This window comes from Nyctereutes procyonoides, unplaced genomic scaffold (assembly GCF_905146905.1).
Source record: "Nyctereutes procyonoides isolate TBG_1078 unplaced genomic scaffold, NYPRO_anot_genome, whole genome shotgun sequence".
Classification (NCBI taxonomy): domain Eukaryota; kingdom Metazoa; phylum Chordata; class Mammalia; order Carnivora; family Canidae; genus Nyctereutes; species Nyctereutes procyonoides.
Window position 1 is genome coordinate 55,893,621 of NW_026575126.1, and position 472,475 is coordinate 56,366,095.

At 44.6% G+C, this 472,475-nt stretch overlaps 2 protein-coding genes, 1 non-coding gene and 1 pseudogene across 5 annotated transcripts; 3 read left to right on the forward strand and 1 right to left on the reverse strand.

The window, feature by feature from the left end:
* Positions 1-1,820: 1,820 nt before the first annotated feature.
* Positions 1,821-330,175, forward strand: PRKCB (protein kinase C beta). Of its 3 annotated transcripts, none has more exons than XM_055340824.1 (17): positions 1,821-2,071; positions 3,055-3,086; positions 139,738-139,820; positions 169,537-169,648; positions 169,955-170,083; positions 220,315-220,471; positions 221,677-221,811; positions 232,427-232,523; positions 242,759-242,905; positions 267,246-267,419; positions 281,516-281,607; positions 283,202-283,264; positions 288,538-288,676; positions 296,025-296,105; positions 296,368-296,475; positions 301,513-301,653; positions 323,422-330,175. In XM_055340824.1, exons 1-17 carry the CDS (start codon positions 1,899-1,901, stop codon positions 323,578-323,580), a joined length of 2,022 nt encoding a protein of 673 aa, XP_055196799.1. In that variant the 5' UTR covers positions 1,821-1,898; the 3' UTR covers positions 323,581-330,175. The 3 variants fall into 3 exon arrangements, with proteins under 3 accessions (XP_055196799.1, XP_055196801.1, XP_055196800.1); XM_055340826.1 differs by having other exon boundaries at positions 1,823-2,071; positions 329,528-330,175; XM_055340825.1 differs by lacking the exons at positions 1,821-2,071; positions 3,055-3,086 and adding an exon at positions 20,299-20,331.
* Positions 48,543-49,288, reverse strand: LOC129519979 (ADP-ribosylation factor-like protein 2-binding protein; annotated as a pseudogene).
* On the forward strand, positions 157,372-157,519 carry LOC129520373 (U4 spliceosomal RNA). The gene has a single exon (XR_008666597.1). It is a non-coding gene; the product is annotated as a U4 spliceosomal RNA (small nuclear RNA).
* Positions 330,176-362,628: 32,453 nt separating the features above from the next.
* On the forward strand, positions 362,629-446,278 carry CACNG3 (calcium voltage-gated channel auxiliary subunit gamma 3). Its single transcript, XM_055339390.1, has 4 exons — positions 362,629-363,497; positions 434,621-434,704; positions 439,433-439,573; positions 445,210-446,278. Exons 1-4 carry the CDS (start codon positions 363,287-363,289, stop codon positions 445,719-445,721), a joined length of 948 nt encoding a protein of 315 aa, XP_055195365.1. The 5' UTR covers positions 362,629-363,286; the 3' UTR covers positions 445,722-446,278.
* The last annotated feature ends 26,197 nt before the right edge of the window (positions 446,279-472,475 follow it).

Genomic DNA, 472,475 nt, shown 5'->3' on the forward strand with positions numbered 1-472,475 from the left:
ATAGACAGGCACGTCCAGTTTCCAAAACATGTCAACCTTAAAAGTGAAGGCTATTTTTTCCTCCTTACCTTTGAATTACTATGCAGCAGAGGGACATTCTATTATCACAGCTGCTGCTCTCCACATGCAGCCTAATAATGACTTACCTCTCAGGGGCTTCCAGGCGAAATCGTCATAGTGGGACCTGAGCTTCATTAGGCAGAAGTTCTGTATAGCTGCTTCAACTCCACCCTGCTCTCCTTCACGCCTTCATCACGAACGTACTTTGTAGTTTAGGCTGCCCTAATCTCCATTCAACAACACTGGGACTCTGGGTGCACATCTTAATCACTCTGAGCCTCACTGTCTTTATCCATAATGAAAATTCTGGACTTACATGGGGTTGTTGTGGCAAGGACTAAGTAATGCAGTGGAGGTACCGAGCGCTTGATGTTTATTATTACGGAACACCTACAGGACATGGTGAGAGGTAAGGGGCAATGTCCTTTAAGTTTTCATTCACTCACTTATTCACACAGTCACTCACTCATTCAACAAACATTTATTTACTGAGCTTCGAGGAGGTGTCAGGCATGGAGCTTGGCTCTGATGACACAATGGTGAGCAGTGCCTGCTCTCAGAAAGTAGATCTAGTGAAGGAGTTCATAGTCTAATGTAGTGCTGTGTTCCCAGAAGGTGGGGCATGCGGGGTGCAGATATTGAGACACAGTAGGGCGCTAAAACACACTGCGTTATCTACTCATCTACACAATTATCATTCTTTTGGTTACCTTTCCATCCTCCCGATTCCATCCAGGAGAGCGTCCCAGTGGATATGAGTGTGCCTTTAGCATCTTTCTAATATTTGTTAATCTCAGTCTCTAGCAGATAAAAGAAGGCTTCAGATGCAGATGCTTTGGGCAGGTGGCAGCATCTGGAGAGATTGTACTACTACGGATATCTTTTGCCATTCAAACTAAGAAACCAGAAAGACTTTTTTTTTCTTCTCTTTCCTTTCAGATGGTGCACAAATACGACCAGCGTTTGTGAAGATGGGTCCCCTCACCAGCCCCATTTTACAGTTGAGGAAAGTGAGTCTCTTTGGAGATGGGATGGACAGACGGTATAGGGAGTTCTCTTTCAAACGCTGGGCAGGCAAAGCCAAGAACGGTCTTTGTGGCGGAGATATATACCTATCGATATATAAAATAAGATTGCTCCTCCCCTACCTCTGCAGTACGTGTGTGCGTCTGTGTGTGTAAGTGTGTGGAGCCACAGGCCTTTCCGAATGAGTGACAGCGGGAGCCCATCCCTCCAGGAGACGCGTGCGGAATGACCAATGGGATGGATGCGGGGTGGACGGGCACCAGTCTCTGCAGAGGCCGGGGGAACCCGTCGCGCCCACCCTCGCCACCGCGCACCCCCACCCCGAGTCCCCGTCGGTCCTTCCGCGGGGGGCGCCCTCAAGGTGCCCGTCCCCCCCTCCGCCCTTAATGCAACCCCGGCGCCCAGGAGCGGGGAGGCGGCGGGCTCAGGTCTGAGGATCGCAGGCTGCGGGCCCCGCGCCGCAGCGCTGCGGCTCTGAGAGCTTCGCCTCGGGGTGCCAATATGTAAAGCAGCTGGCGGCGCGGGGCGGGGCCTGGGCGCCATGCAAATAAAGGGGGCGGGGCCACGGGCGGCCCCGCCCCCCTCCCCCGCAGCTGGGGCCAGCGGTGCCTCGCGCAGCTGGACGAGCGGCGGCAGCTGGGCGAGTGACAGCCCCAGCTCCGCGCGCCGCGGCGGCCAGAGCGGCGCAGGGGAAGCGCCCGCGGCCCCGGGCGGCAGCAGCGGCCGCCTCCTCGCGCGCCTCCCGGGCCCGCAGCCCGCGGCCCCGCGGCCCCGGGGCCGGCACCTCTCGGCTCCCGCTCCCCGCGCGCAAGATGGCTGACCCGGCTGCGGGGCCGCCGCCGAGCGAGGGCGAGGAGAGCACCGTGCGCTTCGCCCGCAAAGGCGCCCTCCGGCAGAAGAACGTGCACGAGGTGAAGAACCACAAATTCACCGCCCGCTTCTTCAAGCAGCCCACCTTCTGCAGCCACTGCACCGACTTCATCTGGTGAGAGCGCGCGGCGCAGGCACCTTCCCGGGGCCCCGAGGGCAGCCCCTCTCCGGGCTCCGGACGCCCGGGTGCCCAGTCCTGCGCCTCCCTCCCCCCCTCCCCCCCTCCTCCCCGTCCTCCTCCCCGGCCTCGTCCTCCTCCCCGGCCCCGGCCGCGGGGCGCCTCCTTGCCCGGTCTCCCTCCCAGCCCCCTCGGGAGCGCCCGGGGCCGTGGCGCGGGCGCCGGCTCTGCACCTGCTGGGAGCGCGGGGTGGCCATCCCTGGGGGGGGGGGGGGCAGCGCCTCGAGTGCCCGCTCGCCCGGGCTTCCCCGTCTCCCCGCCTCCTTCCGGGCTCGCGGCGCCTGTACCCCCTCCCCTGCTTTCCGGGGGCAGCGCCCTGGGTGTCCTCTCTCTGCCTTTCTGCGGGCGCGGGGCATCCTCTGCTCCCTCCCGTGTCTCCCGCCCTGGCGCCCCGGGTTATCGATGGTCGCGCTTCCCTGCGGGCCAGGGGTCCCCTTTGCGCTCCTCAGTTTCCCCTTCGCGTTTCCCCTTCGCGTCCCTGCGGGGACTTTGCTCCTCCGTCGCCCTGGGCTGGGGGAGCCTTTTCTGTCTTCCCAGTCCCCCCCCAGGGAACTCCACCGCCTCGGGGTCTCTCTCTCCTCCTCCGTCTGGATGCGTCTTTATCGCTTCTCGTTCCCCGAAGGTACTCGGGCATCTCTGTGGGCAGACCTCCCGCCTGCCCCCCGCTGCCCGCGACGGAACCGCTCCCCCCATCCCGCCACCTGGTGGTCGCAGCCTCCTTTCCTCTGCCTTCCGAGGGGAGGTGGGGGTTACCGCTCAGCTGCCCCCTTCCCCCAAAGGCGGAAGGACTCTTGGGCACCCGCCTGTGGCTAGGAGGTTGCACCTGGGGTAGAGAGGCCGGGGAAGGGGGGTGACGTGGGGGAACTAGCCGGTGGCTGGGCCCCTAGGGCTGCCTGACGTGCCTCTTTCTGCCTTTGCAGGGGCTTCGGGAAGCAAGGATTCCAGTGCCAAGGTAGGCTGTGGGGCTCCGGGAATGCCTTTTGTGGAAGAGATGGTGAAAAGACTTTCTAGAAGTGACTGAGTTAGGCAGAGGGCGAAGGACAGAGTGACCTGCCAAGCTGGGACTGTACCACCGCAAAAGGGCCCTTTGAAGGGCTGTGTGTGCAGGCAGTGATGCTCCATCCAGGAAAGGCGGGTGGAGCCAGAGGCCCTACCTGCCAAGGAAGAGCGTGCACCCTTTCTCCCTTCCTGGCAGCAAAGCGTCCAGTTCTGTCTCCTGAACCTATCCCGCTTGGTCAGTCTTGCTTCTGGAGCAAGGGTCCCCAGGGGCCATTTCTGGGAGGATGCCCTCCTCTCCCTAATTCCTGCTCACTCGCCCTTGCTCATCTCGCAGAGTGAGGTTCTGTCTCTTCCCCTGCTCCATAGAAGTCTCCACAGGTGGCTGCTGCCTCTGCATATGGTGCATCCCCTGGAAGGGTGACTGTGGGTGTCCCCTGGGCCTCCTCTCTCCCAAAAAAAGGTCATTCCAGATGGGGTGCTTCTCAGACATGGGTTTAAATCGCCCTTTCTATCTTCTGCCTGCATACAGGAAGGACTCCAAGTGACTGGCAACCTGGGTCCTTGCACCTGGTTCAAGATCCTTGACCCTAGCCAGGGATGCTCAACCTCGTGGTGACTTTTAACAGGGTGCAAGGTGGCCTTGGCCGTCTCTGGTTGTAAATTCACCCTCCAGGGTCAAGTTGCCTATGGACCTATTTAGCCTTTGGGCTGTCGAACATTTTTTGAATTTGATGTCAACCTTTAGAACTGGGAGATTTTACCCAGATACTTGAATTTTCAGCTTCCAGTTTGCGAAGATTTGGTCCCACTTTCTTGTTGGAACAGTCATTTGGAGCTATTTTCATAGACGGGGCATACATTCACCATTTCATCCCAGTACTTCCCAGCTGGGCTTGTTTCACCAGTTTCTGGCTCCTGTAGACATTTGAGTTTGCAACTAATGTTCTGGAAATTTTTTTCCCTCCCCAATTTTTGGCCAGATGTGGTTGAGTTTGGGGAGAACTAACTGTCTCATTTCTGGAGTGTGTCGTAGGGGTACATTGATTGCCCTGGGGAACTGGGTTTGATAAGAAGAAAGCATTAAGCCTTCAAGAGTCAGAGATGTGACTTAGCTGTGTCTGTGGTGTTGTAGCACTCCACCCTCCAGGGAAAAGTCAAGTGATCCCTGGTGAGTGTGGGTGGCATTGTCAGTTGTACAGGATGCTGGCAGCATGGCACTGCCGTCTCAGAAGACTTGTAGGTTCCCTCCCTCACCTGAGATCCAGGGAAGAGCTGGCTCATCCAGTGAACCTTGCAGACCTGCCCAGCCTCTCTTACCAAAGAGTAGAACCCCAGTCTCACGCTCTGCACCAGAGGACTTCCCAAATCCCTTTATTATTTTTTTCAGCTTTATATACTCTTTTAAAAATTTTATTATTATTTTAAAAATATTTATTTATTTATTTGACAGAGAGAGAGAGAGAGAGCACAAGCAGGGGGAGCAGCAGAGGGGGAGGGAGAAGCAGACTCCTGGCTAAGCAGGGAGCCTGATGTGGGGACTCCATCTCAGGACCCTGGGGTCATAACCAGAGCTGGAGGCAGATGCTTAATGGACTAAGCCACACAGGCGCCCCTATTGTATTATTATTTTAACCAAAGTACAATTAATATACAATGTTATATTAGTTTCACATCTTCCCAAATCCCTTTAAAGTAGCAATAGCTTAGGCCCTGTTGCAAACAGTTAGATTGTTTCCTAGAACTTTGGCCCCTAAAGCACAATACCAGTGGCATCTTAGTGTTGGAATGTGTAGATGATCTTTGAGGTTACCTTTCACTTTCATGAATGAGTTTCTGTCTTTGTCGCTTGCTGGGATTGGGGGTGAATTTTGAACATTTTTACTGCTACTTTCCCACCTGCTCTGTAGTTACTGATGCTTGGGGCAGGCACTCTGGAATGTGTAGGTGATAACAGGAGATCCTGTTTTTCAAAACCTGGAAAGTGGTAGGAATTTTCTGGTGTAGTGAAAGTACAGCGGAATTAAATTTTCTAATCAAATATGGCAACTTTAGAGGTAGACAGTACTTACTATTTTATCAGCTTTCTTTTTCTCTTCTCCCTGAGAGGCAGTGTAGGGTAGCGGGTGTATATACAGGCCATCAGGCAGGTAACTGTGGTTTTGAATCTTGGCTTTTGGGACTTCCCAACCATCTTATTTAGCTCAGATTCCTTGTCTATAAAATGGGTCCAATAAATAGTACCTACTTTAAAAAGTTGCTGTGTAGGGGCACTTGGGTGGTTCAGTTGGTTAGACATCTGACCCTTGATTTCGGCTCAGGTCATGATCTCAGGGTCCTGAGATTGAGCCCGGATGTTGGGCTCCACACTGGGTGTGGAGCCTGCTTGAAATTCTCTCTTCCTCCCCTATCCCTCCCCTGCTGCATGCACATGTACTCTCTGTTTCCCCAAAATAAAAAAAAAATCTTTTAGGAAAAGTACACCTGATTAAAATGGGTTCCACATTTTATAGAGAATATGTATGGTTTTATTCCTTCAGTTAAGTCAGCAGTCCAGAGCCCAGGGTGGGTCCTAGTTTCTTCCAGTTTTCAGTTCCACCATCCAGGAGTGACACTTATCCCATAGTCCAAGATGCTAGACTATCTAGTCATCGCATCTTTATTTCAGCTAGCAGGAAGGAGGAAAGCGGAAAAGAAAGGCAAAGGCCATATGCTCACTGTCACTTATGGAAGTTGCTGCAAGATACTTCTGCCTATATGCTATTAGTTAGGACTTAAGCTTAATCACACACCCACACCTAACTACAAAGGGGTGAATGGACAATGTAATGTTAATTTCAGGTAGCCCTCTTTTGGGCTACAAGTTAGGGCAGGGAGGTCTTCCATTTCAAAAGTAGAAGGGGAGGGTCACCTGGGTGGCAAAGTCCCTTGATCATCAGACTCTTGGTTTTGGCTCAGGTCGTTGATTGCAGGATCATGGGATTGAGCTCCGTGTTTGGTTTGTGCTCAACATGGAGTCTGCTTAAGACTCCCTCTTCCTCTGCCCCTACCTTTTTTTTTTTTTTTAAGATTTTATTTATTTATTCATGAGAGACACAGAGAGAGAAGCAGAGACATAGGCAGAGGGAGAAGCAGGCTCCCTGTGGGGAGCCCAATGTGGGACTCGATCCCAGGACCCTGGAATCATGAACTGAGTCAAAGGCAGATGCTCAATCACTGAGCCACCCAGGCATCCCCTGCCCCTACGTTCTGTGCTCTCTCACACTTTCTCTCAAATAAATCTTTAAAAAAGTAGAAGGGGAGAGAGGGTATAGTCTGCACTATCTTTGGGTAGGAGGTATGTAAGATAATCCTCAGGCGGGGAACCCACTGAATCTCCATGCTCCCTTGTGCTGTCATGGAAATTGGGGGTGCTGGGATGGGTTGAGGGAGGAAAGATGGAAAGTCTATCAACCATGGGAAATTAGGGATTTCTGTGTGCCCAGAGGAGCTTTAGACTTCCTTGTTTTTGTACTGCTAGAGGATAGAATTCTAGATTGACTGCCACATGATTTTTCCCCTTTTGTTACCACTCTATTTTCTATAAAACCACTCCGTGAGGTAGTCTATGAATGTCTGATGACAGGCACTGGGGCCGAGCGTCCCTATTAAGAAACTGACTAAATTCTAGATGAGAAGTGGGACCCCTCAGAGAAGCAAGGCAGATTTTCCTCTAAAGCATTCTTTAGAGGACACCAGAACCTTCATTTGTGCATTAATTGTAATGAAGACAAGCTTTTGAGTGGAATTAGACTCTTAACCCCAAGAAGCTTTTGCAATTTGGCAGAGAGAACTTTTTCTTTGAAAGGAAGTTACTTTAGTAGGAATAGGGAGGCAATAAAATTTAGAAATTCAGAATTAATAGCATGGGGTTGGAGTCAGAACTGGATTTGAATCTCTGCTCTTCCACCTACTTGCTGTGTAAGCTTGGGTAAGTCACCCACCCATAGTGGCCTCAGTTTCCTCACCTGTAAAATGGGGGCTAATGGTACCTACCTCATAGGGTTATGGTGAGCACCAAAGTATAAGAGAAATATCCACAGTATCTGTGACTCTAAGTGAGATGATCATTATTACTTGGTTTGTGGTAGGAAACTGTGTCAAAGTGGGACAGAGTTCATTCTGGAAGTCATTGAATGACTAGGCTGCTTTCGTGTATTTAGGTAGGTTTTATTCTCAGGTGTGTTTCTTCATAGACTTTGGGTAACACCAATGAGTGCCCTGCTCAGCGTCTGGGCCCAGCCAGCCAGGCTCGTTCAGATTGTCTTTTCTCACCCTTTCCTTGTGAGAAAGATCTCAACTTGTCAGGGACTCTCTAGAAAAACCCCAGCATGCTAGTTTTCTGACTATTAAGACCTAACAGGGATGATTATAATGAGTAAACCAGTGCTTCGCCTTCCTGTGTAGATCAGAAAACATGTTTTTTAACCTTTTAATAGAAATTATTCTTTAAAAACCCCAAAATGTTGGGATGCCTGGGTGGCTCATTTGCTTAAGTGCCTGCCTTTGGCTCAGGGTCCTGGGATAGAGCCCCACGTCAGGCTCCCTGCTTTGCTCAGGGGAGAGTCTTACTCCTTCTCCTTTTGCCCCTAATCACATGTGCACGTGTGTGCTCTCTCTCTCAAATAAATAAGATCTTAAAAAAAAAAAAAACCCAAAAAACCAAACCAAACCAAACCCCAAAATGTTGCATGAATTCAACCATTGCTGTTTTCATCAACATCAACTCTATGGAATACAAGTTTATTTTAGTCTGTAGTCAACTCCTATAGATTGAAATATGCTCTTTTTAAAAACAACAATCAGGGGTGCCTGGGTGGGTCAGTCGGTTAAGTGTCTGACTCTTGATTTCAGCTCAGGTCATGATCTTAGGGTTAGAAGATTGAGCCCTGCATTGGGCTCTGTGCTAGGCGTGGAGCCTGCTTAGGATTCTCTCTCCCTCTCTGTCTCTCTGTTCCTTCTCCCTACTTTCTTGCTCTCTCCCCTCTCTAAAAATAGAATAAAATAAAATAAAATAACAATCAAAGCTGAATCAAAGGTTATTTTATTTTTGGCATAGTTTTCCCTGGCAACTTACAACATGATAACCTATACTTCAGGTTGAACTTTCTCAGTAAAAGTCATAAAGAGGCCTTTTTTTTTTTTTTAAAGTACAATCACTAAGTCAGGCTGCAAGCTACTGAAGCTTGCTTCTATTCCATTTCCCTACCTTCTCAAAAGCAGATCCCAGAGGTTTGTGAGTGAAATTCCACTCACCTCTTAGCTTTTTCTGACTGTGTCCTGAGGGTTTTGTGTGGATAAAAGGCAGAGGCTTTTTGACTTTGTATTTGATGGTTTGACTTTTTTATTTTTTCCACCTGAAGTGGGATTTCGGGCCCCAAATCCCAAATGAAATAAAAATCTTTAGGTGAGTTAATGCCGAGTTTTAAAAAGGAGGGCTAGTGTGTTGGAGAGGCAACAGTAAATTCATCTTGAGCTGTAGAGCACTCAGGGCAAGCTGGAAGCTTTGTCACTGGGCAACAGAATGCCTTTCTAAGTAAATATGGAAAATACGACCTTTGGAAATGTAGTTGATATGATACACACGTTCTTAGAAACTAATTTTAAAAAATATGTTGTTTCTGAAATACTAGCGATATTGCAAGTGTCTTAAAGTAACTGTCTAGAACCATATGCAGCATGTTTATGGTGTATTTGGGTCAAGAAAGAAAAAAAATAACAGAGAAAGTAATTGGCAGAGGATGAACCAAAGATTTGAAAATAATTTACACGTATGCTTGTTATTGGAGTCCCCCTCTATTCTTTCTCTTTTTCTGCCTAGCTTTCTGTTTCTGTTTCTGTTTCTGCATCTGCACACACACACACGTGTGTAAGTACACATATATGTAAATACATCAGTGTGTCACAGTTTTGAGAATATGCATCTCCTTTTGATAGTTTTCAGGTATAGGTAGTTAAATTAATAGGTACAATTAAAAATCTGTGCTCTGATCTTTTGACTTTGCAGTCCAGTTAATTTTGGGGTGGACAAAGGGATCAGGCTGTAAATAAAGTTCATCATCTCTGGCTGATGCATTCAAAAACTTGGTCTCTTATCGTTTTTGGCATTTGATCTAGTATCATAGATTCTTTGACTTGACTCATCGTGTCTGTGATGTTATAGATAGATTATTGGCCCTTTTATAGAATATACAAAATCCACCACGTTTACATGTGCCATTTCAAGGTTTGATGGGTGCTTGAAAATCTGGTAGGAAATTTATATAATTACTACATGCATTTACCCATCCATCATTCCATGTATCCATCCATCCTTAACAAAAAAGTAACACTCATTGAGTTCTATGTGTCAGGAACTATTTTAAATAGTGGGAATACATGGATGAATGTGATTGAGAAGATCGTAATGGCATGGAGCTTACGGTGTAATGGAGAGATAAAATATTCTACGAATCATTGCACCAATATTTAATTTTACTTTTTGTGAAGTACTTTGCAAAGAATGTACAGGGTGCTGTGAGAATTTATAAGGGGATGTTAGCCTAGGCAATGGTTGGGGTGGAGTTAGGGTATTCTTTGGTCAGAGAATTAAAAACCAAAACCAAAAGGCAAAAAACTTCCCATTCTCTGAAGTAATTGGAGAAAGTCTGAGATGCCAGGGGGCCAGAGCTAAAAAATCTGTGTTGTGAAACTGCTCATATCCTGGATAAAGATACACAGAAGGTCTTATTTCTGTGATATTCTGTAGAGGGGATGAGTCTTGTGCCATGGTCACAAGTAGGATGAATATTTGGTAGAATTACTTTAAGACAGCTTCTCTCTCAGTTCCATGGAGAATTTCATCCCCTCTTAGCTAAGATTCAGCTGGCTTCCTTTGTATGTAGAGGTTGCATTTTGAGGTGGCTCTTCTACAGCAGAAAAATCAGACCATTTCAGAGGTGGAGGAGCAAGTCTGAGCTGACAGGATGAGAATAAATAAAAAGACAGAGTAAAGAATGTCAGTGAGAGGCATCTGAGCAGAAAGTCAAGTTTTTAGGGGTGCAAGATTATCCACATTGCCTCCCAGATAACCTTCCTCACCCTCTGTCCAGGTCTGACCGTTCATTCCTTTGATTTGGGCAGTGTTTTCTCTCATTTGGAATACAATTTGTTTGTAGTTTCACAATAAGCCCCTTTGAATCACATATAGAGAACCATCCTCGGTCATTTACTTCCCTCTTTCTGATTTCATCAAGGGGAAGGTCTTGGTTTGGTGCTAACACATTTTTAATGCCTATCTAACACAAATCTGGGCACCTAGAAAATGTTCTTTACTTTTTATCATGAAAAAACTAAAGGAAATTATGGGAACGTAGGATCTGTTTGTTTCTACCTATAAACTATCTCCTCCTCCTTCTCCCTCCCCTTTTGCCTAATGGTGAGCTCCTCCCTGTCTCCCTCTGGGGGCCCAATTTCCTACTGGTTATTACTTCTTATGAATAGAGAAGGAGACTTCCTGGTCTTTCCTGGAAATGGCTGGTGTTGGAAGAAAGCTTGATGTAGCAGAGGATTGAAAGACACTGTGATTGCAGGCTCCAATGGGGCTTAGAAGAGATAGCAGCTTTGATTCAGGATCTTTTAATATTTAATTAAATTAAATCAAATTAATTTATTTTTAAAGATTTTATTTATTTATTCATGACACACACACACACACACACACACACACACAGAAGCAGAGACACAGGCAGAGGGAGAAACAGGCTCCATGCAGGGAGCCTGATATGGGACTAGATCCCAGGTCTCCAGGATCAAGCCCTGGGCTGAAGGCGACACTAAACTGCTGAACCACCCGGGCTGCCCAAGATCTTTTAATATTTTAATATTACTACTGTTATTGTTGGCTAATATCTTTTCATTGTTCTTTGTCCTGCTTGTCTGTGTCTCCTGGATGTCTTCTTTTCCCTTAGCCTACATGCAGAATGTTGCCCTATTGAGTCAGAAGAGGAACTCAAAAGTGGACTAGGAGGGTTCAGATGCCCTCTGTTGATGGAAGTAGATGGAAATAAACTTAGCAATAACCATATTCTTGGGTTGGGGGGAAGCGGGATTGGGTGGGGGGAGATTCTTTCTTCTTTTATCTTGCAATTGCCCAGTGACCAGACTTTGGGTTTCTAGGTAGGCAATATAAATTGAATTGAGAGTGCAAGGCTCAAAAATCAGATAGGCTTGATTTCAAATCCTGCTCTGTCTCTATGACTCTGTGACCCTGGGCTGGTGAAACATGATCCTGCTTGATCCAACCATCTATCTATCCGTCCATGTACCCACTGATCCACCAATCCATTTATCTATCCACTCAGCCATTTTTCTATCCATTATTCATTCATCCGTCCATTCATTCACCTAGCCACCCATCCGTTCCCCATCCATCTGCCCATCTGTCCTTTCATTCAACAAATAATTTATTGAGTGCCTACCACATACCGGGTGCTGTTTTAGGCACTGGGACTAGAGCAGTGAACCAGAGTCCCTACCCTCCTGGAATTTACATTCTAGTGGAAGGAGAACAGCAATTAAGAAATACAATGTATAATGTCAGGTTGCAGTTGAAGAGACATAAGACACCAGCCTTGCCCTTGAAGATCTTCCTGGTCTTTTGGGGGGAGGAGAGCATGTGGCCAGTTAGTTCCGGCACATAAAGGAGAAGTGGGGCGGCATCCTTACTCCTGGGAAGGGTGGAGACGATGCCACAGAGGAGGTGACATTTGGGAACAGTCTTACAGCAGGAGTAGGAGTTCCTAGATTGACAAGCTGGGGGCTGGGGAGGTTGTTTCAGGCAGAGGGCAGCTCGAGTTGGCACACGGAAAGATAGGACAGGGCACATGCAGGGAACAGGAAGGAGGGTGTGTGGTGGAGGCGGTGGCAATTGGAGATAAACGTCATCTAGGAGGGTTTGGATTTTGTGAGGGCAGGACAGTGACTAGGAAGCGCTTGTTGTCATTGTTTTAAGGCAGGATGTGCGAGGGTGAGTGAAGTGGCCAAATATTTGAAAAAGAGTAGCGTGAAGTGCATTTGAGACAACGATTGCCATGACTCAGACCCTGAAATCCCAGGCTTGTGGGGTTGGAGGGCAGGTGCCAGGTACTGAAATGACCATTTAGAAGCAGAGGCGAAGGTGTGTGTGTGGGGGTGTCACCGGAGCTTGTAGGTGCCGCTGCTATTTTTCACCTCGTAGAGAGGCATTTGGATTTTTGTGTCAGTCATATTGTTGATTGTTCTATTTCGGGAGGTGGTTACTGGGTTATTTTTATGGTTCTAACAATAGGGATATCTCTCTTCACCGCATCCTTAGGCAGAGAGGGCCATGGAAATGATTTTTCCTCTGAAAGGAATCCTCCCACTCCCTTTCTCCATCTCTGCTGCTGTCACTTATCCAGCACGTGTTAATTAAGCACACACTTCACGGGTGGCTGAGAGTTTGTGCTTTAGAGACGGAAAGGTATTGGTTCCAATCTTGGTTTCTTGATACGGGGCCTTGAATGTATTACTTATACTCTGAGCTTTTGTTTCTTTAGAGGTAAAAGGAAGTAATAATATCTTGTTGATAGGGCACACATCAAGTGTATCCTGAGCGCCTTGCCTGGCCTACAGTGAGCACTTGATAAATATCGGCTATTTCCACTATTTCTAGGGTTGGGCGCTGTCTTGTGCTGACTTGATAATCCTGTTGGGGAGGCCAGAGCAGTGCTCCTGAACCAAGGGCTTGATGCAAGAACGAATGCGTTCACACATTGTGGGCAACTGCATTAGGTGCGACTTAACAATGTTTCTGAGCCCAGAACTCTTAGCGGGGGTCAGAGCCGTGGTAGGAACATGGGTGAGCAACAGTGCTTTCTATGCAACAGTTTCCTGGCTTTCGATGCTTTAATTTGTGGGAAACCTCCAAAGCTGAATTGAGATCTGTGATCGTCCCATCTGCTGTCTTCATTTTGAAAATGTGTTGATGGCATTTCAACTTTAAATAGATTTCTGACCATTTCACTTTTTAAATTTTGAGTTCCCTTCATCCTCCAGATGGAATGTTTACGTGCTCTTTTGGGTTGAAGGAGAAGCTGCCAAATAATGTGGGTGAAGGTGGAGGGTGAAGTCTGTGGGACTGTCCTTGTCTTGTGATGGTGGGGTTGGTGATTTTTATGAGATAGCCCTACTCTGAAGATGTTCCTTCTCTCCCTAAAGGTGGGGGTTATTATTTAGAATTTTGGCAGTGCTGCAAATGAGAATCTTTTTATTTTTTTAAAAGATTTTATTTATTTATTCATGAGAGACACACATTGAGAGAGAGAGAGAGAGGCAGAGACACAGGCAGAGGGAGAAGCAGACTCCATGCAGGGAACCTGATGTGGGACTTGATCCCGGGACTTCAGGATCACATCCTGGGTTGAAGGCAGGCGCTATACTGCTGAGCCATGCAAGGATCCCCAGTGCAAAGGAAAATCTTGATAAGTTATCTGGCTTTGTTATTTTTTTAATAAAATGTGTGTGACAAAATTTATGGTTGGGAGTATTGATGAATTCTTTCTGGGCCAAATAGTGTACTTAGGGTAGTAAGTAGGGTAGTAATAGTATTGGCATATAGAGTGGTAAGGGACTTCTTTGTACTTTCTTCGTCCTTCAGTTAGATATTATCTTTTGATGACTGCTTTTCTCTCCTTCCCAGGATTGAGTCTAGAATCTTTTTTTTTTTTTTTAATATTTTTTTTCTTTATTTATTTATGATAGTCAGAGAGAGAGAGAGGCAGAGACACAGGCAGAGGGAGAAGCAGGCTCCACGCACCGGGAGCCCGACGTGGGACTCGATCCCGGGTCTCCAGGATCGCACCCTGGGCCAAAGGCAGGCGCCAAACCGCTGCGCCACCCAGGGATCCCCCTCTTTTTTTTTCTTAAGATTTATTTACTTATTTGAGAGAGAGAGAGAATGTGCAAGCAGGCAGAGGGAGAGGGAGAGACTCTTAAGCAGACTCCATGCTGAGCATGGAGTCCCAATGCAGAACCTGATCCCATGACCCTGAGATCATGATCTGAGCTGAAATCAAGAGTTGGATGCTCAGCTGACTGAGCCACTCAGGCACCCCAAGTCCAGAATCTTTTAACATGAGTTATAAGTCTTTGTCTGTCCTGGGTCCTCAGGAACCTTGCTTATACCTCCCTTTTAATCACTTTTCACTTTCTAGCTGAAGACCCAATTGGTCTTCCTCAATCAGGATATACTCTTGCCTGCCCCAGGGCATTTGCATATGCTCTGTCTTCAGCTTCAATTGCTCTTTCCCCTCCTCTTCCCCAACTTGCCTCCTCCTCCTTCTTCAGAACTTACCTCAATGTCACTTCTTCAGAGAAGCCTTTCCCTGATTTTCCAAATCAGGTTCCCTGTTGTACAAAACCCCTTGTCAGTTTTATGTTTTATAATGATCAGTTTGAGTGTTTAGTCTTGACTGTCAGTTTCATCAGAGTAGGGGCCACATCTATCTCATTTCCTGTTGTCTCTGAGCCAAATCTGGCTTGTAGGATGTGCTCAATAAACACATATTGAATGAATGAATGGTATAGTGGAGAAATGACTAGAGAGAGTTATCTGATTTTTTTTTTAAGATTTTATTTATTTGAGAGAGTGAGCATGAGACAGAGCATGAACAAAAGCAGAGGGAGAAGCAGACTCCTCTGCTGATGAGGGAACCCGATGTAGGGCTCGATCCCAAGATCCTGGGATCATGACCCAAGCCCAAGGCAGATGCTTAACTGAGCCACCCAGGTGGCCCTGATTTGGGTTTTGGTGCTAGTTTTCTATGGCTTGATCTGTTATTTTTTTTTAAGATTTTATTTATTTATTCATGAGACACACACACACTCACACACACACAGAGGCAGAGACACAGGCAGAGGGAGAAGCAGGCTCCATGCAGGGAGGAGCCTGATGTGGGACTTGATCCCAGGACCCTGGGATCATGACCTGAGCCAAAGGCAGATGCTCAACCACTGAGCCACCCAGGTGTCCCCAGGCTCTGATTATTTTTGTTTGAACTCCCTTCCTCCCCGAATTGCCCTTACTAGAGCCTGTTGAGAAGTGATTTTCAGAAGTATGTGGATGATTTGGGGCACAGCCTCATGTTCTGTTCATGTTTCTCTGTGAAGATAAACAGTCCCTCCACTTAAGTCTGTGCCCTTGTTCATTATTGACCCTGGTGGACTGAAGTGAAAAGAATTTCCTCTCACATAATATATGCTGGAAGCCACCTCAGTTGCCTATCAGCAGAATTGTGGGTACCTGATGGAATGTCATATAGCAATGAACAGGAGCAACCTACAGCTACATGTAACGTAGGTGACTCTCCCAAGCATAATGTGAACTAAAAAGGCTAGACTTAATACCTTCTGTATGATTCCATTCACTGGAAGTTTAGGAGCAGGCGAAAGTAATTACAGGGGACAGAGGTTAGGATGGTGATTACCCTGGGAGGAACTGGTGGGGATTGAGAGAAGCTTCTGGGATGATTTGGCTGCTGGTTACATGCATGCATTCAGATTGTGACATTTCATTGAACTGTATTCTTGTGCCTACTTTTCTGTTACTATAGTTTAATAGAATATTTAAAAAGTAAGTGTAGGGGTGCCTAGGTGGCTCAGATGGTTAAGCATCCACTTTTGGCTTGGGTCATGATGCCAGGGTCCTGGGATCGAGCCCCACTTTGGTCTCCCTGCTCAACAGGGAGTCTGCTTCTCCCTTTCCCTCTGCCTCTCCCCCTGTTTGTGTGTGTGTGCTCTCTCTCTCTGATGAATAAATAAAAAATCTTAAAAAAAAAAAGCAAGTGTAAATCACTGAGGCTGAACCTCAAAAACATTAGTTGGGACTTTTTTTAGTTTTACTCACAGAAGTGATATCCGTACAGAAGACAAGCACCTTCTGGACTCACCCTTTGAGGGATGGTGCCGTTTGCCTTCTTGGGGGGGGACATCTGCTTCTTATTTCACTGTTGCCCATCAGTTGCAAACTGTAGAACGAGGAAGCCAGGGCACTCTGACAAATTTCCCATCAAATAATTTAGTTCTATTAATACCCGGAACACTTGAGCTTCATAAACTGTTTTTAGGGCTTGCATTTGAAAAAGTCTATACTAGTTTAGGTATTAGTACGAATCTGTTAAAGCTGCTATAACAGATAAGCCTTAAAATCTCTGTGCTTGACAGAAAGGGATTTCTTTCTTTCTCACAGATCAGTGCAGGTGATTCTGGTCAGTTTTGCACATGGTCTTTTAGGACTCCAGCTTTCTTTCCATTGGCCCAGTAGATGGGGAGACAACATGAGAAAGCATGTTCATTTCATTACCACCCCAGCCTGAAGGGACATATGGCATTTCTGCTTACCTTCTGTTGGCCAGAACTCAGGCACAGGACCATGTCAACTGCAAGGGGTGCTGGGACATGTCAGCCAGCTTGGTCTAGTAGGAAAACATGTTGGTGAACACAACAAGCCCTGCTCTTGTCCCCAAAACCATGATTTCCTTTCCCTTTGGGATGATGCATCCAATTGGATCTCTCACTTGACTTCACTAAAAACAGATGTGACTTCAGTAAAACAGATGTGAAACTCTAGACCTCTTAATCTTATCAAACATATGAGAGGATGTTCGGGGAAAACCATGGTCTGTTTTGTTACAAAGAGTGAAATGAAGAAGCACTTCTCTTGTTTTTAGGTCTTAGAACAGTGTGGTTCTTGTGAGAAGTTCTATTTCTCCAGCCAGTCAGAATTCTTGGCTCTCCTGATTGCCGGTGGACATTGAAAAGTCTTCTGTTTGAGTCAGCAGTCAGATCACCCTGTTCTTTTCTTTCTTTCTTTCTTTCTTTCTTTCTTTCTTTCTTTCTTTCTTTCTTTCTTTCTTTCTTTCTTCTTTTCTTTTTTTGAAAAATAATTTATTTATTTGGGAGAGAGAGAGCGAGCAAGCATGAACAGAGGGAGAGGGAGAAGCAGACTCCCCCCTGAGCAGGAAGCCTGATGCAAGGCCCAATCCCAGGACCTGAGATCATGAACTGAACTGAAGGCAGATACTTAACTGACTGAGCCACCCTGGTGCCCCACCCAGTTCTTTTCATTTGCTTATTTGTTTATCTCTCCTATGGAGGAATCCTTTGGCGGTTCTGCTTTTGGGTGTTTGGGCACCTAATAAACCAACTACCTGTTGTGTGCTATAAATCTTAAACCTTAGTGGCTTAAAAGTACTACCATTTTATTTAGCTCTCCTTTCTGTGAGTCAGTAATTTGGGCTGGGCTCAGCTGGATGATCTTTCTGGTCGGGCCAGGGGTTAGCTCTTCTTGGATGGGCTCTGCACATGTGGGGCCTGCACCTGAGATGCCCAGGACACCGGGACTTTTCTCTTGGGGAGGGAGGCCTCTCATCTTCCAGTAATCTAGCTGTGCTTGATTGCATGGAGGTGACTGCATTCCCAGTGCACAAAGCAGAGGCTGCAGGGCCTCTTGAAGCCTTGACTTGGAGCTTGCACACTGTCACTTGTGACATATTGGGTCAGTGAGAGCAAACTACAAGCCTGTCTGAAATAAAGGAGGAAATAGAGGAGGAAATACTCTTGCTTTTGATGGGAGAAGTTGCAAAGTATAGGTGGCATTTTGGGAGAACCTACCAGACCAATTTCGGTGTGGACTTGGTGCTTAGCCCTATAAAATACCTGGAGCAGTGTGCATCTGCTCAACTGTACTTGCATCTGTGGCAGGTCCCAAGTGAGTGCTCACTGCTTATACCTAATAAGACGACCTACCTCATGGGAAAGTGGCAGGGCCGAATGAGATGCTCTTGTATAAAGGGCACAGCACAGGACTTAGTGCATGTGAAACACTGAATACTACCACCATCACTACTGAATACTATCACCATCATTACCACCACCTCTACTGAACACTACCACCATTACTACTGAATACTACCACCATTACTACCAGCCGTATCCTGTTGTGTACTTTGGACTGCACTGAGCACTTGAGATTCAGAACATGAGGTCTCTGACCTTGAGGAGGGGGGAGATCCTCAAAGCGACAGACATAAGGGGTGCCTGGTTGGCTCAGCTCAATGGGGAGTCTGCTTCTCCTTCTCCATCTGCTGCTCCCCCTGCTATGCTTTTTCACTCTCTCTCAAATAAATAAATAAAATCTAAAAAAAAAGGAGAGAGAGACAGACAGACATGAGAGTGAATTTGTGTGAGCCGAGGTGGTAAGTGTGATTATAGAGCTATGGTGGAGTGGGATGAGGTCAAGGGCTTGGGGTCAGAAATCAGCTCTTCCACTAAGCACATGTGGGATCCTAGGCACCTTTGTTAGCCTCTTGAATCTGGTTTCTCATCTATGCAATAAAGATAAGGATACAGAGCCTACTTCCCAGGGCACCAGGTGAATTGAATGAGGTGTGGTATGCAAAGTCATGTGATTGCTCGCTAAATGTTAGTTCTGGAAAAAAAAAGTCTCAAAAATACCCTCGGAAAATGTCCTGAAGTTATTATTCTGACTTCGTTCTCCTGTGACTCTGGCCAATGTCACTGTTGCTTTGTCTGAAAAGACACAGATTTGCATACAGGTGGCTTATGGGAAGAGTAGGTGTGGGGTACCACATGCATGAGGGGTTGAGGGAAGCAGGGAATGGGGCTGGTTGCACTGTGGTGCAGTAGTTGTGATAGAGGTCAAGGCCAGGCCTATGGCTGGAGCTGGGATGGCCGTTCAGAACTGGGACTATGGACACCTGCCCCAAGTGGACATTGGCTGTGGGTTGTTCTTGGGAGGGTGGCCTGACTTTGGGCAAGGCAGCTTCCTTCAAGTGGGAACTCCCAGGGAGGATGCAGCTGTGAGCATTAGCCTTCAACTCTCCTAGCAGCCGAGGCAGTGCGTGTCATGGCCCTAGAGGTGTGAGGAGGGTCTAGGGGATGCACTGTGTTATCCCACTCCATGCTTCCAGGTCTCTCTTAGAGGTTCATTCCAATCTGTACTTTCTTGATCATTAGTAAGCCTGTGGGGTTTCCCTGGTCCTTTCACAGATCTGATTGAGTTGCTCTCTAGATTCAGTGATTCATCTTGGCCAATGCTGGAATATTATTTACAGAGAGCCTTGATCCAAGTAGTCCTAGGAATACAAGAATGCCTTGCCCACAGTCACCCAGCTGCCAGGAAGGAGATCTGATATTCACATAGCAGACCTACCTTCCTGTGTGCCATACCCTCCTCAGTCACAGGAGGTGCCAGTGTGTTTGTTAAGCCTGGACACTGTGACTTCAGTGCCTTGTTGCCCTTAACCCTTATATGTATTGCCTCTCTAGTCTGGGGTGAGGTTCCTTGAATTCCTCCAAGTGTATTTTTTTAACTGGATCATCACTTATTAAGGGTCACAAAATCAATTTAGTAGGTCATGAACACCATGGAAAAATAGAATGAAAACTATCAGAATGGGTAACACTCAGGAAATATAAGTATTATTACATAAAACTATTAATTCATGTGTACATACATAGGCATGTGTGAACTGGGTCAAATGTGAAGCATTTTCACACTGTGGGTTATGGTCAGCAGAGTCTGAAAATCACTATGAAAAGTATAGAGCAGAGGCACTAGAGGCTCATTGGCCCCTGGACTACAGAGGTTTTATTTATTTCTAGAGATGATATAGATGCATTATTTTGAATTCTTTACAATTAGAGGTTTTATTTTCATCCCGTCACCATATCCCAAGATTATTTTGATTATTACCTTTGAGCTTTCACATATCACTGATGAAAATTATTTTCCCAAATAGAATTCTAAGTATAGGGTATGAGGTTTTTAAAATGGATTTTGGTGGAACTGCCTGGCCTGACCTGTCACTTGAGTGAAGTGTCTGAGTACTGTGTCAAGTGCTAACACAGAGCTGTCCCACTCCTGCAGAGAGAAGGAGCTGGTTGTCCTGGGGGATACTGTGGGTTGAGAAAGAAGTGTTTTATGAACAGAATCGGCACAGAGGGAGGGAGGAGGAGGTGTTTAAGGGATGCACAGAGCCGTCGGGAGAAGTGGGAACAGCATGCTGGTGTGGAGGTGGGCCCTATCCCCATGGTGGCACTCTGCTGACAGCAGCCTCTAGCTGGGACTTCCAAGGGCTGAGGTCAGTATGTGTTTATATTCTCGGGTGTCCCTGATCAGTGGGGGGCTCAAATGATGGCAGGCCTCGTTGTTTTTCCCTTTTGGCTTTCTCTGATTTGGGGTCCATGGCCACAGGGGGTCAGGGTGCTCCAGATGGGACACAAAAGTCAAGTGCAAGGAAAAGAAGAAAGTCTTGTTCCTGCTTGGGTAAATGTGTATATTCTGTAACCCCGATGAGGGGCTCTCTTAGCTGGGGAGACTGGCTAGGGAATCTTCTATTTCTTAGGCATCTTCAAGTAAGGCTTTCAAATGCTGCTGGCTCAAGCTGAGGTTTATTGAGTTTGTACTATGTGCTGGGTAGTGTCCTAAGTGCTTTTTGTATATTAACTCACTTAATTACCACAAATGGGCCTATGAGGTTGCTCCTATTATATTCCCTTTAAGAAAATTTCCCCAAAGTTACATAGAGTTAGGGCTCAAACATAGATTTGAGTTCAGGATTGTATGAAAGGGGAGCACCTGGGTGGCTCAGTGGTTAAGTTTCTATCTTTGGCTCAGGGTGTGAGATCCCGGGATCCTGGGATTGAGTCCTGCATCAGGTTCCCCATGGGGAGCCTGCTTCTCCCTCTGACTATATCTCTGTCTCTGTCTGTCTCTCTCATGAATAAATAAATGAAATCTTTTTTTTTTTTTTTAAAAAGCCAGTTTTTTTTTTTTTTTTAAGTTTTTTTTTTTTTTTTTGTTATTTATTTATGATAGTCACAGACAGGGAGAGAGAGAGAGGCAGAGACACAGGCAGAGGGAGAAGCAGGCTCCACGCACCGGGAGCCCGACGTGGGATTCGATCCTGGGTCTCCAGGATCGCGCCCTGGGCCAAAGGCAGGCGCCAAACCACTGCGCCACCCAGGGATCCCTCTTTTTTTTTTTAAAGGACTGTATAAAAGGAATGAGAGATGATGATGGGGAAGATGAAGGAGACAGCTGGTATCTGTGGGTTTGCAGTGAACCGGGCATTTCACAAACTTCATCCCTTTGAATCTTCACCCTCCACTAAGACTTGGCTGTGATTGTTAGTCCCATTCATAGAGGAGGAAACAGGCTTAGTGAGGATAAAGAATTTTCCTAAGAACTGCAGAACCTAGAGTCAGAGTTCTCATGCGCTAAGGCGAAGGGCTGGGGATGGGAGAGCCCTGTGGTGGGGAAGGTCGCGAGCAGGGTGAGTGAGAAGAGCAGGGTGAGTGAGAACGGCATTTGGGCCAGCTCTGGGGTATGTGCCCATGGCCTGGATCATGTCTCAGAGCCAGGAAAGTGTGCCTGCCACAGCAGCAGTGAAACTGGCAAAATTTGATGGGATGTGGAAACTCCTTAGTGGGAGAAATATGTGCATTAAATTTTTTTGTTTTTGTTTGTTTTCCTCCAGAGAGGGAGTTTGCACATGGGTAGCTTTTTTTTTTTTTTTGCCATAGCCCCAAATAAGGAATTCAGAAAGTGGCTTCTGGTCTGAGGGCTTTGGGTGTTCATGTGACCACAGTCAGCTGATTTCCTTGTGTCTGTGTTGCTGAGCTGGGAGGACAGGCTGAGAACTTTGAAAGTCCTTGTGTCATTTGGAAGGAGGGGGTCATGTACTGCAGATGTGCCCAGGGAATGATAATACTTCCAGGGACCTGTTCTCATTTATTGAGGCACTGAGCTGAACGTTCACACATGATGTCGTTGAAAGCCTATAGCACCCTAGGAGCTAAGTTTCATTTTAACTCCTTGAAGAATCTAAGCCTTAGGGACATTAAGTAACTTGCCCAGGTCTTGAAGCTAAGGGGTATTTGAAGAAGTCTGTCTGCCTCTGAAGCTGGTGGTTCATATACTCTGAGGGGAGACCCGATCAGCCTTTGGGGGGAAACACAGGTGTGGCTTACATCACCAGGTATTTTTTTCCAAAATCCACCCAGAGGACAGTAATATGGAAGGAGTAGTAGCACCATGTGGTCCAGCTGGCATATATTTTTTAAGATTTTATTTATTCATGAGAGACACAGAGAGCGAGGCAGAGACATAGGCAGAGGGAGACATAGGCAGTGGGATGCGGGACTCGATCCCAGGACCCGGGGATCACGACCTGAGCCAAAGGCAGATGCCCAACTGCTGAGCCCCTCAGGTGTCCCACAGCGGGCATATTTGGCCACCCCTTCATGTGTGGGGAGGTGTAAGGAAACCAGGCACGTTTCTGCCCTCAGGCAGCCTCTGGTCTCTAGGAAAGACCCAGAAATTAAAAATTCGTAACCAGTGGGAGTAACCCAGTGGGAGAGGTGCCGCTCGGGGTGGGGACCCAGGAGGCATGTGGGTTCCCAGGCCCCTCCTGGGCAGGGTGCCGGGAAGGAGTGCAAGTTCTAGGTCATGTTTTGAGGAAGTGGAAGCAGTGAGGGAAAGAGTAAGCCTGTCAGCGAGATGGGAGCGGAAGTGTGAGAGAGAAGGGACCTGGGGTTGGTGGAAGCAGTTCAAGCACTTGGGAAGGTCTGGCTTCAGAAAGAGAAGATGTGAGGGGGGCAGAGAGGAGGCAGGAGAGCAAAGACCTCCAGGATTCAGAAGTGAGCGTGACCCTTCAAGGTGGTGAGGCCAGCAGCTCTAAGTGCTGCCAAGACAGTGGCCAAGTAGGGAAGGGACCCAGGAGGACATCTTGGGGGAGGTGGGGGAGAGGGAGGGCATGGGTGGAAATGAGCCAAAAAGGGAAAATGGGTTGGAAATAAAGTAAGTTGAGCAGCCCATTGAGAAATTTGTGCGTGTTGGTCTCTTCTTTGCTTTGGGGGGTAGGAAAAAAAAAGAGAGAGAGACAGATCTGGACTCAAATCCTGCGAACCCCACTCAAGTTTCTTATCCTTAGCACCCTCATTTTGAAAAAAGGAGTAAATGATAAGGATGATAAAACTTGTGTGGGGGCAGAGCAGGACTTTAATATATAGCACAAAAGTAAAACTTCAGAATATTGTCTGCAGGGCACCTGTGGTTCAGTTGGTTAAGTGTCTGACTCTTGGTTTTGGCTCAGGTCATGCATGAGCTTAGGGTCACCAGATGGAGCCCCGGAGTCGGCTTGAGATCCTCTCCCTTTCCCTCCCCCCTCCCCCCACTTGTACATGTGAGTGTTCTCTCTTAAATAATAAATAAATAAATAAAATCTTAAAAAAAAAAAAGACTATCATTAGCCACTGAGGGAGTTCTCACCGAGGTATTTGATGAGTAGGGTTTTGATGAATAGGGTTATTATCAATCACACTAGAAAATTCAAGAAGAGACAGCTTTGGGTGAAGATGGTGAGTTCTGCATTGACTATGTTGAATTTGAGATACCTGTGGTATATCCAGGTTTAAGTATCCAAAGGCCATTGGGAATATGGAGAAGTCAGGGATGGAGAAGAGATTTGGGGATTATTAATATATGGCTACATTTTTCTGCAAATATCTAAATCATATCCCTCATGCTACTCAGAAGATTTTAATTGTATAAGACATAGAACAACATGGAATTACTTTTTTTTTTTCTCTCTCTCTCTCTTAAATTTTCTTTTAATTCTTCTGGTTGCTAAGAAGAATGTCTCAGTTTGGAGCTATCATGCTTAAACATTCTTCTAATGCATGCTAATCCCCTGTTTAAATAAAAACAATGAGGCAACCTCAGGCTCAGAGCTGTGTGGTTGCCAGAGTTTAATAATTTTAATTTTCATTGTGTTTTGCATGCTTGTCTTCTGTTTGGAGCAAATGTTATTACTTTTCCAATTCTGGTTGTCTCAGACTGGATGCTTTGGTTGTGAATAACATTTAACAAGCTGTCTGAAGGTAGATGGTTCCAGGGTGAGCTTAAGCAAGGCTTCCCAAGGTCATCAAAAACTCAGGATCCTCCCAATTATTTATTTGCTATCCTTAAAGTGTCATCATGATCTCCCCTCTTGGTCCTAAGAAGGCTGTGCTAAGCTCCAAGAGTCACATCCTCACATGGCAGTGTGAAGGCATGAAGGAAAGGGGGAACAGGACAAAGGATTTGTCTTTACTTTGGAACTTTGGCAGATGTCCTTTGACTGTAAAGGACAGGGCTGGCCCGCCATGAATGGCAGTATGGAGGAAAGAGGAACTATGCCCTTCATGAAGTCACTGAACCACTGAATTAACTACCCTTGTTACAGTTCCATCTCTGGAAATTTTGTTATCTAACAATAATAAATTATCTTACTGCTTAAGCTTTTTCTAGATGGGTTTTCTATTACTTGCAGCTAAATGCATTGCATCTCATATAATTTCAAATTATTGCTCCAACCTACTAGGAATTATTCCTTTTTTTTTTCTTGGTTTGATTATATTTTCCTCTTGAGATTGGGTCCTATTTTCCTGTTTTTTTTTTTTTTTTTTTTGTAGGTTGGTTGGGTAATTTCAGATTGTACGCTGGATGTTGCAAATGTTACGTTGTAGACACTGGATTCAGTTGTATTTGTCCGAAGAATGTTGATATTTTTGTCTTAGTAATAAGCTATTGTCTTGATTAAACAATATACTGTCACTTGGACATCAGCTCAGATGTCAATTCTGTTTATCTTTGAGTCTTCTTTGAGACTGGCCCACTCATGCATGGTTCAAGATTCAGCCAGACACTTGGGTAGAGTTTATGCACATTTGGGGTCCTCTTCTCTTGGCTCTCTCTGCTTCTAAATTTTCTTCCTACTTTCCAGTAGCTGTGGTTGACCTGAAATCTGCCCGCTGGCTCTGCAAAGCAGAAAGACTTTTGTGTTGGAGTTTTAGCTATTGCTTGGTGCTGACTGGTCTGCTCTCCTGGTATATGCTGTAAAATGGCCATTCCCTTCTTCTAGATTTCATCCCTGTTCTCCAGAATCTGATCTCTGTTGTTTACTCCTTTAAAAATTTTGTTAATGTTGTACTTGTTATTCACAGGAAGGTTGGAAACAGTTGAAATTTGCTTGAGTGTACCAGAAACAGACGCCTTCTTTCTAACATGGGAACACTGAGGCTCAGAGAGGTTAAGCCACTTCCCCAATGTCACAAAGCAAGAAAGTGGCAGAACCTGGACCCAAACCCAGGCTGCTAAACTCCTATCCGATTCCCTCCAGGGTACCTGGCTGTGGACTTGTGTCTCAGAATAGTCTCTGTTTGGGCTTAGTTTCATTTTGGCATGGAAAATGTCTGCCCTTTGAATGAAGCTGTGAAAGCCAGGAGGCTGAGCTGGGTGGTTTCATGGCAGCTTTGGGTCAGTTTTGTCTTCTTTCAATCCCCAGATTGGCTCCTTTAAAGGGTTGGTATCAGTGGGCTATGTTCTAGGCAGAGTTTTGGATAAAACTTTATCAGTCATCAGCAACGAGGTGCCTGGTAATTATTTATTCGGCAATCATCTTACCAAAGTAAGTCAGTAGTAAGTTGTGGTTGTGAGAAAGGAAGTTCAGAGTTCAGTAAGTCCCCCCCCCCCTTCTTTTTTTTAAACATAAAAGAGGAAGCGACTGCTCTTTATTTTTGTACCAGCCTTGTCACTAATGGACAGGGGGTGAAAATCTTAGCTCAACTGAGGTCAAGCTTTGAACATTCCTAATAAGGGTCTCCCTTTCTCCTTTGTAGCACCACTGGTGTGAAGTATGTAACATTGAAACAGTCCCCAGAGCCACAGAGAAGAAGCCTCATAAAATCATATGCTATTTTGCCTCTAACTTTAGGAACAGAAGTGGTCCCCTCCAAAAAAATCATTTCCAGTTCTCTTTCCTAACCACTCTCTCTGCTCAGTGACTTAGTTTACCCTTAGGTACTGTTTTTCAAGCTTCTTGCTGTATTTCTGGAAGTATCCCCATCTTCCAGATGAAAAACACTTATGGAGCATGTATTGTATGCCAGACACCGGGTATACAGAGTGAACAAAGCAGAGAAAATCCTTGTTCCTTTATGTGACTTACATTCTCATTGGAGGTGGACAATAAACATGTAAAGAATATGGATAGTGATACCCCCTGGGAAAAAGAAAACAATAATTTTTTTTTTAAAAAGCAGAAACCTATTTTTTCAGGTGTGTATTTAAATGGAAAACAAAGTGGCATCTTCTTTCCCATTCCTCCACCCCTTAGTGGAGATGGGATATTTCATAGGACTGAAACAGGATGAATCAGAATGGGCTCTTGGCCTGGTCGCCCATGTTTCATCTGGTGCCTCTGAGTTGGTGGGTTACACCTCTCCATTGCCGTAGGTCTTACCCTTCACACTCTGCACAGATTCCGCCCCTTGGGCTAGATGGAGCGGAGTGAACCTTCTGGAAAGGTAGACTTGAGCCCAGAATATGAAGGGCTCTGGATGGCAGGCTAAAAAATCTTTTTGATTTTACTAATTTTAAAATTATTTTTATTTATTTATTTTTAAAAAAGATTTTATTTATTTATTCATGAGAGATACACACAGAGAGAGACACAGGCAGAGGGAGAGGCAGGCTCCATGTAGGGAGCCCAGCGTGGGACTCGATCCCAGGACTCCAGGATCATGCCCTGGGCTGAAGGCAGGTGCTAAACTGCTGAGCCACCCAGGGATCCCGATTTTTTTTTTTTTTTTTAAGATTTATTTATTTATTCTTGAGAGAGACAGACTGAGAGAGAGAGAGGCAGAGACCTAGGCAGAGGGAGAAGCAGGCTCTATCTGGGAGCCCGATGTGGGACTCGATCCAGGATACCAGGATCGCAACCTGAGCTGAAGGCAGGTGCCCAACTGCTGAGCCACCCAGGTGTCCCTGTCTTTTAGGTTTTGTATTTACGTCCATCCTCTTGTTCCTGAGGTCAGAACCCCAACTTGGCCAAATTGCCCCCTTGGCTCGTTGGATTCCTGCTTAATTTCTATCCTTTCTGATCTTCCTTCAGCCTTAAATCATTTCCCCTCCTTTTCTCACCTAAGTGTAAGATGAGAGCAGCAGTTGTTAACTCTATTGATTGTAAAGTGCCTGCATTAAAAATGTTAATTATCGCCCCTAGGAAGAGATTAAGCCCCTAGGTCTCAGGCTCTTAGAAGAGCAAAAAGCCAGGTGTGCCATGGCTTCCTGTTTCTTTCTCAGGTTAAAGAGAAAAACACAGGGACACTGAAGAAGCTTCAGTCCTGTGGTAATAATTATGGCCATATTTATCTCGTAAACATAGCTTCTGTTGATTTTGGAGTTGGCTAGATTTTGTGACCCGTGTGGATGATGCAGTGAGGTTGCCCTGTGTTAAAAAAAAATTAAGTTTAGAAGAAATGCATGAGTGCAATATCACTACAATGAATTAAATATCATAAATAAGGTGAAATTGGCCCTTGTGATATCTAATCTAGGTCCCCTCTCCCTTCTCTGTAGGTTACTATTGGTATCTACTGTTATTTTATTTAAAAACTTATTATTTTTGAAAATATTTAATTTATTTATTCATGAGAGACACAGAGAGAGGCAGAGACACTGGCAAAGGGAGAAGCAGGCTTCCTGCAGGGAGCCTGATGCGGGACTCGATCCCAGAACCCTGGGATCATGCCCTGAGCTGAAGGCAGATGCTTAACCACCCAGCTGCCCAGGCATCCTGGTATTTACTTTTAGAAACTTTTCTGTGTTCATGTGTATCCATGCAGATTGTATGGTAGAGTTGGTGTGTGTGTTTTGCCAAGTGGTGTCACATAGCAGACATCATCCTGCCACCTGCCTTTTCACTAATCAGTGTCTCAGAGGGAAAACTCTGTTATGCTTTTAACTACTCTGTAATATTTAATGGTACAAACTCGGTCCCATTTTTGTGGTCACTCCCTTGTTGGAGACAATTGGGATTCTTTTTTTTTTTTTTTCTTGAGGGGTGGTGTCTGTTACAAACCATACTGCATTAAACATCCTTATACATGTCTGGCACACATGCAAATATTTTTCTAGTTACTGAGAAGTAGGATGGCTTGGCCACAGGGTATACACAGTTCAGATTTGAATGCATATCACTAGGGGTTCTCCAAAGTGACTGGGCCTGGGCCTGCTCCCACCAGCAGTTTGTGTTTCTCTGTCACTGCCTCTTGCCACATTGTGATAATGCCAGGCTGTAACATTTCTGCTGATCTGATGGGAAGAAGATGACGTTTCACTTTAATAGGGCATCATTTTGATTACTAGTGAGGTTGAGCACCCCACTTGTGCGCTCACTCTCAAACTAGTGAGGTTGGGCATCTTTTTACATATTTCCTGGAGAGTTGTATTTTCTTACTGATTTATAAAAATGTACTGATTGTACATTGTACTGATTTGTAAGAATTTTTACTTCAATCTCCTGGACACCAGTCCTTCATAGATTCTTTGTTACTGTTCTGTTTTTTATCGAGTCTTGAATCCCGTGTCACTCTAGTGTCAGGAATGATAGATTTGCCTATACCAATTTAGCTCCTGAAGCCCAAAAAACCATTTCCACGCAATCCATTATTCCCACTTTTTTGTTTTTTTACAGATTTTATTAATTTATTCATGAGAGACACAGAAAGAAGCAGAGACACAGGCAGAGGGAGAAGCAGGCTCTCCCTGCAGGGAGCCTGTGCAGAGCTCTATCCCAGGACCCTGGGATCATGACCTGAGCTGAAGGTAGCTAGCTGCTCAACCACTGAGCCACCCAGGTGCCCCCATTATTCCCACTTAACAGATGAGAAACTGAGGCTTAGAGAGATTGCATGACTAAGAGTCACGACTTGTGCGGGCATGGATAAACTCAGAAATCTTGAGCAGACAGACATAGACCAAACTGCTGCAAGCCACCAGAAGACGATTTTCTATAACCTTTCACTATTACCCAGACACTTCCACTTCAGTATCTCAGGAGAAAAGTCTGTTTAATTATTCATCTCTTTTCCAAGTAATTGGTGACAAGTCCTCCAGCTGGGAGATGGAACAGGCTTTGCGGCTAAAAACATCCACCACATATAAAACAGGGGATCCTGCCCCCAAGAATGGTAATTGGAGAGCCTCTCCTAGGGGGTATTTACATGGACAGCAGCCTTTGGCTGACATGCCCTGTGAGCAGAATGGGCTGAGGACACTGATGTTGCTGTGTTCCACGCCATTTGTCACTTTCAGAAATGACCTCTGTACCCTTCATTTTTTTAGATCCTTCAAAAAGATTTGAAAATCCTTTTTATCAGAGGCAAGGTCAGGGCCTCTCTATGGGATTCACAGGGAACAGTGCACTGTCCCATATTACAGGATGGGAAACAAAACTTGAACTCAGACTTTTATATAGCTGGTAGAAGCAAGCACTTCCTTATATTGTATGGCAAATGGTGATTTGAAATACTTGAACATCTATACTCTGGGACATGTACGAGCATTAACAAGGGTTTCTATTTATTGAGCATTTATTTGGGCCAAGCACAGTAAAAAGCTGTATCTATGAATGTTCTCATTTAATTTTCACAGTAACCTATGACTTAAATAGCTTATTGTCCCCATTTTATTATAGATAACCTAGAGGTTCAGTTATTTAACTTGCTCAAGGTCATGTACTAAATAAATGCCAGAGCCACCATTCAAATTTCAAAATGTACGCTCTTATCACTACCCTTAATGTTATGATGTTAATCCATGGACCCATTTCCCCTGTATTCTCTTTAGTTCCAGAACAGGTGTTTGTCCACTAAGATTTTCACAGATGGTGACATGAAATACAGATGGGTGAGTGCACCCATCCCATATGAAGTGCACATGGATTTATTTACAGCTGGTTGCAGATCTTGGAGCAGAGGCTTGAATACAACTGGTCTACCAAGGTCTTTCTAAATTTGGTTGGAGCTGCTCTGAATAAATCTCAGAAGATGGGAAAGGGGAAGGGAACTCATATTTATCGATCTTAACTCTGAAGTAGGTATTCTCATTTCACAGATGGAGAAGCAGAAGTGAGGTCACTGCTTGAGGTCACTGTGGTGGATTATATTACTGAATCAGTTATTTGCTTTCTCCTTGTAAGGGGTGGTACATCCCTGCTCATTGCAATGTGGCTTATAGTCTCCACTTACAGGAAAGATATTACTTTCCTGTTCCATTGAGGTGGGGCTTAGCCATATGACACACACTGGCCAGTGGAATGGTGCATTGCATCTAAGCAGAAGCTTTAAGGGCTGTTGTGTGGTTTGGCCCTTGCTCTTTCCACCTCTGCTACAAGACTGAGAAAGGGATGTTTCCTTGGCTTATAGACTCTGATACAAAAAACATATGGAGCAAAGCCCTAGAGACACAGACGATTGTAATGACATGTAGCATGCAAGAACTAAACTTTGTGTATCATAAGCCACTACAATTTTGGGATTGCTTGTTATTGTAGCCTTACCTAGCAAAAACTGACTCATACAGTTATATAGTTGGTAACTTGGCTAAGGAATTTGAACTAGACCAAATTCCAAATCCTATCCATGTTCTTTTCATTATTTCAGTCTTCCTGAATATTCTGTTCATCAGTATATTTGCTATATCTGTGTGCTACGTGTCCTTTAAAAAATATTCTTCTGTAAATGGTCTAAGTTTTGTCAATACTTTTATTTTATTAATTAAAAAAATTTTTTAGAGGCACCTGGGTGCTCAGTCGGTTAAGCATCTGCCTTTGGCTGAGATCATGATCCCAGAGTTCTGGGATCAAGCCTTGCATTTTTGGGCTTCCCTGCTCAGCAGGAAATCTACTTCTCCCTCTCCTTCTGCCCTCCCCCCACTTGTGCTTTCTCTATTTATTTGAGAGAGAGAGAGAGAGAGAGAGAGAGAGAGAGAAGGAGAGAGAGAGAGAGAGACAGCAAGAGGAGAGAGGGTCAGAGGGAGAGGGAAAAAGGAAGCAGATTCCCTGCTGAGATTGGAGCCTGAAGTTGGGCTTGGTCTCCGGATCCCTGAGATCATAGCCTGAGCTGAAACAAGAGTTGGACACTCAACCAGTTGAGCCACCCAGGTGCCCCTTAGCACATTTATTTTAAAGGAAACTTGATCACTATATGAATGGAAAAATAATATCACCACAAATATAATTAGTAACTATAACTATGAATAACTATATTATGAATATTACAAAATTCTAGGTATTCTTGGCCAACCAGAGTCCTCCCTCTTTTTTCCAGAAGGGAGTTTAGCAGATCTTAGAGTGGTGTTCAAAACACGTAAGCACTGGACTGAGACTTTCTTGTTTGATAGAATTGGGAGGGTTGAAAAAGAATTGAAAAGGAAACAATTTTCACCTATTGTGGTTTGGTGTGATTGAAAGCATATCTATGTTCCCACCTAAAATTCTTTTAAAAACCACCAGTGAGTGATATGTGCCTCGTGCGGGGAGTTTCCCTCCTTTCTGTTTTTATATAATAATTGTAAACACTTGTACAGCATGCGCTATGTGACAATACTCCACTACGTGCTTTACTATTTATTCCATCATTAGGTGTGGAACCAGGTTGGGGAGGTTAAGGAACTTGTCCCAGCTAGTAAGAGACAGGGTTAGGATGTAAAGCCAGATGTGCCTGAGTCTAGACCATCAGGATGAACCAGAGGTTTGTTCTAATTGCTCACTTGGAACCTTTCCATGAAGCCATGAAGTGTTTCTCTTTTTTATGTGGCAAGTCAGAGCAGTTGCTGCTTCGGGGCATTAGCCTGGGGTCGTGTCAGGGCCCAGCTGCAGCAGTGAGTCCATCAGTACCCTGACAGGGCCACCAGGCACAGCCACAGAGTAGGCTCTCAGGGGTTGATTCCAGCTGTCCTCATGGTCCCCTGTGCTTCTCTCTGTCTGGGCATCCTTCTTAGGGGTATGAGTTAGCTACTTCTTATATTATGGACTCCCCCCCAGACTGCAGGAGAAGTGGACAGGTCAGCTGCTGGGCAGCTAGCAAGTTACCTGGGGTTTGGCTGGCCCAGGGTGGCTTCCCTCACATATGCAGCTCTTGGATGTGTATTAGCTGGAGCAATGAGGAGACTGAGCCCCATGTGCCTCCTCACCCAACAGACTACTCCGGCTTGTTAACGTGATGGTAGGGCAAGGTTCCATGGTTCCAAGAGCACAACCATGCGAGGGCTCTAGAGAGCTAGCTTCAGAATTGGCTCATGGCCACCTCGGCTGCAGCCTCCTGGCCGGGAACAAGTCAGTGACCATCCCAGATTCATGAAGTGGAGAGTAGGTGCTATCTCTTGAGGACTGGAGCTGTAGAGTCATGTTGCAAAGGGTATGAATATAGGCAGGAGTGCAGAACTAGCTGTTTTTGTGACCTACCACACTCGCTCCCTTGCTAGCCTCTGATACCTGTGGTAAGGGACTGAAGCATGGGTGCCCTTCTCTCCACATGTCAGGCACACCAAGAGGCGCGTGTAGATATTGTGGAATGATGTCCTTCAACTACTGTGCCTTCTTCCTTTTTTTTTTTTTTTACAATTTTTATTTATTTATTCATGAGAGACGCACAGAGAGAGGCAAAGACACAGGCAGAGGGAGAAGCAGGTTCCTTGCAGAGAGCCCGATGTGGGACTCACCCCAGGGTCACACCCTGAGCCGAAGACAGATGCTCAACCACTGAGCCACCTAGGTGCCCCAACCACTGTGCCTTCTTCCTGTTCCTTGAGTCGGCCAAGCTGGTTCCCACCTCAGTGCCTCTCTCTGACTCTTCCCCAGGATCGTGGCTCCATCTCATTCTTCCATTTCACCTCAGATGTCCCCTCCTCTGAGAAGCCTTCTCCTACTGTCCCCATGCAAAGTGCTCCTTTTCACACTCTCTTATCACATCATCTTTTGTTTCTTCCGTGACATCTCTGACCATTTAAAATGATTAACATGTCTCTTCCTTTTTTAAAAAAAAATGTATTTATTTATTTATTTATTTATTTATTTATTTATTTTTAAAGATTTTATTTATTTATTCATGAGAGACACACACACAGAGAGAGGCAGAGACACAGGCAGAGGAAGAAGCAGGTTCCACGCAGGGAGCCTGACGTGGGACTCGATTCCGGGTCTCCAGGATCACACCCTAGGCTGAAGGTGGCACTAAACCGCTGGGCCACCTGGGCTGCCCCCTGTATTTATTTATTGAAGAAAGAGAGAGCAAGCACAAGTGGGTGGAGGGACAGAAGGAGAAGCAGACTCCCCGCTGAGCAAGGAGCCCAATGTGGGGCTTGATCCTGGGACCCTGGGATCATGATCTGAACCAAAGGCAGACACTTAACTGACTGAGCCACCCAGAGGCCCTGCATGGTCTTTCTTCTAGAAAGCATGCTTTGGGATAGCAGAGCCTTTCCCTGTCATGCTCTCTGCTATTTTTTCAGTGCCTAGAACAATCGCTGGCTCCTAATAGGTCAGGAGGGTGCAGTATCAGTGCCTTGAATGGCTTCCCCATGGCTCTTCTTGTGCCCGAAGGCCCTGGTGCCAGCAACCACCCTGGGCACAGGAAATAGGCCCTTGCCAGCCAACTTCTCAGGAAGAACTGGCAGGGTGCCCATGACAGCACCTTCCAGGTGGCTGCTTTCCCCCATGTCCATGTGGGCTCTCTGTGTCTCAGGCAGGGCTTTTTGGGTCACAGGTGATGGAAATTCACTCAAGCACACTTAGGCCAAGAGGCAAATTATTTAATGGTTCAATGCAAGGCCTCTGGAGCTCCACTGCTCGGGTTCAGGTTCCAGCTTTTACCACTTCCTAGCCGGGCGACCTTTGGGAAGTTACTGAAACTCTCTGTGCCCCAGTTTCTTTGCCTACAACAAAGGGAGGAAGGGTAATAATATCAGCTATCTTTTAGAGTTTTCAGGAAAATTAAATGATTCCCTATACACAAAGTACTTACTGCCAAGCAGGTGGCAAGCAGCTCCAAGTGTGAGCCACGGTGGTTGGAGGTTCTCATATGCAATCGGAGAGCACGAGGTCAGCTGGGCTCCGTGAGCAGTTGGACAGCAACTGGACAACAGAGCTAGAAGCCCGTCAGGGACACAGGCAGCTATGCTCTTTTAGTTTCTCTGTCTCTGGGCCACTGGCTTTTTTTGTTCTTGTACGTCTGCTTTGGTCTCCTTTCTTGCTCTGTGCTTGCACTGCATCAACCATAGTCTTTCTGGCCATATTCACACTGTTTTCCAACTGGGACACATAGCATCTCTAAGATGTAATTCCGAGTTTTGGGGAAAATCTGATTGCCTCTCCTCGGGTCAGGTGCCCACGCTCTGGGCTGTTCAACTGGGGGCTGGAGGCCCACTTCTGTAGGTTTCTAAAAAGCCTGCCAGGGATGGGCAGAGACCCCAAAGATGTCAGCTAGAGGCAGCTACTCTAGTGTATCTGCTTCAAGGCTGCTCCTCTTCCTGCTTTTAGAAGCTATCCAACATATACTCCCACTCAGCCTCACCAAACTTATTATTTTTTAAATACTCCCCAGCACGCTTACTTCTAATTACACTCAATTCTTGCCTTCTGCCTCTGTAAATCACTTGGTCATTTCCTGATCTTATATTTGGCTGTCAACGAACGTGGAAACTTCACAGAATCTCTGAATCTCAAGGTTGGATGGGAAAACTGTTCTTCCATGCTTATAACAAACACACACCTACACCCACATACCCGTGTATTTACTAAAATAGTATTAGGCTAAACATTCAGTTCTACAACTTTCTGATTTCATCACCAATGTCTAGCTTTCCATGTCACAACAGACAGACATTAAAAGAAATTGGCAGCATAGAATTTCATTGTACATGAACTGAAAGTTCTTGAACCTGTCCTCAGTTTCCCAGCCTGTCTGTGTGCTTTATAAATTATGGGGTTTGCTCTCCCATCTTCCAGCGAATTAATCTGTTGCTTGGCCCCCAGCTAGACTTCTTCCTTTGCACTCCTTGCACATAAAAGCAACCCAAGTTAAACCAACAGACTCTCTTATGGCTCATTGCAGTTGGCATGTCTCAAATTGCAATTCCTCTACTATTCCTGATTAAACTTTCCAGTAAGGTGGAAAAAAAAATGGATTCTGAAATCCCATGTAACTCTTCAACTGCAATAGACTCTGTCTATCACTGAATAGAGATGAACAGTCACATCTCATGATACAGGTTGGGGTTTACAAATGCAGATTCCTACAGGAGCCAAGCAGATACCTTAACTGAGTGAAGAATTCCAGATAAAAGAAATGACCTATGTATTAAACCATATGGATTTTCTTCACTTATACAAATAAGTATATAATTTTTTGAAACATGCATTTTTTTTCTTGGCAATTTCTTTCTTTCTTTCTTTCTTTCTTTCTTTCTTTCTTTCTTTCTTTCTTTCTTTTTCTTTCTTTCTTTCCTTCCTTCCTTCCTTCCTTCCTTCCTTCCTTCCTTCCTTCCTTCTTTCTTTCTTTCTTTCTTTCTTTCTTTCTTTCTTTCTTTCTTTCTTTATGATAGTCACACACACAGAGAGAGAGAGAGGCAGAGACACAGGCAGAGGGAGAAGCAGGCTCCATGCACCGGGAGCCTGACGTGGGACTCGATCCTGGGTCCCCAGGATCGTGCCCTGGGCCAAAGGCAGGTGCTAAACCCCTGCTCCACCCAGGGATCCCAAACATGCATTTTTTTTTAATGCAGCTTTTCATTTTTCCCTCTTTGCATAGAGAGGTGGGTATCAAAGAATGTTTTAAATGTATCATAGAAAATGGGATGCCTGGGTGGCTCAGTCGGTTGAACATCTGACTCTTGATTTTGGCTCAGGTCATGCATGATCTCAGGGTCGTGAGATCCAGCCCTGAGTCCGACTCCCTGCTGGGCATGGAGCCTTCTTGGGAGTCTCTCCCTCTGCCCCTCCCCTTATTTGCACAGGTTCTCTCTCTCTCTCTCTCTCTCTCTCAAAAATAAATAAAATAAAATAAAATAAAATAAATAATTGCATCATAGAGAAAGTAACAGTGGAAGTGTGATAAAGTTGGCAGCTGACAGTCTTGGTGATGGCGAGACTGCAGGGAGTGGCAGAGACTGTGTTGAAACACAGGGAACATGTCGCTTTTCAAAGGGGTGGCCACTCCTTAGCTCAAGCCATCTGTTGACAGTGTGGGAACACAAGCCTAGTGTTGCAAGATGCTTCACTTTTTTTTTTTTTTCAAGAGAGACAGGAAGTCAGACTATTTGTGGGAAATCTCTTAATTTTGGAGTATTGGTAATTTTTCAAAACTGAAAAACAACTCACAGGCCAAACATTATGTGGGCTGCCAATTTGCAATCCCTGATGTTGGTGATATCGTTCAATTAGTCTAAAATCATTAACTAATTTTTGGCTCCTCTGTCATACTGCTGACTCACTGAGCTTTTTTGTCTAATGAAATCCTTCAGTAATTGATAAGTATTGAATTTGAAAACCTCTTAATCCAGGCTGGGTTCCTGGACTTGGAAATTTGGCTTCTGGACCTTATGTTTGCTCGTGCTAAAGCCCTTCTGTACAAATGCTTGAGATTCTACTTCGGTCTTCCGGCATGGTCACTAGCCTTCTTGGTTTTGTGTAGTTTGAAAACTTGACTCATTTGATCTTATTGCAAAAATACTGAGTGAGAACAAGAGAGAACTTCCTTTAGCAGAGCTTACCAAGCGGCATCTAAGGACTAAATCTCACCCTAGGCATAATTTTGTTTCAACTGAAAAGAGATAAAATATTAAAAAATTAAAGATCTGTATTTAAGAATAGGATTTCATCATAAAATACTGGTATTTAGGCACCTTTTGAAAGATCATGATAATTGGCAAGCCAGCGTTCTTGCTTGCACTCTGTCAGGTGCCAGGGTTGGAACCAATAGAGCTAACTCTTTCAGATGGATGTGGCTCCTCCTGTCTCTGCCTTCTTTTTCACGTCCAGCCTGGCCCTGTAGGCATTTATGGTTGCAATTCTTATAGAGGTGACTTAAATTCATTGGTGGACTGATTCATGCACGGGTGCATTAGTTTTTTGAAGCCCGATGTATGTAGCAGACGCAGTGCTGAATTTGGGAGATATCATGGTGTCCAAGACAGATGCTATCCCTTCACTGATGTATTCTACAATCTACTGGGGAAGCTGGATATGGAAAAATTATGTCATTTTGCATATAAATGACATGAAGGCAAATTGTATTATAGTACCAGCCCACCAAATGGAGAAGATGGAGCACAGTTTTCTGACTTTCCTAATATTGAGAGCAACACTGTGGAAAGCTTTGCTAGGGTCCACAGACATATTCCCTTGTCCACCAGATTGGCAGCTGTCCAAAACCAAACCAAACGAAACCGATAAAACACACAAAGGAAGTGAGGTTAGTGTGACAAGTCTCATTCTTCTTATGGTGGCTCTTTTGTCTGCAGAATCTACTATTTCTTTCTGTTTTCTTTTTGAAAACAGAATGACATTGGCGTACCTTGTAGTGTTTTGTTGTTGTTGTCCAGGATTCTTCTAGGGTCCTATGCAGAAGTTTGGTGATCTCTTTTGTGAGATCTCTGGGAAGTCTGCTATGAAATTCATCTGAACCAGAAGAACTGAACTCATTTAAGGGCATCTGGATATTTCACAGATGTATTTGCTCTGATCTCTCCTTTTGAAATGCCACCACTTAAAGTATTCATTTGGGGAAAGTGGTTGGCACTGGAATTTCCTTTATTCTGAGGGTGGATGGAAAAAAGGTTATCTTGTGAAAATTCCTGTCTTTAGGCTTCTTTGATTGTGAGTAGTCAGCTGACTCTGATTAATTTTTTAAAAGATTTTATTTATTCATTTGAGAGAGAGTGAGAGAGATCACAGAGGCAGAGGAAGAGGGAGAAGTAGACTTGCCGCTGAGCAGGGAGCCTGATGCAGTGCTCCATCCTTGGACCCGAAGATCATGACCAGAGCCCAAGGCAGACGCTTAACTGATTGAGCCACCCAGGCACTCCGGACTCTGATTAATTTAAGCAAAAGGGAATCTATTAGGATATGGGACAGGTCAGAGATATGAAGGAAAAGGTGAAGACTTAGGCTTTAGAAAGTTCTGGAATCAGAGAAGTTCTGGGGATCTAGGAAGTGGACTGAATGGTCCATTCCTTCAAGGTAGGATAGAGAGAATGAATAATTCTGTTCAAGATGCAAAAATTCAGTGAGAAAGTTTCTGATTGGCTTAGGGTGAGTCACATGACCCGCTGAGACTTAAGGACACCACCAAGACATCCCTGCCCCTTGCCATAACACTCCTTAGGTAAAACCAAGGGTAGTAAATCCTAGGCATCAATCCCATTCATGTTCCTTGGAGTCTTCTTTTCTCAATCTAAAACCAATTATTGACTCTAAGGTCTTCACCAATGGTGTGCCGTATCATCAAAGTTCCCTAAAAATTTGTCTGGGCCATTGAACTGACCCATTCAAAATTTCCCAAATATTAGTTGTTCCGTGTGAGGTCTTGGTTTTTTATTTCATCTCAGTCTTCAAGCTAAGATATCTGTGTAAGTGATAATAGAGAATGCCCACGTAGCATGTAGTATTGCCAAAACACTGTTGTAAGTGCCTTAGTGATGTTGGCTTATTCAAGGTTGACATTGCTTGGACACCTGGTGGCTCAGTTGGTTAAGTGTCTGCCTTTGGCTCAGGTCATGGTCTCAAGGTCCCGGGATCAAGCCTGGCCTTGGGCTACCCACTCAGTGGAGAGTCTGCTTTTCCTTCTCCCTTTGTACATCCTCCTCCCCAGCTTGTGCTTTCTTTCTTTTATTAGGGTAAATAAAAATCTAAAAAAAAAAAAAAGACTGATATTACTTGGAGACACAATTCTTGTTATCTGCAATAGTTAGGTTTGATAAAGTTGCTGCAAACACTGTCTTAGTGAATACTGAATGAAACATCACTTCTAGGGGAATACAGGATCAGGTTCCCTTGAGCCTCTGGCCATGATGTTTTTGTCAACCGATCAATACATTACCTTGTTTTGTGTGTGTTTCTATTTTAAAGTCACCTTATTTAATATCTGTTGTTGACTAACATTGAACTCATGGCCAGGAGCACTACAACTTATGCCTGGATGAAATTTACCTAACATTCCTATTTTCTTCAAATGATGCGTCACAACCTTCTTGCATTTAGGAACTTACCCTTGGGTGCCATTTGAAATACAAAGTTTCCAACAAAAAGCACAAAAGTGTGAAAGATGTGGTACTAAATATGTCACAAAAAAATAACCCTCCAAAACTCGTTTCCAATGTGAAAACTGAAACAAGAAGGTAGAGCATCGTCTTGTTCAACGGCAGCTGGGAATGTGTGTGTCGGGTGACTCAAATTTTCTGCAGCTCTGTATGTGTCCGAGAATGACCATGAAAGTACCGTGAGTATTGATTTTGGGGTTACAAGTTAGAGCAAGTAGGCGAATTGGCAAATATGGAATCTGTGAGTCATGAGTATTGACTTTAATACTGTTCTCCCTATTTTACAAAAGGAAAATGGAGGTGTTGAGAGGGATTAATTAGCCTTCTGAAGGTAATGCAACAGGGGTGTAGACGGGGTTCTGAACTGTCCCTCTGTTTTCAGAGCCTGTGTTCTTAAGAGGCAGGGCAGAGTGGTTGAATGCTGTGTGGCTCCTGCTGAGAGCTGGTTTTCACACTCCAGGGGCTCTTAGCAGTAGAGAGTACTGAGGGCTGTGGACCGAAGTAGTAGGGGAGATGGGGTGGGAAAGTTGTTTTCTTGGGTAAGGTTGGGCTGTTTTCATGAGGTGCCAAGGATGTTTGACCCTGAGGCTATGTAACAACAACAACAACAACAACTACTACTACTACTACTACTGATTCTTCTTCTTCTCCTTCCTCTTCTGTAACTTCTTGAGATGAATCTTTTACAAACCAATGTCCGAATAGTCTGGGAGAAACATTTGTTTATGGCCTTTTGGATTTCCAGGAGAGAAGAGTGTAATAGTTCAGAGCATAGACCCTGGGGCCCAGCTTCCTGGGTTTGAATCTTGCTTCTGCTATATATTGCCTCTGTGACCTTAGGCGAGTTACTTAACCTCTCAGTTGTCCCATCTGTAAAATGGGAATCATAATAATAACTACTTCATGGAGTTGTTGAGAAAATTAAATGAGTGTGTATATATATATGTATAATCCCATATAGGTATATGTGTATCATTTAGAACAGTGCCTGGCACCTAAGATGTGCTCTAAAAGTGTTTCCTAGTAATATTATTTGTCCCAGCTTTGAGAGTCACGCTACTAGGCTTCATTGTGTGTATCCCTACCCCCACTCAAGCAATCACAGTGGAAGCTAGGTCAGCTGGCGGGCTCCTTGGTCTTTTCCACTCTGCTGGAGGGGCTGCCTGACTCACCTCTTGTGCTCACGCAATTGACAGCTAAATAGAAGGGCTCCTTCCTCTTAGCATTAGCTTAATTATAGGGGCTCCCTGGAAGGGGGTGTGTGCTCTGTGAACAAACCCCCTCCCTGTCCCCAAAAGCTGGCACCGGTACCTTAAAGGAGCATTAACATTATTTCTTGCCTCCCCTTTCACACTCACTCTTGTCTCTGTAATGCGGCGTGTATAATCTTTCATCACTGGATGGGTCCTTGGACTTTTGTATGTGTGTGTTTACTGTGCCCCGGTTTGTGTTCCAGAAGGTCTGTTTGGATCTCTGTGGGTGTCTGGCAGCCTCTGCAGGCCTTTCTGAATTATATAACTGGAGTTTTGTATTTTCTCTTCCTTACTGGAGGTTCTTTCTGTGCTATAATTTGACTCTGAGGGTACGAGAATTTTCTTTGGGATCCCCTGGCATTTCCTTATAAACAACTGCTCTGCTGTATTTTCTTCTTTAAAATAATTCTTTCTTATTGCCAAAGCAATACATGTTCACTATGGAACATACAAGATACAGAGAAGGCAAGTAATCTTACCCCCTACACATTTTAATACCTTGGTGTATAAGCTTCTTTGTTTGTCTCTGATTCTCTCTCACACACAGATGGGGGCGTGATGATTTATGAGACTACCCATTTGTCAGTTCCCGTTTCCACTACTGTTCTTTCGTGGGAGTCTGTGGGCTCCACTGTATGGCTTGACCACCCATTCCTAGCAGGTGCCTCGAGGATGGTCATCGAGGGTATTCCCATTTCTCACCATTATAAGCAGGGCTATGATAAGCATCCTGGGCCTGTACCCCTAATTAGGTCCTCAGAGCAGATTTCCAGAAGTTTTTAGGAATGGTGTTGAGAGGGGTGTTTGTCCAATCTCTTGACTCCCCTGATGTGCAGTGGGGCTCAGGCCCAGGGGCCTCTGTGTCCATTTTCCCAAGGCGAATGTCAAAGGATGGACAGGGCAGTTAATAGGACCCTCTGCTCCTGGCTTTTTCCCCAATTCCTATCCCTCTCCAACCTCCTTTTAGCTGATTTAGCTACAGCTTTCCACTCTGTTCCCTGGGATAGGTGGAAATTTTATTGTTTAAAAAATATATATTTTTAAAGATTTTATTTATTTATTCATGAGAGACATACACAGAGAGGCAGAGACACAGGCAGAGGGAAAAGCAGGCTCCCCGTGGGAAGCCCAATGCAGGACTCAATTCCAGGACTCTGGAATCATGACCTGAGCGGAAGGCAGATGCTCAACCACTGAGCCACTCAGGCACTCCTATTGTTTAAAAAATATTAGATCATTTAAAAATTATGGTAAAGAACATAAAATTTACTGCCTTAATCATTAAAATTTTTTTAAAAAAGGTTTTCTTTGAGAGAGAGACAGAGAGCATGAGAGAGTGTGAGCATAAGCGGTGGGGAGGGGCAGAGGCAGAGGGAGAAACCGCTGAGCTGCTCCGCTGAGCAGGAGCCTGACAGGTCTCAATCCCAGGACCCTGGGATCATGACCTGAGCCAAAGCAGACACTTAACTGACTGAGCCATCCAGATGCCCCCTGCCTTAACCATTTTTAAGTGTACAGTGTAGATGTGTTAAGTTGTAGAGCAGATGTCTGAAGCTTTTTGCAGTCTGAAACTATATACCCAAAGAACAACTCCCCATTGACCCTCCTCCCAGTCTCTCGTAACTGCCATTCTATTTTGTTCCAGGAGTTTGACTGCTTTAGATATGTCATCTAAGTGGAATCATATAGTAGTCTTTTTGTGAATGACTTGCTACCCTTAACATGATGTCCTTCAGGTTCATCCATATTACAGCATGTGTCAGAATGTCCTTCCTTTTTAAGGCTGAATTCCATTGTATGGATATACATTTTGCTTATCCCTTCTTCTGTCCATGGATGCTTGAGTTGCTTTCATCTCTTGGATATTTTGAATTATGCTGCTCTGAACATAAGTGTCCAAATATCTCTTTGAGGGCAGCCTGGGTGGCTCCGCGGTTTAGCACCTGTCTTCAGCCCAGGGTGTGATCCTGGAGACCCGGGATCAAGTCCCATGTCGGACTCCCTGCATAGAGCCTGCTTCTCCCTCTGCCTGTGTCTCTGCCTCTCTCTCTATGCCTCTCATGAATAAATAAATAAAATATTAAAAAAATGTCTCTTTGAGACTCTGCTTTTGATCCTTTTGGATGTATTCTTAGATGTGGAATGGCTGAGTGGAAGTGTCTAGGGCAGACTGTTCTGGGGACCTGGCCTCTAATTGCTCCACAGCTCCAGCTGAAACCTCCATTTGCTCCCTTGGCATTTATTTGGTACCAGCCATGTTCTAGTCACTAAGTTAGGCTGTGGCAATAGAATCGCTGAGACGGATCCCTGTCCTCATGGAGCTGATGCTTCAGGAAGACAGATAACACCCAAGTAAGTGAATTGGAAAACCAGAATGAGTTCAATTTGTGATTAATGTCCTGGGGAGCCTGAATCAGGAGAAGGCAACAGAATGAGTGCCTACTTTAGATAGGGACTCTCCCTCCCCACAACCAATTGACACGGGATCAGAGAACTGTAAGATGGAAAGGAGCCAGCCATGCAGAGTTGGGGAAAATACTGTTCTGGGCCCTAGGATGAGCCATGTCAAGGTTGGAATGATCGTGAGGAGAAGATGAGGTTGGCATGATGGTGTAGCAGGGATAGTGGATGTGGGATGGAGAGGAAGAACATTCAAGGCTGTCTTCTTGCTGCCTTTCTGTATTCTCTTTACCCAGGAAGTTGTATGCTGTTAACCAGCAAAATGCTGCTTGGTAACTATTTCCCATTTTAATGTGTGCTGGTATCAGAGGGAAAATCCTCAAAACCCAAATGTACCTTCTGACCCAGGTACCACTAGTTTTGCCATAACTGCCAGTTTGTCCACCCTCCATCCCCGGCTGCTTTTTCTCTGCTCCAGCCTGTCATGGCCATCCCTGGGTTGGCCTGGACTTGACTGTCTTTATCTGTCAGGAATTACTCCTCCCGATCTGCCAAAAAGGGGCCTCTGTGTGGGAACTGGGTGGCAGGCTTGTGGTTACAAGATGCCTGGAAGGATTTCACTGGCAAACGCGTACTACATCTGTGTTGGCCCCTGCTCTTGTGCTTAGAACCTTGTGACAGCTTTTCCACAGGTTGTGCTTTTGAGAATGTAAGTGTCATAGCTGGATGACCAAGACTGGTGGGATGAATGTGGGACCTGCAAGTGTATGAGTCCACTTCTACTGGTGGAGCATGAGTCAAGTTCTCTTATTTTTCTAGTAAATGCTATTACTGCCATTTAACATGACTGGTCATCTGTCTACCCATTCATCCATCCACCTATCTACCCATCCATCCACCTGTCCACTTGTCCATCCATCCATCCATCCATCCATCCATCCATCCATCCATCCACTCTTATCTATCCATCCATTCATCCACCTACCCACTCTCTCATCCTTTCATTCGTCCATCCATCTATCCATCCACTCACTTATCCATCCACCTATTCCATCCATCATCCATTTATCCACCCCCCTCCACTCACCCATCCATTCATTCATCTATCCTTCTGTCCATCTGTCCTCTATCCATATTCACCATAGTGTAATGGTTAAGAGTATAGACGTGGAGTTATCCTAAGTTGAGACCTCAGCTCTGCCACATACCAAGTATATGATATTGATTAAGAATTTTAACCTTTCTGGCCTCAGCCTCCTCAGCTATAAAATGAGATTGATACTGAAAAAAATTTTTAAAGATTTTTTTTCTTTAAAACATCTTTTAAATTTAAATTCAATTAATTAACATATAGTGTATTATTAGTTTTAGAGGTAGAGTTCAGTGATTCATCAATCTTAGATATTGAAAATATTAATAGAACGTATGTCATAGCATTGTTATGAGGGATATGTAAGTCAATACACTTAAGGTGTTTTCATTAGTGCTGTATGAGTGTTAGCTATTACTATTAGTACATTTATCCATCTATTTAACTATCTACTATCATAATCACTAATGCTCTTCACTAAGTATTTCTGGTTTTTGGTCTTGCAGGCCAGTGATACTTCTGGTTTCCTTTGTGGGTGAGTACGGCCGTATGAGTAGTTCCGGCCAATGAGTTGTAATCCAAAGTGATATATGTCATTTTTATGCTGGGGCATGTCACTGCTAGTTCCAGACTCTCTAGAGTGATCTTTGAGTTCAGACTTCTCTGTCAGCGTGATTCTGGTTACATAGAACAAGTCCTCTAACTGGCCTGACACAGACATGTATGAGAGAAAGAGAAACCTTTGCCTATTTTGGGATGGCTTATTACTATAAGCCAGCTATCCTGTCAGTTTTTCTCTTTCTGTCTCTCTCATTTGCCATCTATGTACAATAACATTACACCTTCTTTCCTTTTTCTTTATAGTACCTCATACAATCTGGCATTTTATTATATATTTATTTATTTGTTGCTAATTATAAACAGCAAATTCCCCATGAGGACAGGGACTCAGTTGTTTGCTTCTCTGTTTAGAATGTTGCCTTGCACAGAGTAGACAATACATATTTTTTTTTTTAATGAATAAATGAATAAATAGATCTCTTTAACTTCTAGGAAGTTCTATGGAGTCCTACATTCTGTAGCTACCTTGAAAATCCTTACTGAGGGAAGTAATATTTGAAAAAGAACACACCGACCTTTCATTCTCTAATATTATTGCCTGAATTAAGAAATGATTTCCTGAGATAGACCTCACCAACTTTCTGCAAAGCTTCTAATACTCTTATTCTATTGCAAGAAGCTTCCCTGAGCCCTATGACATAGTCTTTACCCAGAATAAGGCTGTTTTTTTTGCTTTGAACCATGTAGAGGCTTTTGTCCTTCCTGTGACATATATCACTTGGAACAGAATGTCTTTGTAAGCCTAGCGTATCTTGGGCCACTTACTTGAAACCAGGAGAGACAATCCCTGGGACCCCTAACTATTTCTGGAAGCAAGGTAGTCTGTGCCCCATTGAAGACTTAGGAGCCTGATCACTTCCAACCATGTTTTCCACTTTGTAATTCTTAATCATGGGCTGAGAGGCAAGTTCCAGTCCCAGTACCTTCCCTGCTTCATACCTGACTCCTGGCTCTCTTGATACCCTGTTGACTGTTAACTGCACACTCTAGACTTGCTTCTATTCAACACTTTCTCTTCCTCCTACGTAAAGAGGAACCCGACTTTCTTCTGGGGGATACCATCCCGCTCAGGAACAGCAGTCCTTACCTTTAAGACTCACAGTAAGTGACCATTTTGCTCTCTTGCTTCTTCCCCATTTTCATTGATAGACCACTACACACTCCCCACCATTTACTGAAGACACTGGGACCTGAGTCATGACCATCCTCCCCACACTGATGTCTACCTTAATCTTAGGATATTTCAACATTCATGAAGGCATACCTAGGCTTGCATCAACCTAGCCTTATAATTCTTGTGCTTTCTTACTTAAAAGATCTTCAATTTCAGAGCCTCTTTAGGAAACTGAGATGTACAAAAAGACATGCTAGGAAAGCCATTGTGCTGCTTTTAATAAGAAGATAATTGTAATTGTAAATAGCCAAACTGTACAATAGGTAACTAATGTTAAAGCTTTTAGTAGAGTATCATAACTGCCATGAAAAATGCTTGTTGCATTCCTTGCGAAAATGATCATGATGTATGGCTAGATAGGAAAAAAAATCTCGTTATAATGTAAGATGTTTATCTTGATATGTGTGTATATGCCTAGGGAAAGAACTAAAGGACCATTTGGTATTCTCACATGTTTTTATATGTGTTTATCATTGAGTGGTTGAAGTTGTAAATGCTACTGTGTGTGTGTGTTGTGTTGTTTATGTGTGCATCTGTGTTCTTCAACTTTCCCATTGAGCATGTGCTAGCAGATATTATTTTTGAAAATAATAAAGACATAACTGGGAGCAGGGGTTCTCTTGGGCATTTCCCAAAGTATGTTGCCCAGTTACCTATGTTGGGCCTATCTCCAGGATGTATACGACTGTGTCAGGCGTTACTATTATTAGTTCTTCCTAGAATCCTCAGTTTAAGAAGGATGAGGCATGAGACCTAAATTAGAGGAGCCAGTCAGTTATGGTGATTTTAGCTCTAGATCCAATGCCCCGTTGTAGGAGACTGTGTTTCTCTGGGTGGGTTGATGAGCAACCTAATGAAGCCATTTGTGAAGGAGAATGCTGCATGTCTGCCCATCACACTGACCCAGGGAAGGAGTTTTTACCAAAGACAGCACCAACAGTTTGCAGACTCTGACCAGAAGGGAATTTGTCAGTGTTTAGCATGGCTGGCATCCCACAACCTACCTCCTTATACAGTTAGAAGCCTTTCCAGTGGAATGTGTGAAAAACCACAGGCCCCCTGCCCACGCCCTCCCAGACCTGTATCACCAACAGCTTTCAAATGTGTACAAATTGGGAGATGGCTGGATCCCACATCCCTCTGTGACATTTGCTGGGACAAGTGTGTGTTAATAAGTGACATGGCTCCCTTGGTCTCAATGGTAAGGAAGTACACGCTACTGCAGGCCCTTGAGAAAATCTTGGTGAGGGCCTCAATGCTCAATATTAAAAAAAAAAAAAAAGTTATTTATTTGAGAAAGAGAGCACTAGAGAGAGATTAAGCACAAGTGGAGGGCAGAGGGAGAGGGAGAAGCAGGTTCCCCACTAAGCTTAATCCCAGGACCCTGGGATCATGACTTGAGCCTAAGGCAATTGCCCAACAGACTGAGCCACCCAGGCTCCCTGACACTCAACATTTTTTTTTTTTTTTTTTTTTTTTTTTCAGCAGAGTCTTGTTTTTACTTAAGGAAAAAATATAGAAGGTACACATTGGGAATTGAAATACACTATGCTTTTTCTTTCTAGAGGTATGATATGTCTTTTCTGGTCAGTAATTTCTCTGAAACATTGTGTTACGTCAAAGCCTACAGATGACCAGTGAAGCTGTCTGCTCTCCTACTTCTGTTGAGCTAGCTCAGTGGAACACCATCTTGGCAGGCAGATTCTGACAGGAGGAGGCAACTACAGAGACCCTACCCCCAACAGAACACCTAACAAAATGATTTATATGGAAAGGGATTTCAGAAACCTGTACAAACACTTAACATGCTGTAAGAAAGGGAGACCTTTTAGCCTACTTCCAGCATAAGCACACACTCGTTGGCGCCCAGTAAACCAGGCATGCCAACAAAGAAAGCCTTTTCGCTTTCATAGCACTAACAGCTAAAAAGCACATAGCATATAATACTTTGATCTTTAAGTGGGTAATCATGGAGGCTCCAAGATTATATCCACTAGGTTAGCCTGAGTATTTACCTATAAAAATATTTTTCTAAAAAATGCTTAAGAGGATTCTAGAAACAGACTACATCAAGGACTAGCAGAAGACAGTGATGCAAGGACTGCGAAGTGAAAGACAAGAAACTGATTTTCACATGGAGCTTCAGGTACAGGACTGAATCCTCAGCTGATTCCTAGAGCCGAGGCTAGCTGGGATGTGGCAGGGAGCTCAGCCAGGCGGCTGGCTTGATTAACAGCCTAGGGAAATGTTCCCCAACAGGAAGAACCCCCTTTGGGGCTGCAGGTCTGATGAAACGATGCATACAGAAGGCTGTGAGCACACAAGAGCCTGATGGACATGCAGAACCTGCTGAGCCAAAGTGGGCTGGAGAGGATGGGTTCTTCCAAATGCTTCTGACCTACCAGCATGTATATCAGGGGAAGAGGCCCCGGTGTGATGCCCGCCTTGGGCTTGCTCCAGAAAGGCCTGACGCAGAGGCCTGAGGCAGGGGGTCTGCTCGGGGAGGAGTGCTAGGATTACCGAACACGAGAAGGTGCTTCAGGGTCTCTGGAGGGTCAGTGGATTGTCTTCTGACCCATCAATACTTAACATTAATGAGTTGTAAAACAGAGTCAGTCTTTCCAACGTGTATTGTCACATTAGTCAGAGCCTCTTCCAGTCTATTGGGCTGGCAACGTCCAGAAAGATCCCATTGCTGGGTGGTGGGACCTAGGGCCGCAGGTCATTCTGGGAAGCTGGCACAGAAGATGATTTGCACAATGAAGTCACCACTAAACCACTGCTTAAGTCCAGTCCCCGACCTTCTTTTTCTGCTCTGTAGTCCAGAAACATTTCTTTAAAAGCCAGGAAATCTGTAAACGTGAGCAGCATGTCAAATATGTCGCCTGCCACTTCATCTTTATGGTGCTGTAAAGTTGTTGTGAAAGCCGCCATGTTAAACCCAGGAATCCGCTCCAGCAGCTGTTCTTCAAATATACTTCTCTACCAAAGAAATATATTCATTAAAAATAGGCGTGTAGGTGAGTTTATTCTCTTCCGTGTCTTCAAACTCCTGATAGTACTTGTCCATGAAATTCCTCTGTAGTAACTGGAACTCGTCATCCATGATGATGTCCTCTAAATATCCAACCACAGCGTCGAATTCTGCATCAGAGGCAGAAGAGAACGACAGCGCGAAGCTCTCTTCCTCTAGGGCGTCCACCGCCGCCGCCGCCGCCGCATCCACCCGCGGGGCGAGCGCGCCCGTCGGCCTTACCCCGCCCGCGGCCCGGGCCCAGCCTCCGCTCTGCTCCGTGGAGCCCCAGCCCGCATCCGGGAGGCCTCGCCGCCGACGCCGCGGCCGCTCACCGCCCGGGCCTCAGGCCTCAGGCTCCCCGGCGGCGGCCACGCGCCGCCCGGGCCCCCGCGCCCGGCCAGGCCTCTCGGCGCGCGCCGCCCTCGCCCGACACTCAACATTTTAATTGGTGGTAGATAGATGTGTTGGGAAAGCTTACTTCTCTCTTCACTGCCCCTCACCCTCGCCCCACTCATCTGTCTCAATAAGAATGCTGAGAAATAGCACCCTCTTTGCTCTACTGTGTCTTATGTCCTGGACTTTAAAGACTGACTACATGGTTGGTTAAAAAAAAAAAAATAAAACTCTGTTGCTTCAGGATGCAGTGTTGCTGATTTGGGGGATTAAGTCGTTTTAAGGTCATGAGCTTTAATTCTTACTTCAGTGATTCTCAAACCTTGTTTTGCAAAGCCCCAGAGCTTTTATCTCAAGGGATGAGCATGTTATTTCCAAGACAATGTTATTTCTGTTTTCATATTAGTAAAAAAACCCCACAGAGATCTACATGGTAGTGTGATTTGTTCACTTAAGGCACTTGCATTCCCATCCATCCACTCTTCATATGAATCCCTGTGTGAGTGGGTAGTGAGGTAATTTTATTTATTTCATTCGATGTATACATATTAAGTCCCTTTTGGTATACAGCACTGAGAAGCACATCAGTTCTGGTGGGAGTTTATTAATTAATGTTATTGGGCCTATTCTGCAGAAGAGGAAAGGATGTCCCAGGGAGGTGACATGATTTCTTAGGTTAGATATCAAGTTAGCATCAGAACTGGACTGTTATGCAAGTCTTGTGATCTCAATCTATCACTTGTCTCAGGTTTATGTCCACAATACCATGTGAGTAGAACCAGTCTCTTAACATGAGGATGGACCAGGCATCATCCTTTTAGCCATATTGGAGATCTGCATCCCTTGATCACTCAGTCTATAGGGTAAACTTGAAATAGCCCTTGTGATGGTTCTTGATTGTAGGGATGGTTTGATGGAGTGTAACAGGAGCCCTGCTAAGACCTTGGATATGCTTTATCTTTGGATCCCTCTTCTCTGGCCCCCTATCTGAATCTCTCCTTTTCCTCTCAGAGGGACTCCGAGCAAATCCAAATGACCAGTAAATAAAGGGAAAGGTAAGAAGGGAATATAGGAGGGAGAGGTTGGAGGAGAGAATGACACTTCAGGAGTGAGTACAAGGGAGAAGCCAGTAAACCCTGGTGGATGTGGAGTCAATATATTGGCGATGGCATGAAGTCTGTTGCCAACAACATGGCTGCCTTTTCTGGCTCTTTCTCCGTTTGCTTTTCTCAACTGTGCTGACAAGCACCATGCTTAGGCTGGTTTAACAGGGATTATACTAGGAGGATTTTCTAACATCCATGCCTGGATTACTCCTTATCTGATTTTTCAGCAGTGGCCTTCAGTGGACTCCAAGTGTACCAAGTTCAGCTCCCAGAGCAGTCCAGTGACTATTTACAAGTAGTGACTTAGGATCAATTCAGGATATATGAAAAGTGTAACCAAACCAAACCAAACAAAAAAACAACCACAAAAAGAAAAGCCATCATGTTCAACGACTGGCACTGGTAACATTTTTATGTCATTCTAGTGTTTTTCCATACATATAAATATGTGTATTCATTTTTGTTTTTTGACAAAAATAGTATCATACCATAATATTGTTTCATCGCCTTCTTTTTGCACTAAGTGATGTATTGTAAATATTTACCACATCAAATTTTTTTCTACAAGGGATTTTTTTTTTACAAGGGATTTTTTTTAAAGATTTAAAAAAAATTTGGGGGGCACTTGGGTGGTTCAGTGAAGCATCTATCTTCAGCTTAGGTCATGATCAGGGTCCTGGAATCAAGCCCCGCATCAGGCTCCCTGCTCAGTGGGGAGCCTGATTCTCCCTCTCCCTCTCTCCCCCTGCTCAGACTCACTCTTCTCTCAAATAATAAATAAAATCTTTTTTTTTTTTAAAAAGATTTCTTTTTAAGTAATCTCTACATCCACCGTGGGGCTCAAGCCCATACCCGAGATCAAGAATCACACACTCCACCAGTGAGCCAGCCAGTTGCCTCTCTACAAGGGATTTTTAATCGTTGTGTAGATTTTCATTGAATGGGTATACCAAAATTTACCTAAGCAGCCCCTATTATTCAATATTATTTAAGCACTATTATTAATAACATCGTTGTCTATTTATCTTTATAGACGTCTGTTTCTGAATATTTCCTAAGGTTAATTTAGTATCCTTAGTATTAGTTAGCTTTTGCTGTGTAACAAACCATCCCACAACTTAGTAGTGTAAAACAACAGATATTTATTTAGCTCTGCCCAAGGGCTGCAGTTTGGGCTAGGCAGTTTTCTTGTTCTGGGCTAGAATCTGTGGATATAGGTTAGGCTCCCTCAGGCACTTGCAATCATCTGGTGCATTGCTTGGGATGATTGTGGTGTCTCATCTTTCAGCCTGCCAGCCTTGTTTATATAGCAATCACAGAGTTGTAAGAGCAGCACGAAGGTCCCTGATGCACAGACTTTTCTCCAGTTTGTACTGTGTCAAGCCTATGTTTGTCCCATAGGCCAGAGCATTTGACAGTGGCCAAGCCCAGAGCTCATTTCAGAGGACATTAGCAAAGGGCATTGCCTACAGGAGGCATAAAAATATTGAGACCGTTGTTTGTAGACCTATCACAGTTCCCCAAATTGCAATTTCTGAATCTAGAGCATGGCGATTTTATTTTTTTATTTTTTATTTTTTTATTTATTTACGATAGTCATACAGAGAGAGAGAGGCAGAGACACAGGTGGAGGGAGAAGCAGGCTCCATGCACCGGGAGCCTGACGTGGGATTCGATCCTGGGTCTCCAGGATCGCGCCCTGGGCCAAAGGCAGGCGCCAAACCGCTGCGCCACCCGGGGATCCCGAGCATGGCGATTTTAAAGGTTTTTGTTGCCAGATTGTTCTCCAGGGAAGTTGTCACTAATCTATACCCTCACCTGCAATACATACACTTCCAAATTCTGTTGATCACTAGATATGATCATTGCTTTCAATTTTTCCCAGAAAGTAGCATTGTTGCTTTTGAAAAATAGATGTTCATTGTAAAAAACCAAAATAATGTATGACTTTTATGACCTCTATTGTTACTATGCTCCCCAGTACTTAAGTCATTCTTGCATTATTCTTTCATTATGTTATTGGGTTAAATTTATTTACATTCTATTTAGGATCTCTCAGCCTATATTCATTAGTGAAACTGGTCTGTAGTTTACTTTTTCATTCTGCTATCTTCTGCAAATTTTTGTTCTTTTCATTGAAACATCTGGGAAACTCCTTTTCTCTTTTCTCTTCTCTCTTTTTTGTTTTTGTTTCTTTCATACTTAGGAAGAATCTAAATGGCAAAGGATTCATAATGTACTTTAAAGTTTGAGCAAATTTACCATGCCATTTACCCCCCCCCCCAAAAAAAACCCCACAACTTTTAGGGTCTAGTGTCTTTTCTGGGATTATCTGATAATTTTCCCAATTTATTCCATGACCATTATTGATACACTTTCAAATGTTTTCCTAAGAATAATCATTTGATTACATTTCTAATATATTAGATTTGACCATACATATTATTCTATAGTGATTTGAAAAATCTCCTTGCCATCTGCAGTTCCGACTCTTCTCATTTTTACTGAGACACTCCTTTTTTTTTTTTTTTGATTTTCAAAATCTTGATGAGCTTTGCTAGAGTATTCCTGTTCTCCCCTCCGACACCCTCCTTTTAAATGTATCCTTCATTTGTTTCATGAAGTATTAATTCCTGAGTTGTTACTCTTTTCTCAGATTTATGACTTCTCAGTTTCTTGAGTTAAATGCCTTTCTATAATCTTAATTTTGTGTACTGATTTGCCAAAAGTTAGATAGTTTGCTGGCATCCCATGGTAATAATTTTTTTAAAAGATTTAAAAAGGCACCTGGGTGGCTCAGTTGGTTTTTGTATCTGCCTTTGGCTCAGGTCATGATACCAGAGTCCTGGGATTAAGTCCTGCATTGGGCTCCCTGCTCAGTGGAGAGCCTGCTTCTCCCTCTCCTTCTGCCTGCTGCTCCTTCTGCTTGTGCTCACATGCTCTCTCTTTCCCTGTCAGATAAAGAAATAAAATCTTAAAAAGGTTATTTATTTATTTATTTTAGAGAGAGGTAGAGGGTCCAACAGAGAGGGAGAGAGGGAATCTCAAGCAGGCTGTGCTGAGTGATAGCCCAGGCTTGATCCCATGACCTGAGATCGTGACCTGAGTCGAAATCAAGAGTTGGACACTCAACCAACTGGCACCCCACTCAACCATCCAGGCACCCCAAAAGCGATTTTTTCAACACATCTTTATATTCTTTAAAAAACAAATTTTGCTTTCAGTATTTGGAATGTACTTTTATGTTGTGGGAGTCAGAGTTTCACGATTCTCCAGTCTTTCATGTGAAGTCAGGCAGGTCTGAGCTCAGATTCTTCTTGGCTGCTCTTAGTAAATGATGGGCCAGCTTTATATCCTCCTACAAACTTGATGATAATAATAATGTCAGCGTAACTCTTTTTGAATACTTAAACACAGCTCCAGGCACGTGGAATGCACATCACTGTTGGTTTTGTTATTATTAGCATACTTTTTATGAATACGAAATGCTCATCTTTGACCTGTGTAATATTTTCATGCTTTAAATTTTATCTGATATTAATATTTCTACCCATGGTCAATTTCCCATTTCTTTATTTTTATTTTGGGTCATTTTGTTTTCAGCAAGTTTCTTGTGAACCACATATATTTGAATTTTAATTTTTTCTCTGAATTATGAAACTTTGTCTTTTAATGTGATAATCCAACCCATTAACATTTTTGCAAGACACAGCATTTTGCAAGTTTTTACTTCTTCCCTCTTTCAGCCTACTCTTCTGCCTTTGAAGATTTTAGAGCCAAAATTTTATGAAAAAATTTAAATATATTTGATTTCCCAGGAATAGTTATTGATATTTGCATCATTTAATTTGATTCAAGAAGACTTTTTGAAACATGACTCCTAAAACTTACTTGTTTTACTATTTACCTTTTAGCTCTTTGGACCCATTTCCCTCTTACTGAGTTCACTGATAGGGTTAATTAATTCAATCAGCAGATACTTATTGAATATATACTATATGCAGGCACCATGCTAGGTGCCAGGAAAAAAGTGTGCGACATAGAGCCAGTCTGTGTTTTCATCAAACCTTTACATTTACAGCATGGGAGAGACAAAAAAGAAATAAACAGAAAAATGGACTGGGGGTCAAAACAAATATAAAGGAAATAAATAAAGGACTCGAGAGAATAGTGAGTTTGTGTAGGGGCATCCCTTTAGGAAGTTTAATGAGGGAGGGCTTCTTGTGCAGGTGATATTTATGCTAGCACTTTAAGGAAAAGGTGGAATTAACTATGAGAAGAGAGTGAGAAGGGCATTGCAGGTAGAAGGACCAGTGTATGCAAAGCCCCTGAGAGAGGAAATAGACTTATTCAAATATTGCTTCCATTAAATTCTTTTTTAATATTCAACAGTTAGGGTTAGGATTAAAGCAATACATGTAAGTTAATAAACATTAGTCTTTTGTAGATTGCCAAATGAAAGTTTGGAAAGGGCATCTCTAGGTCAGATGGAATGCTCTTCATCTGTCCATCCATCCATCCATCCATCCATCCATCCATCCAACCACCCATCCAGTAAACATTTCTTGAGTGCCTGCTATGTGCCAGGCTCTGTGCAAAGTATTGACTACTTAAATAGTATAAGCATCCCCTGGAATGGAAAACCTAGTTGTGTAAACAGGCTGAAGGGCCCACGAGGATAAAGCTTGGTGCTTCTGTTGAAGTGGGATGGGTCAGGGGGGTTGGGGAGGCATGTGTGAGGAGCTCTGCAGAGCCCTGGGCAGGGAGGGGGTGGCGGGAAAGAGCTGAGAGCAACTCATGCCAGATGGCTTCATTCTTCCCCCTGAAGGAAGTGGGGACTTCGTGCTGTGATGTGATACACAAGAGCAGCGTTTCCTGTGGGTTTGCAAGGGCATTTTGAATCTAAAGACTACTGCTCGTTGATGTGTGAAAGAATTGTTTTTTTTTTTCTTTTTTAGACTTTGTGAAGGGATAATCAGACTGATTTTATAAGCTTCTCAGAAAGATTCTTGAGGTGAATTTAAATACACACGTTGTATTGGGTGGAGTCCTAATCAAACACCTGCTATATCGGATGTCACCTGTTGGGGGCTTCTGCTAGGCACCTGCTGTTGGCTCGTCCAGCTGCTGCCTGGAAGCTCATGTCCTCTAGACCCTGGAATGGACCAGGTTTCTACAACTGACCAGGATAGTGGATCCTATCGGATTTAACTCTGACATCCACAGATCTTACTGTCTTCATCTGTGAGGTGATGAGGATATTGGATCGCTTGACCTTAGAGACCCTGCCTATGTTTAAAGTTCAGTCATTTGTTTGTTCCTTCCTCTTGGCTCCTCCTCCCACCCCTTCCTCCTCCTTCCTGCCACCCAATATTTAATTGATGCCTGCTGTATGCCAAATACAGTCCCTACCTCATGAAGCTATCTGATAGGAGAGACAGGCAAATAATTATACAGATAATAATATAATTCCAGTTATGATAAGTGCTATCAATGAAAAGAATAAGGTGGATGAGAATGGGTGTCAAGGTAATCCCTCTTATTTTGGGAGGTCAGAGAAGTGTTTCTTGGCTAAGTGAAGGTTAAATGAAAACTAGGTGAATAAAATTTAAAAAAAAAAAAAAGAAAAAAAGAAAACTAGGTGAAGATTGGCAAAGAAGCTTTACAGGCAGAAGGCACAGCATGTGCAAAGCCTCTGAGACAGAAAGGAGTATGGCAACATTGAAGAAGATAAAAATTAAAAATAAAATAATAATACTAGTAATAACTACTTAATGAGAACCTACTGCCTGCTAGGCACTATGCAGTCCTTAAGTGTGCAAGCTTTTATTTTTTTATTTTTAAGTAATCTCTACACTCAACATGGGGCTCAAACTTACAACCCTGAGATCAAGAGTCACATACTTTACTGACTGGAGACAGCTATGTGCCCCTAAGTATGTGATCTTGATCAAGCTATTTAACTTCCTTGTTTGGCTTAAATGTCTGTAAAATGGAGTGATAAATGACTATACTTTATTGGATTGTTTTGAGGATCCAGTGAAGTAATGTCCGTGAGTCCTTAGTACTATGCCTGGACTATAATAAGTGTCCGGAAGACAATAGTTGGTACTATTTATTTTAGGAATAGTGTTGGGTGTTGGGGATCCCTGGGTAGCTCAATGGTTTGGCCCTTGCCTTTGGCCTAGGACGCGATCCTGGACTCCCAGGATCGAGTCCCACATTGGGCTCCCTGCATGAAGCCTGCTTCTCCCTCTGCCTGTGTCTCTGCCTCTCTCTCTGTGTCTCTCATGAATAAATAAATAAAATCTTAAAAAAAAGGAATAGTGTTGGGTGAGAGATAGTGCTCAGTGGGGTTCAGGACTTGTCTTTAGCTCTGCTGACAGTTTATTTCTTGAGGTCATTCTGGAGTTTCTGCAGAAGTGGAAATCTGCCACTCAGCACAGCCAAGCATGGGAAACATTGCTTCTCCATCTGCTCCCAGGGCAGAAGGAGGTGGAGCTGACAGCTACAGGTTGGCCTTCAGGCAGCAGGGACATAGGGGTTGGCTGTGGGCATTTACAACATTGGTTGGCATTACAGAGGGCATGGAAGGTCAGGAATAATTATCAAAGGACAGGCAGCTTTAGGGAAACTGTGCATTCCATTCCTTAGCTCTTAGTAAGACCTATCTATTCTCTGTTCTTTGGCCATTGGGAAGACATGGGACGTATCTTTGCAGTGTTCAGACAACCCCAGTGCCATACTGTGTGTGTGTGTGTGTGTGTGTGTGTGTGTGTAAATATTTGGAACAAGCCTTGTAAATTGCTTTTGTTCATTTGTAATTATTTTTCCATAAGAATTCTTTGTATATAATTAAGTATGGAGGAAGAAAGAAATAAAGAAGGCACAGTTATTGCTCATTGGGATTCCATCATCTAACTCAGGCAGCTTGCCCCCAGCGGATGTTTGGCCATGTTTGGAGACATTTGGTTTGTCGTCACTTGGGGAGGAGATGTTTGCTGCTGGAATCTAGTGAGTAGAGGCCAGGGATGCTGCTAAACATCCAATAGCATAGGACAGCTTTGCAGCGCAGAACTGGCCAGTCCAAAATGTCAACGTTAAGAAACCTCTATATAAGTACCAATTTTGAAAAGCCAATGGGATGTGGGTATCAGTCATCACTGTTTATAGGGAAATGTGTATATGTGTGTGTATGCATGTATTGATCATAGCTGATAATAACCTCCTTTATCTTAAGTACTTTTGTCTATTATACATTAACAAATTTATTTTGAGAGTGAGAGAGAGAGAGAGAGAGAGAGGCAAAAGGAAAGGGAGAGAGAATCTCAAGCAGGCTCCCCACTGAGCATGGATCCCAACACGGGGCTCCATCTCACAACCCTGAGATCATGACCTGAGCTGAAACCAAGAGTCAGATGCCCAACTGACTGTGCTACGCAGGCTCCCCTGCATTAAAATTGTTTTAAATATATGACAAGTTTGAAATCCTGCAGATACAATAAGGTATGCGGTGGCAACAAATCTCCCCCTTTGCTGCTGCCCCCCAGGCCCTCTATTCTCTTCTCTGGAGGGACAGTGCTGTTACTAGCTTTGCATGGATTAGTAAAGAGATATTCCATGTATGAATCTTTATAACCTTAGTAGTACCTTATGCACATTTTTTTAGATTGTCGCTGTTTTTCACTTGATGATGTAACTTGGAGATCTTAGAGCACACTTAGAGCACAAATGCCATGGTCATTTTAGCAGCCGCATGGTGTTCCCTTTTGCTGATGTCCCTTGCAGCCTCCTGGTGATGGGCATTAAGGTTATTTCCAGTCCTTTGCCCTTTGATGGGCAAACAGTGCCACAGCGAATATCCTTGTATGTAACTGTGCACACACACAGGTGAGCACATCTGTAATCTGGAGCCCTGCAAATGGAAATGCTCAGGGTAAAAAGGCATGTGCATTTTCAACTTGCCTGGAGATTTCTGGCAGTGGGATCTGGTCCTGGGTGCCCTACCTTCTTCATGGTCCCATTTCGAGTCCTGCTGGACCTTCCCCTCTCCTGTGGGGTTTCTGAACTGAAAAGGGATATTCTGTATTCCCCTCTATCCTCTATCTCCTTCTCCCAGTCTTGGAACTGACTAATTTACAAGATGAACTTTTTTTTTTCCCTAGTCAAAATGCAATTCCCAATGACGCTTTGGAAATACAAATTGTGTCTATCTTTCTGAGGCTCTGAGCTTGCGAGGGTTTGGGATGTAATTTTCCCCAATTGCTCATGGTTCATACAGCGCAGCAAGAGTCCCTTTCTCTCCAGCCAATCCTTCATGATCGATTGCACCCACCCCTTTCCCTAGTGGGCTTTTTCCGAAGGGTAAGTAGAAGGCATGGGTTCTCTTGCTTAAAAAAAAAATCGTTAGCTCCATGGGGGCGCCTGCTGCTTGATTGGGAGCCCACGGCATTTAGAGCCTGCTGGCTGCAATCTCACTTTGCAGACTGGAAGTTGTGGGGTGTTTTTATCTGCAGGAAACAGCTTTGAGCGGAAGGGGAGTGAGAGTAGATGGATAGATGAGGGAATTAGAAGAGGAGGAAGCCGTGGGAGAAATGCCTTCTTTTAAAGACAGACATGGCAGGTTTTTCCTGCCCATCTCTTTGGAATGCCAAGTAGGAATTAAATGGGAAATTGGGTTACTTTTGCCACTCCTGCCCAGGAGCCAGCCTGAGTGGGTTCCTGGGGCAGCAAGACTGTTGTCTGAGCTTTCGAGCTCCCCCTTTGCACCCCCGGCCCTGCACCCCTCCCACTCCCCAAAGTGTCTTTTGCAGGAATTGATGGGTAGCCTCAGATTCTCTGAAGTCCCAAAGGTTTGAGTGGCCCAAGAGCAACCCTACAGTGACCATTCCCCAGCATTGAAGGCCACAAAAGAACTCTGGCCTGGCAAATACATTCTCTTAAGTTTCCATCGCTGGTGCAAAAAGATACAGTGGCTATATGAATGTCTCATTCATTATGCTTTCCAGCTCCTGCAAATGGTACCTGGGATACAGTAGGCACGTGATAAATACTCACTCAAAAGGGAGAAAACCCAGGGGCAGACACAGGTCTAGGATTTTTTACTCCCATGGAGAGACTTGATTTTAACTCCCAGTTAGTTGATACCAGTCTCACAGAGCAGAGGTTGGAGGGGGGGTGACTCTTATCTGTGTGGACCATATTATATCCTTTCTAAGACTTGGATTTCTCTGCTGGTGATGGAAGACACCTGAGGAAGCAGTGCAAATGTATTTCTCTGCCTTAAAAAAAATAGTCTTTTAATTTTGGAATGCTTTAGGTTTTCAGAAAAACTGCAAAGTTACTACAGAGAGCTCCTGTATACCCCTCACCTGGTTTTCCCTGATGCTAATCTTATGTAACTATGGCACATTTGCTTCTGCTATTTTGTAGCGTAATCAGACTCCTTTGAGAAAGAATTCCCCGGTAATTTCAGATTGGATCTTACTCACAATAACAACAAAATGATGCTAATAGTAGTGTCTGGAGTAGAGGTTAGTATTTAGGTTAGTACTTAACTCAGTACTATTTGCAGCCTTCCCCCCCTCCACTCCCTGAATTGACTCATTATCCAGTGTCCTATTCTCATAGTACCCATTTTATAGATGGGGAGGTCAAGGCAGAAGAGTTGGGGCAGAGGGGTCACACAGCCAGCCTTTAGCTAGTATTTACAACCTGTGTTGTCTGGTCCAGATTCTTACTTTGCTGTTATTTCCTGCACATGATCTTAGCTGTCACTTTTTGATGGCTGTGTGCTCAGAACCTGGATTCAGAGTTTCACATGTATTATTTCTAAACCCTTCCTCTCACGCAGAGGTCTGTGGTGAAGAGCATCAATTTTGGTGTCCTGCTTAGGACAAAAATAACGTGGCACCGAGATTTTGTGAGTAGGGGGAGGAAAGGAACCTTCGTGTGTGTGTGTGTGTGTGTGTGTGTGTGTGTGTGTGTGTGTGAGAGAGAGAGAGAGAGAGAGAGAGAGAGAGAGAGAGAGGGAGGTGTGGAGATTCTGCTGGTTTCTGGCCTAGTTTTTTTCCATTTGGATTTAGACAGATCTGCGCTATACATTTGGGGACTGGATTTGCCACATCATTTCTCTCCCTGCAGCAGCAAATGATTCTCAACGCTTGGTCAGAACACGAACAGTCAGAAGTGCCTTAATTTCGAGAGTTAAAAAAGATAATACTTCAATTACTCAGCAAGCACATGCCTGGAAACTGCAAGAGGCTAAGTGGTTTCTGCCTCAGAATGAGCAGATAGCTGGGAGGGGAGTTCAGCATGCAAGCAAAGTGGGCGCTATTTTTTGGATTGGACAGTGCTGGGGATGCTGTGGGCCAAGGCCTCGGTGGGAGGGTTTGGGGGTTGAGGATGAACTTGAACTCGTTTCCCATCCAGCGTCTCTGCAGCGTGCGGTTCTGTGTGCCTGGCATCCTTTTCTCCTCAAATGCTAGGCTCTCATTCTTTGTCTCAGCTTTAAATGTCACCCCTGCTTAGATGTCTCCTCCTCAGACAGGCCTTTTGCTGACATCCTTTCTGGAATTCCTCCTGGGTGTTTACTGGACCGTGAGCTTCATGAGGCTGGGGATCTGTCAGCTGTGTCCCATAAGTGCCTGGAACAGTGCCAGGGGCCTATGAAACCTGTATTAAATATCCATTGAATAAATGAATGAGTTATCCTTAACAGTGTTTGTCTGTGTCTGTCCTGGAGCTTCGCACCATCTGCCTCATATTAGCTTGTCTCTCCTTGTGGATGGTCGGATTCCCCTACAAACCGTAAGCTCCACGCAGACAGGAGTGTGTCTGCTTCACCACCCAGTGCCTACAACAGGCCTGGCCTGTGGTTGAAGGGGATGGGCCCTGGGGTCAGATTATCTGCGTTCAAATTCCAGGTCCTCTGCTTACTAGCTGTGGGGTCTTCGTTTGCTACTGAGCCTCCCCATGACTCACTTTCCCAGATGTACAAAAAGGATTCTAACTGCATCTATCTCCTGGAGTTGCTGAGATAGTTCAGTGAGTTAATATTGGTTAACATGCTTCGAAGACTGCCTGTCGTATATTGTTCTATAAGTACCATTATTGCTAGTGCTCAAAAAATATTTGGATTGTGACAATTGGGGGATCTTTACACAAAATGCACCTTCACTCTTGGAGGGCTAAGATCTCCCTTCAGAAAGAGGCAAGGACAGATGGAGATTATCTGAGAGGCCCAAGAGATCCTTGAAACCAGGCTGTTGAAGAGATGCAACCTTTTATCTCTCTCTCTTCTCTTGGAAAAGGCTAGTTTCTAGCATACCCAGTGTTTGTTTCCCCCACTGCGTTCTACATTTCTTCCTTTGCATTGAACCTGGTTTTTCTTTTTAAAAAAATAGCACAGCCTGGAATCTTGCTTGCTAGCTTGCTGCTGGGGTGTGGGACAAGTGCTTCCATTTAGAGAAGCAGCCGGGCTTGGAATGCGGCTGCCCGGCTGCCAGGCCGACTCTGAGGACAGAGCTGGCCAGGAATGCACTTTGCAGTGTAAGCTGGATTTTTTTTCTCTCTCCTTACTCATTTGTGTCAGTTAAAAAAAATTAAAAGAAGCAATGCATATACTTGATTATAATTCCAAGCAGGGCAGTATAGTTACTGCATACAGTAGCATAAAAAGGAAATCGCTCTCCTCTTCTAGATGCTTCATTCCCCTTCACTGCTCCTCCAGAATACAGTTACCCAGTTAGCAGGATGCCCAGTTAAATCTGAAGTTTGAAAAACAAGGAATAATTTTTTTTAGTATAAGTATATCCCAAATATTGCATAGGACACACTTATGCTACAAAATTATCCACTGTTTATATTGCAATTCAGATTCAACCAGCTGTCCTGTAGTTTTATTTGCCAAATTTACCAGCCCAAAGCCTCCATCGTTAGCAGTTTCCCGTGCTTCCTCCAAGCATGTGCAACCATGCATACTTAGATGGACTTTCTCCTAGTGGAGTCCCCAGCACCTAGAACAGTGCTTGGTGCATTGTGGGTGCTTAATAAATATTGGTTGGATGAATGATGGAATATGCACCTACCCATTTTTCTTTACCCAATGGGAAATGCCTAGCAATAACAATTCATACATGGCTTTTCCTTTTAGTAGTGTCTCCTGGGGATTGATACATAGAGCTGCCTCATTTATTTTCAAGAGTTTCATAGCATTTCCTTTTATGAATGCACGATAATGTATCGAACCAGTCCCCTGACAGTGGGTGTTGACATTGTCATTTGTCTTCTGCTATTACAAACAATGCAGTGATGAACATTCCTGTATGTATTTACCTGTGGGGGTTTGGGTTCTTGTCCAAGGATAGATATGGCATTGAGATCTCTTGGGCAAAGGGCATGTGCTTTAAAATTAATGTTGCTGAATTGCCTACCAAAGTGGGTCTGTTCATACTTCCATTGGTCACCGTGTTTCCATACCCTTATACCAGCAGAGAATACTATCAGACTTTTTCATTTTCCCAACCTCATCAGTGAGAAATTGGTGTCTCACTGGGGTATGCCTTTGGGAACCTTATAGTGTTTGGAAACTCTTTATATTTCTCTGTGAACTGTATCCTGTCTTTTGCCAATTTTTTTTCTACTCTGACTGATTTTAACAGACTTTTATTGATTAAAGAACATGTTTTTCTTGGGTGTGTATTTTATATAGAATAGTATGTAAAGTTGGTGTTTTAACTTTTAGAAATTGGTTTATTATGGAATTTTTTACTCTGGAGGTATTTAAAATTTTCAAATAGTCAAACTGACAAACTTCTTTCATTTATTCTACGTTTCGTGTCTTGCTTAGGGAGGCCTCCTCTTCAACAAGATTATAGAGCAGTTCTCCCATATTTTCTTTTACTACTTAAACTTTTTTTTTTTTTGCATTTAAATCTTTAATCCATCTGGAATTTATTTTGGTTTTAGGAGGGAGGTGAGGATCTAGCTTTATTTTCTACCAGATGGCCAGCCAGTTGTCCCAATACCATTTATTGAATAATCCATTGCTTCCCACAGAATTGAAATGCCGCCTTTATCATATATTAAATTGTGGAGGAGGGATTTTGGACTCATATTTTAGCCTCCGGAGCCAGCTAGGCGGCAAGGATTTTTAGGGGGTTTCAGTTGAGTCAAGGCAGAGGCCCCGACCTCAGGGAGCATGTAGGAGCAGTGGGTTGTCTGGACCAGGATGGGCTGGTGGGAGGGGACTGTGAGTTCCCAGTGCTGGGAGGGGTTTAGTTAGAACATGATTTATCAGCCTTGGTGCTGTTGACATTTTGGGCTTGATGAGCCTTCATCAGAAGCTGTCCTGTGTATTGTAGGATGTTTAGCAGCATCCTTGGCCTCTACCCACTAGACGTGAGCATCAACCCTCACCCCACACTGTGACAATCAAAAGTGTCTCCAGACATTGCCAAAATGTCCCTGGGGACCCCGAAATCACTTCCAGTTGAGAACCACTGCTTTATCAGGCTTGGGTTGAACAGACTCTTGATCTGGTGGATGTGAGGCCTTTTCTGGTTCTGAAATTTGGTCATCCACGATATCAAGGCTCCAGACGGAGCCAGGAAGGGAGTGCCTTTCTATCTCAGAGACCAGAGACCAGAGACCTCATGTTTGGTGTGAGTGTGGAGTCTGTGGGGGGAGGAGCCAATCAGACGGCCCTGAGAGGAACAGAGATTCCCACCATCTCTGCAGAGACTCTCCTAGACCTCCCTGCAACCCCAGCCTGAGCCACTCCTCCTGCCCACCACAGCCCCAGGTAAAGGGACCTCACCCGGTCATGGATCCAGGAGCAAAGACTCTTGAGACCCAAGGTGGCTGAAGTTTTGTGATATAATAGAGTGCTGATTTGTTGCTTTCTTTCCGTGGGCTCATCTTTGGGGGTAGCGCAGAAGCCCATGTGTCAGGGGATTGGGAGAGGCAGATGAGGAGAGCGATCCCATATAGCACAGGTAGGTGTGGGAGGGAGGCGAAAAATGAGAGAGAAGTGGGCTGAAATCTCTGGCCCTGGGAGAAGGAAGAGGCAGACAGGAACTGGCTAAGGTTTCAGCAGTGGCTCTGGAGACTGAGTCTTTAGAGGTGGATGGGATGACTCGGGACAGCGCTGCCGAGTAGAGATGATCATTGCTGACTGGCCTGGAGGAGGTAGCAGTGATTGGAAGAAGAGGTCCCATTGGGGTTTTACAGGCAGAGAATGTGGGGAGGATGGCTCTGGCATACGAACAGCTTTTGCAAAGGCACCTGTGTGGGGCATGTTGGAGTGACACCAGACCTCTCCAGGTGTGGCTCTAACACACGATGTGGCTTGTGGCAGGAGATGGGGCCTAAACTCAGGAGCACCTTGGATGCCTGGCTGAGAGGCTTGGTTTTCCCTTTACTTCAAAACATCCCTCATATTCTTAGCACAGAAAAACCATAAGATAGAAGTGTATAAAAGGAAGACAGTGATGAAAAGTGCACTGTCACACACCCAGTGACCACTTCCATGAACACCTCCCCATTTCTCCTGCACATATCAGTGTGCTCACTTCACATCCATGAAAATATAAGCCCCTTGAGGTCAGGGGTTCGTTTTGTTTCATGTACTGAGCCTAGATACTGGGATACTGTTGGCACTCATTACCTAATTACTTTTTTAAAAAAATTGTTTATTTGAGGGACACTTGGGCTACTCAGTTGGTTAAGTGTCTGCCTTTGGCTCAGGTCATGATCCCAAGGAGAACCTGCTTCTCCCTCTCCCGCTCCCCCTGCTTGTACTCTCTCTCTCTCTGTCAAATAAATAAATAAAATCTTAATAAAATGTCTTTTTTATTTGAGAGGGAGAGAGGGAAAGATAGGGAGAGAGAGAAAGAGAGGGAGATAATAAGCAGGAGAGGGTAGGGTAGAGGGAGAAGCAGGCTCCCCACTGAGCAGAAAGCCTGACATGGGGCCTGAAGCAGATGCTTAACCTACTGAGCCACCCAGGTATCCCCATGCTGCAAACTTGATGTCACTTGCCCCTTCACTTCATGGGTCATGATCTACTTTCCAGTCTCAGGAGATACCTTTCTGTGACAGGTTTTTTGTGGTCCCTCTTGGCCATATTCTCCTCTACCAGGCTCTGCTGTTTGTGAGTTCTTTCCATATTTCTTTATCACAATCGTCCTAGAAAGTTCGGGCTGCTATACAAGAACACCAGAGACTGAGTGGCTTACATAGACTTATCTGTTCTCACTGTTCTGGAGGCTGGAAGTCCCATGTGCAGGCAGGTTCTTTTCCTGGTTCATAGACGGCTGGTTTCCGGTTGTGCCCTCCCATGGGGACGGTGGAGGGTAGAGGCAGAGGAAGCAAACTTCCTGGGGTCTCTTCTTAGAAGAGCACTCATTCCATTCATGAGGGCTGTGCCCGCCTCATCACCTAATTATCAGCCGAAGCCCCATCTCCAAATACCACTGCATTGGTGATAAGTGCTCAACTTATACATTTTAGGGAGACACAGATACTCAGCCCATACAACAGTGCTGCCTGGGGAAGAGTGTATGTTGAAATCTCTGGCCCCTTCTGAACTTTTTCTCCTGTACCACTTCCTGATACGAATGAGGCCAGCGTCACCACCTTGTTATGTGGCCCCCTCCACTCGGAGGTCCCTCCTGACTCCCACTGGCTCTGGGCTTGAGGCCACATGTTTGCTGTGATGGATAAATAACATGACCTGATGTGGATGTCAAGCACATCGGTTGGCATGTGGAAGGCAACACATGAACATCGGTTTCATCCTTTTGAGCAAAGTTTCCCAAGGGTCCAGGTGGGGCTTGGAGCAGGCAGCAAGTTTTTTAAGACCTGACACTAATTAACATTAGATCACGGTGTGGTAAACATAATCCCTTTTCTCTTCTTTTCAAATCCTTCTGACAGGGCTGGGCAGGAAGCCTCAGATTGGTGCCAGTATGCTTTTAATAGTAGCTAACACCCCAGCCTGGTCACTAGCACCCCAGCCTCCATCCTAACTGAGAACCACCTCATTCTGGGGCCTTTAGCAGACTACGGTGTCAAGCCAGAGTGAGCTAACATGTTTTTGCTTTGGTTATGTTTATGGTTGACTCCCAGTTATGTTAAGAGATGCTGGTTTTCCATTACACTTCCTTTTTAAAGAAGTTTTTTTATTATTATTAAAATTATATATTAGGCTTTACTGATATTTGTTAATATTCATGAAACATAAAATCCACCATTTCCACCATTTACAAATGGTTTTTAGTGTTTTAGTTTTCAGTGTTGTGCAACCATCACCACCATCTAATTCCATCCTCCCCATAAGAAACTCACATCCATTGGCAGTTACTCCCCATTTCTCTTTCCATCCCTTAGCCCCTGGTGACCACTCATCCATTTTCAGTCTCTAGATTTGCCTATTCTGGACATTTCATATAAGTAGAATCACAAGGGATGCCTGGGTGGCTCAGCAGTTGAATGTCTGCCTTTGGCTCAGGGTATGATCCCGGGGTCCTGGGATTGAGTCCCGCATCGGGATCCCTGCAGGGAGCCTGCTTCTCCTTCTGCCGGTGTCTCTGACACACACACACACACACAGATCTCCGGACCAGGATCATACCCTGAGCCAAAGGCAGATGCTCAACTACTGAGCCACCCAGGCGTCCCTAAATAAATAAAATCTTAAAAAAAAAAAAATGGAACCACATGTTGTGTGGTCCATTGGGCTTGGCTTCTTTCACTGAGCATATTGTTTTCAGGGTTCATCCATGTTTTAGTATGTGTCCAGGAATCCTTTTTATGGCTGAAAAATATTCCATCAAGATATATCACAGCTTGTTTATCCCTTCATCCACCAATGAACATTTAGGTTGCTTCCACCTTTGGGCCGTTATGAATAATGTCATGAGCATTCATGTACAATTTTTGTGTGCACATGTTTTCAATGCTCTTGGGTATTGACCTAAGAGTGGAATTTCTGGGTCCTAGGATTTCTGTTTTTCAGACCATTTCCATTTTAAAGACACTCAAGGTTAAAAAGTAATCTAACTTCAATTTAGAGGAAAATGCTTATAGTATTGTGAACGATGTGTGGAAATGGTGGATTTTGTGAAGATGGTGTGTAGTGACTGAAGAGTAGATAAGAGTGTCAACCTGGACGTGCTTCCCCCCCATGGCCTGTTTCCTGCCCATCTTCTTAGTCTTATGACTCTTCATTCCCTGGAGCCTCAGTTCAGCCAGGTTAGTCTTTTCATTGTCCCCTAGGAGCTCCTTTCTCAAAGATGCTGCCCTTTGCCCTTCTGGGATGTGCTCCCTCTTGTGTCCCTCAAGGAGCTCAGAACTCTTTTGCTTAGAAAGGACAGCATATTAAAAAAAAAAAAAAAAGAAAGGACAGCATAAACCTTAACTTCATCTCTCCTCTTATTTCTCACTCATAGCTTTGTTGGTGACTTTTTCCCCTCCCCTATGAGCTGCTTGAAGGCAGGGTCCATATTTGAGTGGCCTCCAATGTTCCCTTCACAGGGCTGCCTTGCTTGATAGGCGCTTAAAGGACACTGGCTGTCTCTTGGAGCCTCCCCTCAGGCTGGAGCCAGCCTTACTGTCCTCACTGTCTTCCTGTCTGCTCTTACTTTTGGGTTGTCCTTTACACTTCAGTTAACTTATTTCCTCCTGTTTGGGTATATTAGCCAAGGTCTTCATGTCCAAGGTGTGTGAGGGTGACATGTGTGTTTGTTGAGGTTTTTTGGTTGCAAGGAACAGAAACCAATTCAAGTCAGCTAAAGTGCGAGGGGGAATCTGTAGAGGGAATGTGGGGACATTGCTGGGGACCCAGGGGGAGCTCAGTCTGGAAGATCAATGGGCTCTCCATTTCTCATTTCTCCTTCGTGTTGCCTGTATTCATTATTCATAGCTCTGTTCACACTTCGTTTCTTCCTCTGCATATTAGATGGAGGATGATGCCCTATAGATGCGGTGTTCATCCCACTGAATCTCAGCTTCTGGCCTAAAGTCTGTGAAAGAATCTGATTGGCCCAGCTTCAATCTGGGTGGCCAATGAACTAGAGCAAGGGGTGGGATCTTGTAACACCAGTGCTGTGTGTGTGTGTGTGTGTGTGTGTGTGTGTGTGTGTTGGGGGGAGGGAGCTAAGCCCTCCATGGTGTCCTGCATGAACCTCAGCTTCTCCTTCATGTCCAGGCTTTAGGGAAGTCATTTGTGAGTGTGGGAAAAGAGTGTGAAGTGACAAAAACAGTTAACATCAGACTTGCTAATCTTGAAAGCCCTAAATAGAGCTAGCTTAGGAGAGGGGAAGTAAGCATGAAGCTGCTGATCTGCTCCCAATTCTGGGAAGGAAGTTCTTCTAGCTTCTCTAGCTCAGTGGGAGGAAGGTTTGGAGCATCTATTGGAAGCTCCTGGCTCCTTCTCTTTGTCCTTCATCTCAGAATCCCTGCTTAGGTAATTTTGGGCTTTGGGCAATGCGAAATGAAAAGGACGCTCTGTCCCTTGTTTCTGGGCACTATTGCCACTTCTGTGGGTTTTCTTAGCTTAAATTGTGCCCCTTTTGTGTCACCTGTCAAGGGCAGAGGATGAGAACATGGAAATATTTCTAAGCCCTTTAGCCTCAGTTACTTAATCTGTACAATGGGGCCAATACAGCCCGCCATTGGCATTTATGGGTCTGACAGTTGTGGTTCCTATTCTCATTAGCTACCTGGAAGATCCTTGGCCCGGGTCATAGGTCACCATTTTAAAGCTCTGGTTTGAATTGGATACTTGGCAAGATTTGGGAGGAGCAGATTGGTGTTGGGATATGGAGACTGTGGGCTCCAGAATGAGACCTGCTCCTGACTCTAGACACCACCACTTAGCTGGGTGACTGTGGTTAACTTCTCTGTTTCTCTTTTTCTTTATCCAGAAATGGGGATGGTAATAGTATGCAGCTTACCACGTGACATTTGGGAGATTTAAAGGAGTTAAGACATGTGCAGCCCTTAGAACAGTAAGCCCTCAATACATGCTGGCCAGCCCTCTCCTACCTGGTTGATTTCCCTTGATTGGGTTTGGCCTGGCCTCCAGGGGAAGGGGGAGGAGCCTGTCTGGGGCCTGCTCTTTGCTGCCCAGCTCTATGGTGGACCTCACAGGGGATGCCTAGCAGGCCTCAACCTTGGGGTGTATGTTTTCCTTGAGAATCATTTCCCAGGGCAGGTTGGGGCCTGGAAAGCCAGATGTTTGGGGTCCTGGCTACTTCCCTTTTCTCACTGTCTGTTTACCTTTAACAAGACTGATGAGAGCCATGAAGCCCCCCTGGGTGGCCCTTCTCTTTGGCCTGTTTGCACTGTGTAGTAAACAGCAGGTGCACCAGCAGCCTTTCCCCCCACCCCCTCCTATTTGCCCCACTCTCTGGGGACTCCTTAGACTAATGCAGTTTTAATGAATACACATTACTGTTTACATGGCTGAAATGAGAGCCTGGCTGCTTATTTTATGCCGAGGTTTACGGCTCTGACTTTTAAAACCCTGCCTCCCTCACTCTGCTTCTGGCCACAGGGATGTTTCCTGGCAGCCCCTGTGCCCTCCCTCCAAATAAGGTATTTACTGTGAAGTCCTGCCGCTGCAGAGACACTGCCTTGCCTAGGAAAGAGTGGGGTGTGTAGAACAAAAGCAGAAGATGGATTCTTCATTTTTTTAAAAAATATTTTATTTTATTTGTTCATGAGAGACAGAGAGAGAGAGAGAGAGAGAGAGAGAGAGGCAGAGACACAGGGAAAGGGAGAAGCAGGCTCCCTGCATGGAGCAGGGAGCCCAACGTGGGACTCGATCCTGGGTCTCCAGAATCACTCTCCGGGCTGAAGGCAGTGCTAAACCACTGGGCCACCGGGGCCGCCTGGGTTCTTCATTTTTTTAAATTTAAGAATACATTTTAAAATCCTCTAGAGCTTTCCTATTATAGAACAATGGGAGCATGGAGATGACCAAGAGGAGAAAATAAAAATCACACATCATTTCACAACTTTGGAAAAATCCAGCCATTAACAATCTGGTGTATATTCCTCTGGGTTTTAATCAACATTTATAAATATATATATATTATATATATATATATTCAAATATATATATGTATATTTGAAGTTAAAATTAGAAACCCAAACTAAAATGCATTATTCTCAAATCTGCTCTTTGTCTTTTGCAACTAAAGTATTGTGAACATCTTTCCAAGTCAGGAAATACATAGATCAGTGGCATCTTTTATCAAGCACCATTGTCTCCTGTTACATGTCCATGTCTCTGATCTCTATTCAAGAAAGTTTTAATTAAGTTTTGAATAGCTATATACGTCACTGATTCAAAATTAGAAAGGTACAAAAGAGTTTACATTGAGAAGTGTGTCTCTTGCCCTTGACCCTTAGTCACTCAGGTTATGTCCCTATGAAATGTTACCAATCTCCTGTGTATACTTCTGGAAGCAGTCCATAATATACATGCAAATCATATGCATTTATCTTTCTCTTCCCAAAAGGGAAACACTTGAGTGTTAACTTACTTTGTTTTTTTTAATTGATAAAACTTGGAGTTTGTTCTATGTCAGTACATAATGAATGTCCTCATTCTAGTGTATGATGGTGTCATGGTCCACAGCTTGGACACTCCTGGTGTATTTTCCAGAATTGTGATGTATTGACTCAGAGAAACTTCCTCCATGGTTTTGTCCAGGCCCCTTGTTTATATGGCCTGGCTCTGAGTCACTAGAGAATGGATGCCGGCTCAGAGATTAGGAGGGACCATAGGTCCAGATTATGAATGGGATCGACCCAGACAGATCTGAGTGACAAGGACAAAGAGCAGAGCTGGCGAGCCACATGCCAGGTGGTGGTCACTGGCAAAAGGCCATTTGTGATTTATCTTCACTTCTCCAGATGGACTACACTTAAAACAGAGACACTGACTTTTGTTTATACCTGGTTGAAAAAAATGTTTCCTCAGAGGCCACCAGATCAGATGTTGCTTATACTTTCTGGCATGAGGTTGATGGGTATCTGAGGGTAAGTGATCTCATAAAGCCAGTTCAGAGCGAGAAAGAATTCTGTGTCCACCTTAGAAACATCCACTTGCCCCCAGTTGAAGGCATATGAGGGACTCATCAAATCATTTCACATTAGATGTGTTCATCTTTCTTGGTGGCCTCAGGTTACTAGCCAGAATGTTTTCAGTGGGTTGAGGAAACACCTCAAGTTACTGTGATGAGAGGAACTATGGGGTCTTAATGAATGGAGTTTGTTGGGAAGGACTGTGAAAGACCCCCTGGAGCTGGGATGGGGTGTGGGGGGTGGGTGGGGGGTGGCGGCGTGTGTGTGTGTGTGTGTGTGTGTGTGTGTGTGTGTGTGTGTGAGCAATGAGTATTGTGATCTTCTAAACAAGAGGGGTGATCTTACTTGGCAATGGAGCATTTCCCACACTTGGAGGGATGGCCGGGAGCCCATAGGATGTAAAGGAAACTGGGATGGTGGTAATGGGGAAGCAGAGACGATTTCTATGGGAAAACCTGGGAAGCAGCGATCTGTTCTTGGTAGATTAGGCTAAATCCATTGGAAGAAACTTACTTTATTACTTTCTCCCTAGTTCTAGTCAACTCCATGTGACCAAGCTCTCATTATTGAGTAGAATCAAGTCAAGAGTTAAATGCTCATTCTTTTATTATGTTACCTATTTTATGAGGGAGGAAATGAAGCAAATATCCAACCAAACCTGTCCATCAGGCAATTCAAAAATTACATTTATTTATTTTTTCTTAAGATTTTATCTATTTATTTGAGAGAGAGAGAGAGAGAGAGAAAGAGAGAGAGGCAGAGACATAGGCAGAGGGAGAAGCAGGCTCCATGCAGGAAGCCTGACGTGGGACTCGATCCTGGGACTCCAGGATCACGCCCTGGGCTGAAGGCAGGTGCTAAACTGCTGAGTCATCCAGGGATCCCCCCAAAAATTACATTTAAAAATAACTATTGGATCAAGTAGAGTTCAAAACTACAACTGCAGAGAGGGTATATGTGAAGAAAAATAGAGTGCTGTATAAAAACTTACGAGATCATGGGCACCAGGGTGGCTCAGTCAGGTTAGGTGTCTGCCTCTTGATCTCAGCTCAGGTTTTGATTTCAGGGTTGTGAATTCAAGCCCTGTGTTGGGCTCCACATTGGGTGTGGAGCCTACTTAAAACGAAAAAACAAACTAAACAAAACTTATGAGATCAACCAACGCTGTGTGCTTAGTCAGAAGTTCATAGCCTCAAAACATGCATGATTAAAGATCTCTGTGATGCTGTGCTTTGAACATGATTTGACTCTCCCTTATGCTAACGAACCTGTTGTGGTTCGAAAGTGTTTCTGGTCTACCTCTTTAGGACTTCCCTTTGGACCTGGTTTTCTTTATTAAACCTTCTAACGTGAGTATTTTGAAGGTGAAACATTAATTTTGCTGTTTAAATTCACATATTTTGTTTAAAAAGTCATGTAACTGTATTATCTGTCAAATGCTTTTTGAGCCTTGATATAAGTCTGATGTAAGTAAGGGCTGTAAATTGTTGAGGATCCAGAGAGACAGTTGTTTCTGAAAGAGAGTAACTATAGTTCTATTACTTTTGGAATGTTTCCTAGGATGGATCTAAACCCAAATTGAATAACACTACTTATAAAACACATCTGAGAAGAGGCTATGTGAAGGTGCTTTGAATGCTGAAGTTCCTATTAGAATAGTTGTGGGGATCCCTGGGTGGCGCAGCGGTTTAGCGCCTGCCTTTGGCCAGGGCGCGATCCTGGAGACCGGGGATCGAGTCCCACGTCGGGCTCCCGGTGTGTGGAGCCTGCTTCTCCCTCTGCCTGTGTCTCTGCTTCTCTCTCTCTCTCTCTGTGTGACTATCATTAAAAAAAAAAAAAAAAAAAAAAAGAATAGTTGTGGAAGAGTCTGGAAAAAAATCTCCAAAGTTTTCTGGAGTCTGACAAAAATACTAGATAGAGTTCCTGAAAATATTTTTATGATCCCTGCTATATAACCAGATATCTATATATTTCAAAGTGAAGCATATTTTATTAGTTTTTCTTATTACACAAAAGCAATGTGTCATCATTGCAGAAATTAAGAAAGTAGGATCAAGCAAAAAGCAAAAAAAAAAAAAAAAAAAGGCAGATAGAATTGTAAGTAAACCAGAATGTGTAGAGTCAATAAATAATATCATTAAGCAATCAGGCTCCTTCGTCTACCTAATCCACCAGCTCAGCAGGTAGTTTGACCTTAGCATAGTTCCAGAATGGCTGCAGAATCTTTGAGCCTTTAATCTACAACTCCAGGCATGAATAATATGGACTGGTCAAAACTCTTTTCTTTGCAAAGCTTTGTCTTTTTAATTTGAAAAGAAATAGTGATTCTCTACCTAAGGAATCCATTAAGATCTTATTGGCCAGGACCAAAAAATGAGGCTAGGAGTTAGAATATCTTTATCTGGGAACATTGAACAATATTAGTGTTCTGTTAGTAAGAGAGATAGGAGGAATGGACACTGGATGCGCGGCTGCCAGTCCTGCCAGAGTCATGCCCCCTTAGTCTTCACCATTGTGACAAATCTGTTTCCTTCATAGCATTTTCTGAACATTGTGGTTTTATAATTATTCATTTTTACCAGACTAAGTTTTGTCTGTTTTTCCATCAGACAAGGATCGTGTCTGACTTGTAATCAGAGGTGATAAATATTTTCGAATGCTTGAATGTGCAAAGGAGTTTTCTTGTTTCCTGTTTTTGCAGAGATGGTCTGGATTTATCCAATACTGGTGGTTGGGATGGATTTTGCCAGAGTTTGGGCATTTTCACTATTCTCTGACTAAAGGAGAAGGAGGAGTTGAGGTCTCTAGAAGTTTGTTTCAGCAGCTTAGGTACCCAGAAGTGGCAGGCGATGGAGGGAGCTCAGATGGAGGGTCAGCCTTGTCTTCATGCTTTCCTTCATCTTCCCGAAGCCATCCCGCCCCCTGCTCTGGAGCAGCCAGTTCACGCTGTGGGTGTGATGTTCCTCTGCTGTAGCTCTCTGCTCCTCCCAGCATCCCCCTTCCACCATCCCCCTTCCACCTGTGCAGTGTGCTTGGGAGTGCAGGGATTTCCGTGAGATCCTGACCCTCAGAATCTTTGATTTGGGAGACAGAGGCTCACTGGAATAGCAATTTGCTCCTGACAACTGATCTCCACCGCCCTCTCAACTCCAGCCCAGACACCTCTGCTCCCCAGGGCATCGATGAAACTCTCCCTGAGATCCTTTCTGAGTTGTACTGTTTTATCGTTGCAGTGCAATGGTGTTAAGTACGTTCCCCTTGTCGTGCAACCCATCTCCAGAACTTTTTTCATCTTGCAAAAGTGAATCTCTGTACCCATTAAACAACATCTCTTCATTCCTCCTTGTCTCCAGTCCCTGGCAACCACTGTTTTGCTGTCTCCATGATTTTGGCTATTCTTGGTACCTCATATAAGTATTGGTATTTTTTGTGGCTGGTTTATTTCACTTAGCATAATGATGTCACTTATGTTGGAACCTGTGTCAAAATTTACTTCCTTTCTAAGACTGCATAAGATTCTATTGTATGTACATACCACATTTTATTGAGTCATCCAATGAATATGGGTGTACAAATATATCCTTGCTTTTAAAAAGCCTTTTGGGTATATACCCAGAGGTGCAATTGCTGGATCATATGTTAATTCTATTTTTAATTTTTTGAGGAATTTCCATACAGTTTTCCATAGAGGCTGCACCAATTTACATTCTCACAAATAGTCTGTAAGGGTTCCAATTTCTTTACATCCTTACCAACATTTAGTATGGACTTTTCTTTCTTTCTTTTTTTTTTTTATAGTAGCCATCATTTTGGATGTGAGGTAGTGTCTCCTTGTGGGTATGATTTCCCTTTCCCTGCAGATGATGTTGAACACATTTTCATGTGTTTAGCGGCCACTTGTATATCCTTTTTAGGGGGGGAGAAATGTCTAATTAAGTCGACTTCCATGATTTTGCATTATTGTATCTATTGATTCAGGCAAGCCAAATGGAGTAAGCTTTGGTATTTAGACTGATTTTTGTGATTTTCTGCAAATAAATTCTGCCCCCAAATAACCTCCAACTTTCTGGAAGCAGTCAGCATGAGCACAGTTCTGAAGATAACTTTCCTTATAAAAGGAAATTCATAAAAGTATCATGCATCTTCCTTTTTTTTTTTTTTTGACACTAATGGAACAATTTAATGTAATTTCAGAGGGAAGCAGAGCTGCTGGAAAGGCTCGTGTGATGAGGGAAGGTTACCCAGTTCCGCTGTCAGGCACGGCGTGTGGGAGCAGAGACATTCTTCGTAGGCTCTGGGGGAGAGAAGTGGGTGAGACAGCCCTTGCAGGCCCCTCAGGGCTCTGGGGAGCCTAGGGGAGGGGGATGGAAGAGGTGAGAAGTGATTGTCTTCACAGGTCCTGCAGCAATTGGTAGAGGTGTTCTGTTCCACCCAGCACATTCTCCTGCCTTCCAAAGGCACGATAATGAGGGGAGTGGCAGTGTGCCGAGGCAGCACAGGGGTTAGGAAAATCACTCTTGGACTTTGAGTCTGTCTAGGCCTTAGTTTTCTCATCTTTCAAATGGGGACATGACTAGGACTCACCTCATTGGGGCTGGGGTGGGGTTTCAATGAGGAAAGGGAGTTGAAGTGCTGGTACCTAGGAGTGATCAGGAGTTAGGATTGAGGTGCTGGAGACTTAGTCTTTGTCCTTAGGGAGATGTTGGGTCTCATGAGGAGACAGCCTGGTCCCTACAAACCATAATAATGTGAAGGGGAAGAAATAAGGCTGAGCTGTGGTGTTTGCCCTCACATTAAGAGAAGTTGAAGAAATAAGCCATTAATTCTGAACTATCATTCTTGGGCTGGCATCAAGGTGGGCTTCCCAAATGAAGGCATTTGAGTTGAAAATTTTTAAAAGATTTTATTTATTTATTTGAGAGAGACAGAGAGAGGGACAGAGAGAGAGAGAGAGAATGAGCAGAGGGGAGGTACAGAAGGAGAGGGAGAAGCAGACTCACTGAGGAGCAAGGGAGCCTGATCTGGGACTCTATCCCAGGACCCTGAGATCATGACCTGAGCCAAAGGCAGACACTTAACCCACTGAGCCACCAGCCCCCGAGTTGAATCTTAGTGGGCTCACTTGGGTTCCAGTCAGCAAAGGCTTAGGGACAAGGCAAGGGCAGAGACGAGCAAAGGCTTGGGGGCTGACTGTTTGCGGTTTGAGATGTTTGGTGTTGTGATGCCTGGGTCACTGTTGGAAGATCATGCAAACCCTGAAATCCAAAGTTCAGAAAAGACACAGGCGGATTACAATGATACGTTCATAGCTCTCTGTGGACACCTAGGTGGATGTTAAAGGGTTATAAACTCCAGCCGTACAGGATCCAGGCAGGGTCCTGGTAAGAGGAGCTCCTAACAGTAATCTCTGTGCTGTTGGAATGTGAGCCTGTAACTGCCAGCTCCTCTAGTTTTTCAAGAGAATATGGATTTTATGTAAAATTTCATTTTTTCCCCCTTAAAGACATAGTTCAGACCAAACTAAAGATGTCTGCAGACTGGCACTTTGTAACCTCTCACCTGTCCTCCATGAAGGGCAGTATACAAACTGTATTTGTATTTAGCAGAACTGGTTTGTTAAATCTGCATATGGTGAGAGCACAGGAAGGGCCATGATACCTTTATCTTTTATTTTTAATTACTTTTATGTTTTATTTTTTTGTCCATGATACCTTTTGAATGAATCGATGTTGAAGGACATAGAGTGACTGGAGAGAGGTCATTATGGCATAATCTCTGCAGAAACCTCGGTTGCATTTTGTATAAATGACACATTTGCTTTGACAACGCTATCTCAAAAAGAAAATCAGGAAACCACTCTTATCTTAGCCCGACTGGCTTCTACCATCATAACCCAGTGTTGCACCTTTTTGAGGCCTCTGGGAATGTGGATTGATTTACAGTTATGGCTACACTAATGTCTCCATGAGCCACATTCACTGGCTAACATCCAGAGGGCAGCCATTTATTTTAGGAGCCAGCATCAGCAGGCACAGTTTAGATTTGCACAGACCTCGGGCACTTGGGTGGCTCAGTGCTTGAGCATCTGCCTTTGGTGCAGGGCCTGATCCTGGGATCCTGGGATTGAGTCCCGCATCGGGCTCCTTGCAGGGAGCCTGCTTCTCCCTCTGCCTGTGTTTCTGCCTCTCTCTCTGTGTGTCTCTCATGAGTAAATAAATAAAATCTTAAAAAAAAAAAAGTTACAGACCTGACTAATCTTATAAGATCTATCTGCTCTTTACAGTAATCTTTTTCCCCCTTCTAACTATCTACACCTTTTAATGTTGAGGGTAGCAAGCTAATGCTGACATTTGAATCTTAAAATCTCAGAATGAGGGCACCCAGGTGATTTAGTTGGTTATTGGCTCAGGTCGTCATCCCGGGGTCCTCGGATCAAGTTTGAGTCAGGCTTCCTACTCTGCTGGGAGCCTGCTTCTCCCTCTCTTTCTGCCTGCTACTCCCCCTGCTTGTGCTCTCTGTCTCTCTGTCAAATAAATAAATAAATAAATAAATAAATAAATAAATAAATAAATAAATAAAATCTTTTAAAAAAAAGATCTCAGGGTGGTACAGAACCTGAAAATTCATTTATTCCAGCTAGCTCTTTGTATGAGGCAAAAATCTTAGTTATAGATGACAGAAAACTCAAACTAGCTTGGTTAAGAAGGGAATTCATTGCTTCATATAACTGAAAAGTCCAAGGGTATCTGCCTTCAGATAGAGTTCGACCCAGGGGCTCATTATGTTACCAGGTCACAGTTTCTCCCATTCCATCACTACTTCTTCTCTGATAGCTTCATTCTCAGATAAAATAGCCTCCCCTCACTAATATGGCAATTTGGCCATGGCAGCTCCACCCACATCTCCTCTACATTCAATGGCATTTGTGGAAGAACACCTCCATCTCTTTGGTTGCATCTCACTGGATCTGAATTGGCCTCTAGGGCTAGTAGGAAAGCAATGGTCTGATTGGCCAGCCTTGTGCACTTTCAGAATTCCGGGTGGAATTCTGTGGATGGACAGTGGGAAAGGGCTAGCTCTTCAGAAGGGTATGTGTTATTGTTATTAAAAGAAGATGAAGTAGGGGCACCCTGGTGGCTCAGTTGGTTAAGCATCTGACTCTTAATTTTGGCTCAGGTCATGATATCGGGGTCATGGGATCAAGCCCCACACTGGGTCAGCACTTAGAAGGGAGTCTGCTTGAGGTTTTCTCTCCCCATCTCTCTCTGCTCCTCATCACCCCCATGCACTCTCCCTCTCTAAAATAAACAAATATTAAAAAAATCAAGATTAAGTAAATACTTGACTGTATCACCTAATACTTAACTCCCTTCCTAGCATGTCACTGGTAACCATCTAATCTTCAGTTACTAACAAATCTTCAGTTACTACTGCTCCTGAAGTTTGGGCAGCTCTAGTCATGGCATGGTTTTTCCTAATGCTGAGCTCATGTTAGCACATCTGTAGTTCCTGCCATTGTCTCTAGTCCCAACCATGATCAGCATGGTTTGGCTAGGGTGGGAGGAGAAGAGTTGCTCATTGTTGTCACAAAAAGGAAGTGGCTGATGGACACTGGAGCTTGAAGCAAGCTTTCATAATCAGGAGGAAGGAAAGGGGACCTTGGCAAGTCTTGTGGTGGCTCTTGAGGCTCTGTCTGGAAGTACCTTTCACTGCCAAACAGCTACCATTGGTCAAAGCAAGTCTCATGGCCATGGCTAACTCAAAGTGGGGTGGGCAGGTGCCCTCCTGCCATAAGGCTCTGAAGGTAGGGAGAATCAGAATGGTGCATCTAGTGACCACCATACAACTGAACTTCTGTATTTCTGTGTTCTTCATGTTAACCCATTTCTGCTTCTTCTAATGAGGATAAGAAATAATTCTCTTTGAAGACTAACACAAGACTCTAATACTGTTCTTTATTTTGTTACTTTCTGATAGAGCCTGATACCCCTAGATCTGGATTCTAAAATCCAAAGGCTCCACTTGCAAATCATCTGCTCCTTTAACGAGTAGGCCCCATGTAGCTTCCTTCTGGATCTAGGTAAACCTAATAGGCAAGAGAGGTTGGTTCTTTCCTTGGACTCTTGTACAGTCCATTAGATAAGACCTTCTAGGTTAACATCTCATCATTGGTTAGTACATTTTGGGTAAAGTCATCTACCAGTTTCTAATTTATCTCAAATCCTGAGCTCTCCGTGCAGGAAGAATGGAATATAGCTTCCAGAAAGAATGTTGAGATGTGGGGGAAATGAGAATGGATCAGAAGGTACCAAAAATAGGAAAGCTTTGAAATTGTCCCTTTTTGGCTATTTTTTCTTGTAAAAGCCCTGCCCAGGGTGCCTTCCATTGGGATCCCTATCCTTTGCTCTGGGACTGGCTCAGCAGATCACCACCCAAGAAGAAGAAGCATTGCTTTCTCTTTTCATTCTACAAGAAATGCCCACTGGAGCACTCTCAGGCCTGGCTAGTCATTGGGCATCTGTGGCCATGGATGTTTGCTCTCTTCCTGGGCTTGGCTCTCCTTTAATTTACAATATATGTGTTCTTGAGGTTGGCTCTTTTCCTTGGAAAGAGTGCTCATATTCTTACAGTGTCTGGTAGGGTGCCAAGGACTCTTATTTTTTTTTTTCTTTTTAAGATCTTATTTATTTATCCAGAGAGAGAGAGAGAGAGAGTGAGAGAGAATATGCAAGTGGGGGAAGGTGCAGAGAGAGAGAATCTCAAGCAGACTCCGCACTCAGCACAGAGACAGACTTGGGGTTTGATCTCACAATGCTGAGATCATGACCTGAGTCAAAGTCAAGAGACGGAGGCTCAAGTGACTGAGCCACCCAGGCGCCCCATGAAGGATTCTGTTCTTGACACTCTCTTGTCAGCGCTGCAGTGCTGCACCCCAGCATTCCCTGTCTGAGATGGTCCCATCTCTCTTCCAAACATGAAGCCTTCCTAAAAGCTGAAATAAAGGACCTCAGTCTTCCAGCCAACTCCCGGGCATTTGAATATTGCCCTGTAGGATCAGTTTAGTCATGAGTTTTCTCAAAAGCCTTGAAGTATACATTAGTTGATTTATTTATTCATTGAAGTATTTATTGAATATTTCTTGTGCTCACTGGTGGTGTAGGATGTCTGACAGCAAACATGGTTGGCACAGTCTGCCATTATGAAAGTGCTGTCTGGTACAGAATACAGACAGATAAACAGGCAGGTGCACATACAGCTCCCTCCCATGTGCTGTGGTCACGGTAAGCTCAGGATCTTGAGGTGTGCAGAGTTGGGGCCCCTGATTGCAGGTATCAGGAAGGCTTCCAGGACTAAGTGATATCGACGTCCAGCCTTAAGGATGATATGCTTAATTAAGTTAAGGAGGGTGTGGAAAGAAGAGAAGGAAGGTTCCATGTGGAGAAAATAAAGCTACAGGAGGGTTTAGGGAGCAAAATCAATTTGGCAGCGTTGGCACAGAGCATCTGTATTTGTGTATTTTGTAGAAGTGGGAGATGTGTGGTTAGGGGAAGAAAGGCAGGATCCAATCATAGATGGCTCATGCTGTGCCCAGTTAAAGAGCATAGATCTTATTCTGAGGGTGCAGAGGTCCCCTACCCCCTTTTTTAGTGTTACATGATTTAGTTTGCCTTTTAGAAACCACTCCAGCTGCAGTTGAGAGATGAATTTCTAGGTGGCAAGGCTATAAGGGACTTGGGTTGGGAGCCAGTTGTAATAGTCTAGACAGGCCTGGAAGATGCCTGGGTGGTGATGAGGAGGGAGAGAGGGGTCGAGGGCGGGGGGAGGGATATTTGGGGGAAGAACTGGTGATTGGTGGGGTCTAGGAGGGCTGGGAGAGGGAGGAAACGGTGATGGTTTCCAGGCTTCTGTCTAGGTGGAGGGTGGTGCCGGTCACAGAGTTAGGGACCTTGGGAAGAGGACCACGTCCCGATGAGAGGCTTGAACTCATGATCCTGAGATCAAGAGTTGGATGCTCAACCGACTGAGCCACCCAGGTGCCCCGAAGAGGACGACGTTTTGAAGGAATTCTGAGTTTCCCTTGTAGGTGCCTTGCTGATGTCCAAAGGGCACAGCCTTGTTGGCCTGGAGATCTTCAGACCTGGGGCTTGGGGAGCAGATTTGGTTCGGGACAGAGATTTGGGACTCTGTCACATATCAGTGGTTAATTGCAGTCATGGAGCATGATAAGCTTCCTCCAAATGCTCATGTAGACTATGGTCAGAGGCAAGGTGGGCCCTGGGTGGGGACATTGGCTTTGGAAATACTGCTGAAGTGTGTAGAAATGTAAGAACTTGCAGAGTTATTTCAGCAAACATATATTAAGCAAGAGCTTGTGCAAAGCACCATGGCACATGTGCTGTGGGGATCCTCGGATGAATACAAGTCAGGCGTTGTATGAGACAGTGATGTCTATCAGAAGCTGTCTATAAATGCTCACAATGTAAAAGGGTCAGTGATAAGGGCTGGGAGCAAGGTAGAAAAAGAGGGCAGTAAGCTGTAGATGTGGAAAACACACCTCTGTTAGAGGGGCTAGGAGGGCTTCCTGGAGAAGGTGACATTTTTTTCCCCTACACCTGGAATAGTAACCTCAACACATGATTGTAATTTGATACTCTGGCCTGGCATTAGACATGAATAACACAGTAGTTCTCTTTTCTCACACAGCAAAACTAAGAAGGGGACTTTTGTTTCTAGTATTTAAGGACATCTTTTGTCAGATGGAGCCAGAGTTTCAGAATGGAGTAGAAGGACAGAGGAGAGATTGGCAAGAGGGCATCGTGAATGAGGGGTGACCCAGAGTAGTGAAAGTGTGAGGGATATTTTCAGGGAGAGTTAATTCTTTGCCATGACAGAAATCAAGGTGGCTGAAAGATATTTGTAGGAAATCGTAATAGAAAGTACACTGGTCCCCTCTTATCCACAGGAGATACATCAAGACCCCCAGGGGATGCTTGAAATGTGGACTAGTGCCGAATGTTATATATACTATGCTTTCCCTTCTTTATCATATGTAACTATGACAAAGTTTACTTTATTAATCAGGCACAGTAAGAGATAAACAATAACATAATAAAATGAAACACTGTGACAGTATACTGTAATAAAAGTAAAGTAGGGATCCCTGGGTGGCACAGCGGTTTGGCGCCTGCCTTTGGCCCAGGGCGCGATCCTGGAGACCCAGGATCGAATCCCACATCGGGCTCCCGGTGCATGGAGCCTGCTTCTCCCTCTGCCTGTGTCTCTGCCTCTCTCTCTCTCTCTCTGTGTGACTATCATAAATAAAATAAAATAAAAAAAAATAAAAGTAAAGTGAATGTCATCTCTCTCCCTCAAAATATCTCACTGTGCTGTGCTCAGCCTTCTTGTGATGATGTGAAATGATAAAATGCCCATGTGATGACATGAAGCAAGGGGAATGACAAAGGTACTGTGGCCTAGCCCTAGGTCCTATGACCTTCTAACGATACGTGTGTCGGAAGGAGGATCATCTGCTTCTGGACCCTGGGTGACCTCGGGTAGAGGAAATCAGGCAAAGCAAAACCGTGGGTAAAGGGGACTGCTGTAGTGGACGGGTCTGAATGTCATGATGCAGAGTTTGGGGTGTGTTGTGGAAGCACAGGGGAGTTATTGAACAGTTAGAATCCAGAGGCTGGTGTGGCCTCCAGAGGATGGTGGCTGAAAGTGTGAACTTTTGGACCAAACAGACCTGGAGTTGAATTTGAACTCAGCTGCTTTCTAGCTGTGTGGCCTGGGGCAGAATATTGACCTCTTTGAGCCTCAGTATTCTTAGCTGTCAAATAGGAATAAAGTGGGTACCTGGGTGGCTCAGTGGTTGAGCGCCTACCTTTGGTTCAGGGCATGATCCTGGGGTCCTGGGATTGAGTCCCACATCAGGCTTTCCGTTGGGAGCCTGCCTCTCCCTCTGCTGTGTCTCTACCTCTCTCTTTCTGTCTCTCATGAATAAATAAATAAAATCTTAAAAAAAACAACAACAAACCAAAAAACCCCAAATAGGAATAAAGTGCCTTGTAGGTGGTTGTGAGGAATGGAGTAAGATAAGTATAGAAAGCACTCAGCAGTGACTAGAGTACAGAAATCCCTTAATATGTGTTAACATCATAGCATTTTATATACAATCAGACCCACAAAAACAGAGACTATTCTATCATCTTAGCAACCTGTTCACTTTTGTAGCCTCAGAGCGTGGGATAGCATCTGGCATATAGTAGATGCTCAGTTAATACTTCTTGGATAAAAAGTGATTGTGCCAGTTTCATTTTGAAAGGAGCCTATTTTTATGTGGAAAAGTACTTTGATACTTTGATGGAACCTATGGGAAAAGGTGAGATTCCCTTTCTTCTGGGGCCTGGATTTCCAAGAGAAGAGGCTGACCTTCTGCAAAATAGGAGAAGGTTTATGGGGTTCTTGAGACCCCGAAAACCTGGGAGGGAGGCAGTGAGGAGCTGAGAATCTATGAGGTGGTAGGAGACAGTGTTCATGAAATGTGACCCCCACCCCCTCACCGCCATGGAAGCTCCTAAAACATCTTCTGTAACATTTACATCTGTAATGCTTCTGTCTACCATCTGCTATGGTCAAAATGGGATTTGCAGAGATTCATGTGACTGTCAGACCCCCTAGTAATTCTCCTTACACGGGAAGGCAGCTGTCTCTCAGCCAGCTGGTGTCTTCTGGATGTGGGAAGCTTTCATCTGGGGGAGGAGAGCAGTTTGAGGAAAGATTGCAGGAAGCATGTGGGGGAATATTGATGGGCTGGTCTTTCGAATCTCCCAAAGCAGCTATACGTTGTGTGGGTGGGCAGGTGTTCAAGGTGGATTATGTTTTCCCACCTGAATTTATGGGGTTGCTCTTTTGAAGAGCATTTCAACAACTCGTGTGCACATTCAAGAAAAGAAGTTAAATTTGGTTTTCAGCATGTGTCTTTCTAGATTTCTTCCGTCTAACTTGTTGTTGCTGTTATGTCTCCAAACGAAAACACTGAGTACTTATTATGGACCTCATGATTTTGTTAGGAATTAAGACATGCAAAGCTCTTAGTGTGGTGCCTGACACATAGAAAACATTTAGTGTTACCATTGCTCTTGGCTAGCACTGGGTTCATTTCATTCTTACAACAACATCGTGTGGTTGTTATGTGACAACATGAGAGATACACCTTGACAATATTATAATCACATCTTGTTACTATGAGCAGATATCTGATCACACCAGAAGGAATTAGAAGCTCACAGAGGTTGATGACTTGCTCAGGATCACTCAGAAAGCCAGTGGCAGAGCTGATTGCTATGGTAACTACTTCCAAGCATCAGTGCCAAGGATGGACTTGAGGATTCCCTGTCTGCCATTGGCTGGTCTCAAACACTGGGACTGTCTGGTCAGGGCAGTAAAGGAAGTCATCAGTTCTTGAATAGTGCTCACTATGTCTCAGGATCAGTGAAGATGCCCTCCAAGACCCTAGTGTCCACTGTCACCTCACCATCCGAGATCTTTCAACTCCTTTGATGCTCCCAGCAGCCCCAGGAACTAACCAAGGGGGAGTTGTCTCTATCAGTTTTCGGGAAGGATGCCATGATGGTCCCAAGGTTCTGGAGCTGATGGTGGAGCAAAGACCAAAATTCAATTACTGTGTTTCCAGATCAGTTCTATTCTTCTCGCAGTAGACCACAAGGCCTCCAGACGAGACAGATGGCAGACAGCTACAGGAGTTTAAAATAGACCGAGCTCACTTCTGAGGTAGACATGTGCGTGGAGAGTGAGCTGGAAGACAGGGACCCCTGTGTGGGAAAGCATTTTGGCAAAGAGGAGCCCAGAGGGGAGTGTTGAATGCGAGGGTGAGTGTAGTTAGGTGGGTGTGAGGGTGTGAGCAGGGACCTGGGTGGGAGCCAACCTGAGACAGAGCAGGAAGGAGGGGAGAAAGAAGGTAGTTGCCAGGCAAGATGTGGTGTGAATCACTATGGCTTCCTCCCTCCTCTCCAGCTGTGCTCTGCCATTGGTGCCACCGAGAGATGGGAGGGTCGGGTGGTCGGACAAGGATGATTGCTGTTTTTTCTTTCCCCTCTTTCTGGCCTGCTGGGTCTTGGAGGCTGGATTCCCAGGAGAAGGGTGACAAGGCTGCAAAGAGAGCTCATACAGACTCTTTTGGGGGTGACTTTGAGGCCTATACATTCTTTATTTTTGGGCAAACAGACTCCAAGGAGTGGTCTGTAGCAACCATGTACGTGTTCTATGACCCGCCCTTCCTGCCCATTGATGAGGGACCGGGCATGCCTTCCCCTGGTTCCTTCTCTGGGGACTTGGACTTCGTACTGAGAGATGCCAGCTAGCCTCCATCAGCAGCAGACTGGAAGGGTGTGCCATCTCAGGGACTTTGCCACGCACCCCAGGAGGCAGAGAAAGCTTAGCTGCAGAGACACAGAAGTAGGAGGTGGATTCGGAGGTGGTGTAGACCAGAGAGATGGAAGTGGCTGCCTTGGTTCTTGATAGGCCCACATTGAAGCCAAACTACACCTACCGCCCCTGGTTTCTGTGAGGTACTTTGTTTCCTTATAACGGACTTCTTTCTTTGCTTGAGCTGTTTTTCATGGGATTCCGTCACTGCCAATCCTAAGTGCCCTGAATAAGAGGCTGAGGGGATGAAGGCGCAAAAACAAACAAACAAACAAATAAGCAAACAAACAACCCAAAACAAAACAAAACAAAAAAAAACTTAGCCATTAAGGGAATGAAGTTATGGGAATCCCCTTGGAGAGCACATTATGGGAATTATTAGGAGGCAGTTCTGATTAGAGGGGCCTTGGTGTAGCTGGTGATGTGGGCCCATCTCCTGGCCATTCTCTCTTCATTCCCAGTTGTATGTAGTGGCAGTGTACCCAAGGGACAAAATGTGAATGATCCATAATTCTTTCTTTTTTTAAAGATGTATTTATTTATTTGAGAGAGAGAGAGAGAGAGCGTGCACGAGTGCAGCAGGGCAGGGTACAGGAAAAGAATTTCCAGCAGATTCCTTGCTGAGCATGGAGCCTGACATGGGGCTTGATCCCACAACCCTGAGATCACGACCTGAGCCAAAATCAAGAGTCGGACGCTTAACCGACTGAGCCACCCAGGCGCTCCCATGGCAGCAGAAATCTTAGATGCTCATGCAAAAACTTCACTGCAAATGTTTATGGCAGCTTTCTATTCTCTGTGTCAGTGATCGGTGTAAAGGTGAGCATGGGACACAATTTTGGCCAGTGTTAGAGAGGAGAACCTTTTTTTTTTTTTTCATTCCACCCCCTTCTTCCTGCTTTGGAGGCTGTCAGATGTAAAAATGATAGTTGGTGTTATGGCCACTGCCTTGTGACTATAACTTGGTTCCCAGAACTTTACCAGAACACTGACATCCTTGAGTCATTCTGCGGTCCCAGAAACCTCATGCTTCAAATTCGTTGTGTATGTGAGATTTATTGATAAGTTCCTTTTGTTTAAGCAGAATATAGTTGGCTGTCCTGTCAATGAAGCACAGAGCATCTACACTGATACAGTTAGCCTTCAAGATTTGAGGATTTGGGAGGAAAACAAGGTGATAGCATGTACAGTTGGGGAAAGTAATCTTTTCAAGGAGAAAAGCAATGCTTTCTCACATGAAGACTTCCAGTTCTGATATGATAGCCTGGTTTATAGAGCCTTGACTTTGAGAGTTGTGTGAACTGATATCCATCCACCCAGCCATCTATCCATCATCCATTCACCCACTCATCTCAACCCACCCACCCCCTGTTCCTTCCATCCATCCATCCATCCATCCACCCACCCACCCACCCACCCATCAACCCATCAATCCACCCATCCATCCATCCACTCCACTCATCCATCCATCCATCTTCCATTTGACATTCTTTTTATGGAACTCTCTCTCTGAGCTTTGGGTTTCCTTCCTGGCTTTGCTTGATTCTGTCTGTTGTCATTTCAGTGTAAGTACTTTCCTTTTTCTAATTAGGTCATGTATAAAGAAACAGGATTAGGTGGTCATAGTGGGTGTGAAGGAGATTCTGTCAAAGTTTCTCTTTAGGGACACCTTGCCTTCCAAAGTGTCTAGCATTTTTAAGAGAAGTGTTGATTTTTAGACCTTGGGGGAAAAAGTGTTTCTTCAGTTTTTAGGACATTAAAAGCTCCCATTTCCCTTTATTTTACTCCCTGGAGCTTCCTTAAACATATGCAAACCCTGTCAAAAAAAGGCCTGACTTTGTTGGCTGGAAAGGGCCCAGGTAATGTCTGCAGAGAAATCTTGTACGATTGTATCAGGACCACCTCCTTCTGGGAATAGTAACTTGTTTTGATAATAATTTTAAGAGGAAGATATGCTTTATTTTGATTCTTAGGAATTGTGCTTTCTCACAGTTGGTCTTTGTTATAACAATCAATTCTATAAAGTATTTTCTGTTTATAAAATTTTCACACATCTTGGACTGTGATCCACTTCAGGTTCAAAATGGAACGTGTTTGCATGTGTGCTTTCTCCCCCTTGGTCTCTTTGTTACTGGAGTACTAGAGGATGGGACGTGAGCACTGGTAGATTTCTGATCGAGGCCCTTGGGGTTGTGCGTGGGGAGGAAAGAGGAGGAGGAAGAAACCAGGGAGGTAGGAGTGTGAGCCACACTCAGAAATAACCAGTTTTGATTTCATTTAGGAAATGGAGTTATTCTGTCTTGAACAAAGTTGGCTTTTCTTCTCTAAACCTGGACTTTGCTAATACTTGACTCCTTGCTTGAGTGTAGTGATGGTTGGGGACGAGGAAGGGTTTATTTGGGGTGGCAGGCACATCTGGAGCTGATGGTCACAAACCTGGCCAAACACAGAGGCACGTGGAGGATGTGTTTATATGTACAGATGCAGAATTTCACCTTGGATCTGCCAAACTAGGAGTTGGCAGTAGTGTCTGCCTGTTAGATTGACCTGGAGGAGCTTTTAAAAGTCCCAGTGCTCTAGTCCTACCTCAAACCAATTAAATCAGAATATTTGGGGGGTTGGGCAAGAGCAGGAGCATTTATTAAAGACCCCCAGATAATTATAATGAGCAGCCAGGTTTGAGAGCCACTTGGGTACTTTTTTTTTTTTTTTTTAAATAAAGCCTGGTACCAAAAAATAAATAAATAAAGCCTGGTACAGTCAGTCTTCTGAACATCCCTGATTGGACCATAGCCACTTAAAATATAGGCAAGGCAAGCTCACCCCGCCTTCATTACTGCAGCAAACTGCTGGCTAATGGGCACATTTGAGAAATACCAAACGACAGGGACCCAAAAGGAATATGAAATTAAAATTAAATCACACCAGCCTTGGGTATACATTTCTCTTTTCCACATCAAAGATCTCATAAAAAAATTTAGAGTGTTTTAAAATGTATTTTTTGGGGGTAATATATTCACATGGTTCAAGAAGTACAAGAAAGTATGAAGTTTTAAAGCCTGTTATTTATTTGTCTTCTGTTTATGCACTTCCCATCCCTTTTTTCAGTCTCCTTCTAGAAGTTTTTTCTTTCACTCCTATTGTTTTCACAGGAAAAGATGGCATGCATACTATAACCCACATTCTCTACTGCTTTTTCTGCTAATATTTGGTCAGGAGGCTCCAGGGTGGTGTAATGGCCAGCATTTGTTTGGATTTGTTGGGTATCTTCACTGATGGGTAGGGGCTTATGCAATGCCCATCTTTACATATTTGGATTATTCCACCCTCCCTTCCCACCCTGCATCTTGGAGATCTTTCTATATTAGTAACAAAAAGAGCTTCCTTACACTTGAAAAAATAGATGCAGAGTATTCCATTGTATGGATGATTCATAATTTATTAAACCAGTCCTTTAGTGGTAAACTTTAGATGATTTCCAATTTGGGGTTATTATAAACAATGCCATTAAGAATAATGTGGTAAATGTATCATTTCACATATGTAGAAATCCATCTGTAGAATTCCCATTCAGTGTTATTTTTTGGTGAAAGGGCATTTGCCAGAGTCTAACAAACAATGAAAAATTTTGAGAAGGTATCATATTATCTAGTGTTGCTGCACCAGGAAGCTCTGTTGCAACAATTGTAGTAGCTGCAGAATTATATTTACTTCTTTCTGTTTGTGGCTTGGATAAACTATCAGGTGGGATAGGTGAAAAGTTCATGTCTGATGGTTTTAGAGGAGGTGCTTCTGGCACTGCCATTCTCCAAGGGCTATTCTTGGACCACCTGCATGCATCGCTTGGTGTTTGTTAAAAATGTAGCCCCTGGACTCTATTAGAGTCTTTGGAGTGGAGCCTAATCAGTTTTTAATAAGTTCTCCATGCGATGCTTCTGTACACTGAACTTTGAGAACCACTGTTGCAGGGGACTTGTTGTAGAGCATTGCCCTGGGAGGGAACCTCCCAAATGATTATCACCTTAGGATAATACTGGTATTATACCTGCATACTGGTTCATGCAGGACAGGCTCTGCAAATACCATGAACATCGAAAGCTCCATAATTCATTTAAGGATTTAATCTTGGCATAGGTTGAAAATAACAGTTGGTTGTCAGTCTCCAAAGCAGCATTTCCTACTTTGTCATCCAATGCCTAGGATAGCATAGAATAAGAGGAACATTATTGACAACACTGAATATAGATAACTAATTGTTGAAATCTTAATGAAATCTCTATAAACTGTAAGGCAGATGGGGCTGGATTGGTTCCACTCACTCCAGGCATCACCTCTGGAGGCAAAGATGACTTGAAACAATAGAAAGACTCTTTGTGTCTCTTCTGCTATCCTATTCCTAGATTAAGAGACCCAAGTTTGTGCGAAGAATAAAGTCAGCCCCATTCTGCTCAGGAATCACTTTTTGATATGAGCAGAAGCTTCTTAGAACCCCTAGCCTTCCTGCATTCACCCAAAGAAGTGAAGAAGTTGAGGGAGGCAGTTTACTTGTGCACTGGTTTATGTAGGGAACTGGTGGTGGTGAACCGAAGCTTGAGAGGCATAGCTTGCATAGGCAAGGTGCCGAGGAGAGACCAAAGGGTGGTGTGATTGCACCCTGGAATCAGAGAACCAGGGTAGTGGAGGAGAGAGAAGAGTCTGTTTCAGGATAACAGAACAGTAATGGATGAGTGCTTGCTAGAAACCTGATGCTGTGCACATTATTCTGGCCTCCAGCCTTGGCTTAAGAAGTAGATTTGATCATCACCAAAGTGGGCAGAGAGCAAGATTAAGGATAATCTACACAACACATCTTTTGGCAAATTCAGGGCCTGGATATACATTTGCAATGAGTAATATGAGACAATGCAGCTGCATCAACAGAGCTTTGAGGGGAAATGTTAGAATCTACATATTTGATTCTCAAACTGTCATTAATGTGTGAAAGCAACAGAAAGACAATTTTCAGATATAAAAAGGTTCTGGAAATATCTCACTGGTGAAAGAGTTATTTGAAGATGTTCTCCATCTGATTGAGAGAAGATCCAATATTAGAAACTTAACAACGAAGAAGTTATGGTATAGAGAAACTGGGATGAACACATCAAGCAATTAAATATAATATTAAATCCAAATAATCACTATAAACCTTGTATTAAAATAGATGGCATATTGTTCATCACTTGTAACAAATGTAGCATTCTAGTGTAGACAGGGGCAATAACGGAAGCTATGCACATATGGGGCAGAGGTATACAGGAAATCTCTCTACCTTCCCCTCAATTTTTCTGTAAACCTTACACTGATGTAAAAACTAAGATCTTAATAATAAGATAGATAGCAGATGTCAAAACTATTTGTGAATGAAAGGCCATATGGTATAAAAATAACTTCATAATCTATTTGGGTTTAACATCTCAGCTTTTGTTAATGATGACTGCAAAGTAGATATATAGGGGAGTGATGATAAGGGAAATTTACTTGATTTATTGTCTTTTTTATGGAATTCTTAATCAGAAATTATGCCATCAACTTGCTCTGATATAAATGAAATAAAACTAGAAGTTAATAACAAAGGTTATAAAACTCAAGGACTTAAAACACTTTTCTTAATAACTCTGGGGCATATTCAACATAGTGCTGGAGTTCTAGTCAGTTCTAAGCATTGTAGTAAGGCAAGAAAAGTTTTTAAAAAGGCATACAGATAAAGAAAGGAAGAAATAAAACTGTCCTTATTTGCAGATGACATGTTGTCTCTTCAGAAAATCCTTAAAAGAAAAAGAAAAAGAAAGAAAGAAAGAAAGAAAGAATGAAATAAAATCTACCACAACAAATAAAACCAAATTGTACTACAACTAATAAATGAGTTTGAGTTTGGCAGCTTGTAGGATACAGGATAAACATACAAAAAGGAATTGTACTTCTATATACTAGCAATGAGCACGAAAGACTCAACATAGCAAAGATATCAGTTCTCTCCAAAGTAATACACAAGTTAGACAGTGTTCCTATCAAAATCCCAACAAAATTTAGATGTAAATAAGATAATTCAGTAATTTATCTGAAAAGGCAAAGGAGCTGGAATAGCTAAAACAGTTTTGAAAAAAAAAAAGAATAAAGCGGGAAGAATTAGTCTTATTCTATAGTTACAGTAATCTATGTGGTGTCTATAGAGAGAACAATAGATAAATGGAACAGAATAGAGACTACAGAAATAGACTCACACGAATATGTTTAATTGATTTTTGATAGAGGCACAAAAGCAGTTCAATGGAGGAAATGAATTATCAACAAGTGGTATGGGCATTTGTGTATCTATGGGTCAAAAAACGAACCTTGGCCCAAGTCTCATGCTTTATATAAAAACACACACAAAACAGATCATGGACTTAAAAGTTTTATAGTTTTACATTTTATTTTTAGGTGATAATATAGGAGAAAATCCTTAGAATCTAGAGCCAGGCAAAGAGTTCTTAGACTTGACACCAAAAACATGAATCTTAAATGTAAAAACTGGAAAGCTGGACCTCATCAAAATGTAAAACTATTGACCTGTACAAGACCCTGTTAAAAGAGAAAAGACAAAAAAAAAAAAAAAAAAAAAAAAAGAGAGAGAGAGAGAGAGAGAGAAAAGACAAACTATAGTCTGGGACCAAATATTTGCAAACCACGTATCTGCAAAGGACTATTATCTAGAATATATAAAGAACACTAAAACTCAACACAACAAACCATCCAGTTGGAAAATGGGCAAAAGATATAACCAGACATTTCACTGAAAAGGAGATACAGATGACAAACACACAAAAAGATATTTAATGTCACACACAGACACAGACACACAAACACACATACTCCACAATTAGACATTAGTGCACATTTATCAGAATGGCTAAAATAAGGAATACTGACAACACCAAATGCTGAGAAAGATGCAGAGCAACTGGATCACTCATATATTTTTGATGGGAATGTAAAATGGGACAGCCAGTCTGGAAAATAGCTTTGCAGTTTCTTTAAAAAGCTAAAAGCGCAGTTGTGATATGACCCAGGGATTACACTCTTGGGTATTTATCCCTGAGAAATGAAATCTTAGATGCTCATGCAAAAACTTCAGTGCAAATGTTTATGGCATCTTTCTTCCTAATATACAAAAGCTGGAATCAACCCATGTGTCTTTCAATAGGTCAATGGCTAAACGAACTGTGGTATTTCCACATCATGTAATATTACTAATCAGGAATAAGAAGGAATGAACTATTGACACAAGCAGCAACCTAGATGAATCACTAGAGAATTATGCCAAGTGAAGAAAGCCAATCCCTAAAGGTTATATACTGTATGATTATAATTATGTAACATTCTTAAAATGTCAAAATTATAGGAATGGAGAACAGATTAGTGATTGCCAAGAGTGAGGAGAGGGTGGGCGGACAGAAGTGGGTGTGTCTCCTAAAGGGCACCATGAGGGATCCCGTGAAATGTTCTGTATCTTGACTGTATCAGTGTCACATATCTTGGTTGTGTTGTGATGTGGTAAGTTTTGCAAGATGTTACCTTTGGGAGAGACTGGGTAAAGGATATATGAGCTCTCTCCATTATTTTTTTCATAACTGCAGTTATCTCAAGTTATCTCCATTATTTTTTATAACTACAATGATCTCAAAATAAAAAGTTTAATTAGAAAACAAAAGAAATTCATTTTAGTATCATTGATGATATAAATTATTATAGATCACAACATATGAGAGAGTGTCAAACCAGTATCCCAAATTTATGGTTTTAAGTGCTTTTAAAAATAGTAACCAATCATGGGCACCTGGGTGGCTCATTCAGTAGTGCTTGCCACTCTTGGTTTCATGGTCGTGAGTTCAAGCCCCATGTTGGGTTAGGTGTAGAGCTTACTTAAAATTAAAAAATTTAAAAAAAGTATTAACCAACCTTTAAGATGACTATAAATTAACTAACTCTTCCATTCCAGAAGTAAGGGAGGAAAAACAAAAAAACAACTCCCCCCGTGAAAACTAAAGAAAGCAGGAGTAAGAATGTAGAACTAGAATATAGCATTAGAATATATAGTATTTTACACTGCAATGTATTATAGCATTAGAATATATAAAAAAGCATTGTGTGGATAACTCTAAGAATTAGTCCTGGAAGACAGGACAAAGATGCAGAATTCTGACAAAGATAACACAAAAAATAAAGATATATTCTAATCTCACTTATAAACACAGAGAAAATTATCCTAAATAAAGCTTTGGCAGATTGAATCTGTGGATATTAAAAGAACAATGCATCATGGCCAGGGAAGTTTCATTCTAGAAATACATTATAGCTTATTATTAGGAAGTCTATTAGCAAATCCCATCAGTATGTCAAAGGAAAAAAAATATGATCATCTTCATAGATGCCAAAAAAGTATCAGAAAACTCAGAGAAAGAACTAAGAATAAAAATATACTTTCTTAGCCTGATAAAGACTATCTCTGGCCAACCAGTAGCCAAAAATATGCTTAATTTTGCGATACTGGAGGCATTCCCAATAAAGTCAAGAGGAAATGAAGGATGGTTGCTATCGACACTGTTATCTGTTGTTGTTTTGGCTGTTCTAGTCAATGAAACAAGAAAAGGAACATATAAATAGTAATTACATATTGGAAAAGAGGATGCCCTATTCCCATTATTCACAAATTGCATTATTATTTATTTTACATACTGTAAAGGGGATCACTTGAAAAACCTTTACTACGAATAAGACTGTTAGGTAAGGAGGTTGATTACAAAGCATCAACCAACAGCCAGAGCCAATAACTTTCTTAGAGAGCAGCCCTAACTAGTTGGATGACATAGGGAAAAAAATAATCCGTTCAGTCTCCAGCTGCCAACTCCCTGCCCACCAGCTTCTTTCCCTCCTCTGCATGCTTGGCAGAAAGCCAGGGAAGAGAGCCGGAGCCCTCTATGACTGAAGGAAATGTGGGAACCTTGAATATTAACCACAGATTGGCAAAGCAAGCCACCTCTGCCGTGGTCTGCAGGAAAGTGGTGATTAAAAAAGAAAAGAAAGTCACTCTTGGCACACTAGAACTTACCATGCCGTCAGAACATACCACAGTGAGGAACAGAGTGTGGGCATATTGTGTCAGGGGAAATATTTGGCATTTGTGTGGAATTAGGTTCTCGCCAGTGGCGTGTTCCTTCCACAGGTGTGTGACCCTGGAGTTTGGAGAGTTGGGAATTTGCGAAGTGTTTGGAGGAAGGCAGTGGGACACCCCGGGAAGATTATGGACAGCAACTGATGCAAATTTCACTTTTGTCCTCTCTTCCAGTTTTGCGTTCCTCAACCTCCTTAGGCCTCCGTTCCATTGCGCATAATGAAGATAATCACACCTCACTGTAGCATTAAATGTGATTTTGGGGGTGGGGGCGGGTAAAGGAGAGAACCTCTCCAACAGCTCATTGAAAGTTAACTTTCCAGCGTCTGCCAGCACCTTGACTGCAGGTTCAAAAGAGAGGAAAGGGGGGATAAAAGTTAATTTCCTCTCTGCTGCCTTCCTGGGATCAACTAATTCCCTTGGCTCTTTAAAAACACCAAGTCTGGCCTTCAACTCCTTTTTGGAAACCAAATGTGGATCCTGGGGTTTGAAGCATCTTCTGCTCCTGGTCCAGTCCACTTGCCTCCTGCTTTCTGAGTTTTGCTGTCATTTCAGGAAAGGAGGAGAAGGAAAGGAGAAGAGATTGCTCACAAATCTCATTTCTTGAGGGGCGGTGACTGTCTCTTTCACCTTCTTCTCATACCCCCTGGAGCATCCAGGGCAGTTCCAGGGAGAGGAATGTAGTGATAAAGTCAGGCAAAGCGGGGCAGGAGAAACAGAGAAGTTCTGGTTGAGAAGATAGAATCATGGGTTCTGGTCCTTGCTGTACTATCCATCAGGGACTCGTGGGAAACCATGCTACCTGCCCTGAAGCTTCAGAGTGTTCTCAGCTGGAAAATGAGACAAAAGATGTTATCTTGGGCCATTGTTGTAAAACCTCAATGTGTGTGAACGTGTTCTATTTAAATATATTACGCATACATACTCTATATCAGTAGCTCGAGAAACCAACAGACCTACTGCCTTTAAAAACATGAAGGTTTCTGAGATGCATCAGACATCTCAGAAATAGAGGATGCATTTTTATAGGCAAAGTTCTCCAATGGAGAGATCACAGTTTTTTTCCCGCCTTGCTATCCAACACTTGCATGAAATACAGGGACAGCTAGGAGTGCAGCCCTTTCTCCTGCCTTGTTTTCAGTGTCTTCACTAATATCATCACACTTCACATTTATGTGTCAGGCGCTGTTCTAGGATGCCAATGAATTAATTCACCTTTCCCTTACAACACAGAGGGAAAGAGATCACACAGGGAAGGCACCAGGGTCCCCAACTTTTTGCCCCAGGTCACTGCTGTCATTTTTCTAGATAGGTAACAGCTTGGGTCCATATGGATATATAAACTGATGATAGGTTTTGCCTACCAACTCTTACCTTTTGTTTTAGATTTTATTCAGTAATTTGAGAGAGAGTGAGAAAGGGATCAAAGAGAGAGAGGGAGAAGCAGGGAGCCCGATTCGGGGCTTGATCCCAGGACCCCCAGATCATGACCTGAGCTAAAGGTGGATGCTTAACCAACTGAGCCACCAGGCACCCCCCCCCCCCCAATCTCATCTTTATATAATCTTATCTCAGGAGAGAAATTCTGGTAAACAGTGAAACTGAAGATCTCTAATCTTGCCTGAGGTCTCAGAAGGGTGCCTTTCAGGGATCCCTGGGTGGCTCAGCGGTTTAGCGTCTGCCTTGGGCCCAGGGCGTGATCCTGGAGTCCTGGGATTGAGTCCCACATCAGGCTCCCTGCATGGAGCCTGCTTCTCCCTCTGCCTGTGTCTCTGCCTCTCCCTCCCTCTCTCTCTCTTTTTGTGTCTCATGAATAAATAAATAAAATCTTAAAAAAAAAAAGAAGAGTGCCTTTCCTTTTCTTTTTTTTCAAATAATCTGTGAGAAGGATTTTTAGTGTGTCCAGAAGATGGGGTACCCACGTAGTGTTGGCATATTGTGAGAAATTTCTAACTGCATCCAGAAGGGTTGCCTGCCTCTATTGCCTCAAAGTCTATATAATTAGAATTTCATGATGTCATTCTTGTGCTTTAATATAGCTTAAAATTATCCTTCTGTAGGTTGTGTTTCTTTCTGAAACATTTTAAATTTAGAAAATTAACTTGTTAAACTTTTTTTTTTTTTAAGTTAAATCTTTAGATTTTTTATTCACCCTGCTGTGGGGGTGTTGGAGTGACAAATGCTTGAGTCATCAAAGTCAAATGTTAGGGTACTTTGGCCCTTCTGAGGAAGCCAAGGTCCCCCATGGTCTGAAATGGTTCTCTGCTTTGCCCGCATTTCTTCTTGGCAGGACTTAGGGGTACAGGTGGGCACTGGAGTGCATGTTGTCCTCAAGCCAGATCCCCTTCCTGCTGACATCTGTCATTGGATGGCTGAAGGGAGGGCCACAGAAGGTGACAGTGTCAGGGTCAGAGGCAGGTCGCGATGGGCTAGGTTCTGGGAATTGAGTGATATCCCTCTATTAGCTGTTCATAAATTCTCATGGGGTTCTAGTTTTTCGTGCAGCTCTAGGTCCATCTTCCAAAGGCCAGTTTGCCGAAATTAAGGTGAATTGGCTAGTTTCGTATCAGCATTTTCAGGAATGTCTGATTTGTCTCCATTCCTGCTTCCCATCATTGCCAGCTGAGAAGAAACAGTAGGACAGAATGAGGGACAGAGGAGAGGGGGTGCAGGGAACAGGACAAGGTAGTACTGAACAAAAGGAGACAAAGTACTAAAGGGCAGAGAGGCGGATGAGGGCATAGAGTGGAGACCAAGGAACCTGGATTGAGGGGCAGAGAGCGGGCTTCTGCATGGGGCAGCAGCTCCCTCATTTCAATGACCAAAGCTCCAAGCTTTTTGACCTCCCAGCTCCCCCGAGGGGCACCCTGACAATTCTGGAAGTGAGAGCTTGAAAGACTGGGTCTTTATTTCACTCAATTCCTGCTCTGTGTGGTAAAGTGTGGTGAGCCCCCGGGGGATGGGTATCCTGTTGTCAGGAGGTAATTTATCATTGATGGGGGATGATATGGAAGTGATGTTTGTGATCCTTCTTTCCTTGCCACCTTTGGGACTTCTTATTAATTTCCTTCTCCCACTTGTCACAGCTGTGAAAGTCATTATTCTGATCTGATGAATGTCAGATGGCAGGGTTCCTACAACCCTTGCCAAGGGGTAGTAGGCCTTGTGTACACATAATAGGTGTCCAATAATTATCAGCTGCATGAGGAATTGTGTCTAATGTGGAATTTCTTTGGGGGAGATACTGAGGGACCTCTTGGCATCCTGGAAGTCACAGACCAGGAGCTGTAGAACTTTTGTGCTGAGAAATCCTACCAATCTGTGCATCGGGGAAGGAAAGAGAAAGCAGCGGTGTTGTGGTTAATGTTTAATAATTCATTCTCTGATAAACAAAAACACAACCCTGATGTGTAATGCTTGTTGAATGTCGATTTCCATGGTGTAGATATCCCGCCACGGTCAATTTCATGTGTTCAGACACAGAGCTGAGAAGGGACGCGTGCAGTTGGTTCAGGAGCTGGCTCTAGCACAAGAAGGGGTATGCGTGGCTCAATGAGTAGCTATAAGAATCTCACAGTGTTCTGTCCTCATCACGACTTCATGTGTGGGAACATACATCCTCTCATTTGACCCTCACAGGAACTCTGGAATCCAGGATTTATTTCCCCCTGTTACAGATGGGGCTGCTGAGACTCAGAGGGGTTAAGTAATGTATCTGTTATTGTGATCAGCAGCAGAGTGGATTCTAGGACCCATACCCTCTCTGCTCACTTCCCTGGGCCATCGGAGGCCAAAGGATGAGTTTCATAAGGCACTTTTGAACACCAGAGAGTAACAGGGCTAGCTAATTCTTCCAGGACAGTATTGGAGAGAGGCTTCATTCAGGGCCAGCTTTGCTAAAGAGGTGACCCAAGAGGCCACCTGAAGCCTGAGTAGAGGTGGGTTACCAGGTGGGCATAGTGGTGAGGGGGTACGTTATGTCTTCTGTCTAACCCTCAGTTTGCTCATCTGTAAAATGGGAATCTGAAAGTCTACCTCAAAGGATTGCTTAAAGGATTAAGTGAGATAAGCCTATAAAGCACTTAGCACCCTGCCTGACAGGTTATGATGTTGGGTTTTTACTGACAATGAACCTTTTTCCCCGAGGAGTGGTAATAGGACTACTGTTATCTAGTGAGTTATTCAGGTAGAAATGCGAAGAGTTTGCACTCTTGAGACCACAGATGGACATTAGTGTTCTCTCTGGGAATCTAATGGTGGATGCTGGGAAAAAGAATGAGATGCATACCCAAAGAAGGGAAGAACTATCATCTGAAGCCCTCCTTAGAAAAGGAGGGGGAAGGATATGTTGGCTCAAGCTCAGAGGCGGGTCAGAGAATGAGCCCAGCCATCACCTACTGATCAGCAGTACGTGGTTCCATTAACTGTGGCAAAGTAGGTAATGTTCTTCTGGATAGAACCCCAGAGGAGATGGATTGGCTCACTGGTCGACTTTAGCTGCTTCTCATGGACCAGGAACCTTCCTGGGGGGGTCCAATTTTCCCTCCTTCTCCTCTCTCTTTCTCTTTACCTGCTTTCATTCCTTCTTATCTCTCTAGTGTTTTCCCCCAAAATATTTTTGAGCACCTACTATATACCACTTCAATCAATATTTATTGAGAGCCTCTCTGTACCACACATGGTCCTAGGTCCTAGAGATAGAGTAGACAATTTCTCATAGAGTTTCCAATTTAGTGGCAGAGAGGTGGTCTGGTGGGCTCAAAGCCAGGCAGGTACAAGTTGATTTAAGTAGTGGTATTTCCATCCTTGTCCCCAGTCCTAAACCCATTCTCTAGGAATATACCAGTCTTATCCCCATTTCACAGATGAGAAGCTGAGTCAACTGCCTGACGTTTCATCGTGAGGCCTGATCTCCATGAACTCTAGGAGTGTCAGAGCCACATGAGTCCAGCTAGAGCCGACTCTGGATTGTGTCTCAGCCTGGATGGAACCCAGAGCTTCTCCTTCCTTCCTCCTCTGGGCTGAGGGACCAGCCTTCTTCACTCTCCCCAGCATTTCCACCACCCATGATGCCCCAAGGAGCCTGGCCGCAGGGCGGATGTGGCCCACCTAGCTGCCTACTTCCTCGCTGCTTCTGTCTAGCACAGCATCGGCTCTTCTGATTTGAAGGTCTTTTTTCCTGTTGATCCCTCTAGGGGAAACAGATGTGGGTGGGGAGGAGGGTAGGGCACAACCACACTCACCTAGGCCCCAAAGTAACCCAGGTTCTAGACTCTTTGTGTCCCAAATGGTAATGGTGGCTCCCTTCCTAGGTGTTTGGTCCACTGGACACTCCTCCCTCAAATTGTGCTCCTGCTTTTCCCCCTGGGGGATAAACTCCCTCCTGGTCCTGACCCGTTAATGGGCAGGACATCCTCCTTGAGAACTGACTTCCTGGCACGGGGCCAGCTAAAAGTCAAGCCATGTGATTAAGAGCAGGGAGTTTTGGATTCAGATTCAGACAGACCTAGTTCAAATCTCAAGCTGTGTGGCCTCACAGAAGTTAGTTAACCTCTCTGAGTTCCTTTGTAAAATAGGCAGGAGAGTAGCTATGTGGGAAGGGCTATAGAGATAAGGTACCTGAAGGTCTTAGGTCAGAGCCGGCACACAGTAAACAGTAAGTGTTCACTGTTTCTACTAGTGAGTAGAACAGAAGGGGCCTCCGAGTGTCTGTAGGCCCCTCAAGCCTCATGCTTTCTTCTTTGAGGCTTGGCTCTGCCTTCAAGAGCGATGCCTCCCTTCATTTTCAGTTTAGCAAAGGCTCCTTCTTGTTCTATGCTTTTCCTCTCATCCCTCGATCTGTTTCCTACCTATTCTCCACAGGGAGCAATGACATATAAACCTCCCTTCTTTCTGTTCCCCATTTCTGTCTGTGGGCAAGACAAGTGTCTGAGCACCCCTGGTTTGTCTCTGATGAGGACAGACAGAGTGACCTTCACCCAAGGAGCACCTAGTCCCTGGGTGGCAAGCCTTGTTCTTGCCTTGTCCCCAATCCCTGCTCCCAGACCCATTGGCCTACTTGCAGTCATCCCCCATATCCCAGAAGAGCCATGGGGCAGGGTTTGGATAATAAAAGACCTCTGAAGCTCAGCCATGTAGCAATCCTCTCCCTGTTGGACACCATCCTACAGGGGGTTACTGAGTGTCTGTCATATGCAGAGCACATGGAAGAAGGGAGATGAATACTGAAATACCAGCATGCTCACTCCACACATGTAAGGTGCTTTACTATACAGCAGACCCTTGAAAGTGACTTTGAACTGCCGTGGCGGGTCCACTTATATGAAGATCTTTTTTTTTTTTGAGAAATACAGCCCAGCACTGTAAATGTATGTTCTCTTCCTTACGATTTTTTTAATGACATTTCCTTTTCTCTAGCTTACTTTATTCTAAGAATACAGTATAGAATACATAAGCAAATTGTGTGTCAGTTGACTGTTTATGTTGTTGGTAAGGCTTCTGGTCAACATTGTGTTTTGGGGAGTCAGAAGTTAAATGCAGAGTTTTCACTGTGCAGGGGGTCAGCGTCCCTTAACTCCCACATTGCTCAAGGGTCAACTCTACATTCTTTCATTCATTCATCATTCATTCATCCCACATGATTGGCAGCACTAGGCATTGTTGATCTTTTCAGTTTTTTTGCCATTCTAATGTGTGAAAAATATCTTGCATTAAAATTTATTTCACAGGTATTTGTGGAACTTGGGCGTGTCTTCCTTTTTTTAATTTTTTTTAAATTTATTTATGATAGTCAGAGAGAGAGAGAGAGAGAGAGAGAGAGAGGCAGAGACACAGGCAGAGGGAGAAGCAGGCTCCATGCACCGGGAGCCCGATGTGGGATTCGATCCCGGGTCTCCAGGATCGCGCCCTGGGCCAAAGGCAGGCGCCAAACCGCTGCGCCACCCAGGGATCCCCCTTTTTTTTAAAAAAGATTTTATTTATTTATTCATGAGAGACATAGAAAGAGAGAGGCAGAGACACAGGCAGAGGGAGAAGCAGGCTCCATGCAGGGAGCCCGACATGGGACTCAATCCTGGGATTCTGGGATCACGACCTGAGCCAAAGGCAGATGCTCAACCGAGCCACCCAGGTGTCCCTGGGCATGTCTTCCTACGCTCGTTGCCCATTTGTATTTCTTTCTCTGGAAATTTCTTCTTCATATGGCTTTGTCCCTTTTTCTGGTGGGCTGCTTCTTATAGATTGATAGCTGTCTTTATATATCGTGGATACGAATCCCTTACCTATGATGTACGTTGAACATAGGTTCCCTCTGGTCTGTCCTTTGTCTTTCCTTTCTTTTGTCATGCAAACATTCAAGTGTGGCATCCTCCACACTGCTTCTGGCTGCTTCTCTGCGGTAGCACTTATTACACTGATTGGTGGCGAGCTGTTCACCTCCCCACCCAGCAGACTGTGAAAAACTTGAGGGCAGGAACTACATTTTATTATTCTGTCTTTTCAGGGACTGGTACAAGGCTGGGCACAGGGTTTTGTGCCTGAATGAATTCTTTTTTCTTTTCCTCCTTCCTTCTTCTTCTTTTTTTTTTTTTTCTCTGAAAACAGGTTTCATGCCTGAATGAGGGAGTGAATGAAAAAGCTGTGTGCTGCCTTCACTGCAGAGATGGGGGTGAGTCAGGGAGTGAATCACAAGCTCTTCCCTGGCTCAGCTGACATTTCAAAAGCCCTGAGCAGAGAAGCCCCCCTTATTCCAGGGGATGCTCCCCTTTCCGGATCAGGCACAGTGGGGTTCTACTGATGATCAAACTCTGTGTGTGTGTGTATGTGTGTGTGCATGTAGAGAGTTTTTCATTTTGAACTCTTGAGTCGTATCATGTTCTGTGAATGTGTGAACAGGGCTTTAAAAATCTCTGAGAGGCCCCGTGTAGGTGTGTGGGTGTTGGGGGCTGAGGAGAGAGAGAAAGAGGGAGAGAAGGATGAGGGGGTGTTAAGACTTTTTGCAATGTATTGCTTTTGCTGCTGGAGGATGGGATGGCAGCTCTGGGGACATCCTTGTGAGCAGGCCTCCTGAAATCCCCTGATCCATGGCCACGTGATGCTTTTGCTTGTCCGTGTGGGTGGCCCATGTCCCTGTTTGCAGAAGGCACTTCCATTTGGTTCCCTAGAGGCTTGGCTTATCCATCGTCATTTTTCTGAAGCAGTGGGGAGTGCCAGTTATGCTGCTAGACTCAAATAATCTGAAATGTGTGAAAAAATAGTAAATATTTACCATACCTTGTGCGGAGCAGGTTATTGCCATGGAAATGCTCTGCACACGGATCTGGGTAATGAAGAGAGGCTGGCCCAGGAGCTCTGGGAGCATTGGGATGTGATGCCACCCTAAGTGGCAGGTGTAGGAGTGAGTGTGGTGGGTTTAGAATTACAGTGCAATTGGCTGAGGCTGCAAACCTTGGTCCCCAGTCAGCCTGTATGGAGAGGGCATGCGTTTCTCACTTAGCAGGTGCAGGGTGCTGCTCTGGGTGTTCTGTGCAGGCACTTGTGCACTTTGACTTCCTGCTGGCCCTCTGAAATGCCACCATCCTTCTGGTTTACTAAGGCACAGAGTTTGCACAACTTCCTCGAAGATATTCAGTCAGTGAGTGACATAGCCCCGTGACTGTGGGTGTCCGTGGTCGCTAAGCCGTCTCTCTCACCATGACCTACTCCAGAGAAAGCTAGCTAGCCGTCCACAGGGGTTTAATTTTTCAATATTGAATCTGTCGCTGACATTTCAAAACCATAGACAACTTCCAACCTCTTTTGAAAATGTAGACGAGTTGGCTACTGACTAGGGGCTGCCCTTGCCTGGGGGCTGCCCTTCCTCAGCGGCTGCTCCCCAGCGGCCACTCTGTTTAGCAAAGGCATTGGTGCTCCCACTGGCACTGGGCAGGCTCCACCGCAGCTGGGAGGAAGCACTGGGCATCACACTCGGGGGCTGTTTTAATTAATTGAGAATTGTCTACTGAGAGCTCCTCATCCTGTTAGAAATTATGTTTAATTTTAGCTGTTGTTTTCATTTGCCGATTAGAGCTTTTGAGATTATTTGATTTTCTTCCTGTGGTCTCAAGAGCTTGTGGGTGGTTGAGTGAAGATCTTCATGGCAGGAAAGGAAGGCTGCAGCAGGAGGTGTAATGTGTTAGTGCGTTCATTCACTTGTTCGTTCATTCATTCATTCATTCATTCATTCATTCTTTCATTCATTCATTCATTCAACATATTCATTGACCATTCAGTGCCAGAGTTACAACAATAAATGGTATTTGGTCTTTCCTTCAAGGAGCTGGTAATCTAACTGGGAGACATGCAAAAAGGGTATTACACAAGAGGGTAGAGATGCCATGATTGGGGTACACCCAGGCAATTTTGAGAGTATATGAGAGGACATCTGTTCAAATCTTAGGGCTAGGTTAAGTAGACCTTCCAAGAAGAGGTGATAACTGTTGAGACTTGAGGATGGGAGGGTACAGTCAGTTTTACAAAGAATAATTGGGGGAAGAGTGTGTCAGGCCAAGGGAATAGCATATATAAAGGGTAGGAGGAGGGAGCGTGGTATGTATGCATGCATGCGTGTGTGTGTGGGGGGGGGTACTAAAAGGTTTGGTTGTAGAGGTTAGTAGGAAGTAAAGTCAATCTGTAGGTAGTATCACACAGTTGAGCATATCTCTTGAACCAAGTTTTGCTGGGTGCAGGGCTGTCAGGTTGGTGGGGACACAGTGCCACAGGGTACTCTAGAACTGAATCTGGGGGCAGCATTAAAAGGATCCTTTTATAGCGAAGGCTAGCTTTATTGTGTGATCTAATCTTTGGAAAGATTTCCCTACTTGTCTCTTCATTGCTCAAAATCCTGCTTCTTAGAGTTATTCTTCTGCCTCTAAGCTTGGTTTGAAGTTAGAATGCAGTGAAATATCCCTGAGCGCTAGCTGGATTTTTCAGGTTGCAGAGGAAAGCTTGTCCAGGATACCTTAGATAGAGTGAGGGTTAACTGCAAGTATGTATGGGGAAATATGATGGAGGGGGAAATGATCTTATCAGCCACATGGCTATTCCAAGACAGGGTACTCTCTCAGCCCTGTCAACTAGTTGAGACTGTGGATATCTTTGTAGGTACATTCTAGCTCACCAAAGCTATCTGCTTGCATTTCTTATCTCTTCACCCAAGAAGAGATGGTTGGTTTAATTTGACACTGTCTGGTATGGAAAATTCATGCTGAGTCACTTCATCCAGCCATCCGACCACTTAGCCAATCCAACCCTCCATCCATCCACCCATTCATCATCCAACCACCCAACCATCCAACCATCCATCCATTCAGCCATGCATCATTCATCCATCCACTCATCCAGTTCCATAACAGATGTTAATTGAGCACCTACTTATTTTTTTAATAAATTAATTTTTAATTGGTGTTCAATTTACCAACATACAGAATAACACCCAGTGCTCATCCCGTCAAGTGTCCCCCTCAGTGCCCGTCACCCATTCACCCCCACCCCCCGCCCTCCTCCCCTTCCACCACCCCTAGTTCGTTTCCCAGAGTTAGGAGTCTTTATGTTCTGTCTCCCTTTCTGATATTTCCCACACATGTCTTCTCCCTTCCCTTATATTCCCTTTCACTATTATTCATATTCCCCAAATGAATGAGAACATACACTGTTTGTCTTTCTCCGATTGACTTACTTCACTCAGCATAATACCCTCCAGTTCCATCCACGTTGAAGCAAATGGTGGGTATTTGTCGTTTCTAATGGCTGAGTAATATTCCATTGTATACATAAACCACATCTTCTTTATCCATTCATCTTTCGATGGGCACCGAGGCTCCTTCCACAGTTTGGCTATTGTGGACATGGCTGCTAGAAACATCGGGGGAGCACCTACTTATATACCAAACACTATGCTGGATTCCAGGAGTATAGCAATGAAGAAGACAGATACAGTCACTGCTCTCAGAATGACTCAGACTGACTCTGACTATAGAGTCAAAGGGCAGTCAGACAGTAAATGTGATGAATGCTATAAAAGGACTAAGGAAATAAAAATATCTAAGACTTAATAAATGGGATATGGGTAGGTGGGCCGAAGGGGGTGTCAGGGAAGTCCTCCTAGGCTAATTTTTGTGACCAAGGAAACTTAGTTTCATATGATGGGAGCCCCAGAGACTCTTGGAGAAAGACCCTTCTAGGGGGAATTCTTCAGAAAGGGCAATGGGCTCTGCAAGCTGTGTGCACTTCCTGGCCTACTCAGTACCCCAGGAGGTGTCTTATATCAAGACCCATGGCTAGACATTTTCTCTAGTGGGAACAAGCTTACTAGCTCCATTTATGAGAGTCAGTGTAGATGGGGGAGTAAAGGAAAATGAGTGAATGAGCTTGGGAGTTGTCAGTGATGAGCACATATATTCTGAGTTGAATGGACGCTAGAACCAGAACACCTTGGTTCAACTCAGCTGCATTGCCAATGTGCAATATTGGGCTGATTTCATGCCTTGGGTTCTTTATCTGTAGATTGGAAATAAAATACCATATCCTAGGATTACTCTGAAGGTTCAATGAGTATATGTAAGGCACTTAGAAACAATGCCAGACACAGGAAAAGGGTAGGCACTTAATAAATGCTAGCCATGAGTGGGAGTATCATGATTATTGTACAGTATCAGCCAGTCTTACCTGAGGCATAATTTTCTGACAGCTCTTTCTTTGATGGACTATAACTATGCCCTTTTATACCATATTTGTGATATCCAGCATTCCTATCTGATTACACATTGTTGCTAGCCTCAGGCACGTTGTTCAGTGGCTTTGGCGCCCCATTCTTGCTCCCATCCCCAACACAGAGTGGTGTCTTAGCCTGGCCTAGAGTTCTGTATCTATTACTGTATCTAATTACTATATCTGGGGATATGTGTTTAATAGGGTGAGTGAAAGTATTCTCTGGAGAGTTACAGCCCCAGAAGTTAAGGCTGCCTATAATATCACAAAAGCACATGGAAAGACAAGGTCCTTGGCTCTCCAGTATTGGGTAAAAAGAAGTACTGGTCTTACCTGTCTGCTCACCTGCATTAGGTGCTGATGATAGCTTTCAGCAGGAACCAAAGAAGCATTTACTTCTCCCACCATGGGCAAGACCTTGGAAGTGTCACCTTACCCCTTCCTTTGTCACTCTGCCCTGAATTCTCCAGGAGTGATGAGAGGCTTCTGATGGAGCAGAACATGGTAGCTATGGGATGACCAAGGCCACGAAGCAGGAGCCAGGCCAGAGGTGAATTTAATTCCTGCTGAAGGGATAGTGTGCAGTGGGTTGGGGTGGTCTCTGTACCACAGGGCTGAAAGGAATTTTCCTTTGATTTGAACTTTGTTCCTACACTGACCTCTTGTGCCATGGAATCCTCCTTCATCAAATGGAAGTATCTGATACTTATTCATAGGCTGATGTCTGCATTTCTTTTTTTTTTTTTTTGTATTTTTTAATCACCAAATATCTTTGTATTTTTTGTCACTAAAGGGAAACTTCTTACAAAACAATGTATAACTATATATATGTAATCTAGATAGAAAGTCTTCTACCTTATAGAAACTACAGACTTAGGGCACCCAGGTGGCTCAGTGGTTGAGCATCTGCCTTTGGCTCAGGTCATGATGCCGGGGTCCTGGGATCGAGTCCTGCATTGGGCTTCCCACAGGGAGCCTGCTTCTCCCTCTGCCTATGTCTCTGCCTCTCTGTCTCATGAATAAATAAATAAAATCTTTATTAAAAAAAAAGAAACAAAAAAAAAGAAACTACAGTCTTAACAGGTGTATTTTGTAAAATCTTTTATTTGTAAATATAAGCAGATGTTACTAATTAACAAAAATGAAATGATATCTTACATACATTTTTACAGGTTACCTTTTTTTGCCTGTTATACCTTAGATTTTTATTTCTTTTTTTTTTTAATTTTTTATTTATTTATTTATTTTATTTACTTATGATAGTCACAGAGAGAGAGAGAGAGGCAGAGACACAGGCAGACGGAGAAGCAGGCTCCATGCACCGGGAGCCTGACGTGGGATTCGATCCCGGATCTCCGGGATCGCGCCCTGGGCCAAAGGCAGGCGCCAAACCGCTGCGCCACCCAGGGATCCCTAGATTTTTATTTCTTATTGGCTACACGGTATTCCATCATGGTGGCCACCGTATTATTATTCATATTTGTTATTTGACCAATACCCTATTGGTGGGCATTTGGATTGTTTCCATATTTTTTTCTTATGATGAGCAATGCAGCTGTAAACATTCTTGGGCACTTCAGCGATGATTTCTGTAGAATATTCTTAGAAGTACGGTTTTTAGGGCCGAGGATGTGAGCATTTTCAGTGGTAGTAGAGATTGCTAAATTGCTCTCCAAAAGGTTATGCCAATTTATGCACCCTCCAACCGTGCATGAAAGTGCCTCTTAGAAATGTCTTTTAAAAGATAAAATACCTATTGTGAAGCCATGAAACACATTTCAAATAATTGCTGAAATTCTTCCAGCTGTGCCATAAGAAACTAAGTCCCAAGGAGGACTGAAAGGTCTTGGGAAATGTGGGAATTCAGTATATCAAAAGGTGACATTTTGGATCAGTGGGGAAAAGAAGGGTTTATTTAAGAAATGGTGCAGGCATAATTAGGTGGCCGAGTGGAAGGATGCCAAGTTTGATTCTTAACACATCTTGCACAAAAGTAAATTAAGGATGGAGTAAATTACTTTAAAAACCTTTAATTTTTAAAGTAAAACTAAGAAAGGAAAAGAGTAGACATTTTTTCATTTTGTAAAAATAATGTTGCCTTTGGAGAGGAGAGTGTATTCATGAACTGCTTATTTAATTAAATACTGTTAAGAGTAGACTGAGCAGGGGGCGCCTGGGTGGCTATGTCAGTGAAGTTCCAACACTTGATCTCAACTCAGGTCTTGATCTCAGGGTCATGAGTTCAAATTCTGCATTAGGTTCCACGTGGAGCCTACTTAAAATCACAAAAAGTAGACTCAGTAAATACGGTACAGTGGTATCCAACATGAATGAAGTGGAAGTTAATAAAGAAGCAAGTCTTAGGATGTACACATGTCTGAGAGACTACTGTCTAGGGCAGGGATTCTGTAACTTTTCTTCTAAATGGCATTGAATGATAAACTAGTAAACATGTAGCCCCTAAACCTGGTAAGCTCTGGGAGAGCAAAGAAAAGGGAAGGAAATGTTGTTTTCTGTTTCTTTATTTTATTTTTTAAAATTGTTTTGAGAAAGTTCAGTACCCACCCAAAGCCTCAGGCGTCCCAGGAGAGAGGTGATAAAAACACATCATCAAAGCAACAGCTTCAGCCACAAGTTCTAGTACTCCACTTGGCTCTTTGCTCATTCTCTCTGCCCCTCCTCCCACCTGCGGCTTCTTGCAGTCTTTCCCTGAACCCTGACATCCGAGTCTCTCAGGCTGGTCCTGGAGGTTTTTGGTCAAGCCCCTTCCCTGCCCTTCACCTCAGTATTTGTACCACCCCTTGAATCAACCCCAGAGACATCCCTTTGTACTTTTACCTTTTATTGAGCCATCACCAGGGTACTGTGGTCAATGAAATTGAGTGGACAGCCCCATTGCCCTTAAATTCAAAGCTCCATTATTCTGCACCTGCAGGGATCACTGCTCTTAAATTTAGTATTAAAGGCTCTGGCATCAGGCGGACCTGGCTTCAAATACCAGCTCTCCCGCTTTCTAGCTGAATAACCTCACACAGGTTGTAATTCTCAATTTCCTCATCTATAAAATGGTGATAAAATGGTACTACCTCCCAGCATTGCTCAGAGGATTGCTGTGACTGTTATTATTATTGCTTAGCCCAGCACTTGGCATTTAGAAAATGCCTTATGTCTGCTATTATGGGGCCACCGTTACTTCTCCTCCTTCTCCCCCCTCTTCCCCACATGCTCCTCCTCCCTGTCCTCCTCCTTCTTTTCTATTTTAAGTGCCTCCTTACCAGCGTCTGTAGAAATAGATTGATCTAGCGTCAGGGTTTACGAGGGCTCAGTGAACTTGAGGGCTCAAGTTCACTGATTGCCTAGGAGGGCAAGCAACGTGGTGGTTCAGAGCCCGATGGTGGACCCAGGCTGCTTTCACTCCAATCCTGGTTTTGCCACTGCCTACTGCGTGCACCGTAGACAAGTTACTTAACATGGCTGTGCCTTGTTTCCTTCATTTGTAAAATGAGGATAATAATGGAACCTACCTCACACGGTTGTCATGAAGATTAAAAGTATTTGTATTTGTGAACTCTACAAGGAGTGTCTGGCTCGTTGTAAGTGCTACATAAACGTTTGTTACAATAATGACAAACTAAATGGTCTCACTTAGATGCATCACTTACCTCTGTGGATCATGTCCAGGGCAAGGGAAACAGTATGCTGAGGACGCTGGTGTGCCGTGTGCCTATGAGAAGCATTTCTCGAATTCATCGGTATTTGGCCACTCTCCATTTTGCCTTTAGAATCAACTGGACAGTTAGGAGGGAGGAGCTGAGACCCCTGAGAAGTTTGACATTTCTGAATGTCTCTTCCTCTTTCCATTTGATCTTTCTCAGTCTTTCACTAATGCAACTTCGATATAGGACCAAAGAAACCAGGGGAATGTACTGTTGTTTTGTTTTTAATGGTGAGTAACTGATGTTTTGCAAAGGGATGGGTGAAAAAGGCAGCGCCCGGCAGAAAAGCCTTCTTGCTAAATCGATGACTTTTGTACGCAAATAGACACGAGCTTGCTTGCTGTTTAGATAGAATATTAGTGATTATCATTTCTGCAGCCAGTGTCCTGGGTTTGGCGCTATCTCAGATTAGAGTGTGCATTGTCTGCTGCCACTTCTTCACTGGTCCCCCTTTCCATGACTTTGTATATAGAAATTGCTCCCCTAAAGGTCACCAAGAGTAAAAATACAAGCATACCTCAAACATATTATGGGTTCAGTTCCAGACCACTACAATAAAGCAAATATTGCAGTAGAGTCAAATGGAGTTTTTGGGTTCCCAGTGCATATAAAAGTTATGTTTATACTTTACTGTTATCTGTTGAGTGTACAGAAACAACATATCTATAAAAACAATGTACCTACCTTTTAAAGATTTTATTTATTTGTTTAGAGAGAGTGCAGGTGTGGGGAGGGATGAGAGAGGGGGAGAGAATCCCAAGCAGACCCTGCACTGAGCACAGAGCCTGACAAGGGGCTAGATCTTACAACCTCGAGAGCATGACCTCAGCCGAAATCAACAGTTGGATGCTTAACCAACTGAGCCACCCAGGGGCCCCAAAATAATGTATATACCTTAGTAAAATTTCTGCTGCTGAAAAATGCTAACCATCGCCTGAGCTTTTCGTGAGTTGTAAGCCCTGATCTTGAGATCACCTTACTACAGTAATGAAAAACTTTGAAATATTATGAGAATTACCAAAATGTGACACAGAGATACAAAGTGAGCAAACGCTGTTGGCAAAGTGGCGCCGATAGACTTGCTCGATGCAGGGTTGCTGCAAACTTCTTTGTACAAAACCAAGCACCCCCAACTCCTAAGTGTCTATGAAGTGCAATAAAGTGAAGAGCAATAAAATGAGGTGTGCCTGTATTATTAGGTGTTTATTAGTGCTGTCTCCCAAGTGCTGTGCTAAATATTGATTTGTATTTATCCTCATTTAACCTTAACAGCAGTTCCAGGTAATTCCCTCATTTTTACATAGGAGGACACTGAGATTCAGAGAATTGTGCTGAGGCAGACCCTGTTGGTGCTCATGGCCTTCCTTTAAATTTTTTTTTTTTTTTTAGATTTTATTTATTTATGTGACAGAGAGCACAAGCAGGAGGAATAGCAGAGGGAGAGAGAGAAGCAGGCTCCTCACTGAGCAAGGAGCCTGATGTGGGGCTCAATCCCAGGACTCTGGGATCATGACCTGAGTGGAAGTCAGATGCTCAGCTGACTGAGCCACCCGGGTGTCCCCCAGTGGCCTTCCATTTCACTGTCTTCCTCCCTGACTCCTGCCTGGAAGCCCCTGCATCTGTTTGCCCGAGGGCTTGTTCTGTCCTTTGGTTCATTCTGTCCAGAGCATGCTAGGCTGAGGTGTGAGGGTTGGGGGATTTAATGGTCCCTGTTTCCCAACTCAGAAGCCCCACTGCCCATAACCAGTAAGAGATGGGAGTCGGCGTGGAAATGTAGCCTTGGCTTCCTGCCCCTCCGTATGTTACTTCTCAGCTCCCTACTGGAGTCCCCTGGACTCATCTCTCAGAAAAACCTGCTTCTACTTCAGCCAGTGTCTTAGGATCTGCTTCTGTGGTACGCCAAGCAGTTGCCCAAGATCCTCACTAAATTCATTAGGCTTTTATGTCTTCATCCTCCTTGTGGCCTTTGACACTATGAATGGTTGTCGCCTCTGAAAACTGCCCCTTTGTGGTTTCTGTGGTGTGACCTGGTGTGATTCTTTTTCTTCTGGTGGCAACTTTTCTTTCTCATTCACTGGCTCTTCTCCTTTCTTTGGTCTCCCCATTTTAGGTACTTACAGTGTTGCAGTATTTTAGTTGCAAATGATGGTTTTGCAACTCAAAAAATAAATTACTCAGTCATGTAATTGGGAACCTTGGGGACACTGGCCTCGGGGATTGTATGATCCAGGTATTCAGGTGACGAGCAACCATCAGACTGTGTCCACATCATGACTCTGCTTTCCTATGTACTGTTTTATTCTCAGGCATGTTCTTCCCTAATGACACAAAGGCAATTGGTGGGTCTCCATTAATTTTCCATCAACTTAGCTGTATCAAGGGAACGGTAGTACCTCTAACCTGAGAGTCTGCAGAAGTTTTCAGTACCATTTTCATTGGCACCACGGTTAAAAACAGAGACGTCAGGGGCACCTGGGTGGCTCAGTGGTTGAGTGTCTGCCTTTGGTTCAGGTCGAGATCCTGGGGTTCCGGGATCAAGTCCTGCAACAGGCTTCCTGCAGGGAGCCTGCTTTTCCCTCTGCCTGTGTCTCTGCCTCTCTCTGTGTGTGTCTCTCATGAATAAATAAATAAAATTAAAACAAAACAACACAAAACAAAAAACCCCAGAGACATCAGGAAGAGGAACCAGGTGGGAGGTGGCCAGGGTTTGACCATGTGGAGTTTTAGGTCTGAGTGGCACCGCCAAATGGAAATGCCTAACTTAAGAGGGTGGAGAAGGACGGAGGCTAGAACTCAGAAGTGAAGTCAGGACTGGAGATAGGAGTTCACAGAGTCTGCAAGAGCAGAAATGTGGAGATGATTCATAGAGACAGAGAAGAGAAGAGTACTGGGCCCAGGGACTTGGTAGACGGACATCCGTTGTTTCTGCCTGGCCAGCATCCATTCAGTCATGTAACAGCACTTGGTTTTTCTTTGGGAATCCACTTATTCCCACTCCTGGTCCTTGTGGTTTCGGGGGAGCTGGCTCTAATCTTGGCTCTCAGCATGTTTATGTAGCCCAGCTTGGCTGACGAGGATACTGCATCCCCCTGGCGACTGGAATTGGTTTAGGGATGTACACATCTTACTGGATTTTTGCATGTGCTTTTTCTCTTCTGGAACCCCCTCTGGCATATTTTTTGATTGGTGAACTACCCAGCATTTGGATCTTAACTTCTAAGGAACTTCTATCCTGATGACCCTTCTCTGCCAAGTGTGGGTTAGATTCCCTTTCTTGTGCTCCACTGGGCTTTAGCTCCTCAACCACTGTGCTTTTGACTCAGACTCTAATGACCTTTTCCATCATCTGTCTTTCGCATCAGGGCAGGGCCATGTCTGTCTTGTCCACCATTATATCCTCAGCTGTCCAGCCTTATGTACTAGCGTCTTACAAACTGGGGCTGGAATCTAGTGCATACTCCTGAGCTGTGAGAACATGGGCATGTTCCCTCAGCTCTCCACAGTTCAGTTTTCTCATCTCTAAAATGGAGATAATGGGGGTACGTAGGTGGCTTGGTCAATTAAGTCTCTGACTCTCAGTTTCAGCTCAGCTCATGATCTCAGGGTCATGAGATCGAGCCTTGTGTTGGGCTGCGTGCTGGGTGTAGAGTCTGCTTAAGATTCTCTCTCTCCCTTTCCCTCTGCCCCTCCCCAAAATAAAATAAAATAAAATAAAATAAAATAAAATAAAATAGAGAGAATGATGATCCCTCCCTCACTGAGCTGCTGTGAGGAGTATGTGGTGATCTCAGAGAAGTGCTCAGCCTGGTGCCTGACGCGTGCAAGCAATCAAATCAGTGCAAACTATGATTATTTCTACTTACAATGAATATTATTGTACCTTATCCAGTGTTCAGCACATATAAACTCTCAACAAATGGTAGCTTTTATTATTAGCCTAGAAGAGAACCGGAAGCATGGTGGAGCTCATTGGATAGTTGAAATGTTCATTTTGAAAATTTGAAGAAACAACCAGAAAGAGCCTTTGGTGCCTCCTCCTTTATTGCACATCAGTTAGGAGTAGCAAGCTCGTTATTTGTCTCGAGGTGGGGAGGACAGTTTCATTTGGGGGCTGGAGGCCATCCTCCTTGTGGTGGTGGAAGGTGGTCTTCTCTGATGTCACTGGGGGACCCAGGTAAAGGGAGTGTCATCAACACTTGCTTGCCCGTTTGATCTAAGGAGGGTGGCTTTGCCTCTCCTGGGGAGGAGCCTCATTAAGGTTCATGAGGGGTGTGTTTCCAAGGAGTTCCAAGGACTGCCTGGGGCTGCCACAAAAGGCATTCAGTTTTCTCTTTTTGTCTCAATTAGATGTTGGTGATGTCTACATGATGTTCCTCCTTCTTGTTAGCTGTGGGAATGGGTCATCCCCAGGCACTGCTCTTGGCTTGCACGCCACTTGACTATCATCATCACAAACCAGAGTGGCACCTTCACTTTGGTTTAATCAGACATCTGCTAGTGACAGTGTGCTAGCACTTTGTATACTTTGGGGCTGCTTTGAAGATTACAGGAGTTACAAGGCACCTGTACCTGCACCGCGAGATGTGGTAGCCACAAGCCATCTGTGGCTACACTAACTTCATTCTTCATCAGAGGTAAAGAAGATGACCAAATTCAGTTTCTCAGCCACACTAGCCATATTTCAACTGGACAGTGCCATTATGGAACATTTTCATCGCTGCCCCAAATTCTCCTGGATGGTGCCGGTCTAGACGAAGAGTTGGTATACCATGGCTCAGAGATCCACGGACTGAATTTATAAACAAAATTTTACGGGAACACAGCCATGCCTGGTTGTTTACATATCCGAGCCCACTTTTTCACCACAAGGACAGAGGGGTGTAGTTGCGACAGCAACCATGTGGTCTCACAGAGCCTGGAATTATTGTTGTTTTATCCTTGAAGGAGTTTGCCAACCTCTGGTTTAGAACACTGCCTGGCCCTTGCTAAGGGTTCCAGTAAACGATTGCTATTTTTTATTTATATAAAGCTAACATAACTTGACTTCTCTAAGTAGCCTTTCAAAGTAGGTCTTGTTCCTTCCATCCCAGATGAGAAAACTGAGACAGGAGTTTTATAGTAGAACTTTTGGGAGGGCCAAGGCCTCCTCAGTCTTGTTTATCATTTACCTTACTACCTGGGGGCAGGGCCCAGCACTTGATAGACATGCGGTATTTGTGTGGTGTGCAGTGAATGAATAAATAAATGAATAAATGGCTTCCTGAACAAAAAGAAACGTCTGATGGGCTCCATCGTAGCGATGAGGAAACGGAGACCCTTCAGAAGGGAGTTGTCTTGTCAGAAGGCGGTGTGGCGGGTGCCAGTGTAGAGCTGGGCCCCGGCTGCAGGCGTCTGTATGTTTTCTAAACCTTCTGCTCCACCACCCCGCCCCCTCTGGAAGCTGCCAAAATGCAGAGCGGGTGCCTCCCCTCTCTGTGATGCAGCCAGACATTTGTTGAGCGTGGGCTTGTCCCCTTCTCCAGCTGCCAACGTCAGCTGCTGTGCGCTGCTCTTGAACTTGAAACTGCCTTTCTGATGCTGTGGTATCACACAGCCCTGCTGCTGCGGGGCCGGGTCCTGGTGGGTCGGCCAAGTGCGAGTGACCTCTCAGCCCCTACGGCCCAAGTGTCTGCGTTGACACCGTCTGTGATTTGACATGGTTGTTACACGCAAAACTAAGAGGACTGTTGGGGGTATCTTTAGCCATTGAACCAGAGGCTGAGGGAAACTTGATTTTCAAAGCACCTTCTCAGATGGCTTCTCCTGGAAATGTCTACTTGAAGTGGCTTCCCGCTGAATTAAGTTGAAGATGCATTAAATGCATCTGGTCCATCAGTGCTTCTGCGGGTTCTTGGTTACCTGGCTTCATCATCACATGTTTATTTTGCATGTGCTGCGGGGCTGGACTGCCTGGTTTTGAATCCTGCCTTCCAAGCCACCTGCAGCTGTGTGATCTTGGATATGTTACCTCTTCTTCCCATGCCTCGCCTTCCTCTTCTGCACAGAAAGGACAATAACGGGACCTACTGCATGGCCTTTGGGAGGATTATAGAAGGGTGCTTGGCTCATATTGATGGTGATGATGATGATAATTCCCTATTCTAATCTTTCATTTCTGAGGAGGAGGGGCTGTGTCTTGCCTGCCTTGAAATCTCTCCCCAAAAATTCGGGGTCTCAATCTTGACCATCTGCAGGCGCCTGGCAAGGAACTTAACGAGGGAGTTAAGCTGGGTGGGGATTCTGTGAAATGGAGAATACAGGTTGGTCTCAAAGCAAAAGCTAATGCTTACTCATCCAGAGCGTGTTCATGGATTATCTTGCACATGCCGAGCGCTGTTTTGGATAGGGGGCTGTAGCAGTGAATGAACCAGACAAAATACCCCACCCCCTTGACTTTACATTTTAGTAAACTCCCATCCAGCTGCCCCGTCACCACTGGAGAGTATGGGCCTGTTGGTGCTATGATTTCTAATGTTGGGGGAAGAAAAGCCAGCAGCTTGGGTTTTTAGAGATCGTAAACTCTCCTACCTTATGCGTTGGCAAGGGTTTCATTTTGTCCTCTGAAGCACAGTGCAGGTGGAAGCCAGGAGCCTGAGGGCCACCTGGTTTGCAGCCCCTTCTGTGAGAAGCTCCTCCAGTGGCTGTGGAGGTGGGGGAGGGGAGCCTCTGCTCTGCACATTGGCAGCTGGTCTGACCTCATTCAAGGTCGCTGGCACAGAGTGCCTCCCTCCTCTCCCGCATGGAGATTCTTGTGGCTTTTTCTTCCCACGGTGCAGATAATGCTGTTATGCGGCAGATTGCGGGCAGCAGGTCCGAATATTCCTTCTCTTGTCCTTCCTGTGGACAGCAGCTGGGGCTGGCTTCCCAGCCCCCCAGAAGAGCAGATGACAAGGGGGACAGGGACAGCTTCCTTGTAGTCACCTGTGGGGGAAGAGGGGGCAGAGGGTGGTGGTGGCGATGTGGAGAAAATGCAGTGGGTCGACGAAGCAGCCTTTGAAAAGGCAGAGAATTAATTATCTTTGTTGCCTGACGCTCTTAAAAGTGGAGAATCGATCTAAAAGCCTGTGTGGGAAGGACTGCGAATAGGACTGAAGTGCACAGAATTTTAGGGGGCAGTTGGGAACAATTTCTAGCAGCAGAAGGTTTCTGGAGAGTGAGTGGTGGTGAGATCCTCAGGAAAATGGGAGGAATAGCCATAGAGCGACTTTCTGTTTGGTGTGCACAGTGGTGAAAGTGCTAGCTTTTCCATGTGGTTACCTGTAAGTGGGGCATGTGCTCCCTGGTTTCCCTCAGTCCCCACCACTCCCTATTGCCCTTGACCTACTTGCTCGACTCATTTATGCCACTGGTTTTGCCTTCAGAGAACTTAGGACTGGTGTCCTCTGTCTTGAGGAAAGCTGCATGACAGAGTGCTTGAGCTGGTGAGCTCCAGGCTCAAACCCACCTGTCTGATCTGGCTTCACTAGCACTGTGACTCTGGATAAGTTGCTCTATCTCTGTGACTATATACCTGTCAGGATCCCCACAGGAAACAGAAATCACTTGGGTGGCTTTAATGAAGAAAGCTTAATGATGGGATTGTTTAACATCTCTCAGGAAGAAGAAGCAAGTGGAGGAAATAGTGTGGGGCCTAAAGAGCTGCTGGTGATCCTGGGGGGATGCAACTGCTTCCCAAAGACAGTGTCAAGGCCAGGAGCAAAGGGAAGAAATACCCCAGCTTCTCTCCTCCTCTCCAGTCACCTGTTGGTCCCACCCATTAGCTGAGCCCAATGGAAACCAGGAGGCAAGAGGAACGGGTTAATTCTATAGGAGGTCAGCCTCCTTGGGCTCAGATCACAGCAGAGTCAGGTTAAGAATGGACCGGGAAGGGAAGATGAAGGGAAACCAGCACAACCATCCTCAGCTTCCTTATCTTTTTTTTTTTTAAGATTTATTTATTTATTTATTCATGAGACACACACACACACACACACATACACACACAGAGGCAGAGAGAGACACAGGCAGAGGGAGAAGCAGGTTCTGTGCAGGGAGCCCGATGTGGGACTCGATCCCAGGTCTCCAGGATCACGGCCTGGGCCAAAGGCGGCGCTAAACCGCTGAGCCCCCCTGGACTGCCCAGATTCCTTATCTTGATAGCAGAGGATAACATGGCAGCCTACCTCAGAAGGTTATTGGGAGGGTGAAAGGACTCACTCAGGGACGAGTCTGGTAAATAGTAAGTGCTCAATAAATGCTGAGGCTCAGTGTGGGTCTCCAGCTGTTCCTAGGGAATAAGGGTCCAGAGAAGAGTTCTTCCCCCTTCTTTCCCTGCAGTGGTAACCTGGGATGAGTGCTTCCTTTGGGGGCAGAGTATGAGGTGGAGGTGTAGTGGGTAAGAACAAAGGCTCTGCAGTCTGATAGTCTGGGTTCTAGCCCTGTTGTCCCTTACTGACAGGTGACTTAACTTTTCATCCCTCATTTTCCTCATCTGTAAAATGGGACAATTAGTAGTTCCTATGTCATTGAATTGTGAGGATTAAATGAGTTCATCTATGTAAAGAGCTTAGGACAGTGCCTGACAGTATATCAATATTGTTAGTTACTCTTTTTTTTTTTAAGATTTTTATTTATTCATGAGAGACACAGAGAGAGGCAGAGACATAGGCAGAGGGAGAAGCAGGTTCTGTGCAGGGAGCCCAGGTCCCTGGGATCACAACCTGAGCCGAAGGCAGATGCTCAACTACTGAGACACCCAGGTGCCCCCCAATATTGTTAGTTATTCATGTGGTTGTTACCATTTTTCTTCTCTTCCTCCTCCTCTTTTCCATCATCATCATCATCATCATCATCATCATCATCATCATCATCATTTATTGATGAGTTAACCGGTTAACTCCAAGCAAAACTGACCTATTGTCAATAGAAAATTCAACACTGGATGGAGTCCATCCCACCAGTCCTCTCTGGAGCTTCATTGATCATGCCATTATCTTCTCGTCCTCCCACAGATATGATATTTCAGGGAGTGATTGATAGGCGTGTGAGTATGTACGTGGGGAAGGGTGGGCTTGTGCCTGACTCTGGGGACACAGTGCTTTGTTATGCAGAATAGCTTGCCTGTCATCCCACTACGGTCCCCTTCCTTGAAAAGTTCCAGGCTATTTTTGAAGCCCTCATGGCTCACATGTTCCTTTCTGCATCATGTCAATGCCAGTAGAGAAAAATTGGAACCTTTTGGCAGAGTATAAAGCAAGAGAGATTTCAAAGTGCATGGAGGATGAGTGTAGCTCAAGTGACAGGGTATTAAGACGTGACTAGGATGCTGAGTTTCGAGACTGCAGGCAGCTTGTGTATTTGTATTTAGACCTTGTTGGGTTTCTTGGGAAATCAGTAGAGGTGCCAAAGGTTAACGTCATCTCTAAGAAGGCATCAAAGGGTAGAAATGGCTCTTGGTCCCTCATGCTTATACATTCTGGGAGATGAGCAAAGAATGCTGGGAGTGGGGAGGGTAGCTTCCCCAAGTCCTGGGGCACAGGGTTCTGCAGATAGAAGTGCTTGGCGATGGAGGTAGCCCATCAGTGCTGGATGCCCTGGAAGCTTTGCTGCTGTTGGGAAGCCACACAGTGAAGCCCAAATGCACGTGTGTGACAATATGGGTCTAAAGAGTGAAAGCACCAAACCCACACCTTTTGCACATATGTTTACCCCTCCTTTCCTACCCTCAAGGGCAGAATATGACCTTAGCGACAGGTTGACCTGAGGCCAAATCCCTCCTGTGCCTCGTGATGGCTCTTTACTCTTTGGTAAGTGGCTTTTAAGATTGGGGTAATCATTCTGAGCTACCATTTCCTTATTTGATGGCCCTCACAGGGTTAGAGACCATGGTGGCCCAGGACTCCTGGGACTCACAAAGATGTGTGCTCCTGAACTGCTCTCCTGTGTTCAGTTCTCCTAGTATTCCCGAGGGGAGGATAAACAGACCTTCTTTTCACGAAGGAGGAGACAGGCATGGACTGGCTTGTCCACAGCACAACGAGGGCTAGGTAGTGGAGCCTTTGGGAGGCAGTAGGGAATAGTGGTTGGGGCTTAACCAAAGTCTGGACTCCCGAGAACAGGTTTTTAAAATCTGTGGAAGTCTCAGTTTTTCTCAAATGTAAAATAGGGGTAATAATAGACTTGCTTTCTTTGGTTCCTTGGAGGGTTACTTGAGATAGCTCAATAAACACAGCATGTGCTCGGGATGCAGTAAGCACTCAATAAAGTATCCACTGCTATTGTTATTAGCAGGAGGGGCGATAGTAGCGGTAGTTATCGTAGCTGTGGTGGTGGTAGTATTATTATGGTTCCATCCCCCAGGACTCATGTTGGTTTGTGAGTGTTGACATCTCAGAGAACTGTGAATCTAATCTTCAATCTCTTTCTCTGCTGCACTGAAGATGAACAGTGTTATTCTCTGATGCTTTTTTTTTAATAAAGATTTTATTTATTTATTCATGAGAGACACAGAGACACAGGCAGGAGGAGAAGCAGACTCCCTGTGGGGAGCCTGATGTAGGATTTGGTTCCAGGACCCCGGGATCATGACCCGAGCCAAAGGCAGATAAGACACTCAACCACTGAGCCACTCAAGCATCCCTCTGATGCTTTTCTAGGACCACCCTGCTCCGTCCTTCTCTGGTCTATCCTATGTCCTAGGAGGTAGGCTTTGGTGCACTGTGTCTTCTGGGCTCCTTTGCTGGTTGACTTTTGTGTCAGCTAGGCCAGTGAGAGGTGGCAACCAGACACTGGTGGCAACCAGAGGGCAGGAGGAGAGAGAGCTTGAGGTACTGTCCCCCTCCACACCCTCCCTCCATCTCTGGCCTCCCTCCTCCGTGATAGTTCCTGGCAGGTGGTTCCTCTTCTTTGGTTCCGGCTCTCACTGGGCTCTTGTTGCACCATTTCATTAGATTATAGCCCTAGGTGTGGTGACAGCTTTCCACAGCTGTTAGTGTCTTTAATTGAACATCTAGGGTGAATTCCATTTCCTGCTGAGACCCCCGACAGACAGATAAATCTATAAAAAAGCAATGTATTGGATTGTTTCCATTCTAAAAAATAAAGCATACAACAGTTTCAGGAAAAAGTGACAATCTCGCAAAGTTAAACAGAGTTCCTGTATGACACAGCAGCTTCATTCCTAGGTGTTTACCTAGATAAATTATGCATCTACCCAAAGACGAAAAAATGAATATTTGTAGCAGTTGTATTCATAATAGCTGGAAACTGGGGGCAAAAAACTCCCCCAAACATCGATTAACAGATAAAGAAGTGTTGGAAGACCTGTATAATAAAATACTACTGAGCAGTAAAAATGAGCTAAAAATGAACTAATTACCGATACCAGTCACTGCATTATTAATCATTAATAATCAAAACATTATCCTGACTGAATGAAGGCAGATACAGAATAGTCCATACTGTATGATTCTGTTAATTTGTAGCTGCTCAGGGAGTGGGGAGTGGGGTGAGGGCATTAATTGTAAAAGGGTACAGGCGAGCTTCTGGGGTGCTACAAACATTCTATATCCTGACTGTGGTGGTAATTACATGGGTGTAACTCCTCTGTCAAAACTCATCAGACTGTACATCTAGAATGGTATATTTTCTCTTGTTATTAAATGATATTTCATGAAGTTGATTAAAATTTATATTTGTTTTATTATTTTAAAATACTAGGGAAATGCAGAATTATATAAAGAAGGACAAAACCCATAAGCCCTTAAAACCAGAGATCACTGCCACTGTCAGCATATCATATGTTTCCTTCCAGATTTATTTTTTAAAGATTTTATTTATTTATTCATGAGAGACACAGAGAGAGATCGAGAGAGAGAGGCAGAGACACAGGCAGAGGGAGAAGCAGGCTCCATGCAGGGAGTCCGACGTGGAACTCGGTACCGGGTCTCCAGGATCAGGCCCTGGGCTGAAGGTAGCACTAAACCGCTGAGCCACCTGGGCTGCCCACCTTCCAGGTTTTTTTCTGTTTTTCTGTGCATAGATCTTCCACCCTGAGCTGTCTTATTCAAATAAAAAAAGAAAATGAGTGGAAAGTTTCTATTATGAGGACATTTTTGCTATGACTTTACTGGGCCTCAGGGCACCTGGGATGATAGTGAGAAGGTTTTGTCCTGTATACCCAAATGTATGGAGAGGAAATGAAAATGTTTAGTCTGGGGAAGGGAGCATACTGGGGAAACAAGTGTAGGGGGGGTCATGGTCATTGGCTTCAAATCTCCACCAATCAATCAGTCTATTAAATATCATTGAATTCCAGGGCACCTGGGTGGCTTGGTCAGTTGAGCGGCTGCCTTCAGCTCGGGTTGTGACCTCAGGGTCCTGGGATAGAGCCCCATGTCACGCTCCTTGCTCAGAGCCTGCTTCTCCCTCTCCCTCTGCCTGCGACTCTGCCTGCTGTGGTCTCTCTCTGTGTCAGATAAATAATAAATAAATAAATAAATAAATAAATAAATAAATAAATAAATAAATAAAATCTTAAAAAAAATTATTGAGCTCCTATTATGTACCAGCACTAGGCATATGGTAGCAAACAAAGCATGTGGTTCTTCTGCTTGAATTGAGTTAATAGTCTAGGAGGGAAATGTATTATCATCATAGTGCCAATAATAACAATAATTAGCAATAGCTAGTATTTATGATGAATTGACTATGTGCCAGTTATTGTGTTTAAGGCTTATTTTTTCTGTGCAAGTTTTTAATATGTTGTTGCATTTAATCTCCCAGCAACTTGGTGAGTAGATACTCTTTTCATCCCTTTTTCTAAAAAGATTTTGTTTATTTATTCATGAAAGACACAGAGTGAGAGAGAGGGAGAGGCAGAGACACAGGCAGAGGGAGAAGCAGGCTCAGGCTCCATGCAGGGAGCCTGATGTGGGACTCCATCCTAGGTCTCCAGGATCACAACCTGGGCCGAAGGCGGTGCTAAACAGCTGAACCACCTGGGCTGCCTTCATCCCCCTTTTATTATCCAAAATCATAAGAGGTTGAGTCGAATGGGGTCGATTATTCAGTAAAGAGGTAAAGCCCAGATCAGTGGGTCAAGGAGGACTCTCTGAGAGGACATTTAATCAAAGATCTGAAGAATGATAGGAGTTAGGTAGACAAAAAGCAAGCTTCAGAGACCACAGACAGTGGCTGAGAGCAGTAGGCTGGTTAAGTGGCAGTCACAGGTTGGGTTAGACAGAATTGATGAATGAAAGTGATTACAGGTGGTGAGGGAGGAGTCAAGGGTAGCTCCCAGGGTGAGTGATGTAGGCACATCCTGAGAGAGGAAGCATCAGAAGTGAGGCAGAAGAACAAGATGTTGGTTTAGGGCATGTTCAGTTTCCTCTCCAAAGGGTGGGGCTGTGGAAGTAGGTGAATCGATGGTTGTGGGGCCCAGGGTGGTGGGGCTGAGAGGTACAAATGTGTGTTCACCAGCATGAATGGAGTTAAGAAGTCTCCGATTGACATGATGGCCTAGGGAGAGCGTCTTTGTAGCAGGAGATGAGAACCTGGGATAGAGTCTTCCAATACCCAATGGGTGGGGTCAAGAGCAGGAGGAGAAGAAGCCAGGGAAGGGGGAAGGGGCCACAGAGGGCAGGGCCAGAGAGTTACAGGAGGCCTACTTCTGTGCATTCTTGAGAACTTTCTGATAGTAGAGCTATCCATAGAAGAGCTCTTTTTGTCCAGGAAGTGAGCAATGAAAGCTTGATGGCCATCTCTTGGGGAAGTTGTAGGAGGGATACTTGCATCAGGATGGGGTGAGATCAAATGTCTTTGAAGTGTCTAGGGTTGTTTGGTTCTTTGTAAGCAACAGATGTGGACTCTAGTTGTCTTAAAAAAAAAATCAATTGGAAGCGTATAGAGTACTACATTGATGCAGTACCAGGCCTTAGAAAGTACAGGGTTCAGAGTAGCTCTTGGATCTAGGTGGCAGGAATCGATGGGCAACCTTTGTGGGGAGATACTGTTTATTCAAGGACAAAATTCCCAGGAGAAAGAGTAGGATGGGCTGATTCTGAGTCACAGGGCCAAACCCTTGGTCAGGGTGACAGCCCCATCAAGGACTGCAGACAATGGAGAAGGGCTGATTTCCCAAAGGAGAATCAACATGCCAGTTACCAGAAGAAGAGGCAGGGGATGCTGGGCAGGCAAAACCAACGTATACCATGTATGACATCCATGACCCTGTCCTTGACTTGCTGATTTTTGTAGATATTCACACAGCAGGCCCACCCCCTCCTTGCACAGTTGTAGGCCAGAGCATTAAGCTTTCTGTTTGCTTTTTAGAGTGAGTTGGGGGACCGAGATTGACATGAATTTATTTATCTCTTGGCTTCAAGCCACCCAGCTCCAAAGGCACAATTTGGTGGATGTGACTCATTGTCATGTCAAGGAAGGCCTTGGCCTTGTGGCTATGTGGTCCTTCCTTCGTCAGCAAGGGTAGGAGCTGGGAGTTGGCAGACATTATAAATCACAGTTGCATCAGTGAGGAGGATGTGCCCGCCCCATGGGCACTTACTGGAAAGAAGCCCAAGTAACAGGTGTCTGTGGATAAAGGAGGCTTGTCAATTTTTTAAATTTTCTAATACTGTCTCTTACTGAGCAAACTCCTAGGTGTACTTTTCCTCATTGGGGGCTGCACTGTTTACAGGAATTAAGGGAAGAGTGAGGCACTGTATCCCACCCTGCCTCGATTCACCCAAACAGACTGATCGAATTGAGTATTCTTAAAACCAAACCGCTGGGCGCCTGGGTGGCTCAGTGGTTGAGTGGCTGCCTTTGGCTCCGGTTGTGATCCTGGGGTCCTGGGATCGAGACCTGTATCAAGCTCCCCGCAGGGAGTTTGCTTCTCCCTTTGCCTGTGTTTCTGCCTCTGTCTCTGTGAATAAATGAGTAAAATCTTAAAAACAAACAAACTCTTAATTAAAAAAAAAGAAGAGGAGTACCTGGATGGCTCAGTGGTTGAGCATCTGCCTTTGGCTCAGGTCGTGATCCTGGGATCTGGGGATCGAGTCCTGCATCAGGGTCCCCACAGGAAGCCTGCTTCTCCCTTTGCCTATGTCTCTGTCTCTCTCTGTATCTCTCATGAATAAATAAATACAATCTTTTAAAACACTAAAAATAAATAAAAAAAAGAAGAGGTTTATTTATAGAGATACAGGGAACACAGGCAAAAATAGAGGAACTCACTGGCCACTCTTCCACTTTTCACCTTTTGGCTTATTAGTTAGAAGTCCTTTGGTCTGAAGAAAAAAGACTCACTTCTAGTTGATTTAGGCAACGAGGGATTTTAAAACTTATCTAGACAGTCGAGGGGTGGGGATTCAGGCCTTAGTGGATCCAGGTACTTATATGTGGTCATCAAATGTCTCTTAGCTCTGCTTTTCTCTTTGTTGAACTCACTCTCATAAACAGAGCTGTCTTTGTGCTAATACTCATTCCCTACCAGCTTAGCAATACTGCTGGAAAGTACATCCTCTTTCCTAATACTTCTAGCAAAAGTCCTGTACCCAGTTCTCACTGGGCAGCTTGAGTCACATGCCCATCCCTGAATCTACCCTGTGGCCTGGGTCCTATGTCTGACTCTGGGAGCCCAAGAGTGAGCATCATCTTTACCAGCTTGTGGGAATGGGGTGGTGGGTGGGGGAGAGGGGTCAGAGCAGGAAAATTTTCCAAAGGGACAGAAACACAAAGGATGGATGCTGCTTAGGCAGAGACGAGATGCCCACCACACTTGGTTTGGGGAGCAGGTCTTTTGATCTGAGCGCTTCTAGGGCTGGATATACGTGGTGAATGAAGGGATGTTGCTATTTTCACTTAGGCCATGGCATTATGTCTTGTTGCCCCCACATTCGGGGCCTGATCAAAAGGGGGAGGCCAAGGGGTCAGGAACAGTCTCCATGTGTTATCCAAACAAGCAGGATGTTTCCTGCAACTGTCCTGCCTGGGGGGCCTATCTCCCCAGGATTGGTATAGCAGAAGGTGGGGGGCGGGGTTTCTTCTCATGGATTTATTTACTTCTGAGGCCTATTATTTACCTCTTGTTGACTCCACAGCTTTATCTTGCTTAGTTAAATAAATCTGGTAACATTATAAAGGAAAACATTCCTTTCCTGCAACTGCTGACCACGGCAAGGTTATTGCTTTTGCTTTTGTGTTCTTTCTGCTGTTCTTGGCGGTTGCTAAATGAAGTCTGTTCTTGCTTCTTCCTCTTTTACAGGAAGAAAAAATTCTCATCAGGCCTCTAGGAATTCCTTACGAGACTGGGTACAGAAATGGTAGCCTGTCCATAGGATGGAGTAAGATGCAGTTGGGGGACCAGAATGAGGCCGTTCTTTGCATAGTGAGATGGAGTAGGCCTCCAGATGTGTTAGTTTGGGGACGAGCAGAAGCCCCGGGGTGGGTGTGCAGATCACATACTTTTCAACATTCAAATCAGTGGGATATTTATTTATTTATTTATTTATTTATTATAATTTTAAAAGATTTTATTTATTCATAAGAGGCACGCAGAGAGAGGCAGAGACAGAGGCAGAAGGAGAGGCAGGCTCCCTGCAGGGAGCTTGATGCAGGACTTGATCTCAGGACCCCAGGATTGCGGCCGAAGGCAGACGCTCAACCACTGAGCCAGGCGCCCTCATCGAAGCTTTTAAGTGTATCTGTACTTAGCCTCTCCCTCCCACACTCCCCACTTAATCAGAACCTCTGGAGGTGGGTTTTAAAAACTCTAGGTGATTCAGTGTGCAGCCTGGGCTGCGAACGAGTGGCGTGGAGTTGCATCATATGGGGAAAACAAAAGGGACATATGTTAAAAAAAAAGAAAAAACCCAAAAGGAAATATAGAATGTCTCACTCCATGCATAGGTGTAGACTCAGGACACATAAGAAATTGGAGAGAATATTTGCCTCCAATAATGGAGTAAGGTAGTGATTCTCATCTGTATGCTCATTTGCCATGTTTGAAGTTGAAGCCATAAGTCTGGTGTGCCGTTTTATTTTTTTTTTTTAATTTTTAAAAAATATTTTATTTATTTATTCATGAAAATACACAGAGAGGAGAGAGAGAGAAAGGCAGAGGGAGAAGCAGGCTCCATGCAGGGAGCCTGATGTGGGACTCGATCCCAGGACCCCAGGATCATGCCCTGGGCTGAAGGCAGCGCTAAACCGCTGAGCCACCTGGCCTGCCCTGTTGTGCTGTTTTAAAAAGAAGTTCTCATGCACACTCCAAGCTGGCTACACAGGACTGTGAGGTGGCCATCTGAGCTCGTATGCCTTGACTGTTGAGGCCAGCCACCTGTGGATCCCCACAGACTGCTCCCACTGCTCCTGGCCACAGTTGCCTTCTTTTAAACTCAGCCGTGGTGAGCGATTTCTGAATGTGAGAGTGACCAAAGGGCCAAGTCATTCATTGATCCATTTGTTGTTAATGCATCCATTCATATTTTTATTAAGAATTAGATGGGAGGCAAGCATACTCCAGGCACATTAATCTGGTCTCATCCTCATAATCCTAAATGAAGTAGGTTTTTTTTTTTTTTAAAGATTTTTAGTTATTTATTTGATAGAAAGAACGGGAGAGAGAGAGAACATGAGCAAAGAGAAGGATCTGAGGGAGAGGGAGAAGCAGACTCCCCGCTGAGCAAGGAGCCTGGTGCAGGGCAGGATGCTAGGACCCTGGGATCATGACCTATGCCAGAGGCAGATGGTTAACAAACTAAGCCACCCAGGTGCCCCTTATTCCTATTCTGTGCTTGGGGATATTTTAGCTCAGAGATAATAGATAACCAAAGTGAGTCAGGATGACCCACTAAAACAGAGCTTGTAAACTGGAGGGACTCAGAGGTCTTTGGATGGTTTGCACAGAGCTTTAAAAAAATCCTATCTGGCAAGTGCTTGACCTCAGTGATCCCAGGGCTGCTGCTGGATAGAGCTGGGTGTCCCCGGGTTGGGTATACACTCTCTGGTTCAGCTCAGCCACCCTTCCCTGCCTGCTGTATTACACTGGCTTGCCTCACTTAGTCATAAGGCCTGGCCTCAGTAGGCATTTGAGTTGGTGACCCCACCTTTAAAGTAGGGAGGATGAGCCAACCATTGTCTGTCCCATGGGGCTCCTGAGCTGAATTATCACGTGGAATGTGCTATTTTTATTCCAGTCTGGCCTTCAGCCTGCTGGTTGGAGCTCCTCTGCCTTACATTTCCTTTGCGGACTGCATGGCATGGATGGGTTTGTGGGATGGATATGCTTGTGGAACATATCCACACAGTAGGAAATGAATACATTATAGAGAGGGAGTGTCATCTAGCTGGGGCAGGAGTGTGGGACAGTGGAGTCAGAAGAGAGAAGAGTACAGTTATACTGTGGTGATCCTGTGAATGGATGCCAGGCTACTGTATTCAACTTTATTCTTAAGCCAGTGCGGTCCAATAAGACTTTCTTTTTCTTTCTTTTAAAGATTTTATTTATTTATTTGAGAGAGAGAGCTAGCAAAAGAGAACATGAGTAGGGGGGAAAGGGAGAAGCAGACTCCCCACTGAGCAAGGAGTAGGGGCTCGATCCCAGGACCCTAGGATGACAACCTGAGCCAAAGGCAGATTCCCAACTGACTGAGCCACCCAGGAGCCCCTCCAATAAGACTTTCTACGATGAGTGTCCAATATGGTGGTTGCTCACCACAATGACTAGTAAGCACTTGAAATGTGGTTGGTGTGAATGAGGAAATCAATTTTAAATTTTACCTAATTAATTTAAATTGGCATAGCCCCATGTGACTATTGGCTGCCATATTGGAAAGCAAACCTTTGAGCCGTAGGCAGCCAGTGAATGTGTCAGGGCAGGGAAATAATATAAAAAGTGAGTTTTCAGAGCATGAATTATTCTAAGAGTGTAGGTGGAGGGGAACAGGTAGGAATCTTACCAACAATACTAAGTATCAATTTAGCACTTACTGTGTCCATACAGTGTGCTAAGATGAACTCATTCAATCCTTGTAACAGCTCTGTGAGGAAAGTACTTTTACTAATTCTATTTTATAGACTAGGAAATGGAGACACAGCAAGGTCAATGGACTCATTCAAGGTCACAGAGCTAATAAATATGGCTCTGGTGTAGAATCCAATCTTGGCAGTAGAGCTTGTCCGGAGAACCCCTCTAACCTGGAAGGAAGTAAATAAACCTTCATTGAGCTTACTTTGTGTTCTGCGTCTGTGCATTTGTACATGACATCCCACTTAGATTTCATAGTGACCGTGGGACACGGATAGCCTCATCTCCTTTCTGGTTATGGAAAACTTTGGCTTGTAGGGATGAGATATTAAGGAGATGCATCCGTTTTGGGGGAGCCCAGTTAAGGCTTCATGGCGAGATTGCCTGTCTGAGTCGCTGGGGGCAGTTAGGGTGGAATCAGCGGGGAGTGTACAGGAGGATATGGCATAAAAGATGTTGCGAAGGAAGATTCAGTAGGATTTAGCAACTGACTGGATGGCGGGGGTGAGGAAAGCGGGGGAGGATTTCTTCTGGAACAGTGAGAGAGATGACAAACACAAATGCAGTGACACCGCGTAAGTGGAGTGTGGGCTCTAGAGGAAGACAGACCTGGTTTCAAACATAAGCAGTGCCACAGACTAGCTGGACACCCTCGGGCATGTCATTTCTTTCTGTGCCTCAGCACCCTTGTCCACACAACACAGGTCAGAACGTCCTCCTCACAGGGCTGTGACATGGCTCTGGTGCCATTGTGGGTGTGACAGCCCTCTGTGGATCAAGTGGCATGGCAATGTGGACCCGTCTTTTTTTTTTTTTTAAGTTTTTATTTATTTATTCACAAGAGATACAGAGAGAGAAAGAGAGAGGCAGAGACACAGGCAGAGGGAGAAGCAGAGCCCCTGCAGGAGCCTGATTCAGGGCTCGATCCCAGGACCCTGGGATCACACCCTGAGCCTAAGGCAGACACTCAACTGCTGAGCCACCCAGGCATCCCTGGGCCAGTCTTCTGAATGCCAGGGAGCCAGGTGTTGGGTGGAAACGGTGCCTTTGATCATGGAGATGGTTTGGGAAAGCATATGTGAGAGCTGCACCTCATCTTGGACACTGGGCAGAGTTTCATCCCTGTGAAACGGCTTCGACCCGGGAGGAAATAGGGCTCCTCCCCAGCCACTGCAAAGCAACATTTGCATCTGGTGGCTCCAACTCGAATGTTCTTTCTGCCCGGCACTTTGTATGTGTTGCCTCATTTGTGCTTTGCAACAGCCTTCTGACTGTAGGTGCTATTATTATTATTCCCATTTTGGGGAAGAGAAACGGGCTCAGAGAGGTGTAGTGGATAGCTTCAGTTTCTAGGTGGTAAATGTAGGTCACACCTAGGTCCAGTGGATCCCACAGGCCTCTGCCTGGAACTCTTAGCAGAAGACAGGTTTTCTCCCTTGAAAACTGGCTGTTTAGGGGGCCTCCTAGACAGGTGAGCATTGAGGAAAAACCCAAGGGCCCTTCTTTTTCTTCTCCCAGCACAGATGGAATTTCTCTTTCAGGTTGATGTGGATTTAGGACAAAGATTGCTTCCAAGGGTGTCAGTTGTCCACTCTGGACCCTGATGAAAATAAGGTAGATGGGGAGAATCAACTCCAAAGAGAAAAAATAAAATTTTGATGACTTGATTTGGTCTTCTCTTTGGATGCAATGAATAAATTATAGTGGTTAGAATTGAGAATTTGGGGGGTGTGTGTGTGTGTGTGTGTGTGCAGTGTGAAACAAAGTTGGGATCCCACTGCGTTTTTGGGGCAATGCTCTGGAGAAGTCTCCTGGGATTTTGACTATAGTCTTCTGCTTCTGGGAGCAGTCATTAGCTGGCATATAATTTTCCTGTGGCTATTGTAGCAAGTTCCTGCAAACACAGTGGCTTCTTGTGACATAAATTTATAATCTTTTGATTCCGGGTCAGAAGTCTGAAAATGGGTCTTATGGGGGTAAAGTGAAGATGTTGGCAGGACTACATCCCTTCTGGATGCCCCAGGGGGACAATTTTTTCTGTGCCTTCTCTAGCTGCTGGAGGCCACCTACACTCCTTGGTTTGTGTTCCTTTCCAGCAACGGCATCACTGCAAACTGTGCTTCTGTTGTCACATCTTCTCCTCTGACCCTCCTGCCCCCATGCCATAAGAACCCTTATGATTACATTGGTTGCACCCGTATAATTCAGAATAATTTTCCATCTCAAGATCCTTAATTTAATCATATCTGCAAAGTCCCATTTTTCCATGCAAGGTAACAGTCACAAGTTCCAGGAATTAGGACATGGATATCTATATCTATCTATCTATATCTATATCTATATCTATATATCTATATATATATATATATATATGCAGGGACCCTGCTTCTCCCTCTGCCTGTGTCTCTGCCTCTCTCTTTCTCTCTCTGTATCTCTTGTGAATAAATAAATAAAAACTTAAATCATATATAATATATGTATATATATTATATATGATTTTCTTATTTATTCATTTCACACAGAGAGAGAACAAGCAAGAGGAGAGGCAGAGGGAGAGGGAGAAGCAGGCTCTCCATTTAGCTGGGAGTCCAATGTAGGGCTTGGTCCCAGGACTTGGAGATCATGACCTGAGCTGAAGGCAGCTTAACCATCTGTGCCACCCAGGTGCTCCAGGACATGGATATCTTTGATGAGTGTTGGGGGAGGCATTCTACCTACAAAGCTGGCCTGGGAACTTCATGACTTTACATGTAATAAGGGAGGGGGAGATGGACAGAGCTGGAGCTTTATCTCATTCTCTGCCAGAATTGAGTGGCAGTTTCCCCATTTAGACAGGTCATGCATGCATTCTCAGACATTTTCATTGCTCACCTGGCCCCCAGGCATTTGAGTTTGAGACTTCCTTGTGTAGTCCTAACAAAGTATGGCTACAGGCCCGCTTCTGAGCACTGTAGTCTTCAGGCTTTTAACTTCTGCAGAGCAAAGAGCTTTTGAATAAACCATGAAGCATCGAGGAATTCTTGGCTCTTACCAAGGTACCTGTTTGAAAGTAGGACCTGGTGCGAGTTTCAGTAGCTCAGTAAATGTTGTCTCTTATTTAAGCAAAACCAGTTTTACCCTGAATTTGCCAAACAGAAATGAGGGGGTGTTTATTTGTATCACAAAAGGATTTAGTTTGTTCCTTTAAATAGCCAGCCCTACTACTTTTCTTTGTAGTGTTTTAGTTAATGGGAAATTTGATTTGCACAACTTTCAGAAACACATTGTGTATAGGAAGTTCCTGCACCCAGAAGCTCATCAACTTTCTAGTATGTTCTCAGCTTCTCTGTAGAGTATGCTCCATAGAGTATAGTCAAGTCACTTGGCACATTGATTCTACCTTGGTGAGGATGGATTATTTATTTTTGTGGCTAACTGGACAGTTGCCTTAAAAAGACCTTGAAAGTGGCTGGTACTCCTCCTCCTCTCTGTGGTGCTGGTCTCTGGAAGGCCAGCCAGGTGCTAAGTGCCCCACGAGGTTGATTGGGCTTTCTTCTTTTCATGGCTGATGGTAATTCATTCTTTTGTTCATTCATTCATTCACAAAGGACTGGTTTCCTAAATATCACTTATGTGCTGGAATTGGAGCAGACACAGGAAAGTAGTGATGATCCCTACTCCCCCTTAAAGACACTAAGGATGATGAAGATCTTAACTGATATTTTAGGCGTTTTGAAGAAAGATTCTAGACGAACAAGATGACTTGTAAATGTTGATGGCTGTGGCAGTGGCAGGAAACAACTTCCCTCAACCTTCCTGAGTCAAAGAAGAAATTAGAACCACAATAGACCACTTAGTAACTTAAAAATGGCAACTCAGTATAAGACACAGGATACCACCATAGCTATACTTGAAAGGGAGGTTTTTAGCTTTAAAATTTTTAATTCTTAATGAAGAAGAGCGGGAATAAATGAACTCAGCAGTTCATTCAAGAAGCTTGAGAAAGAACAGTAAGTAGTAGCAGCAGACGTTTGTTGAATACTCAGGATATTCCAGGCACAGTTCTGAGTGTAGATTAACTCATTTAATTCTGACAACATCCCTGTCATATGGGTGCTGTTATTATCACTATGATTTTCCAGAGAAGAAACCGAGGCACAGGGAAATAAAATAATGTACTCAAGTATTTCAGTTTGCAAAAGATGCAGGATCCAAACCTGGCCATCTGACTCCTGAATTGATAATTCTAACCAGCTTCTCTTCTCCCTCACTCTCTTCTCAAACTAACTCTTGGAATTTATATTTGCCTTGGGAATTGTCTATAGTGTTCTCCTCAATAGAGGAATTGTCTATAGTGTTCTCCTCAATAGAATTGTCTATAGTGTTCTCCTCAACTTGAAGTAATACAAGTACAAATATGAGTAAGTAGTATAATTAAAATAAAAATAAGCAGGGCAAATAAAAGTAGCAATGGATAATGTAAGGGAAAAACGCAGTCGAATTGAGAAATATATCTGTGTCTTTATTGGCAGAAAAGGGGACGCCTGGGTGGTTTAGTCAGTTAAGTGTCTGACTCTTGATCTCAGCTCAGCTCTTGATCCCAGGGTCATGAATTCAAGCCCTATATTGGAGCCTACTTAAAGAAAAAAGATTGCATAATGGTAGAATAATAAAATAGACAATGAAGGAGACAGACTTCTGGAAAAATTAAAAAGAGAGAGACTACCTAACAATACAATGTGAAGAAAAAGGGGCATTTCATTATTTCCGATGAGCGGACACAGTGGACACATTGAGGAGAACACTATAGACAATTCCCAAGGCAAATATAAATTCCAAGAGTTAGTTTGAGAAGAGAGTGAGGGAGAAGAGAAGCTGGTAAAAGCTTAGAACGGACTCTCTGTTTTCATCCCTGTTGTTCCACATGGAAATATGAGAAGGGGGAAGAAGATAAGGAAATAAAAGAGGCATACCTATCAGAGAGGGTAAAGGAAAAATATTATAATAGGAGCTAATATGGCTCTCTACCTGGAAAACTCAAAAAAAAAAAGCAACTGAAAACCCACAAAAAACCATTAAAGTTTAAAAACAATGCTTACAAAATAAATATATTGCTTCCCTATCTGTAAACCACCACCAGTTGGAAAACAAAATGGAAAAAGTGTCCAGGTACAATTGCATAAAAAAAGGATCCCTCCTCTAATACTAGATGAGAAACATGTAGTACCTGTAGAGAGAATCAAAGCCTTCACTGGGAGATGTGAAGTCAGATTTTAACAAGGGGATGCCCTGTTCCTGATAGATTCATTGCTGTACAAGTGTCAGCTGTCTAGAATTTAATTTCTAAGTTTGACACAATTTCAGTCAAAGTTCTGATGAGTGTTTCTTTGGGGGGGGGGTTGGTTAAATGCAATCCCAATAAGAATTCCATTGATATTTTTAAAAGCTTGATAAACTGATTCTAAAGTTCACTTGGAAGAATAAACATGCAGCGAATGCCAGGAAAATGTTGAAAGTAAGGATAATGAGAGAGGACTTGCCCTGCCAAGATATAACATATTCTAAAGAGACTATAATTAAAACCCATATTGCTATACTCCAAGACAGAGCAGGGGAACAGAACAGAAGGCCCAAAGACAGACCCCAGTGTATATAATTATTTATCATATAATAAAATTGGCATTTGAAATCAGTGGAGAGGGATGGTTATTCAACAAGACATCTTGGGACAATTGATCACCTATTTGGAAAGAAATGGCAAAGTAGATTCCTATGCACATCAAGTGGCAAGAAATTATAGATGGATTAAAGAATTTAAAGTGCAAGACATGCCATATAAAATGTAAAAAAGAAAAGAATAATATTTATATGAAATTGGGGCATGTGGGAGGGCCTTTGGAAGCATATGTGGATTGAGTTGGATTGAGTTTTCTTTGTCCAGTTTTTTCTTTTAGTGGTCTGCAGATTATACATAATATTTCTATTCTTATTCATTTTTTTAGGGAGAGAGGGAGAAAACATGAATGGGTTGGGAGGGGCAGAGGGAGGAGGAGAGAGGGAATCTTGAGCAGACTCCCCACTGAGCGGGGAGCCTTATGTGGGGCTTGATCTCATGGCCCTAATATCATGACCTGAACTGAAATCGAGAGTCTGATGCATACCTGACTGAGCCACGTAGGCTCCCTTCTTGTTCTTAATTCTAGTTCTTAATTGTTAACATACATATTCAAACTTACAATGTCGTACATGGGGTTTCTCAATTACCTATAACCTCTTGAGGAATGAGACAAGACTTTTAGCACATTTTGATGATATAGCCCTCTCCCACCCCCACTTCTTATGATTTAGTTTCTTCTTTATACAAAGCACATATGACTTTACACAAGCATATATAACTTTATAAATGTCTTTATAGAAAGCTATATGACTTTATAAAATGTAGCACTTATTAAAACAGAAAAAGGAGTAAGCAAAGGAGAAAGAAATTGGCCCTTTGGAACTGTTCTTGATCCCCAACCATGAAGATTTAAAATTTTTGTATTGTGGGAAATATCAAACATCAATTAAGGTAGACAGCTTAGTATAATGAATCCTCATGTGTCCATCACTCAGGTTCAAATATAATCAGTTATGACTAATTTTTATTCCATCTATAACCCTTCTCTTTTCTATCTCCTTCCTGTCATACTGATTTTTATTTTTTTAAAGTAGGTTCCATGCCCAGCATGGAGTCTGATGCAGGGCTTGAACTCATGACCCTGAGATCAAGAATCAGATGCTCAACCAACCAAGCCACTTAGGTGTCCCCTGAATTATGTTTTTAAAAAAGATTTTGTTTATTTGAGAGAGAATGGGGGAGGGGCGTGAGTTAGAAGAGGGGAAGCAGAAGAGAGAGAGGGAGAGAGAGAATCTTGACCCGACTCTGCTGAGTGTGGAGCTCTAATTCACAGCTCTGAGATCATGACCTGAGCCAAAACCAAGAGTCAGTTGCTTAACCAATTGAGCCATCCAGGTGCCCCCTGAATTATTTTTAATTATATCATCTTATCCATAGAGATTTCATGATGTAACTTCAAAGATAAGTATTCTTTAACAAAAAATAACCACAATATCATAATCACACCAGAAAATTTATAGTAGCAATAGCAATAATTCCCTCCCATCATCAAAAAGTGAGTATATCCATTCTCCTGATAGTTTCAGACTAGTAGCTTATTTAAACTGAGTCCAAACAAGGTCCACATATTGCATTTAGTTGATATTTTCTTTTTTTAAAAAAATATTTTATTTGTTTATTCATGAGAGACACAGAAAGAGAGGCAGAGGGAGAAGCAGACTCCTTACAGGGAGCCTGATGCAAGACTTGATTCCAGGACCCAGGGATCATGATCTGAGCCGAAGGCAGATGCTCAACCACAGAGCCACCCAGGTGCCCCTAGTTGATACATTTCTTAAATCTCTTTGAATATATAAATTGCTCCTCTGCTCTGCTCTTTTCTTCATGCAGTTTTTTTTTCTTTTTGAGCAGTTTTAAATATACAGAAAGATTGATTAGGAAGTACAGAGTTCCCATATGCTCCCCCAACCCCATTCCTACCCTAGTTCTCCCTTTATTAACATTTTGCAAATGAAATAAGCCAGGTAGAGAAAGACAAATATAATCACGGTTTTGTGTGGAATTTTCAAAAACTCAAAACCCCAAAACAAAAAAACAAATACCAAAAACTCACAGACATAGAGGACAGTTTGTTGGTTGCCAGAGGCAGGGGGTGGAGGGTGGATGAAATGGATGAAGGTGGTCAAAAGCAATAAGTTCTGGGTGTGTCATGTACAGTGTGGTGATTACAGTTAATAGCACTGTATTGTATATTTGAAAGTTACTAGGAGGGACGCCTAGGTGACTCAGTTGGTTAAGCATCATACTCTTGATTTCAGCTCTCAGGTTGTGAAATCAAGCCGTATGTTGCACTCTGCACTGAGTATGGAGCCTGCTTAAGATTCTCTCTCCCTCTCTTGTCCCTCTACCTGGCTCTCGCTCTCTCTCACAAAAATAAATAAATAAATAAGTAAATAAACAAACAAATAAATAAAATAAAGTTACTAGGAGAGTAGATCTTAAAAGATCTCATCACAAGAAAAAATTTGTAACTATGTGTGGTGATGGATGTTAACTGGACATTTTGCTGATCACTTTGCAGTACATCCTAACAATGAATCATTATTTTCTATACTGAAACTAATATAATGTTACATGTCAGTTATATCTCAATTAAAACAATAAAACAGTGTGCCTTGTAGTGTTGTTATGAATATCAAACAAATTAATATATGTAAAGCACTTTTAAAAAATCTCACATTAGTGTGGTAGATTTGTTACAGTTGATGAGCTATAAATTTATCCACCACTGCGGTATCATGTGGAAGAGTTTAACAGCTCTCAAAGTCTCTCCTGTCCTGGGCTCCAGGGTGGGTTAGTTGGTTAAGCATCTGACTTGATTTTGGCTCGGGTAATGATCTCTGGGTTGTGAGATCAAGCCCCCTGTGTCGTTCTCCCTACTCAGCAGGGATCTCTGCTTGAGATTCTTTCTCTCCTCCCTCTGTTTCCCCTGCCCACCCCCTCTGCCGGCCCTTTCTCTCTCATAAATAAATAAATAAATAAATAAATAAATAAATAAATAAATAAATAAATAAATCTAAAAAAAAGAAGAAGAAGAAGAAGAATTCTCTCCTGTCCTCTTTGCAATTTATTTGCTGAAGAAATTATTTGGTTATCTCATTTTCTACATTGCTGTGTATTAAAAAATTATTTTACTCACTGCCTCCTTGGGATGTTATTTAACACATGCCTCTGTCACTTGTATTTTCTGTAAATTGGTAGTTGAATTAAAATGCTTGAACTGATTCAGGTTTGATTCTTTTAGCAGGAGTACCTATGAGGTGACAGAGGTACTTCATGGTACTTTCATCAGTAGGCAGGTCGAGTCTTTTTGTGCTGCTAGCAGCCACTTATTGTTACCCAGATCCATTGTATCACTAGAGATAGTCTTGAGCTTTCCAGGCCTGTTTTCATTCAATGGCAATGTTCTTTGGAAAGATTCTGAGCCGGTTCCTACAATGTGGTACCTGTCCTCCAGGAACCCAAAGTTTAGAGTTTGTAAAAGTAGATTCGAACAGCAATAACAAAAATTAGTCTTTTAAAGATTTTATTTATTTATTCATGACAGACACAGAGAGGGGCAGAGACATAGGCAGGGAGAAGCAGGCTCCCTGTAGGGAGCCCGATGTGGGGCTCGATTCCAGGACCCCAGGATCATGACCTGAGCCAAAGGCAGATGCTCAACTGCTGAACCACCTAGATATCCCCCAAATGAATTTTATTTTGTATAACGTCTCTGACTGCCCATTCTCCCAAGTGGTATGATCCCCAGATCGTGAAACCATATCATAGCTGCCTTTAACTCACTGGAATTCAAATGCATGTATGTGTGGATCTGGTTGCAAACTATGAGAGTTACAAAGTAGGCATTGCAGATTTGCTCTCCGTTGGCATTGGTCCTGGGTGAGGTGGGGGCACGGGTCTGCCATTATTGTTCACTTTGTTTTTCTATGCAACCCTTCTTGTTATGCACATCTCTCTGAGTGTGATTCTGGTGTTTAAATATATGTGCTCCTTATGCATTCTGGACCTAAACCCAAGCTGACTATGTCATGTGCTGCCCCCATCTAAGAAACCACATTCTGTTTCAAAACCAGCACAAGACCCAACAGCTTAAGTAATCTTCAGGGGTGGGGAGGGGGGAGTGTAATTTTGAGCATTTGTGATCTTTTGAACCTGAGTTCAAAACCTTTAGAAGTTTAGCTGATTTGTGGGATGCAGCAGCACCATACCCGAGTTTGGCTTCAGTAAAGGGCAAGATGTGGAAGCTGAAGCCATTGTTCATTTTGCTCTAAAACCTTCCCTTGTTGCGAAGTTCAGGTTTAATGACCTTTTCCCCCCTCTTTCCCTCTCTTCCTCCTCCCCTCTCCCCTTCTTCCCTCCCTCCCTCCTCCCCTTGTTTTCTCATTGGCAGTCTGCTGTTTTGTCGTGCACAAGCGGTGCCATGAATTTGTCACCTTCTCCTGCCCAGGCGCTGACAAGGGCCCAGCCTCTGATGTAAGTAACTGACACTGAGCATCTCTCTCTGCCCACTGTCACTGTGTCCTTTTGGGTAAATAAGAGTGCACTTAGACCAAAAAATAAAAAAAAAAAAATTTTAATTAAAAAAAAAAAAAAGATGGAGGGTTTTAATTCCAAGACAGAGAGTGGTCACTATGGTCTCGGAGACATTTTTCATTTTAATGGAAAAGACAAAACAAAACATTTGGGGAATGGGATATTATGGTACAGGAAACCAGCTAGTTCCTCTACTATGGTTTTGCTGAATGTCTTCATCTTTATGGCTGGAGCACGGAGAGTGGTGGTGAGATGCTAAATTGCTCCTGCTATTCTAAAAAGGTAGTTAAGATGGTACCTTACGATGCACCTTGTAGCTCTTTGTCAGGGAATTATTGACACCAGGGCTGAAGAATTAGGAGGGCAATGAGTTTATCCTGCTTCCATGCATCTCAAAGCCTGGCTCCTATTGCTGAGGCAGGGGATCCTTCTGGGTAAAACAGGCAAATAAGTTTTCTTTTCATCATTATGAACTTATTTTAATATGGATTGGAAGAATGTATCTAATAGTGGTTTTGAATTTATGGTGGGGATAGAAAATTTCCTACCCAAGTTAGGGAATTTAGGTTAAACAAAAGATAAGTTGATTTAAGGAAACTATTAAGTGAATGACCTCATGGGCTCCTTATGGCAAAAGCCTTGGTTTAATTTTGTTCAAAGCTTGGGGTACATTTGATCACCTGCCCAACAGCCATTCCTGTTGAGAGCCCTCTCTTCTTTCTGGCAGAGGCTGCCTCACATGCTAAAAGCCATATATGCCTGATGCTTGCATCCCAGGCTCCCCTGTAGTTAGTGACTGGTCATGTGGCTCACTCTTGCTCAGTGGGATCTTGGGAAAATCTGGAGAGAGCTTCCAGGAAAGAAGCTTATCTTTCTGAGAAGAGCAGACATCCCTTCTTGTTTCCTGTTGGGTATTTTTGTGTGAGGATGCAATGCCTGGGGTCATGGCAGCACTTTTGGATTAATGAGGGAGATGTACTTAACGTCCCAAGCATGGCAGAGTGGGAGAGTTGAAGGAACCTGGGTCATTGATGATGTTGGTGATCAACAGCTCAGCCTGCTGAGCCGACTGTGAGTTCTCTATGCCCAGACCGCATATGTGAGATAAGAATTTCCACATGGTAAAATCTCATCATTTGGGGTATTCCTTTCCATGTAGTTGAAACTGCCCTGGTAGGACTTTCCACCATGCACACTCCTCCCTTGTCCCAGTGATGAAATGCAGTCCATGTACCCTGTGTGCCACTGTCACCCCTAGTTCTTTTATTTTGTTCCGGCTTTGGTTCACTTTCCTGGAATCTTCCCCATTGGCACTGTCTTCATGACTGGCCCTGGCCTTACCCACTTAGACCTGACAGCTGACAGCTTGCCAGAAGTGAGTGGTGACTGCATTCGTGGACTATCATTGGCCTTCTGTAAGTGATCATCTGCCATTTAGCTGTAAATCAGGGACGTAACAGTCACCACAGCAACATGAATGCTCTAGAGCTCGTCCGGCAGTTCCTTTGCTTGGAAACTGGTACATGGGTTGAAGAACTCCAAGTGGCTTAGATCAATGAAAGCCCTTCCAGACTCATCTGCAGAGATGAAGATGGGACTGTTCATCATGTCCTCTCTGAGATCACACTTCCTGGCCCTTTCAGTGCAATTCTTTTTCTCATCCCCAGGAAAGTAGAGAGGGAAGTTTTGGGGGGCACCCTGGCTCCAGTATGGAGCTCTGACTGTTACTGCAGCCCGAGGCTTGAGTCTCATGCAGGAGCCAAGAGGAGGGTGTTTCCTCTATCTTGTCTGTATTCCTTGGCTTTTTCTGTTGCCTGAGACAGAAACTCCACTCAAACTGGTTTACTTCTTTATTTATTTTTAAAAAGATTTTATTTATTTATTCATGAGAGACAGAGAGAAAGAGAGAGAGAGAGAGAGAGAGAGAGAGAGAGAGAGACAGGCAGAGGGAGAAGCAAGCTCCATGCAGGGAGCCTGATGTGGGACTCGATCCCGGGACTCCAGGATCATGCCCTGGGCCAAAGGCAGGTGCTAAACCGCTGAGCCACCCAGGGATCCCCTTCAAACTGGTTTATATGAAAAGGGAAATTTTGGTCCATGAAGCAGAGACCGGCTTTGGACACAGTGAATCAAGGTGCTGAACTGGGGTCCTTTGTTCCTTCCTTGGCTAGACTTCCTGTCTTGGGTTCAGTTTTAGGAAAGTTTGCTTTGCTTCTAGGGGAGCATGATGGCTGAGATACTTACAGTTTTCTGTTCTTATCAGTGCTGAAGTTCCAGTGACGAGAGTTGGCATCTCATCACACTGTGGTTTACATCTGGCCAGAAGGATGCTTGTACTGATTGGCCAGGTCTGGTTAGGTGCCTCCTCCTGGCGAGGAAGCCCCGTGTGGCTACCCCGTGATTTAAGAATTGGGGGGGCGTGGTCCCTCAGAGAACTAGAGAAGCAGTATTATGTACTGGTTAAAAACCATAGACTACAGATGGAGCCAGCATTCCTAGGCTCAGATATATGTGTGACCTGGGGCAAAGCAAAGGACTTAAATCTCTTTGTGCCTGAGATTCCTCAGCTGGAAAATGGGTAAAATCATAGTTCCCATCTTATAACCTTGTTAGGAGTGGCCAGTGTACCTATATCTGTAAAGGTGTCTGGTACACAGCAAGAGCTATATATGTGAAGATGATGATGGTGGTGATAATGAATAACAGTGAATAAATGCTGGCAGGCAGCAAGGACAGGTGGCATGGCTACTATGTAAGATTTAACATGCCCTCTGCCTGCTACTTGGCAGTCCTTCTTAGGAACTGTGTAGGCTCCATAAATGGTAGAAGACCCTTGTCTGCATGAATGGAGCAGTGCAGCCATTCATTGCTTTGGGTGTGGGGAGGGCAGGCAGTGCTCCCTGCAGCCAGCATGCACAGGATTTAGCAGCCAACTTGGAATGATTCTATCTCTGGACACAGTTCCAAGAAGGTCAGTTGGCACCAAGGATGATGAATTGGTCCAGACTCCTCAGCTGGCTTGACTCAGTTCATTGACCTTTTCCTGTCCATAGCTGGAGACATGATTAAAGATCTGGTCACACCTGCTCACCAGCCTGGCTAGGCTCTCTTTTGGCTGCTTGTGAGACTCATGCAGTCATGAAGGGATGCCCTCCTCCTGTGTGACCTTGGAGGAACTGGTGTGAGCAAGCTCATGGAGCAGACAAGCACAGTCTCCATCTATACAAAGGGAATATGCTAGACTTCATCCTCTACCCCTCTGCTATTCTAAGCCCAGTGTGAGTCAGGGAATATTCTGGATATTAGTAGAACTTGGTATAATTTATGTTCTTCTACAGATCGGTCCACATTATGGGATATCAGGCTACCTGAGGAAATGTTATGAACCAGGCTCTACCCCAGTGACTTCAGTTACTGACCCAGCGATTTAGTGCAAATGGGAATAGACAATATATATAGGCATCGGCCAATGGAATCTCAAAACATGGCAGAGTTCCTGGGTGTTAACTTCTGGTCATCTGCAGGCATGGTCTTGGTCTTACCTAGTTGGAAACTCTCAATTCTGCTGTCTCTCAGACCTTGTAGAGAGACCATAAGACCATGCTTATTGCCATAAGCATTACACCTGACATTCTAGTTACCCAGCACTTAGAATACTAACCACATACACGGCCTCCTGAGAGATTTTCTCAGAACAAGAAAAGAGGACTTGTCTCTTGGGGCCAGAATTAGGGTGAGTCAAGCTAGGTACTTGCCCTGGGCACAAAATTTCAGAGATTCTCACCTGTGTCTCTGGATATGTGGTGGCAGGATGATCTAGGATGGCCTCACTCCCATGACTGGCAGTGAGCGGCTCATCAGCCTGGGCTGCTTGGTTCTCCTCCACATACCCTGCCATCCTCTAGCTGGCTAGCTCTGGCTTATTCACATGGTGGTTTCAGGGTTCCAAGAAGCGCAAGAGAGCATGCCCCAACACATATCATGTATGATAATGTCCCACTGGATAAAGTGTTCTAATGACCAAGCCCATATTCAAGTGGGAAAGAAATAGACTGAACCATTTGTGTGGGTGGTGGGGGGAAGCATCTCTGCTCAGTCTACTGTGATCCTGTTGACCTGAGTGGCCACCGCAGAACAGAATTCCTGGGGACCATCACACTGGATTTCATAAAAGATTCACAGTGTGGTTCAGAGAGTCATAGACAACCTCATAAGGGAACACAGCTCATTATTTCCCTGCCTTATGTTCCTGTATGATGTAGCCATCTCCAGCTACAGATAGGAAGCTAGACAATTAATTTATTGATCATGTCTAAAGACAGTGGTTATTAGGACTGTGGCCTCTACAGTCAGACATATCTGCGGTCAGGTCCTGACTCTGCAAGTTAGTCATTAGGGGCACTGCGGGTGTATCATCCTCCTTCTCTGTGTCTCACTTTCTTTCTTTGTAAATTAGGATATTAGTACCAACCACATAAGATTGTTTTAATAATTTTTTTTAAATCCTTAAAATGAAAACAACAACATTAACAGCAAATGGATTAAAAAGCCATTGTGTGAAAGGGCTTAGCATAGTGCCTGCCACACAGTAAGCCCTTGATACAAGTAGCTAAGGGCCTTTGATTGCTCAGTGTATCCCCTAAGCTTGAATGTACTGATAATTCTCTACAGTCCTCCACCCTGAGCGTGCCCTTATGATGTAATTACTGTCTCCGTTTCCATGCCTTGACACCAAACTTCAGAGTGTGGGGTGCAATGCTGAAAAAAGATCCTGGGCTTTGGAGCCAGAAAACCTTGGTGTCAGATTCCATTGCTCTCATTTACTTACTGCTGCAGTGATCTTGGGAAAATAATTTAAGTTCTCCGATCCTTAGTTCATATCTTTAAAATGGGGGAAAATAATACCTAAATCATAGTTCTCTTTTTTTGGGGTAAATATTCAATGAGAGACTGCTTGAGTCACATCCAGAATAGTGTCTGGCACACACAAAAAAAGGCACTCAGCAAATGGCTTCTGAATTATTATTAATACCTGGATGAATCTCTCCTGCTCAAGAAGGGATACAGATTACCTTGTGACCTGCCAAGGAATAATAGCCAATGATAATAGCTAATTTTGTTGAGCAAGGGCTCTGTGCCAGGCTGTACAGAAGTTACAAAAGGATTCTTGAGCTGGTTTGTCTGAAGACACTTTCTTTAACATTTTATGGTTTTAGCAATGATTTCTTATTGTTTATAATGAAGATGCAGAATAAAACCCATTTTATGCCCTCTGTCCTCCTGATTACATCACTGGGTCAAGGCAGTTAAAAATGATGCACACTAATGTTTTATTTTATTCTATTTTTAAAAAGATTTTATTTATTTATTTTAGAGAGAGAAAGAGACCACAAGCAGGAGGAATGGCAGGGGCAGAGGGAGAAGCAGACTCCCTGCTGAGCAGAGAGACCCACACAGGGCTGGATCCCAGAACCCTGAGATCATGACCTGAGCTGAAGGCCGACGTTTAACCAACTGAGCCACCCAGACACACTATATTTTATTTTTTAATTTGAAGAAAAATTTATTCTTTTGGAATCTCTACACACAACGTCGGGCTTGAGCTCATGACCCCTGAGATCAAGATCCCATGCTCTCCTGACTGAGCCAGCCAGATGCCCCTCCTTTTGTGTTTTTAAAGCCAGTCTTACTTTATGAAGAAATATATTAAAAATGATAAATCATGAGCTAAATGTTAAAGATTTAATAAAAGGAAAATAGAAGATTTAAAAAGAATGTATATATTAAAAAGAACACGTATATTATATATATATATATATAATGTATGAATATGCATAAAAATGTGTTTGAAAATCTGGTTGAAATGGATGATTTTCTAGGAAATTCTAACTTGCCAATTTTGTCTCAAGAAGCAATTGGAAACCAGAATAGGCGAGTAACCAAAAAAGAAATGAGAACGTTGCCCAAGAAACTTTTCTTCTCCCAAAATTATAGGCTTCGTGGGTAAATGGTCTTAAGAGGGATGAAGGATTTCTGTGCATTTTAAACCATATCAGATTATAGAGAAAAAGGAGTTTCACAATTTTTTTTTTAAATTGAAAGTGAGAGAAATCCAACTCAAATTAGCAATGGGAAAGCAGATTGGCTTATGGGAAGGACACTGGGAATGGAATAAGCTTCAGGGACAAGGACCACAGACGCTGGAACTGAGACCATGATACTTGCAAGGTGCATTCTTATTATCAGCTGTATCAGTTAGCTTTGCTGCGTAACAGAGCATCCCAAAATTTAGTAGCTTGAGGCAGCAATCATATGTTTTTTTCTCATTTATTTTTTTCTCTGGGCTACTTGGGTGATTCTTCTGATCTGAGTCTATGTAACTGATCTTTGCTGGGCTCTGTCAAGTGTCTTGGTCAGCCAGTGACTCAGCTGGTGCTGGATCATTTAGGATAGCCTCACTAACATGACCACTAGTTGGCAGCCTGATGGCTTGGGACCCCTCCCCTTTTTAAAAAGATTTTATTTATTTATTTATTTATTTATTTATTTATTTATTTATGAGAGACAGAGAGAGAGAGGCAGAGACACAGGCAGAGGGAGAAGCAGGCTTCATGCAGGGAGCCTGATGTGGGACTCAATTCCACATCTCTAGGATCAGGCCCTGGGGCCCTTTGTTTCTCTTCTACATGGTCTCTTTTCCCCCAGTAGGCTAGCTTTGGCACATCCACATACTGGCCTTGGGTTCCAGGCACAGCAAGAGAAGGAAACCCCCAAAGCATAGGTGTTTTTCAAGCCTTTATTTGGTTATGGCTAAAGGCCAGATTCAGGGGTGGAGAAATAGACCTCATCTCTTGATAGCAGGAGCTCCAAAGTGATACTAGAAGGATGCATTTGGGGATACAGGAGTTTGTGGCCATTTGGCATTCTGGCACACTGACCCTCCTCAGCTCTGCCAGCTGTCTTATCTGCCTTTCTGAGTCTACTCATCAGAGACTGACCCATAAGTACTGCGTCACATGGGGTTCCTTTTACCCCCTGACTTCTGGTTGGTTGGGCCCAGCCAGAAGGGCCAGTAGGAGATTGGAAGGTGAAGAAAGAGTGGTCTGGGTATTTATCATGGGGTCATCTTGGCTCTACCCTTTGACCAAGGGTTGTCGCTCCTCTAAAGACAGTGTTCTCTACCCAGTTCTCTTCTTGGGTTCCAGGAGCTGCTCCTTGCCCTGTCCCTTTGCTCTTATTAGCCTCTGGTTACTGTACTATCCCCTATGACTTCCCTGCACTATGTCTTCATCTTTACAAGTCCTCTTATGAAACCTCCCTTAAACTCTCTTAAATTGAGTATGTCATCTGTTTCCTTCTTAGGACCCCAACTGGTTTGTCCTTGCCTCACTTGCTTCTACTGTAGACAGGACACATCTATAAATATATCTATCAACTTGGTGATAGTTGATCTCATGGGAAGATGGAAATCCTAGGGGGAGAAGTGGGCTTTCCTTCTGCATTCGGAATCAGGGAAGGGTTCTGATTGGTTGGTCCTTTGTTGTTGGGAGAATGAACTCTTATAGTTTATCTGGCCTGGTTCATGTCACATACTGTAGCTCAGAGAGCAGTGTCTGTTATAAGAAGGGGAGGTGGGAAACTTTGATGGGCTGGCAAAATCAGTAGCTACCACCCCTTATTATTATACGACAGCTTGATCACAATTACCAGCATCATCTAATAAAGTTGACATAAAAAAATAAACTACATGTTGCATGTCAACTATACTTAAATTAAAAAAAGGTAGACTATAGCAAGTGATGAGTCTAGATTAACAACGCTAAATAAGATATTTATTTAATATTATCTAATTCTTGTTATAGACATACTGGCTCAAGTAGATTTTTTTTAATATGAAAGAAACAGTCTAAAAACTAAAATAACAAAGAAAGTTTTGGTCAATATAACAAAATATAGGAACAAAGATAAAAATAAGCCGCAGGGACTCACGAATTCTGGAAAGTATAAATTAAGATGGTAATGGTAAGAAGTGATGGCAGATAATATCAGTTATCTAACAAATGTAAATAGATTGGAATTCTCTACTAAAAGTTGAAGACTCTCAGATTGGATAAACAATGTACAATTCTAGGCAGTGTGTAGGATGAACTTCAAATACAGGTTAAAAATAAAATGGGCAAAGATATGCTACAAAAACACACATAAATGTAAAACATGGTCTTAGTAATACTATCAAAAGAAATAGGACTCAAGCAAAAAGCATAAGCAGGGGGAAGAAGAAAAATGTACTCTAATATATTACTGGTGAGTATGTAAGTCCGTATAATCCTTCTCGAGAGAAAATTATCAATATGTATCAAAAGCCTTAATGACTTTTTTGACATCATAATTACTAAACCTAATCTTTTTTTGACCTAAGAGTTACAATTCTAGAAATTTTTGCTGAGGAATTATTTAAAAATATGCAAATATGCTTAGCTAAAGTGATATTTATTGCATTGGTATTCATACCAACAAAAATTTCGAAACTACCTAAATGACTGCCAGTTAGGGTTTATGTAAGTAAAACATATCCATACTTGGGTGCTGCACAATTATCAAAATGTCACTATCTGGGTAGGCTGCTAAAACCTGGAAATGTTCTATGTCTTGATTAGGATGGTGCCTATACAGGTGTACACATTTTTCAAAATTCCTGAAGCTCTATGCTTAAAATCTGTACCTTATTATATGCAAATTACACTTCAATAAAAAAGCCACAGTAATTAAAATGTTATTAATATGGAAACAGAGTCATTAGATATTAGTGAACAAAGCAGACAACGAAGCACTGAGTATGGTATGATAGATCAGAAAACATAAAAATACACACACATGTAAAAACAAAAGGCCACATTTTTAAAACATATTTTCATGGCCACTTGTCAGTTCTGCTCACTTTCTTTTTCCAGACTGTTGCCTGCAGAGCTCTAGAGGTCACTTTGGGGTATTCTTTAACTGGTTTCTCCATTCTTGCTTGATTTTGGTGCCCCATTACCTCCAGCATGGACTCAGGCTTTCCACTTAATTCAGTTGAAATCAAATGCGAGTGATGGCTTGAGTGTAACTGTAAGCAATTGCAGTTGCTCCTGGATGTGCTTAATCCTACGGTCTTGCACCAGCTGGGAGCTAGCTTAGATGCCCCTGGTAAGATTCTGGTCGCTGATGAGCCTTGGCCAGCTCACCTCCGGCACCAGAGGAGGAGGGAACCTAACTCTGCCAGTCTGAGGCCCTGCCCATTTCCTGCTTCCACACTGGTGGCAGGAGAGAAGGCTTACCTCCTTCTGTGACATTGACTGGTCTTCTTGGCTCAGATAAGGCAACACAACTATGTACTTCTCAGAGCCTGGGTTGTTCAGTTTCCCATAACACCAACTGGGGATACCCCACAGTTCAGCTCTGAAGATGCTCCAAGCCCATCTGGCTCCTACAGGACATGAAACAGCAGTTCGGGTCGAGTATCCCTCTTGGCATCGTGGGAAGATCTCACCATCACCTGGACCAAAGAAGACCCATCTGTATCTCTCAAGGATAAATAACCTCAGGTGTAATTCAGTCTAAACAGGACAGGCAGGCCATCTGTCTGTCTGTTTGATCTATTGCCTCTCTAAATCTGAAAGTGTATCATTCTGCTGAAGATACATTCTATTTACGTTATGTAACATTGCAGTCTCTAACTTCTGCATTCACAACAGAAGGGCTCAGTAATCAGGGTGTCTGTTACCAAATACCAAAAGAATGCCTTACGGGGGCAGGGAGCGGGGCTTGGAGGTACTCTGAGGGTTGGCCTGTTTAGCTTCGAGGCTAGACTTGTCATTAAATATCCAAAGAAATGTTGTATAGGTTTTTTAAATACAGTTTCAGAGGACAGAATCAGAACTAGGGACCATCTATTTGGGCTAAAGAAAAGCAGCCCAAACAAACCAATGGGTTGCTGTATAAGGATATTAACTCCCCATCTCAGTAGAGCAAAGATCAGTTGCCATGGATGCTGTAGGGGTGATATCTGTGCTAGATGTGGGTTTCTATCATATGGGTGGCTCTTTTGCTGGTGTTGTTTGGTTGCGTGTAAAGGAAACAGCCTTTGGTTAACTCAAGTTAGAAAGGAATTTATTGAAATGATATGATGTACTTTAGAGAATTGGAAGAAAATCTGAACAATCAGACTAGCTATATCTGATTTTGGTTCTTGTGTTGCTTTGGTTTTAAAGTCAAATTCTGGAAGAAGAGAGATTATTTGGTCAAGGTCAAGTTACCTAAGTAGCCCCTGGTTGAGGCTTCACAGTGTTCCCTCCAAGAGTGAACACAGTGGGGTTGGAATGGCTTTCAGAGGAAAAATGAGGCACTGCTACCTACCAGGAAAAAAAAAAAAAAAGCAGAGAGTTTTGGCAGATCAAAAAAAAAATACACTGCCACTATAATCTCTAAACCCTGCTTTGCAGATTGCAGATAGGTTGAATGCTTAAAGATTATTTGAGGAGCCTACTGAAACTAGACTTCACCTGAAAAAATACAAGAGCCTGGAAATAGGTATTTTAAAGATTTTCAGGTAATTCTGATGGGTAGCTGAGTTTGGAAACCAGTGCAAGGCAGTATTGCATGGTGGCTCTGAAACTCGAGTGGCTGTGTTTGAATGCCACATCTGCCACTAACTGGCTGGATCATTCTGGGCTAGTGACCAGGCCTCTGCCTCAGTTTCCTCATCTGTAAAAAGAGGATAAAGTAACACCTTGCTCACAGGATTCAAGTGAAGAGCAAATGAGTGAATCCACGGTATAAGGGCTTCCTACCACTCCTGCCACATAATAGGTGTTAATATTCTTACCACTAAAGGTCCTTTCAAGTCTTAAAGAGTGAGCTTCAAAAGTGCAGGCTGGTTTTTGGCATAGCATGCATCTGTCTTGCTTGTCACAAAATGGAAATACACAGACACCTTGCATGGGCTAGCTGGAGGGAGAGTCTAATAAAATGCTGGTGGTGTGATAAAATGCACTTCTTTCCATGACCGTGGAGTGAGTGTCCCACGATCCCTCCACTCCTATTGGCCGTGTGCCTGCTGTGGCTAGTGCAGTGCAGAAGCAGCGTGTAAAGGTCAGAAAGAATTGCTTCTCAATAGCCCATTGTGTCTTACTGTCATAAAGACACAGCGCTTCATGCTGTGGAGGAAGAAGCAAATCCATGATGCGTGGCGTCCTGAGAACAGAAACCAACTGTTTCTCCTGTGCAGAAAGGGCAGGGCTGCCGTGATTTGAATGAGGTGCAGATGTCCTGTCTTATGAATTATTTTGGCTTCTCCTAGTTGGGGGCGGACCAGCCTCAGAGCCTGATAAAGGCGGTTGCCCAGAGATTTAGCCTGTGGAGCCTGCGGACTTGGGAGAAGTAGAGAAATCAAAAGGCAGATGTCCCTAGAGAGAGGCAGCCTGCAGGGATGTGAAAGGCACAGGTCCCCAGAGTCAGAAGACCTCATTTCTAGTCTTCCTTCTGCCTTCAATTTTTTGTATTCCCAGTGGCTCCCCCTACTTCCAGTGGCCTGGAATTCTAGGATTTTTAAATGCAGTGTTTTTATTTTTATTTTTCAGTTTATTATTATTGTTATTTTTAGTAATTTCTATACCCAGCATGGGGCTTGAACTCATGACCCTGGGATCAAGAGTTGCATGCTATTCTGACCTAGCCAGGCAGGGCCTCCTAAATACAGTAGTTTTAAAATACAGTGATATCCAGGAGCCAGCATTCTTAGATATAATTCTGTTTTAAGCACTTTACATATAATAACTCTCTGTTCTTCATCACACTCTAGGGATACCTTTGCTATCATCGCCATTTTACAGATGAGGAAACTGGAGCGCTGAGAGACTAAATGACTTGCTCAAGGTCACACAACTAGTGAGTGGTAGAGCCAGGATTCAGACCCAGGCAGTCTGGCCCCCAGGACCATGTTCTTACTCAGTACTTCAAACTGCCTTATAACCTTCATAGCTCAGCTCTGTCCACCTGGACAAATCCTCTTCTTTGAGAACTGCCTTTCCAAATATGCAGCCCCCGGAGCTCTCTGACCCCACAGCCTCGGCCCCGTTTGGTCCATCTGCATGTGGACATGTGTCCCAAGCTGGACTGATCAGATTCTCTCTTTAGGAATTTAGAATTTGGAATGAAAGGTGCTGATTTTTGTCTGTGGGGGTCACATGGTTTTTGAAAACTGTTTATTGTACATGGAGAGTGTCAATCTTGATGAATTCCCACACAGCAGACATTTCTCTGTAACCAGAAGCCCTTCTGGATTCCCTTCTACTTCTTACACCTCTGACCCCTTCCATCAGACTAGCTACCCAGGTCAGCAGTTGTTTGCTGACTTTTTTTTCCTCATTGAACTCTTTATTGCTATTTCATTTCATTATATTTCGAAAGAATACTTAACCTAAGATCTACCTTCTTAGCACACTCAAAAAAATTGATTGATTGAAAGCAGAGTGGGGGGAGGGGCAGAGGGAGAGGGAGAGAACCCCAAGCATTCTGCACTGAGCACAGAACCTGAGGTGGGGCTTGATCTTATGACCCTGAGATCATGACCTGAGCTGAAATCAAGAGTTGGACACTCAACCCACTGAGCCACCCAGGTGCCCCCCTTCTTAACATGCTTTTGAGTACACAATACAGTACTATTGACTACAAGCACAATATTGTGCAGATCCCTAGAGCTTATTCATGTTGTTTAACTGAAACTTGATGCCGATTGATTAGTGACTCTTCCTTTCCCCCTCTCTCTAGCATCTGACAAACACCATTCCAATCTTTGGTTCTAGGAGTTTGACTGTTTTAGACGTCTCATCTAAGTGGAATTATGCAATATTTGTCTTGCTGTGTCTGGCTTAGTTCACTTGACATGATGTCCTTACAGTTCACCTCTGCCCCATATTGTAATATTTCCTTCTTTTTGAAAGCCTGAATGATATTCCAATACCACATTTTCTTTATTCAATCATCTGTTGAAGGACATTTAGGCTGCTTCCACATCTTGGTTATTGTGAATAATGTTGTAGTGAACATAGGGTACCTGTTTTGAGATTCTGACTTTATTTCTTTTGGATAAATACCCAGAAGTGGGGTTGCTGGATCACATGGTGGCTCCATTTTTTATGTTTTGAGCTCCTCCAAACGGCCTAAGGACCCGAGTAGACATTTCTCCAAAGAAGACCTGCAAATGGCCAAGAGGTACTGAAAAAAAAAATTGCTCAACATCACTCATGGTCAGGAAATGTGAATCAAACCCACAATGAGATACTATCTCACACTTATTAGGATCCCTATTATCAAAATAAACCCAAAAGACGGCAAGTATTGTGAGGACATGGAGAAATAGGAACCTTTGAATGCTGTTGGTGGAATGCAAAATGGTGCAGCCATTGTGGAAAACAGCATGCCTTCTTTTGGAGTCTATGCAAATAGAATTATACAGCAGACCCCTCTCTTTCCTTTTTCCTCTGCTTTCCTCAGTGTTTTGTTTGTGGCCACATGACTTTGGAAGGATGCATTCCATTCCATTTATCCAGGATTTCCAACTTCAAAGCCAGTGAGGGGTCTGGCAGATAAGTAAAGTCAAGTGTGTGATAACAGGGAGTGTCCATCTGGTGTAAGAGCACCCCATCTAAAAGGAGAAGCTGCTACTCCGTGCACTTTTTTGAAAAAAATTCCTGCTTTTTAAAAGACCAAGGTCCAGATTTTTTCATTTTTCTTTCTTTCTTTTTTTTTTTTTTTAAGATTTCATTTATTTATTCATGAGCGACACAGAGGGAGAGAGGCAGAGACACAGGCAGAGGGAGAAGCAGGCTCCATGCAGAAGCCCGACATGGGACTTGATTCCAGGGCTCCAGTGACTTCAGAACTTCAGGCCCTGGGCCGAAGGCAGGCGTTAAACCACTGAGCCACCCAGGGATCCCCAGATTTTTTCATTTTTCAAGAGAAACCTGAATCTCCTAAATTTAGATGTTGACAAATAACCTGAGATTATAGCTGTGGTGTATTTTAAGCATATTTTTGGACTGGGTTCATTCTGTGTGCCACCAGGTTAAAACCTCTACATTTGTAGGTGGGAACTGTCTGTGAAAGGTCTCTCACCCCCTTCTTATAAAGGGAGAAGAGAAAAATGTGGGTTTAATCAAATGAGCCTTCTTTGGGGAGTAGAGAGGGCACAGCAGTCCAAAGCAGAGAGCCACAAAAGTAGGCAGAGGTCCCTTGACCAGGACGGCTGGGTGGAGCTTTCAGTTGGGTAGAGCACACCGCTTGCTGGAAGTTTGGACTCAACCCTGGTAGGGAAGCAGCTGCACTGCCCTCTGCTGTTCGAGCACTCTCCAAGACCAGTGGGATCTGCCTGTGTGTCTGGCAGCCACTTGTCTCTCCTGAAGGCTTTGAGAGGGGGTCATTCATCATTCTGCATAATTATCAGGTGCCTCTGCAGTCAGGGACTACACAGACACTTTCAAGGACTCACTTTGGCTTCCTGTGTTTGGTCCGCTACCCTCATCATCGGGCCTTGTTATTCTAATTCTTTTAAATTGGGAGAGCCAGGCCAGTTCAGGTCTCTCCATTTCCAGATATTGAAAAACATTTGAAGAGTTTCTGGCATTTACTTGGCACCTTTCCCTGACTTCTGGTCTGAAATGGATTCTCCTATTTTTAAACTTTTTTTGTGTGCGTGTGGCATTTTTAGTGGTAGTTGGGGAGTGAGGGCAGAGTGAAACGTTCAAGCTCAGGTTTGTGGTCTTGCATGTTAAGAGTGTGGACTCTGAGGCACCTGGATGGTTAAGCGGCTGACTCTCGCTTTGAGCTTAGGTCATGATCTCAGGGTCCTGGGGTTGAGCCCCTCATGAGGCTCTGTGCTCAGCGTGGTGTCTGCTTGAGATTCTCTCTCCCTCTCCCTCTGTCCCTCCTGCTCAAGCTCTTTCTATCTCTCAAATAAATAATAATAATAATAATAATAATAATAATAAAGGAGTGTGGATTCCAGAGCTGGACTGCCTGGGTTCAAAGCTCAGTTTTGTGACTCTGGCTAAGTGCCTTACTCTCGCTGTGCCCCTCTTTCTACATTTTCAAGATGAGGATGGGTAATGTGCCTACTTCATGCTATATGAAAGCAAGTTGTAAGTATTAAATAAGGTAATGTATGCAAAAAGCTTAACACAGCGCCTGGCATATTATGTAAGTGCTTGACTCAGAATCTTGGACTTGACTTGGCTTATAATCCTGGCTTTCCGGTCCAGGCTCTGCTCCTTAATTCTGCACCTCAGTCCTTCCTCATGCAACTTTCTCTCTTGGCTCTTCTTCACCCTTCAACTGTGATTTTCCAGAATCCTGCTGAACCATGCTTCATTCTTGGGGCCTCATCTTTTTTTAAAAGTTTTTTTTTAATTTATTCATTTGAGACAGAGAGAGAGAGAGCGCATGAGCAAGGGGGAGAGGCAGAGGCAGAGGGAGAGGGAGAAATAGGCTCCCTGCTGAGCCAGGAGCCCAACGTGGGGCTCAATTCCAGGACCTGGAGATCATGACCTGAGCTGAAAGCAGATGCTTAACCACCTGAGCCACCCAGGCACTCCTCATGGGGCCTCTTCTGTGTTCCTAGACCTGTCCTACCCTCCTGTTCTCTCCATTGTCAGCTCCTGTTGTACCTCCTGGCTAGTATTTATAGCTAACATTTATATAATGCCTATCATATGCTGTGCTGTTCTAAGTGATTTATGTGCACGAACTCATTGAAACCTCACCCCATGAGAAAGATCCTCTTTCTATGCCCATCCTACAGAAGAGTTAGCTGACTTGCCAGGTCACATGACCAATAAGAAGCTGAGTCTGAGTTTGAACGTGGTCTGGCTCCCAAGCCTGCTCTTACCCACCATGATACACTGCCACCCACTCCTCTCCATCCCCAGAGACAGGACCTCAGCCCAGGCTTCATTCATCCTCTCTGGAGCAGTAGCTTCTTGTTCTGATTCCCTGATTCCTCTCTGTCTCACCAGACAGTCACAACCACATTGCAGTGGAGTCATCTTTCCAACAACTAGATATGATCATGTCATCGTCCTTGCTGGAAACATGTTGGTAGCTTCCAGCTCACTCTTGGGGCAAAGCCGATACTGCGACGTGGCTGTTAAGCTGGAATGTCACACATCTTCCTTTCCCATGCTTGCCCATAGACAGATCTGGTGGTTCTGTTGCACTGGTGGCACAAACACTTTGGTTTTGTATTGCTGTCATTCTCATGGAGTCTCCTTTGGAAGAGAAGCCATAGGGTCACTACTGAGTAGGCCCTGCATGCTGTGGCCCTGTCGTCCCTCCAGGCCTCCCTGACCACACCCTTCCTCGCCCCTGAGCTTCCTCCTTAGCAGCCTCTGGCCCTCCCTGCTCCCCTACACTAGGTGGTTGCACTTGCTGCTCCATGTCTGGCCACTGCCTCCCCCTGCTTCCCCTGAGTTGAGTGAGGCTCCACCCTGGTTGCATATCTGAATCATCTTTGGAGCTATAAAACCCAACACTGGTTCTTGGGCCCATCCCAGACAAATAAATCAGAATCTATGATTGATTCAAAACCTCCCAATTGACTTTAGTGTGCATCCAGGGTTAAGAACCCTGGGTGACTTGGAACTTGTTCTCCAGACCATCACCTCCTCCCTGAGACCTCCATGACCAGGTTAATTCCTTCTGTTTTTTACTCTTAGAGCACCACATACCTCTCTTTGCTGTCACATGTCACAGGGTGATCTTACATTGGCTTATGTGGTGACCAAAAGCTCAGATTCTGCATCCAAATCACTAGCTGTGTGACCATGGGCCAGTGACTTAATGTCTCTCTCCTCAGTAAAATGGAGACTATATATATATATTTTTTTAAAGACTTTTTTTATTTATTCATGAGAGACACAGAGAGAGAGGCAGAGACATAGGCAGAGGGAGAAGCAGGCTTCCCATAGGGAGCCTGATGCAGAACTTGATCCCGGGAACCCAGGTCCACGACCTGAGCCAAAGGCAGACACTCAACCACTGAGCCACCCAGGTGCCCCAATAATAATAGATATTTTGCCCAATCAGTGAGGGTCAAATGTGCTAATTATATGTAAAGTTCTTAGAACAGTGCCTGGCATATGTTAGCTGCTACTCATACTGATACTGTTGACCCTTGAACGACATGGTTTGAACTGCATGAATACATACACAGGGATTTTTTTTTTTTTTTTTTTTTTGGTGGTGGTTCAGTACCATAAATGTATTTTCTCTTCCTTGTGATTTTTTAAAATAACCTTTTCTTTTCCGTAGCTTACTTTATTGTTAAAAATGCAGCATAGACTATAGAATACAACGCATATACAAAGTACGTGTCAATCAGCTGTTTATGTTATTGGTAAGGCTCTTGGTCACTAGGCTGTTCATAGTTAAGTGTTGGGGGAGTCAAAAGTTACATGTGAGCTTTGCGCAGTGGCAGCATCATAGCCAATGAGGTTTATCCGAGGCGTGATTATTGCTGATGGAAAAGTTACATGTGGATTTTCAACTGTGTGGGTGGTTAGTGCCCCTAGCCCCCACATTGTTCAAGTGTCAACTATAATTATTATCCCCTGCTGGAACCTATGAAACCCCAGTGCGGATGGGGTCGGGATATGTTCTCTGATCGCTGCAACATAGTGCTGTGCCAGGCATATCACAGCTTCTGTAACTCCTTGTGGAGCAGAGTGGTGTCCCAGTGGTGAAGGGCCAGCATATATAGAACTCATCTTCCTCAGTTCGGCTTCTTGTCTCTCTAGACCTAATGATTTAGGATCCTCATTTCTAGTGATTAGGATCATTAGAGTAAGAATCCCTATGGTTTTGAGGTACCCAGAGTCCCAGAGGCTGATGGTGGCCCGGCAGGCATTGGCTTCGGCAGTGTCCCCCATGTCCTTCTGCATGAAGGTTCTTCTTGCTTCTTTGAACCACAGGCTTGGGTACGCCGAGGGCTTCTGCGGCCAAGGGAGCTGTCAGGAAGTTAGGCACCATGCTCTGCACCCAGAAATCAAACTGACAGCGCCTTTGCACGTTGAGTAACCCTGTGTCCTGGTCTTGCTTTTGGGGCAGCCCTCACTCAGCAGGGCAAGAGGGGTGCTCCTCCCTCTTTGAACTGATGGCACCCTGCGGGGAGGTGGGGCGGTGAGGGGCCAGGATGCCAGTGTGTGTTTGGGGGGTGATGGAGGATTTATTGATAACACCAGGCTGCGATCTGTTGGCAGTGTGTCTGGTCCCTGAGAGCCTGCTGTACACCCTAAGCAATGAATTCACATGACGACCTCCACAGGAAGAGGCAGGGCGACTCTGAAGATTGTCAGACCCTGAAGGCCCCCTGGAGAATGCCCTGTTCACCCCATTGTTTTCTGAAGAGGAAACTGAGACCAGAGCCTGGGGTGACTTGCCCAAGGTCATAGATGGAGTTTTCATCTTAAGTTCTAACATTTATGGCGTCTGGACACTGTGCTACAGCACAACATATAATCATGACTTCATTAATCTGCACAAACCTAGAAAGCAGGAGCATTTATTTAGTATATTCAACAGACACATAGTATTTACTGAGCACTGTCTTACGAATATTAACTCATTAACTTCCCATGAGAATGCAGAGCTATCGTCATCATTCCCACTCTCAGGATGAGGGCGCTGAAGGTTTAGGTAACCTGCCCAAAGTTACACAGCTAGGAAGTTGTTGGGTTGGGATTCAGTGCCAGGCAGCCTTTCTGTGCAGTGTATACTACTCTGCTGTAGTGTCTCTTCCACATGATAGCTCTTGGCTCCATTTTGCAGGTGGGAAGGTTGAGGGTCATATAGTGTAAGTAACTTGCTCATGGCCATGTGGGTGGGAAGTAACAGAACTGAGATTGAATTCAGACTCTATAACTTTAGAGACTGACTCATGAGCTCTCTACTAAATTCCCTCCCATGGGGGCTAGGGTCTCATGGCTGGGGGTCTGGGCTGGGGACAGGGAATGGAGGTGGCGGCAGAGCTTGAAGCCAGGCAGGTGGCAGTGGGGTGGTGTCAGCCAGGTGTCAACCTGGGTCGAAATGGTACCCCAGGCAGTGGATTAGCTCCACTTGGGGTAGAGTTCCAGCCAGGTATCTTCTGTCTAGGTTTTGCTCCCCATCCTTCAGATCCTAGCTCACACTCCACTTCTGAGGGAAGCCTCTCACACCTGTCTGCCCAGCTGTGAACCCCTCGCTAAAACTCTGGAAGCACCACAATCTTCTTTGCAGGGGTCGGAAGTGTACATTTGTTTGTGCTTCTTTACCGTCTCCTCCGAACGAGCCTGGGAGCCCATAATGGCAGACCCTATGTCTGATTCTGTTCATCCAGCACCTGATATACTTGACAAATACTTGGTGAATCAGTGGATAAATAAATGAACGGCTTATTGCTTTAGTGGAAGGAATTGATGCAGGAAACCCAGACCGAAGTTCAAGAGGTGGGAATGTGTGTGGGGTTTACTGGGAAAAGTTACAGCTCAGTAGACATAGGGATGCCCCTAGCCAGCAATAATTAATAATTAATAATAACAGCTAGTATTTATTGGGTGTCTGCTCTGTGTCAGGCGGCTCTTTTAAAGGTTTTATGTAATTCCCACCCCATGACAGTCCCCGGAAAATAAATATCATTGTTATCCCGGGTTCACACCAAGTATGGAGACCTTAACCAACATGGCCAAGGGTACAGATAGGTGGAGGTAGCTTTTGAATCCAGGCAACCCTACCTAGAGCCTCACCCTTGAAATACCTTCTTCCTAAATTACCTCTTCATGGTAGACAGACTCCCTCACCTGCTGGAAGGGATGGGGCTCCTCATACTCTGCTGACTCAGGTACCAAATTGGAGCGGAATCTGCTGGTTGAATGCTTGATGTCTGGAAGCCACTTAGGGTTGCAGTTGGCTTATAAGTGCACATAGCCTTCCAGAAGAAGGAAGGCAACTCCTGTTTCGCTGTGAGAATGAGGACTCTGCTTCTACCCGAGAGAGGGTCTACATTCCTCTCTGAAGCTCAAATGCATGTGTGCAGCTGCTGTTTCATATGGTCTCGTGTGGCTATACCAGTTGGGGTTAGGATCCGGCAGGAGTTACTCAGATGCCTGCAAGGGCCAGTGAGTAGTGAGTGAGGACCGTGGGCACTCGCAGACTATATGCCCCACTCGAAGGATGTGGCCAGGACTCAGAGCCAGCCCATGGCTGCCACCAGGAGAGCTGGGCCACTGGCACTAGTTCGTAGCTTCTCACCAATATTCTTTGTAAATCTGAGTGAGGCAACACCCCCAGAAAATTGTGGCTCTCTGCTGCTGTGAGTCCCACCCAGAGACCTGGAAATAGATCCCTGCAAGAGATTTGCATGCTTGCTGTTGAGGGTGGCCTACTCAGGTTAAGAACCACTGACTTAGCTACTGAATTGAGACCGTTTGTTGAAATAACATGTAAATCCTGGAAAGAAGGCTAGTTTCAGGTTAATGGCAACTAAGAAAAGTTTAGAGAAAACAATTTTCTGGAAGGACATAAATGACTCAAAAAAATTTTTAAATTTTATTTATTTATTCATAAGAGACACACAGAGAGGCAGAGACATAGACAGAGGGAGACACATGCTCCCCACGGGGAGCCCCCCGGGATGACTCCCTGAGCCAAAGGCAGACGCTCAACTACTGAGCCATCCAGGTGCCCCAAGGACTCAAATTATATGTAAATTCATTCTCTCTCTCCCTCTCTTTCTCTCTTCTTGCCCCTGCCAACCCTCACTTGACATCACCCACCCCACCCACCCACCCCCTTAGCTCAGCCCCAGCTCCCAGTGTTGCACTGTACCTTGTTCTGAATTCTGATTGGCCTAGTTCTTCTTTCACAAACAACATGCCCCTGATCAAACTTTGGTCCACTCAGCACTGGCAGGAAGCCTGAGGCCAGATGCTCTACTGTCCCTGAGCTGATGCTGTAGGTGGAAGTATTTCTAGAAGGACAATACATAGGGTTGGCCAAGATTGGCATTTCCAGCACAATCAGGAAATTTAGCAGGTGAGAATAACCATCAAGATTTTCAAAGCAGACAGTAATGGTGGAGCAGGGGTGGCTGGCTATAAAGTGCATGCTTTCAGATGCTCAGATATTATAAACCTATGATGTATTGAAGTCGTGTGAAACTGGGGCAGGAATAGAGAGAAATCGGTGGAGCATAAGAGAAAATTTAAAAGTGAACCAAAGGATACATGAGGAACGAGTGTATGAAGAGCCATTCCATACGTGTGCTGTTACAACTGGCTAAACATGAAGAAAAAAAAAAGGTCTTTTCTCAGAGCTCCTGCGAAGATGAATTTCAAGGGAAGTAGAGATTTCACTGCAGAAAGTGAAACTGTAAGATGTTGAAGAAAAAACTGGGAAGGACTTTCTAAATATAACAGCGGGGACACGGACTGTAAAGGAAAATGGAAAAATTGGCACTTTATTTAAACACACACACACACTTGCCTTATTGTATGTTGGAAAAAGAACAACAAAATTAAAAGGCAAGTGAAAAGCTGGGAAAATATTTACTGCCTATATCTTAGGTGAATGATTCATATCCTTACTGATTATATAGGAAACGTGTTACAACTCATTTAGAAAGAAACACACTTGAACTTAAATACAGACAAAGGCTATGGACAGAAAATTAATGAGAACAGTGAGCATGTATTAAATGTTGGTTTCCACCAGGGACTGCTGGGCAGTTTCCATGCATTCATTCATTGAACTCCCATTAGTTTAGGAAATTAGATATTGTCTTTGTCCCACTTTCAGGCAAAAGGACAGAACACTTAAAAGGGTTAAAGAACTGGCCCCAGAATAAAAAAGCTAATAACTTCCAGCGCCCGGGCGTTAGATTTGAACAGGGCTGTTAATTAGCCTCCAATATTGACATTGACTCCAGTGCAACTCTTAATGCAGGAAATCATATTTAAAACTCTCCCTGAGTTGACACGACAGGGGCTCGGGCCTTCCAATCAAATAATTACTTATTTGCAAAGGGGTGCTGGCTGGTAGGAGGCGTGGCGTATATCAAATGCTTGAGCAAACTGTCAGTGGACACGAACATTTACACAGCGTTATCAGCTCTAATGACTTGCTTCTCCAGGAACAAAATGAGAGATCTTCACCAAATTATAGTCTCCCCCTTTCGGCTGCGGTGAGCATGTGTGTGTGTGTGCATGTGTGTGTGTGTGTGTGTGTGTGTAATTACAGCTTCTCACGTGATACGCATTTCATGTTCACAAAACCTCAATCCACACCATCCCAATGAAGGCTTCCCTGCCTCTTTGTCTCTTGGGAAGCTTTTGTATTTTGTTTGCAGTCTGGGGTATGGCTGGTACTGTTGTGTTACCCGGCGTGGTGGTACCTGCTGAGAGATTTTTTTTTCGTGGCCCCTGGATAAATGCTTAAATATCCTACTTTACATCAAAACTGTACAAAGATGTGTCTGAGTAATTTAGAATATAGATACTTCCTTATCCTGCCTCACTTTCTCCCACGAAAGGTAGCATGCCACGTAGACTCTTCTGCACCTTGTTTTTTTTTTCATTTTCAGTTTCACTTAAAAATATACCCTTAAGATTTCTCCGTATTCGCGCAGAAAACTCATTCTGTATACCTGAGCAATATGCCACCATGTAGCTACATTATGATTTATTTAAGCAGCTCCCTACCTACGACACTTGGCTTATTTAAAATATTTTGCTGTTATAAATAATGCTGCAGTGAACAACCATGTGTACATTTTATTTCCTCTGTATGCAGGTTTGTCTCTGGGATAAATTCCCGTAGTGGGACAAGTGGGTCACCAGGCAAGAGGCATTTGTACTTTTGATAGGTAGTGCGAAAGAGCAATTGGCCTACCCACCAGGAAGACATGTGTCTGTGTCTCTGCAGCTTCTCAATGGAGACTGTTGGGATGTGCGTTTTAAAATTTTATTTTAGGAGTTGGCTCTTGCACTTGAAGGTGTATTAGAAAAAACATAATTTGCACATCATTCCCACGAGTTCACACCCTTACAGAGTTTTATTTTCAAATAGGTTTATTTAAATAAAGGGCATGCTGAGTTAAAAAAAATGCTAAGTACTTATTATAGGTAGTATGTAGACATGCAGAATTAAGACGACTCAAGACTGAAGTTTGGGAAGTGTTGACATGATGATTGTTTTCTCCTCAGAATAATGAAATCAAGAGCTTATACTTCCCGTGTGGGGGACACTCTGCTGGGAGCCAATCTGTGAAGCCAGTCCATGAAGTGGGTAGTGTTTTTATACAGACTCAGAGAGGTTAAGTCACTTGTCTGAAGTCACACAGTTAACTCCAGAGTCCCTGTCTGTAATCTTTCCTCTGTTATGATGGTATTTCCAGCTGGGATCTTCAATTTCACCTTGCCCATCTGCCTCCTGGGAAGTGTGCCTTCAGGGGCTTTTGTGGCCTGTAAATGTCTAGGGATGACACAGTCCAAATTTATAGGTCGCTTTTATCCCCCCTCTGACTGATGTTGTTGGTGTATGTTTTCTTGGCCTCCGGGCTTCAATCCAGCTTTCCAATTCCTGCAGCTTTGCCTCAGCTCAGCCAAATTTCAGCCCACCTGTGAACAAAGCCACACAGCTCATTCAGACCGAGAAAGGCTATTTTAGGCTGTGACTTAGATGTTTAAAGATTTTTTTTTTCCCCTCTTTGGTTTCTGATCTGTGCTTCCTTCCTCGTTAGCTGCTTGCGCCTGGAGTCAGGTGATGGACCAGAGATGCTGAGCTGGGATCTGTCCGTCCTTAGGGCCTGGGGACTTGGGTGTTCATGGTGAAGACTCTGGCTTGGGGGTGACGGTGGGGAACCCCAATCAGCCCATCACTAGCTGGTGCTGCGTTTGTGTGAGGTGAAGGTTGCCATCATCTGTAACTCCCCGTCAGGTGGGAGACCATCGGGGAGGCTGAGGAGCAGGGAGGCAGCCAGGTGACACACACGTGTTCCCACTCAGCTGCCTGGCAAACATGGATTCCATTCCTGACTCTTGAAATTTCTTGCTTTGTGACTTTGAACTGAACAAGTTACCTCTCTAAGCCTCAGTGTGCTCATCTGGAATACCAGGGTAATAATCTTCTGCCATTGGCCATGATGAAGATTGAATGATGTGATACAGAACACTTTGCACAGTGCTTGGCAGATAAGTCTGTGTTTGATTCGTGGTGGCATCAAAAGTCCCAATAGTTCATTATTATTTTGTTCTTGTGATTCAGCAATCTCTGGGAGCAGCATCAGAAATGGAAGGAAATGAAGAAATCCAAGCTCACCCTGTAGAAAGCTTGATGGAACCTCCCCCACACTAGTGGGGAAAGGAAGCATGCCAGGATCTCGATTCCCAGGGTGGGAGAGATGACTAGGGATCCTGGAAATCAGGGGTTGATACTGGGGTGATGATACAGTAGATTCAAAACTATTTCTGAATGCATTTGACACTGAGCCAAGTGAACTCATTTGGGAGGTTAGAGCGTGTGTTCACATGGGGTAGGTTCTCAGCCAGTGGATAGGGAGATTGGGGGTTTCTGAGAGAGATCATAAACCCAAATTTCTACAGGGGCCAGGCAGGTGGGGGGGGGGGGGGAAGCAGGCATGGTGTGAGACAATAGGGAGTGGCAGGGACTGCAGAGGACTGGAAGCCTTATCCATATCTGAAGGGAGCAGCCACTGCTCAGCTCCCAGGGATGGGTGTCCACTGCTGCCACAACTTGTGATTTTTCAAAAGGAGCCAGATGTTTACATTTTCATCTAACATTTCATGATTATTAAATGTAGTCAATTATCTTGAATTTTTTTAAAGTACCCTATGGAACAAATATAGCATGTTTGCAAAGTTGATAATGGCCCACAGGCTCCAGATTGTAACTTGTGAGCATCGAGGAGGACCCAGGCCAGGGATGGAGATGGGCGATAGATGGACTGGAGGGGACCCAGTGTGTTTGGCCTGGGATGGGGGAAAAGTTCTGAGTTAGAGTCTGCCTGGGTCCGCAGGCTCATCCCAGAGCTCGTCAATGGCCACCAATACAGCCTCCAAGGCATGTATTTTGGTTAAAGGCCAGGCTGGTATCTAACTGGTATGCACTGGCATTACTGTACCAGTTTTCACAATATTGAAATACTTTAAAACTGATCGGCAAATAGCCGCCAGGGCCTCTGAGCCTCTTCTTTCTATCACTCATTCACTTCTTTCCTTGGCAGCTCCCCGCCCCCTACCTCTCCAGAGCCAGCAACTGAAGAGTTAACTCCCAGCGCAGCTAAACCTGCTGTTCCTTCTGATTGGTCAGTGGGCCATACCTGAGCCAAAGTGATTAGAAATCTCTTGATGCTCATCACTGGCTGCAGGTAACAGATGCCCCCTTAGATTGGCCATAAGCACAGGAGACACAGAGGACACAGGAGAGTTGGATGGAATGGGAGGACAGGATGCCAGGCCCAGGAGGGACTGCGACCTGGAGCTCCATCCCTCGGGTCACATGGCCTGTTGTCTTTGTTCCTCTGTTCTTGAAGCCCACTGAAAAAATAAAAAAATAAAAAAAAGGCCACGTCAGCCCTGGAGCCCTGTGTTCCTGGCTGCCTGTGTTCCATTCACTAAACATGTGAGTCATTGGAGCCAAGCGCCTACCTCTGCACCAGTCAACCTGTGTCCGGGGGAGTGAGATGTCTCAAAGTGCAAAACCACCCCCCCCATCTCAGAGATGGCATGGGGCACACGAACAGGCATGGACAGACGCCCTGTATGATTCTCCTTGAGGATCTTGGAGTCATGGGGCCCCCAGCTGTGGGACTGTGGCTTTATTCCAAGCTCTCCCAGGTAGCAGGGGGGAGGAGGGCAGAAGTGATTGGGTGAGTGGAGCTGGTGCTTACAACTCTGAGCCCTCCTGAAAGCGGAGGCCAGGGAGCCAGGTTGGAGGAGCCTCCAACAGCCTCTAAATAAACCGTAAGGAAACTTTGCTCTGTCACTTGCCCAATGGGCCTTCCTTGCTCCTGTCTGGCTCTAATCTGTCTTGCACAGTACTCTCCAAGTTACTTTCTAGAACAGCACATGCATTGCTCAGGGGCTCTCAGTGGTTAGCAGCAATGATCACAGCCCCCTAGCTGCCACCACAACTCACAGACTTCTCAGTTTTCACCAGCCACTGTGTGAAATGCTGTGCTTGCCAGGGCTGGGAAGCCTGGGGCAAGTCACTTCACCCCTCAGTCCTCATCTGTGAAATGGGTGTAATAAAGTACATACTTTTAGGGATGTTATGAGGATTACATGAGTTAATGCCTGGTAAATCCCTGAAAAATAGTTCCTGGATAAGTAAATGCACAATAAATACTAACTCTAACTAATTATTTATTGAGCACCTTCTATATGCCAAGTACAGTATATGCCCAGAGCAAAAATCCTATGTTTTTTGCACCTAAGCATTGGAGAGATGGAATTAAACATATGATTATAAGACATCGGTTTAAATGCTATGATAGAGACGATCTGAGAAGGCAGGATATTGGTGGTTTTTTTCTATTTTTTTCTCTCTGCCATTAGAATGTGAATTCGATGAGACCAGGCATTTTGGCTCCTTGCTTACAGCTGTATCCTCAATGCCTAGGAAGACCCTGGCTCTCAGTAAGCATATGCTGGGTGAATGAGTGAAGGAAGGAAGGAATTGCTAGTGTAGTTGGACTGGAACAGAAGAGCATAAATGAGTAAATGAAGTTGGGGAGGGAGGAGAGAAGGGAGAGAAACTTGGTGCATCCCATCCTTAGAGCCAGGCAGAGCTGGCTGTGAATCCCAGCTCAGCAGGGGGCCAGCTGGGTGACCTGGGGAGGGGGGAAATTTGTCTCTCTCTCTAGTCTGGGCTCATTTCAGTGTTGCTAAGAGGGGAATAATACTTTCCAAATGGAATATCCTGAGGACTGGAGAAAGTGCCCGTGAGACATCCATCGTACACTTGGCACATGGGCAGCTCTCAGGAAATGTTTCATTTCCCTTCCCATTCTTCCTGCCACTTGGCATCTCATCTTATTGAAGAGACATGATGGGGCAGAGAAGGTTCTTGGTAATATCTAGTCGGAAATGCTCAAGTCTTTCTCCCTGAGATATTCCGAGGAGATGCATATACACGGAGGAAGGTAAAACCCAGCAAAGCTGCCATATATGATTAGCTGGGATTTTGTCCCAAATCTCAAGGTCGAGCTCATAAGGCCCTCGGAGACTCCTTTTTTCTATACTAGATACACCGAAGGAAATTTAAACCATAATCAGAAAAAATTCTTGGCTTCTTTAAGGTCCACATATCAGGGAACCCAGAAGAGAGCACAAGAGCCAAGAAGAGAAAGAGAACTTGCTTCAGGGTTTAGAGCAGAGCTGGCCCAGGCCACTCACCCCAAAAGCCTCAGGGCTAGATCATGGGATCTGCACCCAGCTGCCTCCCCGAGGCCGAGGGAGCCAACGGGAGAGAAAGAGAAAGATGGCAGGTGCATCTTTCTGCACCTGTGCCAGCTCCGCCTTGGAATCTGACCAACTAGACCTGCTCTCCTGCTTCCAGGGGAGTAGGGAGCGAGAGATGGCCTGAGCTCCCCCTACAGGCCAACGCCAATCATGAACAGGTGTTTCCTTGGAGGAGGGTTTGAGGCACTCACTTCTCAGCTATAAGATGAACGCCCCCAAAGCCTTCAGTGACTGGAGATTTTTTTTTAGTCAGGTTTATTGAGATATTGTTTTAATGCAGGGAAAATGCACCTTTTTTTACATACAGTAAAATTCAGTACAGTTTATATATAGAGAGAACATTTCAAGAAAAAAACTCAACTCTTTAATAGCAAACAAAATAATATCTACTTATTGTGTCTATTTATCTTCTTTTTCTTTTTTTAAAGAGTTATTTATTTATTCATGAGAGACACAGAGAGAAGCAGAGACACAGGCAGAGGGAGAAGCAGGCTCCCTGCGGGGAGTCCAATGAGGGACTAGACCCCAGGACCCTGGGATCACGTCCTGAGCCAAAGGCAGATGCTCAACCACTGAGCCACCCGGGCATCCTGTGTCTATTTATTTTCACTTGTTTATTTTCTGTCTGTTACCAGAGTATGTTTTGAGTAAACATGTGATGAGCTGAACAAAGGAGGGAAGAGATGGATAGCATTATAGCAAAGACTGTTGTGTCATATGAGCCCTGGGTGCGAATCCTGGGTCCACATTCTTACCTTCTGCAGTACATTGTTTCACAGAGAAAGCAACTTTCAGGCTGGCTTTGAGAAAGAGAAGAAGGAGCTTTGTGCGGTTAGTGCAGTGACAGAAGAGAAACTATTGAGGGAGAAAGACAACACGCAGAGCCAGAGGGGCATGTGTGGGGGCGTGAATGAGTCCTGTGTACTGAGAACATAGTGTGTGTTTAGGACACATAGTTGAGATCATAAGGGAAATGTAGTAATAATAACACAAGAGCATATACTGCTTACAGGGTGCCAGGTGGTTCTAGGATCCCTACACATATTAATCTGTTTATTCTTCCCAGTGGGCTAATAAGCTTATAGCATTGCTATTAACTCCATTTTATAGACAAGAAAACTGAAACACAGAGATTAAGTAACTTGCCCAAAGTTATACAGCTAAGAAGAACCCAGATAGTTAATGCTTCAAAGTCTGTACTTTGAACCTTCTTACTGCACTGCTAGGTTACGAAGGGTATGCTTGTTAGTTAGGGAACTGCATAAGCTGCTGTAACGAATATCCCCTAAATATAGTGACTTAAGCAAGTCAGAAGGTAAGTTTTCTCTCAGGCGTCTGTCCAAAGGGACGATGTCTGAGGCTAGTAGGGTAGTTTCATCCTTTCAAAACAGCTCCAGGTTTGGATCTAAGGTGTTTGGGCCCAGGGAGGCTTGCACACATTCTTTTGAACTGAATGACCCCAAAGCATACATATCCCATTCTCCAGAACTTTATTACATGGTCACACCAAGCTGCAAGGGAGGCTGGGAAATGTAGTCTCTAATTGAGTGGCCATGCTCTCCGCTCAAACGGAAAGGTTCTATTATTAAAGGAAAGGATGGGTATTTGTTGAAAAAACTAGTAGTCTCTGCCACAACCTGCACATCATTCACTGAGCTTCGAACTCTGTTCTGTAGGTGATGAGGGACTAGCAAACAGCCTTTAAGCAGCAAGGTTTTATGCTCAGACTCGGGTTTTAGGTCACTCCAGAGCACTCCAGAAGCATGCTCAGAGGATAAAGAGGGAAGAAATTGGAAAAAGGGGACCTGTTTCACTGCTGTTTCTGTAGTCCTTACTGCAGGCAGGAGTCGGTTGGGCTCCCAGGTGGAGGACTTTGGGCACAGGGAATGTGCTGGGGCTGCAATGGGAGCCAGCTGCTGTCACGGTCATGCACTCATTCAGCCACCGTTTGTCAAATGCACATCTGGGCGCAGAGCTCTGGTGATGGTCCTAATGGGCGTGAGGAACGTGGGGGCCAAGTACGGTTCTTGGTGAATTCTCCAAGATGCTGTGTGAGTCCTTGACTTGCCACACTGACACTGGTCTCTTTTGTTTGTTTCTCTCCGTCCTAGGACCCTCGGAGCAAACACAAGTTTAAGATCCACACATACTCCAGCCCCACGTTCTGTGACCACTGTGGCTCACTGCTGTATGGACTCATCCACCAGGGGATGAAATGTGACAGTAAGTACATTTGCTCAGTGGTGGCCTCTGGTAACTGGGCTGCTTCCTTATGGGCTGGGGTCCCACACATTCTCCCAAGTCCTGGGTGGGCTGGTGTGCCAGTCGTCTGTTGCTGGGAATGGAGGCTCTCAATCCAATCCAGCAGCATTTGGGGCATGCAGGGTGTGGGCTCTGCATGCATGCCACGGCTTCAGGGAGAACAGACGGGTCCCACCTTCCCTTTGTCCATCTGGGCCTTGGTGGAGGGGTTGGAGGAGCCCTTCTGATGAGACCCAGCCTGAGCCGTGCGCCTCTCTGCCCTCGCAGCCTGCATGATGAACGTGCACAAGCGCTGCGTGATGAACGTCCCCAGCCTGTGCGGCACCGACCACACGGAGCGCCGTGGCCGCATCTACATCCAGGCCCACATCGAGAGGGAAGTCCTCATCGTTGTCGGTAGGTGGCACTGGGGCTCAGGTGCCCGCACTGCAGGTCCAACCTGTTGTGGGAAGGGAAGCTGGTGGAGGGCTGGGCAGGGCAGGGCCGAAGCAGGAAGGGGACCGCAGCACGCTGCCCCATCCCAGTCCCTCCCCACTGCAGGCACCTGCACTGCCTGGAGCTCAGCAGGTCCCCTCTCCCTTTCCTTCCCTCTCCTTTTCCCACTCTTGCTAGGGGTCTGTGAGTGTGCAGTTCTGTTTGTTAAGGTAACCAAGAAGGAATGCTTGGTGCTTCCGCAATCTTTCCCAATGGGAAGAATAGTCTTGATGACAAACAAATTCTGAGTTGTGACAACTTAAGCTAGGGGGAGGGATGCAGCGTGCATTGCCGGGGCCTTTCTGTATATTTGAAGTAATTTCTTTCTTAAACCTGATGGCGTCTACGTGGGTCCCTGTTCTCTTATTCCCTATACATTTTGCACTTCTGAAATATCTCATAATAATAATAAGAAAGGGGATTATATAGCTGGTGGGAGGGGTGCAGGAGGACGAGGGGAGGACAGGACCAGGGCGTCTCTGGGCTCCTGGAATGGAGCGTTCACGAAATACTTGGCTCTGATGTGGGAAGCTCCAGCAACGTGGAAACCTGGCTTTGCAGGACTCGTAAATACTCAGTCATTAAGCTACAGTAAAACCCACACTCAACCAGACAAGAACAGGTCTAAAACATTGGGAGGAATTCCCTCTCATGTGCTTGGGACACAAACTATAGACTTTATAACTAATCCGTATACACGAGGTTTTATGACTTGGCAGTTTGGGAAGCTGATCACAGAAGGGATTGAGTTTGCAAAAATCGGTTGGCTTCTGAGGCCACAGATTGGTTCAGCAGCTGTGATGTGTTGAGCCCTGTGCAGGGAGGGGCTGCACTTACACCAGGTACAAGTCGAAAAATATTCCCTGTAAAATCCAATCCCTGTTTGAAACTGAGGTTCGTGATACCCAGTGAGCTCTTCGGTAACATGCATTCCACTGAATTGCTTTTTTTCTCCCCCTCTAAAAGGAAGGCAAGTGGCTGACTTCCTTCTATCCAGATGTTTGGGGGTTTCTAGGGAGAAACAGGCTTTTTCTCACTGAGCTTCCTGGTGCTGGGGTGGGGCAAAAAATGAGACTCTGCTGCCCTCTGGTGTCCTTCTCTGGGAACTGTGTTGGCTCAGGTCAGTCACTGGGGGCAGCCGGCAGTTCGGAACCCATCCTGTATACAGGCTCTTACTTAGTATAATGCTCTCAAAGCCCATACATTGTTCCCACCACAAAGAAAAGAAATAATAATTATGTGCTACGATAGAGGTGTTAGGTGACGCCATGGCAGTAATCATATCACAAAACATAAATGTGTCAAATCCATACATTGTACGTAAACATACACATCGTTATGTGCCAATTATGCTTCGGTAAAAAAGCCTTCCGTGTTCTCTCTTTCATCCTCACAACAACCTGTGAAATATCTGTTATGTTCATTTTATGAATGAAGATCCTAAGGCTCAGAGGAGTTAGGCTTCTCAGAACTTACACCGTTAGTAACCAAAACAATAAAGCAAGAGCTAACATTGGAGTGTTTTTTAAATGTGTCAATCACCGTGCCGAGCACTTATGGCAATATCTTGTTTAAATTTTTTGAGCAACTCTGGGGATCCCTGGGTGGCTCAGCGGTTTGGCGCCTGCCTTCAGCCCTGATGTGATCCTGGAGTCCCTGGATCGAGTCCTGCATCAGGCTCCCTGCATGGAGCCTGCTTCTCCCTCTCCTCTGTCTGTGTCTCTGCCTCTCTCTGTGTGTCTCTCGTGAATAAATAAATAAAATCTTTAAAAAAATTTTTTTTGAGCAACTCTAATGAGCTAAGCAGTAGTACTATCATTCTACTCATCAGGAGGTAGGCTTAGAGAGCCACATGCTTCATCACCTAGGTCTGTGAGACTCTAACAGGTTACTTCTTAGTTTGGTCTCCCCTCCCCCATCCACCTTATTAATTTCATTTTTGTGGTTTAACTAGGTTACCTCTTATGGGCATTTCTTGGGGAGTCTTTTTCTGATGTGCAATACAGCATCCCTTCAAATTCAAGATCAGAGTCTTCCCCCTTCCACGCAGATCTGCCCGGGCATCTCTTGATCACAAGCTGATGATTCTCTGGCAATCCCACTCTGTGCCTATGAACTGGGGATACGTAATCTCCCAGGGATGCTGTCCCAAAATGCCAGAAATAGGGTGGCTTGAAATAGCAGGAATTTATTCTGTAACTCTTCTGGAGGCTAGGAGTCTGAAATGAAAGTGTCAGCAGAGTTGGTTTGCTCTGGAATGCTCTGAGAGCGTCTGTTTCATGCCTTGCTCTTGGTTTCTGGTAATTTCCATCAGTCTTTGGTGTCCCTTGGCATCATCCCGGCCTCTGCCTTCATCATCAAATGGCATTCTTCCCTGCATGTCTCTGTGTCCAAGTTTTGTCTTCTTATATGGACACCAGTCATTGGATTATAGCTACTCAAATCTCATATGACCTCATCTTAACTTAATCACAGCCTGAAAGCTCTCATTTCCAAATAAGGTCACATTCCCAGGTACTGCGGTTGGGACATGAATATATCTTCTTTGGGGGATACGGTTTGACCCATAAGGGGGGGAAGGGAGGCAAGTTGAGGCTCCATTAGAGTTAGGGGCAGAATGTCCCATCCTATGGAAGAAGAGCCCAAGACTCAGTGAGGCTGAACCACTTACCTGGTGTCATGAGCAGAATGGGGATGAGCACCCAGGCCTCTCGACAACAGGTCACTGTGGCCCTTGGTTGCCCCTTCACCGTGCCCAGCACAGTCTATCCTGGGCAAGGGGCTCGTTGCTTGCTTGATGATAGAGGAACCTGATGTCTGACCGCAGTTCTCTAAAAATAGAACCGAGATGGAGATTTTTGTTCAAGTGATTTACTGGGGCTACGGGTGGGAGAAGAGGAGTAAGGGCAAAGCAGAAAAAGCTAAACAAGGGAATGGTCTCCCTTGAAGACGAGCTTCAGCCTGATTCTTCATCTCCCTCCTGCAGGGAGTTGGTCTTTCATGGCCAGTCAGTGCTGTGGACTACACTCTGCCCCCCAACTCCCATTCATAGGTTGAAGCTCTAAGCCAAGGGAATAGTGTTTGGATGTGGGGCCTTCTCCAGGTAGTTAGGGGTTGCTGAAGTCACACTGGTGAGGTTCTGTGATGAAATAAGTGGCTTTATAAGAAGAAGAAGAGAAACAGATTTCCCTCTCTCCACCAACGTGAGGGCACAGCAAGAAAGTGGCTGTCTGCCGGCCAGGAAGAGGGCTCTCACCAGGAACCGGATTGATGTGCATCTCATATGAGACTTCCCAGCTTCCAGAACTCTGAGAAATTAGTGTTTGTTGTTTAAGTCACCTAGTCTCACCGAGCTTCCTGGACTGTCGGTCTTTGCTGCAGGCTGCTGGGGTCAGAGGCGGGAGGGTGGTGGTACCTCCCAAGCTAGGTGGCGTCTGTGTGGCCCAGGGCGATTGTCTGTACATGGGATAACTGAGCCCTTAACAGCCAACACTCAGAGCAGCTGGGGGATGAGGGCATTGGCCAGTGTGGAGGGTCTCGGACACCTGGATACCCCTCCAATCCCCCAAGCATCCTTCTGGTTTCGTGGTTGGGACTCTAGGTCCTCCTGCTTGATCCCAGCCAGATGGATCAGAGAGGGGAGAGCCCTTCCCAGCAATGCTAGTCCAGATCATCTCACTTTATCCAGACCATAGAGGCACATTCAGTGTTAGGACTTTCCACCCACCAGTCCAGGACACTTTGCCATTTTCCCTGACTGTCTCATACTCTTTGGAAAGCCCAACAATTCCAGAAGCCAGCAGGTTACAGGTATTTCTGGAAGATTGAAGGTTTCCTCATCTACGTTGGCTCTTGAATCCAGGCTCTGTCTGCTGTCAGGGATCTTGCAGGTCAAGGTCGCAATGGAAATCCCATCAGTTCTCCTTTTAAAAACCCATCAGTGGTTTCCCATTGCCCTTAGGACAGATGAATCTAATGTGGTGGCCTCATACTCAGTTCTCTGTCTCTTCTGGTTTCCTTTTACCCCTTCATCCTGTCCAGGCTGCCCCCCACCATGGGACCTGTGTACCTTCTGTTTCCTCAGTCTGGAATGCTCATCTTTGCCCCCTTGTCTTCTTCCCACAGGTAATCCTTCCCCTTCTTGTTAGACCCTCAGCTCTTCCCCAGCTTGTTAGACCCTCAGACCTTCACGATCAGGGAACCTTCTCCTAGCTCTGCCCTACTAGACACTCATGGTATCCTGAACTTGAGCATGTGTCAGTTGCAATGTTACACTGGGTTGACAATGTCTCTATCTCCTCCTGGGCTTGAAGCTCCATAAGAGCAGGACAGTGTCTGCTTTGGCTCACACTTTCCCCAGCACCTCGTATGATGGACATCACTAAATATTTGTAGCATCAGTGGTTGTGTGTATTACTACCAGAGGGTCCTCATGGATACCGGGACTTCACAGGTGACCCCCTAATCAGTGCTTTCTGAAGTGAGGAACTGAAGTTCAGCAGATAGCCCATTTCACACACTTATTCTTGTAGGAAGGAGACCACACAAAAACTCTTAAGGACCAGGTCCCAGGTAAACAGCTGGACCCGGACCAGGACCCACTCTTTGGAGCCATGACTAGACTACTGCAATTCCCTGGATAATGTTGAAAAGACCCAGAACAGTGAGACTTGTTGAGGAATAGAAAACCATATGGACATCAAGATGCTGAGTGTTACTGTGGGAGCACACAACATGATGTCGGAAGCCCACGTCAAATATGAACAGTGCTCCTAGAGTTTATAAAGCTTGTGTCCTTATACATATTAACCCCCTTTCAACTCACTGTCTCTCTATTAACATAACAACTGGCATCTCATTATTTACATTCCCATCTACATTATGGCCATCTGCAAATCCTTAACCATACCCATATTCGTATCCATAACTATATCTCACAAAAATTGGGACTGTTTATTTATTTTTATTTTTTTAGTTTTTAAAGATTTTATGTATTTATTCATGAGAGACACACAGAGAGAGAGGCAGAGACATAGGTAGAGGGAGAGGTGGGCTCCCTGCGGTGAGCCTCATGTGGGACTTGATCCCAGGACCCTGAGATCACCACCTGGGCTGAAGGCAGATGCTCAATCACTGAGCCACCCAGGCATCCCTGGAACTGTTTATTTAAAAAAGCAGAATGAGCAAGTTTTTTTATCCTTCTCTTTGGGACTCCCATTCACTGCTCTCACCATTGTACTGTGCTCTACGGAACCCTACTTAGGTGGAAGTATCTCCCAGGAGACTTAGGTTCCCCCAATATTGCACTATTTTAATCCTTCCAAGATCTGACATTCACACATCAAAAGAAGAAAAACAACAAAGAGACATTAAGTTCTTGACAGGCAGCTGGGAAAAGTTGAGGTTACATTTCCGCATATACCTGATTCCAAAAGAGGTTCTGAAAGCACTTTTCAGAGAAAGGAAATGGATGCTGAAGACTCACAGAAGACTCTCTTGTCACTTAAAGAACTGTTTCAGGGTAGAGGAGGTTTTTGCCATCATGGGGACTCTAACAAGGGGGAAAGAGTATAAGAAAACCTATGGAGGCCCTCCACATTGATATTCTTCTTGGGTATCTTTCCTCTGAAATCAATATGGCAGGATATGACCAGAAGAGCAAGGGCAGACTTAGGTGTGTGCTGTACCCTGAGGGGTGAGGTGGGACGTGTGGGCCTGGCTTGGAGTGATTAGATGTTTACAGTGTGAGAAAGGTGGCATGTTATAGGCAGAAAGGTGAGATGAGCTCAGTAAGCACAGGTATTCATTGATTTGATTGATTGATTGATTCATTCATTCATTCACCATTCAGGGAGGGCTAGAGTACCAGCTTGGGTCCAATGACCAATGAGATCTAGTCTCTGTCCCCAGGGAGCTCACAGCCTAGTTGGGGAGATAGGCATAGATCATTGTATTGTGATGTGGCAAGCAAATATTGTGATGGTACTATGGGAGCACCCAGAGGGGCACCTGAGGTTTCCCAGAGAGGACTATGGCTGGCTTGAGCCTGTAAGATTTATAGGAATTATCTGGATGGGGCAAGCTTCATTCATGTCAAGGTACTTGAGAAAAATAACACTGGCTACTTTTCTTGAGTGCTTGTTACATGCTTTCTATAGATCAGTCCATTAATCTTGATGGTGATCCTCTCCCGTAGGTGTTATGATCATCCCAAATTTACATGTGAGGAAACTGAGGCGCAGAGCTGGCTGAGGAACTTCCCAGTAGTCACACAGTCAGTGGTGGGTCTCAGATTTGAGCCCAGGCACTCTGGTTCCATGGCCACAGTGTCACCGTGATGCTGCATCCTGGGCGGAAGGAATAGGGTGCATGGTGCACACAAGAAGGTAGACCAGAAGCAGCAGGAGGGCGTGGGAGAGTATTAGCTGTCCAGTGTGGCTTCCTTTCCCTACATTTGGGGTACAAACTCCTCTAGAATCCATTCACTCACTCTCCCAGCCATTCACTTATTCGTTCAACAATATTGAGTTTCTACGTTTTGCCAAACATATTTTAGACCCTTGAGGGCAAGAAAGGTCTCTTTGCCTGGATGAACCTCACAACTTGGCCAATGCCTGGAGACCCTTGAGGTCTTTCCCCACCTTTCCTTTTTCTGTTAGGAATCTCATTCTTGTCAGACTAAAATCCACTGCCTTTCAAAACCTTTTTCAAGACAGTCTGGGCCACAGAATCCCCTTCCTTGATGTGATCTCCTCTTTAAAACCTCTGAGGGGGCACCTGAGTGGCTCAGTGGTTGAGTGTCTGCCTTTGGCTCAGGTCGTGATCCCAGGGTCCTGGGATCGAGCCCCCCATCAGGCTCCCCACAGGGAGCCAGCTTCTCCCTTTGCCTTTGTCTCTTCCTCTCTCTCTCTCTCTCTCTCTCTCTCTCTCTGTGTGTGTGTGTGTGTGTGTGTCTCATGAATAAACAAACAAACAAATAAATAAAATCAAACCTCTGAGGTTTGGGAGTTTGCAACACCGAGCAAGAATGACCCGAAGGCTCTTTCTGCTTTTTTGCACTGCCACATACTTCCACTGAGATGGCTGCCTGCTTTAAAGGGCAAGAGAAGAGGGGATGAAAAGGAAAATGTAAGGAAAGAAAATACAGATGGAATAATATCCTGAAATATTACCAGCCATGCAGTATTGGCAAGGACGGAAAATGATCATAAATTAGGCCACTTGGGCCCACTAGGGGGCAGTCTCTGCCTTCAAAGCCATTCCTCCCCAAAGGACCTCTTTCCAAAGATGCCCCTTTTACAGAATGAAATGAAACCACAGCATCATGATTGTCCATAATGGAAGGTGCCACAGAGAACAGCTCAGTACCCCCCCCCCACCTTACCCCCATTAAACACCTGAGTCACAGAAGACCAAGGAAGAAAGTAACTTCTCAACGCCATACATCATGGAATAGGCATAGGATCCAGTTCTTGTGCATTTCTCCCATCCCTTGTACATTACCAGTTAGTATTCCCCCCACCCCAAATGTTATGAGACATGTCCAACGTGCAACAAAGGTGAAAGAATTTTACAGTGAATACCATTTGTTCATCACCTAGAATCTGCTATTGATATTTATTACACTTGCTTGATCGTTAACCATCTTCCCTTACTCTCCGTCAATTTGCTTATTTTTGACACGTTTCAAAGCAAATTGAAGCCATCAATTCAGTTTCCCCTAAACACTTAAGCATGCACATCATCGACTAGAATACCATGCTTATTTACAGGTTTTTTTTTTTTTTTAACGGTTGAGGTAAAATTTACAAATAGTGAAGCATACACATATTCGGTGCACAACGGCTGAGTTTTGACAAATGGATTCTGCTGTGTCACTTCAACCCCCATCAAATTAATCTTCTTTCTGGATGTCACAGCTGCCATTGAGGATCTGGTAAAAGCTGTGAACACCATCTATACTAAGAAAAATGCCCAGTGTGTGCAGACATGCATACCCCCCATGCCTCACACCCACCCGGGAGCTGCGGGAATGGGATGCCCTGGCACCTCTGATCCCTTAGACTGCATCGTAATTAATAGTGGTTGGATTTTTTTTTTTGTTTGTTTGGAGAAACTGTAATGCAGCAGAAGAGGTTTGTTGAAAATACTTCATTGTGTGCTCAGTGGAAAGCAAATTCCCTTGAAGCAAACCCAGCAAGACACCTCTGTTAGGTTGTTCCTTACTGTTTTGGTAACAGATTAGTTGAGTTAAATCATATCTCCATCTGTGAAGCTCTGTTTTTTTTCTTTTTTCTTTCTTTCTTTTTTTTTTTTTTTTTTTTTGGTGCAGCTTAGATGGTTGTTTGCACACCATCTAAGGTCAGGGGATCCTTGGCCACCCTTCCTTTGAAGCCTTGTGGCTCTTGAGGTGGTAGGTGGGTGTCCTGGACACTCGAAAAGATGGAGTTGTTTTGAGACAGAGGGGACCAAACTCTTTCTACTCAGTGTCCCTTCTCCTCTTCCTTTAATGTTTACTCTCATCGGAATGACCACTGTCTGAGGCCCTCAAACCTCAGGATACGCTGGGTACACAGACTGTTTCTAAATAATTGTGCCAAAGGGAGCACCATCAGGACCTGCAGGGCTGTGACTTGTCATTGCCTTTCGGGAAGGGGTCCAGCAAAATCTGTTATATATATATACAGACACACACACACTTGGATTTTCAGATTTCCAATTTCAGCCTTACTGAAATAAAACATTAGCATGCAAAGAAACAAAGTCCAGAACAAGCATGTTTATAGATACTCCGTTTGTGGTGGCAAAGAATTAGAGTCTGCCCAATTAGGGCACATCCGTCTTGTGGGATATCATGCAGTTGTTGAAAATAGTGAATTAAAATGGGTGCATGGGGCTTCTGTGGAGCTGATTGTATTCTGGTTTTTGATCTGGGATCTAGTCACACATGTTTTCACAAACTGTACAATTAATGATTCGTATGCTTTCCTATAGTATATTGTACTTCATATTATGCTTTTATTAAACATTCGAAATAATTAAATACAGGTTAATTAATACTTAAAAATAAGGGGATGCCTGGGTGGCTCAGTGGTTGAGCATCTGCCTTTGGCTCAGGTCATGATCCTGAGGTCCTGGGATCGAGTCTCACATCGGGCTCCCCTCAGGGAGCCTGCATCTCCCTCTGCCTGTGTCTCTGCCTCTCTCTCTCTGTCTCTCCCATGAATCAATAAATAAAATCTTTTTTAAAAAATTAAAAATAGGTTAGAGCTGGAAAAGGGTTAGCAAACTATGGCTTGTGGGCCAAGTGCGGCCCACTGCCTGTTTTTGCAAATAAAGTTTTATTGGGACACGGCCACATCATTCATTTCCGTATTGACTGTGGCCACTTTGGTGATACAGTAGTGAGTTCACTGAGTGGCTGTGGCAGAGCTTGTATGGTCTGCAAAGCCTAAAATATTTACTTTCTGGCCCTCATTAGAAACATTTGCCAACCCTTGACCTGGAGGGACATCTTTGATGTATTATTAAGTGAGAAGATTAAGTTGCATAAAAATATATTTAGTATGATCTCATTTCGAAGAAATAAGCAGCTGCAACAGACACTTACTATGTGTGAAGTGATGTTTGTGTATTTTTATAAGGGTGGGAAGTAAGGTGTGGAAGGGTACAAACCAGGCTGTAAACATTGGGATCGCAGAAGGATTGGGAAGTGGGAACAGAGAGAGAGTGAGGCAGGGAAGGGGGCTCTCTGTATGTCTTAGGAACTGTTGCTCTGGTCGCGATAAACACAATCACTTTTGTAATTTTTCAAACATAAAATAAACACGGAAGGATCTCTGAATAAGAAAAAGGAATTCAAATGAAATTCTCCAGCAACAGTAGCAGTGAAAATTAAGTGGCTGATGCCAGAGGCTTTGGGGAGGACTGCTGGGGGGTGTCTCAGCTTGGGCAGAGTGGGACCCAGGCATTTTGAGGTGTTTCTGGGTCTTCACTGTCACTAGTGTGCATCTTGCATAGCATTCATCCTACAAACTGGGCCTGATCTCTGGCCCTCGTGGCATCTGCCCTTTGACGCCTTCCTGCAGTCCTTATTAAGAGCATCTCCCGATTCAGGTCGCAGGAAGCCTGTCCTCTTCTTTCTGCTTCTCCCTGGTGGCCCACACTGACAGCCCATTCCCACGACTTTGCCTCCAGGGCTAAGTTCTCTGACCTCAAAAGCTTATACTACTCTGGTGCCTTCTGATTCTCTTTCCCATTGTGTGGTCTCCCCAGGCCTCAGTGTTCCATCTGGGGGTGTTCACACTTCAGGAATTGGAAGACGCCAGCTGCTCTAAATGTGGTCTGTGGACCAGCAGTAGCAGCAGCAGCAGCAGCAGCAGCAGCAGCATCACCTGGGGATCTGGTTAGAAATGCAGAGCCTCATGTTCCATCCAGGCCTGTAGAGTCAGAATCTGCATTTCAGCAAAATCCCAGGTGATCTGTATGCACTGGGAAGTTCCATAAACCTTGGGGCATCTGGGTGGCTCCTTGGCTTGAGTGTCTCACTCTTGATTTTGGCTCAGGCCATGATCCCAGGGTTGTGAGATTGAGCCCTGTGTGGGGCTCCATGCTGGGCATGGAGCCTGCTTAAGATTCTCTCTCTCCCTCTGTCCCTTCCTACCCTGTTTTTGCATGTGTGTTCTCTCAAAAATAAATAAAATAAAATAAAATAAAATAAAATTCCATAACCTTTGTTCAATGACCATGAAACAGGGGGACATGTCTTGGCCACTAGATGGCAGGGATTACCCGTGCTCTGCTCTTGTGCAGCGGCCACAGGTGGATGGATGTGCCTAGGATGGTTTGTGAGATCCAGCCTCACCTTGGCTGTGGCATTTCAGAGGTCATGCAGCTTTGATGTCCTTTCCTCAGAGGCCACAATCCCCATTCATGGTGCCCTGGCATGGACCTGCATGCCCTGGGATGGACCTCATGAAACTTGAACAGCTGGCATGAGCCTCCTGTGTAAAATGCTCCAGAACCTTACCTTTCTGCTCTGCCTTTGTCTCTAACCACCCAGGGGGAGGTGGCATAGCTAGCTCTCCAGTCACCAGCCTTCCGCATGCTTTTCTCACTGACTTGCTGCAAGTCTGTAGTAATTATGGACCTGTAGAGTCTGGCTTTGGAGCAAGGGCTTTGGAGTCAGGCCTTTGTTTGAATCCTAGCTCCCCTACTTCAACAAATATTCGTTGGGTGCCTCCTGTGTGCAGACACTGTTTACACTTATGAAAATACAGAAAAACACCCACTCTCATGGCCCCTGCGTTCTTTCTAACGATTGGAGAGGAACAGTAATGCCAACAAAATACTTTCAGACAGCAGCAATAAGGAGAGTAACAACAGCAGATTGAGGGTGGCCCCTGGGTCATCGGTAGAGATGATGACTTTTGGTTGAGACCTGAATGATGAGCAGGAAGGAGCCCACTCCTGAAATCCAGGGAAAGAGCATGCCAAGCAGAGGGATAGCACAGGCAAAGGCCCCGGGGGTGGGCTTATGCATTTCGGGAACTGACAGGACAGGGTCTGGCTGGAGCCTGGTGATGGGCGGTGGGGGGGGGGGGGCAGGAAATGAAGCTGCCGGGAAGCCAGAGAGGCCTTGTGAGCCTGGAGGGCTTTGGGGTTTTGTTTCCTAAATGCAGGGGCACTTAGACCCTGGGAGTATTTGTGGAGTGTCACGCAACGTCACTGTGTGTAGTCCCCGCAACTAACTTATGAATTCAGTCACTTTATTTTCCTCAACCTGAAAGAATCCGAGCCTCTGGCCACCCTGTCAGCATGTGGGGGATCCAGGGTTTGCACTCTGGATCTGCCATTCGGATTCCAGCACATCAAGGCATCCATTGGAGAGATATAGTTTAAGGCTCTGAGGCTGTTAAAACAGAGACACAGCGAACGTTCCAGGGGGAGAGAGGCAGGCGGGGGATCAATGTTGGCAGTGCTGCCCTGGGGGCATAGGTTAGCGTCAAGGCTGTGGGAAAGACCTCCTCATCTTTTGCCTGTTGCCTCTCTGGGGTCTGAATCTTTCTTGCAGTTGTAGTCTTGATGAGGGAGGGAGCAGTATTGGCTGAAGACATCCCAGAGGGCCCCCTGGAGGAGGCAGCAGTGGTACAGGACAGTGGGTGAGGGAAGAAGGGAGGACTTATGGTTGACACTTCATGGGTGAGCGCATGACTCAGGTGCTAGGCTGGCACAAAAGGCCACAGGGGCCTGGTCTTCAAGATCTTAAGCGGCCTCTGTCTGAGGTTCTTTCCTGCTCTACTGCCAACAAGAAGCAGGGCAGCAACAACACTTCCGATAATAAGTGCCTGGAAAACTTACAGCCCCTAAGTTTTATGAGACATTTGGTTCTCCCTAAAGTGGCCTGAGAGATGTTATCTGCCCAGCTGAGGAGTGGAGGGCACCTGACTTGTAAATCTACCCCCTGAAGACACACTGTTCCAATCATGTACGCAGCCAGCACTTACTGAGCATTTACTGTATACCAGATAGGTTTTTTTTTTTTTTTTAAGATTTATTTGTATATTTTAGAGAGAGAGCGAGTGAGAGCGTGTGCATGTGCCTGCACTCAGGGAGAGGGGCCAAGGGGGAGAGAGAGAAAGAGCGAAAGAATAAGCATACTCCCTGCTGAGAATGGAGCCTGACATGGGGCTTGATCCCAAGACCCTGAGATAATGACCTGAGCTGAAATCAAATCGACCACTTAACCAACTGAGCCAGCCGTCCCCTGTGCCAGGTGTTTTAAGGGGACCATCTCCAGTAATGTTCACCTTGAACCTTTGAAGCTTTACCATCATTTTTCAGGGGAAGAGGCTTCATGTTGGTGAGGTTAAAATCGCAGAGTTATGAAGAGGCAGATCTGGGAAACCCCAGGCTCTGTGTGTGATGCCAGGGGCTGTGCTCCTAACCACTACCACTTGTTGCCTGCCTTGGTGCTCTGGGTCAGCTCAAGCTGGCTGGAATTGAGGGCATCCAGAAGGTGAGAGGGAGAGGGATGGAATAAAGTTCACAGCAGCATCTTGAGAAAGCATTCTCACTTAAAAATAAAAAGGTGTTTACGGGATGTTCAGATGACACTGGAGAACACTGCATACAAAGGGGTTTGGGTATAGGGCTTGGGCAGGGCTTCATGGCCACTTCCCACCTAGCATGGGATGCTGGGCCTTGCCAAGCCCTGCTATTCAGGGAATCAGAGCCACTCTGATGCCCATACAACAAGAGATTTCCTGGAGGAATTAGATCTTATGCAAGCTTGGAGAAGCTGGGGACAGGAAGATCTGGAAGGTGGCGAGCGTCAGAAGACCCAGAGAAAGGGCCACGGTGGAGTTGATGGTGGATCCAAGAAGCCAGGCCCAGTGACCTGCCAGAGAGTGTATTATTAATTAACTTGGTGAAGCTTCTCCTTGTCTCATCCCTGGCTCATCTGGCACAGGTTTGCTAACAGCCTGGAACTCATTTGGAGACAGTTCTTAGGTGCCCCAGAATCTTTCAGTTCCCAGGTGAGGCTTCCTCGCACCTTCAGCCATCTCTGCTAATCCCCAACCTATGACCTGTGACCTGGAACACCAGCTGCCTGTCCCATGGCGCTGTCCCCAGACCGCTCTCTTAATTGGAAGCGCCTCCTCATCACACAAGATGCCCTGCGTGAGGGCGACTCCATCCAGGGGCTGCGGAGGAGAGAGTGGTTGTCCGCCTCCCTTCTCCCAAATCTGTGGCTTTCAAACTTTCCGGACTGCAGCCCGCTCTGCTGTTTTACATATCACGATCGCAGGCACCCGCTCACCACCAAAACCAAGCTGTCACCAAATAATACTCACCTCTGCGTATGCCAGCTCGGCGCTCTGACACAGTATCTTTTCTCCCGCAGCCTTCTACGCTGTTCTGTTCTGTTATCCGTCCTTTTAAGAAATCCTTTACGAAAAATGGTCTCGACTCTCTCAATTGATTTCACCGACCACTGACCCGCGTGGCATGACCCACCATTTGAAAAGCACTGTTCGAGACAACATAATTCTCTTTCTGCATCCTGACATGGCATTCTTCTTTCTTTGAAGGGGAGGGGGGCCCTGGGCTAAGGCCAGCCACATCACACTGTTGATTTATCACAGGTTTACAGCCCATCAAACCTCTCTCACCTACCACACCAGGTGCTACTTAGCCTACCTTCTCTGTGTCCTTGTGCAGGGTTTTGGGGTTTTTTTCCAGACTCGAGGTTGGGCCGTTGCATTTCATCTTCTTGGATGGAGCCCTTTGCTGTAGGGCGGTGTTGAGAGTTTTGGGTATCCCATCATGCTTGTGCCAATTGTGTCACCTCTTTGACACTGTTTTTTATATTAGCTCTGTGCTATTTCCCCTGCCCCCTCCCCATCTTTCTGTTTCTGTTTTGTTTTAAAAGGTAGATTTCATTACTATTCAGGCATTAGTGATGCCAATGGGATGTGGAGCTGATTGTCATTGAAAGGGTAGCTTGTTATCCTGGGTTCCCAAGAGGAGTGAGCATACCATGCCACCCCACACAGGGCCACACAGAGGAGCACAGAGCTGGGGAGCTGGAGGGGGAAATGTGGGCAGGAGCCTTTCTTGTGGTTTCTATGGGAAGGAACAGGTGAGGCAGGGCAAGCAAGCTTAGGACTGGCTAATTTGAGTAATAACAGGCTCTGGGGTGTAAGCACTGTCTCTGGTTGTCTGGTGCCTGGGCCCTGGGATGGTCCACGTAGGGGAGGAGTAGCCTGGTGTGTGAGGGCTTCATAAAGGAGATGATTGGGCTGAGAGCTGGGGATTGGCTGGTTTGCTTATGAAAGGCACACTTGCCATTTCTAGGAATTGGCTGGCCCTGGGAAGAAGGGTCAGAAAGGCCCCAGATGTCAAAGCATCAGACATAGAGAAAATAAAAAGCCGTGATCAACAAATTTTATTTATTTATTTATTTATTTATTTATTTATTTATTTATTTATTGACACATTTTAAACTAGAATTTAAAAAGCTAGTGTGCACTGAAGAGCTCATGATGCCAAGCAACGTCCCTGGCCCCAACCCTGGTTCTGCTCTTCAGAGCTGCGCGTCTCAAAATTGAACTTACATCAGAATCACCTGGACAGTGTCCCACCCAAGAGTTTCTGAGTCAGCAGGTCTGGGGAACACCTGACAATTTGAATTTCTAACAAGTTCCCTGGGGGCTGCTGATGTGTCATCGTTCTAGGGGACCACACTTGAGAACCACCGTTTTTAATTCTTTCTCCTGGTACTTTATATTTTAATGACATGTCCTGTCATGGTTTCATTTCACTGCTTCATGGCTCTGACTTCCTGGGCAGGATTTAGTTCTCTGACACCATCCCTCTGGTCCCCCTCTCCTACTTACCTGCAGCACAGATGTATTGCCATTTTTAGTTGACCCATTCAGCCAAAAGGCACTGTTTAGGGGCATCTTGTAGATGTCAGGCACTGGACCTACTCACAGGGATTGGTCGGAGAACAAGACGAAGTCCTGCCCTCATGGAGTTCATATTCTAGTGCCGGGTTCCACAAGCTTTGTCTTATTAAGGACCAGAAAGACTCTGGAACCATGTGGTCACCATCACAACTACTCAACTCCACCACGGTGGCATGAAAGTGGCCACAGTATGTAAACAAATGGGTGAGGTGTGTTCTGATAAAACTTTGCAAAAACAGGCAGTGGGCTGGATTTGGCCTGCAGGCTGTGCTTAGATCTCTGTTGTAGTGTGTGAGACAGACAGCAAAGTAGGTAAATAAGTAAAATATACAATATGCCAGATGCTAAGTGCTAAAGAGAAAAATAAAGCAGAAAAGGAGGATGGGAAGTATGAGGGAGGGGATCGGGCTTGCAAATTTAGATATGGCGGCAGGGAAAGAGTCACTGAGATGAGTACATTTGAGTGAAGACTTTTGAAGGAGATGAAGGAAAGAGCCATGCAGTTGCCTGGCAGAAAAGCATTTCCAGGTAGAGGAATGCTAGCCATTGCAAAGGTCCTGTGGCACGAGTGTGCCCAGCATGCTTGAGGAAATAGCAAAGAGGCTCAAGTGTCTGAGTGGAGTAAGGCAAAGAGAGGGGAGCAAAAAATGAAGTCAGAGGGAATGGGGAGGCTGCTGCTGAGGGCTTTGTAACCCACTGTCAGGAATTTGTCTTCTACATGCAGTGCCATGGTAATCCATTATTGTGCCTCCGGTAGTTCTTGTAGCTCCTTTAAGTTATATAGTTACAACTCCATTTCTTGTTTTCCCAACCATAGGCAGCATGTCTTGAATTTGTATCTGGTCAAGTACTTTACAGGCATGACATCATTTCAGCCCTATGAGCCAGACTACTATTGTCCCCACTCCATAGAGGAAGAAATTGAAGCTCAGAAGGGTTCAGTGACTTGGCTAAGGTCACACCGCTAGTAAGTGCCAGAGCTGGGGTTGGAACCCAAGTCTACCTTAACGTAACGAACTTAGCACCCACATTACACTGAGAGACAATGCTATCATCCTCCAGGCAATGGGGGACCCTGTGGCTTTTGGATCCCACAGTAAGATGGAAAACTTTTGCCAAGAGGGGGTGGGTGGTGTATCAATCAAACAAAACAGCACCTGTTCTGAGAGAAGGAACAGGTTCTTTTTCTGGGGGAACTCTGACCAAGCTGCTGACAGCTCATTTATGTGATGCTGGTGCAGTTTGACATTCATAGTACAAGACTTGCATGCAATTAGCCTGAATCGTTCGAACACAGCCTCTTGAAAACATTTGGAATTTTTTCTCTGTCTGGCCTTGTGCATGAGGTAACCACGGCTTTATTTAGTTGGTCATGCATCCCGGAATAGTGCCGTCTGCATCTGTCCTCATCACCGTGGTCTGATTGAGGTCTTGTTTTCCTGGAGGGCAGATACCGTTGCCCAGACGGGCTTTGCGGGCTCCCCTCCCGCAGGATCATTTGCACAAAGGCGGTGGCAGAGCGTCTCCGCTCATGAAGGGATGATTTCTCTGCGTGGAAGCTGGAGTCCTGTTTTAAGTATGGCATGCAAATGAGATGCAAATGAGGATCCCGCCTTGGTGTGGGTCAGGAGGTCAGAGCTCTGGGGGCTCCTGCCCTCCTCCTCATCCAGTGGCTGCTGAACCTGACAGTTCTTGGAACAATCATCTCTTCTGCCCACCAAAGGGCTCTTAATGAGGGCAGAAGCTGACTGCTCCTGCAGCCTCTTCAGACACCTGGTGATTGGAAGCTCGAGAGACAGGGAGCTTTCCATGGGCTGTCAGATGCCACTGACTTATCATCAGCTGCCTGCTGGGCTCTGAGACATGCTGGGGAAGGAGGGAAATGGTGGGTAACTGACTGTTATTGTCTTCCTCCTCCCCCTACGCAGGCAGCCACGGATGGCTGGATTGGGGCTCTCGCGCCAGTGTCCGTGGTCTTTGCCGGGTGCCTGCCTCAGCTTACAGAATGAGCTTCCATGGGGATGTGGAAAAAGAGCTAAGAGCCTGCCCCCTGAGTTGAAGATCAATGACCCTTTGATTTTGTTTCTTCTTCCAATCGGACCCTCCATCTTAACCTGTAGTTTAAGAAATCCCAATCCAAGAGGCCTTTTGAAGTGAGGAAAGAAAAATGAACCAAACTGCAGGAGATTATGGAATGCTTAGTGAAGAAAGACATGGGGGCACAGTCACAGAGAGCTAGCAGATGCAAAGGATGCTCCGTGGCATCTTTCTGCTTATTTTTCTGCTTTTGCAGGGGTGTGTGCGGTGCAGTTCTCTTGGCAGAAATCATTCGAGTCTCTCCCTCTCTGTAAATATAAAATGTACAAAAACAAGGGTCTCCTGAGTGCCAGGCACAGTGCTGACTGCTTTACCCATGTGTATACATTTGATCTCCCTTTACAGAAGGGGAAACAGAGGCACAGGGAGCTTCCTGGACTTGTCCAAGTTCTGGCTAATTAGTGGCAGGGCTGAAATTTGAGCACAGTTCTGGTTGAATCTAAAGCCCAGGCCCGTAACCACCGTGCCAGATTGAGGGTTTAGGAATTGAAATGTTGATTTCAATGGAGGGACGAGTGTGCTTTATCTTTAGCTTTGTAGCAGATGCACACCTTCCTTCCTTCCTCCCCACAGGGTCCTCCTTGGCCCTAGCCTCCTCATCTATACTTCCTGGCATCAGATGGAGTTGCAAGTCCATGTTTTGGATTGTGCTGACTCTGCCCTCCCCCAGACTCATCCAGAGAAGCCCCCCAGGCTCATCACTGTCTCTGCCTGTCATCGGCTCAGGGGGCTCATGGGCTACAGGTTCTTCTGGATGGGATTGATGGTATAGGCAAGTCCCAAGCTTGAAATATCTTTGTTCCCCATACTTCTTTTAGCAGGGTGTCACGGACTGCGTCTCCAGGGAAGGGGTTGGTGACTGGGTCTTAAATTCTGAAAGTGAACCCAAAACACCTGTTTCCATGGCCTGGCTCTATCGGTGGGTCTTGGGCCTGGGGTACACTGGCAAAGGCCAGACTCAGCCCTCACCCAGGATCCCATTTGATGGGAAGCTTTCCCCAAATATTCGTAGCAGATAACATGGGGTAATGGTTGTAAAGGTGCTTATGGTCAGCGCTCAACAGATGTTTGTTGACAACAAAAACTTAATTAAACAAGACAGAACCTCATTGACAGGTATAATACCGTTGTGGGTCCATGTTTTGTGTCATGCAGAAGATCCTGTCCTTCTGTGGCCGGTATACGTTTGGGAAGGGGAAGAGACACTGGTATGTCTTTGCTCTCCTTAGTTCCCTGAGAAACCTCTATGAAAAAAATGCCTATCCCCTACCCACTGTTAATCTGATTTTACAGAAGAGGAAAACGTAGCTCAGAGAGATGGATTTCCTTACCCAGTGCCCCACAGCTAGTGGGTGGCAGGGCTTGAATTCAAACGTGGATGTGACTGATTATAAACCAAAGCTCTTAATGCACAATGCTCCTGAGGAACACAAATATATTCCCTTTAAGACTTCCTTCCTTCCTTCTTCCATTGTTCTTTGAGCCTCTCCCAAGTGGGAGGCCATGTGCCAGACGCCACAAGGGCTTTATGAAGGAGTGTGACCATTTACACACAGTGTATCTCACAACCTACTAAGAGAGGGAGAGGAAGAGAGAGCTCACTCTAAAAGGGTGTGTGTGTGTGTGTGTGTGTGTGTGTGTGTGTGTGTGTGAAGTGATAACCCAGCTTGAAAGAAAGTGCTGGGGGTGGGGGTGCCTGCTGATGAGACAGGAATCCCAAAAGTCTTCACAGAGTCTGGGGCCAGGAGTTGGTTCTGGATGGGTAGGGGGAGAACCAGCCCCCTGCTAGGGCTCAGCTGGGGGCTTTGTCTGTTTTGGCCTTTGAAAGATGAATAGAAGCTTTCATGGGCTTTCTCCCTCTGAAATGCACACTTCATACCCAGCCAGAAAGATCCATTCTAAACTGTGAATGGGGCCGTGCTGCTCCCCTGCTTCAGCTACTCCAAAGCTGCTTCTTAGAGCTTTTGACTGAAATCCAGGCCCCTCCCCACTGCTGTGGGAGCCTGCAGGATCTGGGTCTTTCTCTGAGTCTCTTGGCCTCTCTCTCCAGCCTCATCTTCTCTCTGTCTCTTGCATGATGTCCTTATCCCTGACCCACCAAATGGTTTTCCTTCCTTCTTGCACCTGCTCTTCCCTCAGCCTGGATTGTTCTTCCTTGAACTCTACCTGTGGCTGGCTTCTAGCATCCACTCAAATGTCACCTTCTCAGAAGGGCCACCCCTGAGCCTTATTCAGAGAAGCGCCTCCCTGGCCAGGCCCCCTCTATCCCATTCTCCTGTCTAAATACTTGCTTTGTACTTGTTGCCTGTATCTGTCATTATGTTGTTTTTCTGCTTATTTGCTTCTGACTTGTCCCTCTCCACTGGATGGAGGTCAGGAATCTATTTTTCATACCACCCCATGTGCCTACCATGCAACTGACACATGCAGGTGCATGATAAATGTTTCCTGAATAAGTTATTAAGTAGGTGGAAATATGGATTGAATAGATGGGCTCTCAGGCTGAAGTGACCCCATGAGTGAAGAGGTATTGGGTTTGGGTGTGTCAAGATTCTAGAATGTGGTTGTGAAGACAGATCAATGCCAGGTCACAGAAGACCTTGCTCACAACTTCGAGGAATGTGGGACATTATTTAATACTGTGAGCCATCGGAGGTGGTAACGTTCTGATCTAGATACTACTGGTGATGATTAAAAAGAAGGGTCTCAGTAGGGTGGATGGAGGTGATGCTTGCTTGAATTTAAAAAAAGTGACAGAAGAAATGGACAGATGAGAATAGCTGATGTGGGGAATTGAGAGGATGGAAGATCAGTGAAATTAGTGTCTCGGAAAGATGTGTGGATAGTGAGCATGATAAGCAAGCAGGGTGAGAAGTCAGAGAGGCTGACTTGGAGGGAAAGGTGATGACCTTAGTTTTGTTTAGGCTGGGTCTGAGAGGTTTTGGGGTCACATGGGTGTCTATGTCTAGTTGGTGGATGTGTCTATATATCTAGAGACTCTGGCATCAATAGCGAAGCAATGGAAGCCAAAGCTGTTGTGTCAGGGAAGTGTTAGGGAGTGGTGAGTTGGACAAAGAGCATGGTTGGGACCCTGGGAAATAGAGCCACTTCAGGGGTTAGTGAAAGAAAAGGAGCCAGTGAAGGGGAACTTAAAAGTGATGCTTCTAGAGGAAGAAGGTAGACCAGAAGAACTGGGAGGGCAAGTATGTGGTCACAGAAATCAAAACAGGAGAGTGTTCAAGAAAGTGGATGTGACCAGCCCCTTAGATGCTGCTATCTGGTGATGGTAGAGAGAGGAGGCTAAGCTTGGAAATAGGGTCACTGGATGTGGTCCTTTAACTTCAGAATTTGGACAGTGCTTGTTGACTGCCATGGTGGGAGCAAGAGCTGGGCTGCTTGATGTTAGGGAGAGCAAGTGGAAAGAGTAGTGTAGGCAACTCTTAAGAGAATGTGAGACATGAGAGGAGGAGGCAGCTAGAGAGATGGTCATTTATGGGAGAGGCTTGAGCAGACTATCATGTGAGTAGAAGAAGTCATGGGAAGTGAAGGGCCCAAGGTGTAGGGGAAAGGAGACAGAAAATGTGCAGGAGAGGTCCTAGGTCTTGTCCTTCTACAGCTAGCTAACTGTTGGAATCCCAGCTCTGCCACATGCTGGCTGTGGGACTCCAGGCAAGTGCATCAACCTGCTGAGTCTCAGCTTCCTTATCTGCCCAGTGGAGAGAGCGCGTACTTCCCAGGGTCATGGCCAGGATAGGATGAAAGGAGAAAGCCGATCAGGGCCTTCACAGGGCCAAGTGCCCAGTGAGTTTTTGAGTTAGTGAGCATTTACCAAACTTCATTATGTACATCATCTAGATAAGAGCACAGTGACACATGCCAGCCCTCAGTCCATGGTACCTAACATGCTCCGAGCTCAGAACAACACATATCACGTTTGCAGTGATCCCTTGTATAGTGGATACTGTGGTTGCAAGGACACCTTTCAGATACTTCTGCTGCAAGCTGGGGGATGTTGGCTGCTGACTGCTCACAACTCAGTCCTCCAGGAATTGTCCCAAAGAGAGTCGCATTGTTCAAGGTTATGCCCACTTGCAAGGGGGTGGGGGCAGGCCAGTGACTGGATACGGCAGGGAGAGAGAACAAAGGCTCATACCCCACCTCAGCCTGGGGACGTGTCTGAAGGGCAGTCCCAACCACAGAGCTCCTAAAAGATGGGGTGAGGTCTCTGTTGCATCTGCACTTCCATATAACTCCTCTTTCTTGTTTTACTCTGCTTCCCTCATTTCCGGCTGGGGCTGTTCCCAGCGATACTCCCTCAATAAAACCCCTACCCACCCTATCTCCACGTCAGGGTTTGTTTTCAGGGACCTCAACTCAAGATACCTTGTTTATTTTTTTTTCTATTTTTTTTTTTTTTTACTTATGATAGGCACACAGTGAGAGAGAGAGAGAGAGGCAGAGACACAGGCAGAGGGAGAAGCAGGCTCCATGCACCGGGAGCCCGACATGGGACCCGATCCCAGGTCTCCAGGATCGCGCCCCGGGCCAAAGGCAGGCGCCAAACCGCTGCGCCACCCAGGGATCCCAAGATACCTTGTTTAACATCTGTATCTTTTCCCTAAACTATAAGCTTTTTGAAGGCACCAACTATGTCTGTCCTGTTCATCGTTCAGCCACCAGGTCTAGACACATAATAGATACTCACTGATTATATACTGAATAAGTGAATGGACAGTTTTCCCAGACACACATAAGATGAGTGCCCTGATGCATACAATTTTCTAGAGTTGTGAATTACAGAACAGATTATTGACAAGTGCTTTTCTGTGGGTGTGTGAGCCTGCCTGGGCCCACCCAGTGTGAAGCCATCCCTAGCAATGGTTCTGTGTCTTCTATGAGCGATTCCCAGGTTTCCATCAGGAAATAACAGCCACAATTTATAAAATGTTCACACAAGAACATTTGGGCTGCAGTCTACATCATTTTAGGAGAGAGGGGTTGTTCCTTGGGGCCTTTAATTTTCTAGCTTTCATTATTGGAAGAGTAAAATGTATCACTTGCATTCCAAAATTGATTTTTATTTCCCAAAAGAAGCCCATAAAAATAAATAACTTCCCGGGAGGGAAAAAAGAAAAGAACTCTTTACACTGGGCAATCTGTTAAAAAAAGAGAGAAAAGAAGAGGAAGCCTGGAGGGGCAAAGCAATCTAAACATTTAGATTGTATCTTTTTTTTTTTTTTTAACTTGAGACTTACTGGACTTTGAGAACACCCAAGTGATTGAGAGATCTCACTTTAACATCTACATGGGACAGGTGACTGGAGTCTCCTTTGGAGCAATGCCCCATGATTTGCACCTCTGGTACCTTGACCCCCCACGGTGTTGCTGTTACTGAGGAGATGATGGCCAACATTTCATTAGTAATTGTAACAGTAAGCTGTACCATATAACAAATCACTCCAAATGTAGTGGGCTTGAAACAACAAACTTTGTCAGTTTTGTGGGTATCCTGGGAAGTTCTTTTGATCTGAGTTGGCTTGTCTGGGGGTGAAGGATCTAGGGTGGCCTCACACTATGTCTGGTGGTTGGTGCAGCATAAGCTGGAGAGACAGGGGTGACTTAGCCATGTGTTTCTCATCATCCAGTAGGCTAGTCCCAACTTATTCTCATGGTTGTCATCATAGGAGTCTCGAGAGCCATTCAATTCAAGCCTCAATGTACAGCAATTTTTAAAAAAGATTTTACTTATTTATTGGTGGTGGGGTCAAGGGAAAGGGATAAGCAGACCCTGTGCAGAGCCTGATGCAGGGCTCTATCCCATGACCCTGAGATCATGACCTGAGCTGAAATTAAGAGTCAGACGCTTAATTGACTGAGCCTCCCAGGTGCCCCTGAACAGCACTTTTTAGGACTCTGCACCACATGGGGCTAATGTCCCAGTCGCTAAAGCAAGTTGCACAACCAAGCCCAGATTCAGAGAATGGAGAAATAGGCTTTCATTGGCATTTCACTCTGTCAACCTTAAAGAGGATTATGTAGGCAGAGAAGATACCAAGTGCTCTTATCTTATAGCTAATAAGCTGAGAATCAGAGAGGGTGAGCAACTGGCCTGAGATCACACAGCAAGCCGAGAACCTTCTTTGTAACTTTGTAAGAGACTTTGAAAGAGAAGACTTTGTAAGAGAAGTCTTTCTTTTTTAAAGACTTTATTTATTTATTAATGAGAGACACACACACACACACACACAGAGGGGGGGGAGAGAGAGAGAGAGAGAGAGAGAGAGAGAGAGGCAGGCAGAGACACAGGCAGAAGGAGAAGCAGGCTCCATGCAGGGAGCCTGACGTGGGACTCGATCCCAGGATTCCAGGATCACGCCCTAGGCTGAAGAGAGAGAGAGAAAGAGAGAGGGAGAGAGAGAGAGAGGGGCAGAGACACAGGCAGAGGGAGAAGCAGGCTCCATGCAGGGAGACTGACGTGGGACTCGATCCTGGGACTCCAGGATCACGCCCTGGGCTGAAGGCAGCGCTAAATTGCTGAGCCACCCAGGTTGCCCATCTTCTTGGTAACTAATCCACTGTAGGCAAGCTCAACCTGTGCTGCCACATTCTATCTCCCCTTCCTTCATTCCCTTGACTACTCTGGCTTCCAGGGGGACAGCTCCCTGGGTGGGGGGCAGGGGGGTCTTATGAACATGGTTGATCCTTCACTTAGCTTTGGAAGGCTGCTATTTTTTTTATCAGTTAGTACTCACATTTCCCTACTCTGTGGGAGGTTCTCTGCTTGCCTCCCACAGTCCTGTCCACTCTCTGCTTTTCTCTGTGCCTTGGGAGGCCGACCCCTGCATCACCCAGGTCCTCTTGCTCTCCAGCTCCTGGTTGAGTTCACCCAGAAGAAGCACCAGCCAGCGATTGTAGGATCATAGGAGAGAAATGACCTATCTCTTTCCCAGTTCCTCTGCTCTGGGCTGTGTGTCTTGACAGTACTTCTCTTCAGTTCCAGGTCTCACTGGACTCTGCTAACTGTATTTCCTTCTATCACCCCCAGGCCTAGAAGTGGCCAGGGCATTCAGCCTTGCAGGTCCCTGGTGCCTCACCATGCACTGTTGGCCCCTTCAACCCTCGCATTTGTGACAGTCCCTTGATTAAAATCTCTTGAACCGTCCAAATTGGATTCTGCTTCCTGCTTGGGCATATAAGGATATACTTTCATTGGGTTATGTGATCTTTTATTTTTTTTTAAGATTTTATATATTTATTGAGAGACACACACAGAGAGGCAGAGACGTAGGCAGAGGGAGAAGCGGACTCCTTGCAGGAAGCCTGATGCAGGACTTGATCTCCAGACCCTGGGATCACAACCCAAGCCAAAGGCAGACGCTCAATCACTGAGCCACCGAGGAGTCCCAGGTTATGTTTTCTTATAAGGGAAGGAAGCAATGGAGTTTGCAGCATGCAGTTTGGGAAATCAAGCATCATGCTGGGCATGCTGATGGAGAGGAGTGTGTAGCCTACGAGAACGGTATTGTGGCAGGGAGAACGAGAACCCAGAGTGTGAGGGTGTGAGAATTCCCATCCCCGAGGTTTTGTTCAGGGAATTCTCAGGACTCTGGGAGGGACATGTAAGGATATTTCTGACATCACTGTTGGTGGTGGCAAAAGGCTGATCACTTCCCGAATGCCTGTTGATGGAAGAATGAATGGCTGAATAGTTTGTGGTCTGTCCATGCGCTGGTATAATAGGCAGTTGAAAAAGAATGAGTTCACCCCAAACTGACTGATGATGGAGAAATCGGCAAGATGTCTTGTTAAGTAGGGGAAGCATTTTGCTGAGTAACACATACAGTGTGATTCCATTTTCAGAGACTAATTCTCTTGATCCATTTGTTTCTGGGTGGTAGTCTCATCAGGGGAAAGGTGGGGAAGGGTAGACACCTGGTTGCCATCTGGTTGGTTAGTTGGGAGACAGGGAGGAGGAGAACGAGAACGTAGTGTTGCAGAGGATGGGGGAGGGGAACTTGGGAGAAAAATAACTAGCAAAATGAGACCATACAGATGGATTTAATTTGCTGTTCTTTTCCTTTTTTTTTTTTTTTTTTGAGATAAACATTTTGATGATTGTTTTTCAGAGGAACACCTTTTTCCTTTAAGTACAGCTTTAGTGGACTCTTCCCAAGTTTTAAAAATTTTGAATTTTCATTATTTCTTACTTTTCCTCTGGGTTATTTAAAAGTGTATGTACATATTCTTGTTGTGTTTTCGCTGTGACTTTCTAGTTTGTTTCCACTGTGGTCAGAGAACATGCATCACGTCATCCCTTTGACATTTTGGCAAATATTCCACCTGCACTCGTAAAGAACGTACATATTCCCTGGCTGTTGCACACCACACTCATATGTGTAAATTAGGTTACATTTGTTCACTGTGTTGTTCAAGCATTTGATATCTTTGCTAAGTTTTATTTTGCTGGCTTGTTCTGTCCCCGAAAGAATTATGTTTGAGTCTTATTGTGATTGTGGATTTTCTCCCTTTTATTTTTCTCAAATTTTCCTTTATATACTTGGAAGCAGTGTTATTATTATAAATTATTATTGTTACATCTCATTTTTGCCATTTAAAAATGTATCTCTTTATCCCAAGTTATGTTACTTGCCTTAAAGACTCTTTGCCTCATATAAAGATACAAGTTTTCTTTCCATTAATGTATAATAATGTTTATTACATACGTATATAAAGATATATAAAATATATATCTGTATATCTTTATATAAAATAAAAGTAGTTGAGTGAGTGATTCCAAATGAAAGGAAAAAGAAGATACGTGTTTGATCATTTCCTTTCTCCTTCCTGTTTACGAGTTAGTCATATACTGTTACAGTTTTCTGTTGGCTCTAGAAATTTCAGGATGCATCCTTGACTTTCTAGAGTCATTATATTACCAAGTAATCCTAGGTTTATAAACATTTTAGTTCCATTTACCTATCCAACTCTATGCATTTTAAGTTTACATGTTGTTTCAACTATACATTATTATTATCGTCTTGTACAATCAACGTTCATTTAGATTTACTAATATGCTTATCCTTTCTGTTCTTTCTCATTCCTCCTTTCATCTGCAATCATTATCTTTCTATCTAAAGAACCTCTTTAGCATTTAGGTTAGGCCAGCTGGAAATAAGTATAAAAATACTTTTATTTCACATTCACATCTGAAGAATGTTTTCACTGGGTATAAAATTCAAAATTGGGAGTTATTTTCACTCTGTGTTTTCAAGATATGATCCCATTGTTCTTCTTCCTCCATTTTTCTTATTTTTCTTTTTACTTCTTTGAAGGTAGTGTCTTTTTTTTTTTAAGATTTTATTTATTTATTCTTAAGAGGAACACAGAAAGAGGCAGGGACACAGGCAGAGGGAGAAGCAGGCTCCATGCAGGGAGCCTGATGTGGGACTCGATCCCTGGACCCCAGGATCATGACCTGAGCTGAAGGCAGACACTCAACCACTAGGCCAACCAGGTGTCCCTCCTTTTTTTTTTTTTTTAATTTAAGTCTGGCTGCTTTTTTGATTTTCTCTTTATCTTTGGTTTTCAGCAGTTTGACCATGCTTTTCCTAGGGATGAATGCATGCATGCATGGATTTGTGTTTGGTGTCTGTATGCTTCTTGAATATTTAGCTGATGTCTTTCATTAACACTGAAAAATTCATGGTCATTCTTGGGTCTGTTCTTTCTCTGCTTTTCATCCTGGGTTTTGATTACACTATGTTAGACCTTTTCTCTGTGTCCCTCTGTCTCTGACAGTGTCTTCGATACTTTTCATCCTTTATGCTCTCTGCTTTGGTTTGGTTGTTCTCAATGACCTGTTTTCCAGGTCACTAATATGCCCTCCAGCTTTCTCATCTACTGCCAGCCCCTTATATTGAGTTCTTAATTTTAGTTACCATATTTTTAAATAAACTTTTAATTTTAGAATGCTTTTAGTTTACAAAAAAGTTGCAAAGATAGTACAGAATTTCCTTATACCCTTCACCAGTTCCCACTTTTGCTAACATCTTGCATTATCATGGTACATTTGTCAAAATGAAGACATTAACATTAATTATTACATTACTACTAAGTACACTCCAGCCTTTATTCGGGTGTCACTGTTTTTTTCTTTAATGTTATTTTTTCCCTCAGATCCCACCCAAGATACCAAACCATGTGTAGTTGTCATGTGTCCTTAGGCTTCTCTGGTTCATGACAACTTCTGTCTTTTTTTCTTTTCTTTTCATGATCTTGTTGTTTTTGAGGGGTACTATTGTAGAATATCCCTCAATTTGGGAATTACTGTGGTTTTGGTTCTGAAGTTTACTTTTTAATGAGTTATTGTTCTCTGGTAAATTTCCCATATTGTTATCCGCCCCCTCTTTTTAAATCTTAATTGAGATTTCTTTCTTTTTCTCTTTCTTCCTCTCTCTCTCTCCCTTCCTTCTTTCCTTCCTTCCTTCCTTTCGGAGGTTACTTTATTTTTTTTAATATTTTTTTAAATTTTTATTTATTTTATGATAGTCACTCACACACAGAGAGAGAGAGAGAGAGAGAGAGAGAGAGAGGCAGAGACACAGGGAGAGGGAGAAGCAGGCTCCATGCACTGGGAGCCCGACGTGGGATTCGATCCTGGGTCTCCAGGATCGTGCCCTGGGCCAAAGGCAGGCGCTAAACCGCTGCGCCACCCAGGGATCCCCGGAGGTTACTTTAACGTCCAGTGTCTGGTCACCTGTCCAGTCATTTTGTTTGCCAAATTAAAGAACTACCCATGAGGTTCTCTTCCTCCCTGGGTTCCTCCCCCATCTTGTATGGAGCCTGCTAAAGGCTTCCAGCCGTGAGGCTGACCACATCCCAAGGCCCTCTTCCTTACTGGGTCCTGACCTCCAATTTTTGTTTCTCCAGCACCACGCATGAGACTGCCAAAAACTCTCAGTGGATGTCTCTTTTGTGTCTCAAACTTTGCATTTAAATTGGCAAAACCTCTAGGGAAAACCAATCTCTGGTGTCAGATTTGCTTCTTTGCTCTTCCCTTCTGTCTGGAAGCTTGGCTCTTAAGTCCTGATTTTGCTAGCAGTTCTCATCCCTCACCCTAGGCTTTTCTGCTTCTTTGCACTTGCCCTCTGCTCAGCTTCCCAGCCTCTTGCTTTGTGCCGAGGCCCCAACACAAAAGTAGCACATAGAATATTGGGCTCATTTTATTTCTAATTCCTTCAACATTCCAGTTCTTTGAAAAAAAAGTTTTTTTTGTTTGTCTATCAGGCTTTTATAAATGCCCTCAGTGGGAATGTTGTACTTCTAGGAGCTACTACATCATGGCCCCAAGTGGTATGATATTAGGTGGAACTGTGTAATATAAAATAGATTTTTGATTCTATAATCATGTAAAAATTGAATGTTAATGTGGATAAAGACCCGAAGGTGAATGTACAAATTAGCTTTTATTTAAGTTCAAGTAGGATCAAAGGCAACACTTATTTTGGATTCTGTTATATATGTGATTAAGTTAAAAAAATTTTTTTTTCAAAAAGAGGAGGAAGGAAGAGTTTCATTGATAGAATGACGAGTGCCCATTTCCTCTGGGTCCTGTTGGAAACCTGGGGGGACCCTGAGAGCTCTGGGGAATGAATACACCTCTGTTAAGGTCATGAAGTATATTATAGAGGTGTTGATACAGAATTATAGCCAACAGTAACAACACAACAGAAACTGAATGTTAACTAGGTACCAGCCATTCTACTGATTCATTTCATTATTGCAACATCCTTATGAGACTACATTCTTATCATTAGCTCCATTCCTTAGACAAGGAGACTGAGTCACCGAGAAGTTAGGTAGTACTTAGGACACACAATCCTGAGTGGCAGAACTTCTATTAAAACCCAGGAACTCTGGCTCTATGCCTGAGCTCTTTACTACCCCACTGTACTCATTTGCAATGAAAGAGGCTTTAGATCAGATAAGGGTACTTGAAATCTGGGAGGTGCTGTGCTGGAGTGAGAGCTCAGTCCCTAGATCCTGGGGCAAATGAAGCAGATGGCCTAAGAACAGTCTGTTCTTTAATCAGTCAAGACCCTGCCTTTTCTGAGCATGCTGGATTCCCGCCTCCCAGAGAGTGGTGGTAAAGTGTGGCAGGGAAGAGTGTGGGCTCTGGAGGACTGGCAGTTCAGCACCTGACTCGTAGTAAATTGTCATGACTGCCATCGTCATTGACCAGAATAACCCAAATCACAAAACCTGTAGATTCTCTCTGGGCCTGAGACCTGGGGATACTCCCAAAGCGATAGGATTTTGAGCATTCATTCTTTCCTTCAGCCTGTACTTCACACTGTGTTGGGCTGTGGAGTCACTATTGTCCCCTATAAGACAGGTGAATGGATAAGCACAAAAAGTGTTGTGTATGCTGTGCCAGACATCAATGAAAGGTGTTTTGAGAAACCCGAGGGAGGGCATCCACCCAAACAGCTATTAGAGCTCTGCAGTGGTTTTAGGGCACGCAGAGAAGGGAATATCTCATTTATCCATTTACCAGTTCATTCCTTAGACCTTTATTGACCATCTACTATGTGCCAGATGCTGTTAGTACTGGGAACACAAAAGTGACAACATAGAGGCTTTAACCTTGCAGGAAATCAGTGACTTAATCAGTGACATTTAATAATCATATATTGAGCACCTAGGAAATACATGGTCCAGAACTAGGCACCGAGCAGGAGAGAGTGATAACAAGACTGTGAGTTGGTGAGTGTGTAATAGATTGCGGGAATCTAACACATGCATTATAGCTCAGAAAACCATCTCAGCCTGGTGAGATAGCAGCTACTCTTTTCAGGGAACTTTCCTTAGTCATACAACTAGAAAATGGCATCACTTTGAAATCCAGGTCTGTTGGAAGCCAGGCTCTTAGCCACTGGGCAACACTCCTTCCCCAAATAGAAAGTCGCAGTCCCTTCCCTTAAAGAGCTTGTTAAATGTTATAGAACACGTAAAGCAGGTAAACACATCCCTAAAGTCTACTGTGCTACCGAACATAAGAAGGGAATGAATCCTATCGGAGGGTTGGATGAAATCAGGAAAGGCTTCAGGAAAGAGGCGGCACTGAGATGGAACTGCAAGGATGAGATGGCTTTGAGCAAGGGAGGAAACCCACTGGGTAAAGCGTAGTGCACATGCTGACCTCTAGGGGGAGCTGAAATTCTCTCTCCCTCCAGGGCCGCAGTGAGGATCCGCTGTGGGCTAATGATGATACTATTGGTTCTTGAACCTTAGCTAGAGATGTGTGGGGCTTCCAGACAGGAGAGGAGGAGTTTAATGACATCATCATCATGACACACCCTTAAGTACTCTCCCCGGGTTTCTTTTTGCAGCTTACTCTGTCTTCAGATGGCTCAATGCTCCACATGACTTGCATGGCAAAAGGGGCCTGAGCTCTCTCTTGTGGGACACACTTCCGATTCCAAGTTGCCCTGAACACAAACAGATTAGAGGACTGGAAGCAAAAGGAACCCCCAATTTCTGCTGCTTCTCATCTGTCCCCAGAATTGAAAACACTGGTCCACCCCCAACTCGCCAGGGCTTCTATTTGTGACTAGGGTGAAGGTCCAGTAAAGAGAGTGAATATCTGTCTGGCATGGCCACTCTGCACCTATCCCATGGGATGTTGCCGGAGAACACAATCCTGGGCACTTGGTCCTGTCTGTCGCCTTCTCAGGGAGGAGGGAGCAATTAGCAGTCCAATATGCCTGGAATTTGGGATACATGCAAGGGGGGAAGTGGCAGGGAAGGCTGGAAAATTATGGTGGGGACAGGAACCAGTTATCACAATGGATGCATTCTGGAGGGATCATAGACATCTTCTGGCCCTGCTCTAGAGTCTCAGCTATGGTGTTATTATCATTATGAAGGTGCCTGGTTCAGCTTGCTCCTCTCTCCCGGGCTAATTGTAATTTGGATGAGGCTTAATTCTCTCTCTCTCTGTCTCTGTTTATTGAGGTGAAATTCACATGATGGAAACCCGATCATTTCAGAGTGAATGATTCAGTGGCATTTAATACATTTACAGTGTTGTGAAACCACCACCTCTATCTAGTTTCAAAATATCCCCCTCACTCCAAAATAAAACCCCATCCTCATGAAGCAGTTACTCCTCATTCCGCCTTGTCCTCAGCCCCTGACAACCATCCATCTGCTTCCTTTAACTCTTTTTAAAAAACTGTTTAAAACTACTCAGTACCACACGTATCTTTTACTGTAAAGAAGAGGATAATCATGCAGTGCTCTGTCATCTAGATCAGGGCTGGCTGTCAAAATATCAAATACTTCCACACCATCTTGCAAATCATCAAGACCTCCAAATGCCCTCTGCCTCTTTGACCTTTTGGTTACTTCTCCATGACCCCCTGGACATGATTCAGCCATGAAAAGGTTAATGCGCAATCCAGGGGGAGCCCTCACACCCACTCCAGGGCTTTGACTGTGTCCTTTCCCATGGGTAACTCTGCTTGCTAAATATTTTGGCTGTCAGCCTTGTGGTAGCTAGACTTCTAGCTGTAAAAGCCTCTCCTAATCCAAAGACTACTTCCCATTGCTTGCCTGTTTGCATCCCACCTGCCTTCAACAGTTTGACCATGTTTTAAATGTCTTAGTCTAAAGTTTCGTATTTTCCCCACCATGTTTTTTTTTTTTTCTTTACACCTTGATGAATGATGTGCTGACTTTACCTAAAATGTGCCAAAGGCAACTTCTGAGATGGAAGGATGCTATTTTGGGGAGAAATATGTCTAAGACATCTGAAGATAGCTTTTGCTTGTTCACTACAGGAGAGCAAGTGATGGGTTTAAGGCAGACTGCTGCTACAGAACATGTGACCATAGTTACAGATTAAATAAGAGGCACACTTTGGGGGGAAAAGTCTGACCCCTGTGGGTTTTCACAGGCAGTGTGATGTCATGGTTAAGGATTCAGTCTTGAAGCCAGACAGCCTGAGCTCAGATCCCTACTGTTCTGGTACCATCTCTGTGACCTTGGATGAGTCATTTGACCTCCTCTGCTCAGTTTCCACGTAGGTAAAATGGGGAAAACATTAATATTCACATCATAAGACTTTGGGGGAGGATTACATGAGATAACATGTGTACTGAGGACAGTGCTTGGCTCATAGCAAGAGCTCATTTGCCACCAGTTGTTATTATTTTATCTTTATTTCTATCATATTTGGGAATAAATCATTTTTTAGCTTCCTAAAAAAGAACAAAAAGAACATGGACTGGAAATCAGTAGGCAATGGTGAGTCACTGAGGATTTTTTTTGAGAGTAGGAATGACATGATAAGATCTGTGCTTTAGAAAGATTAATTTGTCTGCAGCTCATAAGCTGACCTGGAAGGAAGACAGGGTGAAGGCAGTAGGATCCATCAGGAGGCTGACACAGTGGTCCAAGCTGCGCCGTATGATATAGCAGCCACTGGCTACAGGTGACTCCTTTAATTTAAATTAATGAACATTAAATAAGCTGAAGAACAGTTCTTGGGACACAGTTGTCACCTTTCGAGTACTTAGTAGTCACATGTGACTATTGACAGTGGACATTTCCTTGTTCCCAGGAAGTTCTGTTGGATAGTGTTGGTTGAGAGCAGTGGTTCCCATACCTGAATATGCATCAGAATAACCTAGAAGGCTGTGAAAATACAGATTGCTGGGCTCTACCCTCAGACTTTCTGATTCAGGAGGTCTGGGGGTGAGGCCTGGGAATTTGCACATCCAAAAAGTTCCCAGGAGATGCTGCTGCTTCTGATCTTGAACACTGTCCCCTAGCTCCACTTTGAGAAGAGCGTCCCTCAAACAGCATTTCTCAGGTCACAGTGTGAGGGAAAGAAAGTTGTTTTGAGCTTGTAGGAAATCATGTGTGTCTTATTTATATGTCCCAGCTAAAGCCCATTTGGGGTTTGGGCTCCCATCTCTTTCCAGGATTAACAGGCTGGTGATGCTCCTGGGAGTCTGTTTCATGGTGGGGGGGGGCGGGGGCGGTGGGGGGGTGGGGGGGGAGATCTACATAGGAACTTTGGCTTTTCTGGCTGAGGGAGAAAGGTGGGACTAATTGAGAGTCTGAAGAAAAGAGAGACAAAACGGGAAATGAAGGAGTACTATCTACTGCTTTCTGTATTCTTTCTAACATTCTGGAGCTCTGCTTTTAAAAGAGGTCTGATGGTGAGGAAGGTAGAGACAGAAGCTTCCAGAACTGAAAAGTCAAGAATTTGCTGCCTTTGTCCCTCAGTCAAACTTTGACAACCTTCTCCCTGAGGCATGAATGACTCACGTCTGGCTGCGTGGTAGGGGGTGGGAAAGAAGGGCCTCCAGGTCTGAAGGGCCTTCAGTGAAATGCAAAGTGGAAGAAATACATCACTTAAAACCTCAGCATATTACCCAGCCACAAGTGTGCCTCAAACTAGTTATTTGAACTGCAGAAATAAACATCACAGGGCTTGTTCTCAGTGAGCCAGGGTCCCCAGAGTGTTTACCTGGGTCTGAGCTGAGCTTGGAATATCAGGCAGAGGCATAAGGTGGGACTGTGATCGACTGGAAGCAACAAAATCCTCCCACTTGGGCTGTGCATCCTTTTATAAATGGTCATCAGATGTCCATGAATGTTTGAGTACAGTTAGGACAGATCTTCCAGAACACCCCAGCAGTATTCTGCATCAGTGGGCAGATAGCTGTGATCCTCCCGAGATGGCTCTCCTCGGTGTCTCAGCTGCTCTCCTCAGATCCTCCCTGAACCTCCCCACAGCCCAGCAGCTAAAGTTAACACCTGGACCAATCAGGGTCTCCAAGACTCTGTTACAGTGCTGAGGATGGCATCAGTACTAATTAGCTGGCACCTGGGCTATGCCATTTGGAAGTATTTTGAATATAATGTGTGTCTGTGTTCAGTGAAGAATAGGGAAAGGTGGTGAAGATTCAATGGGTACTGCAATGGCCTTGAGATATGAATAGTTTGGCAAAATTATAATAAAAAGAAAATGAGAAAGATAACAGTCTCCTTCAGCTTGGTTAAGACACAATGCTTTAATCATCCATCCACCCAACTCATCCATCTCTCCATCATCCGCCCATCCATCCATCCATCCATCCAGTCATCCATCCTTCCATCCATCCATCCATCCATCCAATCATCCATCCATCCATCCATCCATCCATCCATCCATCCATTCCTCTATCCAACCATTCATCCATCTGTCCATCCACCCAGCCCATCTATCTGTCCATCATCCATCCATCTATCCATCCAACCCTTCCATCCATCCATTTAGGATAAGTGAATCCAGCAGGAAAAATCTGCCTCTTTTAGTGCTTTTGTGCCATTGAGGATGTTTGACAACACATAAGGCGGGAATATTCCCCTGCTGGGACTCTTCCTAACAGATGTTTTCTTCCCCCATCGCCCCTGTATGATGGTTGAAGAAATAGAAAACTTATCTTCAAATGACAGCCCTTTCCTCTGACTGCCCCAGGGAACATGGCATGGGAATGTGGCTGCAGGTTTTAAAAAATCCATTGGATTCCATGATTCAGTGATGTGGTGAATGTAGATAGGGCTCTTCTATCAAAGCATTGAAGCCCATTGAAGAAATAAGAAAATATGTATTGTTTCTCCAGAGAAGGGAGGTAAGCTCACCCTCCTTGGAGCTGGGTAAGGTTTGTTTCAAGCCTCTGGAAATTAAACTCATCACTTAAAGAGCAGATTGTGGGCTTCTGGCCCTTGCTGCTTGGGATGTGCAAAGCTGCCAATGGACAGTTTTGATTGAATGTCCAAATTAAGCTGCCAAGTAGAGGCTCTCCAGCTCCAGGGACCCCATGTTAGTATTTATGTCACATCTTTAGAAATAATCATATTGTGAAGCAGCGCCCAAAGCAATGTCAGCAGCCACCGCAGCTGAGGGTTTTAACAGCACCTGCCTGGTGCTTCTGCTGCATGTACTCTCAGCTCAAGGGAGGGAGGCCCCTAGGCACACCATCATGGTTCTTGTCCTGAGGATGTAGGTGAAGAAGCTGTAAGCCTCAGCTGTCCTTGTTTTGTCTCAACCTAGGGCATGTCTCCAAACAAGAAACAAAACTGGATTCTTGTATGCCTTACCCACAAACCATCTGCCCTAGGCATGAGGAAAGACCCCACAAGGCCAACCTGAGGGGAACAGATGTTCACTGGAGGCAGGGTTTATTCTTGTTTTTCCAGGCTAGTCTGAAGAGCACCTCTTCTATCTGCATCAGTCCCTGCCACCCTATGGGGATCTGGTGGTGATAATTGCCCACATTTTTGGAGAGTACCAGGTATTAAAAGAATGGGCTTGTGAGATCTCAAAGGGGATTAAATCAGAGCATCTCTGGGGAGGGGAGTGGTCTCCGGACTTCTGAGGTGAGAGTGTATAGAATCAGTGGCTGTAAAGCAGTCCTGGGAACTGTAGGACCCTGAGTGACCAGACAAATCTTTGTAGAGAACAGATGACACTGAATTGGGTTAGGGGAGTACAGAACTGCCAACTTTCCAGGTTTTTGGTTCCCAGGAGAACACAGTTACAGAGCACAAAAGTTGCATGGTTTTGATGAATAGACTCAGAACTTGGAGAAAGCAACCGACTGAATCTTGGAGCTGCCAAGTTGTATCCAATACCAGTTTATTAAGAATAATGTGCACAGGACTGGTCTTCCATTAAGCAATGAGTCCTTTCAGATTTAGAGTAACATTTTTTTTCTTAATTAAAAAAGTAATTCATGTTCAACTGAGACCATATATTTAACTTCTCTTTCGTCCAAATTCCCACTGAATGACTAAGAGATTAAAAATGGGAAAAATTTATGAGGGCTGCAATCTAGAAAGAGAGTGTCAATCACATGCCAGAACCATTGAGAAATTTCTCTAGGATACAGTTCACACAATACTGGCTAATTTTGTCTTTTCTTTTCCACTGTCTGAGCCTCCTAATACTTTCCTATTATGTAATCTCATTGGTTGGTACTCCCAGAATGATGTTAAATTAGGGTGGGGATGGTGGGCGTTCTTAATTTAATTGTGGTCTTAATGGAAATGGAGATGCCTCTAGAGTTGTACCAGTAAGCGTGATGAGGGCCTTTGATGTATATATTATACCAAGAAAAGCATTCATCTATTTCCATTTTTCTAAAGATTAAAAGAAAGAATGATTATTGAATTTTGTCACTTTCCTTTTGTAATTTTTTTGGAGATAATTATATGTTTTTTCTTCTTTGACCTAGTTTTATACTGAATAATATTAATAGATTTTCTAAAACTATGAAGGGTTTTGTTTAGAGAGTATGTGTTCAGACTTGAGGTTTTAAAAGATCACTTTGGTGTGGGGTGTGGGGGAAGGTCTGGGTGGAGCAAGACTGTAGGCAAGAAACCTACTAAGAAGATCTTAATTTCACCAGGAAAAAAAAATGAGTGACCAAGCTATAACCAAATGAGTTAATGCTCTTTACTAATCACTCATCACCTGCCAAGGACAATAGGCTTTGGTTTCTTTATAGGCTTCAAATATAGCTTAATAATGACAATAATCCTGTGACACAATTATTGCTGCTAAGATGGTAGCTGTATGGATAATAAGAAAGGCTCAGGTACATGAAGTGATAAAGAAGTAGAATGAACAGTACATAGTCATAGGTGAGATTGCACAGGGGAAGGAGACCAAGGTGATTTCCAGATTTCTCAAGACAGCTTAGTGGCTGGTTGAGCGCTCATCAAGAATGGCATTGAAAGAGAAGGAGCAGAAATGGTCATGGGAGAGAACATGGAGATAATAAGTATTATTGGACATTTTGAGTTGATATACTTATGGGGCATCTAGCACTAGGTATACATTAGGCAGTTGTGTATAATGTTCTATAGCTCAGTAAAGCGCTTTTTTTTTTTTTTTAAGATTTTCTTTATTTATTTGACAGGGAGAGAGCACAGGCAGGGGGAGTAGGAGAAGGAAAGCAGGCTCCCCACTGAGCAGGAACTGCCACTCAGGGATTGATCCCAGGACCCTGGGATTGTGACCTGACTCAAAGGCAGACCCTCAACCAACTGAGCCACCCAGATGCCCCAGTAAAGTGATTTTAAGCAAAAATTAAAATCATAAGAGTAAAGCCTCATGGGAAAATATGGAAATTAAAAAACTAGCTTCTATATAATCCATGGTTCAAAGAATCTCAAGAAAAATTGAAAGTATTTTGCACCAATGAAAATATAACACATCAAAATTTATGGCATCAAGATAAAGAAGTGCTTGAAATGCAGTTTATATTGCGGAATTCTACCAAACGTTTAAAGAAGAAATAACACTTATTCTCCTAGAAAACAGGAGAGGAGGAACACTTTCTAATTTATTTTATGATACTAGCATTACCCTGATACCAAAACCAGACAAAAACAGTATAAGAAAAATAGAAATATTCCTTATGAGCATAAGTACAAAAGTCTTCAACAAAATATTAATAACTCAAATCCAGAAATATGTAAAAAGAATAATACACTCAACCAAGTGACTTTTATTCAGTGAATGCAATGCTATTTCAATAGTAAACAATCAGTTAATGTAATCCATCATAATAATCTAAAGAAAAAAAAACACACAAACATATCTGTTGATGCAGAAAAACATTTGACAAAATTTAATATCCATTTATGATGAAAGTTCTCAGCATAGTGGAAATAGAAGGGAACTTCCTTGGCCTGATAAAGAACATCTACAGAAAATCTACAACATACTTAATAGTGAAAGACTGCATGCTTTCCCCATTAAGCTATGGAACAAGACAAGGATGTCCACCTTTACCAGTCTATTCACAATCATATTGGAAGATCTAGCCAGTGCAATAAGACAATAAAAATAAATTTAAAAATTGTAAATACAGATTGGAAAGGAAAACATAAAACTAGCTGTACATTGGGATGCCTGGCTCTCAGTGATTGAGCATCTGCCTTTGGCTTAGGTCGTGATCCCAGAGTTCTGGGATCGAGCCCCACATCAGGCTTCCCATGGGGAGCCTGCTTCTCTCTCTGCTTATGTCTCTGCGTCTCTGTGTCTCTCATGAATAAATAAATAAAACCTTAAAAAAAAAACACTGGCTGTGTACACAGAAAACATGATTGTCTATGTAGAGAATCCACAACAGTCTACCAAAAAACCTTCTAGAACAAGTAAGTTTAAATAGACTGGAATATATAAGGTCAACACACAAATGTCAATTTTATTTCCATATATCAACAGTAAACAACTAGAAACTAAAACTGAAAAAAAACCCACTTACAGTAACTCCAAAACAAATGAAATATTTAGATATAAATCTAGCAAAACATGTCTAGTATGTGTGCTGAAAATGACAAAACACTGAAGTAAAGAATATCTAAATAGATGGAAAGATGTACTAAGTTCACAGATTGAAAGACTTGGCATGTCAGTTCTTACAGACTGAACTATAGATTTATTGTCTGTTTTAAAATAAAAAATGAAATTGAAGGAATCATAATCCTCAATCTTAAGACTTACTATATAGAGCTTCAGCAATTGAGCAGTGTGGTTTTTGCCAAACAGTGGATACATAAATGACTGGAACAGAGTAGAAAGTCCATATATACCCACACAAATCTGGCCCATTGATTTTTTTTTTAAAGAAAAAAAGACAATGAAATGGAGGAAGAAGAGTAGTCTTTCCACAAATGATGTTGGGATGATTGGTCATCTGTAGCAAATAAAATGAACTTTGACCTTCACTTCATACTTTATATAAGAATCAGCTGAAAATAGATAATAGATCTAAATGTAGAATGTAGAGATATAAAACTTTAGAAAGCACAAGAGAAAATGTTTATGGCCTGGAGTTAGACAAAGAGTTCTACATGACACTAAAAACACGAATCAGAAAAAAATGATAGTGCGTGAATATCATTCAAATTGAAAAAAAGAAAACTTTTGCTCTGCAAAAGACACTGCTATAGAATGAAAAGACAAGCTACAAGCTGGAAGAAAATATCTGCAAATCACATAAATGACAAAGGACTTGTATCCAAAGTAAAGAATTCTCAGACCCTTATAAGTAGGAAAACAACAGCCTCACTAAGAACAAACCAAGACTTGAACAAACATGCCACCAAAGACAATAAAAAGATAACAAATTCATTCATGAGAAGGTACTCAATATCATTAGACATTAAGGAAATACAAGTTAAAGCCACAGTGAGATACCACTACACACCTATTAGAATGGCTGAAATAATAATGATAATAAATACTGTGAATACAATGTGTTGGCAGGGATGCAGAGCAAGAGGAACTCTCATTCATTGCTGGTGGGAATGCAAAATGATATAGTCATTCTGGAAAACTTTTTCATGGATATGTGTGTGTGTGTGTGTGTAATTGCCATACAACTGTGTGTGTGTGTGTGTGTGTGTGTGTGATATGACTTAATGATCCCACTCTTAGGAGTTTATCTTTGAGAAATGAAAACTTTGTGTTCACACAAAAATCTATGAATATTTATAAAACCTTCATGTACTCAATGTCCTTCAGCAGGTGAATGGATAAACAAACAGTGTGGTACATCCATACAGTGCAATTCCACTCATCAATAAAAAGGAATTAACTACTCATACATACAACTTGGATGACTCTCAAAGGCATTATGCTCAGAAAAGCCAATCTCAAAAGGTCACATACTGTATGATTCCATTTATATACCATTCTTGAAAAGATAAAACCATAGTGATGGGAAACAGATCAGTGGTTGCCAAAGGCTGAGAGTGGGTGGATGTTGTGACTATAGAAGGGCAGTACAAGGGATTTTTGGGGGGGTGATAGAAATGTTCCGTATCCTGGTTGTCTGGTGGTTACATGAATCTATACATGTGTTAAAATGCACAGGAGTATATATCAAAAGAAAAAGTCGATTTCACGATGTGCCAATTTAAAAAATTAAATAAATGCTATACACAGAAAGTAAATGGATAAGAGATGAATGGAAGGAGAGAGGGAGAGAGAGAGAAGAGACTGAGAGTAAGAGAGAGAAGGAGGGAGGGGAAGAGAGAGAAGGAGAAATAAAGGGAGGGAGGGTAAGAAGGAGGGAATAAGTCAATAGAAATGAAAAAGAAGCTGGCCAAGAATAAGGCATAAGCAAGAAGGATGTCATGCTATGATATAAGGTCATTTACTTTTTAAAAAAATATTTATTTATTTATTTGAGAGAGAGAGAGATCGCATTGAGTGAGGGGGACAGAGGGAGAAGGTGAGAAAGAAACCCAAGGAGACTCCCAACTGAGCACACAGCCTGGCTGGCTCGAGGCTCCATCTCACGACCCTGGGATGATGACCTGAGCTGAAACCCAAGAGTCAGATGCTTAATTGACTGTACCACCCAGGTGCCCTGCTATAATACCAGGTAATTTAAAACAACAAATTAAAGTGTATAGGAACAGTGAATGCAGGAATGCCTACTGCATAAAATATAATCAGTAATATGGAAACAAATTTAAGGAGTGCTCCCAGATGATGGAGGAAGGAGATAAAGAAATGAATACAATTGTGAAAAAGTGATAGATGGGAGGTACAAACAATATTTATCCAGAGGTAAATGGTTATCAGATGTTCCTGGAGAAAAGACCTCAAAAAGCACCTGTATCCAAAGTAGAGTTCAAGACAAATAATGAACTGTACACAAAGAATATTTTATTTTGTTTTTAAAGATTTTATTTATTTATTTATTTATTCATGAGAGACACAGAGAGAGAGAGAGGCAGAGACATAGGCAGAGGGAGAAGCAGGCTTCCTGCAGTGAACCTGATGCAGGACTCAATGCCAGGATTCTAGGATCAGGATCTGAGCCAAAGGCAGACCCTTAACCGACTGAGCCACCCAGGTGCCCCAAAAGGAGGGTTTTAAAACCTATTTTGTCAGTCTTTGACAGATAAGACAGGTTTAAAAAAAAAGGATATAGATGACTTAAACAATTTAGAGTGACTAAGAGTTACCACTATCTTGAAGCCTGTGTAGCTTTTAATGAGACAATCACCTTTTTTTTTTCTAGTGTACACAAAGTTGGTGATATGTTAGCTTTTTTTTTGTTGTTAGCTTTTTTTTAAAAAAGATTTTATTTATCTATTCATGAGAGACACAGAGACACAGGCAAAGGGAGAAGCAGGGTCCCTGTCAGGAGCCCGATGCAGGACTTGATCCCAGGATCCCGGGATCATGACTTGAGCCAAAGGCAGATGCTCAACCACTGAGCCACCAAGGCATCTCAGTATGTTAGCTTTCGAGGGACCCTCATTAAATCTCCTCCCATTCCCACAAATTGCCCAGTCCACATTTTCATAGTAGAACTAGAAATCCATGATACAAACATATGAAATAGAAGATCATCAAGCAAATAAGAAGGAATTGGAATCTATGAGAACCTTAAGAATGGGAGCTCCCGATGTCACTTTTGCAGAGAATGGGATGTGCAGTTAGTTGATTAGGGACACCCCATAGGGTGGACAGGAGGTATGGAGGACCAAGCTGTGGTTGGAGACCAGGAGTGTGTGTAGTGGCATCACGCCCCCACGTATGATGCTTTTCTCCAGGAACACTCTTGATGCCACACGTCACTGATGGTCAGAGGTATGCAGAGAGGATGCATTTGAAAAGACAAGAGGGTGAAGATGTGGAAGTCCCTGGCCAGAATGACTCCATATGGGCACGTTCATGAGAGAATTAATACCATAGCAGTGCATAGTTGGACCAGAGCGAATGAAAGAGTTGAAGGGTCAGAGAGTTCGAGGAGATCGATAGTAAGAGGATAAAAGGTGACTGGTGAGGTTGGAGGAAGTGCCATTCCAAGTGAAGCTCCAGGTGCCTGGATCAGGCTGGAGAGGCAGTCATAACAGGAAAAAGTGAATGTGTCACATGTGGTTTCAAATTATCTATCCTTCCCTTAGTACTTCCTCCAGATTCATTTGTGAGAAAATCACATTGAAGGGATACTCTTTTAGCCTGGAGATTCATCTTGATAGTTCTAGAATTTTATATGAATATTCCCAAAGGAGAAAGGGGCTTTACATTCCACTTGAATGCTACTGTTCTCCATAATTAGGGTCTCCATAGAATCTGTTGTCCAAAGTGGAACTCTTTTGAGAATTAAGGGACAACAGGTATAAACTGAGGTTGTCCCAGGCAAATTGGGGTGAATGGTCCCGCTAACTATTATCCAACATCCCACTGAGTTGTGTGTGGTTTTTACCTGCATCCTGGAGACAAGGGGAACCAAGGCTCAGTCATTTAACCAAGATCACCCAGTTAGCGAGAGTCATGGCAGAGGTAGTATTCCAACCCTGGTCTGTCTGACTCCAAAGTCTGTGTGTTGCTAATTTAGTTCCCGATCTCCTATGCACAAATGCTCCACCCTCATTTCACTTGCCATGACTTGACAGACATTGTGACGGTCCCAGCTGAAAGTCTGTCTCAACATAGATAATTAGATGTGTGATAACTGTGCCAGCAGTGACAGGAAGCCAGCTGTTTCAGGAGCCCTTGGCCATGGCGCACTTGGGGTGGCTTAGATGCTGGATGTGGGTGCCCGAAGACCTCAGGCTCGCTTACTTTGCAGTTAGAACCTATCAGGTGAGGCCACAGGGGATGGCCAGTTAAGGTGCCAATGGAAAGGGGATTCTGATGCATCCAAGGCTCACAGAAGCCACAGCTTCAGAGATTCTTGGAGTCAGAGGAAATTATAAATGAATGAGAATTGAAGGGACACAGATCCAGGGTTAGACTTTAGAGCGAAGGGCCAAAGGAGCTTGTAACTTGAGAGGGTTTGGCAAGACAGATGGGGAGGGATTTGGGGTTAACCAAAGGCCCAGGTAAACTGTCAGCCACCAGGGAGGTCCCCGGAATAGGAGAGGGGCAGGGCAGGATAGCAGAAATAGGTGGGTGGCTCTATTAGTTTTGTTTTACTTTACCTGTTGAGTTTCTGCCTCCATCTCTGCTGTGATCCCGGGGCAGATGCTGAGGCTGTCCATCTGATCTCAGGGAGGTCACCCTGGGTCTGTACGTTGTTCCTCAAACTGTTCTGTGATCCAGTCCATGAGTTCTTAAGCCTCACTCTGCAGACCCAGTTGCTCTATGGTCTTTGGGGAACAGCATAGGGTCCCTAAAGGCCAGGGCAGGAGGTTCTTGGAGCCCAGAGATGCACAACTGAATTGTTTTTTTTAAAAAATTTAGTTTGGGGGCGCCTGGGTAGTTCAGTCAGGTCAGCGTCTGCCTTTGGCTCAGGTCATGATCTAAGGGTCCTGGGATCAAGTCCCATGTCCTGCTCTCTGCTCAGCGGGCAGTTTGCCTTTCCTTCTCTCTTTACCACTCACCCTGCTCATGCTTGCTCTCTCTCTCTGTCAAAAAAAATAAATAAAATCTTCTAAAACATTAGTTTAAATAGTGCAATTAATACAGAAATGCTTTCTCTTTGTAATAAATTCAGAATTTGACAGATAAGGCTAAAGCCAATTTTTCCCACATCCCCAAAACTGAGTTTCTATATCTCTTCCTCAGATATAATCATTACATTAAGTCAATTTGGGGTATATCCTTCTAGGTGTTTTTCTATCTATTTAAATTCATATATGACCTTGCAGGAAATTTGTTGTTATCTTTAAATTTTTTAAAGGTTTTATTTTAATTCTACTTAGTTAATATAAAGTGTAATATTAGATTCTGGTGTACAGTATAGGGGTACGCACTTCCATATAGCACCCGATGCTCATCAGAAAATTTATTGTACTTTTCTCTTAAAGAGTTGGAGGACCCTGATTTTCAACTCCTTTGATTTCGACATAAATCTCAAAACTACACAAAGGTTGCACAGTTGGTACAAGGAACACCCGTATACTCTTTACCTGATTTACCAATTGTTCCTATTTTGTCCCATTTGGTTTCTTGTCCTATTAAATGCTTTTATAAATGTATATTTTTATTTCTGAGCCACCTGAGAGTAAATTGGAGTACAGAGTTCCCATTTGCCCTAAACACTTGAGTGTATACTTCCCAGGAATGAGAACATCCTCTGACATGGGCATGATACAGTGATCCAAATCAGGAAATGTAACATAGACCCAATGCTATGATCTAATTCAAGTGTGGGAATCCATGTTTCTACAATCGAACCACTGGTGTGCACAGACATTTTTCTTGAAAAAAAAGCTTTATGTTGTCATAATCTCTTTTCACCTGGCCATTTGTTCACCATGTTAGTGCGTATAGATAGTCCGTGCGATTAACATGTGCGTAATATTTCACAGTATGAATATATACAGATTATTTAGCTCTTCCCCTGTGGAGAGGAACTCAATATTTCCTATGCTTGCTCTTACAGACATTTTCAAACATAACTGAATGCTAGTGGGCATCACTTTTTTTTAATTTAAATTCAATTTGCCAACATATAGTATAACACCCAGTGCTCATCCCATCAAGTGCCCTGCTTAGTGCCCATCACCCAGATACCCCACCCCCCCACCCACCTTCCCTTCCGCAACCCTTGGTTTGTTTCCCAGAATTAGGAGTCTCTCATGGTTTGTCTCCCTCTCTGATTTTTCCCACTCAGTTTCCCCCTCTTCCCTTATGGTCCTTTCACTATTTCTTAAATTTCCTGTATGAGTGAAACCATATGATGATTGTCCTTCTCTGATTGATGTATTTCACTCAGCATAATACCCTCCAGTTCCATCCACATCGAAGCAAATGGTGGGTACTTGTCTTTTCTGATGTCTGAGTAATATTCCATTGTATATATAAACCACATCTTCTTTATCTATTCATCTGTCGAAGGACATTGTGGCTTCTTCCACAGTTTGGCTATTGTGGACATTGCTGCTGTGAACATTGGGGTGCAGGTGTCCTGACATTTCACTACATCAGTATCTTTGGGGTAAATACCTAGTTGTGCAATTGCTGGGTCATAGGGTAGCTCTATTTTTAACTTCTTGAGGAACCTCCACACTGTTTTCCAAAGTGACTGTGCCAGTTTGCATTCAGTGGGCATTACTTTGAACAGCTGTTCTGAGGACACGTAGGGAGGACAAGTGAGGACTCATGATGTTGAAGGAAGTGCCTTTTAAAGGAATCGATAAAGAGAAACTTCTGGTTAGCATCCACAATGTGAGATAAAGGCTTTAGAGCAGCACAATTACTCAGACTTTTCTAATGTTGTATTTTGGGTGGTGGTGGGATGTAGAGTCGGGGGACAGAGTAAGAAAGTTCTTAAAAAAAATACTTAGGGAAATAGGTAGCAGTAGTGCTTTTTATGGATTCGGTGCTGTCTTAGGTACCTTTCAGAAGCATGCAGAAGACCCTTTGATGGAAACAGCCAGACCTTACCCCCCACCTGCTTCATGTCCAAGGCGAGCAGTGTTCTCTGGATCAGGACACTATTCTTCTGTACATTTAGCACACTTCCACCAGGGGGGAAGGTTGCTATTTCTGCCTTGTGTGAAGCATTTTGTACCATCTGGGCTGGCTGGATTTCAACAAAGATAGTAAAGAAACATTTATCAAGACAAATCAAAGTCAGTCTCGCCAAGTGTGGTCTAGAGAGATTTGCTTCCTCAGTACATTGTGGCTGGGAAACATGACTTTACTTTGAAAAGCTTCAGGAGGGACAGGCCTCTGGATCTTAGCCTGCAGCTACTGTCAGCTGCTCATGATGTGGTGGTTGCAGGAGTGAGAACGCTTGAGATGTGAACGCCAGCAGTCCCAGAATCAATTCCACTGCATTCCTTTCCACAGAAATTTTTCACCTCTTTAGTAGATAATATACCCAAAAAGACAAAAAGGGAAGAAAGGATTTATGAGGGTTGGGGGAGAGATGGCGTCAGGTCTCAATCATAAATATTGATTTCAGGAGAAGTAGAGGCCCAAGGAGATGTCATTCTTAAACCATTAATTGTAAAGACTGGCTCAAAAATACATCACATACTTGTCCCAAAAAGAGCACTCTGAAGGACCTGTGAACTTGTAAACTTACAACAAAAGAAAGTTCTGGTGATGGTCCCATGATATCAGTTCATAACATAGGGGAGTGAGGTGGGAAGAGGGTGTGGGCCTTGGCAGATAGAAGAGATATGAGCTGTTCCCACTTGCATATGTGTTGCCAATCAACCAGACAGACAAGTTTCTGGCACTTCAGAGAGCCTCAGATCATGTTTTTATGCAGCTTACTCTGTGATAGATGTGTCATTACAAGATCCCAGCCTAGAAACTGGCACATGCTATTTTCCCCGGAAGACTCAAGAAATGAGAGAAAATTAACAGTTGGAGATTGTAGTCTATGGGGAAAATGCATGAGGATCTTAAGAAATTATATCATCTAGAAAAGCTTTACTTGATGTGCGATGTATGGACCAGAAGTAGCAGCAACACCTGGGAACGTGTTAGAAAAACAAATGAGCAGCTCTTACTCCAGAGTCACTGAATCAGAATCCCTCTGTAGAAGTGGGTTGCAGAGATATATGTCTCACAAGCCCTGTGGGTGACTCTTATATTCTAAGGTTTGAGGAGCCTTCTGGAAAGGTTCAAGTGGAAAGGTCAGATGCATTATTCTTAAAGAAGACCCAGAAGTGGTGCTGTTTGATAGGAGTCCATTTGGGAATGGTCACGCCTACTTCTTCTTCTTTTTTTTTTTAAGATTTTATTTATTCCTGAGAGACAGAGAAAGAGAGAGAGAGAGAGAGAGAGAGGCAGAGACACAGGCAGAGGGAGAAGCAGGCTCCATGCAGGGAGCCCGATGTGGGACTTGATCCCAGGTCTCTAAGATCACACCCCGGGCCGAAGGCAGGCACTAAACTGCTGAGCCATCCAGGGATCCCTGGTCATGTCTTCTTAACAAAAATAGACAAATATAACGAGAGGGGACACTAAGTATGAGTAATAATAATAATAAAATAGCAAAAATATAGACTGTTCCCTGGGGGCCAGGTTCTGTGCTAACTGTGTATATTCTGGATCTGATTGTACTCTTACAACAACCCAATGAAGTATGTTTTATCTCCATCTCATTGGTAAAGAAATTGAGATCCCAAAATGTGAAGTAACTGCTAGGCAGGATGCAAAACCTGACATCTTGTAGCCTTGTACATTATGTGATGTGACTACCGATTCATTAGTGACCAACTATACTTTGAATACATTTCGTTTTCTGCATTCGTTGGAGATGGTATCAACATCTTATGTTGGCCCCATGTCCCCAATGCCTAACAGAATGCCTAATGCCTCACAGGCACCTGCTTATTAAGCTTATTGGCTGAGACAAAGTCAAAGAGGAAAAGTTTTTGCTTTTGGTGCAAGAATGAGATATAGCCTACCTGAGAATGACATGGGAAGAGAATTCAGCCTCTGGATAAATGGAAGAAAAGGCCATGCGCTAGAGTGCAAAGTAAGTTATGGCTGGCATCCTGGGGCCCCTAGTCACTCTCCTGGCAGTCCACCCAGCCCTTTTTCTGTCTTATTAATTTAGTCCCAACCCCTTCCTAGTGATAGGATCTTAGACGAGTCAGATGTCATTACCCCCACTCCCAACAACAATGGCCAGCTGCTTCGGCATTGGAAAATAAACAGAAGATCTTTGAATTTAACTGGGTCTGGATTTTTTTTTTCCAGTTAAATGGGAAGAAAGAAGAGCAAGGGAGTTGAGGGTGTTTCCAAGGGAGTGATTATAATGCAATATGAACTCTAGACTGAGGGTGAGTTCAATAAAGGCAAGAGGGCCTGGGGTGAAGATTCAATAAAGATCAGCTCAACAGACTGATTTGGTGGTGTAAGACTTGTCTCAGTGGAGCACTGGGGTTAATGAACTGGAAAAATAGGAAGGGACATAGGATCGTGGGGTATGTGAAACAGAGATTGAGAAAATAGTGTGATTTCTGGGATGATAAAGTCCAGGGAAGAGGTGATTGCGATGGGGTGGAAGCAAAAGTTATAGGAGGTGAGGGGGTGCCTTATCTCCTACTTTCCGGTATTCTGTTTCTATTCTATTATTGCACTTATGGAACACTTAGGAAAAAGATGTCAAATTATAGCTGGAGTCATGGATGTCTGTCATCTTCCTGCCTTTAATGGGATCACATTTATCATTCACTATGAAATAATTCAGATAGGCTTTATCCTGTGAAGACAATTTCCTGATATTTCTAGCTAATTGCAATGATCCTATGGTTTTCTCCTTTGACCTATACATAAAATGAATATTTAATAATAGATTTTCTATGATTGAACCATCTTTGCATTCCTGGTAGGAGTCATTGTCTATTAGCCTTCTGGCAGATCACTTGATTCAGTATGCTAATACAATACTTTGGATTTTTCTGTCACAAGTGAGATGGTTGGCACTGCATCACTGCATCCTTAAGACCTTACAACTCCCATTTTCCCGTTGCCTTCCCACAGCTACCTACAACACTGGCTTTCAAGTTGACTCCTAGCTAACTTCTTCCTATTGTCTAGGCTGATATCTTATTCCACCTCATCCTTTCTATGGCCAGTTTTGTCTACACTACTGACCTTCTGCTTCCCTTCTTCTTTAAGCTGGTGTTATAGCCTCCTTTACTCAGTGCTCTTCATTGTGGGTGGAGCATACCTGTAATGCTGCGATATTTTCACAGCCTTCTCTCTGGGCTGTCTGGGTGGGGGTTATGGGTGCTACGTGGATGACAGGTACACTTTGGTTTGGAGGGCAACTCTTTCACTTTTCACTTTTGCTTTCTGAATTGAGGTGAAATTCATATAACATAAAATGAACCATTAACCATTTTAAAGTGTACAATTCAATGGCATTTAGTATATTCATAGGGTTGAGCAACCATCAGCTGTATCCAGTTCCAAGAAATGTTATCCCCAGTAAAGGAAACCCCTTGTCCATTACGTAGTCCCTTCTCATTCACCCTATCCACCAGCTCCTGGCCACCACTACTCTGCTCTCTGTCTCTGTGGATTTACTTGTCCTGAGTGTTTCATGTAAATGGAATCCTACAACAGATGACCTTCTGTGTCACAGTACACAGATGCTCATAGCAGAACTATTAGCAATAGCTAAAAGTAGGAACAGTCTCAATGTTCAGCTAATGAATGGATAAACAAAGTTTGATATATCCATACAAGAGGATTGTATTCAGTTGTAAATGAAGTGCTGACACATGCCACAATGTGGATGAACCTTGACCACATGCTGCTCAATGAAAAAAAGCTGACCTTTCTTGTTGGCTTTGTGGAACAGAAGCTTAGAGAGCGTACAAGTTAATCCCGGGGGCACAGTGGGTAGCACGGTGTGAGTCAGAAATCAATTTTGAACCCATATAGAGCAGAGGCTACATCTCACTCATCTATCTTGCTTTGTATGCCTTTTCACTCTTGATGTTAATATGTTACAATTCCCATTAAATAGTGTGGTGCCAAGGACTCTTCCACAGGTTCTCTAACTTTCACTGCTTGATGTTTCAACATTTCAGGGCTATTAATGCTAAAATTGCCTTTTCTGTTTCTAGTAAGAGATGCTAAAAACCTTGTACCTATGGACCCCAATGGCTTGTCAGACCCTTATGTGAAGCTGAAACTGATTCCTGACCCCAAGAGTGAGAGCAAGCAGAAGACCAAAACCATCAAGTGCTCCCTCAACCCTGAGTGGAATGAAACATTCAGATTGTAAGTTAAATACTGGCTGAGCAGGGTGGGTTGTGAAGGTTGGCTTGTGTATCACCTGAGATCACACCCTCTCAGCTTCCATTTCATTTCTCCTGTCCCTCCTTCCCTCTGTCCCTCCCTCCCTCTCTCCCTCCTCCCTTCCATTCCTCCCCCTCCATCTGCATTTTTGCATTGCAAGCCAAGTAAAAACTGGAACTTATTTTTTTAATAGAGTCGAGAATGTCTGTGGTGTGGGGAGTGGGTGGGATAGAAAGTAGTGTGATGTGTTGCTAGGTGAAGGCAAGTTGTGGGAGAAGCTCTGGTCTCAGTGAACAGTAGGACATAACCCATAGGATGTGACGATCCCCCCTCCGGGGTTCAGTGTGAATATGGATATGCTGGGGCTGCAGCCTGTTGAGAGTTCTCTGCCAACTTCCATGAGGATCTTCCCTAGCCAGTGCTCCAAGAACCTGGGGCAGCTTTTTGATGCATCTTGGCCCATAAGTGTTAGGGACATCAGCCAATATTTGTGGAGCATATCCTGGTTATAAAAAGCATTCTATTGAATGATCTCAGTTTATTGGCCATTTCATCCCCATTTAACCAACGGTGCTTCAAGAGGTTAAAGAACATGGCCAGAGTCCCCTGGCAAATATGGGGTCAAGGGCAATTTGGCTTCTGACAGCCTGACTCCAGAGACTATGGCCCAAAAACATAATTCCTTGTGGGAGCCCCATCCCCTGTTTCCTCTCTCTGGGGCACATCTCAGCTGCAGTCGAGGACATGCCTCAGAACAGGCAGTTTCCCCTGACCGGCCCCGACAAGACTGCTTCCTCCATGCATGTCCTCAGCCTCATGGTGATTCACATGTGTGCAGACACTCATGCATTTATATCATTGGTATCCACATTTGCTATAGCAACTGTGGCAATATGGTTTCCTGAACATCCCGAGCCCTACTAACATGTAAGGTAGCAGAAGTAGCTAGAACTGTTTCTATCGGAGCTGGCTCAGGTTCTCCATCCTGCTAAGCCACAGGCTGTCGAACTGGAGAAGCTCTCCCTCCCTGGGGAACTTCCCAGGATGGAAACAGAATATGTTTCTTGCAACAGCTTGTAATCTTAAAAAATTCCTGTCTTCGGGCCTTGTCCTCTTAAACATTTCATCTGCTTGAGAAATCACTGTAACCTAACCTCCACTGACTTCTTGTTTTTTGTGCTTTGCAGCCAACTGAAAGAATCGGACAAAGACAGAAGACTGTCTGTAGAGATTTGGGATTGGGATTTGACCAGCAGGAATGACTTCATGGGATCTTTGTCGTTTGGGATTTCTGAACTGCAGAAAGCTGGTGTTGATGGCTGGTAAGCAGGATTTTGCTTTGAAAGCTACCATACAGCTTGGTCCAGCAAACATGGGAAGAAAGATGTTTTTCTTTTTCTCCTAAAAGTGAAATACTAATGCAGAGTCACACAGAATGATGGCTGGTAGATTGGATCTGCCTCACAGATATGTTTTATATCTATGTTTGGTCCTTGTACTTAAAAAAAAATCAGTGGTTCGTATTTTTAAAATCAGGACATTTTCCATAAAAATCTGGACTTTGGGGGGGCGGGTACCTGGGTGGCTCAGTCGGTTAAGTGTCCAATTCTTCTTCTTCTTTTTTTTTTTTTTAAGATTTTATTTATTTATTTGAGAGAGAGAGTGCACATGAACAGGGAGAAGGGCAGAGGGAGAGGGAGAACCTGAGCCAAAGGCAGACGCTTAACTGACTGAGCCACCCAGGTGCCCCAAGTGTGTGACCCTTGATCTCAGCTCAAGTTTTGATCTCAGGGTCGAGTTCAAGCCCTGCATTGGGGCATGGAGCCTACTTTAAAAAAAAAAAATCTAGACTTCTGGCTTGCAAAGCCAGAAGTATCTGGATGTACTGGACCTAGAAGGCAACAGCTGAGAACAGGTGAGTGGTTAGTTAATGCCTCCTTCAGACAGGACATGGATTTTCTGTCTGCCATAGTCTTCACTATTTGCTATTGCTTTATATCCGTCCAGGTTTACACAGTTGCATGTCTTGACTGGCCCCATGGGCACTAAAATGGGTTTCACAATATACCCTAAAGATAGATGCAGTCTACGGTCAGATTCTGGCCCTGTCTGAAGATGCTCCTTTGTTGGGACTGCCTACCAAGCCTGGCCACAGAGGTGCTGGGAGATTGCGGTCATGGTCAGCTGCAGTTCTCCTTTGTTCCACAGTCTTTGCTTTGTTCCCTTCCCATAGCAAAAAATCCTTGTTCAGTATTCCCAGTGAAGAGGCTGGATGAGCCCCCTTGGCACAATGGTTTGTTTCACTGTCGTTTAAGTAAAAGAGTCTGAATATGTAGTCCAATCTGGTACCAGAGCTTTGGGCAAAGCAGAGATTAGTGGCTGCTCTTATCTCTTTAAGAGAAATTGTCTCCTTTCTGAATGGTTTCATTCAGGGCTTTTTCAGTTACAAGTGAAAGAAAATAAAAGTCAAACCGGTTTAGCAAGAAAGAGAATGTATCAACAGGCCACATATCCTTTCCATTGTTCACCGTACAACTTCCTTGTCTCTCCTCCATATTTATCCTAGACTTTTTTGTTGTTGTTTTTTAAAGACTCATTATTTATTTCAGAGAGAGAGTGCATGAGCACAGGGAGGGGCAGAGGGAGAGGGCTCCATCTCACCACTCTGAGATCATGACCTGTGATGAAACCAAGAGTGGGATGTTCAACTGACTGAGCCACCCAGGCACCCCTATATGTATCACAGACTTTTATTCAAGTAGATACTGAGTCTCTTTCTATTCCATTCCAGTCATTAGAGATCCATCAGATATAAGATAGACCTGCCCTCATGGAGCGTAACTTCTGGAAGGGGAAGAAATGACATCAGTAACTGATCAATAACAGATGTGAAGGAGATTGGAAGCCAAGTGCATATAAAAATAGTAGTAGTGGGGGGCACCTGGTGGCTCAGTAGTTGAGCGGCTGCGTTTGGCTTGGGTCGTGACCTTGGGGTCCTGAGATCAGTGCTGCATTGGGCTCCCTGTGGGGAGCTTGCTTCTCCCTCAGCCTATGTCTCTGCCTCTCTCTGTGTGTCTCTCATGAATAAATAAATAAAATCTAAAAAAAAAAAATTTGTAGTAGTTGGGCACCTGGCAGTCTGTTAAGCATCTGCCTTTGGGACAGATCATGATCCCGGGGTCCTGGGATCAAGCCCCATGTCAGGCTCCCTGTTCAGTGGGGATCCTGCTTCTTCCTCTCTCTCTGCCACTCCCCCTGGGTGTGCTCTCTCTCTCTCTCTCTGTCAAATGAATAAATAAAAATCTTTAAAAAAATATCAGTAGTAATAAGATGTGTTGAAGCACAGATCACAAATGGTTAACAACAGAATTCTCAAAAAATAGGTAATGAGCATTTGTCACAGTTTTCCTTAGCTCAGCTCATGAATGGGGAAGCCAGGTACATGACTGGCTGATTCTGAAGGTTTGACAAGCTGATGTTGGTATGTCAAGAGACATAGGAATGTGAAGTCACTTTGCTAAGTTAGAGGTAAAATTGACTGCTAAACAGGGCAATGAAATCACAGCCTTGGAGGCAAGTCTACCAGACTGGAACAACTTTTTTTTTTAAGATTTTTATTTTTAAGTGATCTCTACACCCAACCTGGTGTTTGAACTCACAACCCAGAGATCAAGAGTTGCATGCTTGATGAAGCCAGCCAGGAGTCCCCGACTAGAAGACTATCTAAAAGTTAGCTTTTGTCTTTGCAGAGCTGGGAAGCCGTCTGGGCCTTCCTGGATTGTGGATTATAAGTAACAGTACTAAGTTATAGTAATTTTAACAAGTAGTAGTGGGGAAGGAAATAACTAATTAGAAAATGTTATCGCTTGATGGTAAGAGGTCACACTGCCATCTTCTTGGTGTTTTCCCAAGTGTCACATAGGCGCAAAGCTTCTCAACAAAATACTAGCAAACCAAATCTAACAATACATTAAAAAAAACCATTCACCACAATCGAGTAGGCTTTATCCTGGGGAAGCAAGGGTGGTTCAGTATTCTCAAATTAATCAGCAGGATACATCACATTGACAAGAGAGAAGATAAAAACTATATGATCACCTCAATAGATTAAAAAAAAAAGCATTTGACAAAGTATGACATCCATTCATGATAAAAACTTGGGTAATTTTTCTTAACATATGGATGATCTGACTTTGCATGCTGCCATTAGCACTACCAGCAGATTGCGTGTTCCTTCCTCCTTAAGTCAGGCGTAAAGAGGTTAAAGACAAGGAATATATGATCCCCAGGGGGTCTTCGTGAGACAGGAGAGAGAACATAATAATAATAATTACAGCAACAATAGCTACCACTTATTGACTCTTAACTGAATGCCAAGCTCTGGGCTGATCAATTTCCAGGTGTCCTAGAGTCACACATTGATACCCAGTAACAGCCTCTTTATTTTCTATAAGGCATCCAGACTTTCTTATACAGTTTTGTGACCTCCTGGTGGTGAGAAGGGGACCCTCCAGCCTGTGGTATGACTTCTGGGCTTCACTGCTATAGAGCAGCAGATCCTCCTGCCTGGTCCAACCCGTGCCCGCAGAGGTGGGATGCCCCCCGCCCCCCCTACAGCTTTGGAGCATCATTTCTGGCTTCCTGCTAGAGTCCCAGGGCCTGGCCTGTTGCCTCTTTGACCTACCCCAGGCCACTTGTGTGAGCCGTCATTTCTGTTTCCTGTGTGGGAGCAAGGAGGGCTGTCTGAGTTCTCCTTGTATCCCTCCCTGGTCTGCTGCTGTGATGTGTGGCCCTCCATGTAGGTCTCTGTGCAGGACAGAGAAGGCTGGGTGGGCAAAGCCCCTCTGCTTTTACCCTATCTTTGCTCACTTCTCGTGGTTCTTCAGGCCCAGATGGATGAGGCTCTCCCACAGGTGCCACTCCTTTCTGGGCTGGTGCCAGCCCTATCTACTCCCTGAAAGCAGACAGCAGAGTGCAGGGAGGGCTAAGGACTAAGCCTGTAATATCCCCACAAGCACACTTCATCATCTTTCAGTTCTCCTGCTAGTTCTATATGGAGCGTTGTTCCTAGGATCAGAGTAGCAGAGCACTGGGCAGCCCGGGGGGCTCAGCGCCGCCTTCAGTCCAGGGTGTGATCCCGGAGACCCGGGATCAAGTCCCACATCGGGCTCCCTGCGTGGAGCCTGCTTCTCCCTCTGCCTGTGTCTTTGCCTCTCTCTCTCTCTCTCTCTCAATAAATAAATAAATCTTAAAAAAAAAAAAAAAAAGAGTAGCCGAGCACTGTGTAAAAGGACACACAGCCTGTAAGTGATGGTGCTTGAGTCTGAGTCCAGGTCTTTAGGATGCTAGGGCCTAAGCACATGCATATCCCTTTTTGCCTCCTGGTACAGGAGTTGGCAGTGACCTAGAGGGTATACGGGTGGGTTTTGACCTTGGTTCTCCTATGTGGATGGAAGCTTTGTGACTTCAGGTGAATCACTTTACCTCTCTGTACTACAGCCTTCTCAGTGGTTACAACTCCATTATGGCTAATTACAGCATCCGCCACCCGCCTCCTAGGAGAGTTGTGAAATTGATGAAATTATAGGAGGGAACTTTTGCTAAATAAAAGCCCTCTTTGGATTTTTCAGATAAAAGCGCTCTTCAGATTCAGAGCCAAGATATCTATGATGCTGTCTTGATTGTAAATGCATCAAATTCTAGAAATTTGGATTCTTGTCCCTGTGGGCTCTTGGGTGAGTTACATCCCATCTCTGAGACTCAGTTTCCCCATCTGGCAGGGGATGAGCTCTCCTAGCTCTTGTGTTGCGTTAAAATTGGCAGAAAGGCAGAAGGCAGAAAGGCAGAAGGCAGCTGTGAGAGCTCCCAGATGTGGCACGCCAGCCCCAGGCCCCTCATCTGCCACTTTGCCACCAGCCCTGCGTCTGTCATCAGACCCACTCCTTTGTTTCTAATTTTATTTGTTTCTGCTTTCTCCTTTCCTTCCCCTTGTTTTCCAGGGGTTCATCTGTTTTGCTGTGCTTTATTTTTCTGCAAAGAATGAGCTCTGGGATTTACGTATCAATTCCATTTCAGTTTTCTTCTTTATTGTGCATTTGTGGGGTGGTTGCCTGTGAATTTCAGTTTAACATTTTGCTAATTTATTTTTCCTCTCTTAACGGACTCTGCTCTTCAAGAATAAAGAACAAGCATCGGAGGGAATAAAGATTTCCTCCAAGCTGTGATATGTTGCATTCCTTGCTCAGGCTCTGCAATTGTGTTTTTAATTTCCTTTGAAGTGTGGCTTTATTTGGGCATTTTGGAAACCATTGATGTTAGCTTTTTGTTTCATTTTTCATTATTAATGTCAAATGACAGTGTTAGTACTTTATAGTTAGAGAATATGGCCTGTACTCTTTTCGTTTCTCTTTCCTTTCCTTTCATTTTCTTTTTTCTTTTCTTTCCTTCTCTTCCTTTCTTCCTTCCTTCCTTCCTTTCTTTCTTTCTTTCTTTCTTTCTTTCTTTCTTTCTTTCTCTCTCTCTCTCTCTTTCTTTCTTTCTTTTCTTTTTTTCAGTTTAGTTTAGTTCAGTGTTACTAAATGTTCTGTGGACACTTCAATAAAAAGATTACATTTACTACTTGTAGGGTATGCATTTCAATATTTCTTAATTCCATTTTAATATAATATCCAGATCTCTTATGCCTTCCTATTTTTTAAATTTGTTTCATTTGACCAAAATGTATGGTGCTTGCTAAGGTTCTCCTAGTAACACTTTTTGGACATTTTCTTTCATCTCTGATGGTTTTTGCCACATTTGTATGTGGCATCATTATCAACTACGTAGCTCTTCAAGACTTATTTTCCAAAATGACTTATATCAACACAGACTTATGTCTGTCACAGTTAATACTCTTTGCCTGTGATTTTTGCCTTGTTGTTGGCATTTCTTCAGTGAATATACATAGCAGGTAGCTGTGTGCTGGAATCTTTGGGTTTGTAGAGATTTCTTTTTATATGGAGAACAATACACAAAATCTTTTAAAATGAACAAAAACGAGTAGTAAAAAATAGGACATTTGAGGCTGATAAATGTTATAGAGAGGGGCGCCTGGAGGGGCTCAGTCAGTTAAGCATCTGACTCTTGATCTCAGCTCAAGTCTTGATCTTAGTTTCATGAGTTCAAGCCCTGCATTGGCTCCACACTGAGCATGGAGCTTACTTTAAAAAAATTAAAAATAAATGTTATAGAGAAAATTGAACAAAAAACAAGGGTAGGGAATGCTGGGGGTGTTTGTGGGGGTGATACTCTGATTTATTTAAAACGATTCCCAGGAAAAGACTCACTGAAAAGGTGACACATGGCAAAGACCTGAAGGGAGGTGAGGGAGTACATATGTGGAAGTCTAGGGAGAGATTGTCCCAGATGGTGAGAACAGCAAGTGCAAAGGCCCTGAGGCAAGAGTGTCCCTGCAGGTTTGAGGGTTAAGGAATTGACCTGTATGGCTGGAGCTGGATCTGCAAAGGAAGTAGCAGTGGGAAACAAGGACTGGGGATGAGGGGGGCGTGGCAGATCCCATGCAGGCCTTTTAGGAACATTGTCTTCTGCCCGAGTAAGTTGAGGAGCCAAGGAATGATGACATCTGATTGACCTTTCAACTTGTCTCCTTTGGTTGCAGAGTGGTAAATACTTCTTTCCTCGTGGATCCTGCCCATTTTCTCATGTTTAACCTGAGTTCTTTGGTTTGGTATAACAACCAGTGTGTTGTTGGGTTGAAAAAAACCCAAAAGCCAACATGAATCCAGAAGGATTCAGAAGTCTTTCTTCTTTTCCATAGGGAAATATTATAATATTTATGGCCATAATTGCCACATTTCCAGCATGATTTTTCTGATTCTGAGGGGTTTCTTATTTTCCCATTTCATTCTTTTTATTCTTCTTATAAACAGATAACTATTATATCATTGTTACTTTAAAATTATGTTTCTTTAAGCTTTCTTTTGTTATTACTAGTAATGTCATTTTGGTCTTATTACAAGCCCCATCTCTCCCCACAGAAAACTAAGGCTTTGGATTCAGATTTCCTGGATTGGAATCTCTGCTTCTCCATTTCCTAGCTGTGTACCCCTGGGCAAGTTACTTTGCCTCTGATTCCTTTTCTCATTTGGAGATAATAGTGGTATTTATGTCATAGAATTGTTGTGATACTAAAATAGTGTAAGTCAGTAGTAATCAGTAAGTGTTAGTGATTATCATTAATTGAATAATTATTAGAAAAACATAAATAAGAAAACAAAATATTATCCAGAATCCCACTGTCCAGGGATATCACTATTGATACTACTTAAGAGGTTTTCTTCTGTGTGTATGTATTGTGTATGTGTATATGTGTGTGTGCACTCAAGTGTGTATATTAAACAAAAAATGAAATTTTACTGTGCATACTGTGTAGCAGCCTGCATTTTTCATCTAACAATGCATATGAACACATTTCCTTATAATTCAGTAATCTTGGGCAACATCATTTTCATGTAGCCCTATAGATCTGCCTCAACTTACAGAATCATATTCTTATTATAAGATATGTAGTGCCTAATACCTATATAAATAATCCTACAGTAAATATATTTGCAGCAAAAACCTTTGTGCATAGCTTTAATTATTTCCTAAGAAATTCCTGATCTTGGAATCGATGGCTTTGAGAACATATGTATTATTACAGTGTTTGCCAAACTGTTCTGCAATCTTTTTCAATTTACATTCTCACCAGTGCTGTGTGATACTTTTCATTTCACCCACACTTGTCAACATCTGGTATTGTAAATTTCAAAGATAGAATGCTAAGATTATACATATTTTGTTACTAATTATACATATTTACATAATTTCAACATCATATATATATTGTTGAATATTTTCATTTGTATATTGCCATTTGTTTGTATTTATAAATGACTATGTCCTGATTTTTTTGCCTGCCATTTTCTTATTGAATTATAAGAACTTTTTACATAAGACAGATCATAATGACTTTCCTGATGTATATGTTGTGATATTCCCTCCTTTCATGTTGTATGTTAATTTTGGTAATATGCATTTTTCTTAATGGCATATAAAGCATCAGGTCAACTCTAATCAATATAATAAATATCAGATTCAACTGCCAGAAAAATTTCTCAGGTTTGTCTTCTAATTCCCTAATTGTTATCTGAATTATGCAACCGAGTGTTTGTTGTCTCCAGTGGATTTTTAAATTTAGTAATTGCATGTTTCTTCTGAAGGTAACCTTTTCTAATCTCAGATTCTTCCCTTTTCAAAGATGCATTAGCCTCTTGAATCTCATTGAAACTATGAACTAGGTATTTTTCAGAATTTTCTGTCTTTTGGCAATAGTTCTATTTCATGGGAGGTACTTACCTGATTTCTCATTGTTTCTCTTTATTTGACTGAGTTTTTCATACCTACTGTTATTTTTCTGCATCTGCCCATCCTTATAGATAGATGAGCACAGAAATGATGAGTGTCTCAGTTTTAATTTTTCAAAATCAGATGAAGGGAAAAAGGAGTCTTTTGTAGTTTTTGAAAATTTTCTTTGTCAGAATAGGGATCCTGTTCCCTGTAGCTATTTTGGAGAGATCCACAGCTGGAAACAGCTGCCCAACAGGCAGCCCTTCTGCCCTATTGGAGGGATTTTCCCCATATTGGTTTTGTGCAACTCAAATTTGGAAGGAGTCCTTGCGTTTCTTTTCTAACGGACACAAGTCCTAATTCAGAGGCAGTAGTGACATATACTGGTTCCAGCACACATAGCGAGGGCACCATGACATGCCCCATCCTTCCTGAATATGGATCAGAATTGGTGACTGTCATCTAGTCCCTGGGGGTCTGGCCCAGAGTTGTTAGTGGGGTTCTGTTGGGGGTCCCACTGACTGGTCAGGCTGGTCAGTTCCCCTTGATCTGTTGTTTCCAAAGTGGCTTAGACCATACATGGTTTAGATAGTACCTGGCTGGGGCATTAATAATCCTGAAGTGCACTCAGGCCAAGCTATCCTTTGGCCAGTGCTCCCTCAAACCTTCAGTTTACCACAAAGAGAAAGTCTTAGCAGCTGTTGCTGTACCCTTAACATTCTTCTACTTCCGCTGCTGGCTGATCTTTCATTTTCACAAGGAGGGGCAGGCAGTAGTCTCAGAGCCTTCGGTAAGCAACGCTATTTCCTTGGTCTTGGGTAACTCTGATTTGCGTCCGTTTATGTTTTTACAGTTACTTTTTACTTGTAACCTGTTGGCTTCCTTTTTAAAGTGAATATACTATTTAAAAAAAGAGACTTGATATAATGAAAAACATGACGTGGATCATAATGTCCAGATTTAGCAAAATCCACAAAGGGGGATAACATTGGCCAACCAGAGCTGCATGGTTTCTTACTATTACTTTAATTTGTGGGAGTTCCTGGAAGTCCCTGCTGTGTGGATAGCACCCTTCTTGATTGCCAACGAAAATACAGATGTTCTTTTATTTTTGTATTTCTTTGGGAAATTGGGAAGAGGACAATTGAATATTAAATGTGGAGGCGGAGAGGCGCAAATAATCCCTGTTTTGAATCACCTCTCCTATTTTTAGAAGCTGCTGAGGAAGTTTTGTGAATGGAGGGAAAAAATCATTCTGAGAACTGTGGATTTGGGTTAGAAAGTCTTTCTTTGGGAGTGAGGAGCTCCGGGATGTTTTTTCCTTCTAGCGACTCGGATATCTTTGGAATGCCTTTTTCGTTTCTCACTCTTGTGTTATCCTTTGAGTAGACGGAAACATCTTTGTGGTTGAAAACATACTGAAGCCATATTGTTTATGAGGATAATGTCAATATCCATAATGATGTTGATGATTTCTTTTATCACTTACTAAATGCCAGGCACTGTGCTTATCATTTTACATGAGTCACCATATCACCATATCTCAGCTTCACAGTAATCCTATGAAAAAGACTTTTTTTAAAAAGTAATCTCTATGCCTAATGTGGGGCTCAAACTCATGACGCTGAGATTAAGAGTTGCATGCTCGGGTGCCTGGTGGCTCAGTTGGTTAAGTGTCTGCCTTTGTCAGGTCATGATCTCAGGGTCCTGGGATCGAGCCCCACGTTGGGCTCCCTGCTCAGTGGGGAGCCTGCTTCTCCCTCTGCCCCACCTCCATGCTCATGCTTTCTCTCTCTTTCTCAAATAATACATAAATAAAATCTTTTTTTAAAAAAAGAGTTACATGCCCTACTGACTGAGCCAGCCAGGCGCCCCTGAAAAAAACCCTCTTGTTGTAATTTATAGATGAGAAAAATTGAGGCTCAGAGAGCCTAGCTCGCTTCTCTACTGATCCAAGGAGGCAAGGGCAGAGGTGAGATTTGGACCCAGGCAGAATTGGACTCCAGGGCTGTGTACTTACCCATTTAGGGATGCCATTTCTCAAGGAGTTAATACAGGGGACTTTGGGAAGGTGTGTGCAGAGAAAGCAACATCATGGAGACAAGTCTATAGTTATCCAAATGCTAGTGAGTGCCAGGATGCTGGGAGAATGTGATAAGAATCCATCGACCGTGGGAGATCTTCATAGCATTTTTCAGAATAAGAAAGCACTTAGTGGACAAAAAGGAGGTAAACACATACAGTATTGAATGATAGAACTAAGAAAAGCTGTGTGTATGGAGAGAGAGATGGAGCCAGGGCCAGCACATTACATCCCATAAATGCATCCAGAACATTCATTTTTTTCTGAAAACTGTGGAATAGTTACAAAATTATGTAGTATACCTGGTTACAAACATACATGTGCGCACCTCCCCCAAAAGAAAAAAAAAACCCTCAACACATTTCTTTAGGATACAGATGTCTATAGTCTTCCTCTCCTTAGCCTAACCAGCAAAATAATATCAAGTACAGTCATAGAATTTATCTCATCTCCCTGTCTCCCTTTAGGTTTAAGTTGCTGAGCCAGGAGGAAGGCGAGTACTTCAATGTACCTGTGCCACCCGAAGGAAGTGAGGGCAATGAGGAACTACGGCAGAAATTCGAGGTGAGAGGTCTTTCTTTCTATGTCAGTGGGAACTGTCAGTTGAGTCCACTTCTGTGCCGTTTTTCCCACTTATGGTGGGGTTTCTATCAAGGCCTTTCATGACTGCATGCCTTTGCAACGTTATTCTGTCTCCCAGAAAACTCCTTGGTATCCTACAAAACCCAAACCAAATGTACCCTGTTTTGTGAAGTCATTCCTGCCTCCTTGTCCTAACTTTTCCCTGAAAGTTCTCCTTCACTTCTTAGGTCATTTTGATGGTAGCTTGGGCTGGGATGGTAGTAACGGTGAAAGAAAGAAGTGGATAGGGGAGTGCTCCATTTTGGAGGCAGAGTCACTGAGGCCAAGGATAGAATCTGGATTTGGATATATTGGTGGGTTAGTGCTGTACTGTGAACAAATGGAATCGGTGATGCTGCTGACTTCATAAAATATCGATGGGTATATCTTCTGAAGATGAAGAACCCTTGGCCCTAACCTTGGGCTACTATCTAGCTCTGCTTCTACCTCAGCTAAGCCCTTTCCCTTCTGTGGGACTACTAGATCCCATTTTCAGCTGTGTGAGAGTAGCTGGTGTGTAGGGCACATCCTGGTTTTACAAAGAAAATGTTTTAGGGAAGATGAGTTTGAGTTCTTTCATTACATGTGTATTGAGTGATTTTAAAGTCGTTACATAAGGGAAAACACATTATTTTGTTTGTACGAACTCAATATACTGAGTCTGATGGGAAATCATCAATTCTAGATAAACAGTGACGGCCTGCTAACTCTGAAAAAATTGCATAAAATAGCTAAAATGAAATAGATTATTGTCATAGTTATTCATCAAATAATCACACAGGCACATAAAAAAAAATCGTGACCAGGTAAAGTTCTGTGAAAGAGAGGTCTGTGCTACTCTGGGAATTATGAAGGGGAGGGACAGAGAGGACAGGGAGGGTGTGATTGAGGCAACAATGGTGCAAGTTAACTGAGTACAGAGGGGGAAAAGGAAATTCCATTCAGGGAGGACAGCTTGTGTAAAGGCCCTGGGGTGGGGAGTTATATAGCGACCATGTGAAACTTAAGGCCAGTGTGGGTAGAGGAGAGCGAGCAAATAAGGCTGAGGAAGTAGCTGGTCATCACAGTAGAAGGGCTGTGCCGGCAATGGCAAGGGCTTTAGCGTTTATCCCAAGATCTGTGTTCATCTCCCCCTCAACTTGACAGAAATAGCACTTGAGCATTGACCCTTGTTGGACCCTGCACAAAAGTTAGACTGTGGTGATGGGTCTGACCCAGGGGATATCCCTTCCTGGAAATAAGTGGGATAAACACACTGGCCTTGGGCTTATCAGTCATTCTCCAGTGAACTTGATAAGTGAAGGTTATTCCTGCAGAGCTGGCTCAAGCCCAGAGGAGCTGGTAAATGGACATCCCATGCAGTGGAGCCAAGAACTGGACACTGTTGGTTAGTCCTTCCAGAGAATACCTTCCATCTCTTTGCTTCAACTTTTTTTTTTTTAAAGATTTTATTTATTTGTTTGAGAGAGAGAAAGAGAGAGATAGCAAAGGAAGGGGCAGAGAGTCCTCCCTGAGCAGTGAGCTGGATGTAGGGCTGATCCCAGGACCCCAAGATCATGACCTGAGTGGAAGGCAGACACTTAACTGACTGAATCACCCAGGCGTCCCCTTCCCTCAAGGTTTTGATGAAACTGTGCCCACTTGCTGCTGTGTTAAAAATATGCTGTTGTGGGTAAAAAAACAACAACAAAAAACAAGGCCACTTTTTTCTCATATAAAATGGAGTCTTGGGGAGCCTGGGTGGCTCAGTGGTTGAGCGGCTGCCTTGGGCTCAGGGCGTGATCCTGGGGTCCAGGGATCAAGTCCTGCCTCAGGCTCCCTCCCCACAGGGAGCCTGCTTTCCCCTCTGCCCATGTTTCTGCCTCTCTGTGTGTCTCTCATGAATAAATAAATAAAATCTAAAATAAATAAATAAATAAATAAATAAATAAATAAATAAATAAATAAATAAATAAATAAAATCTTTAAAAAAGTAAAAATAAAAATAAAATGGAGTCTCAGTTTGCAAAATGCTTTCTTCCATCCTAGGGCAGCTAGGATGACATTTCAGGATGCCACGGAGAACAATTCCTGCATGAACATAGCGTTTTGTCCGGGCCAGTTACTGGCTTCCTTTACTTCAGTAAAGGACTGTTTTATCTGCATGCAACAAAATGCATCCGTTTATTTCTAGCAAGAGCCTGCAAACGCTTGTTTATGCCTGAATTATAATTGCTCTGTACCATAGTTGCTGATTAAAAAAACGTTTCCAACAGACCGAAAATTGTTCTCAGACACACAGAGAAATTTCAGTTGACCTTGAACGTGAGAAATGTAATCCCTGTGCAATAACCAATTAGCACCCAGAATGACTCAGAAATTACTTTCAAGCCTCTTATGTGGAGAAATTCTGAATGACGGTAAAATCGAGCTGCTGGCATTGGGGTAATAGAACTTCATTGCAGGGTGAGCTTGGTGTGGGTACTGTCCAATGTGTGTTCAGAATGTTAGAGTTGGCTCGGTCTGGGGGGCTTTTGTCTGACCACGGGCTTGTCTATAGGTCAACGAAGGGAAAACTGCATCTTGGATGGTTTGGATTGGGCTTTTGGACATTCTTCGAATTTTCTTACATAATAAAATGCTTCCTCTGTGCCATTTATTATTTTAAGTGCTCTGGAAACATCAATGTATTTAACCCTTGCAATGCCCCTGAATAGCAGATACTATTAGCATCCCCGTTTTTCTTTTACGGATGAAGAAACTGAATCTCAGAGAAGTTAAGCAACATCCCATAGCTAGCTGCTCATTATCCTGGGTTGAGTTCCCCCAGCCACATACCATAAGGATTCAAGTGCAGGGAGTTTCTTTGGGAGGTGGTCCCAGGAAGCATCATTGATGAAGGGGCAGAGAGGCCTGGGAAGGTGTGTATGATGAAGCAGGTTAGCACCGCGGGCAGCTGGGGTTTAACCTCGCCAGAGAACTCTGGGAGTTGAATGTGTGCCTCGGGGTAGGGGTGGGGGTCCCAATTGGGGCACATGAAATTGCAGTATTATCCACCAGTTTAACTTCTGTTGCCAGCTGGTGGCTGCTTTTAGGGGACTTAACTAGCCAGCGCTTGCAGCTTAACTAGCCTCTGCTTGCTCCTGCAGCTGGAGAATGAGCCCCGCAGGTAGAGCTGCAGGTGTGAGTGGTAAGGAGCCCCAGCTGTAGAGAGGAGCATGCCAGGGGGAGGGGGTCTTGGCGAGACACCTGAGCCTCCTCTGTGCAATGAAACCTATTCCATTTGTATGGTCCCAGGGCCAGGCTGCTCAAATTTGAATCCGGCTCTGCCAGTTTCTTGCTGGGTGACTGCAGGCAAGTTACTTTATCTCTCTGAGCCTTGGGTTACCCGTCTCTAAAATGGGGGAATGACAACATTTCTTAGCTTCTAAGGATCGAATGAGAGAATGCATTTGGAACAGTGTCTGGCATGTCATAGCATTCAACTGTCAGGCCATTATTGTCATTATCAGCTTTCCCCTTGGAATAAATAAAGCTTGGGACGTATTCCTTCTGGTCTTTGGGAGGGCCAGTTCAGGATCAGGAGGGATCTATGGGGACTAAAGCCTACTGAGGCTTCGCCTCTGCTGCTTGGTACTGGGGTGCCTATAGGAGCTCCTCATAGGGCTGGGGGTTGCAGAGGAGTCTCTAGTTCAAACCAGGGCAGGTACTAATCACTCAAAATGCAGCCCTGGAGACTGGGTCCCGAGGTGCCTCTGCTGCCCTCCAGTGCAGTCTGGAAAAAGGCAGGGCTCCTGGCTCAGAAATGCAGTCTATTAGCTTTCTCTTTGAGCCCCAAGTTCTAGGGCTCTAAATTACAAGACATAAAAAGGCAACCATTAGTGTATTCCTGTTTCTGAAGACATATCCAGCCCAGCAAGATAGAGGATAATTTTCATTTTATGCCTCAATTTTAGAATGTTTGCTTTTTGGTGGAATATTTGCTAGGCCTGAGGCTCTGGGGATCAGGGAACTTTCAGAGGAACACAGGACAGGCTTCTTGTCCTCCAAAGGTTCACTGTGTAGGGGTCACAAACCAGACAGATAACAAGGAGGGGGGAAAACTTGGTGTCAGACAGTAGGGCATGGTGGGGACTGTGGTAAACTTGGGGAGTCCCAAGATCAAAGCCCCAGTCTGGTCACGTCCTGGTGGGAATCCCCTTCCTGGTTTCTAGACAGCTCTCTTCTCACTGTGTCTTCCCTTGGAGGAGGAGCTGAGGGAGCCCTCTGGGACCTCTTTTATGAGAGCACTAATCCTACCCATAGGGGCTCCACCCTTATGACCTAATAGCCTCCCAAAGGCCCCATCTCCTTACGCCATCACCGTTGTAGGGTAGGGTTTTAATATGTGAATTTTGGAGGAGAGGACACAAACTATAGCTTTGATAGGGGGCACAGACATTACAGTTCTATAGCCCGTACCTATGAGAAAAGGCACAGAAGCAAATTGAGATGGAGAGTGGGAAAGAGGGTTTTTGGTCCCGAATTCAGAGGAAGGAAAGTGGCTCTCAGGACTCAGGGCTGAAGCCAGTGGCCACTTGCAGCTCTTCAAATGGCAGAAAACAAAATGTCCATGAAGCAAGGTCAGATGGAGAAACTGGGAAGTTGGATTCCCTTACTCATGCTTCTCCAGCAGAGTGTCCTGGAACTTGAGGTGTCCCCCTGAGGCCCAGAACGGGGACTGGGAGCCAGGGGATGGGCAGGATTTGGATCCTCACAGGTTGGAGAATGCAGTGTGTGGATCAAATGGGTCCTGAGTCAGGATTCAAAGAAGGTGGGAGATGGGGTGCTGAAGCAGGGAAGACAGCAGGATGGGGAGGAAGGAGAGAATGTGCTTGAGCCAGGATATCTTGAACAGAACTCTGGGGCCGGAGCGTGAGGATTTGGGGTGATGGAAAGATATGACCCAAAAAAGGCAGTGCATCTTCTGTCTTGGGTACTTTGCTTCTTTACAGTTTACCTGATGAGCTCCTGTTTTAACCACTCACTCTCTGCCTGTAACCGACAAATGTCTGTCTCCTGATTAGATACCATTTATCAATCTCAAACCCACATATGCCATTGCTTCCTGGGCATGAATCCTTGGCTCTCCCAGAGACACTTGAATATCAACATATCTTACTACAAAATCACTTGACCATGTGTGTTCACGGCAGCTTTGTTAATAGCCCCAAAGAGGAAAGGATACGAATGCCCATCAAGAGAATGGATGAATGTAAATAAACAATGAACACTGCTCACCAATACAAAGGGATAAACTAGTGATTCATGCAACAGCACGGGTGAATTTCAAGAACATGACAATGAGTGAAAGCAGCCAGATGCAAAGACTACTTATTCTGTAAAGGGAAACCTGTCAGGCTTTTTTACAGAGCTTCACCAAATGTGTGGGTTTCCCCACACCAATAAATTCTATAGTCCTCTGTGGACACCAATGGGGTGTCCGACAATTTAATTCACAGACAATACCTGGAGTTAGAGCAGACCCCACGGATTAAGGCCTTGATCCCACAAGGCTGCCCTCCCTTTAGACTCCAGTCACAAATGGTGGGTCTCCAGGTCACCCACACTTCTGTCTGACTTGCTACCAATCAGGAATTCCCATTACCTCCTTCTCAGATTTGATAATTTGCTATAATGGCTCACAGAACTCAGGGACACACTTATATGAACCGGTTTATTGTATAAAAGGGTTAGGATAAAGGATTCAGATGAAAAGCTAGACGAGGAGATACACAGGGAAAGGTCTAAAAGGGGCACAGGAGCTTCCATCGCCCATGGGGTTGGGATTCACCATTCTGGAAGGTTTTCAGACTCCATAGTTGAGGGATTTTTATGGAAGCTTCATCATAGAGGCATGATTGATTATTAACTCAATCTCCAGCCCTGCGATGGGGCTGAAAGCTATAAGCCTCTCATCATGATTTGGTCTGTGCAGTGACAATCCCCCATCCAGGAGCCCACCAAGAGTGTCCTCATTAGAATAAAAGATGCTCCTATCAGGAAATTTCAAGAGTTTTAGGAGTTTTGCATCAGGAACTAAGAGCAGAGACGAAATACATACCTATTCCTTATTAGGTCACACTCTGTGATTCTATTTAACAAAGTTCAAGAACAAACAAAACTGACCTATAGAAATCAAAATCAGAACAGAGATTGTGTTCATGGGAGACAGGATTGGCTGGGAAGAGACCCCGAGAACTTTTTGAGAATGATGGAAACGTTTCCTCTCTTGGTTTGGGTTTGGGTTCATAGGTGCATACATTTGTCTAAATTCATAGAATTAGGGCATCTGGGTGGCTCAGTGGTTGAGCATCTGCCTTTGGCTCAGGTCATAATCCTGGGATCCTAAGATTGAGTTCTGCATTGGGCTCCCCACAGGGGAGCCTATGTCTCTGCCTATGTCTCTGTCTTTCTCTGTGTGTCTCTCATGAATAAATAAAAGCTTTTTAAAATTCATAGAACTATACGCTTGAGATTTATGCATTTCAGTGTATCCACTGTAATTTTATTTATTTATTTATTTATTTATTTATTTATTTATTTATTTATTTATTTATTTAAAGATTTTTATTTATTTATTCATGAGAGACACGGAGAGAGAATTTTTATTTTTATTTATTGTTAAAGATTTATTTATTTGAAAGAGAGAGAGAGAGCTTGAGCAGGGGGAGAGGCAGAAGGAGAGAGAGAGAGAGAGAGAGAGAGAGAGAGACTCAAGCAGACTCTGCTGAGTACAGAGCCTGACACAGGTCTTGATCTCACAACCCTGAAATCATGACCTGAGCTGAAATCAAGAGTTGGACACTCAACTGACTGAGCCACGCAGGCAGCCCTCCACTGTAATTTGGAAAAGAGAAAGAAGAAAAATGGTGGACACTTTGTCAGGAGCACAAATGGTATGATGACCATGAACATGCATCCTGAGGGAGAAATAAACCTTGCAGCATAAGCCACTGTGGGGAAGGGGAAGTCTCAGCGTGTCCCAAGTCAGAGTCTTCACACCCTCTTACCCATACCTCCAATTTGTCATTCCTCCACTTCTCTTCTGAGTGGAAAGTGCCGCCATCCTGTCCTCCCAGGTGCTCAAGACAGAAGCTAAGGACTCGTCCCTTCATCCCTTATCCCCTTCCCAGGCTGCACCCAGCTCTGATGAGTCTACCTCCAAGTCCATCCACTTTGTTCTGTCTGCACTGCAGACACCCTTGAGGTCAGGCCCCACCATCTCGCACCTTGATGACTATGGTCATTTCTTTCTAATGGTTCCCAGACTCACCTTCAAATGGTCTTTTCACTGGACCAAGGGTGATATTCTAAATGGAATATGATCATACCATAGGCTCCTTAAAGCCTTTTTTAAAAAAATTTATTTGAGAGAGAGAGTGGGGCCGACAGGGAGAAAGACTCTCAAGCAAATTCCTCACTGAGCTCAGATCCCGATATGGAGCTTAATCCCATAACTGTGAGATCATGATCTGAGCTGAAACCAAGAGTCAGAGCTTAACCGACTGAGCCATCCAGGTGCCCCACCTTAGAGCCTCTAGATTCATACTCAGAATCAGCACTGACCTCTTGACAGGGTTGACTTGGTCCTTCTTGCCTTTGGGCTACATCCTGTGCCACATGGACCTTGCATTTTGTGCTCCGGCCAAACTAAACAGCGTTTGATTCTTCAAGTGTGTCTTGCTCTCTACTCCCTAAATGCTGTTTCTGTGGCTGACATCAAGTTGTTGACCTGAATAACTCTAGAATATCCTTGGGATACAAGGTGTAGGACCTAGTCCCTGCTGCAGTGCACATTCTTTGAGCATCCATAGTTGTTTGTCTCTGTGATTGAGCTTCAGCATCTCGATCATAGCACATAGCAGGCACTTGATGAGTATTTTTGAATGAAAGACTCTTTTACGATATTTAAAACCCTGAAAAAATGTTTGTTGCTTCTTTGTCTTTAAAAGACTACCGAATAAAGGTGCCTGGGTGGCTCAGTCGGTTGAGCATCCGACTCTTGGTTTTAGCTCAGGTCATGATCTTGGTGTCCTGAGATCAAGCCCCATGTTGGGCTCCGTGCTCAGCATGGGGTCTGCTTCTCCCTCTCCCTCAGCCCCTCCTCCCCCTTCTCTCTCTCTGGAATAAATAAATAAAATCCTTAAAAAATGACAATTGAATTATTATTCAACAACTATAATAGCTGCCATTCATTGAGCACCTAGTATGTGCTAGGAATGGTGCTAAGAACTCTGAGATACATTCTCTCATGTCCTGATCTCTGTTTGTTTGAAAAAGCGACTGCAGTTTAGAAAGGTTCATTTACCAAAGGTAAGTGCCCACTCTGTGTTGGGTACTGCTCTAGACATCAGGGGGAAAAACAATAGACAAAATCCTTGACTTCATGGAGCTTATGTTCTAGTGTGAGACAAGATGAGAAATTAAGAAATGAGTAAATATCAGGTTTGTAGGATGGTGATAAGGAAAGGCTGTCTTTTTTTTTTTTTTTTAGGATTTTATTTGAGAGAAAGCAGAGGGAGAGGGACACGCAGACTCTGTGCTGAGCTCAGAGCCTGACATGGGACCCAATCCCACGACCCTGAGATCATGACCTGAGCCAAAACCAGGTGGATGCTTAACTGACTGAGCCACCCAGGCACCCTGGGAAAGGCTGTCTTATCTGAAGTGAAGAAGCTGTGGGAAAGAACTCCAAGCACAGGGGACAGCAAGTGCAAAGGCCCAGGGGCAATGATGTGTTTGGTGCTTTCAGAGAACAGCAGTGAGGCTAGGGTGATGCAAGGAGAAGAGGCCCAAAATCAGAGAAGGTACACAGGGGCTGGGTCATCTCTGGCCTTTGGCCTTTTCTCTGAGAGAGATGCTGAAATATGGGATGTCTAGGCAGAGGAGCATCCTGAGCTGATGACTTCCTCAGAATTATGCTGCTTATCCACACCAGCATCAGGATTATTAGCCCTAGAGGCAACTCCAGTAACAAAGTCCTGGAGGTTGCCGCTCTCACTGCTGACCTCCTCTTCTCTCCTCATTGCTGCCATTCTATTCTTTTTTTTTTTTTTTTTTTAGAATTTATTTACTCTTTCATGAGAGACACATACACAGAGGGGCAGAGACATAGGCAGAGAGAGAAGGAGGCTCCCCCCGCAGGGAGTCCAATGTGGGACTCAATCCCAGGACCCCAGGATCCCAAGCCAAAGGCAGATGCTCAACCACTGAGCCACCCAGTGTCCCAATTTGCTCCATTCTGAGCCACCATTCTGCTGCTCACAGCAGTAAGACCCTCCCCTGCTACGCTGAGGACTGACATGGGCCTCACCCATCCACTTACCCACATAGCATAAAACTGTATTAGTTGTTAGGGAAGTTGCAGAGGTAGAGTCTGTGCCTTCACAGAGCTTCCAGTATGTTGGGGGAAACAAGGGAACAGTTACCATCTAGTATAAATGGGAAGTGAAATGGATGAAGGAAGCAAATAAGGACACTTAATCCAGGCAGACAGTCAAGGAAGGCTTCCCTGGGGAAGTGGAAACATGAAGCAGGCGTAACTTGGTTGGCAAAAGAGACAACAGCCATCCCCAGAGCAGCAAGAGCCGGTGCAATGGGCCTGAAGTGGGAAGTGAAAGGAGAATGAATCTGGGTTATAGGGAAGGGTCCAAGAAGTGATAAGAGGCTGGAGAATCTGATCATACTGGGCCATGTAGGCCAGTGAAAGCACTGAGGTCTTTATCCCAAACCTAGTGGGTCACAACTGAAGCATTTTAAGCTGGTGGTGACTTGGTTGGGTATGAAGAAGTGGAAACTCGCTCTGGTTGCATGAAAAGCCCAGTGAGGGGGGAACCATGGTGGGTTGTCCAGGTGCAACATGATGGCAGGTGGTGGTGGTGAAAATGAAAGGCAGATGAATTCTAGAGACAGCTAAGAGGAAGAAAGGACTCTTCCTGGTGGTGGCTGAGGCATGATGGGTGAAAGAGAAACAGAGACATCAAGGGTGACTTCAGGGTGTCAGGCTTACGGAGTGGATGTTGGCCGTGCTCTTCATTGAGATGCGGGCCGGGGGAGGCAGCGAGCTGCAGGAACCGCAACTCACGGCATGTACCTGTGGCTTCCTACAAGGGCATCCTCAAACCCTAACATTGTTTTCTGTGTGCTTCCTCTGCCAGAGAGCCAAGATCAGCCAGGGGACCAAGGCTCCAGAAGAAAAGACGACCAACACCATATCCAAACTTGACAACAATGGAAACAGAGACCGAATGAAACTGACAGATTTTAACTTCCTGATGGTGCTGGGGAAAGGAAGCTTTGGCAAGGTACGGTATGGTGTGGGGGCTGCACCCACTCCAGGACAGGTGACAAGGGAGGCACATTTGCTGTTCATGTGGGGCTACATTCCAACGAGGGAGAGGGTAAAAAGGAAATAAACACAACACTGTAGTTTATAATAAAAACCGTGAAGAAAATGAATAGTGTGCTGTGGGCCACAAACAAATCAAGAGGGGAGGCCCACTTAGACCATCTGAGAAGGTGAGCCTTGAAGGATGAGATGCACTAGCTATTCATACCAAAAGCAGGAATGAATGTTGCCAGCAGTGAGAATAGCAAGTGCAAAGGTCCTGAGGTAGAGAAGGGCCTGGTACATACTAGGCACCATCAGAAGGTGTTGAGGCCAAATGTCATGTGCAGGGCGAGGTAGTAGGATGTGAGGTTGCAGAGATGGGCAGGGGCCTGATCCTGCAAAGCCTTGTGAGCTGTGATGAAGAGTTTGGATCTTACTCACAGCGCAGTGGGGAGCCATTGAAAGTTTTTAAGCAGAGGAGTGACATGATCTGATGTGCCTTTCAGAAGAGATCCCTTTTGCAGCCAAGAATGGGAACCATTCCTCTCAAACAGCAGTGGAGTTGAAGGATGACCCTGGGACTCATAGAGTGGTTCTGGAACCTTTTATAGATACTGGGAGACACTGTTTTACTAAAGTCAAGATTGTGTTATAAGTATTCCTGAGTTGTTTAGTGTTGTTTTAAGTCTTTTAATCCCTTTGTGTGCTGCAAACATGTCTAGTATAAATCTCATACCATGAACTCTAGTGTGTGAAAAATACCAATTTCTTCTCCATCTCTGTAGCCTAAGCCCCAAATCTGGGAGTTGTCCTGGAGTTAATCTTATCCGTGTGAAACGTATTCACGAATCCTAACAGATCTTTCTCCAAAGCAGGCCACTCATTTACTGATTTCTCTCCCTCTTCAGGCATAATTAAACCCTGTATACCACCTGGACCACCGCCCTAATCTAAACTGTGTATCTAATCTAAACCCCGTATACCACCTGGACCACTGCAGAAGTTCCTAGCTGGCCTCCCTGCTTCCGCTCTGGTTCCCTGTAATCAATACACTTTCCATTTAGCGGCTTGAGTCATTTTGTCAAAGTTGCATTAGGTCAAGGCACTCCCTATGATTAAAACTCTCCGATGGCTTCCCGTCACATCGGGGTAAATTTCACACTCTGTCCTGGGCTGACATCACTCTTTACAGTCTAATCCCAGTTCTCTGCCTGACAACTTCAATTTCTTGCCCCTGTCACCCATAGTGCTCTGACCACAGTGGTCTTTGGGTTTTTGAAACATACAAAGCTCCTTCCTCCTTAGAGCTCTTGTGATGCTATTTCCTTTGTGTTTTGCCTGGCTGGTTCCTTCTTATAATTCCCATTGCAACCTAGACAATACCTCTTCTGAGAAGCCTTCCTGGACCATCTCCTCAGCTGCTCATTCATTCCCGGTTATATTCTTCTCTCTCATAACAATCATCACTAGATGGTATTCCTTTTGTTTGTTTATTGGTTCGTCTCTCTTCTAAGACCTAAGCACCTTGAGAAGAGGACCCTCTCTGACCTGTTCACTGCTGTACTTCTAGTGCCTCTGGATTGAATCCACTCAGGGTTTGGACAGAATGCATGGATTTTCTCTGTCCGTGGATCACAGAGTCATCTGCTGAGATGGAATAAGTGATCTGAATTGTGGCCCAGAGTTTGCAGGGCTTGGGCATGAAATGAGAATGACAGTAGGAAAATACAGTAAAATTACTGAGAAGCTCTCTGAACTTGGTAATGAAAGCGGCCATGCCTCTGTGTGATTTTTTGCCAATACTCTGAGCAGCTGGGTGTGGACATGGAGAAGTGCATGGCAGATTTGAGCTAAGGGTGAGATGAGTAGGATCAGTAAGCCATAAGGTTAATAAGGGAGTCGAGGATTCTGAGAAGAGAGTTGTTCACTGCAGATCCAACGGAGACTGCTTTGAGTATGTGCTCAGTAAAAGCATATTGAATAAATGGATAAAAGTGGCATCTAGACCAGCTTGGAAAGGAAGTCAGAGGAGGAAGAGGGTCATAACCTGGGTAGGAAAGAAGGAATCTAGAAGCCTAGGGATGAAAAAAACAAATGGGTGAGGTCAGAGATTTAAAGTGCTAGAAAGACCAGGGGCATTTAGATTCCAAAGATGAGTGGATTGCCTTGATGATCAGGATGGACGTGACCTAAATGAAGAAGGGGTTCTTATTACATGAGTCTGTTGGGTAGTTTTTAAAAATTACATTATATTTTTAATAAGCAATGTGTTCATGGGGTTCATAATTAAAATTATATTGAAAGGATAAACACTGAGAAATCTGCTCCCACCCAAGTTCACACCTTTCTGTGTCCCCCTTGTTGCTACTGCCCTCCATAGGCAAACATTTTGTTCATTTCATTTGCTTATTTCTGGGTCCTGTGTGCCAATTTAACACATATAAATATGCATTTTTATTCTTGTCCTTGTTACCACAGGGGTTAGCATCTAGTACACATAGTTCTTCACCTTTATGGTCAGTTAACAATATAGGTTGGAGAGTTTTTGATTGAGAAATGGAAGTGCCAGAAGGCCTTACAGAAAGGATGAGGGGTAGGGGTGGGGGGTGGAGAAGTAGGAGAATGGGTCATTGGGGAATGGTGAGGAAATGAGAGCGAATAGATCATATGTTTCCATGGAAACTGTTACAATAATTGAGATTTCTATTCCAGGCTGGGGATGTGGCCTCAAACAAATTGCAGATGAGAACAACAGTATGTCATGAGAGCGAGACAGAATAACAAAAGCCTCAATGGTCCTTTAAAACATAGCGTAATCCTTTGCACCACAGTTTTCAATTAATGTAGTTTTTATATTTGAATGCCTACTTTGAGCATTTTGCAGTCTGGTCAGGTATATAGATCGATCCCCTTAAACAGCATAACACGGCACAGTAGTCACTCTTCTCTTTCCAAAGATGGAAGACATTGGTCTTTGGGGTGATATCTTCATACCTCTCCCCCCCACCCAGGTCCACTGTATCAGATCTGGCCTAAGAAAAATGTGCTCTTAGGAGTTGTCATCATTTGTAGAATGCCTAGGGGGTGACACATGCCTTTTGCTAAGACCTGTGGAAAGAAAACAAGACAGAAAACGGGTGTGAAGGCCATTGAGCTCCAAACGAGGAAGCCCTGTTTCAAAAACTCTGAAACAAAGAACAATTTGGAGAGTTTATTTCCCTGAACAAGTGAGAGTATTTACCTGGAAAGGTTATCTTGACTGAGCAGGGCTTCTTGGCACATCTGGCTTACTCAGAGATAGATGCCTTCTAGAACTTTTGTAACAGAGCATTCAAATGTATTATCATTTATTATTTTTTGCTAGTTTTTCTAGTTTTATCCTTCATGCTCTCTTTTATTCATTCACTCATTCATTCATTCTTACTGAGGTATAACTGCCATATAACATTAGTTCCAGGTATATAAAACATAATGATTCGATATTTGTATATATTATGAAATGATCACCACAGTTAAAAGTCTGGTTAACATCTGTTCCCATCCATAGTTATAATTTGTTTTCTTATGATGAGTTTCACTCTCTATTTTTAGTGATCCCTTGAATCTTTGTCTTCAGCTTTACCAATCTCTACACTTTTCAAGAATTTAACCTCTGTGGTTGTCAGGGGATTACTGGAGATAAAATTATGGTTCAGATATATAAATTGGGCAGCTTTATACTGCCCAGATTATACTGCCCAGATGTGCAGAGCATAAATACAACTCTCCTCATTATAAACCTGATTCTAATCCAAAAATGCTGCCACAATAAACATTTAATTAATGTTAGTATTGCCTGCCTTCTGAGACTTCAGATGTCCTTGTGATTTATATGGCCCAAATCCTTTTTAAAAGTTATGCTGAGAAGTTTGAATGGAGACTATTATTCTTTTATATTCCTGACTCTTGCCTATGGAAGGTCCTGTGCTCTTGGGGTGAGGAGCAAAGGGAGGCAGGTGTGTGCTGTGGTGGACGTAGATCTAACATAAAGAATCAAATGCAACAACACAAAAGTCGATGTAAAAGATCTGTCATGGAAAACGGTAGTAGAAAAAATTGAAAATCGTTCAAATGTGCATCAATAACGTGAAAGTTAAATGTCTAATGGTATATCCATGATAAATTCAGTAGAATGAGGTCTCTCTTATCTCTGTCTGCCTTTCTATCATCACGGAAAGATGTCCATGACACAATATTAATTAAAACAAAAGCAAATCATAGAGCATTATGATTAATGATATAAATGATATAATGATATAAAATTTAATATACATAGAATAATTCTTCTCATGTAATATACTCACTATACCCTACTCTCAGTGAAATTTTGAATATAGAAAAGTTGAAAGAATTATACAGCAAACATCCATAGTACCCACTACTTAGATTCTATAATTAGCATTTGACTGCTTATGCTTTATCACACTCTATCCATCTATCTTCTCTCTGGCAACCCATTTTTTAAAAGATTTTATTTATTTAAGAGAGAGAGAGAGCATGAAGAGGGGGAGGGAGAAGGGGAGAGAGACAAGCAGACCCCCTGCTGAGTGGGAGCCAGGCACAGGGCTCAATCCCAGGACCATGAGATCATAGCCTGAGCTGAAGTCAGATGCTTAACTGACTGAGCTACCCAGGCTCCCCACTGTCAACTCATTTTTAATGCATTTCAAAGCAAGTTGCAGACACTGGTACACTTTACCCCTAAGTCCTTGCACATACATATCATTTAACCAGAATTCAATATTTGTTTTTGGTAATTTTTAAGGTAATTTACATACAACAAAATGTACAAAGCAGTGTATTATTCTATGAGTTTTTGAAAAATGCATACTTAAAAATGCACTGGGGGTATAAACATTAGTCAAGAAATCACACTAGTAGATGTAATGCATGACTGCAGTAGTTGCTGTGCACTGTGAGAGCCTGTAGGGGTGAGCTTGGCCCTAACTGGAAGTCAGTGAAGACTTCCCCAAGAAAGTGGCTCTTGGGCTGTATCTAAAGGATGAGTTAAGTTAGCTTCGCAAAGAAAATCAAAATAAAGGGAATAAAAGAATAAAGGGGAAGTCAAAGAAAATCTCAAAAGGTCTCCTCCTGACCCCACCCTTGAGCCAGGTTTGGTTGACCTATGTGATGGCCAGGGCACCTAAGCTCCTTTAATAGTAAGGGTAGATCACCTGCCATAACCAGGAGACCCCCCCCCAGATGTACACTGGCTCTGACACAATGGACGATTAATTTTGACTCATGTAGTAGTCTGAGATGGGTGTTCCTGACCTCCCTCACTCTCTCCATATGGTGGTTTAAGGGACCCAGGTTCCTTCCATCTTATATGATTCCATTAATCTCTACTGCCTTGTTTTTGTCTGCATTCAGAGGGTGGACGGGGAGAAGTATGGAGGAGGTACAAGCTGCTTCTTAAAAGTCTGGCTTTGGAAAAGTGACACCCATCACTTCTGCCTACACTCTATTAGAGAGAATTTAGTCACATGGCCATGCCTCCATGCAAGGGAAGCTGGGAGAACAATTTTGGTGGAAAGCTAGTGGCATCAACCATACTCCCTACTTTTCAGTTCTGGATGGCATTTGCTTGGAAACACCAAAGACCTCCTGACTTTTGCCCTCAGAACTCCCAGTTGATCATGATCCATAAACAGAAAACTTCAAGCTCATCTTCTAGCTGACATTTCCTTGTGTTCAAATCATGGAACATACCAGGTGTTAGTGCGGCTTTTCCTGAAGCACAGCATAAGCCAGGAATAAATCAAGTAGGAAGAAGTCAGCAGCTTATGGGATTAAAAGGAAAAAGTGGAAAGTCCTTAGAAACTGGGTGCCCAGGTATAACATTCATGTCTTCAAAAAGTCCCGTCCAGGTCTGCTGCTCTGTATGCATCCAAGAAGGTTTAAAATCAAAACCTGAGAGGTGAGACACCATTCAGCCTCCTCTCTAAGGGTTTTACTTTCCTAGAATAATGGTGACATCAGTGCCTGAGTGTCACTAAGGTTACTTGAGGGTTAGGAAGCAGCCCCTTCCAAGTACTCCTAGAGACTTTGAACACACATGTCTCTGTCCACGGTGCTGATGTCAATTCCTGTAGCTCAAAATTCAGACTGAACAGGATTGACTATAGCCATGGTCATGTTTCCCAAATATTTATTTGTTCGTGCATTTGTTTATTTTTCCCCATGTACATAACTCCTTATTATCTTAAATGTTTTTCTTTAAATGGTTTTAGCTAATTTCCTTCTCTTCTCTTAGCATTGCCCTAAAAAAGAATATATAAATTCATAGGCTTGATCTACCACTCATATAGTTATTTTAACATGTTCTAGGAGAATTTACTAAAAGAGAAATACCTTTGTCCTTGTATTGCTAATGGTACAAGTGCCATGTTTTGAGAAAAACTGTTCCTAAAGATCTTATGTTATACAAGAATTTGGCACTTCAATTACTATTGTTATTTTTAAGAATATGAGGTCTTTTGCTTTATTTTTCTGTGTATATCTGGAAGGTACAGAAAGTATCTGATCTTTCCTGTCCTCTGTATTATTTCCTCCTGATGAGAAGTATGCTTAACATTTCCTATATCCTTAAAAATCTTCCCTGGGGTCTTGACCTCCCTTCTCTGTCCTGTCCTCATTGAATATATCCAGAGACTGAAACTACCCTTTTGGGATTTGCGGCCTCCACTTCCTCCCCACCCACCCACACCATATCATTTTGCACTATGACTTTTACCCTCAGCAAATTCTGGAATACTGGTCTCTCAATTTTTATAAGTGATCTCCTTACTCCTTACTCTTTCCTCTCTGGATCTGAGTGCAAGGTATGGTGGCTGCTTATAGACAGCAGAGGGCAGACATGAGGGAAAGGAACTGGGGCTGAGATTGGAACCCACACCCCACCCCAAGGAGAAGTCATCACTTTTATAAACTGCTCACCAACAGATGTAATTAAGGATTTGTTCATTCAAGCAAGTATTTATTGAGCATCTGCTATGTGCCAAGCAACTCTTCTAGGTGTAGAGGAAATGGCTGTGAACAATACAGACAAAAGTATCTGCCTTCATGGAACATATGTTCTATGGTGGTAGTGATGATGGTGATGATGCCTCCTAATATTGGAGTCCTTGCTATACACCAGACTCTGTTGTAAGAGCTTATATGTATTGTCTCACACTTAGACTATAATGTAGCTGCTGTTATCCCCATTTTACAGATGAGGAAATGAAAGACTGGAAGTTAAAATAACTTGCTGAAGTCACACAGCTAGTCAAGACAGATTGGGTTTGGTTTAGATACCTGTGATCTTGATTGCTTGATACTTAACACCTGCATTCCTAGCGCCAACAGTGGTCACCACACCACATCATAGACGTATTCTAGGAAGTTAACGGTTTTCCCTCTTATTTTCTCATTTCCCCCCTCTCTTCTTTTTCCCCTCTGAGTGTAAGCAGAGTTTACATGCCTTGGTTTTATTCTGAGCCTCTGCCTTTGGACAAAGTGCATGCCCACAGTGATGGAGGACTCCAGATTGCCTGCTCTCCCCCATCACTATGCCTGTCAGTCACCTATCTGTGTGCAGATGCTCTTGGGACCTGTGAGCCATCACAGGGATTCCTGAGAAGGCTTATGCAATGGACTCCCCCTTCCAGCCCTGCCCCCCTACTCTGTGGACCTTGGCTGGTGGGATCCTCCAAGCCTTGGGAGGCATCTCTAATGTGTGCAGAAATTCCTTAGCTGGTTCTTTTTCAGCTCTTGACCTCCATTTCTTCTAACCTGCACCCACTCTTCCACCCCTCCTCCATCTGCAATTCCACACACCCCTTCCCCGTTGTCTCTAACTTTGAGCTCATACGAATTGCCTGGGACCATGCCTTGGATTTATAGGCATTACATCATATGAATTCTCATCTCAACCCAGCATGGCAGCTACTGACGTTAACCCTATCATACTTATGGGGAAATTGTAAGTCACAGAGGTTGAATAGCCTCCCCAAGACAACACAGTGGGAAGGAGGTTGGACCAGGATTTGAAAGTAGGTTTTGTGATTCCTGTTGCATCTTTCCATCTCAAACAGCATTTGTCCCTGCCTTGTGGTCCACTCATCTCCACCAAATGCTAGTCTTGTCTTTTTTGAAACAGCAATTTTAAAACTGCTACAGAGCTCCTTAATGACATATGTGGGTCCCTCCTTCTGCTGTGGAAAAAGAGCGTTTGAAAAGGGTATCTTATGTGACTACATTGGCAGAAGGGCAAGCATATTCATATAATACGTTAAAGCATTTTCTTTAGCCTAAAAGCCCACTTTTTTTTTCTTGTGGTTTTAAAAGACCTTAAAATGCTTTCATGAGCGCCTAAAAAGATTATGCCCCACCCCTCCCCGGCACCATGCCTCCTGTGCCTGCTAAAGTGGGTGCTGGTTGGCAGCACCAGCACCTGAGCCGTACATCCTCAGCAACCTCCAGGCTTGTCTCTCTGAAAGCCACCAGCGTGCTTAACTAGTATGAGCTTTGTTTTGTGCACAAGAGAGCAATCCAGAGCTCCAAGCCCCAGACTACAGCATCTTCTGCTGGAACCAAGCGCAGCCTTAAGTTAAGACAGGAAGAAATTGCCTGAGGAAATTAAAAAGCAGTTTAGTTCAAACCCGTAACAAAGGCATTTCCTAAATCTTGGAGCTCCTGATGTGGGAGTCTCTCCTAATTTTAATCTCATTAGTGGTATGGAGTCACACGCACACATACGCATACATACATTAGATGTGGTTATATAATCCTACAGACAAAAGCACTTTCCTTTCCTTGAACCTGCTTTGCTATCTTCTTGCACCATATGGTGAGCTCCTTTATCATATGGTTCACAGGCAGCTCAAAGTCTTTGCTACCTGTTCCCTTAATCCTCTTCCAGAGAACCTTTTGACATTTGCTGTCTGATCTTGGATTCCTGCCTTCTCTTTGGTTCTCTCCCAATGGTGGCACCTTCCTCCCAGCCCCCCAGTCTTTCATATGCAATTCTGATTGCAGCTGCGGTATTTTTGCCAACTCATCTTCCGGGATCTTGGTGAGGCCCTTCTACCTTCCTGATTTTTCCATGTCTCTCCTCTGTGCAATGACTTGCTGCTCTTCTACAGTCCCTACATTTACTCCTCAGAAGAGAGCCCATTACAGAACAAGACGTTTTAGAAGGGTCCATTTTCCCCAACAAAATTAATGATGTCAGGAGAATGAAGTCTCTGGAATTCAAGTTTTATAAGCCTCTGCCCTGCTGTAAGCAGATTGTAAAGCCAGAGTGAGCAAAGGGGGTACTTATTAGAAAGATGTGGTGTGTTTCTGTGTATCTCATCAACACCCAAAGGCAGGACTGCAGCCAAAACAAGGAAGCTTCCTGGAGCCCAAAACCATGGCCTCCATCTTGGGAGCCCCCAGTCTCCCATCCCTGTTTCTTACTAATATCTCTCTCTGTGGATATGCCTTATATCACTCCTCAATTCTCAATGCTTCGTTCCCAAGTCTAGACTCTCCTAGAAATTTAAGAGAAGCTGATAGTATAGTATAGTATAGTATAGTATAGTATAGTATAGTATAGTATAGTATATAGCTCAGAGAGCCCTATGATCCATTCGATTAGCTGTAGCCACGGGGAGGGGTGGCTTTTCCAGCTGTCTGTCAGGAAGAACAATAGGAACAGACTCTCGAAAGCAGAGGTGGTATGGGCAGTTTCTCTAAGAGAAGGAAGGAAATAGCTGGCCTGTTCAGTACACAGGCCAAAGTGGGAGTTTCTTTTAAGTCTGCATATTCTTGAACATGTTGCCTGACTCTTTGGGAAAAATAATACAAAGTTAAATCAACCCCTGCTGTTGAAAGACCAGCTAGAGCCTATTAACATGGAAACTCTGTCTCAGGTAATAATTCATGGCCACTGGTCCAATTACCGTGCTGTCACGGTTCCTGCCATCCGCCCATATCCATCTAGACCGCATCTTTATGCGCTCTTTCAGAAATTCACTGTCCTGTTAAGATGAATCCCTGGTTTCTAACAGCATAACCTGTAATTTTTTCTGCAGCAAACATAATAGCAGAAACCTGTAGGTTATAATTACGCAACACCCATGGTAAAAATTGTAGATTCATGCATATGGGTAGTTAGTAGGATTAAGTGTAGTTTGTTTCCATCCCCCCACAACCTGTCCAATTCCACATTGTGTACTGACCTCATCAAAACCACTGCAGAGATTGATAATATAGTTTGTACATGGAGAGTTTCTCTAAATGCCTTGCTCATTGAAACTTCACAATGATCTTCCAGGGTGGGTACTGTTGTTAGATCCATTTTACAGGTGAGAAAGTAGAGGTGACACAGACAAGGAACTTGCAGATTCATGCAGGCAGTGGATGCAGGCTCAAACCCAAGGAGTCTGGCTCCTGAATGCATAACCATTAAGCCACAAGGCAACCTGTACTCAAAGTGCTCCATTCCTGCCTTGGAGAAACCCGTTCTCTGTTAGCCTGTAACACCACCAGCAACGGCAGGCTTGTGCACACAGGGCAGATCAGATTACAGAGAAACAAGCTTCCTTTGTGCAACCTAATTGTTCAAATCAATGACAGAGCCTTAAGGGTTTTGCTGCATTTTCTTTTGCTAAAAGGCATCAATTATTGGTTTGTTTTCCCCAGGAACCATCTGAAGAAACAGTCAAATTAAATCTGCTTTTATTTTAACCATCTAGCTTTGTCAAATATAACATATGATTCAAAGACAATTGAGCGTATATGTCACGAGCATTGATTTTTGGTTCAAAAGAACCCTACAATAACTAGAGTTGATACCTATCAATTATCATTACCGATTCTATGATATCAGTAATTAGAAGCAATACAGCCCAGGGTTTGGAAATTGTTGCATTTCTTATTACAACCCAATCAAACAATTAAAAGAAATTTTTAAAAATTAAATCCAACTAAACATCTTCATTGAAAATACAGGAGCTAGGCATTTCAGGCTTCAGTTTCTTATACCCCATTCCTCCCCCTCCCCAGGAGTGGCTGTGAGTCACTCCTTCCTCGGCGGCGGCGTAGTGACATTTGCTTAACAATAGCAAGCCCTGAGCTGACTAGGCTAAGAGGACCTCCATTCTAAACTTCCTTTCACACTTCCTTTGGCTCTCTCTGCTAGTGGGCTGTAGTTCAACTTGATTAAATCTGAGATGCCACATGGCATTATTTTAAAAGGTTTAAATCTCAACACCTGTTAACCAGACCTCTGATCTGAAATTCCAGCTAATCTCCCCCATTATCAGCAGCCCCCTCCCCCTAGAGTGGTGCCTTCATTACAGTTGAAGAGCCTGGGATGACACGTCATTATCACCCAAAGCCCACACTTTACATTAGGATTCACCCTTGGTGTTGTACATTCTGTGGGTTTGGACAAATGTATAATGACATGAATCCACCATTATAGTATCATACAGAATAGTTTCACTGCCCTAAAAATCCTCTGAGATCCGCCTATTCATCCCTCCCGCCCCCCTACCCCCTAGCAACCACTGATCTTTTTACTGTCTCCATGGTTTTGCCTTTTCCAGAATGTCATATAGTTGGAATCATACATATGTAACCATATAAAGAGATTTTATTTTAAATACGGAAAGTCTTACATAATAAATCATGAAATAACCAAGTTGTATCATCTAAGTTGGTCTGCACACTGAGCATCTCTGCTCTGATATTTTTTTTTTTGTCTGGCCAGTTTGAAGATTGTACCCACCAAGTCCTACCCAGATCCACACTATTAACTCCCAATTAACATCTTTTCCCCACTGTATCAGTTTTCAATTTTTCCTGAAGTACTTCTTCAATTAGCAAGTCTCCCCAGTTGCCAGAAATCATTTCTAGATTGTTAACTTCCAGTTTGCTGCTAGAGGCAAAGACATTTGATTCCCCCAAACCACATGACTTCATATTCGATTATGGTGACCACCATCAAAAATAAAACTTAAAACACACGCCTGGGCAGACACATGTGCACTTAGGAAATTTGATCCAAAGTTTGAATGATAAGAGTATGCTTTGGAGAGTCAAAATCGGGGCCTTCAAGATAACCTAGAGCATGTGAGGACATCTTCACATCTGGTGAAAGTTGCACATTGGGAAAGCCCCCAAAGGCTCGCAGCTCATCAGCTGTGGTGAGCACAGTGCCTTCAGTTCTTTCTGTTGGATAAGCTTTTGCAGGCCTTATGCCATCGAGTCATCATTGTGGCCCCATGGATTCATGGACTCTTGTCGACGTTTTACCCTCACATCCAGCATGCTACAAGATTTCTGGGTTAAGGTGGATCTGCCCTCCCTTCCAGGCCACAGTTACCAAGGGTTGAGTCCCTTGAGCCACCTCTTTATTCCTGGCCCCCTCCGAGGGAGGGCTTTGGCAGGTCTGCAGCCCAAACAGCCGAGTGTGGGAGAGCTTAGTAACTAGGTATATCATCCCTCCCCCATTTGGAATTTTAGAAGGTGTCAGATGGTCTGCTGATTCCACAGGGAAGCCCTGTCTGCACTGAGCATGCAGCTCATCGAGGCAAGGTCCTCTAACCTCTGGCCGAAGAGGGCTAAGACTGTGAGACCTTGCTTTTATTCCCAACTTCGCATAGCATCTCCTGGGAAATAGATCTTGCAGAAATCTTGGTCTATTGCTTTGGCTCACTTTTCGCCTTTCTGTTTGTGTCTTCTGAAGAAGGTGAGAGTGGGCCACCATATGTACCCACAGAGGGCGTTGGAACATCCATCCCTTTTATGCTCCCTGAATCTGCTTTCCCCTTAGCTGTGTGGCTTGTTGTGTGCGGAGCCTGAGTTTTACCTGCATTCTCTCACTTGCTGTCACAATAGCCCTGTGAGGGAGGAGCTGTCATTATGCCCCTTATATGGCTAAGGGAACTGAGACTCAGTGAGGTTGGGTAATTTGCCCACCATCACACAGCAAGCGCATGACACAGTCAGGCTTTGAATTCATGATTACAGAGCTGAACCTGTACTACTGTGATTTCACAATTCTAATTAGATGCAAACTTCCAGCTCTTCAGACTGCTGGTATCACAATCTCATTCTTACCCCCAAGAGCTTGTCAGGATTCCTGTCATGTTGTAAAGATGAGGATGCTGAAGCTACCCTTCATTTCGTAACTCAGATGCACCCAGATTTCTCTCAAAATCCTACTCCTGAGTGGGTGAACACCCTTGGAAGAGCAGAGGGACAGCGTTTGCCCAGTGCTCTAGCCCCTGATTACACCACCATCCCAATGGCCTGCCAAGTCACCACCGTGTCCTCCCCAGGGCAGACCAGGCCTGGCACAAGAAGGCCCCCAGTATTTAAAAGATTCTGATTTAATTGGTCTGGAGTGTGGCCCAGGCATCAGCTTCTAAAAGCTCGGCAGGGAATTCTAATGTGTGGCCCGCAGAAACAAGAGCTTAGTGCAAGCACACAAGGCGAATCCTAGCAAAGGATGGGGAAGGGAGGCATAGTATCTGCCTTAAAATTTAGAGCTGGGCTGATCCAAAGTACCCTCTGCTGGCCTCTAGATGGCTGGGTGCAACCCACAGGAGACAGGAACCCACAAAAAGATGGAGCCCTAAAATAAAGGAGGAAGCATGCCTTGAAACAGAACAGCACCCAATGCCTGCCTCCAGCCTTGTGCACAAGCCTGTTCCCTCATGGGGTGGGCATGGAGGGGAGTCCGGGGTGTCTGCAGTGGGCCTGCAGTGTACACATTTGGCTCTAGCTTGCTTCTCTCTCCCTGTCCCACTCTGACCTCAGCCCAGGCACCCTACTGATCCTCTTCTACCAGATTGGATTTGGGGGAGCCCAAATTTCTCTCTCTCTCTCTTTGTCTTTTCATTGTACCATATGAGTTCAAGTTAGAATCTTTTCCCAATCCCAACATGTTAGCTGAGCTTGCAGGTTCTGACAATGCTAGATGCTTGATTTCTCCTCCTCCTCCTCCTCCTCCTCCTCTACCGCTCCTGCGGTAGGGGTGTTGTTAAGAACATCATTCACTATAGCACTACATGTTTAAGATCCATGCAAGACATTTCTTTCAAACCTAAGTTCTAGGGGAAGCTTATTTTTCTCTTCAAAAAATGATTTTCCTTAAAGTAAATATGAGCTTTTGTTATGTTTCATGTGTCTCTGGTTTCTTTGGCTTCCAGGAAGCTGAGGGAGGAAGAAAGAGAGAGAGAGAATACACACACACACACACACACACACACACACACACACACACAAACACTTACTGTATGGTGTATAATCATTTTTAACCACCTTTATTGAAGTATAATTTACATAACATAAAATCCACTTGTTTATATTATATAATCTCAATGCTACCTCAAGGTCTTTGTGAAATATGGGTTGGAAATAGCCATATACAAACTAAACAATGCTGAGACCTAAGTCACTGGAGATATCTAGTGACCCAGATCCAGGGCTTTTTTTAAAGCTCCTTTCCCCCCACACAGGCTTTTTCACTCATTTATCCAACAAATATTCCTTGAGTGTCTACTATGTGCTACATGTTGGGAATACAGCAGTGAAGAAGTCAAACAAAAGAGCTGCTCACATAGAACTGACATCTCGGGAGGGAGAAAGGTGAAGAGATATTGCTTATAATGTCAGGTGTGGTGAGGGCTATGAAAGCAAAACAAAGTAGAAGAAGGAGATGGGGGGTGACAAACAGGGCTGTAATTTAGAGGAGGTGGTCAGGGAGGACCTCTGCAAGGAGATGAGGGAGCAAACTTGGGCATATCTGGGGGAAGAGTCCTAAGTGCGGTGGGAAGAGAGGAAGATCCTAGAAAGGTGGAGTGAACATGGACTCACTTGAGGTTTTTTTTTTTTTTAAGCTTTTATTTATTTATTCATGACAGCAGAGAGAGAGAGAGAGAGAGAGAGAGGCAGAGACACAGGCAGAGAGAGAAGCAGGCTCCACGCAGGGAGCCTGATGTAGGATTCGATCCCGGGTTTCCAGGATCACACCCCGGGGCCGAAGGTGATGCCAAACCACTGAGCCACCCGGGATGCCCTCACTTGAGTTTTAAAGCTTTGTTGGGGAATGTGATGAAGAGTGCACTTGTTGATTGGGTATACGTAGTGGGGAGGCAAGGAATAATTAAAAGACAATTGCAAGAGACCAGGCTCAGAATCATGGTGACTTCGATCAGGAAGGAGGTTGGATAGGGCATACATTTTGAATGAAGAGTTGACAAAACTTGTTGATGCATTGAGTGAGGGATGTAACTGAGAGGCTCAGTTTGGCTTTGGACTTTTGGCAGGTGTCCATTGAGGCTGGGGGAATGGGGAGCAGGGTCTCTGGTCCCTAACTCTGCCTACCCTCCGCACACGGACCCAGAGTTCCCACAGGGCAAGTCTCTTAGCCAGTTAAGAACTGGACATTGGTGCTGGTGGACACAGATTACAACCAGGCCCCTGCCCCAGATCATTCTCTGAAAAGGTGAAGTTGATGATAACTATTGTAGTGGGTAGAATTGTCTTCCCCCACAATATATGTTCAAGTCCTAACTGCAGTCCCTGTGAATGTGACCATTTTTGGACATAGGGCCTTTGCAGGTGTAATCGAGTTCCACTACCATGGGCCCTCATTCAGTGACCAGTATCCTTAAAGGAGAGCAAATCTGGACATAGACAAAGGTGCATGAGAAGGAATGCCACATGAAAACAGACAGATTTGGCGGAGGGGGGTGCCGGTTGGGGAGGACACATGTGTAAGCCAAGAATTATTGGCAACCACTGGATGCTAGGATAGAGGCAGGAGCAGATTCTCCGGGAGATCCTAGAAGGAAGCTTCTAGAAGGAAGCATCTCTGCCAACACCTTGGTTTTAGACTTCTGGCCTCCAGAACCATGAGAAAATAAAATCCTGTTGTGTTAAGCCTGCCAGTTTCTAGTTCTTTGGTACGGCAGCCCCAGGAAACTAGGATAGTCCCCAGGTATTAAGCGTTCGTCCTTTGCCCAGCATGGTGCTGAGTTAAAGTGTACACTTTGCTCACTTTATCCCACAAAGATCCCCCACTTCCACCAAAAGCTAAGTGTTGTTGTTATCCCTATGTTACCAGAGGAGGAAGAGTTCAGTGAATTCCTCAGAGTCAGGCGACTAGTGTGTAGTGGCACCCCAACAGCTTCCAGGTCCTCTGACTCTAAACTCCTTGCCCTGGACACCTGGGTGGCTCAGTCGGTTAAGCATCTGCCTTCAGCTCAGCTCATGATCTCGGGATCCTGGGATTGAGTCGTGCGAGCAAGGGGGGATCTGCTTCTCTCTCTGACCCTCACCCCACTCCTCTCTCTCTCTCACTTTTTCCCTCAAATAAATAAATAAAATATTTAAAGAAAAAATAAATAAATAAGCTCTGTGCCCTAACCATTATGCAACAGTGTCCCATGGCCACGGGGACAGCCTCCAGGCACATTCTGCCATTTGGATTCACCGGTAAAGTTCAGTGCAACAAACTTTCCAGCCAGGAGTCCCTGGGCTACTTTCCCACATTTTCTCTGCTGCCACTGGAGCGTTGTTATTTATCACATCTCTCCCAGAAGATTCTTGGGTAACAGATGTGGCTTGGAGCTTGATAAGAGCGTCACTTCAACACATCCTTTCAATCTGTTTGGAATCCTCACCCTGGAGATGGAGGGACAGCTGAACAAACAGCCCACGCCCTCTCTGTTGGTATTAACCGAAGTGGAAATTCCAGAAACTTCATGAGACAATTAATGAAAAGCAAACGCTCGTTTGCACTTAAAGGAACATTTTAGAACATGGTGGAACTTTACTGGTCACCCAACCCTGAGATCATGACCTGAGACGAAATCAAGAGTTGGACACTTAACTGACTGAACCACCCAGGAGCCCCTACTATGGCAAACTATTTAAATTATTTATTAAATTACTATTTCCAGAAACTGCTTCATGCTCAGAAGTGGGGCCATGCCTGTCCTGTTTGCAGGCACATGCCTAACATTGTGCCTGGCACAGAATCCCCGAACATTGTGCCTGGCACAGAATCCCCGAAAAAGATAGTGCATGGATGAACTGGAATCAGGGCTGTGGCACCAACTCGCACCAAGCCCCTCTTGCAGAGTAAATGAATAGTTTGTTAGTGGTTGTATAAGAAATGGAAAAAGGAAATGACCCTTCTGTCTGTGCCCACAGGTTAGCCTGTAAGGTCCCAAGCCTCAGCAGGTGAGGTGGGTAGGAAAGAGAAGAGCAGGGCTGGGATCTGGAGCCAAATTTGAAACACTCTGGCAGTAGTAATTTAATAAATAATTTAAATAACTTCCAATAGCAGGGGCCCCTGAGTGGCTCAGTCAGTTAAGTGTCCGACTCTTGTTTTCGGCTCAGGTCATGATATCACTGTACTGACGGTGGAGCATGCTTAAGATTCTTTCCATCACTCCCTCTCTCTCCTAAAAAAAAAAAAAAATTACCATAGCAGAGCACTGCATACTTGAGGTCCAGAGAATCAGATAGAATATGGTGAAGAGTGTGGGTTTTGGAAATGGGTGACATAGGAAGTTTCACCTCCTGGTAGAGTGACTTTGGACAAGTCACCACACTTCCTAAGCCCTTGTCTGTGATGTGTGGATAGTAGAAGTACCCACTACACATTCATGTGAAAATTAAATGGGATCCCGAGCAGTGTAAGTAAGAAGAGGGAATGATTATCATTACCAGCCACAAACGACCCACCCACTCCTGGGCTGGCCCTCCCTCCAGCATCACCTTTATTCTTCTGGCACAAACCCTATGCCATCCCCTCTGATCACCACCTCTTGTTTAGCTGGTCTCCTCAGATGGTACCAGTGCTGCTCTGTTTGCTGGATCTCTCTGATTCTGCTAGAGACAATTGTTTGCTGTTGTCTCAGACAGTTGGGGATTGGAATCAGAATCTGAGTTCTAGAGCTCAAGTGTTCACTTCCTGCAGTAATTCTAGGCCAAGGTTTGTGGATTCAGATAGTTTAATCCTAAAGGAACATAGTTCTCTTCCCTCCGCCTGGAATATGCCTCCTGGAATATGTCGGGCTAGTAGTGTTGATCTTTGAGGTCTGTGCTTAGCCATCACTTCCCCAGAGCATCTTTCACTGACCCACAAGATCAGTTAGGTCCTCCACTTAAACACTCACGGAGCACCGTGCACTTCTCTTGCTGGTGTCTACTCATAACTGAATTTGGTAATTACTTGTGCAGAGGGGCAAGTTTTGTGAGCTTGTCACTCTGCATCCCAAGTGCCCATCTCCGTGCCTGGCACATCCTAGACATGTAATGTTTACTGAATGAATGGATGAATTGGCCAGTCTTCCAAGTCCTGGATAAGACTGGGAAAGATGACACATTTGGAAGACAGAATGAATTCCATCTCTGTTGCTTCTCTTAATTGAAGCCTTTAAAAAAAAAATTGATTGAGAAAGAGCATGCACAACCAAACCCCAGGATTATTAAACAAGCCAAGGTAACAGGGGCCACACTGGCAACACTGGTTGTGTTAATGCACTTGGATGAATATCTTCAGTCATCTATTGCTGCATGAGAAATCATCCCCCAAACTCAGAAGTTGATAACGTCACCAACTGTATATTATCTCTCATGGTTTCTGTGGGCGAGGGATTGGGAATTGGAAATGTTGGATGGTTGGCTGTGGTTTGGGGTCTCTCTTGCAGTGGCTGGAACTGGGACAGCTGAGGCTGGAGCACCTGTGGCTGGTTGGCATGTAGTCCCAGGGGTATTCCACGTGGTCCCATTCCTTGGCCTCACCAGCATGGTGGAGCCAGGGCTCCAAAGGCAGGTGTCCCAAGAGAAACCGAGAAGCTACGACCTCAGAGACACAGGGGACCACTTCTACTATAATCTGTTCATTGAGGCAGTTGCAAAGATCTGCCCAGTTTCAAGGTGAGAGGGCATAGACTCTGCCTCTTGACTGAGGAGTATCAAATCTTTATAAGCACCACATGCCATGAGGGAAAAAGCTCTCAAAAAGGCCTCCAAGAGGGGCCAGAGAGGCTCTTATTGAAAAGGAAAGCTTGATGAGAATATTATGAAACAAAGAGAAGTTTCATTCTTACCCCCATTAATGACTGCTGAGAAGGTGTTAAGAAAATCAAGACAGAAAGAGTCCATTTTACCTATGGATACCTCCTAAACACCATATTAAATGAATGGATTTTGATTGTACCTCGGTGTTCCACAGATCAACAAATTTAGCGACTAGAATCACAAGGAGGAGAGACACTTATTAAAATACCAGGCCACAGTGCAGAGCTTCTGGTGTTTGGGAGCTCTATCATAAACAAGTACTTTTAAGGGATCTAGTAGGAGCAAGAGGCACCATCCTTATTGAGAATGGAACCTGCCTTGTTTTCGGTTGTGTACTGACCTGCTGCTATTTGGCTACCTGACATTTTAATTTTATTTTTTTTTAAATTTTGAAGATTTAATTATTTGACAGAGAGAGAGCACACGCACAAGTAGGCAGAGCAGCAGGCAGAGGGAGAGGGAGAAGCAAGCTTCCTGCTAAGCAGAGATCACCATGTGGGGGTAGATCCCAGAAGCCTGGGATCATGACCCAAGCCACCCAGGTGCCCCCACATTTTAATTTTTATTAAGAATTTGAGCCACCCCAATGATAATTTTGTCTTATAGGATCCCTAAGTTACAGAAATCTGCTTCAACTAATATCAATAAAAATGATGTCTTCATTGGAGGGATATGGAGATTTTCAATGGGAAACAGCCAAGCCTCATGAGAAATTGGGACCAGGAACCGGAAAGGAAGACCTCTGCTCTTTTCCCCCAACATCATCAAAGTTTCTTCTTTGCCTGCATGTGGTAGAAAAGCACACTCTAGGCAGATCTGTGTGTTTCTCTCTTCAGGGAGCAGGGCTGACATGGCCCATATCTTATTGCAAATTCTTTGGAGGGAGAATCTGATTGGCTCAGCTTAGGTCAGCAGCTACTGGTCCAATCAGCAGTGGCCAGGTGTGTCCTCTGCCCAATCAGAAGGTTCTAAGAAAGAATTGGAAGAACCGAAAAGCATGCTTGGATTCACTTCCAAATTAAATTGCTGCCACTGTGATTATATAGGAACTTTTATTTTTCCTGATCTTCCTTGAAACGCATGTTCTAGCAAACAACGGGTACCCAGCCCATCACCATTCATTCATTCATTCGTTCATTAATATTGAAGTATAGATGGCACAAAGTTTCAGTGTACAACATAGTGATTTGACAATTGTATGCATTATGCTCCGCTCACCACAATGTTACCATCCATCACCACACGACGTTATTACAGTATTGTTGACTACATCCCCTATGTTGTACTTTTCATCCCTATGACTTACTTATTTTGTGACTGGAAGTTTGTATCTCTTAATCCCCTTCACCTGTTTCGCCCATCCCGAAGTCTCTTCCCCATCAATTTGTTCTCTGTATTTGTGGGTATTTCTGCTTTGTTTTGGTTTTTAGATTCATTATATAAGTGAAATCATATGGCATTTGTCTTTGTCTTACTTATTTCGCTTAGAACAATACTCTCTAGGTTCATCTATGTTGTCACACATGGCAAGATCTCATTCTTTTTTATGGCTGAGTGATATTCCACTGTGTACACACACACGCACACAATTTTCTTTATCCATTCATCCATTCGTCTCTCAGTAGACATTTAGCCATCACCTAGTTTTATACAAAAAAAATTTTTTTTGAGAGTGAGTGAGCAAATAGGGAGGGGCAGAAAGGGAAAGAATCTTAAGCAGGCATCATGCCCAGCACAGAGCCTGATGTGGGACTTTATCTCATGACGGTAAAATCATGATCTGGGCCGAAATCAAGAGGCAGACAACCGACTGAGCCACCCAGGCGCCCCTACAAAGAAATTTATTGAGACATAGCTGTACCAATTTATTTGTGTATTGTCTCTGGCTGCTTTCCCACTACAATGGTAGAGTTGAGTAGTTGATACAGAGACTGCCCTGCAAAGCCTACAATATTTCTCTTCACAGGAAAAGTGTGCTGACTTGTGCTCTAGAATTTGACTCAGTTCTATATCTAAGTTGTCACTAGTGTTCCATTTGTGTCCTTTCCACTCTCTTCCAACCAATACAGAGAAATTTCCTGACTTTGGCTCATTTGCATACCACTCACAAGATGTTGAGAGATGCTATCTGGTATGGATTTATTCTTCCTTCTACCCATGTTGGTTAGGACAGGGCAAAGCACCAGAATCTTTACACATCGCTGTTGATTGACTTAAAAAGGGTGTGAAGACATAGAATTGATGATTTATTTACCACATGATTTTAGTTTAGTGGTTGAGATTGTTTTTAGGTGGTACATAGATGTGGTACTAAATAAAATTAAATCACATCATGATAAGATTATTCTCTCTTTATGTTTTCTTTCAGCGTTTCTAATTACTTGAACAAGAAAATCTCGTGATGACAATATGCCGTGCATAGTTCTCTAACATTTGCTAACACCATTTTTTCCTTTAACAAGAAGAACACACAGAGGCTGGCTTGGAACTGTCAGCAGCTAGCAATAGCTGGCTAGAATTTCCTAGCACTGCCTTGCTTTTATTTATTTTTATGCTTATCTTCCATTTATGGCTAGTGATACTGGCTTGCCATTAATAGTGGTGATACAAAGTTTCCTTTTTAGGATAAATTTAGTTCAGTAAAAATGTGACTAGATTTTTAAAATACTGAGCGAATACCAGTTTAGGTGATAGGAAAAGATGTGAAAAAAGGCCTACGAATGACTGATTGAAGTTTGGGAAGCTTGTGTTAAAGCAACTGACAGAGATACAAAGCAGTCCTGGTGCCCAGAGCAGAAAGAGATCCATTTGGTCTAAGTGCATCACTGAGGGTTAGAGAAGGAGGTAAATCCTTGATTTTCTGGGCAGTGAAAGACTGTAGAAGGACATTGCAGACTGTGGGGTTAGAATATTCAGACGAAAAGAAGAAGAGGATGTAGTCATGGAATTGTCTGGCTTGTGGGAGTCCCTGAAGGATTGTGTGCATTTGAGTAACATGGTCAGAGCTGCGTTTTTGGAGCAGTTGTTAGCTCCAGCAGGGTAATCTCTTTGGGCCTCAGTTTGTTTATCTGTAAAGTGGAGATAATGGGAACAGTTGTAGGATGCTCACCTGCACCTGGTGCATGGGGAATTCCCAGCCATCTGTCCTGCTCCTCCTCCAAGCAGGGGGCTAAGATGTCCTATCATGACTGCCCCAGACATTCAGGATGTCTGGGGGCCCCTTCCCTGTGTCTTGGGCTTTGGGGAAGGGGATCTTTACAAGTAGGATTGTTATTTGGATGATGCCGTGACCACCAGTGGTGATGGGTCACAGTGGGACTGTCCATGCTCGAAGCCAGCTCAGCACTGAGCCCCTCCTACTGTACTCCGGGGTCTCCTTAGCTGAAGACTCTTCTTTCCATCTTCAGCCCCTCTACCCATGTGTCCCTGCCTTCTCCCTGCACTTGCCCTATCCTCAGCCTTTTCTGGAACCTGGGAGCAGAACACCCCTGTCTCTACCTGACTCTGCATCTTAGAGCACTGGCTTCCTAGGGTCATAGTTTCTGCCTTGGTGAGGGTTGGGGGAGGGTAAACACCCCTTGAGAGAGAACAGGGGAGGTGGGAAATGCACTGACAACACACAGCCCAGCATGGGCTGGTGGATCTGCCTGGGGACTGAGCAAATGCCTGGCAGGTAGGATTCGCTCAGGTTGGCAGCCCTTATTTCTGTGGTGAGGCTGGAGGGGAGAAGTTGAGAACTGTCCTATGATAGTGGAAGTGTGCTCCAGGAACTTTCTTGCTAAGTGCTCTAAATTCCTGGGTCTGAATTGCCCATGACCACCCTGGCTGTGATGAGAAAGGAGATGGTGTGGGCAGGAGATGGGGTCTCTATGTGAGCCAGTGGGGTCAGCCTGGAAGCTTCCATGCAGTCAGACTCTTACCATTAGGATAAGACCTGCAAGGAGTGTGCCAAGCTGCTCTCCTGCCTCGAAGAGCCTCCTAGGCATCCTTCTCTCTGGCCTTAGGGCTCTGTTACATTCTGTGGTTCTCCAGCTGAGTCAGGTATGAACATTTTATTGGTTTGACCACCTAAACCCCTTGAGGATTTTTTCTGGAGCTCTGGCAAGTAGAGTGTTTAAAGGCAGAGACTTAGAATCAGTTGGACCAGAGTTCAAATCCTGTCCCTGTCTCTAACTGAATTTACTGTGTGACAGGCTTCTGACCCCTCATGAGCCTCACTTTCCTATAAGATAGGGTTCTTAAATGGTACCTACCTTCTTGCAGATTCTTATGCAAAGTAATGAAAAATAACAAATGAAAAATAAAACCACTACTTGACTGGCACATTGGGAAGTGCTCAGAAGTGCTCAGAAGTATAGTGGTGATTGATGTAATCACCTGCCAAATATCTGATGCGGTGCATGCAATATATGCTTATATATGCTTATACATATATGCTTATTTCATTCTGATTGCTTCTTCCTCCAGGAAGCCTTCCCAGAAGCCCCTGAGGCCTGATCAGGTCTCATGCAATGTGGTACTGTCCTGTGCCTCTTCTAAAAGGCTTCTTGAGAATAGTCCCCGCTGGCCACTGTTGCATCTGACATAGTCACAACCAGTGAAAATAATGATCAGCATGCTGGGATGGTGCCCACAGCTGCCTGGAAGGAAGCCGCAGGATAACAGGAGAGGATGTTAAAATAGTACACTAATCATCCCTGTAATGAACATCTGAAGTCTTTTCTTCCTCTGGACTGCAGGGTCAGAGAACATGCCTGCCTACTTACGGCTCTATTCCCAGTGCTTAGGAGGCTTTTAATGAATATGAAATAATTGAGTGAATAAAGGAACAAGTAGCCCAAATTCAGTTTTATCAGGAAGTCACTCATTCCTTCATTCAACAAATATTTATCGAATGTCTACTACATACCAGGCACTGTTAACACCAGTGAACAACACAAGCAAAGGTACTTTCCCTCATGTGGTTTATATTCTAGCCCTGTTGATTGGGCATTGATGCATAGCCCAAAGGGATCAATATTTGTTTGTTGCTCTTGGAACATCGCCTGCTGATTGGGTTCAGCTATTCCAAGTGTGAGGTCTATAGAAAACGTCATGCATTGATTTGATGTCCACAGTGGACATGTGGGCAGAGCATGGAGTGGATTGGAGTGATCTATGGCTTGCCCCCACCCTTACGGGCTTACTCTCTTTCCCAGGTCATGCTCTCAGAGCGAAAAGGCACAGACGAGCTCTATGCCGTGAAGATCCTGAAGAAGGATGTTGTGATCCAGGATGACGATGTGGAATGTACGATGGTGGAGAAACGGGTGCTCGCCCTGCCTGGGAAGCCACCCTTCCTGACCCAGCTCCATTCCTGCTTCCAGACCATGGTAACTCACCCAGGGGCCTGGCCATCCATCCCCAAGGCTTTCTGGGCTTTGGCCAAAGCCGTCCCAGCAGCACCCACCCCAATGAGACATCTGGACTCTTTCGTTCTAGAGTCAGAAAGGTGTTATGCCCGGGGAGGCTGCTGAGAAGCTCTGAGGCTGCCACTGAGAAGCTCTCCCCTAGGCAGAAGCTGTTTCAACGAAGATAAAGGAACTCTGGTGATTGATTTAATAACCAACAGAGCAGGGCCTTTCTCAGACAGCCAGAGGTGACTTGGGGACGGGAACTGAGAACTTTTGGTCTCACAATATGAGATATCACAGCAGAGCTTACAGATGGGAACAAGTGGGAAGGGCCACAGGGTATTTGTTTAGATGGTTACAGTCGGTCCTCCAGACCCTGCAGATCAATGCTCGGGTACATTCTACCTGCTGTGTGGGCTTCCTTAAGGGAGGGGTTTCCTGATAACACAGCCTTCAGAGGACCCCCAGGGAGGGGGCACCCAGTGCCCTAGGCAGGGGTTTGTAAGCACCAAGCAATGGCTTCCAGGAAGAGGAGGGGACGTTTGTGCACTATCTGCTATTAACTGTGATTCCAACTCTGTCTGCCAGAGCAAAGCCATCCCTTTAAGTACCCTCTTACATTTTCTCTGTTCAAATTAGACCGTGGTCTTCATACCTAAGGAGGGGGTGGCCAGCACCCACACGCAAGGAGGTACAAAGCTCATTCTTGCCTTTGTGGCTTCTGAGGGTCAGTGGCTCAGTGACTTAAAGATGCTTTTAGGGATTCTTTAAGATCATTCTGATTCTGTGCAGCTCTCACTATGCATGCTAATTTTAGAGCCCACCTCCTAGGTGAGATGGGACACTCTTGTATATTGCATTTAATTTAAAGCTTGAGACTTCCTCTCTCCTCCAACATCACCAAGTCCTGTGCTCAGTTAGATTCCACACTCCCGGCCTGGAGAGATCCAAAGCTGGGTTTATGGTGGATTTTCTCAGTGCAGACCACATATTAAGCTTAGAACTGCCCTTTCAGAACAGGGCAGAGCTAGAACTTGGCTCCTTCCCTGTTCTCAGAAGTCTCTTAATACATTTTTGGGGTCAGAGGGACCTGGATTCATTCAGATCCTGCCTCTGTCATTTACCACTGAGTGGCCTTGAGCCGATTGTAAAATCTCTCTGGCCTCAGTTTGCTCATCTGTAAAAGAGATGAGATAAAAGTCGCTACATCCAAGGTTGCTGTGAGGAGGAAATAAGGTTATATATGAGAAGCATTTGACACCATGCTTGGTGCCAGGTCGATGCTCAGTAGATGTTACTCATTTCACAGACATTCAACATTAGTCTTGGCTTTGACCAAGTGTTCGGGTATAGAGCCGAGTAAGCTAGGTCCTGTTTTTGTGAAGTTTGTGGTCCTGGAGCAGAGGAAACAGACATGGGATAGTCATGAAACAATACAGTAAGGGATATGACAGCAGAATCCGGAGAAGCAAGTGGGTCCCCATACTGCTCCCTCATTGCCACTATGATGTCTGCACTTGAGGTGGTAAAATGACTTTCTGGTGGAGTCAAAGTCTTAATTCCCAGAGAGCCTCCAACAAGGGAGGGCACGTTTTAGGCAAGTGTGTATAGTATTACCATAGTATTACCTGCAGGGACTTGGTCCACCAGCCTCTTGTTGGGGTCTGCTGGGTCATCACCCAGCAGAGGGTCCTAGAACATCTTTTACTCCACTGCAGGCAGAAGAGCTGAGGATGTTTGCCAAAGTACAGCACATGCACCCCAGTGAAAAATGGCCCTAGGTGCGCAGGGTGCCTTTGGCCAGTGCATAGATTTTATTTTATTTTTTAAAGATTTTATTTATTTATGACAGACACACAGAAAGAGGCAGAGAGATAGACAGAGGGAGAAGGGAGAAAGAGACTCCTCGTAGGGAGCCTGATGCTGGACTCGATCCTCAGACCGGAATCATGCCCTGCACCAAAGGCAGGCCCTCAACCCCTGAGCCACCCAGGTGCCCCTGGCCACTGCATAGATTTTAAATTACATTCACCTTTTAGTTCACTTTTAAGTTCTTGAGTGCCTCAAGGGGAATGTTTCCATTTGGTGCCGGCACAACTGTACCATCTTTTTAACATTTCCCTTTTAACACAGAGTGAGTACCAGGCTTCAGGTTCTGAGCTTTGGCAGACACCAGTTTCTAGGTCATTGGTTTGCTTTTATTTTTTATAGATATATTTTTTCTACAGTTTTCTTCTATTTATGATAAGCATGGTAAAGTCTTTCAATTTTTAAAGTTTGAGGTATTATAAAACAAATACAGAAAACCACACAAAATAGATGTTTTAGTAATGAGTTATTATAAGGTTAAGTTACTCAGCCAAGCTGAGAAACAGAACTTTGGCAGCCACTCTGGAAGCTTCTTCACGTTCTAATCTCAATCTCCCAGCAAACAGTAGCTCGACTTCCTTGAGTGTCTTTACAGTTTTATCACTTGAGTCTTATCGTCTCTTAATACGATAGTTTAATCTTTCCCATTTTTAGAAACTGGCTGTGTCTTTTAAGCCTTTTAATACAGCAATTTCTCCCCCTCCATCCCTTCGTTTTATCTGTTCCTTTATCTGCTGAAGATCCTGGGCTGTTTGACCCGGAGCGTTTTCAGGCTGGATTTTGCTGATTGCACAATCTTAGGGCTCCTGCACATGTTTTTTCCTGTCCTCTGTGTTTTCCTGCAAATTGGCAGCTGGATCTAGACACTTGGCCAGACTCAGGTCCAATCCCTTGGGGAAGAATGTAGGAGAGGCGTGCTCTCTCATTCAAAGGCAGATAACGTCCCGTGTCCCTCTTTCTGTGCCGTTGGCAACCACTGATGCTCACTCTGTGCCTCGGCCCATTAGTGGGGATATCCTATCCTGCCTCTTCTTTTTCATTTATTAGTTGGAATGCCTCTAGGAAGACGGGCTGCCCCTCCGCAGGTGCCTGGTCCCAGTGGAATCATTCATATAGGAATGGCAAGGTAAATGACTGATTCTTCCTTGTTTTTGAACAGTTTGTCATGAATTGGCTCATGATAATGCTCCAAAAGTGACTAACATTGGCTTCTAAAATGAAATTTTTGCCTAAAGGAAGAGAGTCGATCTAAAGAAGAATATTAAGTGAACAACAGGTCACATTCTACAGGGACTTGGCAGAGGTGGTGATGGGAATCCCAAAGCCAGAGTTTTAGGGAGTTGAGTGCTAAAGGTGCTCAAGAGGTAGAAGAAGCAGGACCAAACTAGATTCTCAACCCTTCTAGCCTCTTTCATTCCACATCCCCACATTGGGGGTCCCCCAGTTTACTTACTGGCATCAGTAGATCAAGAAGAGATCTTGTTCTCAAGCAAGAGGCTGGACCAACTTGGAGTGCCATTTTCAATTTCAACTGAATGTTTTGAGAGTGGGGTATTGATCATGTGTGACTAATATTAACTCATTAATATACAATATCTTCGTTGGTAGTTTACTGCTTTAAAAATGACAGAGTGGATTTGAGGTGATTCTTTTAATCTTGCACTCCCCCACTCACCCTTATTTCCATATGCTTTCTGGCATTAGACAGTAGGGGTGGGCTTTGCCCGGGAATTGTACAGTGTCCTGGGTCCCCTCATGGTGTGCCACATGCCGGTGAAGAGAGTCTGAGAACCGAGAACACAGTTCAGTGGATTCGAGTCTTGTGTCCAGAAAGAAGCCCTGTGTTGGCAGCCCACCTATGGATGATTGGTTCCATGGGATGGAACAGATTGCCATCTTGTTGGTGCAGATCAGATGAAGTAGCTACCCTGTCTCTAAGGGGTGCATTGTTTGGGGAAAATGTAACTTTCACTGTCAGGGTTATGCTTGACTTGAGGAGATACACTTGCCGCCCTGCCGGCAGAATCAGAGGTCACTGGGGGCTAAGCACACGCTCCTCCCATCTCTCCTTCACTCAGTAGCACATAGTTTTATAAAGTACATATATTTTGATTTTACATAAATTAAATTTACCTCAAAGACATAATAATGCCTACTGTGCCTGAGGCACAGGGCTACACTCTTAAGCCACATGACAACCTGTAGATGGGTCCTGTCATCAACCCCATAGGATGAACGGATAGAGGCCACATAGTGAGTACATTTCAGGGCTAGGATTTGAATCCAGGCAGCCTGGCTCCCCAGAGCTCTACACTTAACTGCTGCAGTGTGAGGTATTTTGAGTGTGCTGAGTGTGACTCACAGGATTTCTAGTCCATCGAACACCCCTGGGGCAGAGCCTCCAGCAGCCAGCCTGTCTGAGCCCTGACCCCTTGCTCACCTCTCACCTGCTCAGTGATGCTCCTCAGCTTATCCCTCTCTGGTGAGGAGCTGACTCTCCATCCGAGCATCTACCATGTGTGGACTTTGAAAAACTTTCAAAGTTTTTCATTACTAGCCTTACCAGAAAAAATCTTTTTTTTTTAAAGATTTATTTATTCATGAGAGACACAGAGAGGCAGAGACATAGGCAGAGGGAAAAGTAGGCTCCCTGTGGGGAGCCCGATACGGAACTCGATCCCAGGACCCTGGGATCACGACCTGAGCCAAAGGCAGATATGGAACCATTGAGCCACCCAGGTGCCCCGCACCAGAAAAAATCTTGCACTGGAAGGGATTACCTATCATCTCACATTGTAGAACAGCCGAGGTTCTGGGATATGGGGTAGCTTTCCGTAGACACAGCACAGGGTCCCAGGCCCGCTGAACTCAGAGCCCAGGCTTTTGCTAATACATTAGGGTGAGTTGCCACCTAACAGGGACCATAGACACAGCAACGAGAAACAGCAGCTAGCATTGTGAGCACCTCAGCATGGCTTGGGCATGTACTCAGCACCCCGTACCTACTCCCCCATTGTACCCTCCCAGCACCTCCCCTGGTGGATACTACTACTTTCCCTGCTTTATAGATGGGGATACTGGTAATCAGAGATGTTAAGTAACTCATGCACTGTCATACGGGTAGGTAAGTGGCGGCACTGGAATTTTTTCTGCAGGTCTCCAGAACCCCAGCCTTGCTCTCCTGCCCCTGCCTGAACTCCAGGTTTCCTTTTTCTAGTTTATAAGTCATTTCCACTTTTCACAATTACATCCAGTTTTCACAAGAACACTGTAAGCAAGTGCTATTCACATTTTGGCGCAAAGGAAATCAAACCTCAAAGGCTAGTATACGGTTGGTAAGTGGTGGGTTTCCCCAGTGCCCGTTCATGGTGTTCTTTCTGCTATGAAAGGGTCACGTATGCACCCCGCAAGGATATTGCAATGGTTGGAAAGGTTTATGGTGGCAGTGATTTTAAAATGCAGGGAGCACTGCATGTATATGAGGCAAACCATTGCTGGCATGGCTCAGGTGAGCAGGAGGGTGACATACTCCTTTTTGGGGATGGCCCATAGAGGTGGTCATCTGGCTCATGCTCACCTTCTAGAATTGCATGCCCTCTGGCCCCTTGATTGGTACTGCTGAGGAGGAGGCAGGCTGGGCCGGAATAGGCCATGTCTCTGAAGCCAGCATCCCTAAAAGTCAGATCACTCCTGCCAGTATACACAGGATACTAATGCTTATTGATTCTGTCAGCAAATATTTATTTGCTGAAATAAACGTGTCAGGACCCAGCTGCATCCTTGTGAGGGGTATGTCGGTGAACAAAAGAGATAAAGCCCCCCCGTTCCTTTAGAATTTACATTCCAGTGGGGGAGACAGATAATAAACCACATAAAATAATGGGGATATAGAGATGGAGGGATCGGGTCGGAGAGATGCTATTTTTGAGAGGATGATCAAAGAAAAGTCATTCTGATAAGGATGACATTTGAGCGGAGACCAGAGCAAATGAGGGAGGGAGGCATTTGGATATCTGAAGGCAAAGTGTTCTAGACAGGAGGAAGAGTGAGTGTAAGTGCCCGAGGCGGGAACATGCTCAGCGTGTTTGAGGAGCAGAGAGGAGGCCAGTGTAGCCCGAGTGGATTGTCATTTCGTATTTTGTGACCCAGAATTCCTTTATGAATCAGCTACTTTTTCAAAGTGAGAAATCCAGTCGAACGTGCTGCAAATTTGATATGTTTCTCTTGCTCGCAACTTCAAATTTTAAAGATGAAAGATCCTTAATAGAATTTAAAAAATTCTGAAGGTGGCCAAAATAGATAAAAGGGAAAAAGACACCCACCAATATGCAAAACAACTTTTGTCATTTTGAGAATGATGCAAGTTTCATTTCAAAAAGCTTACTTAGAAAAGCAAAGTTCCATCGGAAGCATTCTCAAAAAAATGGATTAAGAGAATCTCTGACAAATATGTATGCGTGGCACCACGTTAACTGAAAATGAAAGGTATTAAATTTTATTTAAGAGGTTATTCTAAATGTGTTATAACTGAATGTGCAAATGGAAAAGAATCCGAAAGAGACAAATCAAAACACTGATTTACAGAGGGGTCTGTAGATGATTGTTTTCATTTTGAATTTATGTTATTTCAGAAATGTCGTAATAAAACAGGTTAAAAGTGTTGAATGTGCCACAAGATAGCCAAAGTTAATATCCAGGAGATGTAAAAGCCACCAGAAAGGAGTTGAATTTTAAAAATTGCTCATTAGATGAACTGGGGTTTAGGCAAAGTGTTCTAGAAGCACAAAGGGATGAGCATGAGCGCCTCAGTCAGATAAATCTGGGTCTGTGGTTATTGGCTGTGTGACCTCTAAAAAATCACTTAACAGCTCTGAATATTGATTTCATCATCTTTAAAGTAAGCATAATCAATGAGGGTTTAGAAAGATGATGTACAGTGTGCAGAATAAACAATAGATAAAGGCTACCTGCACTAATAGAGCTGGGTTTGAGGGACACCTTGCTCATGGGCACAAAAGGATTATGTTCCCTCTAGTCCTTTTGCAGTTTTTCCCAGGGACAATTGTCAGCCTGGCACATTCATGCAATTTCCCAACTGCCAGTGGGCACAGGCAGTTACGTCTCCTTAGCAAAACATCTATTTTAAATGTTTTCTTTTCAATTGAACATATGCACTTCTTTTTTTTTTAAATAGAATTAGATTTTATGAGTCATTGAAGGACAGAAGTTACTTCCTCCCCAAATTTGCTCTCGTGGTCCAGCAAGAACTCTGTTGCAAGGCATTCTGGGAAAGGCGTCAACCCAGAATGCACACGGGGACAGGGAGGGGAAGGAGGATGATTCCACTTGAAGAGCTGGCACCTGATGGTGTGTCCATCAAGCACCGAGAGCATCCGAGGGGTCCTGGTAACTCAGGATTGGCTCAGGGTTGGCAGCAGTATCCAAGGATATGGTTTGATGTAAGGGCGTTGCTGTAGGAAGCTCTGGCAGTAGTCTTGGTCGGCAATGGTTGGGTTGCAAGAAACAGAAAACCTCCTCCTCCAAACTATCACATGCTTAAAAAAGAGAGAAACAGAATTTTATTGGAAGGAAACAACCCTAAGGCAAAGATGTACCTGAGCCTCATGAAGAACTAGAACTTCAAAGCTTTCTAGAAGAGATCTCTTGTTCCTTTCTCCTTGTTTTCTTTGTCTCTTCCTGATCATAACTTTCCTAGCGCCTTGCAGGTTGCCTATCTGCCAAAGTCCCTAAATACTAATTCATACTCATTGGAAAGAGAATCTGATTGGTTCAGCACAGACAGATGTTTGATTCCTGGCCCAGTCTGCTGGTAGTTGACTGCTACTAATGCAACTGGAACCTTTAAGAAGGGGTTGTGTCTACAGGAAAGGGATCATTGGTGCTTGAGTCAAGTGGGAGATGCCATCCTGAGTGCCAGGAAACCAACCGGGTTGGAGCAGGACATAGCCTGCCACCAGTGCCACAAACATGGCATTGAGTGCCTCCAAGGAGAGGAAGCAGATGAGAGCTTCACAGGTGTCAGGGCTGTAGGCAACTGAAGCGTCTGAGGATCCTGAGATCAGGAAAGGACTCCGGAATGCAACCCAGGCATATAAAGTGGGCGTGAGTAGGAAGAGACACGGCGTGGTTCTCTCCTCTTCTTAATGGTGGCCTTTGCACATTCATTTAACAATTAAAGTCTGTAAATCCAAGCAAGAGGAGAGATGGTCCTAAGCCCTTGAGAACTTCGCTCTACATGTGGAAGGGCTTGGAAAGCTGGAAAAAAGAAGTTAGAGGGGCATCCATTGCTTGATTCTGATAGTGAATCTAAGGCTAGAGGATACAGAGGAAAGACAAATTGTGTGTGATTCATGTCCTTCACCACATGCTTACTTGAGAGAGGCTCTGAGTTTGCATGGATGCGACATTCATCATCTGATATATCTTTGCAAAACCTTGTGACAGAGAAACTATTATTACCCCTTTCAGAAGGCAGGGAAGGTTTAGTATCTGTTGCATGGTCTCAGAATGGGGAAATGGTATATCCAGGACTTAAACCCAGGACTAGTGCGTGCTATAGCTAGGGCCCGTCACCACAGCACTGTACGGTTTCTCAAGAAGAGCAGGTGCACCTGAGCAATAAGAGAAACAACTTACAGATAGAATTAATTCATTGGCCCACTTAGAAAATCATTAAAGATCATCAATAGGTAAATGCTTACTAAAACTCTCTTGAAAGCCTGGATGCATGCTGTTAGAGTTGCCCACATCTTTGATCTTCTCTGCTTATTAAAAGTATCTTATTAGGGATCCCTGGGTGGCGCAGCGGTTTGCTGCCTGCCTTTGGCCCAGGGCGCGATCTTGGAGACCCGGGATCGAGTCTCGCGTCGGGCTCCCAGTGCATGGAGCCTGCTTCTCCCTCTGCCTGTGTCTCTGCCTCTCTCTCTCTCTCTCTCTCTGTGACTATCATAAATAAATAAAAAAATTAAAAATAAATAAATAAAAATTTAAAAAAAAAGTATCTTATTAAAAGTGGCAGGCATCCCCCCGGCAGTCACATGGGCAGCATGTTACATCCCACTTTCAGCTGTCTTGGAGAAAGAATGATGATTTCTGTGAATTCTCTGCCCTACCCTGGGCCCCCCAGATAAATTCGGCACATGCCTTGCAGTTGCTGCTTTAAATCAAACTACCCTTACACTCTCACTCCAGATGTGCGACAACCTACCCAACCATTCCCATGATGTGGTGTGACAGGCAGACAGACATCTAGTTTGATTTACTTACTGATTGAATATGGGAAATAAAGGGCAAAGGAAATTTAAAATTAACCAAAGTCGTTTCGTGCTGAGGGGACAAGGGCCTCCTGTAACGAAAAATAACACCAATAACAATGACAATTTGGGAAAAACACTTTGAAAGTTGAGCAGACTGGCTAGGTTGAAGAGAAAGATGGTGAGCTTGCCTTTCTGAGCTTTTAATTGGAGTTGACAGTGGAACACCCACGTAGAAACGTCCTGTAGCCAGCTGGAGCTGACTGGGAGCTCAGGAGAAAGAAAGAGGATGGAAATATAAGTCAGGATGCACCAACCCAGAGAGATGAGGGTTGAAGTTTCAAGCTGTGACATGTCCTCTTTGGAAAATTGCACAAGTAGGAGATTCTCGATACGCAGTACATACTTTCTGATTTTCACATAGTAGAGTACAGCAGATCCTAATCGAAAACTATTGCATGTGACCAGAAGAAAGATCTTTTGAGACCTTGAAATAATTTTATTGGAAGAGCAGGGAACATGGGACACCCTGGTAGCTCAGTCAGAAGAGTGTGCACATGACTCTTGATCTCAGGGTTGTGAGTTCGAGCCCCACACTGAGTGTAGAGATTACTAAAATAATAATAATAATAATAATAATAATAATAATAATAATAATAAATTTTAAAAAATAAAAGATAAGTGGGGAGCAAAGTCAAATTTCAGGACACTACGGGGGGCATAATTATGTAAGCATCGGAGGCAGTGGGTGAGGGCCATTTAACTAGCTGACGCCCCCAGAGCTCTCTTTGCGCCTGTCACGCAATTTTTCTTGTCACATTTTATTTTAGATTATGGCTCGAGTTAACTGCATATTTGTTTTCACAAAGACTCTGAATTCTCTGAGGGCAAGGCCTGTATCTTATTCACCATTTTAATCCCTTTAACACCTAATACATGGCTTGCAAGAATAAATGTGCAACGGAAGTTCTAAAATTCACTTTGCTTAAGCTTGGCTCTAGATGAACCCCCGGCAGCGTTTTTCAAATTTTGATGTTCCTTACTTTAGAGCTACACTTGGTGGTACGCGGACAAGCTGCATTTGTTTTAAAAATAAGTCAGTTGAGGGATCGATGTAGCACAGCCAGACTGGATATAGCGTAGAGTTGATAGACTCCAGATATGCATCTATTTTTTTTGCAGACAATGAGTTTCCATCTATGTCTTGAGTATGAAGTTAAAAATTTTTTTTAAAGATTTTATTTATTTATTCATGAGAGACACAGAGAGGCAGAGACACAGGCAGAGGGAGAAGCAGGCTCCCCCCTGCCAGAGAGCCCAATGTGGGACTCGATCCCAGGACCCCAGGATCACAACCTGAGCCGAAGGCAGATGCTCACCCACTGAGCCACCCAGGAGTCCCTAGAGTTTTAAAATTTTTAAACCATGAGTTCAAGTGACAAAGTGAGTTAATGGAAATATTTTTAAATAGGTAAATTTTTAGTAGATGAGGCGGACAGAGAGTAAAATCTTGAAGCTGGCATATGAGAAAACCAAAGTTTAAAGTTTGATGGTTTTATGCAGCCGATCGTAATCTGGTCCTACCCTACCTTGCTCCCTGCTCCTTTGTAACTCCACGCGCTCTGCTCTCCCTCTCAGCAGTAATAGCCATAAAACCAGGAGCTTCAAGGACTGGTTATGTTTTTCAAAATACACATTAAATATAAACACAAAAGTAAGAAAATAAAGCCAGACACCTCCATATGCATATTCCACCTCAAGTTATCTCGCACTACATTTCGGGAAACCTTGCTGTTTGGAAACTTCTCCGGGTCTCCCCACTCATCTGGGGAATCCTTAACATCAGACACCATGGATTATTCACAGCAGCATCTCTGGCAGCAGAATAATGCCTGGCATAGAGGGGGCATCATTAAGTGTTTGTTCGGAAAATTGAAGGAGAGCAGGATGCCAACTGCAGTGTTTAACATGAAGTGCCGGTGTGCCCAAAGCCAGACTCCATACAGTTCAAAGATGATGGATCTCAGGATTTCCCCACAGACAGTTCGTGGTAGAAACAAACCACACAACGTGGCATTATCTAACGTGGCGCTCTCCCTGATGTTGGGATTCTAACTAATGAGTTTGGGGGACAAGCTGAGTTCTTCCAAGCAGAAAGCAAGCAAGCGAAATCTCTCCCTCACTTACTTTTCTCTCTGTGGCCAATGCCATCTGCTAGTTTTAAAAATAATTTTTAAAAGCAAGTGTTTTGGTTCCCTTCAACGTGCCGCAAAGACAGATGCTATTTTTAAGGCTTGTTTTCTATCCAAAAAACCCCAAAGAACCAGGGGCTGGGTGTCGGCAGTTCTGGCTGACTGTCTCCGCTCTGCCACTAACTTGTACGTGACCTTTTTTTTTTTTTTGCAAATCTCATATGCCTTGGACACTGAGAAACAGAAGTGATAACTCTGCCCCCTCTCTGCCTCTCATTATAGACGTCATACGGGTGAAGGAGCATCAGTCTGAGAAGGTCCCTTGACTTTTCAAAAACAACTGATTAACCTGTACTTCTCCCCCTGTGACCTGCCAGCTTCTGTCTTGCTGTGTGGCTGGAGCTCTTCATCCCTCCTCTCCTGTCCTGGTCTGGAAACTCTTAGAGGGGAGGACACACCCACACATCCTACAATGTCTAGCTCAGGGAGCACCTGGGTAGCTCAGTGGTTGAGCACCTGCCTTGGGCTCAGGTCGTGATCCCGGGATCTGGGATCAAGTACTGCATCAGGCTCCCCCCGGGAGCCTGCTTCTCCCTCTGCCTATGTCTCTGTCGAATAAATAAAATCTTTAAAAACAAAACAAAACAAACAAACAAAAAAACAATTGTTTAGCTCAGAACCTTACCCAAGAGGCAGCCTGATAAGAGTGTAGGCTCTGGAACAGACCTGCCTGGGCTCAGATCCCAGCTCTGCTGCTCAACAGCTGAGTGACCCTCAGTACGTTACTTATCCTTTTACAGGGTTTGATTTTCATGTCTTTAAAAGGGGGAGCGTGGAAAAATAAAAATAAATAAATAAATAAAAGGGGGAGCGTGGTAATACTGCCCTGTTGGGCTGTTTAGAGAGCTAAGTGAGGCAAAATATAAACACGGTTGGCTCAGTCACATAATAAATGTTCACAAGATGGTAGCTTTATTTCATAAGAGGTATCATTCCAGTTATTAGACACTCAATCCACATTGGACAAATGCATCTGTGTAAGATAAAAAGTTCCATGCGCTACAAAAAAAGATTTTGTTAATGGTGGATGAAACATTTTTGATAGGGCCAACATCATGTTAGAGCACTTTTCATGGGTCATCTTGGTTCTCTCTGGGTTCCTAGTCTCAACTTTGCAAATTTGAACAGCAAACCTCCTTTTACATTGTGACCCAGCCATATCAACCTGTAAATATAACCAAAACACACATTTCACAAAATAACACCTATGGGTACTCTGTGTGGGGTGTGCTGATAATTTCCATTCTGTTCTCTTTGATTTTTTTATTAAGTGGATCATGTGGCACCAAGGAGTGACTTGACCCAAGTGGAAGTCTCTAAGAAGAGGTGAAGCCATTTGTTCATTTAGCAGATGCTTCTTGTTGGAAGGAGAGGGGGAAAATCTCATGGAAGCATTCCCCAAGGACCATAACACTTGTGTGTCTCACTGGGTTCAGTTATTACTATTATTATTATTAATCTCCATTTCACAGATGAGGAGACCCAGATGTTTAATAACCTTTCCAAATCAGCTCTCAGGAAGCAAAGCTTGGTTCCAAATAAAGTCTGCTTGGCACCATTCTCTGGGCACCTACTATGTTTTAGTCATGGAACAGGTATAGGGCTTACATAGCTGAGCGGAATATAACCCCTGCCTATGAGAGAGTTCACATCTCCCTTGAAAACATGTTTAAAGAATTCCCTGAATGGGGTGTAGATTTCTTTTTCTGGTCCTAATTCTCTTTTTTTCTGGATATGCCCTCCGAGGCCACTATTTCTCAAATTCTCATAATTCGTTCTCCCCATAGTCACTATGTCAGTTATCTACTACAATACCTCAAACCTCAGTGCCTTAAAAGTACAGTAAACATTTACTATCTCACAGTTTCTGCAGGGCAGAAACTCATGAGTGGCTAAGGTGGGTAGTAGTTCTAGCTTGGAAGTCTCACATGACAATGGTCAAGTTGTCAGCCAGGACTGCAGTCATCAGAAGGCTTCACTGGGGCTGGAGTGTCTAGTCCCAAGGTGGCTCCCTCCTGTAGCTGGGGAGTTGTGGCTGGCTATTGGCAGGAAGCCCTCGTTTTTTTTGCCAGATTTACCTTCTTATGGTGCTGCTTGAGCATTCCCACGACATGGCGGCCAGCTTCCTCCAAACAAGCGATCCAAGAGAGAGCAAATTGGAAGCTGCAGTATCTTTTATGACCTAATCATGGAAATCACACACTGTCATTTTTACAGTATTCTACTGGTTATGCAAGTCAGTCCTCTTCCTCATGGGAAGAGGCTACACAAGGATGTGAATACCAGGCGGTGAAAATCATGAAGGGGCATCATGGAGGCTGATGACCTCAGTTACCTATTATCTGTAATATGATCTACGCATTTATTTTCCATTCTTTATTACAATTAGCTTTATCCTAAACAATAATCTCCACGAAGTCACAATATTAATGTGCTAATTATATTTTCCAGTACCAACAAATACAACTTTACGGTTATTAATTAAAAAAAAAAAAACTGTGCCCAGTTGCATGCTTTCAGTGGCACAAATATTACACTTGGGGAAATAATGGGCTTGGCAAATAGGCACCTGTCACAGAGTCCTGGGGGTTTCAAGCATAAATCCCAGCTATTTCCGGCTCTCCTTTTGGAATCTGAGAAATACAGGATGTTGATGTTGATGTTTGCTATCTTCTCCTAGGACCGCCTGTACTTTGTGATGGAGTACGTGAACGGGGGTGACCTCATGTACCACATCCAACAAGTTGGCCGGTTTAAGGAGCCTCATGCTGTGTAAGTACAAACTTGTGCTGTGCCTTTCCCTTGGGTTACTTAGGTGGGGCATGAGGATCCTTGGGTTTTCAGCTGGATAGGGATTGTTAACACCTTGAGCTGCTGCTTCATGAGAAATGTATGGCCAGGGATAAAGGTATTTTGCTTGATATGGGATACTTCTTTCTTTCTTTCCTGACACGAGCTAAGAACTTGAGGCTTGAAAAACTATAGCTCTTTCTTTATCTCTGATTTTTGCCCCTTGACTCCTAAGGAAGGGCCTCCTGGATTCCTTGGGCGGGGGTGGGGGGCTAGGAGGTGGGGGTGTGTGCATGGTAGGTTTTGTTTATTCATTTGACAGTCTTTCTGCAGAGTATACTATGGGCCAGGCCCAGAGAACTTGTAGAAACTTGCTCAAGATCACAGAGCCAGTGTGAGACAGATCCACATTCTGACCCAGATTTTTGCTCTTGTGCTCTGCCCTACGCCACTCACCTCTTAGATGCCCTCATTCCTGGGGGATGAGGGATCAAGTTGCCTTGTGGCTGTGCCCTATGGCTCCTGGGTAAGGAGATGGATTCGGGTGTTTGGAAATGTGTTTCTCCTGCTGAGTCCATTCTGTCCCTGTCAGTCCCCAAGGCAGCCAGTCTTTTCTTTTGGGAACACGGATCTCATCATGTCCCTCCCCTGCTGTTGGTGAACAGGAACAGCAAGTCATAGGATTAGCAGAGATAACCTCTCCTGGGTGGTCAGCTAGATCTTATTGTCCTTCTAGAAAACCCCCCCAGGGCTCACCACGGGCCCACATGTTAAGGTGATGAGCACTGTCTTCTGGAAGGGTTTGCATTCTCATGCTTCCAGATGGTGCCATGCCTAGATCATTTATCAGTCTTTTAAGGCATTCAACATAATAATGGGGCCATGGGCTTGGTTTTCCTTTTACTTCTAACACCTGATTGACCACCGACCCTCATCCCCTTATCACACAAAACAGTCAGGACACTTAACATAGTTCCCTAAAGCCCTGCCTAACCCTGTGGTATAACTGGGGCTTTCTGATTCTCTCCAAATCTCCTTCCCTCTGGGCCTCCGTTAAGAGCTTACCGGTTAGGCAGGTGCTGCGCCATTCATTGATGATATAAGTTAGCCAAGGTCTTTTCTGTCACTGAGCCTCAATGCCTCCTTTAAGGGATAGGGAGGTAATCATAGGACCTACCTCCCAGGATGGTTATTAGAATTTTAATTAGATAATGACCTAAAATGATGGTACTTAGTCTTGGTAAGCCTTCAGCAGATGAGCCAGGTACTTGAATTTGCCTTAGATTGAAACTGTCATTCTTCAGCCAGGCCATGCTCTCCCATGGCCTCCTCCGCACGGAGCAGCCAATGAACCTCTGCCCTCCCCAGTTAGTCCTACAGGCAGCCTCCTGGCTCTCTAACCCCTGTCCATACGTCCACACTCCCATACTTTGGTGTTATGAGATGTGTGGCTGACCGTCCGCGGTGAGATGTTAATGCCCCACGCCTCGTTCAATATTGTATTGAATTCTGAGGGCTTGCCAGGCATACGGTGTCCTTGAATCTCTCCATTGCTTTTTTTTTTTTCTAATTTCAGATTTTACGCTGCAGAAATTGCCATCGGTCTGTTCTTCTTACAGAGCAAGGGCATCATTTACCGGTAAGTGAGCACCGCTACCCCTTCCATCCCCTCAGCTCCCTCAGCTCCTCCCCTCCCTGCATCTTCTTTAACTGCTTTTAAAATTAGAATCCGTGGTGGGGGAGGAATCCTCCAGCCCTGACTTGGGCATGTGTTCTGCCAAGCAGCATCGCCCACTGCCCTGGCAAAGCTTGGGCAGCTCTGGGTGGTGGTGGAAGATCTCTGTGGACCCAGTGACGGTTCACAGCCTCAAACGTGAGACCATTTGCTGTACAAAGGGGACGCTCACCAGTGGGGGCCCAGTCCTTCCTTCCCTTGCCTTTAGACCCCAAATCTGGGGAGCAAGCAAAGACTCTCGGCTGGCAGGATATGATGGGTCCTATTCTTATGAAATTTTTCTCTTCTTTTTTTTGCTATGTAACTACAATTTAGAAATGAATCTCTGAAATGCTTGCCCTGAAAGACAGGATTAAGTTCAGGACTTGGCATTTGCCCGGTTTTGGAGGAGCAAGTGTATGATCATAGCTGTATGAGTCATACCGTTTTATATTTCACGCAAGGCAGACTACTGAGCCTGAGGCTGCTATTTGTCAGTGAGTCTGGGGTGTACAATTCTCCTTACACCACATGGATGCAAATGACATAGGCAGTGCAGGCTCGGGCTGGTTGGTTATGCAAGAGAGGCTGGCAGGGCCACGGGGCTTCCAAAGGGAATTTGCCACAGGTGAGGGTCTCCCTAAAAGATCCCGAAGACCGTAAGATTCCATGCCATTCATTGATTTGTCAGACACCTATTAAAAGCCTACTATGTGCTAGGCACTCTTCTAGATGGTGTGGAGGCAGCAGGGAAGCACAAGTTCTAACTTTTTAGAACTTCTGTTGTGGTGGGAGACAGATACTAAAGCAGCAAAGATAGAGTCTGTCAAGTAGCGAGAAAAAAAGGAGCAGGGGAGGGGGCTGGCATGTGCCAGGTGGTGACAGGGGTGCTGGAGAATGCACAGGGTCAGGGTCTGGCAGGTTAGGGTGACCTGGAAGTCCTGGGCATCTTGCTGCAACTGAAGGACATGGGTGGGGCTAGAAAGCATAAAGTGATGAGCCCTGGTGATCTCAAGGCAGATAGTGGAGGGGAGGCTATGGGCACTGGCAGATTGGAAACATGGAAGGTAGGCACCTTGCCAGCAGCCTTCAGAGTCCAGGGCCTTTTTCTAAACTCCTTGAAGTGGTGATCTGAATCTAGCGGGGGAAGGGACAATCATTCTGAGTACAGAATCCCTATTCCGCTTAGTTATTCCTGATAACGGAGGAATGAAGGTCAGGAAGAGGAGTGGTTCCACCTGGCGCATGGGCGAGCTCAGTGAAGAAATAGAAAGAGCAAGAAAAAGAAGAATTTAAACTGTAAATTGCATGCTCCTAGCCGTGTTTGCCCTCAACGACCCGGTATCACTGTGCAAGAGACACATCTAGGAAGACTCTGATTCCAATTCCTCTTTAACTACCATAGTGGGAGCATCTTGCGCCAAATGGAACTCTGGTGGTGGAGGGTACATGTTATCTTCCATATGACATGACCCCTAATTCAAACCAGTAACTTCAGCAGGAAGGATCATGGGGAATCATTCACTCTACATGACTTTCACCTTATGTGCTGACATTAGAACCTAAGAACCTAACTCTTATACAGCGTGGGTCTTAGGTAGAATAGAACTGGCCACTGAGGATTGCTAAGAAATTAAATGTGGAGCTGCAAGTTTATTGAAAGAAAATCCAGTCCCGGGGAGGGACTGGGAAAGGAAATAGAGTTTATTGTCAATTGGTTTGGAATTCAGGGCTGGGTTTCCAATCTAGTAGGGTCATGGTTTGGGGTCTGGGATCCAGAACTTTCACCATTCCAGTCATAAAATACAAATATTAGATTTTGGCGCTAAGACATTGCCTAACTCAAAGCTCTCTTTACTAACATATTCTCCCATTCTTCCTCAACTCTTCATACTTTTTAGGGGACATTTATCAGTCTTTTAAGGCATTCAGCATCTGAATCCCTTTCATTCACGTGTAGGAACAAAGTCTATCTCCTACTATACAGATTGAAAATGCCAGATAGTCTCACAGCCTCCCTGCAGCCAAGGCAGACACATAATCCAGGCTTTGACAGTTGTCATACTCACACAACACTATGAATTGGAAGGTAGTGACCAAGAAATGCAGAGACTGTAGAATCGAGGGTGGCCATAGTAATCGGCTACATCTACTTTCTGGAGGCATGAGGGGAAGCAGTTCTTAGCAACAATATCCAGAGTGCAGCGTTAGGCTTCATGGAACAAGATGTCTGTACCCAATGGTGGCTTCTGTGACATCTTCACTGGACCAGCTCTGCATTCCAATTAAGCATCATTCCTGGCTGCCTAGCCTCTAAATCTGGTTCTCCAGCCTCCTTGGAGATTCTGTGAACTTCCAATATCTTTTTAACAATCCCTTTCCAGGTTGAAATGGTCAGAGTTGATTTTCGTTGCTCACAATCAAAAACCTTGATTGAGACAGAGTTTTTGAAATTGATAATCAAATGGAAACCAGTAAAAAAAATTACATGACAGATGTGTGGTTTTATAACTTCATCGAGATGATCTTCATGTGGTGAATTCTTTCAAAATGTTACAAATCTTTCCCTCTTTCATTTAGATCTTTAGTTGTTCGGAGAATCTTAAGTAAAAAGGATGAGGAATTATGTTAGACTTGCCCTCTCTGAGGACCATGGCTGGAGATGTTGGGTACAGGGAAGACAAAGATCCTTTAAAGCTTCATGTCTTATTTATAGATCACCATTCCTGGGATGTGTGATGATTTTGCCTTTGATGGATTTCTGAAAATGTAAGCAATTGCTCCAGTCCCTTTTGAAGCAGAAATGAGGGATTATTAGATCAAACCAAAGAATACAGTAGGCTGTCAAAAATCATATATGACAATGAATATGACTGGATTGTCCGCAGCTGCATAACCAACTGGCTCTTGGCACCTGAAGCTCTTTTTTTAAAGATTTTATTTATTTATTTACTTATTTATTTTATTTATTTAGAGGGTGGTGGAGGGGCAGGGAAGAGGAAGGGAGAATCTCAAGCAGACTCCATGCTGAGTGCAGAGCCTGACATGGGGCTCAGTCTCATAACCCTGAGACCACGATCTGAGCCAGAATCGTGAGTCAGATGATTAACCAACTGAACCACCCAGGCACCCCCTGAAGCTCCTTTACTATAACACATGAAGTTGTTATTACTTTCCTAGTTGCCCCAGCTGCTTGTTTGGGGGATTGTGGTCAAGCTGAGGGGGATGTCGTGGGTCTCTGTTAATCAAGTCACATGTAGACCTGACATGTTTAGGTGAAGCAGGTTGCTACAAAGTCCAGTTTAAGTTCTTAGCTGACATTCAGAGACCACTGTGGCTTGTAGATAAGCATGAAGGATTGTTACGAGTGGTACCATGGTCAGCACCAAAGATCATGGTATTGCTGTTGGCAAATGGGATGCAAGTGGGCCTCCCCTTGGATGAACAGATCTCACAGACACAGATAAGAGATGCCAGTATGTTTTTTTCAGGTTGTATTCTCTTAGTCAAAGGTGATGAAAGCAACTCAATTTGAACTAACTTGTTAAAAGAGATATTTTTTAGCTGACATTACTGAAATGCCCAGGGAGCAGATCTGACTTTATGCCAGGATGGATCCAAGGGCTCAAATGATGTAACGAGTTTTCACTTTATCACCTTCCTGCTAGGTTCTGCTTTCTCTCTACTAGCTTATTCTCTATCTGATGACCCCTGGCACTTCTAGACTTATATTCTACCACTGAACAATCCCAATGTAAAAAGAGTTCATCTCTTTCCTGACAGTACCAGCAAAAGTGCCAGAGCTGATGCTCAGTAGCTTTGATTAACTCATATTGGATCACATGGCCATTCCTGGAGCAATCACTGTGACCAACAAGATGAGATATTTCCAATGGCCAGGTTAGGCCCATACATCCACTCATGGAGCCAAAAGCTGGGGTCAGCACCACCAGTCTTACATGGCTTGATAATCAGAGAAGGATGGTCCTTTGAAGGAATATTGGGTTGCTGTCATCATAAGATGATAAAATAGGCAGGGACCACAGATGTCCAGCACCTAATGAAGATGATTTAAGATAGAGATCTGAATTGAATAGTAGACCCCATTACCTCTCAGGAAATTGGACTCTATTGAGATTGAGGAAGACTGGCCCATAGATCATCACTACTTACTGATACTAAAACACCAAGTGTTGATATTGGAGTAGATGTTTGGGGAAGAGGAAAGTGTGATGATATTGGAGTAATCCAATATGCTGGGAATATGCAAGCATTTCCAAAAATAAATAAGCTCTCCTCACCAACATGGATGAAATAAAAGAATGCAAGTATTGTAAGTATAGCACATATACTTTATGTTAAAGCTCAGATGTTACCTTCATGGAGGTGACACTTTCCTGGCATCCTGTTTACAGAAACCTACCCCAGTTACTAACTCATCGTCCTCATTTTCTTTATAGTGCCCATCAAAATCTGTAATAATCATAATAATCACACAATAAATTGTAGATATGAACATTTGTTAATTGTCTTTTTCCCTCTACTGGAATTTCATCTGAATAAGAGCAAAATGTTTGTTTATCTTGTTCACAGTATATTCCTAGCTCCAAGCATAGTGCCTGTCACAAAGGAGGTGTGCAACGCTTTTTTTTTTTTTTTTTTTTTGATTGAAAGAATCAATGGGAACTCTTGGGTCATGTCTTAGGAATCAGCCTAGGAGAGCTTAGAGAACTTGAAGCTAAATAAGATTCTTTCCATCTGCTTCCCCCCCCCCGCCCATGAACTCCAGAGATATTTGCAAAAATAGTAATAGTTTTGTGAAAAATATATCTTACTATGAAATATAAGGGCTCCTGAAAGTACAAGGGCTAACTCTTGAACTGCTCCTGGATAGAAGCCTCTATGGATGCTCTGCTTCTTATTTAGCTGTCTATGGATCTCTCTCTTCTCAGAGCTGCTGTCTCATTGTGTCCTTGTGAGATGCTTGGCACAGTTGGATCTGTAGAAAAAGAAAAACCCACAAGTCTGTGGACCCCTCTTTATTTACCAGATTATAAACTATTGGAGGGCAAGTGCTGGTTTATACTCCCCTCTGTGCTTCCCCAACACCTTAGCACAGTGTTTTGTGTGTCACGAGTGGCTGTTGGCTTGAAGTAAAGAACATTTGTTAAACCCTTAAATTTTTATATCTGCTGCAGTGACCTCAAACTTGACAATGTGATGCTGGATTCAGAGGGCCACATCAAGATTGCTGATTTTGGCATGTGTAAGGAAAACATCTGGGATGGGGTGACCACCAAGACATTCTGTGGCACTCCAGACTACATCGCCCCTGAGGTGAGAGCTGATGGGACCCCCAATACATGTCCTTGTTTTACTGAAGTCTCTCCTGTGCCCTAGATGACCATGTCAGAGTTGGGAAAAGTCCAGGAGGGTACCTGGCAAGCAAACCTCAGGCTAGTCCTTCTCCTGTACTCTAAATCATTCCTTTGAGATCACACATGCAAATTAATTTAGCACGCATCCAGAAGCTCAGGCCCAAAATACATCAAGGTTTGGGGGAAATTTTAAATAAAACTCAAAAAGAACCATCCACCACACATCAGGAAAATTCTTCAAGCTGCTATGGCTCATGGCCATATGATACTGCCTAATTATGACATTGAAATGTTTGTTAAGAGGAAGGAAGGAGAGACGAAGAGGGCTTTCCTGAACTGACATATGACACAGGATCTGTGTACTGATACTCAACCCTGAAAGACTTAGAATTTTTCTCTTTGTGAGTAAGATATAAATGAAAGAGAAAAGAGTTAATTCTACTGCCTCCCCCTCCCTTCCCAAAGGAAACGGTCAGTTGCAGAATGGATTTCCCCAACATGTCACGGTACAGAATCTGTGCCAGATGATAGCCTTCCTTTTTCTCTGAATTGGTGCTTAGGGAAGTGGCATTTTGCAATCTGTTACTAGATTTTTAAGGAAAGGAACTGAGGATGTGGCGCAGAGTCTTGGAAATGGGTATTCTAGAATTCTTTTCTTGACTGTCAGTCACTTATTTGGAACAATGGTGATGGGAGGCCCCATGTAGCTAAATAATTTGGCACAAATTTTAAAACCTGCATACTCTTTACCAAAACAGTTCTTCTTCTAGGAACTTAGCTTGCCACACACATACTCAATGCACACGCACACAGTGAAATGATATGTGTTCAAAGTCTTTTCTTGGTTCCAGTGTTATTTTTAAATAATGAAAAATAAGAAACAACCTTCATGACTATCAATAAAAGAATGGTTAGCTAAAATATGCTACATTCACATTGAGAAGTACCATGCAGCTCTTATAAAGATCAGAGTACATCCGTATGTACTAACCTGAACAATGTCAATCAAGGAATGGACAATAGACCAAATTATTTATAGTATTAAATACCACAATAATTCAATTCAAAAGAGTAAATTAGATCTATATGTAGATATGGAAATATTTTTGAGTCATATTGTTAAGTGAAAGAAATCAAGGTATAGTGAACAACTATATGCCAACAAGCTGGACAACCTAGAGAAAATGGAAAAGTTTTAGAAACATGCAACTTAATAAGACTGAATCAGGAAGAAATAGAAAATCTGAATAGACCAATTACTAGTAAGGAGGTTGAATTAGTAATCAAAAATCTCCCAATGAAGAAAAGGCCAGGACTAGATTGCTTCACTGGTGAATTTTACCAAGCATCTAAAGAAGAGTTAACACCGATCTTTCTCAAATTTTCTGAAAAATCAGAGGAGGGAAGACTCCAAGCTATTTTTACAACACTGGCATTATTCTAATACCAAAAACAGAAAAGGACACTACTAGAAAAGAAAACCACAGGCCAATATCCCTGATGGATATAGAAACAAAATTCTCAATAAAATACTGGTCGATTGAATTCAGGAGCACATTAAAATATCATTCACCATGATCAAGTGGGATTTATCCCTGGGATACAAGGATGACTCAATATATGCAAATCAATCATTGTAATACATCGCTAATAGGATAAAAGAAAAGAATCACATAATTTCAATAGATCCAGAAAAAGCAGGGTTAAGATAAGGGTGTCCATTCGCACTGCTCCTATGCAGCACAGTACTAGAAGTCCTAACTAGAGCAATCAGGCAAGAAAAAAATAAAAGTATTGGAATTGGAAAGGAAAAAGTAAAAATGGTCTCTGTTGGCATATGACATGATTTTATATGTAGAAAATCCTAAAGACTCAACTAAAACTGTTAGATCTAATTAATGAATTCAGTAAAGTTACAAGATACAATATTAGTATACAAATATCAGTATCATTTCTATACATTAACAACAATTTTCTGAAAATGAAATAAAGGAATGGATCCCATTTACAATAGCATCAAAAACAATAAAATACTTAGGAATAAACTTAACTAAGAAGGTGAATCATAAGATATTCATAATCAAAACTATAAGATATTGCTGAAAGAAATTAAAGAAGATATAAATAAATGGCAAGGCATGCCATGTTCATGAATTAGAAGAATGAATATTGTTAAAATGTCCATACTACCAAAAGCCATCAATAGATTCAATGCAATCTCTATCAAGTTTTCAGCTGCATCTTTGACAGAAGTACAAAAAACACTGCCCAAATTTATGTGGAGCCACAAAAGACCCTGAATAGCCAAAGAAATGATAAAGAAAGGGGTGCCTGAGTGGCTCAGTCAGTTAAGCGCCAGACTGTTGATTTTGGGTCAGGTCATGATCAGGATCATGAGATGGAACCCCATGTTAGGCTCCACGCTGGGAACCTGCTTAAGATTCTCTCCCTCTCTCCTCCCCACTCATATGCACTCTATCTTGCTCTCTAAAAAAAAGGGAAAAAAAGAAATGAGAAAGAAGAACAAAGCAGGACATTATACTATCAATTTGAAGCTATATTATAAAGCTATAGTCATCAAAACAATATGGTACTGGCATAAAAACAGCTAAATAGATGAACAGAACAGAATCGAGAGCCCAGAACAAAATCTAAGCATCTATGGTCAATTGTTTGACAAGAAAGCCAAGAATACTCAAAGGAGAAGACAGTCTCTTTAATAAATGGTGCTGAGATAATTGGGTGTCCATATATAAAACAATGAGACCGGACCCATATCTTACATCACTCACAACAATTAACTCAAAATGGATTAATGGCTTAAATGTAAGACCTGAAAACCATGAAACTCCTAGAAGAAAACACAGGGCAAAGCTTCTTAACATGGATCTTGGTCGTAATTTTTTGGATACAACATCTAAAGCCCAAACAACAAAATCAAAATAAGTGTGACCACATCAAATTAAAAATCTTCTGCACAGCAAAAGAAACCACCAACAAAGTGAGAAGAGAACCCATGGAATGGGAAAAAGTATTTGCAAACCGTATATCTGATAAGGGGCCAATATCCAAAACATATAAGGAACTCCTACAACTCAACAGCAACAAAAGAAGTAACCCAATTAAAAAATGGGCAAAGGATCTGAATAGACATATAGACATTTCTCCAAAAATTAAAAAAAAAAAAAAAAGACCAACAGGTACATGAAAAGATGCTCAACATCACTCACTGGTCATTAGGGACATGCAAATTAAAACCACAATGAGATTATCCCGTCACACCTGTTAGGATGGCCATCATCCAAAAGATAAGGGATAGCAAGTACTGGTGAAGGTGGGGAGAAGAAGGAACCCTTGGGTGCTGTTGGTGGAAATGTGAATTGGTACAGCCATTCTGGAAAACAGTGTGGAGGATCTTCAAAAAATTAAAAATAGAGGTACTATATGACCCAGGCATTCCACTTCTGGGAATATACCCAAAGGGAAAAGAACCCCACACATACTAACTCAAAAAAATATCTGCACTCCCATGTTTCTTGAAGCATTACTTACAAGACATGGAAACAATGCAAGTGTCCATCGATGGATGAATGGATGAAAGGAGTTGTGGTATATATACATACACAATGAACTAGTATTTGGCTATAAAATATGAGGAAATCCTACTGTTTGCTACAACATAGATGGACTGTGAAGGCATTATGCTAAGTAAAATAAGTCAGAAACAGAAAGACAAATACTGTATGATCTCACTTAGATGTGGAATCTTAAAAAGAGAAAAAAATAAAGCCAAACTCACAGAAAAAGAGATCAGACTTATGGTTCACAGAGGTGGAAGGGCGATTGTGAGAGGATGGTCAAAAGTACAAACTTCTAGCTATAAGATAAATAAGTACGAAAGATATAATGTACAACATGATACCTATAGCAAACACTGCTGTATGATATGTAAGAAAGTTAAGAAAATAAATACTAAGAGTTCTCATCACAAGGGAGAAAACTTTTCCTTCTTCCTTTTTATGGTATCTAAATGAGACAGTGGATGTTAGTTGAACTTACCTTATTTTCACACTATATGTAAATCAAACCATCATGCTGTATGCTTTAAACTTACACAGTAATGTATGTCAGTTATTTATGGATAAAACCGGAGGAAAAATCAAGGTACAGAATGTTAAATACAGCATGATACCATATATTGAAAACAACAACAATACATGGAACACTGCTATATGAGTATGTAGAGACACAGTAAAAGCATAGAAAACCTGGAAGTTTACAGACTGATTTTATAACATTGGTTACCTCTGAGGGTAAGAGCTGTACAGAGAAATTTAGCTCAATCTGTATACTGTGTAAATTTTTCACAAGGTAAACATTTATGTATTACTTGAATAATTAAAAGTAATTTTTTTTAAAAAAAGTCCTTTATAGACTATTGACAGAAGAGCATTCCTGTGAAACCGTTCAAAGCCAAAATGGCATGAAGCAAAGAAGCAGGGTTTATTTTTATTTTTATTTTATTTATTTATTTATGAGAGGCACAGAGAGAGAGGCAGAGACACAGGCAGAAGAAGCAGGTTCCCTGCGGGGAGTCCCATGCAGGACTCCATCCCAGGACCCCGGGATCACGCCCTGAGCTGGAGGCAGATGCTCAACCACTGAGCCACCTAGGTGTCCCCAGAGAAGCAGTTTTATAGCAATAGCAGTTTTACATGGTAAAAAACATTTTAACGTTTTCAGACCCAAAAATTAACCTCTCTCAGGCCTTTCTGATACCTTACGACATATCTGTCTAGTGGATGCATAACAGATGCTCACACAACTCAAAGCTATGGCTGCTTGGTGCCAGGTATAGTTCCTTGAGAAGGAGCTTGGCAGTGCATCTCTTGCTGCCTCCATAATGGCTCCCTACAAACCAAATGCCAAACTCTATTTTTGCTCTTTGCCTTTATCGTAAAAGCAAACGTCCTCTTCGGATTTCTTTCATTTAAGGAAAATAGGTACTAATGTGGGTCTTTTGTAAGGGCGAAGTAGCGGAACCCAAACTTTCATAAAGCAGGGGACACCTGTGTTAGAACGCAGTGGTGTTTGCCCTGCGTGCCCTACCTTGCTGTATTATCATTAGTACTTAGGGCATCAGACAATTCCTTGATCTGCCATGAGCTCTGTTGTCTCAGATTCAAAACTCACTGCACTTGACTGTCACCCAGGGTCCTTTTAAAAATGTAGGCTACCCAGGCATTACCCTGGATCAACTGAATCTGAATTTCTGCAGGAAGGACCCCCCTATCTGTGATTTTCCAGAACTCCCTGTGGTTGCAATACAGGAGGCACCTGGAATTGTGTTCCTGGGGAAGCCACTCCCTCCTCAGCCCTTTGATGGAAGGAATAAGCGAGGAGGATCCGGATCTGGCTTTCACCCTGGCTTTGCCATTAACTAACCACCTCACCTTCTGGCAACTTCTTTCACCTCCCAGGCTCTATTTTCCTTTGTAAAAGGATTAACTTGTTAGGTTGTCATGAGGATCAAAGAAGACATGAAGTACTTTAAAAGTGTGAAAACAGTTTCAGTAAGTGTTCTCACAGAAAGCTTCCCTCTCTTACAGTTTAATTCTCCTCAAAGGGTGTTTCTGACTTTAGGGTGGAAGCAGAGGTGGCAACAAATGGACATTCATTTTATAGCCAACTTTGCTCAGACACATTCATTGAGTAAAACAATCACCGAATGAGAAAACCTTCTAGTTACGGCTAACATTTTGAGGACGTGATTTGTGAGAGGCACACGTTTCTCTTTCATCCTCCCAAAACCCTGTGACATAGATATTACAAAATTCCTTTTGTAGGGGAGGAAACCGAGACATCAAGAAGTTAACCTCCCCCAGGGTCATACAATTCAGAAACAGTAGTCAGGGTTCAAGATCTGGATGGTCTGACTCTCACGCCTCCACCCTGAACCTTTGCTAATACATCACCTTTTAAACACATTAATACAGTTAGTTTTACCCACCTGTGATTTGAAAGAGGGATGGTCATATGGCTTTTCTAGACTTTGCTCTGCTCTGGCAATTTGGTACTAAGTATCAAAAACCATAAAACTACGAATACCATTGCAGAAGACATGAACGGACTTTTTTCCAAAGAAGATATCCAGGTGGCCAATAGACACGTGAAAAGATGCCCAAAATCACTCAGCATCAGGGAAATGCAAATCAAAACTACAATGAGATACCACCTCATACCTGTCAGAATGGCTAAAATCAACAACACAAGGAAACAACAGGTGTTGGCAAGGATGTGGAGAAAGGGGAACACTCTTCCACTGTTGGTGGGAATGCAAATGGGTGCAGCCAATGTGGAAAACAGTATGGCGGTTCACCAAAAAATTAATAATAGAATTACCCTATGATGCAGTCATTGCACTAATGGGTATTTACCCCAAAAATACAAAAACACTAATTCAAAGGGATACATACACTTCTGTGTGTTACAACATTATTTACAATAGCCAAACTAAGGAAGTAGCCCAAGCATCCAAATATTATTCAGCCATAAAAAAAGAATTCCACATGTTAAAGTGTTTATGCTCATGTTAAATGCACACATGTGCACACTCTATATTAATAAAAAAGACTCTAAGAGGAAATAGACCAAAGAGCTATCATAATCTTTCTCTTGATGGATGATTAGAAGTGATTTTAATTGTGTTTTCTTAGCCTGTCTGTATTTTTATTTAATTATCTATTGCTTATCTATGTTTTTAAATAAATAGTAAAATAGCAAGAGCACTATTCCATCTTTTTAACTTAAAATTTTTTAATTGGAGTAAAAATAAAATTGACCATTGTAACAATTTCTGAGTGTACAGTTCAGTGGTCTTAAGCTCATTCCCATTGTTGTGTAAATGATATTACTTTCGTAATGAGAAACAAAGACGGTTGAAGATGCCACACTCACTGTATTAAAATGAAAAATAACACACTGTGCTAAGTGCTTTGAAAAGGCAGTGTGACACCCACAGATGTTTTCCCCCACCCGCAAGTCCCCCATAGATGAGATCCATCTTCCTAAGGTGGATAAGTGGGCACTAGGCTCCTTGGGTCACTCCATTTGACAGTATCCCCCATCTGGGACTGTAACAGCCGATTTAATCTTTCACAGTTGGCAGATGACAGGCAAAAGAAGAACTCTCCCTCCGTCTCCGAGCCCCAAGAGGCTCCACTCTTATGTAAAAGAAGTGAGTATTCAGTCTCTAGCCATGGGAAGAACCTGCCTGCCTCCCTGATGGAATGCCTTCTGTTTTCCAGATAATCGCCTATCAGCCCTATGGGAAGTCTGTGGATTGGTGGGCATTCGGAGTCCTGCTGTATGAAATGTTGGCTGGGCAGGTAATTGAATTTTAAGTGATTTTTAAGAAAGTTCCTCCCCACCCCCAATCTGCCTGGTTTCTTTAGAAGAAAGGTGTCAGTTTGATACCAGCTCATAGATCAGAACCCCTGTGACTTCCGTGGCCTTGGGGTTACCCTAGTCTTTTGACTGTTTTTCCTCATCTTCTCCTTGGAAGCCCCCAGGTGTGGGACAGTGGTTTGGAGCAATTGGGGAGGGTCAGGCAGGAGGACCCCTGTCTTCCCACACTCCTCTGTCCCACAGGCACCCTTTGAAGGGGAGGATGAGGATGAGCTCTTCCAGTCCATCATGGAACACAATGTGGCTTACCCAAAGTCCATGTCCAAGGAAGCTGTGGCCATCTGCAAAGGGGTGAGTAAGCCCCTGGAAGCTTGCTGCCAGGACTACCACATGCAGAGGTGAAAGGTGTGCCCTGCCTGAGGATGCCTCACCCAGGGAAGGGGTGGAATGGATACTGAACTCTACCCCTCACCCCACTTCCCTGCTGGTGAGCTTGGTGTGGACTGGCTACCGCTCAGAGCAAAGGGAGCTTTTTCCCAATCTGTACAAAAGTACCGGAGAGGTCTGGCGGCAACAGTATCTTGCTGCTGGCTGGGCTCCAGGCTCTAGCCTGCATCGGGGAATGCATATTGGATGAATGAGATAGGAAACACCACAGAGGCCTTGCCAGAGAGCTGGAACCCATGGGAAGGTGTGCGAGAGGCCTGCAGCATGGACCTGACAACCTTGCCCTGCTCTGCTGCTTATGGCTAATTGTAGCAGCGTTAAAATTCATCCTAAGAAAATACACGAAATACTGAATTTAAGGGATTCTCTGGATAAGCTGACCTAAATTTAGTGCCTTCAGACCCCCAGTCTCTCCCTCTACCCCACAAATGGCTGAAAAGCATTGCACATTTTGTACATGGCAGTGGATATAAATACAGGGCACATGTTTGCTGGTGAGGATTCTTCTGTTATGCATCTTGCATTAGGCCAGGAGGGTGAGTCCCTGGAAATCAGTGATCCTCACTTTTGGTGCCATCAGGATGACCTGATGTACTTCTTCAGATTGTACATAACCTCAAGCTCCCCCTAGACATCTGCATTTTGCAAAAGTCCCTGTGTGGCTTGAAAACCACTGCCCTTAAACCTGTTATCCAAATGTGGTAGCATTTAACTCTAATGGAGGTGTATTAGAGCAATGCTATGAGAGCCCCCAGAGAATATGGCTGACAGATGCTGCCTTTATAAAATATTCATTCTTCCACCAGTTGGGGGGATAGGTGTGTTTTCAAGGTTAGGGCATGGCCATGCCTCCCCAGTGTGTTCCCACCAGTGTATCTGAAGAAACCAGGGCAGCTGGTCCTAGATCCTTGGAGTTTTTGCAGATTTCCCACTGCCCAATCCAGCCCTGCTCTTCCTGGCCCCAGTCAGATGCTCGGTGAGCTGGCATGGGTGCAGAAAAGCTGGAAAACTCAAACAGTGTGTGATAGCTGGGTCAAACTCTTGGTCTAGAGCACCTTGTCAGCACCACCTAGATTCTCACTCTTGGTGAATCACCTAAGCTTTTGTTTCAGCTGCATAGAGTAAGATACAAATATCCCTGGGGAAACCACATGTGAATTAGTCTCAGTCCCTCAGAGAATGGAGACCCAGAGGTTCATTAGGAGCTTAAGAGAGGCTTATTAAAAAAAATAAGTGGCGAGGCACAATGTGAGGCCAGTGAGACCCCTATAGACATATTCTCATGGGGGAGGAAGAATGAGTGGAGGTCATATACCAAGCTTTTAGTTTGTTTAATAATTGCCAACACTGAAACAGCAGGGGATTTCCCATAAACAATTAACTTTCCAATTTTCCTGGAAAAATCTGATCTCTCCATACTGGTCTGTCATTCCTATAACGGATCAGCCAGCTGGTTGGGAAGCCCATGTCCCCTTACGATAGGTCATGCCCTTTCCAATTTGCAGAAATTTCCATCTGGCCTACTTCCATCTGGGTTCAAATCCTGGTCCTGGCATTATTAGCACTATGTCTGTGGGTAAGTCCCTCAACCTTGCCTGTGGATTGAGAATAATGATAGTACTCCATACAGGATTCATTGATGATTCAGTGAGTTAATACAGTGAATCCCTTAACAACAGAGCCCGGTGTTCTGATCCAAAACCCATGGGCCATTATTATGATTATTATTATAATGCTGTACACTACTGTGTTACATGCCAGGCCTCTTTTGGCATTTAAGTATGCATACACAGCGATAGGAATTTTTAGGTGAGGGTTTTGGCAGATGGAGACCCTTTGCACATCTCAACACTTCCACTTCCTCAGTATGTGGTCCTCCTTTGCACGTCTGGGCTTCTGTTTCTTTAGCTCTGAAAATAGAATAATAATACTCACTGAACAGAGTTTTTTGAGAGCATTAAATCAGGCAACAGAAAGCTCCTAGTGTGGTATTGGTGCATAGTAGGTGCTTAATTAATACATGCTCAAAATCTTTCCCTTCACAACTCTGCCCTGCCTAGACAGCTGGGGTTCTAAGTGGGTCATGGAAGAGAGAGGATTTTCCAGGTCAGCTGCATTCAGCTTCAGCTCCAATTAGCGGTTTCCCTGGTAGAGCAGATTTCTATTAATTTAGGACCCATAACCTTCAGGATTAACTGGGGTGACTCTCTTACCACTGGGTTCCAGGGCCTTTCTGAGTTGAGTGGGCTGAGTCCAGTGTGGGTCCTTTCTTCAACGCTAAGGCTCCAAAGAAGAGGTGATGCTCAAGCCAACAGCAAATGCTTCCTCCCAAACAGCAGGCCCCAGGGGATGTGTCTGGGAGGTGATCGGAGATTGGAACAGTGATTAAATCCAGCTGTCTGCATGGCTTCAGGCACATCAGCTCAGAGTGCAGTAACTGGGCAGAGACTCACATTAGTGCTGGATGATTCTGCAGTGGCTTTTCTTCGCTTGGCATCCTCGTCCTTACACGGGAATTAAGCTAGGCTTCTGAAAACCGTTCCATTCTTATTGAACAGTCCTTTATACATCCATCCCATTAAAGGACCTATTTTCTACCAGAAAAAAAAAAAAACAATTAATATAACTTTGCTCAGATTGCCACTCCCATTTTGAACAAACGTAAAGCAGACAGAAGCCCCAGTTGGCCACACATTAGCATGAAAACAAGCAGACTGCACAGCACAGCGCAGCAAGAGCTCTAGGTTGGGCAGGTTCTGCTACTTAGCTGTGTGCCTCTGGGCAAATGACTACTTCTCTGGATCCAGTTTCTTATCTGGAAAATGAGGATTATAGTTGTAAAATGAAAATAAAGATGAAAGAGTAATGCCTGGCAAGGCTTTAGCACAGAGCCTGGCGCAAAGGAAGTACTCCATAACACAGAGGGCATCACTGATAATATTAACAGTAGCGCTGGGGCGCCTGGGTGGTTGAGTCAGTTAAGCATCTGCCTCCAGCTCAGGTCATGATCTCAGGGTCCTGGGATCGAGCCCCATGTTGGGCTCCCTGCTCAGCGGTGAGTCTGCTTCTCCCTTTCCCTCTCCCTTTGTGACATCTCTTGCTCTCACTCTCTATCAAATAAATAAAAGTCTTTTAGAAAAAGAGAAGAAAGGAAGAAAGAAAGAAAGAAAGAAAGAAAGAAAGAAAGAAAGAAAGATTGATTGATTTAAGGTAGTGCTAACCAAAACTTTGTAGCCCTTTCTTTCCTCCTATTGTAACCCTGTACAAATGTCAGTGCTTGGCCCAATGTGCTGGCCCTCCATAAACCCATCCTGACCAAGCCAAGCCACAAATATCCCTGGGGAACCCACATACGAGGATCTCTCTTCTTAAAAGCCTGGGTGGCTCAGCGGTTGAGCATCTGCCTTTGGTTCAAGGCGTGATCCTGGGGTCCCGGGATCAAGTCCCACATTGAGCTCCCCACAGGGAGCCTGCTTCTCCCTCTGCCTATGTCTCTGCCTCTCTCTGTGTGTCTCTAACGAATAAATAAAGAAAACCTTTAATAAAATAAAATAAAAGCCCACGTTTGCGAGAAGCCAGAGGTGAGATCGAGCCCTGGCTCTTCCACTCCCCATCTGAGTCCTTGCTAGTTGCTAAACCTCTCTGAATGTCAGTTGCCTTGTCATTGAAATGGGAAAAAAGAATATACCCACCTCATCGGGTTATTGTGAAAAGCAGGTAAGATTCATGCATGTGGATTAGGTAGTCGCTTAGAAGTGCCCAGTTATTTCCCCCTGGCAGGTAAAGCATAGATGGAGAATATGTGCTTGCATGAGTGTGTGTATGTGTGTGTGTGTAGGGGGATAATTTCTGATGACAAATTGCTCTGCAAGCAGGAATCAAGCTAAGCTGAATGTCCAGCAGGGTAGGTGTATATTGCTGGGTTCATCTCCCTGCCATGATTCACAAATCCTGGGCAGAATCTAAGGGCTCTGACATCATGGTATCAGGTCAACTCTGGGAAGCTTCTTGGTCTTGTTATGTTCTAATTGCCTTTTTTTCCCCTCTTTGAGTCCTTCTTGTTGGTTTTGGCTTTTGGTTTTGAGTGTTGTTTTTTTTTTAATCAACAACTCCTCTGTCTTTGCTATCTGTGCATTTGTTCAAGTCTTGAGATCAGAGATATTTTCATGCTGCTTTGGATTCATTTACAAGAGGAAGCCTGTCTGGTTTCATCTTGGAGCATCTATTCATCTTGTTATTTAGCAGTGTCTCAGAGACCCAAAGATGGAGGGTTTTGATAATTAAGTAATTTAAATGGAACACCAAAGAAACCTCAGTGGAGTTTAGTGTAATGTGTGATACAAGCGAAATGAGCTGGGCAAGGTTTTGACTATTTAATGAGCTTTCAGAAAGTAATTACTTGAAACTTGGGTCCATTCGACTAATATTTTTTCTTCTGTTTTGTCATTTTCACAAGTGCTTTACTGAGAAATGCAAATATTATCAGAATGAATATAGCCTTTGCCTTGGTCACACTCCAGCTTTCTCAGGGTGGGAGGTGGGGGAATTTGAAGATATTGAAACTGTTCTCATTGAATGCAACAGGAATTGCATAAAACCCATTCTTTTTTTTTTTTTTTTTTTTTTTTTTTCATAAAACCCATTCTTAAATCAGAATGCATTGGTTGACATTTCTCACTTGAAGTTCAGGGCCACATTGAGACTTAGGTTCCATTAACCATAAAGCGATCTTGCTCTGGGGCGAGTAGCAGCAGACACTGTTGTTGGGTCTTCCGATTATAAAGACTTCACCAGGCAATTATTGCCTGGGATGGAAAGCAGAGAGTAAAAAATGAGACTCATTGTGCTTTCTTCCCTAATTTCATGGGAGTCATCATTTCTGAGTGGCTTACATGACCTCCCTCGAAGTTCATTAAATTCAGCCTTTCTCTTCTCTTGAAGCTGATGACCAAACACCCGGGCAAGCGTCTGGGTTGTGGACCTGAAGGTGAACGTGACATCAAAGAGCATGCATTTTTCCGGTACATTGATTGGGAGAAACTTGAACGCAAAGAGATTCAGCCCCCATATAAGCCAAAAGCTGTAAGTAAACCGTTCAGTCTGACTCTTGGATTCACGTGCATAACACACTTTTCTCTCCCATTGTGCGTGCCCGCGCGGTTCTGGGGGGCAGACATCGATGCCTCTATTCCCGCGTCTGTAAGTTGATGCACACAGTGGCTGGGTGCAAAAACAGAGGTCTCCATCCACACAGCCTGGCCTCTGCAAATGCCGGGAACATGGTCCCTGTCAAGCTTTTGTCTTATCGGTTCAATTATTGCACTTTTCTTCACTGGCAACTTTTTGGGAAACAGTTGTTCGGTGAGCAGAGTTCAGATCCAGTTCTAATTCAGCCCTCCTTCTTTTCTTGGTGGGACTGGGTCATTTTCTCTTCAGCCTGACATTGAAAAGGTCATGTTGTTTATCTCCGCGGTATTTAAATTTCATTCTGAAACGTACACTACATCTGAGTCCGTAAATAAGACAGCACCACCAGCCAGCTCCCACCCAAGGAGAAACAGAATGAGGCAAGAACTGGCATGCTCCTAAACCTACCTCTTGGAGGCTCTGAGTGTTGATACGGCTTTGAGGTAACTAATGTCTATAGGAGAAGAATAAAAGCCTCACGTTTCCCACAGTCATGTGCATGCGAAAGGGTTTTCCTTCCCCCAAAGGCTCAGCTGGGAGTACTTGTCAGCACTGGGGAGGAGGAGCTCGCAGTGAATTAATCCAAACTGCAATTCCCCTGACAGGATATTTCTTTGTTAAGATTAAGAAGGGAGACCCGGTGACTTTATGATGAGCTGTGAAGCTGCCTACTGAGGCTGAAACGTGTGCACACACATTGTCATTGAAACCCGAAATTGTGAGCTCCGTGATGATAATGGTAGTTATTTTGACATTATGAATTTCTTGGCCCTTTATTATGTGCCAGGCACCACATAAAGCACTCCGTGTGTGGCATCTGATAAAATCCTCACAATGAGCTGTTGTGGACATGCTGTTCTTGCATATACTAGGAGAGGGGGTGGGGGCTCAGAGAGGTTAAGTGCTCTGTCCAGGGTCACTCAGCCAGCGTGTGATGAAGCGGGGATTCAGACTTCAGAGGGTCCCACTCCTTTCAAGGCAGATCAGAATGCCTGGGGAGCAAAGGGCACACAGGCTGAGGAAAACCTCCCTGGTGATTCTTAAATCTCCCTGGTGCTTCCCTGACACCACCCACATTAGCATCCCCCCTTTACAGAACCCCTATTGTGTCCTGTGTCTCTCTGGACACTCCCTGGGATTAGGAAGCTGGGTTATTTAGAGGCAGCCAGTTCCACCTTGCAGCCCTTCTACAATGTTGCAGGACTTACAGCTTGGTGTCTAATCAGCTCCCCCAGAACTGCCATCCCTCTGGCCTGTTCTGTCACCCAGAGCCTCTTTCTCTGTGGAGCACTCTTCAGACATTTGCAGATGCTAGTCTTAGACTCCTGAATCCTGTGATTTCCAGGCCAAACACTTCCCCCAACACACACACACACACACACACACACACACACACACACACACACCTTCCACCTGTAAGCATGGCCCAAATGACGTCACTTCCAAGTGCCTAGTGTCTTCCAGGTCATCAGCTTCTATCTTAAAATACAGACACAGAATCAACCACAATACTTCCAGTAGTATCTGACCCTCAAGTGAATACAGTGGGTCCAACCAACAATCTCATGATTATTCTAGAGCTGGTGAACTTGGCCGGATCTATTCACTTCTTTGCTCCTCTGTTTCATCATCTGTGATACAGCAATGTTAATGGTCTCTGCATCAGAGGATCATCATGATTCGTGAAGCACACAGTGCAGGCCAAGTACATTGTAGATGTTCTAGGAGAGTTAATAATTATTTTTGCTAGCTGTGTCAAAGGTTGATCAGTGTCTTGGGTGCAGGATTTTTCAGGGGGTAGAACAGTGTTGAGTCCTGCCGATGCTGTTCCTTTTTGTTGTTGTTTTTAAGATTATATTTATTTATTTGAGAGAGAGAGAGAGAGAGATCAGGAACAGGAGGTTAGAGGCAGAGGGAGAGGGAGAAGCAGGAGCAAGGAATCTGATGCAGGAATCGATCCCAGGACCCCGGGATCATGACGTGAGCAGAAGGTAGATACTTAACCAACTGAGCAACCCAGACACCCCACTGGTGCTGTTTCTCAAGATAATGTCCATGTGTGCACTTAGGGTCAGAGAGAGACACTGCCTCTGCCTGTCCTAAGCAGTATCATCACATTTATTTATTTATTTAGTTAGTTAGTTATTTAGTTAGTTTGTTAAAAGATTTTATTTATTTATTCATGAGAGACACAGGGAGAGAGGCAGAGACACAGGCAGAGGGAGAAGCAGGCTCCCTGCAGGGAGCCTGATGCAGGACTCAATCCTGGACCTGGGATCACACCCTGAGCCCAAAGCAGCCACTCAACTTCTGAACCACCCAGGCGTCCCAAGCAGTATCATCACTTTTAATGAACCATTTGGAAAAAGATCCAAATAATAGTCTGGGAGACAAGAACAGGTTCTCCATTTAGGAAACTGGGAACACAGAGATGGGGCACGAAACTTACTGGGGTTTTGTGGGGCCATTCATGAGATCACAAAACGTGTCCCTCCCCTCTCCCCTCACTTGGCTGGAGGAGGAAGGCAAATATCCCCATCTCTACCAGCATGGAACCTGGTGACAGTCTAGGGAGGGTCCATTCTTTAGTTACATACCAGTGGTTTTCAAAATGTGGCCCTCAGACCAGCAGTCTCACCTGGGAATTTGAGGACTGAGATGCTCGGGCCCCTCCTCAGAAACCCTACATCAGAAACCCTGGGGTAAATCTGATATGAATTCAACCCTCCAGGTGAATCTGATGTGCCCCAGGCTGAGATTCTCTGCTGTGGACTTGAGTGGTAAAAGGTCAGGCAGGGATGCTGAGCCGAGGCCAGGGGAATGTGGTAAGGAGGAAAATCTCTTTGAGAGGAAGACATCATTTCTCACCTAGTCTGGGTGAGAGGCATGGTGGCTTCCAGGAACAGGCTCGGGTGCCTTAGAAGGGTGTTATACTATCTGTTGGCAAATTGAATTTAAATTTAAAAATTAAATTAAATTAAAATTAAAGAAAAGAAAAGAAACCAGGCAGGTAATGGAAATAGGAGAGGGAGTGGTTGGAGACAGAGACAGCCTGGAGAGCTGGCAAGCTACCTAAAAGGCCCAGCGGGTGCTTATCTCTAGCTGTACAGTTGTGGGATCCTGTTGACTGTTACTAATTATTGTAATATTTTTTTACATTATCCGTAATAACAGCTACCTTTTTTTCTGAGCATCTTCTACAAGCCAGGCACTGAGCTAGCCAGGTTTGCCCTGCAGGGATGCAGGCTCTTCATTCCTCCATCCTCGTCAGTATTTTCATATGCGATCTCACTATCTTTTGGTACATCAGCAATACGTTTGTAAAAATTAAACACAGTGCAGGCCAAATTAAACACATGCACAAGTCAAATGCACACAGGCTCAGTTTATAGTCTTTGGGGTCGTGATTACTCAAAGTCAGTTTGACATTTAACCAATTCCTGTTAGTACTGGTTATTTACAACAGAGTCTGTTCCGACTGGGTAAATATTTTGAAACTTCTGGCTAAGCGATAATGAATATAAAAGATCTAGCCAGGGCCTGGCTCATAGAAGATACTCAGGGAAAAAGTAGCAATTCTTATTGTAGATAATATAAAAATATCACAATAATTAGTAGCAATCAATAGGATCCTTCAACTGTTCTAGATTCGATAGGATTTCCAACCAGCCAGTGTCTTAAATTCCCTCTTGTGGGTTTAACCATGACTTTCAAAGTATAGTCATTGAACTGGGCTGTATTCTTCAAGATGTTTTTCCACCAGCTCTGAGGGGAAACAGACCCTGCCCTTGCTTCCTGAGAGTGAATTAGAAATAGTAATCATGGGGGTGCCTAGGAGGCTCAGCGGTTGAGCATCTGCCTTCGGCTCAGGTCGTGATCCCAGGTCCTGGGATCGAGTTCCTGCAAGGAGCCTACTTCTCCCTCTGCCTATGTCTCTGCCTCTGTGTGTGTGTGTGTGTGTGTGTGTGTCTCATTGAATAAATAAATAAAATCTTTAAAGGAAAAAAAGAAATAATAATCATGGATATACTCCCCCCCCACCCTTTCGATTTGACCTGCACATATGCCTTTTTAAGCTGTGGATGCCAGCTGTAGAGTCCTCGCCTCCACTCAAGGATTTCACATTTCCCCTTCTGCACACCTTCATCTGGGCCCTTGGTAAGTGTGTGCAGAGTGCCATGTGCCCTGCGGGTTATTACAAGGCATGCATGCATCTTTCAGCATTCCTGATTCATGCACGCTATTAAATAGAGTGCAGCGGGAGAAAAAACCACGGAGCAAGAACAGAGGATTAGATTCAAACATCAGTGAAGGGTGCTATTATCGGAGGTTCATTAACATGGGCTTTTTTTTTTTTAACAAAAGTGCCAGCTTTTGTTACGGCAAGGAGCCGGTTGCAGAGCGTTTTTCATAACCACAGAGATACACTAGCTTCGGTGCATTGTAATGGACCTAAGTAATTATTTTAAATGTGCATCTGATTGTGTCACTCTTGCTTAAAGCTTTCCCTGATAGCTCTCTGCTGCCCCCAGAATAATGCCAACTGTTCCTTAGCATATATGGCTTTTGGGGTCTTCCGGGGTCCAGCATCTGCCCTCTCCCCAGCTTCAGCTCCTGCCTCCCAGGAACAAGCATTTCTGAGCTTCTTGTGGTTCCTCAAATACACTGGACGTTGTCTTCCTTTCCCAGCTCTGTCTGCACACAGCCACCACCTGCGATGTCCATACCCTGCCCCGGGCTGCCTCCAGCCCCATCCCTTGTGGTGACTTGCTCCTTCCCCCTGTCCCATCAGATCAGGAGAACATTACTCCCCCAGGGAGGCTCTTCCTGATTTCTGAGAATGGATCATCTGCTAGTGTCCTATCCACAAACTTTATTGTAATTGCCTGTTCAGTGTGATGTCTGTCTTCTTGACTAGATTGAAAGGTTGTGACTATTTTTGTCAGTGTTGATTCCCAGTGCTTAGCAGAAGGCTTAGCACCTAGCAGGCGCTTAATGATTTTTCCTGAATAAATGAATGAACCCACGAATGGCTATAAACTAAGAGGCGGCAATGCTCTATGCAGAGGAACAGACGGATCCTTTAGGGCTATGTATCAGAGCATGGGATGTTTTTCTCCTGTGCAGCAGGGCATCGCAGATACGTTGGTTGTTGTGTAAGTTAACTTCCCTGTTTCTAAAGGGCTTCATCTGGGTGCCGGGTTGCATCTCTCAGGGCACCGTGTGGTTGTGCCATGTGCGCTGGGAGAGCGTGGTGAAGGACCCGTGATACTGTGCAAGAATCACTGGGCTTAAAAAAAAAAAAAAAAAAAAGAATCACTGGGCTTTACAGAGAGGGCTGTGGCTCCTGCAGTCTGCCATTGCACACTTGAGCACTGAAGGTGCCCTGGTGTCACCAAGCAGAACGTCTTAAACTCTACCGAGCACACATGAGTCATGTGGGGGTCTGGTTACAATATGGATTCTCATTCGGCTGGTCTAGGGTAGGGCCTGAGACCCTGCAGTTTTTTTCACATGTGCTGGGATGCTGGAGGCTACCCTTAGCGTGGCTGGGGCTAGAACACAGTCCGGCAGGCTGCTGCCAGCCACTGGGCTGAATGGCAGATCCTGTTCTAGTTGGCGTGTTGTGTAGGATGGCGAAGGCTGTACTGAAGGGGTGTGTAAGGTTTGGTACAGAGCGTGCTGGTGAATGTGGTCCAGGCCACACAACAGGCTGTTGTGGGTCAGTATGCGGTGGGTGGGTGGTGTGGTTTGTGTGCTAGAAGGCGGCGTATGTGGCTAAGAGCGTGGTGGAGCAGTGGGTTGAGAAGCAGTGTGTTCTGGTTCTGTCCTCTCGGGTTTTTGCCAAGTGCTCCAGGTCATCTTTTCAGCAAGTGTTTATTGAAGTTAGGTACCATTGTAGGTACTGGAGACACAGAGGTAAAAATAATTTCCTGCTCTTGTGGAACTTATATTTTAGATGGAGAGGGCAAATAATAAACATAGAAATCAGCAAATATGTTAGAAGTAGATAAGCATTGTGGAGGAAACCAGAGCAGAGGTGGGGATGGGGAGACCAGGGTTGGGGAGAGGTTGAGTTTAAACAGGGTGGTTGGAAAGGCTCGCTGACATTTCAGTAAAGATGGGAGGAAGGTAAGGGAGTGAGTGAGCCATGTGTATATCTCTCAGGGAGAGTGGTTCGGGCCATAGTAAAAAGTACAAAGGCCCTGAGGCACGAACTTGCCTGGCATGCTCAAGGAAGAGCACAGAATCCAAGTGCTGAGCTGAGGTGGGTGAAGGAGAGGAAGAAAAGGAGATGATCTTGGTTAAGTCACAGTAGGATCTTTGGCTTTCACCCAACTGAGCTGGGCATACTTTGGAGGGCCTTGAGCAGAGAAATGGCATGATCAGACTTTGGGCTTTAAAAGAATCACTCTAGGGCAGCCCTGGTGGCTCAGCGGTTTAGTGCTGCGTTGGCCCAGGGCCTGATCCTGGAGACCTGGGATCGAGTCCCACATCGGGCTCCCTGCATGGAGCCTGCTTCTCCCTCTGCCTGTGTCTCTGCCTCTCTCCCACTGTCTCTCATGAATAAATAAATAAAATATTTAAAAAACCATAAAAAGGTTAAAAAAAATAAAAGAATCACTCTGACTGTTGTAGGTACAAGGATGAAATCAGGAAGACTAGTTCAAGGCTCCTGCAATAATCCAGGTGGGAGGCAGTGGGCACTTGGATGGGATGGAGCTGTTAGAGATCCTCCAGGTTGTGTTCATATTGGCCTACCTCAGCCCTCCCTGGTTCCTGGCACCTTGCAGATGCTCAGTAATTACCCCAGAGGGCATGAAGGAATGGATGCGGGAGAACCCCTTCAGATGGCCGCATAATTGCTCCTCGAGCGTAACGTGGTAGCAGCTGTTGGCCCTGGCAAAAAGTAGGTTGAACGAATAAAGTAAGTTGTCTTAAAAGCTGCTCGAGTTCAGAGGGCTAGCTTATGCGGCCCAGAGCAGGGCGTGGCTTTGCAGTGGGTTATATGATGGTGCGGGAGATTCCTTGTGCCAAGGGTGATAGCCAGGGAGTCCCCTTGGTCTGGACAAGCAGCTCAGAACTTGGCTGTGCTGTAATAGGGTGCGTGGAGGCCCCACCGCCAGTGAGCATAGTTGCTAGCAGAATTTGTAGTATATGGTGCTTTGATGTCACCGTAGAAGGTATGCTGGTGTAGCGTGTTTAAATCAAAATGCATGATTGAGATTTTGATGACCTTCCTATACAATTAGGAATTGCCTAAGTGAAATCTGGCAGCGTCCCTGATGCCTGGTGCAAAGCTTGCCGTGAAAACCCGGTAGAGGCACAAGCCTTGGGCTGGAAGCTCCAGCTGCTCCCAAGGGGCAGTCCTCGGATCAGCTTCCCCAGCTGTCAGCAGAGATGCAGCAAATTGAGGAGTGAGAGAAAAGTAACTAGGTCATGAGGACGCCCTGCTTCATTATAGTCCACAGAGTCTCAACTACAAGGGTGTAGGGTATATGCACAGCGACCTGCCCACCCATGAGTGTGGCTCTCTTTCTGTTCTACAGTAGTAGGATCAGTTCACTCTGGGGCTAGGGCTTGAGGAGTACAGCTAGTTGAGAAGTGGATGATGCTAAAAAGAGTCCCTTTCGCTACAGCCATTCACCCCGGGCAGCTGTCGAGGATCATCAAGACATGATCCGCATGCTCCCTTCCTCCTTCCATTCCAGCCTGGGCGTCAGGCCTCACCAACTCCAACCCCTCCTGTACCAGCTAGACTGGTTCCCGTGATTTCTCTGGTTGCCTGTGCTCCACATCACTTGACAGAAAGCCCCCTACCGTTCTGAGGCATCTGCACATCCACAAAGCTTGGGGATCTTGCAGACTGAAAAAGCAGAGCCCCCGGCCCCCCAAATCTACCTCGCCACAGTTGTGCATGTAATAGCATTTCCAAAACACTGCGTAGGTTATCTGGTCACACATCACAGCCTGCATCCTCTGGGAGTCTAGATGCTGAACTGCTTCAGAAACTAAGTCATGCTCGGAGGACTGGGTTTCTTGGCAATCTGTCATCTGAAAACATTGTTTATGTAGCTGAGGTCAAAAGCTTCAAGTGCTGCTTTAATGAGCCGCACTTCTGTTCATGTGACATTCTTTTCCAGATCTAATTGCTCTTTCCACCCTATGAGTGTCTCTGAGTGTGTGTCTGAATGTGTGTTTGATGTGCTGACATTTCTGAATTGAAGCCACAAAGTGTAACCTTTGTATGTTTGCTATTAAAACTCCAAATGCAAGGCTTAAGAAAGGGGGCAAAGCTTTTGCTTAATATAATTTATTTAAAGAATAGAACCTGGCCCCCCTAGGAAGTACCAAGTGCTCAGGAGAACAATACTTTTTTTGAAAATTGGAATTTGAGACATTCCTCTGAAACCCGTACTATTCACATACATTAGACAAAATATTGAGTTCTTGTCTGTGCCAGGCATTACCCCATTTAATTCTCAAAACAACTGTATGACGTAGGTGTCATTGTCACCGTATTACAGATAAGGGCAAGGAGCCTGGGAAGGTTGGGACATTTGCCCAAGGTTCAGCAGCTAGCAGATGCCAGAGCCAGGCCTTGAACCATGGACTCTGCACTGCCTGATGTCCTCGGAAAGATTATTAGAAGCACTTGGGAGCCCCTTTTAAGGTTTGAAATTGCACTAATGGGCAGGAGCCATGATACCACCAATGGTGTCTGTTACATAACAGAAAGAGACTAGATATTCTTAACAATTCAAATGATTTGAAATTTATTTTAAAATATTGCAACAAACAAGAAGAATATTCACACCTTTTACACTTCACTGGCAGGGTTTTAAAAGATGCAAATCTCGCCTGTTCCTTAAGGCTTTGATTTGGAGGCTGACAAAGACAGCAGACGTTGGATAACCTCTGGAAGCAGGGCCTGGGCAGCATCCGAACGGAGGCACTCCAGGCGGGCTCATTAAGTGTAGACATCTCCCCACTCGGTTCTGTTTGTTCTTTCAGTTATCCAGAGTGTGAAATTTGCACAGATCCTCATCAAAATATTAGGCTACATTCAGACCCTAACAAATAGCCAAGAGTTGTTTAGGATACAGAGCCAGGAGTGGGTCTGTTTATCTCTTTTTCCATCCTTCTACTCCACCACCCCTGCATGGAGAACCTATTTAAACCCCGTATCAAACTAGGCTCCCTTCGGATGGTGGGAATTAGACTCCTAGGCCGGGTGAAGCTCCTAGATCACTTGCCAAGTGCATGACTTTGAGCTGTCCCCGGTAGAGAAGCCAACAGTGTGAATTGAAAGGGTAGATGGGAAGGTCACATGCTGGGGAGGGCACAAAACTATTAGGACATGTATGGCAGTAACCACTGAAGAGAACAGAAGCCAAGAAGTGGAGTAGCGCTTAGAAGTGGGTAGAGGTACCATCATTCCAGAGAGAAGCAAGGAGAAGCCGGGAGATGCGCTTCAGTGATTTACATGGGGAATATAACAGAACCAGGACGAGAAGATGGGCCCTCCATCTAATGGATGTCGGACTTCATTAATACTATTTGCAACAGTAACAATAACATGGCTCAGGCATGTTCTATGAAATTATTCGATTTTACTAGTGAGCAGAGTCCTCTATCTACTTTATATATCTCATTTCACCCTCACAACAACCCTGTGAAATAGATACTATTACCTCCCCTGCATAGGTAAGGAAATGGGCTCAGAGAGGTTAAGTAACTTGCCCATGGTCACACAGCTAGTAAGTCCAAGTGCCAATTTAATTTAAAGTCCTGTTTCTTCAACTGCAGAGCCCATATTCTTGGGTTTTGCAGTGTTTCCTCTCTCACCTCCCAGGCGCAGCTGCACAGATGTGGGATTTGAACTGGTTTTGGTCTAATCTTGAGTTTGAATACTTCCCTGGTTGATGGGCTCTGTTGGGTGAATGTGCATGAAGTCCAGTTTCTTGAATTCTGCTGTCAACTCTGCTCAGATTGTGATTGTTATCGCAGTGCCCCAGAAAGCTACTGACTGAAGGGTCAAACTTGAGAAGATGAGTAAATGGATCCAGGGAGACTGGGTCAAGCACAGAGAATGTGGGCTTAGAGTCAAAAGGGAGCCAAGGTGCAAACGCCAGCTTTGCTGTCTAGCAGCAAGGAACTTGACCCCTCTCAGCCTCCAAAACACAGGCTCCAATCTCAGCCAGGTCCTCCCTAAAAAAGTCCCCAAACCTCTTCTCTGAAGGTCCCCCTGACTAAAGTACCCATCCCCTTGGTCTCAGCTGATAACCCTATCTGCTAAGTCATGGGAGAAACTGAGGACTATGATGGATGGCCCTCAACTTCCTGCACCCTCCCAGCATCTGCCTAGTCATCTTGACCTTGACCTCCTTCCCTCCATGCATCAACAAACGGGTGTCCCCCAGTGTAAGACTTCCTCCTCCCCTCCTGCACTGAACCCCCATTCCCCACCCCTTTGCCCATCTCCTCTGTCCACTGTGCCTACAGATTCTCTCAGTAATAAAGCTCTTATGATTACGTGCCAGAGCCAGACTCAAACTGACTTTTCAAGAACAACAAAAATACTTCTCAGGTTTCACCTGTGACTGCACCCAGGGTCTCAAGCAACATCGGAAGAAATCCTTCTCCCTATGTCCCCTGGAATAGCTTTCCTCTCTGTTGACTTCATTCTTCATGCTCAGAAAGCTTTCCTGGGCACATTGCTGCTCCAGAGTCCCATAATCAGCGATTTCTGCTCCCCACTGCCACCCCCCCCCCAAAAAAAGGGCTTCCTTTTCCTAAAATTCCCAGCAGCCCAGAACACAGTCACATCGGAAGACAGGGGGTAACATGCCAATGGCTACACAATCGCTGTGCCCAGGGGATAGCATGTGCTGATTGGCCAGGCCTGGCCCCATCTACACCTGACATCCAGAGAGAGGAGAAGGGCTGGGTCCTCTGAGAAAAATCAAGCCACTATGCCCAGAAAAAGAAGGAACGCTGGTGAGTACACATAAGCAGCAGATGTCCACCCGACTCTCCTAATTCATCCTCCTTAGCACATAATAGCACATAAACATGATAAGTCTTTCTCCTCTTAAAAATCCCTTCCCTCAAGGCACCTGGGTGGCTCAGTCGATTAAGCATCTGCCTTTGGCTCAGGTCATGATCTTGGGGTCATGGGACCAAGCCCCACATCGGGCTCCCTGCTCAATGGGAAGTCTGCTTCTCCCTCTTCCTCTGCTGCTCCAACTGCTTGTTCTCTCTCTCTCTCTGTCAAATAAATAAATAAAATCTTAAAAAATAAAAAATCCCTTCCCTCAATCCTGGGATCACTCCTTCCCACTTCTAGGGCTACTGCCCTCTTTATATAAACAAACCTTTGAAAGAGCTGCCAATTCTTGTTATGTCCACTTACTACGATCTGTTCTTTTTTTCAGTTTGATGCAATCTGGCTTCTGCTCCCACCACTCCGTGTTGACATTTCTCTCATGGAGTCGTCGATAACCTCAGGGTGGCCTCCTCTTATAGACTTGTCTTCTCTTTCTTGACCTCATCACATTATTTCTGATAATGTGTTCTGATTTTCCCTCCTTTAAACTAAACAAAACAAAACCTGAAAAAGTGAAATATGCAAGCAGCATCAGAAACTACGCAGTGAGGGGCACCTGGGTGGCTCAGTTGGTGAAGCATCTGGCTTGGGCTCAGGTCATGATCTCAGGGTCCTGGTCTCCAGCCCCCACCCCATGTCAGGCTCCCTGCTCAGCAGGGAGTCTGAGCCTGTGTGTGTGTGTGTATGCGCACGCGCGCATGTGCTCTCACTCTCCCTCTTTCAAATAAATACATAAAATCTTTTTTAAAAATTTTAAAAAGGGGATCCCTGGGTGGCTCAGCGGTCTAGCACCTGCCTTTGGCCCAAGGTGTGGTCCTGGAGTCCCGGGATCGAGTCCCACATCGGGCTCCCTGCATGGAGCCTGCTTCTCCCTCTGACTGTGTCTCTGCCTCTCGTGTGTGTGTGTGTGTGTGTGTGTGTGTGTGTCTTATGAATAAATAAATAAAATCTTTAAAAAATAATAATAAATAAATAAAATTTAAAAAATTTTAAAAATACACAGTGAAATTAAGTCCTCTGTGCTCACCCTTGACCCTAAGCTAGGCTTCATGGTTCTCCTTCGCAGAGCACTCAGGGCCACCCAGTTCTGGTGTGACCGTCTAGGCAGGCTGTATGCAAGCACAGAAATACCCCCACGTCACAATCAAGGACGCTAGCACGCCGTTTGGTTTCTGTGCCTTGCCTTACGCCCTTCTGTCTGGCAGAGTGTTTCTCTCAGCACCTCAAGAGCTTCTTCATTCTTTAATAGCTTCCTAGTTTCATATATCCGCAGGATAAATTCAGAGTCTCCCTTCCAGTCTTTTTACACCGCTCTCCTTTCTCATTTATATGGCACCGCACTCACCGATTGTCCTGAAATACCAACTCCGTGAAAACTCTGATGCCATCATGTCCAGACATGTGCGTGACCCAGAAGGGGAAAGAATAATTCATTTCTTGTTTATTTACAAGTGCAGTTTCTTAAAAACAACCACAAAAGCCTCCCCCTGCCACCCTAGGGTATGAAAAATAACAACTCAAAGGTGGTATGTGAATCTGCATTAAAATGTCTTTACAAGGGGCACCTACAAGGGGCACCTGGGTGACTCAGTCAAGTCTGTTGAGCCTTGGACTCTTGATTTTGCCTGGGGTTGAGGGATGGAGCCCTGCTAGGGGCTCCGGGCTCAGTGGGAAGTCTGCTAGAGTTTCTTTCTCTCCCTCTGCCCCTCTCCCTGCTCATTCTAAATAAATAAATAAATAAATACATTTTTATTTTATTTTTTTTAATTTTTATTTATTTATGATAGTCACACACAGAGAGAGAGAGAGGCAGAGACACAGGCAGAGAGAGAAGCAGGCTCCATGCACCGGGAGCCTGACGTGGGATTCGATCCCGGGTCTCCAGGATCGTGCCCTGGGCCAAAGGCAAGCGCCAAACCGCTGCGCCACCCAGGGATCCCAATAAATACATTTTTAAAATGAAGAAATGTCTTTCCAAGGCAATGAGGTTAGGGAGGGGTGGAAATGTGTCCCTTTTGCCCCCAAACACACATCTGTCCCTCCCTTCTAACTGGGAGTCCCAGTTAGGCCCTGGTGTCACCTTGAGGCTCCTTCCCGTATCCCACCAGCCTTGGCAGGAAAGATTTCAGTTTGTGTTTTAGAGGTCTGTACCTGTAGGGCAATATCCCAGGAGGGCTTGAGGTGTGGCAGGGTCTGCAGGACCCGTCTGCACCCAGAGCATGGCCATAGCCTTCGGACTAGCTCAGTGGACAGAGCTGGTTCCGTCCACACCCCATGGCAGCTACCATGTCACATGTATTCTGTGCATTTTATCAAATCATCCTCACCACACGCTACAAGGTAGGTCCAGTTGACATAACAAAAAGTTGACGTAGGGAATTTAGCTCACCTGCTTAAAGGTTATATAGCTGGGGATTGTTGGTGTTGGGATTGGAACCCAGGTCAGCGTTTAAATCCATGCCACACAATTGGATGTAATCTGTAAGGCAGTGAGATGTAGTTAGAAAGCCTGTGGTCTTCGGAATCGAACAGAACCTGACTCTGAATCTCGGCTCCCCTCCTTTACCCTCCATGACCCTGACCAAATTGTTAACTTTCCAAATTATCTGCTAGGTGGGAGATAATCCTTTTCCTGGCTGTCTCCCAAACCTTTGAGAATCAAAGTTATAAAAACATAGGCAAATAAAGGGAGTGATTGCTATTTGAGGACTAGTTTATTTGAAGCCAGCTACGTGGGTTTAGGATGAATGGTGAAGAATAGATAAGAAAAACATGGCACTTTGTTCACACGGGTATATTTCGTCTCGGGTTTCTTAAAAGCACAAAGAACAAAGGAATGATTCTATAGCCTGTTTAAAGAGTAACAAACATCCATCCATCTATTCATCCAGCCATCCAGGATGCACACTAAAATGTTGCATAATGAAGGTATTGAGGTGGTGAGATAACAGAGGGTTTTTGTTGTTTATTTTCCTGGGTGCTTTCGAACGACTTGTTTGTTTTGGCAAGAAATGTACAAGGCTGATGGAAGAGTCTAGATCATTGTCAGATCCGGGATCAAATCAGAGTCAGGTACTTAAATTCCCTAAACCCATTTGTTGTTGTACAGCAGAGACGTCATGGACTAAGTGAGATAATACTTGTGTAGCACTTAACACAATATCTGACTAATAATATGCACTTAATATGCACTGTCATTCATCCATCTGACAATGTTGAGTGCCTTCTGTGTGCCAGACCCTGTCCTGAGTCCTAGGAAGGCTGTGATGGGACTTCAGCTCTTGCGGGGCTTACAGTCTAGCTGGGATGCTGGTTCTCCGACAGAGAAGCAAGGAAATAAACAAGTCATTTAGATTGGGCTCTTTGGATATTTTACTTCCTGTGCAAAAAGGGAGCAGGATGCTCCGAGGTAGAATAACAGGAGGGGAGGATTACTTTGGAGGTGATCCCAAACAGCTTCCCTGAGAAGATGGCATTTAGACCGAAATCTGGAGGAAAACAAGACATGGCATCTTATTTTTAGATAAAACAAAACAAAACAAAACATGAAACTTGCTTCCCAGCACGAAAGCCCTCTCCCTTGCTGACTTCCTTCTAACTGAACAGACACAAGAGATCAAACACCCCAATTGCAAGGAATCTTCACCTATTCGCAGTAAAGGGAGCTTTTATCTTTCTTTTCTTTCTACACTGCACTTTGTCTGACTCTGCTCGGGAGAGAAAACTTGGTCCACAGATGACTTTTCAAAATGATCCAGCGTGTGCCCCGCTCTGCACTTAGCTGCCTGCTTCTCACTGGGTGGGTGGTCCCTCCTGTGTTGTCCTGCTGCGGAGAACTGTCTGCAAGGCATGAAAAGGACCCAGAATGTCACTGAATTTGCACACTTAAAAAAGAAGAAAAAGATTCTTTAAAAAAAAAAAAAAGATTTTATTTATTTATTTATTTGAGAGAGACCAAGAGCATGAATGGGGGGCAGGGCAGAGGAGAGGGGGAAGCAGACCCCCTCCTGAGCAGGGAGCCTGACTCAGAGCTTGATCCTAGGATCCTGGGATTATGGCCTGAACCGAAGGCGGACACTTCACCAACTGACCCATCCAGGACCCCCAAGAAAAAAAGACTCTTTTTATCTTTTTACCCAGGCTTCGTGGCTTGGGTATGTTTTCACTGCAACCTTCAAGTTTGGGTTCCTGAAGATGCCCTGCTATCTTGGTGGAGGCCAGGCAGGAAGCTCCCCTGTGCCCCTTCGCCTCCCCATCATGCCTGGTTAAGCAGGAGTGCGCTCTTGTCCTGTTCTCCAGCATCTTGCTCTGTCCCTCCCCTCTTTTCGCCTCCTTTTGTCCCCTGGGCAATTGTCTTCCCTCCTCCAAAGAAGCGATGTCTTTCTTTCTGGTCACATTCAGCTTAGATGTCACCTCCTCCAGAAAGTCTTCCTGGCCCTTCTTAGGTTCCTCACTTCTGTGCTCTATGGCCCCAGTTGTCACATGGCACCATGCAGTGCCTGTGTGTGTGTGTGTGTGTGTGTGTGTGTGTGTCTGTCTGTCTCCTCTGCAAAACCAACAAGCTCCATGAGACTAGGACAGGGACCCTCTTGTGTGTCATCGTATTTCCAGTGCCTGGTACACCACCAGGCAGAAGAAGCACTTTAGCACCCAATTAACAATAGCTCCCTCATTTTAAATGGATTTTGTGGGGGTTTTCTCTTATTTAAAAAAAAAAACCTGATTATTATTTACATTTTCAAAAACACAAGCAAGCCGAAAAGATAAAGGAGAACATTAAACAATCTGTAACTTGTCCAATCTCTATAGGCATATATACAATATGCGGTGTCTGGAGCATACACATTTGCGTGTACAATTTATAGAATGGGAACATATTGTACACGGTTAGTAATTATATGACTATGTCACTTAATATTCTATATCTTTTAATTTTTAAAAGTATTTTGCATGGAAATACATCAAATAGATGTATCGTCATTTATTTAACTTTTTTGCCTATCGGTGAATAGTTGATGGCAACTCCCCCCCTCACCCTCAAACAGTTTTTTTGAGGAGTATCTTATATCTTGACGGGATAAATCCAGGAGTACAGAAGAGGGGTCCAGAGAAAGCCTCCTGGGGGAAGTGACATCTGTCGGGAGACAAAAAGGATGCGTAGGAAATGCCCTGGTCGGGGGGACAGCAGGGAGGCAGGTGTTCCTGGCAGAGGAGGCAGCTCATTGCCAAGGCTGGGAGGTGACAAAGTGCATGAGCATCCTGGAAAGCCTGGACCCAAGGGTGTGTTGAGGGTTTGTGGAGGGTAGGCAGTGAGGGGCTAGTGACCAGGTGACCGGGGCCAAGTCCAAAAGGGCCCGGTAAGTCATCCTAGAGTGTAGGCCCTGGGCAACAGGAAGCATTGCAGAGAAGTGACATATCCAGGTTGGCGTCTGAAAGATCCCCGTGGCTGCTGTGACTAAGCCAGCTCCACATTCGACAGCTAGACTCCGAGCTGTTATTAACACAATGAAACAGAAATTAGAAAGAAGAGAAGAAGGGGGGAAAGAAAGGGCTCACATGTAACAGCTCACAGATAAGCTTTTCAAACTGTCTAGGTTCTCAGATTCAAAAGCGCAGTTGAACAAGTCGAAATCCTTACTCCCCTCTCCCACCCCAGAAAGAGGTGCCACGTGATTGAAATAACTGAGCCGAGCCGCTTTTGGGTCCCGTCGCCAGGTCTCGGGAGCAGCGCCGCGGGTGGTGTGCCCTGATGACAGCGGGCTGGGTTTTCTTTGGGCCGCTAAGTGAGGCTGAAGTACCCACCGCGAGGGCCAGAGAAGCAGGTGTGGCCCTCACTGTGTGTGTCCCTCGATCCCGCTGCCGGCTGCTCTCCAAGGACACGGCAGGCGCCGCCGGCTCATCCTGCCTGCGCCTCCCAGGGGCTGACGTCTCCATTTAGGGAGCGCTTCTGAAGCTAATGGGCAGTGACAGCTCCATTTGAAAAACACGGAAACACTTAGGGAGGCTGTGATCGGCCAGCCCCGTAAGCTGCTTATTAGCAGGAAAATCACGCTCCCGCTGTATTGTGCCCCCTTGGTTAACCCCTGCATTGGCAGCTCCTCCCTGCTATCTCACTTAAAGATTTCATTGTTCTCCGAGGCAGTGGGGGGGCTGGGGGGGAGGGCTCAAAGCTGCCAGAAGCTGTTTCCGGCTCCTCTCACAGCCTCTGGGGAGGCCCCAGCAGAGCTGCAGCCTTCTGGTGTACACAGCAAATGGATGGTTTTTAAAGACAAATGGCCCCTGAAGATTCCATGTCTCGGTTCACACGCTTCCCACATGGGCTGGTTTGGGTCCCAGCACCCAAGCCAAAGAGAAACAGGTGCAGGTGAGCCTTATCCCGTGCTCACAGCCAGCTCCTGTGTTCCCCGGGGCCTCGGCCATCCGCCTAGCTGCCGCCGCTCTTCAGTCCCCACACCCTCGCACCCCCACTGGACACTCAGGCTTATCAAACAGGACAGCAAGTGCCCAATTGCCTCCTGAAGGCGCTCTAGCCCGAGTGCCCCACTCACCCCAAGCTCAGGAGCAAGGTTGTGGGGTCACCGGCAGGTCCTCTCTTCCTGGAATACCACTTCTGACCCATCAGCAAATCCTGCCACCACCACCCCCACTCCAGATGCACTTTTCTATCTCCCCCAAGGGTACCTGCCTCCTAGGTGCCATCCTCTCTCACCTCCCGGCTGACCCCCCTGCCTCTCATCTTTCCATCAGTTTTGTACGCAGCGCCAACGACTGTAAGGAAACATGAGTCAAGAGTGCGCCGGGTGCTCAGAACCCTCCAGGCCTTCTCACCAGGCAGAGATGGAAAGCCTCTGCCCTCCCTCGGCCAGCAAGGCCCTCCATCCGGCCCCTGGCCCGCTTTCTCACCCGTGTCACCCCTCTGCCTCTTGGTCATCGCTCTGGCCACCCTGGCCTCCCGTGGCTGTCGAATGACTCTGCCCAGCGAGCATGCCTGTCTCTGGGCCTTTGCAAATGCACTTCCCTCTGCCTAGAATGCTTTTCCTCCAGATACTCAGATGGCTCCCTCCCTCCCTTCACGGAGGGCTTGCTCAAAGCTCATCGCCTAAGAGCTATCACTTTATCGAAAATGGCATTCTCTTCACCCTGTATCGCTGGCCTCACTTTATTTTTCTTAATACCATTTGCCTTCTCCGTCTGGCATTAAGACACAACCATGTACATTTGCAGTCCCACTTCTGTTTCTGTGTCTGTTGCCTTTCTTCCCCAGTAGAATGCAAATTCCACGAGGCATAGATTTTTGTATAATTTACTCTTATAATAGGACCTGGTACATAGTAGATACTTACTAAATCTTTTTTTTTTTAAGATTTTATTTATTTAGGGGGATCCCTGGATAGCTCAGTGGTTTAGTGCCTGCCTTCAGCCCAGGGTGTGGTCCTGGAGTCCGGGATCGAGTCCCACATCAGGCTCCCTGCATGGAGCCTGCTTCTCCCTCTGCCTGTGTCTCTGCCTCTCTGCCTCTCTCTCTCTCTGTGTCTCTCATGAAAAAAAGATCTTATTTATTTTATTCATGAGAGACACAGAGAGAGAGAGAGGCAGAGAGGCAGAGACACAGGCAGAGGGAGAAGCAGGCTCCATGCAGGGAGCCTGATGTGGGACTCAATCCCAGGACTCCAGGATCATGCTCTGGGCCGAAGGCAGGCACTAAACCACTGAGTCACCCAGGTGTCCTCACTAAATCTTTCTTGAATGAAAAAAAAAAAAAAAAAGACGCATAAACAATGAAAGAACCTGGACAGTAATTCTGACCACACTGTATTGAGGGTCCATCATTCCGTGAGCAAAAATTGTCTTCCACCAGCCAGCAGAGCAGACTGCCAAGTCTTGAGTATATGGTGGGCAGGTACAGGGGGAGGGGGACCACTTCTCATTTTCTGAGATCTGAAGCAAAGATACCAACATGGCTGAAAAGAATTTAGCTTGGGATAGCAAATATGTTTCTCCACGTCAGACATGAGTCTTTAAAAAATGTAAAGTTGTTTCTTCAATATTTAAAAAACTTGGGATGCCTGGGTAGCACAGCGATGAGCATCTGCCTTTGGCTCAGGGTATGATCCTGGAGTTCCAGGATCAAGTCCTGCATCGGGCTCCCTGCATGGAGCCTGCTTCTCCCTCTGCCTGTATCTCTGCCTCTGTGGATATGTGTGTGCATATCTCTCATGAATAAATAAATAAAAATCTTAAAATAAAAATTAAAAAAACAAAAATTTTTTTTAAATTTGAACTTAAACATCCTGAAAACACCCCGTCTTTGGGAGCATACACAGTCTGCAGGGAAAACAAGAATCAAATCATGCTTACAGCTAGGATGCCTTGACACTTCACTTGGTTCCAGGCACCGGGCCAGTCACACACATGATGTCCTGCAGCCTCGTGGGCTCCCTTCTGCCCGAGTGGGAACAGCAGGAGTTCTGAGGCCTCTGGGCACTGAGTCTCATGCACACACACACATACCCTCCCATACCTGTGCTTCCCTTGACCCTGGGCCTTGAAGGAGCAAAAGGGGGAGTGTGTGCTCCTTGACTTTCTCAACTTAACTTCCCTCTGCCCATGACTCAGGCTCGGTGGCAGCTCTTCATCTTCTCTTCTGCCTCCCCCCAGCTGCCAAGTGTGGTGGCCCATTTTCCACAAATCCCCTGCTTGACCCCTCAGAGATATTTCAGCTCCAAAAGCCCCCCTCTCCCTGGGGATTCCCTCAGTCCCCAGCCTGTCTGGCTGTGTCCCCTCCTGGGTCTCCTCTTCCCGCCCTCTCAGTTTTAGGGGCAGTTTTCTCACTGGCAGATGGAAATCAGATCCCCATCTCCTGGGGTGGTTATGTGAAGCCAAAAGGTAATGTATGCGAAACTCTGAGCCAATTGCCTGGAAACTGCTCTGCAGTTTTTATTATTATTATTATTATCTTTCTTCCACTTCCCATGTTCTGTCCTTAATTTTTTTTTTCAAGACCTCTCTCCTGAGCTCCAGAATCTGTTCTTCTGATGCCCTCAGGTCATCTCCTGGAACCTCTCTGGTCCCTCAAAGTCATTGCATCCAAACAGAAATAGCCATCTTACTGAATTTTCCCACTTTCTCTGTCTCAGGGGTTGATGCAACCACATTCTCACTGTCCTTCAAACCAGAGACCTCTTCATCCCCATCCTTGACTCCTCCTCCCTCCCCTCCCAGCCCCACCTCACTTGGTCCTGTACTCCTTAGCCTGGGAACTATTCATATAGAATGGAGCCAGGAGTGTGGACTCTGATGTCAGAGGGACCTGGCTCACGTTGCAGCTCATGCAGTGGCTGTGTGACCTTGAACAATTGACATCATCTCCCTGGCCTTGGTGTCTTCATTGATCCAGTGGGAATAATGCCCCCTTCATTGGGTCATGGGGAGGATTAAAGAAGATCATGTAGGTAGAGCATTCTAGGGTGCCTGACTTATAGCAAATGCATAATGAACATTAGCTGTCATAACTACTAGTACTACTTACTGCTCTATTATTAGCTTGTGGTTACCTGCTGTAGACACAGTGTTTCAAATATTTAGCGCTCGCTAGTACAAATGTTTCCTGGTGAAGAACAAAGAATGTCATATTTAGTGACTGAGTGTCTCTTTTTATTGGGTAAGAACTAGTGTTGCGTGTGTGTACACCTGCATACATGTGCACGTGTGTGAACACACATTCGTTTCAACTCTGCCTTGGACCAAGACCTTTTCATAAATACGGACCCCAGGATGGGTGAAAAATGATGACAGTTTCCTCTCTAGACTCCAGCTGCACCACCAAGCACTGGCTTGTGTTTCAACCCACACCCTCCATTCCCATTTGGAGAGAGAATGGCTGGGTTTGTCTGCGGGTACCTTGTGATTAGAGGTCAAGGACTTACCCAGCTAACCAGGGCCTCATGGTCAGCCAGCCATTGCAGGCACCAGAGCCAAGTCTTGGGATCTATCTCCACTGACTAGAGTTTGTAAACTCTTGGATCTCTGGAGCTGGAAACGTCTGATGTTCCTGACTGGCAGCCAGAGGACAGCGCTTGAGGGATCCACTGCTAAATATTGGGATCTCCCAGGTGATGTATTAACTGGCTCATCACTTTGTATCTGGCACCCCATGAAACATCGCTGGTACCTTAATCCCATCTCTTTCAACAGGTGGGCTTGGCTGACTCCTTGGGATTGGGGGTCGGGGGTGGAGGGACATGCCACATGCCACCAGCCCCACCATCTCATGCCTTTGCCATGCAGCTCCTGACTGCCCAGAAGACTCCAGGGGCAGCTCATGAGCCCTAGAAACTGCAGGTCGGGAGTCCAAGGTCATGTACCAAAGGTCATGAAAATTTTGCATTTTATGTTGCTCTCATTACTGATCATTGAAACAACCTCTCTGAGGCAGTGGAGCAAGCCACGCCTTGTTTTGTTTGGTTCTGTTTTGTTTGGGTTTTTTTTTTGTTTGTTTTCTTTCTTTTTTTTTTTTTCCACCTACCACAAGTTCTTTTCTCCCCCTCTCATAGTGTGGGCGGAATGCTGAAAACTTCGACCGGTTTTTCACTCGTCATCCACCAGTCCTAACACCTCCCGACCAGGAAGTCATCAGGAATATTGACCAGTCAGAATTCGAAGGATTTTCCTTTGTTAACTCTGAATTTTTAAAACCTGAAGTCAAGAGCTAAGTAGATGTGTAGACCTCCGTCCTTCATTTCTGTCATTCAAGCTCAACGGCCGTTGTGGTGACATCTTTTCTTTCATTGCCACGTCGCATCCATGTTTTATTTGCTGATGAGACTAGAGTGACCATGTTTCAGAAACCAAATGTCCTCGGGTAGTTTGGAGCATCTCTATGAGATGGAATGATGCAGGTGGCACGTCGAAAAGGCTGCTGCGTAATCAACACATTAGCAAAGTCCTCTTACCATTGATTTTTCCAAGCACGTCAGCTCCGCGGACCCAGTCGGGACAGAAAATGCCTGCTTTATCTCCCTCTGTTCCATTTCACACGCTTTTCCAACGCCAAGCATCCGGTCTAGATTGTTCTACCAAAAGAATGGATCACTGGATGCTCGCAGTATTCTCTCCCTTCTGGACGGGGAGCGTGGCTTCATTCCAAGTGCATGGTTGCTTTGACTTAGAGGGGATTCCTCTATTAGGCCTGTTTGGAGGCCCCATGAGCTGTGCAAAGCACAGGCTAAAAATAACATTGTATTCTGTTGTTTTTTAGACTCAAAGTTAAAGAGATTATCTCAGCCCTTTTAAAATGCCAAGAGTGTGCTTTTAGACAGTCTCAATCTAAAAGTACCTCCAGAGGTCAGTCAAAAGCCAAACCAGCTGGGGCGCCACCTCCATGCTGTCATTTCTGATACCCTGTGTCCCTGATCGCCTTCATCCTCCAACTCCTTGCAAAGGGCATTTGGCATCACTCCCTGAAAAGACATGGTCACTCTAGCAAGGTCCCAGGGGACCATGGTTTTACATTACATTTCAAGTTTATTTGCTTTGGGGTTTTATTTCTGTTGTTGTTCAGATGCAAAAAGAAAAAAAAAACTCACTTTGTTACACATGCTTTGAAATATGTGTCCAAATGTTATTAACCAAGGTCACCTGCTTTGATTTGTCAAGAAGGCGGCTCTGGAGCCTAGCAGACCCATGCCCGTGCAGATGGGATTTGCCTAGGTTTGTTGCTGGCTTGGGAAAGCTAATTAAGCGTTCTGAGAAAGACACCATTTCTTGAAACATAGACGGTTGTATTCTTCACTTTGATGTTGTTTTGCAAGATGTTTGTGGAAATGTCCATTTGTATCTGGATATTTGTTATGTGCCATTTTTTTTCTAGCATCGAGATACAATAAAAAAAAAAAAAGAAAGAAGAAATGCTATTGCAAGAAAAACGGCTCTCTTTGAAAAATATGGACCCAAACTGCCAAGCAGGGCTCCTGAGGCTTCAGGACAGAAAGGAACTAAACCCAGAGCTTAACCTCAGACCCCCGGCTCTACCAGTCCAAGAGGCTGGGGACCGTTCAGGGACTCCTGGCAGCCTGTAATGGGATGGGATGAGCTGGCCGGGGCTTCCAGTGATATCGGAGGTCAAGGCCAGAGTCAAGTTTAGGGCCAGCTAGCAACATAGCTGTGGCTCTTGATTTTCTTATCAAAATCACCACTCCTCCCAGCTTGGAATAAATATTCTTTCTTGCGAGCAGGTCTGTGAGCCCCCAGAAGCCAAGGAAACCCCTTGGGTGGAAGAAATCCTGTTTCTGCCTTAGCTGATGAGGATGGCAGGTGGTTCCCCATCCTTGCCTACTGTCTCATTCTATTCCCAGGCAGCTCTACAGAGAATTATTATCAGAAGTCGAGTGATCTCCAGAAGCACCAGGGTTTCTAAGACACCATCAGGAGAACTTTACAGACTTGACAAATGTCCTTGAAGGAACACTTCTCATCTTTAAGAAACCCGAGATTTGGATTTGCACATAGGCAGGGGGTCCTGGCTCACTCCTGTCTGCCCTCCGCTTCTCCTTGCTGCAGGTTGTAGGACTGTCCTGCTGCTGCCATGGTGGTAGCCATGTAAGCCCCATGTGAGGCAAACCCCAAGTCCCAGCTGCCAAGCTCAGAAAGTTAGAGAAGGAGTTAAATCGGGACAGAACCCTCCTCCCTCATTTTATTGTTGGAAAATTGGCATCTGGAGAGAGGAAGTGACTTGCCCAAGGTCAGCCAGCTGGGGTACAAACCCAGGTTCTCTGACTAAGTTCAGGCTTGTTTCTGCTCTATAGCTGACATCTCTGAGCCATGCTCACCAACAGGCAAGTTATTTGAGATCCTTCGTCTGGCTTTTGGGTTACGAGGTCTTTCCTTATACATTCTCTCAGGATGATAAAAACCATATAGAAGCATTGGGCCATTGACAGATTATTTGAGACAAGGTTAGAGAACAATGTAAGATAGGTAGGTAGATAGCTAGACATAGATAGATGATAGATAGATAGATAGATAGATAAAATATATTGTATATACACTGCACATTTTCCAAATTTCTGTCATTATTTTTCCAAAAGTTGAATTGTTTGCAGAAAGAAGTACGCAAGCCAAAGTCTCTGTTCTCCTAACACACCTTGCTGAGGGTTGCCCAGTGAAGGCTTCTGTGGAAGCGAGGGATCGTTGGTCAGAGTTCCTGCAATTTCCTTTTCTATCACCATTCTAAGTCCAAAGGAGACCAAGAAACAGAGCTTAGAGAATATGTAACCTCTGGGCAACACTTTGCAAGTTTATCCAGGAAGAAAGATTTTTCCACTTCCTGTGCAGTCATTCACATATTCCACTCCCTATTCATCCATCCAGGAAGCATTCATTGAGAACCAGCTATGTGCCAGGCTCTCTGCTGGGTGGCAGGAGCACAGTGGGAGAGATGCTATCCAGGAGGGCAGCCATTAAACAAGTATTTAAAAGCATAATGTGATCTAGAGATAACCAGTTTCTGAGTTAGTCAGAGGAGGCTTCTTACAAGAAAGCAGAAGTCATCACAGGGCTTCAGGGCTCCTTTCTCTCTGCAGACCACAGTTGAGGCTGAAAGAGGAAATGCAGCAGTGCCCTCACCCAGATTTCTGGAACAATCCTAAAATACAGTGGGTGGGGAAGGACAGGGGCTAGATGGTAGCTGGGGTGGGTTTCCTTCTGGAAGGCCAAAGGCACAGTCTCCATGCTCAAAAAGACCATAGAATCACCAAGATTTGAGCAGAGACAGATACTCATGGGGGTAGGAGTGGGGGGGGATTGGTTTTACAGCTCATTTCCAGGTCCTGAATCTCATGTCTTAGAGTTTTCTACCCAGATTCCTGCAGGCATTATCCTTTCCAGCCCTCGGGGAGAAGCCATCCTGCCAGCACACTGCCCCCAGCTTGACACCGCCTGGTTCTTCTAGATGAGACAGGCTGAGATTTTCCAAAAGAACTTAAATTAGGGAAGAATTCTAAAAAAGGAAATTGAATAAGAAAATCTGAAGAAACCTAAACACAGTGCATGTTAGCCATGGCTAATTGTCTACCAGGATCCAAGAATCCCTCTTGGCATTTCTTACACTACTCATGAACCTGCTCCTCTTCTAAGAAAGGGTAGGACCGCGGTCATAATGACCTTGGGGAATCAATAGGAGGCCAGTGGAATTAATAACCCTCCTTGGCTGAGTGATATTCTGCTCATGTGGCTTCAGATGCTATCAACCCAAAAAAGAATGGTCTCAACAGAGAGACCTATCCTCTCCCGCCTTCTAAAGGTAAAATTCTGGGGTACTTCCTAGGAGGATCAGCCCACAGGATGAAATCCGTTATGGCAGGTTCTATTTGGACCTTGTGGCTGTTTGAAACACGAGACCTCACCAGCACAGCAGATGCGGAAGAGCTTTGACAACTGGGGGTGGTCGTTAAGGGAAACTCCAGGGATGCCCAGAGGCAGGGAAGGCCAGATGGGGTCAATGTTCCCCGGGGGAGATCTGAAAGGTGGCAACTGCCAGTCTTCCAGCCCCAAATCTACTGGGGGCGGGGGGGGGGGGCCCGCACAGAGCCCCACAGCTCTCAGACCTTGAAGGGGCCTAACAATCCAGTCTCTGCTGGGCCTTAGAATGGATAGACGCCGATGTGAACGACCCATAGAATCAACAGGAACAATTTCATTGCTTCACTACAGAGTGGGGTCTCTGGCTCGAGGACGAGAGGCTCATCTTTAGTCAAGTAGTCCTTCATTGACTGATTCATTCACTCGACAAATAGTTATGGACAACCTACAAGGTGCCAAGCATTATTTCTGGCAGTAGAAATACCGTAGTGAGGAAACAGGCACGGACCCTCCCCGCCTGGAGAGAGGCAGTAAATAAGACAGTGTCTGATAGTAAGCAGGTGCCATGAAGACAATTAAAAGGATGCTAAGGTATGACTTGTAGGATCCAGAGTGCGGGTGATACTAAAGGAAGGGGTGATGTTCGAGCTTCTCTCTGAACACAGTCTGTGCCTGGGACAGGACAGGACAGGCTGACAGCAGGCAGGACAAAATGCGGTAGAATGAGCGGGGCACAGCAGGAGATGGCCCAGCATCTAGAAAACAGCTCCATCCGCATCTTGAGCCCACTGCAGTCTGGCGACGCTTACTGAAGTGTGTTCCTTATCACCCCCCACTCCTCACTCCCACACCCCAACACATACAACACAATTAAGTGGCAACTCCATAGGGACATTCTACCTATCTCAGGGAGCAGCCTGAAAGAAGGCATTCTCGTGGGAGGCATTTGGCAAAGGGGAACGAGCCCAGCAGTGAGAAGCCCTACCAGTCGGCGCCCATTAGGAGCTGAACTAAAGCTTGGATGGCAACTGACTGGACTCCAACAAATCAGTCAGTTCTCACTGAGCCTCCCCTCTTTACCATCTGAGCCAGCACTGGCTTCAGCGAGGCAAACCCAGGCATGCTCCTCAGCTCCCTTGCAATAGAGGTCCCCCACCCCCACCCCAAGTCAGAGGGACTGAGATGAGCCCCAATTAAGAACAGCATGGTCAGGTAAAGATCACTCCACCGCTCTGCAACCTTGGGCAAGTCACTGTATCTTCCTGCACCTGTTTTCTCCAAGGGGGTAGGGGAGGACTCTCCAGCTCCTCCTGCCCTCAGGTGGGTGGTGAGGATGGGAAGGAACGAGAGCCTGCAGGACCCTGAGCAGGTGAGAACATCATGCAGATGTGAGGTGTTTTTATTAGTTCACACTTGGACATTCCCTGGAAAAGACTGACCCAAATTGTAATTAGTAACCTGGGATTAATGCCCCCCATCCCCACACCAAAAAAAAAAAGAAAAAAAAAAAGAAAGAAAAGAAAAGAAAGAAATGTCAGGCTAACCAGGAGAAGAGAATTTTTGTTTGTTTTAAGGCTGCCCTGACTGACCTTACTTTAAGCTTTGGGTTTTGTTTCTTCTAGCTTGTTGACTAGATACATGCGTTGCTGTAACCGTCCTTGGAGAGAGCCTGTGGCTGACAAAGACCCAAATTCTAGTCTGAGGGTGGATTTCTGAGCATCCCTTCAAAGCCTGGCTTGCACCAGGGGACATGGGGTGGACAGTGGTCAGCTCCTCTCATCATCAGGCAGCAATCTGATGTCCTGACATGCCAATCACTCCACCTTCTTGGCAACTGAGAGGTTTGCGCCACCGTTCTCCTTTTTTAAGAAAAAAAAAAAAAAGGCCTCCTCGCCACAGGGGTCACTGTTGGATGATTTTCTCCAGGACGCTCTCTCCCATGACAAATTCTATGACATGTTACATGGTAGGAAGTAGTTTCCAGTTCAATTCATCTCAAAGCCAAAGAAAACAGAACACACACACATTACACACATTCTCCACTTTATGACAATCCTTAAAGCAACTCAACGTTTCCTTTCCTTCCTTAGGCCATCTCCACCCAGTTTTCTCTCCTGAAGCCAACATACAATGTGAAGTGAAAGGCAGGGGATAGTAATGCGCAACGCACCTGCTAAATAACTCAGCACAGGGCTCTTTCTGACTCTGCCCATGAGATGTCATCGGCTTCCCACTAACTGGCAGGTGTGGGTCGTGTTTCCTTCGTATGCTGTGTTAATGTGTTTGCTTTCCATTTGGCAGAGAGACAAGCGAGACACCTCCAACTTCGACAAGGAGTTCACCAGACAGCCTGTGGAACTCACGCCTACTGATAAACTCTTCATCATGAACTTGGACCAAAATGAATTTGCTGGCTTCTCCTATACTAACCCAGAGTTTGTCATTAATGTGTAGGTGAATGCAGATTCCATTGTCGAGCCTGGAGTGTTAAGACTTCAGGCCACGTGTATGTATCAATTCTAGTCTTCCAGGATCCATGGTGCATATGCTGGCATTCAATATGTGGAGGGCTTGTCCTAGAGGGCTTTTCTTTGTATGTGTAGCTTGCTAGTTTGTTTTCTACATTTGAAAATGTTTAGTTTTAGAGTAAGCGCTTTATCCAATTATAGAGGTACAATTTTCCAAACTTCCAGAAACTCATCAAAAGAACAGACGATGTCAAAACTACTGTGTCTGATACCAAAATGCTTCAGTATTTGTAATTTTTAAAGTCAGAAGCTGATGTTCCTGGTAAATGTTTTTACAGTTATTCTATCATATCTTCTCTGAATGCTAAGCATGACTGGTATTTTTAAAAATTGTGAGTAAGCTTTGCAGTTACTGTGAACTATTGTCTCTTGGAGGAAATCTTTTGTTTAAGAATTGATATGATTAAACTGAGTTAATATATGCAAACTCTCTTGTTAACATCTCTGCTTTTAAATAGGCCCTGGGACAGGGGTTATAAACTGGGGAGCCATAGGCTGATGCGGCCAGCGGATGAGCTTTGTTTCACGTACACATAATTTTATTTCATTGTCAACATTAAAAAATGGGATATTTCATATAAATTCTGGGGCCTTCAGATTCACTTGAAAAAATAATTGGAAGAAGGCTAGCAGCCCTGAGCCTGGTTCCCTTGTGGAAATAATTCAACCAAACTGAGAAATGGCTGTCTCCTTTAAAAGCAATGTGGGCCCTCCCTCCATCAGTCTCCACCATGCCCTGTCGTCTTATGCTCTCTAGCCACTTCCCTGGTTGCTGTAGATTTGAGGCTGAAACCTCTGCCATTTGCAAATCACAGACTTAATGACCTCAATATTTTCCTCTGCCCAGAATCAGGGTTTCTGCTCAGTGATCCGTTCAGTGTGGTTTGTGTGTATTAAATCCTTACGCACAAAGCTCATAACAAAGATTTCATTTCCAGGGCACCTGGGTGGCTCAGTGGTTGAGCATCTGCCTGGGCTCGTGATCCTGGGGTCCTGGGATCAAGTCCCACATCGGGCTCCCCATGGGGAGCTTGCTTCTCCCTCTGCCTATGTCTCTGCCTCTCTGTGTGTGTCTCGTGAAGAAATAAAATCTTTAAAAAAAAAAAAGATTTCATTTCCACCTATAACAAAAGTCAGCAAGGAAGTTGCTGTGAGTACAAAGAGAAAACTTTATTTTTTTTGAAAATTTTTTTATTTATTTAAGAAGGCACAGAGGGAAAGGAGAGAGAAACTCAAGCAGATGCCATACTGAGCATGGAGCCTGAAGTGGGGCTCGAGCACACAGCCCCAAGATCACAACCTGAACTGAAACAAAGAGTCAGACACTTAACCAACTGTGCCACACAGATGCCCTGAGAGAACACTTTTCTGTGGTCTATGAGGATGTCACTATTTGTAAATCCACCTACTTTTTACTATTTTCTCCTAATTTGACATCTGCAAAAAAAAAGAAAGAAAGAAGCTTATGCCCTTTTCTCCACCACCATACTTGCTCAGGGAGGCCAGAAGAGGAGGAAAATAAAATAAAACTCAGCATGATAAGGAGCCCCACTCTCTGAGATCAGAGTGGCACATTAATGAATCACTGGTGTCAGCCTGATAACTTCTCTGAATGAAATCATGCTTCTATTTTCTTTTTGAAAGATGTACTAATCCAATCTATGGCACATGCCTTTGTAGCTGCTAATGCCAGTGGGTAGCACAAAAGAGCAAACCTGTCACACCAAGTATGTTGTGACTCCACAGAGTTTATTCATCTCCTGCCTCTTTGGAAAATGCCCACTAAATGGAGCAGCGGGCAGATGCAGTGAATCCATTGATCCTAGGGCATTCTTTGCAGAATTTTAGGAACTCTGCCAGTTAAAATTGGGGAAAGCCAACTTAAAGTGAAGGAAGAAACTGTGTGTTCTGTGCATCACATTTAGAAAACAAAAATAAGCGGCTTTCTATAGACCTTTGATGACATGTTCCATTTAAGATGACAATATAAAAGAGCTTGCTATTGCCACTTCTGATTTTTCCCCGTCTCATGCCGGCCCCTCATATTTTCTGCCTCTGCTGGATATAAACTCATCTTTCCTTTCCTAGGTATTGAGCACTGCTCTGAGCCAGGCACGATTCTCGGTGCTGAGGATATAGAGACCCAACAAGACAGCCCAGGACTTTTTTTTTTTTTTTAAGATTTTATTTATTTGAGAGAGAGAGAATGCATGCAAGCACAAGTGGGTGGAGGAGGCAGAGGGAGAAGCAGACACTGCCCAAGCCTTCCCCACCTGGCTGAGCAGGGACCCCAAATCCTGCTGGGACCCTGGGATCACAACCTGAGCCAAACACAGACACCAACTGAGCCGCCCAGACACACCCAGCCCAGGACTTTCTACTAACAAGAACAAGAAGATGCAGAAGTCCTGGCCTCTCACCTTCCTAGGATCATGTCCAGCAAGAAATGAGTGGGAGCTCCTATAAAACTCCTGAAGTTTGCTCTCATTGGCTCAGCCTGGTCACATGCACACTCTTGACCTGAGCTCTACTTCTGGGGTGGAGCCGGGAGGTTGCACAGGGACGTTAATGGGCCAAACCTAAGTTGTATTAGCTATCTATTCCTGTATAACGAGTTGCTCCCAAACTTTGAAGCAACCAATATGTATCACCTCTCGATGTCTGTAGGCAAGAAAGCTAGGTGTTGCTTACCTGGCATCACTCTTCTGAAGTTACAGGCAAGCTGTCGGCCAGGGTTGCGGTAACCTGAAGGATTAACTTGGGGGGAGATGGGATTCACTTCTAAGCTTACTCACGTGGCGGTTGGCAACTTCAGTTCCTCACCAGACAGACATCCCCAGAGAACTGTCTGGACATTGCAGCTGGCTTCCCCCTCTGCAAATGATTCAAGGGCCCAATCTGGAAGCCGTCTAATCTCAGAAGCCACTGCCCATCACACTGCTGTTTTTTATGCTTTAAGAAGCAAGTCAATAAATCCAGCCCACACTCCAGGCAAAGACCTTACACAAGGTGAGAATCCCAGAGGTGGGGGCCCCTGGGTGTCATCGCAGAGACTACCGACCACATATATATCATGAGCTACACTTCTAGAGCAATGGGTAGAGAGCCACCTGAACCATGTGAACTGAGAATGAGCAAGGAATTTCCCTGAATAAAAATTGGAAGCTGTTCTTGGAACAAGGGGGATGTATATGCTTAGGAAGCAAACCCTAATTGTGGATTCTCTGCAGATGGGAATTTTGATCTGCCCCAAAGATCCCTTAAGTTTAGTAAGTCTGAGAGACAAGCCACTATTGACAAGTAATTCAAGGAGAGACTCAGCTGGCATTGTCCTTGGTTCACAAAGGTCCCCATTGTTTCATTGCCAAGCTCACTACCAAAGGCAAGGACCTGACTTTGACCTGATGAATTGTAGTCCGTCATCTTCAGAGATTCAGACTTCACCAAGAAGTTGAGTTGGTGGGAACATACACATGATAAAGAGTCTACGCCAGTTGTCCAATACTGAGCAACGAATGACCTCAAAACTTAGTGTCTTAAAACTAGCCACTTACTCTGTGTATAATGGTGGTTTTTCTGGTCTGACCACCCCAGTGTCTCTTTGATGGTCTTGCTTGTATATATTGAGTCAGATGGAGGGTCAGCTGGTGACTAGATCGTGTAGGATGGTGTTTGACAGCATCACTGGTCTACAAGAAGTTCAGTTATTTTTGCTTGTCTTGGCTCTCCATGTTCTCATATGTTCCAGTTAGAACATAGGCTTCTTCATATGGCAGTTTTGAAGACTCCAAAGAACAGTGATGGGAAGCAAACTCCAGTGACAAGCACTTTTCAAGCCTCTGCTTATGTCAGGTTCACTCTTTCCTATAAGCCAAATTCAAGGGGTGGAGAATTAGATTCCAGTTCTGGATGGGAGGCACTATAAAAACACATCATAAAAGTTAATGGACATAGGGATAGAATAATCCATAACCAATTTTGTGTCTACTACCCAGTCCCTTCACGGAACCATTCGTGAACTTAGGGAGCATCAGAAAAATAAGGTAGATGGGAAAGAAATTGCCAGGAAACTACCTGGGCTTCCCCCCATGGTCTAGCCACATGGCATGGCCCACCAGAAGTCGGTCCTACTTGTCTCTCCAATCTCAAAGACATGGTGCCAGAGTTCAGGCTTGTCAATTGAATAGCCAGAGCCAACTTGAGAGCTGATGACATAGGCTTTTTAAACCAATGAGGACAAAGTTCTGAAATCCTCAGATGTTATTTCTGCCATGGTTCTTTTTCTAACCTCATACACAAGCTGAGATGCTAGGAAATCAGAGAGGAATGCAAAGCAAGATAAATGGAAACCAAATCTGGGACACTCAATCCAGTACCATCTATCAATATCTAGCTCTAAAAGCCCTAAAGCCAAATATCTCAGGTCCTATATCTTTGCTGGGTTTGATCTGAAATTGCTTTGACCCATGTGGAATTCTGCTGTTTATCACTTCCTAGACATGCAACACTGGCTCTGAAAGTAAATCCTGACTTCCCAAAGCAATAAAAGTTTGAATTCTAGAGGTCTTGCTCAGTGATTGAACCATACGCTCTCCACTATGGATTTAGTCCCATAAATGCAAGTCTCCCTGGCACATAGCCTGCCCAAATTAGACCAGATGTTAGGGTAAGATTATCATGGTATTTGGAGAAGACTCAGAAAAACATTCAATTCTGTTTTCAACAAGTCACTCTCCCCTACAAGTTCCAAGAGAGAAATAAATATAAAAAGGACAACGTCTAGCAAATAAACATTAATTACTATTTGAATATTGGACTGTATATCCCAATGGGATCGCAACTCTAAGGTGAGCTGGATTGCATAAAGAATTCCCACATATCATGTGGCTTATATTACTCATCCATCACTGTTAACAGATTACCCCAAACTAACATCTTAAAACAACACACGTTTCTTAGCTCACAGTTTCTGTGGGTTGGGAATCCAGGTACAGTTTAGCTGGGTCCTCTATTTCAGGGTCCCTCATAAGCCTCAATCAGGGTGTTGGCTGGGGCTGTCACTGGCTGTGGTCTCATCTGATGGTTCAACTAGGGAAAAATCCACTTCTAAGCTCTCTCACATGGCTGTTGGCAGATTTCAGTCCCTGTGAGCTTTTTTTTCTTAAAGATTTTATTTATTCATTGATGAGAGACCAGAGAGTGATGCAGAGACACTGGCAGAGGGAAAAGCAGGCTCTCTGCAGGGAACCTGATGCAGGACTCGATCCCAGGACCCCAGGATCATGCCCTGAGTCAAAGACATACACCCAACCACTGAGCAACCCAGGCATCGTAGGTCCCTGTGAGCTTTAACTGAGAGCTTCAATTCCTTGGTGGCTCTTGATTGGAGGCCACCCACAGTTTCCTTCCATGTGCACCTTTCCAAAATGGCAGATTGCTTTATCAAAGTGTACTGGCTAAGAAGACAGTCTAGCAAGTAAGACAGCAGTTCCATTCAAGTCACTGGGTCCAGCCCACACTTAGGAAGAAGGAATGACGCAAGAGCAGAAATAGACAAGGCAGAGAGTAGAGAGCCATGTGAGAAGCTGTCTACCCCATGGATGGAAAGAGTTTATATAGGGTGGTGTATGGGAGGGAAAAGGGGTCTTAGTACTGTGTCTAGTGAATGTGGACCTCTTTTTTTCTGAAGAGTTTGTTTGTTTGTTTGTTTGTTTGTTTGTTTGTTTATTTATTTATTTATTTATTTATTTTGAGAGAGAGATAGAGAGCAAGAGAGAGCAGGAGTAGAGTGAGGGGCAGAAAGATAAGCAGACTCTCCGATGAGCAGGAAACCCAACACAGGGCTCCATCCCAGGACCCTGAGATCATGACCTGAGCCAAAGGCAAAAGCTTAACCCACTGAGTGCCCCAGGCACCCCCAGTGTTCACAACCTTGAGCAACCAGACCAGTCCTCCCCCTTGAGGTGAAGTGGAGGGGGAAGGGGGCCATACAGCCATCCTTGCCCTGACAAAGAGCTTCTGAGCTGGTGTGGGCAATCAGACCACCATTTATCCAAATGGAAACGACCCTTTTCTTGGATCAAAAGACTCAGGCCCCTTGTGAACAGAATAGAAATCACCATTTATGTAAGCCTGCAAGATATAAAAGTCCTTAGTCTCAAACTAGAGGAGTCTCCTCGAGCCCCTAAAGTGTGAACAACATCAGATTCACGTCGCTGCCCTCATGTAGCAGCAGAAAGCCAAGAGCAACCATGGCAACTCTAGTTGAGGAGTCCCTAAAAGTCTCTGACCCCAAGATTATCTTCAGGAAGATCCACTAGGTGTAAGCAGAGAAAAACTCGAGGAGGCCTTACAGGGGAAGATGGTGAGAAGAGGGAAATATTTAAAAATTATATTCAGAGAGAGAAAAATTAATTTTCTGACTGAACAGAAAAGCAGGAAGAAAATGCCTTCAGATCCCATCCTCTCTCATCTCCTGGCTCAAACCTGGGCTTGAGGGTGATTTTCTCTTATGCTACAAAGGCTGAAATGATGTCAGGCAGTCCATGACTGCGGGGAGAAATTATTAGAGCTGAATATGAATGAGTATCTTTCATCACTCATTCGATAATTCTCTCCTCAGGGCCGATGACTGATCAGATGGGGAACAAAACATGGGCCCTCTTCTCGTACAGCTGATGTTCTAGGAGGGATTCACATTAAATAGTGAATGAGTAACATGATCGCAGGTAGCAGCAGGTACTAAGGAAGCCCTGCTAGGAGTGGGTTGGTAGGATTGTCAGCTTTTAATTTTTTTTAATTTTTTTTTAGATTTTATATATTTATTCATGAGAGACACACACAGAGAGAGAGGCAGAGACACAGGCAGAGGGAGAAGCAGGCTCCATGCAGGGAGCCCGATGTGGGACTTGATCCCGGGTCTCCAGGATCACGCCCTGGGTTGAAAGTGACATTAAACCGCTGAGCCACCCAGGCTGCCTGGATTGTGAGCTTTTTAACCCAAATGCTCAAGGAAGGCCTACTTGAGCAGGTGGCAGTTTGAGCTCAGTGACAAGGAGCCAGAGCAAAGCATTGCAGACAGAGGCGACAGCAAAGGCCTGAGCATGAGGCCGGCCTGCTGAAGACCCGCCCGGAGCCCAGGGAACGGGGGGCACCCTGCAGCCTGGGGAGACGAGGCTGGAGAGGGCTGCAGGGGCTGGATCTGGCAGACATTTCTAGACCTTGGTGAGAAGTCTGACTGTGCTCTTAGTCCGGCGAGAATCCCTTGGATGCTGTATTCATTTCCCTCTGCAGCTATAACAAATGAGCACAAACGGTGTGGCTTAACACAACACAAACTGTGGTCTTACAGTTCTGGAGACCTGAGGTCCAAAAATCAATCTTACTGCACTAAGACTCCTTCTGGAGGCTCTAGGGGAGAATGTTTCCTGGTCTTCTTCACCTTCTAGAGGCCACCTACATCCTCGGCTTATGGCCCCTTGTTACCCTCAGAGCACATCACTCCAACCTCTGTGTGCCTTGCCACATGTCCTTTTCTGTCTATGACTAGCCCCAGGTGACACATTGGGCCCACCCAGATAGCCCAGAATCATCTCCCTAGTCCACAATTCCTAACCCATTTCCAAAGTCCCCTTTTCTGCAAGAGGGGACATACTCGCAGGTCTCAGGGATCAGAACATGGACATCTCAGGAGGGCCTTTATTTCATCCTCCACAGAGACTTTCAACAAAAGGGTTGACATCTGATCTACCTTAGAGGACATGTGTGCGTAGGAGGAAGAGAAGGAAGATGAGAGCATTGCAATAGTGCGGCGAGAAAGCAGAGGTGCACTTGACCGCCTCAACTGACATCCTTGAAGAGATGAGAGGAAAAACATAGAGAAGGATTGCAATTGATTCAGACTGTCCAGCCAAGGTGGCTCTACTGATTCCCAGCAGGGTGCTCTTTCAGCCATCCCAGGGTCAATATTTTTAGGAACCTCCAGGATCTGTGTGACTTTTCTGAAGAGAAGAGGTCAGGACTGGAATGGGGGAGGAGGGTAAGACCAGAGCTTTGGCTTGATGTAGTAAGTCGAAGAATGACTACCCCGAGACTTGGAATCCTAACCCTGGAATTTGTAAAAGTCACCTTCTTTTAGCCTTTATTCTTTGGGGAAATAATCTTTGCAGATATAATTACACTAAGGATCTTGAGATGAAGAGATTACCCTGTATCACCAGGGTGGGCCATAATGCCATCACCGGTATCTTTATAAGAGAAAGGCAAAGGGAGACAACATAGGCACCTAGAGGGCAAAGCAGGGTGAAGATGAGGACACAAGCCAAGGAATGCTGCCAGCTGCCAGCAGCTAGAAAGTATCAGGAGCAGGTTCTCCCCTAGGGCTTCCAGAGAGAGTGTAGCCCTGCCCACACCTTGATTTTTGACTTCTGACCTCCAGAACAGTCTGTTTCTATTGTTTTGAGATGATTCTACTAGGATAAATTTCTATTGTTTTAAGCCATCCAGGTTGTGGTCATTTGATACACCTGGTATGGACAAGATCATAGCCAACAGTCTGACCCAAATGCTGGTAAATTGACCAAACTGTATTCTGGAACCACACCTTCCAATGTGGGGTGTCACCAGGTGAGTGCAGGCAGGAATGAACTCTCTCTCCTAATTGTTCCAGGGAAAAAGAAGAGAAGAAAGTAAGAAGGCCTCTCTAATAGCCTGAGGACCCAAGTGACTTTAGAGCCCTTCCCCATTAGCGCTATCCCCACCAGCAGGCACCAGGAGCAAGGACCCCGTCTGTGGGTGCAGCCCTCCTGCAGGGACCTGAAGACAGCTGTTGCTGTGTATGGTTCAGGCTCGGGGACAGCTCACCTCCCCCTCTCAATACACCCACCTGGGGCTGGCTCAAACTCCTCTATGTCTGATGCAGCAGAGAGTGGTGGAAAGCTACAGAGAATGGACAAAACTCACAGACCATCTGTTCATCTTCTGTGTTTTGTGAATTTATTTTCAAATGTTAAGCATCTGATAGCAGTTGTCAGGCATTATCTCAAAAGCTACCATTTGGGTAAAGACATCCTCTTAAAAATCCATGAGAATCACTCATTGATCAGTGATTCTCCAGGGTTTGGAAGAAAGGGTGAGTCGTATTTTGAAACAGTATCTTCAAATATTATTATGTAATTTTATAACCAGAAAAGGGAAATAAGATGTCTTGTTTCTATAATACAGATTTCAAAAAAAAAAATACAGATTTCAGGAAACAAAATCTCGCTGAAAAGACTGTGTAGAAAACTGAGGAATTTCTCAATTGAGAATCACAGGCTCTGCGATGGGGGCTTATGGATATTTCCTGGCCATGGTGAGATTTTTTTATGTTAATCAAAAAGGGACACAGTTAAAAAAAAAAAAGGTGGGTAACACCTTCAGTGTCAGAGTGTGTCACCTTGATTTAACTCAGTACATTTGGAAAGTGAGTACAGCCATCTAGGAAGGGGTGGGTCTTCCTAGGATGAGGAGAAGGGACCAACTTCTGGAGATTGCTTTGATCCTCCATGGGCTGCAGCTCAGGGCTGAGTTGGGAGGCTCTAGGGATGGGAGGTCATTGTCACTTTAAGTGTGATGGCTTCCGGTGGGAGCTTCTATTCGGAGTAGGACTGTCCTTGGATATCAGAGATGAGTCTGGAGATGCTGAGGGCAATGGGAAAAGAGGCGGTTCATTCCCCAAGTTGTGTCCCTAGACATCCATAACTAAGCCCTCTTGGCCAACATGACCATGAAAACTGAGTATTGACACTCTGGGCCATGTTCCTATCTCATTGATACAATTGCAGAAAAGTTTACCTAGGTTGGAATAAAGGGGTTGCTCTAGAGAAGGTAAAATGGTGACAACTCAGACTCTGAAGCCAGTGTTCAACTCCCAGCTCTGCCAAGTACCAGCTCATAATCTTGGGAACCTACTTAGCCATCCTTAAGATGAGAGGGACAATACTAATACTTCTCCCTTAGGATTGTTATGGAGACCAAATGAGACAGTGCCTGGGTTATGGTATGTTTTGTATATATGTTAGTTATTATTTGCATTATTATAGGTGCCAGGCAAATGCATGAAGCATTCAGGAGTGAAAAACCTGAGCACTGTGAGCCAAGAGCTCTTGATCTGAAGAGTACCTTGTCCGGTCTAACGTGAGCAGCCACTGTGGTGTCCTCTCCCAGAGATGACATGTAGGAATGCAGCCAAACAGTGCCATGTTTTCCCATTCCTCAAGAAAAGCTAGACATCTGGATTTTTATATAAAATGTCCTGATTTTAAAGTATGGACCACTAATTCCAATTTTTTGAAATTCTAGTCTATGCAAAAAAAATGTCCATTTGATACGTATTTCAAGCAGGCTACAAGCTTAGAACCTCTAAGGTACAAGATCAATGGGAGCTCATTTTAGCCCTTTTAGGAGAAATCTAAGGGTATTTTGGGGACCTTCTATTTGCAGAACCTATTAACTAGACATTATCATTCATAATACAGTAATTTAGCATTTATAATGTGTCAAGCCCTATCCTAGGGCTTTGCTGTAATAACTCATTTATTCTTCACAACAACCCTATAAGGTAGACTATTACTTTTGCCATTTGACAGTGGAGGAAGCCGAAGTTCAGAGGTTAAGGAACTTGCCCTAGGCAAAACAGCAGATTTTGAATGCAGGCTGCCTTTAAAAATTTTGTGATGAATCACATAAAATTTTGTGAAAGCCCACACACAATGCTGGCATGGCCAGAGCTGTCACCAAAATGTGCATTGCTGAGTGATGCTGAGATTAGCAGGACCACGAGAGAACCCAAGCAATTGGAACTCAGCAAAGCCTTACTTAGCATCTACATGGAGTTTCTGGTGTCCATTAGAAGTCAGGACTTGGCCACTAAGCTGTATTTGCGGTTAATGTGGAGCCATATTAAGTGCAGAGATGATTATCAGCCCTTACAGAGCATGGGCCATGTTCCAGTCGCTCTTCTAAACACTCTAACTATTAATTTGCCTAATCCCAACGAGACAGATACTATTTCTATTATCCCCATTTTATGTGGAAACTGAGTCACAAAGAGATGGAGCCTTTTGTCCAAGTCCACACAGCCATGAACAAAGGTAGTATTTGAATCTAGCCTGTCTGGTTCCCAAGTCTATGCTCTTAACTGCACTCTGTTCATAAATCTTCAATAATGCCCAATACCTGTGATTATATCCACTGCCGAAATGCCCACGAGCAGGAAAAAACACAAAGGGAGAGATTTCTAATCACATCACACGCAAAACAACATCTGGGGGGAAATGCAGTTTGCTTTATAATGATGACCATAGCTAGCTTTTACTGAGTTATTACTAGGTTCTCACCAGGGTTAAGTACATGTTAGCCTCATATAAACTGTAGAAGCTGGATGTTATTATTTTTTTAAGATTTTATTTTTTTTATTTACTTGAGAGAGAGCATGAGCAGAGAGGGAAAGGCAGAAGCAGTCTCCCCAGAGAGCAGGAAGCCTGATGGGATCTCAATCCCAGGATCCCAGGATCATGACCTGAGCTGAAGGCAGATGCTTAACTGAGCCACCTGGACATTATTATTAAACCCATTTTATGGATGAGAAAGCATAAACGCCCCTGGACGTTATTATTAAACCCATTTTATGGATGAGAAAGCTGAGTCTCAGAGGAGCTGAGTAACCTGAATTAGGTCACACAGCTGATAAGTGATTAAGTGAGGGCTTGAATACAGGTCTATCAGACCCTACAACCTTTGTTGTTTAAGCCCCACATTAAAATATGCAGGAACTTGTTTCTTCCAGAACACTTTCTGCTAAGAGAGGTGGAATAAGTAGAAACAGTATTAGTATTGGTATCTCTAATCAGCCATCCAGTAACTTCCAGGGAATTTCCAAAGAGAAATCCACATTACCAGGTAGTGTCTGAAGGGTCAAGGTTTAGGATAGAGCCTCACTAAGGGAGTCTCTCTGATACCCGACAGGCCTAGCCTTCAGACACCCTACACTCTAAAACAAGGGGAACCCCATGCCCTCTCCTTCCTTCTGGCTAAATATGAAGACTGTCCTTCTGCCTTGTTTCCTCCTGGAGGGTGACTCCTACCTGGGTATTGCACTTGTATGTTGGATGTTCTTAGGTTTATAAGTGGCAAAACCCACCTCAAACTGAAGAAACTAAAAGAAAAAGAAAGAGGCATAATGTCTTTGCTTAGGTAACTAAATAAGCCTTGGGTTGTCTGGCTTCAGGTACAAATGGATCCGGGGACTCATACAATATCAGAAAGCTGTCCCTCTCTACCTTCACCTGACTTTCTCCATAGCTCATTTTCTTGGTGCCCCAGAAGCTCCAGTCAATATCTCCAGAGCTGCTTAGCAATACGAGTGAAAGGAGAATTTATCCCCCCCCCTTTTTTTAAGAGAGTGAGAATGGGGGCAGCCTGGGAGAGAGGGGAACAGAAAATCTTAGGTAGACTCCATGCTCAGCTTAAGGGGCTCGATCTCACGACCCTGAGATCATGACCGGAGCTGAAGTCAAGAGTCTCAAGCTTACCTGATTGAGTCACTCAGGTGCCCCTAGACTTTATTTTTTTCCAGTAGTCCCCATGAAAGTTTTAGGACTGCGTTTTACTGGCTTGGCTTGAATATCCATCTCTAATTTAATTATCTTCACCAGGGTGATAAATATTAGATTTTTCAAGCCTGGGTCACATGCTTACCCTTGGAATAATGAGATAAGAGACAGTCCCTTTGGGTTACATGGGCGATAGGTGGTTTTCCAGAAGAAAAGGATGGTGTAATTTTTAAAAAAGGTGTGGAGGGAATGGGTTCTAGGAGATACCAACAACAAGTGTCTTGTAAAAGCTCATATTGTGGAGTTGCCTTCTGGATGCTAAGATTACAGGTACAGAGCCATAGTCCCTAATACTTAATGTGTTCGGGTATCCACTCTTTTTTAAAAATATTTATTTATTTATTTATTTATTTATTTATTTATTTATTTATTTATTTTAGAGAGAGACATTGAGCAAGCAGGGGGAGGGGCAGAAGGAGAGAGAAATCTCAAGCAGACTCCCCACTGAGCACAGAGTCCGACAGGGGCTCGACCCCATGACCCCGAGATCATGAGTAGATTTGAATATCAAGAGTCAGGCACCCAACCAACTGAGCCACCCAGGCACCCCATCTGCATATTTACTCATATATATTGGACATTTTTCCATTCTAGAAAGAACATACCAACATTCCTCATGATACTCTGCATCCCTCATTCTCAGTCACTGGGTTCAGGAGGAGCCGATCCACCCAAGCAGGAGGCTGTGATCTACACCCAACATGACTGGTTCTGAGATGATTATGGGATTTGATTCTTACCTGAGTTATCATGTCCTGGGCATTAAAAAAAAAAAAAGCCTATCAGAGGAAAAAAAAGCTCTTTTTTGACTAGGGTTGGTGAGAGGGCAGGCTGTTGGCTAAGATATGCTAGAAGCCGTCTTGCCACCGCAACGATAGGGCTGGTCTGAAAGTGATGCTAAATAGAGGAAACCAGAACTGAGAGATGGAGTTTGAGCCCCTGGACCCAGACATATCCTATTTCAGCCAATCAATCACATCACTTTTTTTTCTTAAATTAAGCCAATTTGAAGTAGATTTCCTTGTCACTTTCAACTAAAAATTAACACCTAATTTCTACTATCTAGATTCAAATACCAGTTTTGCTACTCTTATAAATCATGTCATTTTGGGTAAATCGGTTAACCCCTTTGATCCTTGGTTTACTTTCTCCATGGAGTGGAGATAATTTCTCTTACAGGGTTTCCAGGATAGTAACTGAGGTTACAGGTGATTAGTACCGAGTGTAGATCCGGGAATGCCCTGTGCCCCTCATACATATACATTTTATTGGCACTGGGAGAGCAGAAAAAGGAAAAGCCAAAGGTATTGGGATAAAAACCACACCTGGATGACTATCGGATCCAAGAAAATATTTGATGTAAACGAGCTGGCTGGACACAGATAACAGGGAGTGTAGGGGATAAGTGGAGAGCAACTGCCCAATTCAAAAACATTCAAACTTTAAAATTTAAAATCTCCGTGGAGGACAAACAAAATGAGGTTGAGTGCTTCTAGTTCACAAACCTTGAAAAGCAACTGAAACATTAATGCTTGAGATGAGACCACAGCTGTGAGCCAGGAGGTGTGGTCGCCTAGTTCTAGATGTTTCCATGAATTACCGCTCAGAGAAAGGAAGCTCCCCGATGCCTCCACCTCAACAGCCTGCCCCTCCCAAAGCAAGAGAATCAAGGGGCCTTTGAGTCCAGTCTTTCCTTAATTTCAAAACCGAACATGACCACTCTTTATTTTTAACCTTCCCTTCCCCTAGTCTATGCCTTCAAGCAGCTTTTCTGGGGAGAGAGTGTTTGCGCCCACACTGGCAAATCTGAGTCCCTGGCCACGCGCCGGCTGCGACGGGGCTGTTGCCATGCCCACCCACCCCAGCACCTGGAACCTAGCCTTCAGAGGGGCTCACTTGAGAGCCGCATGAACAGTAAGGAGCATGGAACTCAAGTCCCCAAGGGACCCGGCTGAGGGCAAGGTGACCCTTGCACTTGCCCCCTCTTTTGGAAGGAGGGTGCCTCTACCTTGTGGGAGCGTCTATGATAGTAAAGATAGTGAATCTCCTGCGTGCCGACGCTCCTCGTGCTTATACTTTTATCACATCCGCTTTTCAGAGAGTCTAACAAACTTGCCTGGAGTCTCAAGGCTAATGGTGGCAGAGCCAGAATTTGAACCTTGGTAGGTAATAACCATAATCCTTACCAGGAGACAGAGCTGATGCAAATGTTTGGAGCCACTTGACAACTGTATTTATGTCTCCCAATTATTAAAGAATCATCTGATCCATGCATCAGCTTCCTTTCAATATGACTAGTTTGGTGGCCTGAAACGTGTCCACAAATTCTTTGACAGGTCATCCATCAGAAGGTAGAGACTAGCTACCCTCCCTTAATATGAACCGTTTCTAACAAATAGAACGTGGTGGAAGTAATGTCTTGTGATTCCCAAGGCTAGGTTAGACAAAGCTACCCAGCTTCCACCTGGCTCCGCGTCCTGGGATGTTCCACTCTTGGGACCCAGCTGCCATGCTGTGAGGAAGCCCAGGCCATGCATGAGTGCTCCCTCTGAGAGTCTTGCTGAAGTCCCAGTCCACAGCCAGCATTGCCACATGAGTGGGGAAGCCTCTGGGATGCATGGAGCCCTGGCCACCAACTCACGGCAACCAGGGAGGAACACTGAATAGGCACCACATAGCTGGTCCCAGGTCAATTCTCAGAGCCATGAGAGAAAATAATAAATGACCGATGTTAGGAATAGTTAGTGTGCATTAGTTCCTATAAAAAAAATCAATCTTTGGGTCCTGGCAAAAAAATAAAAATTAAAAACATAGAAATGAGCTGTTTGACTTGTATGATTTGACTCCAAACTGAATAGATTCTAATCCTACAAAATCTTGTCTGGGCAACTCTCCACTTGCTTCTTTGACAGTGCTTTTAAATTTAAGTGATTGGGATGAAGATGATGTTGATAATTTTTGCTTCTTGAGGACTCTGTATGTATTACATAGAAAACTAAGGGCTTTACCTACATTATTTTTTTTCTCTCTCTCTTCACCTTCCTTTCTCTACACCTTCTTCCTTCACCTTTCTTTCTCTACACCTTCATGGTATTGTCAGCTTTTCAGATTTGGAACTATGCTCAAGGAGTTCAGTTGTCTGAGGCGCACAGTTAGGATGCAGCAAGACCAGGTTGTCATGGATTCCCAGGTCCGGCATGTATGTATTGAGCTACGATGTGCCGCATGCTGTGCAGAGAGCACAGATGAGGTTCATGCATGCAGACTCCAGGGCAACAGGCAGGTGATAAGGAAACAGACAAGCAAGCAAGTCGATAAACAACAGCATTGCCAACTGTGACCCTTGCTAGGAAGAGTGATGAGACTGGTAGTAAAGAGCTGCCTCCAATCACTTTCAAGGAAGAGGTCTTTGAGCAATGTGACGTGGCCTCTACATCATGTGACCCTGGAAAAAAAGCATCGTGAGCAGCAGAAATACCCAGAGGGAAGCCAGGGTTGGGTAAGGACTTGGCACATTTCAAGAAATGAAATAAAGAAACCAATTTTGGGGTGAGCAAGAAAAAACAGATGAGGACAAAGAGGGAGGAGAGGCCAGACCTCACACGACCTTCTTGGCCAAGGTTAAGAATGTAGGTCTGTTCTAAGAAACATGGAAATTTGGAAGTTTTCATTTTTTGATTGTGTAGTGACATGATCTGATTAGTTTTTTAAAAGTGGCATTTCTGACTGTTCCATGGACCAAGCCAATGGGGCAACAGATAGGCTGAGAAACTCTACTTGGTGTCAACTGAAGAGCCTCCAGTTGAACTAAATAATCCTGAACTGAACTGAACATCAGATCCCTGGGATCCAGGACTTGAACTGCTCCGCCTGACCAGGGCACTCTATCCTGAGTGGTAGTTCTCTCTACTGACTCAACAGGAGATCGATGAGACAGTATGTGGAAGAGCCCAAACGACAAGGTTCTGAATTCAGGACAAGAGAGTGGGCCAGGGACATGGCAGGGAGAAGGTAGCCGTAATAGTTTCCATTAATTAAAAAAAGGAGAAGAGGAGGAGGAATATTAAATATAATAAGCATCCGAACCAAGGAGTCAGAAAAGGAAGTGAGGAGTACCATGTGCAATTCTATGCTAGCAAACCGGAAAATCTGGATGCAAAGTTACCAGCATTCTTTCCAAGTATAATATAGTCTAAATAAAGTAGTGTAGTGGTTAAGAGCACAGGCTCCCCCATCAGATGGATGTGTGTTCAAATCCAGCCTCCACTGCTTACTACCTGCATGACCTCGGGCAACACTCAATATCTTCCCTTTTAAAATGAGGATAAGCAGAATGAGAAGCATGCAGAATGTATATGAAGAAAGGTCATTCAGAGAATTTAAAACAAGATCAGATGAATGGAATCAAAGGATTATTTCATAATGTCGGTTATTCCTAAATACATGTATGGGTTTGATGCAATCCTAATAAATATCCCCATACAATTAATTTTGTATTTGCTGTATTTGTTTTCCTTTGGTGAGAAGGGGGAGAATTTGACAGAGTAACTCTAAAATTCAACCAGGTAAATAAATAGCCAAAAGAGCCAAGAACTACTTGAAAGTGGAGAATAATTAGGGGACACAGTGAATACAGATACTAAAATGGACTATAAAGTTTCAAAGATGAAAAAAGCATAGTACATGTAAGTCCTAAAACATAGATCAATGAAATAGAGCAGATAGTGCTCAGACAATCTTTCATGTACCCAACTTTATTAGATAATAAAAGCAGCTACAACAAAGGCAAGATGAAAAAATATTCAATGACAGTGGGACAATTGATTAATACTTGGGGGGGAGGAATAAATAAAGTAAAATTAAATTTTCACCTTGCACTATACATCAATGTAAATTTCAGATTGATTAAGGAGTATGAAGCAATTTAAAACTTAATTGAAAAAAAAAAAACTTAATTGAAACTAATAATCTAGACAAACTTCTGGGGACGAAGGCAACTTGATCACAGGCATCTATCCGGTCCTCCTATCTCCTGGATTCTCATTTAAAATATATAGACACATATATGTAGACACATTATATATAGTTATATATGGATTTACTTATTTTTTAAAGATTTATTTATTTATTTTAGAGGAAGAAAGGAGGGCCCAAAGGAGAGAAGGAGAGAGAGCCCCAAGGAGACTCCACATTGAGTGCAGAGCCCACATGGGGCTTGATCTCAAGACTCTGAGACCACAACCCAAGCCAAAACCAAGAGTCAGACGCTTAACCAGCTAAGCTGATTATGGGTTTATTTATTTATTTTTAAGATTTTTATTTATTTATTCATGAGAGACACAGAGAAAGAGGCAGAGACATAGGCAGAGGGAGAAGCAGATTCCCTGTGGGGAGCCCAATGTGAGACTCCATCTCAGGACCCCAGGATCACGACCTGAGCCAAAGGTAGATGCTCAACCACTGAGCCACCCAGGTGCACCTGATTTAATTATTTTTTAAAGAGGTAAATCTGTGCTGGCAATTATGGAAGGCTGTCATCCATATATTTGAAACTTTAAAATATTCACACCCAATATGATATGGATGAGAGTAAATTCAAAAGTTTATCTTTGGTGGGTATCGGGGGTCAATAAGAAAGGAAGAAATCTTTAATTAATCTGATCAAGAAGAAGAGAGACAAAAAGATACCATTAAGAGTAAGAGAAATCATGGGGTGCCTGGGTGGCTCAGTTGGGTGGGTGTCTGCCTTCAGCTCAGGTCATGATCCCAGAGTCTTGGGATTGAGCCCCACACTGGGCTTCATGCTCAGTGAGGAGTCTGCTTCTCTCTCTACCCCTTACCCAGCTCATGCTCTCTCACGCACACCCTCTCTCAAATAAACAAGTAAAATCTTTTTTTAAAAATTAGAGAAATTAGAATTACCATCTAGGAAAATCAATGAAAATTGCAAGATAATATTACGCATAACTTCACATGGACTAGGAAATTGGAAAATTTTGGATGAGATAGCTTATATTATAGGACAGTATAGATGGCCAAAAAAACTGATTCCAAAAGAAGAATCAAAAGAGCAAATACAAAATGGTGGGGAAAACTGAAAAATTAGCCAGAGAACAGCAGTGGGCCCGGTTGGTTTCATGGACAACATCATACAATTGGACAAATCGATGGATGTTGGTGGACTCCATCCTTCCGTGTCTCTGCTTTGTTCTAACCCAGGGGTCTCACTGGAGCCAGGCAAGTGACTTAGAAGTGGTGCAGGCGGAGGACCACAGGGAAGGCTGGGATCTAGGGGAAGCTGAAGCAGGTACCCCTCATTGGAGTGGGCAGATGCCCTTCTCTTCCAACTAGTTGCCGGCGGGAACGTGGGCCCACATTCAGTTCACTGCAACGCAAATTGTAAAACCAGGTGGGCACAGCCAAACATTAGCAGACCAGCGAGCTACCAATTTACAGGTTCTCCTGGAGACAACTCCAAAATACAGACGGCTTGAGGAGAGGCGACCTCCATACCATTGGAACCATTTTGAAAACTGTTTCTTGGAAGAAATGATTACTTGAGTTTGTCCTTCGAGGTGGGACATTTCACTGAATAAATCTGCACCAGGAATGAGGTAAACCAATTGCATAAGACAAAATAAGATTTCATGTTTTACCTCAATCCGAGCACCTCTCGGGTTATGGAAAAAGGAAGTCTGGATTATTTTGAAAACATAATCATTCATTCATTTATTCAACAAATATTTTCCACTACCTACTATGAGCTCTGTGCTATTATAAGCATGGGAATAGAGCGGTGCATAAAGTAGAAAAAGTCTGCATCCATGAAACTTTATGTTCTAAAGATTGTAAAAATAAACAACAGACAGAACCCAGTGCCTTCTGGTCAGTTTCAACGTTAAGAACCTGAATTTTGGGGATCCCTGGGTGGTTCAGCGGTTTAGCACCACCTTCAGCCCAGGGCCTGATCCTGGAGACACAGGATCGAGTCCCGCATCGGGCTCCCTGCATGGAGCCTGCTTCTCCCTCTGCCTGTGTCTCTGCCTCTCTCTCTCTCTCTCTCTCTCTCTCTCTCTCTCTCTCTCTCGAATAAATAAATAAATAAGTCTTAAAAAAAAAAGAACCTGAATTTTGGAATTAGGACTCACTCGTAGGCATTCAAAAACCCAACCCAGAAACAATATGATATCTGAGACTTCCTTCAAAATAATCCAGGGAGGAGCGATAGTAGTGGAACATAGAGATGAAACAAGATGGGCCATATGTCAGTAATGGCTGCAACCAGTGGGGGGTAGTACAGGGGCACTCATTCATTATACTTTCTTCCCCACTTTTATGCATGTTTGAAAATTTTTCATAATGAAAGTGTTTTTAAGTTCAAGTCCATCAACATCAAAACTTCGATCTCCCATTCAATCCAAACAAAGCCTTTTGCTCTCTCCAGATCCAGCCTGGCCATGAGTGCTGGGCCTCCCTCGCAGTGGGAGAGGAGGAGGTTGGGCCGTCCTTCTCTGCTCTTCCTCCTTCTCTGGTTGCTGGCTCCTCTGGGACTGAGGACTGGGAAGGGGTGAAGGGCAGAGGGCAAGAAGCAAAAGCCAAAAGCCATCTTACTTGGACGGTGTCATGAGTGGTAGCTGGTGATGCTCTGCTGCTGGCACCCGAATGCTGATCTCTTGTGTGAATGGTCCCATGAAGAGAGTTTGAGATCAGGGACTTTTCTCAGTATCTGTGCAGCGCTCAGTGCATCTTTGCAACACCACACCCTAGTTGTCCAGGCTGCCTTTTGGGTGTCCTCACTTCACCCTGTAATGGAGAGGCTCCAGCCGGCATCTTGCCTTCGTGGTTCTCCAGGCAGGAAGAACCAACACCATTCAACACATGCCAATTTCTCTCAAGTGCTCCCTACTGGTGCTCTGCTCCAGCCCACACTTAGTTCCAGGTGCCAGCGTAGAGCATCCGCAGCTCAGCAAGTACTGTCCAGGAAGTGCGGTGTCAGTGTCCCCTCTTGCATATCCATAGTCCCTCCAATGAGTTGATTGAAACTCTTCTCATCTGGATTGATATGTGAGAGCCATCCCTTCCCCCACCATGGAGATGGGACAAAAAGAGCCAAAATAGCTTTCTCTTCCAGGTCCCACTATTTCCCCCACCTCATTGAATCTCACTCTTCAGTCCATATAGTCTAGATGGGAGTTATCAGAGGCAGGACTGCAGGACGTCTCTGGCCATTTCTTCATGATCCTGGGGGAATTACCTGGCAGCTCTTTGGCTTCCCATTCCCAGATACAGGAATTATTTCATGCTTCTTGTTTTCAGCCTTTAAGACTTTGGTCAACATTGCAAGCCATAGGAAAAGTACTAAACCACATCCTGTTCCAGATTTTAAGATGTCCAAAGGGATATTAAGCCTCTTAGTTATCTATTGACGTGTTTATCTCACCTCTCAATAAAGATGCTTTTTGAATTTTTAACTGCCTCTTGGGTCATTTTGCTTTCCTAGTGCAGAATTCTCGTGGAAAGTGATTAACCATGTAATAGTTACCCGTTTGTTATTCTGAAGGCAGTAGATTAAAACTAATCTCATTAAGAGGGCTGGCTTCTCTGGCATCATTGTTTTATTTATAGCTACAGCTGACATTTATTGAGCACTTCATATATGCCAGGCAATGTATGTGTTAAGCCTGTATGTGTATTATCATACACAATCCTCATTATATAATAAGGAGCTCATATGGACCAAAGATATAAGTGCTATTATCTTATTTACAAGGAAAGTGTGGCACAGTATTCAGTAATTCTTTCAAGGTCACAAAGCAAGTGATGCAATTAGAACTTGAGTCCAAGTTTCAACTGACTCCAAACCCATACTCTCCACTAATTCTTTCTGCCAGACACCAATCAAGTGTTCAGTGCTTCCGTCCCCAAAACCTGGTTAGGATGATAGTACAAAGGCTCTTTCTCCCAGTTTTCCTAGCAAAGTTTGTTCAGGACACCATTTGGAGGCCTCTATCCTGAGTCTGATAACCTTAGTCAGATCTTGAGAGGAAAAGACAGTGCTCTTCCTCCACATACCTCAACCTAGAAGGTGGGAAGGAGAGCAAACGTCCTGGAGAAGCTTGGAGACAAAGAACTCTGCTATTTTCTTGTTATCTTGCTGGTCTATGCTGTAATTTCTATTCCATGGAGCAGGGCCAAGGTTCTGATGTCACACACACACACACACACACACACATACACACACACCCTGATCACGTCATTCCCTGCTAAAACATCTCAATTCCTCACTGTGGCCCAACTCAGATCACTGGATCTGAGGTCCGCATCTTCATCTCAGCCCTGTCTTCCTATAGCCTGGGCCACTCTTAGACTCACTCTAAGAGGAAAAAGTCATAGTCCTTAGCAACCCTAGTTGCCAATACTTCTAGCCTGAATTAAGGCAATAGCCTCCTAATTTGTCTCCAGACCTTCACTCTTGCCCCTATAGAGTCTACTCCCTCCATGGTCAGAGTGAAATTTCCAAAGTATAGATCAGATCATCTTATTCCCCTGCCTGAAATCATGCAGTGGCTTTATGCTGTGAAGAATACCTGTTTACCCTGGCCCCTGGACTACATAATCTGACCCCACCCCACCTCCTTGACCTCACTTGCTATGATTTTTCCTCTTGTTCATGAGATTCCCACCACATTATCCTTTCTGTCCTTCAATGAACCACATTCATGCTCACTTTAGAGCTCACTTTAGGGTACCTGATAATCCCTCTGCTGGAGGTACTTTCCCTAATCCTTTTAGGGCTGACTCCTCTAGCCCTGACTTTACTCAACTTAGTCACTTCATCAAAATGCACTTCCTGACCATTCTGACAGTCGTCCTTCCTCCACCACCAACAATGGTCAGATCCTATCAGATTACCCAATTTTATATCCTTCACAGATTTTACCACTACCTGCAATTTTTGTTTAGTTACATGATCAGTGGCTGTCTCTCTCACCTAGAATGGAAGTCTCTGCGGGGCAGAGAGTCTGTGTTGTTCACTGCTGTATCCTCAGGAGCTATAACAGGACCTAGCAAACCAGTAGATCTTAGGAGATAGTCTGTTGAATGATCTAACATGGCTAAAAGACCCTGTGTGATCTGGTATCTTCTTATCTATAGTGCACCTTGGACATCTATCCCATCATCCCATATATCCCATCATCTATTTATCCTTCTTCTGATAACAGCACCTTGATTTCCTCTGAAGAATCAGCCCTTTATCCACTCTCAGGCTACATGAATTAAGGTGAGGCTGATCTTCCTTCTTGTGTGTCCAGGGACAGAAAGATAGTCCAGACCCCAAAATCAGTGAATCTCATTTCCTGGCCACCACAATGCAGTGGTTATGAACAAAACAGGACAATGAGAAACCTCCCCCAAGACCTTTACTGTGACTACTGATGGAGAAGTGCTCTCTTTCTCCTAGGATTGCTCAACTGGAAAGAAGCAGGCCATGGTACCTGAGAAGAGAGCGAGTCTAAGAGTGGCCCAGGCTAGAGGAAGACAGGGCTGAGATGAAGATGCAGACCTCAGATCCAGTGATCCATGAGCATATCTACTTTGCAATCAAGTGCACTGATTGATTGCTTTTGTTTGTTTTATATGCTTGGTGTTGGGCTTCTGTCAACTGTGACTAGAAGCTTCATGGCCAATAGACTACTTCTCTAATTTCACTTCTTGTCATCTGTATAAATTGGGATTTATGTTCATCTGCTAAACTTGAAAAGGGATGAAATAAATTGAATCTATTTTTGTCATGTAATAAGAATTTTGGAGATAAGCAGTCCTGGCCTGGAATAAGAACTGCATTTAAAAGCAGAGATGGAGGTACACGCAGCAGTCAAGGTTCATAGAAATTATCAAATCCAATTGAGTAGGGATGACAAAAATTTCTCTTTCCTGAGAATGGGAGAAGTTTCCTAGTAAGCAAGAAGGAACTCCCTTATCTCCTGCTTTCCACCACCCCTCTTTCTGGGAGATTCTCTTTGGTCCATCTTTCTCCCTGGACTCATGTGAGGTGGAATAAGGGAGGGCAAGCTCTCAGTTGAGCTCAAGAATCTTTTAGGGATTTTCTTGTTTCAAAGTTTAGTATTCAGAGGTTGCTACATATCAAGCTTGAGAATTGCTTGGCAATACAGTTCCTCCGAAAAACTAATAGGCTTCAAATATTTTCTGGAAGAGTATTCATGGCCAAACTATACATAATATTCTGTACATAATATTCAAGCATGAAGAGTCAGCCGCACTGATTCCATATTATACACTTCTTTCATTCCCTCAAATTCATCAGGTACCATCTTTTGAACATGCTAGCCCAACTGCCTGGAACATAATTTCCCCTGGTCTTCACTTGGCTACTCATCCTTAAGGATTCAGTTTAAATGGAACTTCCTCTGTGAAGCCTTCTTCAATGACCCTCAATGACATTAATTGTCCCTGACCTGCACTTGCCCTCACAGAGCACTTGTCATTCCTTGTTTTCTCAGGTAGAGTTTCCTAGAAGCAGAGCCTGAGGCAGGATTCGGATATAGGTAACTTATAGAAGGAGTGATCTTTAGGGAAAACCCAAAATGGAGTATGGGGAGCGCATTAGGAAGGCAGTGATTCTCCACTTGTGATTCTTTAGCACCATTAGCTTCACTCAGGAACTTACTAGAAATGAAAAATTTAAAGAACCATGCTTGAAGCTCTGGGGGTGGAACACAGGGATCTTTTGTTCAGCTGGTCTTTTAAGCAATTCTGACGTACACTAAAAGTTCGAGAACCACAGGGAAAGGGGACAGAGTCACACAAGGGTGTGGGCCCAGGCAAATTCTAGCCCTGGTGTAGCCCATGGAGGACTCTGGAGTATCAGGTGCACCATGTTGTCCCTCTGGCAAGAGGACAGCCTTTTGCAACCTTGTTTCAGCCACTCATTGACTTTAGGCTGCCTCTGAGTGAGGGTCTAGTAGTTCCTTGGGTACAGCTGCTCCTATCACCTGAGAGCAATTCTCCCAAGAACGGGCAGCTGAGAGCAGGCAGCGGGGCTAAAGAGCTCAATATTTGGGTATAAACACACCGACTCAGTAAAGGGGATCTGGGCATCTGGAGTACCAGCAGCAACTACTACAACTGTGTCTGTCCTCTCTAGTAGACTGGGAGTTCCAGATGATCGAGAACATGTCTGTCTTGCTTATTACTGACTTTGCAACGCCTGTTGCAGTGTGTGAAACATAATGATTCTCTTTATGCAATTAATTGATTAATCAAATGATAATTGAGTGTCTACTATATTCTGGGCACTGTTCCAGGGTCTTCTAATATAAATGTGAACAAGACAAAGCACCCGTCTTCCTGGAATTCTTTTGCTCTAGTTGGGGAGATGACGATAAACACAGAAACTTATATATAATATGTGTCTACATATGCAGAGGATAATGTCAGATATTAATAAGTGCTACGGAGAAAAACAAAACAGAGTGAGAGGACCGAGAGAGGCACAGGGTGTTATTTTGGATAGAGCAGTTAAAAAAGGATTCCGTGAGAAGGTGACATTTGAGCTGAGATATGAATGAAGGGAGAGATTGAACCAAGAGACTCTCTGGTGGCAGCACCTTTTATATAAATGCAAAATTATTTCAAAATAAATGTGGCTTTTGTTTGTTTGTTTGTTATTGTTGTTTGTTTTTTACAAAAAGGATATCCCAGAGAAAAACATTCCAGGCACAGGGAATAGACACATGGGTCACAGGAAACACTGTACCGATAAAGCAAGAGGTGGCTGAGAGAGATGGTCAGGTGGCCAGCTGCATACTGTTTTGTTTATTTTTTAAATTGACTTCAAACCTTTATCAAAGTATACATGCACAAGATTTTAAAAAACCAAATAAGATGGAGGGTCCTGACTGGTTCCAACAGGCCCGTCTCACTCCTATTCATCTCCCCAAGAGTTAACCACAGTTACACATTTCTGTCTTAGCTCACCTTGCTTCATACCAAACACAGTTATGGGATACTTTTAGTTCCTCTGTTGGTTAGCTTTGTCACCTTCAATAACATGCTCCAGCCTCTAGTTCTCCTTTCATCAACTCTAGGCAGTATATTTGGGCTGTTGTCCTTATCATATCAGGGTGTCACGTCGGTGCCATTGCACCCCCTTCCCCCTGTTCCACCATCCTCTGTCCCAACACCTTCGTATGCAGTGGGAACAGCGCTTGCAAGCACTTGGTGTCAGCGAAAGAGAACAGGGGGATTCAGTCACTGAAAGGTTGGCAAGGCTGGAGTTTAAATACTAATGGGAAGATGAGTTTCATAGCTACATTTCATTTTCAGTGTTTTTTCTATAAGTTGAGTCTGAAGGTAGAAAACTAATAAATAGACCATGTGAAAACATTAAGGAGACACTACAACATGGCAGAGGCTAAGCTGCTCAGTCTGTGTCTGCTTGGTTTTCACCCTCTCATTCACTGACACCCATGTGGTGCCTGTACTTCAGGCAAGTTGAGAAAAGTTTTTGTCTTTTCACCTTCATCCCTTGGAATAAAGGCATAGACAAAAGGTGAAGCTGGTTTGGTATCACTGATGCTTAGCCCGTTCCACTTCTATCAGAGGGCTCCAGTATCTTCAGAGCCCTGCTATCCCACCATGTCGTCTTCTCACTCATGATCCTGTTTAACTGCTCAATCATCATAGAGTGGCTCCAAATATGAATCACATGGACTTTTCGTAGTAGTCTTTTAAGATGTTACATAAATTCCTCCTACTTGGAGAACTTTCTTTTCCTCCCTTCCTTGGTTCACAGAGGCTGGTCCTGATAGCCATGTTTGTACCGCATGGCCCTTTCTCCATGATGACAGCTGGCTGGACCGAGAAATGGCACATGACACGAGCTAGACCAACCATTTGCTTTCTTAGAGATTTGAAATTGGGACCAAAACTTTCCATTTAAGTAGAGATGATGTAAAAACTCAAAGGGCAGGTTTTATCTTGAAGATTGAAGAATAGAGAAGGCAAAACAATTTTTCTCTTTAAAAAACAAAAAATGGTCAAAGAAGAAGTCAAACTCTCCCTCTTTGCCGATGACATGATACTCTACATAGAAAACCCAAAAGCCTCCACCCCAAGATTGCTAGAACTCATACAGCAATTTGGTAGCATGGCAGGATACAAAATCAATGCCCAGAAATCAATGGCATTTCTATACACTAACAAAGAGACTGAAGAAAGAGAAATTAAGGAGTCAATCCCATTTACAATTGCACCCAAAAGCATAAGATACCTAGGAATAAACCTAACCAAAGAGGTAAAGGATCTATACCCTAAAAACTATAGAACACTTCTGAAAGAAATTGAGGAAGACACAAAGAAATGGAAAAATATTCCATGCTCATGGATTGGAAGAATTAATATTGTGAAAATGTCAATGTTACCCAGGGCAATTTACATGTTTAATGCAATCCCTATCAAAATACCATGGACTTTCTTCAGAGAGTTAAAATGAATTATTTTAAGATTTGTGTGGAACCAGAAAAGACCCCGAATAGTCAGGGGAATATTAAAAAAAGAAAACCATAGCTGGGGGCATCACAATGCCAGATTTCAGGTTCTACTACAAAGCTGTGGTCATCAAGACAGTGTGGTACTGGCACAAAAACAGACACATAGATCAATGGAACAGAATAGAGAACCCAGAAGTGGACCCTGAACTTTATGGTCAACTAATATTCGATAAAGGAGGAAAGACTATCCACTGGAAGAAAGACAGTCTCTTCAATAAATGGTGCTGGGAAAATTGGACATCCACATGCAGAAGAATGAAACTAGACCACTCTCTTGCACCATACACAAAGATAAACTCAAAATGGATGAAAGATCTAAATGTGAGACAAGATTCCATCAAAATCCTAGAGGAGAACACAGGCAACACCCTTTTTGAACTTGGCCACAGCAACTTCTTGCAAGATACATCCACGAAAGCAAAAGAAACAAAAGCAAAAATGAACTATTGGGACTTCATCAAGATAAGAAGCTTTTGCACAGCAAAGGATACAGTCAACAAAACTCAAAGACAACCTACAGAATGGGAGAAGATATTTGCAAATGACCTATCAGATAAAGGGCTAGTATCCAAGATCTATAAGGAACTTATTAAACTCAACACCAAAGAAACAAACGATCCAATCATGAAATGGGCAAAAGACATGAAGAGAAATCTCACAGAGGAAGACGTGGACATGGCCAACACGCACATGAGAAAATGCTCTGCATCACTTGCCATCAGGGAAATACAAATCAAAACCACAATGAGACACCACCTCACACCAGTGAGAATGGGGAAAACTAACAAGGCAGGAAACCACAAATGTTGGAGAGGATGCGGAGAAAAGGGAACCCTCTTACACTGTTGGTGGGAATGTGAACTGGTGCAGCCACTCTGGAAAACTGTGTGGAGGTTCCTCAAAGAGTTAAAAATAGATCTGCCCTACGACCCAGCAATTGCACTGTTGGGGATTTACCCCAAAGATTCAGATGCAATGAAACGCCGGGACACCTGCACCCCGATGTTTCTAGCAGCAATGTCCACAATAGCCAAACTGTGGAAGGAGCCTCGGTGTCCATCGAAAGATGAATGGATAAAGAAGATGTGGTTTATGTATACAATGGAATATTCCTCAGCCATTAGAAATGACAAATACCCACCATTTGCTTCAACGTGGATGGAACTGGAGGGTATTATGCTGAGTGAAGTAAGTCAATCGGAGAAGGACAGTGTATGTTCTCATTCATTTGGGGAATATAAATAATAGTGAAAGGGAATATAAGGGAAGGGAGAGAAATGTGTGGGAAATATCATAAAGGGAGACAGAATATAAAGACTCCTAACTCTGGGAAATGAACTAGGGGTGGTGGAAGGGGAGGAGGGCGGGGGGTGGGGGTGAATGGGTGACGGGCACTGAGGGGGACACTTGACGGAATGAGCACTGGGTGTTATTCTGTATGTTGGTAAATTGAACACCAATAAAAAATGTATTAAAAAAATAATAATTACAAAAAATAAAAAATAATAAATAAATAAATAACAAAAAATGGGAACCCTGGGTGGCTGAGTGGTTTGGTGCCTGCCTTTGGCCCAGGGCATGATCCTGGAGCCCCAGGATCAAGTCCCACATCGGGCTCCCTGCATGGGGCCTGCTTCTCCCTCTGTCTGGGTCTCTACCTCTCTGTGTCTCTCATGAATAGATAAACAAAATCTTTTAAAAAATAATAAAATAATAAAATAAAAAACAAAAAAAGGTTCACTTATTGATTCCAGACAGCGAGAGAGCAGGTGAATGTGAGCAAGCAGGGGAAGGGGCAGAAGGAGACAGTCTCAGGCAGACTCTCTGCTGAGCACAGAGTCTGACCAGGGGCTTGATCTCGCAACTCTGAGATCATAACCTGGGCCAAAATCAAAAGTGGGATGCTCAACCAACTGAGCTACCCAAGTGCTCCGGTAAAACAATTTTTCTCAACAAAAAAATGAGAAAAGAGGCAGAGATGAAAAAATGAGGTGACTGCCACAGCTCCTTGGTGACTTTTATTTCAACTTCTTGCTGAGGCCTGATTGCATCTTTGCCCTAAGATTCATTGAAACATTACCATATCCTTATAAAAAATCCCCCAATTTCCCAAACTAGCTGCAGTTTCCACTGTTTACAGCCAAATGTAATAACGAGAGACCCCCTACGCACAAGGGACTCCTTGGGGGAGAGGAATCATATCTTCATGTTCTCCAAAGTACTAAGCCTTGCACATAGTGGCCACTCAAGAAGCATTTATTGAATTGAAACGGCTGTCATTAGTCCTTCCTGAATGACACAATCACTTTCAGGGTGCATTGACCCTTCCTGTGCTGAGGGTGACTCCAATATATAAAAGGATACACAAAGGGGGGGGAAAAAAGCAGGTGTTTCATGCTGGCTACTTCACTAAGAGTCCAATTAAAAAAAAAAGCCTTAATAAGAGAATCGAATATCAGTTTTAAGCATTTCAATGCCTCCCAATCTCCCACCACAAAAGTAGGATCAGAAAGTAGGTTTGTCAGCAAAAAGAGAGCCTGGCCCCATCACTGCAAGAAGAGATAGTGTTTTGAATCTCTTGGGTCCCGGATCGATCTGGTGAAAGAGCCCTCTAGTGGTAGAAATGAGCAATTAAATCTAGGCTTAGCGGATTCCACACACCCCAGTACAGCAGCCTACACATTCAATTGAATGAAAGGATGAGGTCACCCCCTAGTAAGCTGGGAGTCATCATGGGGAACCAACTGATGGCCTCCCTACCTCCGCACTCCCACTCCAGACAGGTGTTCTGACTCGCTCCAAATGCAGGTTCAGGACTTCCCACGTTCTGTGATCAGCTTTGGCCGTGAGCAGAAGTTGCAAAAGGGTAATCCTGCCTCATTAAGCCAAAGGCTCAGTGCAACGTTCCATCTTATAACAGATGTCCCTTTCTCGCCTTCAGAAAAACTGTCTACATCCTGACCTACAATGATCACCTCCATCTGCGTGAGTTGCTGACCCTCCTCCCCCTACTCCACACTATCCTACTTGGTTACCCAATTCCTTATGCTGGACCTCCTGGGTACAACACCTTGTCTCTCCGGGTTTATATTACAGAGCTGTGGAGGTGGAGGTGAAGCTGCTCTCATTTTACCACAGGTCTGGTGAATGGAGTGACTGGAGCTCTACTACTCTCCCTAAGCCCAAAGCCCAAAGCCCATTGACCTTCCATCTACATGGTCCTGCTTTGAGAAAAGACCTTTCTCTTCCATGGCTGTTTTGGTCATTTTAAGATTATTTTACATTATTTAAGTTTCTAAGAGGAGGGAAGGAAAATTTCACTAATTTAATAACACCTCCCAGAAAAGACCAACTTCATCTCCAAGTTATAGACATTTTTTCCTTTAAAAAAAAAAGTCAAAGCAGAACATTTTACAAATTTTTTTAAGATTTTTTTAATTTATTCATGAAACACACATACAGAGAGAGAGAGAGAGAGGCAGAGACACAGGCAGAGAGAGAAGCAGGCCCCATACAGGGAGCCCAACATGGGACTCGATCCTGGGACTCCAGGATCACGCCCTGGGCTGAAGGCAGGCGCTAAACCGCTGAGCCACCCAGCAATTCCCCAAAGCAGAACATTTTAATAAGAAATAAATTTTCTTTTTTAAGAAAAAAAATTAAGTAACTTATAGAAGGCCTTGAATACCTTCCCCTCATTGTCTCCTGTTCTTTGGGGATAAGGTTAGCCATGGTTCTGGGCCCGAGTTTATCTGTTCCACTTTGGTTATGTGGCAGATTTTTCATATTTCTACTTCCTGCCCATAAAACAGTACTTGTGAATCATGGCGTATGCATATGCAATTAAATGAATGTAGGAGCACAAACATACACTATACCTGGACACGAACATGCATGCTCACCCATGCACACAGCCATGCATTTGCAGTAAACATATCCACATGGTCCACAACACTGCCTACAGGTACAAACATATATTTGCATACATCCTTTTCTTCTACAACTAATTCGCAGCCATTCAGAACTCATACCTATATTGAACACCGCACAGGTTAACATGTAAACAGTCACACCATGACTGTATATTCAAACCTATGTATGCACAGGTATATTTATTTAACACCAAGAATCAAGTGACCTGAACACATACACACACGCAAAGTAACAAAGTCACCAAGAAGTTGTGATCTACATTTGAGAACTCTTCAATACATTGCTGCTACTCAGTCATCTCTATAGACGTTCACAGAGCCAGAGATGGCACCAGGGGACTATATGTGTCTGTGATTACCTTCCATTATATTTTTGTCGAGTTCAATAACACTCAAACATGACAGTTGACAGTGGAAACATTTCAGAAACAACCCAAGCAGCCTCAATTCCAAACACCAGGCCTCTGGGTATCCCTTCTATTATGCCGTAGGATAATAATAATAATAATAATAATAATAATAATAATAATAAAGCCATTCTGTGGACTATCCGTATTCAACTCAGTATATATGCCATGTATATGCCAGAACACATAGTAATAGACAGATGGTCAAGTGCTGATCCTTTGCAACATCGACTATTTCCAAAGGGAGACTCTCATTAGCTTTCAAGTGTGCAATGGCATTTGCACTTTGGACTAACAAGAAAAGCAGACCTAACTTCACGGTCTCACTTAGAAAAAGATGTTGACGAATGAACATTCCAGGGACCTTTGGAAAGAACCTGACATTTTCGCGGACTCTCCCACCTTGAATCCATCAACCCCCAGCCTACACAAATGTAAGGATGCTGCAATATATGAAGTGGATTCAGATACCAGCATCTCACAACCTGTCGCCCCGAATCTGTGATATGCGTACAGCAGAGTCTACATACACTCAGCTCCTTCTGTCTTTTAGGAATACATGATCATATGTATATGAACAGTTCCGGGTCTGATCTGAGCACGTTGTCTCCGGTGTAAACCAGAGCTCCAGAAAAAGGAGGGTAGACATATTGGCTTGTTTTCTGGGGAACCAAATTGAGACAGACTATACACAGATGTGCCTGTGACAACACTTTTTACCCGCCCAAGTGAGACACAGATCCGTCGCCCGGAGTCGCCGGTCCCTTTAAGAAGACTCGGTGTTCCCCAGTGGGCTCCAGCGGCGCCCGCAGCAAAAGGCAAACTTGCCTGGCTCGGTGGTTGGGGGGCGGGGGGGGGGGGGGAGCTGAGAGCGCGCCAGAGTGCGCTGCGGGCTTCTTTCCCCTTCCCCTTTCCTTAACCCTTCCGGGAGCGGAGGACCAGGGCGATGCTGCAGCGCCGACGAGCCGAGCCGGGGCGCTGACTGCCCTGGGCTCCGGAAACTTTGCGCTGAGCGTGGGATTGACTAGGCAGAGCCGAGCCGGCTAGCTGGCCTGGAAAGGGACGGGGGGAGGGCGGCTGGAGGGAGGTGCGACCCTCCAGCACCCCAGGTCTCAAGCCCGGGGGCTAGAGAGGCGGGGGTGCAGCAGCAGCAGCGGCAGCAGCAGCAGCAGCAGCAGCAGCAGCAGCAGCAGCGGCAGCGGCAGCGGCAGCAGCAGCAGCAGCAGCAGCAGGAGCGGAGCTGTCCCTTCAGCACCACGGACCCCAAAGCCTGGGCGTTAGGGAGGCGGAGGCGGGGCAACAGGCGGGAGCTGTCCCTTCAGCACCGCGGACCTCTGCCCTCCGATGAAACCGCCCGGCCCCCTCCCCAGGACTCTGTCTTTTCTCCAGTTTGAGCGGGGGTGTCAGGAGCAGGCGGAGAGCTTTCCTGGGAGGCTGGGGAAGCAATGAACACTCTTCTCAGCGACTCGCCTCCCAGCAGTGCTATTTTTTGCCATCCGCCCTCACCCCCAGCACACGCGCTCGCACACACACGCACGCACGCACACACACACACACATAGACCTCTCTGGATTTCTTCGCCTTGAGTCTCCCGAGGCTGTGAGGAGCCAGGCGCATCTCAAACCGAACTGGCAGCTCCAGGCTCTGGAGCCATGCCCTGCACGGACCCTCATCTTTACCAAGCTCCTGAGGAATGAAAGGAACCCAGGGATCCTCAGAAGGCAGCAGTGATGTGGACCAACCCCCTGGAGCCTGCACCCTTCCAAGGGCCATAGGCGACCCAGGGAACCGGAGAGAGCTCCAGACAGGAAATCCCAGCTTTCCTAAAGTCTCTGTGGATGCTGACAAAAGGAGACCCGAATTTTTGGAAGAGCCTGCCCTAGGTTACCCAGCTGCAGAGTGATTTTCCCCTCTGGCATTGAACCTACCCCTCCAACCCCCAGCCATCCAGAGTACCATGAAGAATTATGAGGATGTGTGACAGAGGTATCCAGATGTTGATCACCACTGTGGGAGCCTTCGCAGCTTTTAGTTTAATGACCATTGCAGTGGGCACGGACTACTGGTTATATTCCAGAGGTGTGTGCAGGACTAAATCTACAAGTGATAATGAAACCAGCAGGAAGAATGAAGAAGTAATGACCCATTCGGGGCTGTGGAGGACCTGCTGCCTAGAAGGTATTTACAAATTCCTCTCAATGGCCCCAAATAATGCAGTTTCTGATATTCTAATATTCCAGTAGGTGTTTGGGGAAATGGAGGCAGTGATGGGGAAAGATGAATAGTTTGAATTTTTGCTGAGAATGTGCAGATGCCCAGATTGTTCCCAGCAAGACTAATGCTGTGTGGGATGAAGAGGTTTGGTCTTGTTGGTTGTTTTTGGTTTAAGCTTCATGAGATGAGATTTTGTGGCACTCTAGGCAGCTTCTGCAGTTGAACAAAGTCTTCAGATCCAAAATTCCTAAGCATATTGTGAATTGCTTTGATTTGTGGCTTGAGATGGGGTCTTTGGCTCTACTTTAATTGCATTTTAGTGGGAGAGGGAGAGGGAAAGTGAGGGAAGAAGAGAGAGAGGAAGGAAGAGAGAAAGAGAGGGAAGGAGGGAGAGAGAGAGAAGAGACAGAGGGACAGAGGGACAGAGACAGGCAGACTGTGACCTAGGCTGGCACACTTTGAGCTATTTCCTTATTTCTAACACAGTCTTAGCAGTTTCTTCTGAGTTTGGTCTAAGTAGATATTTTCGTGAACTTACATTGCCAACCAGACAAACGTATGTGAACCCCTACACACACACACATTTTAACAAAACTTCCTTATTAATACATGTTTCAAAACAAAACTGAAGTGTTCGTATTTGGTATCCACCTGTCTTCTTTCTTAAATCCTCCCCAAACTCAACAAATATATTTCCATGACATTTGCATACGATTGATTCTCCAAAAATCATAGCTTCTAATTTTAAAAATTGAGAATTTGCTCTAAATTATGATGAAGAGGGCAGACCAATTTTCAGAATGTGAAGCTCTTGGTTAGACTGTCTCACTATTAAACTCGCTTTCACTACACAAGAAGTCACTCTCAGTATCACTGGGCAATGACTGAATGTCAGTGGTAGTAAATGGAAAGATAGAAAAGAAAATCAAAGCTCTTTCAAGCTTATGTGCCTGAGGGAAGGCACTGGATTAGAGGGGCAGAAGGGAGTTTTATCAGGCTTCTGAGGAATCTGTGAAGCTTGTCACTGTGATGAGCAAGGAAATCTGGGTTTCCTATATGTTCCCCTCTCCTGTTTGCCATTGGTTCTCCATGCCTGCATTCCCACTGGCTGGCATTTGTCAGGGCTTTTTGAGAACTTGCATTTATGTAAATCACTTAGGAAATCATGCTATGACATCACTTGCTAGTGTAATATTGCATCATTCCCTGGCCTTCTTCCCATGTCCTGACACTCTGAACAACTGCTCTCCCGACTGTAGCACTACTACAGTTGATTCTGTTTCCAACACAAATTTGCAACTGGTGGGAATCCCAGGTAGGAAAAGACTACTTTAAATGCAACAAGAATCACTGTACTTGAAGTCAGAAGACCTGGGTAATGCTGCAAACTATCTGTGTGACCTTGGCTAAGACATTTGCCTACTCCAACCCTTTCTTATCAATCTGGGAAATGATTACTTTGGAATAGGTGATCATGAATTAGCACTATCCAAAGCTCTTATTTTATCCAGTGTACCAATGGAAATTTAAGAACAATTCTTTCCCAAACATTGATAAAAATCTAATATTTGTGATCATTGGTGATCAGACATGGTGAAGTCATTCACCTTGGGGAAATTCTATAATTCCCTTTACTCTATTGACAACAAAGAATTGAATTACCTTCTGTAAAGCTGTGATTTGGTGAATGCTTTGATGTCTGTATGGTTCTAGGGATGGCATAAAAAATCTGAGCCAGACAAGGTATATATGTAGATCGTGTTTCTGTTATTTCCAGTTCTTCTGCCCCTCTTGGAACAAAACCTGGGAATGTACAATTAAAAACCAAATTTGGCTTCCCCCAATAGGGCCTAAAATGCCTAAATCCTTTCTCAGAATTTCTCAACTGATGGTTTCTCTTCTCTCCAACATCATGTCCTACACCCACAGTTTGTACAAGGAATTGGAACCCCACCCAGGCATTCTGTGGGCTTAGTGGGAGAAGTGAGAATTTGAATCAAGATGGAACTGGATGAATCTAAGATATGTTCTTGGTCAGGTGAATTCTTTTGAGAAAATATGTTGTTGCAGTCTTCATACAATTTGACTCAGCCAGGTTTTTGTTTTTGTTTTGTTTTTTACATTTTTTGAAGTATTATATACAGTAACTTTAATGAGTCACAATGAATCTTAAGCTGTGTGCACACCCATAGAACCAGCACCTAGATGGGCCTGGCTGGAATCTGAAACCAAGATTTTTCTTCATGTACTGAATATATCAAGTGTTCAAGGAATTTTCAAGGAACCTCTGGTTTCCTACATGCAATAGGCAGACCCCATCCTCTGGATTAAAGGTGTATAATCATCTCTTATTCAGTATATCCCGTCTCCTAGAGTCTCAACATCCTCATTTTTCTGGTCCTTTAGAGTCAAAGGATAACTGGAGGTCTTATGGCTCAGTTTTTTTCTGATATCAAATTAGCAAAGTCTGTTCACCCATACTTTTTTAAGAGCCATGAGAGAATGTGGTGGTTTTGTCCAAAGGAGAATGGTCAGGAGGGACATGACAGCTGTCTGAAAATATCTGAAGAGTTGTCATATGGGAAAGAGATTTGAAATGTTCTATGTGGCCTCACGGGGGTAGAAGTAAGAGTGAGAGGAAAACAATTTTTATCTCAGTATAAATGACCATGCAATGTAGAATAAGGAGCTTTAGGAGGTATGGGTTCTCCACCACCAAAGATATTCAAGAATAAGGAAACTACATCAATGTTCCCAAACTTGGCTAGTCATCAGAATCACATGGGGAGCTTTAAAAAAAAAAAAAAAGATAATTAGGCCTCACAACTAGATTCTCTGCTTCCGTAGGTCTGTGGTGGATCACTGGAATCTGAATTTTCTGAAACTCCTCCAAGCAATTCTGATGTTTAAGCTAACATATATTAAGTATTTACAATGGAGCTGGCAACAATTACATGTGTTAAGAAGGATCACATCACTCAAGCAAGAGAAGGGTTGTTTATTTCTTTAACTCCCCAGAATATCATTTATATTTAGTACATACTATTTGCTAGCACTGTTCTAACAATTTTGAAAAATTAACTTTTTCCTCTTCAAAGGAACTCATTTAAATCAGTATTATTATTATCCTCATTTTATTGGTGAAGAAACTGAGCCTTAGAGAAATTATATGACTTGCCTGAGGTCACATACCTAAACCCAGCAGGCACTACCTCACCTAAGCCATGTTGCTTCTCGGAGCATTTGCTAAGAACATTAATTCGTGCTCCAGTGGATAGGTTGCTACTGGTACAAACATTAGCTTGTGAGAATGCCCAGACACATGGGTTTTTCCATTCAGAAGCTTCAGGTCCCTGAACACTCAGCATGCCTGTGCAATGTCTGCAGGGGTGCAGGCGACATCAGACAGGAACAAAATCAGAGACAGCGAAGGACAGATTTTGAATGAAGAAACAATCGACCTATGTAGAGACACCCACACTCAGAAAGCAGAACGAATGCCTGACTCATTATCTGGAAAGCACGCGAGGCATTCACAAAGTAGGGCCCCAACTTGCTGCGTGTTTTCAATGGCAGCATGTGGATTTGAATGAGAACATGCTCAATGTATGATTCCCTCATTAAGAAGACCCCTTGAAGTCCTAGACATGAGCAAAGTGACGTATTTACATCATGGAAAGACCACTGGCCTCGTAACAAGGAACCCTGAGTACTCATCACACTTCTGTCACTACGAGTTATGTGAATTGTGCATATACCTTCCTCCTTTGGGCCTTAGTTTATCTAATTCTGAAAAGAAAGCTTCAGATAAGATTAGGGAGTAAACAAATCCAAATGTCCATGTGGACAAGGCAGGTAATATAGCAGTTGAAACAAGCATTTCACTGTCCTCTTAACTCAATTCTGGGGGTAGGGGGTTGGAGAAGTCACTGCACTTGAAAAGATACCTGGCAGCTGAAACACGGTCTCAGTGTGGAGAACAATAGAGAATAGTGGGGCCTGAGGCAAACCAGAGAGCACAAGCCCCTATCCAAGGGACAAAATGCTATGTGTCTTGAGTTGATTTTTACTCTTGGGAAACGTGTACCAAATTTATCCCGATATTCCAAATATTAAAAAGCCAGGTATAAAATCTCTTGATTTTTAAAATGTGGGCAACTAAATTAACTTTTTAAAAACACACTGCCTGGGACATTTGGGTGGCTCAGTGGTTGAGCGTCTGCCTTCTGCCCGGGTCATGATCCTGGGGTCCTGGGATTGAGTCTGGCATCGGGCTCCCCCCAAGGAGCCTGCTTTTCCCTCTGCCTGTGTCTCTGCCTCTCTCTGTGTGTTTCTTGTGAATAAATAAATAAAATCTTTTTAAAAACTAATGTCTTTTAAAAATATATAAAATAAAATAAAATTTAAAAGTAAATAAAGACACACTGCCTGCCAAGCCAAACCTGCCTCATTGTTGAATTTGACCCATGGGCTGCCAGTTTAAAGGTCCTTTTAATCCAAGCGTCTGATATTTCCATATTTTATTCCTGAATTGTTCTCCATTAGCCAATGATCACTTTTTTGAATCATTTTTTAAGAAAATGCTGACTAAGAAAATAAAGTCCACTTAGCTTTTAGGACAAGGAACTTAAAATTATGAAAAAGAGTCTCAATAAACTGCTATTTCTGCTACAGATGGGCCTGAATGGCATCAAACATCTGTCTGAAAAACTGAAAAAAAAAATAGCCAGTCATTAGAAGTTCCCCCATATTTCCAAATCTCCAGATGGTTGACTCTTTTCAGCCAGATGGGGTTGCAGCTTTATTTATGTGTTCAGAAGCCTTCGGGGAAGCTGCAGAGATGTGATTAAGGACACAGATAAGAGAAGGACATAACATTTGTTGAGTATTTCCTATGTGCCAAGCCCTGTGCTGGGTGCTCTCACATGGTAACTCATATTTTTCATATTTCCTATCTCCCTCCAATAGAAGATAAAGACAGGGATCCTTGTCCATTGGGAGCACTGCTCTACCTCCAGAGCTTAGGAACACTACCGAGTAGTCACTTCTCCACTCCTAGATCTGATGCTGCACTTTCCCTTAGACGTGGGTGCAGAATGCTCTTTCTTCCCTACTCTTGACCTCCTCCCTGTTCCTTTCCCTGCATTTTTCCTCTTTGCCTCTAAAGCCCAAGAGGCAAACAGAGGAGAGAAGTGGACTGGAATCTCAAGGCAGGATGTGGGTGTGTGACTATGCCTGTGTTTGTGAGACCAGTCAGGACTGGGGAGGTGGCAGAGGTTGAGGTGTGAACATGATAACATTCAACCAGAACATGTCTGTATAGCCATATTGCTTGTTAAAATGTTGAAATACTTTCCTACTTCTTGGTAAACAGCATCTGGCCCAAGTCCCCAATCAACCCTCCCCCTCCCGCCACCACTGTAGTTACCCTAGCCTATTCTGGAACCTCCCAGACATCTATGAGATCTTTCCGGTAAAGAGTTAAGACCTGACTCAGCAGGGGCCATCATGATCCTGGCCCACCCCTATGGAAGCATCCATTCTGACTGGCTAGTCTCACAGTCCTACCTGTGATTAAATATTCTGAATCTTATTCCCAGTTCTATCGTTTGTGGAAAAGACCTACTCCTCTGCTTCCTACCTCAAATCTAGCCCCCTGCCTTTTGACTCTAAGATTCTACCCATTTGAGGAAGCAGATGATTTGAAAATAATTGTTTACTTTGTCACTTGAAATTTCATCTTCTGGATTAGAAAAAAGGCAAGTGATCCACATTCCAAGGTTGGGGAAGCAGTGTGGGTTATTAACATGGTGACGTGTGTGGGTTACTAGCGTGCATCAAGGGAAAAAAATACGCAAAGAAAGGGGACTCTGTCGTTTGTTCTCTTAGAGCCATGTCTGACAATCTTACTGAGGGAGTCATCTGATTCTTTAGTGGAATGTAATTTTATTTGTTTTATTATAGATAAAGGGCCAGTGGTATAGTTAGATGCTACTTGTAGAGAGCTTGGAAAGATGCACATAAATTTGCTCATTAGAGGTGCAAATTATTTCTGCTCATTAGAAGAGATAATTTCAAATGTTGTAGATTTATTGCCACCCTCTAGGACATGAATCAGTTTTACATCTAACTTGACAATCTTACTTCAGAATTTTTTTCCTGAGAAATATATATAACATCCTCCTTTGAACTAGCTTTGTCATTCTGCTAGTTCTCTCATTGATGAGTTGAATAAAACTTGACATGAGCGCATTGTATATTTTAGGAAAATTATGTTTCTAACTATTTAAAAATTATACTCTGACATGTGGAAGCACCCCCGGTGAAAGCAATGTTTCTGAGGTTAAAGAGAAGCCCACAAAACTCCAAAGTCGTTTTGCTTTTTCCTCCATCCACACAATCCTGCCAGAGCCCACTTTTTCATTGTAGAAGCAAATGGGCTTTTAGTCATTTATGAATTGGTCTCTGACCACAGAGAATATGAGACAACAGCAGGGGTCTTGAGGTCAGGTAGACCTGGGTTCTTAGCTGGATCTTGCCGTTTACTGGCTGCAAACCCTGGGAAGTTGTTTCACTGCTGAGCATGAGTTTCCTTACCTGTTAAATGAAGAAACACAGCAGCAAGCACTTACAAATTTTTCTATTTTTTGTACTTATTGCAATTCCTTTATTCCTTCATACCTCTAAGTAATGCATTGACCAGTAGTTCTTAACTCATCCTTTTTAGACAATATCCATTTTCAAAGACAAATGGCAAGCTAGCTTTCTTATACCACCTTCCTTTTTTCCCAAAACTTGAGGTTCCTCAGTGAATTACCTGTGCCCCAAGAAGACTCATTCACAAAGATTGAGGGTGCCTGCAGAAAAGAGAGACTGGCATCACATTCCTGGGATGGACGCTGCTTGTGTGCCTACTTCAGTAAAGAGGCTAGGACAGAGGGAATGGCAATGGGGCAGCCTTTGTGGAATGGGGAAGTTTGTAGGTTGTGTGGATCTGGTGGTGAATAGCTGAATTTGAGCCATTTGGTCATTATCCCATCCAAGAGAGCAGCCCATTAGGCAACAAGACCCTGGTCAGAGCTACATGATGTTCATGAAGATGTTGCCCTGTCCTGAGAGTTGGCCCCTGTTCCATTCCCCAAACCATGAAGCTTGGCCCAAAGCTGAGTCCATCCAAAGGGAGGAGGGCCTTTAAAAAATCTTCACAGGGTGTTGTATGGTTCAACTGCAGGTCCAGCCGCATGGGGACATGAGTTGCCAGTGACAGAAGCCAAAGTGGGATGGAAGAAAGTGAGTCAGACTCAGATATTCCACACTGGGGAGAGAAGTTGCAGTGGGAAGGTCCCCTAGGGCTCTCCAATAACCAATGCTTGTGTCTCCACAAAAAAAGTCAACATGTCCCCTGCCACACAGAGAACCTGATGGTCAGTGTTAGCTGGGAAACTAGTAACAATAAACAGTAAAGGTTTGCAACATCACACAGCTAAGCGAAGTGACATTTTGGCCTTATTTTCTTCCTGCTCCCTGCCACAATACACTGAAGGTGCTAGAACCTAAAAGGGGGATGCGCAGGGATAGTGCATTGCAATATGGAAGTTTTAACAGCCAAAAGTAAGTAGAAAGTTATGATCTCTGCCCAAAATATCATTAAGGAAATGAGAGATTGGATATAACACAGTTGAAAGCTAAAAATACAGCCGTTAAACATTCATACTCCACTAATTTGAGATTCTTCAATAAACGGTATATGTCATCATATGTGGTCTCTAAAATTCTAAAGTTGAAAACTCAGTGGTGTATATCCACTGTGATAGATAACTGTATCTCAGCGGGTAGCAAACTATAGCCCATGGGCCAAATTCAGCCTTTTGACTATTTTTGTACAACCTACAGACTAAGAATATTTTGTATATTTTTAAGTAGTTGAAAAAATTAAATAATCTGCAATAATGCTTTGTGACACATAAAAATGATGAGAAATTCAAATTTCAGCATCCAAACTTCTGAATGTTGCCAATAAAAATTTTATGGAAATTTGTTTTCTTTCTTGTTACATATGTATAGCATATAGTATCCTCAGTTTTGCTGCTTGGCCTGCGAAGCCTAAAATATTTACTGTCTGGCCCTTTACAGAAGAAGTTAAGTTTGCCAACTCCTGTTATATCTCACTGGAGAGGCATGGAGGAATCTATAATAACATTTTATTTCTAGAAGTACCCTTTGTTTTCCAAAGAATATTGGTTGTTGTGGTGGTGGGGGGTGGTTGTACTCTTCGTCTTTATCACAGACTCTTCGTCTGAGCAGGGATTCTGTGAATCTTCTTCTCTTTCCTGGAAAACATGCACTTAGCCCTTTGCCCAGGTAGTTCTTCTTTTCTTCCTGAGACATGGAGAGGTTGAAAGAAAGTCAGTGAGATCCTTCTCTCATAAAGGGCTCCAGGAAAATGCACCCCCTGCCCAGGTACACAGGGAACAACATCTGTCGGGGCTGGCAAGAGGGAAAAACTTTGGGATCTGGTGTTCTGATGACAATGAACAGGACACTAGAGACAGGGTGAAGTAGACTTGATCAGACATGGTCATCGAGTAAGTAACGGTGAAGAAATTGACATCCCCAAAAAGGAGGTAGTTGGTATTGGAAGCCTACATAGAAGTCCTCCTCTATTTGCTCCATGGATGAAGTGCGGCATGCTTATGAAACTTCAAGAAAAATATTATGGAAACGGGTGCTTTTATGGAGAGAGTCTCATCCTCTGAAAATGTTAAGAATCACTAATGTAGAACCTAGGGCAGAGATGAAAGCTGGGATGACCTTAGGATCACCCAAACATAGGTGGGAATTGAAGACGTGAAAATGCACAAGAAGTGACAGAGGGTATGAAGAGGAAAAATAGCAAAACCCTAAGTAGCATTGACACTTTGGGGGCAGGAAGAAGAGGAGCTGGTGAAAAATAGAAAGGAAAGCAGAGATGAAGAAAAGGCTATCAGGATTTGATTTGCATTTTAAGGGTCTACAGAGGCTTGCTCCAAAATGATGTTGATGAACAGCGAAGTCGGGGCTAGTAGCTCTCCAGCCCAAGAGGTCTGCATAAGAGGACTCACTTCCAGGGCAGGTCTGCTGTTCCTCCTGGAATCAGTGAGCAGGTGACATATCCTTATAGATCCTGGGGGCTACTTCCAAGGAAGCTGCAGGAGAGGCTGGGCCATGAGAACCCCAGAAAGAAGTGCCAGGAAAATAATAAATAGCTGACAATTAATGAACACCTTCTGTGGGCCAAACTATGATTGCTAGGGCAGAGGGAGTGTTTATTTCCAGACTAACCCCCGAGCATGCATGCATTTGTTTGTTTGTTTATCCATCAGACGCATCCTATATACCAACCACTGTTCTAAGTGAGCACTTGGCAAATATCATTTGATCCTTGTTACATCTTTAGGAGGTAGATATTGTTATTCTCCCCATTTTACAAATGAAAGAACAGAGATCCAAAGAGCACATAGTAAGAGGCAGATCTAGGCTTCCAACCCTACCCTGTGCTGCCTTTCATGACTGTACTCCAGGCACTTGGATGAGCACTTAGTGTAACAGATGCAACTCATAATAGCCCCTTCCTACTAGTAGACCTGCTCCACCCACAGGGAGACTGAAGCTCCTAGAAATGAAGTAGCTTGTGCTAGATCGCCTGCTAGTGTGATCTCCAGAAGCTTCACCCTAAACACCACAACAGCACTACCTTAATAGAAGGACCTGGGCCTGGTGAGTGGGTCTCCATCTCTTCCAGCCTGCTCACTCCTCTGTCAAGGAGGGTTTGGTGGCAGTCACTGGCTCTGAGCCACTCAACAACTGGAATTTTTGTGAAAAATAATTATCTCAACCTTTCCCAATTTCTATTCCAAATCCAGCAAGGTCTAGGGAAAAAATGGTGAAGCTAACAAGATTTAGATATTGTAACACTGAGCTACTGAGAAACACCACCTCTGGAGATCAAATGTAAATTTTCTTTAAATGGCAACACCAATCATTTGGAAGTGAAAAGGGCAGAGTTTCTTAAGGGGTTTCTGATTAGATGCAAGTTGAGCAAACCATTGGAGATTCTTGCATTTTCTATATTGCATTTGGGTGTCTGCAAACTTAGGGATGCCATTAGGTTTGTGGCTATCTCACTTCCCAATGAGTAAACTTGGCCACAGCATTTGTTTGACTTCTTTGAGCTTTTGAGTCTGTGTCAGGCAGTAATCAACTTCTGGCTTAGGGATCGCAGCCTGATACTCAGGCAGCACTCAGAGAGTCAAAATCATCTTTGAAGAACACAAATGCCCACTAGCTATGCAATAGACCAAAGTACTACCAGGCCTGGTTCTTGGAGACCTTGGACTTGCAGAAGTCAGAAGTGGACAAGTGGGATTAGTTTGGAACAAGCGAAGCCTGACACTATACATCTACCACTTAACCTGCATGTTGTAAGAAATATCAAAAATCTTGTTGCCACCCAAATACTCTACTGACCATATCTTGCTGAACTGGTACATAGTAGATGCTCAATAAATACCCATTGAATTTGTTGCTTGAGCTTCTCCTAGTGAACCCACGCTAATCACTACCAATCTCGATTCTGGGCTTAAGTGCTAATAAACCACTCTAAAAATAATATACCCTATAATCTCTGCCATAATTATTGGTAATTCCGTAGCCTGGATTTTGAGGAAGTCTGACTTCACAGTCTCGAAAACCTCAACATTATTTGTCCATCTCTTATTTTCCATTTTTTTTCCTCAAAGACTATCCAGAGTCGTTCAGTAGTCTCATTTCAAAATTCCCTCAATACTCTGGGTACAAACTTGGGGAAAGAAAAAGTATATATACGTTGTGTGGACATATTGTGGGCAAATCCAGCAGACACTGTTTCTATTCCTTGTGCTTCAGATTCTATATATATTTGGTTACCTGCATGTTTAGGAAATGGAATCTCCTCTACTCTGTATTCTGCGGCATATGCTATTCAGCATCATGCAAAGCTGCCTTGGAATACAATAATACCTACCTGTTAGAATGATTCCAAAAATCATGGGTAGCTGTGGAAGCATCCTCTACCATCTCAACTATTATAAAATTCTACTGGCACCTGTGGAAATTGGTTTTGGCATGCAGCAGTTAATACAGATGCATTATTTACAACAAATCGTTGTGACCCTTCGCAAATTACAGGATGGCAAACCAATTAGCTGTTTATCAGCTTAAAATGCCTTAAAATATATACTTGCAAGGAAGTCCTGGTTTTTCAAAATATTACTTTTCACCAAAGATAAATCTGGCTTGTGATCAAAATGCTCTCAGTGTTTAGAGAAAAATAAAAAGATCAAATCAAGAGGCAATGATGTTAATCTGAGTCAAAGGTCTGCTGCACAGCATAATAATTGCTCTGCCCAGCTTTTTCACTCTGTGGTGAGTGATGGCTTAGCTCCCGAGCACTGGGGAGATGGCAGGGTTAGGTTCCAAGAGATAATAAGGTCTGAACCAAGGAAAATTCAGTCTGGGCCACCCCCAAAGATGATTTTCCAGTTTTATCCTGGGGGCTGAGCTGCAGTGCCATCCCTTTGGCTTAGGTAAAGGACAGTCCCAGCCCAGGACTATGGACTTTCCCCCAAACTGTCCAAAAGCTCGAAGATGCACTGGAGTGCAAAGGGGGATGAAATTATAAATAATGTCATTAAGGTAGGCTTCCCTGAGAAGATGACATTTAATTCCAGATATAAAGGAGATGAGGAACCACACCAGGTGACTCTCAGGGAGAAAAAAAGCATTCCAGATGGGAAAAAGCAGCAAATACAAAGGCCCGGCCAGGGGTAGGACATGGCTGGGGTGTTCAAGGAGCAAGGGAGCCAGTGCAACTGAAGAGGATGATGAGCTCAGAGGAGGGAGTACATTGGTTGAGGGGGCTAGACCCCAGATTGTGGAAGGCCTTGAAGGATGTTGTAAGAACTTTGACTTTGACTCTGAGTGAACTTCCAGTTCCAGGCTTTGGATGCTTTGAGCCCAAGACTGACATGTTCTTGAGTTAGCCATATCTGGGTCTTCTCAATGAGTTACTTGCTGCTTGACAGAAGGAGTGCTTTGTCCTGTGACCTCCCTTGCTTCCCACAGGCAAGAACTTCATCTCTAGTCTTTAATGTTTCTGCCTCATCTTGCCCTGGTGTTTTTTTGAAGACTGGGCACAGTGGAACAGCATCCCTTCACCATCATCTTCCTTCTTCCCCTGAAAACAACCCCATGGCCTCCCATTGTTTTCAGTATTGCATTTCTTCCAGTGAGGAGATGAGGGGATGACAGTGTCATGGCAGTTTCTGATGTTTATTGAATTATACAAAGTCCTTAAACTTGTCCTTCCCGGTGTGCCACCCCTCCTAACTCAGATTCTCATCCTTCTCCAGCTCAGGTGACATTTTCTCCCATGCTGGTCCCCCTTCTCAGAGATCCAATAGGAGGGGTGTGAAGTGAGTGATTTGCATCTGGGGGAACTCCAGCCTGGCTCCTCTGCTCTCTATGTCCTTACTGAGCACCTACTAAGTGCTAGACATGCTATGTGCTGAGGATTCAGCAGAGAATAAAAATCTTTGTTAACTTCAGAACTGTAGAGGGAAAATGCTGAGAAACTGCATCCATCTGAATGCAGCAGGGTACTCCTGGAACATGAGGTAGGAGTCCTGGATTAGTCAGGGGGGGCGGAGGTCTGCCACAGAATGTTCTCTTAGGGGCTCGCATGTCTCCAAAGGGTCTGGCCTACAACAAATACCCAAAACATTTTTGCCAAATGCACTGAAAGGCCATATAGGTTACACAGAGGAGAACTGACCTCTCCTAACTGCTGGAGGCCGGAATGGAAATGAATTCAGAGCTCCTGGTTTCTTATCCTTAAGCAGACAGGAAGGAAAACAGGACAATAGCCTACTTCTAGGAATCCATGGAGACAAATCGAGTGACTACACATTTCTCTTTGTTTAAATTTTTAAATTCTCTTTAAAAAAACACACACACACACAAAAGCTTGGATATTTGATTTTTGTCATGCTTTTTCAGTGGCATATTTTTCTTATTGTATTTTCTTAAAACTCTTTTAACATAAAAGTAATACAAAAACACATTCTAAATATAAACTTTTAAAACAAAACAGACAAGGCAATATTTCCTCTGTACTCTATCTATATACTCATCCCCTTGCCCCCAGATAACTGCTACTTACAATTTGGTGAATGTCCAATAAATATCATTTCCCTATCTTTCTGTTCTATACTATCAAAGAAATTAGAAGGGTATATTTTTCTCTTCCAGTTCAAATTCTTCACAATTTACTGAAAAGCTTTTAAAAAGTATCATTTAATTTATTAAGACATTTAGGGATCCCTGGGTGGCGCAGCGGTTTGGTGCCTGTCTTTGGCCCGGGGCGCGATCCTGGAGACCCGGGATCGAATCCCACATCAGGCTCCCGGTGCATGAAGCCTGCTTCTCTCTCTGCCTGTGTCTCTGCCTCTCTCTCTCTCTGTGACTATCATAAATAAATAAATAAATAAATAAATAAATAAATAAATAAATAAATAAAAAGAAAGGATCAGTAGTAGCTCTGCTGGAATTGAGCCGTATACACGTTTCTTCCTGTGTTCCAAAGACTGAAAGGTATATTGAGCAGCAGAAAAAAAAAAATAAGACATTTAATCATGCACATTATTTTTAAAATTAAATCATGTCGAAGGGTTTTTAATGACAAGCATGTGTCTCAGGGGTGCTTATGCCCTTTCACCCCAAGTTCTACTGCTCAGAGCAAGGGTTTTTTTTTTCTCCTTTTTAACCATTTCTGATTCAATTCTTCCAGTGGTTACATCTATTTCTCTAAACAACATGTTTATCCTCTGTTTCTTGATTTATAATCTATTGACTTCCTGCCATAATAGGTGAGGATTTAGTTAAATCATTCCATCCTCGGTATTGATTACCTTTCCAATTTCTAAAAATAACATAAATCTTTATTAGTTTTCCCATCTACCCTGGGTAGGATGTCTCAACTTCCCACTTTCTAGAATGATGCTGTCCACATTCCCCTTTCCACTTGCCCATGCCCATTAGTTGTATTTTTGCTTTCTCTTTGTCAAGAATTCATTTTTTTTTTTTAAGAATTCATTCTGTTTCCATTTGATTCTGTAACTGTGCTAATGCTTCCCATGTTGGGGCTATGGGTGGATTCTGAAGTTTGAAAGCCAATGAAATTATTATGATCAGGTGGAGAATGTTCAGTGCAAAGCTAAGTTGTTTTCTAGGGCTTCATTTTTCTCTTTATGGTTTCAATGTCACAGTCTCTTAGCCATTCAAAATAACAAACAAAAGGTCCAAATGGAGTACTTTTGTCTAACACTTACCCAGTTGTTCAAAATCATGCAGTATATTTATTTGCGTCACTCTTGGGCTTTTTGGTAGAGTTTTCATTTTTCCTGGGGTTTCTGAGTGACTCAAGGGTTTTTTTAACAGGTCATTCGAGGGCAAAATAAATATAAGTCCTGTTGTGGAGGAAAGAATCTTCTGGGGGAATCCCTGGGTGGCTCAGCAGTTTAACGCCTGCCTTCGGCCCAGGGCGTGATCCTGGAGTCCTGGGATGGAGTCCCACATCGGGCTCCCAGCATGGAGCCTGCTTCTCCTTCTGCCTGTGTCTCTGCCTCTTTCTCTCTCTCTCTCTGTGTGTGTGTGTCTCTCATGAATAAATAAATAAAATCTTATAAAAAAAAAAGGGAAAGAATCTTCTGGAAAAATTGTACCCCCCCCTTCTTTCTGTTTTCTCAGTACAGTATAGTAGTTAAGAGCTCACCTCTACGGTCAGATTGCTTAGACTCAAATCCCAGGTCAACAATGCATAACAATGCACAACAGTGTAACAATGCTACTTCACCTCCCTGTGTCTCAGCTTTCATCTGTAAAATGGGAGTATTATTTCCTACTCATAAGGTTGCTATGAGTATTTGATGAGTTAATATTTGTACAGCACACAGAACAGTGTCTGGCATATACAAGTACTAACTTGGTGTTTGTTGTTACCATCTTCTTGTGACAAGCAGATTGGACTGAATCTGCCCATCTGCATCATTCTGCCCATAGCAAGGAACCCTTCAGGACATGGTTACCACCATTCTGCTTAGTCCCCCAAAATTTTCACATCTTTGCTCTCTGGGGGCAAAGCCAGTGATACAGCTGTTGGAGACCCTACTAGAGAATCAGATTCACAGTCTCTAGTCACATGTCTTAAGCTTGATTCTTTTCACACTGGTTGCTGAAGTGGTCCAAACCTTAGGGAATATGTATTCTAGAATATCCCCCAGATAAGCCACATTAAGGAAAGATTAGCCCTTAATAAATAACAAGAGCAAGTGCATACCGAGGGCTTACGTGCATTATCTTACTTAGTTGTCTCAAGAACTCCATGGGGTATTATTATACCCATTTTGCTGATGAGCATATGGAACTCAGGACAGTAACTTTCAAATTCTCCCACTAGTGAGTGGTAGAGGTGGGATTCAACCCTGAGTGTTTCAAGTCTGAGAATTGAGGTCCTTAACGCTGATGTGATAGCAGTGTTCTCAGAGCATGTTCTGTTCACCCTGGGGAGACAAGGAAGTCCTCCCAAGATCATTTCATGGGGGTCTACAAGGTCAGAACTATTTCAGAGTAGTAATAAGATATGATTTGCCTTTTTCATGGTGTTGACATCTGCACTGATGATGCCAAAGCAGCAGTGGGTGACACTGCTGGAGTCTGAGCTCTAACAAAGACAGTGGCACCAATATACACTAGTTGTCACTGAATTCATTACTGCCACTCACTCACAGTGAAAGAAAATGCTACTTTCCTTTTGAAAGGTCCTTGGTGAAACAGTAAAAAAGTATTAATATTATTAAATTTTATGACATCTTGTACTTTACACATAGCAAAATGGGAAGTACACAGAAAGTGCTTTGGTGGCAAGCCAAAGTATACCGTTGGTCTCTAGCACAGCCACTTGTGCAACTGAGTTGCGTGCTGAACTAGCTGCATTTTTTCCATGAAACACCGTATTTACTTGAAAGAATGACTGACAGGCAAATTATGGTTATTCAGGCTTGGATATTTGGCAGATATTTTCCCGAAAATGAGCTAAGTGAGCCTGTCACTTCAAGGAAAGCCACTGATGGCATCTGTTGCCAAGGATAAAATTCAAGATTTCAAATGAAAATTGTAATTTTGCTTGTGTCTGCCCCCTTGAGTGAATGTGATTTTTTTATATTATGTCATGAAATATGCCAAAATGGAAGACCTGTATAACTCAGTGAACCAATTTCCCAAATGGCCAGTGTACGATGTTAAAAATTACCCCTGTGTAAAAGATTCCGTCAAGATATAGCTTTAAAACAAGGATTTTAGTGCGCAAAAGAGCATGAAAAGTTAATTAATATGGTTTCAGATTCCTCATTGCAACCAGCCTTTAAAAAACCATTGCTTGTTGAGTTTTGGTGTAGTATCAGAGAAGAATGTCCACAATTCTCTTCAAAAGCTTTCAGAGACTCTTGTCTTTGTCAACCACATATTTGTGTGAGGCTGGGTTTTCTTCCTATGCTTCAACCAAAACATTTGGCAGCAGATCAAGTCCAGAAGCAGATATGAGAATCTGTCTTCTATTAAGCCAGACATTAAAGAGATTTGCAAAAATGTAAAAATAGATACCACTCTTCTACTTTTCTTTTTGGTTTGGTTTTGGAAAAATATCGTTATTTTTCATATACATATGTTATTTACATTAACAGGCAGTTGGGTTTAACATTATTTGCAAATGAATTTTAAAAATAAATATTTTTAAGTTTTCTGAGCTGTATTTTCTGGAACTGGAAATATTGGCAAATATAACCCACGTTAACAACAGCTCAATAATTTGCACAAATATAAAGGAGTCCTGGGACGAAAACCTTCAAGAATCCCTGCTACCAGCTATATTTTAAATTCTGTTGACAAACTTCATTCAAATGGTAGAGAAGACAAACTGAAGGAGCCATTTTTGTTACTTTGGTCAGAAGATTTCCTTCTAGTTCTTGCTTATCTTCCCTGCTGGGAGATGAAAGTGTCCCTTGCCATGTTCCAGTCTCTCTGCTCTGAGTTCTCTTTAGCTGCAACTAAGCTCCACCATTGTTCTGCCATCACTGGGATGCAAAAGGCAATGTGAGGTTCCAGCAAGTGCTGAAAGCAATGCCTTTGATTAAAATGCAACCCTGCTGGTATAAAGTCTGACAGGGCCCGAAGGATTCATCGCGCCTTGTGTCTTTGTTCATGAACACCAACAAAGCTCAGCCATGACTCCACAAAGAGCTGCAGGCTCAGGATCTGCGGAGAGATGCCTCACTTATGAGACAAAGCAAAGTGCAAGAAAATGGTCAAGGTCAATTCCTCAGGTTTTTAGTGGATGGGGGCTTGAATTTATAAACTTTCTACCCTCTGCCTATAACTAAAGAACCCTGTGCATGAAGATGGAGAGCTTAGGGAAGGGAGGTGACTGCCAGGCTGCCATTGAACAGGCATTTCTTCAGGCCAGAAGCAGAGAGAAATGAGAAGTAGAAGGGAGGCCTGTGCATGTTGCCAGGAATGTCTGTTCTTGTTGGTCTGTTGGTTTGCCACCCCCCTCTTCGGGTCATATTCTGATCTGCTTTCTGGGCTACCATGGAACTCTATCACTCCATTCTCCGTCCATGTGGCTTGAGTGGAACTGACTCCAGCCTGGCTCTTAGGATGCCAGGGATGACCCAGGAATGACCTTGAAGAATATCATGAGGTATCATGAGTTCTTATACTAAGGCAGTGGTTCTAAACACAGAATGATCTTGTTCACCAGACATTTGACCATGTCTGGTGACACTTTTGGTTGCCATGACTTAGGTGAGGGTGTGGGGTACTATTGGCATGTAGTGGGTGAGGCCAGGGATGATTGATAAACATTCTGCAATGCACAGGACAGCCCCTCACAACAAGGAGCTATCCAGCCTCCAATGTCAACAATGTCAGTTGGGGTTGAGAGACCTGATTGGAAGATAATGGGAAGCCATGGAAGGCTTTTAAGCAGAGGAGTGATATGTTCTGAACCGATATTCATAAAGTATAGTCAGGTGCCATGTGGAAACAGATTTTAGAGATTAAAAGTGAAGCAGAGAGAGGTGTTCAGTCAGTTAAGCATCCAACTCTTGATCTCAGCTCAGGTCTCAATGTCAGGGTCGTGAGTTCAAGCCCCATGTTGAGCTCCATGCTGGGCCTACTTACATAAATAAATAAAATAATAAATAAATAAATAAATAAATAAATAAATAAATAAATAAATAAATAAAATAAAATAAAATAAAATAAAATAAAAATAAAAGTGAAGCAGAGAGATAAGCCACAGGCTATTGCAAAAACCTCCAGTAATAGAAGACTCAAGAAGTTTGATATGGAAATTATATTTTATTTTCTAGGTTTTTTCTAGGTTATTATTTTTTATTTATTTGAGAGACAGTGAGAGAGAGAGAACATAGCAGGGGAAGCAGCAGAGGGAGAGGAAGAAGCAGGTTCCTTGCTGAGTAGGGAGCCTGATGCGACCTGGATCCTAGGACCTCGGGATCATGAGCTGAAGGCAGATGCTTAACCAACTGAGTCACCCAGGCACCTCTGTAAATTATATTTTGTATATATTTTGTAGGATTATATATTCCAAAAATTACATATTTGGAATTTGTCAGTGGCAAAGGTAGAGCCTTGGGTATGAATAAGAGCCTCCAAAAAGTCTGCAAAAAATAAGAGAGCCAAAGGCAAAGTCCTTCAAACATCCATGTATAGCAAGTTAGGTGACAATATCTAACATTGTTTGAGAGTTTATGTGCCAGCTAGTATGCTATCATTTACATGATCACTTTTGTTCCTTTGGACCATTCTCATCATCTCCAGTTTGCACATAAGAAAACTTAGGAACAGAGAGGTTAAATAACTAGCCCAAAGTCACACATCTAGTTATTATCTGAGACAGAAATTGAACTCACAACAACACAACTCCATGTCTTTTTCCTTTAACCACCAAACTGCTGCCACCTGGGGCTGAGAAGCACCTTCCAAAAGAAGAAATTACAACTCTCACAAGAGCTGAAGGATGAAAGGGAGTTAGAGAGATGGACAAATGAGCTAGTATTCCAAGAAGAGGGAAGAGCGTGCATGGAGGCCTCGAGGCTAGAGAGAACACAGCTTCATAGAGAAAATCAAGCATTCAGTAATGGCTAGAAAAGGGTCTAAATTCACAGGTGGGGTGAATGCCAAGAATAACAGGGGCCATGTCATGCAGATCTGTGGAAGGTATGTTAAGTTTATCCTGAGAGCAACAGGAATCCTTTGGAACATTTAGAATGGAAGTTTAAAAATCTGACATATAAGGTTTTCATTTTTGAGGCTCATTCTGGCTGCTGAGTGGACAGTTGATGGGGGAGAGGGAGAAGAATACTTGAAGGCCGGTTAAGAGTCCTTCATCCAATAATCCAGGAGCAATGCTGGATTTCCCTATTGGGGAAGTGACAGTAGTAACAGAGGCATTGGCTGTCACTTTGGGAGAGGCTTAAAAGCTGGAATCAACAGACTTCCCTCTTTGTTGTACGTAAAGGGCAAGGGGAAATGAGGTCAAGGGACTCCCGTATTTCTGGCATTAGCCTTTGGATAGACGGTAGCACCTTCTACTGATGGAGAATTTGTAGGGGGAGCTGGTAATTAGATTTCAAACATGTTGAACTTGCAGCTTCCCATATAACATTCAAGTAGGGGTGTTAAGAGGATGACTGGATACACTAATCTTGAACTCATAAGGGATGTTTTATCTAATTACTTCCCCATATTCATCGCTGTATTTTTTGATCAGGAAACAGTAGAACATGTACATTCCAACCTCTGCTATTCTATTACAGACAGCAGTATAAGGTTATTAGATGAGGCTCTGTGTGACAGAGTAACTGATATTAAAAGTCTGAAGGCAACACCAGGAGGTCATTGCCGGTCTAACTGGGCACAGATAGAGTTTACTGGGTCATGGAAAGCAAGCTGTGTATACCTATTGTTTCATCCCCTTTCCTTCCATTTCTGACTTATCATCTGATTTGTGGTGAACATTAAAGAATCTATTCATAAATGGTGACCTTTTGAAATTTGAAATGATGGTTTCAGCTAATTTCCATCCCAGCCCTGGGGCCGCTGCTTGAAGGTCATGAGCGTGAAGCTACTGACTTGTATCTAGTCTGTGCTCTCCACGAGTATTTGGAAAAGGGCAATGTTGTCTTCATTCTTAAAATGCCCATCATTTGGATGAAGGATCATCATTCATCATTCTGTGATCACACACTGAGGGTGAAAAACGTACTGAGTGCCGAGTTTGTGTTAACAGCAAGACCCAATCTATTCTGGTGAATTTGGGAGCATGTTGTCTGAGGTCATAATTGTACAGTAATACTGCTGTATCATGTAGAATTCATTCCATTGTAAGTGACAGAAAACCCAATTCTGATTGACTTAAGAGAAGAGAGACAGACAGAGACAGAGAGATCTCTACTGGCTCACATAACTGGATAGTAAAGGTATGGCTTCACACAGGGATCAAACTCACAGGTACACTATTTCTCTTACCATTCTTTCTCTGCTTCCTCTCTGTTGACTTCATGTCATAGTAATGGATGAATGTTGGTTTGTAAACAGGCCCCCACACCCGGAGGGCAAAGAGAGGCCTGAGAAACAGTCAGACCACTCCAGATTGGAAGGTGGTGGTTTTGACAAGCAAGGGAGCTACATACAGGGCTTGTCTTGAGCAGCTGCAAGACAAGTAGTTCTCTGCATCCTCCACCAGAATCTTAAAAGTTTACAGAGAGGCCTTAACTGGGGTTTAGTCACGTTGTCAGTCCAGATGGTCTCAATACCACCTTACTCTCTCAATGCTACCTCCTTGCAAAGGGCTCCCACTCTGGGGACAGTGGTAGAGCATACATTCCAAGGACGAAAGTGGGGGCACGAGGAGCTTCCAATTGCCTGGGTCCAGCTCATAGGTCAACCTGCAACCACGTCCTCTCAATGACCTCCTCCAAAATTGAAAGACTCAAGGATACAATATGGATAATTGCAACCCTTGGGGCTATCTTCTTCTATGCTCGAATCCGACATTAGGGCATGAGTTTCTTTTGTAGCAAGTAAAAGTCTCATTGCATTTCATTGGCTCTGATTAGGTCACATGTCCTTTATTGACCTAATCACTATAGACCAGGGGTCTCAAAGGCTGATTGGCTCAGGGCTGTGTCTTATATTTTAACATTGGAGTAGGAGAGGCTTAGACCCCGGAGAGAATTCTGGTGATAAACAACTAGTATGCATTGTTCTAAGTAGTATGCTCCTTGTAACAACCCTTTGAGGCACTTACCATTGTTATCACCCTTCTCATGGTGGGGAAAGCCAAAACACAGTGAGGTAAAGTAACTTGCCCAAGGACCCACAACCGGTAAATGGTAAGACCAAGATACAGATAGAGGAAATAACCTTTTCTGGATGCGCAAGTAGATGATGGAGCCCCAATACAAATTAAGGCAACCTCTCACTACGGCCTGGGCTTTTGACGTTAAATTAGGATCCAGTTACCAGATGTTTGCTATCACTCAACTCTTTAGGGTTACAGAGGGCTCTGATATATGACTTCATTTTTCCTCACAACTTTAGGAATGATGCAAGACTTGGGAGCATTACCTTCATTTTCTGATGAAGAAATTGAAGTGCGAGTTGAATGGTTTGCTGGAAGTCAAACGTCAGTGCAACAAGAACTAAAACCCCATGCCGGTCGTTTCTGACCCTGCAATAATGTAGGATTAGGGTTTAATAAATGCTGAGAAAAAAAAATAATAATAATAATAAATGCTGAGGAAGCCACGAAGGGCTGGAAACTTGTATTGGGCTCATAGCAAGCTGATCCTGAAGACTTTACCCCTCTGCTGCCATGTTACTTTCCTTGTCGTGTTTGTTGTAAGCAGATAGGAGAATCCCAAGAATTTGGACACAAGGTTGCCCTAGATATTTAGACAGCAAATTAAACTATTTATGCATTATGAGATAGTTCAACCACATGAAGTTGAATTATGACCTTTATCTTTTATTAAATCCACACTCACACGTAATAGATCTGTATCTGTTTCCGGATTTTCTATTCTTTTCTTTTAATCTTTGTTTCTATTTCTGAGGCTCTATTATACTGTTGTTTGAATTAATATAGCTTATAAGACTCTTCATACCAGAAGGTCATGTTCTTTTTTACCATGCTTCTTTATCAGCCTCTTCTCAGTTCTAATGTTTTGATTTTCCCTGTGAATTTTCTGATTATTCTATCAAGTTGCCAGAAATATTGGAATATTAATAAAAAAATTTAATTAATAGAGTTATTCGGGCACAATTGACCTCTTTTGAACCTGAGTCTTCCCCTATTTAAAAACACAATATATCTGCTATTTATTATTTGCTTCTATGTCTTTTAGAGAAGTTCCATTTTCCTCGTTCAAGCTCATGCATTGATTGAGTACATTGTTTGTAGGTAGGTTTTTTTTTAAATTTTTATTTATTTATGATAGTCACACACAGAGAGAGAGAGAGAGAGGCAGAGACATAGGCAGAAGGAGAAGCAGGCTCCATGCACCGGGAGCCCGACGTGGGATTCGATCCTGGGCCTCCAGGATCGCGCCCTGGGCCAAAGGCAGGCGCTAAACCTCTGCGCCACCCAGGGATCCCTGTAGGTAGGTTTTATATTTTTGGTTACAAATGTTAATGGGTGGTGTTTCCCAAGATATTTTCCGAGTGGTTAATATTACAGGTATCCGAGGGATCTATTGATCTGTAATGATCTGTTTCTTAGTGGTGTCAGCTACATTATAATTAACTTAATTTGGTTTTCCAGGTAAACAGTGATCTCCTCTGCAAATAATAGATAGTACTTTTTCTCCCCCTGCTCTTTCTCTTTTGAGATTTAAAGAATAGTGTTATATAGTGGTGGTGCTCGAAGACCACCTGGCCTTGCTCCTAACCATAATTGTAATGTCTTGCAAACATGTTTCTCAAAATGTGGTTGCAGGTTTGTATATAAATCCCAGAACTTGTGCAAACCTAGTGATCTGCATTTTAACAAAATCCTGGGAGTGATTCCTGTTCCCCCGAAAGTGAGTAACTACTCCAGGGTTTCACCAAGAAGCCCAGCATTTGCTATTGGTTTAAAGTGTTTTTGTTATCATACTATGGAGCTTTCCATCAACGTATAACTAAGAAAGAATTTTAACTGGGTATGGAGGTTTCCATGTTTGGATATCCATCGACAGACATTGCAAGCTTTTTGTCCTTTGGCTGGCTAATTGGTGACGTTAATGCATTTCATATTAGCAAACTATCATTCATTCTTGTACAAAATCTTTTTGAGACATAGTTTATCTTTGACAGTGCTGAAATAAGATATGCTAATAGATAATTTAGATAATAGATAATAGGGTTTTTCTCTATATTTGCCGATGAAACTTGCCTTCTTGTATGCTCTTTGTGTCAAGTTTGGGTATCAGAGTGGTAATAGTTGATAAAATGATTTTCTATGCTGTGAACTAGATTCCACAGCATGGTGTTTTTCATATAAAGCCTTCTGGGCCTGGGGCCTTTTCGCAGGTAGTTCTTTGACAACTTCTCTCATGTCTTACATGTCTATAGCAGGTCTTTTTCTGGAGTCTTTTTTGTTATCTAGAACATCATTTCACTTCATAGAAAAATATAAATGTTTTCGTACAGAGTTGAAAGTTGTTATTGCTTATTGTTTCTTTCAAATCTATCTCCTCCCTTCCACCCCATTTTCTCATTTTTTGTCTCCAGCTACATTATAGTTCATGCTGCTTCTTCCAAGGCTGTGCCATTAAGTTGTCTTTCAATCTTCAGTGTTTAGGCTTTGAGTCTTCAACTCTTGCTGGTATTTTAGGTATTTTTTAAAGAAGTTGCTTGAGGGTAGCTAGCCAAATGTCATTTTGAGCAACACGTTTTTACTCTTGGGACTTTTTAATCCAGATTTAAATTAGCATCTTGTTCAGGTTGGCATCTCTTAAGGTGAAGAGGTCCTTTTAGGGACCCCCAACTGTCACCCAGAAAAGTCACTAGACCTCCCAGCTAAGTGTCATCTGCCACGGTGATTGACTAGCTTGCCACTTCAATTTTCACAGTCCTTGATACGATTACTGAAAAGGAAAAGCTGAAGAACACAGCTCTGTGGTAAAGAATTAACTAAGCATGATCACCATCAGAAGGTTTGTCTGAGTGGAAACTCACTTTGAGTTCAGTGAGTTCCTTGGGAAGTCAGACCCCATAACACAGGCTGAGTCAATGTTCACTCATGTACTTCACATTCATTGAGGACTTCCTCTGGGTCAGGATAGCCCCGAGCTGGTCTGAGACAAAGAAAGCTGAAATGGTATGACCGCTTTCCTCAGGGACTTCGAGTATCAAGAAAATCCTTTTTTATATGATCCCCTACAGCATAAGGTTATCTCACGCTGTCATCATTTTCTTATATCTGCAAATACAGATTAAATTCTTTCTTCAAAAATTATAAGAGCGGGGTGCCTGACCGATTCAGTCAGTAGAGCATGCAGCTCTTGATCCACATTGGAGTGTAGAGATTATTTAAATAAATAAACCTTTAAAAACTTGTGTTTAGGGGCACCTGTGTGGCTCAGTTGGTTAAGCATCTGATTTCAGCTTGGATCATGATCTTGGGGTACTGGGGTCGAGCCCTGCATCAGGCTCCCTGCTCAGTGGGGAGTCTGATTACCCCTTCCCTTTCCTCTGCCCCTCCCTCCCCCGCTTGTGCTTTCTCTCTTTCAAGTGAATAAATAAAATCTTAAAAAAAAAGCCCATGTGTTTACTTTAAGCAGTGAAACTATCTAAAAATAGAAAAAGAAGTAGTAATATGCCCTGCTTAATTCCCACCCTGCCCCCCTCTATTCTACTCCAGAGTAACCAACGTTAATAGCTTAGATGTGTTTCTTCTACATCTTTACCCTCAAAATGCATACATACATGCACAGGGTTGTGGGAGGGATATTGTTTGATTTTAAAAATTGAATCACACTGGAGATACTAGTCTGCCACTTGCCTTTTTTTCCCCTCAGTATATCATGGAAATCTTTCCACTGATCTAACTCCATCATTTTAATGGTTACATAATATTCTACAGAATGGCATCACTTCAGTGTATCCAACCATTTCTCTCTTGATGAGCAACCACCTTGTTTCTGGTTTTGTTTTGTTTTCAGGCATTCTTACACATGTGTTCTTACGTTCCAGGGCTTTTGGTTTTATAGGCTACCTACCAAAAGCAAGACTGCTAAATTATAGAGGAATGAGGTTATGATCTTAATAGATATGGACAGGTATTATCCTGAAAGACTATAGCAAAGGTATCTTTATCAGGCAAATGTCTTAATTTTTAAAATAAAATACCCTCACACATACAAAAATTCAGAGTTTACTTTGAAAGGTAAGGATCCCCTAAGGATGCCTGGGTGGTTCAGTTGGTTAAGTCTCTGACTCTTGATTTTGGCTCAGGTCACGGTCTCAGAGTGGTGAGATGGAGACCTGTGCCCTGCTCTGCACTCAGCACAAAGTCTGTTGAGATTCTCTCTCCCTCTCCTTCTGCCCCTCCGCCTGCTCATTTTCACCCTCTCTAAGTAAATAAATGAATAAAAATCTTTAAAAATAAAAGAGAAAAAAGAAAGGAGACTCACTAGAATGGGCTGGAAACACAAATATGAGCCTGGGTTTCAATTGTCCTTAGCACCCTCTGTTGTCATCTCCTTGCCAGCCCCCAGGGGGTACTGCTCTGAAAACAATAGAAACAGCAAAACCATGTACTGAGTGATTCCCATGGCCTAAGCTAGTGCCTTAAGGGCATGTTTTTCATTTTACCCTCATTGCCATGTAAGAGATAGATCCTATTAATTATCATCCTCACTTTATAGAAATGAAAACTGAGTCTTAGGAAGTTTAAGTCACTTACGGCCACACATCCAGTAGGTAGCAGAACTGAGATATGATTCCCATTCTCCATGGCTGCAAACCTGGGCTCTTAATTAATCACTGTGTGGGATTTCTTCCAAGGATTCCATTGCTGGCGCTGTTTCATCAGAGCCCCAAAGTGATACAAACATCAATGTTCACCTTGAACCACGGCAGGGGCCAAGCCCTGCCTCTTACTGTGAAGGAGGAATGCTCCACTATCAGGAGTTTGAACTGATCTTTACCTCCAGATAAGGCCTTCCTTATTCAGAGGAAACTGAGTGAGCTCCCCGGACACTAGGTTTGCTTGCCTCTACTCACAACTCAGAAGCCAGCTGTCTTTTCTCTCCCTCTCTCTTTCTTTTTCTGAAGCAATTAAGAAAAATAGAAACCGTTGGTTTCACATCTCCCCATTCTCTCCTGACAGCCAACAGATAGATAGTCATGGTTAAAAATGTAGACTCTGGACTCAGAATGACCTGATTAGAAACCACTTTGTCATCCTTGGGCATATGCCCTGAGACTCTAACTTTCTGGTCTTCCTGGAAGCATAACCATCCTACTCAGGGTCTTGCCTTACCTATTAGAGGATCACCTCCTTGAGTACAGGTCAATGTCCATGCCTCTTGTCTCACAGGCCCTGAGAGAACCTGTATCAAACTGCAAATATTGATTCTCAATAATTAACTTCAGTGATGTTTTAAAGTAAAGTTGAGGGTAATAAGGAGAAGAAAACTGAATTCACATTTACTGAGAGTCTGTGTGCTGGGCACTGTGCTGGAAGTTAATAAACATTAACTCAACTCTGCGAAGTAGACATAGTCATTCTCATTGTACAGAGGAGAAAAGTGAAACTTGATGGATCAGTCAAACTTGCTAAGTTTGCAGAGCTAGAAATGATGGTGGTGGTGGTGGTGGTGGTGGTGGTGGTGATTGTGATGATGGTGATGATTGTGGTGATGATGATGATGGTGATAATGCTAACAATGATGATGAGAATGAGGATGGTGATGTGGTGATAGCTATTGTTTATTGAACTTTTGCTGTGAGTAATCATGATGCTAAGACCCTTGTTCTCTCATTTAATCCCCACAAAATCCAACAGGTAAATCCTATTATTATCCCCTTCTACAGATAAGAGAACCAAGATCCTAAAAGATTAAGTGACTTGTTAAAGGCATTCAATTAGTCAAGTATTGGGGCTGGAATGTGAATACAGGCCATTTTAATTCCTTAGAAGCATTTCTTCACCTTACTTGAGTAGTGAAGGCCTTCATGGCAATTATTCCTATTTAAACATTCAGCTTTTTGGACCACTCTCAAATGGAGTGTTGGGCAGCTATGCCAAAGGCCAGGCCTTTGGAAAGAAGAAACCAGATTCCATTTCTGCCTGTCTTCATCCTTTCATCTTTTGGGATCTGTGGGCAACACTTTCATGGCAAGATTCTGCATCCTGTCTCGTGGTCATACGTACCGTCTGTGCTTGGCACAGCCGGCTGTCTCCATGGAACATCTGTGGCTCACTACTACTGTGAGTGATTCTATTTTCCACACATCTCCAGCTCGTTAGAAAGCAAGGCTCCTATTTGTTGGTGGATGTTTGCAATCTGAATCTGAAACACTGCAAAATGATGATTGAGCTGATTCACACTGGGGAAGAGTCTGTGACACATAAACACGCGCGCGCGCGTGCACACACACACGAGACACCTAATTAGTGAGAGTTGAGTTGGCACCTGATCCAATAGGGTCTAGTAACTTTGTCCACTGAGGGGCCATCTGGCTCCTGGTGACAGTTGCTGAGCTGGGAGCTTTTCATGCAGTGATGGTGGTCCTCCCTGGCCAGGGCTGTGCTCCAAATGTCCTCTGGGCCACCCAACCAGCTGAGGTGTCAGTATTTTAAAGAAACACTCTCACTGCTCACCAAAGGTAGCAAGAAAGCTGAAATAAACATCCACCCCAGCAGACCCAGGGGTCTACAGAGAGGAAAGAGCTTCCCCCTCTCCTCTATGAATATGCCTTAGAACTTCCTCAACGTTCCTCTCAGATTTTCCACTTCTGGTCCTTGGCCAAACGCAATCTTTAAAAATACACACTTGGCAAGAATCTGCAAAAAAATCCCTTCAGATTGTTATGTGATGGTGGGGAAAAGACACATTTTTTTTAAACTCTAAAAAAAGCACCTTAGCATTTGTAGGCTTTTATAATTCTGAAACAGCTGAAATGCTAAAACTTTCAAGTTGGCAGGATTGAAACTGAAATCTGCAAAGCCGGTTCAATTTGACAAGAGTGGGAGCCTTGCATTTCAGAGGGTTTTGATGAGCCTGTGGGCCTGAGCCATCAACACAATAGGTGGCCACCCACTCACAGGGAGCCCTTCATGCCTGGGTCCCTGTCTCCCTTCTAGCTACCTGCAGAGCTCACTGTCAGAGACACTCCTGGCTTTGTCCAAGAAGGCTGCCCCATTGCCCTGGTTGCTGCTGGTAGCTTAGCAGAGTGGGTAAGGATTCATCCTGTGGAGCCAGGCCACCTGGGTTTCAGTCCTGATCCCACTGCCTATAAACTGTAGGACTTATTCAAGTTACTTAATTCTTCTATACTTCAGCTTCCTTATCTGTAAGATGGGACTAATGACTACCTAATGGGACTGCTGTAAGGGCTAGGTGAGTTAAGTATTGAAAATGCCTTAGGGAAAAAAAAAAGAAAATGCCTTAGAACAGTGTCAAGTATATGGGAAGCATTCACTAATGTTGGCTATTATTTATTAGCAGAGAAAGCTCCATCACAGAGAAAGATTTGGGGCAATGATGAAGAATGACCAGAAGTCTAGTCCTGGGGAGGTCAGAGAGGCTTAGAATCTAGCAAGTCAAGAGTGAGGTTAGGACAAAAATCACCATAGATGGAATGTAGACCTACTATGTGTCAGAAGCTTTATTGAGATTCAAGAGTAATATTTAATGTATTTGTTTTTTTAATTTTTATTTATTTATGATAGAGAGAGAGAGGCAGAGACACAGGCAGAGGGAGAAGCAGGCTCCATGCACCAGGAGCCCGACGTGGGATTCGATCCCGGGTCTCCAGGATCGCGCCCTGGGCCAAAGGCAGGCGCCAAACCGCTGAGCCACCCAGGGATCCCTATTTAATGTATTTGTTGAATGATAACCATCTTGTTCCAGAAAGGATTTAAGGGGGTTTCGAGGTACACAAAAATAAGAAAAGATAGGTCCAATGTTTAAAATTGGACTAAGAAACAAAAAAAGGGAACAGGACAGAGCCAAGAGTGAGAGTAGAATGCACCTCACGACGAACTACATTCTTGCTCAGGGTGGTTTATAAAGCTGCCTGTGAACCAAGCTTCCTCTCAGCCCCTTGACTAGGGGAAGCCTGGTGAATTGCAAGCCCACAGTGCTCAGAATATGGGAAACCCAGTAGCTTAGCCGACCTGCAATCCAGCTGACCTGGCTCATAGGCTCTGTGGTTTGTCCCCGGGCAAATTGCTTCATCTCTTGGAGTTTGTGTTTCTTCAGTAAAATGGGGATAGTAATTGTACCCATGATGTTATTTTGAGAGTAAAATGAAATATCATAGGTCAAGTGCTTTCATAGCACTGGCCACTTATTTAATAAATAGTTGCTACAATAAATAACTTTTAGAACATAGACACATACCACTCTCCTTGGTACCAAGATCAGATAAGAATGTCTTCCTTCCTAAGAGGATGATGTTTCATATAACAAAACATGGGCTGATGGCAAAACCCCCAAAGCCACAGTGCTTAGTGCTTAGGAGCATGACAGAAGCATGAGTTCAAGTCCTGGCTCTGCCATTAACTAGCTGTGTGACCCTGGGCGCATGGCTTCACTTTCCTGGTAGATGGGTCCTTTGTCTGTAAGTGGGCAAAATAATAATACCTCCCTTACCGGGTCGTGATGAAAATTAAATGAGATAATAATTGATAAAGCACTTAGCAAAATTTTGGTAGGCGTTTACCACTCAATGACTCTGGTGTTTTTGTTGTTGATGTTAACACTGTGAGTCATCCAGCATTAGTCCGGCTTGATCCAGAGGGATATTCAGAACACTTGGGAGCTGGGTGGTCTGCATATCCTGAAACCTTTGCCAAATACTCTCCTCTCAACCGCACTTCTGTACTTCCCGTAACCACCTTGTGACAATGCACTCGAAGACCTCGCTCTCCAGCAAATGTTCAAGAGCAGCTATTTTATCTTATCAACTGAGTACAGACCGTGAGGCTTAAATAATCAAGTGAGGGGTAAAAGCAGTATCCTGTAGGAGAAGAGGATAAAGGGCCTTATGAGAACCTGGGCCTGAATGAAAGGCCATTTCAGTATTCTTCTTTAAAAAATGGTGTTGGTGAAAGCCAGGTACTCAGGGTTGAGTTATTTATGGTTTAATGGTCAGAAGCATGCCATTGGGGGGGACAGACATTTCTGGGTTCGAGACCTGCTTCCACCATTTACTGGCTGTGTGGCCTAGGACAAGTTGCTTAATCTCTCTGTGCCTCAGTTTCATCATCTATTCAACAAAAGGGAATGGGCAATAATAGTGCCAGCCTCATATGATTGCGATAAGGATTCAGTGGATGGGCACATGTGACACGCATTGAACAGGGGCACCCAGTAAAGCCAATCTAAGTGTTAGCTGTTAATATCACGGTTATTGACGAGGTAAGGGGGCGACAGACAGACGAGACAGGCTCCTGGGCACAGGTGGAGCAGATAACCGGGTACGCGGAGGTGGAAGGCATTCAGGATGAGCAAGGTGGCAGCTAAGTTTAGTGCTGGAGGGGAGGGATTTGAATATGTATGAACTGTCCTCCCGCTGTGCCAAGCAGCTCAATTTTTCAATCACTCCTCATGGGGAGTCATGAATGGGGAAACAGAGTCAGCAGGAGCCCCCCTGCAGAGTACAGCCTGTGCCTGCTTCCTCTGTGTTCTGGCCACCAGCTTCCCCAAGCCCCTTTAGGGGACCTCAGAGAGACCTCCCTTCCCTTTGTTAATGAAACTACCTGTTTAGGGGCAATGGATCAGTAGGGAGCTGGGCACTGATTCCTTTCGGACATAGACCAGGCCTGGTTTGGTGTCAGAGTTTGTACACAACCAGAAGTGGAAAAGAAATCCGGGCTCGTTTCCTGTCATCATCCTCCAAACTGGTATTCCTCTATGTCCTGCCCTCCCCTCTTCATCTCTCCCCCATCCCCATTCCCCAGGCTCTCTTCTCTGTCCCTCTTCTCTGGTTCCCTCTGTATCTCTCTCCCACAAATCTATATTCAGTTTCTGTCTTCCAAAAAGAAAAAGTGAGTAGGAGGACAAATTGTTTAAAAGCAATGCAGCTATTTTAACAAAATGCTTTTTCCTTTGAGTCAGTCCTAAGAAATTTGGGTACAGTCTAAGCCAGAATGAACCAAACAATAACCCTAAAAAAATGAAATGGATTAGGGAAAAGAGCCTAAACTCCCAAGACAGGATGGGCAATGGGGAGGGACAGAGAAGACGTGACTCCCATGTGTTGGAGAGGAAACCAAACCAGGGTGTTTGAATAGAAAACCGGAAAGCTGGCAGGGAGAAAGTGAAACATTAGTTCCATGGTTTGGATATCCAGTTTATTCCATGCCGAACATCTGGTTCTCGAAAACATTGAATATGGTGTAGACCTGGTTTTTCTGATGTTGGCCACTCTGAACATGGGTTCTCATCCAAGCCAAGAAGTACTTGTCCCTTGGGCTTATTTATTTACATATTTTTTAAAGATTTATTTTTTTATTTGAGAGAGAGAGAGAGTGTGCACGTGAGCGGGAGCAGGGATGGAGGGAGAGGGAGACAGGGAGTCTCAAGCAGACTCCTCGCTGAGCCCAGAGCCTGACTTGGGGCTTGATCCCAGGACCCTGAGATCATGACCTGAGCTGAAACCAAGAGTCAGACGCTTAACCACCTGAGCCACCAGGTGCCCCTGCCCCTTGAATTTTAAGATTCTGGAGCTGTTGAGAAGATATGTGAAGTCTTCACTGTTAGTAGAGCCAGAATCTTAGCTCTCAGCTGAGCTCTGGCCCATCTTACTCTGGCATAAATCGTGCGCTTTGGGGGCACTTACTTCCTTCTTTACAGAAAGAGAAGATTAGATGATCTTAGGGTCCCCAACTCTCTCATTCAGCCACGGGTTCTCTTGTCACTCTACTGAGCCAGTTAGGAGCATAAACTTTGTAGCCTCTCTGCCGGCATCTGAATCCCCCTCTATACCTGGTAGCCGTGAATCCTTGAACAAGAGACTGTGAAACTCACAGGGGTCATCGGTTTTCTCATCTGCAAAATGGGTGACAGTACGGTGATTTACTCCACTTTCTTATCCCACCCCACTGAAGCAAGTATATCAGAATGCAACTGAGAACAGAGACTGCCCTAATTCGTAAAGATAAGAATACCTCCTTGGGCACCTGGGTGGCTCAGTGGTTGAGCATCTGCCTTTGGCTCAGGTTGTGATCTGGGGGTCTTGGGATCGAATCCCGCCCAAGTCAGGCTCCTCATGGGGAGCCTACTTCTCCCTCTGCCTATATCTCTGCCTCTCTCTCTGTGTGTCTCTCATGAATAAATAAATAAAATCTTTTTAAAAAAAGTACCTCCTTTGCCCATTTCAGAACTTACACAATTATCGATAATAAGATTCTCATGATACCCTCCATAACCAGTTGGGAAATAGTCTCCAACTCCCATCTGGTTCCATTTAAATTTCAGCCTGAGAAAGCTGATGACCAGAGAGGCAAATCTACCTGCCCAGCATCAGCCAGCAGATGTTCTGAGTGCCGGTGGAAAGCACCAAGGGAATCTAAAGAGGAGACGTTCTTCTTCGCCCCCTGACCTTACATCTGATTCCGGGATCCCTACTAGAAACAGGACACATGGAAAAGCAGAGGAAAACAAAACAAAAACCTTGAGTCAAGAACGTTCCAATCCTCTTGCCTCTTATCCCAACCATCTGATCCCTAGCTCCCTCCTCAGCTGCAGCAATGTGTTTCCATAGAAAACCGCGCTTGCCTTATCTCCCTTCAGAGAAAATTTGCTGTTTCTGAAAAGATACATGCTTCCCACAAACAGTGCTGTGCACCTGTCATAGGTCCAGGAGCAGGAAGGCAAATCTAGGTAGTGAAATTGCCTCCTTTTGCTTATCTGCAAACTCTTAGCTTAGATAGGGCATCGGAAGAAGACACCAGAACGTCTTGCCTCTAGGCAGCTGGGCCAGCAATCCCCTTGGCTTAGCAATGAGAAATCCCCTGAATTAGCCAGGGTGAAGGGACACAACACCACCCCTGCTGGCAGCAGAGCCGCCTGTACCAAAGCCGTGGGGTTCCCAGCCGCTGTTCATTAGGGCTGCCCACAGGCCAAGGGAGAAGTCTGTCTCCTCCGCTGGGCAGAAGGTCCAGGTTCCAGGGCACTGGAGGGGATAATTGTCTTCATAGCCAGGAGATTCTTGGCAGGGAGGTCAAGTGACTTTATTCATTCCAAAAAAGTCTAGGCAGATGATGGTGATAAAACCATATTGTCCTTAACTCCTGGCAAAACAAACAAATGAACGATGTTTTGGAAGCAGCAGGCTGTGGCAGAAAGAACGAGAGGGGTCTGAGACCTGGAATCTTGCCAACTATGAATTGTGTGCCAGTTTATCTGGCAACATTAGAAAAAAATGATTCTTGCCTTGCATATTTCATCGGGCTTTTATGACAATTAAGTGAGATACTAGGTATAAAAGGACTTTGAAAAATGTTTCATTCATTCATTCATTCATTCATTCAAATAGAGACGAGTGTGCACTGGATGCCAAGCACTGAGGATGGAGCGGTGCTAGGTGGCAACTGCCCTCACATGCAAGCGGTGGAGGACAGGTGTGCCATCGCCCCCTGGGCTGAGGAATGGTTTCTCAGGGGTGCCCCCCAGGGGCCAGGTCCTAGCAGTTCACCTGCCAGTTCAGCGGGATGTCCAGTTTCTTTCCTTAGGTCCCTTCTAAGTCTCCAGGTTGCTGCCTGGGGTCCAAATGGCCAGACCATCTTTCTCCAGAGCCACTGCCTGAACTGGAGGCTACAATGTGTCACAACTGCCACGCGGATTCTCACTTCAGCAAGGATCCCCATTGCCGAGCCACCCAGCCTGCCTCCCGGGACAGGAAAATCCCAAATAATTTCTCAACTTGCTACTCTTGGCACTGATGGCAGCTAGATTTCAGTCTCCAGAGACAGTGGGATTTCTACCCAAGCTGCTGAGATCTTTTGAGGTGTGAATTTTTTTAAAAGCTGACATTTATTGAGTGACTTAGCAGTTTCTGGGCTGGGTATTATTCTGAGCATGTTTCATACAATAGTTCATTTAATCCTTAAAACAACTCTAAGAGGTAACTGTTACGATTAAACCCATTTTATAGGTAAGGAAGTTGAGGCTTGGAGAGGTTAAGTAACCTCCCAGGTCACCCTATAAGTGACAGCTTCAGGATTTAACCAGAGCCATCACCTCCAACCACCAAGCTCTACTGGAGGAGCTGAGGAGGAGAATTTTGCAAGACGTACAGCACACCAAAATAAGACCTACAGATCTTTAGATTCAAGTTCAAGCCTGCCCTCTGGATGGCAAGGTCAGGAGTGTTTCCATCCTCCACCAATCTGTGACTGTCTTTCCTCTGGGGGGCGGGGGGAGAGTAAGGGAGCGTGTGTGTGTGTGTGTGTGTGTGTGTGTGTGTGTGTGTGTGTGTCTTTCCTTTTCAATGGCCTCACTTCTGGTCTTGTCTCCCTCTACCCTCGGGGTGGCTTCCATCTCGGATCTGGCTTACATTCCCACACCAGCAGCTGGGCCAGCTTGCCCTGATAGGGTTCTACAACTTTACATCTTTGTCTCCTCCTATAAATCTGTCCCCTGAATTCGCAGCTTTCCCCGAACCACAGATCAACCTCAACTGTTTCTCTTGCAGAAAACAAAATTAAACCTCTTCCTCACCAGACTCCCAGCTGTGCACAAAAAATTAATCAATTACTTTTGAGATAAGAGCTGCAAAGGAGAAGCTCAAGGGGGTGGTGGCAATAGTCCTGCTATCTCTGAAGACACTCCTGAACTATTCTCTGGAAAGGGAGGTTGAGCTTGCAGGGGATATGTGTTCATCCCAGCAGGTGTTTCAAGAACTACAGGCTCCCCTGGAATATCTCTCTCTCTCTCTCTCTCTCTCTCTCTCTCTCTCTCTCTCTCTCTCTCTCTCACACACACACACACACACACACACAGATACACACACATTCTCTTAAGTGATGATATTAAAGCATTAACCCTCCTCATTCCTTGGTGTGCATGACAACTACTACTGTGTCTGAAGAATGAAATTAGCTTTCTATTATAAAACCAGGATTATTAGAATCCATGGAAGGGAGGAGGGAGGGGCTACCTGGTGTGTATGTGAGTTACAAAAGTCCCAAGGAGGTGAATGCTCTGGACCAGAAAGGACTTGATCGTTCATACAGAGTCTGCTGGTCATTTGGGTCTACAAATGGTCCTTACCTGCAGTGGCCCCTCACACAGGAACTGGAGCTGGGCGGTGCAGCTGGCAGGGCAGGCCTCAGTCCTCACTGCACAGGGAGTGCATGAGCCAGGGAGTCCTCCAAAGTACCAATGCCACCCCCTCCTCCAGACCCCCTTAACCCTGAGTCCTAGGCAACAGCTTGTTTTGAAGCGGCTCAGAGAATTGTAATGGGCAGCCGGAAGGAGGACGGCTGTGCTACAGAAAGCAAGGCCTCCGAAAACCAAAATAGAAATCCACTCAACTTAGAACTGTAAACGAGAGAGGACACGGAGCAAGCGGAGCAGAAGATGCACGCGTCCATCCATTCACTCACTGGCTCACTCAGCAAGAGTGTTTATTGAGAACCTACTGCACGCCAGGCAGCTTGGAGAATCCCCCAGACTCAGCAACCTGAACAGATGGAAAGCTCTAGGAGAATCGTCCAAGAAAAGAGCCTAGACATGACAGGGTGAGACGATGGGCAGATCCTTGCAAGGTTCTAGAACCTCCAACCACGTGAGCCATTTTGTTCTGTTTCCCAGACGTGTTCTGTAATAAAACCCATGCACTGAAAAGGATCTCCTTGTGTTTTTTCTAGTGGCCTTGAGAAAGGGAAAAACTGAATTTTACCGCAAAGCTGCTTGTCACAGTGGTCAAGTGGGGGTTCATGGCCTGGGCCTGGAAGGCTATGTTTTCTTTTCTTAAAAACAACAACACACATATATATATGTGCATGTATTTAATACATATATCAACATATACATATTATATTGGTATATAAACATACACATATATGTATTTTATGTATTTTTTGCTATAAGAATCATGTATTATTCATTATTAAAAAACTTAGGAAATAAAAGAATTAATTTGAAAGTAACTACTAATAATTAAACTCATATTCTCCTAGCGCAGATACAACCCCCATCAGGTAAATATATTTGTTTTCTACTCTGCATACCTATCCTTTATTTTTAACCAGAATGAGATTAGAACATAGATTTTTTGGAATGTATTTTTATTTGCTAAAGCATCCTGTTCATCTTTTCTACATCAACAAATGTTTTACTTCATCATTTAGTGACCAGATAGTATTCCATTTTATGAGGTACCATAATTTAGTCAGCTCGTCGTCTGTTATTGTGTATTTAGTTTGCTTCCAGTTAAAAACTATACACACACACATATATCTTTGTAAATAAATTCTTGCGCACGTTCAGAACTTTTTCATTATGATAGAACTGCTGGAACTGAGAGCACTGAGTCAAAAGATGAGCATATGTTTAAATAAACTTCCGACTTAGCATAGTTTTCAATTTATAGAAAAGCTGCCAAGATAGTACAGAGAGTTCCTGTATACGTACATTCAGTTTCCCCTGGTGTTAAGCTCTTACATTAGAAGGATACATTTGTGGGGCACCTGGGTGGCTCAGTTAGTTAGCTCTTGATTTCAGCTCAGGTCATGATCTGAGGGTCATGGGATGGAGCCTGTGTCAGGCTCCCTGCTCAGCAGGCAATCTGCTTGAGATTTTCTGCCCCTCCCCAGCCCTCTCAAATAAATAAGATCTTTTTTATTTTTAAAAAAGGAGGGGATCCCTTGGTGGCTCGGCGGTTTGGCGCCTGCCTTTGGCCCAGGGCATGATCCTGGAGTCCCAGGATCGAGTCCCACATCAGGCTCCCGGCATGGAGCCTGCTTCTCCCTCTGCCTGTATCTCTGCCTCTCTCTCTCTCTGTCTATCATAAATAAATAAATAAATAAATAAATAAATAAATAAATAAATAAATAAATAAATAAATCTATCTTTAAAAATAAAATAGAAAATAAAAAGATACATTTATTCCAACTAATGAACCAATATATTGATACCTTATTAACTAAAACCACATTTTATTCTGATTTCCTTAGTTTTTACCTAATGTCGTTTTCTTCTTCCAGGATCCCATCCAGGACACCCAGGTACATTTAGTCATCACATCACCTTAGGCTCCTTTAGGCTTTGGCAGTTTCTCAAACTTTCCTTGTTTTTGATGGCCTTGGTGGTTTTGAGAAGTAAGGACCAGGTATTCAGTAGAGTATCCCTCAGTCTGCCTTCATGTATGTTTTTCTCATGATCACATCACAGGGTGTGGGATTTTGAGAGTGAGACCACAAAAAGTGCATTCTCATCACGTTGTATCCAGGGTGTGTGCCATCCACACAACTTGTCACTGATGACTTGTCATCGCCTGGCCAAGGTCACTATTTATTTCATACTTTGGATTATAATCCATTACTCCACTATTTATCTTGTTGCTCAGATGGTCCCAGCTTTGGCCAGTGGGAGCTCTTTCGGTTGGCTCTTATGTCCTCTTGATAGACCCCCATTGGTTGATATCTTGAACATTTCCTTGTTTCCTGGCCTATTAGAAGCTCCAGGCTCATCTTATGTGTTCCCTGCACCAGCCCTGAAAGAAGTCATTTCTCCAAGAAGTCTTGATTCCCTGATTGGAAACCAAGATCCGGGTACTGGTTATGCTCACTATACCAGCATGCTGTAGCTTCCAGGTCTTGCCAGTATACAGAGCTTGGAAGTGTATGTGTGTATACAAACCCGTGTGTATAGATACATCTAGAAGTATTCCTATATTTCCCTGTCTATATTGATATTAAGCTACATGACTTTATTGTCATGTCTCCAGTATCATATGGTTCATCCCAGCCTTCTCTCTCCTTGAAGATAACCATATCTTAGAGTCTTTTGATTTATATGGCCATGTTGCCTTCCATGAACTTTTTTTTGGGGGGAAGGACAGGAGGGCGAGAAGTATGCCCTGAACCTATTTGCTGCCCATCAGGCTTTAATGAAGTCGGTTGCACACACACAGAGGGTGGAATGATGCCTCTTAGGATAACATTGCTCATGCTATTTGAGGGACTTACAGTCCTTTTTGCTCAAAGAGATCAAAATCTGAAAGTACTTGTGTGCACGACTCATCCACTTTGAGAACCAGAGACCACTGGCATCAAAGAACTCTGGGTGGAAAGCTGTGGTTATTTCTACATTTATTTCTCACTTTGTAGGCTCCTTTTTTGAGCTATGACTAAGATCTTTGATCTGAGTGGCTTCCAAACTGCTTTCAAGTCCAGATGAAGAGTTAGTCTTTTGTTCCCAACCTGTGGACCTGGGACTTCATGGGGCAAGCGATGGACTCTGGAATCTGGAGACAATGGCCACAAAATCAGGTGCCTACAGAGCCAGATGGGTTATCACAAGGGAAGCAGTTAGGGGGAGGATGGCAAACCAGAAATCACATGACCCGATATAGGAATGTGTGTCCCTTGTTGCCAGGTCCTCTGATTTTTTTGGAAGAAAGCCAAAATTCTAGATTTTTTGTGTGAACCCCTGAAGTTTTTAAATGTTGGCTATGATTTCCAAAATGCAGTAAGGGCCAACTAAAATATGTCCTCCGGTAGGATATGACTTTCAGAACCCCAGTCTGGGACCTTGGTATTGTACTCCCTGGTTGCTAGAAAAAAAAATAGCATCATAACTCAATTACCTGGGGATCCCTGACCATCCTTTTATAGTAAAAAAGGGGTCCCACACACTACAAAGTTTGGATAACATCGAGTTATTTGTCTTGCAAAAACATCCACTTTTCTTTCTTTCCTGGATCAGTGAGTTTCCAGACAAATTGGGATCTTTTCTCTGGAAGTTGAGGGATTAAGCCTGGAATGTTACCAAACCATTGGAGGCAGAACAAGCCAAGCCAGTCACTTCTCTAGCAGTGTTGGGAGGAGTGTGGTGCTCCCCGGCCCTGCCCAGCACAACATGGTCACAGAGAGTGTGTGTGCATGGGAAAACCTCCACCCGCTCTGTGCAGGTGTAGCCTTCATCCCCCACAGTCTTCATGGCATCCTTTGCTTCCCTGGCTCATGACTCTTTCCAGAACTGTGGGGATTGGTTTGAAGGCATCGCCCAAGGCAGGGAGTAGGACTGGGGGATTATTATTCATCCAGCAGGATCAGCTGTCCAAACAAAAATCATACTTCCTTCACTCACCTTGGCATCTCTTTCACCCAAGAGAGCACTATCAGTTGTCAACAAAAGAGTTGAGACATCAATGATCATTTTCTTATGGTTTAAAACAACCGTACACTTTGCTGGTTCTCTGCACTTCCCTAGACCTGCACCTCCTTTCTGCTCTGCTGGGGGCATAGATCTGGGTCTGAAAGTCATTACTTACATGAGTTATTCCTCATGGAATAGTTCTGAATATCTATCTAGTGAGATGACATAGATGAAAGCCTTGGACACTGTAAATTTGTAATCTCTCTCACGCTTTCCCAATGCCCACAGCCCCTGGGACCTTGGGCAACTGGAAAAGCAAGAGAAGTCACTCAGCCTTCCCCCTCAATTCCTTTATCCCTTATCTTCCAGCGCCCACTCTTTTCTCCCTCCAATCCATTTTCCGCATTGTCGCCTGAGTAATCTTTTGAAAACATCCAGAAGGTCATGCTATCCTCCTGCTTACTATTCTCCAATGGCTTCCCCACGCTCTTTAAAAATAAGCCTCCTTATCACAGCCCAAAACCTTGCTACTCGAAGTGTGGTCCTTGGACCAGGAGCGTCAGCATCACCTGGGAGCTCGTTAGCAATGCAGCTCCGAACCCAACCTACTGAATCAGAATCTGCATTTTAACAAGATCCTCTGGTGAGTGGGATGCACATAAAAGTTTAAGAAACTCATGTGTGGGCTTCCAGGCTCCACACCAGGGGCTGTCTCCAATGGTTGCACATTTAATCACCTGGGGGCTTTTTAAACACACTCGTGCCTGGGCTGCATCCCACTTTGGGTGGAAGTGACTCCAGGCACTGGTTAGTGTTTTTAAGATTTATTTACCTATGCTTTTGGAGAGAAAGAGAGCAAGCAGGGGGAGGGCCAGAGGGAGGGCGAGAGGGAAAGAAGCAGACTCCCCACTGAGCATAGAGCCTGACATGGGGCTCGGTCCCAGGACCCTGAGATCATGACCTGAGCCGAAATCTACATTCAGATGCTTAACCCACTGAGCCACCCAGGCGCCCCAGACACTGTTGTTTTTTGAAGGCTGCCCAGGAGGCTGTGAAGTACTGCTCTGTCCCTTCGGTCCCCGCTCCAAGCTCCAGCTACCTTCCCATTGTTTCTCCCTTCTCTCCTCCAGCCACAACCAACCCTTTTCTCATACTCTAGCAAGTTCTGGGGTCCCTCAGCCTTGCATTCCTGCTGCCTAGAAAGCTCTTCTTGAGGAGGTCGCCTTATCATTTAGGAAATCTACTTGAACGCGAACTTCTCAAGGAACCTTCTCTGACTCCTCACACACACACACCCCTGCCAGCTCCGTACCCTGTTGCCCCATTTGCTCTTCTCCACGGCATTCATTGCTATCCGCAGTCCACTCGTTTCTGCATTAATTTGCCTACGGCATGGCTGCTGCTTTCCTTCATGAGAATTTCAGTTTGGGGAAGACAGAGACCTGGTGGGCTTCAGTTACCGTCAGGGCTGGATTCAGAACAAACGAAGCATGTGCTTTGGGCCAGAACACGTGGGGGAGTGGAGAGAGAGAAAAGCTTTTTAAAAATGAGATTTGATATTTCAAAAACTGACCAGAGTAGTCATCACAGAAAAAATTAGAATGTGTTGTACTTTCATATACATATGTTAAGGAGAGTCGTTTTTCTAATTGCACATGGAAAAGGATACCATCATCCTTTTAGGACTTAGAGCTTTTAAATTGTTAAACTTAAAAAAAAACCCAAAGTGAAATATGAACACAGAGAAATGCATCCCACGCATACAACTTAATGCAGTTTCATAAACTGAACACACCTGTCACCGGCACCTGGCTTAAGAAAGGGCATCCAACTCAGCCTCTCTCCCACACCGTCTGGTCACCACCAGCTCTGACTTCTAACAGTGGACATTGTGTTTTTGGAAAGTTTTCAGCCAACGTCATCACCTCCAAGGCCTGGTGACTAAGCAGTGCCCGGCAAATACAAAGATGACTGACCAGTGTCTATTAAGTCAACTAGGGCCTAATTGATTACTTTCCTCCTATCATCTCATGTACACCCTTTCTGGGGAATCCAGAGTGTGGCTCTCGGAGTCTGAACTAATTTGAATTTTTTAAAAGAGTTTACTTACTTACTTGAGAGACAGAGAGCACAAGTATGAATGGGGGGGCAGGGAAGAGGGAGAAGGAGAAGCCAACTCCCCGCCGAGCAGGGAGCACAACATGACACGGGGCTCCGTCCCAGGACCCTGAGATCATGACCTGGGCCCAAGGCAGACGCTTGATCAGACTGAGTGACCCAGGCGCCCTTGAACCAATTTGATCCAAAAAAATAGTAGGAGGCTCAGAGCCAACCTGTCTCCTTTTGGATGCCAGGCAACAATGGCACATTTTTGAAGTCCAGTTGGTAAGGAGTCTTTTGACGGAACCAACCAGGCAAATTTCCTTTGGTGCCTGCCCTGGTGCCGTTCAGCTGTGTCTCTGCTGTTGTGGGGATTATCACTCCAGTGGGCTTTTCTCAGAGTCACTATGTTCACTGCCCTTTGATTTCTTTGCATTTGACTGGGGCTTATTTAGCCCCATGGAAGCTCGGGGTTCCTATTCTTCCTTCTGGGCTTTTCGCTTTCTCCCTTCTGGCTGATGCAGCTGCCATGCTGAGCAAGGCAAAAAGTCCAAATGGCAGTTTCAGAAGCAGAAAGGTACTAAATCCTGGTTTCCCATGTTGTGGGAGTGTGGGGCAAAGGGAGGCAGGTGCTGACCCCAAAGGGCAGGTGACCACCTGTTCGTCCGTGGCTCTTTCCCACCACTGGACTATTAACTCTGTACATGTACCTCCTCCACCCCCACACCTTTCTTTATATGGCCAGTTTCTTCAAAATTCAGCCGTCCCCACCTGTGAGATGCTTTCCCGGACACCACCCTCCACTCCATGCCCCCACCACACACAAATCCTCAGTTCACTTAGGGGTGGTGCTCTGTGCTATCTCAGGCATAATAACGCCCTCTCCTAACTCTGCCAAGCCCTGTGCTACACTCCACCTGCAGCCCCCCATCAGCCCTCACCCCAGCCTAGGAAGCCCTCCTGGCCTCATCTCTCCTTTACAGAAGGGGAGAATGAGCCTCCCAGAGGTTGACTTACCCAAGGTCTCTCGGCTAGAAAGCGGCAGAGTCAGGCTGGGCACCCCAGTCTGTTTGACCTTTGTGGCAGATGCTAGGGTGCACCTGGACGAGCTCCCCCTCAGCTCTCCTCCTCCCACTGCTGTGATTGCACCTGCTGGCCCAGCCCGTTTGCAACTGAGCCACTGTCCCAGAATTACCCTATGCCTAAGGGAGCTGCCCTGGTCCAAGGTCACACACCCTTCCCAGAGGCATCCCGCATCCAGCGGATGGTCAAGGTGGGGATACAGGGGCCTGCCTCCTGGCCTTCATTCAGGACACTCTAAAATGCCTTCTCCTTCCAGAATCCCCACAGAACTGCTGAGTCCACATAACAACCTCATGGCCATTCCACTCTCCCTCTCACTCCGCCACCGCTCAGGGATTGTTCCCAAGAGCCCACCCCAATAAGCCCCTGGCATACAAGTCTTCCAGAATCTGTGTACTCAGAACACAAACTGCAACAACTCCCAAGTCACACACTAGGCTCTGCTGGAAGCTGTGCCCACGCCCTCTCCATCACGATACCCAGGGAACAGAGAAGGCACAGAGCAACCCAAGTCCTGTGTTTCTCCATTCCACGCACCTCTTGGAAGCACGAGAGGCCCCCACATACAACAAGATGCTTGTAGGACACAGGCAGCCAGGGAAGAAATTCTGCCTGGGGTGTGACAAGCAGGGGGCTCTCATCCCCCAGCGGTGGGTGGGGAGTTCATGGCATCCTTCACTTTTTTTTTTTTTTAAGATTTTATTTTTTTATTCATGATAGACACAGAGAGAGAGAGAGGCAGAGACACAGGCAGAGGGAGAAGCAGGCCCCATGTAGGGAGCCCGATGTGGGACTCGATCCCAGGATTCCAGGATCATGTCCTGGGATGAAGGCAGGCGCTTAAACCACTGAGCCACCCAGGCTGCCCATCCTTCACTTTTCTGACTCAGGACTCTACTTCTTGGGGCTGGTGCCATCTCCTGAAAGTGGGAGTGGATTGCAGAGGCCGTGTTGTCTCCCACAGCACTGGACCTGCAATAGAAGGGTCTCTCTGTGTTGGGGCCTCATCCGCCCTGAGGGGGCAATGAGCTTGCCAATGCATCTACCTCCTCTCTGCCCTGAACTCTTGACTTGCTGGCAGACTCTCCTTTGCATCTGCAACTCCTGCCAATGGGACAGAGCCTTTGTCTTTGTGGACACTCAGGAAATGCCGCTTGAATGGACAGATGAGCCGGGGACCCAGGAGGAAGGCCAGCAAAGGTGTTGGGGGTTAGATGCCGGGTCACCCTGGAGCACCCCCCATTTTATCCTGGTAGCAGCTCAAGCCCCTAAGGGCAAGTGCAGATATTTCTTGTTGCTCGGCGGCTGGGTGTGGCTGTCTCGGAAGACCTGCTCTTCTAGTGCCTGTAGCTGCCAGGGCTGGGGCCCAACACTCGTTTCCCCCTCGTGTGCTGTCTCCTCTGTACCACCTGTGCAAGATCGAGTCTGTAGCCTGGTATTTTTCCGTTCCGTCCATCCTCTCTACAAGCTGTCCTTGTCGGCTGGGCTGTGTCTGTACTCTTACATCTTCTTGTCCAGCCCTGAGCCCATTCTAAGCACATAATTGGTTAATATTATCAGTGGTAAAAGCTCATCGTTTTTAAGCATTGACTATGTGCCACCGGCCGACCCACCTCTGCCGAATGAGCTCACTTTACCTTCATAACAGCTCTATGAATCCTTATTCTCATTTTGTAGCTGTGGAAACTAAGGCACAGAGATGTCAAGCAGCCTGCCTGAGGGCACACAGCTAAGGAAGCAGTGGAGTCAGGCTCGGAGTGCAAACGTTTAACTGCTGCTCTGCACCTCTCCACTGTACACAAAGTTAAGGCAGAGGTCAAAAGACTAACGAAGGAGCGTGTAGGGTAGAAAAAAAGGGCACCAAGCAAGTATTTAGTGCCTAATGGGCTAGCTACTTTCCCGTACTAATTCATGTCTTTTTCTTCCGACACCAGCAGCATCAGGTAGGGGGGAGGCTCAGAGAGGTTAGGTAATTTGCCCAAGATCATCACAGCAAGCATCAGAGCTGGGATTCAAGCCTGGGCTTCCTGATACCTGTCAGAGCAACTTCACTCTTTACTGGAAGTTCTGGGCCATGAAACATTTTCAGCAGAAGAAAACGACCAGATCAGCTTCTAGCTCAGGCTCTGACCTCCTGGTGAGCCAGCATATCACTCCTTTGTCTTGGTTTTGTGCACACTCCCTAACACAATGCCTGTTGAGTGAGCAGATGAATTACAGTTCACGTACTTTCACGCAGGGGTGCCTGGTGCCTGGTGGGACTTCATAGAAACAGTGCAAGAACATGCTGTGTGAGTAATGATTTCTCCACGAAGCAGGGAGAGTGATCTTCAAGAGTAAATCAGATCATGTCCCACCATGAATGGCAGGAAGGGCATCTCTGAGGAGGTGACATTTGAGCTGAGTGGAAAGATGAAGTCAGCCATGTGAGAATATAGAGATGTGTTCCAGGCAGACAGGATGGCATGTGCTAAGGCCCTGGGGCAGTGAAGAGCTCAGTGTGTTTGCAGCTGGTGTGACTGAAGCACAGCGACCAAGGGGCTACACAGTAGGAGATGAGCTCTGGAAGTTAGAAGGCATCAGATGACAGAGGGACCACTGGGCCTGGTAGGAACTTCAGATGTGGTTCTAAACATGATGGGAAGTCACGTGAAGTGGGTTTTCTCTGTAAAACATCACGATGGGCAGGAAAAGAGGAAAAGTTGAAGCAGTGAGACCTTGTAGGTTCCTGGGGCCATCCAAGTAAGGGATGCTGGTGGCTTGGGCCCACGTGAGGAAGAAGTGTTCCCAACAGTGACCTGCCTTGGAGATTGACGGAATCTGCTGACAAACTGGATGTTTGAGGGCAAGGGTATGATACAGGTCATCCACATTTCTGAGATCAAGAAGACCCAACTGTGAAAGTACTTATGACCTACAAAGTATTGACTACGTGCTTGGCTCTATTGTAATCACTTACCCCCGATGTCACGTTTACTCCTCAGAACTACCTGATGGGATGGGTAAGGATGTTATCCCCATTTTACAGACGGGGGAAACGGAGGTGCAGAGAGGTTACATGACTTTCCCAAGGTCACACAGCTAGTAGGAGGTGCTGCAGGGATTTGAAACTGGGTAGCCTGGCTCCGGGGCCCCTACAATGGAATTTCACCTTGGATTCTCCTCCTCAAGAAGGAAGCTTCCCAAAGCAGGGGACTTTCTGGACTCCTCACATCCTGCTCTGAGATGTTCAGTCAATGCACACAGATCAGGTCATTGGAGCTACTCTCCTGAGGGTGATATTCCTATAGGGGATGAATACTGAGGACTCCACAGCCTTCTGCTTCCTGGGCAGCTCTCCAGCATGCACACAGGGGACCCAGATCCTTAGGGCATTCTCATGCTGTTTCCCTTGCATACGTCAGCCACAGAACACTTGAGTTGCCTCTTTCAGCCACAGTATGGGGCAAACATTAAGAGCAAAAGCTCTACAGATAGACCCAAGGCACATTACTGGCAAAATGGCAACAATGTTAGTATCCCATAGGGTTATCATAAGTTAATGTCTGTACAGTACTATTTAAAAATGCTCAGTACATTTTTTTTAAATGCCCAGTACATTTTAACAGCTTTTTAAGTATGTGATTTAAAAAAAAAATGGTTGGGGGTGGGAGGGGCACAGGGAAGAGAGAAAGGCTTCTCCAGGACAGGCCTGTCGTCCACAGACCAGGATGTTTCCAGCATGATCAGTCATCATGTCTGTCTGTCCCGGGACTTGACCTATTTGGAAGTTGATTTGGAAAAATGTTGAATTAAAAAAAAATTATGAGTCGGCCTTCACCAAACTGCTCTAAATATATGAAATCAGAGTCAACAAGAAGGAACAGGGAGCTAAACATTGGTGGCTTGGGCAGTGGGGAAGCCCAGTTTAGACTATAAACCATGGCCTCCTGTTCCAGGGCTGCAGGTAGAAACAGATCAGAGTGTGAACCCAGCACACTGGGCCAGTGTCTACACTTGGATGGTCCACGATCCTCCAATCGACCTGTCCATAATTGAGCTCAGCATCTCCCCCCTCCCCATCAAAACAATCTACAACCCTCCCCGACTTTGCTGAGTGGCATAGCAAGGAGGAGTATAGCGTCCCAGTCTAGAGCTGGGCCCCCTGGTTCGACGCCCAGCTCTGCCACTTATTAGCTGTGCTTCCTTGCATGAGTCACATGCCCTCTCTGTGTGTCAGTTTTCTCATCTATAAAAAACTCGGATGAAAACAACAATATGTATCTACGGCACTCTTGGAAGGATTACATGGAAGTGTGTTTCTAGCACCCAGTAGGCACTGAATAAATAGCAATCACAGTGTATATAACGATTTGCCTTTTAAAAAAAAATAGTAGTAGCTAAAATTTTCACAATTCTAAGAATTTTGCATATATAAACTCATTGATTTCTTGCAAAGACCCCCTGAGATAAATCTGTATCTCAAATTTATGGATGAGGAAAATGAGACTCAGAGAGGTAGAGCAACCTGACCAAGGTCACACAGCCTGGGTGGCAGGGTCAGAGTTTGAACCTCAGCACTCTGGCTCCAGAGTCAAGGCTCTTGATCCCTATGTTAGGAGAGGTTCCTTTTCTTAGCACTTTTATGTGTTTAAACCTCTATTTTTGTACTCTTTCAGGTTCGGTGAAAAGATGAAACTGGCCAAAAAGATAGATCTAGTATGTGTTCAATGCACCCAAATGGAGCTCCTCTCTTGTTGCCTTGTGTGGGCTATAGGACTGGCAGTGTAATTTATGGGGTCTAGAGCTAAATGAAAATAGGGAGTTCCTTGGTCAAAAAAAACCGTGAAAAATTTCAGGGCAGTGAGAGCAGAGCATTAAACCAAGCCCTGGGCTGTTCTAAGCCCCCGCACTGGGTATGGACCCCCTCTGCCCCCAGGGCAGCCCAGCAGCCGGCTCACCCAGGGCCTGCTAGGTGAGTGGCCTTGTCCTTCTGCCCCCCACTCCCCGCCCCTCCCCGCCGCTCTCCACCCCCACCCTGTGCTTGCGCCACACTGATTTGAAAAATGCAGGAAGCCCTGCCCTTGTGGACGAATCTGGAGACCAGGCTTTTGCTCGGTCTGAGCCCAGTTCTTTCCCCCAGGATTTATTAGCCATCAGAATGTTCTGCATGTGTGGGTGCCACAGCCCTCACGTATAGATATATATGTCCCTGTGTTCCCAACGACTCCCCAGCAGCCATGTGGCAGCTTCATTCTGAAACCCAGCAAATTCTCCAAGGACTCTCACAGCTGCCCGTGCCTCCCCCTCATCCCCCTCCTCTCCCTCCTTCTCCCCCTCCTCTCTCTCTCCCTCCCTCTCCCATTCCTCGCCCCCCCTCTTCCTGCCACCCACCCTGTCCATTTTCATGGCATTCGGAAGCTGCCTCCCACATTCAGGGAACCCAGGTAGTGACAGTGACAGCAGGTAGGAGCGGGGGGCTCTGGGGCATGATGGTGTCTGAGAAGCCACAGGCCCCATGCATGCCAGGCTGTGAGCCCCTGCCGCCCCCCCCCCCCCCCCCCCGCCACACACACACACCAGGAAGCTGCACTGATCTTTATTCTCTGGGGTGGGGGGGGGGAACCTCAGGGAAGCCCTGGAACACGGGAGTGGCCCACCTGAAGCTCTGGCAGGAAGCCTGCAGCTCCAGGCTGGTGCCCGCACTTCCCCTAACTCAGCATCCCCAGCCTCATCCCCATGCCCCGCAGAATTATTTTTGGAACACTATTAATTCAACAAGTCTGCACTGAGCGCTTCCCCCGGGCCAGGCCACATTGACATATGGTTGGTTCGCCTTGTTTCTTTGGCCAAGATGTATCCATCTCCGTGCCCTCGCCCAGACGTTCTGGGAGAAAGATCCTCTCCAAATCCAAGGAAGGGGGACGTTTGGACTTCTCAGGTGTATTTCTTCAGCTGTCAGAACACATCTGTCACTTTATTTCCTCCTACTCTGATCACCGCCCTCAACATCCCCAGCATTAAATGTTAATTGAGAACATTTATTGACCAAGTACTATGTGCCAGGGTGCTCAGGGCTTCATGGGCCTTCTCTCATCTGACCCTACAGGCACACCTGGGACACTCGTCCTCTTCTGATCCCTCCTTCACAGAGGAGGAAACGGCATTTAGAGAGTGTAAGTGGTCCAAGTGACACAGGAAGCCAGGCGAGAGCGATAACTTGAGGCCTTCCCCACTTGGATCTTGGGAACCCTTTGGACCTTGATGCCGCATGGTGTTAAGAGCAGGCACAGCCATCCTTTCCAGTCCCTGGCAGGAACCCCCGCCTGGGGATGCCGCTCCTGAAACACGACTGCCCCCATGCCTTCCACATCAGTGCCTTGGCTGGGGACCAGGCCCAGACTTTCCTCAAGCCCAGCCCAATGCCCAGCCCTCCAGGAGCTCCTGTGAACCCTGAGTGCTCACTGCCCTCTCCAAATGGATTCCCCCTCTGTGAGTCCGTGCTCTCTCTCCCCAATGAGACAAAGCTCCCGCGGGAAGGTCCTGGCCTGCTTCCTGATGTCCCCCACAGAGCCAGCATGGTGCGGGCAGCCAAGTTGCTCACTGGGGCGACAACTGATGGAGCCGTCTGTGGCTTCATTCTGCTCTGGGCACCTTTCCAGATGGCCTCCCAGCAGCCCAGCTGAGACACCCCAAGATTCCACTCTGCCCCCAGATGGCCCCCAAGTCCCCAACTTGACCTAGGCTGTGCCTTGTCAAGCTGTGCCTTGGGTCCTGGGAGCGAGTAACAGTTCTGCCCAGCATGTCTGGCCTCCCCCAATGTCCTATTATGGTGGCCCACGGGGAAGGGAAACAAACAGACCCAGGTTCAAATTCCAGCTCAGCTACCTGGCTGGGTCTTCCTTCGATCACTTCCTTCACTTCCTTGAGCTGTAGCACCCTCACCAGTGAGACATGGGTCAAAATGCACAGGAACAAACGTAGCAGGGGAAACGCCTCACACAGTCCTGGGACACAGACACCACAGGTAGGGCCAGCTTCCCAGACTGGAACGAGCCCTTCCCCTGTGAATGAAGGGCTCCCCCAAGTGACCCACTGATGCCCAGTGATCATCATCACCATCATTATTGTCCACAGAGCTTCTGTCCCAGGCCCCTGCTAAGTGCCCTGTTTATATGATCTTGTTTATTTGGCCATGCCAACTTTCCAGTTGAGAAAACTAATGCTTAGAGAAACTGAGAAATTTGAACGAGGTGAGGTTGGCACAGGCAAGAAGGGGGTGGGCAGGTTTGGACTTGGGGTTGGCTATTCCTGAGCTTGAGCTCTTAACTACCAAGCTATCCCACCAGGCTGGTTCTCTCTGAGGCCACTGGATGACACCATCATATTATAGAGGAATCAGATGATGGGAGGTGAGGCAGGGAGAACAGAGGGGATGGGTGCCCTCCTCTGCCTGCCTCAGGGACCACAGCACAACGTGGAGGGGTCCCTGCTCGCAGGAGTGGGTGAGACCCCAGAGCAACAGCCCTGGAGGGAACACGAATCTCCTCTTTCTGCTCAGGCCAAGGAGCAGCTCTGGCAAAGGGAGGCCTGGAGAGACCACAGCCTGGTTTTGGCAGATGGGGTGTTCCAAGGTCTGGAAGCCCAAAGAGACAGCACAGCCCCACCACCCTGGGCTGGGGATCCTGTGTCGTAGACGGCCCCCGTGGCTGTAAAGAGCTGAGGGGCTCCTCTCCAGGAGCACTGTCCAAGCAGTGGGGACAGGCAGACCGAACAGTAAGACCCTGGACCAGCAGCAGCAGCATCTCCCGGGAGCTTTGGGCCTTGCTCCAGACCTGCTGGCTCAGAATCTCTATCTGAGCTTGTATTTTGACAAGTGCTCCAGACGATTCTGTACCCCCTGAAGTTTGAGAAGCACTGCCCTTGAGGATTCAGCCTCTGGGCCTTTGCACATGTGAGCCACCCCACCAGAATGCCCTCCCTCTCGTAGTTAGCGAGCCTGGCTTATGTTCAGCATCCTGCCTCAGCTCAGACACCCCTGCAAGAGGCTTCGCACCCATCCCACTGTGACTGGAGGTCAGGGCCTCTTATCTATTGCTGAGACTTTGTCCTGAGGGAGGCATCTGCACTGCCCACCCGTGATGGAAGGTGGTTACCTAGCCCCTTCCTTCTACCAAGGGGCTCCCCGACAGCCCACCAGCAGGAGGCTCCCAGGCTCCCATGCTTCATTCAGGTGGCACCTACCTCGCCTGATGCCCAGTATCTGGCCAAGGCACTAAATAACATCCCGCCACATGGTGAGAAAGCTATTTGCTTTTCAATTCACAGCATCTAGCTGGAATTTAATAACATCACTTTGTTTCCATTGTATTTATTTTTGCAATGGACTTCTATTTATGGCCAGCGGTACTCGCTTTCCATTTACAGTCGGGTTATAAAGTTTCCTTTGAAAATAAATCTCAATTTTTTAAAAAAAGTGAGTTGATTTAAAGAGCAATCGAGACAAGACAAATACCCAAACACAGGATAAAAATACACAGAGAAAGGCCTAAGAAAGGAAGAATATGAGGTTTGCTGTAGCTGTACCTCTAGTCTCTTCCTCAGATGCATTTCAGGAATGAGAACGGTAGGATTTCAGGAAGGTGCTAGGGGATGTCTCCCGAAGGAGGCTAAACCCCTCTGGAGGGTCAGACAGACACATGCCATCACTCAGCAGCAAACCTTGGAAATAGTTGCAACAAGTGAGACCATGAAAGACCACAAATGCTTTCCCACATCAGCTCAGGTCACGCTCTGCTATCTGATGAGTCCACCATGTGACAGCCTCACGGTTTTGCTCAGGGCTGCTTGGGATTCAGAATTCTGAATCAGGGATGGTAGCCCTCGGAAAGGATCCTCAAACAAATCCTAGCTGGGAGGGAATGAGTATTTCCCCACGCTAGCTGCTTCATTCTGACGATTATACCCATTTTCGATTATACCCATAATTCCAAATTATGAAATTTTCCAGATGAAGAAACTGAGGCCTCAAGGGGTTAAGTCACACAGCTAGCACAATGGTGGAACCTGAATGGGAAGCCAGACGAGTTGGGGGGGGGGGCAAATGGCCCAGAACCCACACAGAGCCACCCCCGTGCCCTACTGATAACTCCCATTCTCCTACTTGCATGGAAATTCTTACATCAGCATCATTCCTCGGGTGAGAAAGAGGAGACACAACCTCCAGGTGCCCCAGAGAAATGCAGCCCGGCCAGCACCTGAGAACAGCTCTGTGATCTTATCAACGCTTCTGTGGAACTCTGGGGCACCCCTGAGTCCCCGCCAGAAACTGCCAGGAGGAGCTGTAAGCTTAGTGGCCATGGTTTCTTTCACCTCTAACCTGTCTCTTTCTCTCCCCTTTAGTTGTCATGTTTATCGAACACAAACCCCACACCAGACAGTGAGTGATCGGTTAGACATTTCTTTACACGTTACCTCTGTTTTTAGAAAATTTTTATATTTGAAAAATACAGGAAAATGGAGCCAGAAAAGCAAAACTTGCTCATAGTTCACTTTTAAAAATAGAGGCAAAAGTTGTCCTCCCAATTCTGCCAAAAATTCGATCCCTTCTTCACCCCATAGAGATAACCATTGCTGAAAGTAATCTTCTCAATCTTGTCCTATGCCTACTGAGACCCATCTACATCCGGGTCTGTATTCATGACGATTCTCTATCTAAACCAATGTCCACCTATTTAGCTGTCAATCTCCAAAATAACCTATGTACAGCTGCTCAGGTGGTGTACTGTTCAACTCCTGGTGCCACCATTTACATGAACTACCTTATAATCCATTTGCACATATTTTTTGCCTGCACAAATGAAATGAGCTCTTGCATACTGAAGTGCAACTTTTAAAAAATACACCCCTTTATGGATATCTTTCCTGGTCACCCAGATAGTCAGAGTAATGGGTCCCTAATAGTCCACAGCATGATGTACCTCAGTGAATCCAAACCTTCCCACCATAAGTTTGTTTATGATTGGGGCACTGGGTGGCACAGTTGGTTAAGCATCCGACTCTTGGTTTCAGCTCAGGACATGATCTCAGGGTCATGAAACTGAGCCCCACATCGAGCTCTGCACTCAGGGTGGAGTCTGCTTGAGATTCTCTCTCTCTCTTCCTCTGCCCCTCCCACTCTTGCTCTCTCTCTCTCTCTCTCTCCCTCTCTCTAAAATAAATAAGTAAATCTTTAAAAAAAATTTTTTTTGTATAAGCTGTTCCCAAGCTTTCTAGCCCCTACTCTGTCCCTTCAACACTTAGAGCAACCCTCCGAAGATGACATCATTATACCCATTGTAAGCTAAGGAGCTAAAGCTCAGAGAAGTAGAACTTGCCTGAGGATGAACAGCTAGTACGTGGTAGAGCCAGAAGGCAATCCCAGGTTGCTGTGACTCTATGTTTACATAAAGCACATGATGCCGAGCATGGATCACAGCAACTCTCATTAAATCAAGATCATCATAAATATCAACTCCTCCAGAGAGAGATCTTATCTTGGCCTGGAAGTGTAAAGGAAAGAGAACTAACCTTTATTAAACACCCAGATGTGTCAGGCACCTTCGTAGATGCTTTATATACAGTATTTTTTATTTTATTAATTTATTCATGACACACACACACACACACACACACAGAGGCAGAGACACAGGCAGAGGGAGAAGCAGGCTCCATGCAGGGAGCCTGACGTGGGACTCGATCCTGGGTCTCCAGGACCACACTTGGGACTGAAGTTGGCGCTAAGCCACTGAGCCACCCAGGCTGCCCTATATACAATATTTTATAGAATTCTGAGACAACAACAAGGCCTTTTAGAAGGATATTAGTGGGGGCACCTGGGTGGCTCAGTGGTTGAGCGTCTGCCTTTGGTTCAGGTCATGATCCCAGGGTCCTGGGATTGAGGTCCACATCAGGATCCTTACAGGGAGCCTGCTTCTCCCTCTGCCTATGTCTCTGCCTCAGTCTGTGTCTCTTATGAATAAATAAATAACAGCTTTAAAGAAGAAGAAGAAGAAGAAGAAGAAGAAGAAGAAGAAGAAGAAGAAGAAGAAGAAGAAGAACTATTTCATTAAAAAAAAAAAAGATACTAGTGTCCTCATTTATAGAAAACTCAAGTTCAAGCAAAGTAAACCACTCCACAGGAAGTGGTGGAGCTGGAATTCGAACCCACTTCTTTGCTTCTACTTCTAATGGATATAGACTGCAGCCCACAAACCCAAGTGTGCGTGAATGCAATTTCAATCTTCTGGCAGTGACCTTAGAGCCTTAATTTCCTTCCTATACCTGCCTCTTGCCCCATCTCTTTTCCTGGTACCGCTATCTGGACCAGTCCCACGGGTGGGAAACTTGGACAACCTTGATGCCTCTTGTCTTCCTCCACATCCACCTCCCTGAAAATTTTGCCAGCTCTGCCTTCAAAATACAGAATCAGCCAATCAGCTTCTCCCACCTCCTGAGCTGCCTGTTGCCCCCAGGCCACCACCTGCCATCGGCCGTCTATGGTTGTCACCAAGGACTGGGTGGCCCCAACTGCCCCTGGTTTCATACCCCCTCTCCCCCTCCCCTCCAGACCATTCTCCACCCAGCAGGTGGCCTGAGGGTCATTTAAAAAGGGTACATTGGGTTGTATCACTCTCCTGCTCAACCTTCCTCCCCGAGCCCCCACCCCATAAGACCTCAGTGCCTTTCCATGCTCCACTAGATCTTGTCTCCTCTTCCTCCTCCTCCTCCTCCTCCTTCCTGCTCCCTTCCTGCTCCCTTCCTCCTCTCTGTCTCTCATGGCCCCAACTCATTCCCACCAACGGCACCAGTGTTTCCTCTTCCTCTTCCCCCTGCCTGAATGCACTTGGCCTGATTTGGAAAGGAGCTGGCTCCTTCCCCATTCAGCCCTCGGGCCACACATCCCCCTGAGAGACACACTCCCAGATTGGCACCCCGAGCCTCTCATCCTGCTTTAAATCCTTCATAGCTCTGACCACTGTCTGAAATCATTGGTTTAGTTGTTCTCCTGTTCCCTGCAGGAGGGTGTCAGGGTGCTCTCTGGGTCATGCTACAGCAGTCACAGAGCCTAGAGTGGTGCCTGCCACTAGTAGTTAGGGCAGCTAGTAGCTACTTTCTGAGTGACCTGAGTGAACGGATTTCTGTTACAAGCCCTGCTCCATTGGAGGAGGGGACAGGAGCTTCATCACAGTCAATGTCTTTCTCTGAAGGGCACCTAAGCTCTGAGGGACAGGAGGTGTGGGTGCATCTGGTCTGGGTCATCCTGTAGCCATCATCATCTGCTGAGATAGTCGCCATCCCTGGAGCAAAGCAAAGGATAATAACAGTAAGGGTTGGAGAGCATCCACCAATATATCAGACTAAGTCACCCACCGCATCCCTTGCCCTGCTTCATTTCTCCACATGCTGGAGATGAAGCACAGTACAGCTCTGCTCCTGGGGGATGATGCTCAGCGCATCTCCTGTGCCAGGACCAGCAACCCACAGTCTGCAAGTCACCAGTTCTCATCACTTCATTTGATTCCCAGAGCAAGCCTGAGAGGTAGGAAGGGTAGGGCGGGAGATCTGCATTTCACAGACAGACACCAAGACCAGGAAGGGTCATCTGAGTTGTTAGGTTTGCGGTGCAGGTCTGGGACAAAGCCCATAGGACTTTTTGCTCCAGATCTGGAGTCCACTGGCTTTTTGAATGGGTAGCCTTTCAGACAGTTGCTGAAAACTGAAACCACAGAGCAGTGATGAGAGATCAAATCCTGATGAATTTATCTGAGACCCTGGATCCAGCCGTGCCTGAATCAGCTCCACCTCCTGGATGTATCAGTAACAGCTGAAATTTGGTAGCTGCTGACTGCCAACCTGGTCCTTTCGGCTGGAGGCACATTCATTCATTTATGCAAGAAATTTTTAAGAAAGAAGTAAGAAAAACTTAGAGTAAAAGGAAGAGGAGCTTTGGATTCCTAAGGATGATACCCTTACTTAATGAAAGAAAAGGGTCCATGCTGGGCATAGGCTGAGAACTCTCATGCCCCAAGAAGACCCCATGGAGGTATTAGGGCCTGGGAGAGCCTGGTTACTGAGCCCTTGCTTAGCTAGTCATGAGAGAGCACACTCAGGGAGTCAGCAGGACCTGCATTTAAGTTGTGGGCGCTGCTAATTGGGCAAGACACTTAAGCTCTCTGAACCTCAATTTATACATTTGTAATAAGGTCATAACAAGAGCTGACGTCTTTCAAGTGGCGTGGTATGAGGAGGAAACAGGATAACACGTATCAAACAGTACAGTGAGTAGAGGAGAGAAAAAGAGGCCATGGCAGGATAGCAGTACATGCAGGACTCAGCAGTCAGATTCTGGGTTTGAATCCTGAGTCGGCCATAGATCAGATGGGTCATCTTGGGCAAGTTACTTATTTCTCTATGATTCAGTTTCCTCATCAATAAAATTAGTATATAATAATAGTAATGATAATAATAATACCTATCAAATAGGGTTAGATCTAGGGGTGCGTGGGTGGCTCAGTCAGTTAAGCATCTGACTCATCCTCTCAGTTCAGGTCTTGATCTCATGGTAGTGAGTTCAAGCTCTATGGTTGGGCTCCACGCTGGGCATGGAGTCTACTTAAAAATTAATTAATTAATTAACATATTAGATCTAAAGTTCTTAGAACTGGGCTTGGCACATAACAGAATCTCTCATTGTCATTTTTTTATTTCATTATTACTCTTTAATTCATGATTATTATTTCATTATTTCATTCTCATTATTATCATTAGTTACGTAGTCAGCATTTGATATATCATAGAAATTATGGTCCCAAAGAGGTGACCACAAATTTGTGAAAACTCTTCAGTTGCAAACGATATAAACCCATCTCAAATAATCATAAGCAGCCAGGGCTGCTGGCTTAAGTAACTGAAACATCTAAGGACTAACTGACTTCAGGCATAGTGGGATCCAGGGGTCCAAATGATGTCATCAGAATTCAGACCTTCAACACCTCTCAGCTCTATGTTCTTGCCTTGGATTCACCATTGAGCCTGCTCTCCGAGAGGAAGACCTTGAAAGCTCCAGCCTACTCTGTAGCAACCCAATTTGAAAGAACATTTTTCTTTCACAATAGCCCCAGCCAAGCCTCCAGGACTATCTTCCCCTGCACCAACTAGGTCACGTGACCATCCCTGCCTGACTCAACACTCTGGTTAGGGAGGTGGAATTTGTTGATTGGCTAAATCTAGGTCATGTGCCCTCCCTTCAGCCAACCACAGCAGCCAGGAAAATATGGGACTCATTGGTAATGCCCACCCCTGAGAGGACCCCGGGGTTCCAGCCACACGCTCGGGCTGCGGTGGAAGAGAAGTGGTTCCCTGTGGTGGAATCAGGGTGCCCTTAGCAGAGGACAGGAGAATGGATACGCCTCAAGCAGCAAGGACAGACATACCCTCCAGAGTACTGGTACTGACTAGTGACCTCAGCCTCTCTGACCATCAGACAGGGACATGCCAGGATCTCTCCCCACGGCCTCCTGGTCCAGAACCCACCTAGCTCATGACCCCTGATGGTAGGCTCCAGGCCTGAGGCTGGCAGGCCATACCCAGGGGACAGGAAGGAGGCATGGTGAATATGCTATGAGCCTGAGCAAGCTCCTCAGGAGGAACCATACATGTCTCTTAAAAAAAAAAAAAAAAAAAGCCACAGTCCTGGGAGAGGGAAGAGGGAGAGGGGTAAGCCAAGGGCCCAGGCTCTCAAAGGCTCTGGAATAAAAGGAGGGTCTCAGCCAGTGAAGAGATGCCAGCACGAGAAGCTTTGAAAAGAATCTAGATTTGGAGGAAATACTCGATACTCATCCTTTCATTTACTTATTTGTTTATTTAATGACCTTCTGTGTGCCAAGCACTGTAAAGACAGCAGGACACAAGATGAAGATGCGTTCTTGGAATTTATAGTAGTGTAGGACAAACAGACATGTAACTAAACCTATAGCTATTTATTTATAATATGTTCTCCCCCTAACAAAAGCATAGAGTGCAGTGGAAACAGGTAATTAGGTGGCATCAGCCTGAAGACATGTTTATGATAAGACCTTACAGACAAGGGACACCCAGGTGGCTCAGCGGTTAAGCGTCTGCGTTCAGCCTAGGGAGTGATCCTGGGGACCCAGGGTCGGGTCCCACATCGGGCTTCCTGCCTGGCGCCTGCTTCTCCCTCTGCCTCTCTCTCCATCTGTGTCTCTCATGAATAAATAAATAAAATCTTTTTTAAAAATCTTACAGACAAATAGGAATAAATCAAATAAAGAATGGATAGAAGAATGATCCATGGGGCAGACAGAGAAGAGGTGCAAAGGCCCTGAGGCAGGTGAGATAAACAAAACCTATGCACATGGAGTGTGGGTAGAAGAAGCCGCAGGTGGGCGAGGGCCAGATCACACAGAACCATACAGGCCAGGTTAACGACTTTTGTCATTATCCCACAGGAAGCCACCTTGTCTGAGATTCCCTCGGATGCAATGCACAGCAGACAGACATTCGAGAAATACATATGACCTATTTCGAATGAGATGTCGTGGGAGATGTTTGAGATAGAGTGGTGCCTATATTCTAGTGAAGGAGTCAGAAAATAAGGCAATAAATATAAATAATTAGCACACTCACAAACAATCCTAAGCTCTATGAAGGAAGTGACTGGAAGTATTCAAGGCAGACAGAAGAGAACTAAATGCTAAGAATGAGCCAGGGCAGCTCTGCCAAGGGCCAGGAGAGAGTGGTCAAGCAGACAGGGCAGCAAATGTAAAAGCCTCACAGACGTAAAATGCATGTTAGAAGAACAGTACAGAGACGAGCAGAGCAGGAGCCGTGCTTCTCAAACCCCTGCACATTAGAATCACCTCGTGGAGCCTCTCAAAAACACCGGGCCGCATCCAGAAACTCAGATGCAGCTCTGTGGTAGGGTCCAGCCTACCCCTCCTTCTGGGGTCAGCCAGGACCGAGAGCTGGGCCTGGCTACTCAAAGTGTGGTCCACGGCCCAGCAGCATCAGCAGCACCCAGGAGCTGGTTAGAAATCCCAGAAGGGGAGCAGTCTGGTGGCTCAGCGGTTTAGCGCCGCCTTCAGCCCAGGGTCTGATCCTGGAGACCCGGGATCGAGTCCCATATCAGGCTCCCTGCATGGGGCCTGCTTCTCCCTCTGCCTGTGTCTCTGCCTCTCTCTCTCTCTCTCCTCTCTGTATATTCTCATGAATAACATCTTAAAAAAAAAAAAAAGAATGTTAAAAAAGAAATCCCAAAAGGGGCAGAAGCTCGGGCCCTCCACTGGACCCCCAGCTTCAGAACCGGCCTTTTCATAGGACGCCCAGGCTACTCCTGCACATACTGAAGTTTGTGAAAGGCTGATCTAGAGGACAGCAAGAGGGAGAGCTGAGAGGAGGAGTACAAGGTGCAACGGCAGAGAGGAGAGAAGGGCCAATGGGTTCTGCTCTAAGTGTGTGGTTTCATTCCAAGTGCAACACGGGCACACACACGCCCTCACCAGCCCACACATACGTAGTCACACCCGCACCGAGACCCCTTTCCATTCTCTGCTTTCCTGGAATGCATTTGCATTCACCTAGGCTAATCCCAGATGCCCCCCCCTCCGCTTGCACCCCTACCCCATCACATACTCTCCTGCACGTACTCATCCCACCCAGAGACACCCTGCCACACCTCCATCATACTGCAGCTCAAAAAGACTCTGGTGGGTGAGAGTGGGCAGGGGAATGGCAATCTAGAAAGGGACACCCGCCTTCTTTCTCCTGCCCCAGGCCCTGAGCCGGGCAAGGGGCCGGGAGGGAAGCTCAGATGCAGGGCAGAAACCACGATGTCCACAGAGGTTGCAAGGTTACCTTGCAGAACTAAATCCCAGTGTGGTGTTTGCTCAAAATGCCCGAACTATTCCTGGATGTCAGGTGCAGTTAATGGTTGCCATGGCAACCACCCATGCTTAATGAATAGAAGAGAGTAAAAGATGCTGGATAAATGTCAGGGCCTGGGATGGATTTGCTTGGGAGCAAATCTGTTAGCGCTGGGCAGAGCTGACCAGTGAAGGTTGAAATGAGCAGTTCAGAGTAGCGGGAAACAGATCCAGGAGGCTCTCTCTCTCCCTTTTCTCCATTTAGCAGAGTCAGAATGGCGCAAAATGTCAAAAAGCCTGACTTTCTATATACACAGTTTAGCATAGGCTCCAATGTTGTAGGTTTGATCTTGCAACATGTTTACAGAGTTTGTAAGGGCAGAAATCTGAGCCCATCTCTCTCAAGAGTTAAAAGATGCCACTTTATTTTTTTTAATATTTTATTTTTTATTTATTCATGAGAGACACAGAGAGGGAGAGAGAGAGCGGGAGAGACACAGGCAGAGGGAGAAGCAGGCTCCATGCAGGGAGCCCGACGCGGGGACTCGATCCTGGGTCTCCAGGATCACACCCTGGGCTGAAGGCGGCACTAAACCGCTGAGCCACCTGGGCTGCCCGAAAGATGCCACTAAAAAAAAAAAAATTCTACTGGATTACTGTTTTTTAGTGAAGTGCCAAATCAGTGCTAAAAAAATAAACTTTTGGAAAGACAATGCCAAGAAGATGAGAAGACAAGCGATAGGCTAGGAGAAAATGTTTGCAAAAGACACATCTGTTGGGCAGCCCAGGTAGCTCAGTGGTTTAGCGCCTGCCTTTGGCTCAGGGCGTGATTCTGGTTCCCTGGCTACAGACGGTGGCTCTCAGACTCTGATGTGCATTAGAATCTGAGAGGTGCCTGCTAAGAAGCATTGGGTTCTCAGACTCTAACTATGCATCCTATAAGGGGCACAGGAATGCACCCCTCCATCCTTTTCTCTTTTTTTAAGATTTTATCTATTTATTCATGAGACACACAGAGAGAGGCAGAGACATAGGCAGAGGGAGAAGCGATACAGGACTCAATCCCAGAACTCTGGGATCACAACCTGAGCCTAAAGCAAGTGCTCAACCACTGAGCCGCTTAGACATTCCCTCCACCACCACCCTTTTTTTAAACAAGGGCCCAGTTGATTCTTACACAGATGGATCCAACTTCTCCAGGCACCTCTGGAGGAGAGATGTCACCGCCTCAAAGCAATAGAGATGAAGGGGCCTCAGGCCTCTCCCCCAAAGCCCCTGCCACAACTACGGCCTCCTCTGTGCTATGGAAACAGGAAGAGTTCTTGACTCCTGTGAGGGCCGACCAAGGCAGGATTAGGAAGGTTTGCAGAAGCTCACAAGTGATTATGGTGCCCACCATCCTCCTAGATAATCCACCATTAAAATAAAAACACTAAGCTATTCAATTAGGTAGATAAACACACTTCTGATTTTTTTCCCATGTTATTTCAGTGCGGTTTGGTAAAAGTCAAATATCAGGTAATTTCCAGTTCGCGTTCTCTTTCTGTACCCGTGTTTTGCTGGTACCCCAAAGGCATGCCTCATGGGCCAATCCTGCTCCAGTGCCTATGCAGTTCTAGGTGCTATGTTGGGTGCCAGGCTGTGAAGGAAAGCCAGAGGACAGGATGGTAGACCAGAACCACCTCAGCCTGGATGGATGGGGCTCTGGGCTCTGGGACTGGCTAGGACCTGAGCTTTGGGCTAGGCTGGTATTCCAGTTGGACCTGCAGTTAGCCAAATAATTAAGAACCAGGGAAAGCATTTTGCCCCAAGCCCCCACAATGGGCTGATCAAGCAAAGTGCCCAACACCAGCCTCTTCAGAAATAAAGCAAGCCTATCAACTGGGTGCAGAGAAGGACAGGTGGCTCCCATAGTCCCTTTCTCCTGGCTAAATTTTCTGTACTTGGTTCCAAGACAGGACACTCTCTCCATCAGGCATCTCTCTGCGTGGATGTGGGAGGACTCTGGCTGGCTTGCCTTTCCACCCCCAGTCACCAGCTACTTCTTCAAAGGGTTCACTGTGGCTTTCAGGGACTCCTCTGAGCATGCACTCTGTTCCCACCCCTCTGCAAGCTGCTGGCGTCCAAAGAGGTCTTTTAAAACTATAAATCTGACTGTGTTTCTCAGCTACTTAAAGCATCATCTGGCTCCTTCACAGACCTGCTCTCCCCCTACTCACCTGTCTTGGTTCCAGAAATGCATTGAGCATCATCCTTCCCCAGGGCCTTTGCATATGTGATGCTCTCTTCCTGGAGAGCTCTTTTCTCTTATCTCCCCATGGTTGGCTTCATCTTGTCACTCAGGCCACCTTCTCAGAGGAACTTTCCCTGTCCACCCAATCTGATGATTGTCCCTCCCTGAGTCACTCCCTCTAGGGTTTATTATTTCCATGATACTGAACACTTTGAAATTACCTTTTCCTTTTTATAGAAACTTTTGTTGCATTTATTCTTTGTTCATGGTAGGTCTCCCTGTTAGCATATAACAGCCTTGGGGCACCTGGATGGCTTAGTCAGGTAAGCGCCTAACTCTTGATTTTGGCTCTGGCCATGATCTCAGGGTTGTGGGATTGAGCCCCGTGTCAGGCTTCATGCTCTGCACAGAGTCTGCTGGAGATTCTTTTTCCCTCTCCCTCTGCCCGCTGCCTTGCTCGCACTTTCTCTCTCCAAAACAAATAAACAAATAAAAAATATATATTTCATAGCCTGGAGATCCAGACCTATCTAGTTCACTGATAAACCCCAAGTGCCCACAACAGAGCTTAATGCAAAACAGGCACCTCAGTAGACATCTGGATTAGGATGTGCACCAACGGCAGCTCAGTAACATCAGAAGAGGATGTTTCTTCCTACTGAACTCACTCACTCCTTGGTTCTCTTACTAGAAGCCGTGAGCCGTAATTGTTATACCCCGTGCTCCATCGTGCTCAGACTGATCAGGTTAGTGCAGGGTCCCCACTATCCAGAAATTCATTACCCAAATCCCTACACATGGTAGGTTGCATGGACAAGCAAATTCTATGTACATTAATGGCCTCACCACTTACAAAACCAGGCTCAACGAAAATACCCTTCCAACCCCATTCCACACACGCCCCCACCCCATGTCCTACCCTGTAATTCACAGTCTTTGTCTGGCAGCCTCTCTCTGATCGTCAGTTCTTGTCAACATGGGACAATCCAATGCAAATAGAGGCAAAACGATTGCAAAGTGAGATTGTGTATCTAGCAAAATACACAGAGCTTCGTGGTAATGGACGTGAGGATGACGTGCTATGCCAGCCGTGGGTCCCCTGGAGCTGGGAAGAGGGACACCCATTAGCAATGCAAGAAGGAAAAACCAACAAAGAAGGATGATGTGCTAGGCACATCCAAGTGATTTGAATATCAAAGGATTAAGAGGAGCTCTTGAGAGAATAATGATGTACTCAAATATTTTTTTGCAAAAAGGACCTACTTTCTGATCCTGTTGTGAAAGTCATACTTTACAATCCGGCTGGGAAAGTGAAGGATTTCATGTGGGACTCTCATGTGATTTTTATCAGAAAAAAATTATGTCCTCTTCCCAGTGAAAATCAACACAGTTTACTCTTTTGCTTATCCCAGTGCATAGTTAGAAGAGATAAGACAAAAGAAACATGTTCTTATAAGTGATGGTTTCGTTTTCAAGATGAAAGTGGAAGCACATCTTCAAACATCATTATTTACTATGAAATTAAGGTCCCTACTTTGAAGAGGACTCACCTGACGGGCGGTAGTTCTCAACCTCAGCTGAGCAGTTAGATTCATCTGGGAAGCTTTGAAAACTCCAGATATCCAGACGGATTAAGTAGGAATCTTGGGGTAGAACAGAGAGCAGCAGTGTTTTCTAGCCTCCACCCCAGTAATTCCAATACTCAGCCTGTGTTGAAAACCACTGTGTTAAACTCTGTAATAAACACCGGCTGTTATACCAAGAACCCAAACATTCTTACAGTCAGGCAGTTACTTTTGCTGTCTGAAGTATTCCCGGTGCGTAGACAAACCTGATGTTTGTTCTTTCCTGATTCCTCAAGGCAAAGTCATCACAATGGGGACCTAACAAAAGACTTCTGTCTCTGGACCCAGTGCTCTGGTCTCTAGTTAGCCTTGGTTTTGAGCTCTGAGCTGGACTTTGGGAGTTTGCAATATGGTTGCCCCAGCTGGGCTGGTGGATGTGATGGGTGCCAAGGTCCGGGCACTGGTTTTGGCAGGGTTTCTGGGCTGGACCAGGTTCTGGGCACTGCGTTGGGCTGGATGCGCTGGCTAGGGGTGCCCACCCTCACGCTGAGCACATGGTAACTGTCCAGAGACTATTCAGAAGTGATGTCCCTTTATTAGCTTGAGGGGTGCCACAGCCACCAAATTCTGCCCCAGGACCATCAGTGTGGGTTATTTACAGTCCAGAAGAGGCAGATGTGGAGGATCTCATCTAGAAGGTTCTGCCGATGTTGGAGGAAGGACATTCAGGGGACAGCAGCCCCTCCGAAGGGTCTCCCTTCAGGACTACAATCTTGAGAAGGTCGGGGAAGTAAAGTAATGCTTCCCCATCCCAATCTGTCTGCTCTGGATCCAGTATTTCCAGACTTAAGCCCAAAAACACTGAAGCAGAGCTGTCTTTAGATGACCCAGAAAAGCTCTATCTGGCCCTTGCCCAAACTTGGCATAGCAGGTGGTTTAGGCTTGTTCTCTCTACAGTGTGACCCGGTAAATCCGCCACAATAGGGCCCTCATTCACCCCGCTGGCCTCCCTTCTGTTCCTCAAAGTAACCAAGCTCATTCCCACCTCAGTGCACCTCCGCCTGGAGAGCCCTTTCCCTGACTCTTCGCATAACTGGCTCCTTCAATTCATCCAGGTGGGAGCCCAAATTTTCCCCACCAGTACCACCACCATCACCACCACCACCACCACCACCACCCACCCTGCTCACCGTCTGCCCCTACCCCATGCATGATCACCATCACATCATCCTGTTCTGTTTCCTTCAAAGCCCACAAGGATCTTTTTCATCTCTTTACGAATCTATGAACTCTCCCCAATGAAAATGTAAGTTCTGAGGCCCAGAATCTTCTGCTTTGGCCATTAGTAAATTCCTAGTGAAGGAGAGGGGAGGGAAGGACTAAGGTGGAACCAACAGGTCTTCACAACCCAAATCTCATACCTGCCCTACCTCAGTTCCCACTGCCTTACCATATCTCCGCTGGAACCACTGGATCCACCTCCCGGACCAACCACCACTGATGCTCTCAACATCCTGGGTTACTCTGTGTTCTCAAATGCCTTTTCCTCTCCCACAACAACACTCATGCTATTGCACACTGCCTGAAGCAACACGCCTCCCTTACTTGACGATCTTTTAACTACCCTTCAGATCTCAGCGTAGACATGATTCACTCAACATTCAGTTAACAGAAATCACTCTACCAAGTAACAGGTGAGTGAATTTTCAGGGATGAGGGAAATGCTTTCACTTTCAATCTTATGCCTTTCTAAATATATTGTTTGAATTTTCCATCTATGAACACCTCTATTTTAATTTAACAGGGATTATCGGAACATGGGATAATGGACTGCTTCTTATTTTCCCTGTGATACTTCTCTGCATTGAAAACTATTCTAATCAATGTTATTCTTAAATGTCAGTACCACAATGACTTAATTATCACCGCTTCCTTGTGTCATTTAGTATCTTGGAAGAAGCCACCTGACTGAGTTCTTTCATTCATTCTAATATTTTCTCCAGCAAATTGCCTTGAGCTTTTCAAATAGAGTGTTCTCTCACTTGGAAAAAAATGATAATTTTGTTCTATTTTTTCTATTGCTTGTAACTCTTTATTCTGTTTTATTTCTTCTTGCACTAGAACTTGTAGAACCATGGTAAATAACAGAGGTGATGGTGAGCGTTCTATCTCATTCTTGATTTTAATTGGAATATTTCTAGAGTCTGACCTTTTATTTTATTTAAAGACTTATTTATTTATTTAAGCGAGAGAGACAGAGAGAGCACGAGAGAGATGAGCAGAGAGGTGAGGGGGAGAAAGTCTCAAACAGACTCCCTGTTGAGTGTGGAGCCCAATGCAGGGCTTGATCTTGCGACCCAAGCAGGACACCTAACCAACTGAGCCACCCAGGAGCCACTCTAGGAGCTGACCTTTTAGAAGGATTTTTGGTTGAGAGGAAGTCCCCTCCCCCTTATGAAAGACATGTTCTTCCATTGTCTGAGCCAGAGATGAACCATTGACATAATCTTTTCTGTGCAGAAAACCAGTCTACAGGGATCCCTGGGTGGCGCAGCGGTTTGGCGCCTGCCTTTGCCCCAGGGCGCGATCCTGGAGACCCGGGATCGAATCCCACGTCGGGCTCCCAGTGCATGGAGCCTGCTTCTCCCTCTGCCTGTGTCTCTGCCTCTCTCTCTCTCTCTCTCTCTCTCTCTCTCTGCGTGTGACTATCATAAAAAAAAAAGAGTGGATTTGCTTTAAAAAAAAAAAAAAAAAGAAAACCAGTCTACAATTTATTCACTTCAACATGTCAGGAACTCTGCCCTGGCTCTATCTGCCATTCCAGACCTCTTCCTAGGGTCCCGGGATCTCATGATCCTGGGGTCTGTGTGTTCTCTCCTAGCTCTAACATCTGCCCTACCCTGTCTTCCCATCACCTTTCTCCTGTTACCACCAGTTCTGTACCCAGACCAACCACCACTGTTCCTCCTCCTGGTTGACCACATTGCTGGGTTCTGCTTCTTTCTGCCCCAGGGCCTTGGCTTAAACTGTATTGGGGGCTAGCACTTGTCCCTGTGTCCTGACTTCATCTTTGCAGGGTATATGTTTTCAACATCTCTCTTGGTTCTGGCCTCTGCAGTTTGTGGGCAAGACCAACCCCATCCTATTTTTCTTAGATTTACTGAGATGGGGAAATACTCCTGAGAAAATGTAAGTGAGAAGAACAGCATGATCTCAATTTTATAAAACCATTTGTGTGTGAAAGCATGGAGGGGGGAAGAAAGTCTGGAAGGAAATATACAGAAATGCTAAATAGTGGTTATTTCTGGGAGCTGGCAATATGCTCCTTGTATGAATGGCCAAGTTCACTTTTTGATGAGTATATGACTTGTGATGCCAGCAGCTTCGTCTTCAGCGTGGAGTCTTCCTCAGGGAAATTCTTGATTCCTTTTCGTTTTATATTGCTTTTTTAAATCTCATCATGGCACCAATGTGTCTCTTCTGGTCCTAAAATACCTACCAAAACCAATGGTAGTAATAGCTATAATTTATTGAGTTCTTACTATGTGCCAAGAGCTGTACTAAGTGGTTTACGTCATTGTCTGATTAAAAGAGTACGTGCTGAGAATACCGACCGACAGTCTATCTACTCTTAGAGCCTCAGCTAATTCTCGTGACAACTCCACAATGTTGTTATTATTACTATCATCATTCCATAGAAGAAACTGAGGTTTGCAGAGGTCATTTGCCATAGATACCTCATGCGCCATAGGGCCAGGTGGGGAATTTGGCCAGCTGGAAACGTTGTGCCTGGTCTACAGGGGGCTGCAGGTGCCCAGCTGCAGGGGACTGTTTATACATGGAAATGTGGGACAGAGTTCCCCCTCTTTTTAAGAGAAGCTGCAAATGAGGCTTTCATGTGACAGATCCTGAATTTTAAATTGCAGCAGCATATTGATTTAAAAAATATACAACAAGATAGGCATTAAAACACTGCAGGTAAAAAAATAAAACAAAACAAGCAAAAACATCAAACAAAACATCCCATGACCCAGATTTGCCCTAGACATTATGTCCTTTAGAAGAACCAGCCTGGATTATGTCCTCTGGCTCCCGGAAGGCCCAGCCTCCCCTTTTTTGTGCTACCTCCCAGGACAGGGCTCTTTAGACCACAGATCAGCAAAATTTTCCTCAAGCAGATAGCAAATACTTTTGTCTTTGCAGTTTCTGCCATAGCGAGTCAGCTGTGCCATATTGGGTGGAAGCCGTAAACAAATGGGTACGGTTGTGTTTCAATACAATCTTGTTTACAGACACTGAAATTTGAATTTCATATAGTTTTTTGCATGTCATGAAACGATATTCTTCTTTTGCTTTTTTTTCCCCAGCCATCTAAATATGCAAAAACCATTCTTAGCTCAGGGGCCTAAGAACAGGTGGCAGGCTGCTTTAGACCATAAATACTGGTGAGACTTTCTCCAGGAGCTTCTGATGTTTGTGGGCTCTAAGCTCTAGCTTCCAGCTGACCTACACCACGTTGGGTAAGGCCTTTTTCACAAGCAAGTGCAGGCATGTGTGAGGCTCCTTATTCCCAGGTGGTTCTGACTGGTCTATCTTGGCAGTGTTCACATATCATCTTCAGCTGAACCTTTTATTCCTATGAAGAAAGCCTCTGTGGGGCACCTGGTGGCTCAGTCAGTTAAGCATCTGCCTTCAGGTCAGGTCACTATCTCAGGCTCCTGGGATCAAGCCCCTGCATCCATCTCCCTGCTCAGTGGGGAGTCTGCTTCTCCCTCTCCCTCTGCCCCTCCCCCACTCATTCTTGTGCACTCTCTCTCTCTCTCTCAAAAAAAAAAAAAAAAAAAAAAAAAACTTTAAAAAGAAAGCCTTTGGGATCCCTGGGTGGTGCAGTGGTTTAGCGCCGGTCTTTGGCCCAGGGCGCGATCCTGGAGGCCCGGTATCGAATCCCATGTCAGGCTCCCGGTGCATGGAGCCTGCTTCTCCCTCTGCCTGTGTCTCTGCCTCTCTCTCTCTCTCTCTGTGACTGTCATAAATAAAAAATAAAAAAAATAAATAAATTAAAAAAAAGCCTTTGTGGTGTATGTCAAAAGACTAACAATAGTTGGTCCCATAACCAACCACTGCCTTTGCCCTGCTGGGTGGCCCCCAGTGTAGATCAAAAAACCATTAGTTGATGGGAAAACCACTGGTCCAGTTCATTGCCACAATCAATAGCTGCAGACAGATCACAAAATTATCATAAAGCCACCTGGCAAAGGACATTTCGGGAAAAGAGTACAATTCACAATAGTGGTTAAGAACTTTGGCTTTAGAGTAGGGCTGAGTTCCATTTGAGCCTACCACTGATTGCTGTGTCCCTTCACTACACCTGTTTTCTCACCTGTTAAAAGGGATCAAGATACCACATAGCTATCCCATAAGACTGTTTTTTTGTTTAAGATTTTATTTATTTATTCATAGAGACTCAGAGAGAGAGAGAGAGAGAGAGAGAGAGAGAGAGGGGGGCAAAGACAGAAGTAGGCACCATGCAGAGAGCCTGACGTGGGACTCGATCCAGGGTCTCCAGGATCATGCCCTGGGCTGCAGGCGGCGCTAAACCGCTGTCATAAGGCTGTTTTGAGAGCTATAGAGGATAAAACACATAAAGGTCTAGGATGGCACCTGGAAGGTGGTATGGGCTCAGCGTGTGTGACTTAATCTGATCTATTATCTAGCTAGCTGGAAGGGAATGGGCTTTATAAACTAAGAGGAGTATGTAAATGGAACTCTAAAATCTAAACAAGAGGGGTGCCTGGGTGGCTCTGTTGGTTAAGTGTCTGCCTTCAGCTCAAGTCATGATCCCAAGGTCCTGGGATCAAGCCCATCATCGGTTTCTCTGCTCAGTGGGGAGCCTGCTTCTCCCTCTACCTCTGCATGCCACTTCCTCTGCTTGTGCTCTCTTTCTCTCTCTCTCTCTCTCTCTCTGTGTGTGTGTGTGTGTCAAATAAATAAAATCTTTAAAAAAAATAAGATCTAAACAAGAAAAAAATGAAGTCCTTTTTTTCATATCAGGGAAGAAATTATGACTGTGTTTCTTCCAAAAATATCCTTGAGTCCGCAAATCTTTTCTCCAGAACCCCTCTTCTTGGTTCTGAATCCATTCTTTGCCTGGTGGGCAAAGAATCAGAACTGAGGGGATGCTTCACATGTTGCACCGCATTTATTGGGAAATGCCTCTGGCTTGGAGCCTACTTACAGCAGGGGTTAAACGCGTGGTACTCATTATTATAAGATAATTATTGACAGAATAATAATGGGTGCCATCCATAGTGCAACAGTGAAAACCACAGGCTTTGAAGCTTGGATTCAGATATCGATTCTTCTCCTCTCCAGCTGCGATACCTCAATCTCATCTGTGATCTGGGTTACCTCATCATCAAATGTCAGTATTAATAGGCCCTACCTCCCAGTGCGGTGGACAGGAGTAAATGAGAGAAGGGATGTAAGTTTTCGGCCCTGTGCTTAGCCCACTGGAAGCATTTAATAAATGCTGGCTGCTATTACGGCACACCTAGAGTTTTGCAAAACTATCTCCTCTTCATATATAGCCTTATTTAATCCTTACAGTAGCTGGGCTGGAAAAAAAAAAAAAGGCTAGATCTGCATGATCAGCAGTCGAGGACACCACGCTGCCCCTTCCCTCCAAACCATGTTCTCAGACCAGGACAAGAACAATGATGTATAATTTCATGCTGTGTTATGGTGAGGAGTTCTGAAACTGTTGTCATTTATAAGAACTGGCAGAGCCATTAGATGCCCCAGAGATCAGTTAATTGGCTAGTTAACAAACACCCACAAGGATTATCAAACACCCAGGATGATTTAAGTCAAACTGATATTGAAGAAAGAAGAGGAAGCAAATGCTGGCAGTTTCCCCAAGATGCACCTGTGCATTCTGTGAGGGAAGGGGTGAGGGGACGGACAGTCCTGTGTCAGATATGAGCAGTATCAGGGACAGTGGGCTACTCCTGAATCTATGCCCGGGATCAACACCTGGGAGTCAGCAGATCTTGACTGGAACGCTGGCTCTACTACGTACTATGTGAGCTCAAGCAAAATTCTTATGCCTGGTTTCCTCATCTGTAAAAGGGAAAACTAGTAGATACGAGTTCCATTTCCTTCTCCTTTTTTCCCTCACCAATTGGTGGTGGTGTGGGGGAGGATAAATAAGAGAAGACAGTCCTCATGATGAATGATTGTGTTCGTAGCTATCTGCCCTTCTCCGTAGATTCCCAACATGATGCAAAATCTAGGAAGCAGACTTTCTAGGAAATAAAGTCTTCTGCTTCTCTCTTCCTTTCTCCTGTACTGGTCTCATTTGCGCCCTAGGACACATGCTGATGAGCCAATGTATGCACAGCCCGCAACAACCAGGGAAGGATCTTCACTGGGGGGGTGAGGACCCAGGCTCACCCCAAGGCCTCTGGCTCTTCCCCCCCAGCTCAAGCCCAATTTGTTTCCACAGGGGCTTTCCGAGGAGTGTGCAAGAAAATCGATCACTTCCCTGAAGACGCTGACTATGAACAAGACACAGCAGAGTACCTCCTGCGTGAGTCCCCACTTCTGGGTCTCCTCTGGATGGGGTGGGGGCGGCCCTGCAGTCACCCAGCTGCCTCTGAGGCTCCTTGGTACCCACCCCTGGAAATGGATACCTCCAAAGGAGCTCCCGGGGACCTTCGACACTAGGCAGAGACATTCAAGTGATTTTGATATCTAAGTCTTTTTAATGTCAATGAACTAGAAATAGAAGGGGGAAAGTGGGTAAGTCAAAACTGAAAGATTCTTTTTAGTCTGCTTAGGAGAAAAATCTAAGGAGTTTTCAACTAGAATACAAGTTTTCACCTTCCAGAGAGAGCTGAGTTGAGGTGCTAATGGGTGAGGTGCTAATGGGTGAGGTGCTAATGGGCACGGTCCTAAGGGGCAAACCTCGGTAGAATATACGCAAACCCAAATTCACCTCTCTGCAGTTTCAATCCCATTGTGGCAGGGCCAGAGTCTTCCTGGGGTTGTCCCAAGGTTGGTAACCTGGATGCGACATGGGACTGTCATAAATACACACGGGAGGCAGCAGAATGTGGTGGCTTAGTGCAAGGGCTCTGGGTTCTGGTTGACCTGGGCTTTTAGCCCCGTCTGACTCTTTCCTGGCTGCGTTAGACCTGGGTCAAACTGCTTAACCTTTCCGTCCCCCAACTGTCTTCATCTAGTCAGAAATGGAGATGATAACATCATCCACGTGATGGACTCTTGGAAATTAAATAAGCTCACGCACATTACGCTCAGCCCAGGGCCCCGCATGGAGTCAATGAAGCAATTAGCTTCGCTCTTTTTTGTTGCACGGGCCAAGCAATAGCAAAGTCCAGCTGCAGGTATGGCCTTGACGTTGATCTGGGCACAGAGGGACCATGGGATTTAGTGTCATCTACGTGTAACTTCTTCAACAAAAATGTGTGTCAGGTTCACTCAAAAGAGAATTTCAAAGGACTGACCAATTTACTCTGAGGGAATGTCATATGCAAGGTTTGCCTCTTTGGGTTTTTGTCTTTAACCACTCTAATAAATAAAAACTTCAAGAAAGCGTCCTGTTCAGATTAGGTTTGTAACTCATAGCCCAAGAATAGTGGTTTTAAAATTACAACCATTTGCAGCCCTGCTCAGCCCTGTTAGTCTGCAGGTGGGCTGTAGGTCTATACGTGGGCCTTGAACCCTATAACCACATAAGTGGTAGTAGGGTCAAGTAAGAAAGTCATTTTTGAGGAAATTTTTAAAACATAAATATACCATTTCTCTTTTTCTAGTCCTTATGAGACTACTGGGATTTACCCAAATGCCTCCCAGGATTTGTACCAGCTGCTCAGAAAAACGTGGTATGGGGAACACAGGTCACATTTAGAGATGCTGGCTTTCTATTTGGACCTCCTCTGAGGAATGGCTTTACAGTCATCTCCAGTGGGGTTTTACCAAGTGCCCATCATTTGTCTTCGTTTTTCTTCCCTCCTTTACTGAAACACTGTGCCGTTTGCCCTGTTGGAGGCGAAACAGAGCTTTAACTTCTATTTCACAACTCTCAGCATTGATTTTCAGTTCTTCACTGATTTTCAGTTCTTCCCAGAGGTGGATTGCTTTTCTGACAATATATTTTGCTCCCCTCTGGGAAAGTGCGGTCCTCGCTGCCATCCCACGGTCCACACATGCTTCACCATTAGTCACAGGACCAGCCAGGGGCATGTTCCCACAGGGCTCTCTGGCCCCTCCAATGTGTGAGCTACCAGCTTCTGTGGTGACCACGCTGTAGTGGGACGGGGACTCAGCACATTGATTTTTCTGCAGTTTCCTCATTCTCAAGTGCTGTCAGGGCAGACTACAGCTTTGTCATACAGCATAAGGTTTACTGGCCCATCCTATTGACGAGACACTCTCCATGGTGTAGCACTGGACTTAGCCAGGTCCTGCTCCAATGCCTGCTCCGGGTAGAATTATAATGAAACAAGATGCACCCCCAACTCCTAAGACTTCAACTTAACCCCAGATGGTTTGCAGAGAAGGAACAGTAGACGAAGGAAGGCAAGGAAGGGATGGGAAAGGCGGAGGGGGTAAGACAGTAAAACCTTTTTATTCTGAAGCTACCATGTGTCCACTGAGCTAAAATAAACATAGAGTAGATCACACTGGCTTGGCGAAAATGGCAGCAGCAAATGTCCTGAGGCAGGCACCTGCAACCATGTATCTCATTTGTGGGGTAAAGAGTGGGCTCTGGCCACCAGTCAGTTGCCACAGGCTTACTGCAGCCACCTTCACACATCTTATAGCCACACATTTCAAATTTGTGCTTTTATAACCAACCCGGTTCAATAGCTTCAGATGTTCAGATTGTTTCCTTTAGGCATAATCATATTTTAATCATACTTTGGAATTAAAAAGATTTTTTGGGTACTTTTTAAATCAATTATACTCATTACATTGAATATTGGAGCGATTCCTGCAAATACACAATGTAAACGAACGCTTTAAAGGTTTGTTCACATTTGAGTTCATTTGAAACCACTGGAGGCAGATCAACCCCTGATGTTTGGGGTCCTGGGGTCCTGGGCTGAGGGTCCAAATGGAAACCCATAGGTCATATGTGTAAATGTTGAGAAGTTATAAATAAGCTATGTCCATAGTTGGGCTCATGTGCCCACCTAGGACCCCAGGACCCCCTCCGGGGATACCCCTCAACCTAGGGACTAAAGGTAGCAGAAGGTCCAGCCTTTCCCAAAACTTCACCATGGAAGCAGAAGGATGGGGAGGACCCTTTTATCAGGCCCTGGGTCTACCTGGATGCCAACACTGGGTGATTTGGGATGGCTATCTTTAAGCAAGCAAAAGGATGCTTTCATTTTCTTCTCATTAAGAGAATATCACCCCTGTGTGCCCTCAGACCCTCACCCCACTCCTCCATCTCCCCTCCCAGGCAACCCTGTTAGCTAAAGCAGTTAAGAGTCATAACATTATAAAAAGAGGTTGGTAGTTGGTACATAAGCACCTCCGTGCAATAGGGAATAGAAACAAGGAGTTGGGTCACCATGAATACAGGACTTGAAAGCCTTGAACTTTTGGCTTTGAAATGTCTAACGCCAAAAATGAACTTGCAACCCTTTCTGCCACCCACTATACCTGCACGTGCCCAGTGGCATTTTGGGTGCCACCATGGGCTCAGCGGCGGAGCACAGACATGGATGTGGTTCTCAGCTCTTGTCGCCCACCATCCACTGCCAATTCAGGTGGCTTTACCTTAGAAATGTATCCACAACTTCTCACCATCTCCAGCCTACCACCCCGGACCCAGCCAGGCCCAGCTCAAGTCTGGTTCACACAGCCCTTGCAACCACAAGAGCTCGCCCTTCCAAGAGCCCTCACAGAGTTCAATGTTCTCCTGTCCCCGTTTTGAAATGTTTAATAATTTTGGAACAAGAGGCCTTATATTTTTGTTTTGCACTGGGTCCTACAAATTATGCAGCTGTTCCTGCCCGTCAACTCAACTGGCTTGTGAGCCCCATGAGGCCAGGGACTCTTTTGTATACCAATGAACACAGAATTTAATTCAACTGGTATATTCTGGTCTGGACATACCAGGAAATACCCTTATATACTGGTTGGGCGAATACGACGATCCGCACCATAGGACTCCTCCCCCAGAACCTTAGGACCTCTCCATGATGCTGCAACTGAAGAGTTAACTCAGGAGCCTCCAGGAGTTGCTTCAGGCCCTCAACCAGCCTCTACTTTGAACAGCAACACCTGTGCCCTTGTGGTTGTTACACATTTCCACTGGTACCCCAGGACCCAGCACAATGCCTGCATTCATTCACTGTTGAATGAATAAATAAATTCATTTGTTCACTCAGTGACTGAGTGGATATTGAGTATTGCCAGACCCAGTACTATGCAAATGTAGGTGCATATTGGGAAAGGTTCTGCATTTTGGTGAACAGCGTGTGATCTGATGGGAGTCTCTGGATGTAGAACTGGCACCGTAATTGGCAGGGTCCAGTGCACATGAAAATCCCAGGCTCCTTAGTCAAAACACAGGCAAAAAAGCTTTTTCTTCTATTCTTTCTTTCTTGATCTGTTATGATACCTTTTATCTGCTATTCAATGTCACACTCCCCTGGAGGGCACAGAGACACTCAAGGGGTAAACGCATAGCTTTGCAGGTGCCTGGAGCTTGCTCCTAACCCTGATTCTTCCTTTGTTCATGCTCAGCCCCTACCAGGAATGAAGGCTGGCAGTGATCATTGGTTGGGGCAGGAGAATGGGTAGCTAAGGTCCCATCGCAAGGAGAAGGGAGAGTGGGCAGGTGGAGAGATGACGGGTGGTAGGGTCAAAGCTCCAAGCCCCCCAGTGCATGCTCCATTGACTCATCAGACTTTACTTATAAAACACAATGCAGGGGGCACCTGTGTGGTTGACTGTGTGACTTTCGATCTCAGCTCAGGTCTAGATCTCAGGGTCATGAGTTCAAACCCTGCATAGGGCTCCATGCTGAGTGTGAAGCCTACTTAAACACACACGCACACACACTTTGAAGATAAAATGATTAAGAATTTCAGGATGGTGACTGTAGAGCATTAGCCTCCGGCACAGGGCCCTGAGCTACCATACTGGTCTCACGCTCACGTCAGATGCAGGCTCTCTCCTGCTCATGTGCTGTTTTCCCCTTGGGCACCCCATGCCTGGAGTGGGTGGAGCCTGGGGCTGGCCAGAACACAGATGGAACCTTCTCCCCTTCTCTCCACAGGGGCTGTGAGGGCCTCCAGTGTCTTCCCCATCCTCAGCGTCACACTGCTCTTCTTTGGGGGGCTCTGCGTGGCAGCCAGCGAGTTCCACCGAAGTAGACACAACGTCATCCTCAGCGCGGGCATCTTTTTCGTCTCTGCAGGTGAGCATCTGGCCTGAGATCCTCACAGACACCAAACCCAAGCCCAGGCCATGAGGACAATGCCATGTTATTTAGGATTCTGTGCAGGGAAAGAGCTAGAAAACACTCAACCCGTGTTTGAGTCAAAGACTTCCATTAGACCCAAAGATGCTGACATGCTAGGGTGGCATGATGGAAAGGCAAGAGGAGATAGAGTGGCAGAGTCAGCTCAGAGACACAGAGAGAGGCTGGTTAGTAAGAGAGTGTGAATACAGTTGACCCTGGAACAACACGGGTTTGAACCGTGGGGGTCCACTTATACATGGATTTTTTCAACAAATACACATGGTCATGTAAATGTATTTTCCCTTCCTTCTGATTTTCTTAGCACATTTTCTTTGCTCTAGCTTACTTTATTGTGAGAATATAGTATAGAAGACATACGACATACAAAGTATGTGTTAATTGACTGTTTGTGTCTGGTAAGGCTCCCAGTCAACAGTAGGCAATTAGTAGTTAAGTTTTTGGAAAACCAAAAGTTAAACACAGATTTTTGACTGGGCGTGGGGGTCAATACCCATAACTCCCCTGTCGTTCAAGAGTCAACTGTCTATGCTTGCATATAAGGGGCAGGGGGCATGTGCAGTCTACGAGAGACTGTTCAGTATATTTTAACGGGGATCAGCTTTCTGTTCTTTTGAGCACATTTCCATATGTCTCTGGCCCTTTGAGACTTGGCACAGCTTTCCAAGGGCTCAAATCCTCATATTGTTCGAGACGTCTCTGGGAACAGGGTAAAAAGCCAGCAGCCCCAGAAGACCCCATACCCAGGAAGACCCCATAATCAATAGCTGGCCTGACCAGAAGGTGGCAAGAGAGATGAGAGACAGTCTTAGTTCACAAAGGGGTCCCAGGCTCTACCTTTTCTCTCCTCCCTCCATCTCCGACCTTCTTCCTCCTCCTGCCTCATGTTCCTCTCTTCCCCCTAGATTTCCATCCCTCCTTCCATCTCTTTACCATCCCTTTCCACCCTCACCCCTCAATCAGTGTCATCTGGATGAATGCTTTAGAGAAGCAAAGAACAAGGCAGGGTTGGGTGAAGAGGCTCGACTGTAGTGGTGGCCTTCAAACTTGGCCCAGTGAGACTAACTTGGCCGACTATTTATTGGGATGAGAGCAGTGGGAAAGAAAATAAAATGGTGGGTAAGAGGGGCTTACCCTTAGGATGTGAATTCTGACTCACCTGTCGAACCTTGAAAACCTTTCTGACTCCCTATACTCTGGTTTCCTCAACTGTACAATGGGAACTAATAATAGTATCCACTTCATGCTGTTGTTGGAAGGAGTCTGAGCATAAGAAGCACAGTATTATTTTCTTTTTTTTTTTAGTTTGTTTGTTTGTTTGTTTGTTTTAATCTCTATACCCAATGTGGGGCTCAAACTCACAACTCCAAGATCAAGAGTCGAGGGCTCTTCAGACTGAGCCAGCTGGGGCATCCCAGTATTATTTTCTAGTATTGGAAAAGCAAAACAATATAGTTCCGAAGTCTGAGGCCCAGACCCTGCCCCTCTAAGATCTTGCCCCATTCCTTCCCCACTGTTTCCCTAAAGAAGCTGGACTGAAACCATCTCTGAGTCTCTGGGCAATTCCAGCAACAGACCAGGGAGAAAGCTGCCATCTTGCCATGGGGATGTGGTCAGCCCAAAGGTGGCCGTGGGCCCTGACCACGCTCTGTGCAGACTGATGGTAACAACTGGCCAACTCGGATTTGTGTGGCTTTGAGGCACTTTTTAGTCGCTGGTGGCCCATCCACACCCCCTGGGCTCTGACTGACCTGGAGGATAATGCATTTGCTTCGGGTTTCCCATACAGGAGATCATTATTTTGTCCCCCAAGGGGATTGTCAGGAAGGAGCATGTCACCAGCAATTTTTTTCTCACAAGGGGTGCTCTGAGAGATGGTAGGTGGATCAGACACATGAGAACTGCAAAACATGAGGGGCAGCCATGAAAGCCCTCAGGGGACACCAGAAGCTTGGGGTCTGTTCCTAGACACCCCCCACCTCCCCAAGGAACCTCAAAAAGCTTCAGTTTTTCCACCTATAAAAGTTTCAGAAGATCCCACAGTCTCTAAGGCTCTTTTAATTCTAGCTGTTCTAAGGATCTGTGGTTTGGGCCAGTCAAGAACCATTATTGAGCACCTAGTACAGGGCAAGCACCGTGCATAATGGTGAAAAGCATGAGCTCTGAAGCCAGGCTGCAAGGTACAAATCTTGGCTCTACTACTCCCCAGCTGGGTAACCTTGAGCAAGTCTCTTAACCTCTCTGTGACTTAGTTTCCTTATCTGAAAAGTAGGGGTAATTATGGCCCAGCCCCTTGAAGCTGTTAAGAGGCTGACATGAGTTGGTACATGTAGAAGGCCTAGGACAGCACCTGGCACACAGTAACTGCTCACTTCATCATAGCAGCTGGTAGATACATTGCACTATTTAATTCTCACGCCAACTCAGTTCACTTACTCATTCAGCAAATCTGCACTGCACTCTTGCTATGGTCAGAGTCTGGGCTAGGACATGGGGCCATAGCAATGAACGAGACCAGCCTAGATCTGCGCTCATGGAGCTGGCAGTCTGGCATCTGGGAGGAAGTGATTGCCCACCTACATCTCATTCTTCCTAAAATCTATTACTGAAATCTAAATCCACCATGGCCAAGAGACGGTCCTTGGTTCAAATCCCACCTCTACCATTTCCTATCACTGTCAGTGTGGGAAGTGATGTATCTTCTCTGTGGTCAGTTTCCCCACCTAGAAAAGAGGGTTGGGGGCACTTGGCTGGCTCAGCTGGAAGGGCATGCGAATCTCGATCTCAGGGTTGTGAGTTCGAGCCCTACGTTGGGTGTAGAGATCACTAAAAAATAAATAAGCTTTGAAAGAAGGTTAACTTTTTTTACGGCAGGTCTGTTGCAATAATTGAGATGGTGCCCATTAAGACTTTGCACAGTGCCTGGCACGTGGTAAGCGCCCTATAAATAAATGGCAACTCACTTGGCTCCCTGCCACCTCTAACGTGGTCTGACATCTAAGTCTCTCTTTGAATTGCTCCCCTCCGCTCACCTCATCAAGACTTCCTTTAGGGGGGCAGCCATGGTGGCTCAGCGGTTTAGCGCCCCTTTGGCCCGGGGCGTGATCCTGGAGACCCAGGATCAAGTCCCAGGATCAAGTCCCACGTCAGGCTCCCTGCATGGAGCTTGCTCCTCTCTCTGCCTGTGTCTTTGCGTCTCTCTGTTTCTCGTGAATAAATAAATAAAATCTTTAAAAAAAAAAAAAGACTTCCTTTAGGGGCTTCCCAAACTTTGCCACCAAAATTTCCCTGCTGGCAGAGGAGAAAGAAAACGTGGCCCTGGGGAGTTGAGGGGCATCTCTAGAAGCCGCCTTCAGTGAGCTGAAATGTCTTTGAAGTCTGTCTCCCATTTACACTTAAAAATTCATGTGAATTCTGCTCTCTCCTCCTTATTATATCCGTGTTCATTTTAATATAAAAGAATGTGTCTTCCCTACTAATCTTCCAGCCGAATTGACACTCCAGAAAGAGGAGCAGTGTTTTATCCTGTGGTCCTGCAGCCTGACACAGGGCTGTCTGTGTTAGCCCCCATATTTAGAAATAGCTCAGTGACTAGAACTCACTGCCCACCTGCTGGGCGCCTGCACAGGATAAGCCAAGGGGAGACAGGCAGAAGCAGGCCCCCACCCTGCCTTCTGGAAGCAAGCCCTAGATGGAGAGTGGCCAGAGATCATATTCAAATACTAACTCCCCTAAATGCCTGTGCAACCAGCCAGTCAGAATAGCACTGGAGCAGAGCCCTGCGTCCCCAGCAATGCCTGGCTTTAACCCTTTAGTTGCTGGACTGTGGAGAGATCTTGGGGACCCCTGGCAGAGTATGGGGCAGTAAGACTGAAGGAGGAACACAGGCGGCCACTGGATATGGTTATTTACCAGCTGGTGCTAGGAACTGTAATGAGGGCCAGCCTCCATTTAGCATCACCTAAATTTGGAGACAAGGAGGTGCCAGCTGATATACCAACCTCCCTGAGTCATTGTTGGTATCAAGGCCTAGATGAGGCCCTTGAAGAAGAGACAAAAAGAGACATGCCACCTTTGGAATAGTTATGTGAGAAAGATGGGGCGCCTGGGTGGTGCAGTTGGTGAAGCATCTGACTCTTGCCTTTGGCTCAGGTCATGATCTCAGGGTCATGAGATCGAGCCCCATGTCGGGCACTGGGCTCAGCAAGACTCCTGCTCCAGATTCTCTCTCTCCCTCTCTCTCTTCACCCCCTCCCCCCTCTGCTCACTCTTTCTCAATAAATAAATAAATGAAATCTTTAAAAAAGCATAATGTGAGAAAGGTGGTTAGGGATAATCACAGCCCTGGGCTCTCAGGTTCTATTGCTTTCTTACCACTCCCTAGAGAATCAATTCACCTCCAAGTGTCTCCTTCCATGCCTCTCCACTGGCACTTGAGGGACGCTAGATCTGGGGGCCCTGCCCACTTGGGACTGCAGCTGCATGCTCCCCAATTCCCAAACAGCAGCTAATCTAAAGCCTTATCTTATCCTCTGCAGATAAAAAGTTTTAGGAAGCTACTGTCCTTTCCCCTCGGGTTCATTAGTTCCCCAGACTGCAGGGGCAGACCCACCTATGTCCACCAGACAGCTGCATTTAGACTCGCCATAAGCACGTCCAGCTCCATTATTCACATCTTTCCCCTTCTCTAAACCTGTTCTCTCTGCTGCCTCTTACTTTAGCTCAAGATGCCACCAACCTCCTCATCAGCCACGCGAAAACCCTAGCAGGCCATTCTCCATCTCTTCTCGCCCCTATAGTTTTGCATCTCCCAGCGCAACCCTAGCCAATGTCACCTTGTCTTCAAACCCCAGTGGCTTACCTGTTCCATCTCCCTTTGCTCCCAAGACATTGTATATGTGTCTCTGATAGAGCCCTTACTGTATTTTGCTCTAATTACATTTATGTGTCAGTCTCTCCTACTAACGGCGAGCAACTCAAGGGCAAGGACCTGTATCTCCCTTCATTTTACCATCCTCGTGATTAATTGCCAAAGAGTAGGGTGTTTTTTTTTAAAGATTTTATTTATTTATTAGAGAGAGAGAAAGACTGAGAGCATGAGTAGGGGGAAGGAGAAGAGGGAGAAGTGGACTCCGCGCTGAGCAGGGAGCCAGAGCACGAGACTCCATCCCAGGACCCTGGGATCGTGACCCAAACCGAAGGCAGACACTCAACCGACTGAGCCACCCAGGTGCCCCCAACGATTAGGTTTTGATGGAATGAATGGCTTGTAAGAGAAAACACATGCATCCTGAGCTCCGCCACACCTGCTGTAGGAATAGGGTATATTCTGTAGCTGAACCAGGCCACCTGGGAGTGAGCAGAAGAATTCCTCATTTCCCAAGGAACAGACCATTCAAGAAATGGGTGAGACCATGCAAGAAATGGCCGAGAAAACCCAAATGGGTTGGGTTTCCTGGTGATAAATCCATTCTCCTGTCTTCCTGTTCCTGATCTACAAATCTTTCAAGGCTCAAAGAGACAGTTCCCTCGGAGGTGTATAAAAGATGTCTTTTTCTCTTCCCTTCTCTTAGGGTTAAGCAACATCATCGGCATCATAGTTTATATATCAGCCAATGCTGGAGACCCTGGGCAGCGTGACTCCAAAAAAAGCTACTCCTATGGCTGGTCCTTTTATTTCGGGGCCTTCTCTTTCATCATCGCAGAAATTGTGGGAGTCGTTGCTGTGCACATCTATATAGAAAAACATCAGCAGTTACGTGCCAAATCCCACTCGGAGCTCCTGAAGAAATCTACCTTTGCTCGCCTTCCACCCTACAGGTATAGATTCCGGAGGCGGTCAAGTTCCCGCTCCACGGAGCCCAGATCCCGAGACCTGTCCCCCATCAGCAAAGGCTTCCACACCATCCCTTCCACTGACATCTCCATGTTCACCCTCTCCCGGGACCCCTCAAAGATCACCATGGGGACCCTCCTCAATTCCGACCGGGACCACGCTTTTCTACAGTTCCACAATTCCACGCCCAAAGAGTTCAAAGAGTCGCTGCATAATAATCCAGCCAACAGGCGCACCACGCCCGTCTGAACTTGACCTCTGCCCTCTGGCCTCCACCCCAGCACAGCGTCGGGGGGCAGCGTACAGAGGCGGTTTTGAGGTTGCATGGCATGGTCTTCGTGATGGTATTACTTTTTACAAAGAATGAAACCAAATGGACTCAGCCCTCTCCCACACTCGGCCCCTGGCCCTCGAGTCCTAACCCCCCGACCCCTCCATACCTCTCTGCCCCTGGTTCCTCCCCGACTTTTCAAGCCAACCCCACGATGTCATTTCTCTCTCTGTGTATCTGTGCCAGATGTTCTCCTCTCTTCCTTCTTTACTGGAAGGACCTGCACATTCTTCCCTCCTTGGAAGAGGACTTTACTCAAAGTCATGGGTGGTGGCTGGGGGGGATCCCCGATTCCCCAGGCGCGTGCAATTGTCCCCATTGCCCACTCACACAAATCCTCGGGACACCAACCGCCCAGGTGGCCCTGAGGGAGGCATTCACCTTTACGTGTTAGAAAAACATGACCAGAAATCAAAGATGTCAGAGCCCCGAAGCAGCTAATGTAATAAGCACTCATGTTATTAAAGGTTTTGCCTTGTTGTAACCAACCAAGCTGGGGGTGTTTTGTTTCTTCCGGCTTCTTCCTGCACAGACTCGCTGCCTGCTACGGAACTAGCTCACCTGTGTGTTGGAAGCTGAGTTTTGCTCATCACACTCTAACCACCAGGAGACTTTCCCCGACACCCCATCACCCCTTGAAACCAGCAAAGTGTCCCCACCAATGTCAGAGTCGGTGTGTCCCTCACCTGAATCTCTGGGGTCTAGCTGGGGGCAAGCATGTGTTAAAAAATTTGGCTCTGGGGGCACCTGGGTGGTTCAGTTGGTTAAGCGTCTGCCTTCAGTCAGGGCATGATCCCAGAGTCCTGGGATCGAGCCCCACATCAGGCTCCCCGCTCAGTAGGGAGTCTGCTTCTCCCTCTCCCTCTGCCTCTGCCCCTGCTCATGTGCTCTCTCTCTCTCTCTCTCTCTCTCTCTCTGTCTTTCAAATAAATAAAATCTTAAAAAAAAAAATCTGGCTCTGGCACCCAGTAGCTCTAGGACCTGGGGCAAATCCATCTAATCTTCAAGCCTCGATCCCCTCATCTGTAAAATGGAACTCCAATGTAAAATGGAGTTGTGAGGTTCAAATAAACTGCCACATGTAAAATGAGCAGCATGTTGTAAATAATCGATATATATAGTTTTATTTTTGGGAGGTGTTCTAAGCAGAGTGAGCATGATCTTAGTCAGCTTGGGCTGCTATAACAAAACACCGTAGACAGGGTGGCTGAAACCAGAGACATTCATTTCTCACCATTCTGGAGCCTAGGAAGTCCAAGAGCAGGGAGGGTGCCAGCCCATTTGGTTCTCCGTGAGGGTGCGGGTGTCCTGATGGGTAGGGGCTGGTGGCGCAAGCCAGGGAAGACTTCACCGGAGGCAGAACAAGAGGCAAGAGTTTACTGAATACACTGCAAGGGAGCAGCGGGCAGGACAGTACAGGAGAGCCTACCTGCCGTGAGGCCGTGGCGAGGAGCCACACTTACGAGGCAGAGGGAAGGGGTATGGGGCAGGTGGGATTCCCCGTCCTTGGTAATCTTAGGTTGGCTGTAAGTAGCCCATCAGTCGGTTAGGGCCTATGGTTTCATGAGCCTGTTTACATTCAGCCTGGTGATCATGGTGGGTCCTTTTGCCTGGCTCAACTTTCCACGGTTCAAGGCCCTTGCAGGGAGGGCTTTCTCCTGGCTTGCCGGTGACCACCTTCTCACTGTCTTCATACGACCAGAGGAGGGCAGTGCTCCCGCTCTCTGTCTCTGTCTCTCTGTCTCTGTTTCTGTCTCTCTCACTATCTGTCCTTCTTTTTGGGAAGCCACCAATCCCAGCGCAGAGGCCCCACCCTCTTGGCTTCATCTACTCCCAGTGACCTCCCAAACACCCCATCTGTAAAACTATCACAACAAGGGGTAGGGATTCAGCATATGACTTTGGGGTGGGGTGGGGTTGGGAGGCACAGCCCAGTCCACAGCAAGCATTGCTGCAGGAAGACAGAAGCCAAATGGGAACTGTTGAGGGGGTAGAAAGAGTGGGCTTCAAAGGTGCAGGGGAAGTGGGGATGGGGAGTGGAAGGACATTTGAATATTTTGACTATTCCATACCAAAAAGCACGGCTTGTTTGTTTGGCCCGTGCCTCCTGATTCACACTTCCAGAGAGCACCCCCACCTAGGGCTCCAGTTACCACAGAGGGCACTGTAGGATGCTGAGAGCTCACACTTACCTAGCATTGCCAGGTGCCAGGCTGTGTTCTAGAACTGTACACATCCTCTCAGGATAATCCCCTAGTTTCCAAGGAAAAGACTGAGGCAAGAGGGGTTACATGACTCGCCCAGACTTCATCCCCACCAGAGACTGGAAGCCCCCAGGGAGTGAGACACTTGCTCACCCTGCGCAGTCACTCTGCCTGCAGAGCGCAGACGCATACCCATTCATTTCATTTAACACTTAAGAGTCGTTGCGTGCAAATCACACTCAGGTACATCAAGTTACCTCCTCGAATCCTTAAAACAAGCCCATATGTGGTAGGAATTCCTCTCCCCATTTTGGCAAGCGATGACACAGGCTCAAAAAAGAACATGTCTTAGGCGCTAATGAGGAGGACTGGCACTGACATACCCAGCCTTGGCTCCCCGATTTGAGTGACTTCCTCATCTTCCAGCATTTTCCAGACCTGTCACCGCAGCACCACGACCCCCGCGAAGTTTGTCATAGGCACATGCCACATCGGCAATTATCTGACGTTTTTCTTTCAATTGACTGTCGCTTCTTACTTCAATAAGCGTATTTGATAGTGAACTTGATGTCACCACTTTAAAAGGAAAACTGGAATCACTTGCCACAAGCGAGTGGCACCTGGGAAAATAAATACAATGAAAACAAAACAATCATGCCATCTTCTGCAGCTGCTGCCTGATTTTTGTAAAGAGGATGCAACCAACGTGTCAGGGAGACGTTAAAGACACTCGTGCACCAGAGGAGACACTTCCCCCGGCTTCATCCGAAGGATCCAAGGAGCACGGGAAGTGAGTAGCTTTCTCACCTGGGGACCTGCGCCTCTGACACCGCAGATGTGTGTCTGGCCCCAATGTCTCATCCCTCGCTTTGGGAATCGGGGCTCCAGGCACCCTTGGAGAGGGAAAGAGCTGAGACATGAGCAAGCAGGTGATGAATCCTGCGGGGTGGAACAAAGTGTAACTCCCACCCCCACCCTGCCACCCTGGTTCGTGCAAATCTGAACCAAGACTTTGTCAAAAAAACAGGGCATCTGAGGAAGCAGATGGGGATGGAGAGAAAAATCCCAGGGGCTTCATTAGATAGACGCCTGCTCTGGACAAAGTATCAGAGACCAGAGAGCAGGAGGAGAGAAGTAGGCACCTGACCCCCTCAGGAGGGACCCCCTGCCTGCCCCTCCTGCAGCCCGCACCATCTAGGTCTGCTCCCTGCAAGGCTTGGCACGTGCGGCCTCTGCGGCCTCAGAGGGTTTTTGCTTGAAGCCTGCTCAGCTGGACCTAGCTGGCTGGCATCAAATAAATATTAATATTACCACTCACAGTTTGCAGCCAGGATCCGGCCAACCCTTGTCATTCAAATCCCTGTGAAGAGTATTCATGGTCACTGGGCCCCCACTCTGCATGCTGTGAACTTCACTTATTTTGTTTCATTTAATCCTCACTTTTGAGGTAGGTACTATTGTTCAACCCACTGGCTAGATGTTGAAACTTGCCAAGACACAGCAAAGCAGGTGTGCAACCCCATGTCTGCCTGGCTCCGAAGCATACGAAAAAGGGATGCCTGGGTGACTCAGCGGTTGAGCGTCTGCCTTCGGCTCAGGGCATGATCCTGGAGTCCAGGATCGAGTCCCGCATCGGGCTCCCTGCATGGAGCCTGCCTCTCCCTCTGCCTGTATCTCTGCCTCTGTGTGTGTGTGTGTCTCTCATGAAGAAATAAATAAAATCTTTAAAAAAAAAATTCGAAAAAGCCACTCCCTAAGTTATGCTGGTCACACTTCTCAAATCTCTTGCTCCGTTACTAAGATCCTCATGTTGTGTCCCAGGTGCAGCTCCGTTTGCCAGGAAATATAAACAGGGGGCCCTAATTTTGATGGAGGCTCAAGGAGGAGGTGGCATTTACAATCAGACCTAAAGGATGAGTTAGAGTTAGCCAAGCAAAAAGAGGGACGTGTACAAGGGAAAAGAGCAGCAGGTGCAAAGGCCCTGGGACTGGGGAGACACTCCACCCCCACCCCAACCCCTGTCCCACAAAAACCAGCAAAGCTGGAGCTCAGAGTGAAAGAGAAAGTAGCATCAGGTGAGTCTTAAGGGAAAGCTAGAACCAAAGGATATAGCATCACAGGCATGTTAGGGATGTTGAATTTGGACCCTAAGCACAATACATACAATCTGATGTGTATTTTTAGACGTTTAATAAGTTAGGCATCCAGTGAAGTACTAGTTTCTTGACTCTTATCTTTAGAAATACTTCTCCAAGAGGGGCACCTGGGTGATGCAATCAGTTGAGTGTCTAGCTCTTGATTTTGGCTCAGGTCATGATCTCAGGGTCCTGGGATGGAGGCCCGAGTCAATCTTTGAGCTCAGTGGGGAGCCTGCTTGAGATTCTCCCTCCCCCTCTGCCCCCCCCACTCGTGCTTGCTCTCTCTCTAAACTAAATAAATCTTTTTAAAAAAAAACAAAAGGGGAAAAAGGAATGTTTCTCTAAGAGCTTGTATCATTGCTGCATTGTCCAGTCTTACAGACTTGACCATGAATTGGACATGAACTTGCCCCGGAGCACACCTGGCTAAATCACAGATTATACCCTATCTGCAACTAGCCAATCTATTCATAGCGTGGCCAGTGGTTAGGATTTGTGACTTGACTTTAAAAGGTAAACTGAGCCAACTGGATAATCTCTGCTGGGAATTCTAAGAGACACAGAAAGCAGTTGCTAGTTGGCTAGCGGGAGCAGAACAGAAAAGGTATAAGGAAGACTTGGGACTGGAGCAGCAACAATGGGCCAAACTTGAGGGAAAAAAAAAAAAACCCTGCAAAGGCTTCCCATTGTATGTAAATAAAATCCAAATTTTTGCCATGGTCTCCAAGGTCTTGCAATATCAAGACCTTATTAATCTGCCCAACTTTATTCCGTCATTTTTCACCTTGCTGCCTACCCTCCAGTCAAGTGTCCTCTCTTTTCAGTTCTCTGATCCAGCCAATTATATTTCTGCCTCAGGGCCTTTGCAACTGCTGTTCTCATTGCTTGAAATCTCTTCTCTTTATATGGCTGGCCCTTACTCATCTTTCAGATGTAAGCTGGTTAGTCACCTTTTTAGTGAGGGCTTCCATCACTAATTCCTGACCGAAGATCTACATTTTTTTTTTTTGGTAGAGTCCATACTTATTCCCTTGATATTTCAAAAGTCTAAAAAATTTTGTGTGTATTTGTTTACTTACTAGAATGTAAGTTCCATGAGAGGAGCATACCTGACTCTTGTTCTCCACTGTTGTCCTCTGTGCCAAGCGTGGAGCTATTCATCTAGTGGATGTTCCACTATGTGAAGGAAGCAAGTAGAGAATGTGAATGCATTAAGAACTGCTTAAAGGAAAGCCATCATATCATGAGGAAAGAGAGGCTTCCTTGATTTCTGGGATCATCTTGCCCCCTTTTTTTTGGGAGAGTTTTTCTACACCCCTTCAGCAACTTCCTTGAGCAAGCCCGAGTGTGTCTCTGTTCCTAGATACCAAATGAGCACTGACTAGACCCTGTGCCTCTGGAAGCTTCCAGAACTGAGGAATGCCCAGCCATATGGGGACAGCTGAGAGTCCTTCTTAGCGACAGCAGGACAGCTGGAGCAGAATGGCATTTAGTCAGGATGTTTATACAAGGGAAATCAGCACCTCTGAGCCAGTTCAGTTAGGAAAGAGCCAAGACAGAAAAAGAACCAGGGACCAGAAACCAGGTGATGGTGTCTGAGGACTCACAAATCATCAGTCCAGAATCCAAGCCACCATAAAGGCAATGACAAGGCCAAGTCACCAGAGCTGAAAGCAAGGAACTCCTAGATGGTAGATTAAATTTGTCGAATGCTAATTGCCTCTTTGTAAATAAAAGCAAAACTAGACAAACAAAAGCCAGTTTTGAGATGTATGTTCTGGACTTTACGGGTTCTTCTCTGATGTTTTAAATAAGAATCACTGAGGGGGGGGATCCCTGGGTGGCTCAGCGGTTTAGTGCCTGCCTTCGGCCCAGGGCGTGATCCTGGAGACATGGGATCGAGTCCCACATCGGGCTCCCTGCATGGAGCCTGCTTCTCCCTCTGCCTGTGTCTCTGCTTCTCTCTTTGTGTGTGTGTGTCTCTCATGAGTAAATAAATAAAATCTTTTTAAAAAAAAAAAGAATCACTGAGGGGTGCCTGGCTGGCTCAGTTGGTGGAAAATGCAACTCTTGATCTTGGGGTCATGAGGTTAAGTCCCACGTTGGGTGTAGAGCTTACTTAAATGATAATCATCATCATTATCATCATCATCACCATCATCTTTGAGCTGCAAGTAACACTCAATTCTAACTCAAATAGCTTGTATTCTTAAAAAAAATTATTTATTTATTCATGAGAGACACACAGAGAGAGAGAGAGAGAGAGAGAGAGAGAGGCAGAGACATAGGTAGAGAGAGAAGCAGACTCCCTGTGGGGTACCTGATGCAGGACTCGATCTCAGGACCCCAGGATCACAACCTGAGCCAAAGGTACATGCTCAACCGCTGAGCCACCCAGGCGTCCCTTAAATAGCTTGTTATCTTTGGATAGTCAAGGTTATCTATCATAGAAAACAACCCAGAGGATTGTTATCAGAGGATTAACCCAATAAACCTTAATTTCTTGCTCACACAAATTCCAATGTTGGTATGCTTGCTGAGCAGCAATCCTGGATGGCTCTGCTCCAGGCCATAACTCAGGAAACCAAATTGCTTCTGTCTTGTAGTTATGCCATCTTGTGGCTCCAGGGTCGTCCTAATGTTATCCACCTGGGTAGAGGGAATGAGGGGGACTTTGGGTGTGGGGTGAGGAGGTGAAGGATAGTGCACCTAAACTCAGTTGCCCTAACCAAGAAGTAACCCACGTCATGTCATATTCCATTACTGAGAACAAGTCACATGGCTCAATCTGGACTTCAGGGAAGGGGATGCTGAAAATGTCACCCATGGTTGGAGAGTGTCTTCTGTCAGGATGCAAGAATGTCCTGTCCCCTTCGAGGTCCTTCTAGCCAGACTAAGACGTTAAATGGACATAAGACAGATTAATAGGAGAAAATCAAATTTAGTAGAATACGTACAGGGAGTCCACAGACATAGATAATCCAAAGACAGTCGGGCAAAATAAGGTACACATATTATTCTGAAGTGAGGAAAAGGAGGTAGAGGTCTGGGACTTTAAAGAGGGTGAAAATGTGATTCACAGGGGGATGAAAAAGAGCATGGGTTTGGTAAACAAATGTTTCTGGATCACTCAGAAACAGTGGGACATAAAGGACTTTGACTGAACAGATCATGCTGGGTCCCTCCCTGTCCACCATACCTACTTTCCATCATAATGTGCCCATGCATGATGTTAACTCTCTTCCTGGAGCAGTTTCTCCATCTAAATTCTTTCTAGGCAATTGTGGAGGAGGTAAAGAGCTTTTCTTGAATCTTCTGGGTTCTGATTATTTTTAATTCAAAATAGTCTCCATTCCAAAGTGGCCTACCTACCGTGGCCTCTACACTTCCAGGTAAGAACTCTATATAATATAAGATATGCCTGAATCTTTAGCAGGTGACTAGTCATCTCTACCATACAACTTAGGAAACTTGTATCCTTTGTAAAAAGAAATTCCCAGGGATGCCTGGGCAGCTTGGTGGTTGAGTGTCTGCCTTCGGCTCAGGTCGTGATCCCAAGATTCTGGGATCGAGTCCCACACTGGGCTCCCTGAAGACAGCCTGCTCTCCCTCTGCCTATGTCTCTGCCTCTCTCTGTGTGTCTCTCATGAATAAGTAAATAAAATCTTAAAAAATATATCCCAGATAAAGGGATCCCAAGATTAGCTAATTCAGCAGCTCAAAGATTAATTCAAGGACCCAAAGTCTTTTCATCTCTCTGCTCCCATCCTTAGTCCAGTATATAATGTATCCAAATACAACATCCAGCCGGAGAACTGGCTCTTTTCTGTGTGTCATTAGGAGTGAAGAAATCTTCCTTAGAAGCATTCCCTTAGACTTTCCCAGCTCTCCAGCCAGGATGGGGACACACAAATGGGGTCACCTATCTGTGTATGCCTAAATCCATCGCCAGTAAGGGGGATGGAATCACCAGGAGGGACCAGGACCAGGGTTCTCAGTTCTAATTGCACATTAGCATCACCTGGAGGAATTTTTTAAAAATACAAATATCTAGACCCTACTGCAGAGATCCTTATCGGATTGGTGTGAAGTGAGCCTGACCAGAAGTCCCCAACTGATAGTTTAAGGACTAAAGTCCATTCGTATTCTTGTGTAGCTTGATCCGTAGGATGTCTCTAAAAATTGGGAATTTAACAACGATAAAGCAAATGGGGCAAATTGTAGAAACTGGTGACTCTGGTTATAGGATATAAGAATTCTTTATACCATTCTTGGAATTTTTTTCTATATAGGCCTGACATTATTTCAAAATTAAAAGTTACCATAAAAAGAGGAAAAGTAGGAACTTGCACATAAAAGCCAGTATCTTTGGCTTCTTTTGAAAATCAGAAAATCTAGGGAAACTGGGCCTGTTGTCCTGCAGAAAATAAAAAGCAGGCCTGGGTAGTCTGGCCCACCCCTCAGATCAAGTACATCCTAGGGCAAGGGCCTGAGCATCGGTATTGTTGTCTAGAGCTTAGGTGAATCTGCCAATCAGGCTTGGGAATCACTTCCTGAAGTCTTTTTCATTTGCATCTGTCTTCTTCTATCCTGTTCCATCCTTTTCCAACCTCTAAGTATAGCTTGGCTTATTTTTTGCCAAACGCAGCACCTTACACTTGCCCACACTGAAGCTCATCCTTGGCAATTCCTCTGCCCACTCGCACAGCCTGGTGAGATCTTCCTGCAGCTTATCACCAGTGGCTTGGCATTTCACTACCTGGCACAGCTAAGTGTCACCAGGGAATGTGGGGCTCACACCCCTCACTCCTCCAGAGCAGTTAGGCAAATGTCAAATAAGACCAGCCCCAGCACTGACACCCCACTGTTTTCAATTAATTAATTAACTAACTCATGACAACCCAACCAAGTCTCTGGTTGCAAGCAAAAGAAGCCAACTGTGGTTAACTTAAGCAACAGAGGAATTTCAAGGAGGAAAATCAGGGCTTTGCTCCAGCTGTGCTGTTGACATTTGGGGCTGGATAGCTCTTTGGGGGGTGGGGAGGGGAGATGACTGTCTTGCGCATAGGCTGTTTAGCAGCATCCCTGGCTTCTACCCACCAGATGCCAGTTGCACAAATCCCCCTCCCCCGCCCCCCAAGTGATGACAGCCAAAAATGTCTCCAGACGTTGCCAAATGTCTGGGGTGGGGGAAGGGGAAGTTAAAGTCTCCCTTTCCAAGGGGAAAGCCAAAGATTCAAATTTTAGGGAAAAAAGTGGCGATCTGAATCATCCTAGGGTTCTAGACGATAAGGACTAATAGATGGTCGGGTTTGAATCCTAGCTGTGTGACTTTGGACGAGTTACTTCACCACCCTATACCTTAATGTCCTCTTCTGCAAAACCAGATCATCAGGATAGGTTGGGTTAGACGGTGAAAACAAGAAACCCCAAGATATCAGTAGCTTCAAACACATACTACGTGTCCATTGTGGTCAGCCAGGGCTCTGCTGACCCGCTCCAGGAGACCGAAGCTGGTAGCAGCTCCACCATTTAGACATTGCTGGTCAATGGGATACGATGAAAAGAAAGAGAGGTGATATGCTAGCCTAAACGTGCTGCCTGGAAGTGATACACTTCATTCCAGCTCATAATCCATTGAACAAAACAAGTCACATGATTCTACTGAAAGTGAAGGGGGACAGCAAAGTGAGAACCTCCCACATCCCTAGAGGAAGAAGCAGAAACATGGATCGCTAAACAGCATTAATGGTGGACACAAGTAATGATAATAACGACTTTATAAATGTGCTGGGAAGGGAAAATACTTAATATGTACAAACATCTTAAAACAGGGCCTGGTATCTATTAACTGCTCAATACACACTAGCTTCTGTTATTTATTAATTCAGCAAGAGTTTATTGGGTCCTGTAATGGTGAGTTTTATGTGAATAAAGCAATTATTCCATCAAACTTTAATGCAGGTGTTGCTGTGAAGAAATTTTGTAATGTGATTAATGTCTATAATCATCTGACTTTAAGCGATTTATTCTCCAGAATCTGGGTGGGCCTGGTACAATCAGTTGAAGGGCCTTAAGAGCAGAAGTGAGGCTTTTATTTTTTAAGACTTTATTTATTTATTTGACGGGGTCAGGGTTGGGGGGCTGTGTGGAGAGGACGGACTGAAGGTGAGAGAGAGAATCTCAAGCAGAGTCCATACTGAGTTTGGAGCCCAATGTGGGGCTCCATCCAGGGCTGTGAGATCATGACCTGAGCCAAAGTCAAGAGCTTGCCACTTAACCAACTGAGCCACCCAGGCGCCCCAGAACTGAGGCTTTTCCAAAAAGAAATTCTACCTGTGGAATGCAGCATAAACCCCTGCCCAAGAGTTTCTAACCTGCAGCTCATAATGGCCTGCCCTCCTGATTTCGGAGTCGTCCAGCCAGCCCCACACTCACATTGCAATGAATCTCTTCATAGCTTTAACTCTTAACATCCTCTTCCCTCCCTGCCTCTTCCCCTCTCCCTACTGCTTTGTTAAAAAGCATAAATTCGCCACTTCTGGCATTGACTCATCTCTGGTTTCTGACCTTTCTGTTCTGACTCCCAGCCTCCTTGACAGAAGTTTCCTGGCTTGACTCACAGGTCCTCATCCTCCCATTTCTTTCTGTCTCCTGCTGCTGCTCATCTCCTTAGAAGTCTAGCAGTTTCTTCCTCCGTGTTGAGCATCCTGAGGACTAACATGGCTTGGAGGAACAGAAATTTTGAGCTCCTTGAACTTGACCTCCTTTATCTTTGCCCCCCAAATCGCCTCCCTCCACCCAACCTCACTTTACAGTCATTAAAACAGACCCAGTTCAAGTCCCTGCCCTGTGACCTTGGGAAAATTGCGCCTGATACTTTAGTTTACTCAGCTGCTAGAAGGGATCAGGATAAACCAACTCAAAATATGCCCCACCCCCTTAGCATACAGAAGGATTATTTTGAGCTGAAGGCAATCAAGAAATAGCAGATTTAGGGGAGAAAAAAAAAACACACACACACACAACTCTACCCTCCCCCTTTCTGCCTAAAAGCAGGGCATAAATTTCCCTTTGTGAAGCTGTCCCCCAACTCCCTATTCCCACACCGGGAAAAGGAAATGATTCTTAACACTGGAGGTGGCACCAACTTGAATCCGTATAAATAAATCTTACTGAAATAACACTAACCTTCCATTAGTTTCCCCCATGTATTTAATTTCTCACTACCTACGGCCCTTTGAAGCCCAAACCTCCTTCCTTTTTGTTGTGTCACTTCTCCATAACTTTATCACCCTTTGTGAGAATGGTATATAAGCTCTCAGGCCTAACCACTTTGAGTTTTCATTCCTTTTCTGTGAGCTCTTGGTGTGCATGAAACAAATTAAATTATAAGCATCTTCTTCTGTTAACTTATCATCATCAGTTTAATTTACATGACCCAGGTACAGAAAATAAGAGGATAGAAGAAAGCTTTTCCTTCCCTATACTCCAAAATGGAAATAACAGTAGAATCCACCTCACTGGGCGAGGTGAGGACTAAAGGCGATGCTCATGTGGCACTTAACACATGACCAGCTCATAGCCAGTGCTTGAGAAAAGCAAATATATTATGTTGTTACCAATGCTAGTCCTATCCACCCTCAGCCCTAGTATCCTTGCCAGGTCTCAGGACGATTTAAAGAAGGCAAAACAGCTCAGTTGCGGAAACTTAGCAGATTTTATTAACCACAAGGAAGCAAGCAATCCCCACTTCAAGTCTCTCTCAGGAAGGGGAATTTCTAAAACTCAAATCCAACGGTTTTCTTCCAAACCCCCTCTCCCACCAGGTAATGAGACCCTTCCATTCATCAGGGAGCCCGGGGAGCCAGCTTCTCTCTCCCTACCCCAACCTAGAGTCTCTGGCCCCCCACGGCCAACATGCTAATATCACCGCCCCAGCAGAGGGGGATCCACAAGAAGACTTGTGCTTTGAAGCGACTCATTTTACCTACACTTTACACATCAAGAGAGAAAAGGACAATCATTATTGGCAAGAAAGATAGGAGTAGCAGCAGAGGTCGAATATTCTGAAGCAATCAGTTGGGACAACGTAAGGAACAAAAGGAATGACATTATGCAAATGGCAGCCATTCCACCCTTGAGAAGATAATGTCCTCTCTGAACACAAAGAAAGACGGTTAAAGCAGCCCAGTTCATTCCAATTCTGTTTGAATAGTAAGCTTCCTACTGATTAATATTAGGCCCGGGTAGCATCAGTTCTCTGAAACATTAACACTTTCATATTCCTCAATAATTATGTTAGCTTCGACTGTATTAGATTTTAAATATTTCACAACATTGGGCCGGAGTCAGTACAGTAATAAATCTCACATTTCTCCAAAATAACTCAGAAATGGGTTGAGCCTTATACGGCTCCCCTATTAGGCAGGTTTTTCCCTGTGTAGCCTTTGAGGTCTACCAAAGCAGAGGAGAGGGCTTGGGGGGGGGGGGGTGCGTGTTGGTCTTCGATTAGTAAATCAATCCTCAGGGAAGCAAATAGTGAGTGGTCTGATTTTGACTAGTTTAGGAGAAAGCAAGCTATAGCTACATTGGAAGAATATGTCCCCTTTGTCCTTGCACCCCTCATCCATGGGGCCAGGGCCCTACCTTCTATGTCGAGAAACCAGAAGAAAGAGATCAGAGCTCATCCCTCCCCACCAGCCAGAGAGCAGAGGCCAGCAGCCACCAGAGTCGGCAGCTCAGGTAGCTGAGGCTTGATTATTTGCTGGACAGGGAGAGGAGATTTTAAGAAAAGGACATCTGGGGACATAGGCAGGCATCAAGAGTGGGAGGAAGTAAGGACAGGATTGAGGGAGTTAAAGAGAAAGCCGGAGGGCCCAAGGTGGAGTCACTTGCAACCAAGACTTAATTGCAGATTCATCCTCTCTCCAGAATTTTAAGCCAATCGATCTGGGATTTTTCTGATCAGCACCAATGAGATTATCTGTCACAAGGGCTCTCCATCCTTCATAGTAATATGAGCTAATCCACCTAATGAGCCCCCTGCCCTTCCCCCTAAGGGAAAGTGACCTTGCCCAAAACCCTTCTTTTCTGTTGCTAACAGCTTCCATCCTTCCCTTCTTCCTATAAAAATTTTCCATCTTGTAGGACTCCTTGGAGCTCCACTCTACTTGCTGGGTGGAACACTGCCTGAGTCATGAATTACTTAATAAAGCCAATTAAATCTTCAAATCTACTCAGTTGAATTTAGTTTTTTAACACTTGAGAAATAACAAATCTAGCCTTATTATGCTAAGGACACAGCAACCCCTTTCTTGACTTGGATTTTAATACAATGCTGCCCCATATTTACTGAAAGTGCCTCTTTTTACCTTCCAGATACATTATTTTCAACCTGGGCTAAACATTAGAACCACCTTAGGAGTTTCAAAAAAGAAAGACATGCCTATGCCCTGTCTGTAAACACTAAGCATACACTTGCCCAATGTCCTGGTAATTCTACTTGCAATGATATGCCCAAGAAAAACAAACACACCCAAAAAATGCGTTCTACCCAAAGACACATACAAAAGTGACCCCAGGAGCTTTTATTATGATAGTCAAAAATGGAACACAATCAAATTTCTGTCACAAATGATGTGGGAAACAAAGGCAGAAGAAAAAATATTACATTTCCTTACTACCTACAGCCCATTGACAAGTCCTTGAGACAGGTAGAGTGACATTCCTCTAGGGACTCAACTGCTTCAATGTTGACACTTTGCTAAGGACAAAAGCAGCAATCCTAGCCCGACCCTCAGGATCCTGTAAGTCTGCTTTATTTATTATTTTTTTTAAGATTTTATTTATTTATTCATGAGAGACAAAGAGAGAGAGAGAGGCAGAGACACAGGTAGAGGGAGAAGCAGGCTCCATGCAGGGAACTCAACATGGGACTCGATCCCGGGTCTCCAGGATCATGTCCTGCGCTGAAGGCAGGTGCTAAACCGCTGAGCCACCCGGGCTGCCCTGTAAGTCTGCTTTAACATGTAAAAGTTTCTTTAGAAATTTCCTTTAGGAGACAGAACATGAAAGACTCCTAACTCTGGGAAACAAACAAGGGGTGGTAGAAAGGGAGGTGGGCGGGGGTGGGGGTGACTGGGTGATGGGCACTGAGGGGGGCACATGATGGGATGAGCAGTGGGTGTTATGCTATATGTTGGCAAATTGAACTCCAATTAAAAATAAATAAATAAATAAATAATAAATGAATGAATAAATAAATAAATAAATAAAATTTCCTTTATCTCCAAACCCCTCCAACGTGTTGACAATCATCCCCCAAGCACATGGCCCACCTATACACGGTGGGTCTCATGACTCAGGTTTTATTAGACGGTAATAAACGACCTTCTCTCAACAATAGCTAGCCCCTCAAGGTCCTGGAAACCTTATTTCCAAAATTCCTCAGAGACTTACTATCCCTAGCTCCCTCCCAATTTTAAGTACATAATGGGCCACTCTTTATGACCCCAGGGCAGCTCTGTCTGCCCACAGGTCTCCGGTGCTTTGATAAAACCATCATTTTGCACCAAAGATGTCTCAAGAATTCTTTCTTGGCCATGGGCTTCGAACTCTAATGTTCTTTTCCTACATCAATAGATAGAATGGATTGATGTATTGGGGCACGTTCAATTAATTGAATGAATTACTGCTGCCCCCTGCCAGGTAGATGAATCTCACAGACATTAAAGAGAAAGAAGCTAGATCTAAAAGAATGTGTGGGGATCCCCTGGTGGTTTGGCCCAGGGCGTGGTCCTGGAGTCCCAGGATCAAGTCCCAGGATCGAGTCCCACATCAGGGTCCCTGCATGGAGCCTGCTTCTCCCTCTGCCTGTGTCTCTGCCTCTCTCTCTCTCTGTCTCTCATAAATAAATAAATCTTTATAAATAAATAAATAAATAAATAAATAAATAAATAAATAAATAAATAAATAAATAAATGTTTGTACTGCATGGTGCCATTTATATGAAGTTCAAAGTGCAGGCAAACCTAATCTAGGTGAGAGAAATCAGAATAGTGGCTCCCTGGGGTGGCGCGGGGCACAGTTACTCCATGGGAAAGGCATACAGGAGCTTGGGGGTTGGTGCTAGGAAGTTCTATAGCTTTATCACAATGGTGGTACATGGATATATATTTCTGTAAAAATTCATTAAGCTGTACACTGAAGATTTGTGTATCTGTGTAATATAACTCCACACAAGTGTTTATAATATTAGCAAAATTATATAAAATACAAAATGTCTATCTATGTCAGGGCTCTTCCCTGAGAGTCTGATTCACTTGGCTTTGGGTGGGGCCCAGAGAAGGGGATAATTTAAGAGTCTGGGGATTTTTTTTTCCCTTTTCCCCCCAACTTTATTGAGCTATCATCTACATTAACCCTGTGTAAATTCAAGGCATACAACCTAATGATTTAATATATGGCATATGTTGTGAAATTATCTCCACAACTGGGTTAATTAACACATCCATACCTCGCATAGTCACCATTTCTGTGTGTCTGTGTGATGAGAACTTTTAAGATCTGCTCCCTTAGCAACCTTTGAATATACAAAACAGCCTTGTTAACTGTGGTCACTGTGCTGTGAACAGCAGGGAAATTTAGTTTGAGAATTCTAACCCCGATGAATGGATTTGTGCTCAGATAACTTCTCTCGGACCCTGCAGACTCCCCCTCACAATCCTGGGAAGAAGCAGGGAGAGTCTGGGCATGTGCAGGAAAATCTGGTCAACTGGATGGAAGGAGGCCATTTGGCCTGGAGGCTTAAGGAGTTTCTGGCTCCCCTGTATTCCAGATCTTATCGTCAGCTGATCTGTGAGCCAAAAGCAATGAGCAAAGAAGGAAAAAGAGCAGTAAGTGCAGAAGGGACCTACCCCAAGGAAGGCAGCCTCTGTTCCATTTAACCTTTCTGCTGCATAAGAAAGCAGAAAGCCCCTGAAAGAAGAACCAGCCTACCAAGTGCCAGGGCCTGCTCCACCAGTAGTTCCCAACCTTGGCTGCCCATTCACATCATCTAGGGAGATTTTCTTAAAAATCCCCAATGCCCAGGCTGCACCACAAACCAATCTTACCAAATCTCAGGCATCAGCATTTTGTAAAGCTCCCCAGATGATTCCATTGTGTGACCAGAGTAGAGAACCACAACCCCTGCCCCCCATGAACTCCATACTAAAGCACAGTGACCTTGGCCATCATCTGAGAATCCGACCCAGTTCCGTTAGCTTGGAAAGAGATGGACACAGGAATGATACCCAGCTGAAGCAGGAGAGCAAGGTTCTTGTCTTATCGAGTGGAAGAATGAATCTCGCGGAGGAAAAGGAGTAAAGCAATAGAGTTTTATTAAGCAAGGATACAGAAAAAGCTCTCAGGAGTAAGAGGGGTCCAGACAGGGTTGCCAACACAGACCTCCACCAACAATCCTTTATTTAGAACTGACCGGGGATTGTGGCCTTACCATTCTTGTGATGTCTTGGTTTGAGTAAGGACTGGTGATAATATCCTTAATGGCTTATTTCTTCTGTGGGGTCTGGTTATTCTTTGTTGGTCACAAGATGACTGCCATAGGAAGATCCCACCTCTGATGCCCGGGGCAGGGTGGTCTGGTGTGTTCCTTTATCTCTGGTTTCCTTACACCTCAGCATTTCTGGGATTTCTGTGAGCCTGATCATGTGGCCTTCTACTATCCTCACCTGTCCCTTACTCAATGAGACCCTTCAGATGTATGTCGGTGGGTCATATACTTGGGGGATGATGGCCAATGTATATCTTGGGGGGCGGGGGAAGGTACTGTTAAAGGAAGTTTCCAAAGGAATTTTTATATGTAAAAATAGACTTACAGGGTCTTGGGGGGTCAGGTGAAGATTGCCTTTTGTCCTTAGCAAAGTGTCAACATCCAGGCAGTTGAGTCCCAAGAGGAAGGTCATTCTGCTTGCCTCTAGGACTTGTCAATGGGCTGCAAGTCATAAGGAAATTTAGTAATTTTTCTTCTGCCTTTGTTTCTCAAATCAGTGAACAGACCTCCTCCCCATGCCAACTCTGGAAAAGGTGCTAATTTAGGTGTTGTGCTGTTGGAACACACACCGTCTTAAGTGCCCTACGTCTTGCGGCTGGAGGGCACAACCCCATGAGCCACATCTAGTGGGCACGGACATTTTTCCACTAGTGTTGGATTATTCTATCATCAGCCTATTTAGAATGAGGGCCATGCTTCCCAGAATCACCTTCGCTGTGTGGTTCCAAGTTAGAGCTGCCACAATGAGGCTGTTGGTGTGTGGGAGGCAGCAGTGAAGCAGTAGCGTCGAAGGTTCCAGGCGGTGAGACAGATACAAGAGTGCTGCTGGGTCCCAGCTCATCCCTCTGCTCTCCCCATGCCACATCTAGTCCTTCTTGAACTCCAGCCTTGCTGACCCACAGGGACCTGATCCATCATCGGATGCTTCAGTGTAAATTCACAGAGGCAGCAGCTCATGCGCCTACAGCCTTCCATGTGTTTCTATACCAGCCCCTCTGTGGTCTCACAACTACACCCGGACAGGACCGACTTCCAGGCTTCTCTACAAGCTCTGACTCGTTCACCTGTCTCCATGCTTCAAACGAGCACCTTTTCTTGGATTTCCCTACACCTTCTTTTGGACTTTTATTTCCCCCCAGATCATCCGATGGTTGGGTAAGGTCAAATTCTTATCATTTCTGATAATCCAGCTCTCATTGCAGGGCTGGTTTTCTGATTCCACCCTGCCAGACACTCCATAGAAAGGCAGAAGGGAGCCTCCCAAGGATGCCGGAAATGTTCTAAATCTTGATCTGAGTGGTGGTTACATGGGGTCTATATATATACTTAAAAGCTCATCAAATCTTAAGATGCGTACACTTTCCCATTCACATGCTGCATCTTGAGAATTTCTTAAAACAGTGACTCAAAAAAAAAAAAAAGTGACTCAAGAAGCTTTATCAGCCAAGTAAATAAATTAAAGCGCAACAATACAGAGATTGAATGCAAGCCCTCTGGGGCACCTGCATGAACCACAGACCCCAGCCCTGTGCTTGCTCACTTTCTTCCAGACCCCAGCCACACCTCTCTCTGCTCCTCCTGCTGCTGAATATGTAACAGCCCTTCCAAGGTCCCCTCCGCCTGCTGGCTTTGACAATAACAGATCATGATTACAAACGGCTTTCGACTGGAGAAAGATCTTTGGTCTTCATTAAGGTTTATTTGTGACTGTTCCAGTGGTGGTTTCTGAGAGAAGAGAAAGAATGCCGATGGCAATTAGGCTCTCCTAATTGCAGTGCTCACTGATTGCCTGTATTAAAAACATTTGAGGAAGTGTAGCAATTAGAGCTTCGGGAAATATTTAAAAACAAAGTGAAAAGAGGCCTCTAAGTGCAAGGACACGGAGGCAGCCGGGAGCCCCTTGCCCAGCTGGAGTGGACCCTGAGTAACCCTGGACGTCTGGGCAGCTCACCCCCTGGGATGATGGCCATGATGGGTCCAAGGAGAAAGAGACATGTTTCCACCCAGGCACCCTCCAGAGCTGGCCGTGAATCAGCCCATATAGAAATGAGGCAATTTTGCAAACAGGATAATAATGTCGGGCATATATATATATATTCCATACAACCAACCAACCAACAACATTATTCCTATTTTAAAGGTGAGGAAACTGAAGTTTTCATCTTCAGAAAAAGTACAAAACTTTCCAAGGTCACACACACAGCAGGTAGCAGACCCCAACTCAAACCCAGGTCTGCTTGATCTCAAGGCACATGCCCATAACCAGCACATTATTCTATGTCATCCTCAGTCTCCAAACCCTGGATTCCTCTAGCCGCCAGCACCCAGAAAGAAAGACAAACTTGCTTGTGAGTTCACATCACCACATCCCACCAACTCTTTACCATGTCTCCCTCAAGAACCTACTCCCAGACACCAGACTAGGTCAGAGGCCCCCTTGGTCTCTGTCAGCCCTCCCCAGCCTCTCCCCACAAAGCTCCTTGAGCTCTAAGGGTTTCTCCACTCCTCTTGCCAGCCAGGATCAAGGACCCAAGGTCTTTCATTTGTCCTTGGAGATCTACCTTGCAGAAGTTACTCATGCTCATCACTATTTATGAAACATGTTTACCACCATCGCCCAAACTTTCTTTTTCCTTTGGCCTCTTGGTCCCCTACTACCCTTACACTGGAATGTAAGCAACAGGAGGGAAGAAATTTGGGTCTATTTTATTTCCTGGTATAATAACCCCAGCACACAGTAGGTGTTCAATACAGTTGCCAAATGAATGAGAGCTTTCTCTTATCCAACCAGAAATACGTCCTCTACATTCTCCCAGGCATGTCTTGGTACATGATGCTTTCTTAATTCCCAGAAATGCATCCTCTATGTTCCTTTTCATCAATCAGTTGCTCTAGATTCATGGCTTCATGCCTTCTAGCCTAGCCCAGATAGATCCGTATGGCCACTGCTGGAGCACAAGAAGCATTTGTGCTTCTAAAGCCTGATCTGTAAGATGATGGTCTCTATGTCACTGTTCTAGTGCCACCCCAGGTAAAGGTGTTCTCAAATTCACCTGTGCAGTGCACTGAAGAAAAGCAGTTTTACCACATATTGTACTATGTCCATCAGGAAACAAGATTAAAATTTTATTTCCATCTCCTAATTGGCACTGGCACCCCAAGAGAAATACTGGCCCATTAAGTAAGGAATGCTAATTGCTTACTCACCTCCTGCTGACAGTGATGACAGGCTTGGTTAAGGGCTTTTATTAAGGCCCATTAAAGGGAAGACAATGTGGCAAGCTTCTAGGTTGCTTGGCAGGGAGAGACAGCATATAGATGCTGAGGGGTGCAGTGGGGTGTAAGGTGGAGGAAGGTGCAGGTGAATGAGGAAAGAGGCTTGGGGGCTGGAGGGCTGTTGGTAAGATTAGATTGGCTATGAGTAACACAGATCATGTGACTTAAATAGTTTTGAATTTGAAATGTGTTGTTAATTTAAAACAAATTTAATCCTTATTGATTAATATACTACATTCTAAGCTCTTTCTGTGCATTGTTGCATTTATTTATCCTCATGGCAATCCCACCATTATTATTATTCCCACCATTTAATTATTATTATTATAATTATAATTATATAATAATAATTATTATTATATATAATAATTATATAATAATTATTATAATTATTATTCCCACAAATACCACATTCTAAGCTCTTTCTGTGCATTGTTGCATTTATTTATCCTCATGGCAATCCCACCATTATTATTATTATTATAATTATTACCAGCCCCATTTTAGGAATAAGGAAAGTGAGACCTAGAGATTTAAAGTAATGCTCAGAATCCCTTCACTAGTCTATTTCTATAGCATATCTCCCGAACATTATATTAGGAGAATCAGGACTGAGAGCCTCAGTTGATTCAATCTGAGATTGAATTCAGATCTGAGATTCAATCTGAGAATAACTTGGTGAATACCTACAATGAACCAATTCCATGCTCTGTACTCAACACCTAAGTAGAGGAGGGAACTCATGTGACAAACTAAATATAAGCACCCATATCGGGGATCCCTGGGTGGCGCAGCGATTTGGCGCCTGCCTTTGGCCCAGGGCACGATCCTGGGGACCCAGGATCGAATCCCACATCGGGCTCCCAGTGCGTGGAGCCTGCTTCTCCCTCTGCCTGTGTCTGCCTCTCTCTCTCTCTCTCTCTGTGACTATCATAAATAAATAAAAATTAAAAAAAAAATTAAAGCACCCATATCTGGGTTACCCTCAAAATCCATGAAAGAAATCTATAACAGCATGGGAGAACAAGAAAGTGTCATCAGATGGTCAGAAATGTCAAGTAAAAGTTGAAAGCAGGGAGGCAGACAGCACCATGATAAAGTGGGATGAAACCACCACCAAAACCTGCAAAAGAATCTCCAGAGAAAGTATGAATGTGGGGAGAGGGTTCCAAGCTGCATCTGGATAGAAGATGGAAGGGTGGGCCCAGGAGTACTTGTCATGGTGATTAACTGGGGAGATAAAATGAGTATATAAGCCCTGGTAGTAACAATGAGATGCTTACCAAATGAGAGTACTCATAAGTAAGATGAACTGAAAAAGTCCCACACTCAAATACACTATGGTGGAACCATCAAGAATAAAGAGAAAATCCTAAAATATCCAGAAAGACAAAAAGTTCACTTAAAATCACTGTCCCTTGTTTGTCTCCTGCCTGTTTTTATTTTTAATGGAAGAGACTTTAGATTATAAATATATATGAATAGAAGATAAAGATGCTAAGGATATGAGAGGGCATCATTCATACAGCATGATGTCTGCTAAAGTGGATTAGATTGAGAAAATCTTCTCTTCCTCTATAGCAGGGGGAAAATTCTAAGCATGGGTGGAGATGCAGCTTAGTTTCAGTGGGGATGGGCAGAGAATTGAGAGACATCATGCCCTGCTAACCTCTGCCTCTCTATTTTGAATAATTACTGAGTGTCAAGCACTGTCCTTAATACATTATTTCTCATTTGGATCTCAAAACAACCCTACACACAGAGATTAGGATAAAATACAGTGAATTTGTCAAAGGAATAGTATCTAAAACATATAAAGAACTCCTATGAATTAACAATAAAAAACAAACAACTCAATTTTTTAATGAGTAAAAAGCTATGGACAAAATTCACAAGAGACGATACACCAGTGACCCATAAGCACATAGAATGGTGTTCATCATCATTAGCCATCATGGTAATGCCAATTAAGATCTCAATAAAATGTCATTTCAAACCTATTAGAATGACTGAAATAAAAAAGACTGATAACTCCAGAGGTCAACAAGAATATGGAGTAACTAGAACTCTCATACATTGCTGTGAGAATGCAGAGCAGAAAAAAGAAAACAAACAAAAGGAATGTAGAGTAGTGTGACCATTTTGAACTATTTGGAAGTTTCTTATAAAATTAAATATATATCAACTATGTGGCCTAGAGATTCCAAGCCTAGGTATTTACACATGATATATAAAAACGTGACTACCAAAAGCTTTGCAAACAAATGTTTATAGCAACCTTATTCATAATAATTACAAACTGGAAACTGTTCAAAATGTCAATAAAGTGAAGGATATAGATCCATCAATGGATAACAAATTGTAGTATGTCCACACAATGGAACACTGCACAACAATGCAAAGAAATAAACCACTTATGCCCATAACAACATGGACACACCTTAAAACAGTATATTGAATAGAAGGTAGTTACAAATGAGAACATACTGTATAATTATTTTTTTAATTTTATTTACTTATTCATGAGAGACACAGAGAGAGAAACAGACACATAGGCAGAGGGAAAAGCAGGCTCCCCACAGGGAGCCTGATGTGGGATTCAATCCCAGGACCCTAGGATCATGCCCTGACCCAAAGGCATCTACTCAACCACTGAGCCACCCAGGCATCCCTGTATAATTGTACTTCTTTGAATATAAGAACAGACTAAAACAATCTTTGGTGATAGAAGAAATAGACTGAGTAGAAAATGATACAAGTGAACTTTCTGGGATGACAGAAATGCTTCATACCGTGTTTTGAGATGATTGTTACTCAAATGTATGCAGTAGTCATAACTCACCAAATTGAACACTAAACACCTCTAAATTTTTTCTATATAATTTATACTTTTTTTTTTATTTATGATAGTCACAGAGAGAGAGAGAGAGAGAGAGAGAGAGAGAGGCAGAGACACAGGCAGAGGGAGAAGCAGGCTCCATGCACCGGGAGCCTGACGTGGGACTCGATCCCGGGTCTCCAGGATCGCGCCCTGGGCCAAAGGCAGGCGCCAAACCGCTGCGCCACCCAGGGATCCCTATAATTTATACTTTAAAAACACATTTTTAGAAAGCTCTAAGAGTTGGGTGAAATATCAAAGTTCAAAGAAGTCAAGATTCCAACTTACAATCACACAGTACATGAGTGGAGTGGAAATTGTAACCAGATATGACTGATTCCAAAGTCCATGATATGCCCCAAAACAACTACGTTAAACCATTTTAAAACTTTTCTGCTAGGGCAATTAGACAGGAAAAAGAAACAAAAGAAAGCTGGACTGGAAAGCAAGAAGTGGAACTGTCTCTATTTGTAGATAACATGATCTCATATATAGAAAATTCCTAGAGATATGCAAAACACTATTAGAACTAATGAACAAATAAAGCAGCATTGCAGAATTTAAGAGTAATATATAAAAACAATTATAAAGGGGATCCCTGGGTGGCTCAGCAGTTTCGCGCCTGCCTTTGGCCCAGGGCGCGATCCTGGAGTCTGGGATCGAGTCCCGCGTCGGGCTCCCGGCATGGAGCCTGCTTCTCCCACTGCCTGTATCTCTGCCTCTCTCTCTCTCTGTCTCTCTCTGTGTCTATCATAAATAAGTAAAAATAAATCTTAAAAAAAACAATTATAAAAAACCTGTTATATTTCTATACAGTAGCAATGAACAATCCAAAAATGAAATTATGAAAACCATTACACTTATAAGAGCATCAAAGAGGGGTACATGGGTAGCTCAGTGGCTAAGCATCTGCCTTTAGCTCAGATTGTGATCCTGGGGTCCTGGGATCAAGTGCCGCAGGAAGTCTGCTTCTCCCTCTGCCTATGTGTCTGCCTCTCTCTCTTTCACAAATAAATAAATAAAATCTAAAAAAGAGAGAGAGAGAGAGAGCATCAAAAAGAATTAAATAGTGGGAATAAGTTCAATGAGAGAGGTGCAAGATTTGTACACTGATTACTGAAGAACATTGTTGAAAGAATTAAGGAAGACCTAGAGAAACAAAAAGCCCATATTCATGAATCAGAAGACTTAATATTGTTAAGATGACAATAATCTCCAAACTGATTTACAGATTCAGCACAATCCCTATCAAAATCCAAGCAGATTTTGCGAAAATTGACAGGCTGACCCTAAAATTCATACAGAGAATCAAGGAACTCAGAATAGCCAGAACAATCTCGAAAAAGAACAAAGTTAGAAGACTCATACCTCCTGATTTCCAAACACACTTCAAAGTTACACTATGAAGGCAATTGTGGTACGAGCAAGGAGGTAAACATATAGATCAATGAAATAGAATTCAAAAGGGCTAATGATAAGCCCTTACATTTACAGTCAATTGATTTTTGACAAGGACATCAGGACAACTCAATTAAGAAAGAATAGTCTTTCTTGTTTTATTTTTAAGTCATCTCTACATCCAGTGGGGGCCCAAACTGACAATCCCAAGATCCAGAATCATATACTCCACCAACTGACCAGCCAGGCACTACAGAAAGAAGTCTTTCAACAAATGGTGCTGCGACAACTGGATAGCCACATGCAAAAGAATGAAGTCAGGTGTGTACCTCACACCATATATAAAAATAAACTCAAACTGAATAATATCTAAATGTAAGAGCCAAAACCATAAAACCTGGAGAAGGAAATCCTGGACTAAATCTTTAAGACCTTGGGTTAGGTAGGGATTTCTTAAATATGATACTAAAAGTGTAAGTTATAAGAAAAAACAAAAAGATAGATTGGACATTATCAAAATTAAAACCTTGTGCCTCAAAGAATGCCATTAAAACCACAGAAAGCCCATGCAAGGGAAGAAAATATTTGGAGATCATGTTACTGATAAGGGACTTATATCCAGACTACATAAAGAACTATTACAACTTAAGAATTTAATCTTTTTTTTTAGATTTATTTATTTATGATAGACATAAGAGAGAGAGAGACAGAGTCAGAGACACAGGAGGAGGGAGAAGCAGGCTCCATGCCAGGAGCCCGACACGGGACACGATCCCGGGACTCCAGGATTCTGCCCTGGGCCAAAGGCGGCGCTAAACCGCTGAGTCACCCAGGGATTCCCAACTTAAAAATTAAAAAAAATAATAATAACCTCATTTTAAAATGGACAAAGGATATAAGGATAGGAAAATATTATTAGGGAAATATAAGTCGAAACCACAACAAGGTATCACTAGAATGACTAAAATATAAAAGGCAGACCATGCAGAGAAATCGGAACCCTTATCCATGCAGGTAGGGTTATAAAATGGTGCAACCACTTTGGAAAACATTCTGACAGTTTCACAAAAGTCCCCATGTGACCTACCTATTTAATGGTGACTCAAAAAGTTACCATTCTGAGTTACCACATGACTTGAGATGCACCCTGAAAGAACTGGAGATATATCCCCCCCAAAACTTGTACCCCAGTTATTACAGCATTATTCATGATAGCCCCAGACTGGAAATAGCCCAAATGTCCACCAGTGGATGAATGGAAAAAACAAATGCATATCCATACAAAGGAATTTTATTCAACTATAAAAAAATGGAAGTACTGACACATGCTATGACATGGATCAGTGGAGAAACATCATTCTAGTGAAAGAAGCTGGTCACAAAGACCACATACTGTGTGATTCCATTTATATGAAATGTCCAGGATAGACAAATCCCATTGAACTAATAGATAGAAAAATTAGATTAGTGGTTGCCAGGGACTGGAGGGCTGGGGGGTCGAGGGGGTGGGGAATGAGGAGTACTTGCTAATGGGTATGGGCCTTCTTTTTGGAGTGATATAAATGTTCTAAAACTAGAGAGTGGTAATGATTGTCCAACTTCATGAATATAATTAAAAAATCATTGAATGATACAATCTGAAGGGTTGAATTTTTATGGCATATGAATTATATCTCAATAAAGCTGTTATTTAAAAAAATTCATCTTCTGGAGAGGAGGGAGGGGAGGATGGGGATGGGATAGTGATTATTGAAGGCTTGAAGTGAGTAATGAGGTTTGAAATCAGTGGCAGGCATATAATAGGATTGCCGAGCAGTGGTAAGGCTCTGTCTGAGACGTAATACCACAAAATTGTAATGGCACCCATCTGCATGGTTGGGAGCATCTCACACCTGTACGTTCTAATCTATAACCCACAAGCTCAGCAGTACCAGGCATTAGAGGAAGACCCCCAAGGTGGGCACCAAGTCTGGCAGCATCCAGTAGGAAGAGCTGGGCATAGCCCCCTGCTCCTTCCTGCCCACATCCCAAACACCCCTGTTTTCACACCAGCAAGAAGAAAAGCTGAGGATTTGCCTAACTATTTCTCAAGTGGAATTTCTAGAGCAAAATATCTCCCAAACCTGCTGCCTAAGCATCAGGCAAGGGACGGAATAAAAAGAAAAAAGAAAAGGAAGGCATTTTCCTAGTAATTAAATCTGAATTATTCACAACCTGTTAGA

Excerpts from the sequence above, each read along its gene's own strand:
- PRKCB (XM_055340824.1), top strand. The coding sequence starts at position 1,899 with ATGGCTGACCCGGCTGCGGGGCCGCCGCCGAGCGAGGGCGAGGAGAGC. Across the intron at positions 232,524-242,758 it reads AACTACGGCAGAAATTCGAG|AGAGCCAAGATCAGCCAGGG; the intron begins GTGAGAGGTCTT and ends TTCCTCTGCCAG. Across the intron at positions 288,677-296,024 it reads CAGACTACATCGCCCCTGAG|ATAATCGCCTATCAGCCCTA; the intron begins GTGAGAGCTGAT and ends TCTGTTTTCCAG.
- CACNG3 (XM_055339390.1), top strand. The coding sequence starts at position 363,287 with ATGAGGATGTGTGACAGAGGTATCCAGATGTTGATCACCACTGTGGGA. Across the intron at positions 363,498-434,620 it reads GAGGACCTGCTGCCTAGAAG|GGGCTTTCCGAGGAGTGTGC; the intron begins GTATTTACAAAT and ends TTGTTTCCACAG. Across the intron at positions 434,705-439,432 it reads CACAGCAGAGTACCTCCTGC|GGGCTGTGAGGGCCTCCAGT; the intron begins GTGAGTCCCCAC and ends TTCTCTCCACAG.